This window comes from Lepus europaeus, chromosome 15 (assembly GCF_033115175.1).
Source record: "Lepus europaeus isolate LE1 chromosome 15, mLepTim1.pri, whole genome shotgun sequence".
Taxonomy (NCBI): domain Eukaryota; kingdom Metazoa; phylum Chordata; class Mammalia; order Lagomorpha; family Leporidae; genus Lepus; species Lepus europaeus.
In genome coordinates, this window is record NC_084841.1 from 15,157,789 (window position 1) to 15,734,504 (window position 576,716).

The window sequence follows — 576,716 nt, forward strand, 5'->3', positions numbered from 1 at the left end:
CTCGGTAAGAGAGCTCTCCACTTCCTCCATTCCATGAAATTCTTCTAATCATCTCATTTATCTAAATTATTTTCAGAAGAATTTGAGTCTTATGCATAATCAATCATAATTTTAGAATTTAATCTCATTGATAATATTGAAAAATATATGCGGCATGAGTGGTGCAGTTAAGGTACCAGTAACAGAGTGCTTGGACTTGAGTCCCTGCTACATTCACACTTTTAGCTTCCTATTGATGCACAACCTGGGAGCCTACAGGTGATGACTCAAGTATTTCTGTCCCTGTCATTCACATGGAAGACTTGGATTTAGTGCTCAGCTTTGCATTCATACTGGTACAAACTCATACATTTGAAAGGTAGAAATGTGCACATACACACATACACACACAGGAAGAGAGAGGGAGAGAGAGTGAGAGACGTTATCTACTGTTCCACTTCCCAAGTACGATAGCCAGGGCTGAGTGGGGCCAGTGCCAGTAGTCCAGAAACATTCCCAGGACTTCTATGTGGTTAGGGCTCCACCTACTTGAGAAATCACTCACTACCTCCCAGGTTTTTCATTGGCAGGAAACTGGATCAGAATGGAGCTGAGACTTAATCCCAGGAATTCCCATGTGAGGTACGGGCATCCCAGGCAGAGTTCCAATTGCTGGCCAAATGCCTACTTCATTAGAAGAGTGAACAAGTGAATGAGAACTGTCTTTCTTTGTCTCTTGTTGTCTTTATCTCTGTCTCTCTCTCTGCCTCTCAAATATATTAAATGAAAAAGGATGCAACAGAAAGGCTTGGATAGAATAAACTGTTTCATCTCACTGATGTTGGACTTAACTGACTTGCTTAATTACAAAAGAAAGTTAATACATATGCATCTAGTGTTTTACATACATTAAAAAAGGATAAAGGTCTTAGAGTCCTCTTCATTAGTGTGTTTGGGTGATTAGAACAAAATACCTTAAACTAGGTGCCTTATGGACCACAGATTTTTTTTGGGGGGGTGGAGTGGGGAGATGCTTTCAATTTTTAATGGTCAGGAATCCAGGATGTCTGGAGCCAGCAAATCTGGAGTTTTAGGAGTGCGTACTGGTTCACATGGCTGTCTTCCCTGCATCTCACAAGAGAAGGGACAAAGGAGTTTCTCAGCCACCTTTACAAGGGCTTTGGCCTCATGGCCTAATCATCTAACAAAGAGTCCCCTCCCAATACCAGCACCTGCAAGGGTTAGGAATTCAATGCATGAATCATTGAGGGAGGAAACATCCCCTCCATCGCTGTCACTATGTGGTGAAAGTAATAGATAAACAGAGCTGGGGGAACAAAACTCTTTGCTGGAGTTTGTGTATTGAAATGTAGTATCTCAACCTGGAGCTCTATCATCTTGTGACCATATCCTGGCTTTGTATCAAAGAATAGTCAGTGAAGAACAATGACTATGTCAGGGAGGAGGCTTTTGGTGGTCTATTAGTTTATTAGAGCTGCTACAAAAATATGCCACAGACTTGGGGGCAGTAGTCACAATTCTGGAGACCAATAGTCATGGAGCAACGTGATGTCAGGGCTCTGTTTTAGGGCTTTGAGTTTGGCTTAAACCTGAACTCTTTTCCTTATATCTTTATATTGCATCATTCTACTTGTGCTCATGTCTATGCCCAAATTTACTTTACTTGTATGGACACCATCCACATTGGATTAAGACCCACCTGAATGCCCTCATTTTTTAAATTACCACTTTAAAAATGCTATTTCCAAATATGTTCACAATCTTAGGTTCTGTGTCAAGCAACTGGCACCTGTTACTGCTTTCAGTGGATGACTCCCTCTTCCAGGAAGCTAGCAAAGAGAATGACAATGTGTACCACTAGGCACAACAGTTCTAGACTGTGAAATTGCTGCACCGTTTGAAGATGTCAGTTACCAAGAATAGCAAAATCTACAGAGGCACTGGATGGAATAATATCTTACTCACATAGAAAAGAGAATACATTCACCTTCAATATCAGCATTGATTTACAATGGGCAGCAAGTCTTGTCCCAAAACCGACACACAGATATGGCCTCCTTGAATTTGTCTTGTGCTATTGGTGCCTATTGCCCCTTCACAGAAAGTAATATAGCCACACCATTCGCTAGGTATTACATGATATGCATGTTTTAAACAGAACAAGGAAGTGCACATCAAATCTGAAACAGGGACAAATATTTTCAAGCCACAAGATATTCCCAGGACAGGCTGTTAAGATTCTCCATGTACAAGGAAATATTCATGGTCCATGCCACACTTTCACACAATCAAGGAAGGGTCAGAGGTTTGTGCATAGATGACTTTCTCAGTAAATACAGGTTAGAACTTCAATGTATGTTTTTTGGGAAAGACACAATTCAGTCCATAACAAATGGAGAAAAATATTAGATTATGACTGTGCAATTTTTGTCTGGTTTTTCAAACCTACTACCAACCAGTAATCTATAAGTCTACTGTTTCCTCCATTTTAAATTTAAGAATTTGAGAATTAATTGTATTTATCTTGTTACTGTCTCTCTCTCTCTCTTTCTCTTCATGTGTGATTTTTACATCAGAGTCATGGCCTCCAAACATTTATGCTTATTTGTAATTTAACTGTTGCTTAAATATTTTAGCTGTGCACTAATCTTTCACCAGTTCATAGCATAACCCCAAAGTCCCAGTCCTTTACTTCTTGGTGATGTATTAAAATCATTATGGTGATACAGCATGTTAATTTCAAAAAGAAAGGGAAAAATGTGTCACTCCTGCCAGAGTGTTCCACTGTTTTCAAAGCATCTGTGTTTTCAGTTTTACAGAAATCATTGGAAAAACTGTTTAAATTGCTTTTTTCTTATTTTTAAGGTGATAATTCATTTTAAATGAAAATCCGCAGAGACTCCAACCGCAAGGTAATCATCAATCAGAGCCAAATTTTCATCATTGAATCTCTCCTGTTAAATCTTAGGGGAATGTAACTGTATCAATCCATGCACAAAGATTCTAACATGGAAAGTCTACGTACTGTATCTCTCGATATTTCAGAACTGGCAGCCCCAGTGTGAGAAAACATTTTAAGTTATGAATAATTGGTAAGGAATTAGTAACAGGATGAAGTAGATCAACTGTGGAGCAAAATGTTTGTAGGAATCATTTGTTACTATGAGAACGAATGTAAGAAATCTCACTAAGTTAATTGTGGGAAAGTAAAAAAATCCATTAGAAGGTTCTTGATAACATTGATCTTGGAGAGAGAGACAGCTCATGTAGAATTTGGCAACCTACACCACCACCATTCACTCAGTATGCAAACTGAATCCCATTTTCAAGCTGTGCTGTGTCCTCAGAATTGAACTTTCCTCAGTTTATTACTAGTTAGAACTGACTGTATCCACAAATGATGACTTCAGGAAGTAAAAGTATGTAACAGATTCTGACAAACTGAAGACATCATCAGCTGAGATGGAAAATAGCTAGATTAGCAAGTTTTCTGTGATTACATACCAATAAAGCTTAGTGACATGATAGGCATGAGTAAGGTCAGCTTGCCAAAGAGTAAAGAATAAAAGAATGACAACAGACTACATTAAAATGTTTAATAAAATGTGGTTGGATACAATTCTGGGCATAAAGAAACAGGTTAAAAATATAATTATATTACATTTCCTGGAGTTGTATTTGTTTATTCTAATTAATAACTCCAACGATGCAAAAACCTGGCTATAACCTATCTTGTTATTTGCTAAAATGAAAAAGCAAATCTAAGTATGTTACTAGGAAGATGTAGGTAATTAAAGTGTTTCAAATTTTATATCTTTTGAACTAGTCACTAGATTTTATTTCCTATGGTTATACTTTTAATATTCATAAGGATAGTTAAAAGAAAACATTAAACCTTGAATATTTTATAATAAAGATGTCTCAGCAGATGACTTACTCTTATCACTGGATGCTAATATTTCTTTTTCAAGGTATTTTTTGTTAAAATGCAAAATTGTTTTACTACTCAAGATATTAAGCCCCTTTAATCTTTGAAATACATTTTAAGTAGCTTTATTGAGATATAACTTACATAACATAAAATCCAAATGTCAAGTATATAATTCAGTGTTCCTCAGGATATCTATAGATGTGTAATCTACATTAGAAAATTTTCATCACCTCAAAGAACTTCATACTTATTAATGCTCCTTTTTTCCCTACCCCAATAATTTACTTTATATTCTGTCTCTACAGGTTTGTCAATTCTGGAAATTTTATTACTTTTTATTAATTGACTCCTTTCAGATTGAATACTGTTGTGGCTTGTGTGAGTTCTCTATTCCTTTTATTACAAAATAGTTTCCTATTGTGTGACTATATCACATGAATTCATGACATGATAGATATGTGTTATTTCCATTTCTTTATAATTACAAATAACGTTACTATGAATAATTATATATAGAAGCTTTGTGTAGATACATGATTTTAGTTCTGTTGGGTAGATAGCCAGAGAAAGAATTACTAGTTCATAGATTGACTCCACATTTAATATAGAACTACATTTTATTAGTGAATTTTCTCTTTAAAATTGTGGAAAAATAAAACTACGCTCTTAAAAGTTCTACAGAATATGCTTTTCAAAAAACTTTACAGTGTGAACATTTTTAATAATCCACAGTGATCATGTTCTACTTTTGACATAATAAAAAAGAATCAATTCAGAAACTCTGAGTTTCAAATTTAAGATGGTGGCTTCTGCCAAACACACATTTTTGTCAAAATAGCATTTGTACTTACTGCGGATTCTCTGAAAACGTAAATGACAAAAATGATCACATAGGGTAGTAATTTTGTAATTTTTTGGCTGAGTGGCCCTGAGTCTATTGGCACCCAACAGTGAGGAAAATTATTTATAAACAGCCACATCATATGCTAGACCAAAGTTCTGTATGTTTCAAACTTTAAAAGTATTGGAAAAATGTTGCCGTGACAGATTTTACATTTTTGATCAATTCTTACAAAACCCAATTTCAAAGTTGGCTTTTTTCTTATCAAATCAATCTCATATTTCCTACCAATTTTTCTCATTTTCCTTGGGAGTTTTTTTTTTTTATTTGAGAAAGAGAGTGAGAGAGAGAGAGAGAGAGGAATAGAGAGAGAGAGAGAGAGAGAATCTTATCCACTGATTCACTCTCCAAATACCTGCAAAAGCCATAGCTAAACTGAGTGCACAGTTAGGAGGTAGGAACTCAATCCAGGTCTGCTCATGGATGGCAGAAACTCTGAATTACTTGAGCCATCACTGTGATGTCCTAGGTACTCCATTAGCAGAAAGGTGGGTAGAGAGGAGAATATCCAACCAAGACACTCTGACAAAAGAGACCGTGTGTCTCATTCACCAGGCCAAATGCCAACTGCAATATTTTAAGTTTCATACAAAGTCTCTTGACCTAATATACAAATTGAAAAATGCTATAATATTGTTTTAAATATCCTTTAAAACTTAAAACATTTTAGTGGTCAGTATTGTGGCATAATGGATTGGACTGCTGCTGGTGACAACAGCATCCATGTTGGAGTGCTTGTTGCTTCTCACTGCACTCCCTCTTGATGTGCCTGGGAAGGTGGTGGAAGATGGCCCAAGTATTTTAGGTCTCTGCCACCTATGTCAGAGGCCACATGGATTTCCTGGCTCTTGGCTTCAGCCTGATATAGCCCTGACTATTACAGCCTTTTGGAGAGTAAACCAGTGAATGAAAGCTATTCTCTCTCTCTCTCTCTCTCTCTCTCTCTCTCTCTCTCTCTCCTTCCTATAGAAATAAATAAATCTGCTTTTTTTTTTTTTGACAGGCAGAGTGGACAGTGAGAGAGAGAGACAGAGAGAAAGGTCTTCCTTTGCCGTTGGTTCACCCTCCAATGGCCGCCGTGGCCGGTGCACCGCGCTGATCCAAAGGATCAGCCTATTGAGCCGCGGCGCCGGCTATAAATCTGTTTTTAATTTTACAGTTAATTTCTTAAGGTTGGGAATTTTAGTGTCTCTTTTATGTAAAAATTTATTTATTTGAAAGGCAGATTTAGAGAGCAATGAAAAAAGACAGAGAGACAGAAAGAAAAGGAGAGATAGATCTTCCTTCCGCTGGTTCACTCCCCAGTGGCTACAACTGCTGAGGTTTGGCCAGGTTGAAGTCAGGAACCTGGAAGTTCATCCAGGTATCCCATGTGGACCATCTAATACTGCTTTTTCTGGCACATTAGCAGGGAGCTGAATCAGAAGTAGCTGAATCCAGAGTAGACTGGACTTAAGTCGGCCCTCACATGGGATGCCAGTGTCACAGGCAGCAGCTAAAGCTGTTATGCCACCATGCAGGCTCATAGGATGTTTTTGATATATGTTACAAAAGTCCAAAGCAGTGTTGAATAACCACAAATTAAGGCCATGGGGATAGATACCTGCTAATTCATTTCCTTTATTTCTGTAGGGTTCAAATTCCCCTTTAAAGATTTTTTTTAAGTAAATTAACATGACACTAGTAATAAAAACAGAAGGAAAACGATATTTGGTGGGGCAGGAGTTTAACCTAGCAATTCAGATGCCCATGTCTCTCTTGGGGTACCTGTGTTTGATTCCTAGCTCTGGCTCTTGATTCCAGTTTCCTGATAAAACAGGCTAGGTGGCAGTATTATGGCCCAACTGGGTTCCTGCCACCCACATGGGACACATAGATAGCATATGCCCATCCTCAGCTATTATGGGTGCAGAGTGAACCAGAACATTGGAGTGCATTTTTCTCTCTTGTCTCTCACATGAATACATAAAATTTGAAAATATAATACCTATTTTCCAGCTGGCACCGCAGCTCACTAGGCTTATTCTCCACCTGCAACGCCGGCACTCTGGGTTCTAGTCCCGGTTGGGGCATCAGATTCTGTCCTGGTTGTTCCTCTTCCGGTCCAGCTCTCTGTTGTGGCCCGGGAAGGCAGTGGAGGATGGCCCAGGTCCTTGGGCCCTGCACCCGCATGGGAGACCAGGAGGAAGCACCTGGCTCCTGGCTTCGGATCAGTGCAGCACCGGCCATAGCGGCCATTTGGGGGGTGAACCAACGGCAAAGGAAGACCTTTCTCTTTGTCTCTCTCTTGCTCTCACTGTCTAACTCTGCCTGTCAAAAAAAAAAAAAAAACCTATTTTCCTCTCATTCAGTCTCCTTCAATGGGTTGGGAGGGATTTAAGCACTTGAGTTATCCTTCCCTGCTTTCCCAGGAGCTGGATCAGAAGTGGAGTGGCTGGGACTCCAATCGGTGCTCCTGTATGGGATTCTGGCATTGCAGGTGTTGGCTTAAACCACCACAAAAACCACCTCCTAATATCTTTCTTAAACACGTTTCCTTTTCCCTTTCCTTTACGACTTATACACATCCTATGACAAAGATGTTTCATCTCTCCTTTTTCTTGATATTTATTCAGTTGTAACTTCTTGATCTCAATATGCATTGTCATTTTATTTCTCTTTTTAAAGATTTATTTACTTATTTGATAGACAGAGTTACAGAGAGGCAGAGGCAGAAGCAGAGAGAGAGAGAGAGAGAGAGAGAGAGAGATCTTCCATCCACTGTTTCACTACCCAGATGGTGGCAATGGCCAGAGCTATGCTGATCCGAAGCCAGGAGCCAGAAGCTTCTTCCAGATCTACCATGTGGGCTCTGGGGCCCAAGGACTTGGGCCATCTTCCACTGCTTTCCCAGACCAAAGCAGAGAGCTGGATTGGAAGCGGAGCAGCTGGAATTCCAACCAATGCCCATATGGGATGCTGGTGCTGCAGCTGGCAGCTTCATCCACTAAGCCACAACGCCGGTCTCTGCATCATCATTTTCTTTCTTTCTTTCTTTCTTTTTTTTTTCTTTTTTTTTTACAGGCATAGTGGATAGTGAGAGAGAGAGACAGAGAGAAAGGTCTTCCTTTTTGCCGTTGGTTCACCCTCCAATGGCCGCCGCAGCCAGCACATCTCGCTGATCCGAAGCCAGGAGCCAGGTGCTTCTCCTGGTCTCCCATACAGGTGCAGGGCTCAAGGACTTGAGCCATCCTCCACTGCCTTCTTGGGCCATAGCAGAGAGCTGGCCTGGAAGAGGGGCAACCGGGATAGAATCCGGTGCCCCGACCGGGACTAGAACCCGGTGTGCCGGCGCGGCAAGGCGGAGGATTAGCCTGTTAAGCCACGGCGCCGGCCTGCATCATCATTTTCTAACATATTTAACAATATATCTGATTTATCCTCAAATACCAAAACAGCACAATTTCAGTAACTCAAATACACACTTTTACAGAGATACTTGTAACATTACAAATTAGATATGATATAACATGACATAAACACAGCTCATGTTGGATTTTCACTTGATAGTTACACATGTACAACTTCCTTTAGTCTTAATACTTTTGTCATTCATTTCTATTTTTGCCTCTAAATCCTAACTGCAGATTTTAACGTGTGATACATTAATTTCAATTACAGATATAATCTTATTTTTACTCATATTTTTTCTTGCCTACTCACCTGAACAAATACACAAAATAAACTCTGAATTTTAAAACATTTCTTTTTCATAAAATTTGTTTATTTTATTTGAAAGGCTGAGTTACAGGGGAGGGCAGCAGAGAGAGCCACCATTTGCTGGTTCACTCTCTAAATGGCAGCAACGGCTGGAGCTGGGCCCCTCCAAAACCAGGAGCCAGCAGCTTCTTTCAGGTGTTCCACGTGGATGCAGGCACCCAAGCACTTGGGCCACTCTCTGCTGCTTTCCCAGGCACATCAGTAGAAAGCTGGATAGGAAGTGGAGCAGCCAGGACTTGAACAGGTGCCCATATCAGATGTCGGCACCTTGATGGCAGCTTTACCCCCTATATGCCACAGCGCCAGCCCCTAAAACAAATGTTTTACCTTTACATACATGAGGATAGAGGTATCAGAATAAGTGAATGCCTTGAAATTGTTTTCTGAATACGTTTTATTGCCTTCAGAAATCATGTGTAAGTTTTCCAAAGGCGCTCTGAACCAGTCTTTTGATTTCATCTTGAGAGAACCAGAAGTTGTGCTGGTGTCCTTATTTATTCATTCATTTATGTGATTTTTAATGAGTAAATTCTACAAATATGTTGTAACAGCTTAAAGTGACACGATAGTTTGCCGTAAAATTCTTATTTTTCTTTCACAAAAAGTAAAAGATGTTACTTGGGTGGATACTGAATTCTACCAACTCTCTTTTTCCTTCCTTTCTCTCTGTTGGAACCTGGCAATTTTACTCAAATGTCATTGAGACAGAAGCAATCAGCCTTCTTTTATAGCAGAACAGCTGTTGTAAGTGCGGGGCTCATTCGACATGAGTTGAAATTGAGATATCACAGTTGTTATAATTTAATTCTGGTTAGGTCAAAAGGCTTCATCGTTATCACTTCAAAATATTCCTAAAAATCATAAAGCTTGTACATAGTTTCAATTACACTGAGATCCACTTAGTCATGGAAGGTTGAAGTCTCCCACTGTCACATATGGTAGCCCAGGCTATATTTGATAAGTCAATATTCATTTTCACAATCACAATTTGAGAGATTTTATTTGTATGCATAACAATCATTACTGATTGATTTTTATCATGATACTAAGAGCAGCGGATTGAAAACAGCAGGAAACATATCTTTCTGTATTACTGTCATTTCCAGACAAGAGGCAATTGGAGAACAATTCCACATAACCAAATTCTCTGAATATTTTCCTGTTTCTCAGAAAAAAAATTAATGTAACATTTCTGAAAAACTAAACTTTTCCCCCAATCCTGCAACACTGGCATTCCATCTGGACATCTGTTAGAACCCCAGCTGCTCCACTTCCATTCCAGCTCCCTGCTAATGTGCCTGGGACAATAGCAGAAGATAGTCCAAGTCCTTGCACCCCTGTACTCACATGGGAGACCCTGAACAATCTCCTGGCTCCTGGCTTCAGCCTGGCCTAGCCCAGCTATTGCAGCCCCTTGGGGAGTGAACCATCAGATTGAAGATCTCTCTCTCTCTCTCTGCAACTCTGCCTTTCAAATAAATAAATAATTCTTTAAATTAATTAATTAATTAAACTGTAATTTTTCTAGTCATTTTAGTCTTAACCACTGAGTCAGATCCAATGTATACTGAACCAATCATTTTTTTTTTTGACAGGCAAAGTGGACAGTGAGAGAGAGAGAGACAGAGAGAAAGGTCTTCCTTTTCCATTGGTTCACCCTCCAATGGCCATTGCGGCCAGCACACTGTGCTGATCCGAAGCCAGGAGCCAGGTGCTTCTCCTGGTCTCCCATGTGGGTGCAGGGCCCAAGCACTTGGGCCATCCTCCACTGCACTCCCAGGCCACAGCAGAGAACTGGCCTGGAAGAGGGGCAACCGGACAGAATCCAGTGCCTGGACCGGGACTAGAACCCAGTGTGCTGGCACCACAGAGGAGGATTAGCCTATTGAGCCCTGGCACCAGCCTGAACCAATCACTTTGTGACAATTGGCTACTACTACATCTAATGGAAAAATTTTATGTCTAATAAGGAATGACTATTTTTATAATTAAGCAAGTTTTATCCATGTAGTTCTATAAATATTTAATCATACATTGCATAATGACATCTGGATCAACAATGGAATGCATATATAGCCGTATACATCATATAGCCTATTTTTCCCCTTTTAAAAGATCACCCTTATTATCCACAGACAGATGTCCTCATAGAATGCTTGAATAGACTTCCAAAGGCAGATCAGAAATATAAGTCAAAGGAAAAATTCTCAAAGAATGAGATGCCTTCTTTCAGGATCAATGTATTCATCAAGTCAGGGACAATGATTTGGCCCTCTGTCTGTAATAGGATTCATAGGTTTAACAAAAACCACTGACAATTATTCAAGTCAAAATGTACCACTAGGAAATTCCATGTCAGCAAGACCTGCATTAGCATTGCTACTGCACTCAGAAAGTGGCTGGGAGGAGTTCATTGAAAGCAAGTAACCTTGATGCAAATGCAGTGATGGGCATGAGGACCCAGCAGGCGAGGAGTTCAGTTATATGTTTTGCAATTGGAGGTCTGTGAGGTGCATGTTCTTTCCTACATCATAATGTCTAAGAGTAATCTCCATTCTCATATTGAGAATTTTCTGACCTAACAACTTTATAATTTTATATTCAATTGAGTTTTCCCTTTCTGCTGTATCTTGCTTGCCCTTCCTCTCATATAAGAATATAGATTCATGTTATACATTTCCATTAATATAATAAACAGAATTCTCCCACTTGACACTGAGTTGATCTCCATCTTCTATCTCTGGTATACAGATAAATGATAGATAAGAGGGAATTTCTTAGAGGGGATTGGTTTACTTGATTATGAGGACTGAGACTTCCCACCACAGACCGTGTGGAAGCTGAAGAACCAGGGATGCTGAAGGCATGGCTCAGCCCATGCTGAAAGCCTCAGAACCAGGAAAGCTCATGGTGTTTTTCTTGGTTTGATGGTGAACACCTGAGAACCATGGGGGCCTCTGGTAGAAGTCCTAAAATTCGAAGGCTGGAGGAACTGGAATTCTGATGTCCAAGGGGAGGAGAATGGTAACTCTGCTCCAGAAGAAAGGGAGGGAGGGAGGAAAAGACAGCAGGACCATGAGATTTATCTTTCCTCTTGTATCTTGTCCTGAAGCCAGCGGGATGCTTCCAGCCCATGCTGAAGGTGGACTTCCACTCAGTCCTCTAGCAGACAATCTCCTCTACATGCTCATGGAAACACTAGAAATAATGCTTCACCAACTCCTAGGTTCTCCTTAAAAAAAATTTAAAAACTCTGACAGTAAACATGGAATGTACTTCTGAAATAAAGCAGTGTGTCCAGAATAGGTTACATATTCTGACTGCAAAATAGGTAAATAAAAAGGAAGGAAGGGTGATAGGTTCCAAGCAAGTTGAAAGCACTGTAAGACAAATTGCAGGAGACCCTGAGTCTGAGAACAACTTTTTTTGGCTCCATGCTCTGCCCTTCAAGCAAAATGGGGCAGTGGTACAGATTCCTCAACCCAATGGGCCCCTGATCCATCCCCTGTAGTTATTCTGCATAGAGGTCCCTCCCTTAGAGATCTCCCAGGCAGGGTCAAGCCTCCATTGCTTGAATCTCCTCACCCACAAGGCTTTAGGTAGAGGTAATCTGGCCTATTGAAAGTGGCATGACAGGACCCTTCTTTTGAAACTGAATGGACAGAATTGTCCTCTTATCTATTCTGTGTGCCAGAGAAATGATATAGAAGATAGAAATCAATTCAGTGCCAAGGGGAAGAATTCTGTTTATTATATTAATGGAAATGTCCTAACATGAATTATATCCTTGCGTGGGAGGAAAGGCAAGATACAGTGGAAAGGGAACACTCAATTTAATATAAAATAATATAAAAATAGATCTGAATTGCCTTTTGATCAATTCACCCCTCGACTTGAAAACTAGGACACTTCTGTTTGCAGCACAATAGCACTGTGTGCAACAATCGTGCATTAGCCTTTTCTGCCTTGCTCCTTTTCAGTTCAAACTGACAGGTTTCTTGTGAGTTTAGCTGAGTAACTGTAGTCTACACCTATACTAACCTCTTTGACAAATGAATACTTAGTCACATACTTAGAGTTCACTTCCAAACATATTTTCTAATTTTTGCATTACAGATAGGCTGAGAATTTCTCAAATTTTTAAATTTCAGTTCCTTTGTGCTGATTAATTCCATCTTTAATGAATTCCTCTCTTCTCACAATATACCATAAGTGTTCAGGAAAAAAAAGTTGTTCTTTCAATATTTTGCCCACAAATAGCCTCAGCTAACAAATTTCTACAAAACACTAGAACATGAACAGAACTTAGCTAAGTTCTTTGACACTCTGTAATGAGAGCCACTTCTTATCTGTTGTCCTATAATGACATGCTGTCTAATTCTGTTTTAGAATACATCAGAATGGCCTTTACTGTGCACGTTTCTAACAACATTCTATATATGATTACCTATGCATTCTTTAAGGATAAGGAAGCATCCATCAAGGGGAACCACTTCCTTTTTAAGCCTTCTCAAGGATCATCTTTAGCAATTTCTTTGCTGTCTCGGCTTTTCTAGCATACCCTTCAAAATATTTCCAGTCTTTACTGATTTTTCTGATCTAAAGCTGCTTTCAAAGTTTTAGGAATTTGTTAAAGCAGTTTCTCATTTCCTGGTACTCTTTCTGTCTTAGCTTGGTTTCTTTGGCAAAATGACATAGATTCCATAGTTTATAAGCAGCAGAAATTCATGTCTCACAATTCTAAATGTTGGCACTCCAGTATACGTGTGCCAAGAGTGTTAAGTTCCGGTGGGAAACCTTCACCATATTGCATACATCCCACTTCTCATGTATCCTGACACGGAAATAATAGTGCTACGTAGCTCTCTGGCCTCTTCTTATAAAGGCACTAGTCACATTGATGATGGCTTTAAATTCTAATAAATTCCCAAGTACTTTATCTCCAAATGCTGTTGCATAAGGATGAGAGTTCAACATAAGCTTTTTGAGGGACACCAGCATTCAGTCTATTGCTGTCTTTCACTCACAATTTGTGCTAAAGTTTAATGTGTTTTTTTTTTTAAGATTTATTTATTTATTTGAAAGAGCTACACAGAGAGAGAAGGAGACACAAAGAGAGGTCTTCCATCTGCTGGTTCACTCCCCAGTTGGCTGCAATGGCCAGAGCTGTGCCAATCCAAAGCCAGGATCCTCTTCCGGGTCTCCCACATGGGTGCAGGGGCCCAAGGACATGAGATATCTTCCACTGTTTTCCCAGGCCATAGCAGAGAGCTGGATAGGAAGTGGAGCAGCTGGGTCTCGAACTGGTGCCCCATGGGATGTTGACACTGGAGGTGGCAACCTTATCCGCTATGCCAAAGGGCCAGCCCCAAGATTTAATGTTGTAAAACATTTTTACTTCATCAAGCTTCAATAGGGATACCTCTAAATTATTCTCCTTAAACTAAGTGTGCAACTCAGAAAAATCTTGTCATATTATACAAATGAATTAAGAATTTTGTGAAGATATTGTACCCTAAAAAAAAAAAATTGTGATGTTTTGTGATTGCAACACTTCCCTTTCTATTTAAAACTTCAATAGTTGGCAGGCTTTGTTTAAAAACAATTGGCAGTTATCATCTTACTATTAAGATGACTGGAGAGTTCTCACTTAAGAGTGCTTTGTTGTATGCTTAATGATACATCATCTGTCAACCTACACAGGAGAAGTGGCAGAGTTTTATCCTGACATTGTCACAGCTGTTTCAAATTATCTTACTGAGACAATTCCCAACTTTTATAGCATGTGCCACTGTCAGCCGCAATGGCTTTTCATAGCTAGGCAGGAAAATGTCTAAACTTTTACTTAGAGCTCAGTTGTGAAAATGTAACTGGTTAATCATCCCTTTCATTAGAGCTTTTTACACTGCAAAAGACGTGAACATGGCCAAGAATTGGCAAAAACACCAGACAAAGCTACATGGAGTTATTTTAGAGTTTATTTCAAATACTCATACAGACATCCATCTTCATCAAATGTACCATAGTTATCATCTTATCTATTATTTGATATCTTTAAATTATCTAAAATGTTTACATCATTTGTAACACCATTATTCAAACTTGTCCCATTTATTTGGGGAAATTATTTTAATTATATTACTGAGATTTGTTTAAGAAAATTATACTAATGGGGCCGGCACTGTGGCTCACTTGGTTAATCCTCCACCTGCAGTGCCGGCATCCCAAATGGTCGTTGGGTTCTAGTCCCAGTTGCCCCTCTTCAGTCCAGCTCTCTGCTGTGGCCCGGGAGGGCAGTGGAGAGCCCCTGCACCCACATGGGAGACCAGGAGGAAGCACCTGGCTCCTGGCTTCAGATCAGCGCAGTGCTGGCCGAGGCAGCCATTTAGGGAGTGAACCAATGGAAGGAAGACCTTTCTCTCTGTCGCTTTCTCTGTCTAACTCTGTCAAATAAAAAAAAGAAAGAAAATTATATTAACGATTCCTCAGCTATGCAACCATTATTATATTATAATAATAAAATTTTCAACCAAGGGGCATGCATTTTGTCCAGTGGGTAAGTTGCTGGTTAAGACACCCATGTACCATAGTGGAGTGCATGAGTTTGATCCTGGTACCACCTCAGGCTACAAATTCCAGCTTTTTGCTAATGCAGATTCTTGGAGGCTCTAAACTCTAATAAATTCCAAAATGCTTTATTTCTAGATTAGATTTCATAAATCATGAGCTCAATAAAAATATTGAATATATTGTGAGCTCCTTTGCATCTTTAACATTGTTTTTCCTTGAATAATAACGTACTAACTCTGGATGACAAAATTATTATTTTATAATTTGGAGAATGTATCAATAGAACAGACAAAGTTGACCACAGAACTATGATAACTCTCATTACACGAAGAGATTCTATTAATTTCCTCAGGTCAATTTATGCCTTGAAATTGCTTTTTTTTTTTTTTAAAGAGTTTGCGTTGTCTCCTAATCACTCTTTCCAAAAACACAAATCCAATAGATTATTCCATCTCCTAAATTACAGACTTTATAGTAGCAATCAAAAAAAGCTAGCACTACCCGTCTCCATTCCACAAATCCATAAACACAAAGGCATACCTTCAGCTGCAGCTGCAGCATCCTCTGCTGATTGGTCGCTGTTCCTTACAGCAAAGGCTGGCAAACTGCAGCACAGGAGCCAACCAGTGGTTTGCTGCCAGTTTGGTTAACAGAGTTGCACTGGAGCTCAGCAGTGTCCATTCTTCTACCTGTTGCTGAGGTCTACTTTCGCACTAATGTGGTTTGTTGACTACTGATAACAGAGACTGTCCATTGAAGCATAAAATATTTACACTGGTAATTTCCAGGAAACATTTGTAAAATCTACACTAATGCAGCTAATAAATTTCATGTAATGCTGAACTTGAAAATATTCTCTATGGGCATCATCTTCAACCTTTTCAAGAGCTTTTTGAATCAATAGTACATTCATTTCATTTGATTTTATAAATAGAATTTCTTCAGGCTGGATCCTTCCTGTTTCCTTTTGACTAACCTCAAAGTCTCATGTTTAGTAAGTGTTTTAAAAAGATTTATTTTTTTTTTTACATTTAGTTAAAAAGCAGAGTGATGGAGGGAGAGAGAGTGGGAGATATTTTCCATGCATTGTTTCATTCCCCAAATGCCCAAATTAGCTAGGGATAGACTGGGCTGAGGTCTGGAGGAAGTAACATTATCTGGCTGTCTCATGTATGTATCAGAGAATCATATTTTTGGGTCATCGTCTGCTGCCTCCTATGCCCATTAGCAGGTAGGTGGATCAGAAGTGTGAACTAACTGGGATGGGATGCAGGTGTCCCAAGCAGTGGCTTAATCTGCATTGCCACAATGCCTGCTCCCAAGAAACAGCAATGCTGCTGAACCACAAAATCCATTTTGTCTCTGCATTACTAAATCATTTTCAGTAATTTCCATTTATATCACTACTATAATTTTCTACCTTCTAATATATCCTTTTTGGATATCCATTGCCTCCCAATACCTCTCCCTGCCCCAGTTTTACTTCCCCTAGACTTTCTCCATTCTCATTTTTTTTTTTTTTTTTTTTTTTTTTTTGGGACAGGCAGAGTGAACAGAGAGAGAGAGAGACAGAGAGAAAGGTCTTCCTTTGCCGTTGATTCACCCTCCAATGGCCGCCGCGCGCGCTGCAGCCGGCGCACCACGCTGATCCGATGGCAGGAGCCAGGTGCTTCTCCTGGTCTCCCATGGGGTGCAGGGCCCAAGCACTTGGGCCATCCTCCACTGCATTCCCTGGCCACAGCAGAGAGCTGGCCTGGAAGAGGGGCAACCGGGACAGAATCTGGAGCCCCGACCGGGACTAGAACCCAGTGTGCCGGCTCCGCAAGGTGGAGAATTAGCCTATTGAGCTGCGGCGCCGTCCCTCCATTCTCCTTTTAACATTTGCAGTCTCCTATGCCTCAAAGAGAGTTGAGCTCAGTTTAACTGGAGCTTCCCTATCACTACAGTAATTGTAAAAAACTCTGTGTTACTGCCTAAAATAAACATCAAGTATTGGTTCATTAATTATCACCTACTAAGTAAGCTTTATATTTCAGATCAAGGACCACCTTTTCAGGAAATCCTTTCTTAACCATCCTTTCTCCCACTGCCTAAATCCAGCCACTTTGTAATTAGCTCTCATAAGTGGTAACTTCAAACTTTAAGATCATAAACCTAAATGGATATGAAATGAACTCATGCTAGTATCATGTTTTGATAAATTAAGTTTACTGAAATACAGTTAGCAATTGTTGGCACAAAATTGGCTTTTAATTTGGGTGGGCACTGCAGCAGGGATGGGGGGAAATTGGGAGTTTCTCCACTGGACAGAACGTATTTGCTTGTCTATAGACAGACACATTGCTATCTAAAATGTATAGAGTGGAAAAGTAGGTCAAAAACAATGCTAGAACTTTCATGGAATCAAAATCAGACAATGAAGAATGGGCTCTAAATAATGCATAGTTTCCCATGGAAGCACAGATTTTCCCCTATACTACTTATACTATGCTTTATAAAAAAGAATTATTTATGTATCTGAAAGGCAGTGTGTGTGTGTGTGTGTGAGAGAGAGAGAGAGAGAGAGAGAGACCTTCCATTCTCTAGTTCACTCCCCAAATGGCCATGACAATCAGGGTTGTCTCAGATTAAAGCCAGGAGACAGGAAATTCATCCTGCTCCCCCACATGAGTGGTAGGGGCCCAAGCATTTGAGCCACTATCTGCTGCCTTCCTAGGTGCATTAGCAGGAAGCTGAATCAGCAGCAGAGCAGCTGGGACTTGAATTGCCATTCCCCTATGGGATGCTAGTGTCCCAAGAATGGACTCAATTCTCTGTGCAATAACGCTGGCTCCTATTCTGTGATTTTAATATCATTTTTTTTACAGTGGTAATGTTGTCTGTGTGTATCTTTTATCCCTATCTAGCACTAAACTTTGTAAGAGCTGGGACCAAATCTTTTTGTTCACTAATTTATTACTAGCACTATATTAACATAATGCCTTAAATAAAATATGTGACCAATAAATATTATTCAAATAAGTGATAACCATAATCACAATAGGATTTTATTGGTGAATATGGATTTAATCAATATTAATATATACCAAAACTTATATTTCAGACAAAATAATGTAAATATAAGAGTGAAGGAGTAGCATTAACGTGTAACAGCATGAATTTTGGAGTTAGACAGGTTTTGTCTAGCTAGACTAATATGTTATCTCTCTCTATATATATATATATTTATACATAAACACACATATATACATGTATATTTACGTATTATTAATTACATGTATTATTATTAGTTATTATGTATTATTAGTAGTAGACATACAATTAATATGTATATATTAATGTATACATATACATTCAGAAACAGATATGTCACTAAGTGGCTATTTATGTCATTTTATATAGTCTAAAATAGCAGAAAAGAACAAGAAACAATATTATATATCCCAACACATGTTACTTCTGTACCAATAAATTTAAAATTCAGTTTTAAGTTATAATCATAAAATTAAAAATGTTGTGCACTTGCCAGACAATGAAAATTAATAAAAACATTGTATTACAAAATGAGACTTAAAATAAAGGTGCTGTAAACATCTGATACTCAAGACAAGATATCTAATCCATAGGAAATATGAAGAAAAAACAGAATTCTGAAGAAAACATTAAATCAAGATAATGAAAGAAGTTATGGATGCTTATCAGATTGTATATGATAAGTTGTTGGTGTGATAATTGTCTTCTGACATTCCTCAAAGGTTTACTAAAATATATTCTTCAACCTCTGGAAAGAGAAATGATCCAACTATGTTTTTATGCTGCATAAAAAATTATCTCAAGTTTGTGACATTCTACAAGCCCCATTGTTATCTCACAGTTTTTTCTGGGTTTGCATCAGGGCGTGGCTTACCCCATCCTCTCTTCAGGGTCACAAAACATGTTAGCTAGGACTGAGTTCCCTTCTGCAGTCTCTACCAAGAACTTCTTTTCCATGGATAGAGTTGCTGTCAACATTCAGCATTTTTTTTTTTTTTTGGACAGGCAGAGTGGACAGTAGAGGGAGACAGAGAGAAAGGTCTTCCTTTTTGCCGTTGGTTCACCCTCCAATGGCCGCCGCGGTAGCGCGCTGTGGCCGGTGCACCACGCTGATCCGATGGCAGGAGCCAGGTGCTTATCCTGGTCTCCCATGGGGCGCAGGGCCCACGAACTTGGGCCATCCTCCACTGCACTCCCTGGCCACAGCAGAGAGCTGGCCTGGAAGAGGGGCAACCGGGACAGGATCAGTGACCCGACCGGGACTAGAACCCGGTGTGCCGGCGCCACAAGGCAGAGGATTAGCCTACTGAGCCACGGCGCCAGCCTAACATTCAGCTTCTTGTGGTTATGGAACTCATGGTAGCTTGCCTCTTGAAGGGCACTGAGAAAGATGAGAAGGAATGAGACCCAAAGTGTCTCATCTATAGGCAAGTAAATGCATTTTGTCCTGTTGAGAAACTGCCCTTTTCTCCACATCCCTGTTCCAGGGAGAGGGAACACCTGACGAGTGTGTGTTCTTACAAGTTCAAGTCACACAGAGTAGTCAGTTGTAACTCTGTGTCTTCTATGAGGTAATCATGAGAGTTACCTACCATCACCTTCACACTAATAATGAGATAATGAATGGATTGAAATTTCATCACATTTGCATGTTCTAATCATTAGGAATAAATCACAGAGCTGGTCCATGCAAAGGGATAAAATTAAACTAGGTGTTCAGGATCTGGTGCTGGGGTGTAGCAGGTGGAGCCTCCGCCTGCAGTGCCGGCATCCCATATGGGCACTGGTTCTAGTCCCAGCTGCTCCACTTCCAATCCAGCTCTCTGCTATGGTTTGGGAAAGCAGTCGAAGATGGCTCAGGTCCTTGAGCCCCTACACCCACATGGGAAGACCCGGAAGAAGCTCCTGGCTACTGGTTTCGGATCAGCACAGCGCAGTCTATTGTGTCATCTGGGGAGTGAAGCAGTGGATGGAAGACCCCCCCCCCCCCCCCCGGCTCTCTTTTTCTGTATGTCTCTCCTTCTCTCTCTGTGTAACTCTGACTTTCAAATTAATAAATAAATTTTGTTGTTGTTTTTTTAAAGTAGGTGTTTAAGCAATCGTAGTTAAGACACCTGAATCCCACACTATGATGCCTGAGATAAACTCTCAGCTCTGGCTTCTGACTCCAGATTCTGCGAATACACTCTGGGGAGCAGCAGGAAGAGGTTAAGTAATTCGATACTTGGTACACACATGGGTTCTTGGTTCCTGGATTTAATCTTGGCCCAGGCCTGGTTATTGGCATCTTTTAGGAAGTGAACCAGCAGAAGCAAGTTCTGTCTGTCTCTTTGTTGCTATTTTTCTCAAGTAAAAAGAAAGAAAGGGAGATAATTACTCAGGAAAGGGTGTGAATGGAGACGGGAATTGTGAGGGTCACTTTGGGGTGTGATCACTGCATTCTGCAATTTAACTCTTAAACCATTGCATGATCTTCAGAGATAAGTACAATATAACACTGCATTTTCAGGAACTTTAGTGGGACATATTTATTTTGAAATTTAACTTTGAAAGGATTTGTAAAGTGGCAACATATAACTTATTCAGTAGTGTACTACCGAAAAGTAACCAAAGTGTTTTATTAAGAAGAATCTATCTGTACCTAAAATATACAATTAGTATGTATTTATTGAAATCTTGGAAATAGCTACCTTAATACCTCTCTATTATGTATTTATCTATATTCTTACAGACTAACAGATAATTGGATTTGTGATGATCAACAATTATCCTAATTACTAAACATTCTTACTCAAAAGCAGTAGTATAATCGAATCTTCATATTCACAAATTTAATCATATAGAGATCGAAAACATAAGCAGAAATTTTAAGAAAGCTGAAATGGTGCTGAATTTTCCTCTTGTCATCCTCTAGACAATGCAACAACTCCTTACATAACTTTATATTGTTTAAGGTGTATGTAATCTAGCAATACTTTAAAGTGTAAATGAGGATGGGCATGGGATATATGAAAATATTGTATCATAAGGAATTCGAGCACCTGCAGATTTTGGTGTCCTCAGTGTGGTCCTGAACCCAACCCTGAAGACACTGAAGGATGACTAGATTCTAAAGTCACCGTCTACAGCTGTAGGTAAACCAGACGCCAATGGATCCAAACCTGACTATTGTATGCCACAGAGAAAGCAATATGTAACTGTTGTTTCCATCTCCTTATCGTTCCTACCAATTTGTATCTTCAGGTATCCTCTCTCCACTGCCTGTATTTATTCCTTCCTCAATCCCATATTATCTACGGTAGCTTATAATGAAAGTTTTATACTTTTCAAACAGCATGGAGATTTGGTTAAATTATGTGAAGACAAAAACCTAAAGCAGTATTTTAAACAGAGGATTTCTCCTGAAGGGAGGTCTGCTTTGTTTGTTTGCTTGATTATTCACAGCACCTGCAACCAGAACCTGAAAGGATAAATGAGAGAATGTGATTTCATTAATGAATTGAGTTAAATAGTTTAATATTTAAATATTAAATATTTGACTGCATATCTGTATATTTTAGAATGAAGGTAGGAAAATGGACAAGAAAGCAAACAAAGCAGTGATTAGGCAATGAAAGGAGGGTCAGGAAGATGGAGTTAAATAATTTATTTAACAGTCCAACAAAGAAATGAAGGGTACAAACAACAAGCAAACAAAGCTACCTTCCAATCTTCATAGGGGTACTCTCAAAACTTTAGATGACAGATTGAGGTGCTTTGTTTTCTTTTGTTTAGCTCTTCCATCTGAACATAGAGTAGTAATTACTAGTAGGGGATGACAGAGTGAGCTTGGATAACAAGAACCAGAGTTCCTAGTGTTACACAGCATAGTGAGTGGTTATAGATCACAATAACCTGTCGCATATTTTTGCTGAACCCCAAGACTCATAATGACATAAAGTAATGACAGTGACACCATAACGACACAGAGAGAAGCATTAATGGCTCTGATTTGATCAGTATACATTTTGCACATGTATTGAAATATCACATTATATCAATAAATATGTTCAGTTATTGTTAATAAAAATTTAACATTTTTTAAAAAATATTTTATTTTAAAGACAGAGTTACAGAATGAGAGAGAGAGAGATCTTTCTTCCAAAGGTTCACTCCCCATATAGCTGCAATGGCTGGGGCTGGGGAAACCAGGGCCAGGAACTCCATTTAGATTTCCCACATGGGTGGCAAGGAGCTGGATGGTAAGTGGAGCAGCTGGAACTCAAACAATAGCCTATATGGGATGCCAGCATTGTAGGTAGTGGTTTCACCTGCTGTGTCACAGCATCAGCCCCAAGGAAAAAAACCTATTATTTTTTTTTAAATGTATGATAAATAAAAAGAAATTGAGAAAAAAAAAAAAAACATGTCTCTATTTACCACTGACCACTTGGCATGGGGGGAATCTTTAAATCACAGGAGTGGGTAAATTGGGCACAGTCAATTGTATCAATTCTTAATCTCCCTCAAATTAACAAAATTTATGGTGAACACGGGTGTGAGAGAGAGGGGGAAAAAAGAAAGAGAATTTCAGCTCCCGTTCTGGATCAATGTAGTATGACACATGGCTATTATACTTGCCGTTGCTGGCAATTCATCATAGGAAAATTAGTGCTTAAAATTCTACCTCAGGATTCATTGCTTTTCAACAACTACTTACCATTTTTCAGTAGTCTAAGGAGTGCTGTGTGGTGTTGCTCATCTGAGCAAAGCCTTGCTGGGCCTCCCTAGGTTTGTGGATGCTCCAGAATGGTGAGCCTGCTGGCATTCAGGTTTGTCCCTACTCAGCACACTCAGCTGGGTTTGCTCTTCAGGCAAAGGCACTGGAGTAAAATCAAGGACAGACAAGATCTAGGCATAGTTTCTTCTGTCACATGGGCAAGCCAATCGCAAGGCCAGTCTTATTCAAGAAATTGAAAAAAAAAAAAACTCTCCCCTCTTCATGGAAGAAATTGGAATTGGAAAGGCAGAGAAGGCAGAAAAGAAGAGGGAGAGAGAGAGAGACAGAGAGAGAGAGAGAGAGAATTTTATCCTCTGGTCCATTCCGCAAATACCCAAAATGGCTAGGGCTGGGCCAGACCAAAGCTAGGAGCTGGGAAATCAATCTGAAAGCCTCCCACATAGGTAACAACGATTCAAGTATTTCAACCATCACCAGTGCCCACAAGGATCTGCTTTAGCAGGAAGCTGGAGTCAGGAGCCAGACCAAGTATGGAATCCAGACATGGTGATGTGAGTGTCTTACCTGGTCTCTTTACTGCCAAGTCAAATACCTGTTTACACACTCCTGACCCTACACACACACACACACACACACATTTTTGAGGGGATAGTAGTTTGTTAAACAGCCAAACACTCCCAAGTATATCACTGAGTTCACCAGTAACCAAAAGTTCTAATACATAGTATAGTAGAAGAGAGACAGAAAAGTGAAAAAAAAATTTTTTTAAATCAGAATTTGAAAAGTTGACAATTCATTTCAGGGAGTTGAAACAGAAAGGTAAAATGGAAGCCTCTAGATAGCTGTGAAGTAACTTCAAAAAATGATAACAGGATGTAATGACTATTACCGGTTATTACATGGTAGAGATGAGCGCAGACAAGAACTGGCTAGATTTTTTTAGCAGAAATTGAAGAAAATAGATTCCAGAGATGAAAGCACTGATGAGACTGGAATCATTGCCTGCCTTGTCCCATTAAAGAGGCAGAGAGGAGACTGAAGACGTCTTCGAGGAACAGACTTCTCACTCGACTCTGCAGCTCCCCGCTGTCCTCAGTTTCCTGTCCCAGCTCTTTGTCAGAAAGTACACTCCTTCTTTCGGGGATAATCTTTTCCCCTTCTGTTAACTTTGGTCATTACAAAACTTTGAGTAAATTGTTCCATTTTTCACTTCCAGTCTTTTAAAAATAATTTTACAGTATTAGAATTGACAATTTTGCTTAGGGGAAATAAGTCAAGAGACTGGCTATTGCTTATGATGACTGCAGGTGTTAACAGGACGTTGAGCACTTAATTGCTGAGAGAGTAGGTTTTTTAAGTGTTCATGTCACAGAAAAAGGATATCATGTAAGATAATAGATGTGTTAATTATTATTTATTTTTTTTTTGACAGGCAGAGTGGACAGTGAGAGAGAGACAGAGAGAAAGGTCTTCCTTTGCCATTGGTTCACCCTCCAACGGCCGCCGCGGTAGCGCGCTGCGGCTGGCGCACCGTGCTGATCTGAAGCCAGGAGCCAGGTGCTTCTCCTGGTCTCCCATGGGGTGCAGGGCCCAGGAACTTGGGCCATCCTCCACTACACTCCCGGGCCACAGCAGAGAGCTGGCCTGGAAGAGGGGCAACCGGGACAGAATCTGGAGCCCCGACCGGGACTAGAACCTGGTGTGCCGGCGCCGCAAGGCGGAGGATTAGCCTAGTGATCTGCGGCGCCGGCCGATGTGTTAATTATTTGAAGCAATCCCACAATGTATCAAAATATGTTGTAACAAGAAATAAATAAATAAAAATTTTGTCAGCTAAAATTTAAATAAGAGCGGGGCCGCTGTTGTGGTGCAGCAGGTTAAGCTTCAGCTTGTGACACCCACATCCTGTATGAGAACCAGTTGGATTCCCAGCAGCTCCACTTACTGTCCTGCTCCCTGCTAACATGCCTGGGACTGCAGCGGCCTATCGCAGAAGTACTTGGGCCCACGCTACTCGTGTGGGAGACCCGGATGGAGATCCAGACTCCTGGCTTTTATCTGGCTCACCCCTGGCCTCTGGCTCACTTCTGGCCTTTGTAGCCATTTGGGAGTGAACCAACAAAAGGAAGATTGATCTCTCTATCTCTGTTTCTCTCAGTAATTCTGCCTTTCAACTAAATAAAACAAATCTTTTTGAAAAATAAAACTAATAAATTTTATAAACGTATTTGGGAATCATTTCAAATATGTATAGAAGGTATGCTGTATTTGCAATAACTTGTAAAATGCAAATACATGAAGTATCTATCACATATATGCAATATATTTTAAGTTAATGCTTATATTGAAATGCAATTTTAACAACAAAGAGCTGGAATGTATCAACTTTTAAGATCACATGTTATACACAGTTTACATTCTAATAGAATGTGCATTTTTCATGTTGTAATATATCTTTTTCCAAATGAATAAGTTTTTTACTGCTTTATCAAACCTGAGGTGAAATTTTAACCCCACAGGAAAAAGCTTTACAGAGATGCAATTTCCTATGAGTTGGAATCATTGAGTTGCTCTTGTGAATCCTTCACAGCAGAGAACAAATCCAGTGCAAATCTGGCTCCATAAAGTTAGCAATATTCACTATGATTTTCATAAAATCTTTGCTTTGCCCAGCTGCTACTTTGTTATTTAATTGTGCAATTTCTTCTAGAATGAGTCTTTGCTTCATTTTCTACAAAGTGTCCATTTTAAAAGCAATGCTCTGGAGAATCAACTTTAATGTAAATCCCACTCGTTTTCAGGTTTATTGGCCACACAAATTTCACGTTGAAGGATGAAGAAAAGTAGAATTGCATGATGACACGCTGATATTCACAGTGTCTATATTTGATGTTCACTTTCCAACTTAAAAGTATTACTTGACGTAGTCAGAAGACATGAAACAACCTGCAGTATAGACTGCCAGTCTTAATTTTGTACATTCCGTCAAGAAATACACAAAAGCAACAGAAAGGGACCTAGAATACGAAGATTATTCTTGAGCACTTAACAATTTTTATTTGAGAATTATTTTTGATAATTAAATATATAGATTTACATTGTAATTGAATATACATATCTCTTTCTGACATCTGTTTCACATAATTCCAATATGAATGCAAACACACGACATACACTCAGATAAACAGGTACACAGACACTCACGGACACTCAGATTCAGAGATACAAATACACTACATAAAATTAAATAAAATTGTAATATGAATAATAGAATAATGTAAAATGTAGCTTTTCTTACTGAGGGTAATTGTCAATATACAAATAATATAAAATCTACTAAGTATATTAAGAAAAACTTAGGGATGGGGCCTGTGCCATGGTGCAGTAGGTTAATCTTCCGCCTGCGGCACCGGCATCCCATATGGGCACTGGTTCTAGTCCCAGCTGCTCCACTTCCAATCCAGCTCTCTGCTATGGCCTGGGAAAGCAATAGAAGATGGCTCAAGTCCTTGGGCCCCTACACCCGCATGGGAGACCGGGAAAAAGCACCTGGCTCCTGGCTTCGGATCAGCGCAGCTCCGGCCATTGTGGCGAATTGAGGAATGACGGAAGGAAGAACTTTGTCTCTCCTTGTCACTGTCTGTAACTACCTCTCAAATAAATAAAATCTTTAAAAAAAAATAAAGAAATATTCAGGGACACTCTCAGTAATATAAAACTTAAAAATTCATCCTGTACTATGGTAAAATGATTATAATTGTGCAGAACTGACTATAATTTTTTACCCTAATTGCCTCTTTTCTCATTCCCTGAAGTATGGAAGAGGAAGAGTTATGAATGATCATTACACTAGTCTCTTAAGTAAAGGTAGCACTTTGTTAAACTTAGTACAGGGCATGGTATTTGTAACAGAGGGTGTTAAAACTTTGAGGTGATGAGTCATATTGGCCAGATTGCCATATTTGTGGTCTCATAATTATGTAACTCCACACATAGAATTTTTAGTAATGCATACATTTCCAATCATATGATCATACATGTATAATACACAACAACAGCCAAGAGCAGAGCTATTTAATAAGACAAATTTCATATTATATCTAGTCAACCACATGGCAAGAAGTGACAGCTTGCCCATTTTAATTGGTGGGAAGCAATGCACTGTGCATTAATCTTTCCCCAAATTTTTCAGCTCATTTTCAGCTTTAAGTATAATTTTAATATTTTCCCAGGTCAATCTATCTAAAAATTCTACCCAACAGGCATTTAAAATTAGCTCCTATCCCTCCAAATTCAAAGACCAGAAGAGGAAGAATTAGCTTTACAGTATATCTATGCATCTATTAATAATCAATAAATGGATTAGTCATTAATAATAATAATAAATAATTAGTCTAATAACTAATAAATAGCTAGTAAGTCATTAGTCTTTACCCAGTATCCCACAGATGCTATAACTAGTACTGAAACAGTATTTTTACACTTTGTGTTTCTGCGTGGGTACAAACTGATGAGATCTTTACTAATTATATACTGAATCGATCTCCTGTATATAAAGATAATTGGAAATGAAAAAAAAAAAACCTGGTGTTAAATTGGAAATGGCATAGAAAATTAATTAATTTTTAAAAAAATATTATGTAGGATCTCTGCCTTTAATGAGCTGTACACTCTTATTTAATGCTATAACTAGTACTCCAACAGTATTTTTTTTTCACTTTGTGTTGCTATATGGGGGCAAACTGTTGAAATTGTTACCTAATTTATACTAAACTGATCTTTTGTATATAAAGAGAATTGAAAATGAATCATGATGTGATTGGAAGGGGAGAGGGAGCGGGAAAGGGGAGGGTTGTGGGTGGGAGGGAAGTTTTGGGAGGGGGAAGCCATTGTAACCCATGAGCTGTACTTTGGAAATTTATATTCATTAAATAAAAGTTTAATAAAAAAAAATAAAAAAATAAAAACTGTGAACAAATGCTACTTATCAAAAATGACATTGACCAATGTGGAATGTATGTAAAATTAATGTACTAATTAACAAATATTTGAGTATATTTGTGAATATGCTGCATGTTAACATCATCTTTGTATGCTATTATTGAATATAGTGGCAGAAACTTCACTGATGCATGTATCTTTAATTCTAAACGTTCATTTTGCCCAGCAGGTCAGCTAGATTTTCTTTGTAATCCTGAAAGTTCCTTTAAGAAACTACTTTAAAAATATGATTTATTTATATTTAACTTCATTTTAAGTAAATGTCTTCTATCATATACAGTTACCATTTTTCATAATAATAAATGCTTGAAACTTCCCTGTGTTTTGCCCCAGCATGTAAGGCCTAGGTTTAGTAGTAACTGTCTTTATTTTGCTTCTTTTTCTTATTGACTTAAAGCTACTGAAGAAATGAGAAAATATCCAACTGTTTTCAACACCTATGAGCTCTGAAAATTTCTTTCAACACCAATAATCCTCAAGGCTTCGCCTCTTCCTAGTGACATTGATAGAACAGCTCCTCTAACCTGACCCCACCTCCTGACTCGCAGAATCACAATGTTGGAGACACAGATTTATTTTCTTCCAAACTTGTTCCTGATGATGAATCATGTCAATGTAATTTCAAATGATAGTAGAATCACTTATTTAAAGCTGGGAAACAGTGACTGATCACCCTTTAATTAAAGCTTAACTTCTAGTCACAACTTTGATGTGAATCAATATAACAAGAGGTCTTGATGTAATGATCCCACTGTACTACACTTACATTGCATTTATGATCTTGCCTGTTTATATGCCATTCGAATTGTACATGATGAGTTTCCCTTAATTTTCTAACATTTCTGCATTAGCACCTGGCTTACAATGTGCAGATCTAGTAATAACAGTTGTATTATTGTTCAGCATTGTGGCATATAAAGCCACACCCTGTGATGCTGGCATCCTATGTGGGCTCCAGTTGAAGCACTGGGTGCTTTATTTCCTTTCCAGTTCCCTCCTGATGGCCTGGGAAATGCTGCTTGGGAAGATGACCCAAGTACTCAGGCCCCAGCCACCCAGATGGGAGACCCGGAAGAAGCTCCTGGCTTCAGCTCCGCCCAGACCCAGCTGATAGTGGCCATCTGCGGAATAAACTATCTGATGGAAAAATCTCTCTCTGTCTCCCTACTCTCTCTGTAACTCTCACTTTGAAATAAATATTTTAAAAAAGAAACACATTTGCATCAAATGAGGAACTGAGTAGGTATTAAAGAATGTACCTCTAGTTTTCTCTTTGGTAGCACACAATCAAATTATGAAAGGCCTATTGTCCCACTGAAATCAACACATCACATTCTGCAACAGAAAATAAACAATAAATGTCTATTATCAAGATGAAGCCAGAGACTAAAAATCATTTTTCTTCATTGATAGCTTTATGCTTTTCTATTTTTACTTTAATGAGATCTAAAATATGAACCAACCTTTAAGACTATTTGAGATAAAACAAATTTGCATAGCAAGTCATGACAATTAGGAACACAACATGCATTACTGATCATCTTTTAATTCAAACTACATAAAAATATATTGTAATTAAAATGAGGATAATAGATTTTATATTATAGCCACCAAATGAAAATAAAAAACAAAATAAATTTAGCGATTGCATTTCCTTAATGAACCTTCACATTAAGTCTAATTAAATGTATGCAATAGACAAGTTTTAAATCAAAATTTAATGTTTTCTGTTTATAAATACATCTAAAAGGAAGTAGGAAATATGTCATAATTTGGTGACGATTTTAGGAGAAATTATTTATCATTCTTTCTCACTTTAAGATTAGAAACAGCAGCACAAACGGTCAGGTAAAATCAATTTCAAATCACTATTCTACCCATTAAATTTAATTTAAATTGAAAACAATGATTAGGACAATTAAATTAGCAAGTTTGTGGCTCAGTTGTCTTTGTCTATCTTCTCAACCAAGACAATTAGATTGACTTTTAACGTGAAGATAAAACCATCAGCACAAAATTAAACCTGGAATGTCAATTGATTTCCTTGTATACAAGCTCTAGATTAGTGTTTCCATTCAATAGTTTCTTCTTATTTCTAGATTAAATGTATTCAGATAATACTCTTCAAATGGATTTTGTTTTAAATGGGACACCTAAAGTTATATAATCCTTAGTTCTGATGACATTTTTAAGAATGTCTTTCATTTGTACTAATATTATTCTGATTTGTACAAATGAAAATAAATCTATAAGAATAAAAGTAATTTAAATGATATGCATTATCACACCACATTACACAAAGCATAATTTATACACTTAATAACTCCAGCAATAGCACATCTATTCCTTGTATGCGAAATAGTTTTCCTTGTCTTTCATATTCTCCTCTTAACACAACTTTCTGGCTACAGAGGAATACAGATTTCATACCCGTGCACCTATAGACATGTGCTTTGTTCTCTTCTACTATGATGGAGATGCTTTGGATTTTGTTTGCCACACATCCCACCCCAAGGCAACTTCTCTGAGACAGAAATTTCACCAAAAATTTTCATGGGAGTTTTGAAATTATCCTTTTATTCTCCATGCTAAATGAAATTTCTCTTCTTATATCTTGGTAGGCTCAGCAAAAACATTTCTCTGAAGATATAAAGCAATCTTTTTCTATCAGTATTAAAAGTGGTAGTTTGTTTACATTAAACTATCTCATATGTCTTTATGTAAACTGGTTGTGAATTTGATAAAACAACAACAAAAATTAGTATTGGAATAAAATACCAATAGTTTGTTTTACATTGATGAAATTTAGGAGTTTAATAAGGAACTTTGAGACCAAAATCCAGAGACTTCTTCGGAAAAAAAAATGCCTATCTCATTTTTTCCTGAAAATTTTGACATGAAAATAAAATCATTTTTGCATAGTCATACTGCTTTCTCAACAAAGAAAGAAGACCCTCAATACAAAGATAACGAACTTGGTAAAAATTCTTTGCACAGTTTCATGCCAAGAATATTGAATCAAAAGCTATGTAATAATAGAATGATGCATATAATTCCAAACAGGAATTAATAGCCATGGCTGGACAGTAACTTATATTTTCAAATTTAAGGTAACAGTAAGAAAACACATGTTCAAAAATAATTCAATGAGCACGTTAATTTACTTATTTCAGCAGAATGTTTCTATGGAACCTCTGAGAACTTGTATCAGTTTCCAATATTGCTAATCAATGCAATGGTTTGGATTTTATTTGTCCTTCAGGGGTTTACTGTTGGAGGTTTGGTTCCTGGGGTGGCATTGTTGAAGCGGTAGTAGAACCTCTAACAGATATGGCTTCCTGAGAAATGGTTACAGCCGGAGAACAGCCCTTGGAAAGGATTAAGGTAGTTTTCATAGGATTTCAACTCACCAAGAGTGAGATGTTCTAAAAGAGCAAGCCTGATCCCTGAGTCCTTCTATGAATTCTTGTATAACCGTGATAACTGGAGAAAGATCCATTTCCCTTAATCAAGTAGTCAGCAGTAGCACTCAGTTTCCTGTGATAAGTTTTGGGAGGTTCATTCACTGCTGACTGTCAGAGGTACCTTCAGTTCCTGCAGATAAAATCAGTTAATCTTCACTTAAAGTTTACCAACATGGCTGCTTGCATCCAAACAGTCTCCACATTACATAAATGTTACAATCTTAGGTTACATTACCATGCATGCACATTTACATATATAATTCCATTTTTCAGATATATTTTTTATTCTGAGCTATTCATTGATCTTGTCCATACTCAAGAAGGATAGACTACATCAAGACCCAGATGCCAAGGTGAGAATTTGAGAAGTGGGGATTATGGAGGCCACAAAATAGTTTTATTTACATTACTTCTAAATACTTAATTTGTTTGGACTATGAATTTATAACACATAAATCCATGCAATGAGGCAAACTTACCATAACCCAATGTTACTAAATTAATAAAATAGATACAGAACTATCTCATATCTACCTTCATTTTCTCATAAAATTATGCTTATTCATTTTTTGTTTTCTTTAGTCATTTTACTATCCTTGAGATTTATATTATTTGTACCGTAAGTGTTCTTTTATGTGCAGAATTAAATCATCATGTTGATGTCAAGATTTACCTTGCTGATGTCAAGGGTTGCCTACTGGCTGTGTACTTAGTAAAATTATCTCCTTCCATATACTCCACTACCTCTCATGAACAACACTTTCATTCCTAGAACTAAGACAAATATTCTTGTGTGTTCAAACAGGGTTCAGGATTCTGTATAGAAATATTTGAATGAGACAGCCACCAAAAGGTGAGCACCTAAGGATATGTTCAAGTGGATGTGCAACACCTAAGGAAAAAGAGATATTATGCTGGATCTTTATTTTGTTAAGGGTTGTATCTATATAACTTGTCCTTCTCAACAAATAAAAATATGTGAATCATATAATTATTCTTATTGGTATTATATTTAAGAATATTATGAAATATATTCATAATAATATTAATATACATGTGAAATAATAAATGTGAAATGCAGTGCAACCGTTTATCTTGAAGATATTTTTTCAGGGAATGCCTGAAATTATTGATCATGTGAACCCAAATATACTACACTTTTCCTCTCTCTGTCTCTGTCTCTCTCTCTCTCTCTTTATATATATATATATATATATATATATATATACACACACACATATATGTGTGGCTTATAAATAGCAGAAATTTCGTACAGTTGTGGAGGCTGATCAAGATCAAGGTACTAGGATAATCAATGTCTTGTGAGAGTCTCACTTTCTGGTTGGGAGATGGCTATATTCTCTGGTATTCAGAGGGCAAAAGAGGTGTGGGTTTCTGGGGGTATCTTTCATAAAGGACTCTAATGTCATTTAGATCCTCCATGACCTAATCACCTCCTTCCAGACCCCATCCTAATGCCACCACCTTGAATCTGGATAATGACACAAACATTAGGCCATTGCACTTCCCACGTGAATTACTCAACAATGTATGAGCTATTGTTCCATCCTCTGGTTTTGTTCCTTTGTTCTTCCTGAACACACACACTGTCAGCCCAGAGGAAACTAAACCTGTTCAGTGTGTCTGGAACAGATGTCTACATCTGTTTTATCTCTCCAGACTTCTCTTTTGGTGCATATCCATCTCTAGCATTTAGTTTGACAGCCACACTAAGCTACACAATTTTTTGAATCCTAGATTTTGCTTGGTATTCTCTTGCAGGTCTCTTGATCTTGCAAGATCCTATTTATCAACTTAGAAATTATCTCCACCAAGATGTTTTTCTTTACTTCTGAAGTTCAGATATTTCTCTGTGGCAAAATATATAATCCTCTACTGATATTTCTTCTAACTGTCTTTCTCCTGGGAACATATGCTCCTTTAGTAGAGAGGTTGCTTAACCAATCTCCGGTCATGCTTGATAACTTTTAATTAAATCCTGACATTGTGTATGACATATTGCAGGTACTCCTGATGATAATGTCACTGTGTCAGACAGCCTCTTTTCTGTTTTGTTGAGAGAAGGTTGGAAATCACTTACCCCAATTATGGATTGAGCCAGTTGGATTACAGTGATCATAATAATTCACGTAACTATTGTTTTCCTCTCTCCTACTGTTCATGGAACCCATGAGACCGGGTGTTCTTTGCTACTGCCTAATCATTTTGGGAATCATGTATGCCAATTTTGTCTCTGTAGTATTGTATAACTGATAAGATACCACTTTACTTTTAAAGGCTTTTCCTAGCTGCTACTGGTACTCATTTATGCACTGTTAGCTTTAAAAAAATACTTCAAAACATTAAAATTCATGTTAATGTTCCGATCTTCTTATTGGGAACTTGACTAGGTGTTGGATTCTCTAGTTTATAGTGTTCATGTCGGTCTTCTCTGCCTCACAATAGTAGAATTTCACCTGAAATCCCAAGATCCTTTGTGCCAATCTTGGGAAATGCCATGAGACGTTTAGCTCACTTTCTGCATTTTCCTAATTTTCTAGTCTTTGATCCTTCAAGAATTGCTTTCCTTAAATTTCCAATGCAAGCAAACAGATATTTATTTGTATTTATTCAACTTTCCATTGGTTCTTTATGGAAGCATCCATTTGCATTCAACTTTCAATAAGCAATAAATGTGTGTACCTGCATGTTTAACATACACCATGAGCAAAATGCATCAGCAGAAATAAGTTTCAGTCTATGAGATTAATATTTAAACTTACTAAATATACAAAAATCACATATTAAAAATGACAAAATTTTATAAAATGTGAACTCAAAATTCCTAGCGCATATTTGAACTAAATTCTTTCCAATTTTTCTTTTTTTCCTGTACAGCAGTTAACATTTTCAGGGGCTAGTATCTGAAGAGGAGATTTGCAATTATTTGATGAAGATAATTTTCATAAATAGAGTCTTTGTGTACCCTTCAAATTCACTTTGAAATCTAATACTTTGTGTGATGGCATTTGGAGATAGGACCTTTAGTAATTAGACCATGAGGATGGATATCTCACAAACTGGATTAATGCCAACATAGAAAGAGGCCAGAGAGCTAGTTTGTTCTGTTTTTTCCCCCATGTGAGGCTATAAGGAAAGTTGGCTGATTGCAATTTGAAAATGAACTTTCACCATAACCTGACTAGGCTGACACCCTGGTCTTGGACCTCCAGTCCCCACAATTAAGAGAAATAAATGTTTGCTTTTCAAGTCACCTAGGGTGTGATACTTGGTTCTTGCAGCCTGAACTTACACAATACTATGTAAAAAAGTATGTCTCATGATGTTGTATATTCTCTAGAATCATTAATTCCACTTCTTGTACTATCTTACATGCTATCTATCTGTGTATAATTTACCTTCTGGATTCTACTTTCTCATTGAGAACCATTTCTCTTAATTGTATATAACTGATTATTTTTAATATTTTCTGCTCCTAAAATGTCCTCTATTCCCATGTGGGTGACAGAAACCCAACTTCATAATCTTTGCTTCAATTACATGTATGTATGTATACATAGTTTGTCCTACAATATAAACAATATAAATTGCTGTTTGTTAGACTCAAAAAGTTTGAAAAGCATAAATCAAAATGATAGAACTTGCATTACTTCAGTGATACAGTTTATCTTTCCTTACAATCTTCTCATTTACTTTGTTTTTGTTTTCTTCTTTAAAATGCTATTATTTTAGTCATGGAAAGCCAAGACATTCTGACAAAAAGAAAAAAAAAAAAAAAGAAGACCTAAATGAAAGATCTCTGCGAGTGAGATCCCAGTGGAAAGAACGGGCCATCAAAGAAGGAGGTACCTTTCTCTGAAGGGAGGAGAAAACTTCCACTTTGACTATGGCCTTGTCGAAATAAGATCAAAGTCGGCGAGCTCAGGGGGCTTCCGTGGCCTTGGCAACTCATGACTAGAGCCTGGGGAGGTTGCTGACGCCTTAAACAAGAGTGTCAATTTGTTAAGTCAACAATGGGAGTCACTGTGCACTTACTCCCCATGTGGGATCTCTGTCCTTAATGTGTAGTTCAGTGTGAATTAATGATATGACTAGTGCTCAAACAGTATTTGGCAATTTGTGTTCTGTGCGGGGGCAAACTGATGAAATCTTTACTTAATATATACTAAATTGATCTTCTGTATATAAAGATAATCGAAAATGAATCTTGATGTGAATGCAATGGGAGAGGGAGCAGGAGATGTGAGGGTTGTGGGTGGGAGGGAAGTTATGGGGGGGAAAAGCCATTGTAATCCATAAACTGTACTTTGGAAATTTATATCTACTAAATAAAAGTTTCAAAAAATTGCAAAAAAATGCTATTATTTTAAATATTGTACACTAGCTATAAATCAACTTATACAGAATCGACACATCATACCTTCTTCTGGGCAAACCTTGTGTGTATATGAATAATTGTTAGGTTCTAGATTTCTTTCTTAGAAATAAATTGTATATTTATTTTTGAAGAACTCTTGGGGCCAGTGCTGTGGCATACTACATTAAGCCTGAAGTGCCAGTACCCTGGTTCACATCCTGGATGTTCCACTTCCAATCCAGATCCATGCTAATGGGCTGGGAAAGGAGTGTGGGATGGTCCAATTGCTTGGGCCCCTGCACCCTCATGGGAGATGAGGAAAAAACTCCTGATTGCTGGCTTTGAATCTGCCTACTCAGGATGTTGTCGCCATTTGTGGAGTGAACCTTCTTCACAGCAGATGGAAGACCTCTCTCTTTGTCTCTCCCCCTCTCTCTCTGTAACTCTACCTCTCAAATAAGTAAACAAATATGTTAAGAAAAAGAATTTTGATATATGTAAAGTAAAACATACCTTTACATTTTTAAAAGGTTTATTTTGTTTAAAAATAGAATGAAATAAAGAGAAGGAATGACAGAATGGCGGAGGGAAGGAGAGCAAATGGAGCAGAGAGAGAGAGAGAGAGAGAGAGAAAGAGATAACATTTTCCATTTGCTGGCTAATTCCCCAAATATCCATAATAGCTGGGACTTGTCTGCACTGGGGCAGAGCTGGGACTTTAGAACTAAATCCAGATCTGCCAAGTGGATGGCAGCAACCCAATTACTTGGACAAGCACTATCACCCTCCTGGATCTCCTTTGGGAGGAACCTGGAGTCAGGAGGCTGAGCCAAAAGTCAAACCCAGGTCTGAGATGTGAGCATCTTAATGGGTTGGCTAAATGCCTACCTCTACAACTATTTAAGTACACAGATGTATTAAGGTGCAAAATGGCTAGTGCCATGGTTCAATAGGCTAATCCTCCAACTGCGGCACCAGCACACCGGGTTCTAGTCCCAGTCGGGGTGCCGGATTCTGTCCCGGTTGCCCCTCTTCCAGTCCAGCTCTCTGCTATGGCCCAGGAGTGCAGTGGAGGATGGCCCAAGTCCTTGGGCCCTGCACCCCATGGGAGACCAGGAGAAGCACCTGGCTCCTGGCTTCAGATCAGCGCAGTGCACTGGCCGCAATGGCCATTGGAGGGTGAGCCAATGGTAAAGGAAGACCTTTCTCTCTCTCTCTCTCTCTCTCTCTCTCTCTCACTGTCCACTCTGCCTGTCAAAAAAAAAAAATTAAAATAAATAAATAAGATGCTAAGTAAGACAGGTACTCCAAAGGCCAGTTTGAAAAAATGGCTACTTATACCCTCTGTTAAATTAGTTGATTACTTCAATGTTGCTTCCATTAAATATTTCAGTTGCACAAAGTGACTAAGGGATATAAGATACCATAGTTCCTTTGAAGACTAATAGGACAAACACACTTCTAATCAAGTTCAGAGAAAGAGCCATAGAGAAAAGTCCTCAATAAGAATCATAGGTATGACTCTTGATTCATGGATCTGAAGGGGATCAAAGAGGTTTTTTTTTTTTTTTTTTTGAAGATTTATTTATTTGTGAGCCAGAATTACAAAGAGAAAGGAAGAGACGAGAGAGAGAGAGAGAAAGAGAGAGAGAGAGAGAGAGAGAGAGAGAGAGAATATGCATGATTTTCCATCCAATGATGCACTCCCCAAATGGCTGCAACCACGGGGGCTGTGCCAGGCCAAAGCCAGGAGCAGGAGCTTCATTCAGGTCTCCCATGTGGGCTCAGGGACCCAATGACTTGGGCCATCTTCTGCTGCATTCCTAGGCATGTTAGCAAGGAGCTGGATCAGAAGTGGATCAGCCTGAAATGGAATCGGTGTCCACAAGGGATGCCAGAATTGCAGGCCATAGTTTTACCTGCTATGCCACAACACTGGCTCCTCAAAGAGACTTTTAAAGATATATTGACTATTTTAGAAGGTCAGTGGCAATCTGGACAATGTTGTATATTCCATTCTGTCATTCAATTTTCTTAAGAGGATTTGTGACTCAGGAAACAATATGATATGATACTTCCTACCTACAAAGAAGTTCAAATATATATATTTGCTTAGCTTGCAGAATTAAAATAATCTCTGAATGTGAGTTCAGGATGGTGTATAGAAGGGGAGGAGCACCCAGAAGGAGCGGCCAAGAACCACAGAGAACAATGGACAGAATAAGGGCTTATTGCCTATCCATAGATACATGAGGTACAAGATTGCTACAATGGTCTTTTATAAAATTTCTAGGGGCCAGTAACCATTGTGTGACTCTTTTCTGACTATGGTCATCCTGTCTGTTCTGCAGGATTGTATGCTGTGGTTAACGAGAGTTGGGCAACTTACGTTTTCAGTTGTTAGCCACTAGACCAGGAAAGCTCTCTATATAACCAAGATGTGTTTAAAAACTTAGATATCAAGCCTCAAATCATGATTGAATGCACTTTTGAGTTAATACCTTACAGTTCAGAAAAGTGGATTTTCATGTAGGGGAAAAATGTATATTTAGGAGTAAGAGAACAGATCCTAGTACATGATATAATTTTCCCCAAGCATCTTTCCATCTTTAAGAATATTTTACTCCCCTCCTTTGCCATAACCACATTGTTGGCCATGGCTATATCCCTTTCTATTGTCAGTGGACAGTTGCATGCCATATACAAACTTTCCAATGTGTCCCTGTGAATTAGTTCAGCCTTTTTTTTTTTTTTTCTTGACTTCAATCAACAGAATCAACTATGTGCCAGATGGGGGCTGCTTCTTTACTCTAAAATCCATAAATAAAGACATAACACAGAGCCAAATAGAGCCACTGCCAATTTACAAAGTTACGGGTGAGAGATAATTGACTATGATTGCATCTACACTAACTGTCTGCTACCACAGAAAAAAGCTTGCTTACACACTACCTCTGTTCATGTTTTCCTGTTCTTCTCATGGCTTCTTGCATCTCTTATTTGTTCATTTTAAGTGTACTTCCAATGCAGACATAAAATTACTTTATCTTTGGTCTATCATTTTAATGATACCATCCATTAACCTTCAAGGTCAAAGAAGACACAAGCTACTTCTTATGTAATCCTAAAGCCCACATTGATAGTGGCAGAAAACAGATGTGTAAAAGTATTCCTTGAAGTAGCAAACAATTGAAAGAGCCTTCACTCATATGATATTGCTCATACATGAGTACATATTATGGATATACACTATTCAAGTAGAAGTTAACAGTGTATTAGAGAAACTCTTTATAGTTACTCCTCCATGATATTTAAATTTGGATATATTCAAACATTTTTTCCACATTGGAATTAAAACTCTTTATTGGCAGTGCCTATGCCTCACACATCCAACATTATTTGCATTCCTACATTCACAGAACTTTTAAGGACTTACTGAAAAATTTGTTTTTACTCTGAAAATACATCTGCAGAGTCTCTCTGATACTATATGCCTGCAGAAGTTTTCACAGGATTCATTTCCTTTCCAGTCATCTTCCCTAGACTTTCCACTGGCATGAAAGTGTTGCATTCCACTGAAGTGATTATCAAGTGACATGAAGAAATATTACATCTCTTCTCTGAAGCATTTTCTTCATTGCTTCAGTTGTTTCTTTGTCCTTTATCATCCAATGCCATTCTGAGTCTTTTGGGCTTCTAATCATTCCATTACAGAATTCAGAATACTTTCTTCACTGGATGTTAGCCTCTGTAGAGAAACAAGCTGATAGAATAATGATTGGTTATACTCTCATATGACATAAAGGAATCATTTATGGACCACACCATGTCTGCATAGCACATCAAATACACTTTCCTGCTTTCATAAATTTCAGCTAGCAGTGAAAATACAATTTTTTCTTTTTCTGTTAGGACTCAGTGGACTCAGTTAAATATTCTCAAGTTAACTGGAGTTTATCTACCTATTTATCTACCCATTCATCCAGACATATAATCTTAATAACACAAAACACTACTGTTCTTCACATTTATATGTCTTAAGAATTTCTAGCTTTGCTTATATTAATACATGTTATCTTGTCAGCAACTCTCTGAGATAAAAGCAAGTAGGCCCATTTTAGAGATAAGAAAATCAAGGATTATAGAATGTAACATAGGTTCTCTAAACTAAAATTATTTATATGCATAATAGTTGTGACCTAAAGTAGGGAATAATACATGAAATTCAGTGATATTTTTATAAATCCATCTACAACTTTATCCTCATTTTTTACCATAGGTCAATATGTATGGAAATCATTATGATGATCTTTTTTAAGCACTGGGGAAGAGAAAAGCTTACCACTATAATTAACTAGAAGGAATATGACCATTATCTCAAGTAACTTATCTGAGAAATACTATATTTCTATTTTAGGGAAAAAGTTGTCAGATGTCACTCTCTGAGAAGTTTATTCATCCTTGTCTACTTGGTCACATGTCTTGTTTTAGTCAATGAAATGTGTGTGGTGGTAAAATACTACTCTGAGCAGTAGCTCTGCAAGCCAGCTTCTCTGTGAGCAGCCCTGTGTCCTCTCACTGTCGCCTCTGTGGTCAAAGAAGCCTGTGGATGCAGGCAGCCCTACAGCCTCAATCCTTCTGTGAATTCAGTAAGATGAGCCTCGTCAACCTGTGATGGGCATGCAAAATGTGGACCATGTAAACTATATTCATTTAAACTACTAAATACATAGATTTATTTATGAATATACCACCACTTAGCAAATAATGATGAATGGAGATTACATTTTAAAATGTTGCAATAAATGCATGTAAAACTTGTGGTTATCAAAATAAATTCCCTGAATCACAAATGAATGCATCATTATAAAACTGGATCAGTTAAATTTGGATAAAGTTTGTATTTAAAAAGCCTTCTTTTGAAAATAAATTTATTTATTCATTCATATATTTGTATAAAGAGTGACAAAAATAAATCTTTCATCTCTGGCTCACTCCCCAAATGCCCTCTACTGATGGAGATTGGCCAAGCTAAAGCCAGGAGTCCAGAACTCCATCTCAGTCTCCAGCATGGTTATTTGAGCCATCATCCACTTGCTTCCCAGGTGCATTAGCAGATGGCTGGATCAGAAGCAGTGTACACAGCACTCAAATGCACCCTCCTACATGGAGTATGTACTTCCCAAGTGGTGACTTAACCCACTGCACCACGACAACACCTACCCATAGGATCATTCTTGGGATGAAAATATTATATGGCACAGTGCCTGGAATACAAAATATTAAACATTAATTTACTTTTTCATTTATTTAGAATAAATATGATCAAGAGTGCTGTTGTAATATCAAGAAAGGAATACATCATGAATGTCATAGTTTAGAAGCTAGATATAGATCTTAAGAATGGTAAAATAGATGAAAAATACAATGATTCATAAAATAACCAAGTCAAACGCTAAAGACCCTTCTGAACATGCTTAATGCATGTTTGTGAAAGTTTTCTAACTTTTCATCTAAAAATTTAGGAAAATATTTCTACTTTGTGATAAAATTAAATAAGAAACTCTCAACAAAATTGTTCAAAGAATTGTGCTTTTCTAAAATAATTATATATAAAAACATATTAGAATGAAATTCCTGGCCGGCGCTGTGGCTTAACAGGCTAATCCTCTGCCTTGCGGCGCCGGCACACCAGGTTCTAGTCCCGGTTGGGGTGCCGGATTCTATCCCGGTTGCCCCTCTTCCAGGCCAGCTCTCTGCTATGGCCCAAGAAGGCAGTGGAGGATGGCCCAAGTGCTTGGGCCCTGCACCCGCATGGGAGACCAGGAGAAGCACCTGGCTCCTGGCTTTGGATCAGCGAGATGCGTGGGCCACAGAGGCCATTGGAGGGTGAATCAACGGCAAAAAGGAAGACCTTTCTCTCTGTCTCTCTCTCTCTCACTATCCACTCTGCCTGTCAAAAAAAAAAAATTCCTGTAATAATATAAAATGTCTTATTTCTGACTTTTAATGCATCTTCTTGGATAAAAGTGTTATGAGATTTGATGCATAAATTAGCTTTCCAGGCTTCAATAACTATTAATAATGTAGGCTTTTAATTAAAAATAAATTAGTCCCATTCAAAAGGCAAAAAGATTTTCCTAAGTCACAAACATGTTGTATAAAATATACATTACTTGTTTTCATTAAATACATCAACATGTTTTCTCCATGAAAGGAGTAATCAATCATTTTGCCAGATTTTTTCTTTGTTAAATTTTCCCAAATGAGTTTAGTCAATTGAAGAGTAACAAATTATGTATTTACATGCAGCTCCAATTGACAAAATCTGTGTTGCTTAATAGCCTTCCATAAAAATAGTTGCAACAAATGGTACTAAAAGTTGTGTCGCCTGTGATAACTTCAGTCATTAACCTGTGGTTGTTAGAAACAAATCAACATGATAGACGTGGTCTTTTTGACAGGAGGCTTGAGAATTCTGAAGGTACAAGCATCATTATTAAATCATGCTTTGATATGAGCACAGGAGAAGTAAATATTAATGGGCCTTTCGTGGGTAAGAAATTAATTTGCTGTCAAACAGATATTCTCTTCATAGAAAAAAAGGTACATTTATAGCAAAAAATACACCATATACATTGCTTCTGAATTATAATTAAAAGACATTAATTTTGAGCATGCCAGTATTAGTTCTAGAGGGGTTTTGAGCTTCTGCATTAGTTATCTATAAAATGGCAACAATTTCTGTCTGCCTGGGCTTCTTCCAGGAAGCAATGTCTCTAATAAGCACTTTGAACATTCCAGTTTACCTCTTCCTCCTTTGAGACGTGCCTAATACAAGCTCTTATGTCAATTCCATCTGCATTTATGCAGGATTCTCCTCCTTTTTCCCACATTTTCATCACAAATCACATTGAAAAACCTGATGAAAGCTGCTTTTCTTCCCTGGACAGGTCAACTTCATGCATACATTTTTGTGCAGTTCATTTCAATGGGTTCACAAACGTCCATGAAGTCCATCCATACATCCTGGAATTAGTGGTCTCAACATACACAGGTACATAGCTAACACTTGGTCTGAAGTTCTACCACTAAAGCACACATGCTTGGGATATATCTGGATTTTCATGCATGTAGAATTTATGTAAAGATTATACGCAGTTGAGTGAAAAGTGGAATTATGACTGCTAGCCTTTTTCTGGTAATCAGAATTGTCCACTGGAATAATTCTGAATGAAGAGCTGCAGCTGCCTTTTCAGGTATCATCTTGGCACATGTGCCCTGATGGCTACATGAAGAGTATGGTATATAAAGCCATTAGGGAATGGGAGGATACTTTCCTGAACAACAGTGTTCTGCACCTACTTCAAACCTATCTCTCTTCTCAGAGAGGTAAGTGGAATGGCAAGGATACAGAGATCATGAAATGCAGAGCTCATATATGAATTTAGAATTGCCTTTAAATATTTATATAAAATTTTTGGATTGGCAGAAAATACATGTATGTTATTATGGGATACTGTATCGTCAGCAGGTATATACAGTACAAGCTAAATCACACCCCACAATTAGCCCTTTCATTTACTTTAGCAAACTATAATTCCCCTACTATTCTGTGGAAACCCAGACTCCGTCACATCCAGCGATCTACATCTTGGAGTTTTTATGCAATCCCCTTCACCCCTCTACCAGTGAAAGGACCAGTACAGTGGTGGACGGGGAAGTCTGTGCTTGACCTGGTGTGGCACCTGGCACCTCTATATAAACTCTTTTTCTCAGGGATGTTTATCTTTCTTGACATTCTTTAAGGCAATCAAACAGATGCACATATGTCCTCTATGAATCCTCTGACCACTTCCAAATCTAAGTTCAACTAGTATTTAACAGCTAACAGCCCTGTAGCAACCTGTAGTCATAAAAATGGATGTTCAGGGATGGCACTGCGGCTCAGCGGGTTAACGCCCTGACCTGAAGTGCTAGCATCCTATATGGATGCCGGTTCTAGTCCCAGCTGCTCCTCTTCTGATTCAGCTCTCTGCTATGGCCTGGGATAGCCTGGGAAGCTCCTGGCTCCTGGCTTCGGATTGGCGCAGTTCCGGCTGTTGCGCCTAGTTGGGGAATGAACCATCAGATAGAAGGCCTCTCTCTCTCTCTCTCTCTCTCTCTGCCTCTCCTCTCTCTGTGTAACTCTGTCTTTCAAATAAATAAATAGATCTTAAAAAAATGGATCAGGGGCCGACACTGTGGCGCAGTGGGTTAAAGCCCTAGCCTAAAAGCGCTGGCATCCCATATGAGTGCCAGTTCTGGTCCCGGCTGCTCCTCTTCTGATCCATCTCTCTGCTGTGGTCTGGGAAAGCAGTAGAAGGTGGCCCAACTCCTTGGGTCCCTGCACCCATGTGGGAAACCCGGAAGAGGCTCCTAGCTTCTGGCTTCGTACTAGCGTAGCTCTGGCTGTTGCAGCCATCTGGGAGTGAACCAGTGGATGGAAGAATTCTCTGTTTCTACCTCTCTCTGTAACTCTGTCTTTCAAATAAATAAAAACAAATATTTAAAGAAAAATGGATGCTCAGTCAAATATGTTTTTTTTTATGTTACCTACACATATTTTGGAACCCTTTGTAAGTATGTAAGAATATTATTAGCACTTTGTTATATTTCTAAGATGAATGAAGTTAGCTTGCAGTATTATACTAGGGATATACCTAACAGTTCCCATATCCTCCATTGCATTTCATTAAAACCTGGTTGGTCTAGAAGCATGCCACAGTTCTAAAAAGTAGTGGGGTTAGTTGAAGGCAGGACAAACCACATTTAATTTTCCTGAAATCTGACTTACCATATATAAAAGAGGTATTTTCTAATGGTAAAAGATGCAATGGGGCCTCGGTGGCTAGAGGGGCCAGAGCAGGCATTGCAGGTGTGTACAAGCTCTCATTATAAAGAAGTGCAGACTATGAATGACATATGGAAGCTAAGGAAAGAATGGACAGTGGCAATGCAGGGAGCAATTGTAATCCCAGTACATAAATATGAATCTGATAAGCATGAGTGGGAGAGGAGCTGAGAGTGAATGAGAGAGCCAGAATGAGTTGCAGCTGCTTCCCAGAGCCCATTCTTCTATAGAGTTTAGGTTCCCTTTTATGAATACCCTTATTATAAAACATGCCTTATTTAACACTACCTAAATATATCTCTGTGTCTTACAAATGAAAAAATGTTACTAAAAGAAAATAATCTTTTAATTGATTTTTGTGTTGTGTGATTAAGTATTAGTCTTTTTTTTTTTTTTTTTTTTGGACAGGCAGAGTGGATAGTGAGAGAGAGAGAGACAGAGAGAAAGGTCTTCCTTTTTGCCATTGGTTCACTCTCCAATGGCTGCTACGGCCGGCGCATTGTGCTGATCCGAAGCCAGGAGCCAGGTGCTTCTCCCGGTCTCCCATGCGGGTGCTGGGCCCAAGCACTTGGGCCATCCTCCACTGCCTTCCCGGGCCATAGCAGAGAGCTGGCCTGGAAGAGGGGCAACCGGGATAGAATCCAGCGCCCCGACCGGGACTAGAACCCGGTGTGCTGGCACCGCAAGGCGGAGGATTAGCCTGTTAAGCCATGGCGCCGGCCTAAGTATTAGTCTTAAATCTTTATTTTTGAGTTAGGAAGGGATGTATCATTTTAAATTTCTTTGCTTCCTGTTGAATTCTTGATTTCATTCAATATGTGTGTATTATAGAATATAATATTTGATAGGAAATTCTTTTTGATATAGTCTAATTATTTTATCATTTGCCTGCTTTTCTAAGTTCAGAAAGTAAGTTTCTGATAGATAAGATGATTTATTGGGGCCAGCATTGTGGCAAGTGGTTAGGCATCCACCTGCAATGCTAGCAGTAATGGCAACTCCACTTCCAATCAAGCTCCCTGCTAATGTGCCTGAGAAAGCAGGGGGAAATGGTCTAAGTGCATGGGTTCTTGCACCCACATGAGAGACCCAGATGCAGTTTTAGGCTCCTGGCTTTGGCCTGGCCCATCCGCAGCTATTGCTGCCATTTGGGGAGTGAACCTGCAGAAAGATATCTTTATACCATCTCTCTACCTGTATCTGAATCTGTATCTGTATCTCTTATCTAGCTCTATCATCTCTCTCATTTATTCCTCTATTTCTAGTTCATCTCTCTTGGTCTCTCTGCCTCTCAAAAAAAAAATCCAGAAAAATGACCAAAAATTGATAAGAAAAACAGAATTATTTGATAAGAAAAAGGTTAATTATGACATTGAGTTTGTACTAATTGATAAAAATGTAAAATCTTCATTACATAAACATTTTCCCAATAATTTTAAACTTTTAGGAGTACAAGAACTCCATCAGGATATCTCACTTGAATGGCAAGGGCCCAAGCACTCAGGACTGGAAACAGAGCAGCAGAGACTGGAACCTGCATGTTGCAAGCTGCGCCTGAACACAGGCCACACAGTGACTCAGGACATTTGCTATCAAGACCCTGTTTTCTCTGTTATTAAAGTCCCTCCAGTAACTAAAATCTACCTGCAAACATTGCCATGTTAAGGCATTTTGCTGTTGTTTTTAGTGGTGAATTACCATATGTGGGCACACATCCACGTGTTCCGTGTGCATCACTTACAAAAGTATCTAGAAAGATGACATCTGCAGCTCCACTGTGATCAGATTCCAACTCTTTCTCTTACTGATTTCACACATTGTACCTGATGAGTAGCAGGAAGATAAGTAACTTAGGTTAGTTTCACTTAACTAGAAAAGTTATAATTAGGGGGAAGAACTGTTATAAGTATGTTGCATATTCTTTTCAATTTAATTTTATTAAATAGTTAATTTCCTTCTATCTACTAAGATCTGTTGTAAAAAAGAATATAATGAATTCTAATTTTGGTTTTAGTAAGTTTGCAAAGTGTTGTGACTAAGGATAAAATAATCTAAATATGGAAAGTTGTTGGATGAAAATATACTTTTCCATTTTTTTTTCCTTTTGTCAATTTGTAAAGTTAATTTTACCATTCAGATAAAAATGAAGAGGCTTGGTGAACAACTTTTTGAATGTAGACAACATTGCTTTTTAATCAAGCACACCAGTTTACTATTTACTCTTTCAATTTTTGTCAATGGAATGCCATTAAATTTTTGTGAATGTAAAGATATGACTAAACAATGTTTAAATGAAAGTTATCTCAAAATACCTTTTAGTTTGAGAAGAGATTTTCTTTTTTTCTTTTCCAAATGAATGCTCTGAGAGTGATGTTTGGAAACCAGAAGTGTGGATTTAATTAGGTCCTGAGACATCCTAAGTTTTGTATTCTCTTAATCAATTTTGAATTAAGAATTAAATAAATCCATGTAGGAGGTATAGGTCTAAGATAATTTAATTTACAAATTGCCAAGGAAGATTACATTAGAACAAAATCATACTTGTAATAAACAAAAATCACGTAAGTTTTACTTCATAATTTCCCACATTATTAAGACTTTCTTAAATAAAATAGTCCTGCTTTATCTTACTGAGTTCATGATTGACTGATTTTTTTTTTAAATCTTCAAATAGATGAGGTGTTGATTATAAATAAGCTGAATCTCTGGAAGAATAATAACCTTACTTTCCTTCCATCTCACTTCATTGCACTCATTTCCTTTTGTTTTGCTATAAGCTGAGGAGCTTAGACATGAATAGAAAACAATTTAATTTTCTTGTATTATAGTTTCTCTTTAATTTCAGGAACTGATGCAACAGATTTTAAAGAAGCAGTGTCCTATTTGTCTGCTGGAGTTGTTAGATATTGTAAGTGTTCTTTTCACAATTGAGAACTTGGTTCCTCTGCCTTGCAGGCTTCAGATACTGTAATCTACATCTTTCTTTTCCTTTACAGTAGTCAGATGTTCTCTCCAGCTGTGTTTTAATACAGTTTTCCCTCATTCCTGAGTATCTCCTGTTTATTAGTCAGCTTTGTATTACTGTACCAAATCACCTAGGGCATCTAACTTATAAAGAGAAATGTCTTACCTAGCACATAGTTGGGGAGGCTCAAAGTCCACGATCAAGTTTCCTCGTTGATTTGGCCCCTGGGGGAGGCTCCTTCCAATACAGCCACCTTGGGAACCAAGCTTTTACATAGGAATCTCTGAGGTACACTCAACTCCAAGCCACAGCACCCTGGTGAGGTCTCCCTTAGTTATTGTAGACATATAATTTGTGGCTTACACATTTAGAAATATGTCCTCTTATGAGAAGAAGGAAACTATATCTTTGGACAAATTGCAAATGATGACTTTTCCCAGTAAATCTTAATACAAGAGCTTACTAGTCCATGCTTATGCTGGAGTTTATCTCTAATTCAATATCTTGGCAAAACTCTTACGGTGCATAGAAGGTGCACAGAAGCATATGGACAAGTAACCCAGTACTCTAGGCATTGTTTATTTTATACTATACTTCAAAAAAATATCCTTTCTGGAGGCTGATTTTACACTGCTTTGTCTATGGCTGGGAGTGTGGGTGTTGTGTTCATAAATGCATGTCAAGTCCCCACCCATGTTTGATCCAACTTTGATCTTACCTAAAATTGATCATATTTGATGATCTTATAACCTGAATTGTGACCTTCCCATTCCATGCTTGCTGAAACAAGACAAAGATGCTTTGATTTCAGGAAGACTATGACTTTTTGATTGGAGGAGGCCAAATTTTGCTGATTCTGCCACTGGATAGCAGACAGCTGTGTAATCAGGTGATCAGGTGGTCAGGAAAACCAAAATCATATCACCACTTCATTAAATATCCTGTCTACTGCATTCCTTAGAATTATTTACAAAACACAGAAAAAACATAAATGACAAAAACAAAAAAGGAGAAAATTTTAAAAATCTAAAGGAATGTTATTATATAAAGCTGGAAAGAGACCCAAAATAACCAATATTCAATACATTTTAAAATATGCATATTTCTCTACTTGTTCCATTTTTAACTCACAAACATTTAGAGAACATTGAGCTTAATATTTAACATTGGCTGTGTTTGGCTAATGAAGGGCCGAGGCAGGAGATGAGGCTCAGCAGCTGTTTTATTCTCCTGTGCCTGAGGCTGGCCTCCAGCTGGCTGAGGTTTAGCCCAAGACACACTGGTCCTCACAATGTGCTTCTCTGTTGTCATGGAACAGTTTTCTTTCTACTCCTCTCCAGTACCATAAGATCATAGCAAGTCTGTAACTAATGCTCAGGTTCAATATTACATGTTAATTATCTACATGTATGCACACACACACAAACATGCATAAGAATGCAGTACATGTCCTTGGAAAACTCATGATACACTGAATCAAAATATTATAATATTAACTTAAACATTGGGGTATAAAAGATTTTTTATTAATAAACAAAGGAGGTAAGAATCAAATGTTACAGTACATAAGGATAATTGTTTTAAAGGCAAATAAAAATCAACAGCTTTGTGCTTAAATATAAAAAAATGTTATTTAAAAGTCAGAGAGACAATGAGAGGAAAGCAAAGACAATTGCTTTGCCCACTGGTTCACTCCTGAAATGCCCAGATTGGACAAAACTGAGAATGCTACCCAAGTTTCCCAGGAACAATCACTGCTCCTCAGAAAGTCTGCACTGGCAGGAAGCTGGTGTTAGCAGCCACAGCTAGGAGCCAAGTGCAGGCACTGTGATGTAGGACACGGACATCATAAATGCTAGACTAAACGTCCATCCCTCACTTTTGATTCTTGACTTTGATTTTATCCCTTTCATTAGCATTGTTAGAAGGCAATTCTTTAGGGGCCGGCACTGTGGCACAGCAGGTTAACGCCCTGACCTGAAGCGCCGGCATCCCATATGGGCGCTGGTTCTAGTCCCGGCTGCTCCTCTTCCAATCCAGCTTTCTGCTATGGCTTGGGAAAGCAGTAGAAGATGGCCCAAGTCCTTGGGCCCCTGCACCTACATGGGAGACCTGGAGGAAGTTCCTGGCTCCTGGTTTCGAATCGGCACAGCTCCGTCTGTTATGGCAGTTGTGGAGTGAACCATCGGAATGGAAGACCTCTCTCTCTGCCTCTCCTCTCTCTGTGTAACTCTGACTTTCAAATAAATAAATAAATAAATAAATCTTTTTTTTTAAAAAAGGCAATACTTTAGATTTAAAAACATGAAAAATGACTTGATATTTTTGTTTGATATGCTTTAAATTTACTTCATAATCACAAGCTGAATCCTCTACTAAATAAAGAATTCACTAAACAGTACGTAGAAAAAACACTGCTTCTCAGGAGTATAGACAAAAGACATAAACAATAATCAAGATGTCAATTTCATTCATACACATTTTGCTTTTTGTACTTTGTATAAGTTACCACAAATCAGAGAAGACATATGGTATTTGTCTTTCTAGAACTGGTTTATTTCACTAAGCATAATGGTCTCCAATTACATCCATTTTGTTGTAAAAGATAGGATTTCATTCTTTATTATGGCTGAGTGGTATTCTACCATGTATGTATATCATATTTTATTAGCTAAGATATGGAATCCACTCAGTGTCTCATTCCAATAAAAACGTTAGCCCTTTTTATCTTCCAATTTTTCTGACTACTTCTTGACTCATATCTACTTCCTGTTCCTGTTTATGGATGATATTATCCTAGTCACTCTTTACACATTCCATAGCAAATTTTTTAAGTCTTTGTTAACATGAATTAAACAGACAGAGCACTCCTACCTGCTGATTCACTCACCATATGCTATAATCTCCCAGGGCTGGGCCAAAGCTGGAGCCAAGACCTCAATCCAGACTTCTCACATGAGTGGTGCGAACTCAACTACAAGTAAGGGCAATTGCTTCCCATGAAGAATACTGGCATAAAACTGGAATTGGGAGCCATTACCAGGCTTGAACAGAGGAAAATTGATATGAGCTAAACACCCACCTGTAACAATCATCTTTTCTGACCAGGTACCTCACAAAAATGTCACACATTTGTACAAGGTTAAAAGAAAGACACTTTCCCCTAAGTTATGCACATTCTTCTGTAATCCATGCAATAATTATACAACCTGGAGTCTTGAACTCACCCTGAATATCTCCTTTTCTTTTCCTGCAATGTAGCAAAACAATGACTCAGTAAAAGAAATCACAATTCTGCAACTTGGCTTGTATCAAAATCTTAAGTTTCTATAACTAATACTAAATATATGACCCCCTCATGTCTGATGTCATGGTGAGGTTGTTATCTACAAAGCCAAGTCAATATATAAGCCAGCTGCAGATTTCAAAGTAAGTAGACAACTGGAATTACACTGAAATGTTTGAGCAAGAAAATGTTATCTAAAGTTATAGTTTTAGAATAGCATAAAAGTTAGATTTTTATTTACTTATTTGTCATCCATTGTATAGGACTTTGTAAATTATTATGTTTGTTTACATCATGGTATGACAAAGTCAGGGCAAACCAATTGAATCTTTAATGTCTTCTCTCAAAATAGAACATAATATTTTAAACTCTGTTTTGAGAATATAAGAAAGAATCCTATATGTGTTGGGTGCTTTATGTATTTACATAGAAACATATATATAATTCTATGTACATGCATTGAATCTATTTGTAATATTATGTCTATACACATAGATTGTATATCACTTGAATTTAATATTTTAATGTGTGCATCCCCACTCATATACAAATAATTTCTAAGCTTTCAGTATATACGGATTCAATAACTTTCAATGTAGATGGATATCTTTGTTCTTAAAATTATCAGAAACAGTTATTGTGCTATGCTGTATCAATACAAAGACTGTTCTAAAAAATTGAGATGTTTGGGTTATGGTGAATACAGTGTAGTACATTAGTTTTGGTCTGTAATTTTAAAACATTTCCATGGTGAGAGATGATTACAACTTTTCAGATAGTTATTTTGGTGAAAATATATTTTATTTCTAGCTAGTGTGGCAAGATTCATAAAGATAATAGCTATGAATCTACTTCATGTCTCATATCTCTGAATGGACTGAATCTTTATAAGTAGGGTGAATTATTTTCATTAGAGTCTCCCTCAACACATAGATACTCCAATAGAAGATACAAAGTTTGGAAGGGCAGAACTTAAACCATAGCCAGGCCTGTGATTGTTACTATCGCCTTCTTTTGTACTAAAGAATCACTATTTATAGTATCTGTGGTGGGCATGTGGTCTAGTGGTTAAGGCACCACTTGAGACATCCATACCCATACTGGGTGACTGGGATTGCATCTCAGATCTGCTTTCCATTCTAGTTCCCTGCTAATGCTGGAGGAGTCAATGGCAATGGCTGCGGCAGTTGGGCCCTGTCACCCGTGTTGGGACAGTTAGATCGAATTACCAGCTCCTGGTGTTGGTCCCTAGCCCACAGCCTTTGTAAGCATTTGGAGAATTAATAAGAGGATGGAACCTCTCCACCCCACTCCCACTCTCCCTCTTTTTATACAAATAAATACTTAAATAAAATAAAATACTATCTTATTCAAATAGTTGACTTAAATTGTTAACGCTTCTATACAAGAAACCTAACAATATATGTATGTTTATTTTTATCTCTGCAACTTCATCCATTCCTTTCTAAACTGTGATTGTATTTTATTTTGTGGTTATAATAATGTGAGCCTTCTGAACAATATTCCTTACTGTTTTTTTTTTAAATTGTAAGCTTAAGGAAATACAAAAAATAAATTCAGTAGGTTTGCTTGACTACAAATCTTAGTAATACAATCATGTCAGAGGCAAGGTTATATGTGTCAGTCTTACACTACAAATCCTCTGCATGCCAAGGGACGTGCCTTGCTTCTTCGAGGATGCTTGAAGCATCCTGAGCCATTGTGAAGATGAGATTTTGACAGAGGGCCATTTTGACCCAGATAGACAAGGGGACTTTTCTGAAAGCTTCCTGGGGATCTTGTAAGCAACAATCAAATGTCCAAGCTGAGAACTGCTCATCTGTGTGGGCAGTGTGTGGTGCTGACAGAGATGAAAACGATTTAATGTGCAGTGTTGATTCTGTTGCCCACTACAAAGAGAGAGCCCTAGGTGGTATTTACAAACTTCACAATTCTGCCTCTAGTCCTTTTCAGAGTGATCCTCCCACTCTATTGCCTTACTTCTCCATCCCTCTTCTCCAGTATCACTCACCATGACGTATTTCTTATTTACCTTCAGGGTAGGCAGGGCATATACAAGATTATTCATGCTCTCACTCATACAAAAGGAGAAACAGAAAGCATAGTCCTCAGTGTAGGATAGGATCGCTGTTCCAATGGAAAACCAGGAAGACGCAGGCACTGTCACTCAGTTTATGTATACTCGTTGGCTCCTATTCCTTTTGACTATAAGAATGAAAGTGTCAAAAGTGGTAGAATCTGAGCAAATAATCAGTAAGCAAATATAATGAGCACTCTGATATATATTTTATCATAAAAGAAAGAATCTTGGAAATGCTGAGCCCACATAAAGAGAAACTCGTTGTCAATGACATTTCATTCCCAATGAGAATTTTATTGCCCCCAAAATGTCAACAGAGGAAATAAAAACATCTTTTAAGGTTCTGGTATAGGTCACATAAAGAGTGGCAATGTTACTACTTGCATCCTTGACTTCTGATATCATGTATAGCATATTTTATAAAAATGTGTGTGATGTCAGGAAATATATCTGAAAGATGTACTTGTAGTAAAATTCAGAATGTTGATTCTTTCCCATATAACTGAAAAAGAATACGTTTCATGTATCCAAGTTATAAGATATACCTTAATGTCAGACGACCGTAGATTTTTTTGACAGGTAGAGTTAGACAGTGAGAGAGAGAAAGACAGAGAGAAAGGTCTTCCTTCCCTTGGTTCACTCCCCAAATGGCCACTACGGCCAAAGCTGTGCTGATCCGAAGCCAGAAGCCAGGTGCTTCCTCCTGGTCTCCCATGTGGGTGCAGGGGCCCAAGTACTTGGGCCATCCTCCACTGCCCTCCCTGGCCACAGCAGAGAGCTGGACTGGAAGAGGAGCAACTCGGGACTAGAACCTGGTGCCCATATGGGATGCTGGCACTGCAGGTGGAGGATTAACCAAGTGAGCCACAGCACCAGCCCCCACAACTATAGATTTTAACTGATCTCAGGGCTACCTAGTGTATCATATTTATTTTGAAATTGATTATAATTCATACAAACTTGGCATTAACATACAAATTAGGTATTTCTAAATGATTAATGTAGCCTTAAATGAGTTCAGTTAGTATATAATAAGGTTATTATAAATCTAAAATAAGTTTATTATAAATCTAAAATGACTGGTGGTTTAAAGTTCTCTAGTTCATGGATGTGTATCAGATGACAAATTAGCAAACATAATAACATATATACTCTCATACAATATTTTCTGGAGTACCACAAAAAAGCAGTCCTGATGTTGATGTTGTGTCATAGGAGGGTAAGCCAGCACCTGAATCATCCACATCTCATGTCATAATGCCTGGAATTGAGTTCCACCTTTGCTTTCAATCCAGCTTCCTGCTAACATGCCTCTGAAGGCAGCTGATGATGGCACAAATACTTGGGTTCCTGCAAACATTTATTTTGGCATATGTAAAGGGTAACTAAGATAATATCATTCATAAAAAGGAAAAATAAGTACATATGAATCAAGAAGTAGTCATGGAGGGGGAAAGTCAGAAAAATGTAATAAAAAAGTCTAATACTTTTATTAAATGCGACACTGAGTTGATTTCTTATCTTAGCTAAGAAAATGCGGTTACAAATGGAGTACATTAAATTAAGAAGCTTCTGCATTGAAAAAGAAATAGCAAAGTGAATAGGCAACCATCAGAATGAAAGAAATTATTTGTGAACTATGCAGCTGAGAAAGCATTAATATCAAGAATGTATAAAGAAGTCAAGAAACTCAACAATAGCAAAACAAACAGCCCAGTTAAGAAATGGAAAAAAGGACTTAAATAGACATTTTTCGAAAGAGGAAATCCAGATGGCCAACAGACACATGAAAAAATGTTCAGGTCCACTAGCCCTTAGGGAAATGGAAATCAAAACCACAATCAGGTTTCTCCTCATCCCTGTTAGAATGGATTTTATACAGAAATCAACAAACAACAAATTCTGGTGAAGATGTGGGGAGAAAGGTAGCATAATCCACTATTGGTGAAAATGTAAACTGGTACAGCCACTGTGGATGACAGTATGGAGACACCTCAGAAATCTGAATATAGACCTACCATATGACCCAGCCATACCACTCCTAGGAAATTACCCAGGGGAAATGAAATCAGCATATTAAAGTGTTATCTGTATCCCCATGTTTATTGCAACTCAATTCACAATAGCTAAACTATGGAATCAACCCAAATGCCCCTCAACTGAAGAATGAATGAAAAATTATGGGATATGTACACCCTGGAATACTACACAATGAAATAAAAATTGAAATCCTGTCATTTGTAACAAAATGGATGCAAACATTATACTTAGTGAAGTAAGCCAGTCCCAAGAGGACAAATACCTTATATTCTCCGTAATCTGCGGTAACTAATAGAGCACCTAAAAGGTAATTTTTATAAGTCAATTGACATTTTGAGATGTGATGACCTTGAACAGCCCTTGTCTCGACTGTTGAGGAAACTTTTTTTTTCATCTACTTGCTGAACTCTTTTGTTAGTATAGAGTTAATCTTACATGTGTAAAGTTAACTGAAAATAGAGCTTGGAAAAAAATAAGAATGGGAATAGGAGAAGGAGAAGGAGGAAGGGTAGGAGTGCAGGTGGGAGTATGGGTATGGTGGGAAGAATCACCACATTCCTAAAGCTGTATTTATGAAATACACAAAGTTCATATACCTTAAATAAAAGGGTTCTGGGTAAAAAACAAATGATAAACAAAAAAGAAAAATGTGGTGTATATACAATTTGGAATACCACTCAGCCATGAAAAGGAATGGAATCCTGTCTTTTGCAAATACATGGATGAAACTGGAGACCACCATGCTTAGTGAAATAAGTCAGTTCCAAAAAGACAAATATTATGTTTTCTCTGATTTGTGTTAACAATACACAGAGTACAAAATCTGCAATGTATAAGAATGAAAGTGACCTCTTGACATTTGATTATTGCTAATGTGCCTTGTCTATACTTCTGAGAGGCAGTGTTTTTTTTTTTTACATATTACTTGGTGAATTCTTTATTAAATGGAGGACTAAGATTGTGATCATGAAGTAAATTGGAAGTATAACATCACAAAATTTAAAAGAAAATTAAGAAAGGAAGAAGGAGGCATGGTGGAAAGTATCACATTCTTAAAGCTGTACATATGAAAGACATGAAATATGTTCTCTTTATTTAAACATATATGAAAATTAGAAAAACAAGAAATGAGACACCTAATATACAGATTATTTGTCTTCTTTATCTTCCCCCAAATACAGTTATCTTAAACATCACATGATGTCATTGAGAAACTTAAAAGTCCGGTGCAATCTTCAACACCATGTAATCAGAAGAGTAGAGGTAGGATTTCTAACCAGGTGTCACAGACTTCAAAATCCCCATGATTTCCTAGCTCCATTACCTTCTTTGTAGCACAAAATTAAGTTGAATGTACAGAACTAGAGTTTCATAAATGCAGTCACCATATATGTTTTCAAAATATGCTGGTTAGCAGAATCTATAAAATGCAAAAAACAATTAAAATGTTGAGCAATCCCCCTTAATATCTAATCAAGACCTCTACGAGCAAGAAACAGGGAATGTAAGCAATGCCCTAAACACCACTCCAAACATCCACCCCAACATGTAATTATAGTTTTTCCACCCATTTTTTTAAGTACACTCATGTAAGACTTTAGGACATATCCATCTTCCTTAGCATTACATGTAAAGGGAAACACACAGGATAGAGCATATGATTAAAATGCTTCATCAGGATGAGTTCAGAGAACTTTTGCTATCAGCTGTAGTTTAAAAGAGACTGAAAAATAAACCACTTATTTTAAAGCCCAGGGAAGTAATGATGAAGGGACAAAGGCCACGATCGTAGGAGCAAGCATGGTTAGTTTCTTCTGAGTAAGGTCAGCATCATGAATATTTTATAAGTGGTTTCCTTCGCTAATTACAAAGAATGATATTATTAGTGCCATTATTTCAATGTGGGTTCTGTAAAAACTGTTAGAAGTACAGTGCAGTACTGCACAGATACAGGGCAATGATGTTCTGGAAAGGAAATACACTAAAACTATTTGAATATGAAAATAAGAGCCATGGAAATACTTCTTGATTTTTCAAGGGGAAACACCCTTACAAAACAATTATCAGTTTTAGAAGAGTGGTGTGAACATGTCATACACAAGAGACAATGCAATGAGAAAAGTTTTCCTCACAATTATTATCTTTAGGTAGAAACTTGCAAGGATGAATTATTTTATTTTTGGAATATTTATTTACTTATTGGCCACGTGATAGAAAGTGAGGGAGAGGCAGGGAGTGAGAAAGAGATCTTTCACCTGATGGTTCATGGCTCAAATGCCTTTAACAGCAAGGCTAAGCCAGGCTGAAACCAGGAGCTAGGAACTACATCTCAGTCTCTTCCACGGGTAGCAGGAACCTGAGTGCTTGGGCCATCATGATTGTCTGTGGTCTCCAAGGAGCATTAGGAGGAATTTGGACAGGAAAGTAGAGATCTAAGTGGATCCCTGGCACTGATTCAAGATGAGGACATCCCAAGAGGTGGATTAATCTGCTGCAGCACCACAATGCCCGCCCCAGCAAAAGTGATTTTTAAGAAAAAGGAAGTTGGCTATTAATGGTGTGAATGACTGCAATTTTAAACTGTTCCTGCAGGAATCTCAGATGTCAAGAAACAAATACTATTGTGAACAGAAAATAATTTCATGGATAAATGGCGATCATCATATTATCATATCATCGCTACTGTCCTTTGATTCTCTCTTACCTCTATTTTACTCTCTCTTCTACATACATCCCACCCCAAAACATCCAAACAAAACATGCACACAAGCAAGAAAATTCAAAACCAAAATGCGTCTTTTTCTTTTTTCCTAATAGCCTGGTGTCCCAGCTGCTCTTCTTCTGATTCAACTCTTTGCTAATGGCCTGGGAAAGCAGTGGAAGATGGCCCAAGTGCTTGGGCCCCAGTACCACAAAGGAGACCAGGAAGAAGCTCCTGGCCACAGCTCCTGGTTCCTGGCTTTGGATCAGCTCAGCTCTGAGCATGCTGTAGCCATTGGAGAGTAAATCAGCAAGTGGAAGACCTTCTCTCCATCCCTCACCTCTCTCTCCCTTTCTCTCCATCCCTCACCTCTCTCTCCCTTTCTCTCTCTCTCTGTAACTCTGCCTCTCAAATAAATAAATAAATAAAACAGAAAATTTAAGGCTAAGAAATACCCACTTTCAGGAAAAAATATGTAGAAAAGGAAAATGAGAGAGCAAGAGAAAAAATGGCGTATGAGTATTGGCAGAGAAAAATCGCAGGAAATATGCATAATCACACAGAAAAAAATAATAAAAGGATATTTCTTCCATTGATGGGAAGGTGGAATTTTATTTTTTGTGACTGATAGAATTCTGAATTCTACAAATATTACAATAAATATACATCAGTTTTATAATCATAAACAATGGAAGTAAGTTCTTAATTTTCTTCAATGCGTTAAGAAGTGGTTATGTCAAACGTAAAAAGGGCATGAGTTGAAAGACATGAGGAAGTGGGTTCACATTTCAAAGCGATGACAGGAAATCATTGCAGGAATGTATAAAAGAAGGTGTTTTCTTTGGTGAACATTCAGACCCCAGTTTGCAAGGTTTTATCCTTGTTACATAATTAACTTGCAGGAGGAGGCAGGGTTGAGATGAGTCTTTTCAGGAGAGCATTTTCAGCCAGAGCTAAAGATGTTATTAGGCATAAAGTCATACACATAGCTTCTCATTGGGAGCATCAGTTCGAGTTAATTTGGTTTATGGCTATGCTTTAGAGAAATGACAGCCTTCAAATAGAGATTAGATGCACTGTAATAAGTTCTTTACTGTAATTTAATACTTTCTATGAGGATTTGATTCCCCATTTGTTTCATCTGTTGCTTCTAGTTATCAAAATGTATGCAGGATTTTTGTAAACAAGTTAGAACCACCTCCACTGAATGAACTTTCAAGGGGAAATTTTCAAGAGTATTTATATGTACATAAATGCTGCAAAGGACACATCGTTTTTGCTCTGAAACTTCACTTTTCAAAGCTCATAAAATGATCTCACACATATATAAAATATTGTTATGTGTATATATTAGTAGAACTGCTTATAAACTAAACTTCAAAAAGTACAGAAGTACAAGGTTATCATTAGACAGAATTATTTAATACTTAATTTGAATTAGGAGGCATATTGTCAACTATTATTTCAAAACATGCAAGACATTCGGACTCTCACAACAACACCCAGATAGGAGAGCTGTGGTGTCCAGGCACATGGCTTGTCTTTCTGTCACCTCTCTCCTTTGCTATAACTTGCAGTGTTTATTTAGCTTGTTCTGCACATAATTTACAGTAGTTGTGTTAATCCTAATAAGCAGATCTAGATTTCTTCCTTCATTGGGCATTAACAATTTATAAAATACCATAACAGCTTTTGAAAATAAATTGAGACACTGTCGACCTCTAAATGAGCTTTGAAGATAAAGGAAAGGGAAAAAAAAAAGATGGAGAAATAATTGCAATAGGGGTCTTCTGAGAAATGTCATCATTGAAATATCCTTAGGGAAATGCGGTGGAAATGTGGGGTAAGATTCAACTCAACTGAATTGTACTTGGATTTCATGGATTAATCAGCATTATTTTTCTTACTGTTTTCCAGTTTCTTTATTGGCTCCAACATAAGTTAACATAACATATCGTGAGGTCATTATGAAGATGATTAGGGTAATTCATACTTGGCAATAAAGGAACTATTAATTAAAAAGAGACTGAAAATAGGACTATCATATACCTTGAAGAGATTTCTGCTTCTTAAAATGCATGACCCAAGAGACAGAAAATGAAAGTAAAATCTCTGTATTCTGAACCTTGTCCAATACCTTCAAAAGTAGTACTGCACTCCATTTTGTGCAGGAGAGACCAGTACTTTTTATAATTTAACTCCTCGGATGGTGTTCAACTTTAAATCTGTTTTTTAACCAGTAGCTCTGGGCTTCAAGTTCTTTGAAATGCTGCTCTTCTTAAAATGTCTGCACTGAAAATGAATTTTCTCCTCTTTTTGATTTCAGTTCCAATTGTTCCTGGAGAGAGGGAAAGAAAAACTCACAAGAGCACGGTGAGCAGAAGCAGCTTAATGAGGAGCCACTGTAGGTGGTGGGGGGCTGAGAAGAGGTTAAAACTAACAAAGAGACCAGGGCAATTTCTCCCATTGCACTTTGCCTGGGGAAACCCTTGTTAACTTTTCTTGTGGCAAAGTAATCAATTGACAATGCATTTGACGCAGAAACCTAGTATTTCATCATGTCTATTGTTAAGAAACAAACACTGTTCACTGTTAAAGGTGATAAAGAGAAATTGGAAAACTTCTCTTCAAAAAGCATTTTTTGCAGATTTAGTTCAACTGGAGAAACCGCAAATAAGAGCAGTGACTCTATATTGTGGAGTAAAAAGTAAGGACAAACACAGAGCTGCTTTCACATAATGAAATACATGATAGAGAGCTGACAGAATATGCAACTATTCAACTCCAGTTTGTAACTCCATTTTTAAAAAGTACATAAATAAGCCGGTTCCACAGCTCACTAGGCTAATCCTCTGCCTGTGGCGCCAGCACCCCAGGTTCTAGTCCCGGTTGGGGCACCAGATTCTGACCTGGTTGCTCCTCTTCCAGTCCAGCTCTCTGCTGTGGCCCGGGAAGGCAGTGGAGGATGGCCCAGGTCCTTGGGCCCTGCACCCGCATGGGAGACCAGGAGGAAGCACCTGGCTCCTGGCTTCGGATCAGTGCAGCACCAGCCATAGAGGCCATTTAGGGGGTGAACCAACAGAAAAGGAAGACCTTTCTCTGTGTCTCTCTCTCTCACTGTCCACTCTGCCTGTCAAAATAAATAAATAAAGTACATAAGTGAAAAAGTATATTGTGTACATAACTGAATAAAAGCCACACAGATGACAGAATTGCAACCATGGTTAGTTTCTGTGTATTTGTGTATGAGTGGCTGTGCATGGTGTCTCTTAGAACAAATGAGTTGAATGCAAATGGGTTTGCAGTGAGCCAGGCAGCACTTGCCAATGCATATTTTAGTTGATACATTTATTGAACTTAACATTCTTTGTTCACAGTCATCCTAATCTTCCATGCATAAAACATCATCTCTCTAACCTCTAGGTAACTGATATGGGAAATCCATAGGGCCCTAGATTCATAATGACACCACACACTGATTTTTCCTTTTTACCAGAACAAACAGGACTAGTAAATCACCAATATTGACACAGATGTGTTGAACTTCTGCCCTCAGCATTCTCGCTTCTGCCTGGCATCAGTAACACTGAAAATGATTAGAACAATGAGTTGCTAAAACAAGATTTTAACTCATAATCTTTCAGGGCTTGACTGGAATTCATTTCTACTTCTTATTGCAAGAGGCCATCTTAGTAATTTTGGTAACTTTTCATTTATAGACCTCCTTAACCATAGGGGCTATATTCCAGACACCTGGTGGATGCCTGAAATTGCTGCTAGTCCTGAGCTCTGTAAATGCAATATTATTATGGTGGAGTTTAATTTATACATTAGGCAAGTAAGATATTAATGACAGACACTAATATAAAAATACAACAATTATGATAGTATATTCATAATAAAAGTTACTTAAAAGTTATGAATTATTTAGTTCTGGAATTTCCCTTTAATATTTTCAAGCTTCAGTCCAACACAGGTAACTGAAACTATGGGAAATGAAATAGGACTAAGGGGAAAGGAGCTACTCTTTTACAATAACTCTGTAAATGGTATGTGATGAGTGGTTGGGTTTACTGAAAGATCTTATTTGTCACATGGTGTAAAGTTTAATATATTTGAGCAATCAAACGTACAATGTACACTAAATTTAAATTGGATCATTTATGAAAAACTCATAATAGTTTTTGAAAAATGAAATGAGACAAAGTTGACCTATGAATAAGCATTAAAAGCCACTCAAAGCACTGGAAGATGATGTCCAGGTTATGTCATTTGAGAAATATTGCATTTGAAATTCAGAGAGCAGAACGTTTTTGGTGGTCCCATTTATATCTGTCTCAGTGAGGAGGTGGAGACGACTGTCAATCAGGTTGGAGTGATCTGAGGAACGAACAGGAGGAGAGTGCACAGCATCCTCCCAAGAGGCTTTCCATCAAAGGAGAGGAGACAGTGGGATCAGAGTGAGGCCCACGATTCAATGGGATCTGCGAGATTTTCTGCTTTTGTAGTTTTGAGAAGGGAGGGAAGAGCCCAAGGATCATGGAATTTAAGGAAATGAGGGAGCCATTCACAAGGAAGTAGAGAGGATAGGAAACAGAGCAGAAGCCCTTCAGTCTAAAATCAAGATATGGGCAGCTCCACAAAAATAGAGAATAGGCTAGACTAGCTGCTGACGAAAACTACTGGGATGGGACTGATGAGAGGATAATTCTTTATTGGCAGAGTGGCAGTGAGAGTACACAAGATAGAGACACAGAGTCTCCTCCAACAGAGGAGAAAGCTTGCAGGATCTACACTGCTGGTACCTGATCCACTGGTAAGAGGATGTAAGGAATAACAGAGGATCATATAGAAGAGAAGAAAGATTCATCTGCAACCAAGTCAGAGATGATAAATCATCTATCACAGGTCTTATATAACACCCCCTGTAATATGTCAGTATAAACAGGAAAATGTATGTAGGCCTCCTGACGATGAGTGGGATCCCAGAACAATTAACTTCTTTCCCGATCCTTTACAGAAATGGCTCAGGTTGAAGTGTGAATTTAGATTTTGGTTTAGAAACTCTGTGTAGTACTACTATTTTATTGTTTAAAGAATTACATAGAGAAAGGGAGGGGGAAGAATATTAGATAATAGAGGAATCTCTTTCTCTCTCTCTAGAGTGCTCTACAAATATAATTCTTTTAATCAAATATATTCAAAGAAATAAAATTGATGATTTTAAGTTTTGGCAATGTTATTTGTATATGATACACTTCAGAGATGAAAGCATTAAGGGAAGATGGTGGTGTAGATTTTTTTTTTTCTTTTCTAGGTAAAATAAATCAGAAACATCTTTCCGTATCTAAACAAGTTCCATTTAAGAATGGTGTACGCAATTCTAAAATTTCACTAACTACTTAAATAACTCATGCAAAAAGCCAGTTTACTGAATTGAGTCATACCATTTAAATTGTCTACTGCTCACCACATCAGTGTACTTCCTTAATGTTTATCATGGTACCCCTGCCTCCATTTTGTTATTTTTAGCTCTAAACTTCATGGATGCCATGCTAATTTTCCTTGCACAGAGTAACACGAAGCATGTTGCAAACACTGAGATGAATTCAACATTCCTGAAAATCAGCAAAATATCTAATATCAGTATGTATGTTGCATTTTTCAATACAGAATGTAAAACCTAGGCTTACCAAGACTAACGTACAGAAATGTATTTTTTTTTAAGTTTTATTTTTATTTATTTGAAAGGGAGAGTTACAGAAAGGGAGAGACAGAGCAAGGAGACTTTCCATCTGCTGGTTCACTCCCCAAATGGCTACAATGGCCTAGCCCAGAAGTTCTTTTGGGTCTTCCATGTGGGAGCAGGGACCCAAGCACTTGGGGCATCTTCCATCACTTTCCCAGGTACATTAATTGGATCAGAAATATAACAGCCAGGTTTTAAACCAGCACTCATTCTTTCTGAAACAAGCTTCTTCCTATATGTTCTGATGTAGTCAGAGAGAGAGAGAGAGAGAGAGAACTTTTAGAAGTTTCCATTCCTTACAAAAACATTATGTAGTTTCCATTTTTGCAGTTTAACATAATGTAAGATTTACTTAGATAGATTTTTTTTAAGATTTAATTATTTATTTGAAAGTTACACAGAGTTACACAGAGAGAGAAGGAGAGGCAGAGTGAGAGAGAGGTTTTCCATGGCTTTACCTGCTACACCAAAGCGCTGGTCCCTTTTAAAAAAATTTTTTTTTTAAAGAGTTACAGAGAGTGAGAGATGAAGAAAGAGAAATCTCCCATCCACTGGTTCATTCCCAAGATTGCTGCAATGGCCATCAGGGGGCCAGGCCAAAGCCAAGAGCCAGGAGCTTCTCCTAGGCCCCCCAGGGTGGATAGCAGCCACATAAGCACTTGGGCTGGTTTTCCCAGCTATTAGCAGGGAGATGGATGGGAAGAGGAACAGCAGGGACACAAACTGGTGCCAATATGGGATGTCAGTGTCACAGGCAGTGACTTTATCCACTACGCCACAACACTGGCCGCTTGTATAGACTTCAAGATAAGAGGTAACAAAATATTTATTTAATACTTGTTCTTCGTTAAATAGAAGTACAAACAAATTACTTTCTCAAGTTTTAAATTTCTCAATTATAAAATGGTAAGATCAAACTCAACATTTTTATAATTATTATATTAAATATAAAAAGTGTTAGGAAAAGGCTATAAAAAGTCAAATGAAATGATGACCATTTCACTCATATACAGTAAATTTTAAAATCATCACCCTACTGCACTAGGGTATTTTTAATTATTGAATGTTTTATTTAGTGGAGCACTAAGCATTTGACTAAAATGTAAATTAAAAATATGTTATCTCAAAAACTAAGAAAGGAAGAGACAGGAGGGATGTATGGGGTGCAGAAGTGAAGAAGGCAGGAAGAATGGGAATATCATTCTATTCTTAGAATTGTATCTTGAACTACAATGAATGTGTTCTGTTCATATTAATATCACATTAACATGAAAACAATAAAGTATCAGATGGTATGAAAAATGAAAAAGTGCTAAAACCATTGTTAAACATCTAACACTATTCCACCTACTAAAGCACATGTGGAATGAATAATTCATCTCAGTCTCTAAAGCAAAGTATATGAAACCAAACCGTCAAGCAAACATGCAGCAGACAACAAATTTAAAACAAGTAGTGAAACACAAAAATATGTATCAAAACAAAATGGTAGGCCGGCGCCGCGGCTCAATAAGCTAATCTTCCGCCTGCGGCACCGGCACACCAGCTTCTAGTCCCGGTTGGGGCGCCGGATTCTGTCCCGGTAACCCCTCTTCCAGGCCAGCTCTCTGCTGTGGCCCGGGAAGGCAGTGGAGGATGGCCCAGGTCCTTGGGCCCTGCTCCTGCATGGGAGACCTGGGGAAGCACCTGTCTCCTGGCTTCGGATCAGCACGGTGCGCTGGCCGCAGTGGCCACTGGGGGGTGAACCAACGGAAAAAGGAAGACCTTTCTCTCTCTCTCTCTCTCTCTCTCTCTCTCTGTCTCTCTCTCTCACTGTACACTCTGCCTGTCAAAAAAAAAAAAAAAGGCATATTCCAGAAGTAGTGTACAAAGAAAGAGAAGGTACAAGGGGGTATTAGCTTGTGAGAATCAGGCACTCAAATGAGAATCTGAGTAGCAGAAAACAGAAGGTAGGAAACAGTCATCCTCTAGTAAATTTAAAGTTCTCTCATTTCTCTGAAGACAAGGATGGCACAGAAAGTGTGCACTGGGCACATGTGGTCTTCAGTGGTTACAGAATAGAGACAGATAGATGAGAAATAAACCTTTGTTCATTAAACACCTATTTGGATTTCCTGTCAGATAATGTCAGAGACCAGCAACCCAGGGGATCTTTTAATAGGAGGTATTTAAACCCATTCATTTGGTTGAACACCAATAATACAGTGAGGTTATGGTTGATTCCCTGTTACTGCTAAAACATAGATGTTGAGGACAACTGTATTCATGGTTGCAGAAGCTAAGTGTGCTCAAAGGGAATCCAGAGATTAAAGAGAAGACCAATGTGGTAAGCAGAATCCAGGATGGCCACCAGTAACGCTCACCTGGCTTTCTTAGTTCTGATGGCTCCTCTCCCCTTGAGGGTGGGATGAACTAACTTGCTAGTTTCCCACCAATATAATAGAACAGAATTGATGTCATGTCCTTCTGAGGTATAATGATAGCAAATTTGATTTTCACGGTGGTTGCTCTCTTCCCCTTTCTTCTGTATTGTCTTTTTCTCAAGGAAACTGGCTGCCATGCTGTGGGGTAGGATAATAGGAATGCTTGCAGCCAGACAATAAAATAGCCCTGTGCCAATGCCCAGCTGATTGGAAATTGAAGGCAGTCAACAACCATGAACTTAGAAGTAGATAATGTCTCTCCCCTCCAATTGCGTTTATAAAATTTATTTATTAAAAAGACAGAGTGACAGAAAAAGAGAAAGAAGTAGAGAGAAAGATCTTCCATCTACTGGTTCACTCCCCAAATGGCCATAATAGCTGAGGCTGGGCCAGCTGAAGCCAGGAGAAGAATGCTGTCGCCCTACCATCCTGACAGTGTGGACCCCGCAGGACAAGCCCACAAATAACATTTGTTAGAAATTCACAGTAAAATTGAGTTTATGTGACATTACATTAATCTGTATTCAGATTCGGTTCATGATATATCTCTCAAAGACTTTGTTCACAAAAATAGTCATTTGGATTATAGATTAAGATTCTGGATGACATATACAGCACAGGACACTTCAGACCTACTAATTGAAAAATGAGTCTCTTTCTTTAATCATTCAGGTTTACAAGTCATTAAAGTTTGAATTCGCTATCAGTCTTGTTCACTTTTCAATTTTAATGCCCACAAACCACAGAGAGTAAAAATCAGAATACTACCCAGGACTCAACCCAGGAAGCAGCTCAGAGATTCTGTCATAGATAATTCTGTTTTGCTTCCTTCCTTCATATGCAATCAGGACTAGAAATCAGACAGAATAAAAATAAATAACCATGACATAGGTGCTAAGATTCTATTAAAAGAAGCAAGCCAGCCTGGAAGCCAGTGGGATTACTATATAAAGAGGGTGTAAATGAGGTTCTTTAACATAAAAAGGAAATTGAAAAAAGACTAAATAGATTTTTTCTCAATTACCTTGCCTGAGGAAAATGTCAGGGAAATTCTTACACTTGGATCATTCCTTGAAATGGGCAATTAGCAATATTATACTGACTGGTGACATGCTTTTGTCAGTGATTTATATTTTAATATGGATGAATCATTTATGTACTTAGAATGTCCCAAATGCTCTTATTAAGCCATCAAGTCTTTTTGGAAAATGTGAAATTCATATTATCTGGTACTTGCTATCAGGTTTTACAAGTCAAAGAGATTCATTTAGGTTGTTTTTATTCCATCTCTGAGAGGTGAATGCCACAAATGATGGAATCTTATTTCAAGATGAAAAGGTAGTTCAAGAGGATTGGTGAATGTCATTTCACTTAGAAATTACCAAAAATGTCTTCCTTTATCATGAACAATGGGATTTTTCTTGCCTCTCCAGTTATTCAATTCACATAGGATATTTTCTTTCTTATTGGTAAACAGAAATAAATGTCATTTTTTTTTCTTTAGTTTCCTAAATATTCTTTTTAGAAGTCCTATTAGTTTTTAAGCTTTGCAGGAAAATCACAAATTAGAGTTGTGATAAAAACTATCATTGCTACCGATGGCAAATATGTAGCATATACTTCCATTGGGAGAATTTTCAATGGGTCTCTTGCATTTCTCTCTGTTGAAGAGGTGTTGACAGTTTTTGTTCTGTTTATTTCCAGAATGCTTGTATGGAACACAACCTTGGAACAAGTATATAGTGTCTCCTTTCTGAAAGAGAGGGTATACACTAGATTCCGCAACAGGAAATGATGGTCCCCCCAGGCAGGTGCTGGGCAGGCTTTCTCATTTACTGGATATGATTGTGATTTTCTAAACGTTGGGTCCCTCATCTGTGACCTAATCTGACTGTACCTACACACCAATTCACAGAGCTGGCCCATATCATCTACAAGGGAATTGGAGTTAGGAGTAAGAGAACATGATGTGAATATGAAACTTGTGCCAACATCTATGAGAACATCTGGGTCACAGCTGTGGCACAGAAGGTTAAGCCACTGCCTGCAATACTGGTATCCCATATGAATGCCAGTTCAAGTCCAGGCTGCTCCACTGTCGATCCAGCTCCCTGCTAATTCACCTGAGAGAGCAGTGAAAGATGGCCCAAGTACTTGGGCTCCTGCCATCCATGTATGGCGTACCAGGCTTCTGGCTTTGGCCTGGCCCATCCCCAGTTATAGCAGCCTTCTGGGGAGTGAATCAGCTGACGGAAGATCTCTTTATCTCTCCCTCTCTCTGGAACTCTGCCTTTCAGATCAATGAATAATTTAAAAAAAATAGTCTCTGCTGAAAAGTGTCTTTTATTTTCTACTATCCCTATGATACTGTGGGACACCCACTTATTAGATTGCAAGGAGGATAAAATCCAAACCCTCCACATTATTTTTATGGTTTCTTCCTTTGAAGACCTGTGCTGCATATTTCTTATATGTCTCCATCTATATATTCTGAGTTACAGTTTATAATAGGCAGCATTAGGGTTCAGTTTTCTATTTTTCACCACAATATCATGAGTTGAATATCCATTATCAAACAAATGAAATTACTGAGAACTCAAAGTTTCTCTCTCTCCTGAAAACTTGTCATTTTGTTATACAAAAAGTTTCATAGCATTTTATATGTGGAAAATAATTTTACATAAATTATCTAATTTAATTTTCTCAGAAACCCTAAGGAATATTATCACACATGCTTCTGATAGGAAAACAATAAGACTCAAAAACACAATAACAACATAGCCAGGGGCACAGTGTTAATAAACGGTATCTTCTCTCACTCAGAACCTTGCATAACATCCAGCTGTTTTATTTTTGTTTCCTGTGTACAATTCCAAGCTTTTGTGTTATGTATATGAGTAAAGTGTCTAACATATGCCACTGTAAAAGGATTCCTGAGACCGAGACTATATACAGGATATTTTGGAATTATTTAGCACTATTGTAAAAAATATATATTTCAGTGAATGGCATTGCTACGATTTAAAGAAATTCTCCTAAATAATAATCAGATTTATGTCAGAGTTTCAAAAAGTTCGTGGAAAACTCAAATTATCTTTCAGTTTAATTTTTTCCATGAACTTTTGGAAACATCCTCATATAGTAGTACAATAACATTTAATGTATTTTGAAAGAAATAACCAAGATGATACATAAAAAACATTATACAGAATAAAGAGCAGCAAATTAGCACCTAGACAAAAGAAAGAAGAAACGGGATGTTTATTACATAGAAGGACTATGATAAACCCTTTCATACATTACTTTGATTCTAGTACTCCATTTGTATCTTTGAGGAAACTGAACGTGGCCATTTTTGGCTCCAAGTGACATTGTGGGGTGATGGTACTTTCATATTGCTCTCACTGATTCTGTCATAAAATGGTCCTTTTGTCTTATTAGTATGAACACGGTGGAAATGTGGGGGACAGAACTACAGAGTCAAGATTTCCTTTTTGAAAAATGTACTCAAAAGTTTTTTTTTTCCCTTAACATCCAGTATTTTTGACCCAATAATAATACAAAAGTTGGCAGTGACATTCACACTTACCTCTGGTTGCTGTCGTCTATAGCAGTCCAGTTCTCCAGTAAGCATCTTTGGAGTCGAACTGGACTCAGACAACTCCTTCTCCACCCGGACGCCCCCTGCCCGCTCTCCCAGGCCCCGCCCACCTTTGGCCCCGCCCCCTCCGACGCCGTCACCCGGGAAACCAGCTGAGCTCACCGCCAGCCTGAGCCTGGCTCATGGCAGCCGCGGAGAAATCAGTCTTGGGGCCATTGGTGGGGGCCGTAGACCAGGGGACCAGCTCCACGCGCTTTTTGGTTTTTAATTCCCAAACAGCGGAACTCCTTAGTCATCACCAGGTAGAAATAAAGCAAGAATTTCCAAGAGAAGGATGGGTGGAACAAGACCCTAAGGAAATTCTACAGTCTGTCTACGAGTGTATAGAGAAAACATGTGAGAAGCTCGGGCGGCTCAGTATTGATGTCTCCAACATCAAGGCTATTGGTGTCAGCAACCAGAGGGAAACCACTGTCGTCTGGGACAAGTTAACTGGAGAGCCCCTCTACAATGCTGTGGTGTGGCTTGATCTGAGGACCCAGTCTACTGTCGAGGCTCTCAGGAAGAGAACTCCAGGAAATAACAACTTTGTCAAGTCCAAGACAGGCCTTCCACTTAGTACTTACTTCAGCGCAATGAAACTCCGTTGGCTCCTGGACAATGTAAGGAGAGTTCAAAAGGCTGTGGAAGACAATAGAGCTCTTTTCGGGACCATCGATTCATGGCTTATCTGGAGTTTGACAGGAGGAGTCAACGGGGGTGTTCACTGTACTGATGTCACCAATGCAAGTAGGACGATGCTTTTCAACATTCATTCTTTGGCATGGGATAAAGAGCTCTGTGAGTTTTTTGAAATTCCAATGGAAATTCTTCCAGATGCCCGGAGTTCTTCTGAGATCTATGGTCTCATGAAAGCTGGGTCCTTGGAAGGTGTGCCAATATCTGGGTGTTTGGGGGACCAGTCGGCTGCACTGGTGGGGCAGATGTGCTTCCGGGATGGTCAAGCCAAAAACACCTATGGAACAGGATGTTTCTTACTGTGTAACACAGGCCGCAAGTGTGTGTTTTCTGAGCATGGCCTTCTGACCACAGTGGCTTACAAGCTTGGTAGAGACAAACCAGTGTACTATGCATTAGAAGGTTCTGTAGCTATAGCTGGTGCTGTTATTCAATGGCTAAAAGACAATCTTGGAATCATTAAGTGCTCAGAAGAAATTGAACAACTTGCTAAAGAAGTAGGTACATCTTATGGCTGCTACTTAGTCCCAGCATTTTCAGGGTTATATGCACCTTATTGGGAGCCCAGTGCAAGAGGGATAATCTGTGGACTCACCCAGTTCACCAACAAATGCCATATTGCGTTTGCTGCATTAGAAGCCGTTTGTTTCCAAACCCGAGAGATTCTGGATGCCATGAATCGTGACTGTGGAATCCCACTCAGTCACTTGCAGGTCGATGGAGGAATGACCAGCAACAAAATTCTGATGCAGCTGCAAGCAAACATTCTGTCTATTCCAGTAGTCAAACCCTCCATGCCCGAAACAACTGCCCTGGGAGCGGCCATGGCAGCAGGGGCTGCAGAAGGAGTTGGTGTTTGGAGTCTTGAACCGGAGGATTTATCAGCTGTAACGACGGAGAGGTTTGAACCTCAGATCAATGCTGAGGAAAGTGAAGTTCATTATTCTATGTGGAAGAAGGCAGTGATGAAATCAATGGGTTGGGTGACGATGCAGTCGCCAGCATGTGGTGACCCTAGTATTTTCTGTAGTCTGTCCTTGAGTTTTTTTATACTGACTAGCATGGTAATGTTAATTGGAGCAAGGTACATCGCAGGTATCCCATAAATAATAGAACTCAGGGATTCTCAAGACAGGAGCTTTTCATGTAATGATTGAAAATTCAGTGATTCTGTCGAATGTGATGACACTGTTAATAGACTGATTTTATTTATAAGCTGCTTGCTGCACATAGATCAGTGGCTTGAAATAAAATGCAGCCGAAAGAGTACTGTGGAAACATTTTGTGAGTTTTTTTTTTTTTAACATAAACAGTTAACAATGGGTCAGCCACCTGTGGGGCTAACCATTTTCATTGCCAGACATGCTGCCATATTCCCTCTAGGCACTAGAGGGGACTCCAGTTTGTTCATTGGATTCTTTCATCAAACATAATCAAATGCTAGTAGACCTGGATTTGACTCTGTATTGCAAAGGCTCCATGATGGGAGGATTTATCTGCAAAAATTGAATGACTTTAATATACTCGCCCCAAAGTCTTCCCTTTTATAGATAAGGAGACCAGTACATCTTCTTTGAGTGTGTAAAAGGAAACCTCTACTAAATTATTAAAATGGAAATTTTGTAAAACAAGTACAAACCAAACCCTGAAACTAATAGGCCAGAAATAATAAGACTCAAAGCAGATATATGTGAAATTGAAACAAAAAACTTGCATAAAATGAACAAAATTAAAACTATTTTTAAAGGTAAACAAAATAGATACTCTTTTAGCCAGACTAACAAAGAAAAAAGAAAAAAATTCGAATATATAAAATTAGAGAGGAGAAAGAAGATATTTCAACTGATACCACAGAAATATAAAGGATCATGAGAAACTACTTTGAACAACTATATGCTAGCAAATTGAAAGTCTTGAAGAAATAGGTAAGTTCCTGGATACATATAACCTAATAAGATTAAACATATAGATGATGTAAATAGACATATAGCAAGTAACAAAATGGAGTTAAATGTAATTAAAAGTTTCCTGTAAAAGCAAAGTCTAGGATCTGACATCTTCACCACTCAATTCTGAAAAAGAATTTTAAGAGGGACTAGCTTAAATACTTTTCAAACTATTTCAAAGTATTGAAAATGGAATTCAACAAAACTCATTTTAGGAGGCCAACATTTCCCTGTTACCAAAACCAGACAGAACACCAAATGAAAACTACAGACCAATATGCTTGGTAAAAATAGATGCTTTGATTTTCAACAAAATATTAGCAACTGAATACCATATTTCATCAAAAAGTTTATGCCTAATGATCAAGTTGAATTTTCTCAGAGGTGCAAGAGTAGTTCAACATTTGCAAATCAATAAATGTCATAAATCACATCAACAGAAGGAAAAACAAAAGACACATGGTCATCTTAATAGAGACAGAGAAAGCATTTGCTGACATTCAACAACCCTTTATGACAAAAACCCTCAACAAATTAGGTATGGAAGGGATATACTTCAAAATGTTAAAGGTTGTTTATAACATACCAGATGGCAATATCATACTGAATGGGGAAAAATTGGAAGCATTTCTCCTAAAATCTGGAACAAGACATGGATGTCCACTTTCACCACTGTTATATAATATTGGAAGCATCAGCAAGAGAAATTAGAGAACAGAAAGAAATAAAGGGAATCAAAAATGGAAAGAAATTAAAATATCCATGTTTGCATATGACAAGATTTTGTGTATGTATAAACCTAAATGCTTCACTGAAACAGCAGTTAGAACCAATAAACAGACTAAATAATGTTGTAGATACAGATCAGCGTATAAAAATATCAATATTTTTAATTTATTTTTAATTTTTTTTTTTATTTTTGACAGACAGAGTTAGTGAGAGAGAGAGACAGAGAGAAAGGTCTTCCTTCCATTGGTTCACCCCCAAATGACCGCCACGGCCAGTGCACTGCGCTGATCCGAAGCCAGGAGCCAGGTGCTTCCTCCTGGTCTCCCATGCGGGTGCAGAGCCCAAGGACTTGGGCCATCCTCCACTGCTTTCCCGGGGCACAGCAGAGAGCTGGACTGGAAGAGGAGCAACTGGGACAGAATCCGGCCCCCCAACAGGGACTAGAACCCAGGGTGCTGGCACCGCAGGCGGAGGATTAGCCTAGTGAGGTGCGGTGCTGGCCAATATCAGCATTTTTATACATCCAAAATGGTCTTGCTTAAATAGAAATAAAGAAAGCCATTTGATAATAACTACAAAATTTTTAATATTTCAGAAGTGTGAGATCTCTACAAGAAAAAGTATAAAACATTGATGAAAGAACCCATCGAAGACACACACAAATAGAAATTACCTGTTCATGGATTGGAAAAATTAATATCATTAAAACGTCTATGTTAATTAAACTAATCTATAGCTTCAATGCAACCTCTGTCAAAATACCAATGACTTATTTTATAAAACGAGGAAAAAATTCTAAAATTCTCATGAAACTAAGAGACCCGAAATAATCAAACTAATCCTGAGGAAAAAGAAAATCAAATAAAGATGGAGATATTGCAATTCTTGATTTCAAAGTAAACTATAAAGTTGTAGTTAGAACAGAATGGGGGTACTGATATGTAGTGCAGTTGGTAAAGCTGCTGCCTATGATGCTGACATCTCATATTGGAACCAATTCGTGTCCTGTCTGCTCCACTTCCAATCTAGCTCCCCTCTAATGTGCCTGGGAAAGCAACGGAGAATGGCTCAATTGTTGGCCCGTGTCCCTATGTGAGAAACTTGGAAGAAACTCTTGGCTCCTAGTTTTGGAACAGACCAGCTCCAATGGATGGAAGATCTCTCTCTCTCTTTTTTTTCTCTCTCTCTCTCTCTCTGTAACTCTGTCTTTCAAACAGATAAATAAATCTTTAAAAGAAAACATAATGGTTCTGGCAAAACAAAATCAAAAGCAACAAACCCTGGCACAAAGGTCAATGCAGCAGAGTAGAGCGTCCAGAAAATACACCATATACATACAATCTAACATCCAGGTTTTTGACAAAAGTGTCAGAAACATCCATTGAAATAGTGATTGTAGTCAACAAATAAGGCTGATAAAACTAGACCTAAACATGTAGAAGAATAAAAATAGAGCCCTATCTCTCGTATACAAAATCAACTTGGGGCCAGTGCTGTGGCACAGTGGGTTAAAGTCCCAGCCTTCAGTGTTGGCTTCCCATATGGGCACCTGTTAAAGTCCTGGCTGCTCCCCTTCCAATCCAGCTCTCTGCTATGGCCTGGGAAAGCAGTAGAAGTTGGCCCAACTCCTTGGGCCCCTGCACCCACGTGGGAGACCCGGAAGGAGCTCTTGGCTCTTGGCTTCGGATCAGCGCAGTTCTGGCCATTGCAGTCATTTGGGGAGTGGAAGACTTCTCTCTCTCTCTCTGGCTCTACCGCTCTCTGTAACTCTCTTTCAAATAAATAAAATAAGTCTTTAAAAAACAAATGAACAAAAAATATCAACTTAAAATGGATCAGAGACCTAAATGGAAACCCTGAAACTACACAAAATTATAAAATTGCTAGAGGAAAACACAGGAGAAACATTTCAAGGCATTGATATAAGCAACAATTTCTTGGAAAACACCCCAAAAGCACACACAAAAAAAGCAAAAATAAACAAAGGAGATTACATCAAACTCAGAAGCTTTTTGCAACAGCATGAAAACACAAACCAAGAATGATAAAATTATTTGTGTGGTACTTATCCAACAAAATTAAAAGAATTAATATCCAGAATACATCAGGTCTCATAAAACTCAACAAGATAAAAACAGGAAATTCAGCTTAAGAAATGGACAAAGTACGTAGAAAGACAATTCTCACAAGAAGAAATACAAATAATCAACAAGTACATGAAAAAGGAAGTTCAATGTCAGTAGCCATTAGTGAAATGCAAATCAAAACCATAATTAGAGAACACTATCGAGAATTGCTATTATCCAAATGACAGAAAGTAAGAAACGCTGGTGAAGATATGGAGAAATGGCCACTGTCATATAATGTTGGTGGAAAAGTAAATTAGTGCAGCCACTGTGGAAAACACATGGAGATTTCTTAGAATAACCAGAAGTAATACCATTATACTATCCAGCAGTTGTAATGTGGAGTGGACATGAGATATGAATGCATTGTTTCAGGGAGATATCCACCAAATCATGTTAGTTGCAGCACTGTTCACAAAAGCCAATTTATGATTCAACCAAGATGTCCATTATGAGAAGACTGGATAAAGAAAATGTGGAATAAATATATATATATACATACACACACAATGGACTACTATTTACTCTTAAAAATGAACTCCTGTTTATTGCAACAAAGTAAATGGAATTGGACATCAGACAAACAAAAAATTGTTTTTAAAAATATATTTATCTGTTTATTTGAAAAGCAGAGTGACAGAAAGTGGAGGGGAGAGAACGATAATGCTTTCATTAATTGGTTAACTTTCTGAATGTATGCAACAGGAAGGTCTGGTTCAGACAGAAGCCAGGAGCTGGAAACTTCACCATGGTCGCCACATGGGTGGCAGGAGCCCAAGAACATGATGTTAGGTACATTATCAGGAAGCTGAATCTGAAGTTGAGCAGCCAGGACATGAACTGCACTCCAATAAATGATAAATGATGCTGATATTGTGACTGGCAGCTTAACCCAATGCACCACACAATACTGGTCCACAAACTTTAAACTATACTGAAAAAAAAGTGAAAATTAAAATAAGTAATAACTTAGAATTTAAAATAGTTTTTTTTTTAAATTTTTTCCAGTGTTGGCAATCTATGAAATTCCCTTTTTGTATATTTGCCAGTAGCTGACTACTCTATACAGGCTACTGTAGGTGCATTTTTATTCTTGAACTAGGCCCTTTTAATGTTTAATGATTCCAAAGTATTTTTTTTTTTAAGGGAAAGGGTTTATTGGGGAAAACCCAGCAATCCAGAGGGAAGGGGCAAAGAAGAAAAAAGAGAGAGGAGAGTGTAAGAGAGAGAGAGACAGAGAGGAGAGGAGCTAGGGAGGAGAGAAGAGAGAGAACAGAGAGGAGCCGAGAGAGAGAGAGAGCGAGAGAGAGAGAGGAGAGAGGGGAGTGAGAGAGGAGCGAGAGTGAGAGAGAGAAGAGACAAAAGACAGTGTGAGCAGGAGAGAGCCATGTGTTCAGGAACTGGTCCTTTTAAAACTTTGCCGGAGGGTGGGCAGGGGAGCAGGAGCGAATCCCATTAGGATGAGGGTGGAGCTTGACACCAGTGGTTGGGCAATGGTGGCAGGGGCTAGAACCTAGGATGGTGTCAGGGTGCAGATTGCACCATAGATAAGACTGTGCTATTTTCCTAACATCCCCCCCTTTTGTTTTTTATAAAGCAGGCATTGTATGGGATTACATCGGTCCAAAAGTCCAGGAGGGGAGAAGGGGCGATGGTCTGTCTTCTATAGCTGCTTCCTGCTGACATGGGGTGACAAGGTTCTCTTCACTGGCATGAGGCGATGTCTCAAGCCGCTGTTTCCTGGGTGCGGAGCCGAGTATATCCCTGTAGTAGCATTTGGTTGACCTCCGGGTTGCTGAAGACTTTAATTTGTTCCATTATCACCTGCTGTAAACACTTAAACAGACACTGTAGTATACAAGTTAGGGTGAGAATAACAACCAATGATCCTAAGAGTGGCATTAACCAGGTAATGAGAGGGTTTCATAGAGGAGAGGAAATGAGGGGGGTCTCTGGTCCCTTGTGAGGACAGTTTGATGGACATGATTTAAAGCTGATCCCAGCCAAGACTGGGAGAAAAGCCACTCAACTTTTGCAAGTACAGGGGTTTGTAGAGAAATTCTGAACAATCATACAACATTAAGTAGGGGAGAGGACCATCAGTACACACAGGTTGGGAGTAGAGCCATTGATGTTAAGAGTAGAGGCTATGATTACAAAGGAATGAGACCCAAGTGGGCTAGACAGGTTCTAGAACAAAGGACAGAGTCATTATTAGAGGACCCAAGAAAGGTGCTGTCTAAGCCACGAATAAGTTCTCCAATTCAGAGGCAAATAGAAACTGACAGAAGGGACTTGATAATAATCTGGTGGGCTTTAAGGCCTTGTAAGTTAAGAGGCCCAGACCTATCTGTCTCTTCACATAGGGTGCATCCTAAGGGAGGTGTGAACCTCCTTGGTAAGGAACCCTGTTGACTTCCATTACCTAGCTGGCCTGGGAGGAGAGTTGGCCAGGTAAAGGCAGGTGGCATCTTCTGCCTGTAATGTTGCTGACCCTACTTTGCTTCCCCCTCAGCAGCAGTGGTTACCTTGGAAGCTGGGGCAAGTGAAGAGATTTTCAGCTTGGAGCCAGCAAGATCTGTGGCTCTGACCTGAAGTCCTTCGACTCCAGGGCAGTTTCACTTCCTGTGATCCAACTCTTGGCTGGCAGAGCTGCCAGGGCTCTTTATAAGCCGACTTCTGCAGAAGCCCAGGCTCAAAAGTATGTCCTAAAACTTTCGATTTTTCCATTCAGCTGAATCTTTCTATTTTTTTCCATTGAGATTTATGCACTCACTGTATCTCAATCTGTGAATATTAAATGTTATAGAGCTAAAGCAAACATTCTTTTAAAATTCATATTTGATTTTTTCATGTCTAAGATGGTTTTCTCTTAAGATCGCACATGACCAATCTTCATATTTATAATACTTTATTTTTCCATAGAATTACTGGTCTCAGTTGCCCCATTCTAGCTCCCTGTACCTTGTTTTGACCTTAAGACCCACTTGATAAGTAATATCAACTCTCTCAGGTCTGGACTATGATTATTAATTCTAATGTAACATGAAGAGCACTTATTTATTGAACATTTATTCCTCAAGACAGCAAGCACTTCATGAAGTTTCTAATACAAAGATCTTATAAATAAATCATTTTTGTTATTTTCCATATGAGACAAAAGAAGCTCAGAGAAGTGAAATAATATAACCAAGTTCAATTGCTTGTCATTAGAATCAAGATTTGAACTCACATTTTTTCTTTATTCCAAATCTAATTCTTACTTATAGTAACCTTACTGATATACTTATTTTCCATAGTTTTATTCATAAATATTTTATTTTCTGTATGAAGATTCTGTACTCTGAATTTTTTTGGTTATTGCTTTTTAAAAAGTATAATAGCCTATTTTCCTAAAAATTTGAAAATATTTAAAAATCAACATAAAAAGTAGATGCTTTGATGGTTTTAAAAGAAATTGTGTTTATTTTCTTATATGTTTTATTTGAGTGGTGGTGGAGGAGGGGCACTCCCATATCTGCTGGTTCACTTCTCAAATGCCTACAACTGCCCCTTGGTAGAATCAAAGCCCAGAATCATTTCAGGTCTTCCATATGGAGGGCAAGTATCCCACTATTTGAGTCCCAACCTATTATGTACCAGGGTGCACATTACCAGGATGCTGGAATCAGGAACAGAGCCATGACTCAAACTCAGGCACTCCAATAGGGGATGCAGGTGTCACAGTTGGCATCTTAACTGCTAGGCCAAGTGTCCACCCCTGGTTTGGTGATTTTAATTGTCAGACAATTACTTCTTCTCTGAACAATTTTTTTTATTATTATTATTTTAAGTATCATTTACTTATTTTGAAAATCTGAGTTACAGAGAAAGAGGAAGAGACAGAGATCTTTAATCCATATTTTCACTTCCCAAATGGCTGCCATGGCCATTGCTGGGCCAGGCCAAAGCCAGTAGCCAGCAGCTTTATCCGGACCTCCTTCATGGGTGGCAGGGGCCCAGTTACTTCAGCCAACTTCGTCTGCTTTTCTCAGGCCATTAGCAGGAAGCTGGATCAGAAGTGGAGTAGCCAGGACAAGCATTGGCATTCATATGAGATGCCAACATTGCAGGCAGCGGTGCTACTCACTATGCCACAACACCGGCCTCCTGAACAGTTTTTAAAAGCTTTAGGTTTAGCTTTATTGAAAATAAAAATAAGTTGTATTTCTAATATCATTATTATTATGATATTTTGAGGATCCAAAGTTATTTAAGCATATCTAATCCACTTTTAACTGCTTAATACTTTATGGCCAAAACCCTATTAGCAATAACAATATTACTTTTAGCACTTTTTTTTTTTTTGGTCTTTGTCTCTAGGATCAAGCATTTATTCTGTACACATTCAGCATAAATTTTTAAATAGAAGCATCTCTAAAAGAAAATCATGAATCTGGGCTATCAAGAATAATTCTTCAACAAATCAGAAAAGAGATGAGAACAGGTAAAACATGGAATAAGACCCCCTCTCCCACCACTGGCTGTGTTTTCAAGTTGGACATTATAGACAAAACTGAGTTACTAGCATTCACCCTTATTTCAAGATTCTTTTCTTGCCAACTATGGCAGTTTAAATTAATCACTCCTATCAGCTCCTTTCTATTACAAACTACAATTTTGGGAATCAAATATGTGGATTTCATTTCTGTTTTCTGCTAGGTGATTGTGCCAATATTATGTTTTTTCTTTTGTAATGAAATAACAACAGATGATTCTATTTATACCTCTTGATGATTTGCGATTTATTTAACTTCTGGAGAGACAAATGTGTAAAAAGTCTTCATTCAATCATCTTCTAAATGCTTAAACAAATATATTTGCAGAAAATTTGCAGACTTGCATTCCATTGTGGCTTTTATCTCTCAATATTCCATTTTATATAAATCTAATAATGATCAATAAGTACAAGTAAGAACAACATAAAACATTGCTGGTACTCTCTTTAACATAGTCATTTAGAGGTTCAACCTATTGTTTTTGCTCATGGAGTCAATTCAAAATTATTTGCTGAGGAAATCTTTTATATCTGCTGATAAGCACTCCCATGGCCCATTCTGTGATATGGTTGAATAGCAGTCTACTCAGAGAGAAGTAATGGTTCGACCTTTCAACTCTCATAAGAGGATTCAGTCATTCATGCAACAAATATTTATTGAGTGCCAGCCATATGCCAAACATACCCTTCAGGTTACTTAGATTATTATCAGTGAGTAAAAAGACAAAAATATATATTTGCCCTGGTGAAGCAAATCGGTAAGGCTGCAGAAAGTTAAAAGAAAGCACTGGATCTGCACTTAGTTTGCAACTCAAAATACTCATCTCCAAACATTTCTGAATGCCTATATCTTCAAAAACACAATATACTTATCAAAAGCACTGCAAAAAGAAATCATATTTGTGTTGGTGTTGTAGGGCTGCCATGACAAAATACCACAAGCTGGGCTCTTCTAACAGTTTCAGTTTTGAAAGTTGTAAATCCAAGTTCAAGGTGTCAGTGGAGTTGGGTTCTTTGTAGAAATAGCCCCTTCATCTGCCCACAAAGTGGGTGTCCCTTCATAAAATCCTTGTGTATGTGTAATTATCTCTGTCCAAATTCCCCATTTTTTATAAAGGGATTGGTCATACTGAATTAAGATCCACCCCAATGACATGTTAACTTGACTTATTACATCTGCAATGACTCTACATCAAAATAAATTCATATTATGAAGTACTGAGTTATAACTTCAACATATGGATTTTAGGCCAACACAATTCAACATGTAACCAAGTTTATGGAATAATGCCTAGGTAAAGATTACATGAAACTGTCAGGCCTGGGTAATTGAACTATAAGTTGTTATCGCTTGTCCTTCTCACCCCAACAATGGAAACAAATCTACCCAGCAAATGTTTTAATTCTATGGCATTATTATACACTGAAGGATTTGAGGAAAAAGTTAAAAATTCTCAATTTTACAACAAGGATGTTACGGGTCAATTGCTAGTTATACAATAGTGTCTAATTAGGTACATAGGACGATTCATTAAAGACACACTTTACAGGTGTCTGCTTTAAGAATATTTGTGCTCTCAAGAAAAATATTAATTGATATTTTCTACATGTAGGAAATGTGATTCACATAATGGACAGTAAGTTTGTTATTTGTCTTCTGTAAACTATAATCACGTAATTAATTTGAGCTCTTTTACGAAAGTATATTGACTGTGAGCTAACATTTTTAGCTTTATTCTATTATGTCTGCTTTCATTGATCTCTCTTTGTTCAACTATTTGTTATTTTGCAATAGTGTGCGCATTTCGCATGATGTTTTAGCTCTTTCTGGAAACAAATGGAGTTTATGAACCATGTAAGTTCTCTAAACTGAATTAAACATATAAGCATACATTACATAAAATTATATCATATAATTGAAGATATATTAGAGTGTCATCAAATATTTAAATTCAGTAAACATGTAAGTAGAAACACTTTTCCAATTGTACATTGTGTTCATGTTATTGTGTGACTTTTTTTCTATTTTAATTGTGTTTTCAGTTGCATTCATAGAATGTTCTGTTCTTCTTCGTGAATGTTTTTTTTAAGCCAGATGAATCTTTTGTTCAGAACTGTAGTAAGTAATTATTTCTGTCCTTTTCCATGAAGAACATAAGAGACACATTTTAAAAAGTATCTGCATCACTCAGTGTTATTTATCCAATACTTTCCCTACTCTTCCTTAATATCATGTGAGACTGATGAGATGGATTTGTCTATCACTCCTTATCTTTAAAGATGTGACTCAGAAGTTTTCAAATGAAACATCATAGGTTATTCCGCAGACAAGTGCCAACAAGGACACTGCAGATATAAAAATGATATGATATGCAGCTTCTGTATCAGATTTTAAATATATCCAACAAAACTCAAATATAATGTAAATATAGCTACTTAGATGCACATTAAAATATATCATAACCTAAAAATGTTCCAACAATTATGACAACCCAAAATTCATCTTTTAACTTTTTATAATACAAAAGTAAGATACATCTTCATGCTCACTGTAAAAATAAGAAAAATATAGATGTGTCTAGAGTGAAAAATTTAGGAAATACTAAGAAGCTTTTGTTTCTCTCCTCTTTTTTTTTGATTTTTTTTGGACAGGCAGAGTAGATAGAGAGAGAGACCCAGAGAAAGGTCTTCCTTTTTCTGTTGGTTCGCCCCCCAGTGGCCGCTGCAGCCAGCGCACTATGGCGGGCGCACCGCGCTGATCTGAAGCCAGGAGCCAGGTGCTCCCTCCTGATCTCCCATTGGGTGCAGGGCCCAAGCACTTGGGCCATCCTCCTCAGCCTTCCCGGGCCACAGCAGAGACCTGGACTGGAAGAGAAGCAACCGGGACAGAATCCGGCGCCCTAACCGGGACTAGAACCCAGTGTGCCAGCGCCACAGGCAGAGGATTAGCCTATTGAGCCACGGCGCTGACCTCTCTCCTCTATTTTTAATGTCTCAGTATTTGAATGCTTTATGTGTGAATGTCTACTTGAAAACACATTTTTTTGTAATACAAAAACTACAGCATTTTCAATGAGCAACATGCTGTGCTGATGATAATTCCATTTCAATGTATTTTTCATAGGTTCTGGAATTTTATATTTTCAATCAAAATGTCAAATAAGATACTAATCATGATTATCAAGGTAAGAATGTTAGTGGCTTTTACTTCAAGATCTCAAAACAATATTATTCCAAGTGTTTAATTAGAATAATTAAGCAAATTTCAAAACTAAAATTGTTTCAATTTGCCTTTGGTTTTCTATTTTTCACCTTTAGATTTGATCTAACTTAGTTTTTGTCTGCAAATATTTGATTTTTGCTCACTTTTTGACATCCCACTTCCCCTTTCTCTTACGATCTTTTCTGATTTATTTTTAGACTACTAGGATTTCCCTCTTCTCTATTATTTTCTTCATAAAATGAGGAAATACATTTTCTTTCTTTTGATTCTATGGGTTAAGAAAATACCATTAGTAGTATTTTATTAAAACTTCTTGAGTACTACGCTTAGATAATAGAAATGCAATAAACTAGGATAGTATATTCAGAAAAACTGCAAAAAAAAAAAAAAATTCAAGATCTCCCATAGAAAAAAAGGAAAAATGAAACATAGCAAAACAGGGGCAGGCATTTAGCTCTGTGGTTGTCACTGCTGGGGACAACCACCTCACCCATCAGAGTGCCTGTTTTGAGTCCCAGTTACTCTTCCATTCCATCTTCTGGGGCATCCTGGAGGGCAGCTGGTTATGAGTCAAGTGTAGTTTTCTTGCTACACATATGGTAGCACTGATTGCAGTTCCAGGCTCCTTTCTTCAGCCAGGCCTAGCCAGGCCTAGCCAGGCCTAGCCAGGCTATTGGGGCCAGCAGAAAGAACTGTGCTCACTCGTGGGCTCTCTCTCACTTGCTCTCTCTTTGTATTTCCTTCTCTGTCTCTTTGTCTTTCAAATAAAATGACAATGAACAAATTAAAAATTAAAAAAAAAAAAACAATGAAACAACCCCACAAAAGCACAAAATGAAGAAAAGGAGAAAGATAGGGAGAATCTTTGCTCGTTTTATATTTCTCTCTTGCCTCTCCATCTCCATCCCTTAGGTAAGGCAAGATCTCGGCAGGAATTTTCAGGTAAGGTTAAACATCTGTCTCCTACTATTGATAGACCATTGAAGGAATGTCCTCAAATGCATTAGATGTGTTTTTATACTAATTACAACTAGTCACTCCACTTTCCAAATAAGAAAACAAGTTCAGAAGTGTAGACAGCTACCTCTAATTCTACGTTGAGTGGGAAATCAGATATTCAAAGCAGTTGTCTTTCTTCAGAAAGGCAGAATTTAAAAACTTCATCATCTCAATGGATTCAGAAAAAGTATTTGATAAAAACTTAAGTTAGGTACAGAAAGAATGTTACACAACAAAGACCATATATGGAAAAACATTATTCTGAAAGGAGAAAAGTTGAAAACTTTTTTTCTAGGATCTGGAACAAGAGTTGCACTATTCTTATTTAACATAATAATAGAAGCCTTAGCCAGAGAAATTAAGTAAGAGAAAGGAATAAAAGATATCCAAATAGAAAAGGAAAAACAAATTATTCTTGTTTGCGGGTGACACAGTTTTACGTAGATAAAACGTAAAAAACACTGATGAAGAAATTCAGTAATTCAGTTGCAGGAAACAAAATCAATATACAATAAACAATACAGTTTTTATGTACCAATAATGGACTTGGTGAGAATGAAGAAAGCAATGCCATTCACAATAGCCACAACATAAATTTCTTAGGAATAAATTTAATTTCTGGAATATATGCAAAATCAAATGAATGTATCAAAGTGATAGCTGTCCTTTTTTTTTTTTTAAATGAAATACTATTCACAATAGCCAAGACATGGAATCAACCTAAGTGCCCATCAGCATGTGAATGGATAAAGATGTGGTATATATACACAAATGGAATTTTATTCAGTCACAAAATAAGGAAACTCTGGCATTTGAGGCAAAATGGATGGCTGTGGTGGATATTATGTTAAGTAAAATAAACTAACAAAAAGGATAAATATATGTTCTTACTCATATGTGAGAGCTAAGAAATTGATTTCAGATAACAGAGTAGAATACTGATGACTAGAGGCTAGAAAAAATAGGGTGGATTAAGTGAGAGGTTGGATGGAAAAATATCAGTTGACTGGAGGTTCATCTTCTAGTGTTCCACAGCACAGTAGGATGACTATAGTTTGCGACAGAAGTATATATTTTATTTAAGAACTAGAAAAGGGGAGTTTGGCAGCTCCATATACACACAAAAAAATTATGAGATAGAAATGCTGAAGATTCTGATGCAATCATTACACAATGTCTGCATGTTTTACATGATCACAACATTCCCTGTTAGTATGGATAGTTACTTCGTGTTAATTAAAAGGTAAAGTAAAATAAAAACCTTGCTTTCCACAAGGTCAGATAGTAAAGCTTCAAACTGTGATTAGCTTTTCTTTTTTCTCTGCAGAACAGACAACATTAGATGGCAAATCTCTCGTCGCCCAGTGAGATCACTAGCTTTCTGAAGAGTTGGAACTTTGGGAAAATATTGCAACTAAAGGAGAGCAGAGTTATGCGATAGGACATCAAAAAAGATGTAAAAGGCTGCTTGAAACAACTCGTTTCAAAACATGAGAGGTCTGTGGGACTGTGCTGCTGGCTTGAAGAATTGCTTGAGGAAAAGTGTGGCGATGAAAAACTGTGTTCTCTGCTCCCTTAGTTCTTTCTTCAAGGAAGTCTCATCGAGTTTAAAACTGAAGCAAAGCCATTCTTACCAGAGGTTTCAATCGGGAGTATGTCACAGGCGCTGGGATGCAGTCCCCTGTTCCCACCATCCTTTTATGAGTGACACCGATTCTGAGACACGGAGGCTGTGCAGTGCTGTATCAAAAGGCTTCAACTGTCAATACACTTGCAGTGAATGATTCAACCTTATCTGCTATATCGCAACCTCAGAATACTGCAATGAAATATATGATCACACATGAATAAACAATTATTTGCACAGTAGAATGCTATTGTTCCTGTTATTAGTCATTCTATATAAAACTATCTTGATTGTCACTGAGCTATTTATATAACAACACACACAGTTCAAGTGTTAGTGTAGCATAATAAATAATTTTTGGACAGTGCTAACATTAAAGTTATGGACTGCAGGCCAGGAGTCACAAGATTTTGGGGTCTGATGTTTAAGTAGAAAATCAATGTTTTTTGTTGCCTTCCTTTTGTTTTGTCTCATTTTAAAACGGGTTGTACTTAAGAAAATGGATCTTTTCCTGCTAAAGAAGGAATTAAACTATTCCAAAATTCAAGAAAGTTCAGAGAGGATGCTAAACAGAAACAGAGTAAATAGGAGTTCTGGAGGAGAGGCACAGTGAAAGGTATATCCACAGTAAAAGCGAACCACGCATTTTCCAGGACATAAGGTTTAAATGCCTATATGTATCTGCTAAGAGTGCTAATAAAAGTGTACTACTCAAGAAGGCACTGAACATTTTCAGTGAATGAGGTATAAAACCCTGACATTTAATGGAAGTGGCCTTTCTGATGGAGATTGCTTTTGGGCAAGAACATCAGAGGGTACACCACAAGCCAAAAGTTATTGGACAAAAGGACCAAAAAGAGAAAACACAGCTCTACTACCACTGTATAAAGTTTATATAATGATTTTATTCAGAGATTGAATTTACTGAGTCTCTGTACTAGGGGCTTGAAAGTTAAAAATTAAATCTGCTTTCTGTGTTAACTTATATAGGGCTACTTTGTTCTCTGTGTGTTAACCACCTCTACACAGTTCTCATTTTATGCTATTATTTCAGTAGTTGTTGGTTGTCATCATATACACCTGATTCATCTATTCAGTGAATACTCATTGAGCATTTATTGAATATTCACTTGGAAGCCAGAATCATGTTAAATTCTATAGACATTTATCATTTTAATTAAGATTCTAGTACAAAGAAGAGGGAAAAGGTAATCAGTGTCCTTAAGGAAATGTGCCTTGAAAACATTTTTTTTGTCATAGTGATTCATTTATTCATAGTATCTGAGAAATCCTGTTTCAGAGTAGTAAAAGTGCTTTCTCTCAATTCAGATGTCAATAATGTAACTAAACTCCAGCAGCAGGCAGAGTAAAATCCATGAATGGACTCTTAATACATTTTAAATTCTTAAATGAATGCTGTGTCATCATTTTAATAAGACATTTCTAATGTCTTCCCTTCTTTGTATAGTGCGAACATCCAAAACAGAAGCAAAACACTGCCACAGTCTAATGGGAGTAAAACATTTCCTTTTTAACTAGATTTGCAGTTATAAGTGCAAGAAAAATATACCATTCTCTGATATGTAAATTGACCCCTTTCCCCCTAGTTGAAACACTGAAATGTAGCAGAATCTAAGCACACATGGTCAGTTTTTCCTGTACAGTGTAGGGGATTTGGTAAGATGAAATATTACTTAATAGGATAAAATGAAAATAAGTTCTTGATGTTTAAACAGAGATCAGCTAAACTGTGGTTAAACCAAGTGCACCAAACAAGAGAGACAATGACAAGCTCAGGGCCAGCACTGTGGCACAGTGGGTTAAAGCCCTGGCCTGCAGTACTGGAATCCAGTATAGGTGCAAGTCCCAGTTACCCTCTTCCGATCCTGCACCCTGCTAATCCAGCACCGATTCCAGCTTCTTCCCGGAACATCAAGAATACTAGTATTTTAGGCTATGCACTCCCTTGAGTGACAGCTCAGTCTGCTTTTTCTGAGAATTCAGATAAAGATGTGGCCAATCAGGCACCGAGAGCAGCTGCACTATGGATTTTCTAAAAATAGTGCAGTCTGGGAAAGAAGCAGAGGATGGCCCAAGTCCTTGGGCCCCTGCACCCACATGGGAGACCTGGAAGAGCTTCTGGCTCCTGGCTCTGGGATCGGTCCACGCCAGCCATTTTGGCTATCTGGGGAGTGAACCAGCAGATGGAAGACCTCTCTCTCTGTCTCTACCTTTATCTGTAACTCTGTCTTTCAAATATATTAAATAAATCTTAAAAAAGAATAAAAAGTGGCAAACTTATCAAAACAGGAGTTTTATTGGTATCATTGTTTTCTATATAGTCTTCTGCATAAAAAATAGGACAGGTAAAGTTATGAAAATTACTGATCATTATGGTATATTTGTCATATGAGAAGAACTTCCAGACAAAAGGAAATAAAGTAGCCTTCAACAAACTATTTACAGAAACTACTTCATGGATCAGTCACAGACATTTCTCTTTACTACATAGAAATTTGACACATTCCTAATTGAAAGAGTGTAGGTAATGGATTTGTTTGAAACTCACTATATGATTCACTTGGAAATATTTCTGTCATCTTGGAACCATGGATCCTAGTTGATTTGCTATTTTGGAGCGACAAAACCATCCTGTACCTCTTGCTTTTAAATGAAGTTCCTATAATCCATGCCTGATTAGCACTTTTTTTTTTTTTACTAGATCAAGAGAATAGAAGTAATTTAGAAGCAAATGCACCTTGAAAACTGAATACATAGAATTCTAAATAGGTTGTTGGACAATGTGGTTAAGTTCAGTAAGTTGTTGGCAGAACAACTGGTTTTGGAATCAATATTATGAATATGAACTATCTGATTAATCTTTTTCACATTAAGCTCATCCAGTTGGAAAAGATCAATTTCAATGTTCTGCAAAACTGAGCATTACTTTGAAAATCTTGAACACATATTTTCTTTCCTTCTAAATTTTAGTGTACCATTTGTTGTTTTATATTTGATATTCTGTAAAATAAAATTAAAACATCTTTAACCATCTGGTAGTTTTGTGGCTAATTTAACAGATATCCACTTGTGGCAGTTTATTTCAATGTAGTTCCAATTAAACACTGATTTTTAAGTATTGGAATTCCATTTTGAAATACTATTGTGTTGCCATTGTGTATCCCTAATTGTCCATAAGCTTAACTGTAATTGAGGTAATTACGGGCAACAAAAACTCAATCTGGGACTCTTGCTCATTACAAAACTGCTGTTGCCTACATGTGGTGGGTATAAAATGCTTTCTAGTTGTTAGAACCAATGCAATATTTACGGGGATTACACAGATTTTCTAACCTTTTTTACTAACTTTAAATGTGCCTTTTAACTGTCAAAAGAAGCTACCACAGCCCCTTGTCAGTTCTGATAGAGTATGAGATCTGAGGCCACCTAGGAGATCTAGTGAGTCCATTTATAAGGAACAGACAACAAATTCACCATAACATGTTCGATCATATCTAGACTACTGCGAGAAAAAAAAAAAAAACTTTCTGGAATGACAGGGGCATATAATTGCCCTAATTAATAAGAAGGGAATGATTTAAATAAACATTTAATTTTGAATTTTTCTAGCAATCTACCACTTGAAAGAGCAGAACATAACATATTTGGTAACTATGACCCCAAACAAGGTAGAAATGAAAATTTTCTAGTAGTATTAGGAATGGAATAACTATATCTAGCAGCATGAATATGGACTTGATATTGAAATCACACTGCATATTCCTTATGGAAAGTAGAGCTATGAAAAATAGTTATTCAAACTCATTATTGTAGATTAGAAAATAGAAACGCTAGAAAGTTTAATCATCTTCATATATTGGACTTCCTAGTAGGTGAAACTAGTATTTGATGCAGATAAATAAAAATTCAATAATTCATTGTATTTCTATTACTATGCACAAATTTCTTTGAGATATCCACATGTAAGGGACACAGGAAGTAGTCATATAATTTCATACTAGTGTTCTTTCATTTTTGTCATATATATAATTTTTTCTTCATAAATGCACCATGATATGTATAATAAATTCCTCTGCAGATTTTTATTACCTAAGAAGCATTTGTTCTAAAATATTTCCTACTATCATTAGCCTGTAAAATTCTAAGTAAAACATATTTTTATTTGATAGAATACGAATTAATATTTAAATGTTTGTCTTTGCTTTATTGGAAACTTTGTGTTAAAATTGTGGAAATATAGTTCTTTATTAGATTCTAGTCAATCCGTAAGAAATTATTACCCAATATATAATGTTCTATTTCTAGAGTTAAATATCAATTGAGTACTAGAACATTTAATTCAAGAATTACACAAGATTGTTTTAAAACATATGTAATCATTATATCAGAAGTTATTATCTATTTTGGAAATAGTGACGTGTTTGAAATTTCTAAGTAAATATTTGTACTAATGTGGAGGCATGTGTGGGTGTTTGTGTGTGATCTGGTTTGACCACTCCATTCAAAACTTTTGTTGATATTTAACTGTCACGGGGACGGTCCTTGGGTTGTGGGACATCTAAAACATAATTTGGTCACAAGGTGTCCACCCTTGGGGATAGCGTAATTAATTATCACAGCAGTGGATTAGTTATTGAGTGGCTTTGTGACAAACGCAGCTTTTCTCACACGCTTTCTTGCCATGTTATAATGTAGAAGAAGGTCCTTTCCAGACTCTAGCACCTGGATATTGGATTCCAAAACTGTGGGAAATAAATTTATTTTCTTTATAAAGAATCCAGTCTTTGATATTCTATCATAGCAGCAGAAAATGAATTGAGACAAAGTCCAAGAGCATAGCAATCCAATGACTATTATGACCTCTATCTACAAACAATAGTTATAGATGGAAAATTATCTATGATCTTTTTAAACAAATGAAATAGTCTGAATCCAAGAAGAAAAAAAATTCATGAAATAATTGTGCACAATATATATATGCAATTGAATTAGAAATCAGATTATCTGGGATTCTTATCTCATTTGTTCTTTCTGGGTAGCTAAAAATAGAAAAGAAGTAGAAAACTAGCACGATCTTTCTTTGAATATTAATTTACCACACAATCATTAAAATGCTATTGCAGAAAATGAAAGACAATTGATAAGCAATGTGACTTAAATAGTTGAGAGGGAGCATCCTACTTGTGAATTAATTAAATAAGAAAGTTATTAAAGTTTTAAACTAAATGGCAACTAATTTTTAAACTAATGTTAACTAAGTTTTAAACTAATGACAACTAAAACTGTCATTAATAAAACTCATTGTAACTGAATTTCTAAACACATTAAAGTTTTATAAAGAAATTTTGATATTTAATAAATTAGCTTAGCAAGATTCCTGGATATGAGATCTGTATAAAAATCAATCATTTTTTACACTTGATCTTAGCCAAAAGGCCGAGAAGCGATAATCATTTTTTTTACATACCAGCAATAGTGATAAAACAAAAAACACAAATAAGAGACATCATTTATAGTGATAATTCAAATTTTAAGAAAAAATGTCTAATAAAAATGGAAAATATACCAAAATAAAACTTTATTTATAGAATTAAAGTATTTGAATAAAAAAAGAAATTCCTCAAGTTCATGGTTTGCAAAATTGATACTTAAAAACAAAAAATATTATATTTTTCAAAGAAATGTATTCAACACAATTTTCATCAAAATACGAGCAGGCTTTGATTGAAACTCAAAGCCTAATTCTAAACACAAAAATATGTAAAGGGCCCTGAGCAGCCATGGCAAACTTCAGGAACAAAGCAGACCATGAGGTCATATCCAGGTTTATTATATAGTCACTTAAGGCTCTTGCTGTTGGTAATAGACTAAAATACTGAACAGTGGGATAGAATAGGGTTTCCTTTAACACACTTATCCAATTACCTCATTTATAAAAACAGTACCATAAGAAAAGGATAGAACTGTCAATGAATTTTGCTGCATTATTGAAAATCTGTGTAAAAACCAATACTGGCTGATAATATATCCACCCATAATATTAAATTCTAGATATGTTTAACATAAATATCAAACTGAAATGCACATCTTTAAAGGAAAACATTGTCATTTTGTGATAGACAAATACATTGAAAATATTACATGAAAAGCATTTCCTAATAGAAAAAATACAAATAAGTCAGATTACATTAAAAATATAAAATGATGATGATGATGATATTGCTAGTAAAAATGTAAGATACAGAATTGAAGACAATTTTACAATATTTTTGTATCCAAAATATATAAAGAATATGAATAAACCATTTAAGCAAACTAAAATAAATCCCGTGGAAACTGAGCAAAACTTTGAACAGATAATACATAAAAGAGGAAGGAAAGAGGACAAGCAAACTTATGAAAAACACTTGACCTCACTTGTCACCAGAGATATAAAAACTATGCCTTAGATACAATTAACTTATTTCCTCCCTAGAATGATTAAAACATAAAAGAAGGGAAACACCAAGTATTGGCAAGGAAATAGAAATACTGGAATTATCATAGTGTTGTAGTTGGAGTATAAATTGGTTTATACATTCTATACACATGATAACATATGAAAGAAAATTAGATCCTTCTTAATGCTCTTTGGTAATATTTACAAATACACACACACACACACACCCCTACTAATTCTATCCCAAATTTATAACTAGCAGAATTAACTGAAGATTGTGACAAAATAATATTCCGCAGTATTGCAATAGCCTTAAAATCAAAACTATTCATATTCCAACAAATGTAGATTGAAAATACAAATTGTAGCATATTCAAAAAAGTGGTAGTATAGTATTATATATGCATGATCTCCAACTGTATAATTAAAATGATGAATCCTTCAAGCACAGTATTATTCAAGCAAATAATAATGAGTATCAATAATTATGTGCACCTCAACTCAATTTATATGCAATACACAGGCAAGACTAATCTATGCTGATAGAAGTGAGAACAATGCTTAGCTTTGAGAAGGACTAGTGATTGGAAAAGAAATCATGGAAGAATTTTTGAAATGCTGATAAATCTGTCTACTGATCTTGAATACACGAATGTGTTCAATTTTTAAAAATTCATTCAATTGTCAACTATAACATGCAGTTTTCTGGGTGCAAATTATAATTCAACAGCAAGTATATAAAATTATTAATGTATGTCTAGATGAATTCTCTAATTAATGTTTTAAACAGATGTTATAACTTAGTTGTTATGAGTAAAAATACTCTATGTCCGTGAACCAACAGATAATAGACAGAAAATGAGAATTTGAATAATGTAATGATTTCATATCAAGGTACATTTAAAGCACAACATTTTCTCTCATTTTCCTCTGAAAATTTATTTTGAGTTTTTTGTTTGTTTTTGAAATGACTTCTTGTCTCACAATTACTGTTTTTTAAATGTTCAAGGTTTAAAGTTTGGTTGTATCTCAAAAATCAAGGAAATGTCACAGTGTATGCTTCGTGCTTATAGAGAAACCAGCATTTACTTGGTCTCTGCAAAGTATGTGATAATTTTATGCTGCTTGCAAGCTATTCAAACTGCCACATTATATATGATTATATATTCTGAAGAAGACCTGAAACTCTTGGGTTAGAGAAATAGGACTTCGTTACTCATGGCACAGCAAGAAGACGCCTCCTGTTTGCATTGACCCATCTCATCTTCCATTCCTGTGGCAGGCAATGCGGAGTGGCCCTGTGGATGCTGTGCACAAAGTGAGTTTATATCATAATCAAGGGACCCCCGAATACTAAAGGATCTGCCAGCAAATGCACTCTTAACTTTGACTTCAAGGGAGGTTTTGTCTTTATTATAATGGAAGCAAACGCCTGCTTCTGCTCTGGACACAATCATTATCTCAGTCTTCATAGGCTGATCCTTAAAGAAAGGTCCTTGAAAAGAATGTTAGGAATGAAGTACAATCAGTATGTTAGGAATGTTAGGAATAAAATACAACTTTCTGAAAGTTGAGCAGAAATGCAGTAGACACAGGGAAAATGATTTTCCAACACATATTCCTGAAATGAAAATGAAATACCACTGGGTTTTACCAAATAGTCTAGAAATATGAATACAAGTATTACACAAACTCTATCAAAGAACAACAATCTAGATTTCTTACTGAAGTAGGCAGGCATACAGGCTACAATCAATTAGGTTTGTGAGCTGGAAGACCACACCTTTGCCACACCCCCGTGTGACCACATCCCCCTACCTGGCCACACCTGGGTGCCCACCAGCTAATCAGGTTAATTAACCACTCCCCTTTGGAAGTGGGTTAAAAGCCTGGGACACAGTGTGCCCCTCTCTTATTTTCCCTGGCTTCTTGCCAGGAGGGGGCTGGCTGCAGCCCTGCGCCTCCAGGGCATGTGGCCTTCTAGCTACTCACCCTAGGCTTCCTGGCCTAGATGCTCCTCCAAATGGCTGGTTCCTGGTACTCGGTGTGAACCCAGATTTACCCCTCTCTCTTAGATAAAGCTCTCATTCTCCTATGTATCTTTCGCACTAAATAAAAGCCTAAAATGTACCATGCTGCCTCATTTATTTATGCCAGTATTTAGAATTCTTCTCTAAATATTAGGTAAGAACTCTCTTGGGGTTATTAATATTGGGGATTCATTAAAAAGCATATGATGATATCATATGTCACCCCAAATTCTGGTAACATATGTGGCATCCCAGACTCGACCTCTGGGGAACTTTAAGGGACCACATTTTGATACATATTTCAGGGGGTCATTTCCAATATCAGTGGGAAGAATTCAATTTTATACACTCCAGTCACCTGTGGTGGTTTCTTTTACATGGAATGTTTCTGATGGACTTACCATCCAGGAAAAGTCTTGCTTTATGCCTGTTTCAGCACAATATTAGTGGCTCTAATCTTTCTACAAAGTATTCAGTTTGATTTCTTAGCTCTAGTACCCTTATGTAGGAGACACATCCACATGTACTTGATCAACATGTTAATCCAGATGACTTCTTCCATAGGTGGTCGCCTGTTAAGATACTCACATGAATCCAATAAAGACCATGATTCAATCCTTGGAAGTTGTTGTATATGTGAAAGGTTTATTAGTTCCTTTGGATGATACAATGGTTTGCCTATTTTGCTTTTCCCTTTAAAACTGATTAATCCATCTTAGGGTGGCATATACTATATCCAAGATCTCTGATTGAATGCAAATCATTTAGTGTTTTTAGTGCTGTCGACTATCAAGTATTTTAGAAATATTGAGCCATTTCATTAGAGAAATGAATTCTATTTACTTATGACAAATTTGAAGATGAATCTCCCATTGAGTCAGAAGTTTAGGTGCAGCAAAAGGCGGGGCCGTCCTGGTTCCTGATGTTTGCAGTTTTGCTTGCAGAGTTGATCAAGGTCCAGACATTTGGCATAGTCCATGGTCAAAATCACATTTTAACTTCTCAGGAGAAATTTATGATGCTCATAGAGAAACTATTTTTGAAAGTGAATATCAGACTGCTGGATCATTACTTTCCTTTAAATGAAAAATTGTGTAGTCACACAATAACAAATTAGTAATTGCTGTTCAGCATTAGGAAGATCAACGTAAGTACAAAACTCAGGCTGCTAACATCTGTCACGTTCTGTGGTCAAAGACAACAAAGAGCTCTGCAATGTTCACAGACACTTTTCATCCCATTGGTTATGAAAGAGTGATGTGGCCCATTTCAGGCCTTGTTGACTTCCTGCCTGGACTTTTTGCAAGGATTCTTGCTGTGAAGGTCTCTTTCCAGATTAATCACCCGATAGACTATAATTACAAAGTGTGACATGTACTATCTCTAATACACATACAAGAAATCAAGGCTTCAGACCCTTTTCCCCCTTGTTGATGGCCACAACGCCAGTTTGTGTTTAATAGCCCACAGAATATATTCATTTAAACGGAATACAGTTAGTTCTCAATAAGCGTATTGGGAAAGAGGGACCTATATTTGGTCCCCATTCAATTGCCATCCATCTTTTGTCAATTGCTTTGGGGTATCATGCAGTCATCTGTGTTTACTCACTGGAGCCCTTTATAATAAAATCTTCCATATGAGGGGATGCTTTAAGCCTAGGAATAATTTTCTTAAAAGAATGTGGGAATTTATAGAATAACTGTTCCTTTTTTATAGTATGGGTTTTCTCTATTCATTCCTTTGTGCTGCATTTATGGAAATATCTATTTTTATTTTACAGCTCACTTGTATACTTTTAATCTGTATCTATTTCACATGATTACTCCTCCTGATATTTAAATAATAATTCAAAATTTTCAAAATTCCTATTGAATTTATTTTTAAGTGCATTATTTTTAATTACAAAATAATCTATATAAGGACATGACTGATTCTTGATAGTGTATTTACCAATGGTTTTGAGATTCTCATATTTTCTTGTCTTTTTCCCATAGTTTATATATAGGAAAGGGAATTGGGGCATACTCATGGGATTGATTATTCATTCTGCATTAAGAGTGGATAAGAGTGAGAATTCTTGCCTCTTTTGTGCTTTAAAACCAGTCCTAGACATGGATCTATTGTGAAATATTGTGTCTGTATATTTGTTTACTATTCTGTGTGCGTGAGAGAGTTTAAAAAATGCCCTGTTATGTTTTGCTCAATAGTTCTATCTTTATTTTTCAGGTGCTCAAAGTAATTTTTATCTCTTTTTTATTGACCTGTTGCCTTGAATCTCTGTTTATTATTTCCAGGCTCTCCTACTGATAGACTGTGGTACTTGTTTATCTACAATACTCATTAACTTTCTAGTCACAATTTTATTTTTGTACTAGGTTGTGAAAAAGTTCCTTAATGTTTAATTTCCAGATAACTATTCCTATTCTATTCTTTATTTACATAGATTCTAATGTTTTCTTTTAGAGTAATTTTAAAAATTTAATCAGTCCTAGATATTTCTAAGAAATTTCTTTTTATTGGTGACTCATTTCTCTTAGAAACATGTATAGGTTTAGTATTTTACAGAATATACTAGTTAACACTTTTGAATATTGCTAGTGTTCATATAAATAAAGTATTAATATTAAAGATTTTATGGCTAAATTATTTATATTTCCTTATAAGCTTTTCTGATGGTTAATCTTGTTCTTTTTGTGTTGTTAGGTTTCTTACATATCTAATAATCTTTAAAAATTATCACATGCAGAACTAAATTCATTATACCAGTATATAACTATGTTTTCTCTGCACAAAAGCAAGCCTAGCTCCTCAACAAATCTCACATTCCAATGAGAAGTTTACAGGACAGTCAATTGGAATTGATGCAAGATTCACAGGCCAGGACAAAAAGGAAGGCAAGGTGGCTATCTCCTACAGTCCTCGTAGAAAGGATCATGTCATTCGGTTGGCAAAGCCTTTAGACTTCATCTTTTCTCACCCACTACATGTTTGATTAGAGGCTAGGAGTTCCACCAACTACTCTATTTCTATGTTTTCCTACATTACAAATATCAAGACCATTATCCAAGGATTTTGTATCTTTGGAAAACCATTCTCTAAGCATTAACTAAAAGAAAATGCAGGAGCAAGGATTTAGCTAAGTGGATAAGTCCTCAATATCCCATCTACATCAGAGTACCTGGATTTGATGCGTGCCTTTGTCTTCTGATTCCAGCTTCCTGCTAACACAGATTCCAGGAGGCACAATAATAGCTCAGGTAATTGGCTTTGTGCCACCCATGTGAGTGACCTGGATTGAGTTCCAGGCTCCTGGCTTTGGTCTTCTCCCAGGCCCTGCCACTGTGGACTTTTGAGGAGTTTGAGGATTGAACCAATGGATGGGAGTGCTCTTCTCTCTTTCTCTCTCTCTCTCCCACTTCCTCTCCCTCTTTTCCTCTCTCTTTCTTTCTCTCTCCCTTCTTACTTCCTTCACTCCATTTCTCCCTCTCTCTCTTAAAAAGGTAAATTAAAAAAAAATAAGAAAAATGCTAGCAGGTATCAGGTGAACTATAGCTGGTAGGGCAAATGATTCATGTGTAAATTTTCAATTAATTATTTTTCATTTTAGAGACTTATTTATTTACTTGAAAGGCAGAGTGACAGAGAGGTAGGGGGAGAGATAGAGAGAGAAAGAGAACCGAAACAGATAGAGACAGAGAAATCTTCCATTCATTGATTTACTCCACAAATGGCCACAGCAGGCAGGTCTGGGCCAGGCTGAATTTCAATCCTAGTCTCCCACCTGGGTTTCAGGGGCCCAAGTACCGAGGATATTTTTTTTTTTATCTTTTAAGATTTATTTTATTTATTTAAAAGGCAGTGTTACAGAGTGGGAGGGGAGAGAGAGAGAGAAAGAGAGAGCGCTCCTTCATCCATTGGTTCACTCCCCATTGGCCAAAATGACCAGTGCTGGACCAGGCTCAAGGCAGGAACCAAGAGCTTCCTCCCAGTCTTCCACATGGGTGCAGGGGCTCAAGCACTTTGGCAGTCTTCCACTGCTTTCCCAGGTACATTAGTGGGCAGCTAGATCAGAAGTAGAGCAGCTGGAACTTGAACCAGCACCCATATGGGATGCCAGCATCGCAGATGAAAGCTTAATCCTTTACAGCACAACACTGACCCCTGAGCCAACTTCCACTGCCCTTCCAGGTGCATTAGTAGAGAACTGGATCAGAAGCTGAGTGGGACTGGAATCAGCACTCTGATGTGGGATTCCAAGCCCTGAGATCTTGCTTGACACACTCTGAGCCACAACAATGACCACTTTAATTAATTCTTTATCTCCTATTGTTTTCTATTCATGAAGAAAGACTTGCAGCTTTATCAGAACTCATCCCAGTCGAAGGATACTCTCCCAGATAGTGTGAAATACTTTGTGTTGAATTAGCCCATAGTAGAAATGGAGGCCTCATTAACCTTGGAAAGGGACACATATGTCTTCCTTGTCTTTTATTTTTCTTGAAAATAGATTAAAAAAAAAATCACAGTACTTGTCACATTCAACTCAATACAAAATGCCCTCATGTCAAAGAGCAAATTGTTCTAGTTTCAAGATCATAAATATTCAAGACTTGATTAAATGAACAAGAATAAGTGAATGGTTAATGGCTCAAGCAAGGCATCCATAAATAGAGGTAGAAAATCTCCATGAGGTATTTCTGCTTGTAACAAAGGAAAATTAGAAACTTTCAAAACATATGCTTACAAAAGACAAAAGTGAAGTTAAAAATCCAGAGTTTTTGAGATTCTTATCTGGTTTTCATCAAATAGTTTTGGAGCTTCCTCTAAAATCTCTATTCAAATCACCTAAGGCAGGATCTATATTCTTTATTGGTTTGTTCATCTAAAATCAGGCAACAAATAGCCTTGATTGCATTAAACAAGCAGTGAATAAATTTGATTATACACCAGTAGAATTAAAAGGAATTTCAAGGGTAGAAATCAATTGTGCTGGCATAATTATGGTGGCTATGTATTTTTGAGTAAAAAGAAAACAAAATTTAAAAAAACCTTATTCGCAACACTCTCATTTGGCTCTAGTATTCTAATACAAAGTTAATTTGAGAGAGTTGCTGAGATAAAATAACATAAACTGGAAGAAAAGAGTTATTGGTGCTGGGCTGTGGTGTAGCACGTAAAGCTGCCGCCCGCAGTGCCCGCATCCCATTTGGGTGCCGGTTCAAGTGCTGGCTGCTCCACTTCCCATCCAGCTCTCTGTTATGGTCTGGGAAAACAGTAGAGGATGGCCCAAGTCCTTGGAGGCATGCACCCGCAGGGAGAGACCCAAAGGAAGCTCCTGGTTCCTGACTTCACATAGGCACAGCTCTAGCCATTGTGACCAATTGGAGAGTGAACCAATGGATGGAAGATCTCTCTCACTCTCTGCCTCTCCCTCTCTCTGTGTAACTCTGACTTTCAAATAAATGAATACACCTTTCTTTAAAAAAAAAAAAAAAGTTGTCCAGTTGTTCTTAAGTTTATGTTTGTATGTTTCAGTGATTTTTTTTTAATGAACAGAATAAATAAGCTTACATTTTTAAGGACATCTAAATATAAATGCCCTATTTAGAGCAAATTTTCCCCTAGTTGCCTATTTTAGTTGCATCCTAGTCTATTCTCAATGTTGGATGAAATAAGTATCTCAAATAGGTAATGAAATTTTAAATGCTAGGATGAGGAGAGAGTGGTGCTTACATGTATATAACTGTTACAATTCAGAAAATAAGAATAATGTAATCATTACATTAAATTCAAGTTATCTTACATAGAATTCCAATAATCATTTTAACCTATTTTTATGAAAAAATCGTATTTGTCAGTAGATAAAATTCTGTAATAAAAACCATATATCCATTTTTAGTTCAAATAATTACAATTTATTTAAGCTAAATCTCTAAATACTTTGCATCATATAATATTTGAATCAAACTCAGATATTTACAAATATGAGAATATTTCAAAAAGTACATAGAAAATAAAAATAATTTGAGTGCACTTTTGAAATACATGAATAATTTTTTCATAACATGTATTTTCAGCAACTTTTTGAAGACCCTCTCACATACACAGTTTTCAAAGTTTTTTGCACCAAAATAAACATATTGAATTCCAAAAATGGAACTTTTTGAAATGTCTTTAAATGTTGCTTTGCAATAGCTGAAAGACAAAGGATATGTTTTTAAAATACATTGATATACCATTTAACTGCTGTGGTTTGAATATTGATTTTTCTCTGTATTTCGCATTTAAATTTTGAGATGTTAATAAGAGGTAGAACCAAGTGGGAGCCTCAAGAACACATTGATCTACTCATGTGAATAATGGGTTAATGAGAATGGGGGTTAATGGCTTATGGCCAGGGTGCATCTGCTGTGGAACTCAGTGTGGCTATGTCTTGTCATCCTCTGTTGTTGTGAGATGCCTTATACTATTTAAGGACAATAGAAGGCCAAGACCAGACACAGCCCTTTGATGTTGGACCAGAACCATGAGCCAGAATAAACCTCTCTATGCAAATATAATATTTATTTATATATAATATTTTTAATATTTTAAAAATTGTCTGTCCTTGCTGATATATGCAAATTGTGTTTGGATCTCAACTAGAAGCTTGATCACAAGCCCTCATTATTTATTCATTTAATTATTTTAAAAATTTTATTTAAAGCATACAAATTTTATGTATATCACATATGCATATTTAGGAAGTTCCCATTCACTTGATCATTGTTGTTTCCAAAGGGAGAGACCTGATGTCTGGTCATCTTTCTTCTTGTTTGTTGCTATTGATGCCTGCAGGAGATATATCAACTCATTCCAGGTTGTGCAATTCTGACATTGCCACACATCTTCCTCCTTTACAGGCTGAGATACTTTGTAAAAATAATTTTTCCAACTTTGTTTGGTCATTATAATTTGGTATTTGCTAGTTGGATCTCAAGCTCATTTTACAGATGTCTAGTTCTTTTCAACACTTTTCTTGTTATACAATTCCAAGGAGCCCTATCTGCTTTCTGTTAAAATTGGTCTCTATGGGCCACAATTTGCAAGTTTCAGGCTCTCCTTGTTATATGATTCATCATTAATTTTAGCCTTTATCCATAGATTGTCTATGGCTTAAACATATGAAGAGACTTCAAAAAGTACATGAAAACTTGGAATTAACTTTATTTTGGTGCAAAATTTTTGAAATCCACGCAGCTTTTTTCCATAATATGGATTTTTTTTTTTTGACAGGCAGAGTTAGATAGTGAGACAGAGACAGAGAGAAAAGTCTTCTTTCTGTTGGTTCACCCCCCAAGTGGCCGCCATGGCCGGCGCACTGTGCCGATCCGAAGCCAGGAGCCAGGTGCTTCCTCCCGGTCTCCCATGCGGGTGCAGGGTCCAAGCACTTGGGCCATACTCCACTCCCTTCCCGGGCCACAGCAGAGAGCTGGACTGGAAGAGGAGCAACCGGGACAGAATCCAGCGCCCCAACCAGGACTAGAACCCAGGGTGCCGGCGCCGTAGGCAGAGGATTAGTACCGCGGCGCTGGCCCATAATATGGATTTGAAGACCCCTTGTCAATTACACAGTAAGGCCCCATTCATACATCAATTTAAATTCTATAGGATTTTGGTGAACTACTTTGATATTAACATTTTCTTTTATAAAAAGATTTACTTATTTATTTTGAAAGTCAGAATTACAGACAGTGAGACAGGAAGAGACATAGAGAGAGAAGACATAGAAAGAGAGAGAAAGAGAGCGCTATTCCAACCACTGGTTCATTTCCCAGATGGTTGTAGGAGCCAGGACAGAGCCAGGTTGAAATCAGGAGCCAGGAGCACCTACCAAGTCACTCACATGGGTAGCAGGGGCCCAGGTACTTGAACTGTCATCTGCTATGCCACACCACCAGCACTGACATTGTTTGCTCTCTGTTTGAAAGTGCTGTAATCAAAAGTAATAAAAATAATGGATTTACAATTTCACATGACCATTTTTTATCTCAATTTATCTGAATTTGCTTTCTTATTTTTTAGCAGCATTGCTTTAGCTCCTTTTTAATGTTTTATTTTTCAATATTTATTTTGTGCCTTTTATGTCCACAACGTACATTCATTTAGATTATCTTTCTTCTGTAATTTTTATTTATACATTTTCATTTTATATGAAAGGCTGAGAGAGGGAGAGAAACAGAGACAGACGTAGACACAGCGATACCTTCTATCTGGTAGATTACTCCTCAATTGCTCACAAAGTCAGCGCTTAGCCAGGGAAAGTGAGAACACCGGAATTCAATCCTATTCTTCCTCCTGAGAGACAGAGATCCAAGGACTTGAGCCATCACCAATACCTCCCAGAAGCACAAGAGAAGGAAGCTGGATTGGAAGCAGATTAGCTGATACTCAAACCAGGCCTTCCAAAATGAGATGTGAGCATCCCAAATGGAGACATAATCACTGTGCCACACACTCTCCATAAATTACTCTTTTAAGACTGCTTGGAAAAGTCTTACTCCCTCTATCAAACAGACAAATATTTAGTTTAATTTTAATTCATCTTTTATCTTTATGACTTCGGACAATTTTTATTCAATAACTGTAAATGTGAGTTTATAAATGTTTACCTGGTTCTACAGCAACATATTTTTAAAAAGAAGGCCTTCTTATTCTTTTTATTATATTCTTTTCCTGTATGTACAGGTAATCATTTTTTCTGTTTTAAATTTTTATGGTTAATTTTGCATTTTTAGGTAAGCATATCCAAAAATTTTCCATATCTTCCTATGTGCCCATTCTCCTTTAAATGGTAAATTCCTGAAGGAATAGACTGGTTATCTTGCAAGCAACACCATATAATGAAGTATCTATTATTTAACATGTACTTACAAATATTTCTTTTTAAATAACTGAATAGCTACATACAAAAAATAAATTCATTGTAACAGTATTTTATGGAGATTTTAGAATATGTGCAAATAACACAACACTCCCTCTTCAACTCTTTGAAATGAAAGTAATTATAGTCACTATGAAGATCAAGCCAAAAACACTTTCCCTGAGTCCAGCAGGATGAGAACCTCTGCTCAGCCTCTGAAAATCAGTGGTTTGCCCAAAACTAGAAAATCGACTGCACTCTTTTCCTAGGACACCTTATGAAAGCATATACATGGGATAGGCAATGTCAGATGGCTGAATTCAACTATTATGGACATAATAATTCAACATAAGTCTGATGTATGATGGTTTGAGTCACATGATTTTTTTAAGTTACTTTGAATGCTTTAAGTATACATAGAAGTTGCAAAGATAATGCAGACAGTTCATGTATACTGATCACACATTTTTATCTGTTAAGACATACTTTGATTTCATACTTTAATTTTGAAACATTATGTATTAAAATATTTCCATATTAAAGTCTATGTGTATCCTGTGAAAACATCATTTAAGTGATCAGCATACATAAACATCAGTATGCTCTCAGTTATTCAGCAATAAATATGTTTTGTAAAATATCAAACACCAGACAAATATACATGAAATCCCACTGAGACAGAACAGAAACAGGATCACTCAGGCACTGACCTTACATGTATCTGTCTCAAGCACCAAACCAACCAGGGACAAGGACAGTACAGATGCTGATCCACAAAAGACCTCAGGCACTCTGTTAGGGACATCCCCAACATGCACACATGCTCAGTATAACCAAATGTAACCAACATGTGATGCTCTGGGGTAGCAGTAATGGGGAACACTGCCATTTTGAGCCTGTAGTGTGCAAAAAACCCAAGCCAGGTGAAAATCAAAGTGTCTTTGCAGAAGGAGCCAAGTTAGAACTCCAGGCCAGGTGCAGACCAAGGAGCCATACTCCAAGGCTATCATGCACTCCCAGTTCTAAGAAAGATCTGTTCAGCTCTTGTCCAGGAACCTCTTGCCACCATGCTATCTCCTTTGTTCTGGTATAAAAGTCCCCAATAAACCTTTTCTGGGTTACACATTGGCCTACTGTTCATTTCTATTTGCAAGGAAGCTATGGAACCTGGGGTAGGTAACAATACTTTCAATTGAATAATGATATAATACACTTCCATTTATTGCTATTTTAGCTTCCAGGATATCTATACTGCTTCTTTGTCTATGAAGTGGAACAACTATAGGAATGAGGGAATTCTCATGCTCTATGATTTATGATTTTTAAAAAATTTGTACTCTCTTTCAGTAATGCTTAGACAAATATTCTTTATTTCCCAGGGCCAAATACAAGGTACCATGATACCATGATTTTGTATTAGCACAGCTGCAGTGTCTACCACTCATCAAATTTCCACTTCTCTCATAAGAGCAAGTATCTCAGGCTGGAGATTCAGCAACAGTTGGAAAAAGCAATAAAATCATATTGGGTAAAGTGCCCATGATGTAGCTGGAACAAAGGACAAAAGCGCTCAAGTTAGAAGTAGAAACAGAACATCATAACATCAAACGGCAGAAATTCTTTATATATTTCATAGAAAAACACAAAACACACCCTTCAGCAGCAAAATTTTCTTAATCTGCAATTTATTCTATTTGTAATTATTCATTATTATGAAAATAAGTTAACTCTTTCTGGAAATAGCTACAGGTAAATTCATAATTGAACCATTTGCTCAATGTCCATCACATACCACGATCATAAGAGTATATGAATCTACAAATGTGTACACACAATTTGTAATTGCACTGCTATGTTTTGGATATTTGTCCCCTCCCATTATAGCAACTTGAAGAGGTGGGGCCCTTAGGGCATTAGAATAGTATGCAGGATCTCCCTTAATGAATAGAGCAATTACATTGCCATGGGTGTAATTTGCTATGATGGGAGTGGGTTCCTTTTTAAAGGATGAGTTCAGCCTCCTTCCCCTTTCTCTCGCTCTCTCTCTAGCTCTGTCACTTTCCTTCTTGCTCTCGCTCTCACTCTCCTGTGCTTTCTCTCATCCCCTTGCCTTCCATAATGGGTGACAGAGCAAGAAGTTTTTGCTAGATGCTGAACCCTTTTCTTGGGCTTCCCTGCATCCATAACTGAGAGAAATAAATCTGTTCTTTACTCAATCACACATACTCTGTTATAGCAGCAGGAAACAAAGTCAAACTGATGGGTATTTGCCATGTCCACCTGAATGTTTCAGATAGACAGAAGCAAGTGATGGCCTTGAATAAATTCTAAAGCTAAAAATCCTGATATGTGTTCTTTTTACTCTTCATTTATTATCTTTTAAGTTTGACTCGATTTTAACACCTGGTTTTCTTTTGAGACGGAGCTGTCATGGTTAGTCACTAGTCTTTAGAGATTTGTTCTGAAATGAGAGTTTGATTATAATAGTGCAGAAATGTAAACTAATTCTGATTTTGGCAACAAGAGAATATGATGCCTTTAAGAAAAAGCCCATGTGCAAAACATCTCAAGTGTTTGATAAAATAGCAAGACATGCTTTTAAAAGGCACTGTTCAACATACAATTATGTAATGGAAATTTCCTCAGGCTCCAACAGTGTACAAGCATGAATCCAGAAAGGAAAACAAGCCTCATGGCTAACAATGATTCTACGGGCTTCTGTCACTGGTGACCTGGAAATTATGTGCTACATGGAGACATGAGAAATCCAGTATGCTAAATTCAATACTGCAATGCGGTATTGGAACCATCTCCTCAGAATACACAGATTTCACTAGCTGAGGACACAATACTCAAGAAGACAGCTGTCATTTCAGACAGCAGCCACAGCTTCAGGGGTCCCAACTCACATGCACTTCTGACCCACTGGTTATAAAATCTGGATTCACAGGCTTGGGTTGATAATTCACTAGAATGGTAGAACTGAAGAAAATGATATTCTTGCAATTAATGTTTTATTATCAAAGATTCAAATCAAGACCCCCAAAATGAAGAAATCTGTAGGGATGGGTATAGACACTTCATGCACCAGGTTGTCATGGCTTTTCCCTAAAATACAGCTTTTATTACCTTCCTATTTTCCAATGTGTTTATTGTCCAGGAAACTTAGCCGAATGACAGTACCCAGAATTTTTGGGAGTTCATTATAAAAGCATCATTGATAAAATTAATCTCTAGGTGAATGAGGTCAATTTCTAGCCCCCACAATATTAGTACTCTGCAGAAGTTGACTAAAATCACGTGGCTCAAGAACCAATCCTCTAACCACATGATTGGTCTTCCTCACGTGGTCAGCTCTTATCTTTACTCTTCTCAGATCTATTTAGGATCTCAGCATGATAACAACGCAATTCCTATCACTCTGTAAATTCTTGTAGCTTAGAAGTTTCATCCCAGAATTCAGGACAAAATCAGACCAAGTCTGCTACACAAATATACATATATTTTAAAAAATACAAACCCTGATAAAAATAGCACTGGTTTCTATGACAGGGTTCTTATTCACAAAATACTCAGTGGAATCTTTCATGTCAGTGGCTAAAGAACAAAACCAATAAGCCCATATAAAATGATACAGAAACATTTGACAAACCCAACAACCTATGTGATGATAAATTTTTTGAGTTCTCTGAAAGTCAATTCCTTATAAAGTTCCCTCCCCCTGTTACAATATCTCTTATTGGTTCTGTTTCTTTGTAGAGTCCTGAGTAACATATATATTTATGATAGAATCTCTCAGCAAACTAATAGTTAAGAAAATCTTCAAATTTATCAAGAATATCTGCAAAAAAAAAAGTCCCAAATCTAACATACTTAGTGGCAAGAAACTGGACACTTCCCTGTAACACAAAGAACAAAACAAGTTTGCAAAAAGAAAGTTAACATAGTGGATCTAAACCTGCTGTATATAGAAAGATTTGCTTACAATTTGGCCCATGGCTATAGCCAGAGATTTGTATTTCAGATGGTTTCCCACTATTTTCTAAGTGACAAATGTTTATTGTGCTGAAATGGTTTGTGAAAACAGGGATTTAAGTAGTAAAACTGTGGAAAGGAGCCCTCTCTGTTCATTTGTCTCCCCCTTTCTGTGTCTCTCTGACTCTCAAATGGAATTTAAAAACTAAACAGAAATCTTTCAAATGAAAAATATACTAAGCAAAACTAAAAATACAATAGAAGGTATGAGCAACAGGATAAAGAAACAGAGAACTCAAAGGCAGGTTATCTGAAAATAAACAGAAGTGTGAGGAGAAAAAAAGGAAAAAAATAACTAAAATGAATAAAGAAAATTTCCAGCAACATTCAGGCAGCAGAAGAGCAAAGCTCTTAGTAATTTAAGAGGGGCTTGAGAATGCTAAATGACTGTCTTTGTTCTAGACCCTATCTAGCCCACTTGGGGCCTCATTCCTTTGTCATCACAGCCTCTACTCTAACAACAACTCTACTCCAGACCTGAGTATTGATGGTCCTCTCCTCTACTTAATGTTGTATAATTGTTCAGAATTTTCTTTACAGACAAACTCCTCTACCCGCAAAAGATGAATGGCCTTTCTCCCAGTCTTGGTTGGGATCAGCTTCAAACCTCATCCATCAAACAGTCTTCACAAGGGTCCAGAGACCCAGCCCCCAACCCTATTTCCCCTCCTCTATGAAATCCTCTCATTACTTGGTTAATGCCACTTTTAGGATCATTGGTTGCTATTCTTACCCTGCATTTTATACCACAGTGTCTGTTTAAGTATTTACAGGAGGTGATAATAGAAAGAACCAAAACCTTCACGAATCAGGCTACTACAGGGATATACTCGGCTCCCCACCTAAGAGATATTGGCTTGAGACAGCGCCTCATGCCAGCAGAGAGTACCTCATCACCCCATGTCAGTAGGAAGTAGCTCTAAAGACATATCGTCATCCCTCTACCCCTCCTGGACTTTTGGGGCTGATGTAATCCCATACAACAAAAAACAAAAAGGGGGGAATGTTAGTAAAATGGTGCTGTCTTATCTGTGGCATGATCTATGTCCTGGACACTATCCTAGGCTCTAGCCACCATTGCTAGAAGCCAGGAGACCACATGGCCCAACCACAGGTGTCACTTCCACCCCTACCCTAAAGGGATTCATTGCTCCTACTTCCCTGCCCACCTCCAGCAGAGGTTTAACAGGAGCTGTTCCTGTACACTTTCTCTCTCTCTCTTATGCTTTCTTACTCTCTTGCACTCTGCCCACAGCCTGTCGGGCTTCCCCCACCCTACAATAAACCTTTTCTCTCTAAAAAAAGAAAAAAAAAAAAAGAGAGAGAGAGAGAGAGAGAGAGACAATAATGAAAACCTCCCAAATCTAGAGAGACAGTTTTGTCGGTACAGGAAGGTCAGAAGGCACCAGCCAGATTCAAATAAACCCAGTCTATTCAAAGTCATACTGTAATCAAACTCTGTAAGGTTAAAGAGAAAGAGAGAATCTGAATGCTACAGAAAAAAAGAAAGAATGTGTAAAGGAGTTCCAGTTAGCCTGACTGCAGACTTCTTGGTGGAAACCTTTCTGACCTGAAGGGAGTGGTGCTTTCATAGTAGTGAGGGAAAACAAAACAAACAAACAAAGAAAAACCTTCACTCAGTAATACTGAACCCAACAAAGCTATCCTTCAGCTACTATGAAGACATAAACATATTCCCAAACAAGAGATGAGAGCTTAGGATCACTAGACCTGTGTTAAAAGGCATGCTAGATGCAATTCTTCAAACTGAAGGAAAGAGATGAAAACTAGCAAGAAGAAAATATTAGAAGGTAGAAAATTCACTGGTAAAAAGAGTGGTTTTAGAAGCACCTTGAATTCTTTATTTAGTGGAAGACTAAGCTTGTGGTTATAAAGTAATTCAGAGTCTATACCTTTCTGATTATAATGTAGTAAAACAAACAAACAAAAAAAGGATACCAAAAAAATTGGAAGCTACACAAATGAAAATTAAACACCTTACACCCAAACAACCAATTAATGAATGAATAAATTAAATTGAAAATTTTAAACTTCTTGAAATAAGTAAAAATGGAAACACAACATAGCAAAACCTATGGAGTGCAACAAAAGCAGTACTAAGCAGAAACTTGTAGTAACTAAGCAAAGCCTGAACCACAGAATTAGAATGAGGGGCTGTCAATGTGGCACAATGGGTTAGGCCACTACTTGTAACACTGGTGTCCTTTATCTGAGTGCTGGTCCTGAGTACCAGCTGCTCTGTTTCTGATCTAGGACCTTGAAAGTGCCTGGCAAGGCAGTGGAAAATGACCCAAGTTTTTCCACTCCTGATACCTTTGTGGGAAACCCAGATGGAGTTCTGGGTTCCCTGGCCATTGCATCTACCTGGGGAGTAAACCAGTGGATGAAAGATCTATCTGTGTCTCTGCCTTTGTGTCTGTAACTGTGTTTTCTACATCAGTAAATAAATTAATAAATAAAATAAATAATTCTACCTTTTAAATCAGAAAGTTCTCACGTCAACTTATTATTGCACCATAAGGAATTGGAGAAATAAGAGTTTGCCAAATCCAAAATTAATAACCAAATTCATAAAACTCATAGTAAAAGAAAATTATAGAAACCAAAAAGTCTAGACACACACACATACAGACACACACACATACACACAAATAATGAAATGAAGATCTGATGCTTTGAAAAGATAAACAAAATTAGTGGAACCTTAGCTACACTAAGAAAAAAGAGGGAATTCAATAAATAAAACCAGAGATGAAAAATGATACATTACAAAAGATAGCATAAAAATAAAAAAATAGAGAATATTATGAATAATTATACAACAAGAAATTTGAATATCCAAAAGAAATGGTTAAATTCTTTGACAGTACACCTTACCAAAATTGAATCAGGAAGCAATAGAATTCCCGAATAGCCCAATAGTAAATAATCAGATGAAATCAGTAACATGAAGTTTCCCATGGCAGGGAGTGGGTAGGAGTAGGATTGGCCTAGAATCAGAAAAATTTACTGCTGAATTACACCAAACATTTAAAATGGCTCAATAGGCTAATCCTCCGCCTTGCAGCGCCGGCACACTGGGTTCTAGTCCCAGTTGGGGCACCAGATTCTGTCCCGGTTGCCCCTCTTCCAGGCCAGCTCTCTGCTGTGGTCTGGGAGTGCAGTGGAGGATGGCCCAAGTGCTTGGGCCCTGCACCCCATGGGAGACCAGGATAATCACCTGGCTCCTGCCTTTGGATCAGCGCAGTGCGCCGGCTGCAGTGCACCAGCCGCGGCGGCCATTGGAGGGTGAACCAACGGCAAAGGAAGACCTTTCTCTCTGTCTCTCTCTCTCACTGTCCACTCTGCCTGTCAGAAAAATAAATAAATAAATAAATAAAACACCAATTCTTTTTATAATATTCTAAAAAATAGAAATGAAAGGAATTCTTCCAAACTCAGGTCAGTATTATCTGCCTATTAAAAACAGACAAGAATACATGAGGAATGAAAGCTACAGGTCATTATCCTTGACGAATATAAAGGCAAAAATCCTCAAAAAATATTAGCAAATTAAATGCAGTAACACGTTAAAAACTAATTCCATGTGATCTCTTTGGATTCATTCCTGCATGCAAGGATGGTTCAAAATATGTAAATCTTTACAATGATCCATTACATCAGCAAAATTGGGATAGAAATCATGATCATCTCTATACATACAGAAAGATATTTAATAAAATCCAGCATAACTTCATAAAATCATTGAACAAATTGAGGATAGAACATACCTCAACATAGTAAAGCCATATATAACAAACTAATAGCTAACATCATTTTGAATAGGAAAAACCTGACAGCATTCTAAGATTGGAAACTACAAATGACTGCATCCAAAAACCACTAGAATTAAGGAGAAAATTCAGCAAACTTGTAGGATAAAATGTCAACATACTAAAATTGGTGGCATTGTTATACACTAATAGCAATTTATCTGAAAAAGAAATCAATAATCTATTTTGAGTAGTTACCAGAAACATACAGGAATATTTAAACAAAGAAGTAATATATCTTTGAAATAAAAACTACACAGCACTAAACAGAAATTGAAGAAAACACAAATTAGTGAAAATACATATTGTGTTCATGGATCAGAAAATTCAATATCATGTAAAATGTCTCAACTTTCCACAGTGATTTATAGATAGCATGTATTCTCTATCAAAGCAACAATGACATTTTTCATAATACTAGAAAAAACTCCTAAAATTCATATAGAAGCACAAAAAACCCTGAATTGCCAAATGATTCCTGAACAAAAATAACAAAGTTAACGGCATCATAATACCAGATTTCAAGAAATACTACAGAGCTATTGTAACCAAAATAGCATGGTACTCACATAAAAATAGACACATCAACAAATGGAACAACATAGAATTCTCAGAAGTGAAGCCACACATCTATAGCCAACTGATCTTCAACAAAAGTGTGAAAATCATACTAGAGAAAGGACAGTTTTTCAGTAAATAGCATTGGATAAGTTTATATCCAAATGCAGAAGATTGAAGTTGATGTCTGGATTACCCTATTCAAATGTGGACAGATTTGGGGCAAGCATTTGGTATAGTGTCTTTTCTAAGTTTGTTCTTAATTATTTCTTGATTAATGAAGGCCCACTCACCACACTAGCAGTGCCTGTGCCCAAACACCTGAGAAGTTCCTGTCTCTTTCCTTCCCTCAGAAGATGACTGGGCACCTTAATGATAGTGAACCCAGTGAGCCATGGGACCAGCCCAAACCTCTACTTACTGCTATCATTAACTAAGGCAGAAAAGGTATAAGGAGAACTTACTATGGAGTCCAGCTAAAACTAAAGCCAAAATAGTCTACCAATCCAATGTCCAAAGGCAAGTCTTCAGGAAAAAGCCTACGATGAACAAAAAACAACCTCTAAAATAACAGAAACAACTGAATCCCCAGATGGGCAAAAATCATCATAGAAACAGAAGAAATATGTTACATGTAAGGATACTACAATCTTGGGAAGTCCCTCAAAGTAAACAGAAGGCAAAGGTAGAAGATAGGGACCAATAAGAGCAGAATTGCTCAGGAGGGTTGAGCAACTCAGCAATCATTAGGTGTCTTCTTCTCACATCAACATTGATATACAGGTGAATTCAGACAGGACTAGATTATATACAACCTTAAAATAATTTAATTGTTGAACTCATTAATGATCATTACACATCAGTGAAAAATACTGAAACCAATGATAAAGGAATCTATATAATCATCAAAAAACAAAAGGAATCAATAAAACTGAACACAATGCTGTTAAGAAATTGTCAAAGTTTAAGTAAGAACTTGGTAGGCAGTTCTCTGAAGAAGGGCACAATACACGAAATGCCCAATGTCACCAGCTGCAGGGAAATGAATGTCAAAACCACATTGAGTTAACTTCTTATACCACTTACAATCATTATTATCAAACAGATAGAAAATAACAAATGCTGCTGAAGATATGGAGAAAAAGAAGCCCTTATGTAGTCTTGCTGTTAATGCAAATTAATACAATCACTATGTAGAACGCTATGGAAATTCCCCAAGAAACAAACAAAGTCTATCATATAATCCATCTACTCCTGGATATACGACCAAAGGAAATGTAATCAGCAAATGAAAAAGATACTTACACTTACATGTTCCTTGCAGCATTTTTCTCAACCGCCAATTTTTTTTTTTTTTTTTTTTTTCCGACAGGCAGAGTGGACAGTGAGAGAGAGACAGAGAGAAAGGTCTTCCTTTTGCCGTTGGTTCACCCTCAAATGGCCGCCATGGCCAGCGCACTGCACCGGCGCACCGTGCTGATCCAAAGGCAGGAGCCAGGTGCTTCTCCTGGTCTCCCATGGGGTGCAGGGCCCAAGCACTTGGGCCATCCTCCACTGCACTCCTGGGCCACAGCAGAGAGCTGGCTTGGAAGAGGGGCAACCGGGACAGAATCTGGTGCCCCAACTGGGACTAGAACCCGGTGTGCCAGCGCCACAGGCGGAGGATTAGCTTATTGAGCTGTGGCGCCTGCCTCAACAGCCAAAAATTTGGAATCAATCTAGATGTCCATTGGTTGAGAAACATGTCAACATATGTGTTCTACTGGTATTGTGACACAGAGGGTTAAATTTCTACTCACCATGCCCACATAACATAATAGAGTACTGGTTTGAGTCTTGGCTGCTCCATTTCTAATCCACCTTCCTGCTGATACACTTATCAAATCGGAAGATGATAACCAGATACGTGGATCTCTGCCACCAAAGTGAGAGACCTAGATGGGGTTTCTGGCGCCTGGTTTCGGTTTGGCCGAGACTTGGATGCTCTGGTGGCCAGTGGGGAGTGAGCTTGCAGATGGAAGTTGTCTGTTTGTCTTTATCATTCTCTGATACTACCACTTTCAATTACATAAATAAATCTTTATTTAAAATGTTATATATCCACAATGCAATGTTATTCAGCCAATAAAAAATGAAATCCTTATTTTTGCTATAAAGTGGGTGAAATTGGGAATCATTCTGTTAAGTGAAATAAGCCAGAAACAGAAAATCCTATACGATATAATCTCTCTAACATGTGGCAGTTAAGAAAAATACTCCAGGGGCCAGTGCTGTGGCTCAGAGGGTTAAAACGGTGGCCTGAACCACCAGAATCCCACATGGGCACCTGTTTGAATCCTGGCTGCTCCACTTCCAATCCAGCTCTCTGCTATTGCCTGGGAAAGCAGTAGAAGATGGCCCAAGTCTTTGGGCCTATGCGCCCATGTGGGACCCAAAAGAGGCTCCTGGCTCCTGGCTCCTGGCTTCAGATCAGCCCAGCTCTGGCTATTGCAGTCAATTGGGGAGTGAACCAGCGGAATGGAAGATCTCTCTCTCTCTCTCTCTCTCTCTCTCTCTCTCTCTCTCTCTCTTTCTCTCTGGCTCTACCTCTCTCTGTAACTCTTTCAAATAAAATAAATCTTAAAAAAAAGAAAGAAAAATACTCCATCTGAATTTATAATCCTGATGTAAGAGGTTGGGAAGTGGGAAGAGTTCATACAGAGGGAAGATGTGGTAAACACAGACAGAGGACGTTGCTATTTTTCCAATATAGTGGGATGACTAGAGTTCACACTAGTTCACTATGTACTATATGCAAAACTGGAAGAGAGGAGTTATAAGGTTCAAAATACAAAGAAAAGGGAAGTAAACAGAAAGACTGCTTGCCTAGTTTGACTGGTGAACAGTGTGTATATGTATTTGAGATATTGCACTGTACCCCACAAAAACGTAAGAGTATTGCATGCCAATAAAATTTTTTAAAAACAAAGTACTAAAAAACAGCTTCAAGTAAATATTGGCAATGGAAATTGTTAACAGAGGTAAATACAAACTAGCATTAGTGTGTGAAAACAGAAAGACTAATGTTAAATTCATCTTCACTTAGAATAAATCAGAATTAAATATTGACTACTATAGTGTATTAGTTGATAGGAGAGTAATTTTTATCAATACCTTCTAAAATTTGTTCACCAAATAATGAATTGATTCCCTTTTAACTTCATTAAGTAAAATGAACATGTTAAAATGTCTAGAGTTCTTATTAAATGAAAAAAAATAAGACTGATTTATAAATATGTCAAATAAAAATATTATGAAAATAAATATCAAATGGGCTAGAAAGAAAATAAAAATGTAAAATAGAAGTCTAGTTACAAAAAATCAAGAAGTTGAGATTAAAAAATAAAATCATCTGTGATAAAGATCACAACATGTCACTCACCTGTATTATTGACGCTCATCTTTTTCCAAAGGAAATGTATTTGATTCTATGACTATCTTGAAAAATAAAATATAATTTACAGGAGATCTATATATAACCTAGGGACAAAATCATTAAAATAAAAGATCATAAAACAGATAACTTAAATGAAAATTACAAAAAGCTATGTTACTATCAAAACATACTTTTAGAAAAGACTGAGAAAAAAGCCACTACTATATAATAATTAGACATTTAAATATCCAAGTTGATGTAACAATTATAAAAGAAATCTAAAATGTAGCACAACTTTAAAATGTATATGGCAAAAGTTGATAAAGTTACAGAAAAAAAAAAAAAACAAATACTTCACATTAGCATGGAATATAAAAGCCTACTTCTCTACCTAATTTTATAAGAAAACTAGCCAGTCATAGTTACTATTTTTAGAGTAATTTGCACAAAAGTAATTTCCAAAAAATGGATAATTGGCAAAATACAATTTTACTTCTTTGCCTATGAGTGAATATAATTAAAAGCAAAATGTGAAATATAACCAAAAAATTCTCCCCAAATCAAACTTTTAGAAAAAATTTTAGGGACCATTGCTATGGTGTAATGGGTAAAGTGGCTGCCTGAAGTGCCAGCATCCCATATGGGTGCTGGTTCTAGTCCTGGCTGCTCCACTTCCAATACATAGCTCTCTGCTATGGCCTGGGAAAGTAGTAGAAGTGTCCCAAATCTTTGGGCTCTACACCCACGTGGTAGACCCAGAAGAAGCTCCTAGCTCCTGGCTTTGGATCTGCTCAGCTCTGGCTGTTACGGAAATCTGAGGAGTGGATCAGTGGATAGAAGACCTCTCTTTCTCTCTCTCTCTGATTACCTGTAACTCTGCCGCCTTTCCAATAAATAAATAAATAAATCTTAAAAAAGAAAAGGTCGTAAGTATGTCTTTTTTCAAGGGACGAATCCTTTGGTAATAATACTATTTTAATGTGAACCATGTTGATTATAGAACAGATAGCTTGGGAACATACTGTGGCAGAGGGTGAGCTCTCTTTTCATTAATGATTTAGGGCTTGGAAGTGTCTACATTATCAGTGACATTTCACAACTTTTCTTACATAGTTCAAAGGTAAAACCTATCAGGAGACATCAACAAGTATTTACACAAATACCAAAATATAAAGGCAGACACACAAGAAACAAGAACAAGGAAAACAAAACTACTTCCCCAAAGGAACATAACAGCACTTCAATAGAATGTGAAGATGAAGAGATTGATGAAATGCCTGAGAAGGAATTCAAAAGATGATCATAAGATTACTCAGAGGCAATGAGAAGCAAATGTACGAGTTAAAGAAATCATCAGTGTGTTGAACCTTCTCAAGAATAGATCATATATAGGTCATAAAATAATTCTCACAAAAAACAAAAACAAACAAACAAAAAAAAACATTGAAATCATACCAACTATCTTTTCTGACCATAATGGAATGAAGCTGGAATTCAACTGAAGAATCTAGAAAATAAGTACACACACTGAGACTGAAAAAGACACTCCTAAATGAACAGTGGGTCATAAAAAAATCAAAAGGGAAATTTTAAAACATGTGCTGGAAACAAATGCATATGACAACTCAAAAATCAAAACTGATGGGAAACAGCAAAAGCAGAGTTAAGAGTGAAGTTTATAGCAATTAATGCCTACATCAAGAAATTGGAAAGGCTTCAAATAAATGAGCTACAGATGAATGTCAATGACATAGAAAAACAATAATAAGAAATTAAACATAGAGAAAAATAAATCAAAACCAAACCAAACAAAAATCAGTGAAATGAAGAGCTGTTTTTTTGCAAAAATAAACAAAATGGATATTCCACTGGGAACAGCTAACCAAGAAAAAAAAATTGGGGGCCAAGAGCCAAATAAATTCAATCAGAGATGAAAAAGCAGATGCAACAAGGGATACATAGAAATAAAAAAAATCATCAGATATTACTATAAACAGTTATATGCCAACAAATTGGAAAATGTAGAAGAAATTGATAGATTCCTGGACATGTGCAATCTACCAAAATTTAGTCATGAATAAATAGAAAACATAAACAGACCAATAACCAAGAGTAAATCAGTTATAAAGACCCTCCAAATAAACAAAAGCCCACTACTGGATGGTTTCACTGCTAAATTCTATCAGACTTTTAAAGAAGAAATAATTCCAATTCTTCTCAAGCTATTCAAAATAAGTGAAAAGGATGGAATCCGCCCAAACTCCTTCTATGAATCTAACATCACCTTAATTCCATAATGAGAAAAAGATGCAACAAAAACTGTAGACTGATACCACCAATGAACATAGATGCAAAAATCCCCAACAAAATACTACTTAACTGAACCAAACAACACATCCAAAACATCATTCATGAAAACCATCTGGGAATTATCCCTGTTTTACAGTGATGGCTCAATATATGAAATAAAAACGTGATGTATCACATTACCAAATCAAATAGTAAAAACCATATAATTATCTCATTAGGTGCAGAAAAAGCATTTGATAAAATACAACATCATTCATGATAAAAGCCTTAAGCAAACTGGGTATAGAAGGAACATCTCTCAGTACAATCAAGACAATATATGACACAGCCAGCATCATATTGAATGGGGAAAACTTGGACATATTTTCACTAAGATCTGGAATGAGACAAGGATGCTCACTTTCACCACTGCTATTCAATATAGTCTTGGAAGTTTTAGCCAGAGCCATTTGGGAAGAAAAAGAAATCAAAAGGATACAAATTGAAAAGGATGAAGTCAAATAATCCCTGTTTGTTGATGACATCATGCTATATATATATATGGGAACCAAAAGATTCCACTAAGAGGCTATTGGAACTCAATCCATATATCTACAACCAACTGATATTTTGAAAAGGAGCTAAAATCCATCCCTGGAAAAAGGACAGATTCTTGAACAAATGGTGCTGAGAAAATTGCATCTCCATATGTGGAAGCATGAAATAAGACCCCTACCTTAAACCGCATACAAATATCAACTAAAAACGGATGAAGGATCTAGATCTATTACCTGATACCATTAGTTTACTAGAGGAGAACATTGGGGAAACTCTGCAAGACATTGTCATAGAAAAAGACTTCTTGGAAAATACCTCAGAAGTACAGGAAATAAAAGCAAAAATAGGCATATGGGATTACATCAAGCTAAGAAGCCTCTGCACTGTAAAGAAAACAAAGTGAAGAGTCTACTGACAGAATGAGTGAACATATTTGCAAACTATACAATTGATAGTGGATTAATAGCCAGAATCTATAAAGAACTCAAGAAACTCAACAGCAACAAGCCAAACAATTCAGTTAAGAAATGGGCAAATTACTTGAACAGGTATTTTTCAAAAGAGGAAATTCAAATGGCCAACAGACACATGGAAAACTGTTCAGGATTGCCAGCCATTAAGGAAATGCAAATAAAAACCACAATGAGGTTTCACCTCACCCAGTTAGAATATATTTCATACAGATCAAAAATAATAAATGTTGGTGATGATTGTGGGGAAAAAGGTGCCATAATCCCTTGTTGGTGGGAATGTAAACCAGTTCAGACATTGTGCAAGACTGTATGGAGATTCCTCAGAAATCTGAAGATAGATACACAATATCACCCAGCCACCAATTCCTTGGAATTTACCCAAATGAAATGAAATCAGTATATGAAATAGTTATCTGTACCCTCGTGTTTATTGCAGCCCAATGCACAATAGCTAAGGTGTGGAATCAACCCAGAAGTCCATCAACTGATGATTGAATAAAGAAAATATGCCATATATACACTATGGAATACTACTCAGCAGTAAAGAATGAAATCTTATATTTTGCAATAAAATGGATGCAACTGGGAAGCATTATACTCAGTGAAATAAACTAGTCCCTAAAAGCAAATACCCTACATTTTCCCTGATTTTTGGTAACTATTAGAATACAAAAAAGTAATGTGTATGAGCAAAATTGACATTTTGAGATTAGATTACTGTTACAGCCCTTGTCTCTATTGTTAAGAAACAATGTTTATATTTTCTTAATATTTATTGAACTCATTATGAGTATAAAATAAACTGAAAGTAGATCATTTTGAAAATTGAAAGAATAAGAAAGGAATCAGAAGTAAGGGTGGGGCTGGGTAGGAGGAAGAGTAGGGTGGGAAGTACCACTATACTCCTAAATCTGTATATATGAAAGACATAATATTTGCTCATATTAAAAACTTATAAAAAAGAAAGTGAGGAAACTGACAAAATAATTGCATGTTTGACAAAAAGTAAAGGGAAGAGGTAGAAAAATATTTCAGGACAATAAATGCAGATGCGGCAGATACTTAAAAGATAGGAAGATAATATTAATATCCTCTGGCAAAAATCTGAAAGCTTCAAAAAAGACAAATATCTAACTAATAATAGAGGAAACTTGTTGTGAGATTACACAGAAAATTTAGTATGACTTCATAATTTTGCTTTGTAAATTTAAAGCAGTTCCAAAATAGAAAGTTAAAGACAACAAATGAAATCAAATATCTAAAGAAATATAATTTTACCAAAATTTCATGGATAAAGCTTAAACTACTCAGGCTGAGGCTCATAAACAGTCCTGCTTTTCTCTTGCAGAAAGTTTCTTCCTTTTTATGGAACTCAATGACTGCGCAAATAAAAAATCCAGAAACACTTACGTTTTAGTGTATTGAGCAGCCCAATATATGCAACTGGTAAAATAAGAGAATACAATTCAAACAAGAGCTGTTTGGGTAGTTTTACAGGAACATTGTTATAATAGCAACACCAGGGTATAACATCATCTAGCACTGGGAAATTCTTACATGAAATGTTGTGATTCTGAATGAAGAAGAGAATTTAACTTCTCATTCGAAGTCTTTTTTCCTTTCTGTTCTACCTATACCCAGGGACACCTCGGAGTTCATTTTTATTCATACATTCTTAATTGTCACAGTGTTTATTGGCTTTTCTGTGTCTTGTTGAAAATATTTTGAAACATTCCTGCATATTGATTAAATATATTGCAGCTTTCTATCTCTGGAAAATCTTAATGTTCCAACAAATGTAGGGAAAAAATATGTTCCTTAGCAACTTCGCATGGTTTGGGTCACCTACACAAATTGGACTGGTCTACTTTGTTTTTCTTGGGAGCTGCGACCAGGACCTGAAACTAGCTGTAAAGTGTGTGTCTCCCAGATTCATGATTTATGCCTCCTGTAGTAATTTGGTTTTTACTGTCAAAATTTCTTCCATCTGTTATGTTTGGGTAGCTTTATTTGTTGTTGTTGTTGTTGTTGTTGTTGTTAGTTTCCATGTAAAGAAATTAACCACAGAGAATGTTCTGGGAAGAAACGCATGCTCTCTACTGTGTTTGCATTCTAAAGGTTCTACAGAAAATGCCCCCATAAGTCAATGGTCCTTGATTTGCTGAAGTCTATTGTAATAATTTCAGTAGTATAAAGCATTTCATTATTTAAGTAGTTGGTGTGTTAGCATCCCCTTTTCATCTGCTTGCTGAAAAACTGGTTCTTGTCTATTTCCACTGCACCTGGTTGCAAAGGGTCTTCTTTAAAAGCACAAACGACCAGAATGAAATCCTGATTGCTGGAGGCCATATGACGTCCAAGGATTCTCGGTTCGTTTCCCCCAATACCATTGAAAAGTTCTCCAATTCTAAACATATAATGTACATTTCTCTACCCCTCCCTGGCTTTAAAATGCTCATCATGATCATTAGCATTTTATAAAACATTTCTATAATTTTCTTGCTTTGTAGTCAAGGTTTTCTTTCTTGGTAAATAGTATTGTTATCATAATTATGTTGGAGGTTAAAAATTAACTTCCCTTATTGTTTAATTTGTGAAATGTAACTGGACAGTTTTTAATCAAAAACACTTTAAAGAAGAAACTTTAAATTGAAAAAAGTTAAAAATAAAGCTTAAAATAGATGTATCTTGGTGAGAATGTTGTTTCACTTAAAGAAATCACTAGCAAAGATCGGCAACGAAATACATCAAGGAGTAATGCTGTAAAGACCTATATGATTTCACTGATATTCTGAATTTTTTCTAAGTGCCATTCTCTCTCTCTCTTTTCTTTCAATGTGTGTATTCTTCTTGGGTTAGAGACCGAGTGAAAATTTCAGAACAGGATTCCTGAAATGTCACAAAGAACATAGCTCATGAGGCCAACTCTGATCAGATCTATGAAGAGTCCCAGATGTCAAAGTGGTTTGTTCAAAGTAAGATTTTGGAGGAATAAAGCCAGAAATGTAGAATTTCTTTATTCTACTTACCTAGTGACTTCTGACTTCTCAGTGAATGACTAGGTTAAGCAGTAATTGAACAGAAAGGGAGAGAATTTGGTGTATTGTTGGAATAGACAAAAGCAGAGATTTCCTCAAAATACACTTTTATTTTCAATAAAACCTGAGTTAATATTCTTAAGTCACTGTGTGCTGAAAAAAAAGTACTGAAATTAAATTCCTCACAGAGAAGCTGTGTTCCATGAAAACAAATTGTTTCTCTTCTCATATGTGGGATATGAAGTTTTATTGCTTAGCAGATAAACACGCAGACCCTAAACAAATTATTTTCATTTATATGGATTCTTCTGTCAATGGGACATATTTCTCTGGTTGAGATTTTAGAACTGATTCAAATGACATTTAAGAATGTGTTTCCTTGCTTATGAAAGATATGTCCAATGGTGTGCTAATGGATTTTATTTCTTTGTCATTTTAGGAGATTTTATCTCATTACATTTGTTCAAAACATTTCAATTATATTTTTCTCAAAATATCAAATGAACAAATTTTCATTTGTTTTGTAATAACTATGCTGTCAACTGAAGCAGATTTTTTTTATAAACAAAGATTCTAAGGCAGAGAGGAAATAAGTAAATTAATGTGTGTATTCTTCTTGGGTAAAATTAATTTGTAATATGATTCTGGTTCTAATCTTATATTTAGGTGTTTCTGTATGGAAAGTATAGAAAGTCCAACATGCATAAAACAACTGCAGTTTCCCTAGCGCCCTTAGGCTTGACATGTGAAAAGAAGGTTGGCACAAACTAATGCTGCATTGGCTATTTCTCCTTGTCTGCATGGATGGAAAATGCTTAGCCAGGGCTGAAACTTTGCGCACACTTCCTTACCTCTAGGGTATGAGGAAGTCACACATTCCCCACTTCAGAGGTTGGGGAAAACTGAGGGAGTAATAAAGAAACCATATTGGCAAAGCTGCTTAACTTGCCAAGTCACTCTTTGTGTGTTACACAGAAAATCGTATCTGGTATATATAACAACTTTGTGAGGCTGTGAAGAAGTACAAACATACTGCTACGTCTAATTTGAACTGAAGGGGATATAAACCGTGTTTCAATTGATCTTAAACTTGAACGATGAACTATAGACACAGATTCCAGATAAGATTTGAAGCCCAGGCTCCAGCCTGATGTCCCTCAGGCCCTACAGACACTTCCAGTTAATGTTCTCCAGTTCCACATTTTGAGGCAACACACTGAATGGGAATCAAGATTCTTGAGTTGTGAGTCAGTGTGTTCTAAACTATTCACTCCTTCTCTCAAACTGGAATGGAGGGAGCTAAACACAGGTGACACAGCTGATGGACTCAAGACTGGGTGAGTGAAGGGAAATAATGACAAAAGTGGCTGGGAAGCATTGTTAAGAAAATATTTAATTGCATGCCTTGGATATAATATCCTGAAGAGAATTTAGCAAAATAGAAATTAAAAGAATTAAAAGAAGTTCAAGCATTGCACTTCTGCCTAAATTACAAGATGCAATTGAAATTTTGGTGTTTATTGATATATTAATTATCTCTCATTTGTCACTGAGTTGTCAGTACTGTAAAATTTGTGTGCAATTGAAAGGAAAACAAAAACAGTAGATGAAACTTGAGATATTTATTCACTGTTAATTCTCATTCTGGAAAAACAATTTTCTAAGTTGCCTTTTAAGTAAATCTTTTCTTGAAAATGATGTCGAGTCATACTTTGTTTTTTAAAGTGTAACAACTATAGATTTAACTTTTGAAACATGATATTGGAAAATGCTGTATCTAGAGTAAATCACTGTTTTCATTTCAAATATAATCTCAGTGGATTATGAAATGGATCATCAATACTATTTGAAATAATAGTCACATAAAAAGAAACACAGAATTTCTCCCCTGCTCTCTTTTGAGAAATGAAAATAGGATGACTTCTAGGAGATTAAAAATATTCAGTGTTGCAAGAGCTACAAACCACAGACAACATGGGATGAAACCTCATGCTCACAGGAAAGTGACTGTCACAAAGTATTTTTCTTGATGCAGTTTATTATTATTAATTTTCGTGAGGAGGAGCATGATTAGTGACACAAGGAGAGAAAATGCATTGAAAACGAAAGCCCTGAAATAAACATAACTGCTTTCTATTTTTAAAAGCATTTCGTTGAATTTGTTCTAAAAATACATGAAATATAGAAATGCTCAGACATAGTGTTTCAAGGACAGTAAAAAATGGCAAATGAATGTGAAAGAAAGAGAGAAACAAATTATAAAAGTAGAACTATTTCAGGATGTCTGACTATCATATTAACAAACCATTGGATCTTTGTTATGTATTATGGTCACGTTTTACATTAAATTCAAATATAAATTATTATATAATGAAGCACCAGAATGTGTGACTTTCCTTATATGAATTATCAGAAACCAAATGATGTAGTTATGGTAAGGCCTCAATCTGGTCTTTGGTATTTACATATATTTTCAGGTAAAATATTTTATATGTTAAAAATGATTACATCTAATAGACATATTTATTCAGCTAAAAGTAAGTATATATGAATGAGTAATGTCCTTAAAAGTATTTCTCTTGTTCCCATTTTATCTTTCTTTGAATGAATAAGATGAAAAATTCTGCGATTCCAATAATCCAATCTGAAATGTATATCACCTGTGATCTTTAAAAATTTTTCTCAAGATATATTCTTAATTTAGGTCATAATTTTCTATAAAGGATTCAAATAGCTATATTTTCATCTGTTGGCACTCATAAATCTAGAATTTTCCTTTGGTATGCCTTTTCTGACTGAAAGACATTTATGAGAAATGTTGTTTTTAAATGAGGAGTTTTACAGTGATCACTTTCCCCTTTGAAAAACAAATTAATGGCATTGGTTGAAGAATGAGTTCCATTCAATCGTCCAAAATCTAAATGCAACTTAACATTTTACACAGATAATATTTGATTGCAAATAATTTGATGAAACCTTCAGTCCATAGCAAATGACCTGACTTTTGCTTAAACTTCTCCCCTGCTTCTACCTCCCTTAGCAGCCCCCTTCCCATTTGTATCATTCCCTTGTCCCATAAAACACATCAGGTGTGGCACATTACTGTCAGAGTTTTAATATAGTCTGTAATCTTTCATAGCAAGGTATCTCAGCCTCTTTTTAAAAAGGTCACCATTTTTTCTTCATATCCATTGCCTAGAATGTTTTAATATATAGATCATAACTCTCAAACGAGACTCTAATTTAATAGATAATGAGCTATCACCAGAACCTCTGTTTTCTCCCTGCCATATAGTGTCTGGAATTGTATCTTAAATATAGCCTATAGTTAGAACACTTAATTTATAAATTCTGGAACATATGAATTTTTGCCTAAAACTAAGGAACTTGAAACGGCACTTTGAAAGTGTCAGGTAGATGTCTCACAGTAGAAATCTGATGCTTTTGACATAAGAAAAACTGTGTTGAAAATTATTAGGGTAACACTAGCTATTATGCCCCCATATTCTTATATCTAAAGTTAGTATTGCCAGGGAATAAGACTAAGCCATCTTAAAAAAAAACACAAAAAAACAAAAAAACACAAAACTGCATTCTATAAGTGGCACTTGAATTCCTCATAGGATGTAATTTCAAGAGTCCTTGAATGCCTATTTTCTCCATTTACTTTCACCTAAGAGTTTAAAAAGAATCATTACTGAAAATGTTTTGATGTCTCTTTAGTGTTCAAGAATGAAATTCTTCATTTCCATAAACTCAAAGCAGTGGGTAAATGCAATCATTTCTTACTGGACTTAAAGCTGGCTTGCTGGCTTATCCTCTCTCTCTCTCTCTCTCTCTCTCATCAGTGCTTCAGAGCAGTATATGTTATGTTTTTCTTGACCTCTTCCCTTATTTAAAAAAAGAAACACATGACCGCATTTTTCTTTGGCACAAGCCAACGTAGAGGTACACATTTTGACAAATTAAAATTACTGTATATTTTTTATATCAAAGTTTTGTTGGTATTTTTGAAATTTTGAAATTTTGAAATTTTGAATTACTGAAATGTTCTGTGCTAGTCTTATCTTTGAAAGGTTGTGAGCTACTTTGGGCTGTAAAATTTCTAATCCTATGTTAAAAACATATTCCACATGCCAAGTAAGTCAGCTGAATAACATATCCAAGCAAAACTTGAGTTTGAATCATGGAAATGTTTTCTCTTTCCAGAGTAAGCAGCTCTGGAATTCCAATTTGAGGACTAGCTCATCAAATACTGTTCACACAATAGATAGGTAGAAAATTACCACATAAATGTTAGGTTCAAGCATGTCCCTTTACCGTGCTTGGTTCACTGATGGTTCTTGATGGCTGTGAAATGAGTCTGCCAGATTTTTTTGTTCATTTTTCCTATGTATGCGGCTAAACCAAAAAGGAGACGCCAAATCACCCTTGTGGATATAGGTCTGTAAGAACAAACAAAGCAATGACCATTGGGTATCAAGCTTTCTGTGTTGCTAAAATGGTGGACTCAATATACCTCCCCAGTGTACCCGGATCTCTGAGGAAATGGCAGTATGCGAAGTGTCTACGTGAAAATATTGAGTTGCCATGCGGTGTCGATTAGGTCTTCATCTCTGAAACTCTGTGCTATTGCTATCTGATCATCCTGTCTGCTGTAAGTGTAAGCACATCTGTTAATCACTTTCATTAAACTGACATCATTGAACATTAGACTGGATCTGGATATGAAACAAAAGCCAAAAAATAACTTGTAGTTGAATCTTCCATTTGTAGGGAAATTTTTACTGCAGTTGTATATCCATGGTTTATCTGGAGCACACGAAAATCTAAATCCTTGCTTTGAATAGTCCTTCACTACTCAAATATTCTTCAACAAGATATGTGTATGCGTTATATATATTTGGTTAAAAGGAGGTGATTGCTCTCAGAACTGTTCCTTCTTGCATCACATTATAGAAAAGCCACAACTTAGCTCTGTATTTGTCTTGTTTTCTTCATCCACTTCCTCAATCTATTTGTGTACATTTGCGTGGAAAGAATTTGTGATAATAGCTCTGCAGTGACTTTTAAAAAATAATTTCTTAGAGTTTGCAAAAAAGTATTTGGAATTAATAAATTTTAAGTAATACCTTGGATAAAATATTGTCATGGTATTAATATTTTGTTTAGCTTAGCAATCACCATTTTGTAAGGGTATAAAATTATTTTATTAGAAAAAAATGATAGGCCAGCGCCACGGCTCACTAGGCTAATCCTCCACCTGTGGCGCCAGCACCCCGGGTTCTAGTCCCAGTTGGGGCGCCGGATTCTGTCCCAGCTGCTCCTCTTCCAGTCCAGCTCTCTGCTGTGGCCCGGGAGTGCAATGGAGGATGGCCCAAGTGCTTGGGCCCTGAACTCGCATGGGAGAACCGGAGGAAGCACCTGGCTCCTGGCTTCGGATCAGCGCGGCATGCCAGCCGCAGCGTGCAGGCCGTAGCAGCCATTTGGGGGGGTGAACCAATGGAAGGAAGACCTTTCTCTCTGTCTCTCTGTCTCTGTCTCTTTCTCTCTCACTGTCTAACTCTGCCTGTCAAAAATCAAAAAAGAAAGAAAAAAATGATGATTCAAAGTTGTATTTTTTTTGTTTAAAATATCAACAAAGTCTTCCAAATGTGCTGAGAAACATGATGAGTTCAGAGTTATTTATGGTCAGTAAAAACTGAACAGTAAACTCTAAGAGAATTTGCATACAGTTTTTGGCTCACTAAACTCTTAAAGAATTCTCTTCTAACACCGATAAATTGGAATCTAATTTAAAGTATTGAGTGTTAAATTGCTCAAGGCATTAATGTTTTCTTGACTCAAAGTAGTAGAACAAAAAATATGGATCCATTCTATATGTATCATAATGATATAATTAATTAACTCATTTCAATATTGATATAAAAATTGGTATTTGGAATGCTTCCATTATCAAAATCTTAACATAAATCAAAATGTAAACATAATATTTACAAACTTCAGGAAGTCCACTTTTCTTTCAAATTTGGACTTAATATCAGGTGCTTAGAAGTAATCCATTATCATTATAATTTGTGATTGGCATTAGCTAGACCTAGAGTGCTTTGAAAAACGAAATTAAGGAAACATTTTGCTCTCAGATATGCTGAAAATCTCAACATTTTTGTGAATGGTTAAATGTATGCACGTATTCAAATAAATAAAACCATGAATCGTTTATCCAAACTCTAAATCTAAATGTTGTATGGATTTCCAAACCCTGAGCTTTATAGTCTTTCCCACATAGGAAAGTCAAATCACCATGGTGCACAATTGTTGTCCAATGTTTGCCCTCCTATCAGCACAAGTGCAGCCCATATTACTTCATCAGTATCTGTGTACCTACAGGTTATTCCCTAAGCCTCTAAGTCTGTCTTTTGATTCAGCTTTACCCAAAAATGCACACCACTATTATGTAAAAAAAATGATAAAGCAGCATCTGAAAGCTAAAATGTTGTAAAAAGCTTCAGGTACACTTTATTCCTCAGGCTTAAAATACAAATCAAGAATTATTCAAATTCAACTTATTCACTTCCCGTACCTCAAATTTGTTATATGATATCACAGGGCAGTTGCAAACAGAGGCAAGATCCAAAATTTTGCACATGGCCAGAATCAGACAGAAAATGCCATATAGCTTTTGGGGACACTAGATTATGAAAAATTTTGAAAGCAAAAACTACTCCTTCAAATAACTATATTTTATGGATTTTAAAATCCCAGTTTACCTGAAATACATAGATGTGGTCATTTTTGAAGAATAGAACTATTTTCCTATGCATTCTCATTTCAAGATCAATAGCATTAACAACAAAATATAATCTAAAGCAATTTGGAAAATAGAAGTCCCAAGAAATTCTAAGAAAATTAGCTTGCTTAGGAAAATATAAAATAACTTGTGCATATAATGTACTTAAACAGTAGCTTCATTGTTGATGGTTTTTAAAACTCTTTTATGATAATATAATATTTTATGTAGAATATATGTAAATATATATATTTATAAGCTAATGGAATTTAAAAAATTAGGTATCAGCAAACCTTTATGTAATAGAATACTTTGCATTTGGCAAAGCATTTTTACAGATGCTTATTTGATCCTCACAACAGCCCTGTGAGGTAGGCAGGGAAGTCATTGCCATTTCTACTTTGAAGTTTTATACCCAAAACTTAAAGACTTTCAGAGGTATGTCCAAGGACAAGTGTGAATCACCTATTATTTTGCTCTGAGACCTACACATTTTCCTGTGGATACCAAACATGTAAAGATTTATCTGTTAGAAGAAAGTCTGGCTATGTGTAAAGAATAAAAGCAAGTCAATGACATGTCTACAAAGTTGCATTAATTGGATTTTCAGACTACATTGTAAGTGTGTAAGGTGCTTATTTTTGATATCATATTTTTGATGAAAGCAAGAGAATTACATTGAAGTATTAACCAATCAGTAAAATTTCTGACAACTAACTTTTGGTGCAGGAATGATCAAAAATACTGATTTAAATGAACGAAAGGAAATAAATGATGGAATAGAGTTCCCAGGTATTTTGTATAGGAGAATATCTGTAGCTATTCTTTAAACTAAATTTATCCCTTTTGTGTGATCATTGGAGTATACCTTCAACCATTCATTATCTCCATCTGAAAAAAACTTAAAAAGTGGGTTTGTTGTTCAAATAAATGGGGTGGGAGTGGAAGGGACAGAGGCAATTGTCCTGTGCTCAGTGTGGTGCACAGCTGGTGCACCGAAGTTGCATACAGTATAGTGCAGGCAGCAAATCCCCATGCTCCATCAACTTTGTATGGAGAGAAGAAGTGGGGAGGGCAAAGGGAAATGGTACATATTAGTCCACGACAGGTGGCCTCATATTGGGAATACCTCATGTCGTTTCAACACAAGACAAGGCTAATGAAGTCGGTCACAATTACGGAGTGTGAGTCGCAAGGGTCCACCTGGAAAAGTGGGAAAGGGGGCAGTTCACTCCCCCTCTAATTCATATCTTTAGTGATTTTTTAAGTCTTTTTGCTTAGTTTTTCTTTTGAAAAGAAATCACAAAATATTGAAACAAACTTCATTGTTTGGCTTAATTCAGATATTCTTAATTAAACAGTACCACAGACTTTATTGAGCAATTGAAAATATACACAAGGAACAATAGCTTTTTTCTCTGTGTGGTTTTTTTGTCTTGTTAGAGTTGCTTTCTTCCAATTAAAGAACCCAGTTTTGATCATAGAAAGGGCACTTGTTTCCACAGGGGCTGTGTACACCTTGCTCAGTTCCAGTGCTGTGTCCAGGCTTCGTCCTCCTCACTGCTGAGGTTCTATCTCCGCTCGCTCAGGAAGCGAATTCCACAGGCTGCAAGAATCGACCCCCTAAGTTGTTCTTTCAGATTCTATTTCTCCATAGAGTTCAGCTAACTTCCTAAACTCGGGTCCCCAGTCTCCAAGGTAGTGGTAATCCTGGTCCGACTGCGTCGTGGCCGAGTCCAGCGAGCTGATGGACCCGGCTTCGGATCTCTGGCCCTCGTAGGCGTAAGTCTGAAGCGAGTCATAAGGGGGCACGCTGGGGTCCAGGTCTGCTTCTGCCAGTCTTTGCTTCAGAAACTCCCGGACGTCTACACTCTCCAGGGCGGACGTCGCCTGGTGCCTGGGGGCGAGCGTCACCTCGGGGCGGATGTCCCTGCGGTACCTGAGCTCCTCGGCGGCCGAAGGGTTCCTCAGGGCTGTGATGTCGAAGGCCTCCGTGTCCTCCTCCCCGCCGCCCTCGTCGTCGTAGGTGACCACGTTCTCCCGCACGTCCTCCTCAGAGATGATCAGGGGCTCCTTCTTGCCGCGCCTCAGGGTGATGAAAAGCACGACAATAGCTGAGGAAAAACCGAGAGAGGGTGAGGAGTTAGGGGGTGGGAAGTAGAGGCGGTGCTTTGAGATTGGACATCAGCAGTTTCCAGGAGCTGTCATCAACCGTCCCAGAGTTAGGGTTGGGGTCCCACCCAGCCTTGCTCTTCAAGGGTCCTGAGTGGCACAAGCTACTTCTGTGCCTCAGACAATGCACCAAACCATCCACCGTATGAGACACTCTGGGGAGCTCTCCTGTAGCAAGTCACAATGTTCTCATTTGCCAGGCACAAATTCAGGTTTCTTGACTCATGCTGTTGTATAGTTATTCAGTGTTTAAAGCGAGGAGAACCGGTGTTGCCAAAGTGACGTGATATTCTGACTGCAAAATAATGCAGTATACTGGTCTCTCGATGAATATTTAATCCTTCTAGGTGCATACATTAATGACAGGGTACTTTAGATTTCTCTACACTTGGAAATAGTTTCTTCTTTAAATCTTTTAATTTTTTAAGCTCTGTAGCAATTCCTAGCAGGAAGATTGTCATGCAATAATTTATCCACCCAGTTGCACAGAAGTGTTACTTTATTGTGCATAACTTACATTTTGTTGATGATTCATTTTAAGATGTTCTGCACATAACTTATTTATTTAATCCTCACAGCAGAGCTGTGCCTTTATTCTATTTAAAGGAAAAAACTGAGTCTCAGGAGAGAGTTTGTGTAGTACAAGGGTCAAACAATACAGTCTCATGGATGGCAGGGGCAAGGGTTTGGACCATATGTAGTCTGTGACTTCTCAACCAGAGGCAGTGTGATATTTCTGATATGAAGTGATAACCCACTTCATTACTTTAAAACACTATGGACTAAAGAACTCAGTGGACATTTGGACACTTGGCTTATGGGAGTTCTTGATAAATACTGTGAATTATTTATTGTTATCAATAACATAGCAGCCATTGCATAAAATGATAAGAAACGGCCCTCTGGCTATTTTTCAACATTTTCAAATAATTTTATTTGATGATATTAAGCCACCACTTAGTAGAAAGTATTACCTCCTATCAACTTTGTTATAAACTTCATCAGTAAGTCCAACATGATTTATTTCAGCTTATAGATTTTGCTGTTCTTAGTCAATATTCTAGACTTTATGATAGTATTCATTAAATTAATAACTATTCTAAACATGCTTCATATTATAATAATCAGGGAAGTATATTCCATTGATACCTAGGGTTGTTAGGTCTAACAAATTAAAAGTGAAAAGTGCAGGACAGTCAATTAAATGTGACTTGAAACTGTGATATACATTGTGTGTGCACATGCACAGACACATACATTATTCAGTATGTATTTCCCATGAGCCCCAAACAACATCCTCATGTTACTCATTTCATTATTTTCAGAGGCTTAGGTTTATTAACTTTATGTATTTCTGCTCATTTTATGGTTATGTGAGGAGGCTGTTCTAGAATGAAAAACTGATTTCTGTATCCACCTACTTTATAATAGAAAAACTTCTTATTTCCATCAATATATCAAGTCACTTTCCTTTATGTTGAAGTGGTTGCTGTCAAGAGAATGTATGCGCAGGCGTAAGAGGGGAAAATATCAATTGTGAGATAGAATTATGGTGCTAATCTTTGTTCCTCACCAACATTTGTCCAATTTTTCCATCTTTGTGTATATGCCATATTTTCCCAGTGAAATGCAGAGGCTAATGCTGGATTTTAAATGATGATGGCTTATATTTACTTATTCTCCAAAAGTTAAGAATATATTCCTGACATAGTTGCTTCAAAGTCAAGGATTTAATTTTTACCAGATTACAGAGCACTGTTAGTGTTTCTGATAGTGGCAACTATCATAGCAAATAGCAAACTCATATTTTCAAACCAAGGGAGCCACAATGTCATATGAGGTAGCTCACATGACAAGCAGCTAACAATTATCTCCTTACCAATTCTATCTTCCTCTACAAGTTTGCCACTATTCTCACACTGAATTCTTTTGGACTACCATTTATCAAGAAATTTATATCCAAGACAAGTGAGCAATACAGGTGGTGGCCTCACTTAGACCACCTGCTTAATTGTGGAGTGTGAAATTAAAGAGCTGGCAGGGGTCTAATTCAGATCCTGACTCACGACTTCTCATGCCAAGTGTGAGCAAAGTTTGCCCTGCCAACTGTTCCAGTCCCTCTGGCGAGTGACAAGATAAGGTTGGAAAAGAAATGTCAGGTCCCTGTGATGGGAAGAGGACTTCAGTTATCCCTGCTGTAACAGCACCCTGATCTCTTCATGAAATAAGTTCTCTTCTATTCATTAGAAAAACTGGGCCTGAGAAAGGGAGTCTCAGCAGAAAATATCCCACTCACCGCATGTACCATTTCCTGTGGAGTTAGGCTTTTCTAGTCGGTCATTATTTTTCAGATAACCAATATGGTGTGTGTTTGACAATATAGTAAATTAGTAAATCATATGCAACTTGCAATAAAATAATTAACATAAAACTGTACAGATGATTTGAAGATCTTTTAAATTGAAACTTCATATGCACAGGCTCAGAAATAGAATAAGAGGGACTTATTGGAGCTCCTGTGATCATATAGCTAATTATTGGCAAAATTATGGTTGGGTTTATACAATCACAGACACAAAACAAATAATTAAATATTTTAACGCTAAAATATTAATTTCAAAATTTTCTTAGCTGTTAAGTTTCCATATTATTTCATATTTATAATTTGTATAATAAAGTTTTGCCACCTGTGGTATTTCTGATATTTTCTTTGAAATATAAGAGCTCAAAAATTAACTTCAAAATTATTTTAAAATTAAAGCTGACTACATTATGAATCTGTTGGCTAGGTATTATCTGACTAATTAAAAACTCAAGGCCATTAAAAGTATCCATTATATTATAATTAATACTTTTTAACTAAATCTCAAAAATTATTCTATAGCACTTAGATAAAATGTATTTGAGTTTCAGAAAAAAATAATGTAAAAATGTACTTGAGTTTCAGGAAAAAGAATAATGAAAAAGTAAACATAAAAAAACAGCAACTCTGTATCATCAGTTCTGAGGGATAGTATAACATTTATAAATCCTATGTTGCTTCACCAAAGAGGAAAACATGTTCATAAAAATGGATCAATAGAAAATACTGTGGCCTGGCATTGTGGCTCAATGGGTTATGTGGCCACTTGAGACTCCAGTATTCTATATCAGAGTGCTAGCTCATGGCCTGGCTGCTCTGCTTCCAATCCAATTTCTTGCTGATGCATCTGGGTAGGTAGCATTTGGTGACCCAAGTACTTGTGACTCTCACTCACTTGGGAGACCTGGATGTCAGCCTAGTCTCCAGGCTTCAGCCTGGCCTCTCTCTGGCTTGGAGAGTGAACCAGCAGATGAAAGAATCTTTTTGTCTCTAGTTTCTCTATTATTCTTCTTATAAAATAAATATTTTTAAAAGGAGTTATGATTTCAGTGAAATAATAAAATGTTCTTTCAGATGGTATTCTAAAATTTTTACATATTGATTTTTAGAATTATCTTTAATAGATGAAAATAGTTTTATAATAATAATGCAAACAAAACCAGAAACAAAATATTTGGAAAAATTTCTCATAAAATCAATAGGTTGTATTCTCTGTGACCTAAATTTAAGGTTTTAAATTTTTTGTACACTTTTGTTTTCTGCTTTTGATATGTTTGTGTTTTGTTTTGTTTTGTTTTAATTTTCTAAGACCAAAGTAGGAAAAACATCTGTATTATTATCTAAAGAAAACAGCTTGGGGGCTGGCGCTATGGTGTAGTAGGTAAAGCAGCCGCCTGCAGTGCCAGCATCCCATATGGGCACAGGTTCATGTCCCAGCTGCTCCACTTCCCAACCAGCTCTCTGCCATGGCCCAGGAAAGCAGCAGAATATGGCTCAAGGGCTTGGGGCCCTATACCCATGTGGGAGACCCAGAAGAAGCTCCTGGTTCCTGGTTTTGGATCAGCACAGCTCCAGCTGTTGCAGCCATCTGGGGAGTGAATCATAGGATGGAACATCTCTCTCTCTCTCCCCCCCCCCCCCCACTTCTCTGCCTCTGCTTCCCTGTAACTCTGCCTTTTAAATACATAAAAAATATTTTTTAAAAGAGAAAGAAAACAGCACTTGTGACCAATGATAATACAAATAAATAAAATGTTGAAAGTCTTAATTTCATGATTTCCTTGTCTACCATGCTTCCAATATGAAAGATTCCACTGTGCTGGAGCACTTCTTTCTCTGATGCACTAAACTTCCATGCCTCATGTGGGTAAGTTCAATTCATAAATCTTGGTGCTCCATTTATTTAACCTGAGTAGCATTTTATGCCGATGGATCATTGACAAGATCTACTCCATGGCATAGTGCTCTGTTCTCTTTCATATCTTTTAATTTCCCTGATGTTGGCATTAGATGGTGAAACATTGAAAAGTCATAGAAAAATGGAAATAAAAAGTAAATTTTACTTGGGTACCCACAATTTCTAAAATCTTTGCAATATTTCCATAATACACATTTTCATGAACTTTTGAAGCTCTGGCACACTTTACTGGCTCTCTTTCATTTCTTGCTCCATCGCTGTCCTCTGCTATTTATCCTTCCTGAGTTAGCCATCACATTGGAGTTTCCCACTGTGCAGTACTAATTCACTGTCCCTATAGATTCCCTGGTTCTCTGACTTCAAAAATGTGTCCTCCAGCCCAGGGAAGATTATTAGAGCTGGTATTCAGCAAGTGAAGGGTCTTTGTGATATGGTTCAAATTCACCTTGATCCCTAAGTTATCAAAGCTCACATATGATTTCACCTCCAGTATCTGGATATCAACCACTTTTCTTCATCTCCACTCTAACTATGCTAGACTAGACCACATTATCTGAGGGAGATGACTGCATACTCTTGTTAGTTGGTTTGCCTATGTGTTCATTATTTTAAAAAGATTTATTTGGCCGGCACCATGGCTTAACAGGCTAATCCTTCGCCTTGTAGCGCCAGCACACTGGGTTCTAGTCCCGTTTGGGGTGCCGGATTCTGTCCCAGTTGCCCCTCTTCCATGCCAGCTCTCTGCTATGGCCCGGGAAGACAGTGGAGGATGGCCCAAGTCCTTGGGCCCTGCACCCGCATGGGAGACCAGGAGAAGCACCTGGTTCCTGGCTTCGGATCAGTGAGATACGCCGGCCGCAGCGGCCATTGGAGGGTGAACCAATTGCAAAAAAGGAAGACCTTTCTCTCTCTCTCTCTCTCTCTCTCACTGTCCACTCTGCCTGTCAAAAAAAAAAAAAAGATTTATTTATTTATTTGAAAGGCAGAATTACAGAGAGGCAATTGCCAAGAGAGAGAGAAAGGTCTTCTGTCTGCTCGTTCACTCCCCAGATGGATGCAACAGCTGGAGCTGCACTTTTTTGAAGCCAGGAGCTTTCTCTGGGTCTTCCACATGGGTGAAGGGGCCCAAGCACTTGGGTCTCTTCCACTGCTTTCCCAGGACACAATAGACAGCTGCATTGAAGTGGAGAAGCCAGGACTCAAATTGGTGTTCACATGGGATGCCAGCACTACAGGTGGTGGCTTTACCCACTATGCCATGGTGCCGGCAACCTCTGTGTTCTCTTGCTAATCAGAGGTGTGATCTCTACTGAATCCATAGTCATCTTTTCAAATCACACATTTTAATAGGACTCTCTTTCATTAAATCTTTATTTTCAATGCTAAAATAAAGCCTACCACCTTTTCCATGTCCAAAAATACTCAGATTATCTCATCTCTGCCTACATAATTACCTCCTTTTCAGCCTTGTTCCATATTACCATACAGACCCACCTTCACAGTATTTGTTTTCCACCCTAGTAACAAAAGAAGGAAGATTCTTTGGAAGAATGCCTTGGTTAGAGTGGGCATTTGGTATAGTGTTTTAGTTTCCACTTGTGTACCTCATCCCATATCAGAACGCCTGGCTGATTCCTTGCTCAACTTCCAATTCTACCTTCTTGCTAAAGTATACCCTGGACGGCATCAGGTACTGGCTCAAGCACTTGAGTTCCTGTCACCCATAGATGGGACTCAGATTGAGGTCCAGGCTCCTGACTTCAGCCTGGCCCACCCCTAGCTGTGGGAGCTATTTGGGGAATGAAGCAGTGGATAGAAGATCCCAAGGAGAGAGATCTTCCATCCAGTTTCACTTCCCAAATGGCCACAAGGCAGGAGCTGAGCCAGGCTAGAACAAGGAGCCTGAAACTCCATTCAAGTCTTCCACATGGTTGGTAGGGACCCAAGTACTTGGGCCATTTTCCACTGCTTTCCCAGGTGCATTAGCAAGGAGCTAACTTGGAATTGGAGTATCAGGGTCTTGAACCAGCGGTTCCACAACACTGATCAGTCTGTTTCTCTCTCTCTCTCTCTCTCTCTCTCTAGTTTTGTTGTTAGGATTTATTTTATTTATTTGAAAGGTAGTTACAGAGAGAAAGAGAGAAAGGGGGGGGGGTCACCTGTCCTTTGGTTCATTCCCCATATGGCTGCAATGACCAAGTCTGGACCAGGCCAAAGCCAGAAGCCAGGAGTTTCTTCTGTCTTCCATGTGGGTTCATGGGCCCAAGGACTTGGGCAACCTTCTGCTGCTTTCCAGGGCACATTAGCAGGGGGCTGTATCAAAAGTGGAGCAGCCAGGACACGAACCAGTACCTATATGTGATCAGGCAGTAGCATTCCCCACTATGCCACAATGTTGACCCATCTCTCTTTCTTTTCCTCCCTCTCACCTTCCTTCTTCCTCTAATTCAATATCTCTGTGCCTTCAGATCAATAAAATAAAGGAGAAGGAACACGTCTCTCTCATGAACCATACAATTATTTTCTCATGTATGCACAGCACTAATAAGGGAGAAAATAAACAGCTACTAAAAGAAAATGGAAGGACAAGGAAACATTGGAAAAATAAACATGCACAGTTAAAAATATACATGCTTATTTTCATTTTATTTAAAAGGCAGAGAAACAGAAAACTCTCTTTCTTGGTTCACTCCCCAAATGCCTGCACAAAGCTGAAGACCGAAGTCCAGAACTCCATGTCTCCCACATGAGTAGCAGGGGTCCAAGTCTTGAACCATCAGCTACTACCTCAGGAAGCAAGGAGTAGCCATACTCAAACCTGGTATTCTGATATGGGATATGGACATCCCAAGTGGCAACTTAACTGCTGAGCCAAATACCTGCCTGCAACATGAACTCATTTTAAACAATGAGACAGAAAGATCCTTTATATCTACCTTTCCTGTTGTAAGTCCAGGTTTGCCATCTTGTTTTAAACAGAAGTCTAACAGTTTATAGTAACATCAGTTAAAAATATGTCTGTTATAAGATATAGACTATTATAACACATAATGCAAAGTTATAGAAAGCATTTAATGTTTTCATAAAATAAAATTTAATATAAATGGAAAATTTAAAACGACCTAGTTTTAACTGAATATAATTTACTTTAATAAAGTTTAATATCTCTAAGGTCAAAATCATTTATGTTTATATTTTATATATCTATATGTTAAAAGGGCAAACATTGATAATTAACTAAATAAATTAATAGAAGTTTTGACAAAACATCTATTTTTATTTTATATTCATGTTTTATTATTTATTCATTATATAATCAAAGTATCAATTTGATGTTTTGCTATATCTTGAAAAAGTTGAAATACTCAAACAAATTAACATATCTATTATCCTACACTTATCACATATGTGGGGGGTGGAGAGTAAGAGCACATGAAATCTATTCTGTCAGCAAATTCCCAGTATATACTATAGTATTATTATTTACCATGATGTACATTATATTTCTATGTTTATACATCCTGCAATGTTTCAAAGATTTATTTATTTATTTATTTTCATTTTATTTAAAGGCAGCCAGAGAGATCTTCTGTCTTGTGGTTTACTGCCCTAAATACCTGTATAGCTGGGATGAGGCCAGGTTGAAGTCAGAAGCCCAGAGCTCCACCTGGGTCTCCCGTGTCTGTAGCAGGGATGTAAGCACTTGAGCCATCATCTGCTACTTCCTAAGAAGCACTTTGTCAGGAAGTTGGATCAGAAGCAGTGTGATCAGTAACCCTGAATGGCTGAGTCCATCTGATCTTGTAAGTAGGTCACTGTCAAATTCACTTTAAAGTTATGCTCATTATTTTCTTGGGAATAAATTGTAAAATCCATTTCAAGTGGACTTCATAGTATTTTAATATTAATTCTTTCCTAAATATACACTGTAAAAAAACTATTTTTCTCAGATATTATCCTCTTGTCTTTCAACTCTTTCCTCACATTTGAATCAAATTATTTCTAGATGGACTATAGTATTGTGAAAGCTAATTAAGAGGAAATTTGTGCAGCTGATTTCTTATCCATACTATGCTTTCCTAATCCTTTAATTTTGCACAAAGGATGCTCTCCCATTCTGACTTGCCATCATGCAATCTGAGGGCATAGAAGGACTTACCCAGGAGAATGACAACACAGAGAAGAATAGCAATTAAGGCTCCTGTACTCAGACCAGCCGAGGAGAGGAAGGCTTCCGCATGGCAGGTCCGCACACGCCCATCTCTCTCGCATGCACAAACCCTGATGGTAAGGGTGCTGCTGCTGCTGAGAGAGGGGATTCCACCGTCAGAGATCATAATGGGCAGATAATACACATCCTGAATAGTTCGACTAAATCTCCTCCGCCTTGTCAGAATGCTGGCTGTGTTATCTATGACAGACATAAGCAGAACAAAATATACTTAGTAAAGCCACCATTAGATTACATTTCCTTTAAATGGGAAAAATGGGTACATGTGATATTTTGCCAGTTTATGAAATGAGCAAGGGCACATAAAGAGGCAATTATTAAGGAGTAACTAATATTGGCTTTCAAACTGAGAACCTGCTGGAAAATGTATAAGGCAAACCTAAAGGGCATGGAAAATAATGGGAAAACAGAGGAGAGAGGCAATTCACATTTTGGACATGAACAGTAGCTAAAAAGATTTCAAAGGATACAGCTGACTTGGAGCCAGTGGTTCCTAAATTCTGAGGCAAACCACAGGGGTCATCCTTGTGATAGACACAGACATCTACTCAAGTAATACGAATGCTTAAAATAGTGCAAGGATCACTGTTGTAGATAATATTTCTATGGAGACACCAGATTGATTAATAACTTTTCAGACTTAACTATAATTTGCAGGACTTTTGTTAGAGTAAGCATACCATGGGGAAGGTAATGCATAATTAAATGAGTAATTGTTGATGTACTGGGTTGTAGATGGCATATACTATAATAATTGTCTAGATGAAATATTCTGAGCAATCTATAGAACTTTAAAAAGAGAGGATTCTAAATTCCTCATCCTATGAGGAGTTTCATTATTGTGAACTGTAATTTAGAAATAAGTAATTGGAGTTCCAGAGTGTAAATTATCCAAAATCACAAAACCAGTGAGTGATGAGAATACAACTTGGATACCTTTTGGAACCCTGTTTAGAGCCATAACATCACACTGTCTTTTTTTCCCCACTAATTCACAGCCAATTGTTACTGATGTCCTCAAATACAGAAAGCATGGTTATCTTTGCATCGCTGTTTCTCATTTCAGAATGGCTATTAGCTAAAAGCCCCCTGTGATGTGTATTTGGGTATGTCTCTCAGATCTCCTTCAAGGAATGGCTTGGTGCTACAGCTCTGGATTTTTACCTAGTCCTGGTCACACTCTTCTCAAGCAGCATAAAGCACATAACCAACAACTCACTGTTGAAGAATTATAATGGTCAGGCCATTCATTGCTCCATTCTGACAATATTGAATTATAGGTATAGGTATAGGTCCAGGGTTTTATCATGGGGTAACCAAGGAAGCACTGAAACTGGCAGTTCAATCTTTCACTCTGCCCAGTCCCTCTCCCTTCTACTGTGTTCTGCAGACATTGATCCTAAGTGCACCATCCACTGACATCTTGCACACTCAATTTCAGTTAAATTGGATTCCCAAGGAACTCAGCCTGACTTATGAATTAACTACTTTTCATTAAAAGGTAGGCAAATCATTAGGCAAATGAATTTAGATATTCTTTTTCTCATATCAATTCCTAGTGTACCCTTTAGGTTATTAATCTAGAAATGTGTTCTCTTTTTGGATAATTATTGGAAATGCAATCACAAACAAGAACAAGAAAAGGAAGAAAGACATATCTGTAGTACTTTTTGAGTACTTAAAGAGAAAGCTCTAAGATATGGAGAGGTAGAACTGTCCTTTCTTTTTTTCCAAATTGAAAGGTTGACTTTTGAAAAGAAAAGAGGATTCAGGAAGCAAAGAGCTTCCTACCTAGAAAGGCTTAGCACAGCAGAGTAATGAGCCCTTGACAAGGGATATTCTGTACCGGAACTGCAGAAAATGTACTGGCGGCAGGCTCACTGAACTTGAACAAGAAAACTTGAACTTGAGGAAGAACATGAAAAGTGTAATACACACACACACATGCATTCACTTATATAGGTTTACATTATGTGTGTATATATAACAAATCAACCAAATATAGCTTCCTGAAACTGCAAAATAATAACTGTAAGAAATCTCTAAGCTTGAAATACAATGCTTAAAATAATAAGAAAAAACACTGTAGGATATATTGAGGGATATCTAAGTTAGTAAGAAAAAGTAATGTGTCAAATAAAGAGAAAATATGTCAGGATGGAATATGTGTTCATAAGAATTATACATGTCAAATAATGAACAACATATAATAATGTGCAACCATGCTTGATTCCTTATTTTAACTCTCAACAGCATGGATAAAGACAAGTTTTAGAACTCTTGGGAGTCAAGATTATCTAATACATTGGATGAAGATTCAAGGAGTTCTTGAACAGATAGAACAAAGATCTTCAACTGACAAAAAAAAACAAAAACACATCCTATTAGTTGGTAAGCTTTCTAAGTATTAGAAGAGATACTGAATGACAGTTATCAGTGTGAAATATGTATGCTTGTAAACACATGCATGGATACATATGCACACATAGCAATAAAGTCATAGAGATGCCAAGCCAGCTAAAAGTGCTTCACAAATATTAACTAAAGATATGGAATTTATTTAGTGTATCTCTTTATTGAGAAGACTGCTCTAGAGTATTGTGCATAGTTTGGTACCCACTCATTGCAAACTGAAACTTTCTCCCAGTGGTGTGTGTTTAGAAGACTTGGGGATGGCAAAAGAGCTAGAAAAATATGTCATATGAAGACTCTGAAACAGCGGTGTCCACATTTCCAATATGGATTTAAGTGACAAAAAGGTCTCTGTAAAGGTCTGAAAAGATTTATAAAACTTTCGAAAATGTCGGGGCCGGCGCCGTGGCTCACTTGGTTAATCCTCTGCCTGCGGCGCTGGCATCCCATATGGGCGCTGGGTTCTAGTCCCAGTTGCTCCTCTTCCAGTCCAGCTCTCTGCTGTGACCAGGGAGGGCAGTGGAGGATGGCCCAAGTGCTTGGGAGCCTGCACCCGCATCGGAGACCAGGAGGAAGCACCTGGCTCCTGGCTTCGGATCAGCACAGCGCCTGACACAGCACTGGCTCTGGTGGCCATTTGGGGAGTGAACCAACGGAAGGAAGATCTTTCTCTCTCTCTCTCTCACTGTCTATAACTCTACCTGTCAAATAATAAACAAAAAACTTTTAAAAATGTCTTTCTGAATATAATTAAAACATTCTTGAAATATTCAGCAACTATCCACTCAGTTTAAAGAAGAAATAGCCTTGAAACTAATTTAATATTTTAAAGGAGATTCAAATATATTCTTAATTTTATGATATTATCCCATTCCTTGTTCATAAAAGATATGTGTGCATACATTATAAGGAAGAGAGGTTGCCGTATGTGTATACAGGTACTTAAAAAGGCTGGTAGAAGGATTGGCATTTGGTACAGCAATTAGGCACGACGTAGAGTGCCCATATCCCCATATCAAATGGACTCAGTTTCCTGCTGAAGCACATTCTGGTGGCAGCAGATTACAGCTTGGTTAGCTGGGCCCCTGTCACCCACCCAGGGGAAATAGATGGAGTTCTGGGCACCTGGCTTCAGCTTGGAGAGACCCTGGCTGTTGTAGGTATTTGGGGAGTGAACCAGAAAATGGAAAAAAACCTCTGTTGCTCTTTCTCTTGCTTTCAAATTAAATGAAAATAAGTACATTAAAAACTTGAAAACATTGGTAGTAACCTAAAGTTTAAATATAAGTTTATTGTCATGCAAAAATATTTGAAGTCCCTGCATAGTTTTTTCACAATATTCATTTTAAATTAACTTTGTCAACTACCTTTTGTATATAATATCAGATTCATATGGACATTTGAGGAATATTTTTGTGATTAACTTAATGAATAAAAATGTATTTTTTTGAAAAGCATTTTCAAAAGCACTTATAAAAGCAGTGATAATAATAAATAGATTAATCCATTTTCATAGCTATAGAAATTCCAGAGAATTTTTATAACTGACAAATTCTGTGGGGGGGGGGGCAGCATTGTAGCACAAGTGTTTTAACTTGCCATCTACAATGCCAGCATCCCATATGATTGTTGGTTCCAGTCTTGGTTGTTCCACTTCTGATCTAGCACCCTGCAAATGTGCCATGGCTAACAGCAGAAGACAGCCCAAGTACTTGGGACCCTGTCATCCATGTAGGGAACACAGATGGAATTCCTGGCTCCTAGCTTCAGCCTGGCCCAGTTCTGGATGTTGTAGCCCTTTGAGGAGTGAACCAGTGGATAAAGATCTCTCTCTCTCACCTTTTCCATTTCACTCTCCTTCTCTCTGTAACTCTGACTTTCAAATAAAATAAAAATAAATCTTTAACTAATTTAATTTATATAAATTTACATTTATTTATATATAGTAAAATGTACTGTTGAATATAGTTACAATTTCAATCATTCTATTTCTACAACGGTGAAGACCACAGAAAGTGATTATAGAATTCAGAATGCTATTCTAGAATTCAGAAATAATGATACTGAACTAATAGTTGTGTCTCATTATTTCTTAATTCAATATTCTTAGAGATCTTCCTGGGTGTATTTGACTCTTTGTGGTACAGTTTAAGTGAAAACAAAGCATGATTTGAAAATATTCCCTTAGAGCAAAACAATGTTCTATTTTAAAGTCCAAAATTACCATTTATCTTAGAATGTGTTAGAGCTATATATTAGGGGCTGGCACCATGGCTCAATAGGCTAATCCTCTGCCTGCGGCGCCAGCACCCTGGGGTTCTAGTCCTGGCCCAGGTGCCGGATTCTGTCCCAGTTGCCCCTCTTCCAGTCCAGCTCTCTGCTCTGGCCCGGGGAAGGCAGTGGAGGATGGCCCAAGTGCTTGGGCCCTGCACCCGCATGGGAGACCAGGAGAAGCACCTGGCTCCTGGCTTCAAATCAGCATGGTGTGCTGGCCGCAGCGCGTTGGCCGCAGCTGCCATTGGAGGGTGAACCAACAGTAAAAGGAAGACCTTTCTCTCTGTCTCTCTCTCTCACTGTCCACTCTGCCTGTCAAAAAGCTAACCTAACTGACGATTAATATGATATTTCTGAATCCACTAACACAACAGAAATATTTGAGTTCTCAGATGTAGATACCTAATTAAACCAAACTTGTTTTTGTACTTAATTTGCCTGAAGAGAAAGCTAGGAAATAGCGCCGTGACTTCTACCAGACAGATAAATTGGCTTCATTTCCCATGGCGTTTGATTGTCCTCGTACCCCAGCAGCAGTAAGACCCAATCATAATTTAGCTAAGCTTGGAGCCCATGCATGAAACAAAGCTGTTTTGCTTTCTTGTGAAGCTCCTTTCACATAATAGGTACTTGATACATAATGATTTGAACAGCACTCAGCAGGAACTTGTCTTCTGTTACAGTTTCCTTATTGTGTTGACATGCACTAAGGAATTAAAAGCAAAATGAACTAATATATCCCGAAATACTTCAAGCACATGAAATCTTTCTGCTCTCTAATGAAGGTTTGTTCCATCTCATATTCTCTGACTTCACCTCCTTGAATCAAAGAACAGCCTTGTTCTCGATTTTCAGACTGGGTTCTGCGTATTCATGTGAGTTTGTAAACATCCTTTGCCCTCACTTGCCTGTCTGCCAAGCTACAAATGTATGATCCAGTATGTCATTATGTTCTGATTTGCACCCTGGAATGTCATCCTTTTGACCATCTGCCACACTCATTTTTGGTAATATTTGAATTCTGTATCACCACAAATACCCACTATTTAAGGTTTCTGCTTTCAGATTCATAGATAATACTAATAAAATAGTTATAACCGTCTCAAAGCCCTCCACCAAGTATATAGGGAAACTTAAACTATGTTCACAAATAAAATTATTAATCAATCTGTTAATATTCATTGTACATCTGATGCTGTACAGGTGCTCTTCTGAGTATCTTTCACCATTTTCCCTTGAGCCCTGTTCTCCACTCTCAGCAGAAAAACAAGTCTACCATCAATACCTGGTTCACTCCCCAAATGGCCAAAAAGGGCTGGGACAAATGCAAGCCAGGAAACAGGACTCCATCTGGGTCTCCCATGTAGGTGGCAGGGTCTCAATCACTTGGACCATTTTCTACTGCCTTCACAGGCACATGAGCAGGAGAGTGGATCAGAAGTGGAGTAGCTGGGACTCTAAGCAGAACTCTGATATCAGGAGCCAGCACCACAAGCCCCAGCTTAAACTGCTGTGCTACCAGGACAGCCCCAAAATGCAAACCTTGAAAAAATCAGCAAATCTGATCATGATTTTGCATAACTATTAATTTAGTGTGAGAGGAGGTAAGAAGAAATAAGAAAAGAACTCTTTAAATTAAAAATCTGACCGTAATATAATAAATAAATCAAAATAACAAAATAACTGCAGAAATAGTCACCAATCAAAAATATAGGAATATGAATTTCTAGATAAACCCTACAGATATTATTTAGCACATACCTCTAAAGCATATTACTATTTTTGGTAAAAAAGGGATGCATCAGAGTTGAATAAACTACATTTGGAGTTGCTAGAGTTATGAATACTGAAACAGTTATAAAAGTTTAAACTTAGTTTCTAAAAGTGAACGCATGGGTCTAGATTTAAGCTTGTTTAAAGTCTCACATGCCTTTAGCTCAGAGGGCCAAGTCAGGAATCCCATGGCAGGATGTGCTGCTTATCCAAGAAACCATTTAATAAAGCAAAAGAGTAAAACCTGCAATTGCATTAAAGAAAAGTAAATGAAGTAACAGAGAATGGTAAAAACCAGCAATATTTTACTTTGTTTTTCTACTTTTACTTTTTACTTGTATCTATGAGTCAGCTTTCCTTTTGTTGTCACTTTTTGAGGGGGAGTACAGAAGATGAGATGCAGTGTGGGCTGACAAACCCAGAAGGGAAGAAACACATACCTACGTGTCAAGAAAACGCCACTCAACAGGGTGTGAATTAACCAGAAGAAGAACAAAAACATATTTTTCTATTGAAATCACAAGACCCACAAAAACAAATTGCTACAGTTGGAATTTACACTTTCCAATTTTGGGGTCAAGGTTGTACACAGACCGTTTAAATCCTCATTGGTCAAGCTTTGAACATCTACCCTCAGATCAAGCACTGTGACTGTCAGTGTGGCTGGGTAAGTGTTAGGAAGCTAACACTTTGGTAGGAGAAAAAGCTACAGTAGAATAACAACTGCCTCCCACCAACAGGAGCCTGGTGACTCAGCAGAACACATCGCAGCTACATTCATTAGACGATTGTGAGGCTGTATCTGTAACCCAGGGCAGATCCGTGTGCATTATTTTGTTTAGGAATGAGAGAAATTACTAAATGTTCTCTTAAAACCCTGTGAGTAAAAACATCATTTTAAATGGTGATAATCTGTAGAGAAATTAAGCACATTGCAACACCAGCTGTGAGCTCTTATTTGAAAGATTAAAATGAAATATGGGAATGTTGACTGCTACAAATCTGATAATGCCAATGAAAAAATATGAAAAAACACAAATTCCAATGACAAAGTGAATATCTTCTTTTTACATCCATGGATAGTGAAATTTGAAAGGGCTTAAAAAAAACTTTTAATAACTATATAGCTAACATTTACAATAGTGTTTATAATAACCTCAGCAAAATATAAAGTTACATGGCCTTTCACCAACCACAAATGGCCACAGGGGGAAAAATATTGTCCTATGTTATCTTTTAAGTATTTTGCTAGAAATCAAAAAACAACTTAATAAATTAGATGATACTCATTTTCAGAAGTAGCAATGAATATTGCAAAGAAATAACAAAAAGTAATAACATCAAGGCAAAAGAAAAATCTTTGAAGTGCTGTAATAAGATAAAAATTGACAATCTACAGAAACTTTTGTTTAATATGACTTAAAATATTTCCACTCTATTTTTTCATTATTTTAAAAGTAATATGCTTTGGTCTCATTCATTATTAAATAATGCAATTGTGCATATGAAAAACATATCAGAGAACACAAAATACTGTAAGTAGCAGCCATTGTTGATAGTGAATTTTCAAAAAATTATTAGGATTTTCAAATTTTAAACATGAAATAAAAAGTCATTTAGAACCTGCAAATAGAGATAAAAGGACACACATAATTATTAGCGATCTCCCATACGAAAATCTGAACGATTTACAAATGTACGTAACAGTTAGAATTAAGCCTAGGAATTAGGCTGGCAAATCTCTTTGCATCAGATAAAGCCTAGCACCTCCAGAGACACCGTGGAGATCATGAAGCAGCAGACTTTTCCTTGGTGGACTAATGAAGAGTTTACATCCAGGGATTAGGCTACACTTGCACCTTACAAAATGCATGAGCAAAGTTATTCTATGCCCAGAAACCTGGTTCAAGACTAAATTCATAAATTTTGTGAAATAATGACTATAGTTCACTTATTTTAGGCTTTAAGAAATTGACATTATGCAATGGAGCTTTCTCATGCTAAGATAGAAAGTTTGCGCATCATAATTTAGCTAGAATTTAACTAGAATGTGATAGTAGGAAAAACGACATTTTATCAACAAACAATTCATACGTTTGTTGTTCTTTTAGATTAACAGAATTTAATAGTGTAACTCATAAATTACTTTCTGAACTCCGGTTTTAAGTACAACTGTTTTATAGTCATTCCCTGTGCTGCCATGGAACGAGGGTCTTTTTACTTGTTGAACTATTTATTTAGTGGCACATTAAGCCTTTGACTCTAGTGTAAATTAAATATGTTATCTCAAAAACTAAAACTGAAGGAAAATAAAGAAAGAGATGAGGAGAGAAGGAGGGAGAGATAGAAAGTAGAAGTGAAATAGGGAGGGAGGAAGGGAATATCATTATATTCTTAGAATATATTCTTAGAATTGCATCTATTAACAAGTAAATAAATAAGTACAATAAAAACTATCACTATTATTATATTAGTTAATGGTAAAATAAGGTTATTAAACAAAATAATTACAATCTATGTTTTGTAACAAGTGTTTATTATAAAAATTCCTGCTCTTTGTTGCTCCCCAAATCAGTCATTAGTATTTAATGAGTAGGCAATGATGATTTTCCAGATAAATATTTTGGATTTTTGCTCAGCAAAAATTTGTCTACTACAATTGAGTAATAAATCAATGAAAGGAATGGTAGAGAATCCTAGGTGTTGGAACACAGAATATAGCATAATATTTAGGAGTTAGCATGCTTGTGACAATGTCTAACCAATATAACTGATGCTGCATTCTCTCATCTCTATGCTATTGGAGTTCCGTACCTAACTGAAAAATTTTTTCTGTTTCTCTCTACCTGTTAGAACGGATACTATTTTGTAAAGTCAAATCATGTTCCTCTTCTTAACTGTATGGCTCTTAGCAATGTCTCTAAAGTAACTCATGTTTTGCCACCATCAAGTGCAAGTTACTTTTCACATAATCGTTATTTTCCCAAGTAGACGGCAAGCCACTTGAAAGTAAGAACTGTGTGTTTTAATTCCTTGGATACTGGACAATATATACCACCCCTGAGGCACACTTGAAAGGTTGAGTGGCAGGAGAAAAACAAAGTTAACTTAGGAGTTAACTTAGGTCTCGAACAGGCGCCCATATGGGATGTCAGTGCTTCAGGCCAGGGTGTTAACCTGCTGCGCCACAGCGCCAGCCCCTGTCCTTTTGATCTTAAACAGAAATCTTTGTTTCATGCGATTTCTTCAGTTATCTCATGCTGGTTTTTCCCTTTTTTGGTTATTTTCAGTGTATCTGTACTCATATTAGTCAGTTTTCTGATATCATAATGAAATTCTAAAGCTGATTACTTGTGATGAAAAAAATGTTTATTCATCCCACAGTTCTGGAAGTTCAAGGGCATGCTCTGCCTCTGATGAGCGTTCCCAGGCCGTGTCACACTCTGGTGGATGACATCATCGTGGACATAAGGCAGAGTGACTCAGCGAGGGGCCAGTGCCAATCTCCATTCAAGCCCTGTTTCTTAAATGCCCTAGCACACTGGGGACCAAGTTTCCAACATATGAGTCTTTGAAAGACATACTCAAATTTTTTTTTGGTACCTCCCCCACCCACCTCCAGCTGCAGCTAGGCAGCAGCCGAGGTCCAGGACGGCCTCCTCCGTGTGCCTGGGTGGAAGGAGGGGCGCGAGCCTGGTTAGGATCCCGTCAATATGCAAAAGCAGAGGCAGTGGGCACAGTGGGGCCAGGCGCCATAGTGGGCAAGAGGTACTCACATCCCTGGCCCGCCACTCAAGGGGCTCCCATCTGCACCGCACTCAAACCTCATCCAAACCAACAGAGTGCCCTTGAAAACTCATAGTGTCTCATGAGTGAATAGAAATTATTTATGTCTGCATGTCTCTTTGAAGAATGAAATAATAATTGTGTATATAGTTCCATTTTACAAAAGAGGAAATGGGCACAGTGAAAGGAAAGCTTTGATTATCATCATACACATAATTAGAGAAACTACATTGTAAATAAGGGCAACCTGGGGTCAATGTGGTGGCATAGAAGTGCCAGATTCCCATGTGGGCACTGGTTCAAGTCCTGGCTGCTCTACTTCCCATCCAGCTCCCAGCTAATGTGTTTGGGATAGCAGCAGAGGATGACCAAAGTTCTTGGGACCCTGCACCCATGTGGGAAACCTGGAAGCTCCTGGCTACTGGCTTCAGCTGGCCCAGCCCTGGCCCTTGCAGCCATTTGGGAGGTGAACCAATGGATGAAAGATATCTCTCTCTCCTTCTCTCTGCCTTCCGTAACTCTGCCTTTCAAATAAATAAATCTTTTTTAAAAAGGTAATCCCTTTCTAGAATATAACTCTGAAACATGTTTCTATGTCATTTCCACTTACTCTTTTACTGATCACTAGTTCAACATTCAGTAGTGTCCCTTTGAATTTTACCATCTTCCTACATTTTTAAAGTTGGTTATATTGTCATGTTCGGTTTTAAATGCTTCATTTAAACACTCAAATATGCTTTTAATTTTCTTTTTCTTTTTATTTATTTGAAAGACAGAGTTATAGAGAGGTAGAGCTGCGGGGGGGTGGGGGGGTCTTCCATCCACTGGTTCATTCCCAAATTGGCCGCGATGGCCAGAGCTGCACCAATCCAAAGCTAGGAGCCAGGAGCTTCTTCTGGGTCACCCACATGTGTGCAGGGGCCCAAGGACTTGGGCCATCTTGTACCGCTTTCCCAGGCCATAGCAGAGAGCTTGATCAGAAGTGGAGCAGCCGGGTCTCGAATCAGTGCCAATATGGCATGCCGGCACTGCAGAAGGCTGCCTAACCCACTATGCCACAGCGCCGGCCCCTCCACCTCTCTTTTTTCAGAGAAGTAGTGAATCCCCATAACCTCCTGTGCCACAGTGCCGGCCTTTAATTTTCTAATATTAAATGTGACCTACTATATACTAATTGTGCCCTTCAATCACCTGATCTTGACAGGTGATCTTCCCCTTAAAGAGACTGTTTCAGCTTTCAGCTCTGATTCCCAGGGTTTAAGGGAAGGTGAGTAGATTTGGGGAAGTATCTAAATATCTTCTTGAAAAATCTCAAGGCCCGCTTGCTTCGGAGGTGACTTTCAGGATCCAGCTACAAGCCAAATGTATTGAGCTGCACTTGTTATCATAGTAAAGGTTTAGGAGAATGAATGAGCTTTAAATCATTCCTGAGGCTGTGATAGTACCACCTCACATACCTTTCAAATAACTGCCCAGACAGACTGCTCTTTAACTGTGATCTGGGCGCCCAAGATCAGTCATTGCTCACATACAATTTGAGCAAATGGTTCTTCAGTGAGTGGAAAATTGTAGCATGTATGGGAGGCTGGTGCTGTGGCTCACTCGGCTAATCTTCTGCCTGTGGCGCCGGCACCCCAGGTTCTAGTCCTGGTTGGGGCACCGGATTCTGTCCGGGTTGGTCTTCTTCCAGTCCAGCTCTCTGCTGTGGCCCGGGAGTGCAGTGGAAGATGGCCCAGGTCCTTGGGCCCTGCACCCACATGGGAGACCAGGAGGAGGCACCTGGCTCCTGGTTTCAGATTGGCGCAGCGTGCCAGCCGTAGTGGCCATTTGGGGGGTGAACCAACGGAAAAAGGAAGACCTTTCTCTCTGTCTCTCTCTCTCATTGTCTAACTCTGCCTGTCCAAAAAAAAAAAAAAAAAAAAAAGCATGTATGGGAGAGTAACAAGAGCAGCATGACCCAGATAGAGGGAAAATCTGGCTGAAATGGCAGCTGCACAGAGTGATATTTTTACAGCCCACCCTATTTCTCAGAAGTTTTGGAGATGATCTTGATGTTGTACAGTACATAGTACATGATTAAATTTTAAAGATCACATGTGTGTGGCCTACCAGGGAAAGTACAAGTCACCATCATCTCAGTGACACATAGGTGAGTACTGAACACTGGCCTTTCTTCCTGGACCAGTTTATGTCCCAGCCATTTCACATGGTTTCTTGTAACTGTTCCATGATGTTAAAATGTAGGCCTGGGTAAAATAAATAGTTTTTGGCCCATCAATACTGCTGATCACAACGAGAAGATCCTTAAAATATCCATTTAGCAGCATCAGAAATTTCTTGAGACAAAGAAACTAGAGGTTTAAGATTCCAGAGAGGGAAAACACGTGGATATGGAACCAGTGATTGTAGATGTCTTTTCTCCATAGGTATTTCTTTACACTAGCACCGAACAAGACACTGGGATTCCAAGCTGGAGACAGAGAAACTAGGATAGCTTTGGAAAGTTTCCTGGGCCTGCAATCAAATTGGATGTTGAAATTCAAACACATGTCTGATTATCCCTAAAGACATCTGTTAAATTGAAACTAAACTGGAAGTAAAATTGGGAGTTTAGCTAAAAGACAAAAGTCAAAGCTGAAAATCCCTAGAAGATAAAAAAGAGGTCTTAAAAAGTTTTCCCTGCTGGCATAGTGGCTTAGTGGGTGAAGCCTCCTCCTGAGATGTTGGCATCCCATATGGGCACTTGTATGGGTCCCAGCAGTACCACTCCTGACCCAGTTCCTTTTTAACATGCCTGAGAAAGCAGTATAAGATGGTCCAAGTTCTCAGTTTCCCCTTTGTGGGAAACCCAGTAGAAGCTTCTGGCTCCTGACTTCACTCTTTCCTAACAGTGGTTGTTGTGGCCATTTGGTGAGTGTGCCAGTGTATCAAAGCCCAAGAGCAGTGTGATAAGCAGCATGTCTTCTCTTTAGATGATTCTGTGTCCAAGGCACCATCTTGGAAGCAGAGATCAGACCCTCAGACACTAAATATTCCTAGGTTTCTCATCCTCCAGAGCTGTGAGAAATGAACTGCTGTTCTTCATAAATTATCCAGTACCAAGTGCACAAAATGAACTAAGACATCTGGTTTTACAGGCTATTTGTAACATTCAATCAAAAAATACTAGATTCTACAAGAAATGGAACAGTATGTTCTAGTCTTCACTCTCCTCTCCCTCATTATTTATAACCATAATAGGAATAGCTTTAGATGTAGATAAAATTAACATGCATTAAGAGGATGAGAATGGCTATTAACCGAAGCAGTGTGTGGACCAAGTTGGAATGAAGATGTTTGCTTTGATAAGATTCTCGCTTCTTTAAGCAGATCGTTAGCTCCATGCTGGTGTTTTAAACAATAGACAGACAGCATATGTCACTATGAATAGTAAACTAGCTACAAAATAAGGAAGCAGTTTTTACAAATAGAATGGGACATTCAAGATGGCATTTGTTCTGTAATACTGATAAATGAGCATATTTCAAATTAATCTCAAGTACAGTATATGGCAGAAAAATATTTCATGGAATGAGAGAGACTATTGTTATAATTCAATTCTTTATTAAGCAGATCTGTGTATCAAATAAGAGAATCCCATCAGGATACAGACAGGAGGAAGATTTCTCTAATTTCTATCAGGGAAGTACCTCATTTATACACACACACACACACACACACATATATGTGTGTGTGTGTGTGTATGTATGAAAGATGGAGCAGTCCATCCAATGGTTTACTTGCTAAATGCCTACAATAGCCAGGGCTGAGCAAAGATGAAATCAGAAGCCCAGAACCTCACCAAGGTCTCCCATATGGGTAGCAAGCATTCAACTACTTGAGCCGTTATCTGCTGCTTCTCGGGATACATATTATCAGAAAGCAGGGTAGGAATAGACAAGATTCAGACCAAACACTGCAATATGGATTTACAAGTGTCTGTATCAACTGGGAGCTTATTATGTTGTGCTACAACAGTTGCCCCTGAAATCAGTGATCTTACATGATTCTAGACAGAAACTCTAATAAAGTATCTGTCTGATTTAAGCCTATAAATTATATATATGTATATGTTTTGATAAATAAATAGATGGTTTTACAAGCCTCTAGTATAAAACTAGTTCTAATAGATTAATTCAAGGAAGTGTCAACAATTGAGAAGGGTCTGGTATAAGATTTTATCATACTCACATGCTAATAAGTTAGCATGCCACAATGCAATGGATGTTTGCAGAAGTTACAAGACTCCTGTGCCAGGGACACAGGAATTTTTGCTTATGTCAGAGAAAGCATACTTATCCTTCTTGCTAGTTTCCTTTTTTTTTTTTGACAGGCAGAGTTAGTGAGAGAGAGACAGAGATAAAGGTCTTCCTTCCATTGGTTCACCCCCCAAATGGCTGCCATGGCCAGCGCGCTGTGCCGATCCAAAGCCAGGAGCCAGGTGTTTCCTCCTGGTCTCCCATGCAGGTGCAGGGCCCAAGCACTTGGGCCATCCTCCACTGCCTTCCCAGGCCAGAGCAGAGAGCTGCACTGGAAGAGAAGCAACCCGGACAGAATCCAGCGTCCCAAACAGGACTAGAACCCAGGGTGCTGGCACCGCAAGGGTGGATTAGCCTAGTGAGCCTCAGCTCTGGCCTGCTAGCTTCCTTTTAATGTAAGGTAAATAGGAATGATCAGGAGGAGCCGAGGAGCATGCTGTGTACTAAGCAGGTTTGTGTCAGCTAAGAAACAATGCATTTTAGATATTTTATAATGAATTAAAAGCAAACATGCCCAAATTCTGTCTCAGAGAGATTCATTATCCTTATCCCAAATGGTAAACAAATGTGCCCTTCCTAAGGAAGACATTATCTCTGCTTCCAAGGCTGATTGTTATACAAACATTGGAGAACAAATAGCCTGGAACATAAAGGAAGTTCATGTCTCTGCTTGCCAGGCAATGAGGAATGCAAGATTCGTGGAAAATTGTCTTCCAGCAGTAATATCTATCCTAAGATGAAAGATATTACAAATTGAAGTGATGGAATTAAATTTGTTGTTAGAAAAAGGGACACTGTTCCAGGGACATAAATTATTTCATAATACTTATAATTAAAGATGACTGAGGGATGGATGTTTGGTATAGAAAGTAAACTGTTTCTTGGGGGCGCCCATATTGGAGGGCCTGGGTTTGAGTCCCAGCTCCACATTCCACTCCAGCTTCCTGCTAGTTCACATCCTTGGAGGCAGGAGGTGGCTGCTCAAGCAGTTCCTTCTGGGCCACCCGAGTCCTAGATTGAGTTCCTTTCCAGTGGCTGTGGCCTGGCCCATCACCAGCTGTAATAGGTATTTGAGGAATGAGCCATTAGATAGGAGATCTCTGTTTTACTTTTTGTCTGCCTTTCAAACAACTAATATAAATTAATAAATAGACAAATTAATTGAAAATCTTCAAGTTAGAAACAGGAAAAAGATCGATGTATTCTTGTTAACTTGCAATCTGCTATACATATACTAACAAAAATACTCTCAGGTATTTTGTTATATTATTTCTTTTAGTTAATTTGTAATATTTCCATTGGATTATACATTTGTATTAACTTAAGTATATAAAGAGAAGTTTTTCCCTACGGTCTGAAAAGCTGTAAGCTGGCTACTCACACTTCAAGTTACTCTTAGTGTCATTTTCACTTTCAATGTCTATGTTGACAGCATAGAAACATTATCTAGTCTGCTCTTCTTCCTTAGCATAAGCTTCATAAACTTAGTCAACTTCTTGCCTTTAACTTTAAAGCATTTCCTAATTTTTTAATAAATTCTACTTACATGGTTAACACCTTAAATCTCTATAGAAAGTAAACCTCACTCTCCATTCCACAACATAAATACTTTTTACTTGCCCTGTGAACACCATGTTTATTTATTGTACCATTTCAGCGTGAGATTGATCTACTGCGCTGTCTTTGAAAGCAGGAACAGGGTCCGGACAGCATTTGTCGTCAGATCATCACTTATTATAGAAAGTGATATGAGTGGTGTTTAAAGACCTCTAGATGAATGAACAAGTGGATGCCTACTTATGCTAGCAAACATGCTAAACTTCTTTTAATGAACTATTTCTGAATCAGGTAGAAATTACAAGATGATATTACCACTCAAACTTGAAAACTATGATTATCATATCATTTGTTTCAAATGCATTTTTAAGAAATAAAATATTACAGAAATGCTAAGTATCATAAGAAACTGTAACAAACAAATATATGATGACAAATTGGAAAACATCAAAGAAATGGATAAATTCCACACACACACACGCATATATATATATAAAAACCTATCCAGATTAAATCAAGAAGACATATAAAATCAAAGGAGACTAATAACAAGCAGAAAGATTGAAGCAGTAATTAAAATTCTCCAACAAAGTTCTATGATCTGATGGCTTTACAACTAAGTTCTTCAAAAACATTTCAGGAGGAATTAACTCCAACATTTCTCTAAGTCTTCCAAAATATTGAACAGGTTGGATCTTTGTCAAACATTTTATGAGGCCAGCACTTCTCTGATATCAAAAGCAAATGAAGACACAACACAAAAAGAAAAATGCAGACTATTTCTTGATGAATGTAGATGCAAAAATTCTCAATGAATTATTAGCAAACCAAATCTAAAACTACATCAAAAAGATCATATTTCACAATAGCATGGGATTTGTTCCAGCAATACAAAGTGGTTCAATATTCACAAATCAATAAGCGTAATAAATTATATCAGAGAATGAGGAACAAAAATCAAGTGATTATCTCAAGTAGATGCAGAAACAGCATTTGGTAAGATTCAACATCTCTTCATGACAAACCATTTAACAGGTTAAGTATGGAAGAAACATATCAGGGTGGCCAGCGTGGTGTAGTGGGTTAAGTCACCTTTTGGGACACCTGCACCCAGTACTGGAGTTTTAGGGATGGCGTCTTGTCTCTGTCTCTTCCGACCCAGCTACCTGCTGTGGAACACTGAGGGTAGAAGATGATGGCCCATGTGGCAGACTTCAATGGATTTCCTGGTTCCTAATTTTGCCAACTCTTGCTGGCATTTATGGGAGTGAACCAGTTGGTGGAGGATTCCTTTCTCTCAAATAAATAAATATTTTCTAAAAAGGAATACACTTCAAAGTTATAAAGGCTATATATAACAAATGTACAGCTAATATAATACTGAATGGGGAAAACCTGAAAACATTCTACTCAGATCTGGAACAAGACAAGCATGTCTGCTTTCACTAGTCTTAAATATAGTATTGGAATTACTGGTAATAACAACTAGGGAAGAGAAAGAAACAAAGCCCATAAAATTGGAAAGCTGAAGTAAAAATGTCCATGTTTGCAGGAGACATGATTTTATATGTGGAAAAACCTAAACACTCCACCAAAATGTTGCTAGAACTTATAACACTATTTATTAAAATTATAGGATACAAAATCAACTTATAAAACATTTTATATAGCATTTTATATGCCAATAATTATGTGTTGACTGCAAAGTCAAGAAAGCATCCTCATTTAAAACATCCAGAAAAATCAAATATTTATAAATAATTTTCAACAAAGAAGTGAAAGGTCTAGACAATGCAAATTATAAAATAATGGTCAACAAAATCAACAAGGACACACTCAAAATGTGAACCCTTGATCATTGGTTAGAAGAATTAATATCATTAAAATGTCCAAATTACCTAAATCTACAGATTTAAAACAATTACTATCAAAATACTAATGATACTCTTTACAGATTAGAAAAAGTAATAGAATTCATACAAAATCACAAAATACCTAGAAGAGCCAAAGCAGCCCTGACCTGGGTGGGGGACTTGGAGGCTTCACAATACCTAACTGTATCATGCTATGAAAGCTATATTAATTGAAAAGGTACTGTACATGCATAAAATCCAACACAGAATAGAGACCCCAGAAATAAGTCCACATTCACAAAACTAAATGACATTTGACAAAGGTACCAAGACTACATTGGAGAATCAATAATCTTTTCAGTAAATGATATTTGCCAATCTGAATATAGATATGTAGAAGGATGAAATTAAATCTCAGCCTTCCATCACATATGAAAATCAGCTCAAATGGATCAAAGACCTAAATGTAAAACTGCCACTTTGCAATTGCAAGAAGAAAACATAGTGGAAACATTTCAAGACATTGATGTAGGCAAGGACCCCAAAAGGGCTGGCAACAAAACCAAAGCTAGACAAATAGGATTATACCAAACTCAGAAGCTTCTACATATAAAAGGAAACAATCAATACAGTGACCAGACATCGCATAAAATGGAAGAAAATTTTTGCAGAATATTTTTCTAAGAAAGAATAAAGGAACTAATATCTAGACTATACCAGGAATTAAAAACAAAATAAATAGATGGACAAAATATTCAACAAGAAGAAAACAAACAAACCCAAATTGGGAAGTGGGCAAAGGACCCAAATAGACAGTTCTCAACAGCGGACTTAAAATAGCTAACACATTTACAAAAAATTATCAATATCACTAGTCATCTGGGAAAGGTAAATCAAAGCCAGGATTAGATATCCACTTCATCCCTGTTAGAATGGTTATTCTAAGTAACAAATGCTGGAGAGAACAAGAAGAATTGGGAACTCACACACTGTTGAAGGGCTATGCACTGTGTGTGGGAATGTAAATTGGCCTTCTATCAAGATTGCCTAATGGGAAGCAGACGTGCCAAAGGATGCAGCAACCTCATTACTTTATATATATATATATATATGTATATATATATACATATATATATATACATATATATATATATATAAATATATAAATGCATGAACTTACTGTATCAGAGTCGCTTGGTCTCCTGCGTACTGCAGTACTGTTTACAATAGCTATGATTTAGATTCAATTAAGATGCCCATCATCAGATGAACAGATAAAGACAATGTGATCTATATCTATAACTATATAATGGAATATTATTCTACCATAAAAATCATGAAATCCTGTCATTTTCAGCAAAATGAATGGCACTGGAAGACACCGTGTTATGTGAAATAAGCTAGACACAGAAAGATAAATGCTATGTATACTCCCTAGTGCATGGGTGGAACATTTTCTCAGTTTCAACATCCAGTGGTGATTAGTAGAGACTGGGAGGGGTAGAGAGAAATAGATGGAGTCCGGATATGGAGTAGCAAACAGTTACACTGCACAGTGGGGTGAATATGGTTTACAATAACCTTAAAGATACTGTGTGAAAAAATAGAACACAGTTGCTCTAGGCTTCCAATCGTACAGTAATGTCACAGAAGGAGCAATGTTGATTACACTGTTTTGAGCAGTACACATTATAAACATGTATTGAAATATCACACACAGTAGCCAACAACTATATATATATATATAAGTAATAAAAAATTTTAAAAATATTACATATAGACTTAATTTTCTGTTTCTCACTTTACCAGTTAATCATTATCCTGAAATTGATGTATACTTTTCCCACATATGTAAATCTTGGTAAATGTATTATTCAGTAGAATTTTTATATGTTCAATAACTATCATTTATATGTTTTAATTCGTATATATGCTAAATGTACATATAGGTATACATATATAATTAAAATTGAAATTCTAGGTATATATAGTTAGAGACATTATTAAATTTATATCATTTCTTTTTATGGTTTTGTATAGTTTTCTACTTATATGAAAACTATAGTTTTATTTGATAATGTTTTTTAACTATTTTCATAAACATTTGTTTTCATTTAAAATTACCATATTTTACCTAATTAATTTCTGGTTCTTTTGTAAACATGTTACTGATTTTTTTTAACTTTGAGAATACTAAATATATTCATATTATTTTCTCTTTATATGTATATCCTTTGTCATTCAGAGGTAATTCATTTTCAGATTATTAATTCATTAACTATCTTTTACTTTTTTTAATTTCTCGCTTACCTTAAGCAACAATGTTCACTATTCCTTTCTCTTTTTGGAGTAGTCACTCTTTTCCAGGTAGCATCTGGGAGTTGTCACTAAACCAGTGACTTTATGACCATCCATCCTGGCTTGCAGGCTTTGTCTACTCTAATTTGTTTCCCTGAATATGCACTGCATGTGAGCACCATGAAGACAAAACAATTGTTTCACCTCTTGTTCTGGATAGCTTTCTTGATGTCTGGGGGCTACTAATTCATATAATGAAATGCCCAAGCACCCTGGATACACTAGTGTTTCCACCCATCTCCCAGTGTGCTTTCATCGTAGCTGTTGTGGAGAGAAGCATCTGTGCATCAAGCACACATTAACTTTGGCACGGCTATCTTCTTTGTAATTTATGTATAAATGCCCTATGTGTGCAAAAAGCCGTCTGATTCCAATAACATTACTTACATTATCATTAATGCTTTCAGGGCTTTAAGGTTAGTATTTGTAATCATGATTGCTGCTGTAAACCCTGAGGCCCAGGAGGTGAAGGGGTAGACTTGTTAACGTCCAGCCAAAAGACTGCTCCCGTGTATGTTTGCAGGTGTGCGTGTGCATCACACTTGGTTCTCAGAAAATTAATATTTTGTATCCAAGATAAATTATTTTATATTTTTATAATTTCATCAGTTTCAAAAATTGCAAAGGTATTCATGCAAATAACTTCAAATGTCTTCACTATTATACAATTGACTACCTGTTTCTTATACTGGTGACAGCCTAGTTGACTGAAGCATCCATTTGTATGTCTAAATTAAATGTTGAAAACTTGCACATGAACACTTTTAAAAGTGTGAACACATTTGAGAGGAATATCTTATGTATGAGTTTTAACAATTATAGCATTTTCATGGCACTTACTTAACACATCCCCAAAACTGCCAATTAAGTTGACAAATTGCTGATATAATAAACATATAGGAAAGACTTTCAGTTATCACTGTAGGTTTCAGGAACAATATAATTCTGTTTTTCCATAAAATTTCAGATTTATATCTTTGTAGATTAAATAGTTTAAATTTAATACATGTTGCAAGCTACAGTCAAATTTTCATTGTAGTTTCATCAGTTAAAAGTTTTGAAAAAAATTTAAAAATATTTAAATGAAAAACTCCTACTGAATTATAGGCATGGGAATCTATAAATGATTTTCAAGTATTAACAGAGAAACTAATGTCCTTTTAAATTATATAACTTTTTGAAATACAGGCAAATATGAATTGAATATTAAAATGTATTTAAGTATACAATAGTCAGTTAAATACAATTTTCACACACAAACAGGCATGAAGATACTCTCCCATAAGTGTAGCTGATCATTGGACAGCCCTTCTTAAAATGGTAGTGACAATGAAGCTTTACATTGTTCACATGGACATGTTTATGGCTGTATACACATTTTGATATCCTGGCTATGATAATGTGAAGAAGCTTAGGTATCATGGGGAAAAAAACTGCTATCATAGTTTATCATTTAGTGATCTGGCATTAGGAAATGCTTCTCCTAGATGTGTACAAGGGAATTAAATGTTTTCTCCAAAATTTATGTGCCATTGTTTCCTTCATGTGAGTTGGATGAAAGTGTCAAATACTAAACAACAGCATACTTCAATAAATATGATCAAATATTCTGGGGAGAGAGAGTTGATGTTAATCAAAAAAGTGCACATGGTGAATGGCTTCCAACATTTCCCTAATGTATGAAGAATGACTTGTGCACAACTGTGAGGAATCTGCCAGCTTAGTCATCTAAATAATGATGAATCTTCCATAGTTACTAAATTATGGGGTTCTTTATTCCCACATAATATAGTAGTTTAAAGAAAAATAAATTAAAAACTGCCATGATGCTCCTCAATTATGCATGTTTTTCTACTCATATTTCAGAAAATATTCATAAAAACAGGAAGAAATATAATTTGTGTGGCATATCTTGATAGACTTGCTAATACAAGATGATTTCAAACACTGCATTTCCTTTGTAACTGTCTCTGGGACATATTTTTCATTTTTCCTAATTTAAATATTTTCTACCTCCTAGTAGTTGCAGCAGCTCTCGTAAACATGTTTGTCAGCTATGATTTCTCTTAAAATTTGCCCAAGAGCATATTACATGTACGTTTCTTGTTTAAAGGGATGCTTCTGAATAAATTCAATGAAAGCTATTTGTACATATGGCACAATTTTAAATACAAGCTATTCGCAGATCACAACACATTAACGTCAAACTGACTTGGAATGCTGATTTTCAAGCTGTTTGTGAATATGCTAGAATAAAGCAAAACTGATCAGGTCCATTCCATAGTAAGCCAGAGCAGAAATAACACACTTAAAAACAAATGTATGTACGCATGTTCACCTTCATTGTCCTTAAGGGTGAAGTTTGGGTTTACAGGCAGGTGCTCATCAAGAAAGAAGTTAAACCTTGGTCCATTGGCAAAGTCATCTTTATCGGTGGCACTGATGGTATGAATAACCTGGGGAAAAGACAGATACTAAATAGTAAATTGCATTTGGACATATTCCCTTGGATTGAGCTGCATTATTTTTGATAGTTAAAAGGACTTTGAAAGCATCCCTTTATCCAATTCAAACATTTAAAATTAAGCTTAAAAGTACCAATTAGCTTCTCTCTTGAATTAAAGTATAGGGAAAAACTTGGCACAATTTATAAAACATTCACACTTCATTTTCTAGCACAGCACAAGCGTTTAACTTCTTTGCTTTATTTTTCACAGTACCGTGGGGCCAATTAGTTGTGATATTTTGTATGAACACCTGTTTGAGGAGACATGAAGTATTGTTTGCACCAATATAAATACCCCAGTGTTGCTGTAGAACAGCCTTGTGGTGCATGTTGGGCTCAGCCATTAAATGCCAGAAGTAGCAGAGGCAAACACATGAGATTCCCAACATATATAGATATTTTATTGTTTTAAGAGACGTTTGAGATTATGATCCAGCACCTATATTTTAAAGATAAAGAAACTGAATCCTTAAAGTGTTTGTGAGGTGCTCACATCTTTGAAAATAGTGACCTGCTCAAGTGGTGCTTTATTGGTCATCATTCATCTCCAGTGGTCAAGAGAAAGCAACTCCAATGTCAGGACTTAGTCCACGTTAAGAAGCAGAGTAAGTTCAAATCTATAATAAAATACTCCAGGCGGTCCAAGAGAAGGACAAAACTGTAGTAAATAGGGTCACTACAATATCAAAAACAGACATCCAAAGAAATGAAAAAAGCAGTATTTAGCTCATTCAAAAATGAGTATCCTGGGGCTAGTGTTGTGGCACAGCAAGTGCAGTAGTCATCAAGGATTCCACCCTATATGAGCGCCAGAGTCATGGACACTCCACTTCCGATCCAGCTCTCTGCTATGGCCTTGGAAAGCAGTAGAAGATGGCCCAAGTCCTTGGAGCCCTGCACCCACTTGTCAGATCTGGATGGAGTTCTTGGCTCCTGGTTTGGACCTGGCCCAGCCCCATCTGTTGTGGCCATTTGGGGAGTAACCAGAGGATGGAGGATCTCCTTCTCTCTGTAATTCTGCTTTTCAAATAAATAAACATTCTTTAAAAATAGTATCCTAATATTAACATGTTCTCTTTTAACTCCTTTTTGTGGCCTGCATTGTGGCATAGCAGGAAAAGCTGCCGCTTGCAACACCAGGATCCTATCTGGGTGCTGGTGTTTGTCCCAGCTACACAACTTCCATTCTAATTCTCTGCTTATGGCATGGAAAAAGCAGTGGAAGATGGCTCAAGGGTTTGGACACCTGCACCTTATATGTGAGATGTGGATGAAGAGCCTGGCTCCTGGATTTGGCCTGGCCCAGCACTGGCTATTGTGACCACCTGGGGAGAGAATCAGAGGATGGAGGATTTCTGTCTGTCTCTCCCTCTCTCTGTAACTGACTTTCAAATAAGTGAATAAACACTTAAAAGTAACCAAAAGAAAAAAAAAAAACCTTTCTTATAAAAACTAAAAACAAGTCTCTATAACCCTGCCTTTCAAATATATAAATATTGATTTTAAAAAAGTTAGTATCCTATTATTAAAATGATCTCTTTAAATCTCTTCCTTAGTGGGGCCGGTTCTGTAGCTTAGTGGGTAAAGCTGCTGCCTGCAGTGCCGGCTTCCCATATGGGTACTGGTTCTAGACCTGGCTGCTCCACTTGCAATCCAGCTCTCTGCTATGGCCTGGGAAAGCAGTGGAGGATGGCCCAAGTCCTTGGGCCCCTGCACCCACGTGGGAGACCCAGAAGAAGCTCCTGGCTCCTGACTTCCGATTGGCATAGCTTCAGCCCTTGTGGCCACCTGGGGAGTGAACCAACAGAGGAAGACCTCTCTCTCTCTCTTTCTCTCTCTCTTTATCACTGCCTCTCTGTAACTCTGCCTTTCAAATAAATAAATCTTTTAAAAAAATCCCCTCCTTAGAAAAATTAAAAACCAAGGGAGGAAATAGAGAGCTAGAAATATAGTATATATTGTTTGTGAACCTACAGTATATACATTGTACAAGCAGATACACATTCTAAGAACATTTCAATTTCTCCCAATATCAGCAAAATGAAATTACTCAGATAATTCACCAACAGGTTTCTCAGATAAAACCTGAATTATTTTTGATGTAGTGGGCCTATTATTTTGTTAGGGAGTTGAGCAGGGTTATATAGCTACTGAGGAGGGGAGGCCAGTGGGAGTAAGAAGAAAAGAGCAAGTGTTTCCCTGAAGTGACGAGGACAGTGTTCCAGGACACGGAAGTGATTGTCTTCCTCGATGCATTCACAGGGCTCACTCCACATGCGTTCCATCAGTGCTCCGAAATGCTCACAATGAGAAATCCTATGTCCTCCCCAGACCCCTTCTCTCAAGAGGTCTCTCTCCCTCTTCTCTAGTTTATATCATTGCATATTATCTATAAGCTGAACATTTTGTATTTGTTTACTGTCTCTCTCCTCTCTTTTAAAATATACATAGTCTCTGGACAAATATTTTCCCCCATATTTTGCCTGTGACTCTGAGTAGAAGGTACTATTGGATAATTAGAAGCAATTTGGTGATTCTTCTGAAGTGTGTGGAAAGCTTCAAGAAGAGCTCAGAATGCTGTGTCAACAGTGGAATATGCATATATTCTCTACACAACAGTTACTGGAGATGAAATGCAAGTAAAAACAATGTCAGATGTTCAAGTTTGTTTTCAGCAATAAATAAATATAAGTATTTTAAGAATGCATTGGGGCTGGTGCTGTGGCACAGTGGGTAAAGCCACTGCCTGCAGTGCCAGCATCCCATGTGGGCGCTAGTTCAAGTCCCAGCTGCTCCACTTGCAATCCAGCTCTCTGCTATGGCCTGGGAAAGCAGTGGAGGATGGCCCATGTCCTTGGGCCCCTGCACTCACGTGGGGGGCCTGGAAGGGGCTCCTTGCTCCTGGCTTCAGATCGGTACAGCTCCGGCTGTTGGAGCCATCTGGGGAGTGAACCTGCAGATGGAAGACCTCTCTCTCTCTGCCTCTCCTTCTCTCTCTGTGTAACTCTTTTAAAAAAAAATGAATACATCTGTTGAAAATGCATGTCTCTCACCCCTTAATTGTCATTTGTTGTGATTCTTCAGCGTCAGATCCATTTTCTCTATGTACCCATAAGATACTGACACACTTGTAATTTTATTTCTTATCCCCTTATATAATTTTGGAAGATATACAAAGAAAACAGCTCCTTTAAAACAACTGGATAGCTTCCTGCTATCCATTCTGTGGCATTATTATTTTCTTTTCTATTCATCAAAAGTTAGTTAATAACCTATTTGTCTTCTTCATATTTTAAAATCAGAACTGTTCCTATTTTTTGAAATTCCCTTTTAAATATTTATTCATTTATTTACTTTTTGTTGAGGCAGAATCACACACACAAAGGGAGGGAGGGAGGGAGGAAGGGAGAGAGAGAGAGAGAATCTTTCATCACTTCCCAAATGGCCCAGCAGAGATAGGGCCAGGCTGAAGTCAGGAGCCAGGAACTCCATCTGGGTCTCCCACAAGGTTGGCAGAATCCCGAATACTTGGGTCATCTTCTGTTGCCTTCCCAGGCCCATTAGTAGGGAGCTAGATGGGAAATGGAGCAGCCAGAACTCAAACAAGCACTCTGATGTGGGTTGCTGGCATTGTAAGTAGCAACAGCTTAATCTGCTGTAGCATAACACAAGCCTTTGTTAAATTCATACAATTCATATATTACTGTGTTTACTGTTTTTGTGTAACTTTTAATAAAGTATCTTTTCCATTTTTAATCAGAGAATTTAAAATCTGAACTTAATGGAGACATCACTTGATATATTTGTATTCCTTAGCCAATGAACGCCAGGCTTATCTACATGGTAAACGATGTATCACACATTGTTTGAGCGGACTCCTTTCACTTGTAGAATTGCCAGTTCGTATTTATGATTAAATTTTATCTGTAATATTTATTAAAATTGTTTTCAAACACCTTTCATGGTGGTCTGCCTTGGTTCAGAATTCTTGATCTGTGATGGTGTATTCGATGTTTATATTTTACTGATCGTCCTTTTGTTTTAATTGAGAAATAAGATTTGCATCTGTTGTTACCTTACATATCCATTAGAAAATACAACTGAGAAAATAGCATGATGTGAATTGGAGAAGATTTAAACTCTGGCAGATATCTAGGTGCTGTCAAATTCCTGTCATCGATATTTTCTACCCTGCACTCAGAGCTGTGATTTATACACACTGTGCTACCGGCATTTTCCAGGTAATTGATTGGCAATGTAAACCCCCTGACAGTTTCTTGTTTGATTTCCTTCCTTCTATCGAACCCAAACATTCTCTAGCATATACCTGCAATTTAATTAATGCATAAAATGTTTGATTAGATTGAAATATATGACTGCCATATGAAGGTATTTCATGAAGTTTGCTAGAAGTTGAAGTAAGGAGGTCATCTTTATAGTGCACAGGTTAAGCTGCCACTTGGGACATGCACATACAATATGGGAGTGCCTGAGAGTGAATCCCTCACAGCTTTCAATCTGGCTTCCTGCTCATGCACCTGGGAGCCAGCAGGTGTTAGCCCAAGTGCTTGGATTCCTGCCACTCACATGGGAGACAAGGTTAAAGTTTTTAGTTCCTAGCTTTCTCCTAGCACAACCTTGGTAGTTACAGGCATTTGGGAAATGAACCAACAGAAGGAAGATCTCTCTTGTCTATCCGGCTCTGTCATGTTGCCTTTCAAATTAAAAAAAAAAAAAAACATTTAAAAAACTGAAATAAAAATATGTTTATATTGATTGAAAAACTTCTGAATTCCAGGCATAACTTTTCCATCATTTGCATTTCCATGAACTTTTTCAAGTACCCTCAATGAGTCACAAGTTTTTTCTTACAAAAGCAAAGTAGGAAGGGATTAACTTCTTGGTTGGAATTTTTAAATAATTACAAGAAAATTTTTATGGCATCCTCAAATAAGTGCATCTATCTTTAAAGTTTGTTTTCCATAGACTATTATTTATAATGCTTTATTGTTTTATAATACTTTATTAAGGAAAATAGGTCAGTGCCAAATACCATGCTTCTTTGGCATAAATGAGCTAGCTTTATCATCTTCATTAAAAACAAATGTCCGAAGAAGTCAAAATATTTCTTTAATCAATGTGTCTGCTTTACAAGATAATCTTACATAGATTCCACATAAATTCAGCTTATTATCATACTAGATTTTATTTATTAAGTAGATTGGTCTTTGAAACAGTATAAAATGTCTAATGATCTGCTACTTTTTTCATGCAATGTTTGTATGTGATAAGGTTAGTGTCATATAATAAAATCATTAATTTACATGTTATGTTTTCTAAGTTTACTTCTAGTAAAAAATACAAAAGAACACGGTGGAAAGTCAGTGTGAATAAGAAAGCACTCCCTTTATGTTTCAAGATTGCTGGTTTGGCACATCTAAATACTTTTGATTCATTCTACTTTGTGAAGGATTTCAAATTTCATGCATGCATGACTTTCTTTTTAATATTTTTTCAGGTCAAATGCTGAAGAGATTTTTCAAAATAGGAAAATATATTGACTCATAGAACTCTATTATTGTGGTTTACATTGATACCTGAATTGACCTGAACTCTGTTGTGATATGTGGTTTAAACTTTCATAAAAGGCCAATCTCTTTGCCATAGCAACATACTGATATATTTAGATGCACAGCATCTGTAATAGAAATATCTGTAATTCTGAAAGCAATTGTCAAAGAAGGAGGAACTGCTGTATAGCTGAGCAATGCAACTATGTTTCAGAAAAATCATTCCACAAATTATTGTTCATAAATAGAGCTCCATTTTCCAGCACTGTTTCAAAACATAACGTTTTCTAGAAATTCCACCACTGCGAGTATAAAAGTCAACTGCAGAATCAGGTTGAAACATTCAGAGCATGATTTTCTCTCTAGCAGGTTAATCACACAAATAGTCACATGTATTTGAGGTGATGTATTTAAACATGGATGCCAAAAGCAATATAAGGTAACATAATTTTTCATTCTTCTATTAAAGTTTAAATTCATTAGGGGAAGAGAATTGGAAAAAAATGCTCAAGAAACAACATAAAGATCTCAATTACCTCATATAAAGTTAAAGATATCAATAGAAACTAAATATAAATGCAATTTTGAAGAATAAGAAGTAGTAGCCACAACTTACTCAAAATACATTAGAACCTATGGGTACTGAGTCTTTTGACAACTTTTGAAAATTAGTAACAAATACATGAATATAAGAGGGATAGTAAATAATGAAACTGACCAAATAAGCAGGTTGCCTGACATGTAGCCTCTCCAAAAGTAGCATGTTTTTACATGAAGAAAGATGAAGCTAATTCATACTTAAAGGAATTTGAGAATTATCCCATGATCTATCACGAAATCTCAGTCATGCCTGGGCCCTGAAATTAGAATAATTGTCTTCATTTTACTGATGAAGGAAGCGCTTATTCACATCACATAAACTCCTTTCTTAGAGATTCAAACAAAACTTTAGTGCTCAATGCAGAAGGTGAAACAAAGGACACAGTCTGCCAGGGACACGTTGAGAGGAGAGCATGTTCCAGGGATAATGACGTGGGAGTCTCTGTGAACCAGAAGTAGATAGTACTGGAGGTCAACAGAGAAAGTTCAGGTCACAGGTCAAAAAAATGACAGCAGCATTTTAAATCTGGGATCAGATGTTCACATACACAGAGAAAAGTATCAGTGGAATTGAGAGAAGGGAATAGGTATCGATGCTTCTGATTTTCCACATTCTACAAAAGGGGCTAAGAGTAGCAAGTAGGTGTTGTGGTGTAGTACCAGCTCATACTGTACCCTTAAGCTTATAAATAATCTTGAAATTTAAAAAAATAAATTGTTCACTGAAGTGAACATAATGTTTTGCCCAAGTTTATTTTCAATCTTTGTCAGACATATCATTAAGAATTATATCTGGCCGGCGCCGTGGCTCAACAGGCTAATCCTCCGCCTAGCGGCGCCGGCACACCAGGTTCTAGTCCCGGTTAGGGCACCGGATTCTGTCCCGGTTGCCCCTCTTCCAGGCCAGCTCTCTGCTGTGGCCAGGGAGTGCAGTGGAGGATGGCCCAAGTGCTTGGGCCCTGCACCCGCATGGGAGACCAGGATAAACACCTGGCTCTTGCCATCAGATCAGCGTGGTGCGCTGGCCGCAGCGTGCCGGCCGCGGTGGCCATTGGAGGGTGAACCAACGGCAAAAGAAGACCTTTCTCTCTGTCTCTCTCTCTCTCACTGTCCACTCTGCCTGTCAAAAAAAAAAAAAAAAAGAATTATATCTGACTACAGTTTTGATACAGCGACTGTTTTGAAATTCACTTTATGTGAATGAAGTTAAATACCATTTCAGTTGCTTATTGTTTATAGCTCTTGCTTATATTCCTGCTAAACTATGATCCTTTAAATTTTATTCATTAAACTATTTAGTGAGCATAAAGACTATGACTATAATATAAATTAAAAACATGCTATCTCAAAAAATAAAAGAGAAAAAATGTTTTGGAAGGTAAAAAAAGTATGCATAAGTGTCCTTCATTAAAAAATAGAAAGTGCCTAATAATATCTGAAGTCAACATTAGCTTATGTTTGACTGTTCATAACATATATAAATCTTTCAATTTACATAGAACTAAAAGAAAAAGATTAACTGAAGAAAAGGCCTTATGATTTGAGAGTTGCTATATTTAAGGGAAGTAGTTGAATCCTGACAAAGGCAGAATCTATCCCTAGATGTTCTACTTTTTAAAGTGATATTAAGTGCTGTAGCATTTAAATTTGTTTCTAATATTAAGAAATATAAGTAATGTGTTTATATTGATCTTACATTTATCACTTCTTCACCAGCAACATATGTGATCTAATTTCTCCATATCTCATAAGCATTTCATGATGTTTAACCCTCCTGATTGTTATGTAATGATGTCTCATCGTAGCTTTAATTTTTAATTAGCTTATCACTAATGATATTGAACATCTGTTCATGTACTTCTTTCTTAATGGTATAACCTTTTTGACCAAATGTTTGCTTATATATACTTCCAATTTCAATTTTTTTATTGTTGTGTTTGAAACTTTTTCTATGCTAGATAGTCCTTTGTTCAAAAAATAATTTTCAAATGTGTTATTCTGCTCTGTTTCTTGCCTTTTTATCCTTTCTCACAGATCAAAAGGTTTTAATTAAATTTTAAATTATTTGTCTTATTTTAGAGGGGGGAAGAGAGAAACAGGTGAAGATGGAGAGAAAAATAGAGATGATGAGAGATAGGGAGGAGGTTGGAGAGAGAAAGAAAGAAGAAGGATAGAGGAGAAAGGAGGGGTGGGGGAGAGAGCAGTGTGCAAGAGAAAGAAAGAGAAAGAGAGAGAAACTCTGACTTCTTATCTTCTTGTTCACTTTTCAAATACTGGGACTGGAAGCTGGGAACTCAATAAAGATCTCCCATATTATTGATAGGCACCGAAGTACTTGAGACATGACATGCTGCCTCCCAGGGTGTATTAACAGGTAGGTGGATTTGGACTCAAACCCTGGCATGGTAATATGGAATGTTGGTGTCCCAAGGAGCCTAACTGCTATGCCAAATGCCTACCCCAGTTTTTAATTCAATGAAGTTCAATGTACTAATGTTTCCTTTTATAGATCTTGCTTTTTGGTGTCAAGTCTAAGAGCACTTTGCTTTGCCCTAGATCCTGAAGGTTTTCTCATATGCTTTTTCATAGAGGTATTATGCTTTTTTTTTTTTTTTATCATGTTACTTTGGCTTTCTGGAGACTTTCACGCACATAGGCAAGTGTATAATTGCAGGCAGTTTATCTTGTTTCTTATTCAGACTAATATTTCTCATTTATCTCTCATACTCTTATTTTTAAATTTTTAATTAATTTGTTTTAAAGGTGGAGAGACAGACACAGCTATATTCTATTCAGTATTTCATTCACTAATTGCTTACAAAAGTCAAGGTTGGGCCAGGCTAAAGCTAGTAGCCTGGAACTTAATCTGAGTTTCCCACATGGGTGGAATAAACCCAAATACTTAAGTCATGAGCCGTTACCTCCTGAACTGCATGTTAGCAGGAAGCTGGATCAGAAACAGAGCCAGAACTGGAACCCAGATACTTCAATATGGAATGTAGATGTCCCAAGAGCATCTTAACTACTGAGCCAAAAGCATGCCCTAAATATTCCTGTAAATATTTTCTTTTTCTTTCCATACTTCAAAGTGGATACTTCATTCAGATCTATTTTCCAGCTCTCATATTTTCTCTTCTATTATGTCTAAGCTGATATTATTACTAACAATTGAGATACCATTTTCAATTACTGTATAGTTAATATCTAACTCTCCTAGAATGCTTAATAATTTCTTTTAATTATACTTTCATACTATATGTTAAGAAAACAATATTAGGATGTATGCATCTATATCTGAAAGCATTCAATAGAATTTAAGTATAAATCTCAACTACAAAATTCTTTATTGTTTTGAAATGATGATGAGAAATATTTAAGCACATGAAATAAGAACAATAGATCTTAGTCAAAAATAAGAATGGGAATAGAAGAGGGAGGAAGAAGAAGGGTGGGAATGTGGGTATGGTGGGAAGAATCACCATGTTCCTAAAGTTATATTTATGAAATGCATGAAGTTTGTATACCTTAAATAAAAGATTTCTGGGAAAAAATGAACCATGAATGAAGTGCTTCAGAAAGTTTGTGTAAAATGAAATAAAAGGATAAGTGTATTTTGATACAAATCATTTTGTAATTCCTAAGTAGTTTTGTAATACACAGAAGATAAACACATCTAAGTTTTTTGTTCACCCTGCTGGGCAGAGCTCTTTCAAGTTCTTCCACGGCTGAGAGCTGCCACATTCATGAATTGTGCTTTGCTCAAATAAACTCTGTTAAACTTATTGTGGCTAATGATTTACCCTTAACAGCAATGAATATGATTTTAATGAAAAACAAGAAAAAACTAATTTATATAATAGTCAGGTATATTTATTTCTCTTGGAAGTATTACAATTCCATAAGTAATGATTACTTTTAAAAGTTACTATGGGTTGTACTTCATATACAAATAAACAAAGCAATATTGGGACCATGATTGCATCGCAATCTTCAAAATGCTTTAAAGTGATTTTGTGTGATAACATTCTTACTGGCTTATTAAAGACAGTGAGAGTCCTTCTGAGTCAGTGAGACCTAGACATTTCTGCTCCTCTGGAGTCACCTGTGTTGGCCAGACTCTGGAAACGCATGTCTTCCCTTAGTCTCTAACCTCCTCCTGTGTGGGTTTCATCTACCCCTTGATTCTAACAGAATAGGTAGCAGTACTGACACATTCCTCCCCCGACTCCTTTCCATAATATGAATCTGCTTTTCCAGCATTCTCACTGGAGAGACAGGCTTACATCCTTACTGAAGCTAAGCGTGTAACAGGGAGGCCCAGGAGGCAAAGGACTATGGGCAGTTCTGAGGATCTGAGCGAAGTCCGATGCTCCATGTCTATAACTAAGGGAACTGAATTCTGCCAAGCAACATGCGGAGCTCAGGCTCTCAAAGCAGGGCAATGACTGACGGCTGCCATTCCCGGCTAAGCCATACACAGGGGCCAGACCTCCAGGAACGGTGAGACAATAAATGTGGCTTATTTTAAAATACAAATTTTGTATAATTTGTTGTAAAACAGAGAAAACCAAGGCACATCCCGCAGCCCTCCCAAGTCTCCTTCTTGCTTTGTGGGCCATGGTCACAGGGCTTTCCTTCAGAATCCTCATGTTCCTGTCACTGAAGCCTCCTGCTCTGTGTTCAAGCTCTGCCTTCACTCTCCCCATCCCATTAACGTGTGCATCCTTCAAAATCTCTTGGAAAATTCCCATTATGACCAAAGCTACACACACTCTCTTCCTGTTGCAATAATCGCCTCTTAGCACCAACATCATTCAATCAGCATTGACTTGCTTCTCCATCAGAACCTCCAGGTTTACCAAGCTAGTTCCCACTTCCCAATACAGTCTGTAAGCTTCTTTAGGACAGGAAATTTCACTGTTTCTTTCTCTCTTATGAAGGGCTGTACATAAAGCATTCAATACAATGTCACTGGCATGGCAAATGTATCATGCTTAATGAGCTTATTTTTCTGAATTACATTTTGGATACAGTGAAAATTCATTTTCTGCAGTTCTCAAAAAATCTATTTTGCACTTAAAATAAAGCTTTATGAAATTATTTTCAGAGTACAAAAATTATACTGGGGGATTTGGAGGATTATGCCCAAGAATAATAGAAATAAAGCTGCTTGTTTTTCTTCCATTCAAATGATAGGAAGGAAACAATTAACTTACCTGGCCGGGCTTAGCATTTTCACAGACAACAATATCATATTCCCTGGCAAGTTCGGGTGGATTGTCATTGACATCCAGAACTCTAATACCCACTGTGACATGGCTCAGCAAACCAGGATTGTCTGCAAAACACACAGGGATGTATTTAGTATTTCCATGCACACTTTAGAAGCTTGGTTTACAACAAATCTCCTTAATACTGGAGCTTGTCACCAGCTCCATATGCTGTAGCAGGACTTTTGGCAAAAGACAACTTTATGAAGGCACTCTTCACTAGAACTCATTAACTCACAGAAAAATGAAAAATGAACACCAAGGTATGACATGAATGCTAAAACGATATTTTGTCATATCAAGGAAATTGCATGTTATTTGGGAACTGGAGTGGGAGAAAGTTGTCAGAATTCATTGTGTGCTGTCAGAGTCTAGGGGATGAACAATTGGTTTCATCATTAATCTAAGAAAAGCACAGCAGTTGGTAAAAAAAAAGATCACATAATCTTTCAAATGTTCAAGGTCTCAAATCTAAATAAAGTCAGTGAAAATAGAAAGCAAAGTTCTTTACACAAAGGATCATTTTCTTCTTATACGAGAATATATGCGATGTGTGATACTAAGTCACACTTGGGGAAAAATAAAGAATAATTTAAATGAGAATTTAGCATGGGATTTACATATGACTCTGGAAGAGATCAAAATATTATATTCAATAGTTTAAAATATGTTTGGAACTCAGTCTTCTCATTTTTCAGTAAGTTCATTAATTCTGACATGCAAGGAAAAAGGCAAAGGATTTGTTTTACATGACAAATATACAGATTCAGAATAATAGCAAACTTGAATCATCGCTTTCTGCTCTCCCTCCCTCCCTCTCTTCCTCCCCCTCTCCTCTATTGCTCATTGCTGATGTACGTGTCATCCTATGAAAATGTCCAAATCATTAAAAGAATAACACACCAAGAAAAAGACTAGTAGGGGCTGGCACCGTGGCTCACTAAGTTAATCCTCCACCTGTGGCACTGGCATCCCATATGGGTGCCAGTTCTAGTCCTGATTGCTCCTCTTCCAGTCCAGCTCTCTGCTTTGGCCTGACATAGCAGTGGAGGATGGCCCAAGTGCTTGGGCCCCTGTACCCGCATGGGAGACCAGGAAGAAGCACCTGGCTCCTGGCTTTGGATTGGCGCAGCTCTGGCCATTGTGACCACTTGGGGAGTGAACAAACGGAAGGAAGACCTGTCTCTCTCACTGTCTGTAACACTACCTGTCAAATAAATAAATAAAATCTTTAAAAAAAAAAACAAAAGAAAAAGACTGGTAAAAGATTTACTTATAGAGAAATATAAAATCAGCTAATCCTGTGATTGAGAAAAAAATACCAGAACACATACAGGTATGTTACAAGGGGCTATAGAGGATTTTCAGCCCCATTATCTCAAATAAAATCTACATTTTTACACATCATTTTATTTTTACTGAACAGTAGTTATTCAATTCATGTCAGTGATTACATAAGATTTAGCATTTATTTTTTAATAACTATTTTTCAGCATTATCTTAAACATTAGCTTATTTGGTTCTCTATGTTGGTTTTCCAGTTTTACAAAATGTTATATTTGAATGAAATTTTCTGCCACATTTCTGAGAATATATTTCATCTAACATTTTTTTTTTACTTTTCTCTATTTATTACATTTCATACAAAGCAACCCCCAAGCCCTTCACATCTCTCGAAGGGGCTGAGATGCTAACTCTGAAGGGGACCTGGGAGTCGGGGGGGGGGGGTCCCTTCTGGAAAATGAGAATGAAAGCTGGTCCTGGAGAAGAGACACTCACCAGGCTCCTTACCCTAGCCTCACTCCCTGCTGCTAAGGTCTAGAACAAACTGCCACAGCTGGTGGCAGCCACGCGTTAAGTCCTCTAACATTTTGTTTCTAAGACTGCTCCTGGCCGACGCCATGGCTCACTAGGCTAATCCTCTGCCTATGGTGCTGGCAACCCAGGTTCTAGTCCTGGTTGGGGTGCCGGATTCTGTCCTGGTTGCTCCTCTTCCAGTCCAGCTCTCTGCTGTGGTCCAGGAAGGCAGTGGAGGATGGCCCAAGTGCTTGGGTCCTGCACCCGCGTGGGAGACCAGGAGGAAGCACCTGGCTCCTGGCTTCCGATTGGCGCAGCGCACTGGCCTGGCCGTAGCAGCCATTTGGTGGGGGGTGAACCAATGGAAGGAAGACCTTTCTTTCTGTCTCTCTCTCTCTTACTAGCTCTGCCTGTAAAAAAAAAAAAGACTGTTCCTTATGGTGACTATATTGTTATTAATTTACTTTCTGCATGATATAAATACAGCAGAGTTATTATATATGTTGATTTTTCCTATAGAGATAAGTCAAAGAAATTCCTGGATCTTTGGAATGAAAATTTACAACTGTAGTTTTAACTGTATATAGATTATGTAATTTATAATCATTTTAATTTATCTATATCCAATCCAGAACTTTGAAATTTTGTAAAATTTCCGGTCTGGTTTGTTAAACAGCAGTTTATTTTGATTAACCTAAATTCTTTAAACAGTGATGTTATTGAAAAATATTTTCATATTTTTACTGCTCACTTTATGTTAACTCTTAAGTGTTTGTCATGTTTTGCATTTTTATATTGTGCTGGTATTTTCTTATTAATGCAATATATCCTGTTATATGTATACACATACCCTGTACCAGTCACATGTGCTATAAATGTCCTCCGCCATATCATAAAATTTTTCCCCTTTTGTAGTCTATTTGGAGGAATGGAAATACAATGGGGTATAAAGCTTGCATTTGCACTGTAATACCGCTTTCACTATGCCACTTTCTCCACAGAGAACTGTTTATGTGAACTGTCACACTGGTATTTTATAAAGCATGGCTGAGTTTTACATAGTACAGTTTATACTGAAAATTTCATGTATAAGATTACCATCATGACACATAGTTTGTTTTCAAATCTTAAATATATTCAGAAAGTATTAAAATGTACAGTCAGCTCTCTCTCATACTCAGTATCATAAAGTTTGCTCAGCTTACTCAAGTGGTTCTCAAAAACACTTTGGCAAAAAAGTTACTATTTTTCCAGGTATACAGAGACATAGGGATAATGAATATCTTTTCAAAATTTGGATAGATTACCTGTAGTAGAAATGGGATTAATATTTAAGTTTGTCTTGTTTCAATATATTTTATTTAGTTTTCCATTAAAAGATTATGAAATATAATTTCTATGAATGAGGCATGACGACAATAATAATAGCATTGAGTTAAAAATCTTAGAAAAATTATCCAATTTTATACTTGACAAAATGTTGTTAACACACATGAATATGGTTACATTTCAGAGGGAAAGTAGTTGACATTCAAAGGGAAACCCAAGGATCATTAGAAATATGTACTGACCCCAAGGAACTTGTCCTTTGACTCCTGTAAAACTAGCTAATCCAATGATTGAGAAAAAAAAAAGCAGAATGCATACAGATTTTTTAAATGGATGGAACTGAAAAGCATTAGGCTATGCACAATAAATGAGACACGGAGAGACAAATATTGTATGTTTTCTCTCATACAAAGTTCATTTAACTATAGATTAGTGATTACTAATTACTAATGAACTGGAAGTTCAGGGACACTGAGGATACTAGGAGGTTAAATGATAGTTATCAAGTCACCATTAGGTAGTGCTATAGTCTAACATTCTACAGCACAGCAGGATGACTACAGTTCATATAATTTCATGTTTTATAAATAGCTAGAACAGAGGAGCTATAAAAGACTCCAAACATAAAGCAATGATGAGTTAGAAAAATAATTTCCTTGATTTTGTTATTGCATATCTTTAAATATACCTGATTATCTCCACGTGTCCACAAATATGGACAGTTAAAAGAAAAAAATCACACAAAAATATTCTTAAATATACCATCAGCATCAGAAAATGAATTTGTTAATTATGGCAAAACACCTAGTATGGAAAATTTTTAATAAAATTATACTTATTAATTTTTATATTAAGATATTTAAATGCATAATCAATCAACAATCTGTAATAGCTTTATGTGGCCTTATCTGTAAGAATGAATCTGCTGCTGTTTGGACTTGATGCCATCATACTTGTAATAACCATACACACTGAATAAATTATGAACCCCAAAACTAATTTATTCATTGAAGGTAGAACTTGAAGAAACCTTAAGAAGGGTCTAATATACCAAGGTTTCTGGTTTGTATATTTTTTTGGATTTTATAATTGCCTAATGTTTTTTCCTAAATGGTATAGTATTTAACAAATCACATTTATTAAGTTTTAGGTAAAAATTTTCTACTTTGGACTACATCCTAATTCTATTACATACATGTATACCATTTTTTTTGTGTAACACTTAAATACATTACATAATTACACAAAGAAGTTACCAGGCTTGGAAACAGAACTCAAGAAAATAAACTGCACATTGTTTAGCAAGGAGGTACTGATACCAAAATAGGCTGGCATCATAGATTATTATAAAACTGAACAAAACATGTGAAGTACTGCTCTCATAAATTAGAAAGCAAATAGTGCACAATTGCTTCCTGAAAGAAGAAAGATACATAAATGAGACCCATGGTTCCTCTGAGGTTTGGTAATATGTCAATCATTACCAAGTGCAAAATATGGCAGAAATAAAAGCCTATTGTTCCACATCTAAAAGTCAATGTGAATATACATGATCGTCAATTTACAACAGGGTTATACACCTGTCAAAAAATCATTAAAGACACCTAAACTCCCACAGATGATAGTTTAGCCACAGTACACTGTAGAGAGTCAGTTGTCTATCCTCATGATTGCAGGGCAGACAGGGGGCAGTTGTCTGCTTGTTATCACAAAAGAGCATTGCACCACATATTGCTGGCCTGGGAAAAGCTAAAACTCAAAATTTAACTCAAAATTATATGTTTGGTTTCTGCTGAATGTATATCTTTTGAAAACTGTTAATTTAAAACACAATTTAAGTTGCACCATCATGAATTGGAAACCATCTGTAATTCATTATATGCATATATTATTATCTCAGTAACCACAGAAAATACTCAAGAAAACATGATACTTTTATTAGAGAGGGAAAAGAATACCTTCAATTAGCTAAAGCTAGCAGGGACTTTCTGAAAAAAAAAAAAAAAATGTATGCACCAGAAGCCGAGAACTGTCATCATTGTTAACACTGAGAATTCAACACTTCAACTTAAGGAATAAGAAAAATAAAATAGGGATACATGCTCTCTTCTACACCTTGTCTTCAATGTTATATTCAATGTAATTGCATAGGAAAATAAAGATCATATACATTGAAAAGTAAGAAATAAATTTAACTTCTCAGTCAGCCTGCTAATCTATATAAAAAAATACAAAAATGTATTTGAATTAAGAGAACTTAATACCGCTGAGTGCAAGTTCAGTACTATTATCTATTTCTATAACAATACAGAGATAACAATAACTTCATATCTAATTTACATATCCTAGAAAATAAGCGCAATATTTTCTCAATATTACAAATATTGCTGATAAAATAATTGAAATATCTAAATAAGTGAAAATGTATGCCATGCTCAATATTGTTAAGATGTCCATTCTCTGAAAATTGAACTAAACAATCAATGTAATATTATCAAAATTCTGACAATGTTGAAATATTTGATAAGCTGGTTCTAAAACTTATATGGAAGCCAAAATGTCCTAAATTAGGTCAAATAATTTCAAAAAAGAAGATGGTGCAGAACTCACACACTGAATAAGATAATTATGTATATCTTTATATATACATATAATATATTGATAAATTTGTGATTCTAACATTATCCATCACTCAGATGCTTAGCATTTGTATATAATTTGAGAATTCAAAAATCTCCTCTAAAAAGTCATGCATTAAAATCTCAAAACTAAGTAATAAAATCCTAAAAATCATGAAAGTGTGCAAATTTCTGAAGATAAACTTTAACACAAAAGATGTTACAAAGGACAAATAAGAGATGCCTCCAGCATCACTACTCTGCAGTGAAATGCAAATTAAATCAATGAGATGTCACTATATAATTATTGGAGTTGTACAGTGTTAAGGATGTGGATCAACTGCTGGTGGCAATGCAAAATTATATACCATTTTGGAAAACAGTATGGCATGTTTTCATGATTATAAATATGCCATTGGCCCAAGAATCCTGCCCATAGCTATTTACCTGAGATTAAAACACATATCCTCATAAAAATTGGTTATAAATATTAATATCAGATTTTTAAAATAGTTAAAAATTAGAATTGACTCATAAGTATGTTGACACTTTTTAAAGATTTACTTATTTATTTTAAAGGCAGAGTTACAGAAAGAAAGAGAGACTAAGAGAGGGAGAAAGAGATCTTCCATCTGCTGGTTCACTCCCCAAATGGTGGCAACAGCTGGGGCTGGGCCAGACTTCAACCAGGAGCCAGAAGCTTCATCCAGGTCTCTTATATGGGTGCAGGGACCCAAGCACTTGGACCATCTTCTGCTGCTTTCCCAGGCACATTAGCAGGGAGTTGGATAGGAAGTGGAAGAGCTGGGACCCAAATGAGTGCCAACATGGGATGCCGGTGCTTCAGGCAGTGGCTTTACCTACTACTTCACAACACTGGCCCCGACACATTTTTAAAATGACATATAAATAAATAATTGGGAATAGTTAACAAATGTCCATTTGTAATAATGCCATACACAAATACTGAAATATATGCTACATGGTTGAAGAGAGCAAATCAAGTGTCTATATTGTGTGCCTTTCATTTTTGTTATATTTGAAACAGGAAATGCTATGGGCTCAGAAATCAGTCCAGCAGTTTCTAGGATGAAGGAAGGGAAATAATTAGTGAATATTTTGAATAATTGGATTATTCTATTTCATCATTTTAGCAGTGCTTATGTACTACATGTCCCTGAAAAATTCATCATAGTTTACACTTAAATATGGCAATTATATCATGCAAATCATGCTGTAAGAAAGTTAGCTTCATCATAAAAGAATGTTGTGTTCTGAAACTTTAAATTTGGAGCCAGGAAATAGTGGCAGTTATTAAAGATAGTAATTGCATTGCTGATAAAGTCATTAAAATTTCAAAAATATTAAAAAATTTTGGAAGAAATGTATTTTCAATAAATATTTTTGGAAAGTTGAATATAATGGCCTAAGAAATCCATAAAGTATTTACAGATAAATTTTGCACAAGATGCATAATATTTCTACAAAGCAATTGTAATATATTAGTAGAAAATAAGTAATTAAGTAAATGGAGAGATTTAGCATATTCATAGATTGGAAGTTTGATATTGTTAAGATGTTATTTCTCTCCAAAAAATCTATAGGTTTGAATTCAAGCACAAGCCAAATTCCAGCATCAATTTTTAAAGTAGAAATTAGCAAAGTGTTTTTAAAGATTATAAGGATATAGAAAAATACCAAATTCTAAATTAATAATGGAAAATGTAGCCATTGGTGGACATCTTTTGCTACTTGATTTCTAAATTCTCTATATTCTTACAGTAATGTCCATTGGCTCAATATAGAAAAATAAATTAATGGGACAGGATAGCATTTTCAAAAATAGTTACATACATATGTGATAGATTTACTTTTCATAATGTTGCCAAATTCAATTCAATCAAAATTTACAGAGTTATATTGAAAATAATCTACTCAGATTCCACTGACTCATACACAAATAATAATTCAATGGTGCTTAAGCAGAAAAACCAAAAATACAAATGTATTAGAAAAGCTAAAGCATGAGACTGCACTTTTAAGTAAACAAAGATTTTATAGACAACACCAAGGCCATGATAAAATACAATTTAGTGATTGTAACTCATGATAATTAAAAATATCTGCTCTTAAAAATGTACATGTTTATAACAGAAAACCTTTGAATGTTAATGTAAATTTCACAAAAGTAATAAATGAGGGATTTTTAAAAATTCCTGAAAGTGTATGCTATAAAAAGAACTATTCATAATTTTCAAATATGTTGGCATCAAAATAAGTTCAACTTTAATTTCATTTTCTATGAATATTCTGAAACATCTTTGTAAACATATACACACATGTCTGCATATGTAAGACACTTGTCCAGAATACAAGTAGAAATTAGATAACAAGGAAATACATACATATGACCAATGAAAACATGAAAATACATTATCTTTTGTCATTAGAGATATAAAGTCAAACCACAATGAAATTCAAATATACCCACAAATCAAGTGAACAAATCTAAAATAGAGAGGTTATCAACTTGAAATGAAAAAATACACAAACTAGAATTCTCATATTTAGTAAAATATTATAAGTAGTTTAGAAAAACAGTCTGTTTCTTATAAAGGTGTTCATATTTCTTTGATTGAAGCTTCCACTATAGATATTTATCTAGGAGTAACAAAATAGATATTCATGTATGCATATATATATTTGTAGCAGCTTTAAAATAAAAGCTGCAAATAAGAAACAAATCAAAATGTCATAAGGGAGAAGTTATAAGGACATTGTGGTATACTAACACAATGGGTATTATTTATAATTAACAAGAAATGAACTACAAATTGCTACCAGTGATTTTTTTTTTCTTTTTATTTGAAAGGGGGAGAGAGAGAGAGCAACAGACTAACAGTGATCTTCATCTGCTGGTTCACTCTCCAAATACCCGCAGCAACCAGGGTTAGACCAGGCAAAGCCAAGAGCCCAGAACTCAATCCAATTTTTTCACTTGAGTGATAGGGACCTGAGTAATAGAAATCATCCACCTCCCAGCATGTGCATTAGCAGAAGGTTGTATTGGAAGCCAAGGAACCAGGACTTGAACCAAGCATTCAGAAATGGAATGTTAGTGTCCCAAGCAGCAACTTAAATGCTGTTCCAAAGTCTGCCCATCAGCAGGAATGTGGAGAATTTCAACATATTATGTTGTTCAATAGAAATCCAAAATATGTCCATATTGCACCAAAAGCCACATATACTTTATGATCCCATGTATATGGTATTCCAGAAATGGAAAATTGTATGGTGAAATGAATCACAAGCTTGCTACCTCTGAGCCATAACAGAAAGGATCACAGGAAGAGGGAACCTCTCTCTGATGGTAAGGACATTTCTTATATTTCAAAAAGGATGTGATTGCACAGGTGATATCCATTTGTGAGACCAACTGAAGTATAACAAATCTTAGTTTGCTCTATCAATATTGACCTTTATGTACTGCGCAAATCAGACCTTTTAAAAATATTTTCTAGGCCAAAGTCAAATAGATGTTATACTGCATAGTTTTTAAACGTTTAAATGTTTTCTTCTACCTATTATAATTCCTTCTTTAGTACAGTTGTGAGATTGTAAATAAGCTTTCTTTCCTTGGCACAGCCCGTTTTCACTGTTCCATCACAAGCTGTTGAAGTGTCAATCTGTTCTCCCCCATTGATCTGCAAATCGCTTCCCCCTTACAGGACTTGACACTGTGGTTTGCAGAGACTGCAGCTTGCATCAATACATTTATTTGCAAAAAAAATTCTTTACCATTTTGTAAGGCATTAAAGTCCATATATTTTGTATGTTTCAAAATGATATTAATTTTCTAAATTTGGAGGGTTCTCTATTCAAATACAAAATATTTTTATTTGGTTTGGAGCAGCTCTTTTGTGGGCTTATTAAAATAGTTATGAGGGAGCTTCTTCCATGATGTTTTTTTTTTTTTTGCTCATTGTATAACATATTTTTTAGCTGCATAAAAACTTCAAATAGTTCCATCATCTTGGTAAAATATACTTCATGTCAATATAAGCTGTCCCTCTTATTATAACCAGAGTTCTTTTTTTCAAAGTATATTTTGCCTGATCTATGAGCAAAGTTTTGATTATTTTTGTTAGAATATTTTTCTTATAACCTTTTATATTAAAACTCGATATTTTTGTTTCTAATGGTTCCTCTTTGAAATAGAAAAAATGTTTTCTTGTTTTACTCTAATATTTAATACTTTTAACAGAACATTTTATTCGATTCACATCACACTACTAACCATTATGTATGTCATAAAGTTCATGGAAATTGAATTAAAAGTTTATTTTAGTGCAAAAATTTTATTGAAATCCAGGCATATTTTTGGGAAGGTGTGTTTTCCATGAACTTTTTGAAGAATCTTTGCATATATTTTTTCCCACTACACTATCTGCTTCAGCTCTATCCTAATTTTCTCATGCAATTATATCTTCTAATCATAGTTTCATGTTTTATATTTTTATCTCACTTTAATGATAATTTTAAATATTTCTACTCCATGTTGACATGAATGTACAACTTTGGGAAAAGTGAAAAAGTCAATAACTACAGCTCTCTTGAACATACAATAATTAAAATGTTTTAACACCTATCAAATCACTTTTAAAGTATTACTTATTTTTTCTTATTATTATTACCAAATGCTAAATTTGACATTCATGATGTTATTATGCAGTCAGTATCTTTTTAATTATATTCAAGTTCATACCAGTTTCCTTACCCATTATCGGATTTTAGAATTTTCTTTGAACTCATTTTTCTAATGCATATTTTGAATGATTTTTTTCAGTGACAATAGAAACTTTCTTGATTTGGTGTTTGAAAATGTTTTTGTTTCACACTTATCACGGGGTTATTGACAAAGATCATATTAAGTTATGTGTAGGAAGTGTCTTATACACAATTTATAATGAGTTAACGTTTTAACATTTTCATTTTCTCTACCTAAAAGTAAGGTGAAATTGTACTTTGTTCAATATTTCTCTGTGTCCCTCTGACTCTGTGTGTGTGTGTGTGTTTGTATTTTACTTACTCTTCATAGGTGTTTATGTCTTCTCTTATTTGGGCGTGTGTGATCCTATTCAAGAAAACAAAAGTACATGATATTGTTCATGATTTACAAGGAGCATTTACTGCAGCTGTCAGGATAAACGATTGAAGAGGCTAGGGTTAGGTTAAAGTCTTCTTAGGAAGCTATTAAATACTACAGGTAAGGGTAATGGTCTTTTGGACTAGAGTGAGAGGGATGGAAATGTAAATAAATGGTTAAATTATGAATGTTGTTGAAGGTATAGTTGGTGGAAGTTTCTGATGGAGTGGAAGTGGAGTATGAGAAAAGAGTGGCACTAAATATGGCTCTGCAATCAGAACACCACAGTCATAACTGCTGAGACAGACTGGACTTCTGGAAAGTCAGATTATGGAGAAAATGGGACTTTTTTTTCAGATATTTACTTGTAGAGTTTGAGACTTCCAGGAGGAGATAGTAAAGGAGTTAATATGAACATCAGGGGGACAAAAAACACGCTGCAGCAGGTTTAAATTTGAGAATTATCAGTTTATAGATGTTATGAAACCACATGGGCCATAAGATGGGATTGAAGTCTAAGACTCAGGCTTCACAGAGTTACAATAGTAGAGAAATGAGGAAGAAGTAAGCAACACTTTGAGAAAGAAACAAGGAAAAATAATGAGAATTAAGGGAATACATGTCTGTAAGCCAAAGAAAGAACCTGTTTCTTTGGATTGCTGCTTGTGTCAAAGCTTGCTGCTTTGTTGAGTAAATGGAGAAATGAGAATTATCCTTTGAGTTTTATAATATGAAGAAATAGGATAACATCAGTGAAGTAGTAAACACGAGAGTCTTGGTGGAGAGGGTTGAAAGGGGCATGGGAGGCCGGCGCTGCGGCTCACTAGGCTAATCCTCCGCCTGCCAAATTCTGTCCCGGTTGCTCCTCTTCCAGTCCAGCTCTCTGCTGTGGCCCGGGGAAGGCTGTGGAGGATGGCCCAAGTGCTTGGGCCCTGCACCCGCATGGGAGACCAGGAGAAGCACCTGGCTCCTGGCTTCAGATCTGCGCAGCGCCGGCCGCAATGTGCCGGCCATAGTGGCCATTTGGGGGGTGAACCAACGGAAAAGGAAGACCTTTCTCTCTGTCCCTCTCTCACTGTCCACTCTGCCTATCAAAAAACAAACAAACAAACAACAAAAGGGGCATGGGAGAAGAGAGAGCATAACGTGCAGATACAGTGAGTTCTTTCAAAAAGATTTTTAGTAAGAAATGGAAAAAGAGCTAACCCTAGCAGGGAACACTAGATCAAGGGGGGTTCTTGGTTTTGTTTTCTCTGCCTAAGTTGTTTTTATTGTCAGACAGGAAACACAGACTACATTTAGCTCTGGAGGATTAAGCATCAGGTGGCGGGGGTGGGGAGTGCAGAGAGGCAAGGGTTGTGGGGGGAATGGCAATGCAGAAAAGTATAGAAACACTTGACGGAGTAATATCTCAGAAAGAAACAGGAGAGGGTGCAGGGCCCAAAGAGAAAGTGGGCCCAGACGGCATGGATGGTCCATCCAGAGACACCTGAAATTAACCAGATGTATAGGTAACAATGCCCATAGGACCAGATAAGGTAGTGCATATGATGGCAGGGGAATCGGTTATCAATTTCTCATTATTATTATTACACAAATTATTAGAGAAATAAGATTATCTGATGAAAGGAAAACTAATAGGAATTTGAGGAAACCTAGAAATCAAATATCAATGAATATAATATTTAAAATGCTCGCATTATTTGGGTTCCTTTAAGGAAATAAATGTAGTCTAGGTTTTCTAGATTATGATAGTGAGACTAGCATAATGCAATTAGTAAGCCCTAAAAATGTCAATATCTTAGGTAAACATAAACATGATAGAATATGGTAGATACTATAATTGTCTCACCAAAATTCTACTTGTTGTGTGTAATCCAAGAGGTCTGAATAGAGTTGGCCACAGGTGAACGTAAAACATAGGCCTTGGGATGAGCATTTGGTGCAACAACCAAGATGCTGCTTGAGATCCTCACAGCCCCTGTCTGAGTGCCTGGGTTTAAGTCTTGGATTTTTGTCTGACTCCAGCTTCTTGTTAATACACCTCTCCATGGCAGTAGGTCTTGATGGTAGAAGTATGAATCTCTCCCACCCACTTGGGAGACTAGATTGAATTCTTAGTACTGGCTTCAACCTGGTCCAGCCCCGGCTTTTATGAGCATTTGGAGAGTGAATCAGCAGAGGGAAGATCCCTGGCTTTATCTGTCCCTGTGTGTTTTAAATAAATAAAAAAATGAATAAAGATTTAAAAATATGTAGGCCTTGATGACTGTGAGCCATGAGACGTTTTTGACACTGTAGTAAATCCAATGATGGCTGATTTTCATGTGTTGAATATAATTTTTAACACAGTGAATTGAGACAAGTTTAAAAATTACATAATAGCAGTGATATGATTAATCATTAACCAGAGGAAAGGTGTTTCTTTTCAGAATATGAAGGATATATTCCCAGTTAAGGGAGGGGAAGGTATCATCATGTTACTACGATACCAGCTAATGTAGTACTAGTTACTATTCTTAAAATATGGAACCATTAAGACAAAAGAGGACATAAAGGAATACAATTTAACACTCTTGTTTATGGCGTCAGTAATCTCCCTAGGCTCTAGTCATGAGTTGCCGAGGCTATGGAAGCCTTTAGAGTTCGCCGACTTCGATCTTATTCCGACAGGGTCATAGTCAAAGTGGAAGTTCTCTCCTCCCTTCAGAGAAAGGTACCTCCCACCTTGATGGCCCCGTTCTTTCCACTGAGATCACACTCGCTGAGATCCATCATTTAGGTCTTCTTCTTCTTCTTCTTTTTTTTTTTTTTTTTTCAGAGTGTCTTGGCTTTCCATGCCTAAAATACTCTCATAGGCTCTTCAGCCAGATCCAAATGCCTTAAGGGCTGATTCTGAGGCCAGAGTGCTATTTAGGACATCTGCCATTCTATGAGTCTGCTGTGCCTCCCCCTTTCCATGTTGGATCATTCTCTCCCTTTTTTGGTTTTATCAGTTAGTATTAGTAGACATTAGTCTTGTTTGTGTGATCCCTTTGACTCTTAGATCTATCAGTGTGATCAACTGTGAACTGAAATTGATCACCTGGACTAGTGAGATGGCATTGGTACATGCCACCTTGATGGGATTGTATTGGGGTCCCCTGGCATGTTTCTAACTCCATCATTTGTGGCAAGTCCGATTGAGCATGTCCCCAATTGTACATCTCCTCCCTCTCTTTTTCTCATTCTTATATTTAACCGGGATCACTTTTCAGTTAAGATTTAAACACCTAAGAATAATTGTGTGTTAATTACAGAGTTCAACCACTAGTACTAGAACAAAAAAAATACTAAAATGGATAACGTATTACATTGTACATCAACAGTCAGCACAAGAGCTGATCAAGTCACTATTTCTCATATTGTCCATTTCGCTTCCACAGGTTTCCCTTTGGTGCTCAGTTAGTTGTCACCGAGGAGCACAGGCAGTCAAAGCCAAAATTAACTATTGGGATTGCATCAAATTGAGAAGTTTCTGTACTGCAAAAGAAACAGTCAGGAAAGTGAATAAGAAACCGACAGAATGGGAAAAAAATATTTGCAAACTATGCAACAGATAAAGGGTTGATAACCAGAATCTACAAAGAAATCAAGAAACTCCACAACATCAAAACAAACAACCCACTCAAGAGATGGGCCAAAGAACTCAACAGACATCTTTCCAAGGAGGAAATCCAAATGGCCAACAGACACATGAAAAAATGTTCAAGATCACTAGCAATCAGGGAAATGCAAATCAAAACCACAATGAGGTTTCACCTCACCCCGGTAAGAATGGCTCACATTCAGAAATCTACCAACAACAGATGCTGGAGAGGATGTGGGGAAAAAGGGACACTAACCCACTGTTGGTGGGAATGAAAACTGGTTAAGCCACTATGGAAGTCAGTCTGGAGATTCCTCAGAAACCTAAATATAACCCTACCATTCAACCCAGCCATCCCACTCCTTGGAATTTACCGAAAGGAAATTAAATTGGCAAACACAAAAGCTGTCTGTACCTTAATGTTTATTGCAGCTCAATTCACAATAGCTAAGACCTGGAACCAACCCAAATGCCCATCAACAGTAGACTGGATAAAGAAACTATGGGACATGTACTCTATAGAATACTATACAGCAGTCACAAACAATGAAACTCGGTCATTTGCAACAAGATGGAGCAATCTGGAAAACATCATGCTGAGTGAAATAAGCCAGTCCCAAAGAGACAAATATCATTTGTTTTCCCTGATCAGTGATAACTAACTGAGCATAAAGGAATACAGAAAAGGACAAATACAGAGTAATGCAGCTGAGACCTGACCAAAGCAAATCCAAAGCCTAATTTACCCAGGAACTTCTAGGACACATAGACAATCAAATCTCTTGTAAATCAAAAAACTTGACTTATTTCTCATTGTGTGTTTATTGTTTTATGCACTTGTTGTTATATGTACCTGAAGACATTCTAACAAATTTTGGTAACTACCAAGATGATCCCAATGCTCGCACCCTGCTATTCCAAGCCTTGTACAATGTCTTGCTAAATTTAATTGAGTTGGCCATTTTTTAAAAAATTTATTTGAAAGAGTAACAGAATGATGGAAAGAAAGAGAGAGAAAGAGATCTTACATCTGCTAGTTCACTCCTCAAGTGGCTAAAATTGCAGTGACTGTGCCAGGCCAAAGCCAGGAACCTGGAACTGCTTCCTGGCCTCCCACATAGATGACAGGGGCCCAAGTACTTGGGCCATCTTCCACTGCTTTCCCAGGTGCTTTAGGAGGGAGCTGGATAAGAGGCAGAGCAGCTGGGACTCAAACAGTCACCCTGATATGGGATGCTGGCAACTCATGCAGTGGCTTAATCCACTGTGCCTCAATGCCAGCCCAGTGTTGGCTATTTTAAACAATAAAATACTGCAGAAGTAACAAAGTATGATTTCTGACAGTTAGGCATAAGGAAGATGGTCCTACCCACATGGCTCACTCATGCATAACGCAGTCAGAGGCAGCCAGCCATCAGGCCTCCAAGTGGGAGCACTCAAGAAGGGCAGTGAAGAAGTGCATGACGTGAAGAACTGAATTCCTCTGCCAAGGCAGCATGAACTTACCAAGGATGTAAGGAAAACACACAGGAAGTATATTCTGCAGATCCAAATTTGGAAATGACGGCAGCCCCACCCAAAATCTTCAGGAAATGACATAAGCCTCAGCCATTCAGCTCATTGTCCAAAAGATAAACAATGGAATTTATGCTTGGCCCTTGAATCTCAATTGGGTCTTACACGCTTTTGCCTTCATACCCAACTGCATTCTTTACAGGTTCCCAAGGCCCAACAGGGCCACCTGAAAGACCAGTCCCAAGAATTCCCTTCTGCCTGCTACCCCCTATCCTCACTCCCATCCCTAGCCCTCCTAAAATATAAAAAGGCCCGGCCCCTGGGATCAGGGCCTTCTGCCATGTGTCCCATCAACGTGAACGCTGGCCGTTGGTTGGTTACCTACCTCTCCAAATTTATTTTCTCTGAATAAATTCAGTCTGGCTGTAAATTCATACACTGCCTCTTCTCTATTCTGCACTTTTTTTCCTAACACCCACAATCACCCACTTGAGCCGCTCTCTTATGACTGACCCACAGAATCTGTGTACAGAATATTGTTTATTTATGCTTGAGTCACCATATTTTAGAGTAATTTTACATGCCAGTAGGAAAGTAGAACATTTACACATATATAGATCCACATGATTTTCATGAAATAATTTTATTACTTTTGATAATTTGTTATAAAGTTTGCAACATCTTTATGTGTCACACCCTTTGTGTAGTCAGACAATAAAGTAATTAAGATATCTATTTTTTTACTAAGAGAAATTGCTAATGGAAACACAGTTATAGAAACTCAATTATGTGTATCAAAATTAGCATGTTAATAATAAGAAAATATTATGAACAGAGTTGGGGGATGGTGTCGTGGCATATTGGGTTAAGCTACTGCCTGCAGTGCTGGCATCCCATGTTGGCACTGGTTCAATGACATTCCTGTCAAGGCACACATTGATTATCATCATTGTCACTTAACTTGTGAGTTCTGGGAATGGCAGAAGCTTGGCATTCATCAGGAATCTGAATGGAGCAGCACTTCCCTACTATTGGTCCATCCAGATGTTGCATCAGTGAATGATAAAGCCCTATTTTGGTGGATTCATCAAGTGGAGTGAATGTTCACATTTTATTGCAAAGAACAAGGACTAACACGATATTTTAGGTAATGGGAAATACACAGTTTAGTGATCACTGAGATGTGCAGGGAGTCATAAAGTGGTAGGGTAGACATGGTAGGTGGGGAAATGAGGGATAAAGAATACACATGTATTTAATTTTTTATCTATTAAATTTTTATTAACCAATTTTTATATGCCCGACAATTTACTAAGCATTTGGGAGTACTATGGTTAACAAAGATAAGTTAGACTTCATCCTTAACCTTGAGATAGTCACAATCCACTATAGGTGAAAAATATCACAATGAAATGTAATTGCTTGCTCTAATTAAGGCATGCACAAAATTAGACTGTAGAAGGGAAAGAGCTATAAAATTTGCCTAAGAAGTAAAGAAAGATTTCACACATGTTGCAACAGTTCAAATAATTCTAAAAGGCAAGTAAGTGTAAAGCAGAACTAGAGGAAAAGAGGGCATGGAGAGATGAAAGCATCATAAAGTACTGAATAAAAAAAACACATGGCCTATTTGGGGGTTATGAATAAAAACATGACAGCATTTTTCAGAGCATTAAGTTGAAAACAGAAATCTGAGTCCTGTTAAGAAAAGCTGAATGTTTAAAGCAGAGTTTATTTCTTAAGTAACAGGTTGTACAATTATATGTGTATATCTATAGTGTGTGTCCATGCAATTCATACTAAATTGACCTATACTATAAATGATATTGTGGCTGGAAATAAAGTGTCTTCAATATGCCAATGATTCTTAAACTTTATCATTCTTGGGACTCATATAAGGACCTGATAAAACTGAGGCTGCTAGACTCCCATCTTGGAGTTTCTCTTTTTTTTTAAGATTTATTTATTTGAGAGGTAGAGGTACAGACAGAGAAGGGTAGAGAGAGAAAGAATGGTCTTCCATCCACTAGTACACTCCCCAAATGGCCACAATGACTGGAGCTGAGCTGATCCGAAGCCAGGAGCCAGGAGCTTCTCCCAGGTCTCCCATGCAGGTACAAGGGCCTAAGCACTTGGGGCATCTTCCACTGCTTTCTCAGGCCAGAGGCAGAGAGCTGGATTGGAAGTGGAGCAGCCAGGACATGAACTGGTGCCAATATGGATGCCTCCCTCTCAGGCAGGACTTAGCCTACTCTGTCACAGCACTGGCCCCTGGAGTTTCTGATTAAGTAGATCTCCACGGACTCTGAAGCTATGCCTTGTTAGCTTCTCAGGAATGATACTCTGATAACCATTGATTTGTAATTTTAAATGCAGAGATTCTTCTCTAGGAACACTAAGTTTCATTATATTGAGATGGACAATGGATATGGCACTCATAGTGATTCAAAAAATATAATATGGGAGATGGCATTGTGATGCATTAAGTTAAGCTGCCATTTTTAGCACCCATATCCCCAGTCATAGTGCCAGTTACAGTCCTGGCTACCCACTTATGATTCAACTTCCTGCTAATGTGCCTGGAGAAGCAGTGAAAGATAGCCAAAGTATGTGGGTCCCTGCCTCCCATGTGAGAGACTGAAATGGACTTCATGGCTTCATGTCTCTACAGACAGGCCATTTGGGGAGTGAATCAGTGGATAGAGATGTTCTCTCTAGCTCTGTTGCTTGCACTCTCTCGCTCTACCCCTCCATCTGTATAGCTCTGCTAGTCAAATAAATAATGTCTGTATAAATGTAATATATAATCACAATTGGATTGAAATTTTGTAAGTGATCACTCAGACAATATGAAAAGTGATAAAATACAAAAAAGTTTAAGAGTTTATTTTGATGTAAAACTTTTGAAACCAAGAGTGTTTTCATAATATGTGCTTAGATAAACTTTTTGAAGATCTTTCATGTTAGTAAGGATTCTCAAAAGAAATGGAAAATCAGAATAGTGTGTCTGAGTATTCAGCAGGTGTATGTAAATGAATGTGTTTGGTGGGGGTGTGCGTACCCATATACCTGAATAAAGGTTTATCTGGAATCAGAGCAGAACATGCAGGCTAACTTTTATTCATCCTTCACCTCAGCACTGGATCCAGGCATTATCTTCTCTGTGGAACCTTCACTGATCCTCTTAGAGAGATTAAACTTCCACAATTTTGTTCTCTCTAGTTTTAAACAACCCTGTTGTGCCAATAACTATCCACCAGGCAAATACCTGCTTATCTTTTGTTAAATATCTTGGCGGCAAAACAACAACTTCAATATCCCTCATGTTTAAAATATCGCACTGCCTAGCAAATACTGTTTATGAATATTCTGGATGAAATAATTAATGTACACTTTGAAATGGAGGTGGCCATGTTCACCACACCAATGTGCTGGAATAGTAGTCATGGAAATAAAAGATTCCAAGATGAAAATGAATAATTAAAATAGTCATGTCACAAAAAGTTGAGATAGATAAGAGAGGCAAAGTGGGGGCCAGTGCTGTGATATAGTGGGTAAAACTGCTGCCTGAAGTGCTGGCATCCCTTATGGGCACCAGTTCAAGACCCAGCTACTCCATTTCTGATTCAGCTCTTTGCTATGGCCTGGGAAAACAGTAGAAGATGGCCTAAGTGTTTGGGTCCCTGCACCTACATGGGAGACATGGAAGAAGCTTATATCAGCTCAGTTCCAGTCATTGTGACCATTTGAGGAGTGAACCAGCAGATGGAAGATACTGCTCCCTCTCCCTCTCCCTCTCCCTCTCCCTCTCTCTCTCAGCGTCTGCCTCTCTGTAACTCTGCCTTTCAAATAAATAAATACATCTTTAAAAAAATAGAAAGTGATGGTTGGGTTTTGGCTGCTTTATGCTGCCATTGATGGGTGGCTCTAAAGAGAAATGGCGATATATATATATATATATATATATATATATATATAATAGTAGGAAGAGAGAGAGAAAAAATGAATCATAGCATGTTCAAAGGAAAATTTATTAGACATTAAGAAGATAAATCCCACTCCTCAATTTTTACAACATACTTTAGGGTCTTGGTAGGCATAATATTGAATGTGGCAGTACCTTCTTGCCCCTAAATTATATATATATATATATACATATATATATATATATACACATATATATATATATATATATATATATATACTGAAGTGAAAGGGTTTTGCAGATGAACTAATTAAAATCTCAAGTCAGTTGATCTTAAAATTGAAGACTATTTGGATGGGCCAGACCCAATCAATCTGTCCCACTGAAAGCAAAGTGCTTTTTTTTGTACTAGTGACCTAAGAGAAAGTAAAGTAGCTCTAGGAATGAGAAGAGTGCACACTTGTTTAAAGGTGAGAGCCCTATGAGAGTAATGTAGGCATCTTCTAGGAGGAGCGAGCTGACCCAGCTGATAACCAGCAAGGAAACAGGGGATCCGAATCACATCATGAAGGAAAGGAGTTCTGACAAGAAGAGTGAGCTTGGAATCAGAGTCTACCCCTCTCCAGAATCACCAAAGAAGAGCACAGCCCAGCTGATGCACAGTGCTGTCTTGTGAGACCTTAAGTAGAGATGCCAATGGAGCCCAACTGGGCTTCTGACCCCTAGAAATGCTGTCCTTGTCTGTTATGTCACAACAGAAATACACAGAGGTAACCTCACAGCTGTATTATGTTACATGTTGAAGAGACAGGGTTGCATAAAATGAAAATATCATATAAGTACTAATTTAGAAAATACTTCTCCCCAAGAAATATGATATGTAATAAGAATATAAATCTTTCTAGATCTCTTACCACAGACAACTCATTGAATGTACTGGATTTGCACTGCCTTCTTTATAATCATGAAAATAAATTTACTTCACTAATAATTTAAAAAATAAATATCAAAATAAACTTCAGTCAGCTAAAATAACTGCCTGATGCTTGGCTCAGTGAACGTCAGCTTCCTGAGGGGACCATCATGGAATGAACACATGCCTAGGAACTGGAATACCTAAGGTCATAGCCTGCAGAAGCCTCAGTTTCCTTCTATAAAATGGGAATACCTGTCTGTGTTTCCGACATTGTGTGAGTTGTTATGTATGTAAATAGTGTGTAAGTACAAGACAGCTAACAGCTATGTTAACAGCAGCAATAACTGCTATCCTGCTCAGATGCGTTTCCTTTTTTTGACCAAGCGGTATGGCACTTTATAATTACTTTGACCCAAGATCACAGGAAGGAAGGAGAGTCCAATATCATGCAAGCATAATAAACAGATGCATCACATCTGGGCACTCCCTGCAGGCTGGCTCGCTCCTCAGTTGTGACGCCCCATGCCCTCAAACTGGGTCCTTCCTGCAAAGGTTGTTCACCAAGAGCTAGAAGCGCTGATTTCTAGTTTACAGGGAGGGGATTCACTCTCATTCATTCTTAAACCCGGGACCATGGCTCAACCTGTTCAGATGTTGTTCCTTTCTGTTATTTAAACAAATCCCTAGGTAGGCTAAATAGGTACTTTTTAAAGCATTAACTACTAAATGAAATTCCATAGAACAACTGGCTTTTCAAAAACTGCTGCACGAAGAAGCTTTATTAACAATCCAAAAGGAAAAAAAATGGCAACCACATTTTAAAAATAAAATATATTAGAGAATTCCTTGGTAAATTGGCTGATGTTTAGGTTGAGACTTATAGGTAATTGTACATGAGAGGGCTTAGGCCAAGTAATCAGTACATTAATGTCACTATGCTAAATGCAGTCTCCCAACTTGGCTATAAAATCTTAACTAGTACTCATCCTTTTTGTTTATATGTTTATCAATAAAGCTCAATGAGATATTCTCCATGGCTTTTTTATTGCTACTTACAAAATTCAGGAAATTACAATTTCATTTATTGTTTTTTTGTAGAGGTGAATTACATAAAATCCCATATGAAGTACTAGTAAGTGGTAATATATGCATTGTGTAAGGAAATAAGCATGTTACCATTTACTAGTGTATGAATATACACACAATCTCATAAATATATCATTATGTTACTTTAGTAAAAACAGGCATTTCCTTTATTAATAATTGCAGATAACATGGTTTTTGTATAAATGAACTCATGTATATTCACAAATTGGTTTCCACTTGATGAAACTATCATTTGTGCTGAGGTGGAACCTGAGAATTAATGCAAAGTGTGGTTTCTGGTGGAAATACCTCTGAAGCACATTCTATTTTCTGAGGGATTTGCTAAATAGTCTCATCACAATTTCTTCAATTTATTAATCTACTCACTCCTTTGTTTTTTCAACTTTTTTTGATGAGTTACTATATAATAGTCATTTAATTGTCCTTGAAATTATACAATTGCACACCTAGTCTGATTATTTTGAAAATGAAAATTAGCCAGAATGAAAACAAAAGATTCCACTCATGTATTCTTTAGAACATCCATTCAAAAGTAATTAATGAATGTTTATTTCCAAAAAGAAAATTATGTTGAAAAATAATAGAAGCCACATGACCTGACTTTGCAGCTGCAAGAAAACAGAGGAAATCCTGGCAGGACAGAAAACACTGGGGTGGCCTAACAGCTGATTTTGTAACAAAGGGCAACATAAGAGTGAATAAATCACAATGAGATTGGAATGTAGACACCCATTGGAATGTAACAATAGAAAAGTCATATAATAATAAATGATGGTGACACTATGGGGAAATTGGAACAGCACTGATAATCAACCATTTTGGCAAACAGCCTTATCGAACATGTCATAAAATGACTAAATATTGAGTTACCAAATGACCCAGAAATCCCACTCCTAGGAATATAGCCAAGAAAATGTAAACATGTCTGCACAAACACTTTCACATTTAATGCCCATAACATAATTATTCCTACTTGGAAACAATTACAAACATCTATCATGCAATGAAGGCACAAATATACTGTTGTATATCCATACAATGGAATAGTCTTTGGTAATATGAAGGAATGAAGTATTGAGGACACATACATTCTGGCGAACTTGAAAACATTATGCAAAGTGAAATGCATCAGTCACAAAGTATCATATATTGTATTTATATGTAATATTAATAATAAGAAAAACCAGACAGACAGAAAGGAGATTAAAGACTTCCTGGAACTAGGGGGTGGAGTGTGATCTGGAGAATGATGGATGTGGTGAATAGGAATTTCTTCTTAGAATTGTGAAAGTACCCTAAAATTTATTGACAAATACAGGTACAAATTTATGAATATTCTAAAAGAAATTATATTTTGTACTTTTAAAGGATTAATTTTTATATTTTGTGACTAAATATTAAGAAATCCACTAAAGATATTTTTGTTTTATTTCCTCTGAGAAGAAAAAGAATAATTTAATTTTATAGAGCATATTTTATAGAGCAATATTTTATATTTAATATTTTTTTATTTTTATTTTTTTTTATTTTTGACAGGCAGAGTGGACAGTGAGAGAGAGATAGAGAGAAAGGTCTTCCTTTTGCTGTTGGTTCACCCTCCAATGGCCGCCGCGGTAGCGCGCTGCGGCCGGCGCATCGCGCTGTTCCGATGGCAGGAGCCAGGTGCTTCTCCTGGTCTCCCATGGGGTGCAGAACCCAAGGACTTGGGCCATCCTCCACTGCACTCCCTGGCCACAGCAGAGAGCTGGCCTGGAAGAGGGGCAACCGGGACAGGATCGGTGCCCCGACCGGGACTAGAACCCAGTGTGCTGGCGCCGCAAGGCGGAGGATTAGCCTGTTGAGCCACGGCGCCGGCCTATATTTAATATTTTATAGAGCAATATTCCTAATTTCTAATATGATTTTGGTTTACTCATGAATGCAAGAATATTTCACAAAGTTTATGGAAAATGGAATTGAGAGAATGTTTATTTGTGCACAAAAACTTTTGAAATCCATGTACAATATTTCATAGTATGCATTTTCCATAAACTTTTTGCTGACCACTCTTATTATACATTCTTTCTTAGATTATATATAATCACACACAATATTGAACTGTGGATAACTGGCAACTTTATTTCCCAATATATTAAGTAGAACTATATTGTTATGACAGTAGATCCATTGTATTAGGATTTTACTAGAATTTCACCTTAACACAATTATACCACCTTTTTGGACTCAGAGATAATGATTTTTATTGGTGCTTACTTTTTTCTGATCTTGGGTGTTTATTGCAATGCAATATTCTGGAAGTGAAAGGAACAAGAGTTTTCCTCAGCTTTATGTCATCTGCTTTTCTTGAAGAGGAATTAGGCTTTGCTGTTGAAATTCCAAGACTTATTCTTTTACTATAAGTTCTACAGATGTGGATTGAACTTTAAATAAGGGTTTTATATTGATAAAATTCTTCAAGTGCAATTGTAGATTTTCATTTCTTTTTATTCTAAACTGCCTCATATGAAGTGCCCTTCTGACACATGAAAAAGTCAGCCTCACCATTGGAGATGAAACACTCAACTCAAGCATGAGGTTTAAGGATTCTGTTATGTCAGTTATCTACTACTGCACTGGGATTAAAGTAGGGAAAGCATAAGAAATGCATTTAGCAATATTTTATGCACTGCTACTCTGACATCAAATGTAAAAACAGAGAGAATTCTATTTGCAAGGAAATCACAGTGTAAGACTTCATGTACTGGTGATGCATTCCCTATCATTCATAAAGGAGTTTACCGTTTTCTGAGGCAGCAACTGTGATGTTGTACCATGGAGTTTCCTCTCTGTCAAGAACTTTTGTAGTCTTAATGGTTCCAGTATTGGCATCAATGTTAAAAAATCTTTCATCTTCAGAATCATAGTTGATGAAGTACCTAAAACATAGAGAGAAAAATTTTCTTTCTATTTGATTTTATAATGAATAAAATACAACTGAACTAAAGGAAATAGTTAAAATATATTATAATATTAAATTGTGCTTTTTATTTCTATATTTAGTTCAAGATTTCTTTAGTCCTTAATAAAATTACTAATTAAAATAGTTTTAAAAATATTTACCAAGTTCTATAAATTAAAAACAAATCATAGAAACACAGTATTTACAGATGAGAAATAAAATAAAAATTGACTCTTGAGAAGTCTATAGTACATTATTAGAAATCATATGAACATAATGAATAATCCTTCACATTACTATATATGCAACATTTTAGGATCATAGATGATGTTAAAAGTGAATTTACCTTGAAGTTTCATGGTAGCTGATGCTGGGACACAATATAAAATGAAAAACAAAGCATGTATAAGAGTTGCTATTTTATTGCATCAATGTAGTGTGCTCAAACCTTTGTTTCATAAAAGAATGAGAAAAAAACAATAAATTAAGGTAGATTGTATTGTGGACCGTACAGGTTCTTTCTCTAACTTGTGTAGTTTTGCATGGCTATCTTGCATTAGGTTTGGCCTCTGGCTTACTTGGCAAATAAATAACTTGAAAGTGATGATATCCGTATTCTAGGCCCAGAGTTCAAGGCTTTTCCATGTTTCCTCTTATGTTCTGCCACAGCCACAAGAACTGCAAGTCCAGATGAATCCTCTAGACCAAGGAAGTAAGACTAGCAAGGTGTTGTGCCAGCAAAAGCTTCCCAGTCTAGAGTCCAATTGCCTTCAAAGTGTGTGGTGTGGATGTATGATTTGGTGCACCACAGATAAGTAGACCTGGCAAGCAAAGTCCAACTTTACTTAGCTGGCCCTCAACTAGCTCATAAACATATGTGCTATGGCAATATGTGTATTTTCCATACCTCTGTTTCTTTCTGGCGTTAGGCACTATTCAACAGTAGCTAACTAACATAGATTTAAAGATTTCTTTGAAAACGTTTTTTTTCAAAAGTTTCTTTGAAATTTTTTAAATAACATTGTCAGTGATACTTAGCAGGTAAAAAATCAAGTAATCATTTGTCTAGGAGATATAGGCCCTGAATTATTTCATGATGAAATTGTGTATCTGCAGTTTTAAGATTTTTAAAATTTTATTTCATCACTATAATAGAATGAGTGTGTGTTGAAGTTAGAAAATGTATAACTAGCTAAGAAGTATTAAGATATCTACTTGGATTAAAAGGTGCACAAAGGCTAAGCACTGGCTGGTTCTTTCCAGTAATGTATTGCAGCTCCCTGCGATTTGAAAAAGGCTTCCTCCTGCATGAACAAAAGTCTCCACATGAAGAGCAGGAACTACTGTCTGCTTCTGAGAAATCTTTATCAGAACATGCTTTTTTAATTCCCTACTCAATGTACATGAAACGATTTTCACTGGAAATTATATGAGATCAAAGCTCTTTTCTTTTACTGATAATAATATAGATGCAAGGCTTATTCCCATAAGTGAATTAATATACCAACCAGTCAATTAACAAATATAATGGAAAATATGTTAATATTTAATATGAAATTAATTAAGGCACTTCATGTATCATATCTTACATAAATATTTTAGTTAGAAATAATCAGTTCAATAAGTTAATATGTCATACCTTTGTATACCAATATTTATTCATATTAGAAAATATTTATAGATATTAATATCATCCTATATATGGATTCCTTGTATTTTTTGAAATTTTTAAAAATTATTTTATTATATAAATGGAACAAATTTTATGCATCTCATACATACAATTTTAAGAACATAATGACACTTTCTACTCCATCCTCTCTCCCTCCCTTGGTCCTACCCTTCCTCCTACTTACTTTCTTATTTTTCTTTTAATTTTAATTTCTTTTTAATTTTAACATTTTCTTTTCTTTGAGAACAAGTTTTATCATTAATTGAAGAAGCACCTAAGTAAATAAGCAATGGAGCTGGGCACTTAGGCTTATCTAAAACTTATGAGACATAAGAATATCCTCCACTTAATACACTAAAATGAAGTAATTCTTTGCGAACAAGTTTTACTATTAACTCTCATAATAAAACTCTTTGAGGATAGAGGTCCTGAATGGGAAGTTAGTGCATGGTACTCCTGTTGTTAATTTAACAATTAACACACTTATGTATGACGTCAGTAATAACCTGAGGCTCTTGACAAGAGCTGCCTAGGCTGTGGAAACCTTTTGAATCCACAAACTCCATCAGTAGTTAGACAAGGCCATAAGACAAATTGGAAGTTCTCTCCTCTCTTCAGAGAAAAGTACTTCCTTCTTTGATGACCACTTCTTTTCACTGGGGTCTCATCCACAGAGGTCCTTCATATAGGACACTTTTTGTCACAGTATCTTGGCTTTCCATGCCTGAAATGCTCTTTCGAGGTTTTCAGGCAGACAAGAATGCCTTAAGTTCTCATGCTGAGGTCAGAGTGCTACTTTAAGAAATTGTCTTTCTATGAAATAATAAAATATGAATATTATTTCTATGAAATAATAAAGTTATAAAGGTTCTTGGTTAGATGAATAAAACAAATAACTATTTTTATAATCTGCATTTGGCTTATTTTCTTTTCCACTAAGAAATATATAAACTGAGAAAAAGAACAAATTAATATTTCTCATAGTATTTCATATAACTCAGAGTTTCGGAAATTATTTTAAGCTGGGATATAATTTATCAATTACTAAATCCCATTCTTTATACACCGGATGAAATATAGGAAAAACAAAAAACACTCCATAGAACATTTGGTTAACATTTTAGAGCAATCTGCAGGCACAAATGGCCAAAAGTGTTAACACATGGGGGGAAATGTTGAGATATATTCAAGAGCTGCTCTAATATGATGGTGACACACTGTTACAATTCTATCATCACTATATTTTCACTATATCCTGTGTAAAATGTGCATCAAAATAGTAATTATACTAAGTGCCACTTCAAAAGATATATGATCACTCATCAATAAGATGTCCTCTATGAAGTATTGGTATTCTTTTTGCATACTAAAGGAAGTGTAATTAAGGCAGTGTTAGCTCAGATTTGTCTACAGTTCTGAGAAGCTTCCCTCTTGCACATAACTTCTATGAAAATCCTGACTAACTACTTTCATATTGTTGGGCAAATGAGCCCACTTAAACATTCAGTGTTGTCACTATAATACATAAATACACGTCGTAATTTTTTTTACAGGCAGAGTTAGACAGTGAGAGAGAGACAGAGACAGAGAGAAAGGTCTTCCTTCTGCTGGTTTACCCCCCAAATGGCCACTACGGCCGGAACACTGTGCCAATCCAAAGCCAGGATCCAGGCGCTTCCTCCTGATCTCCCATGCGGGTGCAGGGCCCAAGCATTTGGGCCATCCTCCACTGCCCTCCCAGGCCAGCCAGAACAGAAAGCTGGACTGGAAGAGGAGCAACTGGGACAGAAACTGGTGCCCCAACCAGGACTAGAACCTGGGGTGCCGGTGCTGCAGGTGGAGGATTAGCCAAGTGAGCCATGGCGCCAGCCATGTTGTAATTTTTATTCCTACCAATACTCTGTTCTTTCATACAACATAGGTGCATTTTTTCTTTCTAGTAAACATACTATAAAATAGCAAAAAGATTTAAATGAAAATGTGTTACATAGAAATAAGATGGAATTCATTATTTGGGGCCAGAGCTATGGCATAGCAGGTTAAGCCATAACATATGATGCCTGCATCCCATGTAGGCTCCAGATTGAGTCCTGGCTGTTCCACTTGTGATTCATCAACCTGCTAATATGCCAAGGAAAGCAACGAAGATGGCCCAAGTGTTTGGGCCCATGTACCCACATGGGAGACTCAGAAGATGCTCCTGGATCATGACTCCAGTCTGGCCCAGCCCCAATTGTTAAGACCATTTGAAGAGTGAACCAGCAGGTGGAAGTGCTCTCTCTGTGTGTCATCCCTCTCCCTCTCTCTCTGTAACTCTGCCTTTCAAATAATAATTAAATCTTAAAAAAATTCATTATTCAAACTAGTACCCCATGAACCAACAAATAGATAGACAAATTATTACCATAGTAATTAGTGACAAACCCATGGCCAGAATTCTATTGAATAGGGAAAAACTTGGAACCAGAAAAGGATGCCCGCTCTTATCACTGCTATTTAATATAGTCCTGGAAGTTTTAGTCAGAGCTATTAGGCAAGAAAAATAAATCAAAGGAATACAAATTGGAAAGGAGGAAATCACACTATCCCTATTTGTAGATGACATGATTCTATATATAGGGATCCAAAAGACTACATGAGAGTCTATAGGAATTTATAAATTATAAATTTATTTAATTATAAAGCCATAATTAATTATAATTAGAAATTATAAATTCATTTAATTATAAGAGCATAAATTAAATATAAATTTATAAATTTGGGTAAATTGGCAGGATATAAAACCAACACAGAAAAATCAGTAGCCTTTGTATGCACAGACAATATGATGGCTAAGAAAGAACTTTTAAGATCAGTCCCATTCACAATAGCTCCAAAAATAATTAAATAACTTGGAATAAATTTAACCAACTGTGTCAAATATCTCTATGACAAAAAGTATAAAATACTAAGTAAAGAAATAGAAGAGAACATTTAAAAATGGAAAAATTTTCCATATTCACGGATTGGAAGAATCAACATTATCAAAATGTCTATATTACCAAATGCAATTTACATATTCACTGTGATCTAAATCCAAATAACAATGACATTCTTTGCAGATCTCGAAAAAATGATGCTGACATTCATATGGAAACACAAGACACTCTGAATAGCTAAAGTAATCGTATAAAAGCCTGAGGCATCACAATATCTGATTTCAAAACATACTACAAAACATTTACAAAACAGCCTGGCACTGGCATAAAAACACTTTAGATCAAAGGAACAAAATAGAAACTCCAGAAATCAATCCATACATCTACAACATACTTATCTTTCACAAAGGAGCTAAAATTAATACCTGAAGCAAGGACAGTCTCTCTAACAAATGGTGCTGGGCAACTGGATCTCCACATGTAGAAGTATGAAACTAGATCCATACCTTGTACCTTACACAAAAATCCACTCCAAATGGAACAAAGATCTAAATCTACAATATGATAATAGAAAATCACTAGAGAAGTTTGGGGAAACTCTGGGAGACACTGGCATAGGGAAGGACTTCTTGGGAACCTCCCCAGAAGCACAGGTAATCAAAGCCAAAATTGACAAATGGGATTACATCAAGCTGAGATGCTTCTGCACTGCAAAAGAAACACTCAGCAAAGTGAAGAAGCAACTGACAGAATGGCAGAAAATATTTGCAAACTATGCAACTGATAAAGGGTAAACATCCAGAATCTATAAAGAGCTCAAGAAGTTCAACAACAATAAAACAGTAATTGTCCATAATGATTACATTATTCAAATATTTTCTTGAACAGAAGCTACTTTAAACAAATTACTCATTTTGTAGTTTGGCACTTAATTTCCTTTTGATTATGTAGGCATAAACTCAAGATAAGTATTAGCTATATTAAAATGCATTGGGAAAGCTATTTTTTCATTTCAATAGCAAAGTTTCAGTCCTTAAAGGCACTTATTTTATTATATTTCATCTGCTTCAACAAAAGGAATTAATTTAAAACTTATGTAAAGAAAGTATATTGTTAGGGATGGGCAATGTGGCATTGTGGGTATAGCTGCCACCTGTAAGCTTCCCACATGGGTTCAGGATCAAGTCTCAGCTGCCCCACTTCCAATACAGCTCCCTGATAATGTGCCTGGGAAAGCAGAAGAAGATGGCACAAGTCCCTATGCTCCTGCAAACATGTGGAAGACCCAGAAGTAGCTCCTGGTTCCTGGCTTTGGATGGGACCAGCACTGGCCATTGCAGCCATTTGGGTAGTGAACCAATGGATGGAAGACCTCTCTCTCTCTCTGTCTCTCCCTCTGTTTCTCTCTCTCCCTATAACTTTTATTTTCAAATAGATAAATATTTTTAGAAGTACATTTTTATAGTGATTTTCTTGGATAAATATTAGTTGCCTTAAACCACAGAAGACTTCTTTCAATTTTCACACTTGAGATACCTGCAAGTACATCATGTGAGTGGTAAAGAAACTTCTGTGAGATTTTTGTCTTCCAAGCAGCTATTATGTAAGTTTTACTGGCTATGATCAATAGTTGGGATAGTATTTAATCAATATGTAACCTGTGAGCTATTAAAGCAGCTTGGCCTTTTTTTTGTAACCTAACAAAAATTCACACACCTGAAGTAAATCTCAGATTCATTAAAAAATTTAAAGTTTCCCTTGTGGGTTTTGGGATACAATTTATTGCACAACACATGCATCCAGAAAGCAATCCTTTTAAAAAACGTAAAATAAAAGGTTCACATCTCACATGATAAATTGGATGCCATGCTTAAGTCCTTAATAAAACCAGCATCCCAGGTAGCACATGGGTATTTTGGAAAGCTTTTAAATTGCTTGAACAAAATCTCCATCCAATGAAACAAAGTTAAGATGTAAAACTGCTGCACCACAATTATAATGTGTCTTTCTGTTATTTATTCCTCAAAGTAACTAAGACATAAGAAATTCCAGTAAGCCAAGTTCCAGAAATGTTATGAAATTTTTCTTTTTTTGTGTGAAATTTGCCTGAAATATAAAAATCATTTGACTATTAGATTTTTTGGTCCCATGACTGCAGATCTAGAGTGTCATTAAGCCAGGACACAGGTATCCACTCAGGGATGAATGAGGGATCAATCTGCATGCCCTTGCAGAACATAAGTTCTCTTCTTGGTGCATGACTGTGATGGGGTGGCTGCTATTGAAGGTGGCACTAGGGCACTAGGTAAAATTTCGCTCTAAACTAAGATTTTTCAAGGTCTTTTATATATTTACTGAATGATGCAGAAAAGCCCACTTTCTTGTTCAATTTCCATGATTCATTAGCTGTGCAATTTGTGTCCAGTCACTGTGCTTACTAAATGCATATGCTCATTTATAAAATAACAGAATTACCTTAGCCATATTTAAGCTTCCTTAAATCCTCCAGTGTCATATCTTGTGCATATGTAAAGTTATTAGTCAATATTTTTATGTTAAGCAATATGTAAAAGTTATACAATTTCCAAACACAGATTGCGGGCAAAGACTCTGGTTTAATGCATGTCTCATTTGTGTTTGCTTCCATTTGGTGTGTATTAAAAGTCCCTTAATGAGTTATCATCTGTGTTTCAGAAGATTGGCACAGTTTTAATGGAAGCATATTAAAGAATGCTATGAAGGGAGGATCATTTAGGCTATTCTATATTATCAGTAATCTAATTTTTATAACTAAATCTCATCTAAGGAGAAAAAATGCTTTCAATATCAGATAGTTTTTTTTAACCTAACATATTTTGAAACATATTTCTTGAATATTATTTACTTACTTCAAAATGTTGAATCTTGTACTCAACTTTCTGAATAGTTTTACTAATTTCCCCTTTTCAAATATGATCTATGATCTTGTAATAATTCTGAACTATTTTTTTGCTGCAATAATATCCACAATTAATGTGGATATTTCACTCTCATCACAAATTATGCAGAAGTTTAAGGGATGTACTGAGAAAAGGAAACACACCAACAGAAATGTAGTGAACATATGGAAACATTTATCTACCAGGGCTACTTTAATCTCAGAATGAATAGATCTCCTTTTTTCTTAAAAAGAGCCACAGAACAGGAGATCGGTTAGATTTTAAAATTCAGACAATATTTTCAAGTATGATTGTAATTTTATTGTTACAAATGTGCTATTGATTATATTCTAAGTATCGTCATCTCAAGCATTTGAAACAAACATGTAAACTATTTAGTATTTCCTTTCTATTGCTTTAAAATTACATGAAGTAAACTTCCAAATTCTTAACAATGAGAAGATGTCTTAAATCAGAGTAGAAAGTAAGGAAACATAGAGACACATATTGATACCTGTACTTTCAACGGCTAAGTTCTTCATCAGAAATGTTACTGGGGCTCCAGTGATTTTCTTATACTCAATCAAGCGGTGTGAACTTTTGACTTTAGAGTATGACTAAATTCTAAAGTATGTAATAGATTTATTCTTGAGAGAGCAGAATTTTACAAATAGTTATTGCATAAAGTCGATAGCATTTCCTCTTTCTAGTAGTAAAGTGAACCCATGCAAAAAGAAGATCCAGGCACTGGCATTTGACAAGTGACTTTCTGAGCATCTGAAACATTTGTTCCCTAATTTTCAAGATTTGATCTTTGTAAACACAGAGATTTTTTTTCTTTTTATTTAAATTTGTTTTTTGTTATTAGTTGAAGTATAGCAGAGAAAGCATATTGTGTTAAAAACATAAAAGTTGTTTGAACAAAGCAAAATGTGTTTTCATTCTGAATCAACCATTCTATCACTCTGAAAATTTGGTCAAATTAATTAATTTTCTTTTAGTTTCATCTGTAAAATGAGCCACCATTACAGACTGTTTTAATATTATTACAGATTATGGAATGGTACACAGAGTCCCTGTCCAACAGATTGCAAGCAATGAATACCCACTGCTTCTGATGCTCATGTGCTACCAGGTCACACATCCCAGACTCTCCAGTTTCTCACACAGGGTTGCCCATTTCTTAGTAGCTAATTTGTAAGATTATAAAATTCCATTTGTAGTATTACAGCAAGTAAGCAAAATCTGTCTGAATGAACGATTTCTGCAGGCTAAATAGCCTGGTACTAACTTTATTTGCTTATTTTAAATAGGTGATGATTATATGCTACAAATTACACATCTTCTTTTAAGTTGAGAAAGACAAAGCCTGAACATGGTAGGCTCTAAGAAATCTCAATAGTTTTCCTAATAGTTTAGAAAATAGAAAACAAAAGATTGAAGCCAGGAAGCTTTTCAAAAACGCCTATAGGACTCAAACTACATTTCATTACCAATTCTACAAACTTGGAGTTAATTGCATTTCAGGGCACATTGCAAGCTACACCTATTCAATGTTCTTTTCCTTAATTAGTACAAACATTTGGTCCCTGAGAAAGGTGCAGGGATAAGGCTTGCTTTTGTGTTTGTTAATGTTTTCTGTTTTTTATTCACTGTTGGCACCTAGAGGCCCACATGAATGACATATTTTTATTAAAATCAAGAATAAATATTATGTAAATTATGCCTCCAAACCACAGCATGGAGTCTAATTATTTTAAGGCAGCTTCACCGGCTTCATTTTAGTTGTCTAACAAGAACAAAGTTGAAAGAAGAATGCATATATTAATAGACGTGTGCTTCTCTGTACTTGAATTTGGAGACAATTTTCCAATCACCTTCGCATCCTCTTTACTAGAATAATGCATGTATCTAGAATGTTCAATTAAATGTTCTAATAATATAGGGCAATTACTGAGGCAATTAATAATATCATGGATAATTAATTAGAAATAATTTCCTACATACATTGATTGAAATATACATGATGAAATTTTCACAAGACTATGCATGCATGTAAATTATGCATACTGACACATATTTCCCCCCAAAAATTTCAAAATGTATTTTCATGGGTCTAATTAGCACTCAAGTTTTAAAAGTCTACTGTTTAGTTTTACTTTATTTCAAGTTCTCTCAGTAGATAGCAACCTGCCAATTGGGTGGCAATATTTCTCTGGGCCCCAGATAGCTTTAGGCTTCAATCTTTTTTTTTTTTTTTTTTTTTTTTTTTTTTTGACAGGCAGAGTGGACAGTGAGAGAGAGAGAGAGAAAGGTCTTCCTTTGCCGTTGGTTCACCCTTCAATGGCCGCTGTGCACCACGCTGATCTGAAGCCAGGAGCCAGGTGCTTCTCCTGGTCTCCCATGGGATGCAGGGCCCAAGGACTTGGGCCATCCTCCACTGCACTCCTTGGCCACAGCAGAGAGCTGGACTGGAAGAGGGGCAACCGGGACAGAATCCGGCACCCCGACCAGGACTAGAACCTGGTGTGCTGGCGCCGCAAGGTGGAGGATTAGCCTATTGAGCCGCGGCGCCGGCCCTAGGCTTCAATCTTGGATTTCCCCAACCTCTACAACTGTGAGAAATAAATACTCCATGTTTACACTATCCAGCCCAAAGTAATTCGTAGAATAACCTGAACTAAGACTCTCTCTCTCAAGCTGTAATAACCATAAATGTCTCCTAGCATGGCCAATTGTCTGCTGGGAAGAATTTTGTCTCAGGAATGAGAATCAGAATTCCATAGGCAATGCAAAATTTTCATACATATTAGGGCCTTGCTTGTACAGCAATGCCAAAAGAAGTTGGTTCCTGACCTCAATTTCTTCTCCTTTGACCTATATTTCATCACATTTAATCTATTTTTCACATCACTCCCACCAGAAGAATAGCTAATTTCTTAACACCACAAAGTGAGCGTGAGCAGATAAATCAGGAGTGTAATTTTTTTAAATCCCAACTTTCTGCCCTGAATCCACAGTCTCTATCACCAACTGTCTAAAGATTCTTATTTGTGATAATGTATTTCTACCTCAATTTTCTGTCAATTGTACTCACATCACTAAATAAAGTACAGAAATTAATCTATGCAGTCAACATTGATGGAACTAAGTATAGGAGATGTCTTCAAAAAGTTTATGGAAAATGAATATTATGAAAAAATGTGTTTGCACCAAGGTACATATCTTTTGCTCTCATTTATTCATAAACCTTCTCAAGTACCTTGATATAAAGCTTCTAAGTTATTGACTTACAATTAATAGTAATATAATTTATCATATTAAAAGGATAAATAAAAATAAAATATTTTGCTTATAAAATACTTATATTTTTTCATATGAAATACTTTGAGAGGTGATAGAAATTTTCACATGTCTATAAAATTGAAACATGTCATACCTTACTAGGCTATTAGCACTGTCGGGATCTTGAGCCAACACTGTGCCAACAGTAGTTCCAATCTTGGCATTTTCATAGACTTCCATGACATAGGAAGGCATGGAAAATAGTGGTGCTTCGTCAACATCCCCAACGATTATCTTCAGCACGGTGGCATCTTTAAAAGGACCCAAGTGAGAAAAGCGAAAGTCAAGATGTGTGTTTGCTCCTTCTATGTTGAGGGTGTATGATTTCTTTTTCTCATAGTTCAATGGCTGTGGAGAAAAAATAAGATTTCCAACATTATGGCTTACATTAGGTTTCAAAAAAGCATTGTCTTTTTGCCTCTTTGGGAGAAAACAACTGGGATACAGTTGAATCATAATAGCTTTCTTTAAAACAAGCTATGAAGTATGTTTTAATAGCATCTAAAGCAGAAGTCGTAGAAATTAAATCTGAATCAACAGTGATTTTTACATACCCTTAAATATGACTGTAGGAAAATCCAAAATGATATCACCCACAGAAAAATAAATATTGCTCTTTGGAAGATCTTGTTATTAGTCTCTCCTAGTAATTTCTTTCTATCTCCTTTTCAGCCTACATAGTTAATTTTTAAAAATTATGCTACCAAGCTCTTAACACTTTAAAATAAAGAACTTTCAATATGTAAATAATTTATTTCATGCCATAGCCCTTTAGAATTAAATGCATGTATTTTAATTGACGAATACTAACATATTTGTGTAGTACAGTGTGAGATTTTGGTGCGTGTTTCCATTGTGTAGTGACAGCTCAGAATGTTTCGGTAACCCGTCATTTCAAACATACATCTTTGTGATTAGAATATTCAAACTAATGTCTTGTAGCTATTTTGATTTGGATGATACAACATCTTTTAACTCTAGTCACCCTTTTGTATAATAGAACACCAGAACTTACTCCTCTTTTCTGTATCTCTGCATTTCTTAACCTCTCCCTTCCTTTATCACCTCTCTTCTGTATACTTTATAGCCACTGGTGACCACTATTCTACTCCCCATCCCTGTAAGCTCAGCTTTTTACTATTCCACAAACATGGAATGATTTCATGTTTATCTTTATGCCCTTAAACTTATTTTATTTAGCATTTTGATATCCAGGTCCATCCATGTTGCTGTAAATGACCAGATTCCATTTTCTCTTTTATTGCTAAATAGTATCCCATTGTGCATATGTACACATTTTCACTATCCATTCATATGTTGATGAACACTTAGTTTGGTTTCATATCATGGCTATTGTGGATAGTGCTGCAATAAATGTGGGTATATAGATGTCTTTCCAACATACTGATTTAATATCTTTTGGATATGTACCCAGTACTGGGATTACAGCCAGATGATTTTAGATAGAAATGCCAGAAACACACATTTGGCCAAGAAAATCTTCTATAAATGGTACTGGTTAAACTTGAGAAGACTAAGACTACTCAACCCCCACCTTCAACTATAAGGAAAATCAATGCAAAACGCACTAGAAATTAAAATATAAAACTCCAGACTATAAAACTAATTCATGAAAACCCAGGGGAAATGCCTCAGAACATTAGTTTACACAACGATTTTTTCGGATATGACCCTGAAAGCATAGACAATAAAAAGAAAAATTGGTAAAATTGATAAAATCAAACAGAAAATGATACCAGAAATATCAAAGGAAGTAATTAACAGAGTGACGAGACAACCCACAGAATGGGAGAAAATACTTGCCAACTATATATCTGACAAAGGATTAATATCCAGAATATACAACGGATTCTAATAATTCAGCAAGTATGTGAGTAAATAAGTTAATAAATAATCCAATTTAAAAATAGGAAAAATACTTCAATAGTCACCTCTCAAGACACTTTCTCAAAGAGAAAGTATTCAACATTATTAGCCATCAGGGAAATGTAAATGAAAACCACTATGAGATATCACCATACTGCAGCTAGAATGACTATTATCGAAAAGAAAAGCTCACAAGGATGTGGGAAGCATGGAATTCTTATATACTATTGGTGGAAATATACTAGTTTTGACTATATGAAAAGCAGTCCTGATGTTCCTCAAGAACTTAAAAATAGAACTAGCATATTAGCCAACAACCCCACTACTGGGAATATATTTATTGGCTTCTTGATATAACATCATTTTATTTTAATCCCATTCTTTTTAAACATGTACCTTATTTCAAAAGTTTTTAAGTTTTCAAATAAATAGTCTGTTTTTAGAATATTAGCAAAACATTTTATACAGAATTCTGAAGTTCATTTCTGTTAATTATATGTATTATTTATTTCATTTATTATATTATGATCATGGATTGGCTTTTCAAACTTTATTACCTTCTGTCTTTTTTGCTTATTTATATCTTTTTTTATTTTCTATGACTTAAGCCTATAGTGTTTCCTGTCATTCTTTTAAAAATTATTCATTTATTTATGCAAGAGGCAGAGAGAGAGAGAAAGCCAGAAGCAGATAAAAGAATTTCCATCCATGGGTTCACTCCCCAAATGTCTGACTGAGCCAGCACCAACGCTGTGATTAGGAAACTCAGTGTATGTCTCTCAGGTAGGGGAAAGATCCCAAGCATTTGAGTCACATCCAGGCACTCCAATACGGGATTCTAGCATCCCTAACAGAGTCTTAACCATAAGGCCCAAAGCCCTTCCCAGTTTTTGCAATATTTTTAGTATTTTTTCTTATTTTAAATTATCCTATTGATTATGTATCCTTTAACAATATACGCCAGGCATCATGAATTTGACTTAGCACACAGTAGGGAATAAGGTCAAAATTCATTTGGTCCCAAAGATTACATGGTATATTATAGTCTACAAAACACTAAGCGAACATTTTATAGTACTTTGTGTTTAGTGCTTTAAGACACATTGGGTATTATGGACAGTAATAAGAACACAAACTCCAACAAGGGGTATATTGAGCAGTTAATTAATGTTCTTCCAAGAGGCAGTGCTTGTTCAGATAAGAACCGAAAGCTTAGAAATTGTTAACATGATGAATGCAGGACTTCATGAGCTGAATGGAACACAGACTTAGTTATAACCATGTCAAAAGTGTCCATGGTGAGATTAGTGTAGGTGATCCGGAGACCAACTTCTCATTTTGAGCTCCGTGAAGTACCTTCAGACACTGGTTTTCCTGAGGAGTGAGAATAAAGATAGTAGGGATTTTTCATCCCTACTTCTATCACTTATTTCGCACAAGCCTGCTTCAATCTCACAGGATTTTTTTTCTGGGCAGAATCAGAGACTAGTCATTCCCTATGGAAAAGCTCAGATATTTTACTTTTCTGTGAGGTCCAACACCTTAGTCCTGAATGCTGTAACAGAATTTCTTAGAAGGGTGGCTTAAATAAAAGAAACATTATATTTCACAATTTTTAGGCTGAGAAGTCCAAGCTTAAGGTGCTCACAGATCTGGTGTCTGGTAGGGGTTCTCTTCCTGTTCATAGACAACTTCCTAAGTGTTGGAAAGAAGTCGTTGTTCTAATGGCTCTTATTAGAAAGCCATTCATTCCAGTTAAAATTTAAACACCTAAGAATAATTGTGTGTTAATTACTGAGTTCAACCAATAGTACTAGAACAACAACAATAACAACAAATACTAAAATGGATAAAGTATTACATTGTACATCTAAAGTCAGGACAGGAGCTGATCAGTTCATTGTTGATTATAGTGTCCATTTCACTTAACAGGTTTCCTGTTAAATCTAAGAGTGGAAAAAGAGAGGGAGGAGATGAACAATTTGGAACATGCTCAATCGGACTGGCCGCAAATGGTGGAGTTAGAAACGTGCCAGGGGATTCCAACACAATTCCATCAAGATGGCATGTACCAATGCCATCGCACTAGTCCAAGTGACCAATTTCAGCTCACAATTGATAGCTCTGATAGGTCTAAGACTCAAAGAGATCACACAAACAAGACAAGTATCTGCTAATACTAACTGATAGAATCAAAAAGGGAGAGAAAGATCCAACATGGGAAGTGGGATACACAGCAGACTCATAGGATGGCAGATGTCCTAAACAACACTCTGGCCTCAGAATCAGCCCTCAAGGCATTCAGATCTGGCTGAAGAGCCCATGAGAGTATAGCAGGCATGGAAAGCCAAGATATCATGGAAAAAAAAAAAAAGACCTAAATGAATGATCTCTGTGAGTGAGATCCCAGTGGAAAGAACGGGGCCATCAAAGAAGGAGGTACCCTTCTCTGAAGGGAGAAGAGAACCTCCACTTTGACTATGACCCTATCGGAATAAGATCAAAGTCAGCGAACTCTAAAGGCTTCCATAGCCCTGGCAACTCATGACTAGAGCCTAGGGAGATTACTGACGCCATGAACAGGAGTGTCAAATTGTTAAGTCAGCAACAGGAGTCACTGTGTACTTACACCCCATGTGGGATCTGTCCCTAATGTGTCGTCTAAAGCCAAGTGATGCTATGACTGGTACTGAAACGGTATTTTTATACTTTGCGTTTCTGTGTGGGCGCAGACTGATGAGGTCTTTGCTAATTATATACTGAAGTGATCTTCTGTATATAAAGAGAATGGGAAATGAAAAAAAAAAAAACAACCTGGTGTTAAAATGGAAATGGCATAGAAAATTAATTAATTTGAAAAAAAAAATTATGTAGGATCTCTGTCTTTAATGTGCTGTACATTGCTATTTAATGCTATAATTAGTAATCCAATGGTAGTTTTTTCACTTGATGTTGCTATATGGGCAAAAAGTTGAAATCTTTACCTAATATATACTAAACTGATCTTCTGTATACAAAGAGAATTGAAAATGAATCTTTACATGAATGGAAGGGGAAAGGGAGCGGGAAAGGGGAGGGTAGCGGGCGGGAGGGAAGTTATGGGAGGGGGGAAGCCATTGTAACCCATAAGCTATACTTTGGAAATTTATATTCATTAAATAAAAGTTTAATTAAAAAAAAAAAAAAAAAAAAAAAAAAAAAAGAAAGCCATTCATTCCATTCATTAGAGTGCTAAACTCATTAGGTGATTACCTCCCATGTATTCCACCTCTACATGTCATCATACTGGTATTAGATCTCAACATAAGGAATTTCATTGGGGGATTACACATGTAGTCCATAATAGCCAAAGACTTGCTACCTGGAAACACTGTCCTTAGCTGGGTATTTTAACCGAATGATCAGTCTTATTGATTATTTCCCCATCTCTTCGAAATTACCTTGGAAAATTGGCCATGTTGCTTCCAAAGCTGATATTAAGAAGCTAGATCCCAGAAAATTTCTATGGTCCTGGTACAATAGATGAGGCTGGGCCATTACAATATTTTACTTGTTTTCATAAGAGAAAATACAAATTTAAAAAGCATTAAAAATTCAATTTCTCCAAAGTTGACCAGATATACAATACATATGATGTATATTTAATACAAATTTATATTTTAGATTTACATGCCTTTAAATAAAAATTAATTGATTCTACAATTCATGACTGACTAACTGGGAGCGATTTTCTTCTGAATAACTAATATCCATACTGTTGGAGGGGTCACAGAGCTGCCAGCTGGACTCTTAGATTGTGCTTTTTCTTTCCTTGATGCCTGTATTAACATGAGTAAGAAGGGGCCTCTGAGCAATTTTTCAATAAAATGACTAGAAAAAGTCCACACTTGCAGCCTAGCAAGAACTGGGTGGATGGCTCAGGCCCCTTGGCTCTTAGGGTTTGGCTGTCAGACTCCCTGCCTGCCGCTCATGGAAAGCAGAAGCCCTGGCAGATTTAGATTTGTTTTAAGTTGAAACCCTAGTGATTTTTTGAGTCAACTTGAAAACAGGTCAGTTTTATAGTGCTGAAGACCTTAGGACTAAAAATCCCAATGCATTTAACTTACTAGGATGTAAGTAGCATTCCTTTCTCACAACAATGCTGGATTTTAAAGCATTCCTCTCCATATATTCTTTTGCATAAGTTTTTCCATCTTTCAGTAAAATCTGTGGAGGGAATTTTGGCTATTTGTAGTCCTTTTGATTTTGTTACCAAGTTGTCCATCTAAGACATCTCTTTCCCCATCTTTCTTCAGGTCTTTTGGCAAGTTACATGTCATCTCTCTGAACACCAACGTACCTACTGCTAAGATGCAGGCTGTTTATGTGGATACATGGTTTCATGTTTATGATCATCTAATATATATTTAACTTCCCTAGGGCAGGGATAATCATTTCAAGGAGTTTGTTTGCCAACACTGGCAGATGGATCAATGGGGACCCATCTGGATCCACAAAGGAATGAGATGTTTATTACAGGTTGGGACAAGAACTTAGAGACAGTTGAATTAATGCAAATAGAAATATTTTAACAACTTTATTTATGAAGAGAAACTAATAAAACTAAATTGTGAATATGAACTAGGAGGAAACAATATTTACCTACTTATTCGAGGATATTTTAGAATTATGAACACAAAATAAAATGTTATTGACATAATCAGGGTATAATAGAAATATTTTATTAGAATTATAATTATTTTCCAGTACTGTAACTGTTGCATAGTTGTCTAAGTAGCTATCACCAATACCTCTTAAGTAGGTCTTAGGAATTTTTTAACTAATCTCTTCCTTTGGGAAACTTGTTAAACCTCTGTGAGGTTTCAATTTCCACAGAAATATATGTGCTTATTTTAACCTGAAATATTTTATGAAAAAAAGCAGTAGAGCAGGAAGAGTGAAAATTATTTATCTTTTCTTGGATTTTGATGAGAAAATGATGGAAGAAAAACACAAAGAGTCATAGCAGAAAGTAATAGCATGAAATATTATCTGAGAGTTTAAACAACACAAAGCATATATCTTCCTGCTGTAAAAGATAATAAAACAAAAATAATCCCTCCATAAACATGACAGATAATAGGAACCTGATAAGTTTGGTTGCAGAATCAGTGACTTTACACGAGCATAAGAAAGAGTTGTTTTCTAGCTCCATATTATACTATCACTGTTGATGCCTTTAGCTGTTTCTGGCTGAATTATGGTAAGAATCAGCCAGATTGAACAACTGATTAACTCTCTAGCTAAGAGGAACTGGGAAATGTTCTTCCTTTCAAAGCTACTAGAGGACTCCTGCAGTGTAGACTCAGTTCTTGATAATTTGTTCTTCATTACTGACTCTAAGAAAATTGTTTCACCAAGTTATTTGGTATGGGAATGTTCAGCCTATTTTATAAAATTTCAGAACTGTGACAAGTTTCTAGCTTGGGAAAACTGAATAGCTAGATTATCAGTCAGTATTTAATGTGAGAAGTGGGTAAGCAGTAGGTGGAAGTATTGTAATGGAAATCATTAATATTCATGTTTAGGGAGAAATATTGAAGGGACAGTAGCAGATTATTTTTCCATTTTATAGAATCTGACTTGGTTTTAAATTTCTGTATGAAACTCAGTTATTCCCCATGCTCTATGAGCTAAAAAAAAATCACACAGCATTGAAGCTCACATTTAACAAGTGTTAAGATCACTCTTGTCAAATTTAATAAACTCTTTGTTGTTCAATTAAGTTTTAATTTACGATAAACTACAAAACTAGTAATTACATTTTGTATGGTGATATTAATTACAATGCATTCATAGCCCAGAATTCACAATTATGATGATCATAGTTGAAATCTCACTCTTGCCAGGAAAGAGAATAACTAGCAGCAAGCAAAACATGGATACCTGCCAGCAACTCCCAACATTTAAATGTTTACATTAGTTTCAGTATAAAATTTGTAAAGACACACAAAAGATAATTTCATATGATGTATCCTAACATAGTTGTTTTTCTAACATTGAACCATCCAGCCATTCTAGGAATAATCCCATTTGTGCTGTGATTTAATAATCGTGCTTCAAATATTTCTGTATTAATAAATAGAATTATTTAGTGTTCATATTATTTTTATTAGATACTCTGTTTATCCTATTTTGTGAGCTCTTATAACAAAATATCTTACAGGGCCCCTTTAAAATGCAGCAAATTTATTCTCTTGGAATTCTGAAGATAAGAAGTCAAAATTTGGGAAGGCTACACTCCCCCTGATAGCTCTTGGGGAGAAGATATTCCATGCCTTGTTCAGCTTCTGTGGCTGCCCTGGGTTCTCTGGGACATATCTCTGCACGCCTGGGCATTGAACTTGCATTGCTGTTCAACCACCCGCAGGATGAGAGTTTAGTTTTGGTACTTGGAAACCTCAGTTTGTAGCTATGTATTATAGTGATTCCTTTCAGGGAAACATGTTTCACATAATTTCTGTACAGGGCAAAGCCAGGGACCAGCAGAGTTTTAGACTAAGAAAGCAATCCCAGTCCAAGTTCTCATTTTTGGGCCTTGAAACCTAATGGGATTTTTTTCTGCGGGACTTAGAATTTGTTTGGGAATAGTGACCCACTTTTTTCTTCCTACTTTCTCTCTGCTGAAATTCCACTATCTGTTGACTGTTATATGTCTCTACTACCATTGTATTTTGGAACCAAATAACTTGTTTTCTAATTTCATAGGTACCAAAACAAGAAAGACTGTTGGTTAAGGATCAAATCTACTCTGAGTTTCACTCATACGTAATAGGTATAAGATTTAGAAATTTTGAACTGAAGAAACATAGCAAAAATTTTGAACTTAGAGTTAATTTTGAAATGCATTGAGACTTTTAGGGATGTTGGGAAGGATGAATTTATTTTACAAATGAGAATTCACAGCTCTCAGAGGCCAGAAGAAAGATCTGAGTGGACGGATGGTAACCCCCAAAATATCCACATATGACAAAAGAGGCAATGAAGCTTCATTGTAAAAGATGAGATGATGAGCCAATTCTAGATTCTCCAGGTGGGCAGCAAATCCATTGACAAGTGTTCCTGTATGTGAGGCAGAGAGAATTGGTCAGAGAAGATAAGAGGAGGCCATGTGACTTCAAGCCAAGGAATGGAACCATCAGAAGGTGGAACACCAAGGAAGAAGATACTGGACTAGAACTTACGGAGGAATGTAGTGCAATCACCACCTTGGATTCAGACTCCAGAACTGTGAAACATGGCATTTCTGTTGTTTCAAGCTACTCAAGATGTGGTCATTTGTCATAGCATACCTAGCATACTGATACAGACTAGTCTTATATAAACATAGCAGAGATTTTCTTTCTTCTTAGTGTGTGGATGGTTCAAACAGCCTTAGAATTATTTGCTCCTTCAGCTTTGACAGAGTTCATTGTGGATCACTGGGCCCCTCATGTACTTGAGGAGGTGGGTCACTCATCTTTCTAATTCTCTTACATGAAAATCAATTTATATATACAGGAATGTTTATTTGAAGTTAACTTTGGCAACTTTTCTAAAATAGCATATATATGAAATTTATTTGTGCAGAAATATGTTACATTTTTTCAATTTTTACTAGAAGCTTATATTTGTAAGTTCTTCCTTGTTACTTAGTTAAGATTTGCTCTACTACTTTTTTCTCAAGATATAAGGTTTTGAATTTTTGATATATATTTTTGTTTTCTCTTGTACCTTTAAATTTCTACTTCTATTCTTTCCACTTTATATATATATTTATATTTATGTACTTATATTTTATTTTCTACCCTCAGTATGGTTAGAATTATGAATAAAATCTCATAAGTACTTAATATCTGATATTTTAGAGGAAAATTATAAAATTTATTTTAAGGAATGTATTTATATGTTAGATTCTTATGGTCAAAGTAAATGCATGGTAATTGCTGCAACAAGATTCTCATCAGTTCTCATGTTAATGTGATATTAATACAAAGAGAACAGATTCAATGTATTTCATAGATACAATTTAAAGACTATAATGATATTTCCCTTTCTTTGCCCCTAGTTTTAAGTTATATATTCTTTTCTAGGTAATTGAATTTGCTACAATGGTTAAACTGTCTGTTGGGACATCAATACATCATACTGGAGTACCTGGTTTGCATCCCAACAACTCCACTCCTGATTCAGCTTCTCCCATTTCAAACCCTTTAGAGCAGCAGGTGATGGCTTAAGGATTAGCGTGCTTTACATCTGCACCAGAGATCTAAAAGATCTAAATTTTGTTCCTGGTTCTGGCTTCAGCTGTTGGAAGCATCTGGGGAATGAATTAGCAGATGAAGGATTGTTCTCTGTCTATCCTTGTGTCTCATTCTTTCTCTGAGCCTTTCAAATAAAATGAAAAGGAAATGCCTTCAGAAATCCTGTCAATTTCCTTGCATTTTTATACTATTTATTTATTTGGAAGGCAGAATGACAGTGAGATGCAGACATGCACACAACCACACACACCCACTTAGAGACAGAGAAAGAGAGAAGGAGGGAGGGAGGGAGGGAGGGAGGGAGGGAGAGAGAGAGAGAGAGAGAGAGAGAGAGAGAGAGAGAGAGAGAGAGAACCAGCTTTCATCTGCTAGTTTACTCCCTAAATGATCCAAGTGCCATAGGTGAGCAGGTGGAAGCCAGAAGTTAAGACTCCAACCTGGTCTCCCACACGGTTGTGAGGAGCCCAAGTATACAGATTATCTTTTGCTGTCTTCCTAGGCCCATAAGCAGGGAGCTGACTGGGAAGCAAAGGAGCTGGGATTCAGACCTGCTCTTCAGTGACATGGGGTGCTAGTGTTGCAAGCGGCAGTGGAATCTGCTGTGCCATGACACCGGTCTCACATTTTTTTCCTTGATTTGAGAAGTTTTGAGGAAAATGACAGCTGTTGTTATAGTTGTTAAATTGTTCAATTTGGGGGAAATTTTTGGTCCTTGATTTATATTACTAATTTTTACTTATGTTACATTTGGATAATAGCATTGGCTTAGGACCTTTACTGAAATAGTCTGGTGTAAATTTTATACTATATGGACATTTGAAATAAAATATATAACTTCAGAAAGAGAGATGGATTTATATCAGCCTCTATTAATTACATTATTCAATTATCATATTTTTAAACCTATGATGTAGTGAAATTGTTGAAATGCAATCTTCTATGTCTTATTCTAGATGTTTATCATATATATCATGCATGTATTGTAAATGTTGCTGCTGTTTGACAGGTGGCTTCGACAATTTATATATATTGAATATTCATGTGAATTCATCAGTCAAGTATAATAAAATGACATTCTGTCTTTTATGATTTATGTTTGAATTTTATTAAGGTGGTTATTAAAATGTTATCTCTTATTTTTCCATTTATGCTGTAGTTTTTATTTAAAGTTATAATCCTAATTTGTTTATTGTAGATACCTCTGGTTCTATCATGTCTCATTTTCCTTTCACTTCTATTATTCATAAAGTTTAATTTTAGTTCTAGTGACTACTGTGATTTTTGTAAATTTAGGTAATATGTCTTCTGCATTTCCTTTAGTATATGTATTAGTACATACATTATACAGCAACTAAAATAACAGTGTTTCCATTTTTCACACTTTTCTTAAATATTATATTTTTAAATTTACATTTGCACTCTTAAGTATGCTTATACATCTAATAATATATTTAGTGGCCTTGATTTACATTCTGAATCCTATTGCCCATAAAGCAATCAATGATTTTGTTTCATTTTTGATACTTTTTCCTTAAAAAAACATTTTGCTTCTACTTTTCTAGGGCACTGTCTTTATATTCTGGTCGACCTCCCTGGTTCTGAAGAAGTCAATGCTCTGCTTGTCAGTTTCCTTTACTACTCACAAGTACTTCTTGATTAGATGATATATTCCTCAAGATAATATTTGTCATTTTAATAATTTTCAAAATGGTTCATCTCTAATATCTGTATATGAAGGGAAACGTGACTGGATATTAAATGCTTTGGCTCGCATTCATTTTCTTGCACTCCACGTGTTGATTCACACGCTCCACACATATTTAAGAATCTCCAACACAAAGCCTTTCCCAACCACCTTCTACCTCCAAGTACTTGATCCTCTTTTATCTCTGAACTCGAAGAAGTTTAGCTACCTCTACATCATTAGCCTTCAACACTCTGTATTATAACTATTTTCATGTCTACCCACTTTTCTGAAGAGAAAGAATATTACCTAATTCATCTCATAGTCCATTCATTCGGAACAAATCCTAGTATTTGGAGGGGGAATAACCTTCCTCAGTCGTAAATACAGATTTGTTTACAGTACTAAAGAGTCTACTGGCAGGCACCTCTGCTCACTAGGCTAATCCTCCACCTGTGGCGCCGGCACCCCGATTCTAGTTCCGGTAGGGGCACTGGATTCTGTCCTGGTTGCTCCTCTTCCAGTCCAGCTCTCTGCTGTGGCCCAGGAGTGCAGTGGAGGATGGCCCAAGTCCTTGGGCCCTGCACCCACATGGGAGACCAGGAGGAGGCACCTGGCTCCTGGCTTCAGATCAGTGCAGTGCGCCGGCTGCAATGCGCTGGTCATAGCGGCCACTTTGGGGGTGAACCAATGGAAAAAGGAAGACCTTTCTCTCTGTCTCTGTCTCTTTCTCTCTCTCTCTCACTAACTCTGCCTTTCAAAAAAAAAAAAAGGGTATATTACAAGTGAAGAATGAAAATGTCCATATAATTTATGAAACATGAATAAACACCTGCAAGTGCCACAAATAATGAACATAAATAGCTCATTGAATAACCATCCTTCTCTAAGGTATAATTCTTTCCCACTTATAAATGATGAAGCACAGCACAAGAAATGTTAAGACACTGTCAAGGGGCTATGAACTCTTTAAGTCCTTAAGCAATGTGCTAGCCTGCTAGAAATATCATATTAAATAAATAGTATGCAATAACATTCCATTTTACAATAATGGTGAAATGTTTTAATAGAATACAGTAGCAATACCATTAAAATATATTCTCATGTGCTGTCTTTCAAAGTATTTATTACTTAATTTAAAATGAAATTATAAGTTTACTAAATCCATCTATCAGAACTCAGAGTATCTCTGCAATTTTTAAATTCATAGACACAGAGTTAAGAAACTAAAGTGATACTTGGGCAAAATTCTTCGTTTCCTCAACCCGTGCTAGAAATGCTGATTCTGGAGTAAATTTTACTTCCCAATGCAATTGGGCTACTGCTCCATATCCTAATTTAACAGCTCACTGTCAATGAGTTGGCTCTGATTTCATCTTAAATTTTAGTTTTTTAATTTCATTCTATTACTCTCAGTAATTACTTTTACAAACCATTGCTTTTTGTAGCTTATAAAATAATACTTTTCCTTCTTTAAAATTAAACCGTTTCATTTCACTATAGATGGTTATCATCTTTTCCATCAATCATTTTCTAGCCAGATTTACATATTGAGGACTTTTAAATTATTTCTTATTAATCATTTCTACTGTCTCTTAAATCACTCTAATTTATTCCTCATCTGGAATTATATAACCATAACAAATGGAAGAATACTGAGAAAGCCATTTAGCCAAGTCATTCTATGAGTTAATTTTTCATGGCGTGTAAGGAGGTCCTGAAGTGTTTAAGCACTAAGAGAAGAGACTCATCATGACCTCTCCTTGCTGCATTTCTGTGCGGCATCATCCTCCAGGGTTCACTGTCAGCAGTGGGAGCAGCATGGAGCTGATGTCAAAACCTTCACATGTGAAAATAAAATACTTTCATGATAAAAAGGTCAGATCTAAGAATAGGTATAACATCATTAATTTATGTTTTCTGAAAAAAAAATGTATTCATAATAATGGTATTTTGTCCAAATACAAGAAAAGGGTATGAATGTAAAGGTTTCACCAGGGAGATTTTCTTATTATGATATGGGGTATGTCCCTGTCCTAGCCCACTGACATTGTATGGTCAGGATACATGTACATACATTATTGTTATACATTTTTCTATGCAAAAGAATGTAACTCTCATCAGTTGTCTACAATTCCAAAAATATTGATACATAAAAGTACCACATATTTGCTTGCTGTGATTTGGACATGGAAAAAGAAAAATATTTTCATTCCAAATAATATACATAAACATTAGATGTAGTATATTACTACATCTAACATTTAATTATTTACTACCTATTATTTGCTGCATATCATTTATATGTAATTACATACATGTATATTTAAAAAATTCATGGAATGGAAATATGGAATTAAAGGTAAGTTTTTTTTGTGCAAATAACTTTCAGAGTATGAATATTTCATGAACTTTTAAAAGGTCTATTATATTTGTTATTTCAAAAATTCTTATACAAAATTAAATTTATCTTTTAATTTTCCTGTTGTATTTTGTGGTACCTGCATACAAGTTCAGATATATATGTATGCATGCCTGTGAAACAAAAAAGATAACCCAAAGAAGGAGATTGGTGACTGAAATATACCTGGAAATTTTGCAAAACAAAACCAATATTTAATGTAAATTTTTAAGAAAATGAAAAGCCTTCTTCTGGAAAAAAAAGCTAAAGGGAAGTAGATGATAAGAAGCAAGAAACAGCCTGCATCCATTATGCAGTATAGTAAACGATAAGTCATCCCGAGCGAGCATGAGTCTAAGTGCACTGAAGACCAGGAAATACGGAAGACAGAAAAAAGGACCACACAGGGTGCTCTGGAAAGTATAAATAAAAACTGGTGCAGGGGCCGCTGCCGTGGTGCAGTAGGTTAATCCTCCACCTGCGGCACCGGCTTCCCATATAAGCTCTGGTTCCAGATCCGGCTGCTCCTCTTCCAATCCAGCTCTCTGCTATGGCCTGGGATTGCAGTGGAAGATGGCTCAAGTCCTTGGACCTCTGCTCCCGCGTGGGAGACCCAGAAGAAGTTCCTTGCTCCTGGCTCCTGACTTCGGATCAGCGCAGCTCTGGCCATTGCTGCCATTTGGGGAGTTAACCAACGGACAGAAGACTTTTCTATCTCTGCCTCTCAGTGTCTGTAACTCTACCTCTCAAATAAAGAAATAAAATCTTTGAAAAAAAAAAGGTGCAGATAGAACAAAGTGAATCAAAAAGAAATGAAGATTTCTATGGAGATAGAATTGTACTTATAAGTCAGATGCAGCATACAGAGCTATTTTCAGGCCAGCGCCGCGGCTCACTAGGCTAATCCTCCGCCTTGCGGCGCCGGCACACCGGGTTCTAGTCCCGGTCGGAGCACCGATCCTGTCCCGGTTGCCCCTCTTCCAGGCCAGCTCTGTGCTGTGGCCAGGGAGTGCAGAGGAGGATGGCCCAAGTGCTTGGGCCCTGCACCCCATGGGAGACCAGGATAAGCACCTGGCTCCTGCCATCGGATCAGCGCGGTGCGCCGGCCGCAGTGCGCCTACCGCGGCGGCCATTGGAGGGTGAACCAATGGCAAAAGGAAGACCTTTCTCTCTGTCTCTCTGCTCACTGTCCACTCTGCCTGTCAAAAAATAAAAAAAAGGAACTATTTTCATCGTATTTTATGTATATCCCATAAACACCTTGTGAAGTGCTGAAATTAAAAAAATGAACTGCAAAGACATGAGATAATGTCATAGATCTCTTAAATGGTAATATCACTATTTATACTTTAGTTAACAATAAAGATTCTATCTTTGACCATTCTTTGATGTTTTTAAAAGACAAGCTTAAAATTTTTTAAGATTAATTTATTAGGCAGCACATAGGCCATTGAATAAGAAAGAGGAAAGTGGCATTTGCTGAAAATCAGGAGCGCAAAGAAGGTTAGAGGCTCGTGGTAAAGAAAAGGAAATATTTGGAACAACTGTCTTCAAGGGTACAAATTGATAAAAGGGCCTCAAGAAGAGATTTTGAGGAATGCGGCTAAGGAGAAGGCGGTCCCTGGCTATGGGGGTTTATGTCAGGGGAAAGAACACATCATCTTGCATTCATCCTTATCTTTGCCTTTCCACCCAGTCAGGCTCCATTAAACAATGAATGAAAGTTATCAAAGTGTATTTACAATGTAGCACACCATGCACCAGTGAAGCTGACTTGGCAATTTTCTGATGAAGGAATGATATGGGCCAGAGTGTGCAGCTGCTTCTGCTGGCTTATTTATAGAGCTGTGCTGATTTTGATCTTTGAGGAGATTAGGTGTTCTGCCCTGCTGGCTAAAATGAGCTGCTGGAGAGATTAAAGAAGGAACAGGTTTTTAGGACTATTTTATCCATTTCCTGCATCTGAATCAGTACCTCATGAAGGTTAAAATCCACTTCAGTTATATAGTTTATTTTTCAAATTACACATTATTCACAGCATAAAAAGTATGGAAAACCTAATGTGAGAGATCAAAAATTGTATGAATGCAAACAATGCACATCAGAGAAAATCTGGGGTATGCAGAAAAAATAACTAGGTTGGACTTAACTGGAGTTAAGATGCTCACATTCTACATCAGAGCACTTGGATTTGATTACTGGCTCTGGCTCCTGACTCCAGTTTCCTGCTAATGCAGACCCTGGAAGGTAGCAGTGTTGCTCAAGTATCAGGTTCCTGCCACCCACGTGGGAGACAGGAGTTGGGTTCCTGCATCACAACTTTGACCCTGGCTCAGCCCCACATGTTTAGAGCATTTGAACAGTGAAGCAGTGGATAGGAACTCTTTAGCTTAACTTATCTGTCTCTCTGCCTCTTTATCTGTCTCTAAAAATGTAAAAACATTAGAAAATAAATTCAGGAAGAAAGTAAAAAGACAACTTACACTCATTATTTGTCAATATTATTTTTAGTATACCATCACTACTATCTATACAACTGGAACTTATCATTTTGAAAATGACCATTGTGTTTAAACAAAATAGAATGAAGTATTCATGTTAATTAACTATATGTATATACATATTTCATATTACCTTAGGTTTTCAGAGAATATCAAATTAACTTCAGCCACATATGATAAAAATATGTCCATATCATTTTCTTGTTTTTTTTTTTTATTTTTATTTATTTGACAGGTAGAGTTATAAACTGTGAGAGAGAGCGCAGAGAGAAAGGTCTTCCTTAAGTTGGTTCATTCCCCAAATGGCCACTACGGCTGACATGCTCCGTCCGAAGCCAGAAGCCAGGTGTTTCTTCCTGGTCTCCCTTGCGGGTTCAGGGCCCAAGCACTTGGGCCATCCTCCACTGCCTTTCTGTGCACAGCAGAGACCTGGACTGGAAGAGGAGCAACCGGGACTAGTAGCCGGCGCCCATATGGGATGCAGGCGCCACAGGTGGAGGATTAACAAAGTGAGCCACGGCACCAGCCCCTTATCATTTTCAGTGCCACAGTTAATACCTGTATATGAGTATAGTCAATCATCATGCATTCTTTTTCCAAATTTTGTATAACCTTTTCATAAAGATGACAAGGCCCAATGGACAGGAACATCCCTCCAATGCACACCCTAGCTAGATCATTACAATTATTTGCAGCCATCTCCTTTTTCCTCCTGCTCCTGAGTTGTCTCAGTGAAGGAAGCAAATTATCAAGTTTTTTCTTCCTCTGATCAAAATGTCACTCAGAGCCTCTTCTAATCCCCAAGTCTCCTTATAGATCCATTGTCTTCACCATTGTATCCTTAATGTCTAATCTCTATTGAATTCCTATGCCTGGAAATATCCTATAATCACCTAATTAAAAATAAAACCTTGCGTTCTTATTAATTTGCTTGATAATGTTTTTTAAAAAAATATTTATTTATTTGAAAGTTAGAGTTACAGAGCTAGAGGGAGAGATGGAGAGATAGAGATCTTACATCCATTGATTCACTCTACATATAGCCACAATGAGCAGGCCTGGGTTAGGCTGAGGCCAGGAGTCAGAAACTGTATCTGGGTTTCATACCCAAGCAATTGGGCCATCTGCTGCTGCTTTCCCAGGTGTATTAGCAGGAAGCTGGATCAGAAGTGGAGCAGTCAGGACCAGTGCTCATATGGAATGCCAGTGCCTCAGGAGGAAGCTTTACCCGCTATGCCACAGTGCCAGCCCTGCTTGATAACAGTCATCATCCATGTTATTACAAAGCTTCCCAAGCTGGTGTGTTTCTCCTTTTTATCTTCACTTGGGCTTGTTTCCTATTCTCTTTCCACCACATTGCAATTTTTCTCTCCATTGTAGCAAAGTGCAATTTTATCTCATTCCTTCCACATATGTCACATGGTAAAGAGTTTGGACTCTGAAGACAGATTGTTCCAGTTCAATTTTCTGTCCAATATTTGACCACCATTCTTTCTCTCTCTGTGATTTGTATTTTTTTTTTCACTGCGAAGTGGAGATGATAATATTCCTTGCTTCATAAAGGCATAGTAAAATTTAAAGGAACAATAATAGGTACACTAACTCAAAAATGTTCATGATAGGGACTGGAATTGTGGCATAGCTGTTGAGGCTGCAATGTGCAATGCCAGCAACCTGTACGGGGCCAGATCTTGTCCTAGGTACTCTACCTCTTATCCAGCTCCCTGGGAATGGCCTGGGAACAGCAGTGAAAGAGAACACAAGTGCCTGAGCCCCCACCACCCACATAGGAAACCCGGATGAAGCTCTAGGCTCCTGGTTTCAAATCGGTCCAGCACTGGCTACTGCAGCCATCTGGCAAGTGAACCAGAGGATGGAATATCTCTGCCTCTGTAGCTCTTTCAAATAAAAATAAACAAATCTTTAAAAAAGTGTTTAAAATCTAAACAGACACAGAGGAAATACAAAACAAATATAACTTGCTTTTACATTAGTCGTTGTGATGATAATTATAATGATTATAATCACTAGGGGTAATTACCCAGGAATCCCTCTGCTCCTTTGCTGAATCTAATATAACTACCCCTAAATTATATTAAATTTCTAGGCTACTTCATATTTTTGATGACTACTTTCCTCATATGTCACCTTTTGGAAATTTTCAATGCCAAATTTCTCTCCTAATTTTCGAAAATTGCCTCAAAGACCCCTTTAATTTCCAGTCTTCATCTTATTTCTTCAAAACTGGTGTTTCTGGGGCCAGTGCTGTGGCACAGTGGACTAAACTGCCTCTTGCAGTGCAGGATCCCATATGCATGCCAGGTAGGGACCCTGCTGCTCCACTTTTGATCCAGCCCCGCTAATGCTCCTGGGAAAGAAGTGGAAGATGGCCCAAGTCCTTATGCCCTTGCACCCAAGTGGAGACCTGGAAGAGGCTCCTGGCTTTGCCCTGGCCCATCCCTGGCCAGTGAGGCCATTTGGCAGTGAACCAGTGGATGGAAGATCTGTTTCTCTCTGTCTCACCTTCTCTCTCTCTCTCTCTCTCTCTCTCTCTCTCTCTCTCTCTCTCTTAATATATATATATATATATATATATATATATATTTATTTCTGCATTTTAAATAAATAAATCTTTAAAAAATGGTGTTTCTGAGGATTCAAGATAAAACTTCCAAAAATAATTCAACTAAGTAAAGGATCATCCAGAAAATGAAAAATAGACAATTTTCTCCTTACCTTTTAATGAATGTACCCATCTAATAATTACTCTAATATTTACTGAGTGTTCACTGTGTGTCAAAGTTGAGCTAGATGTTAAGAGGGTAATTGTGAATTGACACATTGTCTTGTCATTATTTGCCTGGAACAATAATTAATCAGAAAGACTGCTATCAAATGAGACCTCTCTTCTACCTACTTAAATATATTCAATAGTTTTCCATTTGATGTAATTTATGCTTTTCTTTCATTCTCTCTTGTATTGAATCAACTATATTATTTTGGTTCCTAAATATCTGCCCAGATGAGTCACTTGGGACATCTCCTTTCATTCTCTCAGAGTGGTTATCCTCGCCATACCTCAGTTCTCTGTCCAACCACTACTAAATACCACACCGAATCAAATATCTCAGATTGTATTCCCCAACAGCACCAACTAATACTTTTCATGGAAAGTGTTAATTACCATTCCTGGAATCTATGTGACACTGTGTTGGTGTCTGTCCCCTCCCATACATTGGAAGCTCTGTGCAAATATGGACTGCCTGGGATGAGGCTTTGCTCATCTTTCTCATCTTGGGGTATCTCATATGGAGCAATGCAGTGAGAGCATGAGGCACTCAACATACATACATTTGTTAAATAACGATAAGTATGTTGACTTTTTCATTATATATTCTTGATCTAGGTTTGACAGTCCTGAGAGTGTAAGATGTCAATGAGAAAATACACATGTTGAGACACTTATGTTTTATGTAAACCAATGATGATGATTGCTCTGTAAATATTTAAGTACTTCAAGCTGTGCTTAGCAATCTCCTTTGGTAAGATTTAAAAGACAAGTTCATGTTCACTTTTAAGTAAATATAAAACTATTATCATAAATAACACAAATAGTAAAATGTACAAAATACACACATAGTAGATAGATGATAAATATATGTATTCACTTTACCATGTAAAGTTTCATATTGGGATTAAATTTCTCAGTCTATGTTCTGGACATATTCTAAAGTCAAATCAGTTAGAATATTTGTTAAAATGACAAATGTCTCAGTCCCCTTCCAGTCTTACTACACCAAAATATATGAATCCAGGTTTTAGGGATATGAATTTCCTCTTATTCTCAAACTAAAATCTTAGCACATAATACCCTAAGGCACTGCATTGGGAGTTATATTTAGAACCTATTGTGTTAATTGTCTGCATTCCAATTTATTTTTACAAGGGCGCCAGTGTCATATATTCTATTTATTTATTTTTTGACAGGCAGAGTGGACAGTGAGAGAGACAGAGAGAAAGGTCTTCCTTTGCTGTTGGTTCACTCCCCAGTGGCTGCTGTGGCTGGCGTGCTGCAGCTGGCACACCGCGCTGAACCAAAGCCAGGAGCCAGGTGCCTCTCCTGGTCTCCCATGCAGGTACAGGGCCCAAGGACTTGGGCCATCCTCCACTGCACTCCTGGGCTACACCAGGGAGCTGGACTGGAAGAGGAGCAGCCGAGACAGAATCTGGTGCCCCGACTGGGACTAGAACCCCGTTTGCTGGCACCGCAGGCAGAGGATTAGCCTATTGAGCCATGGTGCCAGCCCAGTGTCATATATTCTTAAAAGAAAAATAATAACAGTTTTTCCCCCCAATGACACCATCTTAAGAATAAAAAATGAGGAGAAAGTTAATGGCTGTACTGAAGCTGATTTGATGAATCCATGGTTATTAACCAAAATTATGTCTTTTAATGTGTGTTTTCTACACATTGAGGAGATTTTATATTCGTTAGAAAAGTCCCTGAATATTACATAGATTACAACAATGTAGAATACTAACATTAATAGAATAAGCATTCATGAAAAAAATCTATTAACTGAAAATTCTGAGATCTGTTGCATTAGTATGATTTTTTGAAAACACAAAAGCTGAGTCAGGTATATTTTTATTAATGTATGCATAAATTTGGAGAAAACTGCTATAACCAAATATTCAATGGGAAAAGCCAAGGAAGGAAGTAGGTAAGTAAATAGAAAGTAAGTAAGTATTGTGCAAAGATAAAAGGATATAGAAATGAAATGGACCAGAAAGCACCATAGAAATAAATAGACCAGAAAGGCAATAAAAATGGAAGAAGAGGTGGGGAAAAAGCAAGAAAACAAGGTAGACACAGGAAAGCAAAACTCTTATCTGTGACTGGATATCACACTAGAATGTCAAAAAAATATAAAAAGTAGAATCTAAGTACCTTCTTTTACTTCACCTTTCAAAAATGTTTAAGAAGCTGTGTTCTTGAATACAACATTAAAAAATTAAAGTTACATAGTTATAAAGTAACATAGCATAATGTTATTTAGTAAGTTTATGTCTTCAATTTGTGTGCAAAATACTCAAGGGCTATTACTTTTATTTATTTTCTGTTCCATTATAAACTATGTACACCATTAGTTAAGAATAGTGATTTAGAACAAAATTTAAAACATCCTGCTACTGCTCTTTATAATATATCTGAGTTTATTCAACTAGAACAGTACAGTTTTTAAAAAATATTTTTATGAGTCTTCAAATATTTGTTCAGTCTACTCTTGGATATTTTTGACAAATTAGTAAAGGACTCTTGCTTCTAAGATTATTTATAGTAAGGACTCAGTTTATTAATGAATATCACTAATGGGATACCGGCAAATTCCTGTTGTTCTTAGAATTCACTACACTTTGATGAGCTTAATTATATGTATTTCATGGATATCACTGGAATATTTCATCAAGATGTGAGCAGAGATGAAACATAAAGAATGATTCCTAGTGTATTTCATATCAGTTCTTCCTTCCTTAAGAAAATATATTTCCTGACAAAGGATCTGAAGAGTTGAACCCAACCATAACTGAAATGTACTTGTATCTCAAGGAGAAAAGAATGACCAGGCAGCATGGGCTACTCATCTTTCTGTTAACATTTCTACTTATGAAAAGATGGGTGGATTGACTGAGTCATAGAAAGTATGCTTTGTGTGTATGTGCTTTACCTTCTTTAAGGAAAGGATCCCTTCTCTGGTCTCTTTGTCAGTGGAGATGGAGAAAACTCCAACACCATCACCGTTTATGATGGAATATGTCATGTCAGCATTTGAGCCTGTGTCGGCATCATTGGCCTTGATTTTCCCAACAGCCGAACCAACTTGAGCTGACTCAGGAACATACAGTTGATAGTGCTCTGAAAGATATTTCACACGAAACTTAACAATAACAACATTCATAAAATGATCTTACAGCAAAAATGTAATACATATTCCAGCCACATATTCAAATGAACATTAGATTGAGCAATGTATAATGAGGATTTTTTCAAATATTAAAATTAGGAAATTATTTTAAGATGAAATACTGCATTTCTGTAGATTTTAGAATATATCTAAATACTTTACATGGAAATTGTATAGCTAAATATTAAATATTTTATTGGCCCAACATTGTTAAGCAACAGAAAAATAGATAAAATGTCAAGTTTATATACTTAAATTAAATAAAAACTGGATTACTAAAGAATTAATGTAGTATCAATTCCTTTCTTCCAAGCAGCATTTTAAGTTCATATATAACAGTATAGAGAACACGGAATAAAACAGGAAAACAAAGGAGAAAGGGCATAGGTTACACAATTTCCTATTTTATAAAAATATTTATATTTAGTAAAATATGTAAGCCATAAAAGAGAAAGATAATAAATATATTCAAAAATCATTTACCATTCTTTTTTTTAAAAATTGAATTGACTGGTTATTTTGTTTTTTTAATTTACTTGACAGATAGTGTTAGACATTGAGAGATTCTCTCGGTTGGTTCACCCCCAAAATGGCCGGCCGGTGCTGCGTGGATCTGAAGCCAGGAGCCAGGTGCTTCCTCCTGGTCTCCCATGCAGGTGCAGGACCCAAGCACCTGGGCCATCCTCCACTTCCTTCCTGGGCTACAGCAGAGATCTGGACTTAGGAGGCGGAGGATTGACCAAGTGAGCCAAGGCGCCGGCCCCTACCGTTTATTTCTCTTCAGTTTGAGAAAGGATTTGAGAGGGATTTATAAGGCATATAAATAAAGTTATCAAAGATTTTAAAATCCTTGTTGATGAAAATACAAATTAGTACAACCACTATGCACAATAGTATGCAGATTTCTCCAAAAACTAAAAATGCCTCTACTATGTGACCTAGTTATCCTACTTACAAGAGTACAGCCACAGGAAATGAAATCAGAAAATGAAAGTTACCTGCACTCTCATGTTAACTGTAGCCCAATTCACAATAGCAAAGCTATGGAATCAACTTAGATGTTTAAAATGTTCATCAGCTTGGGGCTGGCGCTGTGGTGCGGCAGGTTAAACTCCGGCCTGAGGCACCAGCATCCCATATGGGTGCTGGTTCTAGCCCTGGCTGCTCCTCTTCCAATCCAGCTCTCTGCTATGGCCTGGGAAAGCAGTAGAAGATGTCCCAAGTCCTGCACCTGAGTGGGAGACCTGGAGGAGGCACCTGGCTCCTGGCTTCAGATCTGTGCAGCTCTGGACATTGTGGCCATCCGGGGAGTGAACCAGCGGATGGAAGATCTCTCTCTCTCTCTCTCTTTCTCTACCTCTCTCTGTAACTCTGTCTTTCAAACAAATAAAATAAATCTTAAAAAAAAAGTTCATCAGCTGATGACTAGATAAAGAAAATGTGGTATATACACACTATGGATATTACTCAGAATTAAGAAGAAGAATGGAATCTAAATGTGCAAGAAAGTGGTTGAAATGGAAGATAATTATGCTAAGTGAAATAAATCAGATGAGAAAGACTAATTCCACATGTTTTCTCTAATATGTGAAAGTTAATAGAGCATAATAAATGTGTGGATGTGATATACTCATTATATATGGACTTATAAATATTGCCTTCACTGAATTATACTCTCTACATAATAATATACACTTCGTTCTTTACTTTACATCATTGTCTTGAATCTCACATTATATGATTCCAATATCCCCTTTCAAGAAAATATATATATGTGCATAATATCTACATATGAAGTGAATATAACAAAATGTTAAATAAACAAGTAAATACTTTAAAATTAATAAATTAGTAGTCATCTTCTAAAATTTATTAAGATATAGAGTCTAGAATGAGTCAGTTGCCTAGATATTATGGTCTCTAGACAATATGGATTATATTCAAATTAATGTTTTATCTACTTTATATAGACTTAAAACACTATAAATTGTGAATTATTTATCAATTTTTAGTAGGCAGCCTGTAAATTGACCCCTCCTAGTATCCTGACATTCCCAATGCTCATCCCTTGTGTAATTCTTCCCCCTTCAATATTGACTCAATAGAATGACTCATTTCCATTGAATTCAGTGCAGCAAAACAGATGGGATGCTACTAATAAGATAAAATTACAAAAAATACAGTAATTTTTTTCTTTTTTTAAAGACTTAGACCTGGTCTCCCAGATGAGTGGCAGGCCCATAACTTGGGTCATTATCCACTGTTTTCCTTAGGCCATTATCAGAGACCTGGATTGAAAGTAAAGCAGCTAGTATATGAACTGGTGCCCTTGTGGGATGCTGGCATTGCAAGTGATGGCTTTACATACTATACCACAATGCTGGTCCCAATATTGGTCGTTGTAACCTGCTACACTGATTGACTTACAGTGTAGCCACAGATAAATCATGTGCACCTCTGATGTAGTTATTTATGATTTGCTGAATCCAATGGAACATTTTTAGTTCTTGTCATCATTGGATCTTTTGCGTGATGTTCAGAGAAAATAATCTCTGTCACTATGCCTTTCAAATAAATGAAATAGATCTTATAAAGAAAAAAAAAAAGCGAAGAACACCTGATAGATGGTTCCCTAGTAAATTCTGATCAGCATTTCTATTGTTACGAAATAATACCTCAAACCACTATGTGCTTTGGGTCACAATAAGGTCATATGCTCTGAGAGTGTTACACAATTTTCAAGATAACTAAACACTGAGGTGATAATTTTACACAAAAACATACACACACATAAATATGTACTCACAAATATTAAATATGTTATCTACTTAAGTACATGCATGTTGTAACTAAATTTTGTCTTCCCTAAATTTATATGTTAAAGCCCCAACCCCTATTACTTCTCGATTTCTGAAAAGCATGTAAATCATTTTAAATGCTAACTAATTCTATTGTCAGCTTTATAATCTAGAAATGACTTTCTTAAGGAATTAGGAGCCATCTCCCTGAAATGTAATCTTCCAGGAAAATAGAGACCCTGCTCACGGTTTCTGCCCCTATATCAGAACTGCAAAGCTACCTCCTGTGACAAAGCTGTGAGAACTTGGTGTGTTTGTTTTTTCTTTAGAGAAAGCCAATTAACTAACAGATGCTATCACAATTTCCAGGTGAATCTAAGATATAGGATATATGACAAATTTTACTATGGAGTCATTTAAATTGCAGAAAAATTTTTTGCGTAAGATCAGGCATGCAATGAGTTTTATTTGAATGACTACATAAAAAGGTGAGATTTCTTTCTGTCATTGTAAGATTTCACCGATTTCCTGTGATCTGTATCACATCAAAGTTTAGTGTTTATTTAATAGTGAAATTGTTTCTTTGTTTTCTACTTTTGTGGACACGTTTGTCGGGGTTTGTAATTATTTTGATTTTAATTATATTTTCCCAACAAGTTTTAAATTTTATTTACATTTCATTAGAGCAAATGTCCACAGAATTATTATTTTATGAAAATACAAATCAGGGTATTGTTCAAAAATATTTCTATCTTGTTTCCTGCATTGTCCTTTGGTTGTGAACCCGGGCACTGGCTCTCAACCTCTCTTTAGTCTATTTTTGTGCCATTTGTCTTGCATGATGCATATGTCTTTGCTCAGAATAGCCACACACCAACTAATTGCAATGTAGAGTTCTTGGCAGCAATGAAACATCAATCTCAACACTCATAACCTAGCACAGTGGAATAATTTGCTATTTCTCAAAATAGAGATAATGCTTCCCTCAAAAATAAAACTGGCACCAAGACAGGAAGCAATGGATTTTCCTAATAATAACCAGATTTCTTCAATTACTTTGAAAACTATCTTAAATCATTTCACTAAGGATTTGAGAGTAATGCATACAATAGTGCTGGCAAAAGTGTATAGTGATTTAGCTTACTGTAACAATTATAGGATAATCAAACACCATGAGTCAAATTAAGAACTGTAAAATGGTTGCTTAGCTGTGATTCTACAGTCCCTTATAATAACAGATTTAGCATTTTTTTAAACTTTTTTTGCATGTATACAACCATACATTCTAATTATTTCAAAACCTAAGGAGTAATTGGTATCAGGTACTATAATCTAAGCAAGCTAAACATTGGGATCTAAGCAATGGATAATATCATTTCACAAGAAAAAATGTATTTATTTACTTTTTTATTTATATGAAAAGCAGGGTGACATAGACAGGAACAGGGAGAGAGAAAGAGAGAGAGAGAGACTGACTCGAGATTCAATTTCTATTCCTTAGTTCACTTCCCAAATATCCACAATAGCTTGGTCTCAGCCCAGTGGAAGCCAGGAACCTGGAAGTCCATCTGGTTCTCCCACATCAGTGGAAGGGACTCAAATACTTGGGCCACCATCTGCTGCTTTCCCAGGTGCACTGGCAGGATGCTGGATTGGAAGCAGAATAGTCAAGACCCAAAGCAGATATCGCATATAGGGGTACTGGAGTCTCAAGTGGTGGATTAACCTGTTATACCACAAATTATACTGTGTATGGAGAGAAAACTTGCTCTTTAATTCAGTATCTGCAATCCCAAATATCTAGTACAGAATCTGTAGCATTTTGATGTCTTATTTTTGAAGGTAGAATTTTTTTCTTACCTGGAAAAATATATCAGAGACATTCTATAGCATTTTGAATGGGTTTAAAACAGATATAGGGGCACCACTGTGGAGCAGCGAGTTAAGCTGCTGCCTACAGTGCCAACATTCCATATGGGTGCCAGATTGAGTCCCAGCTGCTCCACTTACAATCCAGCTCTCTGCTATGACCTGGGAGAGCAGTGGAAGATGGCCCAAGTCTTTAGGCTCCTGCACTCATGTGGGAGACCTGGAAGAAGCTCCTGGCTCCTGGCTTCAGATTGGCACAGCTCTGGCTGCAGCCAATTAGGGAGTGAACCATTGGATGGAAGACCTCTCTCTCTCTCTCCCTTTCTCTCTGCCTCTCTTTCTCTCTCTATGTAACTCTGACTTTCAAACAAATAAATAAATCTTAAAAAAAAAGATTTAACTATTGAAATGGCCAATTAAGAAGCTTCAAGACCTTGTTCCTCAATGAAAACATAAGAAAACAACTTGAAATTGAATGAGCTAAACAGAAAAACTCTGGAAAGATCAAGTCCTGGAGCAATCAAGAAAATGCTCAATTGAGAAAGAGTCACATTTAAAATGGTAAAATATTTATAACCGTTTTACTCACTCCTGACCCATCATCACCTCAATACTGACAGACCTTCATTTGTAAGTGGTGACAGATCAGTTCCAAATTCTATATATAAAATGAATAACAAAATTGATGCACCTATACCAAGACTGACTAAGGGAAATAGAGTAGACTCAAATTACAAACTCAGAAATGAAGTAGAGTAGTATTAGTAATTTATGGAAAAAAAAAGATTTTGAACAACTGTACACAAACAATTTAATAGAAAATGAGCAAATTTAGCTACCAGGTGTAAAACATGAATAAACAGAAATACTAAAAGATCTACTACTACTGAGGGAATTGAATAAGTGATCAAAAGATGCCAGTTTCCCTGTTGAATTATATCAACCATTACAAAAAGACTTATCAGTCAGCTTTTTGTTAATATACCAAAAGCCCAAGGTAAGGTACTTAGGAAGGAAAGAGAGGTTTATTTAGCTCAGAGATTTTTGAAGCTGAAAGTACAAACAGTATGCTGCTGGCTTTGGCGAAGTCTTCTTCACAGATGGGAGAGATCATTTGCAAGCCAGGAAGCAGAGTAGGGAGACGTGGGGCAAAACTTAGACTGTTAAAATAATCCTCTCATGACAACTTAAGAGGTCACATGAGAACTTCCTGCTGAGAGTATGTCCCCAATGAATGAAGACCTCTTGGTAGATTCCACCTCCCAAACATTCTACCACTTCCCAATAGTGCCCCGTTAGCAACCAAACACTCAACATATGGGCATTTGGTAGAAATTCAATAACTGAACCATAACAGATTTTCGGAATCTTTCAAAAAACTAAAAAGGGCAGAATACTCCTAATTCATTTTATGGAGACAGTTTTCCTAAGAAAACAAAGCCAAAGACACTGGAAGAAAAGGAAAGTAGAGTGCAAAACCCCCTGATTAATATTAATGTAAACTTCTGAACAAAATACTAGCAAATAAAATTCATCATAATATTAAAGGATTATACATTATTAGCAATTGGAGTTTATACTTGGAATGCAAGCAGAGTTCCACACATGGAAATTAATCAATGTTAAAAACTACCTTCACTGAGGGAAAGAAAAAAGCAAATGATAACATCAATTCTTGCATAAAAAGTATTTGAAAAAATGTATACTTTTTCATTATAAAACTCTGAAGAACTATAAATAGAAGAAAAACTCCTCATAAAAACAAATATGAAAAAACCCAAGGATAATGTTATAATAACGGTTAAAGACTGAAAATGTTTACAGTAACGTCAGGCAAAAAGTAGAGTGCCCAGTTAGGCACTTGTAGTCGATCCAATAATGGAAGTAGCAGCTAGAGAAGTTAGGCAAGAAAAAGAACTAGGCCAGTGCCGTGGCTCAACAGGCTAATCCTCCGCTTTGCGGCGCCGGCACACCGGGTTCTAGTCCCGGTTGGGGCACCGGATTCTATCCCGGTTGCCCCTCTTCCAGGCTAGCTCTGTGCTGTGGCCAGGAAGTGCAGAGGAGGATGGCCCAAGTGCTTGGGCCCTGCACCCCATGGGAGACCAGGAGAAGCACCTGGCTCCTGCTATCGGATCAGCGCGGTGCGCTGGTCGCAGCGCGCCTACCGTGGCGGCCATTGGAGGGTGAACCAACGGCAAAAAGGAAGACCTTTCTCTCTGTCTCTCTCTCTCACTGTCCACTCTGCCTGTCAAAAATTAAAAAAAAAAAAGAAGAACTAAAAGATTCCCAAACTGTGAAGGAAGCAATAAAATTATCTCTATTCACCAACGATGTGTTCTTACATCATTGAAACTATAAATTGCAAACACACACAGACACGTAAACTGACAGAACTTAAGGAATTAAGCAAAGTTGCAGCATGTAAGATCAATGTGTGAAAATATGTTGAATTTCTTTTATTCCCCTTTTTGATTGATATATAATTATACATATTTATGAGCTTCAATGTGAAGTTTTGACTCATAGTCTGGTAATGAATCAAATCAGAGTAACTAGTATTTCCATCACATTAATTTTTTCTGTAATTGTATTTAATATCTCCTGTTCTAGGTATTTTGTGAAGTATAACATACAATAGACTATTATAAATAAATATATATCAAGAAATTGAAAAACCAAGAAAAATAGGAAAATCCCTAGACATGTATTACCAAGCCATATTTAATCATTCAAGCAATTGAAAACCTGAAAAAAAAAGGGGGGGATAGGAAGCAATAAATTGAATTAGTAATAAAGGGTTCTCCTCAAAGAAAAGCCCAGAACCTGATGGCCTCACTGCTAAATTCAGAGAAGAAAATAAAAAAAAAAAAATCACCAATTCCTTTCAAGGTGTTCAAAAAATTAAGATGTTGATATTCTTCCAAACTCACTGAGTTCAGCATTACCATGATGACAAAACTAGAGACATACACCACAAAAAAAACAAATAAAACTACAATATTTTTGATGAACATAAATGCAAAAATCCTCAATAGAATAATAGCAAACCAAATCCAACAAAGCATTAGAAAGACCAATCACCCTGATCAAGAGGGATGCATCCTAGGGATGCAAGAATGGTTCAGCATATAGAAACTGATAAATGTCATTCATCATAATGACATAATGATCCTTGACATACAGGGATAGAACTATACAATCATTTTAGTAGACTGTAGGAATTTGATGAAATTCAACATCACTTCATGACAAAACTCTCAATCTAAAAGTAACCTACTTCAAAACAATAAACTGCATACTACAATCCATAGTTAAAATAATACTGAAAGGAGAAGTTTAATGCATTTCTTCTTTTTTTTTTTTTTTTTTGACAGGCAGAGTGGATAGTGAGAGAGAGAGAGAGAGAGAAAGGTCTTCCTTTTTGTCGTTGGTTCACCCTCCAATGGCCGCAGCAGCCGGCGCATCGCACTGATCCGATAGCAGGAGCCAGCTGCTTCTCCTGGTCTCCCATGCAGGTGCAGGGCCCAAGGACCTGGGCCATCCTCCACTGCTCCCAGGCCATAGCAGAGAGCTGGCCTGGAAGAGGGGCAACCGGGATAGAATCCAGCACCCCAACCAGGACTAGAACCCGGTGTGCCGGCGCTGCGAGGCAGAGGATTAGCCTGTTGAGCCACGGTGCCAGCCAATGCATTTCTTCTAAGATCCAGAACAAAACACAGATTCCCATTGTCACCACTTTCATTCAACATAATGGCAAAAAGAAAAATCCCAGACAGAAATTAGGCAAGAGAAAGAAAAGAAAATGACATCAAAATTAGAAATGAGGACATGGAACAGTACTTGTTTGAAGATAACATCATCTTATATGAAGAAACCCTTAAAGAGTCCATCAAAACACTACTGGAATTAATAAAGGATTTCAGGAAAGTTTCAGGATACAAAAATTAGTAATGTTTAAGATACCCACATTACTCTGATGTTCTCAAACGTGAGAATAAGTTACAGCTCCTGACTCTAGCTTTCTGTTAATGCAGACCCTGACCCTGGGAAGCAGCCATGATGGGTCAAGAAACTGAGTTTCCTACCCCTTATGTGGAGGGCTGTATTAAGTCCCTGACTCTGAGATTTGGCCCATCCTAGCCCTGGCTGTTTGTTTGTTTAGCTTTTGGGGAGCAAACCAGTCAACCACTGGATGTGAGGTCTATTTCACTGTCTTCTAAAGAAAGGGAGGGAGGGAGATAAATAAGGGAGGAAGGGAAGGAAGGAGGGAGGGAGGTGCTCATACTACCTAATGCAAGAGGAAGAAGCATAGAATGTACTCAGTCATGGGTGTGTTCACAGCCTTATCCCAGGAACCTAGCAGGAGAGGAGCAAGATGTGCTATGTCTGCTTCACTTCCCCCTTGAGAAGTGTCCTAGGACCAACTGACTTAATTGTAGGTGTCAGATCCACTTCATTATGTGGCTGCAAGTCTTGCTGAGGCTGCAACACTTGCGGAATTGCAAAGTCCCTCGTGACCCTATCCTACAAAACCCTCTCGGCCTGTTGGGGTGCATCTTTGGCACCTGTGACTCATGACCCCTCACAGATTTATACTCTAATAAATCTGTCCTGCTGTGGAGTTGCCTCTCTCCATTTCTGATTCTTTTGCAACCACGTTTTTTCTAACACTACCCCAATCAATCTATAGATTCCATGGAATCCTTATTAGAATACCCATGTCACTCTTCACATAAATAGAAAAAACAATCATGCCATTCATATGGAACCATATGATGCCAAATGACCTCATCAATCTTGATAAAAGAGAATGAAGTGGAGTCATTATTACACTACTTAACTTAAAAACACACTACAAACTTCCCGTAACTAAAACAGTATGGTGTTGGCATTTAACAGACAAATGGAACAGAATACAATTTATAAATAACCTCACACATTCATAACTAAATGATTTTTGACAAGGACTCAAGAACACAAAACTGGGAAAAGGCTAGCTTATTGACTGTCTATTCAGTAAATTATGCTGTAAAAACACTCATCTCTTGGAAGTTAAAATTTCAATTCAAAAGCCATTGAAGACTAAAATGTAAGCCCAAAAATTATGAAACTACTAGAAAAAATATAAGAGAAATGCTAGGCATCAGAAGCAATGGGTGGCAGGCCTATTAATGGCTGATCTGTACAGTGATCTGCCCTCAAGGAGACCCAACAGGCCAGTCCACTGCAGTGGCTTGCAATGTGGTAAGTCTGGGCTTCAGCAGAAGTCAGCTTGTGAAGAGCCCTGGCAGCTCTGCCAAGAGTTGGATCACTGGAAATGGACCTGCCCTGGAGTCGAAGGATGCCCAGGTCAGAGCCACAGATCTTATTGGCTCTAAGCTGAAAAGCCCTTCACTCAGCCCAACTTCCAAAGTGACCACTGCAGCTGAGGGGATGGCCAAGTAGGGTCAGCAACATTGCAGGCAGAACTGTAAATTTCTTGTTGGAGATGCCACCTGCCTTTACCTGGCCAGCTCTCCTCCCAGGCCAGCCAAGTAATGAAAGTCAACAGAGTGCCTTCCCCTAGGAGGTTCACACCTCCCTTAGGATATACCCCATGTGAAGAGATAGATAGGTCTGGGCCTCTGAATTTACAAGGCCTAAAGCCCACCAGATTATTGTCAAGCCCCTTCTATCAGGTTCTATTTGCCTCTCAATCAGAAAACTTAATTGTAGCTTAGACAGCACCTTTCTTAGCTCCTCTAATAATGACTCTGTCCTTTGTTCTAGGCCCTGTCTAGTGCACTTGGGCCTCATTCCTTTGTAATCATAACCTCTACTCTACCACCAATGGCTCTACTCCCAACCTGTGTGTACTGATGGTCCTCTTCCCCACTTAATGCTGTATAATTGTTCAAACCTGGTAAATGCCACTCTTAGGATCATTGGTTACTATCCTCACTCTGTCTTTTATGACCTTGTCTAAATATGATCAGAGTCGGGGAACTTGGAAGGCTTCCATAGCCTTGGCAACTCATGACGACAGCCTAGGATGGTTACTGGCGCCATAAACTAGACTGTCAATTTGTTGGGTCAACAACAGGAGCCACTGTGCAGTTGCTCCTCATGTGGGATCTCTGTCCTTAATGTGCTGTACATTGTGATTTAATGCTATAACTAGTACTCAAACAGTATGTTTCACTTTGTGTTTCTATGTGGGTGCAAACTGTTGAAATCTTTATACTAAATTGATCTTCTGTATATAAAGAGAATTGAAAATGAATCTTGATGCAAATGGAAGCGGAGAGGGAGCGGGAGAAGGGAGGGTTGCGGGTGGGAGGGAAGTTATGGGAGGGGGAATCCATTGTAATCCATAAGCTGTACACTGAAAATTTATATTCATTAAATAAAAGATAGTATGTATTATTTATAAAAAAAAATATATATATATAAGAGAAATGCTTAGGCTGGTGCCGCAGCTCACTTGGCTAATCCTCTGCCTGCGGCACTAGTACCCTGGATTCTGGTCCCAGTTGGGGCACTGGATTCTGTCCTGGTTGCTCCTTTTCCAGTCCAGCTCTCTGCTCTGGCCGGCCTGGGAGGGCAGTGGAGGATGGCCCGAGTGCTTGGGCCCTGCACCCGCAAGGGAGACCAGGAGGAAGCACCTGGCTCCTGGCTTTGCAGGCCGTGGCGGCCATTTGGGGGGTAAACCAGCAGAAGGAAGACCTTTCTCTCTGTCTCTCTAACTCTGCTTGTCAAAAAAAAAGAGAAATGCTTAAAGATGTTGGCTTATATGACACGTTTTGAAAATGCCAACAAAGACACAGGGAAGAAAAGTAGAAATAGATCAATGGAATTACATCAAGCTAAAAATCATCTCTAAAGCAAAGGAAATAATCAAAAGAATAAATAGACAACCTATAGGAATGAGAAAAATGCATGCAATCTACACATCTGGCAAAGGGCTAATATATAGAATTTATAAAGAATTTAACCCAAAAGCAAAAATTCACCAAATAATTCAATTAATAACAGAATAGACATATCTCAAGAGAAGACCTAAAACTGACCAACAAGTATGTTGAAAATGCTTGTCATTAATGATTAAGAACCTACAATCAAGATCAATAGGTGGTCAGCATTGTGGTGCATTGGAATGAGCCACTGACTCATTGGAGCCCCTGGACCCTATGTCAGAGACCTAAATTATGTCCCCATTGTTTCACTTCTTATCCAACTCCCTAGAAATGAGCCTGGGAGGCAGCAGATTTTGATTATGGTATTGGAGTTGCAACTGTCCTGGTAGGAGACCCAGCTGTAGGTCCTGGGTCTTAGCTTCAGCTTGGACTAGGCTCACTCAGATTTGGGGAGCAATTATAAATTGGAATTCCAGTGCATTGTTTGTGAGAAAATATAATAGTAAGGGTGTTGTGGGAAATAGTATAGTGATTCCTTAAGAAATTAAACAGAATTTTATATGATCCAACAATCCCATTGCTGGGCATACACCTAAGGCACTGAACATGAGACTTCAAAGAGATACTTGTATACCAATGTTCCTAGCTGTATTGTTCATGATAGTCAAAGATAGATTCACCACACATGCCAAGCAGTACATGAATGGATAGACAAAATGTACTTCAACATGAATATAATAACATTAAGAAGGAATTAAATTCTGATATATGTTGCAACATGGATTAATCTTTAAACATTCTGTTAAGTGAAGTAAGCCAGACTCAAAAAGACACATACTCACATTGTATGAATCCATTTATATAAAATACTAAAAACAGTCAATTTCATAGAAATGAGTTGTTGCCAGAAATGGGGGGTTGGGTGGGAGAAGGAAGAATTGGTGCAAAATGAGTAGATGGTTTTAATTTTCAAGATGAAAATTGTAGATGGGTGGTAGTGGTGGTTGCACAACAGTGTGAACATACAAAACATCACTGAATTATAAACGTTAAAAATAGCTAAAATATTAAATCACACACAGAGACAAGGTAAAGTCAAGATATTAACAATTACTACTTGAAAATTTCTTTAGAATTGGGAAATTCAGGAGAGATACCATGAATATGGGGAATTCACGATAATTAGGATTGATCCTGCAAAGCAGTTTACTATTACTACAAAAACCTAATTTGCTTCAAAATGTTAGATATGATCTGGTTTTCTGTATACAGCACATAGAATTTCTGAGATATGTGGTACAATGGATAAACTTATACGTTAGGTATCAACTTATTTGTAATATGCTAATAAAATCCCTTTTCCTAATTCAAATATATGTGTATATTTGCTAAGATATATTCTAATTCACTGGCACATTTTTTTTTTCTTTTACTGTTTTCAATGGTGTTAGATTCATTAATTTTTATTTCAGGACTGTATCATTTCACTCCAAATTAATACATAGGTCTCACTATTTTATACTTTTGTTTCTGGAAGTGCCATACTTTTATAAACATATGTGATCCTTTTCACATAATTTCTTAGACTGCATAATGCAATGCTGGTGATTAGCTGAAGTTCCTTTAGTAAAGAAGGCTTGGTGAGAATAATAAAAGGGCATGTGGTTCACCGAAGCTTGTCTCTTTCAATCTACTTTTTCCCCAGGACAGCATTGGCTCTAATTGCTTTTTAAAAAGACCTGTGCTTTTGCTTCAGTAACTTCTCCAGGTGAGCTAAAAAGTCATTCCCTAAGATTAACCCGAAATCCCAGCCTACAAAAGCGGCCTATTACAATTCTTCAGACTTTTTCATATTTTCATTACACAAATGGTAGTTTGTGGAAGTCAAAATCCAATATGTGTGTTTATAGAATCTTCTCAGGGAAGATGAATTGACATGTAAGTGGTTCAGCTACGAGGTCTGACTTATCCAGTTTGTCTTTCTCTTGATCAGATTGACCAGTTTCAAATATTCTCTTTCAATCATTTTATATGGATAGTTTATGCTGGTCATGATGTAAATATACACATTATTTTTCTATATGTGAAATATTTTCATATATACATGATCATGAATCTTCCTGCATTTAAGAGACACATTGAATATTGATGATTAAGCATTTTTGTCAGACATGCAATGTTTTTAATCCAAAAATATGATAAATGTAAATACTACAATTATTTGAATGCCACACTTGCAAATGGCAATTCTATTACCTCAAACTCATCATTGTTCTCTAGAATCTCTAGAATAATACTTTTACATTGTTTAACCTATTCGATTCTATTACTATGAGTCCACATGCAATATTATATGACTGGTTTTGCTGTTATAAGGTTCTTATTCAAAGTATTGGTAGAGTGAGCCACTTTTTATAAATCTTCTCTCACTTTTCATCATAAAAATGACTCATAAATGCTGGAAGGACTTCTATAAATATCTAATTTGTAAACGTATTTATATATCTGTTTAGAAAGCAGAGTGACAGAAAGAGACACACACATAAACAGACAGAGAACCCATCTACTTGTTCAAGTTCCAAATCCCAAAACAGCTGTGGCTGTGCCATGTCGAAACTGGGAGGCAGCAGCTCAATCCAGGAGTCCCCTTTGGGCGACAGGGACCCAATCGCTGCTTCCCTGCTGCTTCCCTTCAGGTCTGCATTAGCAGGAAGTAGGATTCAAGATCCAAAGAGACGTGTTCAACCCAGATTTTCCAATTGTCACAGGACATGGACATCTTAACTACTGGATTAAATTCTCACCCTTGTAAAATATAAGTGAGTGTCACTTTTTATCATACTGTGTGGAATTAGGAATTGATTTACAAAAACAAACTAGTAACAGTATTTTCTAACAAAAATAAGTCTGTGACCATAAATATATATGCACAGATAAAATAGTAAGTAAAAAAGAATTCATCTATTACATAGCCATGGAATACAATCATATAGGGTAAAAGCAAACCATAAAAAGATTTACATATTATGAATAGCAAACTTCTAGACAGACAACCTCAAATTATTTCAAAACATCCAATTTCAAAAACATAAGAATGTAACAGTGTTATTTACTTATAGCTATGATCTTGTCCAAAGGAATATATGCTACAAATATACATGTCTTATTTAATAAATATATAGCTAAATAATTTTATTTTATTTCAAAAAGTCTAAAGAGATTAAATAAACATTTGTCCTCCTGATAACTGAATGAAGTATTTATACTATTGCCCACTGCCGATTTTATAACTAATTTGAATATTTCAGTTTTATTTCAAATTTCATAGTTTAGTTAAACAGAATGTCATGTTGATTTAATATATGTCTAATTAAATTCCATGATCTTTCAAGTTAGACTTAAGTGGGATGAACTTTCCAATATGGCTGTGATGGAGTGGAATATGTAACAATCTCAGAGACTATAACTATTAAAGCTGTATGATACACATAAAATTACTGCTTCAAGCCGATGGAAAAATTGAACATAGGAAGGCTTGGATGAGGTATGATTTTTGAAAGAAAGGAAGCAATATGCAGTAATATTTCTTTTTATTTTTTTTTGAAAGGTGTGAAAAAGAGACAGAGAAAGACAAGGAGACATCTCCTGTTAGTTGATTTCATCCGCAAATGTCCACAACACTTAGATTAGATCAGAGCCAGGTGCCCAGACTCTATTTAAGTCTCTGGGTAGGGTGGTAAGAACCCAAGTACTTGAACTACTACCTGTTCTATTTGTGAGAGATACACACAGAGACAGACACTGTGGATTTCATATTCACAATGATTAAGGGTATTTTTAAAGACAGTGCTAAGCAGAAATTATGTTGCTTGTGAAGACAGAGTGTGAGTTCAGAGCTGGCAATAGTAGCTGAAAATACAGAGTAAAGATTCAAAGAAGAATTTTAAGAGAAATGAGGCCAAATATCTGAATGCAGTTTTTCTTGTGATTATGGGTAACAGAAGCTACATTCACACATGTGGAGCCTACACAATCCATAGAGAGAGAAGATAGAAGGCCAAAAATCTAAATGATTTCAACATGAAGTACTGGGGAATTTGAAAAATTTCAACTTTGGGACCTCCGTGGAGAGTAGAGAAAATGTTTCCAAGAGGAAGAGCTACCTCCCAGGAGTAAGTGCAGAGCTTACATAAATTAACAAAATCTAACCAGTTTAGATAATTCATACTCCATATGTCTGCATGCAAACTACTCAGTCCTCCCTGAAGGCAGATGATGGAATCACATATTTTGATGATTCTTTATGTGCTATATTCAACCAGTGACTCCAAAACAGGCTAAAAAATGGGAAATGGACAAAATAAAGAAGGAAATAATCAATATTATAGTTACTGTTTATATTATTATTATTGATATTTTAGCTATTAGAAAAAGGTTATATTATTTCAAACTATCCCTGTTTGCAGATGGCATGATTCTATATTTAGGGGAATGAAAAGACTCCACCAAGAGACTCTTGGAACTCATAAAAAGTTTGGTAAAGTGGCAGGATATAAAATTAACAAACAAAAATCAATAACTTATGTGTATACGGGCAATGTCATGGCTGAGATATAACTTCTATGATCAATCCTGTTCACAATAGCTACAAAAAAAAAAAGCTAAGCACCTCGGAATAAATTAAACCAAGGAGGTCAAAGTTTTCTATGATGAAAATTACAAAACATTAAAGAAATAGAAGACACAAAAAATGGGAAAATCTTCCTTGTTCATGGTTTGGAATAATCAATATCATGAAAATACCCATCCAAAAGCAACTTAGAGACTCAATGTGATCATAATCAAAATATGAATGATATTCTTCTGATATAGAAAAAACAATGCTAAAATTTGTCTGGAAACACCAGAGACCCTGAATAGCTAAAGCTAGAGTCATCACAATACAAAATTTCAAGATATATTACAAGGCAGTTATAATAAAAATATACTGGTGTGGCCAAAAAAAAAAAAAATAGACATTTAGGCCAATGGAACAAATAGAAATTCAAGAAATCAATCTACATATCTATAACCAGCTTATCTTTGACAAAAAAAAAAAAAAAACCTGAAATCAATCCCTGGAGCAAGGACAGTCTTTTCAAAAAATTATGATGGGAAAACTGGCTTTCCATGTGCAGAAGTGTGAAACAAGACCCCTACCTTACAGTTTGCACAAAAATCCACTCAAAATGGATTAAGGAACTAAATCTACAACACAATTCAATCAAATAACTAGAGAACACTAGAGAAACTGCAAGACATTGGCAAATCAAAAACTTCTTGGAAAAGACACCAGAAGCACAGGCAATTACGCCAAAATTGATAATGGGATTACATCAAATTGAGAAGTTTCTACACTGTGTAAAAAACACTCAGCAAAATGAAGAAGCAACCAACAGAATACAAGAAAATATTTGCAAATTATGAAATTTATAAAGGATTAATATCCAGAATCTATAAAGAACTCAAGAGGCTCAACAACAACAACACAAACAATTCAGATAAGAAATGGGCAAAGGACTTGAATACTCACTTTTCAAAAGAGGAAATTCAATGGCCAACAGACATAAGAAAAATGCTCAGGATCACTAGCTTTCAGGGAAATGCAAATCAAAACCACAATGAAGTTTCAACTCATTCCAGTAAGAATGGCTTTCCTACAGAAATCAACAACAAAAAATGCTGGCAAAGATGTGGGTTAAAGGTACCCTAATCCACTGTTGTTGGGAATGTAATCTGGTGCGGTCATTATGGAAGACAGTATGGAAATATCTCTGAGTCTGAATATAGATCTATCATCTGACCCAGCCATTCCACTCCTGGGACTCTATCCAAATGAAATGAAATCAGCATATGAAAGAGAGATGGACACCCCCATGTTTATTACATTTTAATTCACAATAGCTAAGACATGGAACTAAACCAGATGCCCATCAACTGTGGTTAAAGAAAAAAACGAAATCTTGCCTTTTGCAATAAAACAGATGCGACTAGAAACCATTATACTTAGTGAAATAAGTCAATTCCAAAAAGACAAGTACCCTATAATTTCCTTGATCTGTGGTAACTAATAGAGTGCCTAAAAGGTAATGTGTAGGAGTGAAACTGACATTTTGAGATTCGAAGATTGTAACAGCCCTTATCTCTACTGTTGAGGATCAGTATTGTTTCCTTTATATTATTTGTTGAACTCTTTATTTAGTGTAGGGTTTATCTTAAGAGTACAAAGTAAACTGAAAATAGATCTTCGTAAAAATTAAGGGTAGGTCTAGGAGAGGGAGGAGGTTGAATGTTGGGAGCATGGGCAGGAAAGATGGCTATGTATCACATAGTATCACTATGTTCCTGAATCTGTATATATAAAATACAGGAAATTTATATACCTTAGATAAAGTTTTTTAAAAGATTATTTTAAAAAAAATTTAAAATAAAAGTTATTAGGAGGTAGACTTGGGCACAGGGTTTAAGATGCCACTTGGGACACCTGCATCCATATTGAAGTGCTGGGGTTGAAGTCCTGGTTTTTCTGTGGATTCCTGCTTCCTGCTAATGTGTGCCCTGGGAGGCAGCAGATGATAGCTCAGGAATTTGGGTCTCTGAAAGCCATGTGGAAACCAAGACTGAGTTCCAGGTTCCTGGCTTCTTGGTTGTTGTGACATCTGGAGAGTGAACTAGGGAATGAAAGATTAATCGCACTTGTATTCACTTGCTTGCTCACTCTCTTTCAATTATCAAGTGCTTACAAAAAAAAAAAAAAAAAAAAAAAGAAAGAAAGTCTATTAAGGGTAGGTATTTGGGCTAATGGTTGCCCACATCCCATATTGTGTCTTGACTTACTACTCAGCTCCATTCTCTATTCCATGTACCTCTAATGTGCACCGTGGAAGATAGCAGATGATGGCTCTAGTAGTTGGGATCCTGCTACCTGCACAGGACACCTGAATTGAGATCCTAACTCCTAGTTTCAGCCTGGCCTAGCCTCACCCATTGAAAGGCATTTGGGCAGCGAACCATTAGAGGAAAGCTGTTGTATTTCTGTGTGTCTCTTAGTCTGTTTCTCATAAAAAGATTTTTAAAAAAGGAAAATTTATTTTAAAGATGATTTTAGGCCGGCGCCATGCCTCAACAGGCTAATCCTCCGCCTTGCGGCACCCGCACACGGGGTTCTAGTCCCGGTTGGGGTGCCGGATTCTATCCCGGTTGCCCCTCTTCTGGGCCAGCTCTCTACTGTGGCCCGGGAGTGCAGAGGAGGATGGCCCAAGTGCTTGGGCCCAGCACCCCATGGGAGACCAGGAGAAGCACCTGGCTCCTGGCTTCGGATCAGCGTGGTGCACCGGCCGCAGCGGCCATTGGAGGGTGAACCAACGGAAAAGGAAGACCTTTCTCTCTGTCTCTCTCTCTCACTGTCCACTCTGCCTGTCAAAAAAAAAAAAAAAAAAAAAAAAGATGATTTAACTACATATGACTAATATGAAAGTAAATTAAAAAAATCAGACAACAGAATAGAAACAAATAATCCATGTTCAAGAAATTATGTAAAAGTTAAATAACTAAAAATTTCAGTGCTAAAATGCAAATATAGTAGATATAACATATGGAAATAACTGGAGATTAAACATAGCAGAAAAGTAGATTGTTGCAGTACAATAAAGATCAATAAAAAATTCAGGTGAAAGAAGAGTGACAGAAAGTAATAACTAAATATAAAAAGGAAAAATCAGACTGATGGTCCATAGTGGAAAGATCTCATAGGCATGCACTGGAGAACTAGGAGAAAAGAAATGAAAGCATGTGGTAGAAGAAAGACTTAAATAGATTATAGCCAAGGGTTTACACAAACCCAGAAAAAATAGCTCTAAAAATCTTTTCAACATAAGACAGTTATAAAAGGAAAACATCACATCTATGCATGGTAGTTAACTTATGAAATCCAAACACAATATATTAAAAGAGAAAGATGCATTAAACCACAGTGCATTATAGTAAAGCATTAAAAAGGTTGGTAGTTCATTTTTCAAGAGATATGGTAGTCAGCAAAATACATCATTAATTATTGAAATAGGGAAAATACATCAAACTAGAATTCTATTGTGAGTAAAAATACCCTCTAAAAATGTAATTCATTGCCATCAGACCAGCACGGAAAAAGGGGAAAGGATATTTTCAGAAAATTTAATATTTCCGGCTGAGAAAAAAATATATATATTCTAGAAAGAAAGAAAACAACAATGAAAATCAGCAAGATATAGCATCAGAAAGATGCATTGATGTTTAAAATGAATAGTTACTATTTAATACAACAAAAAGGATAATTTCTTTTTTCTCTCTTTCTTTCTTTTTTTTTTTTTTCACAAGCAGAGTGGATAGTGAGAGAGAGAGAGAGAGAGAGAGAGAAAGGTCTTCCTTTTTGCCATTGGTTCACCCTCCAATGGCCACCGTGGCCGGCGCATCGCACTGATCTGAAGCCAGGAGCCAGGTGCTTCTCCTGGTCTCCCATGGGGTGCTGGGCCCAAGCACTTGGGCCATCCTCCACTGCACTCCCTGGCCACAGCAGAGAGCTGGCCTGGAAGAGGGGCAACCGGGATAGAATCCAGCGCCCCAACCGGGACTAGAACCCGGTGTGCCGGCGCCGCAAGGCGGAGGATTAGCCTGTTAAGCCACGGCGCCGGCCTAAAAAAAGACAATTTCAAATAGGAATTAATATCAGAAATGACAAAAGTAGCAAAAATCAAAGAGAACTTGGAATTAAACAATTGTAAAACTATTTCATTTAATTCAACTTAATATTTCATTATTTTTGTGATAGCATATTTTTAAAATTCACATTATAGTCAAAGACTTAATTAGCAACTAAATAAAGAGTTCAACAAATAAAAAGTAAAAGATCACCATTGACAGGAACATTGGCAGATCATAAACGATCATCAAATAAAGAGACGTTTAACTTCACTCATATAAAGTAAATGTTAAATAGTCATGAAACCATCAAAACTATACATATAATTCTTAATTTGACAAGAATTTAAAACTATTATGACAAAATACTGAATTTGCAACAAAACTGATATACACAAGCATTTCTCTTATTTTGTTTTTCAGTTTGATTTTTTTACTTTATCTTTCACATATAAGAATATGTGATATTTTTCTGTCTGGGTCCAGCTTATTTCACTCAACATGATGTCCTCCAGCTCTAACCATTTCGATGCAAATGATAGAATTTCAAATGATTTTAAAGTAAAATGAAATGAATTGTGATATCCAAGGAGACTAAGAAGAAAATAGGAGGAAATAAAACAAAATATTAAGGGAGAAAAAAGTGACTGAAATGAAACACATAAAAAATTTCAAGCACATTAAGTGGAAAAACAAATAAAATTGAAACAAATCACAAGATGGCATACATAAACAGAATCTATTTATAGTGAAATTCTAAGTGTAATATATCATCCTATAAAGTAGCATGTCTCATAGCAATACATGTATATATGCATATTATATGGACTACTAAAAATAACTTAAAATGTATTATAATTTGTAAAATGATGTAAAATTTATTTGTATTTTAACACTCAATATAATGTGAACTCATCTATGATACATAATTTCCTTTATAACATTCTTCACAAAGTGACACAAATGAACCCAGGTCAAATAATCTTATCTGTACCATGAACATTTTAAATTGGTTTTTATTTAACCAGGCACTTGACTTGAATGTCTTTTAATAATGGTCTTTTTGGCAATGGTAGTTAGACAGAATAATTCAACTCACTGACTCATTCATTTAATAATCATTTATCAAGTGCTGGGCACTGGCCTGAACACCTAGAGTTATAAAAGCAAATGAAACATCATTCTTAGAGGCCCTTGTAATAGAGGAAAGGCACACCTCCAGAAATAAGATGAACGTGCAAAAGTGTTACATAACAGAAAAAAAGATGATGGTTGCTTGGCCAAATATGCAACAGAAATTTCAGAGACACCTACAACAGGGTGTTAAAGTTGAGTTATTGCACTTTAAGAAAGCAGGTATAGGGGCTGGAAGAAGCTCCTGGCTCCTATATTCCGATAGGCTTGGCTCAGGCCTTTGTGGCCATTTGGGGAATGAATCAGCAGATGGGGGGCTGCTCTGTCTCTCTTTTTCTCTGTGGTAATTCTACCTCTCAAATAAATAAATAAAATCTTACAAAAAAGAAAGGAGGTAAAAAGTCTTATTAAATGTATAAAATAGTCAGTATTGGAATCAACATTGGGTATAGCAGTGAAGTCACTGTTTGACCTGGATTGAGTTCCTGGCTCCAGGCTTAAGACCAGCCCAGTCCTGGCTGTTGAGGTATTTGATGAATGAATAGGCAGATAGATAGGAATGCTCTCTCTATTTCTCTCTCTCTCTCTCTCTCTCTCTCTCTCTTTCTGCCGTTTAAATAAAATGAAAATAAATAAATATTTTTCAAAGAATAGGCAGTATTCCACTATGTCTAGGGCAGAAGTGTATGTAGAATTATATTAAGAGATAAAATTTAGAGGCCAGCACTGTGGCACAGCGGGTTAAAGCCCTGGCCTGAAGCTCCAGCACCCCAGACGGGTACCAGTTCTAGTTCTGGCTGCTCCTCTTCCGATCCAGCTCTCTGCTGTGGCCTGGAAAAGCAGTACAAGATGGCCCAAATCCTTGGGCCCCTACACCCATGTGGGAGACCTGGAAGAAGCTCTTGGCTCCTGGCTTCGGATCAGCTCAGCTCCGGCCATTGCAGCCATCTGGGGAGTGAACCAGCAGATGGAAGACCTCTCTCTGTCTCTACCTCTCTCTGTAACTCTGTCTTTCAAATAAATAAAATAAATCTTTAAAAAAAGAGAGAAATAAATCTTGAGAATACATTTCATGCTGACTTCTTGAAAGCCTTTTGGACATTATCATGCCATATTCTTTATTATAGTTGTTAAACATCTTCAGTAAAATGGACATAAGGGACAATCCTCTGTATGATTTTATGACACCATAGATTATTCTATAAGATATGAAGCAAGGTATCTGCTAAATAAACACTGAAATAGCCGGCGCCGCAGCACACTAGGCTAATCCTCCACCTTGCGGCGCTGGCACACGGGGTTCTAGTCCCGGTCGGGGCACCGATCCTGTCCCGGTTGCCCCTCTTCCAGGCCAGCTCTCTGCTGTGGCCAGGGAGTGCAGTGGAGGATAGCTCAAGTGGTTGGGCCCTGCACCCCATGGGAGAGCAGGATAAGCACCTGGCTCCTGCCATCGGATCAGCGCGGTGCGCCGACCACGGCGGCCATTGGAGGGTGAACCAATGGCAAAAAGGAAGACCTTTCTCTCTGTCTCTCTCTCACTGTCCACTCTGCCTGTCAAAAATTAAAAAAAAAGATTAAAAAAATAAATAAATAAACACTGAAATACATTGAAATTGTATCATTTACATTCTGAGGAAGTCAAGAAAATAATTTCCTTACAATCTCACAGGACTGAGGTGGCTCTCCTCCCTGAATTGGCTGATTCCTTATATTCTCTTGCTTCAAGGCTCATATTCTTCTCTGAAATCCTGTCTTATCAGTAGTCCCCACTTATCCCCTGTGGTTATGTTCCATGACCCCTAATGTATGCCTGAAACTACAGTCAGCAAGGAAACCTACAATTTACTATATTTTCTTTCTTAACTAACCACATATCACCCACTGTGGCTGCAATTTTGCAGTTAAAAGTGTGACAACAAAGCTAGCATGGATTTTCTTTTTCCTTTTTCACACTTTCAGGATGGAAGAGTTGTTCCTATTGCATGTCTTAGCAATCTCAGCACATGACTTTTTCTTTCTATATGTTGAGAACTTCCACCTCAACATGAATTATCTATGTTTTGAATTTTCTATTTAATATCTTCAGACAATGATTGGCAACAGGAAATTGAAATTGCAGAAAATAAAATGGCAAATGGGAGGATTACTTGATATTAGTGGCAACCTGCTTTTAGATGATGATGATGCGTATATGTGTGTAGCATTAATTCATGACATAAAGCATTTTTAAATGCTTATTTTTAATGTCTATTTGTAAGAGAAACAGTGAGAAAGACAAAAAGACTTGCTAGTTCACTCCCTCATGTGCCTGAAACATCCAGGAGTGGCCTAGGCCAAAACAAGGATCCAGGAATTCCATCTGGAGCTTCTATTTTGGTGGCAGGGATCCAAGTACTTGACCCATTATCTGCTGCCTTCCAAGCATCCAATAGTGGGAAGTTGGATTGGAAACAGAGGTGTGGCTGGAAATCAGGCACTGTGATAGAGGATGTATGCATCTCAAACTACAGTTCAAATGACTGAGCCACAATGCATGCCTCATCTGGAGAATTTTTAAAAGATATTTGTTTACAGAAAGTATATATGGGATAATTTTGCATGAGTGGAATGCCTATATCCAAATGTATCTTCAATATTTCTGTGAATACTTTTGTAATACATAACTACTTCAGAAAATATAAAAGTACATTATTGATACTGCTGCACCATTTTAAATATCTAATTGTGATTCCAACAGAAACTCATTCTTTTGACATTATATTGATTATGTTCCAGGTCTAGGAGACAAGAAATGGAGTGATTTCTTTGGTCTCGCCTATGGGAAGGAGCTCACAAAATACAGGAACAAAAAGGTCACATTTTAAAAGACATAACAATATCTATTCATCATTTCATTTTGTTTTACACAAGTGGATAGTGACAGCTTTAAATAATAAGGAAAAGGTACATACTCTGAGGAAACCGTGGTGGATTGTCATTGACGTCGGTCAGAGTGATGTTGACAGTCGTTGACCCTGAAAGCCCTCCAACTTGTCCAGCCATGTCTTTGGCTTGAATCACCACTGAGTAGTGTTCTCTGGCTTCTCTGTCCATGTTATGTAAGGCAGTTCTAATGACTCCTGTAATACATGTAGTTTAAAAACTACTGTGAGTTATAGATTAAATAATAATTTATTTTTCTAAGAGATTACTTTTTAAATAGGCAACTTTTGAGAAACAGTCACCCTTTTGAGAAAAACAGTACCTTACACAGTATTGACTCTCCAATTAATTAATTATTTTTTTGGGATAAGCCTGTGCTTTAATACATGCATAATTACAAATCTGTGCTAAGTGAAAATGTATAAAGCAAAGGTGACCTGGGTTTAAGCCACACAGAGAAAGGGCTGGACAATCCCATTAACCTTTCTGCCAATATCCATTCCATTGCCTTGAGCACAATTATTTATTTATTCATTTCTTATTTTTATTGGAATCCCTTTTAAATATTTTTAAGGTGAACAAATTTTATATATTTCACACATAAAAATTTAGGAACATAGTGATACTTTCCACCCTACCTTCCCTCCTGCCCACACTCCTATCCTTCATCCCCCTCTTTCTCTTATTCCCTCTCTGAATTTTATAATGATTTATTTTCAGTTTACTTTATACTCATAGGATTAACTCTACAATAAGAGTTCAGCAAATAGTAAGAAAGAAAAAAAAAAAAACTGCTCCTCAACAGTAGATAAAAGGACTGTAACATATTGTCGAATCTCAAAATGTCAATTTTCTCCAATTATTTATAATCATGTCACCCAAGCCATTCTTTCAGTGGCCTATTGCCTTTCCTTTATGTCTGCATTTCATGAGGAAAATGGCCTTTTGAGGGCAGTGCTGTTTCTCAAGCTTGTTCCTTCTTCAGAGGTGCTTGAACATTTTACAATTTGTAATTCTCAAGTGTCAGGTAAGATGGCCACATGGATTTGAGTAGAGGTCAATTTTCCTCTTTACACAACAATTTGTATAGCTTCCCATCAGCAAAGACCAAGTTGGATGTTGGAAGGTGTTGGAGGACAGTGAACACTCCAACAGAGATTATAGACAGGAGGTATCTGAACATACATCAAGACAAATTCACTGTTTTTTTTTTTTTTTTTTAAAAACTTTACTGCATATAGTTCTACAGACTTACTTCTAAGAGTACAGCCAAAAAACTTGTCATGGGACTCCAAACCCATTAAAATTGGTGGTAAAAATGCCATCTTAATTGTTAAAACAATCATATTAAATGTTAAATGTTAAAGTCAACATATAGATAGGTTTAAGTGTAAAAGTGATCATATAAATAACATCAAGTATCTGGTAATAAAAATAGAATTTAAAAGGAAGGTAAATCCAATATGGGAAGCAGTCCACACAGCAGACTCCTAGAATGACATTCACTGTAAATAGCACTCTGACCTCAGAATCAACCCTTAAGGCTTACTGGTCTGGCTGAAAGGCCTGTGAGAGCATTTCAGGCATGGAAAGCCAACACTCTATGGCAAAAAATATCCTACACGAAGAATCTCTGTAAGACCTCAGTGGAAAGAAAGGGCCATCAAAGAAGAATGTACTTTTCTCTGAAGGGAGGAGAGAACATCCACATTGCTTATGCCCGTGTCCAAATACTGATGGAATCTATGTTCACAAAAGGCTTCCATAGCCTTGGCAGCCCATGGCAAGAGCCTCAGGTGATCACTGATGTCAAATAAGAGTGTTAATTGTTAAAGGAACAACAGAAGTCACTGTGCACCTACTCCCCATGTAGGACATCCATCCTTTATGAGTTGTACTACAACTCATAAGAATTGACTGCAAATCTTGTTCTCAAACTGTACTCTATATGTTGTGTGTGTGTGGGTGCAAACTGTTGAAATCTGTGCTTAACATGGAGTTGGTACTCTGTATATAAAATCAAACTAAAGATGTACCAAAAGAGGAAGGAGAGGGGGGATGGGAGTTGGGGTGGGAGGGTCAGTATGGGGGAAAGACCACTATATTCCTGAAGTTGTACCTATGAAAAAATGCATTCATTAAATAAAAACTTAAAAAAAAACCTTTAACAAGAACTAGGTGTAGTTCTATATGCAAAACAAGGAAAGTGATCAGTTTGATTCTAAAAATCAAATGTAAAAAATCATATTCATATCTCATACTGCCATAGAGGATACCTAATGAACTTTTTCATAAAAGAGACTTGGATTTAACAAAGAGATGAAAAATGTTATATACTAATTCGTGATTGTGCATGTATAAACACCAGCTCCCTTAAACATAAATTGGTAATCTGTAAATAATCTAAAATTTAGAAATTAAAAACACACTTTCCAAAAGAACAAGTTTTTTCCAAACCATATTAATTACATTATAATATTCTTATTTAGTTGGAAAATGTGTATTTTGAAATATCTTCATGATTTTCAAAAGTTTTTGCACCAAATAATTTACCTTTTAATCCTATATTCACATACTTTTGAAGTATCCTCATATGTACATATATGTGTATAAATGTAGAAATATAAATGTGTGCATGGATATATACATATATATCTCTCTGACACACACATATGTAATACTCCAAACATCAGTCATTTAACAAACTTTTTTTAATTTTAAGAAACACATTTGGATCATGCCACCTCTCAGAAAGACTCCATGACTTCACTCAAACTCACACTTGATTAGTCATTGGTGTGATTCATTCATTCACAGGAAGTTGTCAATTACAACTGCTAACTATGAAGTTCACTGAATCCTTTTACAGGCAATAAGTTGGAACAGGAGAGGAAGTGGAGTTTCATATTCAAGGTTAAAATGTAGCCTTTTAAAAGTGGAAAGGATTGGTCATTCAGTTGCTTTGAATTTGTGAAATCAAACCAAGATGGCTTTTATTGAAGTGATTGGCTTTGCAGTTACTTCAAGAGAACAGCCTCAGGCAGCAGGAAAAAAGTTCCCCAAAATTTCAAACACTGTGAACATATAATTGAAGATCAGGAAAACTTCCTGAAGCTAAACAGAAAAGAAAATTATTCTTATCAAAAGAAATTATAATATGATAATAAATGATTCATCTGATTCACGCATATGAAAAAGCCTCAAGCATCCTTGTTAAAAAGAACAATGTTTTATCCCATATGATAATTACTTAAGTAGGAATAGAATTGAAGTGGAAATTTACAAAAATTTATGAAAATATTTTGAGAGTATGTAGATTTGATAGTATATGGAAAAACAGAGGCATTGCCTAAAATTATGAGGTATATAGAACTTTTCTCTTGTGGGGAGAATTATGAGATTATTGTCAAGGATAACATCCTACAATAAAATCATATTTCACAAAACAGAAATCAGTTGTGGGCATTGTTTTACAGAAATTAAACTACTGCTTGGGAAGCCCACATCCATATCAGAGTTCCTGGGTCTGAGTGATACCTTGATCCCAGTCCAGCTTACTCCTAATGCACACGCTGCAAGACAGCTGTGATGGCTCAAATACTTGAGTCCTTGATGCTCATCTGAACTGAAGCTACTGACTTTACCCTGGATCTGATCTGCTGTTGTAGGCATTTGGGGGATGAATCAGTGACAGAAGACTCTGATACTCACTCTCCCTCTCTCTCTCTCCCTTTCTCTCTCTTTTGCACTGTCATACTGCCATCAAACTAAATGAATAGATAAATGAGAAGCCAGAAAAATCCCCTATGTTACATTAAGACCTTCAATAATTTTATTGGAGTACCATTATTTCCCTTCTTTTATAATGTAACTACTTCCTGAATAAAATGGGAAACACTTCTCAGCCACATTTGTTCATGGGAAGAAAACATCATATATGAGAATGACACATACATGTAAGAGACAATTATCTCAGGATTCATTTAAACTCACAACTCTCTTGAAGACGGCTTAGTTAGTTGTGATTAGCAATGACTTCTCATGAAGATATGTGAGTAACTGGGAGCTTCTTCATCAAATGTCACAGTAACATGATGCCAATATTAGAACACCCTTTCTGGGCCAGCGCCGTGGCTCAACAGGCTAATCCTCCACCTAGCGGCACCGGCATACCGGATTCTAGTCCCAGTCGGGGCGCCGGATTCTGTCCCGGTTGCCCCTCTTCCAGGCCAGCTCTCTGCTATGGCTCGGGAGTGCAGTGGAGGATGGCCCAAGTGCTTGGGCCCTGCACCCCATGGGAGACCAGGATAGGCACCTGGCTCCTGCCTTCGAATCAGCGCAATGAGCTGGCTGCAGTGGCCATTGGAGGGTGAACCAACGGCAAAAGGAAGACCTTTCTCTCTGTCTCTCTCTCACTATCCACTCTGTCTGTCAAAAAACAAAAAAACAAAAAAACACCCTTTCTAACACCTAGTGCAAGTGCATGTAAGTAGGGTATTCTACAGCTCAGCTGATGGACTTTTCTCAACTTAAATCAAATTTATATTTCAGAGCAGCTTCAGGTCTATTCACAGTAAAATCAAGATGGAAAGTACAGAGAATTGTTTGTAACTGATGAGCTTACATTGACACATCACTATACCCAAGCCTGGAATTCACATGAGGGTTCTCGTTTCGGTTTTAAATATTTGAGTTTTGCAAATGTATAATGCCACATATCCACCTTATAGTTTACAATACTTGTGCTGCCCTAGAAGCCCTCTCTTCTCCATCAATTCATCCCTCCCTTTCCCACATCCCCAGTAAACAACTAATCTTTCTTCTGTCTTCATAATTTTGCCTTTCCCAGCAAATCCTGAAATCACACTGCAATTAGCCATTCAGATTGGTTTCTTCCACTTAGTAGCACACAGTTAAACTTCCTGCATATTTTATTTGTAATTTTTAATTTCAGAATAGTTTTAAATTTACAAAACAAAGATTGTAGAATTATACAGAGTTCCCAACCCAGGTTCCTTTATTACTAACAAATAATATTTGTCACAATCCAGAAATCACACCCAGCTTCCCTTAATTTTTCCCAAACTCCTTTTGTGCTCCCTACCTCTCTCATCCTCTCACAAGCAACATTCTATATTCATATTGATTTTCTTTTTTTTTTTTTTGTTTTGTTTTTTGATTTGTTTTTTGTTTGTTTGTTTGTTTTGACAGGCAGAGTGGATAGTGAGAGAGAGAGAGACAGAGAGAAAGGTCTTCCTTTTTGCTGTTGGTTCACCCTCCAATGGCAGCTGTGGCCAGCGCATTGTGCTAATCTGAAGCCAGGAGCCAGGTGCTTCTCCTGGTCTCCCATGCGGGTGCAGGGCCCAATCACTTGGGCCATCCTCCACTGCCTTCCTGGGCCACAGCAGAGAGCTGGCCTGGAAGAGGGGCAACCAGGACAGAATCCGGCGCCCCAACCGGGACTAGAACCCAGTGTGCCGGCGCCGCAAGGCGGAGGATTAGCCTGTTAAGCCACGGCGCCGGCCCATATTGATTTTCTTTAGCTCCCATGTATGAGGGAGAACACATAGTATTTGTCTTTCTGTGTCTGATATTTTAATATTGTACTTAACATGATGTTCTCTAGTTCCATCTATGTTGTTGCAAATGGCAGAATTTCATTTTTATGGCTGAATAGGATTCTATTGTGTATATGTAAAATATTTTTATCCATTAATCTGATGGTGGTTTCCTTGGTTGTTTCCCTATCTTCACTACTGTAGAAGTGTTTCAATAAACATGGTAGAGCAGGTATCTCTTTGATAATGATTCCTTGTCTTTTGTATGTATACCTAACAGTGAGATTATTGGGTCATAAGGCAGTACAATTTTTGGTTTAAAAAAATCCCCATACTTTTTGATGGAATTTTTTTTTGTGTGTTAATATTCCATTATCCGGATATGCTAAAGACATTTTGATTACTTCCATGTTTTGGTGATTATAAACAAACTGCTGCAGACACCAATGTATGAGTTTTTTACATGGATGCGTTTTCAGATCACCTGGATAAATATCAGGCACAATTGCTATATTTAGTTATGTTAAAACAGCTAAAATGTTTTCTAGAGTGGTTGTGTAATTTTACATTCCTGTCAAAAACGAATGTGTTCCTGTTGTTCAACATCCATGTCTGTTTTTTGTCTGTCAGTGTTCTTGCTTTTAGCCATTCTTATATACGGTATATAAGTGCAGTGGTATCTAATTGCTCTTTTCAAAAAATATTTATTATTTATTTTAAAGGCAGAATAATAGTGATGGAGGGGGGAGGGAGAGAAACAGGAAGGTAGGCAGGTAGGGAAGTAGAGAGGTAGAGAGAGAGAGAGAGAGAGAGAGAGAGAAAGAGAAAATCTTCCTCTGTTCCTAGGTACATCCACATGAAACTGGATTGGAAACAGAGTACCAGGACAAGAACTGTCACTCCAAAGTGAAATGCCAGTTATTTCAAATGGCCACCTATCACCACAATGTTTGTCCCTAATTGCTGTTTTCATTCAAATTTACCTAATAGCACATGATAATGAGCATCTGTACATATGCTTATTTTAATCCATACATCTACTTTAGTGAGTCATCTGTTCAGGTCTTTCATCTCTTGTTTTTAAATCATGCTGTCCATTTTCTTGTTTTTATTGATTTTGACTAGTTCTTTATATTATTTGGGTATAAATATGTATCAGGGTTTTCTAGAGAAAGAGAATCAACAGTGTACCATATGTACATCTACACATGTTGTGAACCTCAAAAAGTGCATGGAAAATGGAATTTACATGATAAGGGTTTTTTTTGAAAAAAAATTAAAATTCATTCACACAATGGGTGTTAAGGAAGGAAGAATGAAGGAAGGAAGTGAAGGAAGAAGAAAGGGGGAAGGAAGAAGGACATAAGGAGAGATTAGGAGAGAGGAAGGGAATATTACTGAATTCTTTGAATTTTATCTGTGATATATATTTGAAGTAGGCAAGCATACAGGTTAAAATTGATTAGGTTTGTGAGCTGGAAACCACACCCCTGTGTGACCTTACACCCTACCTGATAACTTCACCAGCCCCTGTATGACCTCATGCCCCTACCTGGCCACACCTGGGTGCCCACCAGCCAATCAGGTTAATTAACCACTCTCCTTTGGAAGTGGGTGAAAAGCCTGGGACAGAGTGTGTCTGCCCCTTTGCTTCTATGCCCTGGCCTCTTTCCAGGAGGGGGCTTGCTGTAGCCCTGTGCCTCCAGGAACGTGGCCTTTGGGCCACCCGCCCTAGACTTCCTGGCCTAGATGTTCCTCCGCGTGGCTGGTTCCTGGTGCTCAGTATGAACCCAGATTTACCTCTCTCTCTTAGATAAAGCTCTTTCTTAGGTAAAGCTCTCACTCTCCCATGCATCTTTCTCGCTAAATAAAAGCCTAAAATGTACAATGCTGCCTTGTTTATTTATGCCAGTATTTAGAATTCTTCTCTAAATATTAGGCAAGAACCCTCTCGGGCTTATTAATATTGGGGATTTGTTAATAACATATGGTGATATTGTATGGCACCCCAAATTCTGGTAACATATGTGGCATCCCAGATGGCACTTCTGGGGAACTTTAAGGGGCCACATTTTCGTATATATTTTAGGGGGCCATTTCTGATATCATATTGACTGTTCCCTTTATATTAATATCACACTAACATGAAAAAATAAAGAATTATATGTGAAAATGATAAAGTCCTTAAGTTAAAAAAGAGTTCACGAAGACTGCATATTATGAAAAGGTAGAATTTTGGCTAATAATAAACTTAATCTTAATCAAAAAGTTCATGAAAAATGGAATTAAAATATAACGAAAATATTTCATGGTCTTATTGAAGTCCTCCCATATGCATAGTTGGAAAAGTTAACTCACATCATAGTGGAGGCTGAGAGGCCTACAATTAGCTGATTATCCTGCTGGAAATCGAAGAAAGGTGATTGTGTAATTCAGTCCAAATCTGAATATAATAATAGTTGGCCTCATATCTGGATATCCCATGACCAAGTAAAACTATACTGGATCTTAGCCAAAAGGCCAAGTGATAACTCAGTCAAACTGAACATGACGTTAACTATCACCTAGTCCTGTACCATGGGTGTCATATTTTCTTCCAGTCTGTGATTCATCTTATCCTGCTGATGGTGTCTTGTGTACAGCATAATTTTCTAATTAGCAAATCTGGCTTATCAACTTTGTTCTTCATGGAGATGCCTGTGATGTTGTATCAAAAAGTCATCATCAAAGTCAGTGTTGAGGCACATTGGGTGCAGTCGTTGCTTGCAACGCTAGCATCCCATATTGAAGCACTGCTTTGAATCCTGGGTTCCTCATCTAAATCAGCTCCCTGCTAATGCACCTTGGAAAGCAGTGGAAGATGGTTCAAGTGCTTAGGCCCCTGCTATCCACAGTGGACACACAGACGGAATTCCAGGCTCCTGGCTTCAGCCAGGCCCAGTGAAGTGAACCAGGTAGTGAACCAGTGGATGGAAGATGTCTTTCTCTACCTCTCAAATAAATAAATGAATCTCAAAAAATGTCATTACCTGGGGCCGGCGCTGTGGAGCAGCGGGTTAACCCCCTGGCCTGAAGCGCTGGCTTCCTAAATGGGTGCCAGTTCAAGACCCGGCTGCTCCTCTTTGGATCCAGCTCTCTGCATGGCCTGGGAAAGCAGAAGATGGGCCCCTGCACCTGCGTGGGAGACCGGGAAGAAGCTCCTGGCTCCTGGCTTTGGATCGGCACAGCTCTGGCGGTTGCGGCCAATTGGGGAGTGAACCATCGGATGGAAGACCTCTCTCTCTCTCTCTCTGCCTCTCCTCTGTGTAACTCTGACTTCCAAATAAATAAATAAATCTTTAAAAAAAAGTCATTTCCACACCCTAAATTTTTTCCTGTGTTATCTTATAAAAGTTTTATAGCTTTAACTTTTACGTTTACAACTATGATAAATTTTGAGATAATTTTTGTGAAAGATGTAACATCCAGGTCTAGATTCAGTTTTTCGCATTTGAACGTCAAAGTCTTTATATTATCTGGCTTTGCTGCCCAGTGCCCCTTTTGATCCAGAGGCCTGCTAATGAGGTGATGGCTCAATTAGTTCAGTCTCAGCAACCCATGGGACCCTACTGAGTCCTCAGCTTCTGGCTTCACACTGGTCCAGCCCTGGATGTTGCATTTATGGAGTACGTTTTTCTGTCTGTCTCTGTATGTCTGTCTCTCTGCATTTTAAATTACTTAATTAGTTAATTAAAAATCTACAGTTAAACTATATTTACATAGTTCAAGTAAGAAATGATGTTTTGTTGCTAGGTTGCTTCTGCTATGAATCTATATATTTATGCTTCTAGTGATTACAGTATAACTTACTCTTGTCTTTGAAATTAATTAAATAAGGGTATACTGTGTGGTCTTTACATTTAGCAAATTTTTAAAGAAAATATACAGACCAGCTAAATTAATTACCATAAATTACTGCTTTGTGCATCTGTTTAATAGCAAACAAAGCTCCTCTCTTTTCACTGCATGCCAGGTGAATTATTGTGACATTCTAAAGGTTTTTTTGGATATGCTTCACTAGCAATATTTACTTAAAAAAATTTAGCATGAATTATTGCTTCTTATTCTCTTGTGGTACTGAGTTGTATCAACAGGATATGGTTTCCTGTATATCATCTTTCATTTGCTTGTTTCTTATTACTTTCCTGGTAAACAATTGTAGGTGCCCACTCACTGTGCATTACCTACTGACTACTGCTTCCCAATCACCTTGATATGTAGCAGCTATAACTGGGAATTGCTCTCTGCTGAATACAGGTTCATAACATTTAAAACGCACCTATGGTTATAAGCATTACATGCTGAGCCTCATTCATGGGCCTAACATATCTTTACATTCCATGACTAATAATATTCATAAAGCAGAAATTTCCAAAATGTTTCTTATATTTTTACTAAAAAAGATCTGAGATAGAAATATAGTACAGATTTGGTTCATTAGCTAATAACACAGAAGAGTGTAAAATAAAAATGTTAAACACGACAGAATACACAAGCCTGCATATTTAACATTCCTACAAAATTCTTTAAAATATACACATATATTTATAAGAGGAACTGAAAAGTTTTATTTCATGTCTAAACTATACTTGCATACTTTTGATCAGTTACTTAATTTTGTTCTTAATTTGTTCAATTGCTCATTTCTTTATACAGTATCTAGTATGTTACAGAAAATGTACTGCATTCACAAAGTTTCTGTAAGGGGACATATGAGCCACTTGATAATGACATCACACGAAGTGCATATTAGCATACAAATTCAAGGACTTCCAACCTAAATTCACTGAAGTAGAATCCAGGGCAGTGGGGCCCAGGCATGAGTAGTCTTAACAAGCTCCTCCAGTGATTTTCATGAATGAAAAGATTTGAGATGTTTACATAAAGTTTGTGACCCATGTTGGTTTATCTCCAAGTGCTCATATTTCATTGTGGTATCTATTTATTTCAAATAATAAGCACGGATACTGAGATGTTTGGGTATACTTAGAAGTTCCATTAACCAATTTCAAAATGATGAGATCATATGTCTTGGCAGTAATTCTTCTCTCCAAATGACTTATTGTCATGACGTAGGCATCTAGACAATTCATTGTTAGCTATTCAACTGCTATTTAAGTGTTCCAACATTTAATAGATATATGCCATATACAGTCAGCTGCAAATGCTGACTATTCTCCAACCGGCTTCATCAAATAGTTGGACTTTCATAAATTCTTGTCTTCATAAAACACAACGATATTTAAACATTTATATAAACCTGCCCATTGACAATACAATTTCAGAAATCTGTTTTCTTGTTCATCAGCACCAACTCAATGTGTGCTGAATGTGGTTTCTATTTTGTATACTATGTGGGATATAGGGGTAGGCATTCACCATTGTGGTTAAGATGCCTAAGTCTGATCTCAGTGTACCTGGGTTAGATTTCCAGCTCCACCTCCAGAACTTGACCCCAGCTTCTTGCTAATGCAGCAGTGATAGTTCAAGTAGTTGTATTCCTGCCACCCACCCACACGTTTAGCCTGTGCTGTGTTCCTGACTGCTGGCTTCAGACTGGCTCTTTTCCATCCATTGCAGGCATTTGGAGAGTGAACAAGTGGATAAGAACTTTCACAGTCTCTATCTCTTTCTCTCTGCCTCTCAAATAATTATACAATGTCCTTTATATTTACATAGACTACATCATATAATATTGTAATGTTGAGACTAGAGTATTCACTGATAAGGAATTAGATACACAAAGTAATCAAAATGAAAGAGTGCGAGAAAACTACCTTGTAGGAATGACAGCTCCTTGTAGGTTGTGGAGGAATATGAATACAGAGGCAGGGAAAGAAGACCTAATATGCATCAGGAGAATTATGGCAATATAGGATATTGAACAGACAAATTTGTCTTGAGTGGATAATGTAACAGAAATAATAGAGATTTGACAAACCATGATTAAAGTAATCTTCAAATATGTTAATATTTTGTTCCTCAAGTGAATGAAAGTCCAAAATCTTCTCTTGATGCCACTGTGCAAAGTCAAGATTGGCTCAACTTCACTAGTTTCAGTCTTTTTTTTTTTTTTAATTTTTTTTGACAGGCAGAGTGGACAGTGAGAGAGAGAGAGACAGAGAGAAAGGTCTTCCTTTTGCCGTTGGTTCACCCTCCAATGGCTGCCGCGGTAGCGTGCTGCGGCCGGCGCACCGCGATGTTCCGATGGCAGGAGCCAGGTGCTTCTCCTGGTCTCCCATGGGGTGCAGAGCCCAAACACTTGGGCCATCCTCCACTGCACTCCCTGGCCACAGCAGAGAGCTGGCCTGGAAGAGGGGCAACCGGGACAGGATCGGCGCCCTGACCTGGACTAGAACCCGGTGTGCCAGCACCGCAAGGCGGAGGATTAGCCTGTTGAGCTGCGGTATCGGCCATTAGTTTCAGTCTTCTGTCTTTGTCACTGGATACAGATGTGTAACTGCATGGTTATCTTTTTTTTTGACAGGCAGAGTTAGACAGTTAGAGAGAGCTATAGACAGTGAGACAGAGAGAAAGGCCTTCCTTCCGTTGGTTCACTCCCTTAATGGCCGCCACGGCCAGCGCTGCGCCGATCCGAAGACAGGAGCCAGGTGCCTCCTCCTGGTCTCCCATGCGGGTGCGGGGACCCAAGCACTTGGGCCATCCTCCACTGCCTTCCCGGGCAGAGAGCTAGACTGGAAGAGGAGCAACCGGGACTAGAACCTGGGGTGCCGGTGCCGCAGGCAGAGGATTAGCCAAGTGAGCCACGACGCTGTCCTGCATGGTTATCTTTATAGTTACTTTTAGTACATTTGAGGGCCTAAGATTCTTGTGTATAATAAATTAAACCCAGATTTGTATTTCTTTTTTTGCTATACCATTTATTCATATTTTCTTGTTAAAGAAAAAAATATATCAGATGTTATAAAGACACTGGAATCTTGAATTTTTATAACTGCATATTTGGCTTCAAGCTACAACTCATGTAATTAACAATCATAAATTCATGGAGGTAGACATTGTAATGATTTTGCAGGAAGATTCAATTTTTCCTCCTCTACACTTTCATCTCTTCCTAGCATTAAAATTGATGGTGACACATTTTATATAGGCTGAAAGGAAGGAGAATTCTCAGGTTGTATATGGAATGTCATTCAAGAAGTCTCTTTTCATATATATCTCAGATACTTTTTACCATTCACTCCAGGAAAGAATGAGAGGCCGAAAGTTTAAATAACTTTCCCAAATCACAAGATTTAAAGTTCTAAAATCTGATATCACCCTCAAGACTTCCTGACACCAAAAGCTTAATGCTAGTGTGACATTAGGGTAAACAATGCAGACCTTGAAGCTTGTGTTGTCTACAGGGTCGGGTGAGGCTATGTGAGAGGCAGAGAGCTGGAGAAGCAGGGGGAGTAGGGGGAGGGGAGAGAGGGAGTAGGTGGAAGAGTGAGGAGATGAAAGAGAGGACATCACCTCAAAAGTAGGGATAACTTCTATGAGTTTGGAGACATAGAAATGACAGATTCAAGGAGAATATAGTTGTGTTGACACATCATGAATCATGCTTCTTAGAATGTTTTATTTCCATTTTTCCTTTATTTAAACTGTATTTTTAATATTTATTATTAGTGTTTCAATGTGATCTATGTTTTCAAAAGCTCAGTTTTTCTAGTTGATGCATTTAATAGCTACTCTGACAAAAGTATAGGGTTGCCAGATCAGTTTGTGACTGTTCAAATTTCTTTATAACTATTCCTTTTAGTGGAAACTGACTGGGATGGCACTATGTGGTAGAAAAGTATTTAAACAGGAGCAAATCTCAGAAGTTATAATAATGATGGTGGTATTAGAAATACCAGCATTTATTATGCATTTCATCCATAAACCATGCCTGGTACTAGGAAGAATGCATTCAGCTGATCCCCTCACTAAATCATCATATGCAGTGCATATTAGAGTTCACGTATTATTCTACCATTTACAAAACAGCAATTATAAGAATTGAAAGGTTAAGAAAGTTGCTCAAGGGTAGATAGGTATGATACAGCACAATTCTGGCCTTGCAATTAGGAGTCAGGGTGCTGTCACAATCACTACCTGGGGTGCTGCCTTTGGTGTAATTTAGCCCTGGAAGTTATGGGCATTTGGTGGAGTGAACCAACAGATGGAAGATCTCTCTCTCTCTCTCTCTCTCTCTCTTTGGCTTTTTATCAAAAATAAATAATTATTTTTAAATTATTTCTTTACACTTCCTTTTTTCATGAACTTCATGAAACTAGCAGCCCTAGCAATTGCCTAAATCAAACCAAATATTTTTGCATATATACTCATAATCAACCTCCTTACCAATGCCTGTTATCTTTTCTCTTTTTCTTTTTTTTTTCTTTAAGATTTTATTTATTTATTTGAGAGGTAGGGTTACAGAGAGGGAAAGACAGAGAGAAAGGTCTTCCATCTGCTGATTCACTCCCCAAATGGCTACAACAGCTGGAGCTGAGCCAATCCAAAGCCAGGAGCCAAGAGCTTCCTCTGGGTCTCCCACGTGGGTGCAGGGGCCCAATCTCTTGGGCTATCTTCTATTGCTTTCCCAGGCCATGGCAGAGAGCTGGATGGATGAGAGGCAGCCAGGACTAGAACAGGTGTCCATATGGGATACCGGCACCACAGGCAGAGAATTAACCTACTGTGCCACAGCGCCAGCCCCTCTTTTCTTTTTTTCACAACCACCATCTTAACAAGCATGAGGTGATATTTTACTTTGGTTTTGATTTGCAATGCATTATTCTACGTGACATTGATGCTAAAAGATGTTTTATACCAAAATGTCCAAAAGAACTCAAATTAGGATTTCATGAACATATCTGTACTCTTATAGCAACTGTAGTATTATTCACAATAGCCAAGATATGGAAATATCTAAATGTCTAACTACCAATGAATAGATAAGAAAATGCGGAACGGGGCATGAAGTTGTGATACAGGGTTAAGGTCCACCTGTGAGACCAGTATCCCATATGAAAATCAGTTTGAGGCCAGATTGCTCCATTTCCAGCCCAGCTTCCTGTTAATGCTCCTGGGAAATCATCACAGAATGACCTAAGTACTTGGGTTCCTGGCACCCATGTGGAAGACCCAGATGGAGTTCCCAGTTCCTGGATTTGGCCTGGCTCAGTCCCAGCCACTGCAGCCATCTAGGAAGTGAACCAGCTGACGAAAGATCTCTTTTTCTCTGTCTCTACCTCTCTTTTTGTAACTCTGACTTTCAATTAAGTAAATAAACTTAAAAAAAAACAGTAAAAATATACATACATACAATGAAATATTCCAGTCATAAAAAATAAAGGAAATCCTGTCATATTTGATCATATGCCTGAATGGTAGGCTAAGTGAAATAAAGTGTCAGAAGCACAAATATTATATGATTGCACTTCTATGTCATATTTAAAATATTCACTCATAGGAGCAGAGAGTAACATGATGGTCACAAGAGATAACTTCCACACCAGTGCCTATGTCATCTGAACACCACCAAGTAACCCAAGCCAGTGGTACATTGGGTTATCAGATACTTATGATGCCAGCATCCCACATTAGAGCACCAGTTCAAGTGCCTGCTGCTCTACTTCCAATCCAGCTTCCTGCTGATGTGCCTGAGAAAGCAGCTAAAGATGACCCAAGTGTTTCACACCAGGCCACCCACATAGGAAACATGTATGGAGTTCCAGGCCTCTACCATTGGTCTGGCCCAGCTCCTTCCATTGTGGCCTTCTGGGGAGTGATCAGCAGATATTAGATCTCTTTCTGTGTCTCTCCCTCTCTGTGTCATGTGGCCTTTCAAATAAATAAAATATTTTTACAATTTTTAAAAAAAGTTAAAACATTTGAGGCTGTGTTGAGTGGAATATTACATATTTTATTGCATTTTGCACCTAATTTTAAAGTTCAATTCTTAAGACACTTGTGGAGAACTCAAGTGACTACAGAAGTCTTTGGGAATAAGATTATGAATGTATTCAGGATGGTTGTAGTCAAGGAGCCACACATAAAAGTCCGAACATAATTAGAAAATGAAAGCAAAGTAATCCCTTGGCTTTTAAGAATATGCTTGCATTCTCATTGCTTTTGATATTTTAAGTGTAAGTCAAAGTGAACATATTACAGAATTAAATAATTAACCATGATATCAGTATATTTCCTTGGAAATTTTAAAAATAATAAGAGATGTACACATGTGACAATATTTTGGGGAAGTTACTTTACTGATTGTTTTTATTAATAATTCAATGTTAAGTATGTGGATATCATTAATGCATAGATAAATTCATTGTTAATTGATAATTAACTAGTATTCATGTCATAATGACTGGTATCATTCAGAGGCAATATGGTGAAATCATGTCAATAGGGTAAAAGTTATGTAATTTCCTTATAAGTACAGATGAAGACCACAGAAAGAAATAGAAATATTATATTTTTCAATGAAACATGAAGATTATTATAGAAAGACTGTTGTTCACAAGAAATAGGCTTACTCATGTGTTATAGCCCTGTCTGTTGATGCTCTTGAATGATTCAAGAAATGAATCTGTTTCCTTGACTTCATGGAATAATATTTTGTTGATTCATAAAATTAAAAATGGGAAAAGTGTCATTTTTGTTCATCACTGAGAATACTGAGTAAGGAGGGGCTGGTGCTGTGGCATAGCGGGTGAAGCCGCTGCCTGCGGTGCCCGAATCCCATATTGGCTCCTGTTCAAGTCCCGGCTGCTCCAATTCCGATCTGGCTCTTTGCTGTGTCCTGGGAAGGCAGTGGAGGATGGACCAAGTCCTTGGGCTCCTGCACCTGAGTGGGAGGCCTGGGGTGAGGGGACTCTTGGATCCTGGCTTCGGATAGGTGCAGCTCTGGCCATTGTGGTCAAATGGGGAGTGAACCAGTGAATGGAAGGCTTCTCTCTCTCTCTCTACCTCTTTTTCTCTCAGTGTGTAACTCTTTCAGATAAATAAATAAATATTTTTTTTAAAAAAGAATATTGAGTAAGAAAACAAGTTGCTCACAAAAGGATTTTTTTTCTTTGAAAAACTAACACTTATTGAGAATCTGCTCTGTAGAAAAAAAAATCAAAAGCTATTATCTCATAAATGTTGCTCAGAGATGCAAATGACCAGATAGCATAATCAGACAGGTAAAATAGAAAGATCAGTCAAGTGGTAAAATTTGTTCATCCAATGATCATATTATATCATAATTTGGTGGATTAGAGGAAGCTAATACACATAGGACTTCTCACATCTCTATCTGTATGCATTGAAATTGATACAAACACCTTTTTAATCTTTTCATAAAACACGCAGTAGTATCTGACATCCAAAAAGTGAGAAGTAACAGTTTCTGAAACTTCTCATACCCAGATCTCCAGAAAGAAGTACCCATATATGTAGGTTGAGATTTGAATGCAAGATATTTATCTGGGATTAACTGTGATAGCAAGCAGAAGAGGGCAGAAAGGCAACAGGGGGAAGTATTTTGTGAATTAGGTCTAATGAAATTCAGGTTAATGTATCAGAAAGTTATGGCAAGTTAATTGCCTACGTGAGTTTGCAGCCCTGGAGCAAAATATTCAGACCTTTATTCATCCCATACTATTTAAAGACTGGATGAAGGCTTTCCTGGACATGCAATGGTGGAACTTCAGGTAAGAAGTCTAGCAGTCTAGCAGCTGCTGAAATGGAAGTGAGGCATCTGGAAGCAGAATGCTAATCACAGTCGAGAGAGAGAAGGTGGGGGGAGGGGAGAGATCTTCCATCCTCTGTTTCACCCTCTACAGCCAGGCCAGGCCAAAACAAGGAGCTGAGAATTCAATTTAGGCTTCCCATATGGGTGTCAGGGACTCACATACTTGAGCCATCAGCTGCTGTCTCTCAGTGTGTGCATTAGCAGGAAGCTGTGTCAAAAGCAGAGGAGATGAAACTTGAACTGGGATTCCAAAATGATATTGCCTCCCAAGTGGCCTATTAGTGGTCGCATAGAAAGCCCACTCCATTCACTATTTTCTTATCTCTTAATTCCATTGTTTTGTGTTTCATATTGCTATCACACTGCCTTATATATTGCCATAATACTTAGTTACTTCTTAATTTAAATCATTGTCTTTTCCTACTTGAATTAAAGGTTCACAAGATTATGGTTTTAGTTGTTTTATTTTCATTGCTGTCCCTCATTGTCTAAAACAATTCTCATCTCAACAATGTCCTCAGTGAATATTTGTGGAATTAAAGGATGCTATAATACCCACAGAGATTCATTTGAATTCGGAATAGAGGTAGAATGAATATGAAGAAAATAATTTACGAAATTTAATTTCTTTCCTGTGGATATTAAGCATATGAGCTGGCCAGGGCTGCCATAACAAATGACTACAAAGCGGCGGCTTAAACAACAGAAACTGTTTTCCCCATTCTGGAGTCTAGATGGCTAAAACAAAATATGGGCAGGATTGATTCCTTCCATCAGCTGCGAGAGATGATTGGGTTCCAGACTTTTCTCAGTGAGTTGTAGATGGCCATTTTCTTTCTCACATGACATTCTCTCTGTGTCTTCTAGTGCCTTCTGTCTATGAATATATATGTGTCCAAATTTACCCTCTTATAAGAATACCACTCATGCTGAATTACAATAGACCATGATGTCTAATGTAAATTTAATCAACTTTTAGGGAGTGAGGGAAATGTGGTTGTCTTCTTGGAACTGTACCTATGGAATACATGAAATCTGTTCTCTTTATATTAATTTAAAAAAGAAAAAAAATGAATCATTAAAGAAGGATTTTCTCCAAAATGAGTTCATACATTGAGATACTGGGGATTAAGACTTCACATATGAATTTTGGAAGAAGGACCACAATTGAACCCATTATACTAAGCAAAATGGTTAGACATAGAAAGATACATAGAGATGGATAGATAGATAGATCCATTAAAAATAAATAATATACAGGGCCGGCGCTGTGGCAGAGTGGGTAAAGCTGCCACCTGAAGCACCGCCATCCCATGTGGGTGCCGGTTCAAGTCCCAGCTGCTCCATTTCTGATCCAGCTCTCTGCTGTGGCCTGGGAAAGCAGTAGAGGATGGCCCAAATGCATGGGACCCTGCATCCACATAGGAGACCTGGAAGAAGCTCCTGGCTTCAGATTGGCGCAGGTCCAGCCCTTGTGGCCAATTAAGGAGTGAACCAGTGGATGGAAGACCGCTCTTTCTCTCTCTCTGCCTCTCCTTTTCTCTCTGTATAGCTCTTTCAAATAAATAAATAAATCTTTCAAAAGTAAATAAATATATATGAATATGTAAGTCTGTTATATAGGCTTATATTATTGGAACTATTTTAGTGAAATCCTAAGAACTAGCTTGGTCCAAAAAGAACTAGTGAAGTATTCTAAGACAAGAACATAAGATGTTCCAGGTAGATGTACAAAAAAAAAAAAAAAAAAAATCACACCACCACAGAAAATTTGGAGACAGAAAAAGACATGTGTCTGGGAGCCTGAAGGATCTAAGGAGAGTGGTAATGCAGGTGTATGATGATGAAAAGTGTCTTTCCTTACTCTGAGAGCTGTTGAGTTATTCATTCATTTAACTAGTTGTCATAGTGCATCCACCAGAATTTCCTAGTCTTAGATGTTTAGAGAAATCACTGCCCTCATGAAGCTTACACTCTGGGGAAGGCAGATTAAGAAAGAACAAAAGTAAGAGTTAACTAAATCATTATAGCAAGTGAAGTGGTGCTAATTGCTGGGGGGAAGGAAAATATTTTATCTGAGTTTACAGTTTTAACCAGGAAAAATATAGTGTTGTTTTGAATTGACTAGTACTTGCTCACAAAAGCTGATTATTAAAATTGTAGGAATTTTGAATGTTAGTTCATACATACAACCACTGTTAAAAGATATAAACTTAAATTCTATTTTAAAAATTAAATATGAAAACCTCAACAAATCTTAATTTTGATCCTATATTTTAATATTATCTATACACTTGATGTTATCTATATCTATTGCATCTATATGGCAACTGTAGAACAAAGTATTACTGTTCATCTTACCCAACTCCATGTTCTGTGATGTCAGTTTGGTTACAGAATATTAGCAGCAGTGGGGATATTTTCATCATGGCAATCATCAACTGATACTAAATCTGAATTGAATTTATTAGATGTATGATTGTCTGGACTTGAGAAACTAAAGAAGAAATCATAAAGCAGAGAAAATGTAAATGTATAGTGACTTATTGCCTTGATAATAGCAAATAAAGAAATACTACTTTAAATAATAAAATTATTTTTTCAACTTAGCAAAAATAGCTTCTACTATTGATAAACAAGTAATGTTCAGATAAATATAATTTATCCACACATTACTGTACATAAAATTATCAAATAATATGAAACCAGATCTAAAAATGTTTGTCATTTAAATGAGAAATTTCATTACTGAATCAGAAAGCATTCAAACCTTTATTTGCAGGATATTGTCAATATTTGAATTTCAAAAATAGGCTGGATAGAGATGGAAGACTGACAAAAATCAATGAAAGCACTTTTAAGAGTCAAATTACTAAGAGAAATTTCTAAAAAGTATATTTATAATAACTTATAAATTGGGAGCTACATGTGTTTTATATCTCCATGTATTTTTATGGTTGTGAAATCTTTATCCAGCATGTGAATAGGTTATGGTATCATCATTCCATACCTGAGTGCCTGGGTTCCATTTCCAGCTTTGACTGCTGACAACAGAGTAAAATCAATGCAGATGCTAGAGGCAGTGCTGATGATCATCTTGTTGGATCACTGCTACCTGTGTTACAGACCTGGAGTGTCATTTCAGCTCCTGGCTCTGACCCTGCTCTAGCCTTGGCCTTTGAAGACATTTGGAAAGTGAACAGAGGATAGCAGCTTTCTTTTTCTCTCTAATTGCCTTTCTATTTCATTTAAAACACATATATACTCTTACAAATGTATACATTTCAATTTCAAAATTGACTGCTAGGGTAAAGAAGACTTGAAAAATGTTTTTCAAGCAAAAAGAATCACATGCAGCCCGGCGCCACAACTCACTAGGCTAATCCTCCACCTGAGGCACCGGCACCCCGGGTGCTAGTCCCAGTTGGAGTGCCAGATTCTGTCCTGGTTGCTCCTCTTCCAGGCCAGCTCTCTGCTGTGGCCCGGGAGTGCAGTGGAGGATGGCCCAAGTGCTTGGGCCCTGCACCCACATGGGAGACCAGGAGGAAGCACCTGGCTCCTGTCTTCGGATCGGTGCAGAGCGCCAGCCTTGGTGGCCATTTGGGGGGTAAACCAACAGAAAAGGAAGACTTTTCTCTCTCTCTCTTTCACTAACTCTGCCTGTCAAAAAAAAAAAAAAGAATCACATGCACAAATATCTTAAATGTATGCTTTCTGTATTGTTTGAGGACCCTTAATGAAGCCAGCATATCTAACACAGAAAGAGCATGGAAGACCATAGAGCAGAGCAGAATGACAATGGGTCAGATCATTCACGGCATGCATACTATTATAAAGTTTTGCCTTTGACTGTCAGTGAGTTGGGAAGTTATTCCTAGGTTTTCAGCAAAGAAGTTTCATGATCTCATATATTTTAATATCATTAATTGGGATATGGTGATGACAATAGACTACATGAAACATAGGTGTAATCAGGGCTTTGCATTTGGAATAAATTACCATAAAATTGGTTAAACAGAAATGAGGAGATGTGGTTAGATCCTGGGCATGTTTTGAAGGGACATTGACTGATGGAACAGCAGGATGTGAAAGTAAATTAGAAATGGAAGATCATCTAAAGTGTTTGGACTGAGAAGCAAAAGATTCTGAATAGAACTTCATGGCAGGAGGTCATTAGAAATCAGGATTCATTTTTTTAAAAAAAAAATCAATTTATTTTGAAAGAGTTACAGAGAAAGAGAGAGAGAGAAATTGATTTTCCATCTACAAGTTCACTCCTTAGAGGGCTGCAATGGCCAGTGCTGGGCCAGGCCAAAGCCAGATTTCCCACATGGGTGGCAGGGACCCAAGTACTTGGACCAACTTCCAGACCTTTGGCAGGGAGTTAGATGGGAAGTGGAGCCGCCAAGACACAAACCATTGCATCATAGGATTCAGCTTTACCTGCCATGCCACATCACTGGCTCCAGGATCCAATTTTGGAATGCTGTGTGGAATGTGGCTTGGAGAGATGTTCAGTTGGCATATAGCCTATTGTTATGTAGAGGAAGAGTCCTTACTAGCAACATAAAATAATATTTAAAGCACTTAATCTAGCGATACTAGCAAAGCAATGAGTGGGTAAAATAAGCTAAACCTGGAGCAATGGCACACACAGTGTCACAAGATTGGGAAAAAAGGCTGAACCAATACATGCCCAGTGATCACTGGGGAAGAAGAAAGCAACAGGGTGTGGCATCTTGAAACCAAGAAGTATTGTGAGAAATAGAAACTGATCTACTATAAAAAATGTTGCTGCCAAGTGGAATACACTAAATTCTGAGCAGTGGGCAAAATGACTTTGATTCAGAAACATTATAATGAGAAATGTGACAGTGCAACCTAAATTAAGCAGTGGATTTGAAATGGAGAAAATGATATGTGATATGTGAGACATTTCAAAGCAACTCCACAAGGACATGAAAACTGGAAGTGGAGTCTGTGGAACAAGGAGGGATTTAATGGCACTCAAACATTTGCTGAAGGACCCGGGTCAGAGGAGAGTCCTCATGAGCTTTAACGCTATCTGCACCTAAGACTGACGAGTACTTGAACACAAGGCATTTATTAGAAAGTCTGTGGTGAGCAATCTGGATAATAACGATCGTTATTAAGAGAAGAATGGGGATGACCTCATTCTAACCCAGCATAATGAAGGCCTAATTACAGCCCCAAATTGCACTCTGCCGAATCATCTTCTCTTAAATCATATACTAAAAAATTGTCAGCTGGGACAGAAGAGTTACCTCTTATAATAGGTGAGGTAAATAATGAATATAAACTAATAAAGGCTGATTAGGATGACTGAATTTAACATTGCTTTGTTTCATCCCACAAATATGATTTTAGTTGGATGAGTTATTCCTTGACATTAGCAAAGTTTAATTCAAGTTTAGTCAGAATAATCACAAGTCGACTACACTGAATTTTCCTCAAATTTGGAGGATCATTTGCATCAGATAGAGACCATTTAGTAGCATTCACAAAAATAGAAAACGTATTTCAAGAGTAGAGGAAAATATTTTTCAGAAAATATAATTTATAAGAAAAAAAAAGGAAATCCTGTCTTTTACAATAAAATGGATGCAACTGAAAACCATTATACTTAATGAAATTAGCTAGTCCTCAAAACAAAAATATATGTTCTCCCTAATCTGTGGTAACTAACAGAGTACTTAAAATGTAATGTATAGGAGTGATGCTGACATTTTGAGATTTGATGATTGTTTACAGCTCTTGTCTCTACTGTTCAGGAACAGTATTTTTTTCCTCATACTATTTGTAGAACTCTTTACTTAGTGTAGAGTTAGTCTTATGAGCATAAAGTAAAGTGAAAATAGATCTTTGTAAAAATTAAGAGTGGGAACAGGAGAGAGAGGAAGAAGGGTGGGAAGGAGCATTTGGTGGGAAGAATCACTATGTTCCTAAATCTGTATATGTGAAATGCATGAAATTTATATACCTTAAATAATTTTTTTAAAAAGTAGAAACAAAAAATAACATTTGAAAAATTATTTCCAAAGTTACTGATTTACAGCCTTCATCTGCCTCCCTTTTATTAGTTACCGATGTTATCAGTTATCAAAAGTTCCTTCCTTGTCAAGCTATATCCTACAAGATACTTGCCAACCTGAACTAATATTAAACATAAAATTCCCTCTACTAGCTTTGTATTCCTAATATTTCTACATTCTTGGAAGTAGCATATGAATTTGTTCGGGATCCCTTGACTTTTGTTTCTTGAGTTGTACTTGCATGGATTTGTTTTTGTTTTTGCAGCAGGTTTTGTGAGATGGCTTGGGACCCCACAGTCTGGGAGCAGCAGCTTTCTAATTTTTCATGCCAAGGCCATTCTTCACTGTCTCGCTAGCCATTCAAAGCTTTCCTATTTTGTTTGTTAGTAGAAGGATCTGTCAGAAACAGAAGTAGGCACATAAGGCAGCCAATAAACTTAGCAGAACAAATACTTCATTAATGAAGGAAATGTAATGGAGACTAAATAGAAGGTTTTGGGTCTCTAGATATATTAGAGAATTCTTTGCACAGAGTTTGTTTTAATTTGAAGAGGGGTAGGTAATTGGCAGACTTGTTAAAATACCATCTTTGAAAGTCTGCATCCCATACTATAGTGCCTGGATTAGGCTGCTAGCTCAGATCACATTCCAGCTTCTTGCTAACATGCACCCAGGAAGGCGGCAGGTGATGGCTCAAGTAGCTGAGTCCCTACCACCTACGCAGCTGACTCAAATTGAAATCCTGGCTCTCAGCTTTGGCTTCTCCCATTGCTACCATTGCAGGCATTTGGGGAATATACTGGCATATGCTTGCTTGCTTTCCCTCTGCTTTTCAGAGATATATGACCAGATAAGACTAGAGAACAAGGACTGAACAAAAAAGGGGATTAGCAAAGCAAAAAATGTCTAAGGAAAAAGAGCTAAGTGAACAACTGATTTCATTTTTCAGAGACCTTTTCCTATTAAATTAAATCTAGAAATTATAGCACTTTTAGTGATTTAGCACTTTTCACGGCTCATTTTAATGCTGTTCACTCTTAGAGTTCCAGGGAACTCTGTTTCTACTGATTTAATTATTATTTGTCAGTTACTACATGAGATAGCTAGACAAAAGTTTAGACAGTGTCCTCTGTAGAATTTCCCTTTCAGAAATAGTTCTGAACCAACAAATAACTCAGCACCAAATGGGAGGCTAGGCAATAATTAAGATATATCAAATGGGGGATATTTACATATTCACAGTTAAATTGAAAGCAGCAGGAAAAATACATGAACTCATTAATTAACCCCTTTGTTATTTCACTTGAACTAAAAACTGGCCATTCTCAAATTCTCTTTTGCTTATGTGACAGCAATTTATTTACTCAATTGCTCAATTCAAAGGAAGATATTTTTACCTCCTAATCTCACCTTGGTGGTATCTTTGGCATAGTCATTGGACCACTATATCTCAAACTTTGAAGATATTTTGAAATTATAGACCGGTTAAAGAAACTTTACTACATACCAAAATATATTAAGGTCTTAACAAACTCAAGCTTAGGAAAGGCTTAGGAAGTGCATTAAGAGATGATTAATTCAGGGCCGGCGTTGTGGCTACTGCCTGCAGTGCCGGTATCCCATTTGGGCGCCCCTTCCAGTCCCAGCTGCTTCACTTCCGATCCAGCTCTCTGCTATGGCCTGGAAAAGCAGTAGAAGATGGCCCAAGTGCTTGGGCCCCTGCAGCTGCATAGGAGATCTGGAAGAAGCTCCAGGCTGCTAGGTTTGGATTGGCCCAGCTCCGGCCATTGTGGCCATTTGGGGAGTGAATCAGCAGATGGAAGACCTCTCTCTCGACCTCTCTCTCTGGACCTCCCTCTCTCCTTCTATCTGCCTCCCTGTAGCTCTGCCTTTTAAATAAATAAATCTTAAAAAAAAGAAGTATGTTGAAATCGTTACCTAATATATACTAAACTGATCTTCTGTATATAAAGAGAATTGAAAATGAATCATGATGTGATTGGAAGGGGAGAGAGAGCGGGAAAGGGGAGGGTTGTGGGTGGGAGGGAAGTTTTGGGAGGGGGAAGCCATTGTAACGCATAAGCTGTACTTTGGAAATTTGTATTCATTAAATAAAAGTTTAATTAAAAAAAAGAAGTATGAAGTTATTTGTTTCATTTAAATTTATAAATGTAATGGACTATGATTAAGTCTCATCTTCCTTAATATTTTGAAGGATTTCTATCTCCTTTACTGCTACAACTCCACTATTTTTCATCATTTTGATGTTTTACTACTGAGTTTTCTTTTGCCTATATTTCTAGATGAATTTACAGAAATTAGGTTGTAGTTCACTAGAGTCCATTGTGTACAATCAAACCTTCCTTCACTATTTTGGTACATAGCTTCTACTGACTCTAAATGGAAGCACCAACATTTTAGGCTTGGCTTGTTCATAGAAAAACATTTATAACAAGACACAGCACATAGAAAGCTCTACATACAGTTATCATTTGCTTTAATAAAGATCTTTTCAGTTTTGTTCATAAATCGGTATTATTTTTCCAAGAGCAAATGTGTATCACAAACTTCACAATTCATGGACTATGCTCTTTTGTGTCCTTCCTGCCCCTGAGATTCATTTAGAGTGGTAATCTTCATGTGTTGATCATCAATGATATCTTTATTCATCTAGCAGTTCTAAGGTTCATACTCTTTTGTTTGCAATTCCAATTAGAAAGGCATTTATAATCATATTTACCATAGGTTGATTATAACAGCCTTCTTCTATCCAAATGTAGAGCTATTGTTTCTCCATTCCTCCCAGTTTTCTTCTCATTATTTCTCCAGCCTTTGTATTATTCCCCAACCCAGGGCTCTTTTCTCTTGAATATTTCCCCCCAAATCCCAACTACATCATGAAATGTGTGTGACACATTATCATGGGTTTCATTCAATTACCTATAGGTCAGTGTGTACTCTCATATACATAATCAAGAATATTTTCCATGGATAAAAGATGTTAAATGTGATTTCTGCTGCTATTTTATTTGATCATCCTGTGATACATATTATTACTTATAAACTCTTGGGATTATAGAGCCCTACAAATCTAGACTTCCTATATTTCCTCTTTAATTTGTAGCTGAAGATGATCTTATTTGTGTCCAACCATACCTGTGCCTGAAAGCGCATGATCCTCCGTTTAAGCATCACACCCAGACCTCTGTTTTTCTGACTCCTTTTGGCCACTGCCCCTGCATTCTGAATGGCTACAAAGGTTGCTCTCAGGATGTCAGAGGCCGCTAAGCACAGAACACAGTGTGGTGTTGTAACTAGCAGCCAATGCTGTGTATTAAATTCACACTACATTAATTGGCCTCCAGTGTGATTATCTGGTTTCTCATTATACACAAAGAAAATAAGAAAATGTCTATGTATTGCCCACTGTGATGTCCTTTTTCTATATAGTAGGTTATCTCACACTGTCTTCAATTTTTATATTCTGTTTCTGCTATGTAACAGAATTTAATAATGAAACAAAAATATCAGCCTAATCTCAGTGTCTACAGGTATTAAACATAACCTGCTTATTCAATTGAATTTTGCATGCTAAAAGAACAATATACTAACAAATCAGAAATCATGAAAATAATTCAGTTACTTTAATTAATGAAGTCATTAATTCAGTAAACATTGATTGCATGATCAAGTTTTAAATGCTCAGAATACAAATAAGTTGTGAGAACAGTTGCAAAATGGATGTGTTCACAGAGTAAATAGCATGAGTTCTAACATTAATAAGTTATTTCATATGGAAACTTTCTTTTTTATTTTTCTTTTTTATTAATGTAGACAATGAAACCTGGTGAGGTATGAGAAAGGGAAATGATCTCTCCTAATTAATGTTTAAATTATGTTCATGACTGCCAAAGCATGCATACCTTGGTGGAAATGAATGAGAATTCTGAGTAAAATTAAGTTGCTCCAGTAACTTCTTTCTTGTACTTTGTAAACTTTGGCCATCAAATATCAGACCAAAAGGAATTGCTATTGACTAAAATCAAAATAAACCTTTTTGTTTACTTGAAACAAGCTTGTAGTAGCCTGTAGGATTTTTTAAAAGTGTTTTATCATTTATTTATTTGAGAGGCAGAGAGAGAGAGATACAGAGAGACAGAACTCCTATTCACTCTTATTCTCCAGATGCCTACAGCAAATAGCCCTGGGTCAGTGCTGGTCCCAGGCTGGACCATGGGCCAGGAACTCAATCCGTGTGCCCTACCTGGGAAGCAGAGACCCAATTACTTGAGCCATCACTGCTGCCGCCCAACGTCCTCATTAGCAGAATGCTGGAATCAGAAGTCAGAGCTGGGAATTCAACCAAGGCACCATGATATGGGATGTGGGCATCTTAACTGGCATCTTACCTACTAAGCCAAAGCCCCTGGTATGTAGGAATTCAGGTAAAGAAAAGAGCCTCTATTTTTCTCTTAGCTAGTATTACATTAAGCTATTTCTATAAGATTATTTATAATGTGAGACATGCACTGCTTTTACACAAGTATTTTTTGCATATAACAATGTTATTTAATTGGCAATAACAATGTTATTTAATTGCTTTCTATTTCTGCATTAGAAATCTAGGCAGCATTGAAAATAATGTAATGGTTAAAAACACGGCCTCTGCAGACAGACTGCTGGGGTCCAAGTCTGATTTGCACTGATTATCTGTGTGGTTTTAAGAAAATTGCTTTGTGTGACTTTTTTTTTTTTTTAGAAAAACTAATTGCAAAACTATTACAAATATTAAAGAAATGAGCACATATAAAACACTTGGAGAACTACCTGGTGAAGTTCAATAGAAATCATAAGGAAAAGTTAGATTTTTTCTTATTGATTTGGTATAATATCAATGGTCTGGATGAACAGATAATAAGAACACTCTTGGATAAACATTTTTCTCATAATTTCATTTTGTTTCAGAGTTTACTAAATTTTATTTCCTAACTCAATTTTTAGTTCAAGTTTGTAAACTGCTAGGCCATGATGCTTATATGATATCTTAATTTTCTGATCAGATCAAAGCCACAAAATATGAAATAACAAATCTATAATAATAAGTAACTAGTGAATTTCCACTGACCATGAATGTTAGTTTTGTTCTTACAAAGCAAATGAATAAAAGTAGCATAGTCCTTACATTGATTAGTAGGTACATCTAATGAGAGTTGTCTATTTTTTTTATTTCATTAATGGTAACATTTTTGGACATGTTTATATTAGGCAAGGTTATTGATATTTGACCATTCAATGATTCTCCTTAAGTTATATAAAACCAATACATATGAGAACTCTAAAAGTTGTATTTTTATGGTTTAATTCTAACTTCAAAGGTGTTGCTATTGTGCTATTTTTAGCAGAAAACACTCCTGGCAGAAAAGACATCAGAGATGATTGCTTTATACATGCACCCTTGGTGATAAAGTCTTTTATCATTGGATGTATGGCAATTTATAGAGCGACTTAAAGGTAAGACTTATTAATAACAGAGTAAGATAAATGATTATACCATGTTTGAACTCCCTTAAAAAATGAAAATGAGGATACTGTATTTATTTCTCTATCTACTCATCTATTCATCTATCCATTTCTTTATTCTTTTATTTTGCATAATAAACCATCTTAAAAGGACAATTCCAATATGTTTAAGAAGCCTAACAAAATTATACAGAATATTGAAGGACTTCTGAAAATTTACCTGCTAAAAAACTAGGATCTTAGGGAACTCTAGTAAAACAGTTCCTGGAAATTGGGCCGAAACCATGAGTCAAGGGCAGGCAGCTGCAGTTTGAGATAAGGCGCCAGATAAAGGCATGGGAAGCACCCAACTGCCCCTTATCTGTGGGTCCCGGCAGACGGCAAAAGTATGCAGGGTATTTTCTGCACGCCCCCGCCCTGCTTGCTTGGGAAACTGCCCGAACTGCCCCCTTCCTTAGCCCCTTACCCAGTAACCATTAACATATCCAATGAAATTGTAACACGACTAAATATGCTAATGTTGTGGTTTTAAGCTTTAAATACCCTGGAAAACTGATGTTCGGGGCCGCTCTCTCTGCACTACACTAGAGGGTGCTATTGAGACGGCCCATTTGCAAATGAAATAAACTTCCTCTTGTTATTACATCGGTTGGAGTGGAGTCCGTGTTTCTGGGGTCCGGTCAATTTGTGGGACGCCTGCTTAAGGGGTCTTACAAATATAATTGTCCAAAGTAATTTCCTTGAATAGTAATAATAATTTTGTATGCTTGGCAGAGGGAAAAACAGACATCTTCATTAAATTTTAGTGGAAATGTTAGGTAGGAAGTCAGATATGAGCTTATGTGTGTGTGACATAAGGCCTAAAGAGAAGATGTCTATGTCCAGCATATGCATCTGCATCTCAAAGTCATCCCAGTAACGTTTCAGGAGCAGCCCAGTATTCGCATCCTGCCCTGCCCCTCCTACCCAATAACCTACCAGGTGGGGGTCCCCGCCCCTTCTGCCTGACAATCTTCCACAGTCTTCCAGATGCAGCCCAGTATCTGCATTTCAAATACCCTGCTCCGGATCCTGATTCCCCATGGGGGTCTTGCTCACCCTTCCTCTAAACCTAGGAAGGCGCCAGCTAGGCTTCCTCCTGTCTGAATCCTTCAGGGAAAAACTCAGATAGGAGTTTACATCCATAAAGTCTTTTGTTTCAGGAGGAGATATGTGAAGACAAAGACCCATCTCCTTAAAAACCCCCAGCCTCAAACCAGACTGCAAGTTCAGCCCTCTGCCTCTCTGCTGAGCTGCCCGCCTGGCCTGCCCAGGTGTAATCTCTCCACTCAACCATGTAACCCTGCTCTCCCCCAGTCTGAGAGACTGGGCATGCTCTCTCTGGTTCTGTCTGGAGAGGTGCCCATCCGTTCTTATGGATGTCCCTTGCCTGATAAGCCTTGCTATTTTACTTTCTACTACTCTCCGTCTCACGCCTGAATTCTTTGTTGTGTTAAGACAAGAACCCTGTTATTCACCGGTAACAGAAATATATATTTGTGATAGGAGAAGGTAATCAGAGAAAGTTTTGTGAAATAAAGAGGATTTTCTCTTAATAAAGTGTCAATGAATTGTGAAACATTACCCATAAAACCACTATTTGTTGCAAAAGACTTGACTCAATTAATGATTTTCAGTCACAAAGTATAAAAAAAGTCCTCCCTTGGTTTCATATAATCTGATTCACATAGGGCAATAAATGCTACACAAAGGATCATTAGCTGTAGGTTCACAAATATGTCTGGTTTTGAATCTTAATTAATAAATGTAAGTCCCCTCTCATTTTTATAATTATTATTTCTTAATTGACATAAAATTGCATGTGTTTAGCATGTACAACATGATCTTTTGAAGAATATATATACACTGAGGTCTCTCTAAACTTACTGAATTAATTAACATATGTAATACCTCACAAAGGTATATTTTAGTGCTTACAAAAATCTTTTCCAACAAGACATGTATGATATATTTCTATTAAATAATTTTGTGACTAAATTGTTTTATTTTATTTTCTGTTTTTGAAATGTTCAGCTTATATAAATTATCTTGAATATATAAATACATTTATTTTCATATTGTTCATTTTTAAGAAGTTTGCTGATTATCATATGCTCTACTATCCTTAATCTACAACATTAATCATTAATATATTTATAGTTTAAATAAAATCTATTCATTCATAAAAACAAAATATTTACATAAAATGGTATAGACATCACAGTCACTAAAATATAAGTAGCTGTATATTGTATGCTTTACATCTTTCACCTTCTGTCCAGATTTTCACATCTATTTTCATAGTTATGCATAAGTTGGTAAAAATGTGCCACCCAGATAGCAAGAGCAAAAAAACACAAGCTGAATACAGTGAGTTATATTCATTCTCATATCTCTAATCCTATTGGCATTTTACAAGCATACATTTTCTTGTGTACCTTATTTACATAACAATACATTCACACTATAAATGAGGTGTGATTCTTCTCTTTCATGCTGAAATAACAGAATAAGCATCATCTCTTTTCAAGCAAAAATGAGAGAAAATACTGAATCTAAACCATCTGTGCTTTTTTTCTAATGAAGTTTTGCTCCTCTGGGGAAAAGGTAAGTAGAGCTTCTGCAAATCTACAAATTGTAGATCGATGTCTTTTTGTTTTTCTTTTTTTCTTTTCTATTTCCTTCTAATTGTGTTAGGTAGGAAGTCAGTTATGAGCTTATGTGTGTGTGACAGGCCTAAACAGAAGACATCTATATGCATCTGCATCTCAAAGTCATCCTAACAATGTTTCAGGGGAAGCCCAGATTTCGCATCCTGCCTGCCCTGCCCCCTTCTACCTGATAACCTGCCAGGTGGAGGCCCTCACCCCTCCTGCTTCCTGCCTGATAAATCTTCCACAATCTCCCAGGTGCAGCCCAGTATCTGCATCTCAAACACCCTGCTCCCTTCCTCAGGTCTGATAACATTTGCATCCATAAAGTCCTTTGTTTCAGACCTTCAAGAGAAGTTTTTCTATTTACATCCAAAAAGCCCTTTGTTCCAAGAGGAGCAGAGGTGGGGAAGCAAGACCCATCTCCTTAAAACTCCCAGCCTCAACTGGACTGCGCGCTCAGCTCTCTGCATCTTTGCTGAGTTGCCCGCCTGGCCTGGCCTGGCCTGGCCTGGCCTGGCCAGGTGTACTCTCCACTCACCCATGCAGCCCCCCCCCCCCAGTCTGAGGGACTGGGCACTCTCTCTCAGGTCCTGTCTGGAGAGGTGCCCATCCGTCCTTACAGATGTTCCTTCTTAATAAACCTTGCTATTTTACCTCCCACTACTCTCTGTCTCACGCCTGAATTCTTTCTTGCGCGAAGACAAGAACCCTGCAATTTCTCCGGTAACAATTGTATGTATTGAGTGCATGTTGTTTTAAAAGATTTATACATTGTGTTATGATAAAATACAGCTAATTCACATAATCCTTATTTCAGATAGATTGCCTGTATTTCTATTTGGAATTGGTCACACTAGGGGCCAGCACTGGTGTAGTTTTTTGAGCCGCCACCTGCTTTGCTGGCATCCCATATGAGTCCAGCTGCTCCACTTCCGATCCAGCTTCTACTAATGCATCAGGGGAAGCAGCAGAGGATGGCCCAAGTTTGTGGGTCCCTGCACCTGTTAGGTAGGAAGTTAGGTATGAGCTTATGTGTGTATGACAAAGGCCTCTGGAGAAGACTTCTATGTAAAGCATATGCATCTACATCTCAAAGTCATCCCGATAATGCTTCAGGGGCAGCCCAGTGTTCCCATCCGGCCCTGCCCCTTCTACCTGATAACCTGCCAGGTTGGGGTCCCCACCCCTTCTGCCTGACAAATCTTCCACAATCTTCCAGATGCAGCCCAGTATCTGCATTTCAAATACCCTGCTTCAGATTCCCCTTCTCTAGGGGGTCCTGCTCACCATTCCTCTGAACCAGGATGGGGCCAGCTAGGCTTCCTCCTGTCTGATACCTTCAAGGGAAAACTCAGATAGGAGCTTCTTAGTATTTACAGCCATAAAATCCTTTGTTTCAGGAGGAAATGTGTGAAGACAGAGACCCATCTCCTTAAAACCCCCCGGCCGTTCTTGCGGATTTCCCTACCCTAATAAACTTCGCTACTACTTTCCACTACTCTGTCTCACGCCTGAATCCTTTCTTGCGCGAAGACAAGAACCCTCCACATTTCTCCGGTAACACACCCACATGGGAGACTCTGATAAAACTCCTGGCTTCCGCCTGGTCCAGCCCTAGCCTTTGTGGCCATTTGGGGAGTCTACGTAGATGGAAATGGATCTCTCGGTCTCTCCGTCTCTTTCCTTTTCTGTCACTGTAGCTCTGTATTTCAAATAAACAAAATGTCTTTAAAAAAATTTAAAAAGGCCGGTGCCGTGGCTTAACAGGCTAATCCTCCGCCTTGTGGTGCCGGCACACCGGGTTCTAGTCCTGGTCGGGGCGCCGGATTCTATCCCAGTTGCCCCTCTTCCAGGCCAGCTCTCTGCTGTGGCCCAGGAAGACAGTGGAGGATGGCCCAAGTGCTTGGGCCCTGCACTCGCATGGGAGAGCAGGAGAAGCACCTGGCTCCTGGCTCCTGGCTTCAGATCAGCGAGATGCTCCGGCCGCAGCAGCCATTGGAGGGTGAACCAACGGCAAAAAGGAAAACCTTTCTCTCTCTCTCTCTCTCTCTCTCTCTCACTATCCACTCTGCCTGTCAAAAAAACAAAACAAAACAAAAATTAAAAAAAGAACAGGCCATACTAATATTTTGCCTGTTATGCCTATCCTTAAAATAGCATCTTGTTTTATTCTGGTTTCCACACTCCTGATTCCTATGCTTTAATTGTTCTTTTTATTCGGTAACAATTAGCAATGACAAAGATCCTACTCTTTGTCAAATTCTAAGCTCTCCTGAACTCTCTTCTCAGCTAGGCTCTAGGCTTCTAAGTTCATCCCTGTGTTCTGCAATCTTAGCAAGCTTTCTATTAGGTCAGTGCAGCCAGAAACCCCATCCTCTGTACTTCGTCATCTTTAACATCTGATCCAGTTCCTCATATTTGACCATTCTCCAGGTTATGTCTGTTCACTCTGACCTGCCCTCAGAAGAACCCTTTCTTACTCATTTTTTTTTCTTATCCTTGATGTTTCTCTTGAGGAATTTTTCAATCACTGTTTCCCTGCTCCAACTTTTTGGTTATAAATTTCCATTTTCTTTGAAATCAGAGTTGAACCCAGTCTTTCTCCTCAGTTGCAAAATACCATTGCAATGATTGTTATACCTGTTGTGATGACCCTAAATAAAGTCTCCATTACCCAGCCTAACATTACATTTAATTTTATTTTAATATGTTTCTGTTATATAATGTTTGTCTTCTCTTTACCACCTCTGGCAGCCAGAATGACTGCCATGTGGATTTATTTTACATACTGAAATATTCCACACATCTTATTATATGAATGCTTGACATATACCAAGTAGCCAGGAAGCAGTTGTTAAATGAAAGAATAAATGGCAAGATGATCATTAGTAGTGCATCTAGTGCAATTACCTAAAGCGCCATCATTTCTCCCACTGATATTCATAGTGTGCTGGACTCACTGCATCAGTACCACCCGAGACTGCAGGAACTGTAGACCTCAGGCCTCGCCACAGATGAGCTATTTCAGAGTTTGCATTTCCATGAGGCTCCGCTCCAATACTTTGCCCGCCACGCAAAAACAACCCCGCCTGTGGTACACGACACATGGACCCCATGCTAGTTTGCTCCTCTTTGTCCATACTCTTGCCCATCAATGTTACAGTTGAGGTGGTAGTTTCACTCTGTAGAACAAATTTCTCATTGATGGATTTAAGTCTTTCCTAAATATTTTGCATGAACTGCATCAGTTGATACATTAATTTTCTGAGTATGGGGTGACATTAACAAATGGGGGAGTAGGAGGCCACAGTCTTCTTCATGCCACATACTCAAAAAAACAGATAACTATCATAACTAAAAAGTTGTTTTGGAATAAATAGCTCATGGTTCCAGTTAAGAAGCTGCAAAAACACATGGGGGGGGGGGAATGAAAAACAAAACAAGACAAAAATTGCAAAATAATTTCTTCATAGGATAGGAACTTTTGCCGTATCATTTCATGCTCCAATCCAGTACAACTCTTAGTAAAGAGGGAATTCACTAATATATATTTTCCCTTGCAGGAAAAAGGAGCTCTAAGTGAGTGAGCAGTTTCCCCAGGCTTTTTGGGGCATTGCAAAATGACCAGCTTCACTCAGCCCATCCAGAACACTGAGGGGCATGGCATAACAGAGATGCTTAGAGATGGTGTGGGAAGAAGCAAGGCGGTGGCTCTCTGTATCAAGAGTGAGCAGATGTCTCGAGAGAACCCCAGCAGTGTTTGCATCTAAAGATGTCCAGAGATATAATAGCTGCCATAAGCATCCTGGAGTTGACTAGAGAAGGAATTTCTATTGCTCTAACCCAAGATAAAGCTGCAGCTTTCCAAGCTAACCTACAACACATGCATGTGAGGACCCCAGAGACAATGCTTTCGGGAAGAATTACACCCAGGAAACAGCAGAGCCTCAAACATCAGATCCCCTGCCACAGTGAACATGCCTTCTCCCAGCACTCTGTGCACACAGTTGCTCCACATGCACTCCCACCTCAGGCAGTGCAGCCTCTGCAGCAGTGGGTACACCTGCTTCATACCCTGGAATCAGGTTTGCTGCATGTGCATTTGCACTCTAGATCCCCGCTTCCCAGTAGCTCTTCAAGCTCCCATACATTAAGTATCAGCACCACTACCACTACAGTGTGCCCAGGTATCAAATCCAGTCTAAAACAGACTCCTTTGATTATGACTTCTGACTTTGAGTGGAAGTACAGCCCAGAAAAAACCCAGAGGACTTTAACAAGAAGGACCCCAGTGCTCCCCTTCCACTGTAACAAGCACCCTGAAATTACTTGTCAGAGCCTCACAGAAACATACCAGGATTCCACAATTAGACTAGATCTAGACTGCCAGATCACATAGAACTGAAGCCCCGTATATATCCAGAAGTGAAGGTCTTTCCCCCATTGGAACCAATCCATAGGGTCTAAAAGAATTTCCTTTCAAAAGTGGAGACATCAACTCTAATCTATAAGAAAGAGGTTGAGGAAGTACAATGATACCAAGGAATGCAATAATTTTATATTAGCCAACCCCAATAAAAGGAGATCCTCAATTTGTCAGAGAAGAATCCAAAGTAAGTGATTTAAACAAGTTCAGTGAAAAAGAGAATGCAAATTGGCTACTTAAAAATCAGGGAAACAATAATTGAACAATATTAGAATTTCAACCAACAGAAATTAGCAGAAATTAAGAAAAAGCAAGCAGAATTACTGGAGCTTCAAGACATAATGACCAAAGTGAAAAAAATGTAATATAGAGCTCTGGTTGCAGTCTTCATAAGGCAAAAGAAAGAATCACTGAACTCAAAGACAGATCATTTGAAATTATTGAGTCAGAGGAGCAGAAAAAAAGAGTGAAGAAAGCCTGTAAACCATACATTATCAATCAACCAAATATGTATTCAGAAGTCTCAGATCGTCAATGATGTTCAAAGAACTGCATATGGGGTTGAAATTAAGAAATGCTCATTAAGCAATTCTATAATTCAAGTGACTAATGTCAGGGCTGGCACTGTTGTTTAGTGGGTAAGTTTCCGCCTGCAGCTCTGGCATCCCATATGGGTACCGTTTCAAGTCCTGGCTGCTCCTCTTCCACTCCAGCTCTCTGCTATAGCCTGGAAAATCACTAGAAGATGGCCCAAGTGCTTGGGCCCTACATCCATGTGGGAGACCCAGAAGAAACTCCTGGCTCCTGGCTTTGGATCCACTTAGCTCCAGCCATTGCAGCCATCTGGGCTGTGAACCAGCAGATGGAAGACGTTCCTCTCTGTGTCTCCCTCTCTCTGTCTATAACTCTGTCTCTCAAATAACTAAATTAAACAAAGAAATCATTCCCTACTATAAATTGAAAAAATTAATAAAATAAAAAAAAATTGACTAATGTCAAGGAAAGAGAGAACTTGGAAAATAGAAAGGAGAGCATCTCACCACATACATGGTCATTTCAAAATGTTCGTGGAAAAATGGAATTAAACAATAAGTTTATTCTGGCTTAAAATATATTTTGAATCCATGGATTTTTTTGACAATACACATTTACCATGAAATTTCCACAGATAGTTCATAATTGGGAATCTTTACTTCACTATTAAGGAATTTCTCAGTAGGAATCCTGTAAGTCAAGAGACAGTTGGATGATAACATGTAGGAGGGAAAATCTGTCATTCAGGAATATTCTACCAAGAGAAATTATCTTTTTTAAAAAGATTTATTTATTTATTCGAAAGGCAGAATTGTAAGGAGAGAGAGAAGGGAGAGAGTTGGAGAGAGAGAGATTCTATAGTTGATGTCTCAGAAACAAAAAGGATCATGAGATACTATGATGGACACTTATGCAGTCACAAACAGGTAATCTAGAACAAAATGGACAACACAGAATCTATGAAAACTGAATTAAGAAGAAATAGATTACCATACCATTAACAGGGACATGAACCAGCACCCATATGGATGCCAGCATCACAGGCATTGCCGTTTTACCACAATGCCTGCCCGGTCCTCGGGTGATAATGTCTAAAACATCAGAAGTGCAGATGAAAATTAAGTGATTAGACTGAAAAAATATGGTGAAGGAAAAGTTGATGAGATTTGCTGGTGGATAGTTTGTAAGATATGAGAAAAAACGAAATTGTTAAGACAGCTTTTTCATAATTTTTAAGCGAATACATAGAATTGCATACATTTTAGGGGTGCTTTGTGATGTTTTCAGATCTGTATGCATTGTGAGTTTCAAATCACAGTATGTGTATATATCTCCTTCAAATTTTTCATTTTTATGATAAAAATATATTCACAATCTTTACATTTCTAACTTTTCTGAAGTACCATGAGGATGATTTCTTTTTGATTTGTTGTTATTCCCTTTATTGCATGAGCAAAAATCAATGAGTTTGTCATTTTCTGAACTGGCAAAGAAAAGCATGTATATCAAAATACCATCTATGGGAGAAGAAATACATTTCACAAAATGTAAAATCCATCACTGAAATTTAAATTAATTAAATTTAAATGTAGAAGCAATAAACTAGAGAATCAAGATGGAAAAATCCAAATCAAATACATGATGTAAGAAAAAATGTTAAATCTGTTAAATTTTTCTCATAGGGAAGAGTTAAAAAAAGAGAAAATAAGAAAGTAAAGCTAATATTGGGAATAGATTTTAGTATCACAATGGACAATACTTTTTTTCCCTTGTTTTTAAAAGATCAGATAGAAAATCTTCAATGGTCAAAGTCAGAGGAAGAAAAGTAGAAAGATGTTGAGGATAAGATGGGGGAGGGGACATTTTCACTGAAGATAATAAATTTTTGTATTGAAAAATGTTCTTAGTTGAGAAGGAAAACTGTGATAAGAAAGAATAGTATTAAAATACATTGAGGTAATTTTTTTTAATTTCACAATTAATCACAGACCTCTGTTATTATCTTTCAAACCTACTTCTGTTGTCTCACAGACTGAAACGCAAGAAATGCAAGAAAGTTAGATATTCCTAACTTAAGGCTAGGAATGCAAAAAGAGCAATCTCCTTACTGCTCTCTGCAGAGCTCAGTTGTGATTTTGCTATTAACTCTAGACATCAGAACATGCTAATAATTTCAGCAATTATGTTTATATCCAATTTGATATACATGATGTGAACCAGGACGTACAAAATAAAGAGAAACTGCTTCTTGATGATGGTAGCAAATAATTTAGGTATCAACCCAAATGAAATCTCAAAAAAAGGTTCCCCTGTCCTTACTTTCTTTCTCACATAGTTTTTATCTGTACCATCAGCCTATTAACATTTTGTATTACCTCACTTGATTTATTATTAAAATTTTAGCTCCATGCCTATGTATCACTCTTTTTCTAAGTTCTAGAATATCTATGAGTTAGTATTACACATTTCACATATGTAATTTTACATATATTTGAATAAATGGATATTGTTTATTTAAGAAAAAGCATCATATGTTTAGTTGGAATCACTTTCTGTAAGGTGATTTCCTAGCAGAAAATCCTATTCTGCAAAAAATTTTAGCTTAAATTTCCTTATCTCAATAAAAAAAGAAGGCAAAAACAACATGCAAATAAAGTGCTAAAGATAGAGTTGTTAAGAATTAAGAACCTTTGTTCACTAATCAATTAAGTCAACAGCATTTCTAAACTTACACTGCAGATTCAAAGTATTCTGAATAAATTTGTATGACCCAGTAATTATGAGAAGCACATTGAGAAGTAAATACAAATGTTATTAATGGGAGCCATGCATCTTATGCTGGATAGTCTATCTTCCAAATGAGGATAAAAGCAAAGAGAATGCCTATAACCTATTTCAATAACAAAAATCATGTGATACATATTTGCTTATGTCAACTAAGTACAGGTGTATTTTATGACATAAAATTTAGTACCCCATAGTATATTGCCACAAATAAGATAATTAGGGGACTGTTTTTTCATTCAGTCAGCACACACACATACACACACACACAAAACAAAAACAAAATCAAATTCTTTCCTAAGAAGCCCTGTATGGGAGTAATTGGAAATTTATTTATGAGGAATAATTAAAAAATTAGTTCTTTTCAGATGATTTTACACACATTACCTAAATTAGAATGAATTTATTTCTCAATTCAATGAAAACATTTTAATATTGCTAAAATTCTTGCATACAATTTATCTGAGAATTACCATATGTCTATAAGAACATGCACTTATAATAATAATCATTGTCAATGTGCTCATGCTAAGAGTGGGGTAAAATGTGTACATTAAGTGAGCTAAAAATGCACAAAGCCAAATTATAAATTAGGTATTTATTTTAAAAATAGAAGATCAGGTCTTGAAATAATGTATACTTTATGTATAATCTCTGTTTTATTTTATAACAATAGGATATGCTTCCTAAATGATAGGGGAAGAATGAATCAAGGAAAGAAATATTTATTCAGAAAATAGTATAGGACTAATGTTTACATTTCTAGATTTTTTGAAAAGAAGTATTTCAGCAGATGCTTGTCAAGATATTTCTTCCTAGATAGCAGAATACATAGTTCTAAAAATGATTAAAGATTAAAGATAATATAAACTAGAAAGACCTCGCTGTCTGGGTCAACTAATAATTATTGAGGGGTCAGAATGCACCAGCACTAGCAGAAGCACAACAATTCAATTTATGTCTAGGAATGAATTTAGGGAGGATGAGAAATTTTAGCCACAGACAGGATTTCATCTCAATGTCTCTCCAAAATGTAAATTCACCGAATCACATTGAAATTGTAAGATAAAACTTCTCCCAGCTCCCCTCATTATGACAAGGAGCCCCCTGAGTACACTCAGGAACTAAGCAAAAACTGTCAATTGCATTTCTGTTCTCCTTTTAAGAGGTAAGAGTCTATGAAAAGCAAATATAAGAAAAGCAAGAATTGTGGGTCTTAAGAAACATAAGATCTAGAAGTTAGCAGCAAAAACTTAAGTATCACACAGAAATAGGGTTAGCCCTCATGATTTTATTAGGTCTGAATTTACTTACTCAGAACATCAGTGTCTTTAAATAATGGGATAAGATACAATGAAGACACTCTGGAAACTAGATTACACTAATTCTTATAAATTTCTTTGGAAAGGTATACGGCTTACCTGCATTAAGTATCTAATAAATCATAGATATTAATAATATTCATGCCACATTAACATTTTAATAGATAATTTTTATAAGAAAAAACTAGTACTTTATTTTATAATCATAATTTATCAATTGCATTATTAAAATGTTATTCAATAGAAATTATATTTCATTGCCAATTTTATGTTACTATCAGTATATATTATTACATAACTTGTTTTACTATTTCTTTGACAGATTGAATGCAATGAAAGAGATGAGCAAGACATTAACAGCAAAATGGAGATTTAGCTATAGGTATTAGCTGAAAAGAGTTAGGGAAGGCTCCCAGGGAAATCACCAGAAGTGACTTTGAAGCAAATTTTAAAGAAAACATAGACACTAACCAGGTAAAGAAAGTGGGGAAAGGAGTCATGAAGTACACCTGCTATTTTATAGGGCTATACGAATTTTATAGGGATATATTTTTGAGACTATGTTGGGCAAAAACATTTATAGGGGAAATGGAAAACTTCTCAAAATTTAAGGTATACATCAGAAGATAGATTGCAGGACAAAATATCTGTTCTGAAAAACTTAACTTTTACTTTGTAGGTATTGGGGGTGATGAAACATACTATTACTAGATTCTAAGTTCTTGAAATACCAGACAGGAGGCAGTGTGGAGCAGAGGTTATAGATTTCTGAGACCACCTGAATAGAGAACCTCAGAGAGACCACAGAGGCATGGTGGCGTCTGAGCTAAGAGAATTATCAGGAACACTAAAGAGGGAACCAAATGCAGTTACAATTAAGGTAGGTGATAAATGTTTTCTTTAAATTTAGATAAAAGGATGAATTTCTTTACAAGGAAAAGTTTCTCAACATTTTAAAGGCTTTATTTTGGAGGTTAAATATATAAGGAGGTTCAGCTGGTTTACTGAGAGACTTGGACAAGGCCTGTAACTAGAAAACATTGCATTTGCTTTGTAGCTAATCTTCAGAAAACTCCAACAGTGGCTTAGGTATCCCTTATAAATCGATTATAAATCTATTAAAAATCAGTCCTTGCTTAGGCATTAAAAATTCTACATCTAGGGCCAGGGTTCCGGTGCAGTGGATCAAGCTTTCACCTAAAATGCCAGTATTCCATATCAGAGTACCAATCTAAGCCCTAACTCCACAGCCTCCAATCCAGCTCCCTGTTAATGTGCCTTGGAAAGCAGTGGATGATATCCCAAGTACTTGGAACTCTGCCAACCACATAGGAAAACCAGAGAGAGTTTCTGGCTTGTGTTTGTACATGGCCCAACTCAGGCTTTTTATAGTAGTTGGGGAGCAAATCAGCAGATGGGAGATTCTCTCTCTCTCAGTCTTTCTCCCTTCCTCCCTCTCTCCCCCCAACCCTCCTTAATGAATAAATCCTTTTAAAAATTCCTGCATCAAGTGGCTGGTGCTGTGGCGTAGCATGTAAAGCCACTGCCTGCAGCGTTGGCATCCCACATGGGTGCAGGTTTGAGTTCCTGCTGCTCCACATCTGATCCAACTCTCTGCTTATAGCCTGCAAAAGCAGTAGAAGATGGACCCTACACCTTGGGCCCCTACACCTGTGTGGGAGACTCAGAAGAAGCTCCTCACTTCTTGCTTTGGATTGGTTCAGCTCCAGCCATTGTGGCCATTTGGGGATTGAACCAGCAGATGGAAGATCTCCCTCATTCTCTGACTCTGCCTTTCTATAACTTTGCCTTTCAAATAGATAAATAAACCTTTAAAAAAAGTTCTACATCAAGAAAGTCATCATAGAATAACAATCAAGTTCAGAAGAGCAGATCGAAGTGGTCTATACAAAGGCCCGTAAACCCTCATCGGAAGATGCACTAGTTGGATTCCTCTTGTTTTTACTGTTTGTGTGATGGTTTGATTTTTGTATCTAATTCCTACTTAATTTCTAACTTAAACCCTTCCAGAATCTGGTCTAGAGGACTGGGAGGATTTGCTAAATACTGCACAAACATAGAGTTACCCATTGGACTCATTGGTGCAGCATCCGTGGTTGACGTGCCCTTGCTCAGTCCTTCTCAGGTACCATTTTTGTGAATGGACACATTCTCAGCAGGGGCCTGTGGTCCCTTGAAATGGATCATGTCCAGTTATTTTCCAGTAGTTCATAGATGTTTCTGTCTTCTCCTTTGAGTCAAGGGAACCTAACAGTTATGCAGTGTTATTTGAACCTTGGAGGGAGTCTTTTTGAACAGGAAACTCCAGATAGTTCCACTCTGCCATTGGTAGAACACATTCATCTATAAAAGATGCCAAGGGCACATATTTGGCTTACTTGTTAAGATGCCCTCTTGGATGCATACAGCCCACATCAGAGTTCCTGGGTTGGATTCTGGCTTCCAGCCCCTGATTCCAGGTTCCTGTTAATGAGGGCCCTGGGAGGCAGAGAAGGCTTAAGTAGCTGGCATCCTGCAACCCATGTGGAAGACAGATCCATCTCCTAGCTTTAGCCTGGCTCAGCCATAACCAATGCAGGTATTTAGCTGAAACAGTGGATGGGAGGGAGGGAGGTCTTGGGCTCGCTTGCTCGCTTTCTCTCTCTCTCCCATTACCTGCCTCCCCCATCAAATAAATGGCAATTTCTATTCAAATTGTATCTCTCTCCTTTTTTTAAATATTTATTTATTTATTTGAAAGGCAGAGGCAGAAAGAAAGGGATGTCTTCCATCCGCTGGTTCTCTCCCCAAAAGGCTGCAATGGCCAGAGCTGAGCCTATCTGAAGCCAGGAGTCAGGAACATCTTTTGGTCTCCCACATGCGTGCAGGGGCCCAAGCAGTTGGGCCATCTACCACTGCTTTCCCAGGTCATAGCAGAGAGCTGGACTGGAAGTGGAGCAGCCGGGATTCGAATGGGGATGCTGGCATATGGGATGCTGGCACTCAGGTGGTGGCTTTACCCACCATGCCACAGCACTGGCCCCTAACCTGTATCTTTTTAAGATACATAGGTTTTAATTACTCTTTGTCTAATTAATACTATTTACTGATCATTAATGAATTAGCTAGTGCTTAAATCTAGTTGTAATATTTAGGGTAGTGTTGTCTTTCTAATATATTTAAAAAAGCCAACTCTGCATATTAACTATATATAGGCAATGACAGTTTGGTATGTCACACTAATTAAGTGCAACATTGGATATCTTCTTTGTAATTTTCTTCCTCTATGTTTGATGTAAACCTTTCAAACTGCAGGGGAAAAGTGACAACGAATCCCAGAGCTGTGCTCTGTGATTGAGAGAATCAGTTATTCTGGTGTCTCTGGAAGCAAAATCAATTCACGTGTTCTGTCATCCTTAGAAAGTACTCTCGCACATGCTGTCAGCAATAAATTTTACAGGATTTCCCCAAAGTCAATTGCTCCTTCTATTTGGGATTAAGATGAAAGCAAATTGATTCTTCTCATACATACAGGAAACATGAGAGAAGAGATACTTTTAGTCAACTCACTTTTTATTTTTTTAAGCTGACAGATTTCTCCTGCCTCACTAATGTAAGGTCCTTAGTAATTGAAATTCTGCCTGTGAAATATACTCAGGCATAACCAACATGAATGCAATTTCCTTTACAGTTACCTAGTATGCACGTAGGCAGGAAATTCATTTCTGAGTTACTTATTTCTCAGCACATTAAAAATAAGGTATTTCTTTACAACATTTTCATTGGAATGACTGTCAGGGTATCATGTTCAATTTGATTTTACTTGGTCTTCAAAAAGGTGATCATAATTTGAGTGTGTTTTTCTTTAACCAAATTGAACAAAATCAGAATTAGCATTTAAACCCTTTTAGTTAATATTTTCTTACAATATCATTTCTTACATTAGAGAAGATACTTAAATTCAAGCTAAGATCATTTGCAAACAATCATGTGTGGGTTATGCTAATATTTAAGCAAGTTTATTCAATCTGACTTTAGGGGAATTGTCAGTATATGGATATAGTATCTTTTTCCTTTTCAGCATCACAGGTATGTAGATGAATTTAAGACAATCATTCCAACTCATAATGTATAAAATGAGAGATGGGCTTGAGCAAATGTTAAAATAAACAACTAAACAAATAGAAATAGAGATTGATATTATAAAAAAAAAGTTGGCAAATCTAGTTTGAAAATCTTCATAATGGACTTATGTTTATTTTGTACCACTTTTAAATCCATACATAGTTTGTTTTAATCAAAATGCACACTTTCCTTGAGCATTTTAGGGCCCCTCATATGCATTTGTACAGGTGTGCTAATTTGGCATATATATAGACAGTAATAATTGAACTTACTTTTATGAAGTCTTACAGTGCGCCCAGTCCTGAGCTAGATTCCAACTAGAAAACAACGTATCTAAAGGTAGATGATAACTGACCTTGTGTGTATCTGATATTTTGAGTCTCTGTTGTAAGCAGCTAACAGATGAGCTGATTTAAATATGGACAGCATAGGGGCAGGCGCTGTGGCACAGCAGATTAATGCCTTGGCCTGAAGGGCATCCCATATGGGTGCTGGTTCGAGACCCAGCTGCTCTACTTCCAATCCGGCTCTCTGCTATGGCCTGTGAAAGCAATAGAATATGGCCCAACTCTTGGGACCCCTGCACCTGCGTGGGGGACCCAGAAGAAGTTCCTAGCTCCTGGGTTTGGATTGGCACAGCTCTGGCCATTGTGGCCAACTGGGGAGTAAAACATTGGATGGAAGCATCTCTCTCTCTCTCTCTCTCTCTCTCTCTCTGCCTCTCCTCTCTCTGTGTAACTTTGACATTCAAATAAATAAATAAATTTTTAAAAATATGAACAGCATAATATGAAAATGAAAAGACAGACAACTAAACATATTTTGAGGTCTGGTGGAAATAGTCTTATGTCTTAAAGGATGTATGGTATATTCAATGTCAAGGTATGGCAGCACTAATCATTTCTTTGGAAAGATGTATAAAAGTTCATCAGAAGACAGTTAATAAAACATGAATTCACATGTGCAACAGATTCAGTCTGTTACCTGATTTGGTCAAAATCTATGTCTACTATTTTGCTTGGGAAGGAATGTAAATGAACAAGGAGATATTAAAACTTGTAATAAGAAATAACTATTGAATCTGTGTCATGTGAAGAATAAGAAAAAAATTTCAGCTTTCCAGTCATACCAACTATAAATAAAAAATTCAAAAATAAATCCCACAATCAAGTCAGTTGGATACGAAGTCCTTATAAGGTGTTGACATTATTTTAGTACATAATATTTTTAAGTAATATTTGGAATACAGCAGGAAATTTACATAACATTTTACCAATGGATTTTCAGTAAATATATTTAGATATTTACTATCTGATAATCAGTGGTCTCTGGAAAAAATTAAATATTTATATTTCTTTTAACTTGTTTTTGGTTGAAAAGGATTGATTTAAACGATACTTTTTTTTTTTAGTTTTGCTGGATGGTCTTTAAATATATTGCCCATTTTTAAAACAAAATAATATTTTCTTGCAATAAGAACTGGCCTTTGAAATAACCTAAGAATCATTGACTCTTCTCGTCACCAGGAAATCTCATGTTTCTTGAACCAGGTGAAGGATACCAATTTACCCTGTTGGAGTTTGCTTCTTTTTGTTCTTAACAGAAAGTGTGCAGTGTGTACTCTGTACTACGTGCTAGGCAGCTGTGATTCTGAGCAGGAGGGCCTCCTACCATGTGGAATGTTTATTATTCACCTAAGAGCCAAGCCAGAAATTAATGACACTGGAGAGAACTGAGGATGCTTTGTATCTGGAATGCCGTCAACTAGGTTACTGGAACAACTCGTTCCTTCAAAACTGATGCTACTGTTGTAAATATTTCCCAATTGATATGTGATTTTTCTGCGACATCAAAGTTACTTCTTTGCTGCTGCTTGTTCAATTTTCTTGTACTGAAACTTAGCATCTACACTTGTCTTTATTTACATACAGAAGATCTTTTTAAATGTGGCATAGGAGCTGAAAAGAAATGTTCTGTAAGTCAGCAACAACTGCACGTTATGTTAACATATTTGAAATTTTGTGTAGTGTACCTCACGGCTTGTTAAGAAACTGAGTTAATGCAACACTGGCTCATGAGACAGAGGTCAAAAACTTTATTGGATTTGTAATCTTTTTGGCTCTGGGATATTCTCCTAATGAAATCTAGGTTCTCAAACTCTAAAAGAAAAATAACAGCAATTTCTGAGATTCAGTAATACTAACACACTTATATTCGTATATGTAATGCATACATACTTTATATACTATATACATATATAGTTATGTAGAGTGCCTATTATTCTTAGGTTGACTGAAGCAGCAATAATGTTAGTTGCTCAAATTTTAATTACAAGATTATAAAGTATGATATTTTCATGATAAGTATCATCTAATACATGAATGTTACATATTATGATCATGTAGAATTATTCAATTGTTGATACTATCAAGTGTGTATAAATTTATTCAGCTCAGAACATAATTATGAGCTTCTAAAATATTTTTAGTATTTTAATATCTATCTTATAAAAATCAAGTTCATATTTTCAAGTCAAACTGTTCTAAATTCTAAAGTTAAATAACAAGAGTGACTGTCAACACAATCAAGAATAGTTTATGGGGCAACAAATAAACAAAAAAAAATTGCATTTTTCAATGCTTTCTTGAGTTTTCTAAAAGTAGAACTATTCAAGTTTCTTTATGGTGTGAGTATGGATTAAAAACTCTTTAAGTGAATAGCCATGAAAATGGTAAAAATTACTATGTACAGAAGTCATATTAAATAAGTTAGAAGGATCTGAAACACTTGGTGATATCATTAGTATGAAATGCAAGTGCACATGCACTACCAATTTGGAATGTCTTAAAGGCTGTTGAAAAGTAAGATAATCCAATGACGTGATGATGGTTTGAATGTTTGTGATCTGATCGTACAAAATTCATGTTGAGATTTAGTCTAAATACAATATATCTAAATGGCAGGGCCTTTCAGATGTGTAAGGTCATGATGGCTCCTCCCTGATGAATGCGATTAAGGCCCTTAGGACAGAGGTTTCACAAAGCATTCACTCTTTTTGCCCTTCTGTCTCCCACAATGTGCAGATGCAGTAAGAAATCATCCTAGCTGGAAGCCACGAGACCAGCCCTCAACAGACACTGAACCTGCTGGAAGCTTGATGTTGGAATTCCCAGCTTTCAGAACACCAAGAAAATAAGTTTCTACTCTTAATAATTACCCCATCTCAAATATTTTATTGTAGGAGCACACATGGACTAAACCAAGTACCATACAAACACTAGTTTCATATCAAGTTTGTTAATTCTCAAACTGTTGTACATATGTTAGAAATATTTATTATTATGAATATTTCTCATATTTCAGAGACAGATAGTGAATTATATGGTTTCCCAAAATTCAATATATGCAAACTTGCCAAAGAATAAATGGAAGAAATTATAAATGTTTTACATTAAAAAAATGTAGTGAGATTGCTGGCTTCCTTTTAGGACTCGGAATGTTAGAAAAGGCATCACTGTCATCAAAACAAGATCTATAAACACAAAGACTAGAAATTGTACAAAACAATGACTCTTATTGACCTCTTTAGCAACTTGAGAAGCTAAGAACTCAACATTCAAGAATAAACATGAGGCCCATGAGGCCGGCGCCGCGGCTCACTAGGCTAATCCTCCGCCTTGCAGCGCCAGCACACCGGGTTCTAGTCCCGGTCGGGGCACCGATCCTGTCCCGGTTGCCCCTCTTCCAGGCCAGCTCTCTGCTGTGGCCTGGGAGTGCAGTGGAGGATGGCCCAAGTGCTTGGGCCCAGCACCCCATGGGAGACCAGGATAAGCACCTGGCTCCTGCCATAGGATCAGCGCGGTGCGCCGGCCGCAGCGTGCCAGCCACGGTCGGCCATTGGAGGGTGAACCAACGGCAAAAAGGAAGACCTTTCTCTCTGTCTCTCTCTTTCACTATCCACTCTGCCTGTCAAAAAAAAAAAATAAAAATAAAGAAAGAAAAAGAAAAAGAATAAACATGAAACAAACTGAAAAGAAAATACGAGGGTCTTAAAAGAGAACATACATAAGGCTGCCTCTCATGATGAAGAGCATGATGGCAGGAAATCAGAAACACTACCCATGTAAGTAAAAATAATCCAGGGGACAGTTTTTTATTACAAGACTAAGAGGCCTAGTTTGTAATAAATAAATCTCTTGAGAGTCACACACATCAAACTTCTAACCCATTCCAATGACCTTCCCAGGGGTCTTCAATAAACATTCACAGGTGAGACTGAAGCTTAACCAATAATGATGAGGATTCAGACAACTCTATAATCCCAGTCTACTCTGCATAAGAGTACTTCAAGAAATTCATGAAAAACAAAGAAAATGCAAATTTATTTTGTTGTAAAAAATTTGGAATTCATGCATACAATTTTCATAATGTGTATTTTCCAGCAACATTTTGAAGACTGCTTCACATTTATAGGACATTTTAACAGTAAAAATACTTATTCATGGAACATCCAACACATAGCAGAGCCATAAGATGAATCTTAATGCATTTATAAGAATTGGAATCATACAAATTCTGACCTCTGATGCAAATATAGGAAAATCACAGAAATAGATCTGAAATATTTATAAATATTTGGAAATTGTACAACAAATTTCTAAATAACCCAAGGGTCAAAGAAATAACCATATAAAGAAAACTAGATAGTAGTTTGAGTTAAAATTAAAATAACAAATTTTAAAATTTGGATGACCCAAGTATGGCAATGCATAGAAACTTATGGCAAAAACTAGTCATATTAGAAGCAAGAGCAGCTGAAACCAATGATCTAGGATTGCTTCAAAGAACATAAATATAAGAGAAAATTAAACTCAAAATGGCCAGAAGGAAAACAATATTAAAGAGATGAAGTCAATGAAATTTAAAAGTCATAGAAAGAATCAGGGAGACAAAGATTTGATTTCATTTATATGACATTCTGAGGAAAAAAGAAAAAAATAATTACCAGGATAGAAAAATGGATAATGGTTTGCAATGTGTTAGGAATGAAAGGAGTAGTTAACCACCGAAGGATAGGTAGGAATTGTGAAAGAAGGTACTGTGCTGTCTGTTGATTATGTCTGGTCATATGACTGCAAGTGTTGTCAAGATGCTTAGAGATGTTTGACAGGGTCCAGCATAGTGGCACAGCATGTTATACTGTTGTCTGCAACACTGACATCTCATTAGACTGGTGGTTCAAGAACCAGTTGTTCTACTCTAATCCAGCTCCCTGTTGATGCATCTGGGGAAGTAGCAGAAGATGGCCCAAGTGCTTGGTCACATGTACCCATGTGAGAGACCTGAACAGATTCCAGACTCCTGTCTTTGGTGTTGCCCAGCCCCAGCTGTTGTAGCCATTTGGGGAGCGAACGAATGGACAGATCTGTCTGTATCTCCCTTTGCAAATTATGCATCTGATAAAGAATCAATATCCAAAACACACAGGGAGCTCAAGAAACTGAACAACAACAACAACAACAACAAAAACAAAAACAAACCAGTTAAGAAATGGGCAAAGAATACGAACAGGCATTTTTCAAAGAATGAAATACAAATGGCCAACAGATACATGAAAAACTGTTCAGGATCACCAGCCATCAGGCAAATGCTAATAAAAATCACAATGAGGTTTAATCCAACCCCAATTAGAATGACTGTCATCCAAAAGCTAAAAAAAATAACAACTACTGGCAAGGATATGGAGAAAAAGGTACACTAATACACTGTTGATGGGAACATAAACTAGTACAATAATTGTAGAAGAAGTCTGGTTTTTTGAAAAAAATAAACAAAATTGACACCTCATTGGCCAACCTAACTAAAAAAAGAAAAGACCCAAATCAATAAAATAAGAGATGAAAAATGAAACGTAACAACACACACCACAAAAATAAAAAGAATCATCAGAAATTACTACAAGGACATGTATGTCAGCAAACAGGGAAATCTTTCAGAAATGGATAGATTCCTGGACACATGCAACCTACCTTAATAGAACCAGGAAGACATAGAAAACCTAAACAGACCCATAACTGAGACAGAAATGGAAACAGTAATAAAGGCCCTCCCAACAAAGAAAAGCCCAGGACCAGATGGATTCACTGCTGAATTCTACCAGACATTTAAAGAAGAACTAACTCCATTTCAGAACATTGGAAAAAGAGGGAATCCTCCCAAATTCTTTCTATGAAGCCAGCATCACCTTTATTCCTAAGCCAGAGAAAGATGCAGCATTGAAAGAGAATTACAGACCAATATCCCTGATGAACATAGATGCAAAAATCCTCAATAAAATACTGGCCAATAGAATGCAACAACACATCAGAAAGATCATCCACTCAGACCAAGTAGGATTTATCCCTGGTATGCAGGGATGGTTCAGTGTTCGCAAAACAATCAATGTGATACACCACATTAACAGACTGCAGAAGAAAAACCATATGATTCTCTCAATAGACGCAGAGAAAGCATTTGATAAAATACAACACCCTTTCATGATGAAAATCCTAAGCAACTGGGTATAGAAGGAACATTTCTCAATAAAATCAAAGCAATTTATGAAAAACTCATGACCAGCATCCTATTGAATGGGGAAAAGTAGGAAGCATTTCCGCTGAGATCTGGTACCAGACAGGGATGCCCACTCTCACGACTGCTATTCAATATAGTTCTGGAAGTTTTAGCAAGAGCAATCAGGCAAGAAAAAGAAATTAAAGGGATACAAATTGGGAAGGAAACTCAAACTATCCCTCTTTGCAGATGATATGATTTTTTACTTATGGGATCCAAAGAACTCTACTAAGAGACTATTGGAACTCATGGAAGAGTTTGGCAAAGTAGCAGGATATAAAATCTATGCACAAAATTCAACAGTACACAGGTAATGCCACAGCTTAGAAAGAGCTTCTAAGATCAATCCCATTCACAACAGCCACAATAACAATCAAATACCTTGGAATAAACTTAACCAAAGACATTAAAGATCTCTACGATGAGAATTACAAAACCTTAAAGAAAGAAATAGAAGAGGATACCAAAAAATGGAAAAATCTTCCATGCTCATGGATTGGAAGAATCAATATCATCAAAATGTCCATTCTCCCAAAAGCAATTTATAGATAAATGCAATACCAATCAAAATACCAAAGGCATTCTTCTCAGATCTGGAAAAAATGATGCTGAAATTCATATGGAGACACAGGAGACCTCGAATAGCTAAAGCAATCTTGTACAACAACAACAAAAAAAGCCAGAGGCATCACAATACTAGATTTCAGGACATACTACAGGGCAGTTGTTATCAAAACAGCATGGTACTGGTACAGAAACAGATGGATATACCAATGGAACAGAATAGAAACACCAGAAATCAATCCAAACATCTACAGTCAACTTATATTTGATCAAGGATCCAAAACCAATCCCTGGAGTAAGGACAGTCTATTCAATAAATGGTGCTGGGAAAATTGGATTTCCATGTGCAGAAGCATGAAGCAAGACCCTTACTTTTCACCTTACACAAAAATCCTCTCAACATGGATTAAAAACCTAAATCTACCACCTGACACCATCAAATTATTAGAGAGCATTGGAGAAACACTGCAAGATATAGGTACAGGCAAGGACTTCTTGGAAAAGACCCCAGAAGCACAGGCAGTCAAAGCCAAAATTAACATGTGGGATTGCATCAAATTGAGAAGTTTCTGTACTTCAAAAGAAACAGTCAGGAAAGTGAAGAGGCAACCTACAGAATGGGAAAAAAATATTCGCAAACTATACAACAGACAAAGGGTTAATAACCAGAATCTACAAAGAGATCAAGAAACTCCACAACATCAAAACAAACAACCCACTTAATAGATGGGCCAAGGACCTAAATAGACATTTTTCAAAAGAGGAAATCCAAATGGTCAACAGACACATGAAAAAATGTTCAGGATCACTAGCCATCAGAGAAATGCAAATCAAAACCACAATGAGGTTTCACCTCACCCCGGTTAGAATGGCTCACATACAGAAATCTACCAACAATAGATGCTGGAGAGGATGTGGGGAAAAAGGGACACTAACTCACTGTTGGTGGGAATGCAAACTGGTTAAGCCACTATTGAAGTCAGTCTGGGGATTCCTCAGAAACCTGAATATAGCCCTATCACATGACCCATCTATCCCACTCCTCGGAATTTACCCAAAGGAAATTAAATTGGCAAACACAAAAGCTGTCTGTACCTTAATGTTTATTGCAGCTCAATTCACAATAGCTAACACCTGGAACCAACCTAAATGTCCATCAACAGTAGACTGGATAAAGAAATTATGGGACATGTACTATAGAATACTATACAGCAGTCAAAAACAATGAAATCCAATCATTTGCAACAAAATGGAGGAATCTGGAAAACATCATGCTGAGTGAAATAATCCAGTCCCAGAGGGACAAATATCATGTGTTCTCCTTGATCGCTGACAACTAACCGAGCACCAAAAAGGAAACTTGTTGAAGTGAAATGGACACTGTGAGAAACAGTGACTTGATCAGCCCTTGTCATCACTGTTGATGTACAATTTAATACTTTATCCCTTTTATTATTTTTTCTTGTTCTACTTAATACTATTGGTTGAGCTCTGCAATTAACACACAATTATTCTTAGGTGTTTAAACTTAACTGAAAAGTGATCCCTGTTAAATATAAGAGTGGGAATAAGAGAGGGAGGAGATGTACAATTTGGGACATGCTCAAGCTGACTTGCCACAAGTGGTGGAGTTAGAAATGTGCCAGGGGATTCCAATTCAATCCCATCAAGGTTGCATGTACCAATGCCATCTCACTAGTCCAAGTGATCAATTTCAGGTCACAATTGATCATAATGATAGGTCTAAGAGTCAAAGGGATCATACAAACAAGAGTAGCGTCTGCTAATACTAACAGATAGAATTAAAATGGAGAGAAGGATCCAACTTGGGAAGCAGGATACACAGCAGACTCAGAATGGCAGATGTCCTAAACAGCACTCTGGCCTCGGAATCAGACCTTAAGGCATTCGGATCTGGCTGAAGAGCCCATGAGATTATTTTAGGCATGGAAAGCCAAGACACTCTGGCAAAAAACAAAACAAAAACAAAAACAAAAAGCAACCTAAATGAAAGATCTCTGCGAGATCCCAGTGGAAAGAATGGGCAATCAGAGAAGGAGGTACCTTTCTCTGAAGGAAGGAGAGAACTTCCACTTTGACCTTGTCTAAATAAGATCAAGGTCGGCGAGCTCAGGGGGCTTCCATGGCCTTGGCAACTCATGACTAGAGCCTGGGGAGGTTGCTGACGCCTTAAACAAGAGTGTCAATTTGTTAAGTCAACAACAGGAGTCACTGTGCACTTACTCCTCACTTAGGATCTCTGTCCTTAATGTGTAGTTCAATGTGAATTAATGATATGACTAGTGCTCAAACAGTATTTTGCACTTTGTGTTCTGTGTGGGGGCAAACTGATGAAATCTTTACTTAATATATACTAAATTGATCTTATATATATAAAGATAATTGAAAATGAATCTTGATATGAATGGAATGAGAGAGGGAGTGGGAGATGGGCAGGTTGTGGGTGGGAGGGAAGTTATGGGGGGGGAAGCCATTGTAATCTATAAACTGTTCTTTGGAAATTTATATCTACTAAATAAAAGTTAAAAAAAATTGAAAAGATAAAAAAAGTATACATTGGGATACTACTCAGCAATAAAAATAATAAAATCCTGTATTTTGCTATAAAATGGATGGAACTGGATAGCATTATATTTAATGAAATAATCCAGACCTCAAATATACATTCCTCTGGTTGGTTGTAAAAAACTGTGTATCGAGTTAACTGACATTGGGATTTTATTGTTTTCTGTAACCTTTGTTACCTGTGATCTACTACGTTATACTTGTAGAGATCTTTGTTTAAAAAAGCATTGAGCTTTTGATTGTAAAGTGAAGTGAAAGTAAGTTATCACAAAAATTACAAGAGAAAATGGAGAAGGGAGTGAGGAAAACATTGTATTCTTGGAACCATATCTCTGAAATTTATGAAATGTGTTCTCCTTATATTAATATATTTAAATGTAATTAACAATTCTTCCTTAAAATAAATGAATCCTTAAAAAAAAGAAATGTTTATGAAAAAATAAACAGAAAAAATGAACTATTTTTATATGAGATATCTCAATAATAAACGTTCAAAAATGTTTTAATTTGTACTGAGGTAGATTATTACTCATGTTGTTTATCTGCTTATAATTATTAAGTTAGGAAAAATAAAGTTTTTTATTAATATATAGTTTGATAACATTTATTTTTAAGAAATATTTATTTATTATGAAATAAATTAATAAATTGAGGGGGAAGGGAGAGAAAGAAAGGCAGAGAGACAGAGAGAGAGGGTATCTACCATCCACTAGTTCACTCTCCATATGGCCTCACTGGCCACCTTGGACCAGGTGAAATCCAGGAAACAGGAGCCTTATCCAGGTCTCCAATATAGGTGGAAGGGGCCCAAACACTTGGGCCACCTTTGGCTGGCTACATTTTCTAGTTCATTAGCAGGGACCTGGGTCAGAAATCAGGCAGTTGGAACCTGAACCCATATGAGATGCTGGCATTGTAGGTAGTGGCTTTATCTGCTACGCCAGAATTCTGGCCCCATAACATAAATTTATTTTGGCTGAAGCACACATGCCCATTAAATAATACTTGAAGATGTTGTTAGAATTCCTTAATAAGTTGAACTACTATATAATCAGTATACTAATATCTTCTTTATGAAAAAAAAACAGGATTTACTTATTTATTTATTCATTCATTCATTCTATATGAAAGGCAGAGAGACAAAGATATTCAGAAATTTCCCATTATCTGGTTAACTCTCCAAATGCCTACGAGAGGCCGCATCAGGCAGAAGCCAGGAAATTAGATCTCAGTCAAGGTCTCTCATGTGGGTGGCAGGGACTCAAGTAGTTGAGCCATCATCTGCTCCCTCCCACGTCCACGTTAGCAGGAACCTGGAATTGGCAGAAGAGCCAGGACTTCAACTCAGGCATCCCAATACGGGATGTAGATACGCCAATCAGTATCCAAATCATGCCAAACACCCATCACTCTTCCTTATTTCATATTTTTAAAAATGACTATTTCTGAACTCTGAACTCCTTTTAAATGCAGTAGATTTGTTTCATCTTTTAAGATATAAATTCTCTCCAAATCATCAAAATTCTGTATTTACACCATTCAGTTTAAGTCAGTATTGCTGTTCAAAACATAAGCCATAATCATGAATTTTGTCCTTAGTTCACAACAAGCCATTAATGGAAAATGACTGATATTTTTAGAAAAAAGAAAAATATTGATATTTTATGATTTGGTGACTTGAACTCTTATTTATTAAATGGTAAAACTGTTTCCTTAATCATTTTATAAGTTTTCATGTAAAATACAATATCCATTAAGAAAGCACTGAGCAGTCAATGCTTCATATGTTGAGAACTAACATATTTATGTAATTATATATTCATACATATTTTTTCAGAAAAATTAATAGAAATATATTGCCTTTGTAGGTAAACTTTCCTGTCATAATTGAAGCATCCGTCTATTGCAGTTATGTAGATTAGAAGAAAATTGAAAATTGAGCACTGCCTTGATATTTAGGACCTGGAAAGTTAGTACTGCAATTATTTCTATGGTTATGTGATTTTACAGGTGATTTACAGAGATTTTGCAGGTATCATTAAGGTAGCTAATCATTAAACCTTGACATAGATTATTCAGATTGGCCAAACCTAATCAATTAGCCCTTTACAAGCAGAGAGAGCTTTCTGTGGTCAGTAGCTGTAGAATTCAGAGATTTTTGAAGTGTTAGAAAGACTTGATCTATGACAGGAGTCTGGACCAGAATTGAGGACTAAGGGCACCATATTTAGGTACAAAGGATCTCAGAAACGCCTCGGAGCTGACAAGAACACTGGGCTTAGAGCCAGTGAGAAACCAAGAGCCCTTGAACTACAACTGGATTGTGGAGCAGGATTCCACCCAAAATAATACTGAATCTGAGCAGATTTCTCCTCAGAGCTGAGCCAGGTACTTTGCTTTCAGCTGGTGAGAGGTGAAGCAGAAAAGCCTGTGTAACCCACCTGGACTTCTGACCGTGACGTAAGAACTTGATATTATTCGAGTCTTCAAGTTTGTGGTAATTTGTGAAGCAGCAATGGAAAAATGAGCACTAATATAGGAATGGTGAAGAAAAGAGGAGACTGAAAGTGGAAAACCCAATTTCCAATGTGAAGACAAAAATGCACTCCACAAGATGAACCCCAAACACCACGCAGCAGAGATGGTGACAGCATAGTGACCATACAATTCTGCATTTTTCTTTGAAAGGAAAACCACCGTCATTCTCACCTAGCTAATCAATTTAATCACTACTTAATTTCTAATATGTACTTTTCATTTCCTTTTCTCTTTAGTCTATAATTAAATTTCTTCAAACATATTACATAACAATTATCTTAAGTTAATAATAAAGACTAGAGGTCTTTAGCAAATTCTGTTTTTTGAGGTACTTTTTGTATAAATGAAAAAATACTAGGGATCGTATTTAACATTCTTTGGCAGATTTTAGAACAAAAAATAATGTAATATGTTCAATTCATGAAAGATAGCTGATAGGCCAGAAAATTTTTCTTTTAAAATAACATTTAAATATATTCTTTTATATTATTCCTCTTTAAAGAAAAATGGTAAGAGAATAGATTCATAAAAGATCATTAGCAAACTGAGGTTCAAATGCAAACTCTAATATCGGTTGCTACCTTTTTTGAAACTCAGTGACTATAAAATAAAGAGTAAAAAACAATATAGAGTTGACCTGTGCTTTATCTTTAAAAAGTAGAGCAGGGTTTGCAACACAAAGATTTTATCAAGTGCAAGGCTGTATCTTGAAGATGAGATGAACTTCCCAGGAAGAGGACAGGATTCTCTAAGAGCCTGACTGACATCCACTCAAGCTCAGAGGGGACAAGGAGTAATGGCTGTATCCTTGACTCTCTACCCTTAAATCTGGGGATCCCAGAAATCATGATGACCTCTCCAGTCGCTGGTGCCACACAAAAAGCTTGTTAGAAGCTAAATCTCAGGGAGGAGAATGCAACAAGCCATTCTCTTACTTCAGCCACAAGAACCAAAAAAAAAAAAAACCTCACAACCAGTACACCTGAGATCAAATTCCATTTTAATGGTGGTGACACTCCCATGCCCATAGATTGAGCCAATAATACTATGTAGGATCAAATAAATGCAGTTATCGCTTTGGCTTTCTTTTTCCCCAGTTTTTAAAATATTTTTCAAACTTTTTTTATCTTTATTTGAAGTGAAAGGAGTTGCAGACAGCCTCCGTGTACTGGCTCACTCCTCAAATCCCCACAAAAGCCAGTATTGAGCCCTGCTGAAGCCAGGAACCCAAATTTTAATCTTGGTCTCCTACTTAGGTGGAGACCAAGTACTAAGTACTTGTCTTAAGTACAAGTACTCAAGTACTAAGTACTTGAGCCACCACCACTGCCACCAGGGAACAAATCCACAGGAAGCTAGAATAAGAACTGGAACCAATTATTGAAACGGGCACTTGGATTGGGATGCGGGGACCCAAGCAATGTTTTAACCACTGCACCAAATACCTGTCCCAGAGTTGACTTTTCTACACAAATGAGACATGTGGCTGTTTCAAATCCAATTTCCCAAACTCATGCAAAGATATATGTTCTTTTCAAACTGGGTCCTTTTTGTTTTCCCTTTACATGTGAAACTACAAACATTTGCCCTGGAGTTTCAAGATACTATTACTTCATGAGAATTTACCTGAAAATTCTGGTATTTGTGTGAAGTTAGCATGTATTCCATATGTACAGTGATGTTGATGACATGCTACATCGATAAGTACTTTGAGGGAAAAATGAACAAATTCATCACCTAGTCTCCCAGAGTCCTGTTTCTTACTGTGCATGCTAAAGGTAAGTATCACCATACAAATATCCTTGATGTGTCCTTATGCTTCAATGCCATGTACATGCAGTTTATCAGCTGAAAAGTATGTACCTGTACAGTCTATATTATTTCCATATATTTGCTTCAGTAGCTTGAAGTACCTACCCTATCTGATAAAATAATTAATGTGTCTTTTCTTTTAACCATCTATCCTACATTTTCTCTGTATTTTGTAAAATGTGATGATTCATATACCACAGACCATACTCGATCTTCCTATTTTTCTGTATCCATGAATTAATTATGGGTTTCTTTTTGCTCATGAATGGAATGAAATCAATGCAAAAACGTACAGAATAAAACAATGCATGGCTGAATTTAGAATTATAGCAATATGCACCCAAACATTCATTTTTATAACAAATAAAATAAGTATGTGAGAATAATAAGTAGGTAGACTTAGCTTATTGGCATAATTTTAGAAACAATACAAAATGAACAAAGAGGAGAGGGGAAATTGGTAAAAACAGAAAGTTTACGAGGATGAATATATCTACTCAAATTTCTGATTTTGTTGTAACATATAAGAAGTCATAGAAAACTCTGAGAAGCTGAATGTTAGACAGAAGTGTTCCTCTAGCAAAGTTGCTGTCTCTTTGGATATTTAAATAGTAAAACGATGCAATAGCACATTAGCACTAACAAAATTAATGCTTTCAAAAGGTTTCTTTTTTATTTCTAATGGACATATGTCTATTTTGGAACCTTTCTGATAATGACAGAATATGATCAGATGATATTGCCTTAGTGAGAAAAAAATGTTCTATTTCCCCCCAAACTTAAAGTTTTATCATTTGTTTCTTTAATACTTTTTGACATAAAAATCTACATTGATGCTAATTGCTGCTTAGAAATACTGATCATTCCTTATGCTTTCAAGTCTTATAAGCGTGAATGATTCATCTGCATATATGAAAATTGATGAAGATTGTGTTTTGTTTTTGAGTATTTCTACACTTAAGTCCTACATTTTTATCCTGCTAGTAGCTTTTGGAGCACTTTTAAGGTTAGGCTTTCCAAACTGGAATCTTCCAAGTGAAATTAACAAGAAAAAAAAATCTGAGAGATAATCTCTGAAGGAAAGAAAGAAATACAAGTGTTCAATGAATCCTGGGTTCACTGAATCAGGAGAGCCCGTCGGATCATCTCACTTTACATTACATGCCAGGTGCACTGAGAGGCCCTGCACTAAAGAAATCTGTTTAACTTGGTTAGTCCCAGTTCCCCATTTATTTGACTAATCCATCTTTGCTCATTTTACTTTATTAATATTTCACATGAAATATTTTGAGAAATGACATCCTACAGCACAGGATACTTTTTCTTTTCATGGAAAGTGTTTATTTATCCCTGCATAGAAGGAAGTTAAAATAACTGAAAATAAAAAGTTAAACACATCACTATCTTAACTTGTGAATGTAATTTAGGAAATTGTTAAGAAAGAAAATTGTTAAGAAGATAATTTAAAAGAAAATATAAACAAAGAACATGACTTTGGGCTATACAAGACTGAATAAAATACTGAAATAATACCATGCAAGTAAGTTGAAGAAATCATTAATCTCTGTGAAGTAAAATGGATTCAACAACATATCATTCTATTGTCAGTCTAATTATAACACATTGTGGAATCTTCAGAAATACAATAACCTAAATCTTAAAAAATACATTTGACATGATCACTCATTGCAGCCTTTTCAAAAATACAGAGAAATTATTTCCAGAGAAAATAATATTCAGGGACATCTAAAATATCCTTAATTAATCTTCTAACATCAAATTTTCTATAGGAGAAGCAGTATGAAACTTTAGACAAATTTCTAGAAACACCTAGAAGGGTCTTAGAAATGCATCATTCCTACAAAGTTTATTGTGTTGTTTATACTGGCATAGATGGGGAGCTGATCAAATGTTTATGCTAAGCACAACAGAGAAATTCTAGGTTAACTAAATCAGAATTCAATTTAGGTAGAAAACCAATTATATGGAAGGAGAAAAATTAATGTAAAATTTCAAAACTAGATGAAAAGATATCTACTGCATATATTTCATTGTGGCCCAAATATTTGTGCAAAGACATTTAGAATATTTAGTTAAATAGATATTCAAAATATGTTTCCCCTATGATGTGAATATCAAAAACATTGATGCCAACTCGGGCTGAATAGAAATCACCTAACGTTTAATGAATATATCATGGAGCACAAACTGAAGTTCCTCTCTTCATTACATCAGAATATTGTTAAAAAAATACAAGACAAAAACTTTGTGAGGTTGGTGCTGCTAAACTGATTCTAGAGCTTTTAAACTAAAGAGTGTAGAATTTCTGAAATCTTCCCTGAGGCCCAGTACCATATTGATCTTTTTTTACTTCTCCGTACATCTGCATGTAGAAGGATGATGGACAAAGATGTAGGTGTTTCACTAAAACATTTGGAAGACTGAATGGACTGAGGAAATGTAGAGAAAGCAAGGCGATTTGCCCAGGAGAAACAGCAATCATAACAATATATCGTCAGAGGATTTTTCTCAACAAAATATGCATCAATATATTTATAAGGACAAACATTTCAAAAAGAAAACCTTATCATATCATAATCATCATGACTCTAGAAAGGATTTATATAGCCTGATTTTATTATCATAAGCAATGTAAGACTACATTCCATGTCATGAATTATGAAATAATATATTATAAAATTATGTAAACTGTCTCAGAACTAATGAAATATTTATTAGATTTTCCTTACTTGTGAGATTCATTTTTGTTTTCTGGAGTAGAACTTACTTTTTGTACAAGTAATAAAGTTGGTGATAAACTGTGAAATAATCAGAATATATATTTTATAGCTTATAAATTTTAATATTAAAATGATCAGTTATATGGTTGCTCTATATTCAATGTATTCTTTGTAAAGATTGAAAGAGAACTTGTAATTAGAGAAACACTTATTTTCACAATTTTATTTAGAGTAACTTATCAGTATTACCATAAACCAATAAATTTAAGAATGAATTCTGAATAACAGATTAAGATATTATAGGAATTCATTTGATAAACACAAATTATTTTAACAATTTCAAAGCTAAACAAATATGTAAGTTGTGGGTAAATAGAGAGAATATGTCGGGTAATGAACACGATGCAAAGATATTCTTTTGGAAATGGAAACCATTTGCACATGGAAATGTGGAATTGGACACAGAAACAGTAAAGGATTGGAGTTGGGAAGAATTATTAAAATGGTGGTGAAAGCTTAAGAAAAACTTCTTGAGACAGAACTTTACAGTTTAAATACTGAGCAATATGATATTGTGTCAGAGACTGTATGACACAGAGAACAACAAATTCATAAACAGAGCACTGTATTGTTATGCAGGAAGGTAGTCTAAATCAAGTTAATCGAATTAGTGGAAACAGCTAAGTGAGATATGGGATCCTTACCAGAACTAGAGCAAAAATTATCTAACATATATTATGCAGGAAAAATTATAAGCCTTGATGTCTTATCCTAAGAGATGAATGGGCAGAAACAATCAATATATTTCCTAATGCTGACCCGGGAAGAATAGACAAAAACACTACACCAACTAATAAAGAATACGGCACTAAAAAAACCAAAAATGTCTTCACGAGGATGTTGAGACTGCTGAATTTGACTATCTTGAATTTGTAGTACAGACAAAAACTTAAGAAAGTTGTTTTATAAGTAGAAATAGCTCTTGGTCAAGTCTCAAGAAAATCAATATTCCTCAAGCCAATCTTTCAAAAACATATTGATTTTTGGCAAAGTGCTTTTCATTCAAGAAGAATAGAAGAGTTCAATGTCACAGAAGTTATATTAGGGATAGGGAAATAAGTAGAATAAGAGCATAAAACTAGAAATATGGGAAGAGATTAAGAATTTATGCTTATCTTGAATGAAAGTTAGTTGTGCCTCATCTAAGGTTTTATTTAGGGTAATATAGGCCAATAAAAGGAGATCTGTAGCCATGAAAAAATTAAGTCATCCTCAAATATATCATGAAACTTTCAGTTACATAAGAATTTAAGGGGATAATTTAATTTAGATATCATTTGAAATTCCCCTATCCTATATTGGAGTATCTGCATTCAAGTTCTGGCTATGTTCACAATTCCAGCCTCCTGCTAATGTATGCCCTGAGAGACAGTCAGTGGTAAGTCAAGTGGTTGGATCCCTGCTACCCACTTTGGAAACCAAGATTGAATTCCCAGTTCTGGACTTTGGTCTGGACCAGTCTCAGCTGTTGCTAGCCTTTGGGGGGGTAAACTGGTAGATAGGAGATCTTCTAACTCTATCTTTCAAATAAATTAAATGAACGATTTTTAAATGAAAAGAATTAGCCCTTATGCATTGCTTAGTTCTTCACAATGTTGAAATCATCAAATCAAGTTTTCAGTTAAACTCTAATTCCTTAATCTGTTATGTTTGGGGAAAATATGTTTTTATTTACAAATTAACATTTAAGATTTTTGCTAAGAAAAAAATTTCATTCTCCAAAACGAAGTTGATGCAAAAAAAATGAAGAAATACTTTGTTACACAGCTCAAACTGTGAATGTAGCAGCAAGGGTCTATATTTAGAAGGACCAGTGTTGTGATGCAACAGGTTAAGCTGCCATTTTCAGTAGTGGCATCCCATGTCACAGTGCTGATTTGGGTATCTGGTGCTTCATTTCCTATCCAACTCCCAGTTGGTGCTCCTGGATCAGAGACAGCAGAAGATGGCCCGGCTGCTTGGGAGATCAGGATGAAACTCCTGATTTCTGCAAAGAGCCTGGCCCAAACTTGGCTATTGTGGCCATTTGGGTAATGAACCAGTGAATAAAGATATCTCCTTCTCTCTCTGATATTCTGATTTTCAAGTAAATAAATAAATGTTTAAAATCAAATTCATATTTGTGATTATTCAAATATTGCTTTGTCTGCATAAAATTTATAAAAATACAGTTTATTTTATAAAATTAAAATGTAATGAATTAAATATTAATTAGCCTTTGTTAAAGAACACATATAATATCTATATAGTTAATTATTAATTATTAAATATTAAATAGTTAATTATTAAAATAGATTGTATATAATTATCTCCCTAAAACCACAAGAGTACTGAGATTTTAAATTCTAATACATTTATTAAAACTTATAATTATCTATATATATATGTATATGTATATATGTTAGTTTGCTAATGCTGAGTAACAGAAACACAAGAGGAACAGTCAACATAGTTAATAGAATGGTTATATGCCACTTTTTTGCAAATTATAATTATTATATATATGTAGTTCATTGGTTTAGTAAACATTCATGTTATCAATGGATCCAAATATATTTTAACTTTAATATCTCATTTTATAAAGATTTATATATTTGAAGATTCTATTAATGAATTTTTTTAATATTAAGACCAATTTGATAATAGTCTCACGTTCTGATTTATCAAATACATACCTTACAAATGTCAAATGTCATTTACCATTAGAATTGTGGCATGTTCAATTATAAAAAAGTATCAGCATATTTTCAGATATAATAAAGCTAATATACAGATCTATGCGGCATAATGGCAAGCCTTCTTATAAATCAAAGAATAATTTCACACATTTAAGAAGGGATTCATTATCTGCCTGGGCGGTTACTTATCTATGCATCTGATTTTATTCTATTGTTTATTTTGAGTGACATAATTGAATGCTGTTCCCTGTGAGTCTGAGAGTTTGTGGTGTTTGCATGTTCTTGTGAAAGCACTTGCACATATATTACTATATTATTTGCACTAGTACCTTTAAGTTGACATAAAATCCTCAATATTCTACTAGTTTCTATAATTCTCATTAGCAATATAAAAATAAATAAGATTATAAAAGCCATCCATTTCTTTTAAATGTTTCTCTGTTCTTCTGGGGCATTCAACCAATATCATCAAAAGACCTACTATAGTAATTTAAAATGTAAATGTTATCCATTTAATTAATATGAGATAAATGTCTATCCAGAACGGCTTCCGAGAATTAGAGTTAGTATTATGTAAAATAATAAAAAAGACTTATCAGCTCAGCTCAGTTTGGAATAAAATAAATGAAAGTCAAAAGAACTCAGTGCAGTTTAAAAGATGAGTGAATGAGTTTTCTTTTTTTAATTTTTGAAAACAGTCTTGTAATGAATGATGTTTCATAATTAATTGTCAAAAATAAGAAATGAAGGTGACTGCAAGGTGCATTATCATCATGTTCCCCGACAACATCTCAGCTAGGAAGCCTTAATACCAACACAAGCATTCATTTCCTTTGGTGAATACTGCATCCATATAAACAAATAATTTGTTAATATCAATCAAGTGTTCATAGCAGTACATTTTTCTTTATTAAGCCATATGCTTCTGTGAAGATATATTTAAATAAGGAAAAAATAGTACATTGAAAAGCTAAATTGTAAATCTTGTTCCTTTTGCATTTAGCTAGCTTTCCAGAATGCTCTGATTGTAACACAGTCTCTGTATACTCATTCATAGCATAAAATAGTGATTCAGAATGCCATGTGTACAACAAGCTTGGTTTGGACAACCTCATTTATATTAATGTTTGCCTTGCATGAGAAAGAGGAGAAGAAAATACTTATTAATGAAAAATTCAGTATCTCATTAGTGGATCTATCAATGATCTAGCTATGATCTATTATCTATCTATTATTTAACTATCATCTATCTAATCAAAGGACAAAACCGATGAGGTCTAGGATTAAAAGGATAAAGTAAAAAATAGAAGTGATTTAACCTGTGTGTTTATCATTCAATAAGTATTAATTGAATTCAAATTCTATGCTAGTCCTTATACATCTCTAACAAATTCAATGGTAGCAATGGCAAGTCACAAATAAAACAGAAGCAGAATCAAATTTGGTCTGATAGACATCAATGTCAAGCAAGTATCTGAGTGAGGACTCAGGAGTACATATCTATCATGTTCACAAGAGGTGATGATGGCTTCCAGTCTGAAGACCTACCTGAACACACATGGAAGTCACATTTGAAATGTGGTAGGCAGAGTAGGTACAAGGGTAGTAGGGATCAGATGCAAGGGGTGGATGGCTGTATAATTCTATGGGATAGTATTCATAGAGGACATTTTGTACAAAGGACTAGAAGGGAAAGGAAAAAAAAAAAACCAGAAGCTTGCATTTATAAACTTCATATAGATAACACCTGACATTAAAAATTGACTGGGGCTGGCGCTGTGGCATAGTGGGCAAAGCCGCCGCCTACAGTGCTCACATCCGCTGGTTTAGCTCTGGAAGAAGCTCCAGGCTCCTGGCTTCAGATCTGTGCAGCTCTGGCCTTTGTGGTCATTTGGGGAGTGAACCAGCAGATCGAAGACCTCTCTCTCTCTCTCTTTCTCTCTCTCTGCCTCTGCCTCTCTGTAACTCTGCCTTTCAAATAAATGGACGAATCTTTAAAAAAAAAATTGGCTAAACATTTTTTCAAATAAAACATAAACATAATTCAATGGCTTGATAATTAAATAAATGACACAGATGAGTTACACTTTTCATACAGAAATTCAGGATTAAAGAACTTTAAATTAGCATAGTTTTAATATAAATACTTTTAGTTAAAAGAGAGGACCAGGAATAGGAGCCACAGGATTGTACCACTACAATGAAGCAAAGATCAGGCAATTAAGTGGATTCTGCAATACAGGACAAGTTGAAGTTTCTTTCTGAGGATTGGAGAATACTTGTGAAGAATTTCAAGTAGGGGCACAACATGATAGATTTACATTAAAAACCTCACCCTAGCTTTGTGTGAATATAAAGGAGGACTTGGGAGTTGTATAAATGCAGTATTTTGTAAAAGTCCAGAGATGCCTAAATATTTTGAAGTCCATTCTAGGACCTCTGCTCAACAGCTAACATAGAATTTGGAGACCAAACTTGAGAGACAAATGAACAAGTAGGAGAGTTTGCCACACTTTTAGATTAAAATGATGACTGGCGATTAATGTACTAGAAAAGAAAATAAAGAATTGACAGGATCAAATGCACTGCAGGGAAGGCATCAAAACTCTTTGATGGAGTGAAGAAACATTAGGGGATATAAAAAGAAAGTCTAGGAGAATTTCTAGGGTATTAGCTTGCCAAACCTAATGCATGAATGATAAGAAATGAAAAGAGGACACTATGAATACTGTGTTTATAGATTCAGTTTAGCACATGTCACAGTTGCAGTGCCTGTGTATATCTAGGAAGAGATATCAGATGAGCACTTAAAACGCCAGTCAGGAGTTCATTAGGGGTTTATGGACAAGAGATAAGAATTTGTCTTTAAATACGTGTTATTCAAGTAGTTACTGAAAGTGGGGGTGATGTTCATGGACTGAGCAGTCAGTTGAGAGAAAATGGCTTAGAACTTGTGGGCTCTCAGGTCATAAACCCTTCTGTGATTTTGTCTTATCATATCTAAGATTATTTTAATAAAAGGCTTAACTCTTCCAGTTAGAACATAAAATAATTAGAAAAGTAGCACAAGAAATTAAAATAGGTAAAAGTATTGCTTTCTAAATATTTCAAATGATTATACCATTAACAGCTGCTTTGTTCAGTTAGACCGTTGTTTCACTTGCTAACCATTTACTAGAATTCAGGTCATCTAAGGTTAATATTACGTTATCTGTGCTTTCCATATCTGGCCTTCTCTGTGGCCCCATTCAGGGTTGTCAAAGAGAATAAAGTTTGCCTGATAAGAATTGCTGAAACTTACATTCTTAGGTTACAGGACTTAAACACGGGAAATTGCCAAGTAGATTTTTTTTTTTTTTTAATTTGAGAGGCAGAGTTACAAAGAGAGGGAGAAGCAGAGAGAGGTCTTTCATCTGCAGGGTCACTCCCCAAATGGCCTCAATGGGCCAACTGGAAGCCAGAGCCAGGAGCCAGGAGCTTCTTCTGGGTCTGCCACATGGGTGCAGGGCCCAAGCACTTGGACCATCTTCCACTGCTTTCCCAGGCCATAGCAGAGAGCTGGATCAGAAGAGGGGCAACGACGACACGAACCGGCACCCTTATGGGACGCTGGCACTATAGATGGAAGCTTAGCCTACTACATCATAACATCAGCCCCAAGGAGAATTTTTTTACGTACATGAATTTAGGGCAGAGACCTGGCATGGTGGTTAAGACTCCCTGAGGAATGCCCACATTCCATATAGAGCCCCTGGGTTTGAGTCACTGCTTCCCTTCCAATACAACTTCCTGAAAATGTGTGCCCCAGGAGGCAGCAAGTGACAGCTCAACTATTTGATTCTACCACTCACATGAGAGACTCAGATGGGGTGGTTCTTGACTCCTGGCTTTTGCCTCAGTAGCCTGGACTGTTGTAGACATATGGGAAATGAACCAGCCGGAGAGTCATATTCTCTCTTATTCTTCTTCTCTTTCTCCCCCCCCCCCCGCCCTTCACCTTTCAAATAAAAAAAAAATAAATTTAAAACATTTTAAGTGCATAAACTTAAGTAAAAATAACTTGATTTCCAGATTTTCCTTGGTTTTATATTAGAAAAGCATATGATACTAACCCCTTGTTTGTATGCAATTCTGTAGGTTTTTTCCACATATCAGCTATTCCTTTTGTTGTGAAAAAATTTTCTATTTTCATATAATCCCATTTGCTATTTTTAATTTTGTTACTTGCTTGTCTTATTCAAAAATGTTTGCCTAGTTCAGTGTCATGAAGTATAATGGTTTTTCTTTATTGCATGAATCAGGCAGTAGAATTGATATTGTATAACTTACTGAAATATTTTACAAAATTTTATTGTAGTTTTAATATTTTTCTATGAAAAATTTAAAAAGAGATGGAATATTTTGAATAAAACTAATAAAATAGCTTTTGAAATTAAAAAAAAAAGTATATGATGAGTAAACTATATCATGAAAACTAAGAACTAACAAACTATGAAATGAAATGAAAGGCAGAAGAACCACATGTACAAAAGAAAAGTCAAATTTTGGAAACTAAATTCATGTAAGAAGAACTAGGTATCATGTGACTCAGTTCAGAGCACCAGCCAAGAACATTGCTTAAGATGATCCTTGTGGGGGCCAGCGCTGTGGTGTAGTGGGTACAGCTGCCACCTGCAACACCAGCTGTTCCAATTCCCATTCAGCTCCCTGTTAATGGTCTTGGAGAATCAGTGAAAGATGGCCCATATGTTTGGGCCACTGGACACATGTGGGAGATCTTGAAGAAGCTCTTGGCTCCTGGATTTGGCCTGCCCAGCACTAGCCATTCTGGCCTGCTGGGGAGTAAACCAGTGGCTGGTATATCCATTCTCATTCTCTCTCTCTCTCTCTCTCTCTCTCTCTCTCTCTCTCTCTCTCTCTCTCTCCTCAAACTCTGACTTTCAGATAAATAAAAAATAACAATGATGATCCTTGTGCATTCTACATAATGGTATTTTTTTTTGACAGGCAGAGTGGACAGTGAGAGAGACAGAGAGAAAGGTCTTCCTTTTCCATTGGTTCACCCTCAATGGCCGCTACGGCCGGCGCACTGCGCTGATCCGAAGCCAGGAGCCAGGTGTTTCCTCCTGGTCTCCTATGCGAGTGCAGGGCCCAAGCACTTGGGCCATCCTCCACTGCCTTCTCGGGCCACAGCAGAGAGCTGGACTGGAAGAGGAACAACTGAGGCAGAATCCGGCACCCCGACTGGGACTAGAACCCGGTGTGCTGGCTCCACAGGCAGAGAATTAGCCTGTTGAGCCGCGGTGCTGGCCTACATAATGGTATTTACGTAACAAGATAGTTATCACCGTAATGAGGAAAAGAATGGTGGCATAGATGAATAATTGCTGAATATTCTACACTTAAATACACACAGTTTATTTATTATTAATATTTCATGGTATAGTCATAACTTCCCTCCCTTCAAAATGCTAACAGAAATGTTGGATTTTAGAAAGACTGAGAGGGTAAGCTACTCAATTATGATGTCAATGTACACAAAGCCGTTGTGGAATCTGATTCTATTGTTGGTCCTTATTCAGGAAGAATACTTAGGCTCATTTTTCTGATAGAACAGCAACGTTACCCAGTGGTCAACAGCCAGTCCGTAGAGTTTGAATTCTGTAACTGCTGTTTAGTGGAGTGCCCTTGTGTATGTTTTTTCACTTACTTATATCCCAGTTTACTCATCAGTAATAACCAATAAGGTTAAAAGATATACAGAACTGCTCTGAGAATCAACTTGCACTTTTAAACGTACTTCATAAACAAGAGGATTGACCTTCATAAACTCACAGGATTGAACTAGCCTAATGTTATCCTACTGGTGCCATTAGTTCTGAGAAGGCGTGCTTTAGCGATGGAGCACACCTCTTAACTTTCTCTGAAAGTTACAAACACTGGTTTGTTCTCACAGCTCTTCCTTGGAAATGTGAATGAAAGATCAGGTAACTTAGTACAATTTTCTTTACTTGGTGGTGGTACTGATTCCCTAAAAGTCTTCTGCACAATAAGAAAGCTTATGATAAGACTATCCACAGGGAGAGTGACAGCAGTGGAAAAAAGCAACATGGCATTATTTTAGCTTGTATTTGATGGAAAAATGAGAAACGGCAAGGGACCGGTCAATACTTGCTTTGAACAACAGAAATATAATTCAGTAATAACTCATTATCTTTTATTTTTTTCATAATTATATTTTTATAATTAATATTAATAAATACATTCTAAATTTATTGGGGGTGGAATCTTCTCAATAATAATAGTTGAGGGTAGAGCATTTTTTTCATCTCATGCTCTGAAGACAATTTATTTATGAGAAAAACAATGGATCAAGAAGAAATCAAAGAGTAAATTTCAAAAATTCTTGAAATGAATGAAATGTAAATACAAAACACAGCAAACACAGTACTAAGAGGGAAGTTTCTAGCAGTCAGTGCCAACATCAAAAATCAGAAAGATTTTACATAAACAACTTATCACTGCATCTAAAGGAACTAGAAAAACAAGAAGAAATCGAAAATCAGTAGAGACAAAGAAAGTATAAAACTCAGAGCATAACTAAATGATGCACAGATTAAAAAATACAAAATATGAAACAAAGAGCTTTTTCTTTGAAAAGTAAAGCAGAATTGTTAAACTCTTAGCTAAACTACCCAAGGAAAAAAAATAGAGAAATTTCAAATACATAAAGTCAGAGATGGAAAATATCACTGAGCCCACAGAACTAGAAAGGATGGTTAAAATTACTATGAACAACTACATGGCAATAAATTCAATAACCTGAAAGAGATGGTCACATTCTTAGACATTTTGCCCAAATTGAATTATGAGGACATAAGATACCTAAATAGACCAACAATGAGTAGTGAGATTGAATCAGTAATCAAAAATTTTCTGCCACCAAAGAAAAGCCCAGGACCAGATAGCTTCATTACTGCATTCTACCAAATTGTTAAATAAGAATTAACATCACCCTTTGTTGCTTCAAAAAATTAAAAAAAAAACAATAGGAAGGATTACTTCCACATTCATTCTAGGAGCCCAGCATTACCTTGGTACCAAACCAGTCAAGGACACAACATATATATATGCATGCAAGCATAAAGCTAGCTAGCTTGTATTTAGCTAGCTAGCTAGCTAAAGGCCAATATCCTTGGTAACATAGATGCAAAAATTTCTAACAAAATGCTAGAAAATTGAATGTAACTGTAATTTTTAAAAATGTGGGTTCCTGGATGCCCAAGGTTCCTGGAGAAACAGAAGTGATTACTCCTTCTCTGATCAGGCAGATCCTCGGGAGTCATGTCTAGGTCACATAGTCACCCAGCCCTGTGTAAACTTGGGGGTGTTCACTTGTGCCACAGGAGGCTGGTGATCTAAACATGTCTATCTCCCAGGCTGCAGATCCCTCCTAACATTGGGGTAAGCCCAGAGACTGTTCGTGGGCACAAGCCTAGAGATGGAAACCATTAAAATCTGCTCAACATTGGGCTGCAGCAGCCCACTGCTGATTTCAAAGACTGTCCTGTAACCCCTTGCTATCTGCTCAAGGTTGGCAGAGTGATAAAAACATACCCCTGGTTGCCCAGCTGCCCTGTGGATGCCCACAACTGAGTCCTGCAGTACTTGGGTCCCGCAAAATCCTGGTAGCACCCTCCAGTCCTGCCCATGGCCGGCAGTGACACACACCAAAATAAACCCAGTCTGTAAGTCTGCCTGCTGCTGGGTATATCGAGAGGCTGTGTGAGCCTCTAACAGTAGTGTTGGGGCTGTTGGCTTTTTCAGGTACTGGGTCTTCACAAAGTAGACCTGGCTTTGAGCTCCGAAGTAGGGTCCTAAGCTCCCTCTCTGGGCCTCTTTTCATGGCTGGAGTTTCACTTTCTGCCAATGGTTCAGGTAGGGGTGGTAGAGGGCTATGGGATTTGGAAGCTCCAAATAGTCACTCCATGGGTAAGGGCTTAGGGGCAAGGGCAGATGGGCTCATTTTTGCAGGGGGCCCAGCACTAAGATTCAGTTCACTCTCGCTCTTCCAAGTGGGAGGCATCTCCTTGGAGCTGACAGAGGGGTGACAAGCAGAATTTTTTCTTGCTAGATTTCTTCAACACAACCTTTCTTAGGATTATAACAAGATGAGGCACTGTGGTCTCTCCTTGCTGCCATAGTGCTTGCGAAGGTGACTCGGTGTGTCCATAGCTGTTCACACTGTTGTCTCTGGCAGGGTATCATTGCAGAAGCCTCTTGCCAAGTGCCCATCTGGGCTTCAGCTCTGCCCTTCCTGTTATTAAGGCCAAGACCTTTAGAACGTAAACATACTATTGTAGAAAATAATGAACTCTCAACAGTCATTTTCACAAATGACCTGTAATTAAGACGCATATTCTTTGGGATGTAATTATATCAGAAATGTACTTAGGTGGCGCACATCTGCATTTAATCAGGAACAAGTAATGATTTATTTTATCTTACACTACAAAGTATTTTGTCACATTAATGAATTACTGTTTCTGATATGAGCCACTGAAGAAATGACAGCAAATTCATGGCAGTTGTCCTTTCACTGTGCTTTCTCTTTTCTCTGCTTAGCTTCTTATTAGACTGCTAAGAATTATTGAGAACTCTCAGGTTAGGTAACATATGATCAAAAAGTGAGTTATTTACCAGAGTCATAGCTTTCAGCCTTTTGAAATATTTTAAAAGTCATGATATGTTAATACATTTGTATATGTGTTCTTAAACATTTATTTTGGTAATTAGTGTTAAATTATATTAATAAGCCGTAATTATTGTAAACTTAGATATTTAATAATTCTAGTCTATATCCAGAATTTAAGTGATTTTAATCTTTTGTAATTGATATATAAACTTGGTAATTTTAATCTTTTGTCACCAATACCTAAACTTAGGATAAATCAGATCTAGGGGAAGGAAACACAAATTACTAGATATCCCTTATGGCTGTTTCTTGGATACTGAATCTAAATATCTCCATAAAATGATTTACTCAAAAATTTTTTTTTTTTTGACAGGCAGAGTGGACAGTGAGAGAGAGAGACAGAGAGAAAGGTCTTCCTTTTGCCGTTGGTTCACCCTCCAATGGCCGCCGCAGGAGGCGCGCTGCGGCCGGCGCACCGCGCTGATCCGATGGCAGGAGCCAGGTGCTTCTCCTGGTCTCCCATGGGGTGCAAGGCCCAAGCACTTGGGCCACCCTCCACTGCACTCCCTGGCCACAGCAGAGAGCTGGCCTGGAAGAGGGGCAACCGGGACAGAATCCGGTGCCCCGACTGGGACTAGAACCCGGTGTGCCGGCACCGCTAGGCAGAGGATTAGCCTAGTGAGCCGCGGCGCCGGCCGATTTACTCAAATTTTAAAAACTAATCCAAATAATTTCAATTAGATTTCTGTATTTTTCATTGTTTCAATTTCTCACTTCTATAATTATAATAATCTTTAAAATGTGCTGATTATTACTATTCAATAAAATCAAATATTTAGAAAGCATGGATTCAGACTAGTCTAAAAATTCTGACCATATAACCATTGTACAAATCACATCTTTAAAGAAAAAAAATGATTTAAAGAAATGAAATTTTACTTGATCTCCATATACCAAATAGAAAATGAGAATAAAAAAACATGAATTTTCTAAGTTCCTACTCTGATGTTTTTTCCTATAAAAGGAAAATGGAGAGACAATACTAAGCTCATAAGCTTCCATCACTCTGAATTTGGTGAAGAAAACAAGATTAAAATTCCATTAAGTATATAAAAAGCAATGTTTGTCACTAGGATATGCAAACATATATGTTCAGTAAAATTAAAAGTTGACATTTCAAGGTAGAAGATCTATATTAAAATTGATTGTGATTTAAGTATTTAATGGGAAAAGATTCAAACATCACTGCTAATATAACAAAAAGAGGAACAAAGAAAATCAGTAGGTGTTCACCCATACTTTTTCTAAAAGTTTGATTTCTAAAGCAAAATGTTTTGTTTACTTTCCTAGCTGCATGTTTCAATAGAATTTAGAAGTTTCACAAAAAAAAAAAAATCTGCTTCAGATGAGTGTTTTACTTGTACTTGCATCTATTAACTACATTAAATATGTGGTTCATCAGGATAATGCCTCTTAACTACATTAACTATAATGATAACTACTTGTCATCAGAGATATCATATACACAACCTGGAGGGAAAGGATAGAAATTATAGCTTTGATAACTCAGTTTCTGAATGTATAGATACATAAAATTCTATCATTAATTGGAAGAGGATGGAATGCCTCCAAAATAATATCTTCTTATCTGTCAGATAGCAGAGATGTAAATTTAGGATACTTAGCCTCCTAATGCAGTTCTATTTCTGCCATTCAAATCCCTCTTTGTAGTCACTTAGTGGTTTTGCTGTCAATACAACCTTCTCTCTTCACTATGTATTCTAACCATTAGAAACTACATCCTTGTTATGGCAATTTCTAAAACAATGAGAAGATGAGCTGCTTCTCTAAGATTTTGAAAGCCTTTACTTTGCCAAGATCTGAAATGCAGATCAGAAAAATATTCTCATAAATAACCAAAGAATAAAACGAATGGAGAGGGACACCCTAAATAACCTCTTAACATTAAGTAGCTCTGCCAACCTAAGCAAGTGAGGTTGTTATCTGAAAGACAAAAATAGACTTCTATTTTATTTAATCAGCTTTATTTTTTAAGATCTATTTATTTATTTGGAAGGCAGAGTTACAGAGAGCCAGAGGCAGAGAGAAAGAGAGATATTCCACCCATTGGTTCACTCCTCAAATGGCATCAACAGCTGGAGGTGGGCTGATCTGAAGCCCGGTGCAGGAGCCAGGAGCTTCCTTTGGATCTCTCACTTGGGTGCATCGGCCCAAGGACTTGGGCCATCTTCTACTGATTTCCTAGGCACATTAACAGGGAGCTAAATTGGAAGTGGAGCATCTAGGACTTGAATTGGCACCCATATGGGATGCCAGCATTGCAGACAGCTGCTTTACCCTCTATGCCACAGCTTGGGCATCAGTCGGCTTTATTATTATTTTTATTTATTTATTTGACAGGTAGAGTTATAGACAGTGAGAGAGACAGAGAGAAAAGTCTTCTTTCCATTGGTTCACTTCCCAGTGGCCACCACAGCTGGCGCTGTGATCTGAAGCCAGGAGCCAGGTGCTTCTTCCTGGTCTCCCATGCAGGTGCAGGGGCCCAAGCACTTGGGCCATCCTCCACTGCCCTCCTGGGCCACAGCAGAAAGCAGGACTGGAAGATGAACAACCAGAACTAGAACCTCGCGTCCATATGGAATGCCGGTGCCGCAGGCAGAGGATTAACCAAGTGAGCCACAGCACCGGCCCCAGTCAGCTTTATTATTAATGCTTATGCTATATCATCCAGGAATATCCACCTTTTCCTCAAATACTTAGTATGCCTAAAGATTTTGTGATTGTCATTGTTAAGGGTCATATAGTATCCTATTATATAAAGTTATGAATGATTTATCACTCCTATATTCTTTAAAATTTAGGTTGTAGAGTAGGTATTTGATGTAGCACTAAAGGTATCACTTGGAACTCAGAAATTTCATATTAGACTGCCTGGATTCAAGTTTTGAATCTGTAATCTCTAACCAATTACAGCTTCCTGCTAATAGAGATTCTGGGAGGCAGCAGGTGATGGCTCAAGTGGGTGGGTCCCTGCTACCTATGTAGGGGACCTCCATTAAACTCCTGGATCCAAGCTCTGGGTTTGTTCAGCCCCAGCTTTTTCAGCCATTTGAGGACTGAATCAGTAGATGCAAGCCCTCTCCTTGGCTGCCTTCCTCTCTCTCTCATCCTTCTCTCTCATTTATGAATAAATGACTACATAAATTTAAAGGAACTAGGTTAATTTTCAATGTTTATTTTTATATGTAATGCCACATATGTTATCTTTGATTAAACATTTCCCTGCAAGTTTCTGATTATTTCCTTAAGCTTGAATCCTAGAAGAGATATCAAGATGTAAGATACTTGACATGTGTGTTGAAGCTGCTGTTTCTTAGCTCCAATCTCTCTTTACCACACTTTTATTTACACTTTGATTCATGAAGCGAAGGCTCAAGCCTGTGAACTATATTTCTCCTTTGACAGCTGAACCCTCTCAGATTCTGCAAGTAGTGATCCTGGAGGGAGATAGGAAGGTGGGAGGAGGGCAAAGTCCAAAGTCCTTGTTTCTTAATCCTACCAGCTCGGCACACTGTTTTCATTGAATTCACGCTGCCTCTTCTCCAGTTTTGGTTTTGTTGTTTGGCTTTCTGAGAAACAGCTCATTGCATCCTTTAAAACCATTGGCTCCAGGAAGGCAGCATTACTACTTAGAGGTTAAAGTCACTTCCTCCTTGGGCTCCCACTTCCAGGCTCCTGAGATACCATCAGGTTTTGGACAGTGCCCCTTCCTGGGAGATTTATTTCCCCATTACAATGTAGCACAGTGGACTGATTTTGGTCGTTTGGTTTTTTTTTTTTTTTTTTTTTTTTTTTTTTTTTTTTTTTTTGACAGGCAGAGTGGACAGTGAGAGAAAGACAGAGAGAAAGGTCCTCCTTTTGCCGTTGGTTCACCCTCCAATGGCCGCCACTGTAGCGCGCTGCGGCCAGCGCACCGCGCTGTTCCGATGGCAGGAACCAGGTGCTTCTCCTGGTCTCCCATGGGGTGCAGAGCCCAAACACTTGGGCCATCCTCCACTGCACTCCCTGGCCACAGCAGAGAGCTGGTCTGGAAGAGGGGCAACCGGGACATCATCGGTGCCCCGACCGGGACTAGAACCCGGTGTGCCGGCGCCGCAAGGCGGAGGATTAGCCTGTTGAGCCACGGCGCCGGCCGGTCGTTTGGTTTTGTTGATACAATGTGATAGCTTGATTGCTGTATGCATTATGTACTAATCAAACCAGGGTAACCAGAGTAACTTTTCACATTTATATATAGTGAGTACCTTTAAAATCCTCCCTTTTACCTATTTTGAGACAAATAACGCACTAGTGTTAACTATATTCACCCTATATTTCTCCTATGCAACTCTAACACTGCTCCTGTTGGCCACACTCTCCCATCTCTCTACTCACTACCCTGCCCAGTCTCTGGTAATTACTTTACTCTAAGCCTTTATGTTCTATCAAGTCTAGTCTCTCCTTTTGCTTCCCAGGACTGGAGAAGAGCGGAACAGGAGGTAGATTCTCTATGCTGTTCTCTCTTACTCTGAATTATTCACTTTTTTTCTTTATTTGCCTTGGTAATTTCCTAAAACATCTTTGACAGATTCCTTATCTTTTCTCTCCATTTTCTCACTGAGTTTTGTTTCTTTGTTTTCTAACATGAATAAAGTCAGTTATGTATAATGAATAACAATGTAATAAGGTAAAAAGGTTCAGGTGACACTCTAGGAAGGCTTTCTCTAATAGAGATGGTGTTCAGAAGAAAAGACAACTTGTTAGAGCTTGGAAATACTGCATATTGGCATCTAAGATAGAATGGAAACTGAATGGAATGTGGAATGAACTCAGAATTTTTCCTTCTATTGTGTGAGGGACAATGCAATTCTTCTTTCCTGATGCACAATTATGTACACTGAGTGCATGTGCATGTATATGAAAGGGAAGATGGAAAAAAAGAATTATAGTTCCAGGTTTAACCATCACTCATAGAAAACAATGTAGCAATTTGCTGAAATGATGCAGTCATATTTTCTTTTGTGTGTGAATTGACCTTCTGTCTCAAAACTAATCATTTGTTTATTGAAAAAGTATACATTAGGGGAATAAATTGTGATTATGCTGCATCTTTCCTACCAAGGATAATGTGCTTGAATTTCATTGAGTTTTAAATCTAATTAGGTAGGGCTGTTGAATATTAAATATCAACTTGCTACCCAGAAAGGAACCAAATGATTGATTAGTGATCTGCTTGGACAACAGAAATAGCTCATCTATTCTATGTAAAATTTAGAAAATACTGAAAGCCTAAGCATGCACAGTGTATTTTTACCTCAAAAACAATCAGTTATAAAAATAGACATAATATCACAATAATTGTTTCCTGACAATAACACACTCACTTCCTTTACAAAGGTTTCCATGCTGCAATCAGTATCCAGGTTGCTGCAATCAGCAATAGGTTAGGAGTGAGTGAGTTAACACTTTGGATAAATTCAACCCTGAGAATCCAATCAGAATTTATTACAAGCACTGTGTATAGCAACTTTCAACTGCTACCACAACCAGAAGTTAAAGTTCCTTATTGTGTGAGGGGAATAAATAACTTCTAAGAGTGAGTTCATCTTCAGCATGAAGACAAAGGTAAAATATAGTCCTGAACCCAAAAGTCAAAATAGGGCTGATTCCACTGCTCTGTTTACTCATTCTCAAATAACATGTTACACTGCAATACTTATTTATTGAGAATATATATTATAGTAACTCTTTGTTACAATAGCATTGTGTAATAATGATAATCTATTGCTTTACAAAAGTTTTTATATATGAACATGAGTCTATGTATGTGGGTGTGCCTATATGTTTCTTTTTAACATTTTCAGTCATTCATTTGACAGGTAGAGAGACTCTGACATAGATGACAGGTTGATTTGTAGGTAGGTAGGTAGGTAGACACAGAGAGAGAGAGAGAGAGAAGCTACACTCATATCTTCTCATTCACTACCTAAATGCTTACAACAGGCAGGGCTAAGCTAAATTGTCAGAGCAAGAAGCTTGGGGTGCAATGTATCTCTCTCACAAGCGTGGCAGGGACTCAATTACTTGCATTATTACTTCTGCCTCTCAGGGTCTGCTTCAGCAGGGAGCTTGAGTCAGGAGCCAGAGGTGGGTGTTGAACATAGGCACTCCAATATGGGACGAAGGCAAATAGACATCTAGTCAGTCAGAACAGACATATGGATAATGAAAGTTAAGTAAATCAGGAGCTGTCCCGAGTTCCCTTTTTTAAGTTATTTATTTTAGAGAGGTGGACAGAGATGGAACAGGTTCCCATCCACTAGTCCATTTCCCAAAATGCCAGCAACAGCTGGGACTGGGCCACGTTGAAGCCAGGAGCCAAGAATCAAACTAGGTCTCCCATTTGGGCACTAGGATCCCAATTACTTGAGCCATTACTGCTGCCTCCCTGGGTCTTTCTTAGCATGAATCTTATGTGAGGTTCATAACATAGGCATTGAATCCAGGTATTCAATGAGGAACACGGGCATCTTAACCCACCCATCTGTGCTGGGTACCATGTAAATACCATGAGGGTTCAAAATGTTCAAGGAACGGGGCCGGTGCTGTGGCACAGTGGGTTAACACCCTAGCCTGAAGCGCCAGCAACCCCATATGAGCGCTGGTTCTAGTCCCAGCTGCTCCACTTCCAATCCAGCTCTCTGCTATGGCCTGAGAATACAGTAGAGGATGGCCCAAGTCCTTGGGCCCCTGCACCTGCATGGGAGACCCAGAAGATGTTCCTGGCTCCTGGCTTCAGATTGGCATAGCTCCTGTCCAATCTGACTTTCAAATAAATAAATAAATCTTAAAAAAATGTTTAAGGAAAATGTGTACTCTGAAAAAAGCTATGCATGGATTTCAAAATATAAGATTTATACCAAAAAAAAAAAAAAAGCTTAGCTATAATTCCATTACTCCAAGAACTTACTGAAGTTTTCTCATATTATTTCTAATTTCCCCATTAAGCTTATAAATTGACTACTGGTTTTCTTATACAGATGGTGAAATAGAGACTCACACAGAATAAATTACTTTTCTGTAATCAACTGTAGTTAACACTTTCTGCTTTCCATATCATCCATTTTCTTATATAAATACAGTTATTCAAGGCTATGATTTGATTGAGGTAGGTTGTAATTAACTTATTAGAACAATTGACTGAGAGAACAGTGATAAAAGAAAATTTTGGAAATTAAAGATTCAGCCTACACATTTGAATATTACTTCAGTGGGGCTGGCACTGTGGCATAGTAGGTTAAGCCTCTGCCCATGGCACCTGCATCCTATATGGGCACAGGTTCAAGTACCAGCTATTCTACTTTAAATCCACCTCCCTGGGAAGGCAGTGGAAGATGGCCCAAATGATTAGGCCCTTGCATCCATGTGGGAGACCTGATAGAAGCTCTTGGCTCCTGGCTTGTGATTGGCCCAACTCAAGCCACTGTGGCCATTTAGGGAGTGAACCAGCAGATGGAAGCCCTCTCTCTCTCTCCCTTTCTCTATCTGTAACTCTTTCAAACAAACAAATATATATATATGTGTGTGTGTGTGTAGATTATTTCTGTGTTGTATATTCTAATCTGTTGTTCACGCCCCAGTTCTTTTTCTCTTTTGCCTATTGAGAGTCACCACCTTTAATATTCCTAAAGACAATGTGTTGCAAATATGAATGCTAAAAATATGCTGAAGCAACATAAAGATGGTTAAGTATAAAATTTTATGTGCTAAAGGAATATTGGATAGAAAAAAAATAATTCTAAAAATCAAATTCATGCCCATAGGTATTTCCATTTGCCTATTAGTAAACTTAGAGAAGCCCAAGGAATTGAGACTATTGGCTGTATTTACTTGTAGCCATGGAGTGTTTTAAACAAGAAGACCATTCCTTTGGGTTCATTCTCCCTATCAATCAGTGACACTGGCCATCAATCAAGCAGTCACCTGGAGAGAGGAGCTCACACATATTTGGCAGGGCTGTGGGAGATGTGAGCAACAATGAACCATTTTGACAGCATGAGGCTGCTGCTCGATTTGTTTTCAAGTGATGATATTAGACGGAAGTGAGCATTTTGAGTGTGTGAGGGATATGTCAGTAAAACAGCCCATAAATGTTCAGCTAGCAGGCTGAATGCCACATATAAGGCGTCATAAATATTTATTCAAAGAAGGAGTGTGTGAAAAAAAATGCTTCAAGAATGTGGAACAAATGTCAATTGTGGGCCATAACTATGTTATGGCACTGATATATATAAACCACTCATATACTAAACAAGGTTGTTTCAAAGCTCTTTGTATGGTATATTAGCTTCTTTAATTTTCTGAGGTTTGCGGATACAACATCTATGCACAGGAGGATTGTGCCCAGAAAGCTCTCTTCTCTTCATACATAAGTTATTCTTTCTTCGGATGAATGCTTCACAACCTAAAAATGGCTGTACCCTGTGGGTTTTTTTTTTTTTTTCTGCAAGCACAGGTACGCCAGTGGCAAAATTTACCTGTCAGTAATTTTGGTGGACTCTCAGGCCTGTACATATTATTTGTTTGCCTGAACATTCCCAGTAGGAAGTGTTATTTTTTAGCACAATAGTCCATGGGCCTTGATAGTACCCTGACAGTCTCCTGACAATAGGTTCACGTTCTGTGAACCTCCTTACTTATTCCCACATTTAAAAGCAAAATAATAAGCAAGGGATCTTCAAAATGTTCAGGGAAAGTATATTTATTATTAAGGTTTTTACATCAAAACAAGCTTATTGTTCCATTTCATTTTTCCCACATACTTATTGAAGCTCCCCCCTGTATTGCAGCTTTTGGTCACAATAACAAATACCTTGGAAGAGCTACTTAAGAAGGAAAGAGGTTTATTTCCTCTCGTGGTTTTGGCGTTGCACAGTACATGATACAGCACCCTCCCTGGTTCAGCAATCTGGTTACGCTGGAGGGTATGAGTGACCGAGCCCGTGCAGAGGAGCTATAGTGCAGACAGAGAGGAGGTAGAAAGCAACTAAGGCTGACTCTCGGTTTTCACAGCTGTCCTTCTTGGAAGAACTACCTTTCAAGGGCACACTGTAAATGACTCAAGGACCTCCGGTTGAGCTGAACTCTTGAACGTCATAATTGGATCAAATCTCCATCCCTCCACTACCATTAACATGACTTTGGGAGTTAAATATCTGCATGGACTGGGGAGTAAGATCTTGTTCAAACTATAGCACCTGGTGGATAGCTTGACTGATGGATGGATGCATGGATAGGTAGGTATTTTGTTCTCAAATTTTTGAGGAGAAAAATATTTTTAAATGTGTAAACTGGGGGAAATTCAGCAACTAGTGAAAAAACCTGAGGAGGAAAAAAAGGCATCAAGAAATACAACAAAGACAAATAATGCTTGTGTTCAATAAAATTATTATGATCAGTAATGATAATGTGATAAAATGACAGGTTTTACTATGATATTCAAATTGTGGGCCTTGTAGAAGTGGAAAAAATCTCTAGTTAGCCACATGGGATATTTGTGTATTTAAAAGATAAATGAAGTTTGATCAAATAGCTCTGTAAAGGAAGATCAATTCCGATTAGTGGAAAATGACCCCTCCTGTATATATTTCTTGGTGAAGGACAAAGCTTCTTATGTGTCAGTGAGCAAAAGTCCAAAGAGGATGCCTGTGTCTCTGCATAATAATATTTGAGCATTTGTGGAGCATTCTGGAGAAATTAAAGGCAGAAACAAGAAAGTGTGGCCAAAGAGGGCTGGAGAGAAGAACCCTGTAAAATAAAAATAGGGCACAGGGGAATGAGGACTTTGGAGGTCCTTACTCTCTCTTTCAGGTAGGTTCCATTTTGCATGGAGGCATAAGAGCACATGTCGAATACTAAAAATAAGTATTAAGATAGTTTAGAGTATGTGGGTAGTTTGACATAAGTGAAGCCATTTTGAACAAGCTGATGTAATTTAAGCAAACTATATGCCTTGCAGTGAATAAATTCTTGAAAAGGCATTAACTTGTAATCACCCTGTCATAGCCAGACAGTGGGGTTAAAAAGGAGGAAAAACAGAACAAGAAACACCTTGTTTTTTTACCAAAATCTTGTTTTGAAGAGATTATAAAAGAAGGAGTTTCAGGCACCAGTGAGCACACTTGCCCTATAGCAGCTGTAGGACTTGGCCAGGGCACTCGGAGGTGGTCTGAAAGACTTCGCAATGGAGAGTTCTATTACCACGAGCTCCTCTGGGTGAAACAAGTGGTTCTATGTCTGGCCTTGTGCCTAGGGCAGTGCACAGGCCTCTTCAGGTCCGAGAAGCTGCCCCAGTGAGAGGATAAGGCTGGAGATCCCTGACAAAGACCAGCAAACTGAACTCCAGCACTTTGGGGGCCTTGATTCTCAATTAGCAAGCTAGCCCAGAGGGGCTACCTTGCTGTCATACTACCATACATCGCAGCAACAGAGCATCTGGAATTCGGATTGGTTCCCTAAGACGTTTGTGTGCCTCAGACTGAATCAATCAACCTCCCTCTCCCTAAATAACCGCTTGACAATATTACTTAGATTGTGTGATACAATGTGAGAGATCTTCATGTGAGTAAGAAGCATGGCGTATTTTTTACCACACTGTGTGTTGCAATATTGTGTCCAGTGACTGGCCCTCGCTCTTGGTGGTCCAAGAAGTGTGTTTATATTTGGCAATATACGGCTAATGGAGGAAGTCTCCGGTGAGCCTAGGGAAGCTCCTCTTTGTGGAGACTCCAGCCTGGACAGTTTAGCAATGCCTCGCTGATTTTAGGAGCGACTACACTAGCAGCTATGTCTAGGCACTGGTGGCAATGGATTATAATTACCTCCCATATTACCTCAATTTTCAGATAAAATTCTGGTTCCCCAAAATGTCCTGTGGTTGGGGAAAGGTAGGAGCTGCAATTCTAGTGTCCAAGAAAAGCTGAGAGAAGGTAACCCTTAGGGCTGAAACTGAGAGTCCTGACTTGGTAGGTAGATCAGGAACTTCTTCCCAGAACTGTGGGGTTGTGAGAACACTTCTTTCCCCCACACATTGCATGGGGCCAAATTGACAATCACTCTCCCAGAGTCATATTTTACTTCATATTTATAAAAGTTTCTGTCTTCTATAATTCACACAATGCACTAATCTTTATGGAAGCCACAAAAAATGAGTAAAAAAAGTCTCAAGGAGTTTTCACCCTAGGGATTTATTTTCCATTTCCATATAAAAATATGTTGCTTTTGTTTCTCAGGAAAAGTTTTCTTTGTGACCTGGCAACTTCCTAATGATTTTATTTATTATAATGCTCCCCCAAAGTCAGCTTTCTAACAGCTATTGAATACTACTGTGACGGCAATCATTTGAGAAAAGTTCTGAATGAGAAGGTGACAAAGCTGACAGAAATAGAAAAGACATTTAAAGTACATTTATAAAAGCTCACCAATGAGGCAAACATCATACAGTATAATAAAATAATATTATTTTTTAAAATCTAAATTTGCAATAAGTGTTATATTTTTTCTATAGAACTTATATAACTTTAATTTTCTAGACACACTTAGACAATTTATCTGTGAATATAAGTGCAAGGAACTTGATTCCATGTGTAAGGCACTCTATGGGGAGTGATGTGGAAGGTCAGGGGGATATGACACAGGTCAGGCCCTAAAGAAAAAGTCAAAATAAAGAAGAAATAATCTGTGAGCAAAAAGAATATTTCTCATGTTTTATTAGGAATATAAATAAGTTTCTCAAAAATCAGAGATTAGTTTGATAAAAGTGTATAGGGAATCAACCACAGAAGTAGAAGTTTGCTTGGGAAAAGCAAGCTGGGAAAACAACAAGCGGAAAAATAATTTATAAGGTACATGTTATTACATGTGTTATGTTCATGCTTGGGTGAAATACACTTCGTACAAGGTCTCTCCATGAAAAACCCACACCTTTTAAATAAATATTTATGAGATTTAATATATACTAAATAATCTATAGCTTGTAATATATATAATTATTATATATTTTAACGTTTTGTTTAGTCTCATTTATTTACATGTTTATTTTCACTTTATTTGAAAGAAGAGACACAGAGATAGACAGAAAGACATCTTCCACCTGCTGTTTCATTCCTTCTAGGCCTGCAATAACCAGGACTGGGTGACACCTAAGTCATGACTCAATTCAGGTCTCCCACTTGGTTGGCAGGACTTAAATTTAAAGCAATGAGGGGAAAACTAAATTGGTGATTTCATTACATGAATTATGTGTAATGAAGTTTAAAGATTAAAAAGAAGATAGCAATATTTTCTACTATTCATTGGTTCAAGCAGCTAATATATCTGCCATGCTACTGGATAATGAAAATGATAATGAATTCTAGGATTTTTTTTCAATAGTTAGCATTGAAAAATACAGAGTGGAAGGTACATAGAGTGAAGTCAGAAAACAAGATACACTTTCATCTGAGTGCAAGAAATAGTATAAAACATTTTATTGACCAACATTCTATCATTTTGCTATATAAATTCACTACCATTTTCTAGTCAATGAGATTTTTGTTTCATTAGAACTACACTCATAGCAATTAAACTTGATCATTATTATTCCTTTCATGTCAACATGACATGATGATGGCATTGCTCCTGAACAGGGATATTATCTGACATCGACAGTATTTAGTATTTTACAACTTTGTGACTATACCATTATTTTTCATAAATATATTCTCAAATATATATTCTCAATGAAGTATCAGAAAAAATTCCCTATCGTTCCAATTTCTGATTTCTCCAAGTATCAACAGTTTATATAGCTTATGCTATTTCATTTAAATCAATGTGAAAACTCTCCTTTTTCAGCTTAGTGAAATGATTACTCATATAGAGAGAGCAGTGTGCTGTCTCTGGTTCATGACTTGTGGGTGGAAAGGAATGTCAATATTCTTAGCCTGTTCTACACCTGCCTGGCCTGTGCATTGTGTTGTGAAGGTGATTCATCAGTCTGTAAAGCACATTTCACAAATGTTCCAGATACCAGTTAGCATTGTCTTTCTGAACATAAAAATAACCAGACTGACTTCACTGAATTCCTGTTGCTCAGCCAGCTTTCCATGTACTTTTTCCTTTGTGTGCATGTCATGTAACTACAAAACAGCTTCTTCCCTTCCAGGGGTCACACACATGATTAAAGCTAGAGGATGGTAAGACCAAAGGAAGCAGCATAGGCACCAGAAGAAACATATCAAACTTCCTCACCTTCTTCTAGAATGGTCATTCTTTCATCTCTCACTGGCCAGAACTGTGTTTGTTACTATTCCCAATAAAGCCAGTTATGACAGGATCGGCAAAATGAGAAATTGATATTGAGTGGACAAACAGTAATGTCTACTAGAGTTCATTTAGTCTTACTTTGTTATATTTTTTTGAGATAATATTTTCAATATACATTATATTCAAAGGCTTAAGGCTCTACCAAATAAAGAGTTCAATGAATAAAAAGTAAAAAGAAAACAGTATAGCACTAAAATAGGAAAGGGCTATAAAATAATCAAATGAAAAGGTACTCAACTTTATATAAATTTTTAAAAATTAAGTTGTTACAATAAAATGGATTTCTTCTTGTGTTCCTGCAATATACAGTCTCCCTCAGTTCAGGAACTAAGCCGAATTCTTCCTAAATGATTCAAAATGAGATACAAGTTGAGTGTCCCTTATTCAAAATGCTTAGAACCAAAGTCCTTTGGATTTCTCAAATATCTAAATTTGTACAGAAATTTTTAAAAAAATTTTTTTGGTGGGTACCCAGATCTAAACAGAAAATTCATTTATGTTTCATATAAAAGGGGCTTCAAAATTCAGGGAACAATATAATCTTTTAATTCCATTTTTCCATAAAGTTTATAAAGTCCCTTACACACAGCCTGAAGGTAATTTTATACATTTTTAGTGCAACTGAATTTTGACTGGCTCCATCTTGTAAAGTCAGGTGTGGCATTATTCCAGCACTCAAATTATTTTAGATTTTGGATTTTTCAGATTTGGGATGCTCAACTTGTAATATTCCTTCCAGTAGATTGATGCTATAGCACAGTTTTGAACTAATGCTTCCATTTTGCTCCAAGAGAAGTAAAGTGTTTAGCATTGGGGACTGTCAGTTAACAGATATTATCTATTAACACAATTACAACAAAATTATTTGAAAATGTGTGTGGAATCATTCGTGCATGCAATTATTGTCATTGCTTTTATTGTTATTATTATCAATTGGGGATATACTATGAAGTAAATACACTGGCAGAGCATATTCTGTGGAATCCTCTGTGTGTCCTGCAGATACTGTGGACCATAATTTTATCTTCTCGCCAATTAATTCATATATTTATTTGGGGGAGAGAAAAGTATTGTCAAATAGGTTTCCATTCAGAATTATTTAAACTTAATATTGGAATCAGCAGAACATTTAAAGATGCTTTTTTCTCCAAACATAAAAAATGGTCTTCCTTACATTTAATAATAGTTTTGCTCCGTGTCAAAATGAAGTAAATATCATGAGGTAATACAAAACCAAGAATGTTGACTAATTTAATTACATTTTGCAGGCCAAACAAAGTGCAGAGAGCCTTGTTTTCAATTACATTGGAAGAAACAGATCTTCAGCTGAGTGCATTTGTAGAGTTGATTGATTTCTAGCACAAGATGTGAAGGAGAGGTCATCGTGGAGAATCAAGGCTGTTGTTGGTCAAGACCTGTGCATTAATGACTGTTGTTTCAGGAGGCCAATCTACCTCATCCAGAGACATTTCTCTAGTCTGTCTTGTTGATACTGAGGATGAATGCATGGTTATTTTATTGTCTCCTAGTCTCCTTTTAAATTCTCATTCAGAATTTCCTAGTAGCATATTTTAATTACGATATTTGGAAAAGATTTCTTTAAAATGCCTGGGATGAAATTTAATCACAAAGTTCATAAAAGGTATCTTCTTTTTTCCAAAAATGTGTTAAGAAATTTGGACTAAAACTCCTTCCAAATAAAAAATAAGCTTTTGCTATTTTTAACTTCATATAAGACTCATGATGATTTCCCATATTCTTATTAATCTTCAAGAAAGAAGACAACAGAATTTTACTGAGTATCTACATTTTCCAAAGATGAGACTAAATTCATTGCACTGATTTGCTTATGGGATTTAGGCATTCTCATTCTAAATTTATACCATAGTTTTCATCACTTGGATTTTATTCCATTCATTTCTAGGCACAATTTCATCGCTTCTCGGCCTTTTGGCTAAGATCAAGTGCATTTCTAGGCACAATTTAAATTAATGCATTTGTTCTAATGATATTTAATTACATTCTAAAAGGAATTTTAAGCAAAAAAATGCCACAAAAAGTCTTAGATTTGAAGAGAACAAATAGTATTTTATTTTTACAACCCCTCTTAATACTTTCTATAGATAATTGTCTATCTAGGACATTTGCATATGTAAAGGAATTTTAAAAAATGATTTCTCCTCCTTAATAGCTAGTAGGAAATTAACTCATGGAGTCCCATAATGCATTAGGCAGTATAACGCTGACATTAACATATCTCAACATGGAAGCATCTATTGCATTCAATTTGTGCTATTTGTTAAGGAAAGGAGCAAAGAAATACAAGAGCAAAGCAAGTATTACAAAGCAGTATTTAAATAGCAACATTTTTATGTTTGCGATGAGTCATTTGGTTGACTACATTTAGCAATACTCTATTAACTAAATATAGCATTTATCTATGAATTAACCTTTGGCTATTGATATGGCTGGCTAATGGGATAAAGCTATATGCTTGTGTGTGTGGGGGTGGGTGGGTGGGTGGGTGTGATCCTAAAGACGGCAATTAGAACATTTGGTTTTTTGATTCCTTCCTCTAAGAAGATATATATTTAAAGTGAGAGGGGCCGGCGTTCTGGCTTCATATGTTAAGTCTTCACCTGCAGCATCAGCATCCCATATGGGCGTCAGTTTAAGTCCCAGCTGCTCCACTTCTGATCCAGCTAATGACCTGGGAAAGCAGTGGAAGGCGGCCCCTGGCAATTTGGATATTTATAATATCACTTGTGGGCCATATAAAGTTATCAACTTAAAGATTAGCCTGCTACAGATTTATTGAATTCTGAATACCACCTGCAGTTGCCTTGGTAGAGCCAGACCACATAAATCCATGGCAGAAAGAAGGTTCCCCACCTCTGCCAGAGCCGGAAACTGGAGAATTAGGGGCAGGGTTCCCCAAAAAGTGAGTAGAAGGCTGTAAGTATATGAAAATGAGATATTTATGACCAGACATGGTTCTCGTCTATGTTTAGTAATGCAGCTGTGCTATTTACTAGAAGGTCTCACATGTTAATTGGATTCAGAGTGCATCTGCTGTGATCAGAACGGACCTAATTAGCTGCTGGAACATCCTAAACTGCTATATTGCTCATCTTGCTAATCACCAGGGATATTGTGGAAATTTTAGTAAAACTTGAGACTTACTTGTCCATAAGCACTTGTATAAATTAAATTAGGTTAGTTTTTAACCTATTTTTAGCGACTAATTTGCAATAAGGATATGAACTTTTCACAATTATTGTATTTTGCTGCTATAACCATATCTTGAATTATTGAATACCCTTTATTCTGGCATATGGTAGTATAACATACGATCAAAAGAAAAGATGAGAAGAATATATTTTTCCTGAAAAAATATTTATCTTTAGAGTAGTTCTCAATTAATTTCTTTTATAGAAAATAATAGCAAAGACTGAAGAATTTGCTCGTTAGAAAAAATACCAATTCAAGACCTCACCCCTGTCTCAATATACATATATGTGTGTGTATGTGTGTGTGTATATATATATATATATATATATATGCATGCTGGTGTGACCACCAAAGACAAAGTATGTAGAAATAAATAAGAATTAAATGAATATGTAATTAGAACAAATAATATCTTTAAAAATGTCATTCTACATATGTGATACTAAAAATTTTGAAAGAGGGAGTACATATGTAAATGTTATGGGACTATTCAAGTATAAGTAGCTTTAAATAAATAATATTCAAAATAATAAGAAAAAATTCTTCAATTGTTCAATCTCATTAATTGTTTTAGAAAAAGTGATGGTGGAATGTGTTTAAAATACCTGTGAAGAAGAGAAAATAGAAATATAAAGCATTGCTTTCTTTTTTTTAGATGACTTTTAATTTGGATTTTCTAATCCATTAATTGTTTTCACTTAAAGGAAGCACTTTATTTTCTTTAATTCTCAGGTTAACATGATATTAATGCAAACAGAACAATTTCAAATTAATTCATTGATACAACTCTAAGAGTATGATACTTTCCTTCATCCACACCTCCTTCATTCCTTCCCTTCCTGCCTCTCCCTTGCTTTCCTTGTCTCCCTTGCTTTCCTTGTCTTTCTTGCTTTCCTTTATCTTTTAGTTTTTGAGGTTTTTTTTGAGTGTTAAGATAACATATTATTAATTTACATTCTATTCAAAGGTTTAATATTCCACATTGACAACTGAAAAGTGAAAAGACCATAGCTCAGAGGGAATATAGGCAAGGGCTATAAACAATAATCAAATGAAAGATGACCATTTTACTCATAAATAGTAAATTTTAAAATAAAATAATCACAGATCATTAAAACTATAGTAGCATATCATTCATAATCAATGGTTTGAAAAAGATATAAAACAAAGTTTGACAAAAATATATTTGCAATAGTGATACAAATAGGCTTTCTTTTTAGTGCAGAAGTACTTGCATACAATTATATGTAAATACACTCACCTGTTTTAGGATCTACCGAGAAGTATGGCTGCCCCTGGAGAATACTGTATACTACTCGAGCACTATTTCCATAGGTGGGGTCATCTGCATCAGTAGCTGTCACCTGTAGAACAGAGGTACCTGTGCATTCAGGAAAACAAATTTTAGTGTTTGATACATTTACAGTATGATTACTTTGAACATCGAAATTAATTTATTGAAATATCTATGGAACACTATAACAGATGCATCCTGTCAAATTTAATTCTTAAATGTATGTATCAAACATTTTTTTCTTTCTTTTCCTGCCAATGACTATACCAAAAGCAAGTCCAAAAGAAGACATTTCCTCTCGATATTTTAATATTTATCTTTATAAGCTAATAATATTGTGAAAAGCCTTTTTTGACCCCTGTATAAAAATGATATGTTGGATTGAATGGTCAAATTGGCATTAGATGTGTGGATAAAACAAGAGTATAATGAGAGTATATAATGTAGACTTCATGACTATTCAGAAAAGTGTGGGTGGAATGGTTAGTGAGGAGGTAGAATGATCACAGTGAGAAGGTAGAATTATTAATGGTATCAAAAAAGATCATTCAAGTCATTTTTAATCATTCATACTCTTTTTTATTTCTTACCTGGACTATTAATGAATCTCATAACTGGTAACCTAGGTTCAAATTTCATTCCTTTAGTGGCTTCATTATGATATTGAAAAACTATTTTTCTAAAATACATATGCTAATATATCTATGACACTGGATTTTTGAAAATTATAAATGCATTATAAAGTGATAAATTTTAAAATACTAGATTTTAGGTACTGAAATTAATGGATCTATTATGCTGATATCTTTCTGCTTACATTTCAACATAAAATATATAAATGAGATACATCTATACCATGATTCAGTTATTCCTAAATGGAAACTCATCTAAATGTAATATGACAATCGTCTACTAAATGGCTATACATATTGTAGAATTAGTAATGGCTTTTACTTATTTATGAAATGAACTTGATGAATCACCTAACAGTACATACTTAGTATTTCAATCTGTATAATTTCCAAATTTCTATCTACTGATTTGAGTTATGCATCAAACAAAATATTTCCACAATCAAGTAAGCATTATGAAATTTTATATTGACTTTGACACTTGAATATAGAAACAGACACTTTTCAGTTTTGAATTTTAGCAATTAGTTCAATGCTTTAGGATCCAATGCCTGTTCAAGTACAAAATTGGTGCTTTCCTGTTGAAATTCAACACAACTTTAAGGCAAGCTTGTCTCATGACTTTAAGGGATCCCAGGAATTTCACAAAATTAGTATGCCAAATTCACTTGATGATCCTTATTAGATCATAAAACATGTAGAATTTCAATAGCATACTAACATTCTGGACTTGTAATAATATTTCTACATTGAGATTCCAACAAGAAATGTGATTTTCAATTACTCATACTCAGAAGGTGAATGCTGTGTATACTTAGAAATGATCTTAAATTAGAAACTAATAAACACAATGATGACAGCTGGTGAGAAAATTGGAGTGTTCATACACTAATGGTTGCAATATGGGAGTCTGGCAGTTTCTCATAAAAGTAAACATAAATTTGTCATGCAACCTCACAAATATTACTTTTGCATTTATACAAAGTTAATGAAAACTTAGGAGTGTGCAAAATGCAATTTACAAATATTAATTGCAGCACTGTCTACAATAGAAACCAACCTGATATTCTCAATGGGAATCTCATTAAAAATATGGTGCATGCAGTATATGAAATTATACTTAGCAATAAAAATGATGATCCCACTGATGTATGCAACAACTTGGATAAATCTTTAGATCACCATACTAAGTATAAAAAGCCAAACTCATAAAGATATTTACTATATGACGTCACTATATAATATTCTGGAAATGGTAGTATTTTAGAAATGTATAAAAGATTAATGTTTGCCCGAGGTTCTGGGAGAGCAGAAGATGGAGGCAGATTGGACTGTAACATGGTAGTAAAAGGATACTCATGCTAGAACTATCCAGTATTTTGGTTTTGGTGTACATACATGAATGCACACAGAAAATATAATTGTATACAATTAAGACATGTAGGCACAGACAAATCTGCACAAAACAAAGAAAATTTTGCAAGCGATCTAAGGTTGAAACTGTTTGCTAAGTATTCATGTAATATTGCTATTGTCAGCAAGCGATCTAAGACCTGCTCCCTCATTTCTCTATTCTAAGCCCAACTTGTTCTTTCATTTCTCTATTCTCTTCAAGGTAGGAAACTAATTCTATTATGAAGGAAACTGTAGGATGCACAATTTAATCTTTAGACCTTATAAAAGAGATGGCTAACATTTTTCTGTAATAGCATAGCCAAAATAAGAACTTAAATAATAATCTCACAGCTAGATTCACTTCGCCATCAGCGAAGTATACAGTAAGTAGAAAAAACCTCCCTTTCAGACCAAAGGGAAAGAAAGTTTTAAAGTGAGAATATACTTTTCCTCATGGGCATTGTCTACCTTAGAAAAACTACTACAGAACATGCCTGTGACTATAGACTTGTAGTTCAGGCCACCGAAGATTAGAGATGGGACTCGGGCACTCCCTTGACTTGCATCCTCTGGTCTGCTTTAACACAAACCACGAGGAAAAGAAAGCTAGGCATCAGAAGCAATGGGTGGCAGGCCTACTAATGGCTGATCTGTACAGTGATCTGCCCTCAAGGAGACCCAACAGGCCAGTCCACTGCAGTGGCTTTCAAAGTGGTAAGCCTGGGCTTCAGCAGAAGTCAGCTTGTGAAGAGCCCTGGCAGCTCTGCCAAGAGTTGGATCACTGGAAATGGACCTGCCCTGGAGTCGAAGGATGCCCAGGTCAGAGCCACAGATCTTATTGGCTCTAAGCTGAAAAGCCCTTCACTCAGCCCAACTTCCAAAGTGACCACTGCAGCTGAGGGGATGGCCAAGTAGGGTCAGCAACATTGCAGGCAGAACTGTAAATTTCTTGTTAGAGATGCCCCCTGCCTTTACCTGGCCAGCTCTCCTCCCAGGGCAGCCAAGTAAGGAAAGTCAACAGAGTGCCTTCCCCTAGGAGGTTCACACCTCCCTTAGGATGTACCCCGTGTGAAGAGATAGATAGGTCTGGGCCTCTTCACTTACAAGGCCTAAAGCCCAACAGATTATTATCAAGCCCCTTCTGTCAGGTTCTATTTGCCTCTCAATCAGAAAACTTAATTGTAGCTTAGACAGCACCTTTCTTAGCACATCTAATAATGACTCTGTCCTTTGTTCTAGACCCTGTCTAGCGCACTTGGGCCTCATTCCTTTGTAATCATAACCTCTACTCTACCACCAGTGACTCTACTCCCAACCTGTGTGTACTGATGGTCCTCTTCCCCACTTAATGCTGTATAATTGTTCAAACCTGGTAAATGCCACTCTTAGGATCATTGGTTACTATCCTCACCCTGTCTTTTATGACCTTGTCTAAATATGATCAGAGTTGGCGAACTTGGTAGGCTTCCATAGCCTTGGCAACTCATGACGAGAGCCTAGGGTAGTTACTGGCGCCATAAACTAGAGTGTCAATTTGTTGGGTCAACAACAGGAGCCACTGTGCACTTGCTCCTCATGTGGGATCTCTGTCCTTAATGTGCTGTACATTTTGATTTAATACTATAACTAGTACTCAAACAGTATGTTTCATTTTGTGTTTCTATGTGGGTGCAAACTATTGAAATCTTTATACTAAATTGATCTTCTGTATATAAAGAGAATTGAAAATGAATCTTGATGTGAATGGAAGGGGAGAGGGAGCGGGAGAGGGGAGGGTTGCAGGTGGGAGGGAAGTTGTGGGAGGGGGAAGCCATTGTAACCCATGAGCCGTACACTGGAAATTTATATTCATTAAATAAAAGTTTAAAAAAAAAGAAAAGATTGACAGAGCTTATCATTTCAATAATATAGTTATGACACTATTTTATTGCTGTACACAAAAAAGTGGGTAAAAGGTACATGGAAAGAATGCACATATGAATATTCTATGATCTCAAGACAAAATGTATTGTTGCCTCAGTGAAGCCCTTCGTTAAAGAGCTTTCTTTGGACTTGTGTGTACTATGAGTTTTCACATTACAACACGGAAGTTTCTCAGTCAAAACAATTTCAGAACTCAAAACCTATAGACCATTCTACTACTAATCATTGTAAGTAGAATATAGTAAGGGCTTTTTCCTTTGATGTCACACAGTACTTGCTCCATATCCAATATTCATCCAAACTTATTCAAAGAATTCTGCTAGGTAGACATTTACAAATAAAAGTTGGTTTAGGAGGCATTTTCAAGGATATCACACTGAAAAATAACTAAAATCTCTAGCAAGAATCTGGTCAAATTCTTAGTATGCAACAATTCATAGTATGTCTAGACTTCATAAATTTGTATCAGCAAAATCAGTGAAAAATGTTAATAGTCCTAAGCAAAAGGTCATTTACAGAGATTCAGGAAAGAGAGCAGTAAAAGGAAACAGTAAGATAATGGTCATTAAGAAATCACATTTATAAAAACATCAGTTTTTTATAAGTAGTTCTGAAATACTGGTTTAAACTAAAATGGTTTGTCTATTGCCTTTTGACTAAAGCTGGACTCAGACCATGGAGGTAAAAGTCAAGAAAAAAGCTGCGTAATTCCCTGTGCTATAGGATACCAGATACATCATGTGTAAGCCCATCAGAAGTTACTTTCACAAGTAGATCAAATTGGGTAACAATTATTATTTGATGCTTATGTGCATCAGACACCACTAATGATTTACCTGTGGACATTTTAAAAGTGAATTACTGAGTTATAATGGCAATTTTAATGAAGAATTTTAATTCTGGTTAAAAATTTAAGTAAAATACTTATCAATATCTGCCTATATCTGAAAAAAGTCCCCTACAGTGGATCATTTAATTTCTTTATTCATGCTATAAGTCCAAATTATGTACATAGTTGAGAAAATAAATCATCCTCTGCAATGTTGATATCCAAATGAAAATACACAAACTGACGCCTAAAATTCTGTTATACCAACAGAATATTAAAATAGAAATTAATTTTTCTTGGGAGTATTGGATTTAATAAACAGACATTAAACCCAAACTTTTTCCTATATAACTTACTTCATATCACAGATAAACTTTCAAAAAATCCTACAGAAGCATTCTTATTTTTGCAAGTTTCCCTTAAAAACAATAACCACAGAAACATTATATGTTGGAGTAGTATTGACTATTGTTCATATTGACAATATGTTCATGTTAAATATTTCCTATGGTACACATTTAGCTATTCCCATGATAAAATTTAATGCCCTTCAGCTTATGTTTGATACAAATCTGAAATATATTAAATAACTTTAAAAATTTCAAGATATCTTTTCTACAGTAAAACTCAAGTCTTGTTTCCTTTGGGGACTTCCCTGTGTTATTCTTTTCACTTGTTTTCTTTTGTACACCTATTTTATAGATAGCAAACACTTCGTAAAGCTGCATATCAATGAGGGGCAGAAGGAGTGGACCTTCTTAAACGTCTCTAAAGACTAATTTGAAATGTTTAATAAGGCATTTTAATACCAAAAAATAGTCTCTGAGATTGCAAAGTGTTATGCATGAACTGTCACTGTGCACCACTCTGCCAAAATCTCAAAAGAGCTGACGTGGAACAAGAATTTGAGTAAAAATTAGCTGAAGATTTATGAAGGCTGAGAGCATCTCTCTGAAGGAACCTCTTAGTGCTCAACGTTCAGACAATTTTCTTGGGGACTGTGGAAAAGCAATAGTCATTAAGATGCAACTTAAATTTCACTCTACACAGGAGGACTATAATTTCACCAGCAGAGCAGTGACACTAGATCCTAGCCAACGTGTCATTTGATAAATCTGAGCATTCTCTCAGCAGTCACTGGAGTAAAAAATAATCCTCCTGGAAGAGCAATTATGAAACATCTGGGTTTAATACCAAAACAAAAAGTCATTATTCTAACTATATTCTAAAATGTATTTTAAATCATGGCTATTGTTAATTTCTGTATATTTTTATTAGATTTCTTTAATGAAATTATCTAATGTGAAATATCACAATGCTCAATCAAATTTTAGATTGTACTCTTTAAATGGAAGGTGATGATTAAGAAAATAAAGTATACTGACTTCCCATGACGTGTAAAGTCCTTTGCTATTAGTAATTTGATTCAATAATGAAATGAATCTATTGATTACATTTCATTTTACAGATGGGTGAGTATTCAAAAATACTTACAGTTGACAACTGGAGGATGTAGCATTCAAGCTTAGACCTATGTCTTTGGATAAATGTTGCCCTGTTCTCTGATTGCTCCAAATAGGCATGAACTATTGCATGTTGCTTAATATTTGAAATATTTTCTGTTTTTGTTGTGTGTGCCTATTGATGCTATGTAATGACAGTCCACATTCACCTATATTGAATGTGTAATGACAGTCCACATTCACCTATATTGAGAGAGGCAGCACAGTATTTCACCTCCATAACCAAAGGGTAAGATGGTACATTTTCTCAAATCAGAGAATGCAATAGAATCCTTAGGTGGAAGCATTTCTAGTACCTGACATTGTCATACACCCCTGCAGCTTTGCAGGATGCTCACAGTTCTCCGGATGATTGTACAGAGTAAATGAGTGCAGCAGAAGGTCACCGGATCATATGCCCACCAGTCTTACATATGTTATAACACATTTGCATACAGCTCTAAGATTAATTTTCTACACTGTCTTGCTCTGCTTTGCTTGTAGGAACTTAGTATTTATTATTAATTAGTCTTCTTTAGCAAACTGAACAACAGCGGGGGCTAGGAAAAATGGAAAACAGGAAAGCTCCTCTTTCTCTCTTCCTCATCCTTCTCTCCTTTTCCCTCCTTTCCTCTGCTTTAGGCATTAATCTGGAAGTGATGCCATTTCTTAAATGGTTTCAGGTTTCTCTTGGCTGCAGAGAAGTTACTTCTTTTCAATAGTTGTCCCAGAATCCACTATTTGACTTTTCAGTTCTACCATTTTTGTAACCTGTTTCCCATACTCAATCCTTTCTATTGATCTAACCATAATGGATTTGATTTTCCTGATTGGACTCTGATTGAAACATAAGCTATTAACAGATTTCTCCCTAATCCACCTTTAATCCTTTTAAAAACAATTATGAACACACTCTAGCAAACATAATTATTATGTCACATACTTGATTCTAGTATTTGATTTATTTATAATAAAATGAAATATTATGTCACATATTTGATTCTTTAAATGAGAACCTGGGTGCTACTTGATAAAAAAAACTTGAAATATTCAGCATATTGGAAAATTACAGTGGGACATCTTGGAGACTTGTTCATTGTATGCAAAATAAGCTGATTAGACTTCAGTGAAGGATTTTTTAATTCAGAGAAAATGTATACATAAAATCAGACACACACATACAATGTTAGGCACTTAAATACTTTTCAAAAATATTCTATAAATATTTATCTCTTTATGTACAAAAAGTTTTAGAAATAGCTCTTAAGAAAATACTTTTTAATGAAATATTTATTGATTTATCTGAAAGGTAGGGATAGAGAGAGAGAGATCGTCAATCCACTGCTTTACTCCCCAAATGGCTGCAATGGCTGGGGCTGGGCCATGCCAAAGATATGAGCCTGGAGCTTTATCCAGGTCTTCACAAGGGGTAGCAGGGGCCCAGGTACTTAGACCATCTTCCACTGCTTTCCCAGGGGCATGAGCAGGGAGCTGGAACAGAAGTGGAGCAGCTGGGACTTGAACCAGGATATAGGTACTGCAGGTATGTGGTGTCTTAACTCCTTAAGCCACTATGGCAGTCCCATCCCACCTTTTATTAATTGATGGAATTGGAATGCAATGCCCTCACTATCAAGAAAATGTGTTTTTTTCCTATTGATTAAATTATCTCATAGCTATATTAGTCTGTCATAATTTAGAATTTGTAGTAATTAATCTCACTGAAATATTGCCAAATTTATTTCTTACCAAATTTGTAACTTATATCTATAAACTGCTTTGATTTTCACTTTGAAAAAATTTTGTTTAAAAATTATTATTGACTAATTCAGAGTTGCTCTGAATAATTTAGGTGCACTTAATTTTCCATCAAAATTACAAACAATACTAAAAACAAGCAAGCAAGCAATAGCAAAAAAATGGCATATCAGGGATAGAAATATTTTGTTCTTTTTTGCTCACAAAAGTAGTCAACAGAAGTGGAAATTTGGCCTAGAAGTTAAAATTTCAATTAAGATGCCTGCATTCCATAATGGAATATGTGGGATCAAGTCCCAGCAGCACTTAAACTCCAGTTTCTTGTTAATGCCCACCCTAGCACGCAGTAATGGTGGCTTAGTAGTAGGGTTCCTGCCAGCCACATGGGATAGCTGGATTGAGGTCCTGGATCCTGGCTTCAGCCTGGCCCATTTCCCATCATTCCAAGCATTTGAGAAATGAACCAGTGGCTAGGAGTTCTCTCTTTTTCCCTCTATTTTCTAAATAAATAATTAACAATATTTCAGAATAGTTTAAAAATATTATACTAGACATTCCCATTTTAAATACATTATTTATATTAATATATGTCTCCCTATATATATATATATATATATATTATACACACACACACAGAATATATATAATTGACATTCAGTAATTCAGTTCTTTTATTGGAGAAATGTATTTTTCTAATTTGCTAGGAACTTCTCTTTTTAAAGTAGTGTGATAGGCCTGCTTAATTATTTTAAATAATCCAAAATTAAAATAATGTAGAAGAAAAACCACATACTTATAGTCCCCTTCTTTGTTTCCATGTCTACTTCCACAAGGCCCACTACTCAACTATAGCCACTCTTTTTTTTTTTCCTATGACTTGTTCCTTCATTAAATTTTTAGATTATCTGATTTTATTCCCTTTGAAAAATATACAGTGATACTTTGTAATGAAATATGGAAAATATACTGAATTGAAATGACCTCTCAATGCCTCTTTACCCACCATGCAATTTAGATTACATTATTATTTTTATTTATGCTAGTTATTATTTTTATCACCACAGGTAAAATGGTTAAGTCTCTATTTCTCGCTTCATTAATTTTGGCAAGCAAATATTGTGCCCCTAATGATTTCTGAGGAAATATATATAACTCATCATCTTCTCACCCATGAATTGTGTCAGTTATATTGCTATTTTAGTTTATTTCACTATAAATAGTATATTATGTTGTTCCTCTACAAAAAAAAAATAACTTTCATACTTTTCCTATGGTTTGAGATACTGAATATATAAATGGACAATGGCCAGATCATATATCAAAATAAACGTTTATCAATAATCTGCAGCAGTAAGCACAGAAAACTAAATCATTATCTATATTGACAAGCCCATAAGCAAAATTACTATGTATAAATTAGATTTACAGGTAGTCAGGTGGCTGTGTCTAGCTACAATTTATGAAATCAAATTATAATTCTTGTAATAAGTACTACCAAAATCGGCAGTACTTGATTAATAACTCAAAATTTCCTAATTTCTAGTCCCATTTCCAATTTAGTACCAACTGTAGGAAGTAAAAAATGCGTCTCTCAGCAATCACATATGATGCTGTGTTTTTAGTTCATTCCCCATGAAGGGACATTAAAATTTTTTCTTTAAATTTATTTGACAGGTAGAGTTATAGACAGTGAGAGAGACAAAGAGAAAAGTCTTCCTTCTGTTGGTTCACTCCCCAAATGGCGGCTATGACCAGCGCTGTGCTGATCTGAAGCCAGGAGCCAGGTGCTTCTTCCTGGTCTCCCATGTGGGTGCAAGGGCCCAAGAACTTGGGCCATCCTCCATGGCCTTCCCGGGCCACAGCAGAGAGCTGGACTGGAAGAGGAGCAACCGGTACTAGAACCAGCACCCATATGGGATGCTGGCACTATAGGTGGAGGATTAACCAAGTGAGCCACGGCGCTGGACCGAGGTGGGATTATAAGAGCCTCAATCAGGACAGCGCTGTGGCTCACTAGGCTAATTCTCCACCTGTGGTGCTGGTACTGGGTTCTAGTCCCAGTTGAGGTGCCAGATTCTGTACCGGTTGCTTCTCTTCCAGTCCAGCTCTCTGCTATGGCCCGAGAAGGCAGTGGAGGATGGCCTAAGTGCTTGGGCCCTGTACCCGCATGGGAGACCAGGAGGAAGCACCTGGTTCCTGGCTTCGGATTGGCGTATCGGCCATTTTAGGGGTGAACTAACAGAAGGAAGACCTTTCTCTCTGTCTCTGTCTCTCTCTCTCTCACTATCTAACTCTGCCTGTCAAAAAACAAAACAAAAAACAAACAAACAAAAAAGAGCCTCAATCAGAGAATGCCTGAAGCTATCCCTGTTAGCTAACATAAAGCTCTCCCCAGCATCTGTCTTTCTTTGGGTCTCTACCAAAACGATTCCTTAGTACAAGAAGCACTGAATGAAAAAGTTTGCTTGCTCTATCATTCAGTTGCTCTTTATTTTTTTCCACAGGGTATAAAATCAACAGTGAATAAGTACTAGCTAACTAGGTTATGTATGTGTGTGTGTGTATATATATATATTTCTAGAAACCAAGTTTACTTGAAACAATTTAAAAGACATAAAAAATTATAATGTATTTCTAGTTTTGACATCACAATGGGAATCTTTAAAATGCTGGGTTCAGACTTCCGTATTCTTTCATGTCTATGGCATATCTTTCATCCATTGTTGCCTATATTCAATGTTTTACTTCAATAATACAAGATAGATTGTATTGTATAACAAAGTTCATAATAAATACATCTATTGCAAGATTTTTTTCCTAGTATTCACTTATGTGAATTTTTATAAATTTCCTATCTTGATAGCTGGAAAACACCTTTGTTTTCTCTCATATTTGATCATTCTTTTGTTAATTTCAAGGTTGATTATTTGTATGTTTGCCATTGCATTTTAATTTCCATGTTTGCTCAAGAAATATGTCAGCAGCATCTTAATTCCAAACTTAAAAAAAAAGAAATAGAAATATCAATCAATATCCCTGATGAACTTAGATGCAAAAATCCTCAACAAAATATTAGCTAACCAAATCCAACCACTCATCGGAAAGATCATTCAATTGGACCATCTGGGATTATCCGTGGTATGCAAGGATGGTTCAAGATTCACAAATCAATAAATGTGATACATCACGCAAATAAATTGAAGAATAAAAATCACATGATTAAATTTAACAGATGTAGAAAAAGCATTTGATAAAACACAACATCCTTTCATAATAAAATATGTAAAGCAAATTTGGTATAGAACGAACATTCCTCAACACAATCAAGACAAAATGTGGCAAACCCACAGCCAGCTTCATATTGAATGGGGAAAAGCTGAGAGCATCCCACTCAGGTCTGGAACAAGACAAGGATGCCTCAATTGCACCATTGTTATTCAATACAATTCTGGTAGTTTCAGCCAGACCCATGAGGCAAAAATAGAAGTCGTGCAGATACAAATTAGAAAAGAGGAAGTCAAATTATCCCTATTTGCAGATGACATCATTCTATATACAGAGTCCACTGAGAAGATATTAGAGTTCATAAGAGAGTTTGTAAAGTTGCAGGATATACAATCAAAACACAAAAATCAATAACCTTTGTATATACCAGACAATTCCATGGCTGAGAAAGAACTTGTAAGGTCAGTACCATTCACAATAGCTAAAAAAAAAAATTGAATACTTTGGAATAAATTTAACTAAGGAGATGAAAGATCTCTATAATGAAAATTACAGAACATTAAAGAAACAAATAGAAGAAAACATAAGACATGAAGGAATCATCCATGTTCCTAGAGTGGAAGAATTAGTATCATTAAAATGTACATTCTGCTCAGTGCAATTTACATATTCAATGTGATCCTAATAGAATTCAAAGGACATTCTTTTCAGATCTAGAAAAAGCAATGCAAAAAGTAATATAGAAACACAAGTCCCTGAATAGCTAAAGTAATTTTAAACAACCACAACAAAGTAAGACGCATCACTATATCAAATTTCAAGACATACTACAGAGCAGTTATAATCAAAACAGTCTGGTATTGGCATTAAAACAGACATGTAGACTAATGGAACAGAATAGGGATCCCAGAAATTAATCAACACAGCTACAATCAACTAATCTTTGACAAATGTGCTAAAATCAATGTTTGAAGAAAGGATAGTCTCTTCAACAAAATTGTGTGGGGAAAATTGGATCTATACATGCAGATGTATGTAACCACTTACTGTACACCTTATAAAAGGTGCTTACTGTATACCTTATAAAAAATCGACTCAGAATGGATTAAGGATCTAAATAGACACTGAAAACCATCAAATTACTAGAGAAAAATATTGGGAAAACTCTGCAAGATATTTTAGGCATAGTTCTTGGAAAAGATCTCAGAAGAATAGGCAATGAAGGCAAAAAAATGAGAAATGGAATTATATCAAGTTAAAACAACTCTGCTTTGCAAAAGAAACATTCCACAAAGTAAAGGAGCAGCTGACATAATGGGAGAAAATAATTGAACACTATGCAACTGATAAATGATTAAAACTAGTATCTATAAAAAGCTCAAGAAATTGACAATAAAATAAAAATGTGGTTAAGAAATGGGCAAAGGACATGAACAGACATTTTTCAAAGCATGAAATACAAATGGCCAACAGACACATGAAAAAATGCTGAGGATCACTAGCCATTAGGCAAATTCGTTGTGAATAGGCATTTTTCAAAGTTTAAATACAAATGGGCAACAGAAACATGAACACAGACACAAAAACCACCAGGGAAATGTAAATAAAAACTCCAATGACGTTTCATCACCCCCCCCCCCCAGGTACAATGGCTATCATCCAAAAATCCAAAAGTAACATATGCTGGTGAGGTTTTGTGAGAATAGGTCCTTGATAAGTTATTGATAGGAATGTAAAGCAGTACAGCCATTATGTAAGAGAGAATGGATATTTCACAGATATTTGAAAATAGATCTACCATACCATGCTACTCCTAAGAATTTACCCAAATAAAATGAAATCAGCTTATGAAAGTTATTTGTACCCCCATCTTATTGCAGCTCAATTCCCAATTGCTAAGACATGGAATCAACCCAGATGTCTGTCAACTGAAGACTGGATAAAGAAAATGTGGTATATATACACTATGGAATACTACTCAGCCATAAAAAAGAATGAAATCCTATCTTTGGTGACAAAATAGATGCAGCTGGAAAACGTGATGCTTAATGAAGTAAGACATTCCCAAAAACACAAATATCATGTTTTGTCTTTTGTACGGTAAATACAGAATATAAAAAAATGTATAGGAAAGAAATGGACATCTTGAAATTTGTTGCTTTTATCCCTTGTTTATAACTCTTGTGGAACTGTGGTCTTTATACTTGTTGAATATTATGGTTAGTGGTGCATTAATCCTGTGATTACAGAGTGGAAAAAAGTGTTTTTTTTTGAAAAACATAAAAAAAGATTGGAAGGAAAGAGGTTGATTAAGGGAGGGAGACAGGGAAAGAGGAAGGGCCATATGGTTATATTCTTAGAATTTTATTTATGAAATACATGTAATTTATTCTCTTTTAATTAATAAAAATTCAAAATTCAAAAAAGTCCTTAAGTATTATCTTTTTTATTCTCATTTTTAGAATTTCATCATTATTCATACAAATGCTAAACTTTTGGTTTTTGGAATTAATGTGCTTCCCCTTTCAAGGGAAATGACTGTGTTAGTAACTGCAGCTATGGGCTGACATCCAGGCATGTTGAGGACCCTTGAGTCTCTCCCTCTCTCTTCCTATACTCTATCAAATAAACAAGTATTTAAAAAAGCATAATGTGAAGATTTAATGTGTGAAAATTATTTATAGCTTTTGTGGGATAATGTACCCATCCAAGTTGTTTTTTTTTTCTACTGTGAATTGATTAGTTTTAGTAGAGAATTTGAAGTCTAGTATACTTTTATTAAAAACCAAATAGAAAGGCTAAGGAATCAGCTATAGCATGAAAGTCAATCCAATGAATAACATTAAGCACTGAATAAAAGTCAAAATCATCAAATAAACGTGAGAAAAAATTCTCCTTAAACCTGCTACAAAAAATTTAACCATATATAGGAAAATAAATGAAGCATTAATCAATGGAACAATAATGAATTTTTACCAAAGATCAAAGCAATGATTTTCCAAAAATTTAGAATCTATATTTCTATAAAACCTTTCCTCCAGATATAATTGTAGGAAGAAATGGACCTGTGCATTTATCAGTGTGCCTACCCCAAAAATTTCATGGGAAATGGAATCAAAAGATAAGTTTAATTTGGTGCACTGTTATTCTGAAATCCATGCAGTTTTTTGTTGACACATTTACTATAAACTTTTTGTAGTACTCATGTACTAAATGAATATTTACAAAACATCTTGTTTCAAGTGAGGAAATTTTTACAAAATACAGCAAAGTGTGCAATCAGACTTCCAGTAGTCTTCCTCAAGAGTGATTACAGCATATGTGTTTTCCCTTTGCAGCGTTGCCCTCAGAGTAACCATGAAGTAGCTGATGTAGGGAGAGAGAGTAGGGCCCAGACACCATTCAACAAGGCCAACCCAGCTGATGACTAGCACCCACTACTGCTGTGTTACCAACCAAGAGCAGCCCAACCCACAGAACTATGAGTCAAGAAAATATGTGTTGCTTGGGGTCACTAATTTCAAGGTTGATTTGTTATAAAACCAGGGCTAACCAACACTAAGAAAAATTATAAGAAAAAAGAGAGAGAACCTTATGAAGCTTTGGAATTTTTATCCAGTTTACAATTCACTGCCAGTACGAATGTGTCTCCTCACATGCACATTAATGTACCACGTAAAATCAATACACCTCATGATATTGAAATTACATCATTCAGAAGATGATGCCCCAGGGCAATGATGTTAAAAGGGCTCCTAGGTTCTTGGCACATGTCCAGGGTGATGCTCCCAATAGTGTGGCAGGCACTCAATCAGTGCCCCAAACAAGTGGTGCATTAAAGCCAGCACAGCTGCTGCCTCCACTCGTTGCTCTACAACAAAGAACACAGCTGAAAATAGAACGGGTGTGGGGCTTTAGGGATCAGAGGGAGACAAGAAAACACGAAAAAGATTTCAGACGTTTCAGTACCTCTCCAAGGACGAGGGGTTTTGTAGATTTAAGGGTCATACAGCAAAACTTCACCTCTTCTTTATCTGGAAAACTAAGTTTAAGGGTTCCATTGACGAACAAGTTTATAAATTGTATTCTCATAATTCTGATAAAAGATGCTATTTAAATCTCCCTTAAGTGAAAAATTATTTCTATAGCCTGTTATGGCTTTTAAAGGCTTTCACATGTTATTTAATAAGAAATATTTCATTATTTAATGTATTAAAAATAAATTATTAAATAAATAAAATATTATTTAATGAGGAGATTTATACATTTCCACATTGAAACCTTTCTTTAAAAATAAAGATGTGAAGTTTATTTTCAGTGAAACTGCATTTTAGTCTGGTAGAATTTTCTTTGAAACAATTTGTAAACATAAAGCATTTTATGATAAATTTAGAATGGTTGCAATCCAACCAAATTTAAGTTCATCCTATAATTCTCCCCATTCTAGGAGAAAGGAAGACTTTAAGTGCAGAAATTTTAGTATATTTCTTTTAAAAACAGAGATCACAAAATTATTTTTTGTTTTAGATAAAAGGAATTATTGATACACACAATTAAATTTATTTATAGCTTTTTATTGATAATATGTGTCTTTACATGCTACTAAGTGTATTAAGCACTTATGGTGCTCTTTCTATGTGGAAAACAATAGTTCTGTTTGCAAATACATATTTACTTCTCCTATCTTTGTTTATGAAATATCACACGCTCACTTGACCATTGATTCCAAAAGCAGGTGTGATTTCATCTCATTGTTTTCTATCTGTGCTGTGATAGTGATATTAATTTACCTAATATTTTAAGCCTCAATTATGGAAAATATATTTTGAAGGAATAGGAGGCTTGAACAATTAACAGAAGATTAAAGAAATATTGCCATAAACAATTGGTAGAAGGTGTTATGATCAAGACTGACATCATAATGGACTTCGTATCACGCATAAAGTGAAAATAAAAAAATCGCAAATGTTCATTTATGAGTGGGCCAATCCAGGTAACAAGGGTGCTCAGTAATATTACAAAACAATTCTATCAATATATAATCACTCTCTTGAAATTGATGAAATAGTTAAATAAACACACATATGCTTCTCAATATATACTTAACAGCTTAGTAGGCGCTCAGCATAATGCATGTGGTCTTCAAAATCAAGGCTTAGGGGGCCGGTGTTGTGGTGTAGCAAGTTATTCTTTGGAAGTGACTAGATATTTAACAAATATATTCTCTAACTCTTGCTTCAACTTTGAATTTGAATAGAGAACTTGATTGTTCCCTAGGTCAGTGATTTTTTTTTTTTTTTTTTTGGACAGGCAGAGTTAGTGTGTGTGTGTGTGTGTGTGAGAGAGAGAGAGAGAGAGAGGGAGAGGGAGAGGGAGAGGGAGAGGGAGAGGGAGAGGGAGAGGGAGAGGGAGAGGGAGAGGTGTCTTCCTTTTTCCATTGGTTCAACCCCCAAGTGGCCGCTATGGCCGGTGCTGCACGGATCAGAAGTCAGGAGCCAGGTGCTTCCTCCTGGTCTTCCATGCGGGTGCAGGGCCCAAGCACTTGAGTCATCCTCCACTGCCTTCCCAGGCCACAGCAGAGAGCTGGACTGGAAGAGGAGCAACCAGGACAGGGTGCCGGTGCTGCAGGTGGAGGATTAGCCTAGTGAGCCGCAGCACTGGCCGGTCAGTGACTCTTAACTGAGAGCTCTTATTCCCTGCTCAGAGAGCATTTGGCAATGTCTGTTGACATCACAACTTAGTGGTAGTGTGGGGTATGGTACTAGGAGCTACTGGGTAGAGGTCAGGCATGTTGCTAAACATTCTACAACGCCGAAGGCAGCCCCTCAGAACAATCATCTGGTCCAAAATTTTAACGCAGAATATTTGAAAATCTCTCCCTAGGGGAACAGGATTCCCTAGGTTATAGTTGAAGCAACATTCTATAAATCAAAGATAAAGAAAAACATGCTCCTAAAAATCAGTTCAGTTTATTTTTACATCTTCCTTTATAAAACCAACCAGAATATCACAGACTTTGTTTGCTGACAAGACATAGACAGCTATATTTTACTATTCTCACTGATAATATAGCAGACTGTAATTACTTGCAGTGGCTGTATGACCACTACTTAGCTCTGTTGATACACAAGAAACAATGACTTGATAAAATCTTGCAAACCCAGGGAAGCTCTGGTTCTGCCTTCTCTGTATTCTCAAAGCATATTTTGAGAAGCTGTTGAGGAAATCTATCATTGGCGTCCCTGATTATTTCCGCTTATCACATGTGTGCCCACACATATGCAAACACACACACACACATACTACACACCTCTAACTAGACTAAAACCCACGGGGAAGAAAGGAGTAGTGTTCATTATTGTATCTTCCATAAGGAATGCCTTTTATGGTAATCGTAATTTTTTTCAGATAAACTCCTGTACCTTATATCAGAGTTATTAAAGATGACTTCTCTAACCCACACACGGTACTCTCTCTCCAGCTCTGTGGTTCCTATCTATGCCTATCACACACCTATTGAAACTTTCTATTTATGTGTCTGCAGTCTACTCAAGGGAGTGGACTTGTTTTACTCACCATTTTATTATTAGCCACTCTTAACAGCTATTGCCACATAAAATGCTTTCATTCTCTCCAGAATGAATTGGGTAGACACAAGGAGAGAGGTTTTTGCTTATGTTTTTAGTTTTTCAAATGACTGGGTGATTCAAATCAGTGAGAATATAGTAAAAACAATAATCCTATCAGGGGTGATAAGATGCAAAAATTTCTGTTGTCTTCTACCTACAGTATTGCTAGTCTTTATTCAGTGTTAGAAATCAGCATAGGCTTAAGTTAAGAATTACTTTTATTAAAAGAAAAATTGATTCTTGCTGTTACAAATTTTGCTTTGTAACTTTATAAAAAGCATATGCTTATAGTTTTTAATAAAGAAAAAGTCATTTGTTTCAAATCTGATAAATCAAGGACTCACTCTTTAGAAGTAATCACCTTACTCAGGGTGGGCATGATTTTCATTCAGATGTTTCCCATGCATGTGCACAGCTACTCTGCAACACATTTGCATTCTCTAAAACAAATTGGAGACTATTCCACATGCATTTCTATAATTTTTTTCTCACTTAAACAATACAAATTCTTTCCAGGTCCGCATACACAGTTTCAGTTGATTCATATTAAGGCTGCAAAGGATTGAGTATATGTTTATCTTAATTTTATTCATTTTCACCTACCAGAAAGGCAGAAAGAGAGATAGAGAGATAAGGGACAGAGAGAGAAAGAGAGAGACAGAGAGATTTTTCTTCTATGGACACATCACCAGGAAAGATAAGCAAGGTCAGGCTTGGTTAGTACATCGATGGAAGACAGAGATCTCTCATCCACTGGTTCACTCCCTAAATGGTCACAACAGCCAGAGTTGGGTCTGCCTGGAATCAAGAGCCCAGAATTCCATCCATGTCTCTCCCATGGGTGGCAGAGACATAAGCACGTCAGACATTATCTGCTGCCTCCCAGAATGCATTAACAGGGAGCTGTATCAGAAGTGGAGTTTCCAGGACTCAAAGCAGCACCCCGATAGGAGTTTTGGGCATCCCCAGAAGTGGCTTAACTGCTGCACCATAACACTAGTCCTAAAGGATTTATTATATGTTTGAAGAGTCATTATTTGAAAACTTCCTACCAGCATACATAAGTATATATAGATACAGCTATACAATGCTTTCAAATTTTCACTATCAAGAGGAATATTGCCATGACCATCCTTTCACATACATCTTTGTGTATCTATGTACAGGTATAAAAATTAGTCCTTTGTCTGCCATGCCTTTTACAAGTATTTCAATTCATCTTATTGGGTTTAGTGTAATTATTTGCCATCTATATTTCATGTTTATTCATTCAAATTCAAGTCATTTCTTCTTGGAAATTGGAGTCAATGAACATTTCAGTGTTTCTATTTACATTGTGGATTTATTGATTGCTTACTTTGTTCTTCAGCTGGGGAAAGATACATCATTTTACATTGTTCCAAACCAGGAGCACATTTGGACTTCCATTTGAACTCCATTTACTATTTCAGGTCATACGACCTTAACTGCTATGTTACCTCATTGTCCATGCATTCACATCACCGTATCACTTCAGATTTGGTATTCAGACCTGCCTGGAACTTGTCCATTGTTTTTCTGTCTTTTTATGTGATGTCTCTTCTGTATATATTTTGAGGTTGTCAGATGGAATTTTTTTTTTTTCAAAATCGTGTCCATTCCAGACTCTCTAAGAATTAGATTCCAAATAAATGTCTGTTCCATACCATAAGTGCTTTCCACACAGCAAGCAAAGACAATGACAGTGGGTGAAACACATGTTCTAGCTGTGTCTTTTTGTCAGGAAACAAGTATTTTTCGTGAGTCCCTGCATCCTATGGCTACAAACTAGGCCACATCCCACCCTAGATGAAAGTGAGTGATGGCAGGTGAACAGTTAATTCTGCATAGTGTCACCTGAGCAGAAATGAAATTTCTTCATAACACAGAAGGAAAAGTTGCATATTAGATAACTAACAGCGTGTACCCTAAAAGAAGATACTCTATGCTATGTATTTAAAATCTCATATTTCTGGGCAAAGGTAGGTATTTGCTTCCCACAGGCCTGGGAGAACACCAACTGCCCTGGAAGAGCAGAATTCTTCACTTTGAAGACTACAGCCCTCCTCTAAATCCCATCTTGAATATCATCCCCCACAATCTCTTACAATGAAGACTGGCCAGCTCTTTCTCTAAAAGGAGACACAGTGTATATTTTTGGCTGCATGAAGCATAGAGCTTTCATCTCAACTATCCAAATCTGCCACTGCAGTGTCAAAACTACCATAATTTTTAAATGAGGGTATGTGGCTGTGTTTTAGAAAAACATTTTAAAAATCAGATTTCAAGCTACATCTATCTCCCCTACTATTGTTTGCTGATCTCTGATCTACATCATTATCAGCAAATTATTTCTAAAATCTGAGTTTATGAAAATATTTCTAATTGTTAAGATAGAGTTTAAAATTCATTTCTCCTTTCACTAACTTTCATATCATCTTCCATATACTCACACTATAAGGTGCATTATATGTACTGTTTTTATATATTTATTTTCTCAAATTAATGAGGGTATGTACACACACATGTACTAATAAAATTTCCAATATGCAGTCTATAGATTGCCATAATTACTCTTTCAATAGAATTCTGCCTGATACCACAGATGAGAGACATAAAATTACTCTATCTTCCCCTTTTTCTCTATTTTATTCTATTAACTTTTCCCTCAACCATACTTGACTCAGCAAGAGAACTTTAGACTATCAGCTATTCCTCCATTCTTTTTAAAAATATTTTTAAAGATTTATTTATTTATTGAAAGGCAGAGTTACAGAGAGGCAGAGGCAGAGGCAGAGAGAGAGAGAGAGAGAGAGAGAGAGAGAGAATATGAATGAATGAATGAATGAATGAATCTTCCATCACTGGTTCACTCCTAAAATGGCTGGAATGGCCAGAGCTGGGCCAATCTGAAGCCCGGAGCCAGGAGCTTCTTCCAGGTCTCCCAGCAGGTGCAGAGGCCCGAGCACTTGGGCCATCTTCTACTGCTTTCCCATGTGATAGCAGAGAGCTGCATCAGAAGTGGAGCAGCCAGGACCTGAACCAGCAACCGTATGGGATGCAGGCACTGCAGGTGGTGGCTTTACCTGCCATGCCACAGGCCCCCTCTTCCATTCCTCTCCTCCTGTCCAAGCTGTATTGCCTTCTCCTCCATCTGCTTATTTTTGTTCTCAGGGAATAGACATCATTCACTGGAAATATCTAACAAATATGCCGTCTCAATTTCTTACCTTTCTCCACAGCCCATATTTCTTATTTTTACTCTGTGAAATTAAACTTTTTCTTCTAGTCTGGTAAATTCTCAAATACAAGGACAATAGTTTTGGTATGATCCCTGCCCATGCATGCCTTCAATCCACATACTGATAAAAATTTTTGTTTGGTGGCCGGCGCCGTGGCTCAACAGGCTAATCCTCCGCCTTGCGGCGCCAGCACACCGGGTTCTAGTCCCGGTTGGGGCGCCGGATTCTGTCCCGGTTGCCCCTCTTCCAGGTCAGCTCTCTGCTGTGGCCAGGGAGTGCAGTGGAGGATGGCCCAGGTCCTTGGGCCCTGCACCCGCATGGGAGACTAGGATAGGCACCTGGCTCCTGCCATCGGATCGGCACGGTGCGCCAGCCGCAGCGCGCCGGCCGCGGTGCCCATTGGAGGGTGAACCAACGGCAAAAGGAAGACCTTTCTCTCTGTCTCTCTCTCTCACTATCCACTCTTCCTGTCAAAAAAAAAAAATTTGTTTGGTTATTTGTAAGAAGAAAAACAACATGGTTTTAATTTAGATAAATCTCTATATTGTCCTAAAAATGCATCTCCTGTTCAATCTCACTGTCCTTCTTGGTAATGACTGCAGCGCCTTTCATCTCTGTTGTTTGGCCCACTTACCAATAGTTGTCCCTCATTGGGTCCACCAGGATTTATAGTACTGAGCCCTTTAATTCCTTCTCAACTCTCCCAAGAGACCAATAAGCCCAAGTACATTCAGGCATATTCCCCAGGCTCTTGGAGCCTGGTCCCTGTGGTCCAAAGGCAGCCAGTTTGCAACAGCACTCTCCCCTGAGACTAGCTAAGAAAGAGACTTAGTCTCCTTTTCTTAACTGCTACCCCAACAGCTTCCGCAGGAGCAACCACCTGACTCAAGAAAACTAAAAAGGTCTGGCATCTGGGAGTCGAGTAGGGAAGAAGCTGCAATCTTATAACACTTTATCTATACATTCAAATTCGTAGAATGAATTGCTAGAGACCAAAGTCACTTTTAAGATTTTACTTTTTTTTTTGAAATGCAGAGTTACAGAGAGAGGGAAAGAGAACTTCTATCTGTTGGTTCACTCCGCACAAATGGCTGCGATCTGCAAGGCTGGGCCAGGCCAAAACCAGGAACCTGGAACTCCAAGCAGATCTCACACATGGGTGCAGGAGCCCAAGTAATCGGTTATCTTCCACTACCTAGCAGGAATATCAGCAGGGAGCTGGATCAGAAATGGAGCAACCGGGACTCCAATCAGCACTCACATGGGATGCTGGCATTGCGGGCAGTGTCTAAACCCACTGCACCATGGATCTGGCCCTTAGAGTAACTTTATCATAAAATAATGTCCATATCAGTACAGCAAAATTATATACATAAAATCCTTACTGAAAAGCACGTCTTCTAAATCAAGCCTAGAATCTCACAAAGATAGTTAACAATTAGTATAATAACCAAACATTACTTTAAACATATTTAAGAAATTCATCCATGGGGTAAAAATAAATCATGTGGTGAGTGTTTGGCTGTGCAGTTAGGATGCCATTTCAGTGCTTGAATTCAATTCTCATCCCTGCTCACAATTCCAGTGTTCTGCTGATATGCATCCTAGGAGAGCACAAGTAAAGAATCCAGTAGTTGTTTCTCTGCCACCCACATGGGAGACTTGAACTAAGTTCCCATCTCTGGCGTTGATTTGACCCAGCCCTGGTTGTTGTAGGCACTGAGTTAATGCTAACAAATAGGAGATTCAAGTTCTCTCTCTCTCTCTCTCTTCTCTCTCCAATAAATAAAATTAATATAAAATTTATAATACAATACAATAGCCAGACTACAAAAATCTGTGTGGCAGAAAAGCCACAGATCCTTAGTGACTTGCGAACTGCCCCATGATATTCTGGCTGCAGCGTGATCCTGCAGGGGAGCCTGGAGTTAATTTCTTCTTAGTTTCAAGATGAGTGAATTTGAAAAACAACTATGTCAGTTTGCACATTTAAAATGATATTCAAAACTGTTTCATAGGACTATTGTATGTTTTGAAACCAGTAAGGTATGTAAATGCTTACAAGGATTGGAAAAGTTCTATTAAGATAGCAATTATTTCTATTACAAACTTTATTATAACTTAGTCCAAAACTAAGCTTAAAAGACATACAGGCAAAAATTTCAGACATCATATATGCAAAGTGTCACATGGAATGTGTTGATATGTTCTTAACAATACACACAATTTTCACGAACAAAAGACTACAATCACAGAAGAATTGCAGGATTTTCCCTATTTACTAATCTTTCCCTTGAGATCAAGCCATACCCAAGCTTACATGCCCCAGAATTAATTGTAATACATATAATTATTAAACTCAATAGTTATTAAAACTTTATGCAGAAAGAAAATATTAAAATATATTGAAACTTTTTCTGCAGATTTATTCACAAAAGAGCAAAAAAAAAAAAAACCCAATAAGAACTAATCCTCAAGGGATGGTTCTGGATTTTATATATCAACACCCCCCGGGTATAATGATTTTTTTCTTACCCATATCTGACATTTCAGGCACAGTAACGATGTATGGTCCATCTGTGAACTTTGGAGCGTTGTCGTTGATGTCTTGTACTTTGATGATGAACTCAGATTCAGGTTCCAGAGGTTTGTTTGTCCTTCTGTCAATAGCCTGCGCATGAAGCACATAGTGGGTCTTCTGCTCTCTGTCCAGGCTTTTTGTTGAGTGGATGTCACCCGTGGTATCATCAATAATAAATATGGTCCCGGCACCTTCTCCAGTAAGTATGTACTTGACAGAGCCATCACCTTTGTCAGAATTGGAGTGCAGCTGCAAAGGACATGCAGAATAATTCAGCATGAAATTTTATCCCAACCTCACATCAAATTGTTTTAATATTTTCTGTCTATCATCTAATAATTGGTTTCATTAAAATTTTCTTCTCTCCAGTTTCATGCATGTTACTACAATCAGTTGTGTTTCTGTGGTTTTTCTCTACTTTCTTGATGAATACTTGCTAATAAATCAATTTTGGATATGATAAATCAAGGGGTTATATTTATTAGAAGAAAATAATAACCTTTGTTATCATACCACTAAGTAAATATTTCACTAACTGCAATAACATTGGGGAAATATATTTCTACCAATCACTGTTGCCTTCCACACCTGTGACAATATGAGGGGGCTTGTTCATTTATTTGTTTCAAAATTATTCTATATTCAAAAATATATTAACATGAAATATTATACATTTTATGGGGTGTAGTACATCTGTTTCTATCTTAAAGCTAGAAAAAAGGAATAAATTTATATTCAAATTAATGACTAAAATGTCCATAATGACTAAAATGTCCATATGTCACAGGGCATCAACTTCGTTGAAGATAAATGAATGAATGAATGAATTTATTTGAAACTTAGAGTGACAGAAAGGGATGGACAGGCAGAGATAGAAAACAGATTTTCTATCAGCTAAATGACCACAGTTAGGTCTGGGCCAGATTTAAACCAGAAGCCAGGAACCCCATCCTGGTCTCCCACATGGGTATCAGGGACACAGGTATACATGTCATCAGCTGTTGCTTTCCCAGGCCCATTACTAGGAAGCTGGATTGGGAGTGGAGTGTCTAGTACCACCAGCGTCCCAAGTGGCAGCTTAACCTGTTGAGCCTCAATGACAGCCCCAGAACATAATTTTAGATTTTTTAAAAGAACATTTTCTAATATAAATGTTTATATTTTGAATTTTTAAAATATTAATGGTATTTTTCTTTAAATTACCTTGAAACTCTAACTCAAAGTTCAAATAGTAGTGATAAAGTTAGTAGTTAATGGAGCTCCTTTTTAAACCAATTGAGATACACTAACAAATTTTCATTATTAGAATTAATTGATCAAATATTCATAGAATAAACAATAGGAAAGTACTAATTCAGTAGGGAAATATTCAAAAAGATAGCTAGTTATCATATTAAGGCAAAAGAAATTGCCTTCTGGTACTTCAATATAAATAAATGCTTTTAAACTCTAAATAGTTCATATTTGAGATTATACTATAACTAAAATCATCAAAACTCAGCTAAATTATCCCAAGGATACCAGCACTATATTTCTAGCTAGAAATAACAGCAGTATTTTATGACATCAGAAATACACATTTGAAGAATTGCTTTTCCCAACAGATCTGAACAGTTATCCTTCAGAAAAACCTTTTTGGCCACATAAGTTCAACCACTCACCTTTTGCTCATTTCTAACTTGAAGACATTGAAAAAATGTAACCTTTTTCACATAGCATTTCTTGCCATTGGGAAGTGAACATTTTCAAGGTTTATTTTAAAGTCTTTGAACAGTTAGAAGATGGATGAAAAGCTAAAATATTGAAATATAGAATACAATATAAGGAAAGCACTAAGACAACTGGAACCTAAGCAATGGTACATTAGAAATAATTCTAGTTCCTTTTTGGAAACACAGAAGACATATTAACAGGGAAAAATTCTGATAGAAATCACTCAGCAAAATTCAACATGTAAAATTATTTTAAAAATGCTTATTTAGATCTCTTATAAGAAGGAGGAAAAATATGTCAGCAAAATGTGGCAAACACAGCTTTCAAAGATTCACACTTCACAGGTAAATTTAGTGCTAAAATAAGGATGTAGAATAAAATTCAATGGAGACAATCTTATGTATATATGAAAAGATACTAATTTGTTTCTAAATACCTCTTGACAAATCGTGTTAGTACCTAGAAGATTTATCACTTATGGAGCAGACAGGCAGGTATAAAATATTAACAGACTAACCTATTCCATATTTTCCAACTTTTCCTTAAGCCATAACTGAAACAATAATGCAAAGTGACAAGTTCATTTACCAAATGTTTTTAAGACCTTTCCTAGAACACACATCATTAAACTTACCAAAAGTGGGGTGGTATTATAATTGTGCTGTACTGTTATATGTAAATTTTAATTCTGTATTATAAAATTATAACCAATTAAACATTTTTGAGAAATGTTAATGTCTTCTAGCAACTAACTAAAGAAAGATATAACAGTAACAATTGACTCATCTTCAGGACATACATGGCAAATTCCTTTATTTTTAGTGAAAGCAGTTTCACATAATTTAGTTTTAGATTAAAGGTTCATAGTACAGATGCTATTTATATTTAAAGAATGAGCTATGTGTGTGATGTTAGTCTGTTTCCTGCTGCTATAACTAAATATCTGACGCTGGGTATTTTATAAAGAAAGAGGTCTAAGTAGCCCCTAATTTTGTCGGGTAAAAGTCCAGTGTTCGGCAGCCCCATGTCTTCAACCTCCGGTGAAGGCCTCCTTGGCTGCGTCACATCCCAAGAAAGAAACAGAAAGGGAAATGGTCACTTGCCAAAGGGGTCGAGTGCATGAGGCAGCCGTACTTTAAAACTATTGTTAGAACAAATCTGCCCTGAAGATCAGTATTAATCCTTTCCAGCTAAGATGCACTAGTGACCTAACTTCCTCCCATCAGGCCCCATCTCTTACAGGTTCCACCATCTCTCAATATCACCACACTGAAGATGAAGGCTCTTATGCACGATCTGTTGGGAGCACAAGCCACATGCAAACCATAGCATATGTAGGTGGGCGACGGGAGTACATGAAATAAATGGTAAATTTGTCAACCTACAGCATCCATTAAAACATGTACACACTATCCACTCTCTTTATAACAAATCTAGATGAAACAAAAATAGATAGCTTTTTATGGCTTTAGATTTCAGCACTTGAATCTGGCTCAATATTTTTTATAGTTTTTACATATGATAAATTACTAGGAATATTTCAGAAGTCATGATTAACTTGAACAGATTATAATATAATAATTTAGCATAAATATTCCAGATTTATGACTAAACTGAACATAGCTTACAATAAGATCTGTGAATTATTACTCAGTTATATTTGCACTGTTGTATAACATCAGTAAACAGTATATCAAATAATTATAAAAATATATGTGAATTATATCCATTGCTGATAATTTTTAGCTTGGGTGTTTAAGTAATATAGATGATCACCTTATTAATGATGAATTAATTACTTAACTATCAGTTGAATCTTGAAATGGTCAGATTCCATCTAACACTGATGAGAAACCATTATAGTAGAATTTATTCAATTGATCAGTAGTTACAATATTAGGAACATGACCACTTTTAAAGCATCAAAGTAATCAAATCACAGATTCTCTCTCCTTTACCTCATCTATTCACAAATATTTAGTTTTGTTTGTACTATCTACTGGGAAACAGAAGTGTATCCTGAGAGGAACATTGACTATTTTATTGTTTAATAAGTGGGTTTTAAGTCTTTGGAGGAGCACATATTTATATGTGGTTTTGCAAGGCAGGAAATGTAAATTATGGAGCCGGCACTGTGATGCAGCAAGTTAAAGCCCCTGCCTGAAGTGTTGGAAACCCATATGAGCATCAGTTAGAGTCCCAGCTGCTCCACTTTGATCCAGCTCCCTGATAATATGCCTGGGAAAGCGAAGGAAGATGGGCCCAACATTGGAGACCAAGAAGAAGCTCCTGGCTCCTGGCTCCTGGCTCCTGGCTCCTGGCCTTAGATCAGCTCAGCTCTGGCCTCTGTGGCCATTTGGGGATTGAACCAGCAGATGGAAGACCTCTCTTGCTCTCTGTCTCTAACTTTCTCTCTAACTGTGTCTTTCAAATAAATAAATTAAATCTTTAAAAAGACATGTAAATGAATTAAAGCATAAAATAGGTGAGTAGTAATGATGGCAGTAGGGTAGAAAACTGTGGAGAATAAGAGAAAACCCTCAGAAAGAAAAAAACAGGATTGACAAATAAATACAATGAAGATCTGTCATCTTGGAGTATAGGCAACCATAGGCCATTGCATGGAAGGGACACAGTGTGCAGCATGGACATTAGAGACAGTCTGTATACAGATATAATCCTTTTGTAATAGCTGATAAACAGTTGTTGTAAGCTAAGCTAATTACTACATTATTTAAAAGAGATGCCCGTAGTTACAATGAAATAAGTGCCAAAGTTGTTTTTACTGCTATCCAACAAATTATTTTTAGTAGACAGTTTAGTAATATAGTGTAGAGAGCAGTGCCAAGTCTTATCACAGCTTTCAGGGGTGGGAATATATTTAGAGTCTTGGGATTTCATAGAGTTTGCTAGATATTCATTCTGAAGGGCAGATGCTGTATTTTTCTAAAGCAAGGAGATAGAATTCTTGTGTATCTGATCATACGGTGGTGTTAATTGCTCTTTAGAGAGCCAAAAAGAGAAAACAGGCGAAAAAAAGAAAGTATATTCACTGAAGTAAAGCAGAGTGAACACTTCTCTGGCAGCAATTTAATAAATTGTCTCTTTCTTAGTGTTAAGTAATAACCTATGCCATTTAGAAAGCTAATGTGAATCACCTGAGTTCGCCCTAGAATACTATTTATTCACTCTGGACCACACTAGGATCAGGACCTAAAAATTTAGAGCTTTTACTCAAATGCAAAGTTCTTCACTAAGATAATATTCTAATCCTTGGGGAAGAATAACTTTAAAAGGTTAAAAGTATGATGACACAGCTATTAATTTTGAAAGTTGCTTTTAGTTAGGATTTCAAGATATATTAAAAAGATAGGTCATTGACTTGAAATATTACTTTAGGCTGCATAATTTATATATTTTATAAGGAGAAATCTGTTTTCAATGTTCCAATGAAAGATAGAAGTGAAGGTGGAAGTATTACATAGTAATTCCACTCATTATTTCTAGCACTTGTTTTATAAAAATGCAAATAATGAAACATGGAAGAAATCTGAAGATCAGAGGAAATTCAAATCATTGAAATGCAGTGCTCATCCATCCTTTCAAACAGTGTTATAATCTTAGTTATAGAGAGATGAAACAAAGTAAAAACATTAATAAGGAAATGATCTAAAGGAAAAACGTATCAAACAATAAGTCTTCTAGTGAGTGATAACACATCATTCTCTGAGGAAAAAATGCATGAATCATAATGTTTAATTATTATGTTTATAAACAAGTAAAAAGTTATGCTACAAACAGTATTAACAGAGCACTTTGTCCAACTATAAATTAATAATTAGTATGTAAACAAAAGTTAAGAAATAAGATTGAGAACAAGGAAATAAAGTATTCATTTGTTAAACTAGAAACATTAGAATGCAGTCTCCATGTATTGAATATTAGTTCTTAACTTTCAACTGATGTACATGGATTCCTGGAGAAGAAAACTAGTGAATGAGAAAGAAGAAAGGAGCAGGAAGTGATCCTGATTTTAGTATTATATTCTCTGAATTCCAGATTGTGTATTAACATAGAAGACAAATAACTGACAAATATATTGAACTCAAAGTTGCCTTAAATCCATAATGGTCAACTACTTTGGAACACCTGATCTAGATGTGTTAAATATTTGAGTCCTGTAGATGTGGACAGTGGTTGAGAATTTCAATATTAATTGTTGGGAAACATGAAAAATTGACCAATCAATAGGAATTGTAGTGAGATACATGAACTATAGTAATGCAATTCTATCTATTCTTCGTGTCTTTCATTACATAAGTAGGATCTAGTTGAGATAAAGGTGGCTCCGGCAGCTGATTTTAAAAACAGAACTCTCAGAGTGTGTTATATATTACTACAATTCTAGGAAAACCCCACCCTAAATTCATTGTCCACACAATCAAATGTATATGGTTTAACATTTAATGTTTGTTTTACCCAATTTTCCTTACAAGTAAGAAAGCACTAGCTGCATATCAATGGAGAAGAAAGCAGTGTTGATGAAAATACGAATAGTATCAATCCTTTGGGAAGTTCACCTGACAATACAATAAAATATCATAACTTGATCCAGGGATCATTTTTGGGAATCTGCTCTTCTTAGGCTGGTCATGGTACTCACTGAATTCCACATACTGCATGTATCATTGAAAAAGCCAGGAGAAATATCTTTTTGCAGAACCTACATTTATTTTAAAGACATAAGAAGATAGTAAACAGAAAGAAAAACTGATATATAATATGCTAGAAAGGGATGCAACCTACATTTCTTAAGGAGAGAGAAAGCAGACAGGGAAACAGAGTATCAGATATGTTTGGCATGTTGCAGAGAGTTCCAGTGTTAAATAGAGAAGTGTGGTAGGTAGAATATTGGGCCTTACAAGATGTGTGGGATCATGGGATAGAACTGGATGAGATGGAAAGATGCTGGGTGGTTTTAAATGCATATTGTAACCAAGTTACATCATGAAAGGATAACTATGGCTTTAGTACTAAGAACAACAACAACAACAACAAAAAATAGAGGAACAGGGGCAGGTGTTTTGCACAGTGGTTAAGATGCCACTTGAGATTTCATATCCCATGGAGTGCCTGGGTTCAACACTTTGCTCTGCTATGGATTGCTGATTCCTGCTAATGTGCATCTCGGGAGGGCATCAGCTCAAGTAGTTGGGTCCCCGCCACGCATGTAGGAAACCCAGACTGAGTGCCTATTTCCTGGCTTCAGTCTGGCCCAATCCAAGTTGTTGTATGTATTTGGGGAGTAAACCAGGGGCTGCAAGATCTCTCTGCTTTTCTATCCTTTTTTTTTTTTTTTTTTTTGATAGGCAGAGTGGACAGTGAGAGAGAGAGACAGAGAGAAAGGTCTTCCTTTTGCCGTTGGTTCACCCTCCAATGGCCGCAGCGGCCAGCGCACCTCGCTGATCCGAAGCCAGGAGCCAGGTGCTTCTCCTGGTCTCCCATGGGGTGCAGGGCCCAAGCACTTGGGCCATCCTCCACTGCACTCCCGGGCCATAGCAGAGAGCTGGCCTGGAAGAGGGGCAACCGGGACAAAATCTGGGGCCCTGACCGGGACTAGAACCCGGTGTGCGGGCGCCGCAAGGCGGAGGATTAGCCTATTGAGCCATGGTGCCGGCCTATCATGCTTTTAAATAAATATGAAATAATACAAATTTAAAATTATGACAGTGTTTTAAAAACATAAAGAAAATGCAGGTTCCTGTGTTCCATCCCTAAAGTGTGGATTCAGTAGGCTTCAAGTAAGGAGTAGAGATCTGCATGAATGGAAAGAAAATGAAAACAAAGGAACAAAAGTAGGAGTGAAGAGAATGAATAGAAAGTTATGGTTTTAGCAGAAGTTTAGGAGTAAGAACCTGGGTGGTAGTAGTGAAAGAAGTATGAAATGCTCCAATCCTGAATGCACATATTTTTCAAAGTGCAAGAAAGAAAGGTTTCCCAAAGAAGTGGATATAGGGTATCAAAAACAGGGAGATGAAGCACAAATATTAATGTTTGGTCATAGTTGCAAAGCACTCAACTGAGATGTGGAAGGATCAAAGAGTAGGGAGTCTTCAGGGGAAATCAGGAACTCCATCTTTGGCATGATAATTAGGTATGTTTATTGGCTGTTGCAGCTAAGAGAGAAAGTCATTTGTATATATAGCCCAGTTTCAGGAGAGTAATTCAACTGGTTTTGTAAACTCGAAGGACATTAGCACAGAAGTGGTATTTTTAGAGCAATTAAACTTAATGAGATTATCAATGACATAAATATAAGAAAGAAGAGAAGAAATTCGTTTGGAAACCTCTGGTCCTTCAGAATTAAAAATCCGGACAGATAATACAGATAAAATAGAAGCACTCCAGTGTCCTGGAAAAATGAAAAATTAAAGCACATATGTGCAAAAATATCTGTTATCTTTATTAGAGTGACCATTATTGATTATTTAAGAAGGAACAAAAATATATGTCTGTCTTGATGATAACTGTTTCTAAATTATTAATTATCATTAAAATAATATGAATATGAGATATACAATGAGATACCATCACACCAGCTAGAATACTTAAAATATTTGAAAGACAATAAGTGTTGGCAATGATGATACAAATCAGAATGTTATACATCAGGTGGAATTATTAAATAGTATAGTCACTTTGAACATTATTTGCCAATTCTTCAAAATGTTACACATATAGTTACAATATGAACCATAAATTCTAGTCTAAAGTATACAAGCAAGAGAAATAAAACACATACCATATACACTATATAAACAAACATGGTTTGCAGGGATTATGGTGGGAGTAGAACTGGGAAATAACTACTGAGCAAAAGTTTCTTTTGGGGGGGTGATATGATTGATAGTTTATGAATAAATTGAAAGTTAGGCCAGCTCAATAGACTAATCCTCCACCTTGCAGTATCGGCACACCAGGTTCTAGTCTCGGTTGGGGCACTGGATTCTGTCCCGGTTGCCTCTCTTCCAGGCCAGCTCTCTGCTGTGGCCCGGGAGTGCAGTGGAGGACGGCTCAAGTGCTTGGGCCCTGCACCCCATGGGAGACCAGGAGAAGCACCTGGCCCCTGGCTTCGGATCAGCGCGGTGCGCTGGCTGCAGTGCACCAGCCGCAGCGGCCATTGGAGGGTGAACCAACGGCAAAAGGAAGACCTTTCTCTCTGTCTCTCTCTCTCTCACTGTCCACGCTGCCTATCAAAAAAAAAAAAAAAAAAAAAAGAATCATTCAACTTAAAATAACAAATATTGTGGGGGCTGGCGCTGTGGCACAGTGGGTTAATGCCCTGGCCTATAGTGCTGGCCTCCCACATGGGCACCAGTTCAAGACATAGCTGCTCCACTTCTGATCCAGCTCTCTGCTATGGCCTGGGATAGCCCAAGTCCTTGGGCCCCTGCACCCACTTTGGACACCCAGAGGAAGCTCCTGGCTCCTGGCTTTGGATCAGCGCAGCTCAGGCTGTTGTAGCCAATTGGGGAGTGAACCATTGGATGGAAGACCTCTCTCTCTCTGCCTCTCCTCTCTCTCTGTAACTCTGACTTTCAAATAAATAAATAAATCTTAAAAAAAAAACAAATATCGTATTCCATGATATTTACCTCAATGAAAATAGCTATAACTATGTAAATGCAGTAGACATCAATCAAATGGCACAAATTATAACTTTAAGATCTGTTTGCTGTCTACTATGATATCCTTTAATAAAATACATAAGAAAGTAACAGGATGAAACATAACACGTGAAATTCATCAAAGTCATCAAAACCATCATTTATGAATATCAAAAATACTCATAATAAAGTTACAGGAGATAAAGAAGAAAATTTTACATTAATAATAAAATGAAACTATCAACCTGAGGAGCAGCATTTACAAAAACCTAAAGCTAGCATCATATGTTGTCACGGAAGATAAACATTTTCCTGTAAGATTGAGAAGAAGGCAGTATGTCTATTTCTATTACTTCTTATTCAATTTCATATTGGAAGTCCAGGTCAGTAGAGTAAGACAGAAATACAAGTAAATGACAAAATGAGCTGGTAAAGAAGAAATTAGTCTTTCTCTATTCATCAATGACATAAGTATAGACCTAGATAATACTAATCAGTCTTTTCACATAGACAGACATGTACACACAGAAATTTGCATACAGTTCAATTTAGCAAAGTAAGAGAAGTCTTAGGTAATATTTGAAAACAAAAACAATGTATTTATATATACTAAAAACAACTCAAAATAAATTAAGTTTAAGCAACACTGCTTATGATATCAAAATATCTTAATTTTTGAATTTAATGAAATATGCACGAAGCCCTTTTTTATTAAAAACCACAAGCCATTGTGAAAAAAATTTAAGAAAATCTAACCAAAAATATGATGTACAGCACATTCATGGAATAGAAATGTCTGAAATTTTAAGATATATTTCCCTCAAATCAACCCATAAAGCACATGGAAAATTCAATCACTATTATCATGAATATTTTGTATACATTGGAAAGCTGGATATAAAGTTCATGTGAAAATTCAAATAAACAATAAAAATCCACTAGTTTTGGAAAAGTAGAACAGTTATCACACACAAAAATACCTACACTCCCAAAGACACAGACATACAGATAGAACAAACAGGACAGTTAGTCCACAAATAGACCCCTAAATAATAACTTAAATTTCAACAAAGGCTCTGAAGTAAATTAATAATTTAACTTAATGTAATTTAATAGGCAGAAATTCTTTAAAAACTCTAGGAAATGTGTTCTTGCATACCTAAAATTTTAATGACAGGATATCAGCTTTTAAAAAAAATTTTAATTTTCATGTAGAGAAAAAAAAGGGAGGATGATTCAGAATGGAAGAAAAAAGAGCCCTGAGTATGGTGTTTGAATATTCCTAGGCTTTAAGACCACATTAAAAAACATCCAATATTTTTCTGGCTGAATTTCAGAACTTCACGAATCAGTGACTTCCTTAGAGTGTCCGATTTTATCATTTTTTAAAAGAAACATATGGATCTGAATTTTACAGAACTGCGGATGAAAAGGAGCAACACGTGAGGCTATATGCTGAAACACTGAATACTCAGGAGCTTTATTCATATCTGGACCTTGAGCTGCAGTGTGCTGGGAAGATGGTCTTGAGAGAGGAAAGAGAGAGAGAGAGAGAGAGGGAGAGAGAGAGAGAGAATGATTATGAATATGAATGAGCATGAGAATGAGCACGAGCCCATCCCCTGGTCTCCAAATGCCCACAATAGCTGGGATTAGACCAGGCCAAAGCTGAGACTAGTAAACTCCATTCAGACCTCCCACATGCGTGGCAGGGCATCAACCCTTTGAGCCTTTACTGCTGTTTCTGAAGCTCTGCATTGGCAGGAAGCTGGAGTCAGAAGCCACAGCTGAGAGTCAAACCCAGTCTCTCCACCGTGGCCTGCAGGCATCTTAACTGTTAGGCTAAAAGCCCACTCCAAGATAAGCGCCTCTTGCAAGAGAACCATGAATCACTGAGGTGTCAGTGGGCCTACTGGGAGGCAGCTATTGGAATCCCCCTAAGGAACACTGCCCCTGGTATTTACATCACTGTTCAATTCCCTCTTCTTGAGTCTGGGTGGGACACGGTGACTCCTTGTAATAAGATAAAAGTGATGGAATGTCACTTTGAAAAATAGGTTTTAAAAAGATATTGATGTGTATTGTGCTTGCTTGCTCTTATCATCTATCACTCTCTATAGCTATCTCTCACTCTTGGAACCCTCACTCCCAGGAAGGCAAGCCACACTGCATGAGAAGCCCTAAGGAGAGGCTCACGTGACAAGAAACTGATGTCTCCAGCCAACAGCCTGCATGGACCGGAGGCTTGTCAAAACACACTTCAGTGAACTTGGAAGGGAATTTTCTGCAAAATTGAGCCCTGAAATGATAGCAGCCCCAGCTGACACCTTGATCACAGCTTTGTGAAAGACCCTGAATCAGAGGTAGCCAGCCAGGCCACGGCTGAATTCCTAACTCACAGAAACTGTGAGACAATAAATGTTCACTGTTTTTAAACAACTGAGTATTAGGAAAGTAATTAATTTGCTAGGGATGCATAACACTACACCTCAAAATAGTGTTGCTGAATTAGTAAGATAAACCTAATAAGCACACCTACTGTGGTTCTGTGAACATAAATGTATAGCCCACAGAAAACTAGGCTACAGTCACAGAAATCAAATCAGGGGTTGTAAAGGGCAGGGGTGAAGTGATTAGCAACATACTCCACTGCTTAGGGTGGTTTAGAGAGTTTTCAAGTGTCTTTACATTACATAATTATTAAGGATTTGCACAAAATGTCATGTAAAAAGTACCTCTAAAAATTTGGAGAAAAAAATCTACCATAAAGAACAAAGTTTATGATTTTTCTAAAATTTGTACATTTTTTATTCACTCTCAGTCACTCTGTGGGAAATATAAATAAAACATTTCTTTATAATATATAAATACTTTTGCTTTTTATAAATCTACTCTCTCAACATTGATTAATATTAGAGCCAATTATGGAATGAATGGAATGTCCCGATTTGTCACCCTTTATACTACCAAGAATATTAAAAAAAACACTACATTTATTTTGTATTTACATTATACTCTTCCTTCAAAAAAAATCTATGTTATAATCTATAGACCTATAAATACATTATTTTACAAGGAAAAATGGACTTTGCTGGTGTGAATAATTTAAGGCGATATAAGCTCACTATAATGCCAAGAGAAAAAAGAAGCAGTCAAAATACAAGGGATTCTCATGTCTGGTTCATGTCAGTAACTAAGTGTCAACTAACTAACTTGAATGACTATTTAGTGCCACACAATACAAGAATAGATGGGAATTTCAATACAGATAAAATGAAATTCATACATAAGCTTTAGAGTCCACAGACGAAATCAGATCAGGGGAATCCTAAAGAGATTTGTACAGCTTGGGTTTTGAATTTTAACTGAAATGGTCTAAAGTTTTTAATGCAAAAAAAAATCTATGTAATTGATTCAATAATGAAAAGATGCTGATAAAAAAATAGTGAAAACAGAAACAAATTTCAGAAATAGAAATCAAAGTGTAATTTGCTTTGGAAAAGACAAGGATATAGAAAAACTGGAAAGTTAAGAGGCGACTGTAGGAGTAGGTGCTAGCAGTAGCAGGTTGTCCCTGCCTGAGATATAAACTCCCATTTCACAGTGCACAGTCAAGCCGTGGCTACTCTGTTCCTAACCTAGCCTCCTGCTAATGCATCCTGGGAGGCAACTGATGATGTTTCAACTGTTTGGGTCCCTGCCACCCACATAGGAGATGTAGGTGGAGTTCCTGGCTCCTGGCTCCTGGCTTTAGCCTGGCCCAGCCCTGGCTGTTGCAGGCATTTGGGGAGTAAACTAGTGAATAGAAGATTCCTCCTCTCCTGTCTCCTTGTCTCCTTGTCTCCTTATCTCCTTGTCCTCTCCTCTCTCCTCTCTTCTCTCTCTCTCTCTCTCTCTCTCTCTCTCTCTCTCTCTCTCACTTTCTCACTCTCTCACTCTCTCACTCTGTCTTTCAGATAGGTGAAAATAAGCCAAGAAATGTAAACGAAAGAGGTGACTAGGAGCCAGCACTGTGGTGTAACAGGTAAAGCTGCTGCCTGCAGTGCTGGCAACCCATATGGGCACCCATTCGAGTCCCAGCTGTCCACTTCTGATCCAGCTCTCTGCTATGGCCTGGGAAAACAGTAGAAGATGGCCCAAGTCCTTGGGCCCCTGAACCCACATGGGAGACCCAAAAGAAGCTCCTGGCTCCTGGCTTTGGATTGGCGTAGCTCCAGCTGTTGAGGCAAATTGGGGAGTGAACCATCAGATGGAAGACCTCTCTCTATCTCTCTTGCTTTCTCTCTCACTGCCTCTCCTTCTATCTCTGTGTAACTCTTTCAAATAAATAAATAAATCTTTAAAAAAAGAGGTGACTAAAAAATACGGTTACTACATAGGGAAACATTAAAGAGGCATCATATAGGCATTACATTTGAAAGTTAGAAATGGGCTGATTTTAGGACATATACAGGCAATAGTATCAAGAAAATACCAAGGGTAGCTAGTTTATTTACTTAGGGCCTGTGGAGATATAATAGCCCCATCTTCTCATGGGCTGTATGTTCTGAACACCGATTAGATTCCTGAAAGTATGAATAGTACAAACTTCTATATATACCATGTTTTATCCTGTTCATATACATACCTTTGATAAAAGTTTAATGTACAAATTTTGCAATTAACAGATTCCCAATAAAAATAAAACAATTACAACAATGAACACTTATAGAAAGGATAGATAATTATTCACAACCCCACACACATAAACACACAGGCATATACATACAGATTAAAAACGGAATAAAGGTAAAAACATAGTCTACCTTCTGGAATGTCTTATAGGACATTTTCTATACACAACAGATGCAGAGGGTTTTTTTATTTATTTATTTAAAGATATATTTACTTATTTGAAAGTTCGAGTTACAGAAAGAAAAACAGAGACAGAGAGAGAGACTTTCCATAAACTAGAGAGACTTTTCCATCAGACTTTCCATGACCTCAAAAGCTGGAACTGGGCCTGGCTGAAGCCAGGAGCTTCTTCTAGTGGGTAGCAGTGGACCAAACACGTGGGCCATCTTCTGCTGCTCTCCCCAGGCCATTAGCATAGAGCTGGAAGAGAAGTGGAGCAGCCAGGGCATGCAGCATCACAGGAAGCGGCGTTACTCGCTACACCTCAATGCCAGCCCCAGCTCCTGGGTTTTAATCACTTTCAGAGACAAGGTTGGTCTTCAAGAACCCCTCCAAAACAACAGGAGTTTGAAGGGTGCAAAGGTGATGAGAAAGCCAGAGAAAAATGCCTGAGTTCTGGAGCTCAAGAGCTGGGCTCACAAACCATAGAGACTGGGCTGGAACATCTGCTTGGCAGGCTGGCAACTCTTACAAACCCAGTGTTTGTTTCCCCATCCAAAATGCATATGCTAAAATCCTAATCCCCATTGTGATGTATTAGAAGGTGGGGCCCTGAGGAGCTCTCATGAAAGGGATCCCATCTAGCCAGCATGCTCTCTCTGTCACTGCCCTAAGAGGGTACACAGGGAAGTCCACAGTCTAACTCAGAAGTAGGCCCTCCCTCCGCAGAGCCCAATCATGGTGCTACTCTGATAGTAGACTTCCTTCAGAGCACTAAGAAATAAATGTCTTTGTGTATAAACCAGCCAGTGCCTTCTTGTAACTCAATTTAACTAAGAGAACAACCCAGCTGAAGATGCTGGGAGCCAAGGCAGAAGCATCAGTGAATGGGAAAAGCCCATAGCCAGAAGAGGGTATGATTCAGGTGGATTCCCATGACAACTTACTGTGAAGATGAGGATGCTTGGAATGGGTCCTGTACTAGATGTCTGTGAAAATCATAGGGAGAGAGTTGAGCTTTCATGATTCAGAAACAGGCACATGCCACTATTCCCCACTGAGGCAGATACACAGTTAACATAAGAAAGATAAAGCCAAAGAGAATACTTCCCATGAAAACTCAGGGTGTCTTCAAGATTATGAAACACATGAGAAGGCAGGCCTTTGTAAGCGAGAACAAACTTGAAAAACAACTGATTTTGATCACCAAAACTGCAGATGTACTGACTAAAGAATAATTATATCACACAAAATGATCAGAGAAATAGAGGATGCAATTAGAAAGATGCTCAAACAATAAGAAACCATCAAGAACGAACAGACATTTGAAAAAATACCATCTGGGAGTGAAAATATTATGTGAGTCAAAACTTTAGTGGCTAGATTAAGAAGTGGACCTCACATAGTAAAGAAAACAAGAATGAACTGAAAAATCGGAGTAAAAACGAGTGGGATGAAAGGAGAGCAAAAACAAGGTTTCTTTTCAGCCTTCCTCTAGCATGTGTCCTTACTCTGGCTATCACTACAAGATCATATATATTTCAGGCTTTAGGGTGCACACTATTTATACAAATGAGAAAGGATCAGCAGACAGGATGCAAGGGATTAATAAAGGTCTCTTCCTTCTTCTTTAGGTAAATTTTATATTCATACATAGTCTCCTTTTGAAGAAAAATTGAAAAAAAAGGAGTTACAGAAAGATGGGTGGCTGGAACAAGAGAGTGAGACAGGAAAAACTAAATTCATATGGGGAGCAATGGTAAGACCACAATCAAATTAAAATAGAGGACAAATGGAAAAATGAACAGTATCACGTACTGTAAGTGGACTTTCTTAGAAAAAGAGTAGATACATAACTGTTTTGTTATATTTATACAAGTCCATAAGCTTCTTATTCAAATAATAACACAGTATTATTTTTTTTTCCTGAATGGGTAGCATCATAATAAAATATGACTGTATGAGTAAGAGCTTTGGAGTGTGATATCTTTATAACTTTGAATGATGTGAATATCCTATGTTGCTGTGGATTCGTTCTGAGAGGATGAGCACGGTGGGGGCAAGAGGCGCAGAGTCATCACACAGACACCAGGAGTCAGGTGAAAGTGGGCCAGAGGTGAGCAGCCAGCAGACTCATTTATTTCAGTTGGTGCAGCAGCTTATATAGCCAAGACAACCAATTCGGGCAAGAGGCAGTTTATGCCCTAACCAATCACAGCCTGTTGTCAGGCAGGCTCCTTTGCCATGTGGGTTCCGAAGCCATTCCTGAGTAACTGACGCTCACTTGCCAGCAGCCATCTTGGCATTGCCTTCTCATTCCACCACAATCCTGTTTTTTTTTTTTTTTTTTTTACTTTCTCATTTGAAAAGTAGAAATAATAGTCAGAAAATAATAGGAATAAAATAATATGACATGAAGTCACTTACAGAACGCCTGGTGACAAAAATAAGTACTTTAAAAGTAGGTGAAATTAAATTATTATTTAACACTTGAATCTTCAAAGTTTTTAAACAAGTTTTGAAAAAGAAAAATGTAAAATGTAAAGCAAAGAAAGGCTCATGTGCATACCTGTGTTTTTCTTTCTCTCTCACTCTAAAGTGCAGATTAGGGGCCACTATTGTAGTGTGGCCATAAAACATTCCATCTGGGTGTTGATTCGTGTGTCAGCTTCTGCACTTCTAATTCAGCTTTCTACTCATGCCCTGGGAAAATCAGCAGAAGATAGCCCAAGTGTTTGAGCCCCTGCCACCCATGAGGGCGACCCAGAAGAAGCTCCTGGCTTGGGCCTGCCCATCCCTGGTGGCCATCTGGGCATGAATCAGTGGATGGAAGATCTCTCTTTTTCTCCCTCCATCTCTCCCCCTCTCTCTGTAACTCTGACTTTCAAATAAATAAATAAATCTTAAAAGATAAATAATAAAAAATTTTATTTCTTTCCTGTTCTCTGTCTTCTAAGTCTGATATTCTCTCTTCTGCTTCGCCCATTCTGTTTTTAAGGCTCTCTAATGTGTTTGTCATTTGATCTATTGAACTCTTCATTTCATTATGATTTCTAGTCACTATCAGAGTTTCTTGTTCCACTAGTTGTTTCATTTCATTTTGATTCCTCCTTAATATTTCACTTTCACGAGAGAGATTTTCTATCTTGTCCATGAAGGATTTCTGTAGTTCAAGAATTTGTTTTTGAGAACTTCTTAATGTTCTTATCAATTTTTTGAGATCCGCTTCTTGCATTTCTTCGATCTCATCATCTTCATAATCTTGAATTGGGGTGTCTTTTTCATTTGGGGGCGTCATAGTTTCTTCCTTGTTCTTGTTAGCTTGGTTTTTGCGTTTGTTGTTTGGCATGTTGGAGATATTTGGTTTCTTCACTGTGGTGTTTTTTCTTGTTACACTATGGCTCTATATTAAGTGGACTGTCTGCTTTCAGTGGAGCCTTAGAGGCTTGAGATGAGTGTGGACTGAGAGCTGTGTTTGGTTCCTCAGGGTTGAGGGTGTGTCAAAGATGACACTCCCAGGTTAGGTGTGGTAAATCTCTCTTTCTTTTTTTGATTTAAAAGGGAAGTAATTCCGCACAGCTGAACGTAATTGGAGGTAGTTAGCAGGCAAATGATATACCCACAGGAGCCAGAGATTGGAAGCTCTTTCCCAAGGACCACACAGGGAATCTCTGCTGCCCTCAGTGTGGGCTCCAATTCTCCTGCAGTCTCCCACTGGGTTGCCAAGTTAGATGCTAATCTCCTGTTATTTCACCCCTCCCCACAGAGTCAGGTTTTTCTGCTAGGCTCAGGGCTGGTGCAGACCTGAGGTCGCCCTGCTTATGACGTATGTCCAAAATGGCGCCTGCTCTGTCTTGCTCGCCTGTGAGAGGTGAGCGGAGAGAGAGAAACTTGTGTCCGTATCAGTCACTTTTTTTATTTTTTATTTTCTCTCTCTTCTAGTTAGCCTGGTGAACTTTTCCCCACGGAGTTTCAAGCCTCGTTCCCTCTAGCCTCCTCTTTCCGCTTGCCCGCTGGTATCTCGGGCTATGGAGGTTCGGCTCACCTCGCGTTCCAGCGCTGGTGCGTTGAGTCTGCCGCTGGTGTCCCGAACTTGGGCTCCCACGCTCTCCACGCAGGTCCACTGTGAATCACTAGTTCCGGAAGAGTTTCCTCTGCTGTTTCATCCCCTACTCTTCCTTGAGCCTGCAGTATCTCCACTTATATTAAACTTTCTCTCCCCCCGGACTAAGTGTGCTTCCTGCTTATTCCGCCATCTTGCTGCCTCTTACTAAACAGGCAAACCAAAGAAAAGAAGAAGAAATTAGAAATCTAAAAAATATTGTCAGGAATTTACAGGATACTATTAAAAAACCCAACATTCGGGTTCTAGGAGTTCCTGAAGGCATGGAGAGGGAGAAAGGATTAGAAGGCATTTTCAGTGAGATACTAGCAGAAAATTTCCCAGGTTTGGAGAAGGACAGAGGCATCTTAGTACAGGAAGCTTATAGAACCCCTAATAAACATGACCAAAAGAGATCCTCACCACGACATGTTGTAATCAAACTCACCACAGTGAAACATAAAGAAAAGATCCTAAAAGGTGCAAGAGAGAAACGTCGGATCACTCTTAGAGGATCTCCAATTAGACTCACAGCAGACTTCTCATCAGAAACCCTACAAGCTAGAAGGGAATGGCGAGACATAGCCCAGGTACTAAGAGAGAAAAACTGCCAGCCCAGAATACTATATCCTGCAAAGCTCTCATTTGTGAATGAAGGTGAAATTAAGACTTTTCACAGCAAACAGAAACTGAAAGAATTTGTTGCCACTCATCCTGCCCTGCAAAAGATGCTTAAAGATGTGTTACACACAGAAACACAGAAACATGGTCACCAATATGAAAGAAGGTAAAGGAAGGAAACCTCACAGCAAAAGATCACAGGAAGCTCAATTTCTCTTTGACATAGAATTAAACTCTGATGCTCTGTTAAAGCAATGTGTTAAAGTAATCTATTATGTTCTCTTGATGTCTGTTAAATTCTAATTGTTCAAAAACAGCTGAATTTTTATTAAGAGCTATGGGTTATTTAAATATGTGCTTTTTTCAAAAATTTGAATATCTGCTGCTCATAAAACTAAAGCGTTGTTGGTTCTGTGTTTAGCTGTCCTCCTATAGGTTCCTATGGACTTTTTCCAGCCACTTTTATTGTATTCAGTACTTTGGGATGGCTCTGTAAACAGATGAAGCCAATAATGTATTAACAGTACCAACTGAGAGAAAGTATGGTTAACTGAGGTTACTAAAAAGAAAAAGCAATTCAAATCAATTGGCAATCTACAAAAAGAGTTAAAGATTTTAAAAGCTATTATTAAAATTGCTATATTGGTCTATTATGCTATATTATATGTGTGTACATATTGTATGTCCACATGGGGAAATTTTATTAAGAGTTTTATTTTAAATGGCTTATAGATAAGATTGTCCATAAATTTAAGCTGCTAAAATCAATCAAAGATACATTTTAATTTGTGGGACCTGAATCTGTGTATCATATGTTTTAGACTTGTTGGTAGAAAGAAACTAAAAACATTTTAGATAGTTGTGCTTAAGTTTACTGGCTAAACAAACTACACCATGTTAGATATTTAAGAGGTGTTTTCAAATACATGATTCTTAAAATTTATAGAAGGCATTGGACCTTCTGGTAAATGTTTTCTTAAGTTGTTATCTAATGGTTGAAACGGTTTGCTAAGTATTCATGTGATATTGCTATTGTCAGCAAGCGATCTAGGACTTGCTCCCTCATTTCTCTATTCTAAGCCCAACTTGTTCTTTCATTTCTCTATTCTCTTCAAGGTAGGAAACTAATTCTATTATGAAGGAATCTGTAGGATGCACAATTTAATCTTTAGACCTTATAAAAGAGATGGCTAACATTTTTCTGCAATAGCATAGCCAAAATAAGAACTCAAATAATAATCTCATAGCTAGATTCACTTCGCTATCAGCGAAGTATACAGTAAGTAGAAAAAACCTCCCTTTCAGACCAAAGGGAAAGAAAGTTTTAAAGTGAGAATATAATTTTCCTCATGGGCATTGTCTACCTTAGAAAAACTACTACAGAACATGCCTGTGACTATAGACTTGTAGTTCAGGCCACCGAAGATTAGAGATGGGACACGGGCACTCCCTTGACTTGCATCCTCTGGTCTGCTTTAACACAAACCAGGAGGAAAAGAAAGCTCGGCATCAGAAGCAATGGGTGGCAGGCCTATTAATGGCTGATCTGTACAGTGATCTGCCCTCAAGGAGACCCAACAGGCCAGTCCACTGCAGTGGCTTTCAATGTGGTAAGCCTGGGCTTCAGCAGAAGTCAGCTTGTGAAGAGCCCTGGCAGCACTGCCAAGAGTTGGATCACTGGAAATGGACCTGCCCTGGAGTCGAAGGATGCCCAGGTCAGAGCCACAGATCTTATTGGCTCCAAGCTGAAAAGCCCTTCACTCAGCCCAACTTCCAAAGTGACCACTGCAGCTGAGGGTATGGTCAAGTAGGGTCAGCAACATTGCAGGCAGAACTGTAAATTTCTTGTTAGAGATGCCACCTGCCTTTACCTGGCCAGCACTCCTCCCAGGCCAGCCAAGTAATGAAAGTCAACAGAGTGCCTTCCCCTAGGAGGTTCACACCTCCCTTAGGATATACCCCATGTGAAGAGATAGATAGGTCTGGGCCTCTGAATTTACAAGGCCTAAAGCCCACCAGATTATTATCAAGCCCCTTCTATCAGGTTCTATTTGCCTCTCAATCAGAAAACTTAATTGTAGCTTAGACAGCACCTTTCTTAGCTCCTCTAATCTGTCCTTTGTTCTAGGCCCTGTCCTTTGTGTCTAGGCTCTGTCCTTTGTTCTAGGCCCTGTCTAGTGCACTTGGGCCTCATTCCTTTGTAATCATAACCTCTACTCTACCACCAATGGCTCTACTCCCAACCTGTGTGTACTGATGGTCCTCTTCCCCACTTAATGCTGTATAATTGTTCAAACCTGGTAAATGCCACTCTTAGGATCATTGGTTACTATCCTCACTCTGTCTTTTATGACCTTGTCTAAATATGATCAGAGTCAGTGAACTTGGAAGGCTTCCATAGCCTTGGCAACTCATGACGACAGCCTAGGATGGTTACTGGCGCCATAAACTAGAGTGTCAATTTGTTGGGTCAACAACAGGAGCCACTGTGCACTTGCTCCTCATGTGGGATCTCTGTCCTTAATGTGCTGTACATTGTGATTTAATGCTATAACTAGTACTCAAACAGTATGTTTCACTTTGTGTTTCTATGTGGGTGCAAACTGTTGAAATCTTTATACTAAATTGATCTTCTGTATATAAAGAGAATTGAAAATGAATCTTGATGCAAATGGAAGGGGAGAGGGAGCGGGAGGGGGGAGGGTTGGGGGTGGGAGGGAAGTTATTGGGGGGGGGGAAGCCATTGTAATCCATAAGCTGTACACTGGAAATTTATATTCATTAAATAAAAGTTAAAAAAAAAATAAAAAAAAAATAAAAAATTTTATTTCTCTTAAGAGATAAATAAAAATAGGTGATGCAAAGTAAGAGATAGAAAATGATGGGTAGTTTTTTCATTGTATATAGAACTCAGCTGCACTGCTATGCCACTGTGGATGATGTCTAAACAAACTCAGGTGTCAAAGAAAAGAAGGGGTTTGGTTTGAGCCATTCACTGCTTGTCCAGAGCATCTAAAACTGATTGGTGGAGAATCAGGCCTTGTGTTTAGAAGGCAATTGTGGTTTAAATTGTTGGTGTTACTGCAAGGGAATGAGCATGAAACAGTATTCAGGTAAAAGTTCCAGTTTTTCATGATCTCTTAAAAGGAGAATTGGCAATGAAATATTGTACTTATTTAAGTCGTCCTAGAGAAGAAGCTTTCGAGAGTTTTTACATTTTCAAAATAACACAGGTTTATATCTGGACATTTTCAAAACAGTTGAGCCTTTGTTTTTCCTTTCACATTACTCTTTTTTAAAATGTAATTCTGGGGCTAGCATTGTGGCACAATGGGTTAACACCCTGGCGCAAAGGGTCAGCATCCTATATGGGCACCAGTTCGAGACCCAACTGCTCCACTTCCAAACCAGCTCTCTGCCACAGCCTGGGAAAGCAGTAGAAGATGGCCCAAATCCTTGGGCCCCTGCACCTGCGTGGGAGACCTGGAAGAAGCTCCTGTCTCCTGGCTTCAGATCGGCGCAGCTCCGGCCGTTGTGGCCATCTGGGGAGTGAGCCAGTTGATGGAAGACCTCTCTCTCTCTCTCTCTCTGCTTCTCCTTCTCTCTCTGTGTAACTCTTTCAAGTAAAAATATAAATCTTTAAAATAAATAAATAAATAAATAAAATTTTATTTCTTGTTAAAAATTCTTAATAGATATACAAAAGTTGTACACATTAATGTGTACTAGGTGATCTTTCTTTATACATATACATTAAGGTACAATCACAGTGAATATCTTCACAAACATTTTACATTATTTTATGACATAATTATCCATAATCCTATCTTCTTTCTTTTTGTACAGGAATACATAGAAGTGTATCATTATCTATAATTACTCAGCTGTGAAATTTAACCCAAGATCTTCTCACTCCTATCTAGCCACAACTCAATACCAATTAATCAACCTTTCCACATTTCCCACATCCTCCTCTGCTCACCAGGCTTTCAAAACCATAATTATGCTTTTAAGTTCTCTGAGATCACTCATTTTTTTAGGATCCACATGAGTGAGATGATGTGATACTTATCTTTTTGTGCTAGGATTATTTCACTTAACATATTGATCTCCATTTCCATCCCCATTGTTATCAATGACAAGATTTCATCTCTCTTCTAAGGCTAAGTGATATTTCATTGTAAAGGTGTACCAGTTATTCTTTGTTTATCAGTGGGTGGACACTTGTCCATTTCTTGGCTATAATGAACAGTGATGCAATAAAGAGGGGAGTGTGAATCACTAATTTCATTTCCCTGAGACACATACTTGTTAGGGGGTTCGCTAAATAACATGGTAGTGCTACTTTTAGTTATTTCTTAGGAAACTTCATACTATTTTCCAAAATGACTATATTAATTTATATTACCACCAACATGACAAATATACTACCATAAAAGTACAGACAATTATGCTTATTGAACATAATGACTGTAATTTCTAAAAAAAAAAAAAAAAAGTTTAGCAAATTGAATTTTGCAATGTCTGAAGAAACTAACACACACATCAAGACCAAGGTGAGGATATTCCAGGAATACAAGGTAGATTTAACATTCGCAAATCAGTGTAATTCATCAAACAAACAAACAATGAAAGACACAGGAATCTTACAATAGACACATTTTCCCATTTCAACATCCACTTCTTATAATATCTATAAATGAACTAGAAACAAAAGGATAACATATTCACTTGGAAAAAAGGCTTGTATAAAAAATCTACATCTAACTTTATGACTAAATAAAAAAGAATAGGTCTTTTATTCCTAATTATTTTCTTGTATAATCAGGAATAGCACAAGATGTGAGCTTTCAAAACTATTTGACACATTTTTATGGAAGATGTAGCTGGGGAACTAAGAAAAAAGAATAGTGAAGGTCTCTAAATTGGAAAGAAAGGAGTAAAACTGCCTGTTTTCACAAATATCGTTATTGTCTATATAAAACTGCCTTAAAATCCTATACAACTTTCAAAGAAAAAGAAAAAAAAATATTTGTTTGCATAAAGACTCATATGCAGATGTTGATAGCAGTTTATCTGCTATGGCCAAAACCACGAAAGAGTCGACCTCTCTCTCCATCAACAGGCAAGTGGAAAAAAAGAGTTCAGCAAAAAGCAAACAAACATAAAACTATTGACACATTATTTATTCATGCATAATTATCCACAGTATCACAGAGAAAATCCCAAATAAATTATTCTTATTGAATTAGAAGAAGAGGGCCAAGATGGAAGTATAGCAGCGGGATGTTCCAAGTTATGCAGGGAAAAATGGATAGCTAGTGAGAAGAAGGGATACAAGCCGGTAGCAGAATCATGAGAAGTTCACACAGAGTGGGCCAGGAGTCCACCAGATACTGCTCAGGTCCATGCTGGGGGAGCAAAGAGGAGGGAAATGTGATGGATGTGCTGCTTATAAGAAACACACCTTACCAACAAAGACACATGCAGACTGAAAATGAAAGTTTGGAAAAAGATAATTCCTGCTAACAGAAAAAAAAAAAGAGCTGGTGTGGCCATCCTAATATGAGACAAAATAGACTTTAACACAAAAACTATTAAGAGAGAAAAAGGACACTATATAATGATTAAAGGATCAATTCAACAGGAAGATGTAACTATTATAAATGTATATGCACCTAATTACAGGGCACCTGGATATTTAAAAGAATTGTTAAGGGATTTAAAAGGAGATATAGACTCAAATACAATAATAATGGTAACTTCAATACCCCACTTTTAGCAATGGACAGATTAACCAGAAAGAAAATCAAAATGGAAACAATAGAGTTAATCAACACCAAAGACCAAGTAGACCTAGCAGATATCTACAGAGCATTCCACCCTACAGCCACATAGTAAACAATTTTTTTCTCCAGTGCATGGAACTTTCTCTAGCATTGACAATTGCTAGGCCATAAAGTGAGTCTCAGCAAATTAAAAAAAAAAAAAAAAATCATACCATGTATCTTCTCAGCCCACAATGCAATGAAGCTGGAAATCTACAACTCAAGAATGTCTATATCATATGCAAACACATGGAGAATGAACAACATGTTTCTGAATGAACAGTGGAAATAATCAAATGAGAAATCAAAAACTTTTTGGAAACAAATGAAGATGACAATACAACACACCAAAATTTGTGAGATACAGCAAAAGCAGTGTTAAGAGGAAAGGTGGTAGCAATTGGTGCCTATATTAAGAAACTGGAAAGGCACCAAATAAATGAACTATCTATGCATCTCAAGGATCTAGAAAAACTTAGGAAACCAAACCCAAAACTAGTAGAAGAAAAAAATAATTAAAATTAGAGGAGAAATCAACAAAATTGAAACAAAGAAATACAAAAGATCAGCAAAACAAAGAGCTGGTTTTATGAAAAAATAAACCAAATTGATACACCATTGGCTCAACTATCCAAAAAAGGAAAGAGAAGACCCAAATCAATAAAATTAGAGATGAAAAAAGAAATGTAACACAGACACCTCAGAAATAAAAAGAAAAATCAGAAATTACTACAAAGAGCTATACGCCAACAAACTGGGAAACCTAGAAGAAATGGATAGATTCCTGGAAACATATAACCTACCTAAATTGAGCCATGAAAACATATAAAACTTAAATAGATTCATAACCAAGACAGAAATTGAATCAATACTAAAGACTCTCCCAACAACAACAACAAAAAGCCCAGGATTGGATAGCTTCACTGCTGAATTCTACTAGAAATTTAAAGAAGAACTAACTCCAATTATTCTCAAACTATTCAAAACAATTGAAAGGGAGGGAATCTTCCCAAATTCTTTCTATGAAGCCAGCATCAACTTAATTCCTAAACCCAGAAAAGATGCAACAGAAAAAGAGAACTACGGACCAATTTCCTTGATGAACATAGATGCAAAAAACCTCAACAAAATTCTTGCCAATCAAATACAACAATAAATTTCATAAATTCATTCATTTCTACCCTTTAATTATATTACTTGTTAAAAAGTGTTATTCAGTATGCACTGTATATAGTTTTGACAATTTTTGGAACATCTGGCATGGATGTGAAAAGAAACAGTTCAGTTTCATATAAGATTTTCATACTTAAGGATAAACATACCACTCCACAGCTTGCAGGTACTTCTGAGTAACTAAGTTCCAGACTGTTATAATCATTGTCAATATAGTTAACAATCATACCTATAATAAGACCATCTTTTTATGGATTAGTTATGGTTTTACTCTGTATTGGTCTTAAAGTACGACTCAGAAAACTTCCAAAAAAGGAATATTCTTCTATAACTGTACCAACCCAAATTCATAAATGACTTTGAAAGAGACCCAAAAGAGTCAAGGGTACCACAGTCCAAAAGAGCAATTTGAATATTCTCCATGTTTCCTCATGGACTCCATAATCCCTCTTCTCTTACTGGTAACTCAACCCTGGCCAAGAGGAAGTAAGTAAACAGCCGAACTCCTTTCCCTTTCTACTTCAATAAGGCAGAGAAACCTTCTCTTTTCCTGGGATCTGTTTCTCAGGCTATTTCTTCTGCCAAGAAGCATATTAGATACTCTCATTCACAAATTGTGTCTCTAGAAGCCAGTATTTTGGGACAGAGTGCTAAAGCTGCCTGAGACAGCAGCATACCATAGGAGCCCTGGTTTGAGTCCTTGCTGCCCTCCTTCCAATCCAGCTCCCTGCTAATGTGCCTGGGAAAGCAGCATAGGATAGACCAAGTGCTTGGGCCTCTGTCATGCATATGGGAGACCCAGATAGTTCCAGGCTCCTAGTTTTGCACTAGCCCAGTCCTGGTTTTTGTAGCCATTTGGGGGGTGAACCAGCAGATGGAAGGTCTCTCTTGATCTCTCTCCCCCCTTGCTCTGTGTGTGTGTGTGTGTATTTCTGTTTCTCATTTCTCTATAACACTGCCTTTGAAAAAAGAGAAAAAGAGAGAGAGAAAGAGATAATGAGAAACGACAACAACAAATTATCAGATGAGGGAGACTCACATTAAGGATTCCATAACACCAAAATTCATAATCTTAACTTTTATAGACTAATATCACTAACTGGATGTTAAACAAACAATGCCTTAGTTTATTTAACTTAATTATCCCAACAACATATCAAAATTCTTTGTTTATTTTTAATAAGAGAACTGAATGATGTCAAAGATATTAAGAAATTTGCTTAAGGTCAATTTTAAGTGGAGAATGAATTGCAGGAATAAATGGGGATAAAACATGATAGACTCTCATTAAAGTTCAGAGGTGGGTAATCTGTCAGCAAGGCAGCTCTGCCATCCTCAACTCATGGTTTCCATGGTAGGTCCAAGCCTTTAACTCCTACCTTTGCCATGCTCCAGCCAAAAGGGGAACAAAAAAGAAGACCATGAGGAAGGCATGCACAGCACATTTTACCGATTTGTACCAAAGTTGAGCATATTGCTTACTCTATTATTCATATGCATACAACTGAACGATGACAACACATAGCTACAAAGAATGTTAAGCATCTTCTTTCTACTATCAAGATAACAAAGCCTTATCTCACCAAAATACAGAATAGGATACCAGACACTGGGGATACAACTAGCATCCTTCATTTGTTGTCATATGGCTAGTAACATGTAACCAATCAGACCGAATAGTTTGCTTTCAAATTTTATTTTGTTTCACAACACGACACACACAAGCAAGTACATCCATGTCTGTATGCATGACATATTGGCAAATAGATGCTTCCATATAACAATGACAATTTTTAGGTTAAGATCCGTGATCCATTGTGAGTCAAAATTTGTATATGGTATAAAGTAGGGATCTAAAATATGTTAGTATAAAAATTACAAGAAATAAAATGAAATGGAAGAAAGGAAGAAAGGAAAGAAAGAAGGAAGAAGGGTGGGAAGTGTCATTCTTACAATTGTATTCATGAAATACATGAAATATGTTCTTTATGTTAATAAATAAATGCATTGATATTTTTTTGATTCATATGCAATGTTTTTTAAAAGATTTATTTATTTATTTGAAAGTCAGAGTTACACAGAGGAGAGGAAGAGAGAGAGAGAGAGGTCTTCCATCCAATGGTTCACTCCACAATTGGCCGCAATGCCGCAACAGCCAGAACTGTGCTGATCTGAAGCCAGGAGCCAGGAGCTTCCTCCAAGTATCCCCCATGGGTGCGGGGGCCCAAGGACTTGGACCATCTTCTACTGCTTTCCCAGGTCATAGCAGAGAGCTGGATCGAAGAGAAGCAGCCGGGACTAGAACCAGCGCCCATATGGGATGCCGGCGCTTCCAGGGCATTAACCAGCTGAGCCACAGTGTCGGCCCCTCATATGCAATGTTAATAAGTCAGGCATTCTTTGAAAAGACTAAGAAAATCTGTTACGGTTTTTTTCTAAGATAACATTTTTATATTAATATACTTTTAATGTAATCCTCCTAGAATGAGGCAAAATCTGATCAGCCAATGTAGTGATCTCAAACCTTATAGGAACATTGAGATTGGATCTTAGCTATTTGAAAATAAGATGGGGCAGTGTATTATTGTATCCCTCTCCTGCCTTAACCAGAAAGAATATCTAAGATTTACTCTAGCTCCTCCATATCCAGCACCAGAGAAACTTTGCCCAGAATAATGGACATTTGAATTAGGGATGATGAGTTATAGCTGCTACTGCATAATTCCAAGCAAAGAAAATAAATAAGCAGAGGAAACATTGCAAATTATTTCAGGATTAAAAAAAAAAGCAACGTTATTGTGTTATGGCAGATTAAGCCACAATTTGTGCTGCTGGTATGACATCAGAGTTCTGTTTTGAATCCTGGCTGCTCAGATTCCATTTCCTAATAATTCATCTGGGAAGGCAGAGGGAGATGGCCCAAGTTTGTGGGCTCCAGACACTCATGTAAGAGAACAGGATGGAATTCCTGGCTCCTGGCTTTGGTCTGTCCCAGATCTTGGTGATGTGGTGATCTGGAGAATGAACCAGCAAATGTAATATCTCTCTGTGTCCCTTGCTCTGTCATCTGATCTTTCAAATAAATCATTCTTTTTTAAAAAAGTAATCTACTTGTTAATATGTTACTGCATTCTTTTCAAACATCAGTCAGGGTTATCCACAAGTCACATTATCACTTTTACAAGTAGAGAAGGCATTCATCATTTATCTGAATCTAGTTATGGATGCAAACTCACATGCTGCATTAGGTCTTGACCCTCATTGTATACACCAAATATCTGTGTATTTCCTTGTAAAAAAAAAAAAAAAAAACAAAGTAGCACAACCCTTTCTGCCAGTATTTTCATGACACACATTTTACAATTCCCTGTAAATCAAGAGTGTCTCATTTTCATAAGCTGTTATTTTTGTGCTTTGATTTTATATGAACATTATATTCTCCTGTTAATCTATCTTCTACATCATTTTTTCATGAAATATTTAAGTAACAATATGTGTTTAGTTTAAGAACAAAAATCAAAGGAAAAGAAAATATCTTTATCTTGGAAATCCTTTACATTGCTTCTAACTTTTTCTTCTCTGGGTTTATCTAATCTACGAAAGGGCACAGCATCACAGCCTAGTACATGTTGACTCTTTTTTCATTTCTGCTTCACTAGCTTCCCTGAGAGTGCAATGATTTTCCATCACCAGCTGCAAACTTACCAGAGACAAAATTTATTATTTTTTCCTCCTCCAGAGTTACTGTAATTCTGTCCTTTCTTTGATCTTTTCATGTGGTACAATTTTTAAGTTTTAATAAAGCTTCCTAAATATAAAAAATAGTTTATAATTACTTTAAAGTCACATTATGTATTGGCGTTGGATAAAGTCACATACAAACTGTAATGACACATTAAAGGAACTTATACTTCTGAGTAAAAAACAACCAAAAAAATAATCCCAGTGATCAAATCAAGTCTGCTGAAGTTGTTTTGTTGAATGATATAAAATTAAATATAGCAAAACAAATATTTTTAAATGATTTTAAAAGGAAAGAAAATAAATATGCTATTCCAGTAATTTTAATTGTGTATAAGTATTTAACATATTCCTGTAATCAATTTAAAGTTAAAAGTGGAAATTTCTTCATTTGACTCAATAGTTATCATGGCCAAAAAATAAATCTATATTTTTAAAAATTTGTGTGATTCTACAATGGCACAGTTTCAATTTACTTTATAATCACAATCTTAACCCTCCACTAAATAAAGAATTCAAAAGTAGTAAAGAAAAATGAGGAAGGAAGAGGGAGGTGGAAGGTTCGATGGGAACTATGCTCTTCATATACATAAAATATCACTATGCTCTTTATATACATGAAATGCCTGGAATTTATTCCCTTTATATAAATAAAATTTTAAGTGTGTTATTCACTTGCATTTGTAAAAGCCATTTCAAGAAATAAAATATCACATATCCTTAATCATAAATGAAGTTACTGAGAAAAATACTGAATTTCAAATTTTCTCAATTCCCGTGGAAAATAAAATCACAGAGAAAAAGAACATTTGAAGTTTACATACGACTATAGAATATGTATCATAACCTATGCAGAAGATGTTGGAAAATAGAAATATATGTGTTTCCTAGAAAGTCCTTGAAGAATTAATTATGATCACCATAAAATACGAAATTCTGAGAAGATATATGTAAACAAGAATCAAAATCTCTCCACGACTGGGCACTAAATGTAAGTGCAAAAACATTAAGGAAGAAGTTTTGGCTATCTTTATTTTTTTAAAAGAAGAACGAGGTTTTACTGAAACTACTGTAAGAGAAGTTGTTTTACCAAGTGAGGAATTATTACTAAATGCTTTTGTATGTTCATAATTTTTGTTTCATCATTTGAGTTTTTGGCATACCAACTGGACACTCAGAACAGACCAAGTCTAAGGAGAACTGCAGTTGAAAATAGAAAATTCAATGGTAGCAGACAGTGAAAGAATGATGGCAATCCCTTGTTTAAATTGAAAAGTTGGGAACATTATTTGGTTTTCATATCCTTAACTTTTTGAAATTGTGTGCGTTTCTTTGCTCTGTCAATCCATCCTTCCTGAACATATACAGATACCACATTTCTACTATCCAGGAAATCTATTCTCTCATTTCTGTAAAGAAAACGTATATTCTGACCTGAAAATCTATTTTCAACTTAAGTATTAGATTAGTATGGCTCATGTTAATGCAAAAAGTAACAAACAGAATACACTTTCCATAGAGATGAATAGAGATAAAGTGTAATTTCATGAGGAGTAGTGTAGGGTGGTGGTTTGTGATGTAGAAAGAAGCAAATCCAAATGTTGTAATGAAGAGCCTGGACTTGAAGAATGCATTACTGAGCACACCTCACCAACAAAGATACACATAGAATGAAAGGATGGACAGAGATATCCCATGCTAATGGAAAGCATAAACAAGTAGTTGTAGACATCCTAATATCAGCCAAAATAGACTTTAACATAAAAACTGTTAAAAAAAAAAAAGACACAGAGGGGCATTATGTAATAAGTAAGAGATTGATTCAACAGCAAGATGTGACTATAACACATGTATATTCACCCAATGTCAAGGCACATAGCTATTTAAAACAAAGGTTAATGGATCTAAAGGGAGATCTAGACTCCAGTACAATAGTAACAGAGGACTTTGACACCCCATTGTCATCAATGGACAGATCAACTACACAGAAAAGTAACAAAGAAACAACAGAGCTAATACACACTATGGACCAAAAGGATCTGAAATCTATAGAACATTTCATCCCACAGTTGAAGAATATATATTCTTTCCATCACTGCATGGAACGTTCTCTAGGACAGACCATATTTTAGGCCATAAAGCAAGTCTAAGCACATTTAAAAAAATTGAATTCATACAACATATCTTTGCTAACCACAGTGGAATGAAGCTGGAAATTAACAACCTAAGAATCTCTAAAAAATATGCACATACATGGAGACTGAACAACATTCTCCTGAATGAACAGTGGGTCACCAAAGACATCAAAGGGGACAAAAAAATTCCTGGAAATTAATAAAGATGACAATACAATGTATCAAAACTTATTGGAGGGGCTGGCGCCGTGGCTCACTAGGCTAATCCTCCCCCTGTGGCGCCGGCACCCCAGGTTCTAGTCCCGGTTGGGGCGCTGGATTCTGTCCCGGTTGCTCCTCTTCCAATCCAGCTCTCTGCTGTGGCCTAGGAAGGCAATGGAGGATGGCCCAAGTGCTTGAACCCTGCACGTGCATGGGAGACCAGGAGGAAGCACCTGGCTTCTGGCCTCGGATTGGCACAGCGCGCTGGCCGTAGCGGCCATTTGGGGGGTGAACCAACGGAAGGAAGACCTTTCTCTCTGTCTCTCTCTTTCACGGTCTATAACTCTCTCTCTCTCTCACTGTCTATTGCCTAGCAAAATAAATAAATAAATAAATAAAATTTAAAAAATTACAAAACTTATTGGACATAGCAAATGTAGTGTTAAGAGGGAAGTTTATACCAACTAGTGCCCATATCAAGAAATTAAACAGGCATCAAATTATCAACGCATCTCAAGAATCTAGAAAACAGCAAAAAACTAAACTCAAAATTACTAGGAAGGAAGAAATAATTAAAATTAGAGGATAAACAAAATTTAAACCAAAAAATACAAAAGATCAGTGAAATTAAATGTTGGCTTTTAGAAAAAAAATTTTCTTAAAAGTGGTACCCTAATATGCCATTGGTGAGAATGTAAATTAGTATAGCCACTGTAGAAAATAGCGTGGACATTCCTCAGAAATCTGAAAATAGATCTACCATGTAATCCAGCCATCCCACTACTGGAAATTAAATTAGCATATGAAATTACCCAAGGAAATTAAGTTAGCATATCAAAGAGTGATCTCTACCTCCAAGTTTATTGCAGCTCAGTTCATAATACATAAGATGTGGGATTAACCCAGACGTTCATCAGTTGATGACTGCATAAAGAATTGTGGTATATAACCACTATGGAATATTACTTAGCCATAAAGAAAAGAATAAATCCTCTTTCACAACAAAAACCATTTGAAACTTGAAACCATTATACTTAGTGAAATAAGGCATTTCCAAACAGACAAAAACCATATGTTTTCCCTGATCTGTGGTATCATTCATATAATTATTCATATAAGTAATTATATGAATAATTATTTGAAGTACCATCTCCATAAAATTATTCCTGTGCATAAACTGTTGAGAGAAAATGGCTTAAAGTCTAAGTGAAGTTTAATTATTATCTTGTAACCACAGAAGAAATGTTTAGATATTTCATTGTCATTGGTTCTATTTCATAAAAAGAAATTTTGGTGGCCAACACTGTGGTGTAGTGGATAAAGCCCCTGCCTGCAGCACCAGCATCCCATATGGGTGACAGTTCGAGTCCTGGATGTTCCACTTCTGATCCAGCTCCCTGATGATGCACCTCAGAAAGCACTGGAGGGTGGCCCAAGTCACTGATCCCCCGTCCCCATGTAGGAGACCCAAAAGAAGCTTGTGGTTCCTGGCTTCTGATCGACTCAGCTCCAGCCATTGCGGCCATCTGAGAAGTGAATCAGCAGATGGAAGACTTTCTCTCTATCTATACCTCTGTCTGTAACTGTCTTTCCAATAAATAAAATAAATCATTAAAAAAAATTATGAATGACTAATTGACAAAAAAATCTGTGAATGGATGAAAAGATCACTTTTCCATTTAATTATTATTTATAGCCATTGTGCATATGCCCAGTGAACTAGGGTCTTTTTGCTTTTTACTTGTTAAACTTCTTATTCAATGAAGTATTAAGCCTTTTATTGCAATGTAAATTTAAAATATGTTATCTCAAAAACAATACAAGACAAAAAGAAAGAAAAGTAGAAGGAAGGAGTTTGGGTGGGAGGGAAGAAGAAAGGAATGGAGTATCATTATGTTCTTAGACTTGTACTTATAAATCATATTGGATCCATTAAAATAAATTTAAAAGTAAAAACGAAATAAAAATCAGATTAAAAAAGAATGCATTACTCTACTGTGGAGGTAGCAGAGCAGCAGGATGATGGGGTATCTATCTCTGGCAGCAGGATTTCTGCATGGAGTTCAGGGTACTTAGATTTACCTATCTTGTGGTTTAGAACAAGTTACTTTACCTCTCTGTGACTCAATTTCCACCTCCCGTAAACTGAATTTTGTAACAACTATCCCATCTCACAGGCATGCTGGGCCAAGCTCCACTCCCATTGACACAAATCTTTCTTTTAGTTTTAATAAAATAGGAAGGGGCAGCCTAAGCCTTTTTATAACTTCAGACATTGCTCAGTTTATCAGGAAAGCTGATCGGGACTAGATTTGTACTTTGTGTAGACTACAAACAGAGATAATGGATCAATATTTGTGGAGATAAAATACTTAATTTCACCAAATGTCTCTCTACCCTTGAGAGTACTTTTGTACATTGTGTAGTTTGAGACTTTTGGATATGACATCTGGTTCACAGATGTAAAATGTGTTTGAATGAAAGTTCTTTGCTGCTCTAAGCTGCATTAACTTTGTTGCTGCCTAATTAACATGAACAAATTCTGATCAAACCTTTGAGCTGGTCCATGTGTCACAGTTAGAAATTAATCTGCTGCACTCTCACCTGTAACGTGAAGGCAGGATGCAGCAGTGGCAAGAACATGAAATTGAGAGGGTGACGGGTTCTGTTAAAGTACCAATTCCATCTAAAAGAGGTTCTGCATAGAGCTATGGGTGCAGAATGAACAGGTCAGAATAAAATAACGAAGCCCTTATATTAGTATTCTTAAAGCTAATACATTTATACATTAAATATTTTCTACTTTAATTTTTTAAAAAAAATTTGTTTATTTTCATTTTATTTGAGAGAGAGTGAGAAAAAGAGATCTTCCATCTGCCAGTTCACTCCCCAAAAGCCTGCAACACCTAAGGCCAGGCCAAGCCAAAGCCAGGAGCTTGGAACTGAGTCAGGGTCTCCCACATGGGTGGCAGGGACCCAAGTACATGATATATCACCTGCTGCCTCCCAGGATCCATCAACAGGAACTGGATTGGAAGTAGAGCAGCCAGGACTCAACCCCAGCCAACCTGATACGGTATGCAGGAGTCCCTAGTGGTGGTTTACCCTTCTATTTTCCACTCTATAGAATACTATACAGCAGTAAAAACAATGAAATCCGGTCATTTGCAGCAAAATGGAGGAATCTGGAAAACATTATGCTAAGTGAAAAAAGCCAGTCCCAAAGGGACAAACATCATATGTTCTCCCTAATTGGTGACAACTAACCGAGCACCAAAAAGGAATCCTGTTAAAGTGAAATGGACACTATGAGAAACAGTGACTTGATCAGCCCTTGCCCTGTTGATGAACAACTTAATACTTTATCCCTCTTAGTATTTTTTTGTTTGTTCTACATAATACTATTGGTCGAACTCTGTAATTAATACACAGTTATTCTTAAGTGTTGAAATTTAACTGAAAAGTTAAGAGTGGGAATAAGAGAGGGAAGAGATGTACAATTTGGGACATGCTCAAGCTGACTTGCCCCAAACGGTAGAGTTAGAAACATACCAGGGGATTCCAATTCAATCCCATCAAGGTGGCATGTACCAATGCCATCTCACTAGTCCAAGTGATCAATTTCTGTTCACAATTGATCATAATGATAGGACTAAGAATCAAAGGGATCACATAAACAAGACTAGTGTCTGAAAATACTAACCAATAGAATAAAAAAGGGAGAGAAGGATACACAGCAGACTCATAGCATGGCGGATGTCCTAAACAGCACTCTGGCCTCAGAATCAGCCCTTAAGGCATTTGGATCCAGCTGAAAAGCCCATGAGAGTATTTCAGGCATGGAAAGCCAAGACACTCTGTCAAAAAAAAAATGACCTAAATGAAAGATCTCCACGAGTGAGATCCCAGTGGAAAGAATATGGCTGCGGCGGCCATTGGAGGGTGAACCAATGGTAAAGGAAGACCTTTCTCTCTGTCTCTCTCTCTCACTGTCCACTCTGCCTGTCAAACAAAAAAAGAAAAAAGAAATAAAATGAATCTTGATGTGAATGGAAGGGGAGAGGGAGAGTGGGAAAGGGGAGGGTTGCAGGGGGGAGGGAAGTTATGGTGGGGGGAAAGCCATTGTAATCCATAAGCTGTACTTTGGAAATTTATATTCATTAAATAAAAGTTAAAAAAATAAAAAAACCTCATGACTTGATTTCAAAGAATCACATGTCATAGTAAGCTAAAAGTGGTCGTGATTGCTCTTACATAGCAAATAATCTCACCTCCACCAGCAAGTCCTGAATGATGAAGCCAAACATTGCTACTTTCTCAGTCTGTATGGAGACATGGTTCTGTAATAACTGTGCCTCTTTTCTGAGATCCTTTGCTTTTGCTATGACTGAATACCAACGAAAGGGAATTTACAAAGCAAGTGTTTCTAATAGTTCTGGATGCTGGAAAGGCCAAGACTGAGAACTGAATCTGCTGAGAACTCTGGCTGGTGGAGACTCTCTTGATGTGAGTCCCATGTCAGCACAGGGTATTATGGATGAAACAGAGCAAGCTAGCCAGAGACAGCTGGCTTTTATAACAGAGGTCTTCCAATGACAACCTGTTAATCCATTGATCCACAATTGGCCTAATACATTCATGAGGGCAGAACCCTCAAAACCCCACAACTCCTAAAGGATCTAGGGTCTCACCTCTTAGCATCTCGCTTTGGGAATATTATTTTCTACATCTTATAGGTGAGCAAAAATATTCTATCTCCAATTTCAGTACTTAAAACAGTAATTCATTAATTCACAATTCAGTTAATAAATTTTAATTATACATCATATGCAAAACCTGGGCGAATTTTTGTGCAAAATTGTGGTTTTTTTTTTTTTTACAAAATGAAAAGCCTATTTGGTATAACAGTTTAAGACACTATTTCAGATACCCACATGCTATATTGGAGAGCCTAGGTTCAAATCCTGTCTCCACTCCTGATTCCAGCTTCCTGCTAATGTAAACCTTGGGGCAGCAGGTGAGGCTCAACTATATGGATCACCTCCACTCACGTGAGAGACCCAGACTGATTTCCAGAAGGCTGAATTCAGCTTAGCCCAAATCCAGCTGTAGCATATATTTAGGTAGTGAACCAGCAGATAGGTCTGCTCTCTCTGCTCTTCAAATAAGTAAATAAATACTATAAAAATGTTTAGCATATGATTTTTAAAGATTATAATATAGTGAAATGGAGAAGAAAAATTTTTCAACTTACAGGAAAATAAAAACAGTGCAAAATCCAAATGCTGTCCAACTATGTCCCAAACCTCATAAGGACAATAATTTGAAAAAATCTAGAAAAATTATACAATATCAGGTTGTTTAATACAAGAATTCTTACAATGATCTACAAGAGAACTCATGTGTGCTCCAGCAAATTTATAAAAATTTACATTAGAATTTCAGAGGTTTATGTGAATCAGGTATGCTTCAATTGATAGGATTTGTGGATTCAGTGAGGTTCAATAATTACTCGGTATTAGGAAAAACATGAATATGTAATGTCAGTTTTTACAATGTTGCATTTCATTGTACCCTAATGTTAATTTTATTTAATTCAGAATTAAAGAGTTATTGGCACTGATATTAAATGTTAAGGAAAATTTGCTTTTGATCAGTAAACTGGGAGGAAATGGGTTACATAAATTTGATATTTATTTTTATTTATTCCATTTATTGAAAGACAGAGACAGAGAGATGAATACACACACACACACACAGACTGAGAAAGAGAGAGATCTCCCATTCTCTGATTCACTCCCTGAATGCCTGCAGCAGCCATACTGAGACAGAACAAAGCCAAGAGCCAGGAACTCAAGCCACATCTGTCAGGCAGGTGCAGTTAATTATGTTAATTCAAATCTGGCTACAAAAAAAAAAATCCTCAAACATTTTTGTGTTTGTATACTTTTACATATGTGTTTTCCTTATAAGTAGGGCATAGAGAATGAGGACCATCAACTTTATTAAATATTACCAAAATGTTCTCCTGTGTGATTTCTGAATGTATATTCCACATTTTAAGCTAGCAAAACAAAATTTTCAGAGCTTTGCTAATATTTGCTATTTATTGCATAATTCAATAGAAATATGGAAAAGAATGCCAAGAACCTGAAGAGGTTCTGGGTTCACACCTATCTCCCATCACCATGACCACCACCAATGTGACTCAAATGGCTTCTCTTCTATTTGCGATTAAAGTGCTTACCCTTATTGTACTCTGCATTACTCTTCCTTCTCTGGAATACCCTTTCTTTCCTCCTGCTGTTAGGAACCTGTGTACTGCTATACATTATATAGAGGTTGAGGTATGAAATTAGCAGGTTAAAATGGAAACAGCAAAGTTAGAGTCCAAGTGGGGACATTTTTTAAAAACTTTCAACAAGGACTTTCATGATTTGCTGTGCACAGCCTCTCTAACCAGATTTTCCATCAGGGCTCTTCCAAGTTCCATTGTAAGTGCCTGTTGTATTCTCATGGCATATTCGGGTACACACATGGCTCCATCCCCGTGCTCTGTGCAAAGGTATCTGTGCAAAGATCACCTATTATGAATTTTTTCATGGTCATCTTATTAAAACTAGCTCCTGCACTTGTAAAATCCTTTGTTCCTTGCTTTATATTTTCCATATAAACTACCATCTATTTTCTACACTTTGTTGTTTTCCATATAAATTATTATTTATGTGTTACACTGTATGCTTCTTACCTATTTTCATACAGAAATATGTTTCCCTGCTGGGCTATAAATATCTTGTATTTTGTTTACTTCTATAATCATTATTAAAATAATGGTGCCCACTATAGTTTGAAATCCATAACTATTGGCAAAATGAATGAATATCTTCAGTCTTCAATACTGAGCAAACACATACGATCTTTTTCAAGTTGAGGAGTATTAAGTTTATTGCACATTTAGCTCAGTGCCTGGCATACACATATATTGGTCACTTAATACATTTATCTGTAAATGCAATTAAAATAGATAGACAGTTGGAGCCAGTTTGTGCTACAGCAGTTTAAGCTGCTGCTTCCAATGCCAGCATCTCATATGAGCACCAGTGTGAGTCCTAGCTGCTGCACTTCCAATCCAGCTCCATAATATGCCTGGGAAAACAGAAGAGAATGATCCAAGCACTTGGGCCCCTGTCACTCATGTGAGGGACCCAGACTGAGTTCTGAGCTCCTTGCTTCAGCCAGGCCCATCACAGGCACTTGCAGCTATTTGGGGAGTGAACCAGCAGATACCAGATCTCTCTCTCTCTCTCTCTCTCTCTCTCTCTCTCTGTCTCATCCAGTCTCTAATGCTGACTTTCAAATAAATAAAATAAGTTTTCTAAAAAAAAGTAGACTGTAATGTTTTCTTGAAGATCTCATGAGCTGATACACATGATAAAATGTAAGTTCTATTTCAAACATTAATCTGGGCCCTGGGAATCAATTATGAAATATTGATTACTGTGAAAGCCCTGGGACACTGAAATGGCTTTGATACAGTGCATATTCAATAAATACCTGTTGCAATGAGACACCAGGGCTGTGCCTGTACAAAGAAAACTAGGCCAAATATTGAACTTTGAAGCATCACTCAGAACTCCTCCTCGGACTGACTGAGGCAGACAGTTTGTCTGAAATTGAGAGATCATGGTGAGAGCACTAAGAATAAAATGGAACCTTGACTTCCCTAATACAGTTATTAAAAGGGTTGGTATAATGAAGACTAATATGAATCGCTTAAAATGCAGCATAACACTCTGTAATATGAGCCACCTTCTTTGGATCTGATCCACTTCTATTTTTGTCTCAACTCACTCTCTCTCCATACTTCCTTTTGCCACATGTGCAGGGTGCTGTCCTTTCATAACCACAACATTCTGCTTATTTTTTTTCCACCAAAGTCTTCTTGATAAAGGATTTTTAGTCAGAAAGTTTTCTTTCTTTCAATCCCAAAGCAAAATTAAAGGCAATTTTGTGAAGAAGGCAGCATTCTTTGTGGTCCCAAATAACTTGCATTTCAGTACTTTAACAAAGCTTCATTCTAATTTAGGATTAAATCCCTTTCCTAACATCATGCAAATATTCATTATTTCACAGAGAGCAAGTATGACTCCCGAGCCTGCACTTTTAACATCACAGTTAGGTGTCAGTTGGAGAGTGGCTTTGGTACAGTGTTTAAGATCCTTCTTGGTAAGGCCATATCCCATATCAGAATGCCTGAATTTGATTCCTGGCTCTAGTTCTAATTCTTGCTTTCTGCTAATGTGCATCCTGGGAAGTAGCAGGTGAAATCTCACGTATTTGGGTCCCTGACATCCATATGAGAGAACTGGATTGCATTTTTGGCCCCTGATGTTGACCTGGCTTATTTAGGCTATTGATTGCATTTGAGGTTCAAACCAGTGGTAACAGCACTGATTCTCTCTCTCTCTCTTAAAATAATTTTATTAAAAGATTTATTTTGTTCAAAGTCAGAAAGAAAGAAAAAGAGAAAGAGATCTACCATCTGCTGGATTACTCCCCAAATGCTCTTAACATCCAGGAGCCAGGAGTTTCATCTGGGTCTTCCATGTGGGTAGGAGGGGCCTAAGGACTTGGGCCATCTGTGGCTGCTTTCCCAGGCACATTAGCAGAGAGTTGGATTAGAAGCAGAACAGTGAGGAGTTGAAATGGCTCTGCTACGGGAGGCCAGCCTCACAGGTCGCACCACAACATTCCCTCAAATAATTATAAAAAATTTATTAAATAAATTTCCTCTTTCAATTTTGCACATGTATTTTTGAAATAAATGTATATAATACTTGTAAAATGAAAATGAATAACATGTATCTTTGAGTCATTATACCATAACATGTCATAACTAAAATAGATCTCATATTTATACTCAGCAAAAATGAATATTCTATTTCTGGTTTTGTATTTTAAAAGGCAGTGTAAAATTCAGTGGAAACATTTCATGAGCACTTGATACATTTATAGGTAAAGTCCAGCTCTCCCTAAAATATTAGAAACTAACATATTAGAGAAAACTTAACATACACAGATTATTGAAATAGTGTTATTTCTTCTTATAAGGTAACAACAAAAAATTACAGCAACAAAATTTATTTAAAAAACAAAAACCTGAAGACCCATATTTTTCTTATGGCGTATTTCTAAGTAATGTAATAACCTAGAGTAAACTAAGAATAAAAAAAGTAAAGTCAAGAAATAATGATGAAATAATGTTAAAAGCTTTCAATTATTTCCAAATGAACATGACCTTGTTTTGTAAATGTTCACTTAAAGATGCCAATATGCCAATTCCTTGGCATATAGAGGGTGTTTTCTTTACTCTTCTCACCCATATTGTTGCTTAATATGTAAGTTTACTTTTTGATTTTAGAGAAATCTAATAATTTTTACAAGTACATTTTTAAAGAAAATCTATTGAAGTAAAAGTATTATATAGTTTGTTAATGAGTTTTTGAATTTTATATATTTTCCTTGATTTGAAAGAGTGAGAGATGGAGACACACACACACACACACACAGGGAGGAGAGAGAAACAACGAGGAGAGAGACACAGAGGTTTCCATCTACTGGTTCACTTCCCAAATACCTATTAACAGCCAGGGCTGAGCCAGGCTGATGTCAGGAGCCAGGAACTCCATCCAGGTCTCCCACATGGGTGCCTGGGGCCCAAGTCCTAGAGCCGTTATCTGCTGCCTCCTAGGTTCCGCATTAGCTGGATCAGAAGCAGAGGTGGTACTGGATCTCTGGCACTCCAGTATAGGATGTGGGCATCCCAAGCAACAGTTTCAACTGCTATTCCTCAACTTGCTCCCTTCCCAAAGGGGTTTGCGGTTGCTATCCCAGTGTGGGTAAAAATCAGCTCTACAACTCATTGACCCAAATCTCTAATGAGTCTCCTTGTATATGAACTATTTACCCTTACAAAGGAAAATAAAATGAGTATAACACAAGTCCCAAGAATGTTAAATTATTCCTGGTATTATGTACTTGAATTCTAACTTTTCCATCAGCTCATAACACTCCTCACAGACACTAATAAGTCATTTGACATTGGATTGGTGATAACCTTAGCAATGCTGGGGGTTACCAGGAGGCAGCTATACTTCCAATCACAGAACCCAGTTGTCTACATGGTAGGAAAGGATTGAGTGGATTCTGTTCCAGCTCTTTCCGCATTGTGATTTTGCTACCCTCTGAAGCCTCCAGTCATTTTGTGGAAGGAAATGAGAGAGGACAAGGTCCCTTGTGGACAAAGAGCAAGAATCATGAGCAGCTAGCTGTCTCTGTCAGACTATTTCATACGTGTAAGATACTTCCACCTTGGGCCAGTCTACTGGGAGAAAAGCCATTCTATCTTTTCTGTATACTAAATTAAGACAATGCATAAAAGAGCTTCTGAATGTTATTGGCTTAAGGAATGGCAGAGTCTTTTAATGTAAGAAAACATTATTCTTTTAGTTATCAGAAATTGTGGGCATGGGTTTGACTATTATCACTGTGATTTGGGTAATTAACAATTAAGCTCACTGGAAAATATCAGAATACTGCTTGGGGCAACATTCTGGTGGGAGCACTCAATAACTTTACACTTATACAATAACAGAACTTTAATTATTTTTTGCAAGTCATTATTTCACACAGGGACTTAAAAAATAGCTCTATAGTAAATTGTAGAATTAATTGTGACTGGAGGCCAAGGTTAAGATGCTGCCTATAATGCTTGTATCCCATATGGGCATCAATTTGAGTCCTGGCTGATCCACTTACAATCAAGCTCCCTTATAATTTGCCTGGGAAAGCAGCAGAAGATGGCCCAAGTATTTGAGCCCCTGATGCTCACATGGGAGACCCAGATGGAATTCCTGGCTCCTTTGCTTGAACCTGGTCCAGGCTATTGCAAGTTGCAACTAATTGGGGATTGAACCAGTAGATGGAATTTCCCTCTCTTTCTCTCTCTCTCTCTCTGTCTTTGTCTTGCCATCTCTTCCCAAATAAAGTAATTTGAAAAAAAAAAAGAATTGTAACTAAAAATAATTTTCACTAAAAAAATCAAAATTTACACAAGAAACATTTTTTATATGCTGGGGAAAATGTAAACTTTTTGGCACTGAGATAAATTATATAAATCAGACTAAAATACTATTTTTTTCTCAGTTACCTTTGTAATTTTACCTCTGAAAGCACAGCTCACAGAATCCTTAGAGCAACATTAAAGGCTAGAACATTAAAGAATATTGTATGAAATAGTAAAGGAAACAGCACTTAGAAAATCTGGATTAGTATTCCAGGGGACATCATTTGAAACTGGATATATATAAAATGCACACTGAAGTAAGTTTTCTAAATTTTTGAAAAAAGAAATGAGGTGGGGAAGAGATTGATTTGTCATCTACTGGTTTACTCCCCAAATGGCAGCAACAGTCGAGGCTGGGCTAGGTCAAAGCCAGGAGCCAGGAATTCCATCCACGTCTCCCACATGGGTAGCAAGGACCCAAGTCCTTGGACTATCCTCTGCTGCCCTCCAGGGCACATTATAAGGAGGTTGGATTTTAACAATATACTTTTTATTGTCCTTATGATTGCTATTTAAGATAATTCTTTGCAAATGACTGAACAACATCACCATTTCATAGTAATAACGTCAGTAAGAATTAATAAAGCAGAGTAAAATGAGACAAGGCAAAGTGGACTAATTATGAGCTGAACTTGGATCTAACACTATACCACAAAACCTAAAAAGTAAACATTTATTTTGAGAGCTACACACACAAAAAAGGACACAAAATGAATATATGCAGCAAAGACAGAGCCAACAAAAATCAGATAAAAGTATAAGATAAAATAAAAGAAACAGATTTAAAGGCCTCCAACAAATGACCAATGAAAAGGAATAACATAAATAAAAAAAGAAACACGTAAAGCCAATATAAAGCAACTATTTTTTGATAAGTGCATCAAGTAAGAAATATTTATTTTTATTGGATTAAGCAACTATTAACATTTACAATTTATGGAGGCAGTCTCTCCTGTATCTCTCATTCTTATTGATTTCTATGACTTATTTCCTAAAATTAACAAATACCAATGGAAAAATCTGATAGAGGTACTTATCATTCTGCCCATAGGGTATGGAATAAGCTGTGGGAAAATTAGACCTCTGTGTTATTGTCAAATTTTCAAATATTCTGCTACTCTCAGGGTGTTGAGGACTGGTTACCAAGCAATTGCAATGGAGGCTTGGTTTTGTCGACTTTGGAGAAAGACTGACTTCTCAAGATGGCAATAATGGAGGCAACATGAAGAACAAAAAAGATAATCCATTCTTACAAAAGATTCATTAGAGTTTGCATCATTTAATTTTGATAGTCTTCATTTCAATTGTTTAATGGGTAAGGAACTTTAATAATATGTGCAAATTGTAGAATGCATGTTTCTGGAAACATTTTTGTCTAAGAACATATTTTGGGGCTAGTTCTACATTTCAATTTGACCAAAATGAATGCTGTTACTGTATTATGATTTTTATCCATTCCAAGTTGCTCTCAGCATCTCTGCATAGGAGATCCGTCTCACCTTCAATGTTGACTTTAGTAAGATCATGTTCTGACCACATAGGTACTCTATCATTGACAAGACTGGCATCAAGTATTCAAATAATAGAAGACGTGGTTTTTGTATAGTCAAAGCATCCGATACCATTCAATAAAATAAGTGGAGAGTCATGTACCCTTTCACACCAGTGGCACCAAATACTAATATTTTATAGTGCAACCTGAAATAGTGCCTGATTATTAATGCAGAAGTCAGAACTCTTTGGAATAAAAACAAAATATATATCTCACCATTCACCATGTCTTTCCCCCCTTTTTCTCCTAACTCTGGTTTTAGCAAATTTTTTTTTTTTTTGCCTGTTTAGCTATTGTCAGGTTCTAATTGTGTGTGTGTGTCTATGAATTTGCATTCAAGGGCAAAAGACTTGCTTTGCTGGGAGAGACCACATGTATTAGAGGCAAGCTGGCCTTCTTCTCAACTTCCCTGCGTGGTAAGTGAATTACAGTCCCTAACAGAGCACACTGGGCTGTTGCAAAGTTGAAATGATTGTCCTTTTCCTTCTCACTGTCATGGAACTATTACTTAAAAAAAAAAAAAGATTCATTTATTGCTTGAAAGTCAGAGTTACAGAGAAAGAGGGAGGGAGCTATTACTTTTATAAAACCTTAATCTCACAGGGCTCTGAAAATACCAAGTCAGCAAATGCTGACTATTTCATTTGCAAGCTGGATGACTGTGGACCTGTTACTTAACCTCATGGGGTTTCACTTATGTTATCTGTAAAGAGAAAACAAAGATACCATCTCCTGAAGTGTGCTGCAAAGGAGTAGATATGAGCTAGAAATGAAGTATTTAGAATAAGGTCTCACATATAATAATTCCTTAACAAATATTAGATGCAATAGTGGAAATGACTACTAACAATCATGAAATGCGTAATTCCAGTTCATCTGCTATGTAGGAGTCAATTAAGTAGAAAGCAACAGTCAAGGGACAGGAAAGAGTAAAGTCAAAAGAACTTGGCTATACCTTATAAAGAAACCCAATAAAAATGATTTCCAGTATCCTTTTGTGAAAATATGAAAATAAATATTAAGGGTACAAAAGAGATAAACATGTAGGAAGGACCATCTCAACTTCTCTTCCTCATAAATGTGGGTGAAAATGATAGGAGAGGCACCAGCTAACTGGCCCTCTCACATTCTTTCAATTACTGGAGTTACTATCCAAGAACTGATGTTTTCCTGTAGTAGTACAAGTTCCTCAGTTCTGTCTAAGGTTGTAAACAAGTAATGTTAGTAAAACTATCAGCAATAGTTATATATATATATATATATATATAACTATAGAGCAAATGTGAATATAGATTTAAATGTCCTATAAAGTTTATATATTATGTAATACGTATGTTTAGCTTATAATTTTATATTACATAGTTAAATATAATTACCACTATTGTTATTACTCATCTATGTACTGTAAAATAGACACGCATTCTATATAATTCCACATCAACCAAGCTCATGTGCTGTTTTTGGTTTTGACTAAATGTCGAGCTCTTTTCATAAGCTGAATATATGTTCAGTATACATCTGCTATCCCATAAGCCTTCCATATGCTCCTCCATAACACTTCCCAATTTTTCAAATTTCAAATCCTAAACTCTTCTAGTCAATATAATATAAGGGATGAAATCATAAATGATGAAAATCAGGAGATCTTTCAATTCTAATTCTTCCTTTTATCATATGTGTAAATTACGAAATTTCCCTTCTTTACTGTCCCACCTACTTCTCTCTTTTTGCTTTCATTTATTAATGACTGTATCTACTATTGTCAGTGCTTGGCTATGTGCTGGGAATGCAGGGGCATATCAACAGAAGATCTATCAGATCTGTACATGTGTTTTAGAAACCTGTAATACATTCATCTGTTAATACACAGATACAACATTTTAATTTGGTAAGTACCATAAAAGAACCATAGATATTTCTAAGAGAGAGTATAAGAAACAAGTGGTTGTTAAAAAGAGAAAAGAAGTAGTACCCAATCAAGTTGTTTAGCCTGTGTTAGGGATTTGGAATTTAATCTAAATGCACCTGAAAGCCACTGAATGATGTTAATCCCTAGAATGTTGTGAGCAGATACCTGTTTACAAAGGATCAATCTGGTTGCTGGGTGAGCAGTTTACATGGAGCAAGGGGGCAGGGAGATAACAATGAGGAAGCTGCTACAGCAGTCTGGGTGAAAGGTGGTGGCGAAGTCAATTAGACTTGAGAGCACTGATGGAAGAGGAGCAGGGAGGCTCGAGATATGTTTTAGACGAGGAGCTGACAGGACTCACTGACCAATCAGGTCTAAGGGGAGATGAGTGTGAAGCAGGTGTCAAGAAGGACTCTCAGGTGTGTTATTGGAGCGTCTGTGTAGACAGAAGCCTAATTACTGAAAAGAGGAGGCTGCAGGAAAACTGGGTATGAGCCTATGTTAGGAGAGACTTAGAGTCCAGTTTTTTTTTTTTGTTTGTTTGTTTGTTTGTTTTACAGGCAGAGTTTAGACAGAGAGAGAGAGAGACAGAGAGAAAGGTCTTCCTTTCCATTGGTTCGCCCCCAAATGGCAGCTACGGCCGGTGTGCTGTGGCCGGCATGCTGCGCCGATCCGAGGCCAGGAGCCAGGTGCTTCCTCCTGGTCTCCCATGTGGGTGCAGGGCCCAAGCACTTCAGCCATCCTCCACTTCCCGGGCCACAGCAGAGAGCTGGACTGGAAGAGGAGCCACCGGGACAGGATCCGGTGCCCCAACCAGGACTAGAACCCGGGGTGCCAGCGCTGCAGGTGGAGGATTAGCCGAGTGAGCTGCGGCACCGGCCAGAGTCCAGTTTTGAACAGATTAATTTAGAGATAGCAGTAAATCTCCATGCATGTATATTAAGTTCATATCACCTATAGGAGATTGAAGCTCTGCAAACAGTTTTGGGTTAGGAATATAAATCTCTAAGTCTCAACAGATTAAGCAAGACAAAGAGTCAGTGTCCTCATATGGAAATGAGGATAGTATATATGTGGCAGTAAATATCGATGTGAAAAATTTCAGACACATAACACTGAGCCTATCAACAATACTGCAGTTAGCACACACACACACGTGCACACCTGTTCACCACATATTTACTAGGATAAAAATCCTAAGCTTTGTTCCCTGTATGTAAAATGAGAACTCTATTGCATATGCAATATCTATACTATATGAAGACATATTTGAGAATTATCGTTCCTTCAGCAGCTTTCCCATCACTTGTAACAGCATAAGCTAGCTGCTCATGCTCACCAAGTGGAAAGGGGGCTTGCATCACTATCAGTCAAACCCTACAGCTGCACACGACACAATTTCTGTTTCACAGCAAAAAAAACACAGGTTCAATCCCTATTGGCTTTCAGTTACAGAATTTTGAAAGTAATTATCTGACACAGCAGAAGCCAAACTGTGCTCTATTTTTATTTTCCATTTCAAACCCCGATTGTGAATCATATCCTCACAAGAAACACAACAGAAACAGGAGAAAAAGAAATAGATTTACGTATTCATTTACCTTAGCTAAGGCAAGTCAGTACCCTGAGACATTCTCTCTTTATTGTGTGGTGTTTCACAACAGACTGCTTTTTGGAAGACTATTCAGGAATTTAAAATGTACCTATTTGTTTTTCCCACATATGATGGAAAAATAGGAATATGGCTGACCTCTGCACTTTAGGTGATGGAGGTGATGGTTAGTTTAATGTGTAATCCTGACTAGTCTCAGGTATACTCAGAGTTGACAAAATATCATTTTTGGGTGCTTCTTTGAGGGGGTTTCCTGAAAAGACTGGCCTTGGTGAATTGGAAAGGAAGACCTGTCCTTCTCATTGTGGGCAGGTAGCATCCTAGCTGTTGAGGACCTGCGCAAAAGAACAAAGTAGATGATAGCTAGACTTTGTCTCTATCCTGTAGGGCTAGGACATCCATCCTCTCCTTCCCTCAGACATGAGAACTTGTAACTCTTGAGACTCCACGATTTAGACCAGCAGACTCCATGGTTCTGAGACCTGTAACCGTGTGAACCAACTCTCATAATAAATGTCCTCCTATCTATTTATCCATTTGTCTATCTATTTTCTATTCCATCTACAATCTATTACTTCTATTTCTGAGGAATCTTAATTAAATTATAAATAAAAGATGGCTTTCTGTATCGGGCCTTTTGGAAGAACTGCCATTACACCAAACTTGGCCAACAAGTGAATGATGATGCAGAACTTTATTTGTGAAAGAGCTACAAAAGATGACAATAGGCATTTGATACAGACTTGAATGTAACATAAGAACTATACACCCATGTAACCAAATAATTTTATACTGTGCCATAGAGATGCATCAACTGTGGCAGACATTTTACTTCTGCTTCAACAGATGGGCAAGTCATTTAGACAGCTATGCACAAATCACTTGTGAATGCCTTAAATAACAAACATGATTCTTCCAATTTATCTCACTGTTAGTTTAATAACATTTATGGCTTGGTATTCAGCGTAGTGGAACAATATGACTGCTCTGGAGTCTGGACCCTGGGTAATCAACAAATGGTAAAGATGATACTTCTTGAACTACTGCTGCTGATCTATTTACTATGAAAGAAAATCTAATGATTGTATAATTCCTCAACTATTACATTGCTGGTATGTTGCTTTTTTTTTTCCTTCTAAAGACAACACAAATAACCTAGATAAAGTAGTTCATGTTCAGATAGTTACTTTTGGGGCTTTCTTTTTTGGCTAAAATTATTCTACTTGTACCCACCTCAAGCCTAGGGTTAACATGAAGTAGTCAGTGTTAATTATCATTTTACTAATTTCAAAATAAGAAGTATAACTATTAAATTGGTTTTTGAAACTGGCTGAAATCTGATAAGCTATGTTTTAAGTCATTTTACCAGTATTGCTGGAATTGCAACAGGAACAAGTGTTTGTTGCTCAAGAGTTAAGCTGACTGTAAAATTTATAATTAAATGTGTACTATATTTAGTTATAAGAAGTCATCAGTGTAATCTAGGATTGTCAAAAGTAAATAGTATCACGGTTTACTTAGAAAGATTCTAGGGTAAAACATTTTATCTTTTTTTTCCATTGTTGAAGTCATTATGGGTTTTTTTTGTTGTTTATAGAAATGAGAAAATGAAAATGATTGCAATTTAAGGTTAAGAGGATAAGAAAACAAATAGAATTTGTCTGCAATTTAGGCTTTGAAAAGACATATGGTGAAATCAATAAAAACCAGCATCTTGGTACTGTATTTTTGAGAGTTGAGAGAGGATGTGAGAACGAGAGTATGGAAATGGGTAATCTGATGCTAGTTTGGATATATTCTAGAAGAAATTTGGCTCCACAGATACACATTTTAGGAAACATATCGAATAATCAAGATGCAACTACAACCCAAAGAATTCTGTTTTGTCTATAATGGGGATATAAGCCATAATGTATTGCAGAACATAAATGTGTTAATTTTTTAAAGAGATGTATCCATTTATTAATTTGAAAGGCATAATGTCAGAGAGAAGGAAAGAAGGGGAGAGGCGGAGGGAGGGAGGGAGGGAGGGAAAGAGAGAGAGAGAGCACCAAAGAGAGAGAGAGAGAGAGAGAGGTCTTTCATCTGCTGGTTCACTCCTAAAATGGCCACAACAACCAGGGGTGGTCCAGGCTAAATCCAGGAGTCTGGTCTCCCAAATGCATGGCAGGGATCTAAGTACTTGAATCACCATCAGATGCCTTCTTAGGTACTTTAGTAGGAAGCTAGATCAGAAGTGGAATAGACAATACATGAACAAGCACTCAGATACAGGGCATGAGAGCCCCAAGCAAGGGCTTAACCTGTTGAGTCACATGGCCTGTCCCTTAGTAGCACTTATGTTTTAAAAAATGCATACAATTGGCCGGTGCTGCAGCTCACTAGGCTAATCCTCCGCCTTGCGGCACCAGCACACCGGGTTCTAGTCCCGGTCGGGGCACCGGATTCTGTCCCGGTTGCCCCTCTTCCAGGCCAGCTCTCTGCTGTGGCCAGGGAGTGCAGTGGAGGATGGCCCAAGTGCTTGGGCCCTGCACCCCATGGGAGACCAGGATAAGTACCTGGCTCCTGCCATCGGATGAGTGCGGTGCACTGGCCACAGCGCGCCAACCGCGGTGGCCATTGGAGGGTGAACCAATGGCAAAAGGAAGACCTTTCTCTCTGTCTCTCTCTCTCTCACTGTCCACTCTGCCTGTCAAAAAAAAATGCATACAATATAATTTTAGAATCCCACACACCCAGTAATATAAATTCATAAATAAGTCCTTCAGACTGACAAATTAGGTAATTTATTATATAAAGTATATTTGAGATTTCTAGCTAAAATAAGATGGTATAAGTCAATTTTTCCATGTTTCTTTCTGATAAGCACCAATTTCAAAGTCAAAGTTACAGAGAGAGAGACAGGCAGAGACAGAGAGATCTTCCATCCAATGGTTCACTTCCCAAAAGGCCACAATGGCCAGAGATGGGTAGATCTGAAGCCAGGAGCCAGGAACTTCTTCCAGGTCTCCTATGTGGGCACAGGGGGAAAAAATTAGAGTAGAGAGGACTGACGAAAGAGAAGCAGACAGACTCGGGATACATTTTAGAAGACAGGTACTTGAGCCATCTTTCATTGCTTTCCCAGGCATCTTAGCAGAGAACTGGACCAAAAGCGGAGCATCTGGGTCTTGAAGCAGAGACCATATGGGATGCTAGCACTGCAGGTGGCAGTTTTACCTGCTAAACCATAGCACCGACCAAAAACCTAGGTGAATTCTAAAGAGTACCAGGAAGAAAAAGATTTTATTTGTGACTCTATGCCTGCCATACCAGGCTTCCTATGTCCTCTGCCCCAAAAGAAAATGACCCCATCCCGGTGTTTCCTGACTCCCAACCTAATAGCAGAAAGCAGCCCAGTAAGCTCACTCTTCTCTAAGAAGAAACATAAGTCCTCTGACAACCAGGGGGCAAACAGGACATTCCTAGCAAGAAGCATTGTTTGAGAGCTCCACCAAGAATAAGCAGTCAGTGGAAGCATTCTGCTGCCTTATAGATGTGACTCCTCTTTTCCACAAAGAGTCACTGAGATAGATGGCAGAGGGACCTGGGGAGGCTTGATCTCGGAACCTGTGTGATGATGTCACCGTTTTGAGATTCCTCATACCATTTCAAGGACATCACAGAAGCAGGAGGTCAAAGTAAGGCCATCTTTTCACAGGAATCCTCCACCTAGAAACTCCTTACAAAATGGCCTAGGAAAACCCATTTGGCCTTCTCTGGCTGTACCTGCTGTGACTGGGAAAGACCACAATGTCTCCAAGTAAACCGAGCAGATCCGAATTACACCACATGGGCATGGCCACTTCAGCTGCAACTCACAGCAATAGGCCCAGACACACAAGGTAAACCTCAAGCAAGTGATGTGACAACTAAAAAGAACGTTTAAAAAGATCTATGACTATGCTATCATAATTGGAAAAGTGTTTATAAACTAGTACAAAAATCACCTGCTATACCAAGAACCAAAAAAAAAAAAAAAAAAATCACAACTTGAACGAGACCAGGCAATCCAAGCCAACAGGAAAATTAATGGAATTTTAGATTTCTCTGGAAAAGTACTTCACTAATAAATCAGAGATCCTCTTGAAATAAGTGAAATATTGACGACAATTTCAGCAAATAAGTAGAAGTAAAAATAAAAGAATCTATAAAAATTGGTTTTTATCTGCTAGGAAGTGATGTGCATAAGGAATTGCAGCAAGAGTTGAATATACTGATTGCCTTATTACTGATTCAGTATTATTGGCATTCTCCCACCATGTGCCCACATGAATTAGATTAATAAAAATAGAAATAAACATAGTAAAATAATAAAAGTGGTATGAAGATATATATATATATAGAGAGAGAGAGAGAGAGAGAGAGAGAAAATAAAACACTTGGTTTAATTTAACAAATCTTTTTAAAAGAGGAAGAAAGCTTTCATTTATAAATTTTTAGAGCCTTCTACTTTATTCAAGATCATGGAAAAAGATTAAATATATGAACATTGCTTTAAGATGTTCACTACTTTACAGGTGTCAGTAATTTCTCACACTGTCAGGGTTCATGTAAATCTATTTAAGTTAGCTTTACATATCTTATAATTAATTTAGTAAAATGAACCTAAAGACTGGTGCTCCTCAAAGTTATTAATTTAGATCACACACATAGCTTTAAAGCATGCTGATATCAGAGTCCAACATCTCTCCACATGATTCTTTTTTTTTTTTAAGATTTATTTATTTATTTGAAAGGCAGAGTTATAGAGAGGCAGAGGCAGAGAGAGAGAAAGGTCGTCCATTTGCTGGTTCACTCCCCAGATGGCTGCAACGGCCGGAACCGTGCTCATGCAAAGCCAGGAGCCAGGAGCTTCCTCCAGTTCTCCCACATGGGTGCAGAGGCCCAAGGACTTGGGCCATCTTCTACTGCTTTCCCAGGTCATAGCAGAGAGCTGGATCAGAAGTGGGACAGCCGGGACTTGAACAAGCGCCTATGTGGGATGCCAACACTGCAGACTGGGGCTTCAAGTGTCAGCCCCACACACACCCGATTCTAATGTGCAAAAAAGTTAGAAAACCATAGACTCCTTATTGATATTTATTTCACAGAAATATATAGCAATGTCAGGTTTTATTTTTGATACACTAACCAACATTTAGTGTATACCCAACTCCTGTTTTCAACATTTCTTGTAGATTCTCAGAAAACTGCAGCTGCTAAGTGTAGGATAGAAAATAACTTAATGCCCATTCATAGCTCTCCAGAAAGAGTCTTTGGTCTGCTTTGCAAGCTGGCTCTTGCCCACTGACACTTGCATACAAGATGCCTTGCATACTGATACTACTCATGTGGAAACTAATATTTACTGCATGTTGTTTGTGCTGATAATTGATATGTAAGTAGCTATTATGTTACTCTATCTAAAGTTTGTAAAACAGTAATAAAATTGAAAATTTCTGATAGTCAATTTAATTCAGTGGAACAATAATAACAGAGTTCAAAGAACAAGAATAACAATGGCAACTCTAGATTAAGAAGAAGGAACCCCATATAAACTCATTAAGTTTGTAAGGGAAATGTAATTCCAAGAAAAATACACATCACTCTAGAGTATTTCCTTTCTGCTTAGAGTTTTTATTTTTGGTTACGCTTATTTATTTATTTGGAAGGCAAAAAGAGAGGAAACGCAAAGACAGAGAGTGAAAGAGATCTCCCATCCACTGATTCACTCCCTCACACAGCCACAAAAGCTAGTGCTGAACCAGGCCAGAGCAAGAAGCCCTGAACTCCTTCCTGGTCTCTCATGACCTGACATGAGCCCAAGTTACTTGGGCCATCATCTGCTACATTAGGAGCTACAATATATGTAGAGCAGAATGGACTCAAACTGTCACTCTGATATGGGATGCTGCCACTGAAAGCAGTGGCATAATACACTATGCTATAATACCATTCCCAGTGTTCTTTTATTTTAATTAAAAATAGTTAAAACTGCTTTGAATACTATAAACGTGTTTAATACTTCTCATAATTTTAATGTAACAATAGAGAGAACCCATGCATGCAAAGTAGCTAATGAACTGAACAAGCAATTACTAAGCAGCATGATATTCCAGAACAAGTTTATGAATCATTACTTTTCAAGACACACACACACACACAAGTAAAATCGCATTCTTCAAAGCAAGCTGGTTGATAATGAAGTAAATTCAAAATGGAAAGAGAGTGGCCTCTAAATATCCAGAGTTTCCATGGATTTCAAATAGGTTGGATCATAATTTTTTTTTACTTCAACATTTTTTTTTTCACTTTTATTTAATGAATATAAATTTCCAGTGTACAGCTTATGGATTACAATGGCTTCCCCCTCCCATAACTTCCCTCCCACCCGCAACCCTCCCCTCTCCCGCTCCCTTTCCCCTTCCATTTGCATCAAGATTAATTTTCACTTCTCTTTATATACAGAAGATCAATTTAGTATAAAATTTCAACAGTTTGCACCCACATAGAAACACAAAGTGAAACATACTGTTTGAGTACTAGTTATAGCATCAAATCAAAATGTACAGCACATTAAGGACAGAGATCCCACATGAGGAGCAAGTGCATAGTGGCTCTTGTTGTTGACCCAACAAATTGACACTCTAGTTTATGGCGCCAGTAACCACCCTAGGCTGTCGTCATGAGTTGCCAAGGCTATGGAAGCCTTCCAAGTTTGCCGACTCTGATCATATTTAGACAAGGTCATAAAAGACAGAGTGAGGATAGTAACCAATGATCCTAAGAGTGGCATTTACCAGGTTTGAACAATTATACAGCATTAAGTGGGGAAGAGGACCATCAGTACACACAGGTTGGGAGTAGAGCCATTGGTGGTAGAGTAGAGGTTATGATTACAAAGGAATGAGGCCCAAGTGTGCTAGACAGGGTCTAGAACAAAGGACAGAGTCATTATTAGATGTGCTAAGAAAGGTGCTGTCTAAGCTACAATTAAGTTTTCTGATTGAGAGGCAAATAGAACCTGATAGAAGGGGCTTGATAATAATCTGTTGGGCTTTAGGCCTTGTAAGTTAAGAGGCCCAGACCTATCTATCTCTTCACATGGGGTATATCCTAAGGGAGGTGTGAACCTCCTAGGGGAAGGCACTCTGTTGACTTTCATTACTTGGCTGGCCTGGGAGGAGAGCTGGCCAGGTAAAGGCAGGTGGCATCTCTAACAAGAAATTTACAGTTCTGCCTGCAATGTTGCTGACCCTACTTGACCATCCCCTCAGCTGCAGTGGTCACTTTGGAAGTTGGGCTGAGTGAAGGGCTTTTCAGCTTAGAGCCAATAAGATCTGTGGCTCTGACCTGGGCATCCTTCGACTCCAGGGCAGGTCCATTTCCAGTGATCCAACTCTTGGCAGAGCTGCCAGGGCTCTTCACACGCTGACTTCTGCTGAAGCCCAGGCTTACCACATTGAAAGCCACTGCAGTGGACTGGCCTGTTGGGTCTCCTTGAGGGCAGATCACTGTACAGATCAGCCATTAATAGGCCTGCCACCCATTGCTTCTGATGCCGAGCTTTCTTTTCCTCCTGGTTTGTGTTAAAGCAGACCAGAGGATGCAAGTCAAGGGAGTGCCCGAGTCCCATCTCTAATCTTCGGTGGCCTGAACTACAAGTCTATAGTCACAGGCATGTTCTGTAGTAGTTTTTCTAAGGTAGACAATGCCCATGAGGAAAATTATATTCTCACTTTAAAACTTTCTTTCCCTTTGGTCTGAAAGGGAGGTTTTTTCTACTTACTGTATACTTCGCTGATGGCGAAGTGAATCTAGCTATGAGATTATTATTTATGTTCTTATTTTGGCTATGCTATTGCAGAAAAATGTTAGCCATCTCTTTTATAAGGTCTAAAGATTAAATTGTGCGTCCTACAGATTCCTTCACAATAGAATTAGTTTCCTACCTTGAAGAGAATAGAGAAATGAAAGAACAAGTTGGGCTTAGATAGAGAAATGAGGGAGCAAGTCCTAAATCGCTTGCTGATAATAGCAATATTACATGAATACTTAGCAAACCGTTTCAACCATTAGATAACAACTTAAGAAAACATTTACCAGAAGGTCCAATGCCTTCTATAAATTTTAAGAATCATGTATTTGAAAACACCTCTTAAATATCTAACATGGTGTAGTTTGTTTAGCCAGTAAACTTAAGCACAACCATCTAAAATGTTTTTAGTTTCTTTCTACCAACAAGTTTAAAACATATGATACACAGATTCAGGTCACACAAATTAAAATGTATCTTTGATTGATTTTAGCAGCTTAAATTTATGGACAATCTTATCTATAAGCCATTTAAAATAAAACTCTTAATAAAATTTTCCCATGTGGACATACAATATGTACACACATATAACATAGCATAATAGACCAATATAGCAATTTTAATAATAGCTTTTAAAATCTTTAACTCTTTTTGTAGATTGCCAATTGATTTGAATTGCTTTTTGTTTTTAGATTACTTTAACACATTGCTTTAACAGAGCATCAGAGTTTAATTCTATGTCAAAGAGAAATTGAGCTTCCTATGATCTTTTGCTGTGAGGTTTCCTTCCTTTACCTTCTTTCATATTGGTGACCATGTTTCTGTGTTTCTGTGTGTAACACATCTTTAAGCATCTTTTGCAGGGCAGGATGAGTGGCAACAAATTCATATTTAATTTACCTTAGAGACATAGTAGGCAAAATGATACAACAGTCAAATAAAGCTTTCCCATAGAGTTCAGGAATTATATTAAGATCTAGGGTAGGCATGTTTTCATATGTGTGCATGTACATATAAGGTGCCTTTTATGGACATTTGAAGAACTGATGATATACCATGGACCTATTAGAAGACAGAATTCTGTCTGAATTATGGAACATTTAGGAGGAAGTTTTGTATCTTCCCTATCAGACAATAGGATCACTCTAACATTACTTAGCTTAGGCCAACATCTTTTCTTCAAATTTTTACCAAATGGCATAAAGATCAAAGGGAAGACAAAATGTTATTCATGACTATGTATAAGGACACTGTTGCAATAGCAGTAGCACTCTAAGTGCCACAGGCTATGGTCTCCTGGGTATCAACTTAGTGGCATTTACTGTAGCTGCCAAGCCTTCCTTGGTTTCCAATTCATTTTAATTTGACACACTGTCCTTTCTTCTATTTGGGGAAGGTAGCCATATCCATCTAGAAACTTAGTCTTACACTTAAATTACTAGGAGTCACATTCTGTTACAGCCATGGTGATCTAAACCATGTCTTTGGGCACAAGAACTCATATATATCCTCACACTCCCACACATACAAATAAAGTAAATGATAACAATATATACTCCTTCAATCCAAGAGAAAAAGTCACTCTTGATATTTCCAATCTCTTTATCTTTTTAATATATATTACCTATTGGAGTTTATTCTTACTCTATATACATATGAGTTTATGTGAGTGTCCCACGCCCATACTTTTGCATATATTCTGCAAATGTGGCCCAGGTTTTCTTTCTGGTTATTGTAAACATGTGATGTCCAGTAATGTAGCCAATAGTTACAAGTAGCTATTTAAATTTAAATACTGAAATGTAAACATCTAACCTCTCTGTTGAACTAGCCACATTTCAAATATTCAGTAGCTACATGTAGCTAGTGATTATCATAGTGAACAGGGCAGATAAAAACAATGGTCATCATTACAGAAAGTTACATAGAAGAGCAGTTATCTAAATCTATGATGATAATTCAATTTTCATCCCAAACATTTTACTGAGAAGCCTAAACAATATATTTGGCAGAGGTTGTCTGTCATTAGTTCTAGGCATGGCTTGAACAATAGTCCAATAAGAATCAGAAGTAGGACATATGATGGACATATGATTTCAATAACTTATGCTAAAATATTAAGCATTTAATTAATCAATGAAGTTTTTTTTTTAACCAAAATATTCTACTATCTAGAAATGAGAGTTCTTATAAGACTCTAAAGTTAGAACTGATAATCACTGGGGCACTTCAAATTCTTCTATATCTAGCTTCAATCAAGGAAATTCTTTTTTATAAAACATAAAAATGATGGATTTTTTAAAGCTTTGTTTAGTTGGTTTATTTTTATTTGAAAGATAGATCTTCCATCTGGTGGTTCACTCCCCAAATACCTAAAACAGTCAGGGCTGGGCCAGGCTGAAGCCAAGAGCAGGAATTCAGCCAGAGTATCCCACATTGGTGGCACACACCCATACCCAACCACTCAATCCATTGCCTACTGCCTCTCAGAGGCAGATCAGCTGGAAGCTAAAATATGGAATAGAGCCAAGATTGGAACTTACACACTCTGATATAGGCTGCAGGTGCCAAGGATGACATCTTACTGTTATACCAAACACCCATCTTCTACATTTCTTGGGAATCTGCCTCAAATAACTTTATAAGCCTGCAGACTTGCTAGAATTAAGGTCACATCATTTGTATCTCTGATTTTACACATGCCCAAAGGCTATTCTACTCTTCAGGTATGCAAACCAATGAATCCATTATTAAGTCATTTCAGATGGTTTCCTTCAATAGCCTGCAGGAGACTACCATTCAATATAACTATTGGGTCAGTCACTGAAGCAGAGATGAGTTCAGAATAAGCAGTATATTAAAGAATATGCAAGTTTTCACATGTCCTGGATTATTTGCATTTTTAAAATTTGAGTACTAGACAGAATGAAAGGGCTGACTGAGGGACAAAATGGAGGAACTTAGGCTAACCGCATTTTTCTTGCTTCTGTATGAGTTGGCTAAGCTTGCATGCGATATTTTAGAATAAGAAAGAACGGAATGTTCCCAACCCCTTATCCTGTTTTGACATACCAAGGTTTTACTGCCTTACCCGCCCTTGCCTGCTTAAGCTGATAAGAAAAGAGGAAGAACCGCAAAGCACGAACAGCCTGTACTACCCCCCCAACCCAAAATCCTTCCCTAGTAACCATTAACATACCCAATGAAATTGTAACATGATTCAGTATGCTAATGCTGTGGTTTTGAGCTTTAAATACCCTGTAAAGCTGATGTTCGGGGCCGTTCTCTTCGCACCGCACTAGAGGGTGCTACTGAGACAGTCCATTTGCAAATGCAATAAACTTCCTCTTGCTATTGCATCGGTTGGAGTGGAGTCCGTGTTTCTGGGGTCTGGTCAATTTGTGGGACGCCTGCTTAAGGGGTCTTACAAGATCAAGTGAGTTAATTTTCCCATCTGCTTGTTCACTCCCTAAATGCCCACAATTGCTGTGGCTGGGCCAAAGTCAGAGCCATGAGTCAGGGATCCAGTTATCTCACATGAGTGGCAGAAACCCCGTGACCTGAATCATCACGGTTGCCCCCAAGCCTACCTTAGTAGAAGGCTGGAGTCAGGAACTAGAGCCAGGAAACACACTCAGGTTCTCCCATGTGTGATCAGGGCATCTTAAATCTTTTTTTTTTTTTTAATTTGACATATAGAGTTAGACAGTGAGAGAGGGAGACAGAAAGAAAGGTCTTCCTTCCGTTGGTTCACCCCCCCCAAGTGGCTGCCATGGCCTGAGCTGCGCTGATCCGAAGCCAGGAGCCAGGTGCTTCCTCCTAGTCTCCCATGCAGGTGCAGGCACCCAAGCACTTGGGCCATCCTCCATTGCCCCCACACCCTGGGCCACAGCAGAGTGCTGGACTGGAAGAGGAGCAGCTGGGACTAGAACCCAGCGACAATATGGGATCGCAGGTGGAGGATTAACCAAGTGAGCCACGGCGCCAGCCCCGGCATCTTAAATCTTAACCACTAAGCTAAGTGTTTGCTATCACGCTCTGCATTACTAATGACAGTTTGACAATGATTAAAAGTGCTAAAGATGATAAATATGCCTGATTAAAAAAAAAAGTAAAGAAACCAAAAACCACGTATTCACATTCATTTATTGCCTTCTTGAGTAACTATTCAATTCATTTGAATATGGCTCAGTTCCTGAACACCACTGAGGCTGGTCAAGACAAAATAATTTCTGAGGTATAAAATTTAGTAAGCTCCTAGGTAAAAATATAAATATTAGATTCTCAGTCAAACATCAGATTTTATTGTCCGATTCCTCCCCTTATGACTCTATCTCTTTGTCTACAGGAGATTCTACTCCCAGTCATTGTTTCCACTTCCTCTTAGGATTTTACTTGCATATTCATTTTGTAGCCTTGGTTTTCTCTTTCCCCTGAGAACCTTGTTACCCAGAATTCCCTTCTCCACCAAGTATATTTAGGTGTTTCTTTCTTTTTATTCCTAAAATATTCATTGATTTATTTTAAATTCAGAGTGACAGAGAAGTTAGATTTACCAAGATCAAAGATTCACACCATAGCACAGTCAAGGGTACCTGCCCAACATCCCTTCCTTTATCTGTTGCTGTTATCTGTTAGAATTATGTTCAGAGTGTTATCCTATGCTCATAATACATTACACAGTGTATAAATATATTATTCTTTGAATCATTATTAAAACACAAGTAAACAAATTGTGCTCTACTGCTCTTTTCTATGTTAACTCCTTTACGAATTCTTCTTTGCTGCAATCCAGTCACTCGCAGAAAAGCAAGAATGCTTGTTTAACAGTAAATGTGTCAATATGGTGATATCACATACTTTTCTTCTCAATGTCAACAATGTCTTCACATTTCTCTAAATATTAAGCCCACAATTCCCCATGTAAGAGGCTCTGTAACATCAAGGTCTTACTTGTCTCGCTTTTCTCATTCTCCTCTACCGATTATCCCCTTAACCATAGGTCCTGGTTCTTGGTCTGAATCTACAATGCACAAACTCCTCATCTCAGGATCTTTTTATTCATGCCTTCACTATGGACAGTCTCTCATTTCAAATAATTATACACAACAAACCATCATTCTCCCATTTCCAATAATCACACATAAGCACTCCTGTTCATTTTTTAGCTATCACTCTGACTATTCCTTGCATGTAGGGTTCTTTCTTCATTCCACTAGATGTAAATATCTAGCTATTACAAAAGATAGAAAGTGCAATTTTCTTTCATAATCTGCATTACAGCTTTTACTTGAATATTTATAATGCAAATGTTTTAATTTTACTGCCTCCCAATATGTTTTATTCACCACTGTGTCAATGATGTCTAGCATGAAAAACAGAAAATAAGAAGTGTTCAACATATTTAAATGCATAGATGTGACCTGAATAATCTTTAATGTTTGTCAGAGAAACTACACAAAAAGTGAGTTAGAGCTGCAAACAATGGAAAACAAAGAAAAGTTCAGGATTAAGAAACTCTACTTATATTGTGTACTTAATGTTTTACTTTATAATGTAGAGAAATATCTCACAGCATATACTTCTCTCATCTCTATGAAAATAGTGATGAGAAGATGCTATTTGGAAATAGAACTCTAGAAGAAAGGATTGGTTACATTTTATTCTGAGATTCTTTGTAACAAATGTGTGTTCTGTAAGGCTAAAAACAAAAAACCAATAAAAACAAAAATAAAACTGCATGTATTTGAAAGTCCAATGCACTGAAATTTCAAATTGCTTTGTTATATAAGTATCAGTGAAATTGAATATTCAAATGTTCATCATATAAAAGTCAATAAAATATTGGAAATGATTTTGAGAATAATATATGTTTAAAAATATTCACTCCTTACTGTAAATATATCTTGAAATACATTGGTCTATAATGAGTCTTAAAGAAATAAGGAGTTGGGAATAGATATTTCTACTTTACATTTTGAGAATATTTCATCTCTACATCTGCATGAAAGTATTACCACATGATGAATGAATACTACTATTCGTATCCAGAGGCAGTGTTAAAAAGATTATTCAATCTAAACTTTGCTTCTGCACAAAGAAAAACCTGAGGCAAGGTATGATCATTAAATTGGCAGACAAGTCAATAAGAAATAGTGTATAAGAAGTAAAAGTTAGAGTATGATACAACTGAGCTAGAAACTATGAAAGATAATCCACTGGAGGAGAAGTATGAAAAGGAGGTCATAGTGACAGGGAGGTCATTGCCAACCAGAAGCTAGCTGAATTTTTCTCTGGGGAATTAAATACAGCACAGAACCTGGCCACCAAGGGTTTGATTTTTATGTCTCCTGAAGATCAGAAAACAAGACTTTGAGTCTCTTCCAAGCATAGAATTAGAATAGAGATGACTGAAGAAAGCCAGGACACCTGCAAAAAGATCCATGAAAAGTAAATTAGATGATCTAACTACTTATCAGCCTAAAAGGATGGCAAGGAAGCTTGTTCTTGATGAGAGTTCTTGACATAAATGAAATTTCCTGTGAGAAATTAAAAACCAGACTTATAGTACAGATGAAATTATTAATTTCAAAGTTGTTGTGGTTCAGTATAAATTTATGGACAACAGTCACTAGTGAAGAAATAAAAGTTGGTATTTATTCAGACTATGAACACATTTGCTGTCAACAAACCAAAAGATAAGTAGCTCTCTAGGAATATTTCTCAAAACTGTAGTTTGGAGGGCACAGTGAAAACCCCTGTTCTCAGTCACTGGTTCTCATTCATTTTTTTTTTTTATTTGACAGATAAAGTTAGTGAGAGAGACAGAGAGAAAGGTTCACCTCCCAAAAGGCCGCTACGGCCGGAGCTACACCGATCCGAATCCAGGAGCCAGGAGCTTCCTCCTGGTCTCCCACACAGGTGCAGGCGCCCAAGCACTTGGGCCATCTTCCACTGCCTTCCTGGGCCACAGCAGAGAGCTGGACTGGAAGAGGAGCAACTGGGACTGGAACCTGGCACCTAAATGGGATGCCGGCGCTGCAGGGAGAGGATTAACCAACTGAGCCACAGCACCGGCCCCCACTGGTTCCCATTCATCACACACTACTGAAGACCAAGTAGGTCTTTTATATAAAAACTTAAAAGTTGTACCACAATCAAATCTTCATGACAGAGAGTAGAGATCCACTCCCATACACAAATTGTGTGTGGATTTGTATGTGGATGTGTATGAAGCATACAAATTGGAAATTTCAATGAGACTGTTAAATAGGTAGCTTAAAATAAAGTAATAACAGAAATAAAACTCAAAATAAAAGGACAAGTGATGATCTGAAAACATCCTAGAAATATAAAGATATGTTCAAGCCAATATTCATATTTAAATCAAAGAACACATTAAAAAATCAATTTGCAGAGTAAATTAGTCAGCTAGAGATAGATCTGGCAGAAATTATGTTAAAAGGAAGATTCAGAATGAAACAACATATGAGGAAGAAACAAATTCAAAGAAATAATTTATATTTCTACAAGGATGAAAATCCTGGTAGTTACTCAAAAATTACTGATTCCAGACTATTAATGACTTCAATTCTATTTCAGCAAAATGCATATGCTGAAGTCTTAACCCTCAGTACCGCAAAATGTGATCCTTGGAGATAGAATCTTTAAACAGTATCAAGTTAACAGAAAGTCACTTTAGAAAGGAGAAATTTGGGGTAAGTTTTGTTGCACAGCAGTTTAAGCCATGCTTGGGAAGCCCATATTGCATTTAGACTGGCTACTCCACAATTCTGAATCAGCTTCCCGTCAATGTGCCTAGGAGGCAACAGATGATGCCCCAAGTATTTGTGTTCTTGACACCCATTTGGGAGACCTGATGGAGCTCTTGGATGCTGGCTTCAGCCTGGCCCAGCTCTGGCTGTTGCAGGCATTTGGGACTGAAGTACCAGATGGAAAGTCTTTCTCTGTTACAGTTTCTCTCTCTGTGTTTCTCTCTCTCCCTCTCTCTCTCACCCCCTCCACACACACTGTCATTTTGCCTTGCAAATAAAAGCAAATCTTTAAAAAAACAAAACAAACAAACAAAGAGGCTGGCGCCACGGCTCACTTGGCTAATCCACCGCCTGCAGCACCGGCAACCCGGGTTCTAGTCCCGGTTGGGGCGCTGGATTCTGTCCCAGATTGCTCCTCTTCCAGTGCAGCTCTCTGCTCTAGCCTGGGAAGGCAGTGGAGGGTGGTCCGAGTGCTTGGGCCCTGCACCCGCATGGGAGACCAGGAGGAAGCACCTGGCTCCTGGCTTCAGATTGGCGCAGCGTGCCGGCCTTAGCTGCCATTTGGGGGGTGAACCAACGGAAGGAAGACCTTTCTCTCTCTCTCTGTCTCCTTGTCTCTCTCTCTGTCTCTCTCTCTCACTAACTCTGCTTGTCAAAATAAATAAATAAATAATTAAATAAAAAGAGTGGAGCAATTTGGACAGAGACTCACACGGGAAACATACTGTGTAAACAAGAAGATGGATACACAAGATATAAAGAAAACAAACCAAGAAGAAGACATCATGAACAGATCTGTGATAACTGGGATAAATCTAATCAAGATCTGATGCTTAAATAATTATAATAACAATGACAAATATGGACAGTATTCTAAAAAAAAAACAAGGTGATAGACAAATAAATCATGAAAGGGGGGAAGTAATTAATATTTTATGCATAAGGTCTCTACATTATTTGGAATAATTATAAAGGCATCAACTTTTATTTTTTCAAGTATAACTGTTAAAAAGAAAAAGGTATAGTTATATTCCAATAAGGGATAAATCGAGTGGTGGGCATTGTGGTACAGGGGTTTAAGCTGCCACTTTGGTTACCCACATCCTTACTGGAGTACCTGGGATCCATTTTTGCCTCTACTTGCCATCTATCTATCTTCATGCTACTGTACCTGGGAGGCAGTAGTCCCTGCCAGCCACATGGGAGACCTGGATGGAGGGAACCAGTAAATGGAAGAGGGAGAGACAGAGAAAATGTTCTTCCATCTGCTGGTTCACTCTGCTGGAGCTGATCAATCTGAAGCCAGGAGCCAAGAGCTTCTTCTAGGTCTCCCATGCGGGTGCAAGGGCCCAAGCACTTGGGGCATCTTTTACTGCTTTCCTAGGCCATAGCAGAGAGCTGGATCTGAAGAGGAGCAGCCGGGACTCAAACCAGCATCCATATGGGATGCCAATGCCTCAGGTGGAGATTTAGCCCACTATGCCATAGTGCCAGCATCCTCCATTCCTTTTTATTTGATTTTTTTCTCTTTTTGAGCTGAAATAATTTATTTAACTGGAGAATATACTACTAATGATTAAAGTGATTGAATGATTATCTTCCAAATAAATAAATAGAATAAAGGCAGTAATGATGATGATAAAACATTTTATGCACTATCTCCTAGAAAGCAAGTTTCCTTAAAGAATCAGACATCTTAAATTGTGTTCTTTGACTCTGTAATAATTAATCCTATGAACATCAAAAGAATGTTTTGAGCATCATTGCTTTCTATTACTTCAGAATTGGGTAAAATGATTTTTTTTCCTTTGTACTGCTAGAATTCCTCACTATCCTCTATGTATTTATTGTTATTATTTAAGTAAAGCAAGTTGGAAGTAGTTTATCTGCAATGTGGAGCTATTTTCTCACAGCCTACAGGATACAAGTATGGAAGCAAGGGAAAGCAGTAGAATTTTAGTAACTACGTTCTTAACAGATGTAAGCAATAACTTCCACATATTATGGTTTCATCTAGAGAAAATTCTAACAATATAAGCAGATACCCCAACAACACATGGAAGTGCAAATGGATAACACAATCCATTTGCTTATTCAGAAAAAATAAATTAATTTTTATTATTTTCATCTTCAATATATATATAATAATATATAATTACAGTCAATAGTCTAAGGAAACTTTATTAAATAGATTAGAATACGTTAGCCTGAAACACATTAAGGAGGAGCACAGCTGGTGGTCTGTTACATCTTATTTGTTATTTTTATTTTTATTCTCTTAGTTCTCAAAACTGCAAAGTGAACAACACCCATGCACAGATATGCTGGAGTAAGCTTTGAGTTTCTTTTGTCTTAAAGAATAATAACTGGCTTGCTCAGCAAGTCATTTATAATGTTCTGAGAGTGGAAATTATATGTATTTATGTGGCACAATGTCTAGCTAATCACACATAGTTACCACCTGAAAGACAGAAGTATATTTCCAGAAGCTTCATTTTACAGGCATGATTTTATATGTGTCTTCTTAGATAAATTATATGAATTACATATGCTTTAATATTCCTAACATCATTCCATTAAAAGTCAACTCACTTTGCAATTACAACTCAGATATCTAGAATCTATTCCTTTAGTAGACAGATAAAAGACACACACACACACACACACAATATATAGCTAATAGACAGTGGTTAAAAATAAGAACTCAAGTGTTAAAAATAAGAACTCAAAAAATTTTCCCATAGAGGTGAGCAAAGTATTAAGGGCTGAAAAAATGCACTATTTCCATGTGACTTATTCTGAAGACCAATACTTTCAAGTCTCAGAAGAATCCAGATAAAATAAAAATACAGTTTTAGTCAACAAATATTAAGAACTACCATAGTAAAATCATTAATTTCTAATAAGTTAACATCTGGTAACTGTGAAACTTATTAATTACATATCTCTGACAAAGAACTATTATACTTATTATGAGAAGCATTGATAAAGAGAAGAAAAAGTATAAATTGAAGAAGAGCCATAGAGGGTCAGTTAGTAAAAAATAGAGCAGTGCTGTGATGCAGCAGCTTAGAGGTTCCTCAGGGCACCTGCATCTCACATCAAAGCCCCTGGATTTGAGTCCCACCTCTCCTTTCAATCCAATTTCCTGATAATGAACTACCTGAGGGGTAGCAAGTAATGGCTCAAGTACATAGGTTCCTGCTACCCTCGTGAGTTCTGGTTCCTGGCTTTGTCCAAACACAGTCCCAGCCTTTGTGTTTACTCAGTGAATCAGCAAATGGAAGCTCGCTCTCGCTCTCTCTCTCTCTCTCTCTCTCTCCACTTCTCCCTCTCTCTCTCTCCACTTCTCTGTTTCTCTACCTTTCAATAAAAAATGAATAAACCTTAAAAAACTCCCATAAATAGTAAAACAATGATCAATTTAATTCATAAGAGAAATGTAAATTAAAAAGTACAAAGATACCATTTTTTCTCCTATTAAATTTGCAAAATCCAGGTTTCACAACTACATCTATTGGTATCCACGTGGAGAAGCAGTCACTTTTACACATCACTGGAAGAAGTGTAAAATAGTACAACACCTCTGGGGGTGGATCAACATTTATCTTTCAATCAAAACCCAACTTGTGAAAATCTCCCTGGGGTCAGCAGGTGGCATAGTGGGTTAAGCTGTTGCTTGAAACATCAGCATCCCATATGGGTGCTGGATGGAGTTCTGGATGCTCCACTTCTGATACAGCTCCATACTAATGTGCTTGGGAAAGCAGTGGATGATGGCCCAAGTTCTGGGGTCACTGTACCCACATGGGGGACCCAGAAGAAGATCCTGGCTTCAGCCTGGTCCAGCCCTGGCCATTGCAGCCACTTTGAGAGTGAACCAGCAGATGGAAAGTGTATCTGTCTGTCTGTCTGTCTCTCTCTTTCTGTAACTCTACCTTTAAAATAAATAAATAGGTCATTAAAAAAAAACTGCCTTACAGTCATAACTACATGTATGGTAAATTATGCACAACCAGGGTATTTATTACATTATTGCATCTAGTAGTACAAAACAGCATTAATGATACCAGAGCTAATAAAGGAAAGTCTGCAACTGAAAGGGATGAAGACTGAAAACACTCCTGTGGATACAAGCACCGATTAACTACAGAGATTTTTGTTTCAATAATTTGAAACAAAATACTCATCACAGCCATTAACATTGCTGGAAAATACTGCAGTTCAGGGCTCAAATCACATCCCTGGGAATTACCACATTTGATTATTACAAAAACACAGTGATTGGTAGTGCGTGTATGAGAGTCTACAAAGATAAAATGGACTGAGAACCTCCTTCCAATGCATCTCAGTATCCCGGATGAGGTAGTCATCTTATTAGGGGCTCATAAATGTTTTCTGTAAGTGGTCAGTTTTGAATATTTTTTTTTCTTTTTTAAAATACCTTCATTTATTCAAAGGCAGATTACAGAGAGGGAGAGGCAGAGGCAGAGGCAGAGGCAGAGGCAGAGGCAGAGGCAGAGAGAGACTCTCCCATTCACTGGTTCACTTCTCAAATGGCTCCAACTGCCAGGGCTTTAGGCCAGACAGAAGCCAGGATCCTGGAGCTTCATCCAGGTCTCCCATGTGGGTTCAGGGGCCCAACCACTTGCCCATACTAGGCTGCTCTCCCAGGCACATTAGCAGGGAGCTGGATCTGGAGTGTAGCAGCCCATACTCCATCCGGTGCCCATATGGGATACAGTGGCTTAACCTGCTACACTTTAGTGCAGACTCCAGTAATGGATACTTTTCAATTTTTTTCAAGTTATATTCTCTTGGTTGCAACTACTCAATTCTGTCATCGTAGCATGAAAGCAACCATAAATAATACATAAATGAATAAATGTGGTTGTGTTTCATTAAAACATTTTTTGTGGACACTGTAATTTGAATTTCATATAATTTCCAGGTTTTACAAAAATATTTTCTTTTGAATTTTTCACCAACAATTTAAAAATAAAAAAAAACAAAATTATCATTGGATCTGGACAGTATAATTTGGACTTGATACACAACTGTAGTTTAGATGACTCTTGATCTAAACTATAAACCAAAATTTATAGTATACTTTAATTAGCAATAAATGCCAACTATATTTCTCAGAGTTACATGCAAGTAAATGCAGAGAATTAAGAGACTTGTCAATTGAAAGTTACAGAGTAAATAGAGCTGCTATAGTTCAAATCCATCTCTTTCCACACAATCCTTTATTAGCTCATGAAGACAATGAAGGTATTCCAATGACAGGTATAATGTAGGACATGAATTGTTGGAAGTGTGTGATAGCTTAAATTTAATGATATTCTTATAATGGAATTCATTCAGCATTGTTCAGCTTTTTAAAAAATGAAAAATAGACTGTTATTTTTAAAATAATTTTTGGAAAAGTGGTAGCACACTGTTTTAAATTACAATGACTAATTACTACATAATATGGTCTAGGAGGAAATGAATTATTTTTAACAAATGTGCCATTATGTTTGCCTTACCCTAAGTTTACATGAGACATGTGCCTACACTAATTTGGGCATTTTATTTCTCATGGCCATTACATTTTTTAAAAGAAGTATGGATTACTTATGAGAGACACAAAGAGAGACAGCATGTTTTAGCCCTCCACGTTTTCATGTTGCTATCCAGAAGATTCAAGTAATCACAGGTCCAAAATATTTGGAAAAATAAAAATGGAACTCAACTGAGCATGGTACAGACTTTCTCATCATTATGGCCTAAAATACAAAGTAAATCCTATTATAGAACATGTTGTGTTAGACATTACATGTAATTTAGAGATGATTTGATGTATATGAGAATATGTGTAGAATATATTCAAATTTATACAGTTTTACATAAGGCACTTGAGATCTACAGTGTTTAGTGCTTATGGAGGTTCCCCCAAGTAGAAATTAATTTCCTCATAATAAACTAAATAAATGAATGAGAAAAGACTACGAAAACTACCACAAGATATAGGAGAGACTAGTCTGTTTCAAAGCAATTAGTCATGAGCTCAAATTAAATGTCCAGTAACATAGTTTAAGGATGTGAAATATAACTACAAATATACAAAATTATAATCAAGAACTCAAAGATAATTTGAACTAAACTTCCCTAGTACACTTACAAAACAGTATTGTTTTAATACTAGAACCGCATGTTAGCATTATTATTTTCTTTTTCTTGACAAATTCTGTGAGAAATTCTGGTATGGAGAGACCCGAGGAGATTATTTTTGTGTCTTTGGAGATAGCCCTCCTCATGCCCCTGAAATTGTGAAGATCCTTTTATTCATGAGTACCATGAAAAATTCTATCTCATTATGAATTTATTAGTGTAAGATATACATTTTCTAAACACATTAAAATAATGACACAAGGAGGCATTATTTTAAGCATATTTGAATTGTTGACATTTGTGGTTTGTATTATAAAATGGTTACAGTTATATCTGTATGGTGGGTTCAGTTCTAGGCATGAGGAATTAAGTTAGAAGCTCCCATAAATGTAGATTGGAATAAAGACTAGGAGTGAGGAGCCCCATGTCAGAAAGGAGTGTATGAATCATTAAATATGTTACTTTGTCCATCAGTGCCACAAACAACAGGACATAAATCGATTCCATAGACTCCCACTTGAACTCCATCACAAGCCTCCAAAAATCCTCACCTAAAAGGATTAGCAATATGCTCAATGGCATGCAATCTTTGAAAGATGGCTTAGACTTGGTCTTCCTGTTGACATTTTGTCATTTGACAAAAACTCAGTGTGCCAAAGAATAAGTTATTTGACTTTTTCCCCTCTCTTTTTCAGAAAATTAGGTTTCTGTTCTCTAGTTAAATTAAAATAACAATAAATATGCAAAATATTTTAATAGTAATGTATTTTTCCTCTCAATTTACTCCAAAAGGAGAATTTGTCTTTTCAACTTTTTACTCCTTTTTAAAGGTTGAAAGATTAGAGAAAAGAAGTTCATACAAACATCATTTTCCAGGAATTCAACATATAATGCATTGAACAGGAACTTTTATTTCATTTCTGTATTCATATAAAGATGATAGAATTATGTCAGTTCTCTAACTCCTTAGTTTCTGTGTTGTGTGGAAAAATGCAGCTGCAAGCCAGTTACTGTTGGACAAGGAAGAGAACAGATGGCCTGTGAGCCTGCGCCTACACATAAGGGAAGCACCATGGCTTGGATAGAGTACTGTTTTTTTTTTTTTTTTTTTAGTACTACCAGTGCTAAAATGAGAATAAATAGTCATCGGGATGACAGCCACTGAGCCTGCCATCATGGAGATACTAATAATGTTCTTGCTGTTTTTCTCACAGGTATGGAACCCTCCCAAGAGTGGCTGCTTCCTGCCATCACCAATCAATCAGAAGACTTCCCAGTCCCTGCACTGGGCTGCAGTCCTGTTGACTGGTGCTCCAGCTCTCCCATGTTACTAAGCCCACAGTTTCCTGAAGGTGCTGATAAGCACAGTAATAATCTTCTCTGTATTTTTGAAAGACAGGAACTTTTTTGAAAATACTGCTCATTTTGTCAGTCATTCTTTTGAAACTTTAACAAAATCCTATACTTCAAGTGCCTATTTAAACTATAATTGAAAATACGTCAATATTTTATTTGAACCTAGTTTTGGGATTTGGAAAATATCCTGTGTTTTAAAAGGCTGTGTCATGATAAGATAAACATATTATAACTCATGATAGAGTATATTCTTTTCAGCGTCATGCCCACTAACAATAAACATATGTATCAATAAGTGACATGATAGACATTAAGATATTTTATAGTATTCAAAACAAAATTACTTAATAGTGTGTTCAATTCAGTCCACTTTACATGGCAAGAAAAGAAGAGTAAAATACCAGTTAAAGGCATTCAGTCCAGAATGCATGGACCAATGTTCGAAGCTAAGTGATGCAATCAGTAAAGGTCATTTTTATCATCATCATTTAGAGTTATCTAATATAAAGAATAGATTTGTATAACATAATTCACTACATGTTTCCTGTCTCTCCAAATCCTCGTCTGACTTCACCCTTATTTCACCCCACAATTTAACGAGAGAAAAATAAACAAACCAACACACAACATACCTTGCCAACATATTGTGGATCTGGTCCCATGTGTTCTTCTAAAACAAAGAACTGATTCCATACCCATCCCCTTTTGGGGCGATGGTGGACTTCGGTTTCACCTTCAATGTGTTTTGTTTGGTTTCTGGTCACCTTGATGGAGCTGTGGTGAGCAGTTCCATAACACCTCTGCACAAAACAGAGACACACTAGGACTGGACAGATGCAAGATGTGCTCGTAACTCTCATTGTAAGATAACTTTCCAGTTCACAGTTTTCCCTCTTTTCCTTGTCAGCTACAAATGCTTAGTGAGCATTCAAGAGAGAAGCCAGAGCATCTTTTGGAAGGACAGTCCAAAGTAAATTGTCTAGCGTGTCCATGATTTCACCGCCCTTCAGGGAAAGGTCAGACCATATTTACATCCTGAAATACTTGGAGAATCAAAGCTGTAGTTGTCTGATTCCAACCCTTCACAGTAGGTGACCACAGGCAACCATTTTCTACCTAAGGAAAAAAGAAAAAATGTATATATTACAAAACATGGTGATTTTTAACTATTTCATCTGAATGCAAAGTACATCTTTTTTGCAGTGGGATGCAGGTAAGCCAAGAACTTACGCAAATACCAATGTCACAAGCATTTTTACATGGACTTCTATATTTGTAATACTCAACTGTATTTGAAATCTCACCTATAGATACATAGATTGTCTTTTCACTGTTAGATATAACATAAATTTGCTGCATGTACTACAGATTATTTACTGAGTAAATGTGACTCACTGAACTTCAACAAAATTCCTCTAAAGGTAGAAAAGTTGTCACAGAAGATCACAACAATCAAATAGGCTCTTAAAACGTTTATAAGTAAATTAGAAGGAAACAAAAGAAGAGATCATGGAAAAATTAACATCTATAACCTGAACATGAAACTATGCTTGGGAACAGATTGTCAGTTGAGCATTATCAAGACACCATTTGGATGAATCACAGCTTTGCATGGGTTTTGACAGATTCTGCATGCAGCACTCTATGACATGAATTTTATACAAAAGAAAGATTTTGAAGCTTGAGAATGATACCATTAGTTTGATTTCTAGTGCATAATTTTAGCCATTGTGTATAGAAAAAATAAAAAAAAAGATAAGTGGCAAAAAGTGAACAGCTATAATATTTTGATTTTTAAAATAAATGGTGAGGACTTGAAATTAAGCTTTGGAAAAATTGGACAGAAAAGTAAAACTTGAGTAACAGTTCTCAAAACAAGTGATGTGAATTTTGGAGAAATAAGGATAACTCCAAAATTATCACTTTATTCAAAACATATCAAGTTTTTGGTATAATTTTCATGTATATATGTTTGAACACATTTAGAAAAATTATATTGATTCAAGAATATGGCAATTCTATCTAGTAAAAACTATTAGATGAATCACTTTCTCATTGCATGGAATTCAACCTTTTAAATTAGCACAAACAGAAATGAAGCTTTGAATGAATTATAATAATTATGTGACAATATAATTGATATTTAAAAAATACAGTCATAGCATAATTATTTTCTACAATTGAAAAAAGATGTTTATATAGAATTGAAGATGATAATTATATGGGGTCCCAGATAGGGTATTTTTTTTCTGTCAGTCCTCTTTCTATAGATTTATTATTAATAATAATTTATTCAACAGCAGTGCAAGAACTGTACAGAATTAGCTTGGAAATTTCATTTTAAAATATAAAATTTAAGTTTTGAAATATGAAGGCAAACATATCTTTCTCATTGATTTGAATTAAAATGACTCAAGAACTATTCTAACATACAAAACAGAGCAACACTATTCTAGCTCCAACTTGATGAGAGCACTGGAAAGGCAGTCAGATAAATGTTAGTCTCTTTTTTTGACAAGTTGCTTAAAATTTGAATTTATGTCAAAATACAATTTCTTCAAGTAAACTTGTCTCATTTATTAAAATTGGTGGCTGGAATCATTGCTTGCAACATACTTTCCAATCTACCCAAACAATTATTGGGATAAGTTTCTATCTTTTTGTATTTGCCAAATTATTCTTAATTTTCAAGTCACGAATTTCAAACAAGAAAAATTTTATCTAAGTCCTCGTTGTTGGAAGCCAAGTTGACGAATATATAGAAGGTGTTGTTATCTTAATACTTTCACACAATTTGGTGAGATTTTCAAATGAAATTAACATCTTTGCCCTTTATACTAAGTTGTTTAACAAAGCATAATTCATGAGCAGAAGGTGAAGAAAATGGCTTTTTAAATGCATTACAAATATGTAAAATGAGTGTTTTCTTTACAGTGTAGATCTTCTGTGTCATTCCAAGAATGCATTAGTGCATGTTAAGTTATATACGCATTTTATGTTTATGACTCTATTATGACAATTATGAACAGTGAAAAAATGGCACTGTGGAATGAAAAATAAAATGCAAACATCACTACTGTGCTTTTGAAGACAGGTTCATTTAGAATGACAGAACAAAAGTTCAGACATGAGAACTCCTGGCACTACCTCAAGTTTAGAAAGAATGGAAATGTAATAATAATGAATTAACCATAGACTAAGATGAAGAAACTTGTGGCAGACATTTCCCACTTTTTGACTGAGAAACATTCAAACATCCTTTGTTTCATGCTGTATTTCAATTGTTGCTATATGGGCAAAATGTTGAAATCTTTACCTAATATATACTAAACTGATCTTCTGTATACAAAGAGAATTGAAAATGAATCTTTACATGAATGGAAGGGGAAAGGGAGCGGGAAAGGGGAGGGTTGCGGGCGGGAGGGAAGTTATGGGAGGGGGGAAGCCATTGTAACCCATAAGCTATACTTTGGAAATTTATATTCATTAAATAAAAGTTTAATTAAAAAAAATAAGTGAAATTTGAAGACAAGCACCAAACTTTTATTACTAAACACTTAAGGACCAAATAGGAGCATGCTTTATCCTGCTCCTTACATCTTATGCCAATGACATACGCCTGTAAATTATATGTTCCACACCGTGAAGCAAATGGTGGGTGAACGCAAGAATAATTGAGAAATTCCTCACGATAGTGCTAACGTTTTGAAGACCCAGACACAGTCATGGTCAGTTCAACAGCTATGATAGCCCAATGGCAGTACATGAATTTAAGAGACCTTCTAGATACACAAATTCAATAGTCAGTATGCAGTGTTGTTTCTTACTATTTAACCTATTCTGGGGCTTGCACTGCTCAAATCTGATTCTTAAGCACTCTCATCAATTTTGATGGCTTAGCAATATTCTTCCAAAAAACTTATTTAGCTGCTTTCCATTGACTTCAAAGATTTGGAAACACAGAATCTACTCTGATGAAAAATTATAACCAGGGGCTGGTGCTGCAGTATAGCAGGTAAAGCCACTGCCTGCAATGCCAGCATCCCATATGGGCACTGGTTCTAGTCCTGGCTGCTCCTCTTCCGATCCAGCTCTCTGCTATGGCCTGGGAAATCAGTAGAAGATGGTCCAAGTCCTTGGACTCCTGCACCTGTGTGGGAGACCAGAAGAAGCTCCTGGCTCCTGGCTTCAGATTTGCACAGCTCTGGCCATTGCAGCTATCTGAGGAGTGAACCAGTAGATGAAAGATACCTCTTTTTCCTTTCTCTCTTTCTCTCTTTCTCTCTCTCTTCCTCTCTCTGTCTCTCTCTCTCTCTCTCTCTCTCTCTCCCCCTCCCTCCCTCCCTCCCTCCCTCCCTCATCTCCCCCTGCCTAAAACTCTGCCTTTCAAATAAAATAAATCTTAAAAAAAAAAGAAAAAAAGTATAACTGTACTACTCACAAAAACATGGTTTCCAAACAAATAATCACATGAAGTAATGTATAAGGGAGGGGCCGGTGCTGTGGTGTAGCTGGTTAAGGCCCTGGCCTGATGCACCAGCATCCTATATGGTGCCGGTTCTGGTCCCAGCTGCTCCTCTTCGGATCCAGCTCTCTGCTATGGCCTGGGAAATAAGTAGAAGATGGCCCAAATGCTTGGGCCCCTGCGCCCACATGGGAGACCTGGAGGAAGCTCCTGGCTCCTAGCTTTGGATTGGTGCAGCTCTGGCCGTTGTGGCCATCCAGAAGATGGAAGACCTCTCTCTCTGTCTCTACCTCTCTCTGTAACCCTGTCTTTCAAATAAATATTTTAAAAAATGTATAAGGGAGGTTTTTGCCCACTATTCAAGACTTAGTCTATGATCCAACCTTGCCCCCAGCATCTGATTGTTTGCTTCTATAGCTAATCCCTCTGCAGCAGTGGAAATAATTACTCTGTATTGTAAATTAGGAGTTGTGACATCCAATGTTCAACTTGCAGAAAGCTATCACATTTTCATTGCTATTTTATTCTCTGAGGTCATTTTTGCCATTTAGGAATAAAAAGTTTTCATTGAATTATCTTTAATCATGTTCATCTGCTTTATTCTTTGAAATTATGATTTAATAGCTGTGTATCAATTCCAAACGATTTTTTATGATGTTACTAATATTATGAAAGTTAAATCATTAGCCATTTGTAGACCTTGGGAACAGTCATTCCTTCTGAGAGCTCTGAGGACACACTGGTCCTTAAAAAAGGTTTTTCACATTTACCCCAGAAGTTACTACTTGTCATTAAGACCTTTGAATTTTTTTTTTTTTTTTTTGACAGGCAGAGTGGACAGTAAGAGAGAGAGAGACTGAGAGAAAAGTCTTCCTTTACCGTTGGTTCACCCTCCAATGGTCGCTGCAGCCGGGGCGCTGTGGCCGGTGCACTGCGCTGATCCAAAGCCAGGAGCCAGGTGCCTCTCCTGGTCTCCCATGCTGGTGCAGGGCCCAAGCACTTGGGCCATCCTCCACTGCACTCCCGGGCCACAGCAGAGAGCTGGACTGGAAAAGGAGGCACAGGGACAGGATCCAGCGCCCCGACCGGGACTAGAACCCAGGGTGCCATTGCCACAGGCGGAGGATTAGCCTATTGAGCTGCAGCACCGGCAAGACCTTTGAATTTTCAATCCTAATTAGTTAGTTCTTTTAAGTTATTTTTTCTCCAAGGGACAAAAACAACCTCTCTTAAGTTCTTTTATTTTTAAAATGTTTAATTACTTATTTTAATTTGTTTGTCTCTGAAAGACAAAAGAAATAGCTAAACCTAAATAAAATTTAACTTTTGCAAATTCATTTTTCTTTAGGAAATACATATTTAAGTTTCTTGGAAACACTGATGAAAACAGTACAGGGGCATGTACTGACATTCCTCCCTGGCAGTCCATTCAACTTTCTTTGCCTTTCAAAGGCTTAGCTGCTTAACTCCACTTAATTAAACCTATTCTCCAAGGCCTAGATTAAAGGTTGTTTTTCCATAAAGATTTTGCTATCTGGGGAGAGAATTCTCTTCGAGTCTTCTGTGTTTCTGCACATGATTTGAGCAAGAGGCTTTGCCAGCTTGGCTTCCCACTATCTTTCCAAGGGTGCTTGTAAAGCCAGACAGAGAGAGAATCTCCCTTGAGGGCAAGAGGCATATTTGTTTTCTGACTGGATTATGAAGATAATGTCTGTCTTCCAGGCAAAAGTTAGAAGTTTTGCTAATAGATCCCTTATATGAGCTGAATTCCAAATTTGAGGGTTCCTCAGCTATGATGTAGACATTTTGCGTGTGACATACACCGTGGCTGCTTCCTGTGACCCTATGGTATGGGGAGCAAGGAGAATTTATGCTGCCTGCTCTGCTGTGGGTATTAAAGTCTTTTGTCTCTTACCCAGGAGTCTCACATCTGCCAATATCAATAAAACTGTGGCTATATAGTGTGTTAGATTGCAATAAGCTAAAGCCTCAAACTCTTCACTTCAAAGTCTGAGCATCATAGCTCAACGTAACTGCTTGCTCCTCTAAATCACCATAGCATTCGTCTAATCTTTTCTTAGTGCTACAGTCCAGTATTCTAATTATTTCTGTGGATGTTGTTTCAATTTTTCTTTGTATCAGATTTCATATTCAGTTCTCACAGCATGTCTGACACATTTTCCAAGACCTGGATGCGCTCATGAAGTACATTTTATAGTGCAGCAAGTAGTAAACATTTGCTGAATGAAGGAATAAATAAATGAGAAATTGACAAGTTAATTCGAGGTTTGTATAGCAATATTGGTGTTAAAATATCAAGTTTCAATCTAGAGTATTTAAGAGTGTATTACAGAAGAGCTTTTTAAAATTTGCTTTGATTTAGTTAACATTATACTATGCCTGTCACTATCAAAAAAGTATAAGTACTAGATAATAAAGTTCCATTTCATCAATAAAACGCACCTTTATTAAGTTCCTTTTTTATGCAGAGGAAATTAAAGACTTCATTCAAACATTCAGACAAATGTGCAATAGTAGTCTAGCAGTAGCAAATTTTATAGAATTATTTCCAGTTGTTATGGAGCTGATTTTAATCTTCATTATACTTAGTAGATACTTAGTAGATATTATTCAAAGAAATTAGAAAATAAATTTTATAAATGATACTAAATGGAATGCTTCTGTGTGTTCCATTATTTCATGTATGTTATATAGAATGTTTCAAACATATTATATATTGTTAGTATATATCAAAGCAATGAACAGATATTCTAAATTTCTTTGTGTCACCTAAAAATACATATTTCCACTTAGCACAGTACTCTTTTGCTTTATTAATGTCATGAAAAATTTGTGTTTGTGTGTTTCACACATGATGGGATTTCATGAATCAAATCTTAACATGGTTACTTATTTTGATTTAGAATATCACAACGTGTTAAGTAGAACGGAGATTACTAGTGGCTTAATTCTATCTGATTTCCATCTCTGAACACTCTGAATAACTTGCCAAGCTTAAGTCTCCATATCTGACCTCCACGGAATAAAGACTACATATCCTAGCCTCACTTGTAGCTGTATATGACCAGATTACTAAGCTTTAGCAAATAGCATATTAAGATAATTTCCCCAGATGTCTGCTAATGTGTGCTCGGCCTATTTTTTTCCCTTCCTCCATCATGCCATTTGGATCCTAAGCACCGTATCTGGAGCTTCTGTGCTGTGAGAATGAGCATCATAGGCTACAGATGGAGGAGCCAAGCACTTTTGTCCCAAGAAATATTTTAGAGCAGTAGAGTCTCATGAGTCCAGGAATGCCTTCCTTTGAATTCACAGGTAGGAGAGAAAGCACTTCTGTCTTTTTAAAGCCATATTTTGTTTTTGGTACAGCTGAATTTAACCTTAATTCAATAATCACTGAGCTGAAACACTGTATTCTCCGTGGTAATAGATCTGCAGGAGCGTTTCAGATATAAGAAAAGGGAAAGAAAGGAAAGGAAAATCAGGTTAAAATCATAAGATGATGATGACGTTCTACTTAATCCATGATTCCTAATTTTGATGACAGTCTGCCTTGATACTTTTTCGCAAACATTAAAATATGTGAGGCTTTTTTTCAACCTTCCTTTTTGCACTGATGTTAAATACCATATGTTATGCTATACGTATGAATGTGCAGCACAATGCATGAAGCAATGCAAGAGGAAGGGCAAATGCATTTCCTAAGATATCCTTCAATGCCTCTCTCTCTTTGAAAACTATGCTTAAGTTCCATAAGACCTCCTCACACCCCTCCTTGAAATTCCTCAATGTCTTAACATCACCTTGGGAACAGAATCCAAAATATTTCATATAAAATCCATTGCCTTTCAATATCTGGCACTGTTCTTTTTCTCCTTTTCCCTTCTCCTGTCAAGGTTTCCCCAGGAAATACCAAGACTCACTCATATCTTATTACACTGTCTCCTTGCTCTTATTAGACTGCATGAACTTTGTATAATTTGTTTGTTCTAATTGACAATCCCACTTCTCTGATGGATCTAAAAACATCCTTTGAGTGAATCTTCAGAGACCAGTTTGTTCCCAAAGATCACGTTCTCTCCATTGTCACATCATATTGTATTGAGTTATTTACTTGTGTCTTCCAGATTGTGTTGGTACTTGTGATTCCAGATTGTAACTCTGCCACAATTTAACTTTATCTGTTCATTCTGAATTATTAGCACAATCTGGGGCACTCAGCCAAGGCTCAGTTGAATGAGCAAATAAAGCCAGCTTTGGGATTCTGGATTCTAAGTATTACAGTTATTGTCACTGGACCTTAGACAATTTTTTCATATATAAAATGCATTAGAATAAGCTCTATAAGAATTAGTAAGAGCTGTGGCAGGATTAAGAGTACCTGACTAGGCTCAGTGCTATGGCATAGTAGGTTAAGCCTCAGCCTGCATTTCCATCATCCCATGTGGGTTCCAGTTCGAGTCCTGGCTACTCCACTTCCTATCCAGCTCTGTGCTTATGGCCTAGGAAAGCATTGAAAGATGGCTCAAATGCTTGGGCCCCTGAACACATGTGGGAGACCTAGAAGAAACTCCTGTGTCCTGACTTCCAATGGGCACAGCTCCAGCCATTGCAACCATTTGGGGAGTAAACCAGTGGATGGAAGACCCCTCTCTCTGTCTCTCCATCTCGCAAACTCTGCCTCTCAAATAAATAATCTTAAAAAAAAAAAAAAGAGTACCTGACTGACTCAAAATAACCATAACTGCAGAGACAATAAAAACAAAATAACCTTTAAGAGTAAGTATATGCTACAGTTTATAAGAAATACTGTTATCGGCATCTGTCAATTTTTGTGTTCTAGAACTTATTCACAAATTGGCTATAAGATAAATTTTAATTATAATTTTTATATTTCTTGAAAATCAATTAAAAGTGAACACAATTAAGACACATAGTATTTGCACACATATTGATTACAAATATTTAACAAGAGCACTTCTTAAGAAGGGCTAATAGTTTTCTTGTATGATATATAGTGCATGCGTATTTTTTAATACATTTACCACGTACATTTTGAAAGAGTTTTTGGACACATTTTAGAAATATCTACATAAATGTGTCAAACTGACACCAGCCCCAAAAGAAACTTCCTGATGAGTATAACAGACCTACAATGGTATTTAGAGTTTAATTTTTTTCTAGAGTGTATTTTATAAGGATTTCTGTGGTTAGCTAGTTTACTTTTCCAATAAAACTTGAAATATTGGCCGGCGCCGCAGCTCACTAGGCTAATCCTCCGCCTTGCAGCGCTGGCACACCGGGTTCTAGTCCCGGTCGGGGCACTGATCCTGTCCCGGTTGCCCCTCTTCCAGGCCAGCTCTCTGCTGTGGCCAGGGAGTGCAGTGGAGGATGGCCCAAGTGCTTGGGCCCTGCACCCGATGGGAGACCAGGAGAAGCACCTGGCTCCTGCCATCGGATCAGCGTGGTGCGCCGGCTGCAGCGCGCCTACCGCGGCGGCCGTTGGAGGGTGAACCAATGGCAAAAAGGAAGACCTTTCTCTCTGTCTCTCTCTCTCTCACTGTCCACTCTGCCTGTCAAAAAAAAAAAAAAAAAAAAAAAAACCTTGAAATATTAATCATCTCTTTAGGAATATTTGTTTCCCTAAATTACATGAAATATATTGACTTAAAATATAGTTGTTACCATCATGATTCCTATTTGTAAGGAAGTTGAAGTAATGATTTTTTTTTTTTAGATTTATTAATTCATCTGAAAGGCAGAGTTACAGAGAGAGAGAAAGAGAGTTACCATCTGCTGATTCACTCTCTAAAAAATATTTGTAACAGCCAGGTCTGGGCCAGACCGAAACCAGGCACCAGAGCTTCCTCTAGGTCTACCATGTGGGTACAGAGGCCCAGGAACTTGGACTACCTTCCTCTGCTTTCCTAGGCACATTAGGAGGGAGCTGAATCAGAAATGGAGCAATGAAGACTCAAACCAGTGCCCATACAGGATGCTAACACTGAAGGCAGCAGCTCTATCCACTGCACCACAGCACTGGCCCAGTAATGAGTTTTTAAGCATGCCATATTTATGTCAAATTTCATGAAAAATATCAAGGCAAACCAACTTTGTTTTTTTTTCTTTTTTTAAACTTTGATTTAATAAATATAAATTTCCAAAGTACAGCTTTTAAATTACAGTGGCTCCCCCCCCATAACTTCCCTCCCACCCACAACCCTCCCATCTCCCACTCTCTCTCCCATCCCATTCACATCAAGATTCATTTTCTTTTTTCTTTTTTCTTTTTTTTTTTTTGACAGGCAGAGTGGACAGTGAGAGAGAGAGACAGAGAGAAAGGTCTTCCTTTGCCGTTGGTTCACCCTCCAGTGGCCGCTGCAGCCGGGGCACTGTGGCCAGCACACTGCGCTGATCTGAAGGCAGGAGCCAGGTGCCTCTCCTGGTCTCCCATGGGGTGCAGGGCCCAAGCACTTGGGCCATCCTCCACTGCACTCCCTGGCCACAGCAGAGAGCTGGCCTGGAAGAGGGGCAACCAGGACAGAATCTGGTGCCCCGACCGGGACTAGAACCCGGTGTACCGGCGCCACAAGGTGGAGGATTAGCCTGTTGAGCCACGGCACCGGCCATCAAGATTCATTTTCAATTATCTTTATATACAGAAGATCTACTTAGTATTTACTAAGTAAAGATTTCAACAGTTTGCACCCACACAGAAACGCAAAGTATAAAGTACTGTTTGAGTACTAGTTATACCGTTAATTCACATAGTTTAGCACATTAAGGACAGAGATCCTACATGGGGAGTAAGTGCACAGTGACTCTTGTTGTTGATTTAACAATTGACACTCTTATTTATGATGTCAGTAATCACCATAGGCTCTTGTCATGAGCTGCCAAGGCTATGGAAGCCTTTTGAGTTTGCCAACTCCGATCTTATTTAGATAAGGTCATAGTCAAAGTGGAAGTTCTCTCCTCCCTTCAGAGAAAGGTACCTCCTTCTTTGATGACCTGTGCTTTCCACTTGGATCTCACTTGTGGAGATCTTTCATTTCGGTCATTTTTTTTTTTTTTTTTGGATAGAGTGTCTTGGCTTTCCATGCCTGAAATACTCTCATGGGCTTTTTAGCCAGATCTGAATGCCTTAAGGACTGATTCTGAGGCCAGAGTGCTGTTTAGACATCTGCCATTCTATGAGTCTGCTGTGTATCCCACTTTCCACGTTGGATTGTTCTCTCCTTTTTAATTCTATCAGTTAGTATTAGCAGACACTAGTCTTGTTTATGTGATTCCTTTGACTCCTAATCCTATCATTATGATCAATTATGAACTGAAACTGATCACTTTGACTAGTGAGATGGCATTGGTACATGCTACCTTGGTGGGATTGAATTGGAATCCCCTGGCATGTTTCTAACTCTATCATTAGGGGTAAGTCTGAGTGAGCATGTGCCGAACTGTGCATCTCCTCCTTCTTGTATTCCCACTCTTATATTTTACGGGGATCACTTTTCAGTTAAATTTAAATGACTAAGAATAATTGTGTGTTAATTAAAGCGTTCAACCAATAGTATTAAGTAGAACAAAAAAATACTAAAAGGAATAAAATAGTTGTTCCTCAACAGTCGGGACATGGGCTGATCAAGTCATTGTTTCTCATAGTGTCCATTTCACTTCAACAGGTTTCCTTTTGGTGCTCGCTTAGTTGTCACTGATCAGGGAGAACATATGATATTTTTCCCTTTGGGACTGGCTTTTTTCACTCAGCATGATGTTTTCCAGATTCCTCCATTTTGTTGCAAATGACTGGATTTCATTGTTTCTTACTGCTGTATAGTATTCTATGGAGTACATGTCCCATAATTTCTTTATCCAGTCTTCTTTGATGGACATTTAGGTTGACTCCATGTCTTAGGTATTGTGAATTGAGCTGCAATAAACATTAAGGTGCAGACAGCTCTTTTATTTGACAATTTAATTTCATTTGGGTAAATTCCAAGGAGTGGGATGGCTGGGTTGTATTGTAGGGTTATATTCAGGTTTCAGAGGAATCTCCAAACTGTCTTCCATAGTGGCTTTACCAGTTTGCATTCCCACCAACAGTGGGTTAGTGTCCCTTTTCCCCCACATCCTCGCCAGCATCTGCTGTTAGCTGATTTCTATATGTGAACCACTCTAACTGGGGTGAGGTGAAACTTCATTGTGGTTTTGATTTGCATTTCCCTGATGGCTAGTGATCCTGAACATTTTTTCATATGTCTGTTGGCCATTTGGATTTCCTCTTTTGAAAAATGTCTATTGAAGTTCTTGGCCCATCTCTTAAGTGGGTTGTTTGTTTTGTTGTTGTGGAGTTTCTTGATCTCTTTGTAGATTCTAGGCAAACCAACTTTAAATTTAAATACATGTTGAAATTAGTTTTCCTCATAAAATCCATAGAAGCCATAATTTTAATTCAGAGACAGTGCATTTCTGAACTTTAATGTATAAACAAACTTGATTAAATGTCCCAAATTAAATATATATATACATATATATACATATATATACATATATATATATATATATACATATATATATATGTGGTCATTTTCACATATGTGAAATACTATCCTCAAATGTTCTAGTGTTTCATAGCTTTTATATTTCTATTCTGATTCAATGTCACCTCCCACCATTACAACCATACCCTTGACTATGTAGCACACTATAAAGCCACATTGTAGTAATTTTTTCCAACTTGGCAATATTTTGACTACAAGATTTTAACATTGCATGCCATACACTTGATGGAAGTAGTCCAACAGGACTGTACACTGGTGTCACAACTTAATAATATTCAAGTTTAATGTTCTTCTTTTCCACTGTATCATACAAACCATATCATCCACACACTGTATTTTCAATTAGAATCTATTTGTCAATTTTGATAAACTACGATTAAACTTCTAGCACAACATTTTATCATAAGCCACAACTCTACACAAACCCTATCATCTATCTTCTGAATAATCATAACACTTTGAACACACAAGGGTTGCTCATCTGCCAATACATACTTTCCTGGTTCTTCTGAAATGACACAACCTCAGCTCTTGAACCTGCTACTCATCCTTCGAGGATACTTATCATTCCCTTTCTGCCTCTACACATTCCAATTCCCACCACTCTACACTAGTTCAGGGACTTCTGCTTCTCTACACCATCAACCTATAAACACTGTTTTGCCTGATACATTTTTATCATACTTATTCATTTCTCAAACTAGATCTCGTGAAACTGATTCACCAATAGCCAATCCTCAAGGGAGGACCCCACTGTCTGGAGAACGACAAAAATCACCCCAATGCTAACCAGAATATGTTCTTGGGAAATCTCCTGGAGCAGATGGAATCTAGATTGCACGACCCACTTGCAGCAAGGGTATGAGATCCTACAAGGCAGACTGCATTGGAAACAGGATATACCAGGCAAGGCTTGGAAAGACATACAGATCATAGGACAGAAAAAATTAAACTCAGGAAGTCCAGGAAAGTTCCTTCCTAAGCTGCGATTTTATAGCCCCTGGGAGGAACAGTAAAAATGTCCAAGCTGTTTCAGGCAGTCTCTCCTTGCCTCAGGATATTGGGTCCCCAGTACATTTCAGTTATTCCAAGAAGTACACATGAGAGAGTGGATAGAGAATGGGCTAAATAAGGATATTCAGGGACCATCCAGCAGTCTGCACACTTCTTAAAACAAGACTTATGTATAACGTTGTTTCTAAAGCATTTGGAGTATGGACATTAAAAACAATCCCTTGAATGAACTTCTGAATATTCTAATAATATATATGAGCTCAAACTAATAAACCATTAAACATATTGACCTTGACTAAACTGTAATTGAGACTTTCAATAAAGACTAAATTTTAATACACTTTGGTAATGACTAATAGCATCCAATAATGACAATATGCAGTTCCAATTTTGCAAGCACATTTTCTGCTTTTCTGTTATGTACTCAATGAAAATTCTCTACCAAATTCTACTGGGTATAAATTACTGTCTGTGGTTCTTCAGGATAGCAAGAGAAAAATAGAAATTAAGGCATATTCTCAATCAATCTGATAAGACACATAATACAAGCAGAGAGCTAAAGTCCCAAATTGCTGTTAAAAATTATACATGTACTACATTATAATGTGACCATGCTTTCTCATGTTATGTATTATCTGATTCTCATTGTTTGGTAGTTATAAAATGATAAGACAAGATGAACAAATCACCTGGCCTTCCCACCTCCCACTCCTGGGAATTTACCAAAATAAATGAAATCAGCATATGAAAGAATTATCTGTAGCCCCATGTTTACTGCAATTCAATTCACAATAGCTAAGGTATGAAATCCACAATCAACGGAGATGTCCATCAACCAATGAATGGATAAAGAAAATGTAGTATATATACACTATGGAATATTACTCAGCCATAAAAGAATGAAATTCTGTCTTTCACAACAAAATGGATGCAACTGGAAACCATTATACTTAGTGAAATAAGCTAATCCCAAACAGACAAATACCAGATGTTTTCCTTGATCTGTGGTAAGAGTACAAAAAAATGTAATTTATAATTATTTGTTTTGCAATTTGCATAAAATTATTCCTGTGCATAACTGTTGAAAGGAAGGGAGGAAGGAAATATTATATTCTTAAACATATCTACAAATCAATATTGAACCTGTTAAAAACTAATTAAAATTAAATTTAAAAATTGAGATAAGAAATAGCATTCCTCTATATTTGAATGACTAAAGAAACTTTTCAAAGAGGGTGTTTAATGCTGTGGCGCAGCAGGTTGAAGCCCCAGCCTGCTGTGCTGGCATCCCATATGGGTGCCACTTTGAGTCCCGGTTGCTCTGCTTTCAATCCAGCTCTCTGCTATGGCCTGGGAAATCAGTGGAAGATGGCCCAAGTCCTTGGGCCCCTGCACCTATGTGGGAGTCTCAGAGGAAGCTCCTGGCTCCTGGCTTCGGATCAGCTCAGCTCTGGTTGTTGTGGTCATCTGGGGAGTGAACCAGCAAAATGGAAGACCTCTGTCTCTCTTTCTCTCTCTCCCACTCTCTTTCTCTCTAACTCTGTATTTCAAACAAATAATTTTTTTAAAGAATAGAAGGCATTATTTCATGTGAATTTCAAAAAAGTTGCTAAAAACTTGGAATTTAAAATATTATTAAACCCATTTAATATCTCCTTTTTGTTCATCATTTAAAAAAATGAGAGCATTTATTATGGATGAGTCACTCCTCTAATACTGGAGAAAATGATTATAAAATTGATATTCTTGCTTTTAAGTTAGAGCATGTTAAAAAGTAAATATTGAAATATTTTAGGAAACAATCGGTGCTATGGTATTAAAACAAAAAATTTATTGTGTATTTTAAAGATACGTGAATTTAGGGAACATAATAATGAGTGGTCAGAGAAATTCCTTCCTACATTTGAGGAGCTTGAATCACAAGATAAAGACAACTGTGAATTTCTTAGGGAAAATCATTCCCAATACAGAAAAACAACGGAAGTAAAGGGCCTTAGTTCAAGATGAGAATACAGTGTGCCAGGAAATGAAGCCCAGCTGTGATCAGTGGTACTGGAGCAATGCGGAGTAGGGGCTGGGTGATGGCATCAGGGACATACAGGAGTCAGAACAGACACACAGGAGTCTTCAGGGGCCTGGAAGACACTGCATTTTATTTATTATTGTGGTACAAACCACAGAAGATTCATCTCCTTAGAACTGCTGTTGTACAATGTTGAAAAGAACTATGCAAGTTCTGAATTTTGTGTGACTGAAACTGTTAACCCATTTCTTCCTCCCCACACCACTGGCAGCCACCATGCTGCTTTCTGCTGCAATGAAGTAGACCTTGCTTCACAACTCGTTTGAGTGAGAACATGCAGTATCTGTCCTTTACGATTAGCTTATTTCTCTTCCCCTACAACATGAAGGCTAATCCATATTGCATATTGCAGCATATGACAGAATTTCCTTCATTTAAAAGGCTGCATGTCCACAACTTCCTTAATCATGCATCTCAATGGACATTTAGCTTGATTCAACTCCCCCACATGAACAATGCTACATTCAATATGAGAAAACAGACGTTTTTGATACTCTGATTTCAATATTTCAGATAGATTTTAGGATGTGGGATTTTTAGATCATATGATAGTTCCATTTTTAACTTTTTGAGGAATTCACATACTGTTCTCCGTGGCAGTTACACCATCTAACATTCCCATTACAAGTGCAAAATAGTTTCAATTTCTCCACATCCCTTTTATCAAGTTTCCTTTTCCTGTTTGAGAGTGTGTCTTGTTGTTGTTTTCTGGATTTTTTGAATTTCATAACCATAAGTGCTTGGTGAATTGCTCATGGTGATTTTTATTTGCTTTGCCTTCATGATTATCAATGTTGAGCATCTTTTCATAAATATGCTAGTCATTTGTATGCATTCATTGGAAAAATGTCTAAGCAAGTCTATTTTTAAAATTTCATTTTATATTTTTACTACTTAGTTGTAGGCCATCCCTATTCGTTTTTCACATAACTCATCAGATATATGGTTTACAAATCTTTTCTTCCTTTCTATATGTTGCCTTTTCATTCTATTTTATTGCTTCCTCTGCTGTGCAGATGCTTTTAAGTTATATGGTGCCTGATGTGTGTATTTTTGCTTTTTTGCCTGTGTTTTTGATATCATAATTAAGAAACCATTGTCAAGGTCACATTTTAAAATTTCATTTTCTTCTAGGAGTTTTACAGTTTCAGGTCTTATCTTTAATACAGTTTGATTGATTTTTGTGGATGATGTCAGACAAACCTCTACTCCCATTCTTCTACATGGGGATCTCTGGTTTACACCATTTGTAACACTATCCAGTCCCTATGGTGAATTTTTGGCACCACTTTGAAGATCAGTTCATCATTATGCGTGGTTTTACTTCAGGGTTTTTTATTCTGTTCCCCTCATCTATATTTCTTATTAAATGCCAGGATCATAATTTTGATCATTGAGGGTTTTAATATATTTTAAAATCAGAAAGCAAGCGTGAGTTTTCCTTTTTTTTTTCCTCAAAATCATTTGGTTATCAAAATCCTTTATGGTTTCACATGAATTTTAGTACTTTCAAAGAATTCCACTGCATTTTAATGGAGTTTACACTGGATCTATAGACAGCTTTGGTATGGATGGGCCTTGTAACAATATTAGGTCTTCCAATCCATGAACATGTGATACCTTTCCCTATATTATTTTTAATGCACAGTCTGTCTAAGTTTGTTGAACATTATTTTGATAGTGATTTAGAATTCTTAGATATTCATATTCTCCTGGTAACAGGGTCAGATTTTTTTGAGACAGTTTGTATTCTTTGATCAAGCTGTGTTTCCCTGCTTCTTGATGTTCTTTGTGATTTTGTATTTTATCTGAATATGTGAAAACCAGTGACTGCTCACAATCTTTATGGTCTTGACATCCATATATAAAGACCTTTAGCAACCAGATTGGATATAGATTCTAGAGACCACTGAAACCTTTTCTCTGGAAGTATCTTCTAACTCATGTGTGAAGATTCCTAAGTAGAGAAATGACCAAATCTTCTAAGGTTCTCATATTTTCTTACTCCCTCCAGTGTTTATCTGCTGTAACATATGTCCTTGGAGGCAGGAGCACGACATTTGGCTCTTTCTTATTTTTAATGGCTCTCATGCATCTAGATTGCAGTAGGTCCCATCAGGGGGAATTAAATTAGGCAGAAGGGAAATCAGTTCCTTTGGCAATACCCCCTTCAGCCAAGACACCAGACACATTCTACACTCTGCTCCTTCCCCACGGACAGAGAGACACTGAGCAGTTTCTACTATTTCTACTATTATGACAGGCCCACTAGGCAGCAAGGGTGTACTCAGCTACTTTTTCTCAGTAACCTCCAACATCTATATTGTGGTTGGCATTTTCAGCACCCTGAGACAAGTGGCACAAGTGCCAGTTCCTTGGGCAGCCACCCTAAAAATTTACAACATTGGACATAGGAACCAGTGTTCTCTTCCCCTATCCAAGGAAAAGCCAAAAGCTGGCAGTTCATGTGGTCATGTGATGCTGTTCTAGATTGAGAGATGGTGGCAGAAGGATATCAGTAATTCTCCTACCAGCTTATGCTTGGCTGATTTACATCCATTCAGCTTAAGAGACGCCACTTAACTGATTTTGGAATTGCTGGTTACGTGAGTTGGTCTATGTAATATTATTGAATTAGTGTCTATATAGGAGGAAGGAAAGTCTAGGACCTCTTAATCTGTTATAACGGATATCACTCTGCATATTGGAAGTTCCACTAAATAAAGTGGGAAAAAAATGAAAAGCTTGAGGAGATTCTAATATAGCATGAATTAAAAATAAGATTTTTGCTTCTACAGGGATCATGGAAATTGAGGAATCAAAAAGTTTAAATGGAGGACTGGATTAAGACTATTGCAGAGGATGAGGTTAACTTAAGTATAAGATAATGGTAATTAAGAGTAACAATGATAGCATACACACAGGGAATTCAAAACGTTTGTGAAAAAATGAAATTAAAAGGTAAGGTAAATTTTTCATTAAATTTTTAAAGTCCCTTCATACAGAAATATATATATATATATCATATACTTACATGTGTGCATATATGTTCATTTATACACATATATTATATATATGCACATCTATATGCATGTACACACAAGGTTATATGTTAGACTTTATGAGGTATGGGTGTAAAAGGGATTTTTTTTAACATCAGAAGAATTAGAGAGTAACAAGGTAAGAATGAAATTATTTTGTCAAATTTAGTAAGTATATGCTACCTATGAGAAATTTGAAAGATGTTGTGGGGAGCCAACTAAACTGGTCTCAACTCAGTGGAGATATCAGGACTAAAGGTGTTAGTGTCAGGAAGATAATCAGATATGAGGAACTCACCAAAGACTGCAGACTTTGTGGTTTAACTTGTGGTTAAAGTATCCTGATAAAATGGGCACCGGGTTTGTAGCCACAAGTATACAGATTCCAAAGATCTGCAACTCCAGCTACTACCTACAAGGTTCAATCATGGACTTCGAGGCCACATCAGTAGCCAACACCTTTTGGGCCTTAGAGATAAATGTCCCAAACCAGGTAAAAAGGCTGCCTGGCCCATTCCTCCCTTTGAATGCATTTCATTTCACTCCCTCTGCATAGACATGTGCTTCCCCAGCTGGCCAGTTCCTGGCAAAGAATGCTTTTCCATGCATTTTTGCTTTCTTATCCCCAGTTTCATCTCTCTAAACTATAATTCATTACTCTGGTTACAAAGGGAATCATGGAGTGGTGGCCACTGCTGATGGCATTAGTATGAGAGTTTGTAGGATATCAAGGAAAAGCCTTTGGACATTAATACCAAGTCAGGAAACAGACAGGGATGGGCAAGAGTGTAGAGCAGAGCAAGCAACCCTGGATCAAGAACACAGGGTCAGGAGCCTTAAAGAACAGAAGAATTTGAGGGAACACAGAAGCCTAGAAAACAAAGTATTTTAAGAAAGAAGGAGGTGAACAACCAGTTAAATTAATGTGTTTATTCCTAAGGTGCATTGTGTTCACACATCCATGTTCACCAGCATATCCTCTGCTTTGACTTTACGTTAATATTTATAAAGTGAAGTGAAGGAATTAGCATTTTTATAACGTGTGTAGATGTGAATGAGCATGTGTGTTTTCATGTTCCACATACTAGACTAGGTGCTTAAACCACTGGCTTACTGACGTTGTTTTATGACCACTTCCCAGTTAAGAATATTCGGACTCACAGCACTTAAGTAGCTTGCCTGAGAGATGAGATCTGAAGCCAATTCTTTTTGAGTACCATGTTTTTTTTCTAATTGAATTTAAATAGACCTGGGTGTGAAACCCAATGCTTCTATTCCTTTGATATTGGTCCTTGAGATTTGAGTTATTTAACCTCATAAAGTTTCAGGTCTCTGAGTGCTGAATGAATATGAAAGCTGTCTGAGTTTTGGTAATCAGCTACGAGCTTGAAAAAAAAAGACTGAAAACTCTTCCTGATTCACAGTAAGCCCTTAAAATGTGCTAATAACTGTTTTTTTGATATATAAGCATACCATTTCAGCACCCATGTGATTCAGTTCTATTTTTAATTCATGTCCCTTTCTTTTTCTATCTACAAAGTTTAAAGGTGAAATTAGGTATTCATTTTTTTTACTACATATATTATACTACTCTGAAGTTAAAAATTAAGTGTTTATATGAAGATTATCAACCATAAATAATGTTTAGGAGAGGTGATTTTTTCCCATATTACCATTATTTTTCTACCTGCTTAGAAAAATCAAAATCTTGCATATTAAAATTTAAGCTATTAGCTTTTGTGAGATAAGAAGACCACAATGTAAGTGCTGATTCTCCTGTATTGCAAATGAGGAAAAACTCTAGAAGCAACCTCCACAAAGATGTGTTCCTTTTCTTTAATGGCTGGAAAATTTCATTTTGATGCATTGATTTGTAGTAAATAAAAAGAATATAGGGAGATTATAGAGAACTTTCATCACTGGTAGCTTTGGGATCCGCAAGGAGAGAAGCCTACACTTCTGGGAATGGAGAATCCCGACCCACACTTCCGGGAACCAAAAGTCCTTGTCAAGGTCCCCGCAGCAGATGCCTAAAGGTCAACCAGTGAGGATCAGACCTGCCTCAACCTTTAACCCCCACGCCCTGTATCTATAAAAGGAGCCCTCCCAACCTCTGACTTGCTACTTGCCCTTGCCCGGCCCCTGCCCTCTTGGGACTGGGGAACATTGCCTGGGAGCGGAATCCCAATAAAAGCCTGTATATTGAGTCACCTGGCTGGGAAGATTTGTTATGCGCCGGACACCTTGCAATCACCTATTTTGTTATCAATCACACAGACCTACAAAAAGAAAATTAAACCTATCTTCAAAGTGTTACTAAGTTTTGAGATGTTAATGGAATCACCTACATTAATTATCTAATTTTCTGAGCTTACAAAGTAAAGGTTTTTACTTTTATTATCTGAAATCTCATGGAGATTTTATTTGCAATTTGTTATGCATATTTCCACTTATTGCTCTCTTTTTTATGTTACATTACAACTTTTAGCAATTAGGGAATAATGTAGGCACCAGGTTGTATAATATTATCCTTCCAAAATTTGAAGTTAAAGCAGTGTCTGCTGGTTGCAATAACATCCCCTTGGACATTCCAGTTAACTCTTTCTGGCCACTAAAATATAAAGTTTTGAATTCTAACAAAAAAATAAAATTCATATAAAATAACAAAACAAGCTAATGTATTCCAGGATATTAGTAGATTACTCTCAGATATTTTTACTTGGGGAATTTGCCATATTGTTAAAATAATTACTGCACTGTGGTCCTATAAACATAAAGGCTTTTCAGTTGATATATCTCTGTTGGGAAAATTTAAGTTTTTATATACATTTTTCAAAGAATTAAAAGCAAATTATTTAGGGCTAAATTTTTAACCATAATATGTTTATTATTACTAGGTTCTATTATCTGCTTATAAGAGTTTATAATAACATTATTATAAAAGATATAAAGCTGTTCATGAAAATCAATAAATATGAAATAATAAAATTGGATGTAAAAGGAGAAAAATAGATTTCCCAGGATCCCTTGACACTAATTCTACTTTTCACACAAAAAATGACAATGTCTGTGTAGTCCTGGAGATAAATAATATTTATATTCTATTATATGAGTATTTTATAATTATGTTTGCAGTGATAAAAATGCACTTTATATCTACTTCTAACCTATCATTTTAACTACCACATATCATACTATTGCAAAAAGACACAGTAATGTTAATATTTTATTATTAAAAAATATATATATATATGCTGTACACTTGAAAGGCATACACCCTTCTAAATCAGTATATAATAGTCTTTTGATTCAAAAGATTACTTTCAAAGCTGCAAGTTATACTAAAGTTTAGTTTATTAGCTGATGAACAGAAGTATTGTATGTCACACATAAAATAAAAGCAGTCTGGTTGTATTTTTCGATTATCATGGTTTTATATGTATCTGCAGATAACTAAGCTAACCTGTAGTCGAGTATGGAGAATAAGGATTGATTATAGTTTTACCCGCTTCATATTAATTTTGTACAGTACACAAATAGGAAAATTCTTCATTGCATATTTTGTCCTTCCTGCAGAGAATATCTGTTAACCAGGTGTTAGATTAACCAATTAGCAACGGTTTAGGTGGCACCTTGATCTGAGTTTAAGTCTTGAGTTCTGCCACTCCCCAGTAGGCTATCTAAGCGAGCTGAATTTTGGCTAGACTCCAAGTTCTCATGCATGAACACAGCATAATAACTACTTAGGAAAACACATTATATGGAATAATATCTCCAATAACCCAGTCTTGTCAATCTGAAATGCAGTCACTAATGATAGTGTTCTCAGTAATGCAGCAACTGTTCTCACTCATTTCTTTGGGCGTGGAAATGAAAAGTATGGGAGGCATCTGCCTGTAGGGCTGGTCAGCATGGACTCACAAGTGCGCAGAAACATTCAAGAAGGAGGGTCATGAGGTCTTGAAGTCCTTCTGCGTCGCATGAATTATAAGAGCTATATTGAAACCCTTCTCAGATTTTCTCAATTTACAATCACCTCTCTTGGGATTCAACCTTTCTGTGTTTATCATGTGCAGCACAAAGCATGGCATAGCAGGATATTGCTGCTTTGGTGCTGACTTAGGCTGCAAGTGTTCCCTTCTTATTTTCCTACTGCAATGCTGTCCCACTCTGTTAACACTATGAAAATCCATGTCTAATTTACCGATCGTCCAACAGCTAATAAAATTAAAAAGTGAGAATTTGGATAATGGTCTCCATGATGTAATTTGAGCTAAATGGAACATATGTGCTCTTTTCCAACAACCAATGGCAAACAATGACCTTTGAGATTATTGAAAACTTAATTTGCAAACAGAATTATCAGAGATATCTAGTATGACTTTGAATATGTTCCCAATCTTTCCATATTCCATTTAATTTTACTAAAAAGTAATGAGTCAGTGCCTTTTCTCATAAAACTAAGAGATGTTCATATTAGTCTATTTGGGATATCACAACAGAATCCCATATACTAATTGGATTAAATAGCAAAATGTCATCTTTTCATAGTTTTGGACATTAACATCTCCAGTAAATTTGTTTTCATGCTAAGGGCTCACTGCCCGGCTTGTAGATGGCCACCTTCTCCTTATGTCTCACCTGTCCTTTCCTCATTGTTCTGAGAGGGATATGGAGAGAGGGGGGCGAAGAGGAGAGAAAGGGAGAAAAACAGGGGAAAGAGAGGACTTTGGTGTTTTTTCTCATAAGGACATGAATTTTATAACATCAAGATCCCATCCAACAATCTCATTCAATCATAAAGTACTTCCTTAGAGTCTCATCTCCAAACACAGCCACACTAGGTTTTAGGACTTCAACATATGAATTTAGAGGTGACATAGAATTTAGTCTATAATAACGCATTTTTCTAGAATCTAAATTACACATAAGTGACTCCCAGAAGCTAGAGGAATGATCCAAGTATCTCTTACTGTGCTACAATGGAAGGGAGCAAGGGCGAAGAGCCATTGAAAGAGATCTCAAGATCAAATGGAATCGCTGCTTGGAAATCTCAGCAAATCTTCATTTTCACAGGAGAGGGTGCATGCTTAGGGGAGCACCTTGTCTATAACATGGACTTGCAAGTGGGGGAGTGTGTCAGGTGGATAGCATGCCTTCCTGCACCCACTGCGGCTCAACAGAGGAAGAAATACTGCACCCAGAATCACATAAACTCAGCAGACTTAATAAAACTGAACTGTTACTGTCAAAAGAGAAAGTTTTAAATTGCCTAAAGCAAGTAATGTGACAACTATAGTACTAGCTCTATAATGGTAGAATGTGGGAGAATTTTTTTCTCAATCTGCAAAATCATAAAAGAGAACACTGTTAAAAACTGAAAATCTCTATATGGTAGGAACAGAATTAGCAAGGTAGGTACAGTACTCAATATTCCTACCACCCCCAAATGGGGACTGTCCACAATTGAGCAACTCATACAGAAAAAAGCATACACAAACACATGGAAATAAAAACTATTTTGAGATCCAGTTCTCTTCTAATACATTATTTAAAAAAAATCTAAAAGACTGAAAACTACTTTGACAAGACTATGAGAGAAGGTGCTTATAGTTTTGTAAAAAATAAGTCAATTTTTCATAGGGAAATTTATTTTTACCAAAATTAAAAATTTTATATTGAATATATTCTACTTATGGGAATTGAACATATTAATTAAGACATATCATTCAATACTGGAAACAAGAAAAAATATAGGCACTTTCTGTTTTATAATATGAACTTTTTTATATTTCATCACGTGCATAGGAAATGACCTATGTAAAATTTATGAAAAATTTTACACTAAATTAAAACTAAACACTCTGGTAAATTTGCCAGTTATTTCAGATGACTAGTTAAAAGGATCATGCCAGCTCCATGCAATGGAATATGAGGCTGTCCTTTATTATTGAGTATGAAATTACATATAACATTTTTTAAATGAAGATAACATTTTAGAATAATATATTTAATGTGCTATTAATTTTAAAGAGGATGAAATAAGAATTTATATCATTTTAATCACAAATATTTTAAAAGAATATACAATCATTAAGTAAACTGAAAATAAATATTTGTAAAAATTAAGAGTGGGAATGGGAGAGGGAGAGGGAAGAGGGATAGGAGTGTAGGTGGCAGGGAGGGTAGGGTGGGCAGTATTTCTATGTTCCTAATTCCATATATATGAAATATATGAAACTTGTATAACAAATAAAATTTAAAAGTTTAACATACTCTAAAAAAAAAGAATATATGATAAATCTACAGCAACTCCTAATTGGAGGAGGTTGAGAAACAAGTAGAATACACTGGGTAGCCTTTCTTCTGAATACTTTTTTTTTTTTTTAACAGAGTTCAACCAGTGGTCTTATGTAGAACAAACAGAGCAACAACAACAACCACAACAACAAAAATATTTAAAATAGTAAGTTGTTCCTCAACAGTCTAGACAAGCGCTGATCCTGTCATTGTCTCTCATAGTGTCCATTTCACTTAGCAACAACAACAACAACAACAAAAATACTGAAAGAAATAAAATAGTAAGTTGTTCCTCAACAGTCAAGACAAGGGCTGATCATGTCATTGTCTCTCATAGTGTCCCACTATGGAAGACAGTTTGGAGAGTCCTCAGAAACCTGAATATAGCACTACCACAGGACCCAGCCATCCCACTCCTTGGAATTTACACAAATGGAGTTAAAGGGGAGAAAAAAAGAGCCATTTGCACCTCGATATTTGTTACAGCTCAATTCACAATAGCTAAGACATAGAATCAACCTAAATGTCCATCAACGGATGACTGGATAAAGAAACTATGGGATATGTACTCTATGGAACACTATACAGCAGTAAAAAACAATGAAATCCGGGCATTGACAACAAAATGGAGGAAGCTGGAAAACATCATGCTGAGTGAAATAAGCCAGTCCAAAAGGGACAAATATCATATGTTCTCCCTGATCAATGGCAACTAAACGAGCATCTAAAATTATACCCATTGAACTGAATACATTTATTTTTAATTTATATATGTAACTTCTATTTATTTTTATTTGAAGGCAGAACAAAGAGTTTTTCCTTCCACTGGTTCACTTCCCAAATATGCAAAGCAAGGACCAAAGTAAGGACCTAGGAACATAATCCAGATCTCCCATGTGGGTGGCAGGAACCCAAGTATTTGAGCCATCATCTGCTGCTTCCCAGGGTCTGCGTTAGCAGAGCCAGGAATCAAACCAGGCACTCCAATATAGGATGTATGTTCCTCTAGCAGCATCTTAAGCACTGTGCCAAATCCCCATCCTGGTTTTTTAGTGTTTTTGTAAACATTATATTATTCATAAATAATTAACAAATCTTAGAGTAAAAAAAGACTGCTTGGCACCTCCCCCTCTCCTTCTGTTCATGCATCCATGTGTGTAAATAATTCCAAACATATGACAGAAAATGAAGCATCTGGTGCTAGAGGTACTGTGCTGTTCCCAGCTGTGCTTGATCCTCAAAATGCAATATGCTTTCTAGTAGTAATGGTTTAATAATCACTATCCTTTTTAGCTACAACAGATAAACTTGTATGCTGATTTAATGCCACTAAAATAAATATTATCTTATCAACAATTATGTAAATTAAGAAGTTATTCTATTTGGAAAGTCAGGCTTGGAACTAAGAACTAAGTATATAAAGCCTTACCTCTTTCAAACTCACAACTCATTTAAGTTATTTTAAAGGTGGTTTTTAGACAAATGAAAGGAGTTAGTGGATAGTGACAGAAAAAGGAAGATATTCTTTATTGAGAAAAATTAAATTTGCTTAAAGACAAGGGAAAGCTCATAGCAAGATTTTCCTACTAATTGTCTGAAGCTTCCAGTTTGTTTCCATAAATATGTTAAATTAAATCATGAGATTAGAAGAAAAAGTAATGAAAAGTAATTGAGTCAGTGTGCAGACTTTAGAATATGCTACTTAAATTAGATCTATATTCAGGAAGAATCATCAGCTTCAACTGGGAGCTGATTGGTAATAGAAATTGCCAGGCCCTACTCCAGACCTAGTGAATGTCTACAGACAGGGCCACATGTCTATGATTTACCAGAATCTACAGAACATGGTAATACTCATTAATATTTATGAAATGTTGCCTGGAGACTTTATACTCTTGAGATGAACAGATAACCTACAAATGATGCTTCAAATCAGGGGCCACTTTCCATCAAGAGAATATAAGACTGGGCACATCACCACTTCTAATGATGGCCAATTGTACATTTTCCCAATATTAAATTCTGCTGCAGCATATGGGCTTCAAAGATGAGGTGACGGATATAAAGGTTATTTGAAAACCAATTATGGGCTGAATTTGTCTCTCCCAAATTCTTACCATGAAATTCCAATTCTGAGTACCCACTATAAATGTGTTTGGAGACAAAGTCTTTGAAAAGTTTATTTAATTAAAAGAAAGCAGTTAGAGTGGACTCTAATGCAATCTTAGTGGTGTCCTTATAAAAAGAGAAAATTGGAGCCAGAGTTGTGGCTTAGCAAGTTAAGCCTCTGCCTGGGATGCTGGAATTCATAGGGCACCTGTGGCTGCTCAACTTCCAATCCAGCTCCCTGCTAATACATCTGGGAAAGCAGCAGAAGATGGTCCAGTTTCTTGGGTTCTTGCACCCACGTAGGAGACCTAGAACTCTGTAACTCTGCCTTTCAAATGAATAAAAAATAAATATTTTTTTAAAGAGGAAATTTGTTCTTCTATGTGAAGAGGCAGCAAGAAGACAGCCAGTTGATTCCAAGGAGAGCCAGGAGGAACCAACTTTGGTAGAACTTGGGTCTTAGACTTCCAGTCTACAGAACTGTGTGACAATGAATGCCTGTTATTGTAGGCACACAAGCTGTGACATTTTGTTGTAGCAACTCTAAAACAACCACCAACTCAATATATATATATATATATATATATATATATTTTTTTTTTTTTCTGGAGGTAACACAATAATGACTTCATTAAGAATTTGGTTGGAGGTAATGAATTTGCCACTAATTGCACCAACTAGAAAGCATAAATGAAATTTAAAATTTACCTAACGTGTTTTAAGATTATTTTTCTGAGACTTATCTGCTATTTATGAGTCACATGACTTCAGTATAGTAAATTAACTTTTGTAGTTTCAGATTCTTCAGTGAAGATGATGAAACATAGCCAACATAAACCAGATACTAGGACCATCAAAATAATAATGAGGAGGAGGGGGCTGGCTTTGTGGTACAGTGGGTTAATCTGACGTCCCATATCATAGCACAAGTGGAGACCTGGCTGCTCCACTCTGATTCAGCTCCCTGTTAATGAGCCTGGGAAAGGATGGTGCAAGTGCTTGGGCCCATGCAAGCCACATGAAAGACTAGCACGTATCTTCTGGCTCCTGATTTCCGCCTGACCTACCCTCAACTCTTGCAGATATATTGGGAGTAAACCAGTGGATGGAAGAATTTTTTTTTCCTGTATCTCCTCTCTGTCACACTGCCTTGCAAATAAATCTTTTTAAAAATCTAATGATGCCTTTAAAGCACATGGCATAATCTTTGAGATGTAGAACTATTCTAATATGCTCTTATCTGCCTGATGAAATGTTAATGACAAACACATACCAGGCTACTTTGGATACTGCATTCAAGATAAAGATATTTAAATAACACTGACTTGCAAATCATGATTTTATTCATGATTAAGTTAGGTATCTGACCAGCTTCACTGAAATTTCAGAAATAGAATCTTTGCTAATAAGGCAGTTTCCAAAAATACCTGTGAATATCTCTTAAACAATCTTAAGGAATTCAAACTCAGTATTATACCTTATGCCTTTGTTAGATCATGGAAATAAAAATTCCATATGAGAAATATCATTTTCTCAGTTAAAGAAACCAATTCTCAGTATGAAACCTTTTTTTCAAAATTGTAATGATTTTAATGCATAGAAATTCTCAGAAATCTAAGCGGTATAATAGTTACATTAGTTAAATGGTGTCAAGAGATGACCTGGTGAGGGTTCAAGGTCAGCAGCAACACTTCTTTGCTTTCCAATGTATAACAATATCAGAGGTAAGGGTTGCATTGGCATAGATAGGACATTTAGGTTTGTTATAAACTCCTTAAGGGATCTTTTTGATAACTCAAGCAATAAACCACCAATACAAATGGTGACTACATAGTAGCATTATCACAGCAAATCAAGGCATATAACAATTCCAAAGCCTCCTCTTTAATTATTTCTCTCATAGGTAAAGCAGGTCAGCTGTGGATGGGGCATGGCCTTTGATTAGTTAGCCTGCACATGAAAGACAGTCATTAACGATCTCCAGGCAACAGCTAACTTTTATATGGATCTGTCCCACCCTCGTCAATAAGGCTCCAGATATCAAAACGTAAGGGGCAGAAATCAGAGCACATGGTTGATACAGCACTGGAGTCAATTTCCCCTTCTACTGACTGAACCCACTATAGATGGGCGAACTGACTGCAACCTCTTGCACCCCTGGGAGTGCTTAAATCTGCCAGTGGGATATCCAGAGGAAGACCACACTGAGCCCCCACCAAGTTCCCCATGGACATGCATAAGGAAGAGGGCAGCCATCTTACTGGATATCAAAGTGTTTTTTTTTTTTTTCCACTGAAAATAATCTTAAATTTCAATTTTATTGTTCCGTGAATTTTTTGAAGTATCCTTTTACTCTGGTCATTGTGTTGCAATCACTGGGGTCAAATGTCACCTAAGCAGTGTCTTGTTAGAAGCTCAGAGTGCACCTCATTTTGATCTCATGATTATCTGCCACTCTGGTGAGTGACTTGTGGGTGTCAGCTCAGCCATTCTGCCATACACTCAAATCTGGCTGTGTGACAAAGTGCACAGACAATGAGAGAATGTCCACCTATAGAAAATATTCCTTTCTTTAGGCCCCAGGAGGGACAAGGCTCAAGTATTTTCTTCATATTGCTAGATCCCCAGTTAGTTCAAGCCACAGTGGCCCACAGTGATCAGCTCCACAAAACACTATTTGCCTGGTTTTCTCTCCTGCCCTGGGTCATTCTTCCCATTGCCTACACATGTGCTTTAGGATCAATTCACAGAATAAACTATCTGAATACAAACCCTTTTTAAAAGGCACAATTTTTGCAGGAATCCAGAATAGGACTCTAAATACATTGGTTATTTCTGAAGGAAAATGAACTAATTTATGTAAAATACCAAGCACAGACCTGGCAAATTATAGCTACCCACTGTCTTTTAATTCTTGATCCTTTCTTTCTCTTTCAATTTGAAAGGGTGCTTGATGTGCATTCTACAGTTAGATGAACAAAAAATAAAGCTTTTGCTGTTAAAAAAAAAAAAAAAACTTAAGCTCTACTTCAATATTCAAATTAGTCAAATGCTGGTAAATTCTAGCTTGCCAGGCAAATTAGAAGTCAGTTTGGTATTTCACCCTTCTCAAGGTGACAAGTGTGGGATGTGGTGGAGGAGTACTGAGTGTCAGGTACTCAGGAAGTGATCTCCGGCTGGGACAACCATCTCTGCTTGTACCCAATGACAAACCCACATCTCCAGTCAGCTCTGAACCTGTCACAGTGCCCAGTAGGATGTCTAGGGGAAGGGAAGTATAGTTATCTCTGCCAAATTCCATACATGATAGAAAATGAATGGTGGGGGAGTTTGACTCTAACCTTCTTTGCTCCGGATGTGGTTTTGTCACTGAGTTGGCTTGTTGGTTTTTCTGGCTTTCCTGGGCCACTGGACACAACTTATTTTCCCAGGCTCCAACTAAAGAACAGACTGAATTCTCTTTGCCTTTGACTCATCTAGCTGCACATGCACAGGTAACGGGGATTGGGATGGTTTTCCAGCGATCTCACTCATCTCTAACTTTATTCTTCCTCTTTTGCTCTTCTCCCTGACTCCGTAGCATCTTTGTGGAATCTGGGTATTAGAAACAACAACTACAACAACAACAACCTCATGGTTTAAGGCATAAACTCGCAGATTAAAAGTCTCCAGTGTTGCTTTTGAAAACAGCAACCAAGTCTCTTAAAAGGCACAAAGCATTTCCTCCCTACAAAACTAACTATGCCTTGAGGCGTTTCTATAATAAAACTCTGAGAGCAATCAGCCCGGATGGGGATTGTGCACCAGGAACACATAATCAGTATAATCAAATTATTATCCTGTCAAGAAGGAAATGTGTCCTTACAAAACCCAGCATCGAGGAAAACCCAGCAGGCTTTTAGTGATGGTGCAACTGAGCCTCAACACATAAGAAAGGCAATCTTAGTTCAGTGTTGCAGAAGGTGAAGAATTGAGATGGCCCTTGGAAAAAGGAAGGCAAACCACGAAGCTGTGTCAGATAATGAAAGGAAGGAATAAAGCACTCCAGGTGCAAAGAAAAGATGACTCAATCACAGATAATCTGGATAACTCAAGTTCATCAAGTCAGCAGGGTAGCCCTTAAAGTGCCTGGAAAATGGGCACAAAAGAACCCCCTCTTCTTGGGGCAGGATTCCTCAGTAGGGCACTCACATCCCCTTTTGCACAAGACAGTCTAGTTTTATCCATATAGTCTTATCATATTATTAATATATTTATTCTATTCCTAAAAGCATCTGGATTTGGGCATTAAATTACATATTCATTCTATCCAAGACAGTCCAACCACAAATATATTTAGGGGGTTAGAGAAAATCAGAAAAACATCCCTGAAGAAAACATTTATGTAATATATATATTAAAACTCAGCAATGCCACCCTATGTTTAAGCAGTAAACAGACTAATCATCATGCCAATTTTCAAAAAAGTAATTTGAGTTGTTCAAATAACAGTGTATCTTGTGCATTTTCCTCATGTTAGCACTGTAACCCAAAATAGATCTGGTAGTCAGTATCCAAAGTCAGTTGCTATTAATTTCATTCTACAATTCTGGAGAACAAATGGCCAATTATGAGCATCTAACAATTTGACCTTTTGGGACCATCCACCCATATGAACAGGGCACTCACTTTTCTATTACAGGCACAGTATATGATGAGTTGGCTTTTATTTATTTAACAAGAAAATAACAACCTCGCTTTATAACATAAATATTCACTGAGGAGACTACTTATTTATATTTTATAGAATGAAGTGTTGCTCAGTTCTAGAATTAAAAATAAAGCCATTTGAGATCATTAAACTAAATTGTTATAATTTTGTCCTTTGACAAGAATAATACCAATTTCAAGTTTTATTCTTCACACCTAATCTTTTAAATAGTCTTGTTACTTCCAATCTCTTTCTTCCTTTATCTTCCAAATCACTGAATTGATATCAGTGAATTTTCCACAATTCTTCACACTATTCCTTTGCTTTGAAACTTAAATAGTTCTTGTGCTACAGAATGTTCCAGAAGGTAGCCATTATAAAGTGAAAGGGAATGTGTGTGTAGAAGTCCATCAAAGACAAGAGAACAAGGTCCATTAAGCAGTGCCAAGGCAACTCTAAGACTGAGCTGGTTTCTTTTGTCTTTTCTCCCCAGGCTTCTTTCTTCTCTCCAGGCATCAGCCATATTATTGCTTTATTTGTGTATTCATAGTTTGAGCCTAAACCATGACAGGACCAACTCTACAACATTGTTTGGGACAAAGTTTCAATTTTACAGTTTGAAAGTTCCTGAACACAGTCTGACTGCTTGATTATTTTTTCTCCCACATTTAGGAGGAAGTCTGTAAAACCTTTATGTTGCTGTAGATCACTGTCTCCCTGACGGGACTCCTTACAGCTTTCTGCTATCCTTTGGATGTCCCTTGTCACAGTAGAGCTAATGTCTTATCTCAAGGGTAAGACTAGAAAGAACTTGGCCTCCTTGGACCATTTTATTAACAGTAAACTTATTTCTCAAACTTTGTAGTAGTTTCTTCTCTCTCTTTCCTTTTCCTCCTCTACTTATTCCATCCTGTTTTCTTCTTCTCTATTTTCTACCCCATTTGCCTTCTTCTTCTCCCTCCCTTCAACCCCAGTCCTGTCTCCTTCCTTTTTTCCTTCCCTTTCTCTCCTTTATATCAGTTGTTCTCAGGGTAGTAGACTCATTTTGTACATCCAGTCATGCAAACCAATACACGAGGCTAGATCTTCACATTTTAGTTCCAGTTTCCTGTCTTCATCAAACAGACCTACTCTTTCCTAGGAGGGAATTAACTTCATGTCAGGGGAATTTCCAGTTTGGTTTTAGATTAGAATGCTCAAAGCCAGCCTTGCTACTGCATGGAGTCAGGTATAGCTGGGAGTCTTGATCATATTGTCTTACTGCTAGAGTAATCCAGATTATGCTTTTCAATGGGTAGGCTCAAGTTCCAATTCATGACTCTATATTTAACACTCTTTCTCAAAACAGTGCTCTATTAAAATGGTAAGTTACATGGTTGTGGTGGAATGAGAAGGCCATGCCAAGATGGCCTCTGGCAAGCAAGCATCAGTCACTCAGGAATGGCTTTGAAACCCACCTGGCAACGGAGCTTGCCTGGCAACAGGCTGTGATTGGATGGCTTTGGAAACCACATGGCGAATGGAACCTGCCTGGCAACAGGTTGTGATTGGATGGCTTCAGATACTGCCTGGCAACAGGCTGTGATTGGTTAAGGCATAAACTGCCCCTTGACCAGATTTGCTGCCTTGGCTATTTAAGCCACTATACCAACTGAAATAAACAAGCCTGCGGGCTGCTCTCCTCTGGCCTGCTTTCACCCGAATCCTGGGGTCTGTGTGGTGACACCGTGCCTCTTGCCCCACCTCACTCCTCCTCTCAGAATGAATCCACCTCAACACATGGTCACACCATGTTTTCCACCTGACAAAGGCTATTTTATCAAATTCCCTCAGTCAGGGGTATTTGAGCAGCCATCACAGAAAACAATGTCTTTATGAAGCTGTCAATTTCTTGATTTGGCAAGTCCTCCAAAGTTCTTTCCCTGACATGCTTCTATGTCTCTTACATTGAAGCTAAACTTATCAGCCTGATGATTATTATTTTTTTTTATGATCCCACTGTTTTATTTCCTACCTCCACTCTTTTCTTCTTTTATTCTGCATTTGTCTATCTCAAACTTTATCTCTACTTCTTAAAAATAACTCTTTGGGCCGGCGCCGTGGCTTAACAGGCTAATCCTCCGCCTTGCGGGGCCGGCACACCGGGTTCTAGTCCCGGTCGGGGCACCGATCCTGTCCCGGTTGCCCCTCTTCCAGGCCAGCTCTTTGCTGTGGCCAGGGAGTGCAGTGCAGGATGGCCCAAGTTCTTGGGCCCTGCACCCTACGGGAGACCAGGAGAAGCACCTGGCTCCTGCCATCGGAACGGCGCGGTGTGCCGGCCGCAGCGCACCTACCACGGCGGCCTTGGAGGGTGAACCAATGGCAAAAAGGAAGACCTTTCTCTCTGTCTCCCTCTACTGTCCACTCTGCCTGTCAAAAAAAAAAAAAAAAAAAAAAAAAAAAAACAACTCTTTGTTTCCAAAGCCAGCCCCATGAATCCTTTTAGAAGAATACATGTAGGAACATTGCATTTGGATGTCGATGGATCAGGATTTGAACTTCTGTTCCATTCCTTATTAACTCAATGGGCTTGAACAGTGCTCCAAGTCTCAGTCTGCTCTTATACCTAATGAGGATAACATCTCCCCAGTAATGCTGTTTGAAGAATTTAATGAGGTAACTGCTTAGATGAAAACACCTGGCACACATTTACACTGATTTTAATGATAACAACTCTATACAGAATTGCCACAATAAAACCTTGAATGTCACTTTATGACTTGTCATTAGAGGAGGCTTCGAGGATTAAATGGGATAATCCATTTCATAAACTACAAAGGAAGTTTATATATAAATCTATGGCATTAGTTGTTTTATTTAATCTGTTACCAGACAACACTATGAGTATTTACATTATCCAGGCTAAGGTGTTTGGTGTTGCTAACAAGAAGTTTTACTTAAATCCACTATTTTTAGAAAATTCCTTGCTTTTCAAAAGATTACTTTTATTTGAAAGGCAAGTTGACAGGGGTTGGGGTAAAGAAAGAGAAAGATTCTCCATCTACTTTTTTACCCCAAAGTGTGCAGCAGAGCCAGGACTGTACAGGGCAGAACCAGGAGCCAGGAGCCATGAGCCAGGAGCCAGGAAACCCATCCAGCTCTCTGATTTGAGTGGCAAGAACCTAAACACTTGGGCTCTCAAGCACCTGCTTTCACAGGCACATTAGCAGGAAGCTGTATCTGAATCAGGGAGATGGGACTTAAACTGGCACTCTCATATGGGATGTGGGCATCCTAAGCAATGACTTAACACACTGTATCAAAGTAACAAACTTTCTTAAACAATTCTGTTTGTAGACACTCTAACCAACTTTTAGGTACTTTGGCCACTGTTTACAATAGCTGATCTGGTTTCTGTCAGCTGTGTTAGAACAGCTACTACATCAGTATTGCAATATCAGTGTTATAAATGCTGTTTATGTCTTTACTTTTAATTTTTCATGTAGAAAGCCATTTTGCAGGTTTTAAGTTCCACAGAAAATGTCTTAACATTAACCTACAGTACTCTGAACCAAGGTTGATACTTTGTCATTTTATGACCATATTAGGAAGTATGTTCTAGAAGTTAATGGAAAAGAACACATTCTAAAAACACACACACACACGGGGCCGACACTGTGGCACAGTAGGTTAGGCCTCCATCCGTGGTGCAGTCATGCTATATGGCCACAAGACCTGGTTGCTCCACTTCAGATCCAGCTCTCTGCTGAAGGCCTGGGAAAGCTTGGGCCCCTGCACCCACATGGGAGACCCAGAAAAAGCTTTTGGTTCCTGGCTTCAGATTGGCAGAGTTCCAGCCCCTTCGGCCATTTGGGGAGTGAACCAGTGGATAGCAGACCTCTCTCTGTCTCTTCCCTCTCTAACTCTGCTTCTCAAATAAATGAATGTTAAAAAAAAATGCATGCAAATCAAAACTCTGCATTAAAATAAAACTCTTTAAATTCCATTTCCAGTTGGTCTGATGAAGGTGTAAAACAGTGTGGCAAAACTATATTTGCAGCGGTACTGGTACACACAGGCATTTCTTCTTTATTTTTTTCCACTTTAGCTCCCAAATATATGGGAGAACATGCAGTATTTTTCTTTCTGAGTATGACTTATTTCATTCAATGTGATATCCTCTAGTTGCATCCATTTTGATGCCAATGGTTAAGAATGATCACTACAGCTGGCGTTGTGGTGTAGTAGGTAAAGCCATCGCCTGCAGTGCCAGCATCCCATAGGGTTGCAGGTTTGAGTCCTGGCAGCTTCACTTCTGATCCAGCTCTCTGCTATGGCCTAGGAAAGCAGTACAAGATGGCCCAAGTCCTTGGGTCCCTGCACCAACGGGGGAGACCCAAAGAAGCCCCTGGTTTCCAATTAGCCCAGTTCCAGCCATTTGGGGAGTGAACCAGCAGATGGAAGACCTCTCCCTCTCTGCAACTCTGCCTTTAAAAAATAAATGAACATTTAAAAAATAAAAAAGTATAATCACTATTATATTTTCAATGATCTGATTGTTTTTAATTTAATGAGAGAAATGGTCATCTTTTCATTTCATCTTTGTTTATAGTTTTTGCCTATATTACTAGGTTCTTTTTACTTGTTGAACTCTTTGTTTAGTGGAGCCTTTAGCCTTTGACTATAATGGAAATTAAAAATATGTTATTCCAAAAACTAAGAAAGAGAATTGGAGAAGGGACTGGGAGTAAAAGAGGGAGGGAGGAAAGAAATATTATATTCTTTAAGTTGTACCTATGACTACATTGATCTGATCTATTTGTACTAATATTACATTGACATAAAAATAAAGTATCTCATGATTTAAAAATTCCACAAATTTTTTAAAGTATCCTTATAGTACACATTACACAATCTCTTAATTATACAATAATAACTCTTAGGTAAGTATGCTTTGATTTATAGCTCTTTTGATAATCAATAAACCCCATGCCCAAGTTTTCTTTTAGTTTCATAACTCCATGAGGAATGTCAGCATCAGTTTTCTCCCTTAGAGATCATGTAGTTATTGTCAAAAATCTGGTGAATTTTCATTGTCCAAATATATGTTATTAATTATAGTTTGGAGGATATATTTTGTTGATCTAAATTCAGACCATCTTGTGCTATCTTAATACAATTTGGGGAGCACAGTTTTTGCTAAATATGCAAAAATCAGAAGGTTATTTTTGTACCCTTCTATATTTCTTGAATACCCTTAACATATCCTTTTGATAATAAAAGATATTTGGTTACAAAAATTTTGAGATCTATATGGTATTTTCTTAGTGCAGCTGTGAAGTATTCTTGTGGTATTAGATTCTAAGTTTCCTAAAAGCTTGCATAGAATAAAATTTTTCCAGCATAGCCAGACCTTACCAAGATAAACTTTATGTTTTCATTGTGCAAGAGATCTAGGCACTGTTAACCATTAATTGCTTCTACTTAAAGTGTCATAATATACAATGCTTAAAGGGTCAAAAAATATATAAAATAAGCAATGTGAATGTGGACTGGAAAGCTAGATGTTACATGATCTAAGATTATGGCCATTATTGTTCTGCATAAATACGAAAATAATGTTAACAATATACCTCTCTGGGACAGATATTTATTTATCCCCATGGAGCACCTCCACTATATATTTTTCAGGCATTTTCCTTTTGTGTGCTTCTAATACAAAGCATAAATTTTAGATTTTGAGTTTATTATCATCATCACTATCTTTGCATGACATTAATTGACTCCTATAACATACAGAAGACACTAAACACTTAGCCTGTATAATCTCATTTTTGTAGTAATCCTATGGGATGAGTACTATTATTTTATCCATGAAAATAGAGATGTCAAAAACTCATCAAAAGTTCAGTAATCTATGAATGCAAGAGTTGGCATTCCATCTGAGGATCTGGCTGCTCTATAGTTCAAGCTCTTAACCTTACCACTTTCTTTAATTCAATATTGGTGAGAATAACAGCATCTTCTCTATTCTCAGAAACTAAGGCACAGCCTGGTTTAAATGCAGGACTCAGTAAATATTAAGTAAACAAAGAACTTGTCCACTGCTTGTTTTAGTTTTGTAGTTTTATAAAAATCATATACTACTGTGAAATCTGTTTTTATCTGTTCATAGAATTATCACAGCATGTGATTGCAGACTTACCAGTTTGAGTAGACAGAGAACTCTCAGTTAAGCATAGATACAATAAAATATAAATATATCATAGATACAATAAAAACTAAAGATGTAGTAATGTGAAAAAGTGTGGAAATAACAAATTGAAAATGAAACAAAGAAATAAAATGGAATCTTTAATGAAATTCCTGGTAATTGACCAAAAATTGCAGACAGAGATTTCAAGGCTTTGGGCATCCATTCTAAAAAGGATGCATTATCATTTGTGTATTTCATCCTGTCAAAATACAAAAAGTCATTTTTCCTGATACACTGATAACACATTTTCTCCCCATTTTGCATAAATAATATGACGCAATACAGAATATGTATGTTGACAGGTAGTCTGGGGCATGCTCCCACTCTGAAGCACCATATTAGGAAGTATAATTTACCTTAAAACAGTTAAGAATTTGGAGTCTCTGCCCAAGTCCAAATTTTTAACTTCTTTTGAAAAAATTTGAAGATCTGATGAAATGTGATCTATATTCAGTTTATCCATGCGCTCTGCATGCTGAAGACTGCATGCTTGTATAGAATGTTTGCTCTCAAGGTACCCAGTTTATACCACTGTGAATTTCATTCCATCCAGTCCTAATTGCTAACGTTATCTGCCTGACTTCTTTAGGCTATTGAGTTTTGGATTGCTAAATATGTTTAATAATATCTTATACAATATCTTTATTAAAATACAACAAAGCATTTCATGTTTCTATAGTAACAATCCCAAAGTTACTAATGTTTCCTTTTTAATCTAAGCTCAAAGAAAGGTAAAAAGTAAAATCCGATTTTCAATCACATACTCTATTTTTATCACCATAGCTAACAGACTTGATTTCTTACCCTTAATATCCTGAACTTTACTTTTGCTTTGTTCTTTATTAACTCTATGTTGTCAATCTTTTGGTGGAAATTGTCTTTGATTCTTATTGGAAAGAAAGGCATAAAGAGAACTAAAAATGTGCTTTTTGAATTACATTTTACTATACTATTTTATTTTTATGTATTAGCATGCAAAATACTCATAAGGACTACTCTACAATGACCTCTTTATAGACATGTTCATTGTGCAAAGGACAGGAGTAAATGGGAAAAAAAAAAAGTTGTTGCAGCTCAGTTCTTAAACATTTGACTTTACTGATGTAATTTTTAAAAAGACTGAACATGGGACAGGGGAGAGAAAGTCTATTTTCTCTAGAGAGTTCCACTAGACAGTGATATTCAACATTTAGCCTGCACCAGAGTCCCCCCCCCCCCCCCCCCCCCCGATCCTGGCTCAGGCTCATGGAAAGCGGATGCTACTGGAAATTGATTTTCTGTGTTCACATGTGATAGTGAATCTACTCTTCTTAGAAACACCATTTAACAACCATTGAGTCCATCATCTAACAGTACTTTTTAGTTTCCAGAGTCTTCCTCATTTCTTCTAGAATCCCCATTAAACCATGTTATGTTTCATAGATGGGAGATGCATAATGGATAACTATTGATGGGATTAAGGGTTTGACATTTGGACATAATATTCAGTTAACAGGGTTTGACAGGTCCCAGATAAAGAGGGTCAGCAGTTGAAAGAGAAATGACTAATTCCATTTTTCACTTTTGTTGTTTATTTATGTAATTGGAGAATCCAAGTTTTGTACTTGAAAATATTCTGCTTTTCCTTCCACAAAACTGTCTATATAATCACAAGTTTCTCTTTTTACATGCAAGTTATCAAAATACAGTTGCATCCTTCAAAGTGTTAAATTTAAGAAGAATTTAACTTTTTACAAATTTCTATTGAAATGTTATTTGTAACACTGTTTTAAATTTTTGTATTTTTATAATTTTACAGTAAAATGAAAGGTTAACAGTCTTAGCTGAAAGTGAAGAATTTGTAAAAGATACATATTCCTATGAATTTTTCATTTCATCCCTTGGTAAAATAAATTTTTAAAAACAGACAAAATTTCACCTTTATCTTTCTTTACATACAGAATGTATACTAACTTCAGCAAGACAGTTAAAGTTAGCCTAAAGTTACTCCTTAAAATCGAGTTTATCTTTCCAGTAGTTAAAGCAACTACTCTGGGCTCTTGTTTATTAAAACGATCTTTCTTTCATTCTGGCCATCCAGCTGTTTCCCATTGCTTTCCCTTTCTTGCAGGTTAAATATAATCTCTGAGTTCTTGGCAAAGGAATGTGGCTGAAAGTGGTCAAATCTACATCCATTAAGTCTCCCACAGTACCCTGGGCTCGCTCTTCTCCCATCTACTGGCTGAGTGCAGAAAACTTTCATGCTTTAGACTAGGCAGGGTAGACATCTGAGTTAGAAGGAGCCTTGGGGCCCACACTATGGCATAGTGGGCAAAGCCATCATCTTTAGTGCTGGCATCCCATACGGGCACCGATTCAAGTCCCAGCTGCTCCACTTCCAATTCACCTGGAAAAGTGGTGGAGGATGGCCTAAGTGCCTGGGCTCCTGTACTCAATGGGAGACCCAGAAGAGGCTCCTGGCTCCTAGCTTATGAACCAGCCCAGTTCTGACGGTTCCAGCCATTTGGGGAGTGAACCAATGGATGGAAGATCTCTCCCTCACTCCCTCTCTGTAACAACATTTCAAATAAATAAATCAGGGGCGGTGCCGTGGTGCAGTAGGTTAATCCTCCACTTGCTGGCATCCCATATGGGTGCCAGTTCTAGTCCTAGCTGCTACTCTTCCAATCCCACTCTTTGCTATGGCCTGGGATAGCAGTAGACGATGGTCCAAATGCTTGGGCCGCTGCATCCACGTGGGAGACCGGCAAGAAGCACCCGACTCCTGGCTTCGGAATGGTGCAGCTCCGGCCACTGTAGCCATTTGGGGGGTGAACCAATGGACAGAAGACCTTTCTCTCTGTCTCTCCCTCTCACTGTCTCTAACTCTACCTCTCAAATACATACATAAAATCTTTTTAAAAAGAAAACAACAACAAACAACAACAAAGAAGGAGCCTCATCTCTGAATAACATGAAGAGTATTTACTCACAGTCCCAACTACTCTCTGATGAGGAAACGCCATGTAAAGCTACTAATATGATACAGTTTGTCTATCAGAGCTGCTAATATTCCTCTGATTAATGTCAAAATTAATACCTGGAAGTAGGATCCAGTCAACACATTTGGAAGTAGCAGGATTTGGGTGAAATTATCACCCATGTGCAGTGCTTCCAAAGGCAGCGAACATGCAGGCTGCCACACCAGATTTGGACTTCCTTATAAAGGTTCAACTGTATGCAATGGCTGGTGATTACTGCCTTTACAAAAGTATCTTCAGAGTAAGATTAGCACATTCAATATTTCCTAACATTTACATAAAAATCAAAGGTATAGAGTGGAAGAGTGCTAACTACAGTCTGGACCACAATAACTGAATGGTAGGTTTGAAAATACTTTTGAGTAAATAAAAATAATTAAGGAAGAAAAAAAATTTAAGATGTGCCAGGTGAACAAATAATGGTCTGCTTAAACCAATTAAGAATTTGACCGCCAACCTCAACTCTTTTTCTGAAGATCACTCCTCATGACAGCTGATATTAATGAGTGGAAGGGGCATAGATATCAGATGTAAAAGAATATTTCAACTTTAGTAAATAACTTTAGCTAGGTTTTCTCTCATATGGAAACAAAAAAAATCAATATGATGGCCACTCATTTTTTGAGGAAATCTTACAAAATAACCACAGGGGCTGGTGTTATGGAACAGCTACAGTGTGTTGAGTCTTTGATTGCAATGCAGGCATCCCATCTCAGAGTGCTATTTTGAGACATGACTGCTAGGTGTCCAATCCAGTTTCCTGCTAAGGCACCAGGGAAGGAAACAGATGATGGCCCAAGTACTTGGGTACCTGCCACCAGCATGGGGAACCAGGATGAAGCTCCTGTCTTCTTCCTGACCTGGCCCAGGCTGTTGCAGCCCTTTTTGAGTGAACCACTGGAAGAAAGATATTTCTCTCTCTCTCTCTCTCTCTCTCTCACTCTCACTCTCACACACACACACACACACTGCCTTTCAAATAAAAAAGTAAACACTTAATAAAAAAGAAGTAAGGATCCCAGACTAAAGTCTTTTGACACTTTGAGACTCAAAACAACATTTGAATCCTGAGGCTTGCACATGATGCAGGTAGTAGGTTATAAGCGTGAGTTTCAAAGAACAGATTTTTCACAGGTACCTACTTCAGACAGATTGATGGAAGAAAAAAGTAAGGAAATATCACCATCAGGAAAGGTAGATGCCTTGTGCAGAATAGAAGACGCGAGCATTCCTCTCATTTGGCAGAATCACGGTCTCGTATCTAGGAGAATTTAGGACTGAGAACTTCATTTTGTCTCCCACTTAGTTTTTTTCCCCAGGAGGGAACTTCTGTGGTAGTAATCCTGTTCTGGTTTAGCCTTTGGTGTGGATGTGTGTCTGGACAGGGTGGTATTGTGTTCGAGATCCTGATGTTTAGGAGAGAAATATCCCCCCAAGGTCTTGAATGTCTTAAAGCTGAGATGCATAACTGTCTGCTTTGTGGTAGGATAAGTATGGTTTATGTGTAAGATGAAGGTGAAATAGTTACATGATGGCTAGAAGAGGAAACTCTGGCTGCTCACCTATGTTTCCATTTCCCTGGGCACACAGCTGGAATCACTTATGCAGCCTTCCTTGGAGTTAAAGGCGAATATGTTTCCACGCTGGTCAATGGAACCAGGTGAAACTGATTAACTTACAGGTTTAACCTACAAAATCCTTCCTTATGATTAATCTTCCATTTGCTTATTCCACAAATCTAGTGAATAAACAAAGAAAACAGGCCTTGAGGGAGGTTTGAACACAGGTGGTAAGAATTTAACCCTCAATAACACAGCAACTGTGCTACAATCTTGAATATGAGATTCCTACAGTATTAAATGTTGCCAAAATTGGGTGAAACAATCCCCCCTACTAGTATGAAAGCAATATTGGAAATATATTTATGGCTAAGCATTCCATACAACGTACGTTAGAATTTTAAATAGGTATATGCTTTGAGTAATTGTAATTCTGATTTTTTGGAGATTGATTTATTTATTTGAAAAGCAGAGTTACAGAGAGAGAGAGAAAAAAAGAGAGAGATCTTCCATCCCCTGGTTTACACCCAAATGGCTGCAATGGCTAGAACTGGGCTGATCTGAAGCCAGGAGCCAGGAGCTTCCTCCTGGTCTCCCACTTGAGTACAGGGGCTCAAACACTTGGGCCATCCTCCACTGCTTTCCTAGGCCACAAGCAGGAAGTCAGGTCAGAAGTGGAGCAGCCAGTACTCAAACAGACACCCATATGTGATGTTGGTGCCACAGGCAGTGGTTTTACCGGCTATGCCACAGTCCCAGCTCCATTTCTTTTAAGAAAAATCTGAATACTTGTTCAACAATGTAAACAAAACAATGTTTGTATCAGTAGAGATTATAAAAACTCAAATCTGCACATCAAGAAGTTAACTAAATATTTAACAGCGTGTGCACTGGAATACAATGTGGGTATTAAAAGGGTTTCATTTTTTAATTGATTTGTCCAAAGTTACCTCTGTAAGAGGCATTTAGATTGACAAAATAGATACTGTTCCTTTCCTCTTGGAATATGTAGCTTGGAAGCAAGAGAGATCGAGGAAACAGAATACTGATTACCACATGAATTTCAGCATCACATGAGTACCAAAGGGGGGGGTCTTAGGTGCACGTTCTTTGGCCCAGACAGATATTTCAGGACACGCTCTGTGATCTACTTCACATGAGAGCTGTGGCAAGGCATCTGACTGGGAATAAAAATAATACCTATTCCCAAAGTCATTTTAATGCTATTTATCATAATACATTTAAAGTATCTCCTACAACATTGACATACACTAGGTACATTTATGTTATTATGATGATTTGTTACCACTTTATTTTTGACACGTAAAGCATTATACACTAATTTTTATTTGTAAAATGGTAGTTATAAGATAGCATGTGTAGTATTTATGTTCTAATTTTTGAAATCTTAGGTGGCTATGATAGATTAATAGGATTTTCCTAAATACATTTCCCATTGAGTATAGCAATTTGGAGATAATTCTAACTTTTTAAAATAATATTAATTTTTACTATACTACCATTGGTAGTATCTTTGCACACATGTATGTGAAATATAAAGAACAAAATGCTGTATTATTGAGTTTAGATTGCAAACTCTAATGAAACTCATGTACTGAAAACACACATGGTTGCAGTTCTTCAATCATAATTCTAAACTTACAAATATGAGGTGCCATTACAATGAACTCATATTAGGCTTTGTTAAAATATCACAACAGGAGTGGATGTTGGGTGCAATGGTTAAGACGCTGCTTAGGAAGCCTCTGTCACTTTATCAGAGTACCTGCATTTGAGTCCAGGGGCCATTCCTGTTCCCACCTTCCTTCTAATAAGCACCCAGGGAGGCAACAAGTAATGGCTGAGAGTTGCAACTCTGCAACCTAAGTGAGAGACCTGGATTGAGTTTGTAGCTCCTGGCTTTGTCCTCATCCAGTACCAGCTGTTGTGGGCATTTGGTAGTGAACCAGTGTATGGAAGATCTGTCTGTCTGTCTGTCTGTCTCCTCTGTTCCTCAAACTAATTTTTAATTTTTGTAAAAGTCACTGCAGAAAGCTAGGAAAATATATATTTATATATTCCTAGGAGCTTAGGCAATATTCATACTATATTTCACAGTGGATCCATCTATCAAAGAAAGGGCTAAAATATTTCCAATATAATGCCTCCCAAATTATTTCTATCACAGATGGGAAAGAGAAAGTTAACAGACTGAACATGTACCAAGTTCCTATAGTGTGTTAAGTACTGTGCTAAACATTGTATATCCATTTTTCTCATTTTCCTCACTGAGCTTTGCAGTTGTTAAAAGGGAAGTATAATAGATATCCATTTTATCCAAGGAAGAAAATCAAGGCTTACGTACATAAAGTTAATTATTGACATTTCATGTGTAAGTGACACAGTAAATGCAGAAAAATGAAAGTTTATTTTGTGTAAGGATCTGTGATAAATATAGTTCCATAAGTGAAAGAAGTTTTACAGAAATCCTTTTTTGTGGCTTAAAGTAATAATTCTCTCTCTCTTTCCCTCACTCTCCCTCTCTTTCTCCCTACTCTTTTAAAGTCAGAGTACAGAGAAAGGCAGAAGCAGAGATAGACAGATCCTCCGTCTGCTGGTTCAATCTCTAGATGGCTACAATGGCTAAGGCTGAGGCCAAAGCCAGGAGCTTCTTCCAGGTCTCCCACATGACTGACGGAGGCCTAACCACTTGGGCTGTCTTCCCCTTGCTTTTCTCAGGCCATTAGCAGGGAGCTAGACTGGAGGTGGAGCAGCTGGGGCTCAAAGGGTGCCCACATGGGATGCCGGTGCTGCAGGGGGCAGCTTTACTTGCTGTACCACTGCACCAGCCTCCCAAAGTAATAATTTAAACTTCAACTTAAAAAATCCGAATTCTTGCTTAAAATTTTTTCAAATGTATTAAAATTTTAAACACTAAGTACAATCCATGGAAGTCAAATACTGGCAAATAAACACACACAGACACAAAAAATGTGTCTCCGGATTGTCACTATGAATTTTCCATCATGCATTCCAATATCTATCATTTATATTCCTATATGATAAACTAAAGGGGTATAAACTTGAGCATGATATTAAAATATCTATTGGATAGAACAAACTATATTCTAATGTAAGCCTCTTTTTAAGTAAAATTAGCTTAAATCAATATATTTAGTGCTTTAAGCAGAGCCATACATGAGTAATGTTGTAAAGAGAAATTTTTATAAGGTGGTAAGAAGGTCAGTCTTAAGTGAATTGAAGAATTGTGTTAATTCTTAAAGTGAGTAAGAGGAAATATATGGTTTCAAGCATTTTCCCCAAATAACTTATTACTTTTTCTTAATCTTAATATGAGAGAGTAAGTATTTATATCAAACACTACCTTACAGTTCTCATATTTACTTGTAAGGAAGTGACATAAAAAAAAAAAAAGGTGAATCTAAAAGTTGCATGTTACTGTGTAAATCTCAATTCTGACATTTATTACCTGCAAGATCTTTAATAAATTTCCTGAAATACCTACTTCATTAACTCCTTAATATGAAATAAAATTAATGTAAGACATGGGACTGTTGTAAAGAAAAATTATCACAGTAGATATAATCACTAAATAGAGGGGCAATACTGGGACTGTAAAAAACATTTGGTTCATTGTCAAGTGAGGTATTCAGATACAAAAATATGAAATGTTTATATAGAGAAATGGAATGCACCTGCCTCAGAGAGGCACTTACCTAAACTAATACATTTGATTGCCTTATTAGGTTTCTCTTTCAAAGACTAAGTTAGATTTTCTTAGTTTGGGTCCAACATGTTTGAATTATTCCACCAAGGCCTCTTCTCAATGTTTCATTTTATTTTCTGTGAATTTTAATCTTGAGTCAATACTTGTATTCATCTTTTCAAAGTGAAAGTACAGTAGCCCCCCTCTTATCTGCAAGAGATAAATTCCAAGATCCCCTGAATGCCTAAAATGACAGATAGTAGGAAAATCTATAATTAAATATCTCTTCCATGTTAACTCCAAGCACTTACTGTGTACTGTGTCCATAGCTTTTGCAGTTTGAATGGTGATGGTAAAATTAAATTTATTTCTCCTTCTTCACAAATTCATGGACCCATGATTCATTCTTACCATAGACCTTAGCAACCTCAATATACATTTTTTTCTTCTTTTAAAAATTTTTATTTGCATTTTTCTTTATTTGATAGGCAAACAGAGAGAAACAAATACAAAGTGTAAGGTCTCATCCACTAGTTCACTCCCCAAGTGCCAGTCCTGGGCTGGACTGGAAACAAAATTAGGAGCCTGGAATGCAATCTGTTCTCCCTATGGAGTTGAAGGAAACCCAACTATTTGAGCCATCTTCTGCTGCCTCCAAGGGCATGCATCAGCAGGAGGCTAGAATCAGAAATGGAGCTGGACTCAAACCCAGAACTCAGATATGGGATTCGAACATCCCAAGCAGTGTCTTAACCAATAGGCCAAATACTTCCACCTTATCATTTTCCTTAAATTGAAAACTTTCATTTTCTCACTTAAAGCACTTTACAGCTTTTCTTCGGTATTTCAAAATTGCCAATATACTACTGATGAGCATCGGGGAACATTATTAAGTAAAATAAAGGTCACCTAACACAAGTATTGTGGCATCTTGATAGTTGAATTGATCACCTATATTGCTAATAAAGACGAACAGGCAAGTAGTACATACAGTGCGGATACTCTGGACAAAGGAATGATTCACATGAGAAGCAGCGTGCAGCAAGATTGCCTCCAGCTACCCAGAACAGCACAGAATTTAAAACTTAGGAATGATTTAGTTCTTGCATTTTCCTCTTAGGGTTGACCTCAGGTAATTGAAACTGAGGAAACTATTAATGGAGGAGAAGAGGAGACTATGGTAATTTTTTTTTTTTTTTAACTTGGAACCCATTATGTCATGCCAGGTGAATTAAAGAGAACAACTTACACAAAGTCCAAACCCAACACATTGCTTTATGGATACAATAAATGGCTAGACTGTATTAATTCACTTGACATGATAGAGGGATATAATTTGCCAAAATGCAGCTTTCATGTGGACTAGGTAGGAGTTAGTGAGGGACAAGGAGCTAAGAGGCTTCCAACAGTCCCTGTGCCTTAGCCTTTGAAGGGAAAGTGGGTCCTTGAGGCAGGGTTAGAGAAAAAAGAGTGAACTTTGGCCAAATTCTGGGAAAATTCTACCACTCCAGGGAAAAACATGTAAGGAAACACAATTTAGAATAGACCAAAGGGAGGAAGAGAGGCGATACGGCACCTAAAATAAAGGCATGGGAAATATTAACCAACTACTGTCCCTTCCTGCATGTACACAGAGGTGGAGTGATGGGGGGATCCACCCCCTTCTGTGCTCTTGGGCAGAGGTGGAAGAGCCAATCCAAATAAGACCCCTACTACATCTTGCAGCTGGGGAGCTAATACATCACAGATAAGGGAGGAGAGAGAGAAATCACATAAAAGAGAACAGCCCCACAGGGGCAAAATTCCCAGCTCTCTGGCACAGGGGACATCCTGTCAATCATCACAAATAAATTTGGTGTCAATTTTGTACTATTTCTTCTTATTTTTATGCTGGGAAAGTCTGTGAACCATGGGAAGCTGCTTCCCAATCCGGATGTGACATCTGAAACTTCTAAAACTCCACTTCCTTAGGTTCAGATTCTGCACAGCCACTTTTCATGAGGCACCTGAGCCTCTTCCCTGACACAAAAGATGCCATCATGAACACTTGAATGTTGAGCTCCGTGTGGACACACCCTGAAACCTTCCCAGAAATCATTATGCACACTGAACTCTGCCCAAACTCTACCCCACTTGTATCTTCAATTAGGGCACCACTCCTATCTAATAAAACAGGCAACTGAAGTGGAGGGGGATGCAATTCTCCCCATGGCTCATGACTGACTTCTGAGTGCATACTACCACTCTAATCTCTTTTTCTCCAATCTTATTTTTTATTTTAGTTTTGATTAATATAAAGAATAGATTTCATATATTTCACTGACACAATTCCAAGGAGATAATTGCAGTTTCCTACTTAAATAAATTCTGCTCACATTCTTGTATTTTGTCTCTGCTTTGAATTCATCTCTTTTGCCTAGACAAGAGCCTTGGAATAAATTCAGCTGAGGACCTTCACTTACCCTCATACAGTTTAAGGTTCATTCCTGTACTGGGAAAGTGATTGAACAAATCTTCAAGTTCAGGCTAGCCCTATGAGTTTTTCTATTTTCTTTTATACTTTCCAGCTAAAACCGAACTCCCATAATGTAAAACCTAGACCCAGCTTCTTATCTGACTCCCTTAGCCCAAGGTGTCCTTGCCTACCCTTTATCAAAAGGATTCACTGATGTAAGGGAGTGATCCAATCTTACAAGGTTCTAATCACATGACTCAAGGAGTCATTTGCTTCTCAAATAGATAAGAACCTTGAAGGCCAGTGTTGTTCTGGGGTGCTTTGCGTAGGGTAATCCCAGGTCTGGCCAGATGTAACTGTCACCTTCACATAACCCCCAGACCAACTGGAGCCCACCTGGTCATCATAAATTCCCTAAACAGCACGGTGTCACTGACCAGAGGAAGGTCACAAGCTTCATTGACCAACCAGGAACTTGGACATGAGGTGATCACACACCTCTCAGCCCCAGTTTCAATATATAATAACTTTGACCCCTAACTCCTCAGGGAGCCCAGGAATTCAGCAATAGTTCAGCTCCTTGCTCTGCACTTTGCAATAAGTACCATCTTTCTTCCACCACTCCAAATTCATTGATTGTCTTTCTGAGCATCAGGGGAGTGGGCCGTTTTGGGGTTCTACAGCAATGCCTACAACCAGCTTGGGGTGTTGTTTGGCAACAGAGCTGCCCCCATGAGCCCCTCACTAAGCTCTATTAGATAGAAACAAAAGGTAAAATTCTGAATTACTTCTGTAACTCAGAAGTTACAATCATAAAAAAATGTACATAGCACCACAAGCCAGCCCTTAGCTATATTAGGCACTTAAGTATAGTAAATTAGTTTTTATTTAAATTGGGCTTCCAAATAACAAATACCATGCACTTGTACCGAGGTGAATGCAAATTGGGTAATTTCAAACAAGAAGAAGCATTTATAGAAGCCCTAAAATGAAGAGTAATTATACTCACTTGGATTACCATCAGATCTATAGGATTTAGCTTTCAAGTGAATTAAGCATTGAAGAAGGATAGATTTATTTGACAGGTTGTTGAAGAGCTCCTCTGAATTGCAATATTTTTGGTTGATGTGCATGTGTACAAGACCAACTACATTGAAAATGAATTGCTATAAAAAATGTCAAGAGATCAATTTGATGTAATCATGGCTCTGGACTTAAGCACTGTGGAATGAACTACAGTAAATTATTGAAGTGTCTCATTTTGAAGGGCACATTAAATAGCATTTAATTATATCTGTTCAAAACATGAAGGAATTTTTAATGCAACATCCAAAATATCTAAAGTGAGATTGAAAAACCTGTTTGACACAGTTGTATGATCAGAGGGAAATACCAAAAATCTCAGGAACTTTCCAAATACAGATGCCATTAACTTTTAAAAGCAATATTTCCTATTAAGTGGTTTATCTATTGTTAATCTTACCTCTAAATTCTTATTGACTCTGTCTGCTCTAATTGTTGACATCTCAAACAATTTCTATTTACTCTTACTTAGCATGATGCCTATAGCACTGCAGGGAATCCCTTTGAATTCACACACTTAATTACTTCCTTCTCTCCAGGGAAGTGTTGTTCTGGCAAAAGGAGAGGGGAAAGAGTTCATTAAATGGTGCCTTAAACTAGACAGTAATATTATAGAAAGGATGTGGATTAAAGGAGAGGGCAGGGCAAATAGTGTTAAGAAAAATTATCTGAAACTTGGAAGTGAAACAAAGAAAATATAGGAATATCCTTCAATTGCCTTATTTTAATAAAATGTTCAAAGGTTATCTAAATATCTAGATAAATATTTCTTTGTTTTATGGGCTACCCTCTATTGATTAAGATCAATGCTCTATTAGGTTATATGAGAATTTTTCATTTTTTTTTTTTCAGAACAAATAAACATTGCTCTTCACTGTAGAGAAGATAGCATCAAATGTGGTTGGGGGAAGGTGCTCTGGCATACTGGGTTAAGACTCTGCCTGCAGGGCTGGCATCCCAAATGGGCACAAGTTCAAGTCCATCTGCTCTACTTCTGATCCAGCTCCCTGCTGGTAGCCTGGGAGAGTGGTGTATGATGGCCCAGGTGCTTGGGCCCCTGCACTCACATGGGGAACCTGTAAGAAGCTCCTGTCTCTTGGCTTTGGATTGGCCCAGCTCTGGCTGTTGTGGCCATTTGGAGAGTGAACCAGCAAATGGAAGATCTCTTTCTCTCTGTCTCTCCCTCTCTGTCTGTAAATCTGCCTCTCAAATAAATAAATAAAAAAAAAATTTTCAGAAAATGCTGTGGTTGCATTGTCATAAAAGAACAATTTTGTATTTTGTTTGTAGATAATTCATTTCAAACACTGATAAACACCCAAATCCTTTGAGCAACACTTATCATGGTGGATTATTTCTTTGTTTGATCCTTCAATTCATGCTGAGTGATCAAATGTCCTGTGTATCTCACATTGTAACCCCCTACAAAATAACATAAGCAAACAACTTTTACTAATTGTATGTAAAGCTGGGAAGCTGAGGCTTCAGGGCTGAAATCCTGGCTTCCCTCTTACCCACCTCCGAGGCACAGATGACTTCTTCCTTATCTCAGCTTCTTTTCTAGAACAGGGGGATCTGGTCAGGTGAGATCTCATCTCACCGCCTCTGACCTCAAGGACCCCCATGATTAAACAGAGCAGGAATGCACTGTCACCACCTAGTGACAAGCTAGATTAGCTCTTCCCTGCTTTCACCATGCCAGCACCCACTTCCTTGTAACGCCTGTGTAAGCCCTAAAACATCAGAGTGTTAGTCCTTGAGACCTGGAAGCCTGCTATGTACTCATCTGTCCATAGATTGGATATTCTCTTCCCTTCACAACAAAACCTTTTCCTTATTATTTTCATTGGTACCAGGGACAGGACTGAACCTTTTGATAAAAATATTATGTCTTATGGTATTAGTCATTTTTAAAAAGAAAATTGCATACTCAAAGACAGAGTTCACAATTTACTACTACTACTACTACTACTACTACTACTACTACTACTACTACTAATGCTGCTGCTGCTGATTTTGTCTAAGGAAGCAGTTAGGCAGGTCTGGTGAGCTGGAGGTAACTATAGGCCACCCACAGGCCAAGTGTAATTCTATCCTCCTACTTGTTAATCAAAACACCTCCTTTCCCAAGGATGCATCTGCTTTTTCTGGGACCTGAGGGGAAGACAACAGGAAATATGAATGTTGAGGGATTGGAACTGTGGTGTAGTGGCTTGGGCCACATGGGACGCAGCCCTGGCCATTGCAGTCATTTAGGGTGTAGTTCAGCAGATGGAAGATCTCTCTCTATGTCTCTCACTGTCTCTTCATATCTCTCAAGTAAAATAAATAAATCTTTAAAAAAAAGATATTGAGCTCCAGGTAGAAATTGTGGAGGTGCCATATAATTCCCAAGGAGCTTCACACCTTGAAAGGCAACACTCCAAGCTCATAAAGTAGAACAACAAGGAGGGGGTCTCTGTTCCACCACAGACCATAGCTTTAGGGACTGCCAGACATCCTCCTTATCACCCTTCCCTCACTCTATTTCAGGCAAATCTTCTGGCCCAATGCCAATCATGATGCGTATTTCCCTGCCTGGGGCACCAATGCTCCTGTGTATGTGTGTTCACTTTCTCATCTTTTAAATAAACTTTGTTACATTGTACATCTAATTTGTGTCAGCACTTAGAATTCTTGCCTTTGTGCATGACAAGAGCCTGGAATGAAAAAAAAAAATAATAAAATACTCTGGTCACCCACATCACTGCTACTATTTCTTGCAGACGTATCTTATTACTGCACTAGAAAGGAAAATGAATATAGTTATGTTCCATTATTTCCTATCCCACTACATTAGCATTGGGATTGATGTATATGCAGTAATCAATGCATGCTTACAACATAATTCATACATAGCATGGAACCCAAAATCTCTTGGCAGTTTTATTTCATTATAAAGTATAGAGTATAAAGCAACATTTTAAAGTATAATATGCAAAGTCAGGATAATTGAGTAAAGTGAATTCCATATTATAAGAAATTATATACTCTTTTTTTTAAAAAAAAATAGGCAGAGTGGATAGTGAGAGAGAGAGACAGAGAGAAAGGTCTTCCTTTGCCGTTGGTTCACCCTCCAATGGCCATTGCGGCTGGTGCGCTGCGGCCGGCGCACCGCGCTGATCCGAAGCCAGGAGCCAGGTGCTTCTCCTGGTCTCCCATGCGGGTGCAAGGCCCAAGCACTTGGGCCATCCTCCACTGCCTTCCCGGGCCATAGCAGAGAGCTGGCCTGGAAGAGGGGCAACCGGGACAGAATCCGGCTCCCCGACAGGGACTAGAACCCGGTGTGCTGGCGCTGCAGGCGGAGGATTAGCCTATTGAGCGGTGGTGCTGGCCTAGAAATCATAGACTCTTAATCTGTGTGTATTCGGTGTATTTATGAACCATAAAAGGGTATACAAGGAAATTATAAATTTAAACTACAAATATCAAAGATCCATTTTACTGTTTCAAAAATAATTGTGCATCTAAACTATCAGGAACTATTAATGTATTAAAAGCATGGTATCTAAACTCATTTTGATAAAAATGAAGATGTCAAAGCTTGGAGAAAAATCTCAGAAAAATTTTCATTAACGTGTGATCACTGCCATTTTCTTTTCTTTCAAGATTTATTTTATTTAATTGAAAGGCAGAGTGACAGAGAGGGAGGGAGAGACAGAAAGAGAACGAGATCTTCTATCTACTGGGTCACTCTCCAGCCTCAACAGCTAGGGCTGGGTCAGACTGAAGCCAGGAATCAAAGGCTTCTTCTTCTGCATCCCCCACATGGGTACAGGGGCCCAAGGACTTGGGGCTGTCTTCCACTGCTTCCCTAGATGCATTTGCAGGGTGCTGGATGAGAAGTGGAGAAGCCAGGACTCTCACTGGCACCCATTTGTGATGGCAGCACTGCAGGTGGCAGCTTTACCCACTATGGCACAAACATAACAAAACAGCCAAGATTCATATCAAAGAAGCCTCTATCCAAGTGGCCTCAGCACCAACCCTAGAAACTTGTCTGACAACCTCTGTTAACCTTCATTTTCTCCTTCAAAAATCCTCCTGCTTAAAAAAAAAATCCTCTAGCTAATTTGCAAGTGATTGGGAGGTGGGCTCATTTGGAGATGGAGAGATCTATTTTGTCAGCCCAAGGATCCAAGAGCTTCATTTTTCTTGTTGATTATTGCTTATAGCCCTTGCCTACATGTCCACTAAGCTACAGTCTTCTGGCTTTTTACTTGTTGAACTCTTTATTTGCGGGAACATTAAGCCTTTAAATGCAAAGTAAATTAAAGATACCTTAAAAGTGAAGGGGAGAAGGTAAAAAGGGAGAGGGAAAGAGGATGAGAGGGAGAGTAGGAGAGAGAGAAAAGGATTATAATCATATTCTCAAAACTATATCTATGAACTATATTGAACCTGTTAAAAATTAAAAAAAAAAACTAAAAATAAATGATTAAATATAAATTCAAGAGCTTCTTAAATAAACCGTTTCTTAGCATCAACTCTATTTTTTAAAAATTTTTTATTTATTTGAGAGGTAGAGTTACAGAGAAAGGGAGAGACAGAGAGAAAGGTCGTCCATGTGCTGGTTCACTCCCCAAATGGCTGCAACAGGAAGAGCTAAGCTGATCTGAAGACAGGGGCCAGAAACTTCTTCCAGATCTCCCATGCAGGTGCAGGCTCCCAAGCACGTGGTCCATCTTCAGCTGTCTTCTCAGGGCATTTCCAGAGAGCTGGATCAGAAGACGAGCAGCTGGGACTCAAACAGGTGCCCATATGGGACGCTGGTGTCACAGGAGGTTTAGCCTACAGCAGCACAGTGCCAGCCCTTCGTTGCATTAACTCTTGTTCTCCAGTGAATTGGGTGCTCAACATCAAGCAGCCCAGGCATACTTTTAAATGGTATCAGTTCTATTTTTATAAGAAAATATTTATTTTATTTTTTTGAAAGGCAGTGAAAGAGAGAGAGAAAATCTCCCATCTGCTGGTTCTCTCTCCAAATGTTGGCCACAGCTAAGACTCAGCTGGCTAAAGCCAAGAGCTTGAAACTTAATCTGAATCTCTGATATGGGTGGCAGGACCAAAGAACACGAGACATCATGTTCATCTCTCAGGGTATGCATTAGCAGAAAGCTGGACTCAAGAGCAGAACTGGAATCTAAACCCAGACATTCCAGTGGGGGATGAACTCATAACAAGCACTGACCTAATCATTATGCCAAACTCCCACCCCAGATATGTTTGGACTCTTGTATCTGGAAACTAGCAGTTAGAATCACTGGTCTTGAGGAGTGAGACAAACAGATAATTGAAACTAAGACTGAATTCTAATTGTGGAAGGTTCTGCTATACCATTAGAGTTAAAAGTTAGTGGTTTATACTCTAAAACTAAGTCCTGAACATTTAGGTATCCATACAATGATTACCGACTTTATATGCTACATCAACAATTTCATTTTTATTTGTTTAGGCATTTGTGACTTATTTGACTTCTAGATATGAGTTTTATTTTATGTTTCTAATGATTTAGAAAACAAACCACTAGTACTAGTATTTCTAATGATTTACAAAAAGAATCATGATTGCTTTGCCCAGTTCTGTATGTTTAAGGCATGTCTTATGTCTCATGATTGTAGGAACTTTATTCTACTAATGAAAAGCATAGTTTGCATGTACCGAGACATATATCATTTCCTATTTATTCAAATTAATGTTTTACATTATTTTTGCTCACTTCTCTTTAAAACATTAAATTTTATATGCTCAATATTACATAGTGAATTTACAGATTATATCTTGAATATTAACTAGATTTTTAAAATACCATATAACCGGAATCTGGAAATAAAAAGGTTTTCATGTTCTATTTTTTTAAAGCCAAATTTATATTCTAATTGAGTTTTTACTTCCAAATACAAAAATAAATCTCAACTTGGAAATACATAAGAATAGATTCTAGTTTACCAAAGAAATGTGTTTATCATGTAAATATTAAAATAATTCTATTTTTAGTATTATGCTGTATCATTATAATATATAGTATGAAGCTATTATTCATTTCATCTTTGTTTAAATTTCATTTGACTTTCTGAAACACGACTTAAGGAGTACGATTTGTTCTCTGTGCTTTATAGGCCTTAAAATATTTATTTCTTTTCAACATATGATTATTTTTATGTGCAGTAAAGCATGGGTTGTCAGTTGAATATGTTGAAATCTACAATCTTTAAAACTTTTATGGCAAATAATGTGAGTTACTCATCTTTTTCTATATATTTTCAACTGACAGTCAATAGGAAGTTAAAATTATATCCTCCAGTGGAACCCAGGCTCTACTAAAAAGTGAAAATAATTACTGTAGTAAGGGCATCTGCTTCAGATCATGTCATGGTAAAAAAGACTGTTGACCAATTTTGTTTTCACTAAAGCTTTAACAATATGGTAGTTGAGCCTCTGAGATAAACTTAAGACCTATTAATTGAACAGAATAAGAACAACAAAAGGAAAACTAAGAAGTCCTGAAAGAAATGAGAAATGTGGAAAAGTTTTTAAATACTGCTTAATATAGCAATATTTTCCCCCATGGCTACTTCCTTTAGTAACTTGGTATGTATCATTATTATTCTTGCTAATAGGAGTTCCTATACAGAATACTGAAATAATAAAATTCACACATAAATGATGCAAAAGGAAGTAAATATAGTGCACAGTGTTATTATATAAATAATAATGCAAAGATAAGAAGCAGAAAAATCAGAAAGGAATAATATTAATGATATAATAATTTTGAAAACACTTAACATAACTTGGTTTTAAAAAACAGTGTGAGACCAGTGCCGTGGCTTAACAGGCTAATCCTCTGCCTTGTGGCGCCAGCACACCGGGTTCTAGTCCCGGTCGGGGCGCCAGATTCTATCCTGGTTGCCCCTCTTCCAGGCCAGCTCTCTGCTATGGCCCGGAAAGGCAGTGGAGGATGGCCGAAGTGCTTGGGCCCTGCACCCGCATGGGAGACCAGGAGAAGCACCTGGCTCCTGGCTTCGGATCAGCACGGTACGCCAGCCGCAGCGGCCATTGGAGGGTGAACCAACGGCAAAAAGGAAGACCTTTTTCTCTCTCTCTCTCTCTCACTATCCACTCTGCCTGTAAAACAAAAAAACAAAACAAAACACACACACACACACACACACAAAAATGAAAAACAGTGTGAGTGATCTTCCTATGTTGTTATTGTTTTATTTTTCAGTTGAAAGGACAGGATTTTTCCTATTAATTTTCAGAAATCAATTTCAATGCTTAAAATGTTTTCTTGGGTGGATGTTCGGTGCAGTGTTTAAGGTTCTGTTTGAGATGTCCCACATCCCCTCTCTTACTGCCTGAACTCAAGTCCAGATTCCAGCTCCTGTCTAGTGTGCACTTTGGGAGGCAGTACGTGACGGCTAAACAACATGGGTATCTGACACCTACATGGGAGCCCCAGACTAAGTTCCAGTCTTCTGATTTTGGCCTGGCTAAGCCCTGACTGTTGGCATTTTGGGAATGAACCAATGCATGGAAAAAGCAGTCTTTGTCTCTCTGCTTCAAACAAAGTGAAAATAAATAAAATATAAATAATAATAAAGTATCACGAAAGAGTTATAAATCAATCACATTTTCTATATCCCCTTTCCACCCTCTATTGTAGGTGAACAAAAAAATATTTTAATGTTCTAATTTTGTGGCTAAGAAATGAATTTTTGTGCTAGTATTCCTGAGTTTAAATCCTAGTTTTACTATCCATGATTACCTATCTGGGGACAAATCACTTTGTCTCAAATCCCCTTTATCTTCACTTGCAAAATGTGTATAAGCATAGCGCTCACTTTGGAAGGTTTTTGCAACCATTAAATTATAATAACATCCATCTCATGTTCAATGTTACCAGAGTATTAATTATTACCAAGGCCATCAGATTTGCATATGACGTGACACCTATAAAGTTATATTAAAACTCTGATGTGACTTCACAAAGTTTGAGTTTATTAGGTTCTATGCTACAGTAATACATGTCAGTTAAGGAAAGGGACTAACAATTTTTTAAAATCTAAATTTCCAAAGATAGTATATTGTAGTAAAGAGCAAGAATTCTGAATTAGAATGTCATAGTATTATCTTAAGCAGGTAACAACATTTTGTCTGCTTCTGAATCTTTAAATGGAACTTCTCTGGTATGCTCTAAATGGAAATTCCTAGTTAGTTCATGCACAGTAAATTCAAGAAAGCCTGAGATATAGCTAAGGTTCGTGAAAGAATCCTTATTATTGTTACTGCTATTATTAAATAATTTCACATTAGTTCCTGTCTTCAAAAATCATTTCTCCCCAAAATTATGTTAGTTATCACCAATCCACTTGGCAGATAATGGCTCAGATGACAAAATGGTAACTGACTTGACTGGAATTTGAACACCAGTCAATTTGGCACCTTCCTTCTTTACGTTAGCAGGTCTCAGTGGGTTGTTCAGAGATTCTCAGGGGTCTGAAGACTCAAAGGTCTGGGAGAGCAGAGCTAATCTCATAGCCTAAGACATGACATCTTTTTTCACTTTCATTCCTATGAGTATAAACTAGAGTTTTCCAGACTCTTTAAGATAGGTGACATAGTAACACATTGACAGCATAAAGGGATATGTGAAATGAGCTTCCTTCTATAGTCATGCTTTCAAGAGATTTGCAGAAAAGTAAAATAATGTCACTCCTCTTAATAATTTTGTTTCTGAAAGTATAGCTATTTTTGCATAAAAACAGGTATATGCTAACATGCAATTAATACTTATTTGATAGAATTAAATAAATATATTAATCATCTCTGAATTCTAATTACTTATGTGGCAAATGACAGATATAATCCACTTAAAGAAAACCTCATGGCTCCAATGAATTTAAGAAGGTAAGGGATCAATTAGTTTGAGGACCACTGAGCTATATCATTTTATTAATACCCACACAGGTAGTAATGTATTTTAATTAATTTTTCAATCACATGTTTATTCATAAAGATAATAAAATTATACTGTTTTACCCACATATACTGGTTGAGGTATCTTTAATTAGCACAGTACTCAAATTTTCTTTATACTAACTGGGCTCAGGATAGGATCCTGAATACAGCTGGCTAACAAGGTCTGTCCTGGGATTCCAGATTAGGCAACTATTGCTACAATACATTAGACGGTCGTCAGTATTTAACATTAAAACTCATCTGGTATCTGATTCAGCATTGGTACCGTAGTAAGCTAAAGGTACATACATTCAAGCCAAATTTACACAGGAATAGTTTGCAAAAGTAAAAAAGCTTTTGGTCAAAAATAAGTGAGATCAAGTGTAAAGAAAGAGAAGAGGTAATAATCTCAGTTACCTAATGGGAAGAATTAACCCTGATTTTTGACATCCAGTTCCAGTCTCCTTGATCTAATTTCATTTTATTTCTGATTTAGGATGTTCTTGAAACTTCTGTGTTTCCTCCAATCTTTGTCTTCTGAATATGCATACTATTTTGAGATTTCTGTATTTATCTGTTGTAATACATTTCCATTGAAACAATCCACATATTTAGCAGGGCATATATAAATCAGCAGATGCAATATACACTTCAATGATGTTTATTTATAAAATGAAAACTCTTGCGTAGTCAATCTCCAGCTCAGAAATTTGAATATTGCTAGTACTCCAAATGTTATCCACATGCTCCCCTCAAGTCATTGGGCCTTTACAAAGCTGTCCTTTTATCTCCATAGACAATTGTGGCTGTTTATGAATTTGAAATAATTAAATCATAGCATATTCTGTCTTTTATATGTGGCTTCTTTAGCTACAACATGGATGTGGGATATAGCAAGTCATAATATATAGCAGCTGTTTGATATGGTCATTGATGGTTAATATTACATTTGATATGCATGCAGCAATATCTGATTGTTTATATACATATGTATATATATAAATAAAATCACATGTTGCCGTTGTTTGAAGGTTGGGTGTTTATAACTAAGGGCCATAATTAATAATGTCACTATAAACATACAATGTACACGTCATTGTCTCTGGGTGCACACGTGTATGTGTATTAAATTTGTAAAAATTAATACATATAATTTGAATGGCTGAAAATATTCCCAGCTTTTGCAACTTGATCGTTCCTTTGAATATTATTGGGTTGCAGTTCTTTATTGTATTCTAGTATGATTTATTTTCACATATATAATACACAATCTCCTGGGGTTTGCATTTTCCCTTTCTTCATTATGTGTTTTTTATGAACAGAATTATATAAAGTAGTAAAGGTTATTAATGTTTTTCATGGTTGGTGATTTCTGTGTCTATTTAAGAAACAAAATTATGATGATAATATCCTTATGTATTTTTACAAAACTACTATTGTTTGAGTGTGGTTTGAGAATGGTTTTTGGCCCCCAAAAGTCCATTGTAATGCACACTTCATACTCAGGGTGATGCTACTATAAGGCTGTGGAATCTTTGAGAGGTAAGCTCTGATAGAAGGTTCTTATATCATTGGAGGCATGTCCTCAAGTGCTGTGATCCCTTTAGTAATTCTTGAAAACTGTTGTTACAAAAGGAGAAAGCTTATCCCTACCTAACCTCTTTTTTTCCCCGTTTGAGATGTGACCACTCACTGCAACATGTATTCCCACCATTGTTATCTACCATTTGCCATGTGATCCTCTCCAGTACTGAATCAATGCAGGTTTTGTGCCTTTGAACTCCCCAAACTGTGAGCTAAATAAACCTTTCCTCCTAAGTTGTCAGCCTCAGGTATTTTGTTGTAGTGTAAAGCTCAAAAATACAGCAGTATATATGTGGATCAATTCTAATTCTTATTCCATTATTCTATTTATCTGTTCTTAGATCTATATCATATGTCTTACTATGTATCATTAATGCTAATTTTGATATAAAATAGTGCTAAGTCACTGTATTAGTCCATTTTCCAGGCTATTACCAAAACACTTGAGGCCAGGTACTTTATAAAGGAAAGAGGCTTTTTTTTTTTTTTTTTTTTTTTTGACAGGCAGAGTGGATAGTGAGAGAGAGAGACAGAGAGAAAGGTCTTCCTTTTTGCTGCTGGTTCACCCTCCAATGGCCGCTGCGGCTAGCGCATCTCGCTGATCCGAAGCCAGGAGCCAGGTGCTTCTCCTGGTCTCCCACGCGGGTGCAGGGCCCAAGCTCTTGGGCCATCCTCCACTGCACTCTGGGGCCACAGCAGAGAGCTGGCCTGGAAGAGGGGCAACCGGGATAGAATCCGGTGCCCCAACCAGGACTAGGCCCCGGTGTGCCAGCGCCACAAGGCGGAGGATTAGCCTGTTAAGCCACAGTGCCGGCCTAAAGGAAAGAGGTTTATTAAGCTTACAGTTCTGGAGGTTCAATAGCAGGCCACCAGTATCTGCTCTGCTATGTTGAGAGGGTCCTCTGTTCTACAGCACCACATGGTAGACATCACCAGAACAGGAGTACACATGAGAGGGAGCAATCACCTGGCAGGACAGGAAGCTGGAGAGTAGGGAGCGGGCAGTCTCGTTCTTTTTATAAGAAGGTACACACTTGAGACTGGCTCCACAAGACAAGTACTAATCGCTTCTGAGAGTGCTGCTCCGAAGACTCAGTTACCTCCCACTAGGTCCCACTTCTTAATGATTCCACCTCCTAAATACTAACAACCTGGAGCCCAAGTTTTCAACACAGAACTCCTGGGGGATGAACCATTCCCAAACCATAGCACTTTCCAAACTTTTTCTTCAGTAATCTATGTTATTTTTATAAAATTTGCATTTTCAAATACATTTTCATTTCATATTTTTAAATATTTTTTAAGATAACATTTTTAATTCCATTATACTCAAAGGATTTTTGAATATACTTAATAAAGACTTCAACAGATAAAAAAGTAAAATAAGAGTAAAAAGACTATACTCCATGAGGAAAATAGGCAAGGACTATCCACAGTAATAAAGAAAAAGATGTTCAACTTCATCATATACAAAAAACTTTAAAAGTCATAAAATCATTAAAAGTACATTAGTATATACTTCCTGTTAATTAGCTAACAAATACGTAACACAAAGCAAAACTAGATAAATGGGGCGATATCAAACTCAGAAGCTTCTGTACAGCAAAGGAAACAATCAAGAGTGAAGAGACATTGGAGAACATATTTGCAAGCTACTTATCTGACGAAGTATTAATATTGAGAATATATCAGCAATTCAACATCAAAAGAAAAACCAATCCACTTATGGAATGGCAAAAGACCTGCTAAGACAGTTCTCTAAAGAAGAAACACAAATGAACACATTTCTGAAAAAAAATGCTCAATATTGCTAGGCATCAGGGAAGTGCAAATCAGAACTGCAATGAGGTTTAATATCACCCCTGCAAGAATAGCGATTATGAAAAAGACAGAGAACAACAAATGCTGGTGAAGATGAGAAAGAGGAACTCTTATACCCTGTTGGTGGGGGTGTCAATTAGTACAGCCTACTTCAATGGTCTTGCTGAATAGAACATCCGCTTCTAAGTTCGGTCCAGGAATGCCTCATTTCCTGAGAAATGACATAATTTTGACACTACAATGAATATGCAGCCACCTCACATTAACTAAACAGAGAACTCGCAAAACAACTTAAAATAGTCTCAAACTGATGAATCTCTCCTCAGGAGATACTGAAGTTCCTGTCTCAAACATAAATAAGATTACATTTGGAAGAAGGACAATAAAGAAGGGTCTATCATCAGTTTGGTATGATATCTATGTATACCTTTGAATTTCTCCAAAAATTGAGATGGCCTATTTTCAGAATAAAAGCACCAGCTTTGGAAAAGTTACAAAGCTTCAGCCTGAAGATCTGATCTTCCTGATATATTTTAGTTTGCTTACTATCTGACTCACACATTCACTAAGAAAATGGAATATAATTACATATTTTATTTTAAAAGCATTTCCTAGGAACAAAGTAGGAGAAAAGGCTTCTTAGTAAGAGGAAACAAAGACAAAATAAGGAGTTACCACAGAAAAAATGTCCTACGGGCACCGTCCCTCTGACATTTTAGTTAGCTGTGTTTCTAGCTAACTTTTCTGTTCTCTTAGTGCTAGCATTTTGTGAGAAAATAGGATAAGTAGTAAATACAAAACAGGTGTTATCAGACATGATATGACGGCAATATAAAAATTAGGCTTAATTTGCAAATTTGATACAATGGTCAATGTTAAGAATAATTATGTGCTAACTCTATTAAAAACAAAAATCTAGAAGATAGTGCCTAACTTAACTAAAACTATCCTGGATTCAGAGTTCTACTTCTTTAGGCATGCAAAGAATAATAGCATCTTTAAAGTCCTCAAAGAATGTTAGTTTAAATATAGGAATATCACAGCGTGATATTCCACATTCATTATTTTTGGAGATATTAAAATAAAAAATAATGATGAATTTTGTGCAGCGCCACAGCTCACTAGGCTAATCCTCCATCTGCGGTGCTGGCACCCCGGGTTCTAGTCTCTGTTGGGGAGCCGGATTCTGTCCTGGTTGCTCCTCTTCCAGTCCAGCTCTCTGCTATGGCCCGGGAGTGCAGTGGAGGATGGCCCAGGTCCTTAGGCCCTGCACCTGCATGGGAGACCAGGAGGAAGCACCTGGCTCCTGGCTTTGGATCAACACAACGCGCCAGCTGTAGCGGCCATTTGGGGGGGTGAACCAATGGAAAAAAATGAATTTTTATTTTACTTTTTCAGTTTCATAGTGATTAGAAAGAAACATTTGTGTAGGACACAGTATTTGTGATATCATTTCCCTTATAATAATCAAATATATTGTACAAATTCTTGATGTTAGAATTACAAGAGATAGTCTCTCTTTGTGAACCTTATGGTCATTGCCTTCCGGTATTTATGTAGCTGTGAACTCCTCTCTTGACATTAAGGCCAACCTGTGACCAATAAATATGTTACAGGAATCATGGAGTGTGACTCCCAAGAAGGCTTGCACCTTCTATTCTATGGGATTGTTTCCTCTGAAAGAATACTGCTCTAGTCCAGGGGAAGATAGTTTAAAAAGTGGAGAGAGTACAATCTCAGGGAAGAGTTAGGGAGAAAACTTCAGAAGAAACCCCACACAAATTAGAGGGACACTGTAGATCTACATGGAGGGAGTGGATGTGCATAACTCAGGACCCTAGCAGCCGACAGCCTCAGCAGCAGATTTGGAATGAGGTGAGACAAGCCTGCAGTAGCCCAAGTACTGGCAATAAAGCTGCAGGAAGATCCTGGCATGAGTTTGGCCTGGAGCCTTGTGGGGGACAGTGAAATCCTGCCAACCTAGAGGGAAAAAAGGAGGTACATTTCTCTCTCCCTGACCACCCGGCACCGGCTTCCTGTAACCAGCAGAGAGAGGATGGGCACCATTTTGGACATACCTAACAGCTGCTCCAGTTCTTTTCCATGTGCTCAGCAACCAGCTGAGAGGAGATGCCTGAGACTGGATGGAAGAATTAGCAAGGGCTGGGAGCTCGTGACAGTGGGAGTCTGTGTGTCAGGACTGTGAAAACACTGTGGCTGCATGGGAGGGAGAAGGGTGTGGCTGGGACTTTGGGCAGTCACTGTGGGAGGCTCCACATGCTCGAGGCTCCCTGATTCCCTGGTGAGGGTCATTGCTGTGGTATCCATGCTCACACCAAGGTCTGCATTGATCCCTTGTGTGGTTCTGTTGGCAGTGTGGATGAATATTGTACCCACTGGGACTAGCACCCAGGCACTGGTCTCATTTGAGGAGAGTAGGTAAGCATGAGACTATGCCAACAGAGCAAAACAAACCTCCTCTTTGATTAAAAAATAAAAAAAGGAGGGGCTGGCGCTGTGGCGCAATGGGTTAACACCTGGCTTGAGGCGCTGGCATCCCATTTTGGGCGCTGGTTAGAGACCCAGCTGCTCCACTTCCTGTCCAGCTCTCAGCTATGGCCCGGGATAGCAAAGATGGCCCAAGTCCTTGGGCCCCTGCACCCATGTGGGAGACCCAGAAGAAGCTCCTGGCTCCTGGCTCCTGGCCTCGGATTGGCGCAGCTCTGGCCATTGCAGCCATCTGGGGAGTGAGCCATCGGATGGAAGACCTCTCTCTCTCTCTCTCTCTCTCTCTCTCTCTGTCTCTCCTCTCTCTCTGTAACTCTGACTTTCAAATAAATAAATAAATCTTTAAAAATAAAAAATAAATAAATAAAAAAGGAGAGATTTACCCTGCCCAAATTGGGTGTCACCTTGGACATTCCCCTCATGATGGAGCACTGAACAGAGCTCCCTAAAAGAGCAGACACTCCACTAAGCCACAGAGGCATAGTCTGAAGATAAAAACCATCACAGGGAAGGGGGAAAAAAAAACCCTAAAGCATCTTCACAAATACCTAATAATAAGTGCAGCATCTCAAGAAACAAGAATACAGAAGACAACATGACAACTCCAAAAGAGCTAGAATGTGAAGATGAAGAGATCGCAGAAATGCCAAAAATGGAATTCAAAAAATTGATCATAGGATTACTTAGAAGTAATCAGGAGCAAATCCACAAACTAAAGAAATCGTACACGGCATGAATGAAAAATTTTCCCATGAAATTGAAATTTTAAAAAAGAAATCAAAATGAAATATTAGAAATATTAGAAATGAATAATTCAATGGATCAAATAACAAATGCAGTAGAAGGCCTTAAAAACAGACTTGCAGAGGCAGAAGAAAGATTATCTGAGCTAGAAGACAAATCTCTGGAAATTTTACAGTAAAACCGAAAAAAAAAAGAAGATGAAATTAGAAAACTAAAAAGCAGTGTTGAGCTACTATTAAACAACCCAACATATGGGTCTTCAGAGTTCCTGAAGGCATGGAGAGAGAGAATTTATTAGAAGGCATATTTAATGAAATTATTACAGAAAACTTCCATAATTTGGGGAAAGTTAGAGTTACAATGAGAGAGAAATGGTCTTCCTTCTATTGGTTCACTCCCCAAAATGGCCCCAATGGCTGGAGCTGCACAGATCTGAAGCCAGGAGTCAGGCGTTTCTTCCTGGTCTCTGACATGGGTTCAGAGGCCCAAGGACTTGGGCCATCTTCTACTGCTTTCCTACATCATAGCAGAGAGCTGGACTGGAAGAGGGGCAGCTGGGGCTAGAAATGGTGCCCATATGCGACACATGAGCCGTAGCTGGACCAAAAAAAAAATCTTGCATTTCTTACAGAATGGTGCTTACTGCTTCAGAAAGATTTACTGAAGATAAATAGGGTTGTTCAGCACATATTGGTGGTTTTTTTGCTCAATGAAAGGTCTTTTAAGGAAGCATTATTGCCAAAATTTGATAAAGAATTACTTCTAGTAAAAACATATATTTAATTCATTTTTAACTCTAGCTAATATTAGAAAACTTCTGTAATAGAGGTCAGAAGTAGCAAACAAACTAGTGCTCTCTCTTACAGCAGTGATTTGCATCATGAACCATATCTACATTGTTTCACACACCTGTTATGTTTTTGCTTTACTTGCATTTAAAAATTATTTATTTTAAGTCCCGGTTGGGGAGCCAGATTCTGTCCTGGTTGTTCCTCTTCCAGTCCAGCTCTCTGCTGTGGCCCAGGAGTACAGTGGAGGATGGTCCAGGTCCTTGGGCCCTGCACCTGCATGGGAGACAAGGAGGAAGCACCTGGCTCCTGGCTTTGGATCGGCGTGGTGCAGGAGCTGCAACACAGCAGCCATAGCGGCCACTTTGGGGGTGAACCAACAGAAAAAGGAAGACCTTTCTCTCTGTCTCTCTCTCTCTCACTGTCTAACTCTGCCTGTCAAAAAATTGTTTATTTTAAATATATAAATAGTACTGATTGTGAAGTTAAGAAATTGCATCAATATTTTTTTAAATAACAAAATATGGGAGCTGGCTGTAGCGCAGTAGGCTAAGCCTCCACCTGCAGCACTAGTTTCCTCTATGGGTGTCGGTTTGTGTCCTGACTGCTCCTCTGCTGATCCAGCTCTCTGCTACGGCCTGGGAAAGCAGCAAAAGCCAGCCCAAGTTCTTGGGCTCCTACACCTACATGGGAGACCTAAAAGAAGCTCCAGGCTCCTGGGTTCAGATTGGGCCAGCTCCAGCCGTTTCAGTCATCTGGGGATTGAATCAGCAGATGGAAGATTCTCTCTCTCTCTTTCTCCCTCTGCCTTTACCTCTCTGTAACTCTGCCTTTCAAATAATTAAATAAATCTTAAAAAAAATTCACCTCTTTAAACAAAATAAGAATGCACTAGGAATCAACTATAAAAAAGTGAAATCATGGAAAATTGGAAGGACTTATAATGGAAAAATTACAATGCATAGGGATTGAAGGATAAATTTTAATGAAATACTGAAGAGGAAAGTTTCATTTGAAATATATAAATTTAAAGAACAAAGAGGAGTAATGAAGGATAATAAAATATTTACTAATCAAGTTGAAGGATTAATAATTTTATTGTGTTATAATAATAAGTGTTACATATTTCAGAATCAGCCTATAACACATTAGCAAAACATTCAAGCATCAATGGAAGGAATTCCATTGACTTTTTAAATTTATTTTTTTTTATTTGTTAACATATTTAATATGGTTCCTAGACACAATTCTTTTTTTTTTTTTTTTCAGACAAGCAGAGTTAGACAGTGAGAGAGAGAGACAGAGAGAAAAGTCTTCCTTTTTCCGTTGGTTCACCCCCCAAGTGGTTGCTAGGCAGGCACGTTGCAGCTTGTGTGCTGCGCCGATCTGAAGCCAGGAGCACGGTGTTTCCTCCTGGTCTCCCATGTGGGTGCAGGGCCTAAGCACTTGGGCCATCCTCCACTGCCCTCCCGGGCCACAACAGAGAACTGGAGTGGAAGAGGAGCAACTGGGACAGAATCCGGCGCCCCAACCGGGACTAGAACCCAGGGTGCTGGCGCCACAGGCAGAGCATTAGCCTTGTGAGCTGCGGCGCCGGCCCTAGACACAATTCTAAGAATATAATGATTTTCCCTTCCCTCCCCCTGCTACTTTGCTTTCCTTTCCTTCCTTTCTTTTCTCTTTTTTATATTTGAGATAAATTTTTAAAGTTATATTATAGTCAAGGACTTAATTTTCTACCAAACAAAGAGTTCAACAGGTAAGAAACAAAAGGATCCTAGGTAAGCAATTATTAAATTCTTTGAAGTGAAACTGATTGATCAATGTCTACATATATTTGAATATTTGGATGCAGTTAGTAAATAAAAGCGATATTTCCATATATTTGTGTTTTTTGCAAAACTCAGGATAGTGTAATAATTTTCACAGACATACTTCATATATGTATTTAGTATTAATAAAATTTGACATAAGAAATATACATATTAAGAAAATGACAAAATATCAGATTGCTAGGATTTAGCAAATGTCAGGCCACATCCAAAGCTTAGGAGATTTCAAAATTTATAACTTGAATATTTGAAATTATTAACATATATACTAATTCCCCATTATAATAATTTATTCCTTATATTTTCTATGGAGACATTTTTCACTGTCAGAAAAAAACAAGAAACTAAATATGTACTGTGATCGCTGCGCCAATCCGAAGTCAGGAGCTGGGTGCTTCCTCCTGGTTTCCCATGCGGGTGCAGGGACCCAAGCCCTTGGGCCATCCTCCACTGCCCTCCCAGGCCACAGCAGAGAGCTGGACTGGAAGAGGAGCAACCAGGACTAGAATCCGGGGTGCCGGCGCTGCAGGCGAAGGATTAGCCAAGTGAGCCATGGTGCCAGTCCTTCATAACTATTTGTACAAGCACTTTGGAGCTAGAAAGTCAGTACCATTTGACCTCTGAACATTGCTATCTTCTCAAAGACATGCCAAATATTAGTGGACATGAAAAAGAAATTTATCATTATAAACGTTTGTGTGAACAATTTCCTGGTGACATAACCATGATGCGGTTAATGGTTAAACTTGGAAAATTACTGAAGATGAAGGTGATGTTCATGGATCATTTTGTCCTCACTGAATGTTTGCTTTTGCATCTTTGTTCTCATTACCAACTTTAAGTTTTAAGGTAGCCTATTGGAACTCACCCATTTTACTGGTGCTTTGGATCAAAATGTTCCCTTAAGCATCATTTAGTGCGTTAGTAGATATTTTAACCTAAGACTAGATTATGTTCACTGGTGAGTAGAGGCATGCTAGCACAACTTGGGAGATGAAAATGTGGTAAACATTTATTATGGTAGTAGTGATTGAGAGCACAGAACTAAAATTCTCCTTGAGAAAGCATTTGAGCTGAAACGGATAAGTTTTTGATGGAATATCTTGCAAACTGATATGGGCTCCAATAAAAGACTGTAGAGATCTAAGCAGAGTCCACAATTGCTGACCTCGATCTTGTCTAAGGCCATAATTTTTATAAATGGATAGTTTTGTTAGGAAAGCATTAGACATACTTGAATTTGTTTTTGCTCAAATACCCCGAGTCTTAAAGAGCAAAACACCTTAAAAATAAGAGTTATTTCAAAACCTCCTAGCAGTTCCAAATGACCCAGAAATTTCACTCCTGGGCATTGATCCCAGAGAAATGAAAACTTATTTTCACAAAGAAACCTGTACAAAACTATGGATAGCAGGGTAACATGTTATAGCCTGGCTCTGGAAATCACTCAGAAGTCTAAGTTAAACATATTTGGTCCATCTACATCATGGAAAACCATTCAGTGATAAGAAAGATGGTCCATTGATGAACACAAAACTTGGATGCATCTCCAGGGAATTACACTGAACAAAAACAAGTCAGTCCCCAAATTCCAAAGTGTTGCATAGTATATGATTCCACTTATATAACATTACTGAACTGAGAAAACATTAATGATGATAAGAGATTAGTAACTGCCAGAGGTTAGGGAAAAGGGTGAAGGTGGGTGAGGTGGAGGTGAGTATGGTCGTGGAAAAACAAAAACAAGAATCCAGGGTCTGGCATTGTACTGACTATGGCACCGGCATCCTGTATGAGTGCCCATTCTTGTCCTGGCTGATCTTTCTCCCATTCAACTTCCTGCTAATGGCCTGGGAAAAACACCACAGGATGGCCCTGGTATTTGGATCCCTGACACCCACGTGGGAGATCTTTTACCCACTGTCTCCTAGCTTCAACCTGGCCCAACTCTGGCCATCGTGGTCATCTGGGTAGCAAATTAGTGGATGGAAGATCTCTCCCCCTTTGTAACTCTGACTTAAGCAAGCAAGCAAATAAAAATAACAAAACAGTATCCGCAAGGCAAAGGGGCTATTTTTTTTTAAACTTGTTTGTGAAGAAAAAACCTACATGTGATATATCAAAAAATGGACCCAAAGAGATCTATCTTCCAATCCCTAAAATCTGTTAAGTGTTGCATTAATTCAAAGAATGGTCTGCCCCCCAAAGAGATATATATTCTAATTCCTAAAATCTTTAAATATTGCATTAATTGACAGAATTGTCTTTGCAGATATGGTTAAGGATTTTAACATAAAGTGATTATCAGGAACTATTTGGATAAACTCTTAATATTATTACAAATGTCTTCCAAAGAGAACAGTAGAGGGAGTTTATCCACAAAGAAGGTGAGCCAGATAGTAGCATGAATGACTTTAGCCATTGTAAGAAGGAAAAACTAAAGATTAGATTCTCCCCTCAAGACATTGGGGGACCCACAGTCAAGTACACACTAAGACTGATTCTCCCCTAAAGATAAAGAACAGTCTAGCAACACCTTGATTTTGGACTTCTAGGCTCCAAACCAGTGAGAATAAATTTCTGTTATTCGAAGTCACTAAATTTGTGGTGATTTATTTACAGCAGCTATAGGAAACTAACATATCATACATGAGATGAAATTGTACAGAACTAAACATAAGCACACATACAGATACACAGATGAGTATATGTGACTGAGGAAATTTAAGGAAGACGGGTGGATTTCTCATATTACTATCTATTTTCTAGCTTGGATATTGCATTACAGTTTTCAAGAAGTTACCATTGGGAGAAACTGGTTAGTGGGTATGTAGTATCTCTCTGTGGTCTGACATTTGTATATGAATCTATACTTATCTCAAAATTAAAATTGAATTTAAAATAGTGGTAGAATTATTTGTAAGAACTATTAAGAAGAAGAAAAAAAGCAGCAGAACATCTTTATGACGTTATTGTATATCAAGATGCCTGAAACACAACACAGAAAAGATGTAACCATATATGGGTACAATTGTTATGGGTCAAATAAAATAAATTAATAAATAAAACGTTAATAAATCAATATATTAAATATGTTAAAATTAAGAAACATAATTTCTTTAAGGGGGCAGCTGTGTGGTGCAATAAGTTGAACCACTACTTGCTGTGCTAGCACCCCTTGTCAGAGTGTTGGTTCAATCTCTGGCTGTTCTGCTTCTAATTCAACTCCCTTCTAAGGTATTTGGAAGGGCAATGGAGGACAGTACAACTACTTGTGCTCCTACCATGCACGTAAAACGCCTGGATGATGTCCCTAGCTCCAAGCATCACATTGGACCAGTTCAGGCTATTTCATTATTTATGCAGTAAGCCCAAAGATGAAGGATTTCTCCCTCCTTCCCTCCCATTCCCCCCTTCCTCCTCCGTCCCTCCTTCCATCCCTCCCACCCTTCCTTCCTCCCTCGCTTCCTTCCTTCCTTTTCCCTTTTTTCTCTCTCTATCCCTCATGATATGAATAAACATTCTTAAAAGTATTAAAATGATTAAATATTAATCCACAGAGTGAGAAAATATAATTGGTGTACAGACATATAACAAAGGATTCATTCATAATGAGTCCCTACAAAACCATTTAAAGTCACAATAAACAGGAAATGAGCAAAAAGTATAGCCTCATAAGTGAGTATATCCCAAATGATCAATAATGATTAAATTCAGGAATCATCAATGAAATGTGAACAAAAACTGGGGGGGGGGGGTAAAAATTGGAGGAGGATATACCACTATATTTGCAGTAGAAAGACTAATATTAGAAAGTGACATATGTCAGTTATGTTGAGTAGAGATCTGCACTGATATAGTCATGGTGGCATTTTTTTTTGCATTATTCACAATAGGCAATATATAGAAACCACCTAAGTGTCTTCTGACAGATGAATGATGAGAATATTTATATGCATATCAATATACATGTTATATACACAATGAAGAATTATTATTCCATTAAAAGAACATTTTGTCATTCACAAAAACATGAATCAACCATTAAGTGAAAAAAACTGACAAGAAATGCAAATATCATTTGATCTAATTTGTATGTGGAATTAAAAATATCCAACTTATAGTAACAGAGAATTGAAAGGGTGTCATCAGGAACTGTGAGGGTGGTAGAAAAGAGGTATATTGGTCAAAGGATATAAATCTTAGGTTCTCAGATTAGGAAGTATGAGGACCTAATATATAGCATAGTGATTGACTGTATTTAACAGTAGTGAGTTGTGTATTTGAAATATCCTAAGAGAATAGATCTATTGTGTTCCCACCACACACACACACACACACACACAATGCAACCATGTGACATGATGAATACCTTAATGAGTGTGATTGTGATAACCATTTTACAAAGCTGATTAAGGATCAAAATATAATGTTGAAGACTCTAAATGTAAGCAATTTTTGTCAGCCATATTTCAGCAAAGCTGAAAAAGGGAAGAACAATTAAAAGAAAAGCCTTGAATCCCTATATTTTCCCTATGTTGTTAAGGTTCCTATTGCTTATTTCACTGTTATTTTTGAAGTCTACTATTGCTAATTTAATAATTATACCTTTTAGATTATTGTTGGTTCATTTAAAGAATATAGAGTGTGTTTTCTATTCAGTATGGTTCAAAATATTGAATAGTACTAGACCTCAAACTGATCTTTTATACAAAAGTAAAAGATAAGTATTTGTTATACTAATTTAAGATGTTAATCATATGGGAAGCTGGGTATGGTACATATGGGCACTCTGTACTACAGAATATTTCATTTGTAAATTTAAAACTGTTGAGAAATAAAATGTCAAAAAAGGAAAGTTAGATGATACCACATATGTGTCAGCATTTGGATAAACTGGAATTTTATTATATCACTCATAAAATTAAGTTGTCCAGTGTGAAAAACTGGACATACAACTTAAACTCACATACCCTGTGGTTCAGTAATTTACTCAAGCCCATATATCCAACAGAAATGAGAATATGTTTTTTACCCAAAGATTCATATGCTTTGAGTAATAATATTCCTAAGAATCCCATATAGGAAACCATGAAAATGTTCAAGAACTCTAAAATTACACAGTTGCATTCACACATAGCAATGTCACAGAGCAATAATGAGATAATTACTACTATATTCAGAGTCATGGATGAATTGCTCAAAAATAACACTTGTGGTGAGTGTTGTGACACAGTGTGTTAAGTCACTGCCATTAGCAACACCCACACTCCATAAGTTCAAGACCTTGTTACTTTGTGTCCGATCCAGCTTGCTGCTAATGGCCCTGGGAAGCAAAAGAACACATGGGCCCCTTCTTTCTGTCATTCTACTTTATCAAATAAATAAATAAATAAATCTTCCTTTTAAAGAATAGTAAACTACCATACGATCTAGCAATTCTACTTCTTGGAATATATTCAACAAATTAAAATTGGGATCTGATGTTAGTATTCTTAGGAGTCCTATAATAACACTTTTATTAGGGCTATTAATACTCCTATGTTCATCACAACAATTATAACAGTGAATGCATATGTGAGAATCACCTAAATGTCCACTGATAAACAGATAAAGGAATTGTGGTGTACATATAACACTGGAGTACTAATCAGTCTTAGAAAAGGAAGATATATTGTCACAGGCAACAACATAATTTGCCTTGGGAATTTTGCTAAGTACAATAAACAAGTAATGGAAAGAAAAATATTGCATGATGCTATGAATTTGGGAAATTTAAAATATAAGGGGCCTCAAAAAATCACGGAAAAAGCATATTATGAAAAAACTATGCATGACTTTAACAGTGTTTCCGAATCAAAATGAACTCAACTTTTAATTTCATATTTCCAGGAACTTTATTGTGCCCACTCATATTTAAGCAGAAAGAGGCATGATGGAAAGGTGTTTGTTGGGGTGGGGGAAGAGAGTTACTGTTTATTAGGGTGAATATAGAGCTTCAATTAGACAAGATTAGTAAAATCTAGAAGATGAGTAAAATTCTAGAAATCTACTGCACAACATTGCTCCCACAGGTGAAAATACTGCTTTGCACAGCTAATATTTTGTGATGAGAATTCAATCAAGACCTCAAACAAATACAAATGTATGGTGTGAGTCCACTTAAATATACATAATTGAAAAAAGTATGAATGCATTCTACTTTTTAACAATTCTAAAACAGTGCTTTTATTGTGATTAGTTTTGTTTTTATTATTCTCCAGAGTTTAATAGCAAATTTAATATTAAGTTTTTACAAGCTATTGTATTTTATCATTTTCTGTTCTTTGAGAATAGTACATGATTTTTTAAAAATATCAATAAAACTGAAACAGTATTTTTATACTTTGTGTTTCTGTGTGGGTACAAACTGATGAGGTCTTTACTAATTATATACTGAATTGATCTTCTGTATATAAAGATAATTGGAAATGAAAAAAAACAACCTGGTGTTAAATTGGAAATGGCATAGAAAATTAATTAATTTTTAAAAAATATTATGTAGGATCTCTGTCTTTAATGTGCTGTACACTGTTATTTAATGCTATAACTAGTACTTCAACGGTAGTTTTTTCACTTTGTGTTGCTATATGGGGCAAACTGTTGAAATCTTTACCTAATATATACTAAACTGATCTTCTGTATATAAAGAGAATTGAAAATGAATTTTGATGTGAATGGAGGGGGAGAGGGAGTGGGAAAGGGGAGGGTTGCAGGCGGGAGGGAAGTTATGGGAGGGGAGAAGCCATTGTAACCCATAAGCTGTACTTTGGAAATTTATATTCATTAAATAAAAGTTTAATAAATGAAAAAAAATCAATAAAACATTTGTATAGGAGAAGTCTTCCAAAACTATGTAAGTGGAAGAATCAACAATAGATTTCATAAGCAAAGCAGAGTCAACACCAGGTGAAGCCGCTGATGTGGCTATCACAATATTGTGCCTGGGAAAATCTATTTAATTTCTCTGAAATGTAATTTCTTGTTCTCTAACATTTGAAAAATAAAATTATGACATTTGGTTTGGTGATTATATTATTGGCTGGTTTTGAATACGTTGCAGTTTGCATGATTATTATCTTCACTCTTGTTAACATAATGAATAACCTTTGTGAGGCACTCTGTTTCAAACACGGAAGACTCCTTCTCTAAATACAGATCAATATGCTGTGCTTTTCAAAGCAGTTTTTTTCATCACTCACATAGTTATGCTCATGTTTCAGGTATTGTTGATCATTTCAAAAATGCAATTTTATGAGTTTTAATAGTTATAAAGAAAATGTATAATTATGTATTTTTAAGTGTTTCACTTTATCATTTTTATTATTCAGTTCCAAGTTACTTTTCTTCATCTTAAAGTGAGTCAAAGTAATTAGCCTTTAATTTGTCTACTTACATTTGAGCCACCTACGTTAATTGCACTGGAAGCAAAATGACAAAGTCTTAAATCTATAGTATGCATATTTTCAGGTTTTGGAAGACCTAGACTTCCGAGTTTAGAACAAATAAGTATTCACATGATATTGTATGTCTTAGAAATATATTCAATAATTTCTAAAAAATACACAACAAACATTAAAATATCTGTAAAATATCAACATAAGACATATTTTATTACACAATTTGAATTATTAGATGAAGATACATTATATAAAACTGGAAACCCAATATTGACATTTTATATAGTTAAAATTAAGCATTTTGTGAGATAAATAATCACTGAAAAATTCATTTTTGTACAGGACATTATTTAAATATAAATATTAGCACCTTATACAATAACCAAATAATTAAAATGAAAATTATCTCAATATAAAATAATAGTCTCAGAATAACATCATAATAGTGCAATTCTTCTACATGTATCATCACCTAAAATAGACCTACTAATTTTTCTTGATTCCATGAAAATATCTACAAAAAAACCATCATTGTGTTACCACACTTCTGCTCTTTATAATACTATTATAAGAATATTGACTTGAATTTTAACATGTCCCTAAACATCAATGAAAAAAAATGTGATACTTCACTCATCTCATAACAAAACAAATATAAGGGGGCCAGTGCTGTGTAGTGGCAGGTAAAGCCATCTCGTGCTGCACAGGCATCCCATATGGGTACCAGTTCGGAGTCCCAGCTGCTCCACTTCCCACACAGCTCTCTGCTAATGTGACTAGTAAAGCAGTGGAAGATGACCTAAGTCCTTGGGTCCCTGCACCCATGTGGGAGACTCAGAAGAAGCTCCTGGTTCCTGGCTTCAGATAGGCCCTGCCCTGGCTGTTGCAACCATTTGGGGAGTGAACCAGCTGATGGAAGATCTCTCTCTTTCTCCCCCTCTTTCTATAATTCTGCCTAATAGATAAATAAATCTTTAAAATAATGAAAGCAGCTTGTAAGAGTCTTGTGGTGGTCTTAAAAACCTATACAGACATTTCCTAATCCACCCGGTTCATTCTCCATTCTTGAGTTGTGGGCTGATCTCGGCAGTTCATTTCTAACAAGCACATATGGCAGAAATTATGTTTCATCTTTCCTGGGATGGTAACAAGGAGACTACAACGTTCATTTTTGCTTTCCCTTCTTCCCTTCCTCTCTTCTTGGATCATTCTCTGGGGCGCCAGCTGCACTGTGTGAGCTGCATCACAGAGAAGCCCAGGTAGTGAAGTTATGTGTAGGTGTGTATGTGGGGGGCTGGGGGGCAGGCAGGGCACCTCAGTCCACACCTGGTGAGGAACTAAAGCAGCATTAACCATGTGAGTGGCCTTAGAGGCAGATATCTGGTCCCCACTAAGCCTGGGAATGAAGGCCACCCCGGACAACTGTATTCTTTTCAGACACCCTGAGCCAGAACCACCAAGATAAGCCACTTCTAGTTACTTCATCCTCAGAGAACACGTACGAAGATAAAGATTGCTTTAGGCCACCAAGCTCAAAGGAAACTAATACAGGTAGGAAGAATATAGAATTTGGAGACATAACTTTAGACGATGCCAGCTACCAACAGACATACTTGATCTATTATAACTTTTGTTTTTTTATTTTCTAAATTGGAGGCATTACACACACACATGCGCTCACACATACTCACAGACATACACACATATATAATATATATTATATCTGGATATATGTTTAATGTTTAATTCCATTTTCATGAACTTTTTGATTCATCCTCACATAGAACGCAATCCATAAATTACATATATCAAGGTTTACTTGTTAATGTTTTTATTACAAAGTATTTTATTAAATGCTTCATTTTTATTAAAATATTCAAAATGCAATTAATAAATTAATTAAGAAATAATTCCTCCATATCTCTACAACCATGGTTACTATCAGATAATTTCACTATATCTTCCAAAACTGTACAACACATAGGCAAGGCAGGAAAAGACTATAAATAGTTATAGAATACTATCTCCACATCATAGTAAAGAATATGACATTCTTAATTTGAAAATTAAAGAATTTTAATAATTTCTTTTTTTAAGAAGATTTATTTGTTTTGTAAGTCAGGGTTACAGAGAGAGGAGAGAGAGTGTGAGAGAATCTTCCATCTCACATCTTCCATCTTTCATCTTCCAGTTGATTCCCCAAATGGCTGCAATGGCCAGCACTGGGCCAGGCTGAAGCCAGGAACTGGGAGCTTCTTCTGGGTCTCACACTTAAGTAGAAGGCACCCATGCACTTGGCCCATTCTCTGCTACTTTTCCTAAGCCATTAACAGGAAGCTGCATTGGAAGTGGAGCTGCCAGGACTTGAACTGTCACCCACGTGGGGTGCTAACATTGCAGGAGGCATGTCAGCCCTACCATTCAGGATTTCTAATACTAGATGGTTACAATTTTTATTGTGTAGGTGACTGAACTAACCATTTGGAATAGTGCCTTTTTCTCCATTTTCTCTCAAATTAGTTAAGCTCTGTTATAGCCTAGCTTTAACAGGGTTTGGTAAGAGAGTAAGAAAAAGGTTATGCATTTTCTTATAAATAGACTATTTTGGTAATTACCACTCAAAATAATGAGAATTTAGAGAAATGTTTAAACATGTTGTCAGGAACATCAGGCTTCATGCTAGTGTCTTCAGTAATTTGAGCAAAGTTGCTTTTGTTTCTGAAGGGTCTGTACATATAAATCATTTGGGCAGCATTTGTTGAATGAGACAATTCAGTCAACTGTCTGAAGATTTTACTTGCTTTGAAAAAGAAACAAAGAATGTTCCCATCCATCCTTTTACTCTAGAGGACATAGCAGGGGTCTTCCAATGTGCATTCAGACAAAATAGGCTGTACTCTTAAAAAAAGTTACAATCTTCCCTAGTATCATTTTTGTCCTATACTTAATAAAACAAGTGAAATTTATGATGTTGAGATAATTTTTGTGCTAGACAATTAAATGCCTCCATGTAAAATGAAGTTCCATACCCTAAAAGAATGCATCTAATAGTACATAAAAGGTAGAGGAATGTATATATTAGCATAAATAAGAGGGAATTTGTGAAGAATGGGTATCTATAGAGGCATTGTAAGATAAAAGTACACCAATCTATTTTAGGTAAATGTTATTATCATAGAAAGAAATCCCACAAATCTCTTTATATATAAACCCTTAAGCAACATAATAGAACATCATTGATCTGTGTTTAACTACAGCTCTGTAAATTAGCTAGATAACAAAAGCTCAGAAAAATGAGTATTACTTTTGGCTTCTTTCTTGTATGAAAAACACGTAGTGAATCTCTGACTTTTAAGAACCTTTTTAGAATCAGTTCTATTAGATACTGATATTCACCAAAAATAATTTGATTATGATCTAGTTTATGTAACTTTATTTCCCCACATTCATAAACATATATGTTTATCTTGGGGGGTGGAGGAGAGATATTTTACTTCTTTTGACAATGATGCCATTGTCAATTTTCTCCAAAAACAAAGATATGCCAAAAATGACCACAAAACTAAAAACAGTCTGAACAGGAATTCTGAGGGCACCAAAGGATTTATCTTCATTTTTATCTTGTAACCGCAAATGATCTCTTGCTAAGAGATGTTTGTCCATACTCATCAAGGACTTTAACTTATATTATTGAAGTGGGAGCTTCCTAAAAATGGTATTGGAGAAAGGCGAGAAGAATTCTGTAAATGATTGGAGATACAGAGAAGAAAGATTAAATTCAAGTGTTCCAATTTCCAAGCTAGAAATTGGAAACTGCTCCTCAAAGAAGCAGTTGGATAAATAATGGCCAGGTTGTATAATAATCCTGGTGCTACATTTTAATTACATTTTGATTTAGGAGGAATCTTCCAGGTTGGCTTTATATCCCAACCACATTCATCACCCAGGTTTTATGAGGAAATATGTTGCGAATTCCAACAGTGACTCACAAATGAACTTGTACAATGTAACCTAGCTGTAATTTGGGAATGATTACATTTCTCTAATTTTGTTAATATTTAATTGCAATATTAGAAAATAAATGGGGTGATTAATGAATTAGAATATATTTAAAGCCATATGAAATTTATATTTACATGATTTGATGTGTACATATATATATGGTTTGTAGTTTAGCATAGTATTCATTCCTATTTATTTATTAGAGAGAGAAAGAGACCTTTCATCCATTAGTTAACTCCTCAAATGCCCCAAACAGCTGGTATTTGGTGAAGGAGAAGTTGTAAGTCGGAAACCTGAATTGTGTCTTACTCCCATGTGGGTGGCAGGGAGGTATTGAGCCATCACCTGCTGCCTCCCAATACACACATTAGCAGGAAGCTGGAATGGGGAACTGAGCCAGGAATGAAACCCAGATATTCCAATATGTGACAGGACCCTTAAACTTCATGCCAAGTGCCCACTTTTGTAGCCAGTCCATAGATATTTTTCTTTTATAAAATAGAATTAGTTAATACCAGCAATAGTAACTTAAAAATGTGGACAATTTATCTGTATATACTTGCTTTAATATTTAAAAATAATTTAGACAATTGGAAGTGTCCTTTCTAGATAACAGTACTGAACACTGGGTGTCAGACCATGAAACTGTATTTACATCAATAGGACTTGTGATTTATCTAAACTAATGGTTTGCAAAGAATCAAGGAAGGTGACAAGTTGCATCTACATTCATACAGTTTTTACTGCAATTTGTAATATTCAAACGTATTTTTTAAATGGAGAAAAACTCCAGGTTGAAGCACTAAGTCCAGTAATGCTCAACATCCTGCATCCCTTAGAAAAAGTTGCATTGGGAAGCTACTAGAGAGAGCTCCCACTCAGTGCTCATTCAGAATATTTTTCATATCAAATACCTGGTTTCTGGTTTCAAGCAGTAGATCCACCTTCAATTCTTTCAATTGCAGTTTCCTGTCAATGCACATTCTAGAAGGCAACAGATGATGGCTTGAGTAGTTGGGTCCATGCCAACCCATATGGGATACTTGGATTGAATAACTGGCTCCTGACTATGGCCTGGTACAACCATGACTCTTATGGACATTTGGAAAGTGAACCAGTGGATGGGAGATTCTCTCTCTCTCTCTCTCTCTCTCTCTCTCTCTCTTTCTCTCAAACTAATTAACTTTAGCAAACAGTACATATGACTGTTGAAAACTGTCAACTAATATAAAAGAGATTGCTGTTTTATATTAGCTGTATAGCAACCTTTCTGTGAGTGGGGTCCTAAAATTTTCACTACTCTAAGATATCTTATTTAAAACAAAAATAATGGTTATGTATATATGAGAAATGTTGTCCACTAAACACACTCCTATAGATTGTCTAATAATTAATCAAGTATTATTAAAGTTTAAGTAATCTTATAAAGCTAAATAACGTCCTAAGTCTAAATACATTTTACTGACTTTTTCTATTTCAAAACTTTCAATAATTTTCTTTGCTCCCTAACCAGAAATAATTGATCTAATTGAGTATGGCAGATTTGTGAGATGAGTTGCTGTAATACATGATGACATCATTGTATGTTGCTGTAGTTAATTTACTTAGTGAATGTATTAAATTCAAGCATTAAATTATTTTCTTGAATTTTATTAATATAATTTTCAAACCAACTACTCATTCAATATTAGGAAGAATACTTTCAATTTTGGTTTAAGATAAAATGACACACTTAGTAACCTGTCATATATACTATAATCTTTGAATGTTGATAAGGAGGAGTTAATCGGAAATTTATAATTAATATACAATTTGCTGTTATTATTTCTGAATCATGTTTTCTAGTGACATTGAAAGGCTGGATCCTAATTTGCTTTTTACTTAAGAAAATAAGAATCTTATCTCAGAAGGATTATTTCCTATCATAAAAAATTATCAAAAATACTTGATGACTCATTTAACTTGTTTTGATGAGGGGAGTAAAGCTAGTAGAAGTAATATGATTAAATGTTCAATGAAAAGTGAGTTCAGGTACTCAGATATTTCAAAACAAGATTATTGTTTTTATTTGTTAATATACATATAACCTTAATTTCAGTTAATTAAAATGTTTTACAGTATAGATATATTCCATAATCTTAAATTTTACCATGAATTATTGAGGCAAAATCTATAAGAAAAATGTAGGCAAACGTGAATTTAAAATAGTTATAAAGTACATTAATATTTTCCACAGTACAATTTATTCTAAAAAAAGGTTTTGTTTAATCCTGTGAACTTTGCTTTTCAGCAACGGGAAGATGATTAAATGTTAAAAGTTCTTGAACTTATTCATGTTTTCATAGATTTTGACAGCTCTTCTTGGTGGAGTGTCTCTCTTGTAAAAGACATTGGCAAACAGTGGTCAGTCATGTGGCTGATTTTCCTCTGAGTTAAGATTCCCATTTCCTCGAAGTAAGCAGTGGTATAGATGATCATTTATAGTGGCAAATTTAATTATATTTTATTAGGCATGAATGCTAACAAAAGATCTAATACTAAAATCTGCTTGCTCGAGTGCAGGTTTCCCTAAATCCAAAACAGAATAAAATATTAGCATCTGGTTATGAGGCTGAACATTGACACCGAGAAGCAGATTAGCTCAGTAAACAACAGCCAAGACTTTAGAGTCAGTTGATTATACTTGGTTTCATAATTGGGTACAGCTATGTATTAGCCTCCTTACCCAATTATTTAGGTCACTTCTGCTATCCTCACACACAACAACTGAATTATCTACAAAATGAGAACAGTAGTGCAGAGAGGAAAACAGCTGCACTTTATATTTGTTGAAATACCACACAGTGATTTCTTTCCTAGTAAACAGGATTCCATTATTATTTTTTATGTCTCTGCGTCACCTAAATGAAACAACTCCATATGGTTCATCAGAAAGTAAGTGAGGATCCTGCATTGTGGCACAGTGGGTTAAGTGGCTTTGATGCCAACATCCCATATGAACAATGTTTGAGTCCCTGCTGTACCACTTGCAATCCAGCTCAGTGCTAGTGCACCTGGGAAGGTAGTGAAAGACGATCCAAGCACTTCAGTTCCTGCCACCCACTTGGGAGACCCGGATGGTCCAACCTTGGTTATTGTGGTGGTTTGGAAGTGAACCAGCCGATAGATGAGATTCTCTCTCTCTCTCTTTCTGTCCCTCCCTCCCTCTCGGTATGTGTGACTGTCTTTCAAATACATAAATAATTTCTTTTAAAAATAAGGTGAAACAATACATGTAAACTGGTTTTCTACATTTTAATTATAGAATAACTTTTTTGGTAAATGTTATGATTATTGCAACAATCATTATCACAATAGAAATCTGATGAAAAAGATGTCTCGTAGGTGAAATAGGGAATAACGCATATATTGAAATCTGTCTGTAATAATTATTCTTATTTTGTATTGTCATTTAATACAGGCTTGCCAAAAATAATATTAATGAAAAATAAGTATAAATGGATTTGGTTCAAGTTTTGTGCTTGTCATTGTACCAGAAGAAGGAAGAATGCCATCTTCAGCTATTAGTCTCTACAACTTCTACCTGGTAAGCACACTGCTCACCATATATTATGTGATAGTAAATATTCAATAGGTTTGAACAGCTAAGTAAAATAAATATGATGTGAGGATCCCTGGTACCGTTTCTCATTTTAGAGGAAGAGCAAGATGATTACTATTCTTTATGTGTTGAGTTGTTTGCTATTTCCCCTTTTAACACATGAACATAGATTGCAGTTCACTCTATGAGCATTCGTGCTGGGCAAATATCCTTTAGGGGTCCACTAAATAGATTTTCTCTTCTGTTAATGTATCAGTTAACCTTCAAAATGTGGATAGTTTATTTTCTGCTCAGGAAATAAATCAGCTCTAGTGTTGCTCAATAACTGTGGCCAAAATGGGATGTAATAAGGGGGGAATGTAAAAAGTGTTACTTGCAAATTGGTGTTATTTACATTTATTGAGGAAATACAACATAGTATGAAATATATCCTAGTGAACTGGAACCCAAATTAGTCAGCAACACAGTAATCATTCTTCTAAAGCATCTTAGCTACCTAAATAAAAACAAGCCTATGCAGGTTTAGATTTCCCCAGGGTGCAAACAAACACATTTTCCTTAAGGACGTGGCAGCAGTGGCCTGCGCTCCATTAAGCTCTATATTACAAACCGATGTTGTGGGGATTTATTTGTTTTTCTTGTCTTCAGGATTTGACTATTCAGTTGTACTCTTGTATATAAGCTCTCTTATTGCAGACTTGCAAATGGATATGTTCCCAGATATTTCTAGGTAATCAATCAACATTTCTTAACTTATATTAATAATTATTACACAGTACAGCCATTGTGAAAAAGGTACTGTGAGATTAGTACTCTGAGAATGTATTGTAGTACAAATTCAAGGAAAATACAAATATATTGAAGGCAGTGCTGGATACAATCATCATTTCAAGTGAATTTATTGAAGGCTCATCCTGTGTCCTAGATATTGGAGATGGAAGGAGTGCTCACTAGAAAAAGACCCAGCTCTTTTAAATTTATCAGCCAGGAGATAGAAGAAAAGAAACAAGAAAAACATTAACCCAATAACATATAATAATCACTCTTATAGAATATTCTAAATTCCAGTTAATAAGTACAGAGTGAAGACATGTATTTACTGTGACAGGAAGGCATCCATCTTAAATTGGCAGCTGAGCTGAGATGTGAAAGTTAGGAGGGGTAGGTACTATGTAAACTAGCAGGGCATTGAGAGAAAGTTCCAGGCAGAGGATAGAGCACTTATGGAAGCCTGGGAGGGTCAGAATACTGAAAGGAGCCTTTGGAGGCTGATGCCAAGAAAGCAAGTTGGTAGTGGGTAGGAGAGTGTCAGTCATGCATGCAGCTGGAGAAGTGAGTGCAAGCTTGAGACCATACTTCAAATTATGTTCTGATCCCCAGATAGTGAGAAGCCATGGGACGATGCTAGACAGCTGAGCATCATGACTAGATTCTCTTCTTCCAATATGGCAAGGAATGAGGAAGGGGTTATAAATCAGATAAAACAGGATAGAGGCAGTTAATGATGGAGAGAGCTAAGGGTAGAGATTCCTCATAGACATTATAAAGAGCTAACATCCATTATGGACTGAATGCCTGCCTCCACCTCCATTCATATATTGAAGCTGTAACCCCTAATTTGACAGCACCTTTGGGAGATAACTGGGTTGAGGTAAGTAGGAGGTTGAGGCCTCCATGATAGTGTTAAGTTCCCTTATTAAAAAAAAAAAAAGAAGAAGAAGAAGGAATACATACAAGACCTCTCTCTCCACGCAGCACGATGGTACAGAGAGAAGGCAGTGATCCATTGGCATGAATAAGACCCTCAGCAGGAAACCAAATCTCCCCAGCCCCATCATATTGAAATTCTGAGCCTCAAGAACTGAGAAATAAAATCTGTTATTTAAGCCATTCAGCCTATGGTATTTTGGGAGAGTAGCCTGAGCTAAGACAATATCCACTGTAGAGGTGAACTGAATACAGAAACACAGTGAATGACTAAAGGTCATTTTAAGGAGCCGGCAGCCATGGAAAAGCCTGCTTTGGGTAGTTGGTTGTGGGGGTAGTAATGACACATTCAGATGTGACCAAATGGAATTAGATCTGCTTCGGAGATTTTAAGTTGTGGTGTGAGTGAAGCACCTGGATTTATAGCCCTGGAAAGCAGAGGACTTGTCTCCATTGGAGTTACTCTTTGATTCTAGATACTAATTAAAGGAATATGTGAGAGTGTTCAGGAAGAGAGCAAGGAGATGGCAAAAATGAGTCAACACTTATCTAACTATTAGTGACTAACAACACTTGAAAGCTTTGTAGAAGTCAAAGCCATTGAAACAGAATAGCTTCAGAGGCAAGAGTGAAAGGGGAGAGGTACAAGTGATGATGGATGTTGTGTGCAGCTCTCTTAAAGATATGGATACAGCAGTGTGTGGGGCTCTGAGGATTAAGGCAGATGGAAACTGAAAAGTGCTTGAGGATTGAGTGACCCAGAGGACATGGTCACTTGAAATGAAATCATCCCATTGCAGCACTGAGGCCACACACAAGTCTGGAGAGGAGATCTTGTCAAACCTGGAGAATGCACTCAATTTTCTTGCTGAACTTACGTTAAGAAATATTCTAGTAACTTCTTTGTGTCACTACTTCCTCTTTACCCCATAATCATTAGTTCATTGCAAATGATTATTACAGAGTTGGATTGCTTTGCTAATAACCTATTCTGTGTTATCAGTTCTCGGGCAGCAGATGCTATCGGAAAAATGATATGTGCATAGAAAAGCAAAGAAAATTGCACAAAGGCAGAACTATCTGTGATTATCCTAAAGACCAAGTAGCATCACATGAAATGCAGGGGCTGAGAGGAAATCCTGCAAGGGCACAGTTCATGACTTGAGGGATAGAAATTTCTAGCAGGGAGAATACAGGACACAATGGTAGCAACTTGGAGCAAGTTTTAGACACTGAGGCAGAAGAAACAAATGGAATGGATGATTCAGAAGGCTCTTGAGTGGCAGCCAATGGAGTTCGGCTGCTCTAAGAGACTGTGAGGAGCCTTTCAAATGTTTGGTCAGGAATGTGGCAGGAAGAATATGAGCACTTTAAAGAAAATCAATCCTTTTTACCCATCACTATAGAGGCCAAGAGGAATTAAAAAATGCCAGAAAAGTGGTACTCATTTTATCAAAGTAAAAAAAGATGTAATGTATATGTGTACATGCACAAGATATTTTATATATTATACTAGAAAAGAAACAGGACCTTACTAGTCATTCTTAAAAGGAAGAACATCAAATAGTAAGAATAATTTGTGTGCAATAATAAGATAAAGAAAATGTAATAGTGCTTGCCAATTTCCAGAAAGAGAAATTATGAAAAGCATGTGCATATGTCAAATGAATGGTTATTTCTACATTACTGAGAAGTAATTGAGAAGACAGAAGAGAAAGGAGAGAAAGATATTAAACTTGCAACAAGAAAGGTTCAAAACTCTTACTGCAGATGATAATCAGTTCTGAGGGTTCTAAATTTTCAGTGACTTGCACATTGCTTGTACTCTTTGATCAAAAGCAACCCAACTAAAAAAAAATTTTTTTTTTCTATCACGGCTGCAACTTGGATGTGAAATTAGAAAGTATATCAGTTCAGCACAAGGAGGTTGAGAACACATGCCTGTAGGAACGGACAGTGATTCTTCAGAGGTGTTTGTACATAGATTAGACATGATGCTCATCTTTAAAAAAAAAAAAAAAAGGTGATCCTGAGTGCAGAAGGAAAGACCAGGCACAGGATAGAAATCTAAAATTCTGTATCTGAAATAACAAGATTATTTTCTCTTCTAAATATAGGGAAATGATATAATCATTGATGACTCCTGCCCTTGCCCCTCAATTAGATGAGAAGTTGGCAGGTATACAAGACAGGAAAAGAATTAGGGTTATTGCAGGGATAGGAACAAAATCATGACTACCTTCATGTAGAATACCTTGCATATGTAATGCAATAAGAACAATGAGAAGTATATGGACATTCTATCATTTCTGCTTCTATCAAACATAATTTTCAAAATACTAATGACACCACTATCATATAATAGACAGCAAACTTGTATTAAAATCTTATTTAACTAATTAATTAGGAAGTAAAGTAGATGTTGAAGTTGGTTCAAAACAGATGCAAAAGAACATGGAATTATGTGATCAGTAGGGAAATAAAAGAATTCCACGACATATTTGTTTTGCTAGACACAAAATCTGAGAATGTCCTACATAGAGGAAGGCAAAATTACCAAACATCAATGTCTTTTATTATAGAAAAAAATAAGGAAATCATTCCATTATATCTGTTTTGTAGTAATGCAAAATGTCTGTGTCCAAATCAATTCTATAAAGTTACAAACTTTCTGCAGAGTACTGTGACTTTACTGTATCTTCCACTGGGTTTTCTTAATCATCTTTCTCTAGCTCCTTCTGTCATTAGTAATTAAATTATTTCTTTTGTTTGTAAACTTTGATACCTCGACTTCTTTGTTTTTATTTAGTGCATTTGATCCATTCAGTTACCCTCTTTTTAATCAATTACATTTGACCCATTTGAAAGTTCAAGTAGCCCAAAATATTATTTTGATTTTCTTCCCTAAACTTTTCCTGTTTAGCTCTTAAGTAGTTCATACTCCAATCTTTTTTTATCAGAATTTATCACTGCTTCAGTATTTCTTATCCATGGATTATCTCTTGGGAAACCTGGAATATAACCTCCTTCACACTTCTGATATTGATTGTAGATGGCAAAATGAAAGCATGAAACATGGACAATTCACATAGGCAAGAGATTGGCTAAGCTGTACCAAGGACAGGAGGGGGCGCTAGTTGATCTTTATGGGTTACCACAGTTAAATTTTAATTAGAAAATGATTGACCATGAAATGTCAGAATGTTTTCCAAATTGTCACAGTGATAGCATATTCAAATCACTGAATAACAGTGAAGGAAGCAACCTTGGAAATACAGTATAAACTGTCTCTTTGTCAAAGCACCCTGCTCAGCCAGCACCCTGCAGAGGGGCATTTGCTATTTGCTGGAGCACTGCACACTTTCACTATTTCACAACACAGCTGGGTCATTTTCATTGAGGCTGCACTGCTTATATATATGGCAGAAAGGGTTTTGTATATCAAGAATCTTTTGAGAGGAAACATTACTTTTTTAAAGAAATTGAAATGGTAGCATTTCAACTGTTTAAAACAGCATGAATGAAGGAGCTGTCTTAGAATGATGGATTATTTTCCTTCAAAATTTCTCATTGGGTATATGCCTACTACATAAAATAATACTGACAAAAGTTCCTGGTTCAATGACAGATAATAGATATGACTTAATAAACATATACTTTTCTAATACATCTGTGTATAGGATGCATGTGTTTGGCTTCTGTTCTGCCTGTAAGTGACCAAATCATTAAATGTTATTCCAAAAACTACTGCTGCCCTTTCCATAAACTGTTGCAGTGATAAACAGATATATTCATGGTAAATCCTTTTCTCAAGCCAATGTTACTGGATCTCTGACATCTGATTGTGTTCTCTCTCACATCTGATTGACTTTCTCACTTCCACCTTTCTCCCTTTTAGTGTGTAGTGTTATCACAGAGTTCATAGGGATCCTTTTACTATAAATCAGATATCACTCTTTAGGTTAAAACCATCAAGAGCCAGAAGTCCTTTATGCTGGCCCATAGGTGCTACAGGATCTGATCTCCAGTTACTTCTCTGATCCCCCATATTACTCCTACCCTCCACAGCATCATCACTCAGTCTTCACATTTTGGACTTAAGTGTAGTGAATAGCTATTCTTCCTAAAACAACAACAACAACAAAACTTTTCTTCCAATATCCTATGTGTTATGCCCTTCTCTTACCCAAGTTATTGCTCCAGCTCCACACTTTCACCAAAATAGCTCTTGACCCTGGTAGTTAAATCTGTAACCCATAGCTCCACAGTCACTCATGGACTAATTTCCCATCCCCCTTATTATTTTCACATGTACCACTCATAAACATATCTATCACCTTCAAAATGCTATCTACCATGTTTACTGTTTATGCTCTGTGTCTCAGAGCTACAAAGACTTAGGACACATGAATACAGAGACAGTTGCCTCTACATGTCACTGGTATAGTTCAAGTCCTTGAAATAGTGCCTGATACTAGATACACAATAGTGATTCACCTTTTTCAATAAGGATTTCACACTTGTACAATTTTAAATTCTAGTGATCACTTAAGAATGAGAAGAGTAATTATCTTTTTTTGTTTTCTCATCCAATAAATGAAATAAACCTAGGAATTTTGGTTAACTTAGATATTTGGTAACATGGTTTTAAAATAATTTACTGCTAAGAATTCTATTTCTCACAGCCAAGACCAATGCAACAGACACATGCTAATTGAGATGGCACTGATCCTATAAGCGATCTTTTATGAATATTCTATTAAAATAGTTATAAATTAGTGATCAATCCAGTCCACATTTCTTTAAACACTCCCCAAATTATTTTGAGACAGACTGTCAGCTGTAGGTCTAAACTAAACACATTCCTTGTTTAAATTTTAACTTCATTATACTAGTTCCCTTATAGAGTATTTTTGTAAATTAGTTCATTTTGGTGACTTTTAAAATTATTGGCTCCTTCCTTAAGAGTTCACAAATTATGGAATAAAATACAACTTTTGATAAAAAATAATTAAAATCCATTTCTTCATATACTTTAAAAGTTGGGAATTCTTGGTGTCAAATTCTATTAAAAGTTTTTTTCTTTTTTCCCTAAATTTCTAAATTTCTTTTTTAAAAGATTTTTCTTTATTTATTTGAAAGGTAGAGTTACAGAGAAAGGGAGATACCTAGAGAAAGGTCTTCCATCCACTGGTTTACTCCCCAGTTGGCCACAATGGCAAGAGGTGGGCAAAAACTGAAAACAGGAGCTGCTTCTGGGTCTTCCATGTGGATGGAGAGGCCCAAGCACTTGGGCCATCTTCTACTGCTTTCCTAGGCCATAGCAGGGAGCCAGATCAGAAGAGAAGCAGGTATGACACGAACAGGTGTCTATATGGGATTCCAGCACTGCCGCTGGAGGCTTAGCCTACTATGCCACAGTACTGGCCCCTAATTTTTTTTTTTTTTTTTTTTTGGTTAGGCAGAGAAGACTTTAAAATGATATTGCATGTTCTTTTAGAAACATTTTCTTGAAAATTTAAATACTTCAAGCAATTAAAGATCTCAGCTTTGTGACCATGATAGTCTACAAGGATACAAAATTCTTTAGATAAAGAGTTAAACTGCCTGGTTTTGCATTCTTGTGTCCCTTCTTAATGGTCCTGACACTTGGAAGATATTATTTCCTGTCTCTGAGTTACAGTTTCTCCATCCATATAAAGGCATTATTTGACATCTATTTAGTATACTTCTCATGGGTCAACAAGAGCTATGGGGTACAGATGCATATTAATATATATAATATTAAGTCAATGGTTTATTATTGCAAATGCTTTGAAAGAAGACTACTACGCTGTTTGTTGCCTCACATTTTCTCAGTACCTAAAGTATGTTGTACAATGGATAAACTAAAATATGTGTTAAATGAAATTGCATTGCATAAATTGTTAAAAATTTATTTTTATTAATTAGATTTTTGACACAAATTTGAACTAAGCTTGTTTGATAAGCAATTTCTTATAAATTTCACTTGGCAAGTGCTATTAAATCACTGTATATTTGAAGGAGAGAGATGAAATGAGGGAGAATGAGATGGATAAGTGAACTCATATCTTTAGGAACCCATAAATCTAAAGGAAAATGGACGATATTATGATATTCTAAAGTGATGTGTCTGTGTCTCAACACTCTAGTATTATCTGCCAGGTAAAGTGAATTTTATGTACTAACAAAAACCTGCAAGTATAAAATGGGAGAAATATGCACTGTCACATTATGTTAGCAGCAGCCTTAATCTCTGATTTTGAGTGGGTAACTTTGGAAATAAATAACTTCCAATATGACAAAAATTGTCTCATGTTAATATAATCTAGGATAATGTTACTGCATATCTATCTTTTTAAAAATGGCTTAGCATTTAGTGATTAATTTTTATCGCATTCTTTGAAATTACTTGACATTTTTTCATACACTAGAAGCAAGACTTAAAATGTTCTATTGTACATAGACTCTTTGAAAAAATTCAGGCAACATAACATGCCATAATGATTTATTTATAAATTAGTAAACATAATCCATCATGACATGTGCTAAAGTCATACCCCAAAATATATACATTCATAGAACATATTTGTTCAGATGTGATTTCATAGCTACACTAAGTCTTTCAAAAATAACTGGGGTTGAGGGAGTGGGAGAGGGGAGGGTTGTGGGTAGGAGGGAAGTTATGGGAGGGGGGAAGCCATTGTAATCCATAAGCTGTACGTTGGAAATTTATATTCATTAAATAAAAGTTTAATAAATGAAAAAAAAGAAAACCATAAAAAAATAACTGGGGAGTGTTACAGTAGAAAATGAATAAACAAGTACTTGTAATTAAATGACACGAGCAGTTTTAACATTTTTTTATAACTGCTTTATCAAAATGAGAGAATTGCTTCACAAAAAAAATAAAGAGATGTCAAAAGGATCATGTAAGTAAAAAAATAAGTGCTATTTTGATATAATAAGAAATACATATTTAGACTTCATTCCTGGTTATACAGAGCTCCTAACACTCTGAGAATTTCCAGAATTACAGAGGTGATAGTGGGGTCTTTGGTTATTTTTAGCAAGTCCTTTTCTATTACTACCTGTGTTTGAGTTAATGAGACACTGTTGGAAGCCCAGAGATAGCTTCAGGAGCTGTGTGCTTGCCCAGTGGATCTCTTTAGCTGAGTGTTAATTTGTCTCCATTATAAAAAGCAAGTCAACATAAATAAATGTTTCCTGGAAGTCTGTCCAATGTTAAAGGAAATTATGAAACTTGAGAAAGAGGTTGTGGGGATCTCCAGTTTGTAAGCAACTTGGACAGATGTGTGGGTAACCTAGGGAACCATTCTTGTTACAGATATCTGGGGTGGGGAGTGGTTTTGTGGAGTAAATGCTTCCCCCTGTGAAGTCTGTGTTAAGTTCAGATAGTTACTGTCAGACTGAGATAAATTGTAGAACAACTCATTCAGATGTGAGATTGCTCAGTGTGGAAAACCTACACGTTTGAAGTCAGAAGTTTCATGAGTAGAAACAGTACATAATAGTAGTAGGTTTTTGCTATTGTGTGGTAGAGCAGTTATACTATTTAATTTTTTGCAGATATAAAATAAGTTGATGGAAGAATGAATATTAGTTTCTGCTTTGAAAATCTGATTGATTCAGTGTAAACAAATATATGGTGGTATAAAAAGAAAAACAAGATGGTTAACATAGTATGGACTTAGAATAGGCTTCCTGAGTCATCCCTTTCTATACAAAAATGGAAACAAACAAAAAATGAAAAAATACGCTTATAAAAGATTAGTCATATTAAAATGACCCTATGTTAATTGTTTTCCAATTTCTATTGCCTTGAGAAAATAATCGTTTCTAAACTATAAAGGAAGATTAAGGCCTAGTAAATGGCAAATTATGTGTTAGCAGGTAACTTCATGTGTCAATTTTTGTCTCTTAAAAATTGAAAAAGTAATTGCAGCTGCACTAGAAAATGTTATTCTTCGGCACCATAATAGTTTCAGTACTATATTATTTTTAAATCTCTCAGGTTAAAAATCTTACTACTTTGAAAACTTGAAAGTTATAATTCATGATACCCCATAGAAATTTCTATTTTTGCCCTGGATTGCTGCTATATAATTAGATATTAAGAATTTTCAAGGGAGATGGACATTTGATCTAGCAGTTAAGGCACTAGTTAGGATGCCTATGTCCCAAATGGAAGTGCTTGGGTTTTATCTCTAGCTCTAGCCCCTGATGACAGCTTGTGTGAATCCTGGGAGGCACAATTATTTCTAACATAGTTGGGTTCCTGCCACCCATGTGGGAGACATAGACGGAGTTCCTGCTCACAGTTGTAGCCTCCCCAGCCTATGTGGGCATTCAGGAAGTGAACCAATGTATGCAAGCTTTTTGCTTGTGTTTCTCTCTCTTTCAACTAAATTTATTAAAAATTTAAAAAGACAATTTTCAGACTAATCACTTAATTTCAGCTCTTTGAATAAACAGAATGAAATAAAATACATAAAATGAAATATGTAGAATAAAATGATAATTCACTGGATAGAATATAGTAAATAATAAGGACATACAGATTGGATATTAACAGAAATGAGTTTTGGTCTCAGTTGTATAGTTAATATAATGCCTCCTCTTTTAAACCAGTATCTGTTGAATTTATATGCATATAAATTGATGTCTGTTAAATGATACCATTTAGACAAATATTTTATCTTCTTTGTTGTGAAGTTAAGGGACAGAAGATACAGTAAACAGACACATGTATGCACATATACACACCCATGCTGAGTGCAAAATAAACATTTCAAAGCAATGGGGAAAGAGAAATCATTTCAAAAATGTTGTTGTGGTACTTGGCTTAGTCAGCTAGAAATACTACTGCTTCAAGCATGACCCAAAATAAATTCTAATAGGACTAAGTTTAGACACATAATATATATACTTGAAGCAATAGGAAAAACTTTCTGTAACTTTAATTCATAAAGACCACTATTATTATAAGTTGGAAGCAACAAATTAAAAAAACTAATAAATCCAATAATATAAATTTTAAAAGTACATATCAAAAATAACTTAAAGTCAAAATCAAAGACTGAATGGAGCTATATTTGTAATTCATATTAAGGAAAATTAATTATCCTGAACCACATAGAATTCCTGTGAAAATAAGAAAAATTCAAAACTCAATATAAAAATACACAAAGGATATGAACAAAGCTTTTACCACAAAGGATTGCAGTGTGTTATACAGAGATATGAAATCAAGTCATAATTAGAAAAATTCACAATTACACCACACAATATTTTCATTTTATAAATGTGAAAGAATTATACTTAAAAATCATGTTGATAAGTATTAAGAGAAAAATTCTGGTAAAAATTCCTCAGTTTTATCATCTAAAACAATAATTATCAATAGAGTCAACTCATTTAAATAAAGTCTCTTTAGAACTTTCAATGACTTTCAAAAGTATAAAAGGGTACTGAATCCAAAACATTTGAGAACCTCTCGGCTAGAGTGAATGTCACATTTGTCTTGGGTTTTAGTTATGAAGAAAGATAATATCATTGTTAGGTCATTTCTGGAAATGAGAGGGTAGAAAGGGCTGGAAGATTGAAGAGTATGGCTGAATTAACATAGTTTCATGGGTGAACTATTTTTTCTCCCAGTAAATTGTCAGAACTAATCTCAGTTTGCAAGGAGAGTGAATTTTTCATTCAGTGCAATTAATCCCATCCCTCTGCTGTAAAACAAACTGCCAATGGAAATAATCTAATAGAGAGTATAAACAAAAGCACCTTTCTGTGTATTTCACATATACTCTGCTCTAGCTAGAGCAACTGAAACAGTATTCATATTTCTTTCCATAAAATCATGATGTGGTTAAATGAGCTTGAAATTACAATAAAATGGTGTTTTTAAAAATAATAGAAATGATCACAACACTAAATATAGAAGCAAGAAATTTTTTTCAGTGAAAGCATTTTGTGGATATTACAGTAGATCAAGTCTGTCATATAAGCATCAAATGCTATCATGCAGCTTAACATTGTATCTTTGATCTGTCAGATCTATGTTTCTGACCTAAAAATTAGCCCAAACCTCCTCCTCCTGTCTGTCGTTAGCAAGACACTTGTTAGCTTGTGAGAGAAAAATGTAAAATCACCGAGACTCTGTACTTCGGAAATTTATTTTTATTCTTTCTCTCTACCTGGAATTGATCTTTGATCTCTGGGAATTTGTTTAAACTCTGTGTTTAATTTTACTAGCCTTTGAAACAGTTGTTTTGTCACTATTCTCCTGGAGAATACATGAATAATTATTACAGAATCAACAAACTGAACAAAAATATTATCTTGTCTTCCTCTTGTTTGAATGCCCAAGATACTCTCGCATCTGAATTATTCTTGGAGGAAGCAAAGTGGAGAAAAATTGACTTACCTGAAAACTATCAATTTATTGCTATATCTTATATAATTGGTAAGATACCTTTTTTCCAATTTTTTTTTTAAATTTAGTTTCAGTGGCAATTTTAATATGGATTCTTGGCCTATCCTACAATAGTAAATTGACACCTCTGTATCCACTATTTGGATCTGGTCAGGCTTATGATTGCTCTCAACAACAAGGATTAGGACTTGTAAGAGTTGGATATAGAAGGCTATCTAAATTCTTTCTTGTTCTTTGATGCCCAAGTTACCATGTAAATCTTGGAGCTGCTGTGTTGTAAGAAAGCCAAATTCACATGGGGCTCATGTATAGGTACTCTAACTGACAAGCACAGGTAAGTCCAGCCTTCAGGATATTTCAATCCTAAACTCAGATATCTGTGCTAGGAAACTTCCAGATGATTTCATCAGCAAGCCCACTACAGAATCCTTATCTCTCTGTCTTTCCTTCCCTTTCCCTACAGAAAACCCAAGACAGGGAATAGTTATCCCTATGCCCTGTATGATATTCTGCTCCATAGTAACTGAGCATAAAAATAAAGTTTGTTTCTGTATACCAATAAATGCAGTGAAAGAGAGATCGTTTCCCTTAAATACCTTTGTCATTTATATATGGATTGGATTAACATCCCCGTTCTAAATGTCAACTGACATTACATGTACAGCAGAAATATGCAGCATCTATGATTCTGGACTCTGAACCTAATGAAAATACATGGGCAGATCCTTAAGTACAGTTATGGAAAACCTGGATAGTACTTCCTCCCTATATTTCTTATCACCACATCTTTAACCCAAGCCAACAAACTGAGTTGGATAATATATAAACTGAAAGTGCAGTTATTTTAAAGCCTTAAATATCATGCTCAGAGCCCTTTGAAAAATCTGCAGCCTTACTTAAAGGATTTCCTATTATAGCACAATGGGCTCTTCTCTAAAGGATAGCTTGTGATAGATTCATATTTAGACTGCAGAAATTCTGACAACTGCCTAAAGCTGTTGTTCGCCTCTTGTGGAAAAGAGGCTGCAGATAAAGTGCCACACCATCCTCCAGTGACAGACTGTAGCTGTAAGACTTGGATTATGTGCAGAACAGATAGAAAGATTGTGTTTTATGATGAAGTTATGATACAGTTGCCCTGTTGGCAGCAATGGCCACATGTAATTACTTATCTCTGGTGATCAAGATTTTCTCAATTTTGTAAAAGAAAAACAAAATGAAACAAAAGACAGAGGTTAATAAAGCTAACATTTGTGTGGGTAAGTTTCAGTACTCAATTTTATATCCTTCAAAACAATTTATCCTTTTAATTGAATGATTTTATCCATATTACAAAAGATAATATTTACTCTAAAGTAAGTTTTAATTGCACTTCCATCAATATGGAAATGTTCTATTTTCTATATAGAGAGTCTACAAGTGATTTGTTAGGCATGAAATTATCTTTTCATAAGATGAAAATCAGTGGTCCCATGTCCAATTGGAGAAGTTATGCCAAGTAATCAAATCAATTGATTAGAAATAAAACATGAACATTTTACTTTCAAGGCAGAAATTATTTGCATGTAGTCATTTTTAAATGGAGGTACCAAACAGCAAAACATTAGGTCTAATTAACCTAAACATTGACTCATTCATTAAAAAAAGAACAAGGAAGACAAGCATTACTTGTATTGTAAAGGATTTATTTTGGTCTTGACAATGTTGAAATTTTGAGTTGTTAGGAGTTGTGACTTCTTTTGGTTAATAATAATGATAATAATAATGCTTATTGAGTGTTTATCTTATGATCAGTAACTGAATTGAGAAATAACTTACAAGACTTTACTAATGATGGCATAAGGCATGAGATTCCTCTTAGAGAGAAAGGATACCATTAATTAGGACACAGAAGACAGCACAAGCTTCTTAAGTACTTGGATGAGAGAGAATGAAATAGGTTATTTATTCTCATAGTGCCCTGCGAGGTAGTTTTATGTCTTACAGTCACTGAACAGATGAGGTTAAGCAACTTGTCAAAGTCAAAATGCTATAAAGTGGTAGCGCTTTGAGATGAACTCAGGAACTCTCCAGTCCCAGATATTGAGCTCTTAACCACTGCATTAGTTGACTCTTCAAATGCATAAATGTAGACAGCACCTTAATAATCTTGAAAACTTTAAATAACTCCTTCACTACTGAAGACACATAATCTTGAAATCAGGTATGAAAACACACACATAAGACAATTATTACACACGATATCTTAGTAACGTCATATTTTGATGAATATCACTGCACATTAGCTGTTTTATAATACAGGGATGATTCTTTTATTTATAGAATACAATTTATAAAAATGTTGTACTTAGGGTAAGAAATTGAATGTAACATGGATAACAGACTCTTGAGAATGGAGAGTTTTCAAGTCATCCCGAGAATACAGAACATATACGCTGAACACGAACACATTTATTTATTGAGCTCTGAAATAAATTACAAGTTGTATTTTGACTCTGACCCAAGAGAAGGTATGCCCTTTTAAAATTCTGCTTTATTGTGATTCTGAGTCTTTAAACAGACAATTTGGTCACTAAGCCTACAAGAGATTTCAAGTCTATTAAATCCATTCTATTTTATTGTGTTTACTTGAGGTAAATCTATTTATTTACACAACTTGCTCATTGATCATGCAGAGCTCCTAAAAGCACAGCAGGCTTGACTGCGGACTGCATGATTCATTGCCATGGAGAAGCTCAGGCAATACTGAAACACTATAAGGAGGACAAGAGTCTCCTGATTACCTACAAAGAAGGCCCTGGCTTTCAATGGCTGCCATCCAAAAACACTTGGAGTGAATTAAATTACACCCAGATATTCAAAACAAATATGAATGAAGCAGGATTCTAAAAATACACTGCTCACTGATGTGTCACTTATTTTTCTTCAGTACTAGAAACTATCGATTTAAATGGGTCAATGTTTATAAACACTTAAGACAGGGCTTGACACAGAGAAAGCAATCTATAGAAAGTATAAAAGACATTTTCAACACAATAAGAAATGGGAATCCTTCATGTAGTCAAGGCAACTGACTTTTGTATTTGATTTAGCAATAACTAAACCTATAGATTTCACTTGGAAAAAATAATCATCCTAAAAGTTTGGTTAAAATAAAGGATGTAAGACTCATGGATGCACATGTTTGAGCTTTAGAATGTGTTGAAGGAAAAAAAAGAATGTGTTAAAGGAAATAAATGAAAATGGTTAAGAGTAGAAAAAGAGATCAGAACCCTGGGAAAAGACACAGGAATCAGACTGGGAAGATAGGAGCCTCCTGCGGGCACTACAGTGAGACATGTAGCAGATGAACACAGAATTTGAACTTCAGGATCTGCTAAATTTATTGACTGCTATGCTCTTGACATACGTTATTTCCATTTTTAGTCACCATCACAGCCTTGTAAGTTGGGACTTACTATTATCCACTTTACAGCTGAACAAACTTGATGACAAGCAACCTCAGAAACTGAGTTGGAAATACTTAAAGCCACACATAGAAGTAGTTTCCATCCTTAATTTATAGTGAAAATAAGCTTCGATAAGATTCCTTGGCAGTTCATTCAATATTGTGAAAGAATATTTTCTAACTTGTTACAATCAATGGGAGTCTGAGGACTGAAAAGTCCATATCTGTTCATGTTTTATGTAATCAGTGGAAACTGGTCCTGACCCATCTTCCTGACAGTGTCACTCCACCCTAGAAAACTAAAACATAGGTATTTTCATCAAATCGTTCAATCACTTGGGTTTAGTTAGGCATCATGCATTGCTATTGATGGCAGCTAAATCCTCCATCTGAGCAGAAAGCTCCTACTATACACACAGGCCATTTCAAGTATCATAAAAGTGGGTGACCCCTCAAAATCAGCTTAACCTTTTCTGAGCAAAATGGAAACAAGCAATATTAAAGAAATATTAACAAGTCAGAGATCCTGGGGTGGTAAATCTTAGAAGTACTTGGATTAAGGATGAATAATGAGGTGGTGCCAACCTTAGAATAGGCAAAAAACATCATGAATACTGTTGGATCAATTTCATGCATTTATAATTTGCTTTGTCAATCAATTATTTGCTATGTCAATCAATTATTCAAATGAATAAATGAATACCTTGTTTGGTTTTCCTCAATTGTTTTCTTATTCTGAAACACAGAAATTGGGAATCATTTGTTTGGTATTTAATGCAAAATTTACAAGGACTTTTAATTCAAGAAAAGTCCTAACATATGAGTCTTAAATATCCATGTGCAAATGTGACTACCTTAGATTGAGTTCTAATTAATGTTTTCATTGTTTCTATAGTAAATGGAACCAGTCACACTTATTTATATACACTGAGATTTCATACTATATCATAAATGTTCATTGAAATATTCCAACATTCCAAATAATATACTAAAAATAAAAGCACAATTACTTTCAGGAGTAGGGATGATTCTCTCTCCTCATTGACACTGAAACATAGTGATAGATGTAAAAATTAGTATGTGTTAAACAGGTTAAAATGCATAATAAGGGCTGGTGCATTTGCAATGCCAGCATCCCATATCAGAGTTCTAGTCCAAGACCCAGATACTTGGCTTCTGATTCCACTTCCTGCTAAAGTGCCTGGGAAGACAGTGGAAGATGACCCAAGTGCTTGGGCCCTGCCACGTATGTGGGAGACCAAGATGCAGTTCCTGGCTCTGGGCGTCAGCCTGGCTCAATCCTAATGGCCGCTGAAGCCATTTAGGGAGTGAACCAGTGGATAGAAGACCTTTCTCTGTCTCTCCCTACTTCCCCCTTTAACTTTGCCTTTCAAATATACATATATATATATATATATATATATATATATATATCATATTTAAATGTTAACAGTGAAAGTGGCAGGGTAGAACACAGGAATGGCAGTTAACACCTGACAAGAAAAATTTAGTGTAAGTTTTATAATATTCAAAGTTCTGTGAAAGACTGGCCCATTTAGTCTCCAAAGAGCAAAAAGGTCACATACTATAATGATCATTACTAGTATATGGGTGAAGAAAATGGACCACAGAGAAATTAAGCAATTTATCAAAGGTCACTGTGCCACACACTTGGTAATTTGTAATGCTGGTACTCTAACTAAGGAAATCTGGTGCTAAAGTATAATTTTTAATCCCTATGAAATATTGCCCACTGGAATTTTGAAAATCAAATGTAAGGTAAGAAAGTAGAAATAGACACTGAAGAATAGAGTTAGAAATTAGGAGCAAAAAAAAAAAAAAGAGAACAAAAGTTTAGGGGTAGAAGATACTTATTTAACACTAAAATCTTCCATTTCATGGGAAAATAGAAAGCATTATAGAATTTCTTCATATATTTTGCATAGTAGCATTTTGAGTTCTACAATGGTATCAATCAAGGAAGAAATACTGATCAGGAAGCTACCCTCTGGAAGGCTCCATAAGTCCCAGGGAAACCTGTATGTGGAATGAGAATGAAAAGGTAAAGCAGTAACTGTACAGAGGTTAGAGTAGCTCAAATGACAGGAGGCCTCGAGTGCTGCTAAGGGAATACGTTTTCTGAAGACCAATCACAGACTCCACTTCTAAGCTTACAAAGCAGTTCTTGCTTGCATTAAGATCTATAAAATATTTAAATAAGATAATGGGTGTCATTGTAAACAATGAAAAGTGAGACAAATTTAAAACCTCAAAAATAGTAAAACAAACACAAAACATACCCTTAAGATATTTCTGTAATTTAGTCATAGAAACTCAATGCAAAGTATATAGTAAAGAACGGAAATGTGACAAGACTTATTCACATACCACAGATCTACAGGTACAGTTTAAATAGGTTATATCCATGAATTGATTCAAGAAATAATCATATACTGAAAATTCAAGTAGACAAATAATATTAGTCAAACAAGACTAATGAACTCATATTAGGTGCTACATTTAGAAATATTTCATCTGGACTGGTGTTTGGTACAGTGATTAAAACATTACATGTAGCCGGCACCGTGGCTCAACAGGCTAATCCTCCACCTAGCGGCGCCGGCACACCGGGTTCTAGTCCTGGTCGGGGCACCGATCCTGTCCTGGTTGCCCCTCTTCCAGGCCAGCTCTCTGCTGTGGCCAGGGAGTGCAGTGGAAGATAGCCCAAGTGCTTGGGTCCTGCACCCCATGGAAGACCAGGAAAAGCACCTGGCTCCTGCCTTCGGATCAGCGCAGTGCGCCTGCGGCAGCGCGCCAGCCACGGTGGCCATTGGAGGGTGAACCAATGGCAAAGGAAGACCTTTCTCTCTGTCTCTCTCTCACTGTCCACTCTGCCTGTCAAAAAAAAAAAAATTACATGTGATGCCCACATGCATATCACAGTGCTTGGGTTCAAGTCAGCTTCACATTAGATTAGAGCTTCCTGATAATACACACTCTGTAAGTCAGTTGCTGATGGCTCAAGTACTTTGTTCCTTGTCACTCATAAAGGAGACCTGGATTCAGGTCTGGGCTTCTGGCTTTGTCCTGGCCCAGTCCTGGATGTTGTAGCAATTAGGGAGTGAACAAATGGAGAGAAGATTTCTGAATGCCTCTTTCAAATTCAATAAATAAAAATAATATTATTAATTTTGTCATGGTCAGGAATTACTTAAAATATCATAAGCCTTCAGATACTTGATTACTGAAACAATTCTTCTTAGTTCAAATACAGGATTCTTAAATAGTAATTTTATGTCTTCCCAATCTAATCTCAGTTGTGATTTCATCTGTCAAAATAATGTCAATTTAGCTAAAATGTAACACATATGTATAGCTAATTTTTTTCTGTTTTATAATTCTTAAATGTTAAATTGGCACTGAAAATTGAAATTTTATTTTTCAATAAAATTAACATGTTTTTAAATTAATATTTACTCATTAATATGGCTGAATACTTCTTATTATCTAATCACAAATTTTCTACTTTAAAAATATTTTATTTATTTATTTTATTATTTATTTATTTTAATTGAAATGCAGAGAGATGGAGAGGAAGAGACAGACAGAGCTCTTCCATGTAGTGGTTCATACTTACATGCCTGCCAACACCCAGGGCTGAGAGGATGAAGCCAGGAGCTCAGACCTCAGTCTAGATCTCACTCATGGTTGGCAAGGACTCAGGTACTTCAGCCATCACCTGCTGTGTCCCAGAGTGCACAGTAGCTGGGGTTAATGCAGGACTAAGGCAGGAGCCTTGAAATCAAGCCAGGTCTCTTAGGTGACTGTCAAGGACACAAGTACTTGAGTCATCACTCATTTGTATCGCAGCGTGTGCATTAGCAGGATGCTGGATTGAGAGTGGGGCTGAAACTCAGATCCAGGCACTCTAGTGTGGTATGCAGGTGTCCCAAACATCAGTTTAAACACTGAACCAAACACCTGCCCCTCAGCTTCCAGACCTTATCTTCTTCAGTAACACTGATGTGTACTCTATTCAACCCTTCTATGCAGTGGCACGAAGGTCATTCACTAGACCTTTTCTTGACAGATGCAACCCCAACCTCCACTGACACACAACTTTCAATTTGTGATATCATTCCTCCTCCATCTCCAATCTTTATATTTCATTCACTTTAATATTTTAATTTTCATAAATCTCTATCAACCCTGAGATATACAGCAAATGATCTAGCCATCCAATCATTTTTTCCTAATGTTTTACACCCATCATATCCTCACTTGCCTTTTTACTCCATGTCCAATTAATAAAACTATCCCTTGTACACATGCTCAGAGCTTCATTCTCTTTTACAAACACTAACATGTATCATAGTAGATGAAATTGTTGCACTGGTAAAATGTAACTCTTAATCTATTCCATGCTTGTGTACTGTTAACTGAAGGTAACTTAAAAATAATTCGCATAGTAATTCTTACTTGTTTCTCATTAAAATTAGGATTATTATCTGAAAATGAGTTCCTGTTACTGTAGAAAACATACAATCTTCTCCTTTGGGTGTCCTTCTCTCTCAGCTGGCATTTTCATGCTTTCTCCAATCTCTCCCAAGTCTTTTACACTCTTTTTTTTTTTTTCAGCTGTTGTCCCAATTATCTATTTACTTATAATTAAAATTTTTGGAGTTTCCTATACTATCTCAAATTTGCTTCCTATCTTGTGCCAATTTACACCATTTTTACCATCATAATTTCAAAGTGTTCTTGCAAACATCAGAGTCTTCCCTTGCAGTTAAACCCCATGGTCAGTTTTTGAACCTCTCCTTTTTCATCAAGCAGCCACATTTTGGGAATTGATCACTCTTTCTTACTTCAGATTTCGTTCTTGGGGCCGGCACTGTGGTGTGGTGGATAAAGCCGCTGCCTGTGGCGCCAGCATCCCATATGGGCACCAGTTCAAGTCCCAGCTGCTTCCTATTCAACTCCTTGCTAATGTGCCTAGGAAAGCAGTAGGAGATGAGCCAAGTGTTTGGGCCCCTCCACCCACTTGGGAGATCTGGAAGTTCCTGGTTCTTGGCTTTAGATTGGCCCAGGTGCAGCAGTCACGGCCATTTGGGGAGTGGAACAGCAGATTGAAGAATATCTCTCTCTCCCTCTTTATCTCTCTCACACCCCTTTCAAACAAATAAATAATTTTTTAAGAATGTCTCCCAAGACATTAGAGTTTTCTGCTACTTAACTGACTCAACTATTAATCTCTTTTTGTAATGCTTTTGAGATCCTTAAAATTTTCATGAGGACAAGTTTTTGTACTGATTTCATTTCTTGTCATCTCTGAGAATGCTCAGTTGTAGTCTCATGAGTTTAAATAGTATATATATTTATAATACTTACAATTTCTATCTCTACCTTGGATTGTATTCTGAACTGTACAAAATGTTCACCTTCCAACATGTCATTTCAACTTATATAAATAAAAGGACCACACACTTTGATATTCACCATCCCATTTCCCAAGCCTGCTTCTCTTATCTTCTTTCCCATCTGCATATTAAATTTTAGACATCTGATTTCAATAGATGTAAATTCCTCAGGTGCAGAAACTCCCCCCTTCATAAATCCTAACACTTAGATCAATAACAAGTACAAATGGGTCCTAAATGCATGTGATATATGGAAGAATGAGTGAATGAAAAAATGAAAGAATGGTTTGGGGGAACGTTAAGTTTGGGGAGGATTTGACATGGTGGCCTACTTTACATTCTTCATGGTGGTGAAACAAAGTAAATCCGAGTTTCTATGTAAGTGCTTTGCTGTATTTTAGATTTCTAGACCTAAATATTCCACTTATAAGGATACTGACAATCCAGTATGTTCCCATTCCATCTTTCCTAAATGTTTCTGACATATTTATGTACAAACCTTCCCTTTCGAGCAGCTCTGGGAAGCCCATTCAGAAATGGATGGTTCCCTTAAGAATTCCTAACACTGGCGCCTGAAGCATGCCAGAGGAAATGTTTAAACATCTTTTTTTAATGCTCATTTTACTTCAATTTCATGGTAACTAAAAAAGAACCTTTACATGTTCAGAAAATGCGCACTGGGGGACTTTGATTAAAACAAAATGGGTTTGAAGTGAGGATCCAGCAGGATCTTAGGTGAATCCCTCTACAGTGCTATGTGAACACAAGGAGGTTTGATTTTATTTGTAGACTTCATTGTTCTCAAATGCTTAGACTATGTTTGTCACTTTAGTAGTATATTTTTAATCTTGCAAGGAATAATAAGGGCAGGGTAAAAAAGTTCTAGATCTATCAAAGTGAGCTTATTCCATTCTTTCTTACTATAGTCTATTCTAAGCCCAAGATTGTTCTATTAAAATAAAACCAGACTAAAAGTGGGTGAGAAAAAAAAGGGCTCCATAATATCATGAGTTTATTTAGCATATTTTCTCATGCAAAGGAGCTTTTGAAACAATTTAATTTGTTTTCCTGGCCTATAATTATGTCTTTATTCTCAAATATCACTTCTAGTTTGGAGATGGAGAAACAGAAATTAAGTTGTTATTCCAAGTGTGCTCTTTCATTGTTTGTTCTTTCCTTGTACCTCTAGAGAGAATGTCCTTCAAAAAATTTTAAGGACTCTCACAGTTCACCAGCTATATACCTGATAATGACTACATAAGTACGTCTAGAGGGCAACTTTACATTTACTTGTGCCAACCTTGAAAAATGAATATTAATGAGCTCTGTCTTGCCTGCTTTTAGTATGCTTCCCTATCTTTTCTATGGACAATCTTAATTAGGCTGGGCTATTTGAATTACTTGAGAGCATTTTTTACCAAGATAAAGGAAGAATCTTAATGCAGCTGTCATTCATAATTCATAAACATTGAGCTAGATTTTAAAGACAATCAGGAACTCTCTCTCCTCTCTCCCTGTCCTCTAATGCTTATTACCTAACCGATTTTTTTTTTTTTCACCCTGATGGATTTTTCATTTGATCTTTTAACCTGTTGGCTATGTTGCTCTAAATGGTATGATTGGAATGGCTATTTATTTTCTAGTTTCCATAGATAATATATAAGAAATTCTGTACAATTCTAGTGATGGCTTCTCATGTTTAGACATTCCATATGTATTTAGCTTTATCTAATAATTTATTGTGAAAAGTGTTATGCCCAGTTGAGTTGTCCCCAAAGACCACCAAGGAGCCGATATCACTGTAAAGCACATGAGAGTTTTATTGCAGGGCCGGGCCTGGTCTCTCAATCAACACCGACGCAGCGGGTCTGAATTGAGTGCCCCAACCCTTCAGTTAACAGGGTTTTTATAGGGTTTTTAGAGACATTCTGTACATCATGGTACCATTTAGCAAATCGTCTCATCCCGCGGGAAATTTAAAGGACATCTCTTAGAATTGATTAGTGCATCCAGTGGCGGGAACGGACCTACTAAATGTGGTTGGATGGCTTTGGGGTTGATGCCTTTTGAATTGATTGGCCGAAGCATAGGGTCCAAGCTGCTGGGGTGCACGTGCCGAACTGCAGGGTCTCAGGTAGCTATCAATCACCTTATCTGCCCTGAGAAGACACCAGGAACTCTAGGTATTTCTCTGTTATCTGCTAATCAGCTGTTGCTAGGAGAGTTTATTGCAAAGGGAGTTCATTTATTTACTTTCAGGAGCTTCTAGTTTAGGGTTCAGGGCCTGGTCAGGCCCAAGTTACAAGATGGAGGCCTAATTTAAAATAGTTACACCTTGATCCAGGCTCAGGTCTCACAAAAAGTAACACTGAAAGTTGTGTTGGCTTTCATGTCAGGCAGTGATTCAGATGTAGTTTTATTTCCTATGTTTTGATTTACTTTTTAATTTAATCTTAAAATATCTGTATATCTTAAGAGGCAAACTGTAATATTTCAACGAATAAACACAGTATAAAATAATCAAGTCTAGCAACTAGGCTTCCCATTTCCCTATCTTTTCTTTCTGTTTGGAGCACCATTTGTTGTCTTGTTAGTTTAAAAATTCCCCCTTTAGTTATAGACTTTGTTTTAGCTTTGTTTTTCAAAAAGAAATACTGTTCAAGTAAAGTTAAAGGGCATTTCTCTTATTTTTAAAATAATGAATTATAAATGAGGTTTCTTTCTTTGGCTAAAGATGTGGACAAACTGTTGAAGAAAACAATTGGAAGGTTCATAAAGAAAATCCTTTAACCTAAAGTAGTCTGAATTTTATGTCTTTAAATATTGTATACCTTGGATCTAAACAATGATCAAACATAACTTGCTCCACATTGCTGTAAAAAATCTGTCAAAGGCTGCTCTAATGGTTTTAGTACAATAAATAGAAAATACAAATATATCATGATTTTTTTTTCTTGAAATTATTGTTGGTTTTTTTAATTAAACAATAGAAACTTCAGCCTCTGGAATAATACAAATTTTGTTTTCTGGTAAAATTTGGGGATTCAATATGTTCCTTGATGTTTTAAATAAAATAGCACTTAAGCTATATTTAGTACACTCTCCTTTCGAACTTTCCAAAAGAACACGTACACTTAATTAGGATATGAAATTAAAATTTCTTTCATGTTCAAAGATTCAAAAGTAAAATATAAAAGCTGTCAAATACATCATATAAGTTATTAAAGTGTTAATAATTATGTGTATATATACTGTATATTGTGAATTCCTGGATAAAAATTCTTTCACAGGGTAAAAATATTACTCTGTATACTGCCATGGCTATATAAATGACTTCCAAGTATTTATGTACATTGATAGATTACTTTAAATGAATAATGAAAGCAATTATTTGAAAAATAAAATTTAAAAAAAGATTATCAATTTCATTAGTTTTCAAACATGGAAGTGCAGAAACCTATCATGTCAATCAGGGTTCTAAAGTCCCATGGTTACACTGTAGAGGGGCAGAAACTTGAGGGACTGAAGCAGAACGAATCTTTAGAACCACATAATTATTTTTAGTGGAATGGGCTGGTTAAGGGTACTCATCAGTCATTGAGTTGGTGAAGCAGTCAGTCCTTCATTCTGTATCATTCTCTCTTGAGCACTTGCTATCTAATATGAACTGACACCCTCAACAAGAAATCACCATGGAGGATTGTCAGGGTATAGAAGTGAAGATAGGAGTTACCTAAGAACCTGATGTGGGGGCTCAGTGGCTGACCAGGATAACCTGAATGACAACTGGAAATAAAAACCCTCAATAACACCTATAGAAAATGAATATGTATTATAGTAGTACTTTTCTATTATTTCTGGTTGTTAATAATTTTATATTAGCAAGATAATATAAAGAAACATATAATCATAAATGCATACATGTAGACTGGAATACAGGCACCCAGATAAACACCAAGTACAACTTCAAGGAAAGTAAAACCCATCAACAACTATCAACATTATGGTTTGTATCTATTTTCTTTTTTTTTCTATTCTATTCTATTCTATTCTATTCTATTCTATTCTAGTCTAGTCTAGTCTAGTCTATTCTATTCCATTTCATTTTATTTTTTTTAAAGAGGGACTGGGAGAGATCAGAATTCCTGTCAGAAATACTATGGCCTTGAAGAAGATGAAAGATCCAGCACAGTTTTATTTTTCAGCAGTGGAAACAGAAATGCTTCATTTTAAGTCACTGTTTAAAATAACAACTTGAAGAGCATTAACCATGAAGTTGCAGAGTAATGAGATGTAATGACAATCTCTCCAGGAAGCTAGTGAAATATCTGAAAACCATGGCAAAAGGCAGTGACAAATTTGAAGGATAAAGAACCTAGTGATGCTGATTCATGGAAACCTTATTCTGGCTTCATGGTTTATTCTAGCTCACATGCTTTTGACTGTAGCCTTCCTAAATGAAAAACATATTTATTAAAATAATATTAAAATGTCATATTATTAACATGACACTGAGTAGCCTATATTGAGCATTTACTAGAGGATGATAAATTTCAGAAACTGAACACTGAGACATGCATTGTGACACAGGGGCTTAAGACATCCTGTTAGGATGCCCACAACCCATGTCCATGTACCTGGAATTAAATTCTCCCTCCACTTCCAATCTAGCTTTATTTTTAAAAATATTTTATTTATTTATTTGAGAGGTAGAGTTACAGACAGTGAGAGGGAGAGACAGAGAGAAAGGTCTTCTTTCTGCTGGTTCATTCCCCAAATGGCTGCAACAGCCGGAGCTGTATCGATCTGAAGCCAGGAGCCAGGTGCTTTTTCCTGATCTCCCATACGGGTGCAGGGGCCCAAACACTTGAGCCATCTTCTGCTGCTTTCCCAGGCCACAGCAGAGAGCTGGGTTGGAAGAGGAGCAGCCGGGACTAGAGCCGGCGCCCATATAGGATGCCGGAGCTGCAGGTGGTGGATTAACCTACTATGGCCCCAAATCTAGCTTTCTGATAATGTTCACCCTAGAAGGCAGCAAATGATGGACTCAAGTACTTTGATTTCTGTCCTGACATGGGAGACCCAGAGAGAGTTCCTAGCTTCTGGACCAAAGATTTACCTTGGCCTTATCCTGGCTTTTGAGGATATTTGGGGAGTGAACAGTGGTTGGAAGATATTGCTCTCCCTTTCAAAATAAATTAATCAATAAAAATGAAACAATAAAAATTTTAAAAGAAGACACATTCTCATAAAAGGCACTTCATTTTCCAAAAAGATGCAATATTGTATAATTTCATGACACAGCTGTAAAAGTAAATATCTTCAAAGTAAATCCTCAAAGTTAATAGGCATTTCATTAATGTGGTATTTTGTTCTCTTTTTACGTAAGCGTTTGGGATGTGAACTAGCACTGGAGAGATCTCTCCTTTTCTCTCTGATCTCTCACCTGTTGTGTGTCTGCATTTTATATAAATATAATGAATAAATAAAAATTTTAAAATATTTGCCAGTAACATTTGAAATTAGCTATTCCACAAATGTTCAATAATCAATTTTCTCTTCACTACTAATATCTTGCATACTTTATAAAAGCTTCTTTTTTGTTGCAAATTTGGTGACATGATCTAAAATGTTTTTGCAATAAATTTTACCCTTGTTAATATTAGAAGCAACCAATAAATACAGTCTAGCATTTATTTATATTTATAATTTAACTTGTATAAATGTGCATTCTATGAGATTATAATTAAGATTTATTTAGCTTCAAATTTAATTTTGTGACTACATCACTAATGAAGGAGTGCCTAATTTTTTCACTGTCATTAAGTATACCGAAAGTAGAGGCTGAATCTTGATAGAATTTAGAATTTTCTTCTCTAATTAAATTTGTAACTATATGTGCACTAATTATAAACTAAAGGAAACAGCTAGAAGAGTATTTTAACTCTTAAAATTTGATTAAACCTAAAGTATTTTCATTCTACCCTTGGGATAGAATGAAAACTTATACTGAAAAACAAATCTTTTTGAATAATTAAAGAATGATCTATTATTCATGATCATTTTGACTTGTTAAATTGAGAATTCAAATGATAAAGTTCCCAATATAATAAAATTTCCATGAGTTTTTGGATTAGAAAGAATCTTATTCTGAGAAAAAGGAGATGCTTGTATAACTTAAACTCTTATTTTTATAAGTAAAAAACAAAGAATTATTAAATGTAGTAATTGTTTAACATTACTTATTGTAGCTGTACAGGCAAGAAAAAGAATATCTCCTACATTTTTGACATATTTTGAGTGATTGTGAAAGCAATGCTGAACATTTCCGATATTTGCACAGTCATTTGTCAGCCTGGCACTCTTTTCTTCTTTGTGTATTTAGAGACTAGAACTTTCATTTAAATTTTATTCCCATATAAAAACAAAAAGAAGAAAGTCTCCTAACAGGAAGAAATGATCTTGTTTTACATTTCGAAGTAAAAGTATGTTTATATGCTAATCAATAAACATCAGAAATGAAGGAAATATTTTAATAATAGGTGTATTTGTATCAAGTCAATAGGTTCTAAATATTGTAGAAATGTGATTTACATACATTCATTTCTCCTTGGTCATTCTCCTATTTTAAACTGGAAGTGTCTCTCCTGAATCACTGCACTTTTTCCCTCAGTGATCTTCAATCTTCTGGGCTACGCCCTAGCTCATTCTCTACACATCAACAACACTGCTCTTCTTTAAAATGTGTGTCAGATGATCTTTACACTAAGAGAAAAAAATCCAAATTTATTATTTGGCTTATGTATCTCTGAACAAGCCAATTGCTGCTTAAGTCTCCAATTTTTCTCCTCATTATATGTATCTTACTCATGCAGGTTTTTCCTTTCATTTACAGTACCTAAAAATGACCAAGGCCATTACTAAACTTGCATTTCCTGGCCTATGGTTCTAGAGAATTCTATCCCCAGTTTGTTCTCGGGTTTTATGGTGCCCATCAATGGCATCTCCTCAGAGAGGGTTTATTTAACTATCCTGCTTAAAATAGAGCCCCCTTTCCACCAAACATTGGTTAACTTTTTAAGAGCATTTTACAAAACAAAGTCTCCAATCATTTTGTATTTGCTTGCTTGTTTTCCCCAAGTTGAATTCAGAATCCCAGAGAGTATTATATTTTTCTTGTTTATTTCCCTATTTCCAGCAACAGATGCAAGATCCAACATACTATTCCCATTCTAAGAGGAGGGTGTCAACAATGTTTAGAGTGAGGAAATGTTACAGACTCAATGCTTGTGTCTTCCCAAAATTTTATGTTGAGAATTGAAACCTAAATCCCCAGTGCAAAAATATTTTTGGGTGAGGCCTATTGGGAGGTGATTGGATCATGGGGGTGGAACCCTCATGAATGGAATTAGTACTATGATTATCTCAATAGATGCCGAGAAAGCATTTGATAAAACACATCTTTCATGATAAAAATCTTAAGAAATTGGGTAGAGAAGGGACATTCCTCAACACAATCAAGCCAATACATGGCAAACCCACAGCCAGATTTCGTACTGAATGGGAAGAAGTTGGAAGCATTTCCACGAAGATCCAGAACCAGACAAGAATGTCCGATTTTCACCATTGCTATTTAATGTAGTTATGGAAGTTTTAGCCTGAACCCTTTGGGAAGAAAAAGAAATGAAAAGGATACAAATTGGCAAGTAAGAAGTGAAATTATCTCCATTTGCTGATGACAAATACATACAGCAGAACAAAAGACTCCACCAAGCGGCTACTGGAACTCATTAGAGCTTGGTAAAGTTGCAGTACATAAAATCAACACACATGGGGCCAGCTCTGTGGCAGAGTGGGCTAAAGCCTCCACCTGCAGCGCTGGTGTCCCATATGGGCACCGGTTCGAGGCCTGGGTGCTCTCTACTGTGAAAGCAGTAGAAGATGGCCCAAGTATTTGGGCCCCTGCACCCATGTGGAGACCTGGAAGAAGCTCCTGGCTCCTGGTTTTGGATCGACTCATTGTGGTCATTTGGGGAGTGAACCAGCAGATGGAAGACCTTCATCTCTGTCTCTCCCTCTCACTGTCAGTAAGTCTACCTCTCAAATAAATAAATGAAAATCTTAAAAAAAGAAAAAAATCAACACAGACAAATCAATAGCCTTTGTATAAGCAATGTCATGACTGAGAAAGAACTTGTAAGATCAGTCCCATTCACAATAGCTCCAAAAAGTTTTAAATACCTTGGAATAAATTTGACTAAGCTAGTAAAAGATCTCTATAATGAAAACTGCAAAACCTTAAAGGAAGAAATAGAAAATACAAAAATATGGAAAAATCTTTCGTGTTCATAGATTGGAAGAATTATTATCATCAAAATGCCCATACTACCAAAAGCAATTTACAGATTAAATATTATCCCAATCAAATACCAACAACATTCTTCTTAGGTCTAGAGAAAACAATGCAAAAATTCATGTGGAAACACGTGCAACCTTGACCACCTAAAGCAATCTTAAACAACAACAACAAAAAAACTGAGGCATCACAATACCAGCTTTCAAGACATACTAGAGGGTATTTATAATAAAAACAGCTTGGTACTGGCACAAAAATAGAAATGGAAACCTATGGAGCAGAATAGAAACTCCACAAGTCAATCCATGCGTGTACAACCAGCTAATCTTTGACAAACAAGCTGAAATCAATCAGTGGAGAAAGGACAGTCTCTTCTACAAATGGTTCTGGGAAACTTGGATCTCTGCTTACAGAAATATAAAGCAAGTTCCCTAGGATACACCTGATACAAAGTCAACTCAAAATGGATCAAGGATCTAAATCTGTGACCTGATACAATCGAATTACTAGAGGAGAACATTGGAGAAATTCTGAAAGACAATGGTAGGCAAAGAGTTGTTGGAAAAGACCCCAGAAGCACAGGAAATCAAAGCCAAAAGAGACAAATGGTGTTACATCAAGTTGAGAAGTTTCTGTAATGCAAAGGAAATATTCAACAAAGTGCAGAGGCAAACAAAAAAATGGGAGAAAAATTTGCAAAGTATACAATTGATACAGGATTAATATTCAGAATCTATAAAGAGCTCAAGAAACTCAACAACAAAACTATTCAATTAAGAATTGGGCAAAGGACTTGAAGAGTCATTTTTCAAAAGAGGAAATTCAAATGGCCAACAGACACATGAGAAAATGCTCAGGCTCACTAGCCATTCTTTACATAGTGGAGGGTTCAGCTTATGAGTATAAAACAAAGTACGTCATACAGAAAAGACTGTGAAGAGCCCCTTCCCTGTTCTCCTGGTGAAAACACTGAGAGAAGCCGGCGCCGTGGCTCACTAGGCTAATCCTCCGCCTTGTGGCGCCGGCACACCAGGTTCTAGTCCCAGTCGGGGCATCGATTCTGTCCCGGTTGCCCCTCTTCCAGGCCAGCTCTCTGCTGTGGCCAGGGAGTGCAGTGGAGGATGGCCCAAGTGCTTGGGCCCTGCACCCCATGGGAGACCAGGATAAGCACCTGGCTCCTGCCATCGGATCAGTGTGGTGCACTGGCCACAGCACGCCGGCTGTGGTGGCCATTGGAGGGTGAACCAATGGCAAAAAGGAAGACCTTTCTCTCTCTCTCTTTCACTGTCCACTTTGCCTGTTAAAAAAAAAAAAAGAAAGAAAAGAAAAGAAAAAGAAAACACTGAGAGAAGACTCAAGCCAGATGAGGACCCTCCTGACTGCCAGAGCCACTGCCACTGTAATCCTGGACTTGCCTGCCTCTAGACCTGAGAGAAATAATGTTTTGTTCTCCATAAGTAATCCAATATGTGCTATTCTCTTATAACAGCCCTAACAGATTAAGACAACAAATAATGTGGTAAAGGCCATAGAGCCAGCAATTGTTAGAGTCCGAATTGAACAGAAGTCATCTGACTTTTCTGCCAATTATTTAAATATCTATGTCAGACTAGCCACGAAATATGTTTAACAGCTTCCTCACCCATCTTGTCTAACTCTTTCATTCCACGAGAGGGGAACTAGGATACGTCGCTGACAGATGCATTTGCCTAACATCCTAAATCCCACCAGCTGAGAACCTGAGACAACGTCCTCTCTTCCCAGCCACGTACATTGTGCTATACTATTACCCATTAAATTGTTTCACTTCATTTTGAACTCCTGGAGTTCCACAGAACCTAGATGCAGATATGTTTAGGTCCGGGAGATGAAGAAACAAACACGAAAGTCAATGTCAAATTGGAAACAAGACTGGGGATGAGGCGGCAACATTGTGGCTTAGCAAGTGAAGCTGCCACTTAGGACACCTTCACCCCACATGGGCATCTGTCTGGGATACCACTGCTCCACTTCTGATTAAGCTCCCTGCTAAAGCACCTGGAAAAAACAGCAGAAAATGGCCCCACTGCTTTGGCCTCTGCACCCATGACGGTGATCTTGAAGAAGCTCCTGGCTTGGGTCTGGCCCAGTACTGGCAGTGTTTAGGGAGTGAAACCGCAAATGAAAGATCTCTTTCTCTCTTTCTCACTCTCTCGCTGTCTACAACTCTGCCTTTCCAATCAATCTTAAAAAATAAAAAGTCACAGGAGAAGCTGAATAACAGTTCAGCATCAAGAAACATATACACACAAGCCAGACACCTAAACAGAAATACCACACATTCGCCCTTATTTGTTGGAACAAACGAATGAATGAACCAAAGAGAAAGGAAGAAAGCAAGCAAGGAAGGAAGGAAGGAAGGGAGGGAGGGAGGGAGGGAGGGAAGGAGGGGCCTGAGTGTATCCGTTTTGCTGCAAATTCAGAATACAGAGTTTTGTCAACCTTTGTTTTAAATATTTATCAAATAAATTGAGAGGAATAATGTACTAGAATAGTCTTGATGATTCTGTGACTACTTTAACATTTCTATGTGTGAAGTGTAACTTCTTCTCCTTTGATTATTTTGTATGGCCCTTGCCTATTTTTCTGCTGGATCATGTTCTTTTTACAATTTATTTGTTAAACAGCTTATCTAGTGGATCCTTTGAATGTGATGTAAATTAAATATATTATTTTTAAAGTTTTTTTTTTAATCACTTGAAAGGCAGAGTTACAGAAAGAGTAGGAGAGACAGAGAGAAAGATAGGCCAAAGCCAGGAGCCAGGAGCTTCCTCCAGGTCTTCCATGTGGGTGAAGGAGCCCAAGCACTTGGGCCACCTTTCCCTGCTCTTCTAGGGACATTAGCAAGGAGCTGGATCAGAAGTGGAGCATCCAGGTCTTTTACTGGTGCCCATCTGGGATGCCTGTTTCACAGGCCATGGCTTTTACCCCCTATCCCACAACACCAGCCCCATAAATATTTTTCAAAAAGAAGCGCACACACACACACACACGTCATGAATACATTAAAACAGGGATCAAGATAATTCAGGTTTCTGTGAAGGATAGAGCTCTTATTCCCAACCAATACTGAAATTTCAGGGGACACACCCACTTTGAGAGAATTTGCAGACATCAGTGGGGCCATTTTCCCTGAATTCAGGCAATTCCCCTTCAAAAGGTCTCTTTCTTTCCCGCACTGTGTTAAATTAGGCTCCAACTGCTTCAAGCATTGCCCCTTAAAAGTAAGCACAATCTACTTCAGCCACTGAATGGCAAAGAGCTGAATAAAGAATGGTGCCATTTAGAAGTGAATCCCTGGCCCTAAATTCATGGAAAGATAAAATCTCTTTCTGCATTTTTGTCAAGGGAGATATAGTTCCACAAAGTAGTCAAATTGGCCAAGGAAAATGTGTCCATTCTAAAACTCTCGAAAGGGTAACTTTGATCTCTGATGTCTGGTTTTCCAGCTGCCATTTTATATAATATTTTTCTGAGATAAGTAAGTAAACCCCACAGGCTGAGTTATCCAAGTGCATTGCACAGGTTTTTGAATGTCATCCTTCTTGCTTGCTTTGACCTGCTTCTTATGAGGCTTCCTAGAGACAGATTAACAAAGTTTGAGCATAAAATGGAGGTCAAGGCAGAAGCAGGGGGTATTCCTGCAGTACACGGCCAGGGTCAAGAGATACCCCAGTCCTCGGGGAGCAGCTGTCTAGGCATCAGTTAGATTGCATTTCTTAGCACTGTTAAGACTTGATCACAACACACATCAAGTCCAGATAGGAAGATGGGGCAGGGGACACAGGTCTCAGCATGTTAGGTTGCCTTCTGATACACCCTCTGCTGGGTACTCCACATTCCCTGTGGTCGTCTGAAGTCTCTTCAAGCTCAGTTTTAGGGAGTTCATTGTAAAGATGTAATTTTAGAAGCAGGAATCATAATATAACAATTTTCAGAGTGTGTTTACATCCTATCATCTCATCTTGGTCCTTAGAAGATAACGGCGAGATAAACAGAGTGGAAAACGTAGTGATACTCAATTTTCAACCAGGAAAATAGGAATCAGAGAAGTTAAAAGATTTGACAGGCATATACAGTTGCTGTATGGTGAAGTCAGAATTCAAATGTGGTTCCTCAAATTGAAATGCCATTTGCATTCCACTATACCATATCAATCTAAGTAATTCAGTGCTCAAAGTGAATTGGGAGGAAATATGAAGCTAAATGTAATATTTCAAGGAGATATAGAGTGAATCCAAACATATGAATCCTAAGATAGAGCTCAGATTGTAAATAACTAATCTTGTCAAGATATGAAAGGCATTCCAAGCTGTAAACTGAGATGTGATTTAAATGTCGTATTTGAATAACAGCCCTCTGATCCATCATCTGCCATACATTTTAAGATCTAATTTCAGAGAAAATGGAAACAAACAACTGAAGCCTCTTTTCAGGCCAACATACACTCATTATACACTCATCGTATGATATGCCATGAAGGCTTAAGAAAGAATTTGCCCCTAAGTATTCCATTGAATAAATATTTTTTGAATTGTTATTTATATAAAGGGAACAAATTTCATACATACAGTTTAAGACCATAATGATACTTCCTGCCCTACCCTCTCTCTCCCTCTGTCTGACCCTTTAAAGCAGTATAACGTTCTATTCATAATTAAATCTTAACATGCGAAAGCTAGCAAAACAGTTAAATCTTTCCCTCAAAGAGAAATATACACTGTCTGTGCTATTCGTTAACATATTACTTGCTAATTTACAGAAAAGAAATTCTATAAGAAATGAGCCACAGGCAGGTTTTCCCCTAGAGTTATTCTGAGTTACTTTCAAGCAGTAGGTAAGTATATTTATACTGATTTCAAACATTCCATCTTCCAGGATCACAAAAATAAGGTTGACTAATTCACCCCTCTCCCAATGAAATTACAATCACTTTTTTTTTTTTTTTTGACAGTCAGAGTTAGACAGTGAGAGAGACAGAGAGAAAGGTCTTCCTTTTTCTGTTGGTTCACCCCCCCAAAACGGCCGCCACAGACGGCACTCTGCGGCCAGCGCACTGTGCCAATCCGAAGCCAGGAGCCAGGTGCTTCTCCTGGTCTCCCATGTGAGTGCAGGGCCCCAGCACTTGGGCCATCCTCCACTGCCTTCCTGGGCCACAGCAGAGAGCTGGACTGGAAGAGGGGCAACCAGGACAGAACCGGCGCCCCGGCCGGGACTGGAACCCGGGGTGCTGGCATAAAGATCCAAGTGAACTGTGGGGGTCAGGATGAAAACAGCTGCTGAACATAATTTCCTGTTTCCTTTTCCAATATATATTATTTAATTCCTCAAAATGCTTTTTCACTAACAAGTTTGTTATTCAACTATCAATTTTTGTTTAGTTTTCACATAAAATGTAATTGTACTTCATCACTTAATAAACAGTAATGATATATTACTTGAAATATAAAAAGGCCAAAGTCTACTTATTTAAACTTATTTAGGGTTGAGGAAGTGGTGGATAACTGTGTACTTAATAGGCAAAACATAATACTCGGGAAACTCTCATTCTCTGAAATATACATATAATTTATTAAAGGTACTAGATTTTATTTTTAGTGGCAAATGTTTAGAGATACATGAGTTTACAACTCTTTCCAGTATAGTACATGGCCAGAGAATGTACTATACTTTTTGATGGGATTACTTGTTTATTCAGTTGTCTGCTGCCTATTTTACTCAATATCATTGCCAAAAACAAATGACCTGTGTTATTAGCAGCTGTATTTGAACTGGTATCTGTATACACACAAGCTGGGTTCATCTTCTCAATCTTTGTTACAAATGCCCAAACCAGATGGTGTAGATTTATTTTTCCCTGGTCCTTCCCTCTAATTTCAACTAATTATCATGTAATAATCCAACAGTCCATCACAAAAGCATTCTGAAAACTAGAAAGAAAAAGAATACTGGGCTGGGAACTTCAGCACTCAAGGAATAGCATTGTAGTGAATGGTGTGGGTTTTTTCTATTTACTACTAAGCTTGGATTTGGCACCAGGAGATCTGCAATCTGTAATCCCCACTATCAAGATAAGAAGAGCCTACCCTTCTGGCCAAATGACTAAGAAACATGAAGCCCAACAGATTCTAAATGGGATTTTCAATCTACAACCTGGGTGTTGATGGGGCTGACCTGCCCACAGTGGCAGCACAGCCTGGTTCCTCCAGCCCTCTACCTGGAGAAATATCAGGATCCAGGAGAACTATCTGCCAGTCTTCCACTACTGCAGGAGAGAGCCATGCATTGTGGCTTTTCTCCAGATGCTCTCCCCCACTTGCAGGAGGTGTCCAGAAAACACTGAGGGGCACGATAAAGACTGCACTGACAGGGATCAGGCTGGAGACCCGGCAGCATCACACAAGTGAGGCAGACAAAGTAACGATTCAAGGGTTCCAATAATTAAACTGGAATCTTAATCCACAAAAGATGGCTAGAACGTACACTACTGCACCAAAAAAAGCAACTGACTACTGAATTTGAGGAGTCTTCAGAAATTTCAAGGAAAAGGTATGTCTTGAAAAGAGTGTGCATGAGGCCGGCGCCGTGGCTTAACAGGCTAATCCTCCGCCTTACGGCGCTGGCACACCGGAGTCTAGTCCCGGTTGGGGTGCCGGATTCTATCCCGGTTGCCCCTCTTCCAGGCCAGCTCTCTGCTATGGCCCAGGAAGGCAATGAAGGATGGCCCAAGTCCTTGGGCCCTGCACCCGCATGGGAGACCAGGAGAAGCACCTGGCTCCTGGCTTAGGATCAGCGAGATGCGCTGGCCGCAGTGGCCATTGGAGGGTGAACCAACAGCAAAAAAAGGAAGACCTTTCTCTCTGTCTCTCTCTCTCACTATTCACTCTGCTTGTCCAAAAAAAAAAAAAAAAAAGAAAAAAAAAAAGAGTGTGCATGATTTTCAAAAGATTTTTGCGTTAAATAAACTTAGCTTTTAATTCCATTCTTCATGAACTTTTTGAAATAACTTAAATAGATGATTTAAAGAAAATCATTAGTTTCTTATCATCATATTCAGAAATTCAGAAGTCAGAGAAATGTGAACAACCAACACCAATACCAAGCTAAATCATATTTTGATATTTTCAAAATATTTCAACAATCAGTTGTAAATACTTCAGAAACAAATGAAGAGATAGTCTTAGAAAATAGATGAAATTTATAATAAAGAACAAATGAGAACTGCAGAAATGAAAAACACAATCACAAGGACCAAACATGTTGGATGTCCTCAATATTATAATGGAAATGACAAAGGACACATTCAATTATCTAAAATATAAACTTATATTAAAATTATCTTAAATTTATCTTCAATTATCTTAAATATTTGAAGAACACAGAAAGAATAGAGACAAACACATTCACAAAGTCACAAGGATCTGTGAAACAGTAAGAAAAGACCTCTTAGCATGCAGTTGTGGTTGAGAAATACAGAAGAAAGAACATGAGACTGAAAAATTACTCAAATAAATAATGGCTGACAACTCCCCAAATACACAATACATCAAGAAACTGAGTGAAGCCCACAGAGAATTACCCAGAGAAACCTCAACAAAACATATTAGAGTTAAAGCACTAAAAGATAAGAAAGAACATAGAAAAAAGTCATGAAAGTAAAGAGAAAAATGACTTATAAGCTATTGCAAATACCAATTTGAATGACAGCAGATACTTCAGCTGTAGCTATGGAGGCCTGAGATAAGTAGTATGAGGTCTCACACGATAAAATAAGGGAGCTGTGATAGAGTACTCACTGAAACTGTCCTTCCAGCATGCAGAGGAAATAAACATTCTTAGAGCATGTGAACTATGAAAATTTGTTGTCAGCTGACCTAACACTAAATTAGAGTTAATAGAAACTCTCCAAATAAAAATGAAATACTAATAGAATAAAGAAAGAAAGAACAGTGGAATGAATAAAAACAAGTCTATATACAATGACCATATTTATTTTTAAAAACTACAGTTTTTTTTTAAATCTTTTTTTTTAGATTTTTTTTATTTATTTATTTGACAGGTAGAGTTATAGACAGTGAGAGAGAGAGAGAGAGAGAGATAGAGAAAAAGGTCTTCTTTCTGTTGGTTCACTCCCCAAATGGCCGCCACAGCCGGCACTGCGCCGATCCGAAGCCAGGAGCCAGGAGCTTCTTCCCGGTCTCATATGCGGGTGCAGGGGCCCAAGCACTTGGGCCATCCTCCACTGCCCTCCCGGCCACAGCAGAGAGCTGGACTGGAAGAGAAGCACCTGGGACTATAACTCGGCACCCCTGTGGGATGCCAGCACCACAGGCAGAGGATTAACCAAGTGAGCCAAGACGCCGGCCTCAATGACCATATTTTTATATCTAACTTTCCAAGCATGATCCATAAGAAGAAAAAATTAATTAAAAATACACATTAGCAGTTACTACTTACATAGTGCTTTATTTTTAACAATTTATAAAGGGCTGGGAACAGCCTATCCAATTTAGAGCTTTCATTTATGACATATACTCTTCCAAAGAAGCTTAGAGTTACATGGGCTCTGATATCACAAAACTTAATTATAATGCTTTATTTTGCAGTGTAAAATTCTGGGTTTAACACAAATATCTTTTCTGGAAATATTAAAATGATTGAATTTAAGGAAATCTGGATATCTCATAACAGTACACATCTGCAGGGCAAACCACTCACTGCTTTTCACTGTCAGTGGAGAAAGGGGGTGAGGGTTTCCAGCTGTTTTTTACCATTATGCTATTTTACTTTTGCCATCTTGTCATTCACAAGTACCCAGATGGTTATAAATATTTAGAATCTGAAGCCATTTCAAACTTATCAAATCTGTTACATTCCAGAATAAAAAGTGTTCACTAATTCTTAACTCATTTATGGGTAATTTGGGACCATATGAATCCTTTTCTGTTTCCCCCCATGCCCACATCATCAAGTATATGTGACAGAATTCTTAGTTATTCCTCCATATGCCCCTATATGATCATCTTGATTATAATTTTCAAATTTTGAATTGCAGCAATGCAAAAAGCTGTACCTGCTAGGTTAGTGCAAGTTGCAAGATTTCAAATTAATTGATCTCTTTCTGTGTCTCAACTCTGCTGCCAATGTGAGACCAACAGCACCTGAACAACAAGCAAGCATATCTCATGACAGTGTGGTATGTGGCTCTCATCAAAGCACTCTTCATTCATTATACATGTACTCTCTAGGGCTTATTTCATGTGGCTGGTGAACATATCAATCAACTTTCAAATGACAGTAAGTTACCTGTGAAACTGTACTTCACTGAATTTTAATTCTGTCTGCATTTTTACAATACATAGAACTGGCTACTACACCACAAAATTAGCAATTCCATACTTGATTAATACTCAATGTGTATTCAAACCCCAAATAAGAGTACTGATCTGTATGGGAGGAATTCGGAGAAAAAATGTAATGTCTAGTAATGATGATCTGTCACAATATTGAAATATAATCATATGGCTATTCAATTGCTTTAAACTAGAGGCTTGAAACTAAAAACCAGAAAATAAAAAAAAATGTAGAAACTTGGCTAACTAAATTGAATCACAATTATTTATTTTATCCATTTCACTTATACTACAGGGAAATGAGATTGGCCAAACTCATATTTACCTGGGTTACCATGGAAAGCAATCACTTAGGTTATAGTCTGAAAGAGACATCTTCTAAGAAGGCATTTGATATAAGTTGCTGTGCTCAAAATATCAATCATTAAGTTCCAAGGTAGAAAGGCATGTACGGTACTCACAGATCAATTCCAAGAACATAAAACCACAGCTGGATTTTAAACTACTAGAACATCTATAAGTAAAACATTCGTGAATGTCTATAAATTATTTAGAATGAAGGCATGGTTAAATATAACAGAGACATACAGTTTATGCATAGAACCAATACTGAGGATGTTAAGAACAAATAAATGAATTTAGAAGCCACAAATCATTAATCAGTTTGTAAATTGCAATAGTGTTTATAGTCTCTATGTCAGTTTAAATTATTTTTGGCTAATTGTAGTAGATAGTAACAATGACAGATCCTTAGAATATCTCTGGCCAGGGACTGACGTTGTGGCATAGTGGGTTAAGCCACAATCTGCAATGCATCTGTCGTATATAGGAGCTGGTTCAGTGTCCTGGGCTGCTCCAGCACCCTGCTGTTGGCCTGGGAAAAGCATTGAAAGATGAAACATGTTTTTGGGCCCAGCCACCCAATTGGGAGAATTGGAAGAAAGCTTTTGGCCCCTGGCTTCAGCCTGGCCCATCTTAATCTTTGCAGCTATCTAGGGAGTAAACAAGAGGATGTAAGACCTCTCTCTCTCTCTCCCCCCTTTCTATTACTCCCTCCTCCTTTCCCTTTCTCTGTACAGATTTTCAAATAAAATAAATAAATCTTTAAAAGACTATATCTCTGATTTGTTCATTACATTTGTATATATTTGTTAAAATATATTGATGCTACAATTAAATAACATTTAAATTATAATTATATTAAAAAGTACAGACAAATAAAAATAATGAAATATCAAACATTTTGTTTGCCAGAAAAATGATTCCAGTTTGTCTTTAGTGTTGATGTAGGTATATATAGCTTTTTTTCTGAAGTAGATTTAATGGTGTAGATTATTTTGTAGTCTAGGAAACAACACAATAAGTCAGTGTATTGCTTTATGTCATCCTGCCACGGGCCTGTGTACTGTCATCAAAGCAAAACTGAAGATTAGATTCTCATCAAAATATGGGATGTTTGACTACTTTGAATTTTTGTTTGGTTGTTATGTATATATAGTGGAGGTGTTCAGTGCTAAAATAATTTAATCATATTAGATAGCATGTTCTTTTTTAGAAAAGTGAAATATTTCAAAAAAACTGAAGAAGATATAAAAATGAAAGCTATTAAAATGATAACCATGCAATAATTTATTTTTAAGGAACTATAGGGACCAGTGTTGAGGCATAGTGTGTTAAGGTGCCTCCTGTAACAACTGTATCCCATATGATCACACATTTGAATCCCAGCTGCTCCACTTCTGACCTAGCTCCCTGCTAATTCACCTAGGAAAAACAGAAGATGGCCCAAGTATCTGGACCCCTGCACCCATAAAGGAGAACCAGATGGAGTACTAGGCTCCTGGCCATGGAAAGAGTATTAAAATGACTTTTTGTGTAGTGTTTTAGATTTGCAAATTGATATTAGGAATAAAAGAGAAACAAAACTCAAGATTTTAGTGTTAAAACAATATATTCAACATGAAAATTAAGAAAAAAGTTAGACAGATTGATTCATGTTTGGAATATGACAAATTTCCTATTGGGTACAGTGAAATATTATATCAAATTAGCTTTTACACTTATAACTATTTGAACACAACTGTAGACAAACCTAAAAGATATTTATATAAAACATATCTTTGATGATTGAAAAATATGTTAGAACAATACAAACAACTGACTTTGGGTTTTTGTTTTTGTTTTTTAGAAAATAGCAAAAAGAAGATTATCAATCAGAACAGATGTGAAAAAATAATGTTTATAGTTATATACATGTTTTTCAAATTTCCATTGTTTCAAATATGTACAGTGAACACACACATACACAGGCTTAAAAGTTACATCAACCAAAGCTGAAGTAAAATGCCCGTTAGGCAAGTCATGTCTCAGAATAAGTAAAAGGTCTTTGGACTTAGAGGCATTATTGCACAAGAGGAGTGATGCATAAATAAAAGTAGCTAGCCTTGATCATCATTTCATAATGATGCCAAAAGACTGCAGTAAAGAAAAGGAGATAGGAAAATCAAATGGTAGAATTCTAAAAATAAGCAATAGAGAAACAAAATCGAAAAATGACTATTTTATTAATTAGTTTTCTCATGAAGACAGTCAAATAATTAAATTTTACCCCCTTTTGTATTGTATGAATTTATTATAATACTCTCATATTTATTTTACACTACTTTTGAAAACATGCAAGAATCATGATTAAAGAAATAAGTCCTGGGGCAGCGCTGTGGCTCACTTGGTTAATCCTCTGCCTGAGGCATCAGCATCCCATATGGGTGCCAGGTTCTAGTCCCAATTGCTCCTCTTCCAGTCCAGCTCTCTGCTGTGGCCCAGGAAGGCAGTGGAGGATGGCCCAAGTGCTTGGGCACCTGCATCTGCATGGGAGACCAGGAAGAAGCACCTGGCTCCTGGCTTGGATCGGTGTAGCTCCTGCCATAGTGACCATTTGGGGGGTGAACCAACGGAAGGAAGACCTTTTTTTCTGTCTCTCTGTCTCACTGTCTAACTCTATCTATCAAATAAATAAAAAAAAGAAGTCCTGCCTGCTTGTAATTTTAAGTATGGTATAGGGGCCAGGCTAGATTGAAGACAAGAAAAGCAGTAAGACTTAAAGTTTGGAAAACATGGGGACAGGTGTTGTGGTCTAGCAGGTTAGATCCCAGCTTGGGATGCCCAAATCATATATCAGAGTGCCTGGAATCATGTCCCACCTCCATTTCCAATTCAACCTCCTGAAGATGCGATACCTGAGAAGCATCAGAAAATGGCTCACATATTTGACACCATGCCATCTAAATGGAAGACCTTGATGGAATTCTGACTCCTGGCTTCAGTCTGATCCAGCCCTGGTTACTGTAGGCATTTGGAGAGTGAATCAGTAGATGGAAGATTTCTCTGTCTCTCTGTTACTGTCATTCTTGCCCTGTAGGTCTTCCTTTCAAATGAATAAAAACAAATAACTAAACTGTAAAATATTTTTAGTACATAATAGATTTCTCACTTGATAAGTAATCGAAATTAATATATACATAGTAAAAGCAAAGTTGAAAAAATAGAACTGAAATAGAATCAGCATGAACAAATTAAGCTACAAGTCCCTGATGAGGAACTGGAGGACATAGCAATAATGTATGAACAGATTTGTGGATCTAGTCATCCAGAAAATAAACTTGTGGACTGGGATGTTATTCTCAGCATATGTGGAATGGAAAAGTATCTTTACTAAACATTTCTCATGAAATTAAATTTACATTTAAAGTTTCATGTATCCAAGCACAAATACGCAACTTTGTTTCCTATCAAAATATCAAGTCTGAAAACATGGAATGGGCAGCATTTTTAAGAGTAAAAAATGCCCATTTCAGAACAGCATAATGCTTCTATATGGATTAGCTGCAAATGCATTATATAATACATTTATTTCCATGATTTGGACATACTTGTAAGGAAGAATAAAGTTTGAGAAGCAAACCCAGGTAATGTGATATAGGATGTGGACATCACAAGCAGCGTCCTAGCTGCTGCACCAATGCCAGCCCAAAGAGTAAATTAATGAATGGGAAAGAAGGTATGACCATTCTGAAAGAATGGTCAGTTACAGTCTTCAAGGGCACTGTTTGGCCAGAGAAAGTGATGCCACATTACATTGTCATGGAAGTTGAAGCATTTTTCATAATATAGCCACAGAATATGTTATTTTGCAGAATATCATGTAAGAGCTCAAATCTCATTTGTTACCCCAAAGTATTCCAAAATTACACAAACTGATTCACATATATTCTGGAATTTAGAGCTTAAAGGGTGGAAGTCTGTTACCTGGAGTCCCTAGGGTCATGTGACTAGGATCTTAGTATATGATACAGGGACTATATTATCTCCCTCTCTTCTTTTAATGGTTGTCATTTATATTTATTTTTTATTTTTTTGACAGGCAGAGTGGACAGTGAGAGAGAGAGAAAGGTCCTCCTTTTTCCGCTGGTTCACCCCCCAGTGGCTGCTGCGGCCAGCGCGCTGTGGCCTGCGCACCGCGCTGATCCGATGGCAGGAGCCAGGTGCCTCTCCTGGTCTCCCATGGGGTACAGGGCCCAACCACTTGAGCTATCCTCCACTGCACTCCCTGGCCACAGCAGAGAGCTGGCCTGGAAGAGGGGCAACCGGGACAGAATCGATGCCCCGACCGGGACTAGAACCCCGTGTGCCGGCGCCGCAAGGCGGAGGATTAGCCTATTGAGCCACGGCGCGGGCCGACAAAATGGTTCTTAATAACTCCTTGTCCAAGCTCAGTCAGATTTAATGCTGATTCTTCAGATTGTCCAGCACTGAGGTCTCATTAAAATTGCCAACAAAAGTGATCAGAGATACTCAATTCTAAAGTCTGAAAAACTACAAAAAGGGACTTAGTAACAATTTACCAAAGTGAGGGAAATATTTCATGTTTCCTTAGAATCTTACAAGCATATATGAGGGCAGGCGTATTTAGAACACAATTAAAAAGAATAAGAAAATTAGTTTTAGACAGCTATATGAAGTCATAACTTGAATAAGTCAGATTTATATTCATATTTACTACATGAGATTTTGCTAAGGTACCTTTAGTTCACAGTTTTCTGCTCTCGAGATTCTTACATGAATTATGGATGACAATTGAAAACAAGAAGAATTGAAGTGTGAAAATCTGAGAAGGATTAACACCCATGAATAGTCTAAAGGATAAAGTGGCATATGATTCTCTAAACTACATCAATATTTATGATATTTTCTCAGGTTATGAAACACCATGATATTTAATAACAAATGTGCTTTGATTCAAAATATAGCAGATGGGTGGAACTGTGCCCTGATAGCTTGTCAATGCTGGTTTCTAGTGCATTGAAAATGAAATACAAGAGATTTACCTTGTAAGCTACCTGAGGCCAGAGGCCAGGTCTTTAAATCCTCAATGCCTAGCATACTCCAGCAACTTGATGAGAACAAAGATATATTGCAGAGCAAATAAATATTAATGAGAAACACAAAAACAGAAAGGGACAAGTACAGTAGCCCCTCTATCATGCTGTTAGAACAACTTGAGAGACCCTGTCACCAAACTTCACCCTTTAAGCTGTAAATTTTGGAATACACTTGAACCAGTATACTGGGACATAAAAAGAACTGCAACTTGAACCCATGTGTGATATTCTATGTTAATATGAGTGATATTTATGTTATTCTATGTGTGATATTCTATGGTTAAATTTTATGAAAAAAATGCTTCAACTTCCAATACAGTAGGATGTGGCATCACTCTCATACCAGTGACAACAATGCCCATGAAGAATGTGCTGTGTATGCTTGCCAGCACACCTCCTTCTGCCCTGTTCAGTCATTAACATCTGTTTGATTAACTCAATGTCTTCTGTTATTCTGAACCCATGGTTAACATTTTCCAATGTAGTAATCATGAACGAAATAAAGAGAAAAGTATGGGTGAAACAAGAGTGAAAAAAAGAAGTCAAAGGATTCAGGAAGGAAAGAGAGCACAATGGAATACAGCAGAGGGTGGAAGAAGGATGGAAGAAGGTTAGAAAGTCTTGAGAGCAGGACATTACTCCATTTGGGTCAATATTCAAACACCTTATCCACATTTCCTGTATGTATATTGTGTTATAATTTTATGTAGATAAATGCAAAATAACTGAACTAACTTAAATTTAAATTTACCTTGAGATATTATGAAATATAAACTCTTAGGTGTCATTAATATACATTTAGTTATGGGAATTTTACAAAATTAAACAAATAGGAATATCAATACCAAAATAGATTATCTATGCTATATATGTATTATAAATGTAATTATACTCTATTTATAATTGATATTCAAATTTTATTTGCTAAACCTTTATGCTTGTTCTTTTAAGAAAATTCATTATATGACTTGTGATTATAACATTCTAACATTTATTTTTTTAAAGATTTATTTTTATTTATTTGAAAGACAGAGTTACAGAGAGAGGTAGAGACAGAGAGAGAGGTCTTCCATCTGCTGGTTCACTCCTCAGATGGCCACAATGGCCGGAGCTGTGCAGATCTAAAGCCAGGTGCTAGGAGCTTCTTCCAGGTCTCTCATGTGGGTGCAGGGGACCACGGCCTTGAGCCCTCTTCCTCTGCTTTCCTAGGCCATAGCAAAGAGCTGGATTGGAAGTAGAGTAGCCGGGACCAGAACTGGCACCCATATGGGATGCCGGTGCTTCAGCCCAGGGCTTTAACCCGCTGTGTCACAGCGCTGGCCCCATCTAACATGTATTAACATTTTGAATCTTATTAATCATTTAGATTGTTTCTGGTGCCTACTTATTACAAATACAGAGGCTCTAAGTATATACTTTCCATACCAAGTGATGTGACTTGGAGATGAAGTTCCAGAACTATAACAGAGAGCACAAAGGGCACATATCCTAAAGCTTAATATCAGCTGTGAAACGGCCTTCATCAAATCAGAGCAACCTAGAACACCACCAGCGCTATTGACAGAGTGGCTACTTTTGTACGATGTCATGAGGATTAGATTTTTCCATTTGTTTCAAATTAGAAAAATATATCTTATCATTAACAGCAATTTAATTATGTAATGACATATATGGCTGGAATTCATAGAGACTATATTTGTTTTGATCACATTATCTGTTGCTGTAGTTCTTTTATGACATAACACTATTTTATCTGTTTTTGTCCTTTGTGATTCTTTTTACTTTATTGTTTCTATATTATCCTTATATAACAGTGTATTTTCTCTTTATGTATAAGTGTAATTACAATTCACAAGGCTGTCCAACTTTTATTATAACATAATAAAATTATTGATCCTTCAACTTGATTGTAGAAATATTTTATCATCCTCCTTTATCCATTTTCATTCTTTAAGTTTATATATTTCAAATCAAACTCTCCTCTTCAATATTTTCATTGAAATTTATCCTTCAATCCCTATATGTCATAATTTTCCCATTACAAGACATTCCAATTTATATGATTTCACTTTTTTATAATTGATTCCTAGTGCAATCTTATTTTGTTTGAAGAGGTAAGGATTTGTTTTAGTGACTTATTTATTTATTTGAAAGGCAGAGTTTCAGAGGCAGAGGTAGAGAGAGAGAAAGAGACAGAGAAAGAGAGAGAAGGAGGGAGGGAGAGGTTTTCCATCTGCTGATTTACTCCCCACATGGCTGCAAGGGCTGGAGCTGGGCTGCTCCAAAGCCAGGAGGCTGGAGCATCTTATGGGTCTCCCATGCGGGTGCAGGGGCCCAAGGACTTGGTCCATCTTCCATTGCTTTCTCAGGCCATAGCAGAGAGCTGGATCAGAAGTGGAGCAGCCGGGTCGAAACGGTGCCCATATGGGATGCCGACACTGCAGGCAGCAGCTTTATCTGCTACGCGTGTAATTGATTATGCGATCTGTTCTTTAACTTTGAGTGGGAAGTCTCTAATTGTTTGGTAAATGTTTACAAAGTAACTATTCTTCAGTGGAATATTCCTGGACCTTAATTTGTTTCTCTTTGCTTTCATTCATGCCAGATTTTAGTCAAATTTGGTATTTATAAACATGTATTAAATTAAACCGAAGAGATAAAATAACATGGGTGAGTGATATATTTGTGAAAGCAAAAAAAAAAAAAAACAAACCAGAAAAGTTATCTCATCTCAGATTATGTTTCACCTAATTAGTCTGGCATAAAATTCTAGACTAAACAACATTATCTTAAGACGATTCCTAGGAATGCTTAAGTCTCAGAGAATGAAGTTCTTACTATCCACAATCCATTGGAATAATATGACATTCTGTCTGATGCACCGAGGCAGGACATACATTCTCAGGCTTATTACCTGTTCTATTGTGAATCACTGATATCTAGTATAGCAGAGGAATTCATTGCATGTCCCTGGGTATTCTCTCTCTCTCTCTCTCTCTCTCTCTATATATATATATATATATATATATATATATATATATAATCTCAAGTTTAAAATTAATCCAGAATTACTGCTGTCCAGAAGTCTGAAGAAGGGCTTGCATTGTCATATAGGAGACTGCTCCACTTCCCATCCATCTTCACACTAATGGCTTGGGAAAGTAATAAGAGATGGTCTAAATGCTTGGGCCCCTGCCACACACACAGGGGGACCAGGAGAAAGTTCTTTTTTCCTGGTTTCAGCTTGGCCCTTGTTGGCTGTTGATATCATCTCGGGAGTGAACCAACAGATGGAAGTGTTTATCTCTCTCTCTAACTCTTGCAAATAAATATATCTTTTTTTAAAAAAAGAAGTCTGAGAAGAAAAACAGAAACAGAAGCAGGTAAAGTCGCCGCCTGCAGTGCCAGCATCCCATATGGGTGCTGGTTCAAGTCCCGGCTATTCCACTTCCAATCCAGCTATCTGTTATGGCCTGGGAAAGCAGTAGAACTGGCCCAAGTCCTTGCATCCCTACACCCACATGGAGACCTGGAAGAAGCTCCTGGTTCCTGGCTTCAGATCACTGAAGCTCTAGCCATTGCGGTCATCTGGGGAGTAAACCAGAGGTAGAAAACCTCTCTCTCTCTCTCTTTCTCTCTCTCTCTCTGCCACTGACTCTCTGTAACTCTGCCTTTCAAATAAATAAATCAATCTTAAAAAAAAAACAAACAGAAACAGAATCATAACACTAAGCCTTGTGGCTGCAAGATTTATGCCCGTGTCTATACTTCTGTTTATTCTCTAAGATCACAGAGTTCCTCACAAAAAATCATGTAAATTCACAGAATTCCATTTTATGAAGTCTTTTAAAACCAGCGTAGTATTTTTTCATATATCATTTGATTTTTTTTTAATTTGAAGAAAATGAAAATTCTTAAACAATTATCATTGCCATCCAACTTTTCACTTCAAAGTACAAAGCTACAATGTTGTTGGAAGGAATTAATAGTATTAACGACAAAGGTAAAACACAATACACAGAATTCTCATGAATATGAAGTTTGCTATTTGAAAAATAAAAACTAGGACCTTGTGACATATTAAAGGGATGACATATCAGAAATAATTTTGTATGTGTTTTATATGATATATTCAGCTAGATGAGAAACCAACAACTGCACAAAAAGGGGTCATCATACAGAGAAGTTGAAGTCTAACATGGAACTATATGTTTAGAACCTGAATAAATTTTTTTTATTTTGTTTTATTATTCTATTACAGGAATTAAGCTAAGAAATAATTGGAAATGCAAAATGTTAAAATGTTGGCAGGAACAACAGAAATAAACCAATAAGTCAAATACGACAGTTTAAATAGATATATGTTGAGGCATTTGTTAAACAGTTGAATGAATTGTATTAGCATATTAAGTTCGAAGGACATCTGGTGATGTATTATTTCATGTAAAGGTATATTTAAAACTCTATAACTACTATGTATAATGATAAAAATGACTCTACCTGGTCATGATTGGAAGAATATTCACTAAAGTGTTTACTGAGAATAACACTGACCACAGGACTGTAGGACATCTTTATTTTGTACTGATATATTTTTCTACATATACATTTTAAACATTAGATCTAAGTCACTTGATGTAGAATAAAATAAAGTAAATGTTGCAAGCATACTAATGCTATAAGCTATTTACCAAAAACAACTTTCAATCCTCTGGGAATTACAGTAAGTACAAGAGCTATGTGAATATTAGTGAACAAATGTATCAGTATGTGTAGAAATATAATGAGTACCAACATAGTGTATTTTCTCCACAATTCTGACAAACAAGAGAAACTCTAATTCTGAACTGCGCTGTATAAACAACTATTTTTAGATTGGAAAGCATGATGCCTTTTGATGAATTAAATCTGATTTTATTATATTTAAGAAATCTGGGCCGGCACCACGGCTCAATAGGCTAATCCTCCACTTTGCGGTGCCAGCACACCGGGTTCTAGTCCCAGTAGGGGCACCGATTCTGTCCCGGTTGTCCCTCTTCCAGGCTAGCTCTCTGCTGTGGCCCAGGAGTGCAGTGGAGGATGGCCCAGGTCCTTGGGCCTTGCACCTACATGGGAGACCAGGAGGAAACACCTGGTTCCTGGGTTCAGATTGGCACAGTGCACCAGCCGTGGCAGCCATTGGAGGGTGAACCAATGGCAAAGGAAGACCTTTCTCTCTGTCTCTCTCTCTCACTGTCCACTCTGCCTGTCAAAAATAAATAAATAAATAAATAAATCTGCTGATATATTCTGATAAGAACAAACAGAATCATTACAATAAGTAGATTAAATAAATAGCATGACGTATTGGCAAGAGCAGTACTACAGATGAATGATAAACTAGAAATTATGGAAATAACTTCTTGAATTTCCATCTGTTTATTAATGAGAGGTAGGTCAAAACAATAGAGGATGCAACTAATTCCACTGTCCATGGTTTTATTTCTCCCTAGTGTTAAATTGAAGGAGAAGGAAAAAATTAGGGAAGCACGCAGAAAGAAAAAAAAAATATATTGTGCTTTTGAAGTGAGGAAACTCTTACTTTGAGGAAAAAGGATAGAATCTCCTAACACAGTCTCCCATCGCATCAAGAAACACTGACCTCTGTTTCTGAGATAATTGTACAATAGTGTGTACACATTCCAGGGTATATGCAACATTGTTTTACTTTTCTACAACAACAACAACAACAACAACAACAACAAAACTGTAGTAAATACCAAACAGATGGTATGTGGCTTTCATGAAAAAGGGAATTGTATTTAAGCAATAAAATGAATTAATTTTTAAAGATTTACTTATTTGAAAGGCAGAGTTATGGAGAAAGTAGGATAAGGTGGGGAGAGAGAGAGAGAGAGAGAGAGAGAGAGAGAAGAGAAGAGAAGAGAGAGAGGGAAAGAGAGAGAGAGGAGATTGATTTTCTATTTAATGGTTCACTCCCAGAAGCACAACTAACAAAGACAAAATACACAAATGGGACTGTATCAAGCTAAGAAGATTCTGCACTGCAAAGGAAATCTTCAACAAGTAAAGAGGCAAAGATGGAATGGGAGGAAATATTTGCACACTATGTAACTGATAAAGGATTATATCCAGGATCTATAAGGAGCTCAAAAACTCAACAACAAAATAAAGAATCCAGTTAAGGAATGGGCAAAGGACATGAATTGGCAATTTTCAAAGAGTGATACACAATGGCCAACAGACACAGGAAAAGATGCTCAAGATCACTAGCCATCAGGATAATGCAAATAAAAACCACAATGAGGTATCACCTCAACCTAGTTAGGATAGCTATCATTCAAAAAAAAAAAAAAAAAGCTGGTGAGGATGTGCATAAAAGGGTACACTAATCCACTGTGGGTGGGAACGTAAATTTATACAACCATTATGGAAAACAGTATGGAGATTCCTTAGAGATCCAAAAATAGATCTACCAAATGATCCAGCCATTCCATTCCTAGGAATTTACCCAAATGAAATAAATGAGCATATGAAAGAATTATATTTGTACCCCCATGTTTATTTCAGCCTAATTCACAACAGCTAAGATATGGAATCAACTCAGATGTCCATCAACTAATGGCTTGATAAAAAAAATTTAGTATATATACAGTATGGAACACTACTCAGACATAAAAAATAAAGTCCTATATTTTGCAACAAAATGGATGCAACTGGAAACCACTATACATATTGAAATTTGTCTCAAAAAGACAAATATCATATATTTTCTCTGATATGTGTCAGTTAATACAGAATATTAAACAAGACAAGTGTCTGCTAATACTAACTGATAGAATCAAAAAGGGAGAGAAGGATCCAACATGGGAAGCGGGATACACAGCAGACTCATAGAATGGCAGATGTCCTAAACAACACTCTGGCCTCAGAATCAGCCCTTAAGGCATTCGGATCTGGCTGAAGAGCCCATGAGAGTATTGTAGGCATGGAAAGCCAAGACACCATGGAAAAGAAAAAAAAAAGAAGACCTAAATGAAAGATCTCTGTGAGTGAGATCCCAGTGGAAAGAACGGGGCCATCAAAGAAGGAGGTACCTTTCTC

The 576,716-nt window shown here is 37.0% G+C and overlaps 2 protein-coding genes across 4 annotated transcripts; one reads left to right on the plus strand and one right to left on the minus strand.

Moving 5' to 3' along the window:
* Positions 1-69,698: 69,698 nt before the first annotated feature.
* Positions 69,699-71,360, plus strand: LOC133774424 (glycerol kinase-like). Its single transcript, XM_062212095.1, has one exon. It carries the CDS (start codon positions 69,699-69,701, stop codon positions 71,358-71,360), a length of 1,662 nt encoding a protein of 553 aa, XP_062068079.1.
* A 58,088-nt stretch (positions 71,361-129,448) lies between these two features.
* On the minus strand, positions 129,449-442,549 carry CDH18 (cadherin 18). 3 transcript variants are annotated; one of them, XM_062211720.1, is made up of 11 exons: positions 442,322-442,549; positions 370,308-370,602; positions 346,587-346,706; positions 255,622-255,789; positions 231,022-231,209; positions 208,632-208,885; positions 197,525-197,661; positions 172,712-172,833; positions 161,158-161,275; positions 138,437-138,688; positions 129,449-129,939 (listed from the first exon to the last, which is right to left on the minus strand). In XM_062211720.1, exons 1-11 carry the CDS (start codon positions 442,547-442,549, stop codon positions 129,449-129,451), a joined length of 2,373 nt encoding a protein of 790 aa, XP_062067704.1. The 3 variants fall into 3 exon arrangements, with proteins under 3 accessions (XP_062067704.1, XP_062067706.1, XP_062067705.1); XM_062211722.1 differs by lacking the exon at positions 129,449-129,939 and having other exon boundaries at positions 138,485-138,579; XM_062211721.1 differs by lacking the exon at positions 129,449-129,939 and having other exon boundaries at positions 138,485-138,582.
* Positions 442,550-576,716: the final 134,167 nt, after the last annotated feature.

Bases quoted from the DNA above. Each gene is read 5' to 3' on its own strand.
- LOC133774424 (XM_062212095.1), top strand. From the start codon at position 69,699: ATGGCAGCCGCGGAGAAATCAGTCTTGGGGCCATTGGTGGGGGCCGTA.
- CDH18 (XM_062211720.1), bottom strand. From the start codon at position 442,549: ATGAGAGTTACGAGCACATCTTGCATCTGTCCAGTCCTAGTGTGTCTC. The intron at 255,790-346,586 runs GTGAGTGTATTT...CATGTATTACAG, and splicing joins CTCGGTAGATCCTAAAACAG to GAGTCATTAGAACTGCCTTA. The intron at 208,886-231,021 runs GTAAAGCACATA...TTTTCTCCACAG, and splicing joins GGATCCTTTCCTTAAAGAAG to CCATTGAACTATGAGAAAAA.